The 576,716-nt window shown below is 42.0% G+C and overlaps 1 protein-coding gene across 2 annotated transcripts; it reads left to right on the top strand.

Annotated features, from left to right (window-relative positions):
• The first annotated feature begins 164,185 nt into the window (after positions 1–164,185).
• LOC140733714 (heparan sulfate glucosamine 3-O-sulfotransferase 5) lies at positions 164,186–552,864 on the top strand. 2 transcript variants are annotated; one of them, XM_073057418.1, is made up of 3 exons: positions 164,186–164,728; positions 523,338–523,479; positions 539,690–552,864. In XM_073057418.1, exons 2-3 carry the CDS (start codon positions 523,373–523,375, stop codon positions 540,612–540,614), a joined length of 1,032 nt encoding a protein of 343 aa, XP_072913519.1. In that variant the 5' UTR covers positions 164,186–164,728; positions 523,338–523,372; the 3' UTR covers positions 540,615–552,864. The 2 variants fall into 2 exon arrangements, with proteins under 2 accessions (XP_072913519.1, XP_072913521.1); XM_073057420.1 differs by having other exon boundaries at positions 523,312–523,479.
• The last annotated feature ends 23,852 nt before the right edge of the window (positions 552,865–576,716 follow it).

The following is a 576,716-nucleotide window of genomic DNA, read 5'->3' as shown; positions in this document are numbered from 1 at the left end:
AACTCAAAAAGCATTAATAATAGCTTTAAAAAAGTTCTTAAGTCCTGGCATTTGAATTGTAAAGCCTAATGGCATTGGGGAGTATTGACCTCTTCATCCTGTCTGAGGAGCATTGCATCGACAGTAACCTGTCGCTGAAACTGCTTCTCTGTCTCTGGATGGTGCTATGTAGAGGATGTTCAGGGTTTTCCATAATTGACCGTAGCCTACTCAGCGCCCTTCGCTCAGCTACCGATGTTAAACTCTCCAGTACTTTGCCCACGACAGAGCCCGCCTTCCTTATCAGCTTATTAAGACGTGAGGCGTCCTTCAAGGAAGTGGAGGCTTCCTCAGTAAATATATTTAAGGCAAGAATGGATAGAGTTTTGCATAGTAGGGAACTTAAGGGTTATGGGGAGAAAGCAGGTAGGTGGAGATGAGTTCATGACCAGATCAGCCATATTGAACAGTGGAGCAGACTCAATGGGTCAGATGGCCTACTCCTGCTCCTAATTCTTAGGTTTTCATGTTCTTACATTTAGTCCCTCTTGTTCTATAGCAATGTTGAAGGATGATGTATACAACCAACCACCAATCCTTCACATTCTTTCCTGACCTGCTAAATGATTTGGCAGTAGATTTCCCTTGGCATCCAAGTCATTCAATGTGAAAATAAAATCATTGTGTAGTACTTTAATGGCTTTAAAATGGGACAAATAGAATTAATTGTAAGTAGAGCTGTTGACGATTTTATGCTTTCTTTTCGCCATTGTCATTGAGAAGGAGGTAGCACAGCCTTAGGTTCCACTCCACCAGGTTCAGGAACAGGTATTACCCTATAATCATCAGGCTCCTGAACCAGCATTGATAACTTCACTCACCTCAACACTGAACTAATTCCATAATGTACCCACACTTTTGAGGACTCTATAACTCACATTCTCGGTATTATCTATTTATTTATTATTTGTTTTCTTTCATAGTTGCACAATTTATATTTTTGTACATTGATAGTTTTCTCTGTAGTTTTCATTGATTCTGTTGTATTTATTTGTTCTATCGTGAATGCCTGAAGGAAAATTAATCTCAGAGTACTATATGGTGATATTCACCTATTTTGATAATAAATTTACTGTGAATTTGACTTTTTGTCATCGAAAAGTACAGCTCAGAAACAGGCCTTTTGACCCATATAGTTCATGCTGAACCATTTATACTGCCTACTCCTATCGATCTGCACTGGGACCATAGCCCTCCATACCCCTACCAGTCATTTACCTATCCAAACTTCTCTTAAACTTTGAAATCACTTGTGCAGGATATTCAGTCCACACTCTCGCTATCCTCTAAATGAAGAAGTTTCTCCTCATGTTGCCTTTAAACTTCTCACCTTTCTCCCGTAACCCATGACCTCCAGTTGTAGTCCCACCCAACCCAAGTGGAGAAAGCCTGCTTGTATTTACCCTATCTATACCCCTCATAATTTTGTATGCCTCTGCTAAATCTCCTCTTAATCTTTTACTTTCTAAGGAATAAAGTCCTAACCTATTAACTCTTTCCTTATAACTCAGGTCCTCCAGACCTGGCAACATCCTTGTAAGTTTTCTCTGCACGCTTTCAACCTTATTTACATCTTTCCTCTAGTTAGGTGACCAAAACTACACATTGGGCCTCACCAATGTCTTACACATCCCATCTCCTGTACTCAGTACTTTGATTTATGAAGGTTATTGTGCTAAAAGGTTTCTTTATGTCCCTATCTACCTGTGACACACACAAAATATGCTGGAGGAACTCAGCAGACTAGGCAGCATCTATGGAAAAAAGTACAGTCGACATTTCAGGCCAAGACTCAATCATACTTTTAAGACTCCTTGATAATTCTAAACCATGGTATTATTACTGAAAATTAAAAAAGTCTTTGACACTTTATCACTCATATTCAAACATAACTGTGAATGTGTAAGGTCATTCTATTTTTATTGATAATAATATATATTTCATTTATCTCACTTTAAAATTTACAAGGCACGTTTGACAGTTATAAGTTTCATTGGGTAAACACAATCTAAGTTCCCTGAAATTTACTGAGCTGCAAGTCCCAACAGTCCACTAAACTTTCTTTGCCAAACGCTGGTAAATACAAAAGTTTCATAAATCGTCTTTATTAAAATACATGCAAAGGAGATTAATTTTTCTCTTCTGTCTTTGGATTTCACAATATATTGACAGGAGTTTAATACAGTTCATGGGCTGGGGGTAGGAGGGCATTTATAACAAGTGATTATACAATTGCAAGACTTAGAGACTGTTTGCACAGAAAGTTCACCTCATACGGTTAACTTATTTCATAACTTGGTCGGTCCTCAGGTAAATGAACGCAAAAATGCATGTATCTACTGTACACACTACCCTGCCCCCCCCCCCCGCCCCACCATCGAGGACATCTTCCTAAGGCAGTGCCTCTATAAGGCAGCATCCATCATTAAGGACCCCCATCAACAGGATGTACCATCTTATCATTTCTAACATCAGGAAGGATATACAGGAGGCTGAAGGTACACACTCAGTGTTTTAGGAACAGCTTCATACCCTCAGCTATCAGATTCCTATATGGACAATGAACCAACTCACGATCACTACCTCACTGTTTTTTATCGCTCTCTTTTTGCATTATTTCTTTAATTCAACAGCTGATGGGGTGGAGATATATCTCTAACAAAAGAGGTGAAAGGAGCTCCTTCTCTCTGGTAGCCAGAAGATCACCCTTGGGCAAGTAGTAGCTCCTGTTTAGCACTCCTGTTCAGGGTCATGTGAATCCATGGGAACAGGTGTTGGATGGTCGTATGGCAGTACGGAGGACTGGCAAGTGGCTAATGTTGTACCTCTATATCAGAAGGGAACAAGACAAAAACCTAGGAACTATAGACCAATGGGTCTATAACCTGTGTCCTCTTGTGGCAACTATTCCAGCCCTGGGAAAAAGCCTCTGACTATCCACATGATCAATGCCTCTCATCATCTTATACATCTCTATCAGGTCACCTCTCATCCTCCGTCACTCCAAGGAAGAAAAGGCCGAGTTCACGCAACCTATTCTTATAATGCATGGTCCCCAATCCAGGCAACATCCTTGTAAATCTCCTCTGCACCCTTTCTATAGCTTTCACATCTTTCCTGTAGTGAGGTGATCAGAACTGAGCACAGTACTCCAAGTAGGATAAAGTTGTTGGTAAATTGCTGGGGAAAATTCTTAGGGATAGGATATATGAGCATTTGAATATCTATGGCCTAATTAGGAGTAGCCAGCATGGCTTTGTGCAGGACAGGTTATCCCTTACCAACTTGATGGAGTTTTTTGGCAAGGTGACAAGAGAGATTGATGAGGGTAGGGTAGTGGATGTCGTCTATATGGATTTTTGTACGGCTGTTGATAAAGTCCTCATAGGGGTCTAATACAGAAGATTAAAATGCACGGGGTTCACAGTGAATTGGATGTTTGGATTCAGAACTAGCTCGTGCTTCGAAGACATCGGGTAGTGGTTGAAGGGACTTATATGAGCTGGAGGTCTGTAATTCATGGTGTTCCACAGGGATCTGTGCTGGGATCGCTGCTGTTTGTGATGTATATAAATGACCTGGATGAAATGGAGATGGGTGGGTTAGTAAGTTTGCAGATGATACCAAGATTGGTGGAGTTGTGGATAGTGTAGAAGACTGACAAAGAAAACAGCGTGATATAGATCAGTTGTAGATGTATACTGAGAAATGGCAAATGGATTTTAACCCAGTTAAATATGAGGCATTGTATCTCAGAAGGGCATGCACGGAGACAGTACACTGGTAAGGGTAAAATCCTTAACAGCGTTGCTGAGCAGAGAGATCTTAGGGTCCAAGTTCATTGCTCCTTGAAAGTGGCTACACAGGCCAAGAAGGTGGTTAAGAAGGCTTATGGAATGCTTGCTTTGAGTTGTGGCATTGAGTTCAAAATCAGGTGGTTATGTTGTAAATTTATAAAACTTTGCTTCGCCCTCATCTGAAGTATTGCATAAAGTTCTGATTGCCCCACTATAGGAAGGATGGCGGGGCTTTGGAGAGAGGGCAGTTTTATCAGGATGCTGCCTGCTTTAGAGGGCATGTGCTATCACGAGAGGCTGGATAAACTTGGGTTGTTTACATTGGAGTGCCGGAGGCTGAGAGGAGATCTGACAGACGTTCACAGGGATATGAGAGACGGAGACAAAGAGCATCAGTCTCCCAGGGTTGAAATGTTTAATACCCGACGGCATGCATTGAAAGTGAGAAGGAGCAAGTTTAAAGAGGATGTGAGAGGTAAGTTTTTTGAGTAGTGGATGCCTGGAATGCAATGACTATGTAGTGGTAGGGGCAAATACATTAGAGACTGTTCAGAGACGTTTGGATGGGCACATGGAGGTGAGGAAGTTGGAAAGATATGGACATGGTGTAGGTAGGAGGGATTATCGTTTGGGTGTTCTTGATTTGCTTTTTAGCTTCTTCAGCACAGCATTGTGGGATGATGGCCTGTTCCTGTGCTGTACTGTTCTATGTTCGATGTATGAGCAGCTGGTGCATATCGCAAGTCCTGGTTATGCGACCACTGACACCAGGCAGACAATCTCTGAAGAGTATTGATAATGGCTGGAGTCACTTGTCTTGTAAAAACAATGCTCAGAAGAAGGCAATGGTAAACCACTTCTGTTGAAAAATTTGCCAAGAGCAATCATGCTACATCATACAGCATGGTACATAATGAGCGAACAATTTAATTCAATAGGTATAGAGAAAAAAATCACATATGCCAGTGGTATTAAACCTGATTCTGAACCATACACCACACACTAAAACCTGGTATAAAATAACTCAAGTTTGTAACAATAAAATGTTAATGCAGCTCTACAACTTCATATTAGTTTTATGAGGTATTGAATTTTCTTTCTGTGTCCTTTGAATATCTGATGTGTAATGATGGTATATCCAGAAAGCTGATTGAAAAGCAAACATCATGAGACCACTGCTATTCACGTGTGGATTTGATAATTATAGGCAAACCACCTTTGACTATCTTTGTTAATATTTAACTGGCACAAAGCTGTTGCTTCTGCTAATGCTACAAGTATAGAATATGGCAAGTTTATACATGGAATGTATGTTCGTGGTCTTCTGCTGCTGTAGCCCATCCACTTCAAAGTTTGACGTGTTGTGCATTCAGAGATGCTATTCTGCATATCACTGTTGTTAATGCATGGTTATTTAAGTTACTATCGATTTCCTGTTGGTTTGAACCAGTCTGACCATTCTCCACTGATCTCCAACATTAACAAGGTGCTTTAACTCTCAGAGCTGCCACACACTGGCTGTTTCTTTTTGTGCTTTTCACACCATTCTCTGTAAACTCTATAGACTGTTGTACATGATAATCAGCAGTTTTTGAGATACTCAAGCCACCCCATCTGGTAGCAACAATCATTCCATGGTCAAAGTCACTTAGATCCCATTTCTTTCCCAAACTGGTTTTGGATCTAAGCAACTACGGAACCTCTTAGATAGGTACATGGATCGGAGGTGTATGGAGGGCTATGTTCCAGGTGTAGGCCAATGGTTTGGCACAGATTAGATGGGCCAAAGGGGCTATTTCTGTGCCATAGTTTTCTATGAAGGTATGTGTACCTGTTTTCATGCATTGAGTTGCTGCCACATGATTGGCTGTTTAGATATTTGCATTAACAAGCAGGTGTTCAGGTGCAATACACACAAAATGTTGGAGGAACTCAGCAGGCCAGGCAGCATCTATGGAAAGGAATAAATAGTCAATGTTTCGTACAGAGACCCTTCGTCAGGATTTTTACCTTAGATTTCCAGCAAATTCTATCTGTGCAGTGCCAAAGGCTATGTGCATGGGAGCATTTCAATTACAGCGCGGCCTCGAAGCCCACAGCGTAGAGATGAATAGTGCTCATAACCTTCCAACATCTGTCAGCACCACTAACTCTGGTATGGGTCAATCTTCAAGCCATGCCACTCAGGGACTTGTGCTAACATTATTTTATGTCTCTATGTGTTGGATCGTAACTATATGTGCAGTGTGTGACTATATGTAATTAACTGAGACTCATGGCGTGGGGTGGACCGTGGTATAGTGGTCAGCAAATCCCTCTACAGCACCAACAATGAATGGTCGAGGTTCACGTTGTGCCACCACCTGTAAGGAGTTTGAATGTCCTCCCTGTGACCGTGTACGTTTCCTCCAGGTGCACCAGGTGGCCAAACTGTCCTGTTCTATTAGAGAGGCAAAGCGCGCACATGCCCAGTGAATCCACAGCCACTTCCAGGATTGTGGAAGGGAATTCAGGACATCACCAACTACAGGACAACATCACCTACCTGTGCTGCTGATGTCTCCCTCTCAGATGCGTTGAACAACTTCTACGCTCGTTTCGAGGTGGAAAATGACATGGTGGCCAGGAAGACCACACCTCCTCCTGATGCCCAGGTGCTGTGTCTTACCATGGCCGATATGAGGAAAACTCTACACAAGGTCAACCCACAGAAGGCTGCTGGACCAGACAACATTCCTGGTAGAGTGCTCAGAGGGTGTGCAGACCAGCTGGCAGATGTTCTCACTGACATCTTCAACATCTTCCTGAGCAGCGACATCGTTCCAACATGCTTCAAAACCGCCACCATTGTCCCCAAGTCTTCAGTGTCCTGTCTCAATGACTACCGTCCAATTGCAATCACATCCATCATCATGAAGTGTTTCAAGAGACTCATCAGGAGGCATATCAAGACCCTGCTGCCCCCCTCACTGGACCCTCTGTAGTTCGCGTATCGCCCCAACGGCTCAACAGATGACACCATCACCACCAACCTTCAGCTGGCCCTCACCCACGTGGGTAAAAAAGACATGTACTTTAGAATGCTGCTCATAGATTTCAGTTCAGCATTCAACACAATCATCCCTCAGAAACTGATTGGAAAGCTGAGCCTACTGGGCCTGAACACCTCCCTCCGCAATTGGATCCTAGACTTCCTGACTGGGAGACCTCAGTCAGTCCGGATCGGGAGCAGCATCTCCAACACCATCACACTGAGCACGGGGGCATCCCAGGGTTGTGTGCTCAGTCCACTGCTGTTCACTCTGCTAACCCACGACTGTGCAGCAATACACAGCTCGAATCACATCATCAAGCTTGCCGATGACATGACCATGGTGGGTCTCATCAGCAAGAACGATGAGTTAGCATACAGAGAAGAGGTGTAGCGGCTGATGGACTGGTGCAGAGCCAACAACCTGCCTCTGAATGTGAACAAAACGGAAGAGATGGTTGTTGACTTCAGGAGGGCATGGAGTGACCATTCTCTGCTGAACATTGACAGCTCCTCTGTTGAGATCGTTAAGAGCACCAAATTTCTTGGTGTTCACCTGGCGGAGAATCTCACCTGGTCCCTCAACACCAGCTCCATAGCCAAGAAAGCCCAGCAGCATCTCTACTTTCTGTGAAGGCTGAGGAAAGTCCATCTCCCAACCCCCATCCTCATCACATTCTACAGGGGTTGTATTGAGAGCATCCTGAGCAGCTGCATCACTGCCTGGTTCGGAAATTGCAACATCTCGGATCGCAAGACCCTGCAGCGGATAGTGAGGTCAGCTGAGATCATTGGGGTCTTTCTTCCCGCTATTACAGACATTTACACCACACACTGCACCCGCAAAGCTAACAGCATTGTGAAGGACCCCACGCACCCCTCACACAAACTCTTCTCCCTCCTGCCGTCTGGGAAAAGGTACCAAAGCATTCGAGCTCTCACTGCCAGACTATGTAACAATTTCTTCCCCCAAGCCACCAGACTCCTCAATACCCAGAGTCTAGACTGACATCTACAAATGTACTTCATTTATTATTATATTGAAATTTGTCCTGTACTGTGCCTATTGTCTTGTTCATTATTTATTTACTATTGTACTGCCCTGCACTGTTTTGTCCATTTTATGTAGTCCTGTGTAGTTTTTGTGTTGTTTTACGTAGCCTGGTGTAGCCTTGACTTGTCTCACATAGTCGAGTGTAGTTTTGTGTTGTTTCATGTAGTGTCATGGTCCTGGGGGAACGTTGTTTCATTTTTACTGTGTACTGTACCAGCAGTTTATGGTCAAAATGACGTTAAAAAATGACTTGACTTCCTCCCACTTTCCAAAGATGTACAGTTAGGGTTAGTGAGTTGTGGGCATGCTATGTTTATAGACAATAGGTGCAGAAGTAGACCATTCAGCCCTTCGAGCCTGCACCGTCATTTTGAGATCATGGCTGATCATCTACTATCAATACCCGGTTCCTGCCTTGTCCCCATATCCCTTGATTCCCCTATCCATAAGATACCTATCTAGCTCCTTCTTGAAAGTATCAAGAGAATTGGCCTCCACTGCCTTCCGAGGCAGTGCATTCCAGACCCCCACAACTCTCTGGGAGAAGAAGTTTTCCCTTAACTCTGTCCTAAATGACCTACCCCTTATTCTCAAACCATGCCCTCTGGTACTGGACTCTCCCAGCATCTGGAACATATTTCCTGCCTCTATCTTGTCCAATCCCTTAATAATCTTATATGTTGTAATCAGATCCCCTCTCAATCTCCTTAATTCCAGTGTGTACAAGCCCAGTCTCTCTAACCTCTCTGCGTAAGACAGTCCGGACATCCCAGGAATTAACCTTGTTTGCGTCAGAATTTGTGACGCTGATAGGCTGGCCCCAGCACAATGCTCGCTGATTTGATCTGATGCAAAAGCGCTTTTCTCTGTTTACTTCAGTGTACATTCGACAAATAAAGCTAATCTTTATCTTGATCTAATGATGTAACTTTTCTCCAAAAATGTGCTAGCGTTCGTGCTGTAGTTTTCTATGTCTCTATGTTGCATGGAGGTGCTTGCAGAGCATAACTCACATTTTGTGAAATTCTTAACACAGTTTTATTTAACAAAGGATTTTCAAGCCATTGTTTCCCTAAAACTTTTCAGAAATAGCCATTTTAGTGTATGTATATAGTGCATCTATTTTGTAGGTACTTTGTTCATATATTTTATTAAATAAGTAAACCAGTTCAGTTTGACTTCCAGAATGTTGAAAGTCTCTCTTTTTAAAATTTTTGAAACACTGAAGTTGAATGAATCACGTAAATGTTCCCTCTGAAGTAAAATGAAAATGAATTTATACTGCCGCACTATTCTATGTAATAACTGGGAATTTGGTTGGAGAAAATTGGAAATCATTACCCAGAAAACATAATATGTGTTATTTTGTAGTCAATTTAGATTACATTGTAATGGAAAATTATAGACCGGATATGGAGAAGCCACCGAAAACACTGAGATATGTTACTATTTTGAAATGATTTCTTAAAATTGCACTAAAACCGGTTTGCTCATCAATTGCTTATAAAGGAAATCTCAATATAATAATTATTTTTAAAAGGCATCTGCATTCATGCATGTTATTAAAACTAGTGGACTGTAAGCACTGTAGAAGGAAAAAAGGACATTGATGCAACATTAAAATGGCAATGTCTGTCTGAGCAATAGACAAACATCAGCAACTCTGGTAACAGCAAGAAAGTTGGAGAGTGGCTTTCTTCCATGACTCAGTAGAAGCTCAAGTTCAAAGCAAACTTTCACATTGCAATTTACTTTTAATGAACAGAGGCATGTTCATTTAATCTATCAAGCCTCTTAACCAATTACATTGCACATTACACCTGCTAAAGGTGTAATCAACACAAGTAAATTATTCTGCAAATAAATTGTTGGATATTCTTTTAGTCACCAAAACTAGTTATTTTTCAGTAAAATTAATATTATGCAGCGGTTTATCTTCTGAAATATTTTCTTCTACCCTGGTTTTGATTTGAATAATAATGACTGTTTTACTTTCTAAATACATTCTTTCTAGTAAAATTTGTGCAAAGTGGAAATAATTTGGAAAATGTGAAGGTCAGATGGTAGATGGTTGGGTTGAGTTGTTCTCTGATCTTGGCAATCCATTCGCAAACACTTTGTCACCATATGAGGAGACATCGTCAGTATGCTGTTCAGTTGTGGTGTATCCTCTGAAAGCTTGGCATTTATATACTTAACAGTTAGTTGATTGGTCATCATTACGAGAACCCAGTGGTGATGTGAGGAGGGGGTCTCGTCACTGATTGGTTGTGTGGCAAACTCGTGCATTTCTTTTGCCCATATTGGTTTATAAGTGAGATTGATGTCTTCATTTCTGTTTATGGAATTGTTTGTGGATAACCACACTTCTAGGAATTCTCTTGCATTCCCCATGTTTGCTTGCGCCATGACTCCCACTGATGCCTAGTCAGATTTGCGCCTCTCTCGATCTTCACGGGTGGAGACCAGGGAGAGCTGGTCGTGCTGCTTCACAGCCAGTTGATGTTCATGGATCCTTGTGGATAGTTTCTCCAGAATGGCGGATGTAATATTTGCTGCAGTCCCCCTGCACTGGATTTTGTAGACCACTTTGGCCTTGTCCAACATCTTGGTTTATCTTTCAGTCTGCTCAATGTTGCTGTTGGTTTATGTGCAGCTGAAATCGTATGCTCTTGGAGCAGTTGGGCTGTTTGTTTCTGAGATATTTCAAACTTCTGGAAGGACAACCTGTTTGGTTGCTTCTTGGTTGCTGCATTGTCGACATCATAGGCATCTTGGTATAAAATTACGTGGGTATCGTTTTGTGTAAATAATTTGAAGGGACTTTTCTCCTCTTTATCCTTTAGCTCCTCCATGCCGCAGTGTGTCTCTGCTCTTCAGAGCAAAGTTTTGTTACAGCTCTTCTTGTGTGCATTTGGATGGTTACTGTAATAGTTCAGGATCTGATCTGAATGTGTTCCCTTACGATAAACAGGTGTTTCTAATTCAGTGTCTGCAGCAAATATATAATAGAGTGGATCCAAGTCACTCCTCATGCAGGAGTTGATTTGTTTCCTCAACAAACTCTCAAAACATTTCAACTCTGGATGCAAGTGCTACTGTGTGATAATCATTGAGGCAGGTTACCACATTTTTCTTAGACACTGGTATAATTGAAGCCTGCTTAAATCAGGTGGGTATCTCAGACTGCTGAAGTGAGATATTAAAGATCTCAGTGAACACTCCAGCCAGTTTCCTTCACTAAAGCTTTTCACTTTAATACATCCAGCAGATCTTCTGCTCATAGATTTTGAGATCGTCCAATTAGTTCCCAAAACCTACCTACTATGAATTTGCCAAAAAATGTTCAAAGGTTCAAAGGTCCAATTTAATGTCAGAGAAATGTATACAATATACATCCTGAAATCTTTTTCTTCGCAAACATCCATGAAAACAGAGAAGTGCCCCAAAAAATGAACAACAGTTAAACGTGAGAACCCCAAAGCCCCCTCCAGCTCCCCCCCACCCACGCGTAAGTGGCAGCAAGCAATGATCCCCCCTTCCACCACCAGCAAAAAAAAATGCACATCAGTACCATCACCAAGCCCAAGCGTGTGCTAAGCAATAGCAAAGACACAGATCAAAGTTACCCCAAAGGCTTCGCATTTCATCCGACATTGGACAAACCACAGGTTCTCTCACTTCCTAGCAAGGGAGAGGGAGGTGTCCCTCATTTTCACAGCCAGCGGGCGACATAACAACAGCCCGCTGGTTTACAATGTTAAAAGTCCATTTTGTCGTTTTTTTCAAGCTCCGTTTCCAAAGATTGCAAAGACATTAGGTCTACGGGCCCACAGCGAAAGATTTTCCGGCCTTCCCGACAATATATGAATCTCCTGCCGTGACAACGACCCTCAATCCGCCCGTCTCCAGAGCCCCGAGATCTTAGGCTTCCAAACATGAGCGAGGCTCTGAGACCAAACCCTTGGCATGTCAAATAACGGCCAGTCGTGGAACCCCGAGAACAGGTCCCGTTCCCGCAAAGAACTGAAGCCTGCGTGTAATTCCAGGTCAGGGTCTTCAAAGAACCCTGAAAGGAAAAAGTAAAGACATTAAAGGTGGAAATAGGGTTGTTTCCGAAGATGCAAACAAAGGAGTCGTCCGTCGTTAGGCGCCATTAACCCTCCTAAAGAAAATTAAAATTCTTGTTGTTGGTAGAGTATGTCAGTATCACTGAAACAGGGAAAGAAGAAAGTATCAAAGGCTTTCATTCTTGAATAGTCACTTCTAGAATGCATGTGGTAGCTGAGATTAAAGTGCAGAGTAGCAATAATGTCTGTTATTGTTTGGCTTCACACCTGTAAAATGATCATTGTTAGTGGAGGCACACTGAATGTAAAGGCAATGCCTTCAATACAAATAATAGGTTTCTTCTTTGTGTTGAAAAAATGCTCATTTTCAAAACAAAAAAACTATCATCGAACATATAGGAACATTCCATAATACTGCAAGAAAATGGTATATAGTGACACATACTTCCTTTGATAATAAACTTTAACTTTGATTTACTTTAAAGATGAAGAAATGTGCCACTTGAAGAAAAATTCCAACTTGTCATGCATGCTTTAAAATAATTTTCAGATTTGTTTTGAAATACCACAGTTGCTTGCTTCTCAATTACTAATCCTACTACGCTAGTCTTAATTTGCAGATACATTAAAGTCAGTCGCTTTAAAATTAGAAAACAATATTAGTGGAGGGAGCTCGAAGAAGTGAACTGAAGGGAGTGACTGAATGATATCTTTTATGCTCTCCTGTAATGTCATTATTAATGTTTTAATGAATTTAGTACCAATTATTAAAATGAAGCAACCATGAATCATTTAAATCCTATCTAGTTTATCTTGGTGAGGTTAAAACTATTTTTTCCCTAAGTTACACTCAGTGGCCACTTTCTTAGGTACCCCCTATACCCAAAAGATGTTCATGGTCTTTTGCTGTTATAGCCCATCCACTTCAAGGTTCCATGTGTTGAGCATGCGGAGATGTTCTTGTGAATAATGTTCAAAGTTCAAAGTAAGTTTATTATCGAAGTACATGTACATCACCATATACAACCCTGATGTTCAATTTCTTGTGGACATACTCAATAAATCCAATAGCCATAATAGAATCAATAAAAGACCACACCAATTGGATGTACAACCAGGCTGCAAAAGACAATAAACAGTGTAAGTACAAAAAGTAAAAAAAAAATACTAATATTAAATAAACAAATAGGCTATAAATATCGAGAGCATCAGATGAAGAGTCCTTGAAAGTGAGTCCATAGGTTGTGAGAACATTTCAGTGATGGAGCAAGTGAAGTTGAGTGAAGTTATCTTCTTTGGCTTGAGAGCCTAACGTTTGAGGAATAATTTGTTCCTAAACTTGGTGGTGTAAGTCCTGAGGCTCCTGTACCTTCTTCCTTATGGCAGCAGCAAGAAGAGATCATGACCTGGGTGGTGGATGTCCTTGATAATAGATGCTGCTTTCCTGTGGCAATATTCTGTGTATATGTGCTTTGCCCGTGATGGACTGGGGCGTATCCACTATTTTATGTAGGATTTTCCATTCAAAGACATTGGTGTTTCCATACCAGGCTCTGATGCAGCTAGTCAATATACTCTCCACTGCACAGCTATAGTAGTCTGTCAAAGTTTTAGATGTCATGCCAGATCTTTGCAAACTTATAATGACAGATTTAAATTTTGGGGGAAAGATACAAAGGGTTATGAGGAAACATTTTCTTTTTTGTAATCTTAAGAAATTCTATGGATGCTGGAAATATTGATAAACACACAGAATGTTATGTCAGTCCATTAACAAAATAAATAGAATAATTGCCTTTAAACAGAAGAGATATAAAATCAAAGTTGAGTCTATTGTCATATGCACAAATACATGTCCATGAAGGTGCTCTGAAAAAGTTATTTGCGACATGCTGATATGCAACATTCACAAGAAACTTAATTACTTACTACCTGTTATGCCACTTGGGGTGCATAGAAGGGGTAGCACCTCCAGATGGGGGACTTGTTACACTCCTTGGAGTGGCTCGTCATTTATTGGTCCCCACCAATGCCCAGCTCTCCCTGTGGCTCCTTGTAGCTGTTTGCATGCGACAGCGGCCACACCCCGGGCAACGGCTTCGACAGGCCGGCTAAACCAGGTGACGGTGGCCAACGGGTCTGAAACCCTTGGTGAGAAAGGAATTTGCTCATCCCAGCATGCGGAGACTGCTTCGGTGGATCAGGTGGAGGAAACCCCGGGGGTTCAACGGCTGAGAGGGGGTTGTAGCTGCGCATTGTGGAGTGCGCAGGGCACGGCAGAACACTTCAGAAGATGCGGCCCTCCAATGCAGCCAAGGAAGTTGCCAGAGGTTACGATTTTTCATACCACTGACTTCTGAGGCCGAGGGAGTGGGACCGTCTCTGCGCAAGGCTTTTCCACTTTAATATCTTTCACGTACTGGTTACATTGTGCAAAGGTCGGCTGGTGGCGCAGTGAGATCAGCACCGGGCTCGAGAACAGAGGTTCCCGAGTTCGATCCAGTGACAGGCTGCCCCCGACTGCGCTCTCCATCCGTGCTGGGTTGATGTCAAGCTCACAGCTCGGCCTCGTAAAAAGAAAACACTGCCAGCGTGCACAATGTAGTCTTCCTTGGACCCCGAGAGACAACCATGTTATGCCACTGGTGTTTGGTGCAGCAATGAAGGTCCTCCATCTCTGTATATCTTCAGCCTCTCAGATGTAGAAGGTATCCTCACTGTTGTTTCCATAACAATTTTGTCTTACCAGTCTAGGTTGTTTCCCTTTAGCTGAACCCTTGAACCTGGAAGAACGGTAGACTGTACTTCGTCTCGACTCTTCCCTTTGACCTGTTTGGTATGGGTGTGTGGTGAATTACATATACCTGTCTGGACACGCCCCCCCCGCTGACTGCTCCTGTGGCTCCTCCCATGGACCCCGGTATAAAGGCGATTGGGGACACCGCCCCGGCCTCAGTCTCCAGGATGCAGTATGGTGGTCAATTGCTGCTTGTTCTTTCTTCCAGCCAATAAAAGCCTATATCTTGCCTCACGTCTCTAAGAGTTATTGATGGTGCATCAGGGTGACCCTACCATGAGTTAAAGCACAAGGCCCCGACTCCAGTCAACATAGCTCTCCAGGTCATTGAGGCACACAAGCCTCCAAACCATGACAAAGTTGTAGTCCTCATGGAGGATTCACAAGGAACTCATTAACTATAAATTGTACACAAGTTTTACAGAAAGAACACAGAACAAAAAGAAAAGTATTTTTTCAAGACAACAATATATGTCAGTGTTAATAAAACTAATTCTGCTCTTAATGACTGTATTTGGAATTTTGCTTTATCAGTTTGGATGTTCATGATAAAACGATGATTAAAGTAGTTGCAAATGCCTATGATGGATTTAATAAGATGTCCACAAAGGATGATGGATTGCAATTACAGGAAGTGGGAAATGACAGCCTTTGCCATTGGAGCTAAGAGGGTTAAGGGCAATCTGATTAAGATCCAGTACCATAACCGCTGGATTAGCCAAGCAGGTGGCGGCCATGAATCAATGAAACCTTTAATTTGTGGCCTAATGGGCAGTAACAATTGACCATAAATGTTTCTGGATCATCTCTCTGAAAAGAAACAACAAGGTTCATCAGCATTCAGAGAGCCAGTCAACCATTCTTAAACAAGCCTGGCTCTGCCCTGGTCTCCAAGCACTAAATGTGCTTTTGCCAGCATCACTCATGCACAGAAAAAAATAATTTGATAATGAACAATTGATTGCTTTCATTGATTGATGAGGTATTAACAAGGAGGCAGATATCATGATAAATTATGAAAGGGGGAAGAAATTGCATTTTCAAAGGTTGCTTATCAGAACCATCTGTCACAAGACATTTGTTGAAACAGATTTGAGGATTTTAAAGAATGCTTCATGGAAATCCAGTCCCCTTGTCTAACATAGCTTCTGCCGTTAGTAAGAATTACATGTACTTTACGTGTAATAGTTATTTAGAAAATAAACGTAGCCTGTAACAACCTCTAAAACCTGTTAGAAACCAGTTTCCACTGAACCAAATGCAATAAAGTCTAAGGAAATCCAAGCACACCTTAACAATTAAATCAAGACCTTTTGTTTTTTTTACATTTATCCAACTGTAAAAGACTTTGACTGTTAAATATTCACAAGCTCATATTCCCTCAAATAAATTCACTAAATAATTTAAACAATATGAATTCTAATGAAAGTAGGTTTTGAAAGGTGGAATAGGGCATCTATGGAGAAATAGATTAATTCCACTCCCTAGCATAATTAATGAAAAGGTAATTCCATTCATTATATGAATTGCACTGAAGATACTTCAGAAGTCAAAGTGATGAGAGTAATATGTTGAAGCCAAAAATAAATCTAGAAAGAGCATGAGGAAAAATAATTCTCTGGTGTTAGGTGTCTTATAAGTGCTTACAATTGGCATTAATGATATGCATATTACTGGTGCACAAGGCAAATTTATATATACACTCAGTAGCCACATTATTAGAGACCTGGTGGAATTTGATGTAGTCCTCTGCTGCTGCAGCCCATCCACTTCAATGTTCAATGTGTTTATGCATTCAGAGATGCTCTTCTGCACACCACTGTTGTAACGTGTGGTTATTTGAGTTACTGTTGCCTTCCTGTCAGCTTGAAACAGCCTGGCCATTCTCCACCGACCTCTCTCAATAGCAAGGTGTTTTCGCCCACAGAACTGCTGCCAACTGGATTTTATTTGTTTTTCGCACCATTCTTTGTGAAATCTAGAGACTGTTGTGCGTGAAAATCCCGGGAGATCAACAGTTACTGAGATACTCATGCCATCCCATCTGGCGCCAGCAATTGTTCCATGGTCGAAGTCACTTCGATCACATTTCTTCCCCATTCTGATGTTTGATCTGAACAACAACTGAACCACTGGACCATGTCTGCATGCTTTTATGCATTGAGTTGCTGCTATTTGATTCTATTGTGTTTCTTGGATACAATGTGCATGCTCTCAGGAAAAGAAATCTCAGGGTTGTATATGGTGACATATATTACTTTGATAGTAAATTTACTTTGACTTTGTACATGATCGTCTGATTAGATATTTAACCAACTAATTAGATATTTGCATTAATGAGCAGATGTACGGGTGTACCTAATAAAGTGGCCACTGAGCTTAGGATTCTCTTTAGTTTGGAAATTTTATTGATAAGATGGAAAAATTTAAAAATAGTGCCTGAGTTTCATAGCACTGATAAATTACAAACTGTGGTGAAATAAACATAAGTCAGCACAGATCTACATGGATAAAATGAACCAGACGCTCAATTCCACATCACCTTGAATTATAATGTGATCAATTTTATAAATGCCATTCCACTGAAACAATGACATATCGACTGTGTTATCAACTGCAGCAACCTTAAGGAACTGAAAAAATGGAACAATAGCAATCTCATTGTAATCTCTTATCTTCAGTCCAAAGCATACTAATCTGTAGATTAAAAAAATCAACTGTCTATTGCAGTTGAACATAGCCAATATAATATTATCAAATCTCAGCTTGACCCAGCAGGCAATAAAAGTTTAAATCTTACTCCACTAGGCAGGCAGTAAACAGCAGGAGTCAGGTCTGAATGTAAAGAATTATCACAAGAAGAGACAAGCAAATAAAAGATTCCTTTATCTTATGGACAAATATAAATAACATTATTCTCAGGAGAAGTTTGAAAATATAGAGATGTGAAATAGCATCTTCAATTGTTATGGAAACCGTAGATTCAGGGAGCACAAAATAAAGCACCTGGTTGTACATATAATGGACAAAGATGTATTATGACATTAGCTTAGAAAAATGATACGACTTACCACTGTTATAAAGTCATCGGTTTAGCAACAGAGAATTAAGTAATCACTTACAGCTATACAGGTTTTATTAGAGATTGGCATTTTACCAGCTTGTGTTTAGATGTCTGACTAGAAAATTAGTATCAGGCTAATTATCCCTGACTCATTCTGCCCTGCAGACTGCATGACTAACAGTGTACAGTGTATATAATGAAAAAATAAATAAAAGATGAAATTGAAATTGCTTTATGATAGGTTGTTTTTGTCCATGTCTTTTATGGAATATTGCAATTTCCCCAAAATTTTTGGAATGATTAAAAAAGAATGTATGATGGTATGGGAAGTGTGTTTTGTATTTTTGTTGCAGTGATTGCAGCAACAGATTACCGTAATATTAATGTAAGCCAAAGGTAATTTAGTTATTTTATTATTTATTATTGAGGTACAGTGCACAGCAGGCCCTTCTGGCCCTCTGAGCCATGCTGCCTAGCAATTCCCCAATTTATTTCTGGCCTAATCATGGGACAATTTACAACGACCAATTAACCTAACAACCTGTTAGGTTAGATCCTTAGATAATGGGAGGAAAGCAGAGCACTTGGAGAAAGCACATACAGTCACGGGAGAATGTACAAGCTCCTTACAGACAGCAGTGGGAATTGAACCCTGGTCACCTGTACTGTGAAGTGTTATGTTAACCACTACCCTATTGTGCCAGCCTAAATTTATATTGTAGTAAATGTGCAGGAATGAGTTGTAGAACCATTGAACTGGAATAATGTCTAAGCTTTGGAAGCAGCATTTCAATGCTTTATCTGTACCACTGAAATACCAAGAAGATATTAGCCTTCATTTACTCTGTAATTTTGGCATTCTTTAACTTATTCACTTAAGGGTCAGGAAATGATTTCAGTTCATAATTGACAATATTCTAGATCAGAATCAGGTTTAATATTGCCAGCATATGTTATGAAATTTATTAACTAATAGAGAAAGGGTCCAGTTAACTGGAGCCAGTAGGGTCCAGTTAAATAGGGCCAGTAGGGTCCAGTTAAATGGAGCCAGTAGGGTCCAGTTAAATAGGGCCAGTAGGGTCCAGTTAAATGGAGCCAGTAGGGTCCAGTTAAATAGGGCCAGTAGGGTCCAGTTAAATGGAGCCAGTAGGGTCCAGTTAAATGGAGACAGTAGGGTCCAGTTAAATAGAGCCAGTAGGGTCCATAGTAATTATCTACACCATTCCAGAGGAAAAGGATGGCATGGTGGCTAGCCAATAACTTCACAGCACCAATGAACATTGATTGTGTTTCAATTTCCCCTGTCTGTAAGAAGTTTATAATTTCTCCACATAACTATGTAGGATTCCACTGTGTGCTTCAGTATCCTGCAATATTCCAAAAACACATAGGTTCGGATGAGTAAATTCTGGAAATGCTATGTTGGTGTTGGAAGTGTGGAGACACTTGTGTGTTGCCCAGCACAATACTCAGAAGGTGTTGGTCAATAAGCCAAAACCATAAGACCAGAGGGTATAGGAGCAGAATTAGGCTATTTGGCCCATTGTTTCTGCTCCACCATTTCATCATGCCCTGACAATCAAGAATCTATCAACCTTTGCCATAAACATATATAATGGCTTGGCCTCTACAGCTGCCTGTGGCAAAGAATTCCACAGATTCACCACTCTCTGGCTAAAGAAATTCCTGCTCATCTCCTTTCCCAAAGGCCGCTCTCCTATTCTGAGGCTGTGCCCGCTGATCTTAGATTCTACCACCATAGGAAACATCCTCTCTACATCCACTTTATCAAGGCCTTTCACCATTCAAATAGGTTTTAATGAGGTCAACCCTCATTCTTCTGAATTCTAGTGAATACAGGCCCAAAGCCATCAAACATTCTTCGTATGACAAGTCATTCAATCTTGGAATCATTTCGTGAACATTCTTTGAACCCTCTCCAGTTTCAGCACATTATTTCTAAGATAAGGGGCACTTAATACTTCAAGAGAGGCCTCACCAGTGCTGCTTAAAGTCTCAACTTACTTTTATATTCTAATTCTCTTGAAGTGTATGCAAACATTGGATTTACCTTCCTCACCACAGACTCAATCCTGCAAATTAACCTTTAGGAAATCTGGCACAATGATTCCCAGGTCCCTTTGCACCTCAGTTTTTTTGTATTTTCTCTGCATTTAGAAAATAGTCAACCCTTTCATTTATTCTTCCAAAGTGCATGACCATACACTTCCCAACACTGTGTTCCATCTGCCATTTTGTTGCCCATTCTCCTAATCTGTCTAATCTTCCTGTAGCCTCTCTACTTCCTCAAATCCACCTGTCCCTCCACCTATCCTCACGTCATTGCAAACTTTGCAACAAACCCATCAATTCCATCATACAAATATTGACATATAATGTAAAAAGAATCGGTCCCAACAACGACCCCTGTGGAACACCACTAGTCACTGGCAGCCAACCAAAAAAAGGCTCTCAGACACCTCGTGTGGCACCTTGTCAAAGGCTTTCTGAAAATCCAAGTACACAACATCAACCGATTCTCCTTTGTCTATCCTGCTTGTTATTTCCTTTTGTGCTTCTTAGTACCCTCAGATATCATCCTTAATAATCGACTCCAACATCTTCCCAACTACTGAGGTCAGACTAACTGGCCTACAGTTTCCTTTCTTCTGCCCTTCTCCCTTTTTGAAGAGTGGAGTGACATTTGCAATTTTCCAGTCTTCTGGAACCATTCCAGAAACTAGTAATTCTTGAAAGATCATTACTAATGCCTCCACGATCTCCTCAGCCACCTCTTTCAGAACCATCTGGTCCAGGTGACTTATCCACTTTCTGGCCTTTCTGACCTTTCAGTTTCCCAAGAATCTTCTGTATAGTTATGGTAACTTCACACACTCGATGCCTCCAGACACCTGGAACTTCCACATTACTGCTAGTGTCTTCCACAGTGAACACTGATGCAATTTTTTAGTTCCTCTGCCATTTTTTGACCCCCATTACTACCTCTCTAGTATCGTTTTCCAGTGGTCAGATATCCAGTTTTGCCTCTCTTTTACTTCAGGTATCCTCTTTAATATTATTGGCCAGCTTACTTTCATATTCCATCTTTACCTTCTTAATTACTTTTTTTTAGTTTCCTTCTGTTGGTTTTTAACAGCATCCTCTAATTTCCCATTATTTTTGCTCTATTAAGCCCTCCCTTTGGCTTTTATGTTGGTTTTGCCTTCTCTTGTTAGCCACAGCTGTGTCACCTTCTTTTCAAATACTTCTTCCTCTTTGGGATATAAATATTTTGTGCTTTCTGATCTGCTTTCAGAAGTTCCAGCCATTGCTGCTCTGCTGTCATCTCTGCCAGTGTTCTTTTCCGATCAATTCTGGCCAACTCCTCTCTCATGCCTTTGTAATTCCTTTTATTGGACTGTTATCCTGATACGTCAGATTTTAGCTGCTCCTTCTCAAATTTCAGGGTAAATCTGAAAATATTATAATCACTTTTCCCTAAGAGTTCTTTTACCTTAACCTCTCTAATCAATTCTGTTTCATTGCACAACACCCAATCCAGACTAACTAATCCTCTAATGGGCTCAACCACCAGATGCTCTAAAAATCCATCTCATATGCCTTGTGCAGGAAGGCACAGAGTCGACTGTACTTCCTAAGAAGGTTGGCGTCATTCAATGTCTGTAGTGAGATGCTGAAGATGTTCTATAGGTCAGTTGTGGAGAGCGCCCTCTTCTTTGTGGTGGCGTGTTGGGGAGGAAGCATTAAGAAGAGGGACGCCTCACGTCTTAATAAGCTGGTAAGGAAGGCGGGCTCTGTCGTGGGCAAAGTACTGGAGAGTTTAACATTGGTAGCTGAGCGAAGGGCGCTGAGTAGGCTACGGTCAATTATGGATAACTCTGAACATCCTCTACATAGCACCATCCAGAGACAGAGAAGCAGTTTCAGCGACAGGTTACTATCGATACAATGCTCCTCAGACAGGATGAAGAGGTCAATACTCCCCAATGCCATGAGGCTTTACAATTCTACCGCCAGGACTTAAGAACTTTTTAAAAGCTATTATTAATGCTTTTTGAGATAGTGATTTAGATGCATATCATATTTTTTACTGAGTTAAGTATTGTATGTAATTAGTTTTGCTACAACAAGTGTATGGGACATTGGAAAAAAAGTTGAATTTCCCCATGGGGATGAATAAAGTATCTATCTATCTATCTATCTATCTATCTAGAAATTCCCTCTCCTGTAATCCAGCACCAACCGTCCAATTTTTCCATTCTACCTCCATATTAAAGTCCCCATGTCTATTGTAACATTGCCCTTTTGGCATGCATTTTCTATCTCCTGTTGTAATTTGTAGGCCCCAAAATACTGTTTTGGGGTCTATATATAACTCCCAACAGGGCATCTATAACTTTCCAGTTCCTTAGCTCTATCCACAATGATTCAACACGTTCTCACTGTCTGTCACCTCTTTCTAATGATTTAATTTCATTTTTTTTTACCAACAGAGCAATGTCACCCCTCTGCCTTCTTGCATGTTCTGTTGATACAATGACTATCCTTGGACATTCATCTCCACCTATAATCTTTCAGCCATGATTCAGTGACGCATTTCACTGTATTTTTTGAGGTACATGTGACAAAGAAAACGAATCTTTAATTCTTAAGTGAACATGCCTTGTCTGTATTCAGTTTGGAGAAAGATGTAGTTATTGGAAAATTCATGAAGAGGGACAATGAAATTATTTTTTAAAATTGCCATTAAATACGAGGATCCTTAGATGCCTTAGCAGAAGGATAAATCATGAAGGGTTGATATCCTTGGCTGCTCCAGGAGGCAAGGAAGAGACTGCTGGGGCTTTCACAATAATTTTAAGACCATAAGACATAGGAGCAGAATTAGGTCATTCAGCCCATTGTGTCTCACTCCGTTATTCATTCGAGGCTGATTTATTAACCCTCTCAACCCTATTCTCCTGCCTTCTCCCCATAACCTTTGACACTCTTACCAATGAAGAACCTGTCAATCTCTGCTTTAAATATACTCAATGACTTGGTCTCCATAGTCATCTGTATCAGGGAATCCCACAGATTTGGCAAAAGAAATTCCTGCTCATGTTTTAAATATCATCTGGCCATGGAAGAAATGCCAGATGACTGAAAGACAGCAGAAGGTACTGTCTATATTTAAGAAGAGCTGCAGGGTTAAGCCCAGTAATTAACATCAGTCTCAGGGAAATTATTGGAAAAATATTACAGGACAGGATTAGTCTATGGAGTTATCCTGGAAGAGGAGGGATTGATCAAAGATCAAGCCCTGGAGGGGCGGAGTGAAGTCAAGATGGCGCTAATCTGTGACATCTTTGCTTGCATCTTCGGGAACAGCTCTATTTCTATTTCTTTTTTTTCCCTTTTCAAGTCCCTGACCTGGAGTTACACTGGTCCTTTGCAGGAATGGGACCTGTTCTCAGGGTCTCACAACCGGCTGCTTTTTGATATCCCAAAGACGCGGCCTGGAAGGCGAGTGCAGCTTCAGGGTTCCGGATTTCCATGGCTCTGGAGACGTTCCGATACTGGGCTGGCGCTTCTGACTGAAACGTCGCAGCAGAACACGGAACACTGGGAGCAGCGGGTTAGCTGCGGGGGGCTGCGTGCCCAGAGAGCCGCACCTTTCTTTCTGGGCACAGAGCTCAGAAAAAGCAACGCAACAGACTTTTAACATCGTAAATCAGTGAGTTGTTTGTTATGTCTCGCCTCCTGCTGTGAAATGGGGACACTTCTTTTTCCCTTAAGGGGGAGAGAGAGAGCCTGTGGTTTGTTGAATTACTGGGTGAACATGTAGTTTTTGGGTACTGCATGTCTTTATTGATGCTTGAGTGCTTCTGGAGGTGCTGAGGCCTTTTTGCTGGTGGGGTTGGGGGATCGTTGCCTTCCAGCTGCTTGTGTGTGGGGAGGAGGAGCCTGGGAGGGTCTTTGGAGCTCTAATGTTTAACTGACATTCGTTCTTTGGGGCATTCCTCTGTTTTCATGGATGTTTGCGAAGGAAAAGAATTTCAGGATATATATTCTATACATTTCTCTGCCATCAAATGTACCTATTGAAATGTACTGAAATCATCTGCATGTCTTTGTTAAAGAGAACTTTGATCTGTCTGATTGAAGTTTGGGGCGTAGGGGGCACTGGAGAGAGGTGATACCTTTGATGTCTCTCTACCTCTACCTCGTAGGGTGGGTGGGTATCACTGGTCCTCATCCATCTCCTAAGTTTTGTATGTCTGCCTCCTAGTGGCACTCCCCGGAATACTGCTCTCAGCTGGCAGGCTAAACAATGTGAGGGAGTGGCACCACTGGCTGATGGACCTTGTTGCCATAGCCACTGGCCAGGGCGGATGAGTTCCCCGAAGAACTACAATGACTACATGTTTGAGACCAGGGCAAGCCAGAAAGTCGGAGGACACCCGCTGTGGTCTGACCTCATTAGCCCAAGACATGCAAAAGCACCCCAATGGTCCATAGGCGTGTTGCGGCATCCAAACCGATTGATTTTGAGGAGGCAATTAAGTGTGCCAAAGAAAGGGGTACAAGGTCCCATATGGAAAAGTTGCTCAAGAGGTTAGAGTCCACAGGATCCAGGACAATTTGGCATATTGAATCTGAAGGCAACACGGACAGAAGGCAAAGAATGATGGTTAAGTTGTATTTGTGAGCAGAAGCTATTGGCTAGCAGGGTAACCTCTCCAACTGGTGCTGTAACACTTTATTACGACAATTATTACCCTTCAAACATTAGGCTTTACAATTCATGCTCTTAGCATTGTTTACTAGTTATTGTTCTCTATTTGCAGTTTGCCTTCTTTTCCACATTAGTTGCTTGTGTGTAGTCTTCCATTGATTCTATTGTATTTCTTTGTTTTACTTTGAATGCCTGCAAGAAAATGAATCTTGAGGTAGCATATGGTGACATCTTCGTAACTTGATAATAAATTTACTTTGATTTTGACTTGAGTTGGAATTAGAAAAGTGCAAGCATTTACGCAATATATAGTACAACCCTCAGAAGTGCAAAGGGGCAGAGTGATTTTGATGTCCCTGTCTAAGGAATCCTGAAAGCAGCTACACGTGGAGATAAGATAGTTAACAAAGCATAGTGGGTATTACTGGGAAATGTACACTATTTCCCAGTAAATGGAGGCAAGAGCCTAGACATTATAGCAAAACTGTAGCTAAACATTGGTTGGCCCACAACTGGAGTACTGTGTGAAGTTCTGCTCACTGTAGGAAGGACTTGGTTGCCTTGGAGAAGGTGCAGAGGAGATTGACCAGGATGTTGCCTGTGATGGAGGTTTCAACTATGAGATGTTTGATAGACTGGTTTTGTTTTCCTTGGAATGAAAGAGGCTGAGGCAGAAGCTGATGGAGGTTTACTAATTTATGAGTGGGTAGACAGGGTAGGTAGTAATAAACATTTACCCCATAGCAACTGTCTAGATCCAGACAGCAAAGGTTTAATTAGAGGGATTTATGAATGATCTTCATCACCCAGAGTGTAATTGAAACTGGAACACTTTCAATAGAGCATTTGTCAATTTTTGGTTGTTTTGAATAATGGACGCTCTTCATTATTTTCATTCTGTGGAGACTGCATCTCTGTGAAAGTGCCCAAAATCATTCATATTATAAGCACTTAACATTTGCATTAATTGCACCATACTGTAGTTTAAAGTTCAAAGTAAATTTATTATCAAAGTGTACATGTCATCATATACTAACATTCACAGTAGAACAAACAAATACAGTAGAATACAACACAAACACTGAGCTCAGGATGCTGTTCATCGACTATAGCTCAGCATGTAATACCATAATTCCCACAATCTTGACTGAGAAGTTACAGAACCTGGGCCTCTGTACCTCCCTCTGCATTTGGATCCTCGACTTCCTAACTGGAAGACCACAATTTATGTGGATTGGTGATAACATATCCTCTTAGCTGACGATCAACACTGGTGCACATCAGAAGTGTGTGCTTAGCCCACTGCTCAACTTGCTATATACACATGACTGTGCAGCTAGGCATAGCTCAAATACCATCTATAACTTTGCTGATGACACAACTGTTGTTGGTAAAATTTCAGGTGGTGGTGAACAGGCTTACAGGAGTGAGATTTGCCATATAGTGGAATGGTGCCACAGCAACAACCTGGCACTCAACGTCAGTAAGACGAAAGAGCTGATTGTGGACCAGGTAGGGTAAGACAAAGGAACACATACCAATCCTCATAGAGGGATCAGAAGTGGAGAGAGTGAGCAGCTTCAAGTTCCTGGATGTCAAGATCTTTGAGGATCTAACCTGGTCCCAACATATCGATATAGTTATAAAGAAGGCAAGACAGCAGCTATAATTTATTAGGAGTTGGAAGAGATTCGGTATGTTAACAAATGTACCCAAAAACTTCTATAGATGTACCGTGGAGAGCATTCTGACAGGCTGCATCACTGTCTGGTATGGAGGGGCTACTGCACAGGACCGAAAGAAGCTGCAGAGGGTTGTAAATCTAGTCAGCTCCATCTGGGGCACTAGCCTACAAAGTACACAGGACATCTTGAGGGAGCAGTGTCTCAGAAAGTCAGCGTCCATTATTAAGGACCTCCAGCACCCAGGGCATGCCCTTTTCTCACTGTTACCTTCAGGTGGGAGGTACAGAAGCCTGAAGGCACACACTCAGTGATTCAGGAACAGCTTCTTCCTCTCTGCCACCTGATTCCTAAATGAACATTAAGTATCTGAACACTACCTCGCTTTTTTTAAATATGCAGTATTTCTGGTTTTGCATGTTTTTTTTAATCTATTCAATATACATAATAATAATAAATAAACAAGTAAATCAATTATGTTTTTATTTATTTATTATTATTTTTCCCTGCTAGATTATGTATTGTATTGAACTACTGCTGCTAAGTTAACAAACTTCACGTCACATACCGGCGATAATAAACCTGATTCTGATTCAGTGGAAAACTATACAGAAAATTTCCAAGTAATCAATGTGCAAAAGAAGACAATCTGTGCAAAAAATAATATTGATAAGTCAGTAAATAATACACAGAACATGAGTTCTAGAGTGCTGGGTTCTGGACCGTAGTTTTGGATGGACTCTAGATCTTTGGGGGCTTTTGCTAATGCTTGCACGGTGGGGGTGGGAGTTTGGGGTGGTGCTTCTGCTGGTGCAAGTGGGGGGAGGGGGAGGGTTAATGCTACTGCTTGTGTAATGGAAAGGGGGGCTTTCAGCATTCTGATGTCGCGATAGTTCAATCGACGGGGTCTCTTGTTTCATGGATGTCTGTGAAGAGTAAGAATTCCGGGTTGGATACCGTGTACATTCTCTGATATTAAATTGAACAATCTGAGCCATTTGAGTCCTTGGAAGTGAGTCCGTAGAAGGTGGAATCAGTTCAGAGAAGAAGTGAGTGAAGTTATCCATGTTGGTTCAAGATCCTAATGGTTGTAGAGTAATAACTGATCTTGAACCTAATGTTGTGGGAACTAAGGCTCCTGTGATCCCTTCCCAATGGCAGGATCGAGAAGAGCTCATTGCCTGGATGGGAGGACATTGCTGATAGACACTGCTTTCTTGTGGCAGCGCTCCTTGTAAATATGTTCAATAGTGAGGAGGGACTTTCCTGTGATAGACTGGGCCGTATCTACTACCCTAACCTAATGGAACTGATCAGCAAGTATAATATTAGATCTCAGAGCATTGAGTGGAATTATGTAAAATACTGAGCAAACCGAACAGTGTATTCAATCAGAGTGAGAGAAGATTTATAATCTAGGTATTGGCTACTGGATAATTTTAACCAGTATTTCTAAAATGATTTTCTCTTTCCCTACAGTATTTAAAAATAGATTGGTCAAATGGACAACAAGTGGGAGCTCTAAAAGGAATAGAAGTTCAAAGGCTGAGGATGAATGGGTAGTAGGGGGACAGTGGAATTAAGCTTGGCCTTGTTTATTGTAAAAGGTAAGGGAGAATGTATAGTTGTATCTTATATGATTTAAAGGTGCCTGAGAAAATAACTCCTGCTCCAATGATCACGAAAAATAAATCTTTTATTTTCTAATGTAATGGCATGCATGTCATGGGACTGTTTTGGTGATAACATTCAAATCAATTCACAAGTATCAGAGGCATTTTAATGTAGGTCAAAGCTTAGAAGACGGAATTCCTACCTCCAGTCTTGCCTCCTGTCAGGGCAGGGCCTCAGCAGTACGCTGCCTTCGACATGTTTGCATGTTTGTCACAGAGGCTTTGATGTGAAAGGCCGGTTCAGTCTGTCCTGCAGATCCACTCTGGATTAGTTTGAGTAGACAGTGAACAAGTTAGATCCAGATCAGATCACAAACAAGATAAAATCTGCAGATGCGGGAAATCCAAGCGACACACACAAAATGCTGGAGAAACTCAACAGGCCAGGCAGCAACTGTGGAAAAAAAGTACAGTCGACATTTCAGGCTGAGACCAGATTAGAATCAGGTTTATTATCATTGACGTATACCAAAAAAAGTGGTTGTTTTGCAGAGCCAGTACCGTGGAAGATACTAAACATTGCAAAAAAGGAAATAATAAGTTAGTGTTCAAAGGCTGTTCCGAAATATAATGGTGGAAGGGAAGGAATGGCTCCAAGAACATGGACTGTGAGTCTTCAGGCTCCTGCGTCGCCTCCCTGATAGTGGTAAGGAGCAAAGGGCACCCTGGATTGTGAGGCTCTTTAATGGTGGATGCTGCCTTCCTGAGCCACCTGCTCCTGAAGAGGTCCTTGATGGTGGGGAGGCTTGCATCTGTGATGAAACTGGCTGAGTCTACAACCATCTGTAGCTTATTGCAATCTCCTGCATTGGAGCCTCCATACCAGACAGTGATGCAGCCAATCAGAATGCTCACACCATACAGTGGAGGAACTTGCAGCGTCTTTGAAGACATACCAAATGTCCTCAGATTTCTAACAAAGTAGAACCACTGGTGTGCCTGCTTCATGATTGTATCAGCGTGCTGGGCCCAAGGTAGATCCTCTGAGATGTTTACATCCATGGAGTTGAAGCCGCTCACGCTTTCATCGCTGACCCCTCAGTGAGTGTGTTCTCATGACTTCCATTTCCTGAAGTCCACGAGCAATTCTTTGGTCTTGCCGGTTTTGAGGCTGTTGTTGCCACATGACTCAATCAGCTGATCTATCTCACTCCTGTCTGCCTTCTCATCGCCATCTAAGATTCTGCCAACAACACTGAAGTCATCAATAAGTTCATGGGTGGAATTTGAGATGGGTCTCGTCCCACAGGCATGAATGTAGAAAGGATAAAGGAGTAGGCTGAGCACGCACCCTTGAGGTCCCAACATGAAGACAATGAGGCAAGCCACAAAAGTTTATTACTTCAATGATAAATTAACTGAGAAAAATAATTATTACTGAAGGTCCAAAAGTTAAAGTTCAAAGCCAATGGAAATTCACATGATTTATGCAATGGTTCAACAAGTTCAGGCAGAGAGCTCCTTGATGATCTTCAGAGAAGTGCCTACCGCAAAAAAAGGTTGGCAGACAATTGGTGGAATGGAATCAAGTGTTACTGTGTAGCAAATCCCTGATGACAAATGAAATTGACTGATATTTATTCTTGGGGGGAGTGACAGATTTAAAAGTTGCTGTCTTACCAGCCATTGAAGTTCACTCACACTCGACTGTTTATTGGCTCATTTTATTCTCAAAGTATGCATGTACAATACAACTCTGATATTTGCCTATGTCAGATAGCCATTAAATATAGAAAGACCATGGGTATTGATGGAAAAAAAGACAGCAACTCCCCACAACTGGCATGAAAAATGAAAAGAAACAACACTTGCAGACCCCAAAATCCCTCACTCGCCAGCAGCAAAAAAAACAGCCACAGTAACAATAAACAATGCCTAAGCATAACAATCCTTGAGCCTCTCGCCTAGAACAGATTATAACATTTTCTACCTAATCAGGATGAGAAACTAATTGATCACTGAGGCAAATTAATGAATTGCTTATTACTTGTTCTGAAAAATATAGCAAAAACCTTTTTGTTGTTTAGGCTGACCATTTCAGCTCCCCTTTTTGTTTGCTCATGAGGAATATGCAAGGTTACACATAACTTTATTCTTCTGAAAATCTATCAATCCTTGAGCAATAATACTTACATTTAAGCTACACAGCAATGTATGGTTTTCCTCATTTGTTTTGTTAGGAGCCTGAAAACTATGATGTGATGAGATTTCTTTTTGTCCACTTGTTCACATGATATAAACTTTCTTAACTACAACTGTACACTTGCATTTTAATGCAAATATTTAATCAGCCCATCATGTGGCAGTAACTCAGTACATAAAAGCATGCAAACATGGTCAACAGATTCAATTGTTTTTCAGACAATACAATCAGAGTGACTTTGTTGAATGATCTGTTGGTGACAGGCAGGTTGGTTTGAGTATCTCAGACACTGCTGATCTCCTGGAATGTTCATTGACACCGTCTCTAGAGTTTAAAGAGAATAGTGCAAAAAACAAAAAAAAATCTAGTGAGCAGCAGTTCTGTGGGCAAACCTGAGAGGGGTCAGGAGAGAGGGGCTAGACTGGTTCAAGCTGACAGGAAGGTGGCAGTAACTCAAGTAACCACACGTTACAACAATGGTGTGCAAGAAGAGCATCTGAGTACATAATACGTCAAAACTTAAAGTGGTTAGCTACAACAGTAGAAGACCAACAACATACACTCAGTAGCCACTTCATTAGTTATGGGAGTTAGCGAATAAAGTGGCCATTGAGTGCAGCTACCAGCAATGATAAAACCCAATCGTCACTCCTTCAGTTTCCCTGGTTTAAAGGTGCTGTTAAGAATCAACCTTGCTCTTGTGTGAGGAGTCATACACAGTATTGTTTGACTGGGTAAAGATAGCAGATTCCTTCTTTGAAGGATATTAATAAAGAACCACCCAGGAATTTTATGGTACCCTTTACTAAGGCGAGCTTTATCAGGTAAAAGGTCCAGATTCATTATATGAGATCACCTTCAATCTATCAGTCCGCTGCAAATATCTTTACCTACCCAATTTCAGATATCTATTAGCAAATGTCAGTACATCACAGATCTTGGATAGTAAAGGAGATGTAGGGAAAGTAAAGAGGAAATTTCTTTCACCATTGTAATTGCAGACAGCTTCCTTTCTATTGTATGCTGGAATTACATGACAAAACAGATGAGATTAATGTGAGTTATTAGTATCCAAATTTAGATACTGACGTTTGAGGCCAGGATTCTGTACATGCATTGAAGAACATTAAAGTGGCTAAACAGCTACCTTTATCATGAAACTCAGGTTGGAGGAACCACACCTTATATACCGACTGGGTAGCCTCCAACCTGATGGCATGAACATTGACTTCTCTAACTTCCGTTAATACCCCTCCTCCCCTTCTTACCCCATCCCTGACATATTTAGTTGTCTCCATCTCCCTCTGGTGCTCCCCCCCACCCTCCTTTCTTTCTCCCAAGGCCTCCCGTCCCATGATCCTTTCCCTTCTCCAGCTCTGTATCACTTTCGCCAATCACCTTTCCAGCTCTTAGCTTCATCCCACCCCCTCCGGTCTTCTCCTATCATTTCGCATTTCCCCCTCCCCCCACTACTTTCAAATCTCTTACTATCTTTCCTTTCAGTTAGTCCTGATGAAGGGTCTCGGCCCGAAACGTTGACAGCGCTTCTCCCTATAGATGCTGCCTGGCCTGCTGTGTTCCACCAGCATTTTGTATGTGTTGTTGTTTACCTTTATCATGAGATGTTTTTGTTAAATAAAACTTGAAAGGCACGTGTAAAGCACAGACAAACAATAAATGTTTCTGCTCTGCAGAGTGGGAGATCACAGAGTGAGTTAGAGACAGTTACTCATGGACTTTAAGCGCCGCTTTTAAAAGTGAGTGGATTATGTCAGGAATTGGTTGAGGAGCAGGAAATTGCTTGAGTTATTAGCAACTTAGCAAGGGCCAATAAAAAAGAAGCAAAGTGCAAGTAGGGCAACCATTGTGGGAGTGGCCATTGTTGGAATGGACTAGGGTTAGAGTGGGAGGCTTTGGCTCAACAGGCTTTGGCAAGAACAGGCAAAGGCTAATGATGCTGATTCCTTTTGAATAGTTTATTTGATTGTAGACTAAGCTTAAGAAATTAGAGACGAAGGTATAACAAGTGTAGGCAGGATGGCAGGTAGTTAAGACAGTGGAATGCTCCTCCTGTGGGATGTGGGATTGCAGGTTACCTAGCAGTCTCCCTGATGACCACATCAGCAATACGTGCACTGAATTTCAGCTCCTGACTGAAGGAGGATGCACAGGTCAAGGAACTGGAGCTGGAGCTGGATATATGCAGGATCATCAACCTAATTGAGGAAACTTGAAACTTTTACTGATGCGGTCACATTCAGATAGCAGATTGTTGACCACTAGGAAAAGTAAGGGGTGTAAGCAGTTGGTGCAGAGTTCCCATGTGACCATTCCCATCAGCAACAGTAGAAGACTGGCAAAGAGCAAATACAGTGGGATATAGATCAGTTGCAGATATGGGCAGAAAAATGGCAGCTGCAGTTTAACCTAGACAAATATGAAGTGTTGCACCTTGGTAGGTCAAATGTAAAGAGACAGCACACTGTTAGGGGCAAGACTCTTAACAATGTTGATGAGCAAACAGACTTTAGGGTCCAAGTTCATAGCTGCTTGAAAGTGACTACACAGGTCAATAGGGTGGTTAAGAAGGCATATGGGATGTTTCACATTCCCAAACCAAAAGCCGTGGATGAACCAAGAGGTACATCGTCTGCTGAAGGCTAGATATGTGTGGCATTCAAGTCTGGTGATCCAGCCCTGTACCAGAAAACTAGGTATGATTTACAGAGGGCTATTTCGAGAGTGAAAAGACAATTTTGAACGAGTTTAGAGGTGACATAGGATGCATGACAACTATGTCAGGGCTTGCTAGACATTACTTCCTACAAAGCAAAACCCAATAGCATGAATGGCAGTGATGCTTCACTACCAGATGAACTCAACACCTTCTATGTCTACTTTGAAAGGGAGAACACAACTACAGCTGTGAAGATCCCTGCTTCACCCGATGACCCTATGATCTCTGTCTCAGAGGTCGATGTTTGACTGTCTTTAAAGAGTGTGAACCCTTGAAAGGTGGAAGGTACGAATAGGGTACCTGGTAAGGCTCTGAAAACCTGCGCCACCAACTGGTGGGAGTATTCAAAGACATTTTCAACCTCTCACTGCTACGGGCAGAAGTTCCCACTTGCTTCAAAAAGGCAACAATTATACTAGTGCCTAAGAAGAATAATGTGAGCTGCCTTAATGACTATCGCCCGGTAGCACTCACATCTACAGTGATAAAATGCTTTGATAGGTTGGATATGACTAGACTATAAGTCCTGCCTCAGCAAGGACCTGGACCCACTGCAATTTACCTATTGCCATAATAGGTCAACAGCAGACGCAATCTCAATGGCTCTCCACATGGCTTTAGACCACCTGACCAACACAAACACCTATGTCAGGATGCTGTTCATTGACTATAGCTCAGCATTTGATACCATCATTCCCACAATCCTGATTGAGAAGTTGTAGAACCAGGGCCTCTATACCTCCCTCTGCAATTGGATCCTCGACTTCCTAACCGGAAGACCACAATCTGTGCAGATTGGTGATAACATCTCCTCCTCGCTGATGATCAACACTGGTGCACCTCAGGGGTGTGTGCTTAGCCCACTGCTCTACTCTCTCTATACCCATGACTGTGTGGCTCAGCATAGCTCAAATACCATCTATAAATTTGCTGATGATACAACCATTGTTGGTAGAATCTCAGGTGGTGACAAGAGGGCGTACAGGAGTGAGATATGCCAACTAGTGGTGTGGTGGCACAGCAACAAACTGGCTCTCAATGTCAGTAAGACAAAGAGCTGATTGTGGACTTCAGGAAGGGTAAGACGAAGGAACACATACCAATCCTCAGAGAGAGATCAGAAGTGGAGAGAGTGAGCAGTTTCAAGTTCCTGGGTGTCAAGATCTTTGAGGATCTTACCTGGTCCCAGCATATTGATGCAGTTATAGAGAAGACAAGACAGCAGCTATACATCATTAAGCGTTTGAAGAGATTTGTTATGTCAACAAATACACTCAAAAACATCTATAGATGTACTGTGGAGAACATTCTGACAGGCTGCATCACTGTCTGGTCTGGGGGAGCTATTGCACAAGACTGAAAGATGCTGCAGAGGATTGTAAATTTGCTCAGCTCCATCTTGGGTATTAGCCTACAAGGTACCCAGTGCATCTTCAAGGAGCTTTGTCTCAGAAAGGCAGCGTCCATTATAAAGGACCTCCAGCACCCAGGGCATGCCCTTTTCACACTGTTACCATCAGGTAGGAGGTACAGAAGCCTGAACAGCTTCTTCCCCTCTGCCATCCAATTCCTAAATGAACATTGAACCCTTGGTCACTACCTCATTTTTTAAGAAATACATAGTATTTCTGAATTTTGAACAATTTTTAATCTATTCAATATATGTATACTGTATAAAGTATACTGAATTAGATTTATTTATTTATTTATTTATTTATTTTTAATTCTAAATTATGTATTGCATTGAACTGCTGATACTAAGTTAACAAATTTCACGTCACATGCCAACAATAATAAACCCGATTCTGATTTGGATTCTGATCATCTTTATTAGTCAAGGCATTGAGTTCAAAAGTCAGGAGGTTGCAGATCTATAAAACTCCAGTTAGACCGCATCTGGAGTATTGCATATAGTTCCGGTCACCCCACTATAGGTAGGATGTCAAGGCTTTGGGGAGTGTGCAGAAGAAGTTTACCAGGATGTTCTCTGGATCAGAGGGAATAGACAATAGGTGCAGAAGTAGACCATTCGGCCCCTCGAGCCTGCACCGCCATTTTGAGATCATGGCAGATCAACTACTATCAATACCCGGTTCCTGCCTTGTCCCCATATCCCTTGATTCCCCTATCCATAAGATACCTATCTAGCTCCTTCTTGAAAGCATCCAGAGAATTGGCCTCCACTACCTTCCGAGGCAGTGCATTCCAGACCCCCACAACTCTCTGGGAGAAGAAGTTTTTCCTTAACTCTGTCCTAAATGACCTACCCCTTATTCTCAAACCATGCCCTCTGGTACTGGATTCTCCCAGCATCTGGAACATATTTCCTGCCTCTATCTTTTCCAATCCCTTAATAATCTTATATGTTTCAATCAGATCCCCTCTCAATCTCCTTAATTCCAGCGTGTACAAGCCCAGTCTCTCTAACCTCTCTGCGTAAGACAGTCCAGACATCCCAGGAATTAACCTCGTGAATCTGCGCTGCACTTCCTCTACAGCCAGGATGTCCTTCCTTAACCCTGGAGACCAAAACTGTACACAATACTCCAGGTGTGGTCTCACCAGGGCTCTGTACAAAGGCAAGAGGATTTCCTTGCTCTTGTACTCAATTCCCTTTGTAATAAAGGCCAACATTCCATTAGCCTTCTTCACTGCCTGCTGCACTTGCTCATTCACCTTCAGTGACCGATGAACAAGGACTCCTAGATCTCTTTGTATTTCTCCCTTACTTAACTCTACACAGTTCAGATAATAATCTGCCTTCCTGTTCTTACTCCCAAAGTGGATAAACTCACACTTATTTACATTAAACGCCATCTGCCAAGTATCTGCCCACTCACCCAGCCTATCCAAGTCACCCTGAATTCTCCTAACATCCTCATCACATGTCACACTGCCACCCAGCTTAGTATCATCAGCAAATTTGCTGATATTATTTTCAATGCCTTCATCCAAATCGTTGACGTAAATGGTAAACAGCTGTGGTCCCAATACCCTGTGGCACCCCACTAGTCACCACCTGCCATTCCGAGAAACACCCATTCACCGCTACCCTTTCCTTTCTATCTGCCAACCAGTTTTCTATCCATGTCAATGTCTTCCCCCCGATCCCCTGAGCTTTGATTTTACCCACCAATCTCCTATGTGGGACCTTATCAAATGCCTTCTGAAAATCGAGGTACACTACATCCACTGGATCTCCCCGTCTAACTTCCTGGTTACATCCTCGAAAAACTCCAACAGATTAGTCAAGCATGATTTACCCTTGGTAAATCCATGCTGGCTCAGCCCAATCCTATCACTGCTATCTAGATATGCCACTATTTCATCCTTAATAATGGACTCTAGCATCTTTCCCACCACCGATGTCAGGCTGACAGGTCGATAGTTCTCTGTTTTCTCCCTCCCTCCTTTCTTAAAAAGCGGGATAACATTAGCCATTCTCCAATCCTCAGGAACTGATCCTGAATCTAAGGAACATTGGAAAATGATTACCAGTGCATCCGCAATTTCCAGGGCCACCTCTTTTAGTACCCTAGGATGCAGACCATCTGGACCTGGGGATTTGTCAGCCTTCAGTCCCATCAGTCTTCTCATCACCGTTTCCTTCCGAATGTCAATCTGGTTCATTTCCTCTGTTACCCTATGTTCTTGGCCCATCCATACATCTGGGAGATTGCTTGTGTCTTCCTTAGTGAAAACAGATCTAAAGTACTCATTAAGTTCTTCTGCCATTTCTCTGGTTCCCATAACAATTTCACCCAATTCATTCTTCAAGGGCCCAACATTGTTCTTAACTATCTTCTTTCTCTTCACATACCTAAAAAAAGCTTTTGCTATCTTCCTTTATATTCCTGGCTAGCTTGCGTTCGTACCTCATTTTCTCTCCCCGTATTGTCTTTTTAGTTAAGTTCTGTTGTTCCTTAAAAACTTCCCAATCATCTGTCCTCCCACTCACCTTAGCTCTGTCATATTTCCTTTTTTTTAATGTTATGCAATCTCTGACTTCCTTTGTCAACCACTGTGGCCCCTTTCCCCCCTTTGAATCCTTCCTTCTCTGGGGAATGAACTGATTTTGCACCTTGTGCATTATTCCCAAGAATACCTGCCATTGCTGTTCCACTGTCATTTCTGCTAGGCTATCCGTCCAGTCAACTTTGGCCAGCTCCTCCCTCATGGCTCCATAGTTTCCCCTGTTCATCTGCAACACTGACACCTCCGAGCTGCCCTTATCCTTCTCAAATTGCAGATAAAAACTTATCATATTGTGATCACTACCTCCTAATGGCTCCTTTACTGCAAGATCGCTTATCAAATCCTGTTTATTACATAACACTAAATCCAGAATAGTCTTGTCCCTGGTCAGCTCTCGTACAAGCTGTTCCAAGAATGCATCCCGTAGGCACTCTACAAACTCCCTATCCTGTGGTCCAGCACCAACCTGATTCTCCCAGTTCACCTGCATGTGCTATATCAAGATGTTGGACAGATTTGGGTTATTTTCTCTGAAGCAGCAGAGGCTGAGGGGAGATTTGATTATGAGATGCATAGAGTAAACAGACTATATCTTTTCCCAAGTGTTGAAATGTCTAATACCACAGAGGCTGTACATTTAAGGTGAGAGGGGATCCTTTCAAAGGAGATGTGAAGGTCAAGTTTTTTTTTACAAAGTAAGTGGAGGATGCCTGGAATGTACTGCCTGGGGTGTGGTAGATGCAGAAACACTGGAGACTTTTTAGAGATGTTTAGATAGTAACATGTATATGAGCAACTTGGAAGGAAATGGACATTACCTAGGAAGAAGAGATTAGTTTGGTTGGCTATTTTGTTACTAATTTAATTGGTTTGGGCCAAAGGGTCTGTTCCTGTGCTGTATTGTAAATGTTCAATACATGAAAGAAGTTCAAAGTAAACATATTAACAAAATACATATATGACACCATATTCAACCTTGAGATACAATTTTTACAGCCATACACAGTAAATCAAAATACAAATATATAATATCTGTTACATATACATTCAGTGGTCACTTTATTAGGTACCTCCTATACCAAATAAGGTGGCCACTGAGTGAATGTTCATGGTGTTATGCTTCTGTAGCCCATCCACCTCCAGGTTTGATGTGTTGTGTATTCAGCGATGCACTTCTGCATCCATTGTTTAACGCACGGCTATTTGAATTACTGTCACCTTCTTGTCAGATTGAAGCAGTTTGGCCATTCTCCTCTGACATCTCTCATTAACGAGGCATCTTCACCCGCAAAAATGCAGCTGATGGTATCTTTCTCTGTTGTTTTTCTGACCATTCTCTGTATTCTTTAGAGGCTGTTGTGTGTGAAAATGGTAGCTCAGCAGTTTCTGAGATACTCAAACCACCCTTTTTGGAACCAAAGAATTATCCAGGGATTACAGTTGTTGAGTGGAATATTCAAATGCTCAGAAGCTGAAAAAAGAATTGAGTAATACATCTACTTGTTTTATTTCCTAAACAACACTATTTGAATTAATAATTAAAAATATGTGATTATATTACCATTAAAAATGAAGACCATCTAAGGACCATTTCCTTTAGTCCCTAGCATTTTGGTGGAGTATTTTGTTCTAAGATGCTACTTGTATACCTTTAAATCGGAATTTTCTCCCTAACCCTTGAATATTATCCTAAATCTTTATTGGGTGAGTCAAAGGTCCATTCGTGGAATAATTGGTCCCAATTTACTGTCTTGGTTTTCTTTATATAAGGCAAGAGTCATTGGATAAGAAGGAAGTTTGTGAAGGTCACAGTATTCTGTCTTTGTTAGAATTGGTAGGAATTTTTGATTATCCAGCACTGCAGAATTGAGGGTGGAAAGTTGTAAAAGTAGAGAGAATGGAGGCATTCAGAAAGAGGTAGAATTATCAAAACTTGCATGCAACTACACACATCATGGAAAACAAGTGGACAATAAACGGGATGGTCATTGAACACAGCCGCATGAAACACTGTTGTAGGGAAGCAGCAAACATCACCAGAGATTCCCGCTATCAGGTCATGCTCTCTTCTCTCTGCAGCTTCAGGTAGATGGTACTAGAGCCTCAAGACTTGCACCACCAGGTTCAAGAACAGTTACTACCCTCAACCACCAGGCTCTTAAATAAAAGGAAATAATTACACTCTCTTGCCCAATCATTGAAATGTTCCCACAACCAATGATCTCTCTTTAAGGATTCTTTATCTCTATCTCATTATTTATATTTATATTCCACTCCATTCCCTTTTCGCTCTCTCAACTTATCTCGTTAACTGCCCATCACCTCCCTCTGGTGTTGCTCCCCCTTTTTCTTTTTTCCATGGCCTTCTGTCCTCTCCTACCAGATTTCCCCCTTCTCGCTATCTCCTTCACCAAACAACTTTCCAGCTCTTTACTTCACCAACCTCCCCCTCCCCCCCCTCCTGGTTTCACCTATCACCTTGTGTTTCTTCCTCCCGTCCCTCATCTTCTAATCGTGACTCCAACCAGACTACAGCCAGAGGTCATAGGTTAAGGGTGAAAGGTGGAAAGTTTAAACATGAAGAGAAACCTCTTCACTCAGAGGGTCGTGGAATGAGCTGTCAGTGCAAGCTCAAAGTCAATGTTTAAGAGAAGCTTGAATAGGTACATGGATACAGAGGGCTATGATCCTGGTGCAGGTCAATGGGAGTAGACAGTTTAAATGGTTTGGCAGGAACTAGATGGGCTGAAAGGCCTGTTTCTGTGCTGTACTTTTCGATGACTCTATGACTCTATTTGCATTTGCACAACTTATTCTCTTCTGAAGTCTGGTTGATCTTTCATTGATCCTATTATATGTGCTAATGTTAAAATTGTACAAGGCATTGGTAAGGCCGAATTTGGAGTATTGTTTACAGTTCTGGTCACCGAATTATAGGAAAGATGTCAACAAAATAGAGAGAGTACAGAGAAGATTTACTAGAATGTTACCTGGGTTTCAGCACCTAAGTTACAGGGAAAGATTGAACAAGTTAAGTCTTTATTCTTTGGAGCGTAGAAGGTTGAGGGGGGACTTGATAGAGGTATTTAAAATTATAAGGGGGATAGATAGAGTTGACGTGGATAGGCTTTTTCCATTGAGAGTAGGGGAGATTCAAACAAGAGGACATGAGTTGAGAGTTAGGGGGCAAAAGTTTAAGGGTAACACAAGGGGGAATTTCTTTACTCAGAGAGTGGTACCTGTGTGGAACAAGCTTCCAGTAGAAGTGGTAGAGGCAGGTTCAGTATTGTCATTTAAAGCAAAATTGGATAGGTATATGGACAGGAAAGGAATGGAGGGTTATGGGCTGATTGTGGGTCAGTGGGACTAGGTGAGAGTAAGCATTCAGCATGGACTAGAAGGGCCAAGATGGCCTGTTTCTGTACTGTAATTGTTATATGGTTATATGGTTATAGTCTGTAGATTTGCTGAGTATGCTTGCCAAATTGAATCTCAAGGTTGTATATAGTACATTATATGTAGTTTGATAATAAAATTTACTTTGAACTTGAAGGATAGGGACTTGAGAGGGTAGACATGGGTAGCTAGGTCATCGCAGGAAACTCAATTGGACAGATAATTGTAGATCAATCACAAACAAGAGGAAATCTGCAGATGCTGGAAGTCCAAACAACACACACAAACTGCTGGAGGAACTCAGCAGGCCAGGTAGTATCTACGGAAAAGAGTAGAGTTGACTTTGTGGGCCGAGATTCTACATCAGGACTGGAGAAAAAAAGATGAGGAATCACGAATAGAAGTTGGGGGAGGGGAGGAAGAAACACAAGGTGATAGGTGATACCAGGATTGGAGGGGGAGGGGGAGGTTGGTGAAGTAAAGAGCTGGAAAGTTGTTTGGTGAAGGAGGTACCAAGAAAGGGGAAATCTGATAGGAGAGGACAGAAGGCCATGGAAAAAAAAAGGAGCAACACCAGAGGGAGGTGGTGGGCAGTTAACGAGATAAGTTGAGAGAGCGAAACGGGAATGGAGAATGGTGGGGGGGGGGGGGGGGCGAGTGTGGGTATTACCAGAAGTTTGAGAAATCAACGTTCATGCCATCAAGTTGAGGCTACCCAGGCAGAATACAAGGTGTTGCTCCTCCAACCCGAGTGAGGCCTCATTGCGACAGTAGAGGAGCCATGGACTAACAGGTCGAAATTGGAATGGGAAGTGGAATTAAATTGAGTGGCTACTGGGAGGTCCTGCTTCTTTTGGCAGATGGAGCATAGGTGCTCGGGGGTAATTGCAGACTCAAGTCGTTCTTGGGCAGAGCCAAACATGGCGCCAGAGGGTGACTTCTCCCAGCTCAACTGCAAAGCAGTTAAATTCGTCCTATTCTAATGTCGCTATTTTCCTTTTCAGGTGGCCAGGATTGGTGGTGTAGTGGCATCAGCACTGGACTTCAAGGCAAATGGTCCTGGGTTCAAACCCAGCCGGGTCCCAACCTGGGCAGCAGCAGTGTCTGCACGGAAGGCATGACACTCTACTTCCGTAACTTGCTGCAAAATCCCTATGGATCCTATGAGGTCACAAAGAGACGATCCTATCAGGATCTCTGATCTATGGCAACATGGTTCTGCATGATGGAGCTTGCCACGTTTCAGTATGTTCAGGTCCAGTCCTGTGGACACGAATTCTTGCTGAAGCATAGCGGGAACCAGAAGACAGCGAGAGTGGCTCGGTAATCGATTTGTCAATTCTCAAAATAAAAAAGTAACTATATTTCGTATTGAAATAGCAACTATTGTCTCCCCATCACTGTGGAAGGAGTGGAATCTGTCTCACCCTTGTTAATGAGAGTGTCTGTGGGATGTTGAAAATGTTGGAGTGAACAGTTAGCTTTTGATGGACTGTTGACCATGGTCCCTCCTTGGGGGCTTTGCTGTTGTTTGCATAGAGCGGGGTGGGAATGCTGATGCTTTATGCCAACATAATTTGGGGGAGGGGGAAGGGAGAGAGTTTGATGCTACTGCTTGTGTGTGGAAAGGGGGCAGGGGGCTGTGGGGTTCTTATGTCTTTTTTTCTGTCATTCATTCTTTAGGGGTTTTTCTTCTGTTTCAAGGATGTCTGCAGAAAGTAAGAATTTCAGGTTGTATACATCCTCTGATATTAAATGGAACTATTAAACTACTGTTACCCTTCCCAGTTAGATAAATGGAGGGCCATTATGAAGAGATAATGTGGTTAATTATGTCAAATACAGTAAACATATTAATATGATGATGAGTGACAACTTGCCTCAGGTATAATTTGAAACTAAGAGTTGTTTCAATACTATGCTACACTGGGAAACTAGAATAGTGAAATTTCTCTTGTAATTCGAGGAATGATGAGAGCAGGATGGTGACCATTTAAAAGAACGGAAAAGAAAAGATAGAGACATGGAGATTTGGAGACAGGAGAGAGTGCTTTTTGTTCTGATCTTGAATCAGGAGTGTGGTGATTACAGACTTAAAGGAGAGTGAAACTAAAAGAAAATATTTTATAAAACATCACCCAAATTTTGAAGCCTGGAAATTTCATGGATTGATTCCTGGTGAAATTCTTCTGTCTGGAAATAAATAGAGAAGCAACTTCACGAACTATTAATATGTATTTACAAACATAATATTGATAAGAAATGGTGTTTTCTAAGTAATGTTATTAATTATATTGAACTCATTCTTGAGGTTGTTATAGCTGGTGATGGTAGTGGGGATAAGCTCCTACTACCTATTAAATGCTCCCAATAGCATGCACTTCAAATAGCCTCTGACAGCCTGGTCCAACTCCTGGCCTTCATGTGTGGCTTCACTACTAAGCCTGGTGGAACTGCTTCCATTGTCAGGAGAAAGGGCAAATGTTTTATAAACAGTCGCTTTGGGCCAATGGGGACTTATCTGCCATGGTTGGCACTCATCTAGAAGAATAACTGTGATCTCAAGCTTCCACTGCCTTGGCTTTATACCTACCCATGAGGAAGGCTTCAGAAGTAAATCCTAGGGGAGAAATCTGGAGCAGGAGTCCCTAAGGCAATGTCACATTGAGTTCAACGCTGACGGGCAACTCTTGCAATGCTGCTAGAGCCAAAACTGTATCGGTCTTTGCCATTCCTTTTCATGGAGGGGGGAACCTGCTACATGGGCAATGGCTTTCTGTCCAATATTGTACTGCCCTGGCAACACACACAAAATGCTGGAAAAACTCAGCAGGCCAGGTGGCATCTACGGACAAGAGTACATTTGACCTTTCAGGCCGAGACCCTTCATCAGGACTGGAAAAAATGATGCACTTTGTGTGTGTTGCTTCGATTTCCAGCATCTGCAGACTTTCTCTTCTCTGTACTGCCCTGGCTTGTGTATCTAGACAGCTAGGACATAACATCAATGGTAGACCCTGACCGATAGAGCTCCATAGATATATTGAACCACGAAGAGATCACTTCCACAGAAACTAATGCAATGCTTGAATAATCATTAAACAAAATATTTGACACAATTTAAACAGGTATATATTTCATATCCTTGAAATCTGTAACATGAGAGCTTCTTTTATAGGACAGACGTGTGAGAAGAATATTTTTAGTCATATTAATATTTCTCACCATGTTCTTTGCACTGGTATAACTTGATCATTAATGACATGAAAACAAACAATGCCCCTCTTTTCTAAGGTAAAGAATATTTTACAGAATTCTTTAATGCCTTTATAATTTTCCTCAGGGTGCTCTCTGCAGTGCCCTTTAATCTTCAGTTCCTGGAGACTTCAGAATATTATTTGGGAGGTTGACAATTTTAATTTATAACAACTATTCAAACATGCTGGAGTGATAATCTCTGTGGAAACAATTGATTATCATTAAACAATCAATATTGCCCTTTTAATTTCATTCCAAACTAATCTTATAAATGCACATTTTTGTCCTTGTGTTGTTTGTATATTTCACAAATATTCCCCTGATATTCCTTTATGAGTAAAATGTAATCCATTCTGACCTTTAATTTATTTGTGAAATATTGGGAATTTTCACTAAGTATATTTACTAAGTCCAGGATAATAACAGGATGCTTTGAAAAAAAGGTGACACTGACCTTCAAAATATTATTCAAATTAATGATTTGGCTTGTTTCTGATTATCTGCATAAACACAAAAATCTCAAAAGATAATTTAATATAGATATTTTAGACAAAATTACAAGATCAAATTACTGGGCAAAATAGATAAAATTAACAAAACTCCAAAACACACCCAAAAAAACTGATAGCTTTTAAGTTTCTAGTTGAAGCTTACAATGCTGACACATGGTAGAGTTCGCACAACACTATAACAGCTTTGGGGTGTGCTGGAGTCTGTGGTTCAGTACTAGTGCCGTTCTGTAAGGAGTCACTATACTGTATATTCTGCCCATGGAATGTGTGAGTTTCCTCCCACAGTCCAAAGACTTTAATTAGTAACTGTAAATTGTGCCATGATTAGGTTAGGGTTAATCAGGGTTGCTGGGACATCATAGATCAAAGGGCTGGAAGGGCCTAATCTATGCTCTATCATTAAATAAATAAAATGGCACATTGAAAAAGGTATTACAGATACTATTTCAAAATAGAGGAAACAATTCTGTAATAAATTTGATAGCAGTTCTGGAAGCTGCTTTTCATAATATTAGATCCCTAGAAAATGTAGATAAATATAATGAGACGCAACAATGAAACATTGCTCAGCAGTTGAAAGCAGATTCCGCAAAGACTCCAAACAGCTCTATGGTGAGAAGATTCAACTTGTGTCTTGGTTTCTCCCCGCAGGGGAAGAAAAGATGAGGCAGTGTTTCCATTGTTCTATTTGCACGTTCTTTGTTATTAATGGTTTGGATCTCAACAGACCATAGTCATAAATAGAGCTTCTGTTGCAGTTCATCATTTTTGTTAATGATTTGAATGAATGAATTAATTAAATGGAATAATTTGTAAATTTGATGCATCAATTTGAAATGCATTAATAAAATGGTACATGAGATTAAATTATTTGGCATCAATTAACATGTTGCTGGCTAATAAAGCAGAGGAAATATTCACTTTCTTCTAACTTACATAAGTACAATTATAGTTGTTCCTTTTCATTCCAGAAGCTCTCAGGATGAGGTTTTTCACTCCAGAACTACTGAGATATTCCTCTTCTTCAAAGAAAGGGGTTTCCTTTCCTCCACCATCAGCACTGCCCACACCCACTTCTCCTCCATTTCACATACACCTGAGCTCACCCCATCTTCCTGCCACCACACCAGGGATAGGGTTCCTCTTGTCCTCACCTACCACCCCACCAGCCTCCATGTCCAGCACATAATTCTCCGTAACTTCAGCCATCTCCAATGGGATCCCACCACCAAGCAAATTTTTCCCTCTTACACACTTCTTACTTTCCACAGGAATCGATCCCTACATGATTCTCTTGCCTATTCGTCCTTCCGCACTGATCTCCCCCCAGGCATTTATGCTTGCAAGCAGAACAAGTGCAACACCTGCCCCTAACCCTCTCCTGGTGGCCACCCATTTCAATTCTATTTCCCATTCTCATTCTGATATGTCAGTCATAAGACCTTAAGATATAGGAACAGAAGTAGGCCATTCAGCCCATTAAGTCTGCTCCGCCATTCGATCATGGGCTGATCCAATTCTTCCAGTCATCCCCACTCCCCAGCTTTCACCCCATAACCTTTGATGCCCTGGCTAATCAAGAACCTATCTATCTCTGCCTTAAATACACCCAATGTCTTGGTCTCCACAGCTGCTCATGGCAACAAATTCCACAAATTTACCACCCTCTGGCTAAAGTAATTTCTCCTAAAAGGATGTCCTTCTTGTCCTGGAATCCCTTACCATGGGAAATAACTTTGCCATATCTAATCTGTTCAGGCCTTTTAACATTCACAATGTTTCTATGAGATCCCCCATCATTCTCCTGAACTCCAGGGAATACAGCCCAGGAGCTGCCAGATGTTCCTCATACAGTAACCCTTTCATTCCTGGAATCATTCTCATGAATCTTCTCTGAACCCTCTCCAATGTCTGTATATCCTTTCTAAAATAAGGAAACCAAAACTGCACACAATACTCCAAGTGTGATCTCACGAGTTCCTTATAGCCTGCTTGCATTCATTCTATCTATACCCATCATAATTTTATATACCTCTATCAAATCACCCCTCATTCTCCTATGCTCCAGGGAATAAAGTCCTAACCTATTCAACCTTTCTCTATAACTCAGTTTCTCAAGTCCTGGCAACCTTGTAAACCTTCTCTGCACTCTTTCAACCTTATTAATATCCTTCCTTCCTGTAATTAGGTGACCAAAACTGCACACAATACTCCAAGTTTGCCTCATCAATGTCTTATACAACCTCACCATAACATTCCAATTCTTATACTTAATACTTTGATTTATAAAGGCCAAAGTACAAAAAGCTCTCTTTACGACCCTATCTACCTGTGACGCCACTTTTAGGGAATTTTGTATCTGTATTCCCAGATCCCTCTGTTCTACTGCACTCCTCAGTGCCTTACCATTTAACTTGTACGTTCTTTGGAAGCTCTTTGGATTATTCTTCACCTTGACTGCCAAAGCAACCTCAGGTCTTCTTTTAGCACTCCTTATTAAGTATTGTTTTGCACTTGCTGAAGAGAGACCAGGAACATGGGATGTTAGGTAAGGGAAAAGGACAAAACAGAAGTTGATGATCAGATGAATACAGGGTGCCAACCCAATAAGTGGAAATGGAACCAGGTAACGGTTGGCAGGATTGACCAGGATAGTATTTAAGCTTCCGGAAATGGCAAATTTACTCAACCTGCTCTACTCATATTCATTAAGGTAAAATACATTCAGAAATAGTATCTCACAAACATGGAATGGAATAACCTGTAACAGCCTCACAGAGCTCATATACTAATTTGGCTCATTAGAAGACTCTAATAACTGCCACGGGACTCAGCGGTGAGAAGGCCACCTTTCTTAAATAATATTCGTCTGGTCTGTATGACTTGGGTTCAACCAAACAGGAAAGTTGGGATGTTTCAATTAATGGGTATGACTGTTAATTGTGGAATTAACTTCTCATCACCAATCATGGGTAGAACTTGCTATCTTGGACTCCATCTCGTGAAGCACTCCTTGCAATTGCTCCTTTCCATTGGATTGAATCGTACAGCCAGATCTTCTGATCTTCTCTTCTCCACATCTCGCACCAAAAGACCCTGATCCCCATCCATGTCCATCACAAACTCAGCTCTCTCTAGAACCTTCTTCCAATTCCACTGTCCTGATTGGCTGATACAACATTCCTAAGTTGAACATCATAGCCCTTTATCTTTAGCCAAAACCGAAACATTCTACTAGCAGGACACACTACTTTTACAGAAAGCTACCGAACGAAATACCCTGCAGTAAAAATTTTAATCAGGGCATTACATTCTCCCCCCACCAAGAATAGTCATGTCCTCATGACTTTGAAATTTATCAAACCGTTATGAATAACACAATAATCAAATGAATTTCATGATTTTAGGACCCCCCCCCACCCATTTGTAAATGCAGTAACATATCTCACTATAGGGCTAGTTTCTGTGGTGTGGGGTTTCCTGACTCTGAGACCTTCTTATCTCATCTTCAACTTCTTCAGCCTCAGGCACTCCTTGGGTCCTTTCCTGTCTACTTGGGAATGCCTCCCCTGGTCCATTACTTGTGCCTTCTGGCAACTCAGGTCCTCCTGTCACCTGACTGAGCTCAGCTTCATCCCCAATTACACTGGAGCCCAGCTTTCCTTTATTGTTAGCATCATGTCTGCCTGTCCATTGCTAGTCCACCCCCCACCCCCACCATTACACCTGAGTCCGCATTGGGAGATTCAGGAGTCTCTACATCAATTCTTAGGAAGTTTACGTAAGGTGACGTATACCACACCCCCATTTCCTCATCTTCTGAGTCTGTACAGTATTCAGTGGCTGTGTCCTTTGCAGGTCTTGCCGCTGATGGCCTTTCTGTTCTCCTCTTACTGTGTGTAGATTTCATGTCAGGCCTTAGGTCAACGTGTACAGTACCTCCTGCCTTAGATCTAAAAAGTTATTCTGATGAAGAATTTTGACAGGCCATCTTCTGGCTTCACCTGAAAACTGGCACATTTGATATCTGGCTCTCCACTACATAAGGTGTAGCCACCCAGTGGTCAACCAATTTATGCTTCCCTGGTAGCCCCCAATTTCTTATTAAAACATTGTCTCCAGATATCAGTTGAGAGAACCTAATCATTAGATCATGTCTCCTCTTTTTTCCTTGATTTTGCTTAGTAGCAGAAACCACTGCTAACTCATAAGCCTTCTGCTGTTCGCTCCTCATGTGAGACACATACTTGAGATACGTGTTCTGTGACAAGTCTTCACCACCAACTCCAAAACAAAGATCTACAGGCGATCTCAATTTGCACCCGAACATCAATTAGTATGATGAGTATCTGGTAGTTTCATTCTGTGTATATTAGTAGCAGTGTACCAAATGTCCAATATGCTGACCCCAGTTGTTCAGAGGATGTTAGGGCATGGTCATCAACTTATCAACTCCAAGTTCATGTATGAGCCTTGTGATGGAATCTTAAGTTTCATTCATTATGGACTGTGCCTTTAAGAAGGAAGAGTGGGAGAGGGAGGGAGAGAGAGAAAGAGAACAAATGAGAACGAACGAACTCGCAGATGCACAAAGGCTGGTGGTGGAAATTGCCATTGAACTTTTAAGTACCCACAAAGGGTGGAGCCGAGGATCGATTAAAAGGAAACGATCCGTGAATATTAGTGTGTGTAAAGGGCGACCCTGTGGAACCTACTGGTGTGTCTAACTCTTGCCTGGGTTGGTAGATTATTACTTGAAGATGACGCTCTTAAGTTGGTCGCGTTTGGCTGACTTGGAAGATTTGGTGGACATTGAGGAGGATCGACGACACCTGTTTATTCAGATTACAAATATCTCTCTCTCACTTCAATCCCGTGCATCTGAATTGAACTTTTCTTACATACCATCGTAAGACTGTAACTCTTGCTACCTGAGCTTGAATAAGTTTGTGGACTTTATTTACACCTATATATGCATACATCGTTAACTCTTGATTTACCTGGATTAAGTTACTATATAATGTAGTTACTAATAAAATAGTGTTTTGTTAACAGCAAAACCAGACTCCAGGTGTGTTGTATTGTCCTTATGCCCTGTTTTTGCTTTCACTAACTGTCACCACATATATCTTTGCTTAAGTAAATTCTATGTTTCATTGGTCATTATTTCATTTGAAAATCCTTCAATATTATAATTATTTGGAAAGCCTTATGGTTCTATATTCTGTGCTTTTGCCAGCCCTTTTCTGTTTTGTTTTGTGAGGGGAAGGGCTTTGGCATTGATGTTCTTGTGTTCTGTTAGTCTTTTGTGCAGGGGAGGAGGGTTTGGGAGAATCAATGTTCTTGTTCTGTTTTATTAGTTTTTCTATGTGGGTTTGAGGGGCTGATGATCAGGTTGCTGTTTTTTTTGTGTGTGGGGAGTGGGTTTGATGTTTCCCTCTGAAAGACTTTCATGGTTTTTCTGTTTTGTGACAATCTGGAGAAGTTGAGCCTTTGAAGGATATACACACACTGGTCACTTTATTAGGAATATCTATACATCTGCTCGTTTGTGCAAATATCTAATCCACCAATCACGTGGCAGCAACTCAATGCATAAAAGCATGCAGACATGGTCAGGAGGCTCAGTTGTTGATCAGACCAAATATCAGAATGGGGAAGGAATGTGATATAAGTGAAGTTGACTGTGGAACGATTGTTGGTGCAATCATTTGGTTTGAATATCTCAGAAGCTGCTGATCTCCTTAGATTTTCATGCACAGCCTTCTTTAGAGTTTACAGAGAATGGTGCGAAAAACAAAAAGCAAACCTCGAGTGAGCAGCAATTCTATGGATGCAAATGCTTTGTTAATGGCATTTTCATCCACAAAACCTGATGGGCCAAATGACTTGCATCCTATATCTTAAGGTATTATGGTTAATGAGAGGTCGGAGGAGAATGGCCAGATTAGTTCAAGCTGACAGGAAGGCAACAGTAACTCAAATAACCACATATTGCAACAGTGGTGTGCAGAAGAACATCTATGAATGCACAACACATTGAACCGTGAAGTGGACAGACTACAGCAGCAGAAGACCACAAACATACACTCAGTAGCCACTTTATGAGATACAGAAGGTACCCAGTAAGTGACCAGTTAGTGTAAATAATGACTGATATGCTGCTGAGTGTGAAAATTTTCCATAAGTGAGATGGATCTGTGTAAATAGAAGTAAATTTTTTCATTTGCTCATTTATGGGTCTTCTCAGAGGCCAGTATTTAAATTCTGATTCTCATTCCCGTTCTGACATGTCAATACATGGCATTCTCTTGTGCCAAGATGAGGCCACCCTTAGACTGGCGGAGCAACAACTTTGCATTATTTATGAGTAGCCTACAACCTGATGGCATGAATATCAATTGCTCCTTCCAGTAAACAAATTTCCTCTTCCCCTCCCTTCCTCTATTCCCCACTCTGACTTTTTACTTCTTCTCGCCTGCCTATCACTTCCCCCGGGTCCCCTTCACCTCCTTTTTCTCCTATGGTCCACTTTCCTCTCCTATCAGATTCCTTCCTCTCCAGTCCTTGACTTTTCCCTCCAATCTGTCTTAACCTATCATCTTCCAGCTAGCCTCATTCCCCTCCTCCCACCTTTTTATTCTGGTATATTCCCTCTTCCTTCTCAGTCCTGAAGAAAGATCTTGGCCCAAAATGTCAACAATCTCTTTCATTTCCATAGATGCTGCCTGACCTGTTGAGTTCCTCCAGCATTTTGTGTGTTACTCTGAATTTGTAACATCTGCAGACTTTCTCATGTTCATGAATCAGAATCAGATTTAATACCACCGATACATGTCGTAAAATTTGTTGACTTTGCAGCCGCAGAACAATGCAATAATAATAGAGAAAAATATATACATTAAATAGCTTTTATGAAGGTCGAACCTTGAAGATGTCTTGGATAGTAAGGAAGCTAGTGCCCATGATGGAGCTAACTTTACAAGTTTAGAATTGCTGTTAAATATAATTTTCATGTCATTATGAAATAATCTTTATTACTTAGTTGCACATTTTTTCCACTCTCTGTCTCATATTCTTTATTCCTCTGCTGTGCCCTCACATTTCTCAGTCCTGTGCTGTTATCATTAATAGCTGACTCTAATCCCACCAACCATGCTCATAAAAACACCAGCACTGATTAGAATTTAAATCATGATTTCAACACTTACACAGCTTCCCGAATGTAACCACACAACAGGACAGTTCCAGCACAGGTCTCCAAGCATTGTTTATGATTTATTTGTCTATGAACCTCATGAACTATTTCGACACACTTGTCAAAATAAAACACTGTTTGTTCTCCATTCAGCAGTCTTGGTTCTGGTTCCAAAAGAATAACTTGATAATAACATTACAATTATTTCCCAGGTTTTCAGGTCTGAATTTCATGTTTAGCAGTAGTCGGTCTTATTCCTGATAGACAATAGAATTTTCTCAGGATAAGTCACGTTCATCTTTAATTGTACTGAACTCCAATTATGCAAAATGCCTAATAGTTCATTGTATTCCCAACACAGATAATGGGCAAAGATGACTTTTGTAATTATACTAGCGTAATGTCCAATAGATATTAACATTAGATCTTCAGGGAAGAGTTTCATTGCCTACTTGATTGCTACAGGGCACTTTTAGTTTTAAAACACCCAGCTGCCGAGCTTTAGCACTCCCCGAGCACACCTCTCCCCTTCCCCACTGCACCCATCACAATCCCTCTGCAGCTGTTTAATTGCTCAGTCATTCGTTCATCGTGTCTGTGTCATCATTCCAGTCAAATCTTCATTGGCTGACTACGTAGTCACTTGCCCCCAGCCCCCACCCACTAATCTCTTCCTGCTCAAGCCTGGAGGAAACAAATCAAAGAATATTTAGTTATAAAACTGGATTTGCCATCTGTAGACTGAGCTGGTTCAACTACATTAACCTCTGCTGACTCTCATGGTCCTCTGATTAAATTAGCCCCTGCTTAAGCATCACCTTTAAGGACACAGAGTGGTTTTGAAAACATAAGACATAGAATATAGAACAGTACAGTACAGTATAGGCCCTTTGGCCCACAATATTGTACCAGTCATTCAACCTACTCCAAGATCAGTTTAACTCTTCCTTCCTACATAGCTCTTCATTTTTCTTTCATCCATGTGCCAATTTAAGAATCTCTTAAATGTTCTTAATGTATCTGTGTCCACCACTACTCCTGGCATCGTGTTCCACGTAACTGCCACACTGTATACAAGCAAAAAAAAAACAACTAACCTCCAATGTCCCCAATATATTTTCCTTCAATCACCTTAAACTTAGCCATTTCAGCCCTGGGGTAAAATCTGTTGATTTGATATAAGTCTTTCATTGTCTTGTACATCTTTAAGTTCAGCAGCATGAAGAAATAGTTTGTACAAACTATGCTCAAAACAAGTTTACATTGTGAATGCATGTACAAAGGTTTGTAATGCCCTGGTTAAGGTTTTTACTGCTAATGCTGTAGGGTATTTCATTTAGTACCTCTCTATAAAAGTAGTGTCTCCTGCCAGTAGAACATTTTGGTTTTGACTAAAGATAAAGGGCTATGATGTTCAACTTAGGAATGTTGCGTTAGCTAATCAGGATGGTGAAATTAGGAGCAGGTTTGAGAGAGAGCTGGGCAGAGAGAGATTTGTGACAGACACTAGTGGGGTTCGGGTTCTTTTGGTGGGAGATACAGAGAAGAGGAGATTGAGAGAGAGAGCCGAAGGACTGGAACCGACAGGAGGACACGATTGTAAGGAGTGCTTTGAGAGATGAAGGAGTGTAAGATGGGAATTTCTACCAGTGATTGGTGATGAAAATTCAACCCCGTGAGTAACAGTCATACGCAGCTTTAGGACGGTACAAGCTCCAATGCATGAGCACATTTAGTCTGCTTTAATTGTAATGGGCCCTTTTACTTTTTTAAAATCTTTTCCTTTTTTTCTCTTAATAACTGTTTGATAAAGCTGAAATTAGTAAACGCTCTTTATAATTATATGTGTTGTATGATCTGCTATTTCTTGCTGACCGATAATTACTGTATGGACAGTATTTACACAGCATTCACTCAAATCGGGGTTCCGTTATTCAGAACATCCCAACAGTCCTGTTTGGTTGAACCCAAATCATACTGACAGTAGATGTATATCGTTTCAGGAAGGCGGCCTTCTCACTGTTGAGTCCCATGGTCGTTAACAGAGCAGCAAACAAGCCAAGTTTTGCATAGGAGCTCGGTGAGGCGATTTCAATTGTGGGGTGCTGGCCTGGGTTTCGCTGTATGCTGTGTCATTGCTGTTAAAATTGATTAAGCGGTTTGTGTGTTCAAGCCTGTGTTTAAACTAATGTGGGGGAAAGTGATTAAGGTACTTTCTTATGGACGCAGCTGGGATGAAGCTTTGGTGCGGTTCAAAGAGATTACCCACAAATAATGTTCGTGTTCTGAGCGGGGTGGATATCCACTGCCCTGATGAATTGCTAATTAGAGGGCTAAGTCCTGTGAAAGTATTGGGGAAAGTTATGCTGGTTGAATGGTGGATTGATCAATCAGTGTTAGCCCAGGCTAGCAGTGACATAGCTGCAGTTGCACTGCTTGATAGGGTAGGAACACCTGGAGAGGCAGAGCCTTGGGCAGTCCATATTCTTTGTGGGGGGGGCATGTAGTCAATGGTGAAGACGTTAAAGACAAATTGTATGTAACTGAGGGTGAAGACTTTAAAGACAAATTGTATGTAATTGAGGGTGAAGACTTTAAAGACAAATTTTTCTCATTTCTGCAAAGTGGGGAGGAGGTGTTGTCGGATATGAAAGGTCTAATGGGTTCTTCAGGGGGTAGTGAAAATTCTCAGTTTGTTTTGCCAATAACATCACTAGTAGATAAATAACAAAGTGTACCGGCGGAGAGACAAAGTTGTCATAGTCTAAGGATGTTCTCAGGAGTCAAGCCCGATGGGGAGGAGGAACATGAGACTTGGGCAGAGCAGACATCTCAGTTATTGGATGAGTGGCAGTGCTCTGATAATGTGACAAGATAACTACTGGTAGGGAGTCTAAAAGGTCCAGCTGCTGAGGTGCTGAAGTCTCTAAAGGCAGAGAGTCTATTGTTCATGTCCGTGGGCTACATGCAACGCTAGAAACGTTTTTGGCATGACGTACAGCTCAGCGGAGCTTATGATGAGATTCAGGCACACATTCCAGGAGGAAGGGGAGAAACTTTCTGCCCACATTTTCAGGCTAAAGAGACAACTGCATTGCTTGTGCCATAAAGGGGCCATTCAACCAGCTGAGATGAATAGATTAGGGATGGAGGCAGTTGTGAAGGGCACGCGTTCACACAACATGATTGCTTTAAGAATTCGGATGTCTCATAAGATGCGTCCACCTCCCTCGTTTGTTGAGCTGATCAGAGAAGTAAGAGATGAGGAAAACACAACGGAGGAGCAGGAGGCCTCCATCAGCAGGGCAAAGTCCTCGGTAGTAGCCCCTGTTGCTGAGTACCACAAGTGGGGGTTTTGCAGGAAGTAGTGAAAAACCTGCAAGCCAAGGCATCTCAGTTGATGTTGGCTCGTGCTGTCACCAAGCACGACATTTCCAATAGGAAACCAGACCCACCAGTAGGACATATTAAACAGATGGCTGCTACTGACAGGGATCTCTTGACAAGGGAAGCGACCGGTATTTTCTGTGAGGAGGGACTTTTCAAGTGGGAGCGTGAAGGACAGAAAAGCCTGCAGAAGGTAACCCCATGGTTACTTAAATGGAAAAGAAAGCGGGGAAAATTTGGAGAGACCCAGTAAGGGAAAAGCTTGGTATCTTGGGGGAACACATTCCAAGCGATGTAGTAAGGAAAACACTAAAGAGCAAAACCCTAAAAGAAAAGACGTTAAAGTTCGTAGACATCTTTTCTACTGACGAGTTCAATCTGTGTTGCTCCGAGAGTACTCACCACACTCTCCAAGTGACAGAGGATACCCCTTTCTGAGAAAGCTCTTGACTGTTAGCACCAATGGAAGAGGAGGATGCTTGGCAGCATCTGCTGAAACTGAAGGAAGCTGGAATTATCACTGAGTCAAGGAGTCCCTATACGTCACCCATAGCGGTTTTGAAGAAGAAGAATGGGAAGATATGAATGTGTGTTGACTATCAGACACTGAATTGATGTACTGTCCCTGACCAGTATACTGTTACACAGATCAAGGGTGCTCTGGCCTGCCTGAGTGGATCAAAATGGTTCAGTGCGTTGGACCTAAGAGGTATTATCAGATACCCATGAGTTAAGCTGACAAAGAGAAGAAGGCATTTATAAGTCCGCTTGGATTCTTTCAGTTTGAAAGAATGTCCCAGGGCATATCATGGGCACTGGCTACTTTCCAAGGTGTCATGGAGAAGACTGCTGCGGACATGAACTTGCTCGAGGTACTGGCGCACTTGACTGATCTCATAGTGTTCAAATGTACACTGGAGAAGCACGAGACAAGGCTGCTGAAGGTGCTAAACTGCCTTAAAGCTGAAGGGTTAAAACTGTCACTGGACAAGTGTCAGTTCTGTAAGATGTCCGTCAGTTACATCGAGCACATCGTCTCAAAGAATGGAGTAGCTACGGATCCATCCAAGATGGAGGCAGTGACCACATGGCCAAGGCCCAAGAATGTGAGTGCTCTCTGCTCATCCTTTAGGTTCTGTGGGTACTACCGGAGATTTGTGATAGACTATTCCGGAGTAAGCTACCCTTTTAATCTGCTTCTTTGTGGTTATTCTCCCTTGGGGAAGAAAGGGAGGAGAATGAAAGGAGAGGAAAGTAATGTTTATCTTAGCCCTTCAGAGCCTTTTGGGGAAAGATGGGATGCAAGATGTGAAGAGGCCTTTCTGCTGCTGAAAGAGTTGCTGACTAAAGCACCTGTGTTATCCGTTGCAAAACCCAGGTTGCCGTATGTACTGCATACCGTCGACAACCATGAGGCTTAGGGGGTGTCATTTGGTCATCTGTTGCAGGGATGTTGTTGGAACAGCTTCTTCCACTCTGCCATCAGATTTCTAAATGGTCCATGAACCCTTGAAGATTGCCTCACTAATTTGCTCTGTTTGTATTATGCAATTGTTTTATATAGTTATTATGGTAACTTAATAATCTTTTTACATATTGCGCTATATTCTGTCAGAACACAACAAATTTCATGACATACTCTATCAGTGCTAATAATCCTGATTATATTGTGTTGACCTTTATGATTCAAAATAACTAAAATAAAATCATTGTCTGGGCTGAATTTGCCAACTCTTAGAATCACGTACAAGCTTTGCAATGCATTGTTAATCCATGACAATCGAGCTGGTTAGTTAACTTGTGCTGCTTGATCAGTTAATTGGCTATTTTGTTAGGGCATATACTGGAGTTATGGAATATAGCAAAGGCTGATTTCAACAGCAGCCAGTCTTTAGACCAGAATGTGGATTGTAGATTGAATTTAAAATGCAGCTTTGAACAATGGTCTTCCTGGAGCTGCATTTATTGGTTGATTACAAACAAAAAAATACTCCATTTAACCTGAAATGCCTGCATATGCATGAATGCGGCCCAGAGATCCCAGAGTCAGTGGGGATTAACATTCATTTTCAAATTATATTGAAAATTATATGTAATTGATATTCATGGTTCAAAATAACTTCCTGATGAAAGTTCTGAGCCTAAAATGTCGACTGTACTTTATTCCATAGGTCATACCTGGCCTGCTGAGTTCCTCCAGCATTTTATGTGCATTGCATGTAATTTAAAGGAAGCATTGTAGATATATTGTAACTATGGAATTGTCCAGCTGTTATATTTTATCTTTAGCACATAAAAATGGCATGTAATATTGGATCAGGCAGGTATCTGAAATTGACACTTGAACCTTTGGATAATTACCAGAAGTTCAAGAAATCGATGTTCATGTCATCAGGTTGGAAGCTATCCAGCCAGAATATAAGGTGCTGATCCTCTAACCTGAGTTTGGCCTCATGGCAGAAAAGGAGGACACAGACTTATATGTCATCAGGAGTTCTTTGTCTTAGCAGTCATCTTTGTAAGTGATGTGCCGTCGGGCAGCTACATCTGAGAAAGAGGAGGAAAAGCAATGTGATGCAGCCAGCCATCCATTTGAACTGAAAGACCTAGATAAAGTGGATGTGGAGAGGATGCTTCCTGGAGTAGGAGAGGTGAGGACCAGAGGACACAGCCTCAGAATAGAAGGAGGTTGCTTTATACCAGAGATGAGGAGGATTTTCTTCGGCAGCTGGTGGTGCACTTGTGGAATTCATTGCCAAAAAGTTGTGGAAGTCAAGTTATTAGGTGAATGTAAAGTGGAGGTTGATACACCTTGCCCAGTAAAGATGTCAAAGGTTATGAGAAGAAGGAGGTAGAATGGGGTTGAGAGGGAAAATAAATCAGTAATAATTGAATGGCAGAGCAGACTCGATGGGCCAAATGGCCTAATTTTGCTATTATGGCTTACCTGGGAGACAATTGAAGAATTGATTAAACATGGAAATGTGTGAACTCTAAAGTGAATTGTGCAAAATTCTTAAATATATATATATAGCTGGGCTGCCTAAGACTTCTGCACAATTCTGTAGCAATCTAATGTATTGCCTTGTACTGCTGCCGCAAAAAAAAAAAACAAATTTCATGATATATGTGAGTGATAATAAACCTGTTTGTTATATGGGTCTCTATTGTAGAGTGGGAAGCAAGCATGATGAGAGGAATCATAGTTGGGAAAAGGGGGAGGGAGAGGGGAGTGAGTGGGAAGCACCAGAGAGACATTCTGTAATGATCAATCTACCAATTATGGCTGGGTGTGTCTACACCCATACCAACCCCCCTCCGAAACCCTGACATTCCTCCTCTACCACCTGTCCCACACCCTTCCCATGGCACTCCACCATCACCATTCCCAACATCTTTTTCCAGATTCACAAACTCACTCTTCATTCCACGTTGACAAACACAGTTCTGTGCAAAATTCTTAGGCATCCTAGCTATATACAACAGATTGAGAAAGTACCTTGTTTTGGTAGGGAAGCCAAGAGGTCATCGAAAGAAAGCCAGTACAGCTCGCTCCAGGTTGCTGCTGGGAAATGCAATGCAAACTGTGTTTCCAAAGCGGCAGAAGATTCCTGCAGGCCCAGATCAACGTTTTAAACAGAGGGCTCATCTGGGATTTAAACTCGGTGTTATCTCACACACTCAGCATATTATCGCCAAAACAAGATTCATACCCCTGGACCAATGAGACACTAATCTCACCATTAGCGACAGGCACTATTTAATTCACTACACTCTAGCAGCACACCAATAAGACTTTTATTTTAGTCAGGTTTTAGACATACGTTTATATGCTCAAGTGCAACCATAATGCAACATCAGTGACCATTCCCTCCACCTACAGCTTAGCACAAGCAGCAGGTGTGTACACTCAGTATGGCTGTGCTGTTACGTACACGTGACACGTGACAGTGGTACCCTTGTCACGTGACTGGGGTTGAAGTTATACTGGACTTGAGGTAATGGTCTTGTGATGGTGGAGTGACGTCATTTTCCCACCAGTAGAGGTCATGTGACAGGTTTTTTTTTACAGGTTATAAAAGGAAGACCCCACCCTGTGAGGTGGGGCAGTTCGTGGCTGGATTTGCCATGTTGACTTCATGCTACTGCGTGACTTAATGTTATGACGCAGTTTAGTTGAAAAATGAAGTTTTATCTAATGCCTAAAGTTTAAAAGGTCATTGCCAGCAGTTTCTTTACAATACTGTTGTTTAAGAATCGGTGGAGAGTGAAGATCGGAGTTCGGGAGTTAAAGATCGAGGAGAATCGAATTTCGATGGTGAAACAGGTTCGGCCTTATTTGATCCTTATTTGAAAGGAATTCGTTGACTGTTCTCGTGTTAATCTCTGCAGGATAGCAGAAGATTGAGGACAGTGTGATAAAGGAAAGGTCAGTGCCTTTAAGCCGTTTTGTTTCGTAAATTCTTCGTGGGAAAAGTTCGACGCCGGGGATCGAAGCAAAGCGACGTAGAAGAGAATTTAAATCGCCTTAAAAAGTCTCTCCTTTTAAATGGACTGTGAGCATTTTGAACTTTTGGCAATACCACTTTAAAGAACTGTTTTTGCAACATCGCTTTAAGAACTGTTAAGCTGCCGCACAGCAGCTGATTTCCGGTTACGTTAGTGTTTGTTTACTTTTGGGGGGTTTGTTTTCAGTGTTTAATAAACGTGTTATTTGTTATAAAAACCCTTGCCTAACTCACATATATTTATTGTTGCCTGAATACGTAACAGTGCAAGCTCAGATTTGTGGAATGCAAGCTCAGCTTCCTACTGCAGCTGCCAGAGCTGTGGAAAGCAGAACCAAAAGGGATGAGCTTCAGAATCAGAATCAGCTTTATTTTCACTGACATATGTCATGAAATTCATTGCTTTGAGGCAGCAGTATATTGCAATACATAATAATAAATACTATAAATTACAATAAGACAAATTAGTATAACTATCTTATTATAATTTATGTATTACAATATATTATATAGATACATATAATTTTTAAGAAGTTTTATTTTACTGAGATACAGCACAGAGTAGGCACTTCCAGCCCATCAAGTTGCATCATCCAGCAACTAACCTAATCACTGGACAATTTACACTGACTAATTAACCTGCTAACCAGTACGTCTTTAGACTGTGAGAGGAAACCAAAGCACTTGGAGAAAACACACACAGCCACAGGAAAAGTGTACAAACTCATTACAGGGATATATACTGCAAAAAAAAAGTTAAATAAGCCGTGCAAAGAGAGGGCACAGATTGTGAGGTAGCATACATGGGTTTATTGTCTGGTCAGAAATCCGATGGCAGAGAGGAAGAAGCTGTTCCTAAAATGTTGAGTGTGTGTCTTGAGGTTCCTGTACCTACATTCTGATGGTGGTAAAGAGAAGAGAGCATCAGAACTGTTCAACAAGCTTTTCAACTGTTTGGGTAAGACTGGTGAGTCATTCTCTGGGGAGAACGAATTTGCTCTCTCCTTTCAGGATCCCATTATTAGAAGCCCTTCATTGCTGTTTGTTTCACCCGCAATAGTCATAACTCCAGAATGGTTAAGATGGGATAAATAAAGCATTGAGTAAACTGGAAATTACACTGGGAGCTCATGAAATCCATTGCACGTAACTGGATGTTCTAGTGCCTGTAGATCTCAGCAAAATACATTACAGTGGGAGTGGGCGATGGGTGTTATTTTAACACTGAACAAGAGATTATGTACAAGCAGGAAAAACATATCTGGCGACTGACCTGATATCCCTCAATTTACATTTCAGTCAAATTCACCGCCCACTCTCAAACCAAGGTGATGTTAGATAAGAGCAATTACAAACAATATAATAGTTAAATGGTGTTAACGTGCAAGGTATTTCTTAACCCATCCGTATCTACCCCAGAGAGAATTCACAGTGAGCTGCCACTACCATTTTTGATAAAGCAGAATTGTTTACTGGGCTATTTTAGCAGGCAGGAGCTAACCTTGTTACTGTGAATCCAGAATCATACAGGCTGCAGTAATAACATCAAATTCTCTTCCCAGCAAAACACCCATCTGGTTTTTACAACTGTTGGTTTCACAGTCACCATCAGTGATAAAACTGCCTTTTTATTCAATTCATTATTCTAATTTAAGTCCTCTAGCTGCCATGGCAGGATGCATAGTTCTTGCTAGGTTTACAGTCCACTCTGTTTTTTTATCACCCACAACAGGATACATGCAGTACTGGGCAAAAATCTTAGGCACATATACATAGTAAGATTTTTGCACAGTACTATATTTGTCAATGTGGTGTGGAGTGTGAGTTTGTAAACCTAGTGGGAGCAAAGGATGCTGGGAATGGTGAGGGTAGAGTGCCACTGGAGGGGTGTGGGATAGGTGGCAACAGAGTGCCGGGGCAGTGGGTGGCATGGGAACAGACACACCCAACCCTGAGACAACAGGCAAGATTATTTGATTCCAAACAATAAGTTTAGAAATACAGAATGTATTTCTGGTGCTTCCCGCTCCCTCCCCTCTCCCTTTCCATTTTCCCCACCATGAAACCCCTCTTCCTGCCCCCTGTCATATTCAGTCCACAAAAGAGACCCACATCACAATCAGGTTTATCATCACTCACATATGTCATGAAATTTGATTTTTTTTTGTGGCAGCAGTACAGTTCAATACATAAAATTACTACAGTACTGTGCCAAAATTCTTTGACACCCTAGCTATATACAGTGGTGCTAGAACATTCATGACCCCTATAGAATTTTCTCTATTTCTGCATAAATAAAACCTAAAATGTGATCAGATCTTCATGTATGTCCTAAAACTAGATAAAGAGAACTCAATTAAATAACACAAAAAACATTATACTTGTTCATTTATTCATTGAGAAAAATTATCTAATATTTCATTTATTTGTTGGAAAAATTATGTGAAATTTTGCTTTCAGTAACTGGGGTGATCCCCTATTCAGCAATAACTTCAACCAAACATTTCCACAAACTGTTGATCAGTCCTACACATTGCCTTGGAGGAATTTTAGACCATTCCTCCTTACAAAACTGCTTCTGCTCTGGGATGTCAGTGGGCTTCCTTGCGTGACCAGTTTGTTACAGGTACTTCTACAACATTTTTATTGGATTAAGGTTAGGACTTTGATTTGGCCATTCCAAAACACCAATTTTCTTCTTTTTAAACCATTTTGTTGTAGATTTACTCTTGCCTTTCAGATCATTGTCTTGTTGTATTATCCAACTTCTATTAAGCTTCAGGTTACCCTGAAATTCTCCTGAAAAATTCGTTGTTCCTCAAAGATTGCAGGCTGTCCAGGCCCGGAGGCAGTAAAGCAGCCCCAAAGAATGATACTCCACAATGTCTCACAGTATGGATGAAGATTTGGTGTTTGCTGAAGGGCCTGTTCTGGTGCTGTAGTGTTCTATGTCCTACTGTATGCACTTTGTCAAATCCAAACAAAAAAAAATCCTCAAATGCTATAATGGGGGCAACTGCTTTTGTGCCTTGGCCCGTTTTAGCAAAAACGGCACTTAGAAACTTTGAAATGTAAACTTTTTTTAAATACTATGGCTTCTATCTGGTACTTGCAGACAAGATGCTGAGTATATGTGTGATCATACAAACACACAGGATGTTTATTGCACAAGGAAATTATATTTTACTTCTAGTAGGTTTCAGTAATGTTGAGACTCCCATCCTGCCATCTGACTTTACAATTCACTACGAGGTCTAACGTTAAAGCTTGAATCCAAATATCAAAAGAAATAAATTACCTCGTTTATAACCAGGTTCCTGCATTTAAACTGCCAGCACAGTTCTTTGGAATTAGTTCTACTCCCTGTGCTTAATAAAGTGGCCAAGGGGTGCATGTTCATGGTCTTCTTCAACTGTAGCCAAGACACTTCAAGGTTTGATGTGCTGTGCGCTCAGAGATATTTTTCTGTCACCACTGCTGTGTAACACTCTGCTTAAGATTTTTACTGCTATGCTGTAGGTATTTCTTTTCAGCAATTCTGCAAGAGCAGTCTATTCTGCTCTCAGCCTGTTTGGGTTTGAGCTGAGTTACGGGGCTTTGTTGTTCAACTTAGGAGCGTAGTGTCTGCCAATCAAGAAGGTGGAACTGGGAGAAGGTTCCAGAGAACGCTGGGTGGAGAGGTTTTGTGAGGGACATTGGTGTGGATCAAGGTCTTTTTTGGGAGAGCTGCAAGAAGACAGGACGAAAGGTGCCTGAGGATGCCATCACTTTAGCACGTGGTGCTTTGTGCAGATGAATGGCTTCAAGGAGGAAGGACCAATACTTCCATAGGAGAGCCCATTTGTTTGAGATAGATTTTGAGTGATATTCGGAAGGTGCTGAGTGTCCAGAGCATGAGTTACGGGCAACTTCAAGATGAGCTCCAACTTGTGTGTAAAATTGACTGCTTAATTATAATGGGCCCTTTTTCATTTTTTGTTTAAGTCCATAAGACCATAAGATATAGGAGGATGTAGGCCATTCAGCCCATTGAATTTGCCTGCCATTCAATCATGGGCAGATCCAATTCTTCCAGTCATCCCCACTCCCCTGCCTTCTCCCCATACCCTTTGATGCCCTGGCTAATCAAGAACCTATCTATCTCTGCCTTAAATGCACCCAGTGACTTGGCTTCCACAGTTGCTCATAGTAACAAATTCCACAGATTTACCACCCTTTGAGTAAAGTAATTTCTCTGCATCTCTGTTCTAAATGGACGTCCTTCAATCCTGAAGTCGTGCCCTCTTGTCCTAGACTACCCTACCATGGGAAATAACTTTGCCATATCTAATCTGTTCAGACATTTTAATATTCAAAATGCTTCTATGAGATTCTCCTGAACTCCAAGGAATACAACCCAAAAGCTTCCAGATGTTCCTCATACAGTAACCCTTTAATTCCTGGAATCATTCTCGTGAATCTTCTCTGAGCCCTCTCCAATGTCAGTATATCCTTTCTAAAATAAAGAGCACAAAACTGCACACAATACTCCAAGTATGGTCTCACAAGTGCCTTATAGAGCCTCAACATTACACCTCTGTTCTTATATTCTATACCTCTAGAAATGAATGCCATCATTGCAATCGCTTTCTTCACCACCAACTCAAACTGGAGGTTAAACTTTAGGGTATCCTGCACAAGGACTCCCAAGTCCCTTTGCATCTCTGCATTTTAAATTCTTCCCCCATCTAAATAATAGTCTGCCCAATTCTTCCAGCAAAGTGCTTGACCGTACACATTGCATTTCATTTGCTACTTCTTTGCCCTTTCCCCTAAACTATCTACTCTCCCTGCAGGCTCCCTGTTTCCTCAACACTACCCGGTCCTCCACCTATCTTCGTATCATCGGCGAATTTAGCCACAAATCCATTGATACCATAGTCCAAATCATTGATATACATTGTAAAAGGTAACGGACCCAGCACCGAACCCTGCAGAACTCCACTGGTAACCAGCAGCCAGCCAGAATAGGATCTCTTTATTCCCACTTTCTGTTTTCTGCCGATCAGCCAATGCTCCACCCATTCAAGTAACTTCCCGGTAATTCCATGGGCTCTTATCTTGCTTAGCAGCCTCATGTGCGGCACCTTGTCAAAAGCCTTCTGAAAATCCAAATACACCACATCTACTGCATCTCCTTTGTCTATCCTACTTGTAATTTCCTCAAAAAATTGCAGTAGGTTTGTCAGGCAGGATTTTCCTTTCAGAAATCCATGCTGGCTTTGGGCTATCTTGTCATGTGCCTCCAAGTACACCATAATCTCATCCCTAACAATTGATTCCAACAACTTCTCAACCACTGATATCAGGCTAACAGGTTAATAATTTCCTTCTGCTGCCTCCCACCCTTCTTAAATAGCGGAGTAACATTTGCAGTTTTCCAGCCATCTGGTACAATGCCAGAATCTATTGATTCTTGAAAGATCATCGTTAATGCCTCCGCAATCTCTCCACCTACTTCCTTCAGAACCCAAGGGTGCATTCCATCAGGTCCAGGAGATTTATCCACCCTCAGACCATTAAGCTTCCTGAGCACCTTCTCAGTCGTAACTTTCACCGCACATACTTCACTTCCCTGACACTCTTGAATGTCTGGTATACTGCAGATGTCTTCCACTGTGAAGACTGATGCAAAATATATATTCAGTTCCTCTGCCATCTCTGCATCTCTCATTACAATATCTCCAGTGTCATTTTCTATTGGTCCTAGATCTACCCTCTTTTACCCTTTATATGCTTAAAAAAGCTTTTAGTGTCTTCTTTGATATTGGTTGCCAGCTTCCTTTCATGATTCATCTTTTCCTTCCTAATGACCTTCTCACTTTCCTTTTGCAAGTTTTTAAAAAAGTTTCCCAATCCTCTATCTTCCCACTAGATTTAGTTTCCTTATGTGCCCTCTTTTACTTTGGCTCTAATTTCACTTGCCAGCCACAGTAGTGTCCTTCTTCCATTTGAAAACTTCTTATTTGGAATATATCTGTCTTGCACTCCCCTCATTTTTCTCACAGAAACTCCAGCCATTTCTGCTCTGCCGTACTTCCTGCTAGTGTCCCTTTCCAGTCTTCATTGTCCAGTTTCCCCTCTCATGCCATTGTAATTTCCTTTATTCCACTGAAGTACCAACACATTGGATTTTAGTTTCTCTTTCTCAAATTTGAAAGTGAACTCAATGATATTGTTCCTTAACTTTCAGCTCACTTAGCACCTCCAGATCATTGCTCAACACCCAATCCCCTACTGGGTTCAACAATAAGCTGTTCTAAAAAGCCATCCTTTAGGCATTCTACAAATTCTCTCTCTTGAGGTTCAGTACTGACCTGGTTTTCCCAAATCACTTTCATGTTAAAATCTTCAACATTTATCATGACGTTGTCCTTTTGACATGCTTTTTTTAATCTCCTGCTTTCTTTTCTTGAATAACTTTTTGGTTAATTTAACATTCATAAATATACTTACGTTATAATTTTATGCAGTATACAATCTATTATTTCTTGCGGGGGGCAGTATATCACAAGGTGTTCACACAAACTGGGATTTGGGTGGGTAAGATGCCCCATCCTCACGGGTTTGGGGGACCAAAGTCATATCAACCTTAGACATACAGAGCCTTGTGAAACGTGGGTTTCTCACCACAGAACCCAGAGGCCGTTAGTGAGGGGTTAATATGTTGCATTTCCAGAGACGCCCAACAAAAAGGGGTTTCAGTTGTAATGCATGATTATCAGTCTAGGTTACTGTCACCCTGTCAGCTTGAACCAGTCTGGCCATTGTCCTCTGACCTATCTTGTTAACAAGATGCTTTTGCCCTCAAAACTGCCACTCACTGGATGTTTTATTTTTGTTTTTAGCACCATTCTCTGTAAACTTTAGAGACTTGTGCAAGAGAATTCCAGAAGATCAGCAGTTTCTGAGATACTCAAGCCACCCCATCTGATACCAACAATCACTACATGGTCAAAGTCACTTAGATCACATTTCTTCCACATTCTGAAGTTCGATTTAATCAACAACTGAACTTCTTGACCATGTCTGCATGCTTTTATACAATGAGTTACTGCCACATGATTAGCTGATTAGATATTTGCATTAATGAGCAGGTTTACTGGTGTACCTTATAAAGTGGCCACTGAATATATTTACCAGGTCAAACTGAACTGAGACAGTTGATTTAAACTTGCCGGCATTATTTGCATCTTGTTTCATTCTAGAACAAAGAGAAGCATCAAAAAGTTCAGATAGGTGATGCTGAAGTCACGGTGCTATGCAAAAGCATCAAATATTACTCAGCAAGTTTGCTGTGGGGTCACAAATGAGAAACCAGAATCATTGATAAAGTCAGACTGAGATACGCTCAGAACAATTAGTCATAGAGTGCTACTGCACAGAAACAGGCTCTTTGGCCCATCTAGTTCATGCCAAACCATTATTCTGCCTAGTCCCATTGTCCGTCACCTGGACCATAGCTCTCCATACCCCTCCTATCTAAGTTCTTATACAAATACTCTTAAATTATGCAACTGAACTTCCATCCACCAGTTCCACTGGCAACTTGTTCATTAGCTTATGACCTTGAGAAATTTTACCTGAAGTAACTCTAGATTAGGATGAAGGTTAGGGATATGATAATGGTGCAGACAAATGAGTGGCTGAGGATGTGGTTCAGGGAACAGGTTTTCTGGATCATTGGGATCTCTTCTGAGGAAGATATGACCCGTAAAAAGGTATAGGTATTGGACCCAAGAGGGAGCAATATCTTTGCAGGCAGGCTTGCTCGAGCTGTTGGGGAGGGTTTAAAAACATGGGATGGGAAACATAGTGAAAGGACTGAGAATGAGGCAATGTGTAATGATAATATGACAATGGTGGTGGCATCCGTCGGTCTCGAGAGACCATGGATCTGCGCCTGGAGTTTCCAGGGTGCAGGCCTGGGCAGGGTTGTATGGGAGACTGGCAGCTGCCCAAGCTGCAGGCCTTCCCCTCTCCACGCCACCGATGTTGTCCAAGGGAAGGGCACTAGGACCCAAGCAGCTTGGCACCGGTGACGTCGCAGAGCAATGTGTTGTTAAGTGCCTTGCTCAAGGACACAAACATGCTGCCTCAGCTGAGGCTCGAACCAGTGACCTTCAGGTTACTAGTCTGATGCCTTGCCCACTAGGCCACGTGCCAACACATGAGGATGGACAGGCTGATGACAGGGTAAATTTGCAGTCAGTGGCATGAGGTGGAGTGTAACATGAATGGTAAAATCGAAAAGGGTGATGAATACAGGACTGAAGGTGTTATATTTCAATGCACACAGTATATGGAATAATGTGAATGATCTTGCAATGCAGTTAGATATTGATGTTGTGGGGTATCACTGAGTCATGGCTGAAATAAGATCATAGTTGGGAACTTAACATCAAGGATACACATTGTACTGAAAATACAGACAGGTAGGCAGAGGGGGTTGGTGGCTCTACTGGTTTAAAAATAATGAAATAGAATCCTTAGAAAGAGGTGACATCGGATGGGAAGATGTAGAAGCCTTGTGGTCAGAGTTAAGAAACTGCAAGGGTAAAAGGAACCTGATGCGAGTTGTATGCAGGCCTCCGAACAATAGCCAGGATGTGAGATATAAATTTCAATAGGATAGATAAAAGGCATGAAATAAGGGCAATATTACAATAGTCATGGGGGATTTTAATGTGCAGGTAGATTGGGAAAATCAGGTTGGTGCTGGATCCCAAGTGAGGGAATTTGTTGAATGGCTATGAGATGGCCTTTTAGAACATTTTCTGGTTCAGCCCTCTAGGAGAAAGGCAATTCTGGAATGGGTGTTGTGTGATTTGATTAGGGAGCTTAAGGTAAAAGAACCCTTGGGAGACAGTGAGCATAATATGATTGAATTCACCTTATAGTTTGAGAGGAAGAAAATAAAGTCAGATGCATCAATATTACAGTGGTGTAAAGGGAATTACAGAGAAACGAGACAAGTGCTGGCCAAAGATGATTGGAAGGGGACACCATCAGGGATGATGACATGACAGCAATGGCTGGAGTTTGTTGGAACAACTTGAAAGGTGTTGGACAGATACACCCCGAAGACGAAGAAGTATTCTTAAGGGAGGATGAGGCAACCAAGGTAAAAAGGGAGGTCAAGGAGAGCATAAAAGCGGAAGAGAGGGCATATAATATCATAAGAAAAAGAGAAATTGGAGGATTGGGAGGCTTTTAAAAACCTACAGAAGGGGACTAAAAAAATACAAGGAGATAAAAGCTGTAATATGAAGGTAAGCTTGCCAAAAATATCAATGATGACACTAATTTTTTTTAGATAGAGTGAAATATACTGCGTGCATTCAAATATGACACCTTCAGTCCTGTATTCCTCACCCTATTCAATTTTGCCTCATGTTACGCTTCAGCTCACCCACTGACTGCAATTTTGCCCCATCATCTGCCTGTCCATCCTCACAGTCTCACCACACACTGCATCAACATGTATACCAAATACCCATCCTCAGCCTTAGGTCCCACACCAGCAAGTTCAGGAACAGTTATTACCCTATAACAATGGATAACTTCACTCACCTTAACACTGAACTGATTCCACAACCTATAGACTCATTTTCAAGGACTCTAGAACTTACATTCTCAGTATTAGTTATTTACTTAATTAAAACTCTTTCCATTATTATTTTCACAATGTCTTCTTTTGCATATTGGTTATTTGTCAGTCAAAGTTTTCCATGGGTTCACCCTCCTGAATGATTCCCAAGAGACTGAAATCACTGATTTCTGATTCACTGATTTATAGTTTTTCATTTATTTGATTGTCTTCCTTTATTTTCTTGTAAATGCCTACAAGAAAACATACTGTATTTTAGCATATTAATAACTGATCTATTAATGCTGGAAGTTTTATATTTACAAGGAAGGCAGCTTTACAACATTAGCTGAGATCTATGCCTCCAAGATACTTTCAGACCATTTGTGTAAAAATAGTATCTGAGAAAGTATCATTTTCTATGTGAAGTCACCAAGTGTAAAATAGGGTATAAATGTAAAGAGCAGTTCAGGCTGATGGGGTAAACGAACATTGGGAAACATGGAAGAAAGACAGAGTGAACTAGAATCCATTCTTCACACTTTATTTTCCGCAATGGACAATTTTTAGAAGGGAATAATACTGAGCTTATTAATGTGTTGAAAAGTTGTTACCCTCATCAACTCCTGCTTATTGGGATTTCAAGGATATCTGTGGTCAGCCAAAACTTCAGAAGCTGGGCAGAGAAAGATCATAAGAAAATTGCATCCTTGGATTAGTCTTGTTTGTGTAAAATGATTTTATTCATAGGTTTTTCAAATCAGAACATCTTAAAAGTTTCTCATGGTATGCTGGGATAGACATTTTAGTCATTTTTTTGCAGCAATTCGTTTAACATTGTTGAAGTAATGTAGTCTCACATAACTACAGGACTAGGAGGAGGAATAAATAAAATCGGCTGTGTTAAAATGAAGAAAGTGACTATCAGTATAATAACATGGAAGTACAAAGGAGATTAAAGATGCTGGAAATCTGGAACACACAAAATTCAGGAGGATCTCAAAGGGTCAGGCAGCATTTATGAATGGAAATGGTTAGTCAAGATGCTTCATCAGGACTGGAAAAACAGAGGGGAAATAGCCAATGGAAAAAGTTAGTGGTCGGGATGGAACAAGAGCTGGTGGGTGATTGATGGACTCAGGTGGGGGGAGTGATAAGATGGGGATAGTGGAATGATGTAAGAAGCTGAGAGATGATAGGCAGAAGTGAAAAAAAAAGGACTGAAGAAGATAGAATCTGATAGGTCGGAACTGTGAACCACGGAATAAAGGGAAGGAGGTGAGAAGAGAAGCTGAAGGGAGGAATGTGTGGGCAATGGCAGATTGTGAATGAGGTGGAGGGGAAAGAGATAGAGTAATAGCACTAGCAGCATAAGGGAGAAACATGGGACAGAAAGGAACAGTTAACAGAATTTCGAGAAGTTAATGTTCTTGCCTTCAGGTTGGATATTCCCAAAATGGAATATGAAGTGCTAATCCTCTAATCTGCATCTAACTTCAGTCTGACAGTAGAGGATGCTATGGACAGACATGTTGGAGTGGGTATGGGAAATAAAATTACCAAGACTACCAGGAGATTCTGCCTGGGATGGCATGTAAGTCATATTTTGATTATATAGTACTGTGCATAAATACTTATATAGTACTTAAGTACATGTAAAACGATACTTTCAAAAAAATGAAATGATGTTCCTAAATACTCTAAAGAACCACAAAAAGGAAAAAAAAATCAAATCAATATTTGGTGTGTCCACTCTTTGCCTTTAAAACTACATCAATTCTTTTAGGTACACTGCCGTGCAGTTTTATAAGAAAATCAGCTGGTAGATTGTTCAAAGCAACTTGCAGAACTTGCCACAGCTCTTCTGCAGACTTTGGCTGTCTTACCTGCTTCCGTCTCTTCAGGCAATCCCTGACAGCCTCGATGATGTTGAGATCAGGGTGCTGTAGAGGTCATACAATCTGAAACCATATAAATAATCTAGGGTGCCTAAGACTTTTGCACAGTACTGTATCATCTGAAACAAGTAGTACAATAACCAAAATCAGGTTTAATATCAGTGGCACATGTCATGAAATTTGTTGTTATGCGGCAGGAGTACATTGGAATTCATAATAAAAAACAAATTATGTTAAGAATTACTGTAAGGGCATGTCCTGGGTGATGAGAGTCCTTAATGGTGGATGCCGCCATTTTGAAATAATGCTCCTTGAAGATGTCCTGAATGCTGGGGAAGCTACTGCCCATGATAGAGATAACTGAGCCCTCCTCCATGCCAGACAGTGATGCAGCCAGTTAGAATGTTCTCCATGGTACATCTGTTGAAATTTGTGAGTGTCTTTGGTGACATACCAAATCTCCTCAAACTCCAAATGACATATAGTCACTATCATGCCTTCTTTGTAGCTGCAATGATATTTTCAGCCCAGGGTACATCTTCAGAGATGTTGACACCCCAAAACTTGAAATTGCTCACCCTTTCCACTTCTGATCCCTCTATGAGAACTGGTGTGTGTTCCCTTGTCTTACCCTTTCTGAAGTCGACAATCATTTATTTGACCTTAATGATGCTGTGTGCACAATTGTTGTTATGACACCACTCAACTAGTTGATATATCCTGCTCCTGTATGCCTTCTCATCACTATCTGAAACTCTGACAACAATAGTTGTGTGTCATTTGAGCTGTGCCTAGCCACACAGTTATACGTGTAGAGAGAGTAGAGCAGTAGAGCACATCCTTGAGGTGCGCCAGTGTTGACTACCAGTGAGGTTTCTATATCAGTTGGTACCTTCATATCAGAGTGTGAAAGTATTAGGTGTGTGTGTATGTATGTATGTATTGTTACGTACCCCGTAACTGGGTTTATAGACCAGCAGAAATAGAAGAATCTGTTGGAGCCTGGTGGTACTGAAAACTAAAGGTGTTTATTAGTAAACTAAGCAATACAGTATCAAAAATGCAAATATACATATAAAACAGGTTAGCAATAATAAACCTAGAAGTGTAGGAATAATAATCAACAATAATAAACAAGCTCTATCAATGTCTAGGGGTAAATGAATTGTCATAAGAGAATATAGAGTTCAGATCAGTTCATGTGTGTTGAGGTAGTTGCAGTTGTTGTATTGTAATTTGTTGGAGAGAGAGAGAGTGAGAGATTGAGCAGCTGCAGCCAGCAAACCTTCTGTTGTATTCTGATTCCATCGTACCGTTGTGGTCATTCGGTTATGACCCCTCCGTCCTCGGCTAGACTGTTCCTCTGTGGTGGACTCGTCACTCTGGCACGAGTGGACACACACACAAGCCCCCACCGGTCCTGCCGTCACACTGTGAGCTTTGTTGACCGATCTCCTGGTTCGGTCCTCGAAGCCCCCACCTTCCTGTGGGTGCACAACACTCGGTCAGTGTTCACTGGTGTGTCTGAGGGTGTCTCCCCACACCTGTCTTTTATCCCCACTGACGGGGTATCAGCCATCCATCAAATCAAAATTACCATGTCCATCAAATCAGGCCACTCCTGCTGTCTCCTTAGGAATGTTAACGAGCAAAGTAACGTCCTTGCAGCGAAAGGTAAACAATCCAGGAAGAAGCCATAATACATAAATCAACTGTGTGTCTCTGTCTCTTATCTGTAGCAGATGTTCCTGCCTCTGTGCTTCATCTCTCTCTCTCATTAGCAGCATAGCAATAGCAATAGTTCATAGTTCTCAAAAAGGGGGGGGGGGAATGGTTAACTCTGCACCCCATTTCCATCAGGTCTGTTCAGCACTCATAACAGTATGTATGTATTTATGTATGTATGTATGTATGTGTGTATGTATGTGTGTATGTATGTATGTGTGTGTGTATATATATCATCTAGGGTTCCTAAGACTTTTGCATTGTGCTGTATTTGTCAACATGCAGCAGAGAGCTAGTTTGTAAATCTGATGGGAACAAAGGGTATTGGGAATGGTGAGGGTGGAACATTGTGGGAGGGATATGGGACAGGTGGCATAGAAGGATTGCCAGGGGAGAGGGGTGATGCAGGCGCAGACACACCCAGCCTTGAGACACCAGGCAAGGTAATTTGATACCAAACAATTGGTTTGTTGATCATAACGGAATGTCTCTCATGTACTTCCTGCACCCTCTCCTTTCTCTTCCTCTTTTCCCAACCATAATTCTGCTCTCCCTGCCTCCTTCCCATTCTCCCACTCTCAGCCCACAATAGAGATTCCTATCAGAATCAGGTTGATCATCGCTCACATGTCATGATTTTTTTTTTGATGTGGCAGTACACAGCAATACATAAAATTACTACAGTTCTGCACAAAAGTCTTAGATACATGTAGCTAGGGTGCCTAAGAATTTTACAGTACATGATGCCAATATATTCTGCATTGAAGCATAATGTTTCATATAACCATTTTTCATTGGCATTGATATCTCTTTAATATTAGAGAAGCTTTTTAAATTATCGGTGTTCCTTTGGGTATCTGATTTTATGTCTTGATTTTTCCTTTATTTTCCTCAGTAAATTACCAGATGTTATTCAATTGTTTTGACAAATGAGGCAACATTTTCTTATTGCCTTTCCTTTAAAAGTGGCTGAAATGTAGAGGACTTGAGAAAGAAATCTGGAGGAAAAAAATAAGTCATGAGAAATCCTTAGCAAACGAGAAGATGAAGATTCCCAAGTACACTCAGCGCTCTGTTAGGTTCCTCCTAATGTAACCACTAAGTATATATTCATGGTTTTCTGCTGCTGTAGCCCATCCACTTGAGGATTCAACATGTTGTACTCAGAGATGCTCTTTCGTTCAGCACTGTCATAATATGTAGTTATTTAAGTTTCTGCCACCTTCCAGTCTAGTCTTTCTCCTCCGACCTTCCTCATTAACAAGACATTCACCCACAGAACTGCCGCTCATTTTTTGTTTTTGCACCATTCTCTGTAAAGACTAGAGACTATTATGCACGAAAATCCCAGGAGATCAGCAGTTTCTGAGATACTCACCAATCATCATTCCACAATAAAATAAATTAGATCACATTTCTTCCATATTCTGATGTTTGGTCTGAACAACAATGAAACCACTTCAGCATCTCTGCATGCTTTTATGCATGTTGCTGCCATATGATTGGCTGATTAGATATTTGCAATAAGGAGCAGGTGTACCTAATAAAGTGGTCACTGAGAGTCTATTAGGAGGAAGAGGGTATTCAGGAAAGGGATAAATCACTGTAGGCATCATAGATGTGTGGAGACAGGTGTAATGACCAAGCTCCTACGTGAATACTTCTCATCTGTATTCTCCAAGCAGAAGAGAATGGAGTTCAGGAAGGGATAAGTAGATAATTTCATGAAAGTCAATATTAACAGGAAGAAGGTAATAGTTGTCAAGGGATGCATTAAGGTTGATAAGTGCTCAGGCCTGACAAAAATCTATCTCAGGTAGCCTTGGAAAGCAAGTGAGGAGGTCGCTGGGGCTCTGATGGAGATTTTTGCACTTACATTAGTCACAGGTGAGGTGCCAGAGACAAAGTAGATAAAGGAGACAGACAGCTTAGTGACATGGTGTCATGAGAAAAACCTTTCTCTCAATTTAACAAAACAAAAGAGCTGGTCATTGACCTTAGAAAGGGGCGAAGTGCACATGCTCATGTCTGACTTCAATATTGAGAGGGTTCAGAGTGCTGAGAGCTACAAGTTCCTAGATGTGATCATCATCAAATATCTGTCCTGGTCCAACTATATGTAATGCCACTGCCAAAAAACTCACCAATATCTCTACTTCTGCGGGAGAAAGGGCTGAAGAGGGGACCTCTGCAGAGGAAGGGGTATTTGATTATGTTAGCTGCTTTATGGAGGCTGAAAATGTAGACATGGAGATCACGTTAGTTTTTCTTACATTCTGAGCTATGTCCACAACTCCCTAAAGTTTCTCACGACTTCAGCCAGAACAGTTGTTATACTATGATTCATCTGAACAAAATGATTTCCATCGTTTCTCTATAAAAATTGGTGAAGGACAAAGGGGACATGCCAAATTTCTTTAGACTGCTGAACAAGTAGAGCCACTTGGCATCTCAGTGGTTGGGCCAGGTTAGAGTATTGATGATGTTCTCAAAAACAAACTCCTTCCTCTCCTTTCACAAACGAGAGAAAATCTGCAGGTACTGAAAATCCCAGCAACACATAAAATGCTGGAGGAACTTATCAGGCCTGGCAGCACCTTTGAAAAAATGTACAGCTGAGGTTTCGGGCAGAGACTCTTCAGCAGGAAGCCTGAGCTCCTCCTCTCTTTCCGTTCCAGCTCTTAATGGGAGGAAATATTTTGCATATTTTGCACAAGGGTGATACTTGTATTAGCAACTGAGTTATGAACTCTGTTAACTCCATCATGGGCAGTAGCCTCCCCATCATCCAGGGCATTTTCAAGGAGTAATGCCTCAGAAAGGCTGCATCCGTCATTAAGGACCAAGGACATCCCTTCTTCCCATTGCTACCATCAAGGGAGAGGTACTGGAGCCTGAAGACACATACTCAACAACTGAAATAGCTTTTTCCCATCTACTATCGGATTTCTGAATGGACATTGAACGCATGAAACTACCTCACTACTTTTTTTCTCTTTTTGCACTACTTATTTAATTAAACTTTTACACTTTAAAAAATATGAATATATATTGTATTTTACAGTGTTTATTATTAGGTATTGCAATGTGCTGCTCCCGTACAACAACAAATTTCACAGCATATGTGATATTAAGCCTGATTCTGATTTTGAGTTAGAGCCATAGACATCATCGGCTCCAAAATATTTGAAGTGAGTCAGCAAACCCATTTCTACTTGCTTTACTGGATCGTTAATGAATTCATTAGTTGTTCATTGAGTTCAATGAGTTGGAGCATGGTAATTTCAAAAAGAGCAATTATCTGCTTTTGTTACAGTGATATACTGCTATACTGGTCTTTATTTTTTTGCTTCTAAATTTATGCACACATAGATGCACTTTGAAAACACCAAACTTCAATTTATTTATACAAATTCTTCTCATTTTATTTTGTTCATTCCTGTCTGTCAAAAGTGTTTTTAAAGTTCAAAGTAAATTTATTATCAATTTACATATGCACCACCCTCTGTTCTCACTGCTGCCTACAGGAAGAAAGTACAGGAGCCTCAAGACTCACACCACCAGGTTCAGGAACTGTTATTACCCCTCAACCATCTGGCAACTTCACTTGCCCCATCATTGAAATGTTCCCACAACCAATGGACTCACTTTCAAGGACCCTTCATCTCATGTCTCGATCAAAACTAAAATGTGTATCCCATAACATTTTAAAACAAAGTTATTAAGGCTCTTGTTAAAGTTATAAACAAGGGGATTGATAGAAAGAATTTAAGAACTCACTAATGACTGCAGAATTATGTGATTTCAAACTCTCTGTATTTAAAAATATTAAGGCTAAAGTTATACAGTAATTCAAGAAATGAACACATCTGCATATCCAGACAGAATTGATTTGCTGCTTCATATAAAATGAAAATACCAACTTCTGACATTTCAGCTATCCCTCTGTTCTAATGAGAGGAAGAATGTTAGATTTCTTTATTCCTCTGCCTGCCTAATGACTGAATATTTTCAGCATTTTCTGATGTGACCCAAGTGACCAATTAACCTACTAACCCATAAGTCGTTGGAATGTGGGTGGAAGCAGGAGCACCTGAATGAAACCCATGTGGTCACGGAGAGAACGTGCAAACTCCTTAGAGACAGTGGTGAGGATTGCGCATGGGTTGCAGGTACTGTAATACCGTAATGCTAACCACTACATTACCATGCTGCCCTAACAAGTTATTCATATTACTTATTATAGCTTTTTTTTTCCTCTTTACTAACATTCCTTAGTAGAATTGAATGTCTGTTCTCGCAGTATTATTACTTTTACCAACTCTTAAAAGAAACAGAGACACCCAAAGGAAGCTCACTTTGGCCAGAATGTCAACAGCATGAAGTGGATAATGTTTTGGTTGTTGCTCTCTCTCAGAAAGATTGTTGCTTTTGCCAGAGGTGCTCTTCAAATTGATGAAGCTTTATTTGACATTTCCATTTAATTTTACTTTTATCTATTTAAAATAAATATATGATAGAAGCAGAATCCATATTGGATAGTATCATTCCTAGTCTAACTCAAGCAATCACCTACAAGTCTTTTATGGTCTAACTCGAATCAGAATCAGATTTAATATCACCAACATATATTCATGAAATCTGCTGATATGCAGCAGCAGTACATTGCAATCGAAGTATATAATGTCTGTGAATTACAGTAAAAAGTCAGTAAGAAGTATATATACTTCCATCAGGAGGAGGTACAGAAGCCTGAAGGCACACACTCTACGATTCTAGAATTTTGTGTGTGTGTGTGTAACTTAAACTAAATAAGCAGTGCAAAAAAAAGTACTGAGGTAGTGTTCATGGGTTCAAAGTCCATTCAGAAATCCGATGGCAGAGGGGAAGAAACTGTTCCTGAATCATTGAGCTGAGTGTTTACTTCCTCTCTGATTGTAACAATGAGAAGAGGGCATGTTCTGGGTGATCGACTATCTACAACTCATTCATGATCTAACTTGAACAATCACCTATAACTCATTCATGCTTTTAATGCTGATGTAGTCAGACCTGCTCAAGGAGATGATATGCCCCATGACACACGTAACTTTCATTATAGTTTGTGAAGTTTCTGCATGCGACATTTTTAATCTAAGCAAAATCTCCACTTTAATTAGAGAAGAACAGGGGATGGGACAGCCTGCAAACATTGTTCTGAATGCACAGATACCTAATATTAGTGAGTGTTGATTAAAAAATATATTTTGTCCACAGGTGGTGGATATGTGGATTAGACTCCAAGGAAGAGCAATTAAAACTGTGCTGATCAACTGCATATACATATAAAAATGGATTAATTATCTGTCAGTCTTCAGGCCATGCCAGTCAGGGACCACGCTAATATTATTTTGAGACTGTACGTGCTGGATCGTAGCTATATCTGCTGAGTATGACTAAGTGTACTGTGTTTTGCATCTTGGCCCCAGAGGAAAGATGTTTCGTTTAGCTGTATACACGTGTATGGTTGAATGACAATAAACTTGAACTTGAATTTGATCAGAGAACAAGATTGTATACATTTCTATGGACTGAAATGAATGTTGTGTGGAACACCGTGCTTACTGAGAACACACACCATTTGTATGCTTTACAAGGAAATCCACTATTCAAGAGCAAACGAGAAAGTGTGTAAGTTTAAAGAGTAATTCGGTATCCACTTGACATGTATCTGGGAAACAGAAAACATTTTCTGATAGTTTTTCCCAAATGATCTGCAATAGAGTAAATATATGAGAGATGAAATTAAATTTTCAAAGAATCATTTTATATAAAGAAGAATGAGGCAGGATTTAAAATAAGCAGCCATTAGATGACTACCAACGATAAATTTAATTTCCTCCTTTTTAACTGAGTACTTCAGAATGACTGTGCCTGAAAGATGTAAAAGCCTTTTACTTCATTCATTCCTTTCCACATTCTCAGTTGGATGAATCTGCAAATGTTTTCCAGCTTGGACTAGCAATTTCTCTTCTGCTGTCCACTTGCCTGGGAATGCTAATTGTGCTGAGATTATTCACTTACCTACTGCCCATTACGCCACTGGCATTTAGGGCAGTAATGAAGGTTCTCCATCTCTGTCTGGCCCTGGCCAGTCAGATGTAGAAGGATTCTTCACTGTTGTTTCATTATGTAACAATTTAGTTTTACCAGTCAGCGTTGTTAGCCCTGAACCTGGAGGACCAGTGGATCACTGGTAGTTTGACGTCTACCCTTTGACCTTGAGCCAAAGCATAAAGTCCTGACTCCGGTCAAAATAGCTCTCTGAGTCATTAGCTCTTGCAAGCCTCTAAACCACGACAATGTTGTGGCCCTCTTATCCTGAGATGCCACAACGTTATTCTCTGTCTATAATACCAGTTTGAGTCATAGAGAAGGGTAGCACAGAAACAGGCCCTTTGGCCTGTCTAGTCCATGCTGAAACTATTTAAATTGCCTACTTCCATCGACCTACACTGGGACTACAGCCCTCCACATCCCTATTGTCTACTATCCCTGTCACTACTATCTAAACTCCTGAGAGCTGCTATTGTCCACATAACTTCCAAAACAATGCCCCCATTCAAATAAATCAAATTTGCCTCAATAGAATATCTGCTTTGCTTTGCAGAAAAAAGCCACTGATGCACATATACTTTTGTGTTTACTTGCTGGTTAAAATCACCTTCTACCATGCCGGTCATCGATTGGCCCATTTGAAGTATGCAGCAGCTTCTTCCCATTGGTTGCCTCGTGTACCACGGCACCGGTCTCCGGTTTCACGTGCCTTTCCTTTGTCTTCAAGGCACTCATGTTCACACTGAGGTCGCGACCCATGCTAAAGGACTATTGGGAAAGCCTATTCCAGACTTGGGGTCGGGGTGGGGGGGTCCACGCGCACTCTTAGCTAAGTATTGAATATTTAGTTTTGTAGTTTGTGTAACTTGGGGGAAATTTTTTACCATTCAGAAATTAATGATTATTGTACCTATTCATAATTAGCATCTTCTGTCTCACACACCAAACCCACCGTTTCGCCGAATACCAGCGCTCGGTCCTCCAGCAGTGGCGGGATCTCCCTGTGGCCACACACTTCAATTCCACAGACCACTCCCACTCCGACATGTCTGTCCATGGCCTCCTCTACCGTCAAGACAAGGCCACACGCAGGTCGATGGAGCAATACCTTATCTCCTGCCTAGGTAGCCTCCTTCCTGCCGGCATGAACATCCAACTCACTGACCTCCGTTGATACCCCTGCCCCCCACCCTTACCCCCATCCCTAGCTATTATTTTAGTCTGGTTCTCTTTCTCTCTCTTTTTCCCCCCTCACTGTAATCTCTCCCCCCAGCCCTACCTTTCTTTCTCTTTTATTTCCCATAATACTCCACCTTCCCCCTAGCCTATTTCCCTTCAGCCTATCACTTCCCAGCTCGCTACTTCATCCCTCCCCCCACTTCTTATCCCCCCTCGACCATCCCATGTTACTTCACTCCTGATGAAAGGTTTCGGCCCGAAACGTCGTTATTACCTCCTCCCATAGATGCTGTCTGGCCCGCTGAGTTCTGCCAGCATTTTGTGTTTTTTAAACCCATGAGTCTGCTTTCTCATAACAAACACACAGGCTATGAATTGTGTTTGATGTTATTGCTATTGTACGAATTTGTAAACACAAATACAGTTTTGACTGATAATGCGTGAAGCTTCCTTCACATAAAAGCATGTATTTTTAATTTTAATTTTATTGAGCCTTCCAGCCCATTGAGACACGCCACTGAACATTCTCCGGATTTAATCACAGGAAAATCTGCAATGACCAGTTAACCTGCCAACCGGTCCGTCATTGGATTGTGGGAGGTAACCAGCGCACATGAAGGAAACCCACGCGGTCATGGGGAAAACATTCAAACTCCTTACAGGCAGCAGCAGGAATTGAACCCATGTTACTTGTACTGTAAAGCACTGTGCTAACCACTACACCATCATGCCACCCCATGGAGCTGCATTTGCCATTTTCTAGCCTAAACCTTCTCACAACTACACACAATAAAACACACATTAGTTAGTTTTAAGGCATTCTATTAATGCTATTTTCAGGAATAAGTTAGTTGTGGATTTGTGTAAAGTTATACAGTTGCTGGGTAGTTTCTATAGCTAATTCAAGTTGTAGGAATTTTACTGGGAACAGTGCGACATATGCTGAAGCCTTTGCTAACTATACGGTCACCTTATCACATGAATTTACCAGCAATCCTGGGTATCCCAGCAAGGAATAGGAATATGATCCTAAGGATGGAGTAGATTAGGAAGAAAGCCAGGTAGAAACTCCAACAGGATCCCACTACCGAACACATCGTTCCCTCCCCCACCCCACTTCCCACTTTCTGCATGGACTGCTCCCTACGCAACTCCCTTCTCCATTCACCCCTCCCCAATGATCTCCCTCCTGGTACTTAACCTTGCAAGTGGAACAGGTGCTACACCTCCCCTACACCTCCTCCCTCACTACCACTCAGAGCCCCAAACAGTCCTTCCAGGTGAGGCGACACTTCATCTGCGAGCCTGTTGGGGTCATATACTGGAATCTGGTGCTCGTGCCTCCTGTATATCAATGAGACTTGATGTTGATTCGGAGACTGCTTTGCTGAGTGCCTACACTCCGTCACCAGAAAAAGTGGGATCTCCCAGTGGCCACCTATTTTATTTCCACTTCCCATTCCCATTCCAATATGTCAGTCCATGGTCTCCTCTACAGCTGTGATGAGGCCACACTCAGGTTGGAGGAGCAACATCTTATATTCCATATTGGTATCCTCCAACTTGATGGCATGAACATTGATTTCTTGAACTTCTGGTAATTGCACCCCCCTCTAACATTTCCCTCTCTTACCTTATCTTCTTACCTGCCTATCACCACCCCCCCCCCCAATGCTCCTCACCTTCCTTCTGTCCTCTCCCATCAGATTCCCCTTTCTCCAGCCCTTTATCTCTTTCACCATTCAACTTCCCAGCTCTTCACTTCACCTTCCCTCTCTCCCGGTTTCACCTATCACCTACCACCTTGTACTTCTTCCTCCCCTCCTTCCACCTTCTTAATCTGACTGCTCATCTTTTTTTTCCAGTCGTGACGAAGGGTCTCGGCCTGAAAGCGTCAATTGCAATTTATATACCTGCTTTTAGGGTTATATTGGATTTAGCTGTGAGAATAATCTCCAAAGAAAAATATAATGCACAATATAGATTTATATCTGTGATCTCCTGCAGTACAAGCTCCTAACCTCAGGATGTCTGGGAACTCCCTGAAGAGAAGGAAATGTTAAGGAACAGATCTATTACACTGAGCAACCAGGTAGGGACTGTCAATCACAAAACCTGGCATCAAGCTATTCACGTGCCTTGTTATTCATAAAATGCAGTGTGGAATATCATCAATATGAGGAGTGTAGAATATACATGTTAAAAACGGGAGGTCAGAGCAACCGCATACTTTTAAGAAATCAATATATTTTACAAAGTCACCGATGACTTATTGGGGTTATTGGATAAATAATGAGTCAGTCTATGGCATTTCTTTACTCTGAAATAGGCCCTTTCAACCTGAAAATTCATCCTAAAATATTCGATACCTTCTTAACCTCTAATCTTCTTCTCCTGCCTGTGCACCAGATGGTGCAGCACTGTGTGTCGAAAGCTAATAAAACATAGTGGAAGTGCTCAGGAACACAGCGACAGCAGGTAAGGAAATCATTTCCATCTTGAACATGCTCCCAAAAAAGAGAATGAACCCAAACAGCTTCTGTTTATAGAAGTTCAAAGGGTGCACAGATGGGATTACTGTTATATCACAAAGCTCCCAAGACAAGAGAATAAAGAAAAGAGAATGACGGAATTAGAATCAGGTTTAGTATCGCTGGCATATGTCATGAAATTTGTTAACTTAGTGGCACAGTATAATGAAGAAGAAGAAGAAGAATAGCCCCTAACTCGGCAGTGGAGTTATTGGGGCACCGTCTTTTGATGGTGTTTCTGTAGCAAGCTATTCTTGCTTTTACGAGGCCGAGTTGCTAGCTCGATGCTCAACCCGACTTGGATTCGAACTCGGGAATCTTCGGTCCGGAGTCCGCCGCTGATATTATTGCACCACCAAACGGGACTCAGTATAATGCAATACATGAAAAATATACAAAAAATAAATAAATGAATTAGAGTAAGTATATATATATATAGTAATTAAATTTAAATTAGTAATGCAAAAATAGAAGCAATAAAAAAAAGTGAGGTAGTATTCATGGGTTCAATGTCCATTTAGAAATCAGATTTCAGAGAATAAGCTGTTCCTGAATCACTGAGTGTGTGCCTTTAAGCTTCTGTACCTCCTTCCTGACGGTGACAATGAGAAGAGGGTATGACCTGGTCGATGGGGCTTCTTAATAGTGCACCGCCTTTCTGAGGCACCACTCCTTGAAGATGCCATGGATACTATGGAGGCTTGTACCCAAGATGGAGCTGAGTAATTTTGCAACTCTCAGTAGCTTCTTTTCATCCTGTGCAGTAGCACCCTGCCCCCCCAATATGAGAGAGTGATGCAGCCTGTCAGAATGCTCTCCACGGTACATCTGTAGAAGTTTCTGAATTGTTAATGCAAAACGACTCCAGCTACTCAGGCCTCAGACTGTGACGGTGCAAGGGACAGATGGAAAGGTATTTTCCATGTTAGTAAAATGTAAGTACATATGATACTGGAAAGTAAAAATCATTAGTCAGACTTGCAGCCAACAGTGCCATTATTGTTTATTAGTTGCATGTTTCTTTGGGTTTGCAGGAAGTATGCAAACCAGACATCACTTAAAATCAGTCTCCATACCTTGTAGAGATATGAATTGCTCTTCAGAGAGAAAACAAGTGTTTTTCAAAGATAACAATTGCTGTAGGAACTACAGAGTGAGCATCCTGACACAGCGTTAGTCTTATGTAAGCAGTGAACAGGAGGAGAGAGATTCTGTTTTCTCCACAGTGCAGATTTCTCCCTTTGAACGGTGCCTTGGAAAAAGAGAGTGAATCTACAGAGATTGGATGGGATTTTCATACATGCCAGTCCCAAGAGTTGTCAGAGAATGGTGCAAAAAGCAAAAAGCATCTGCGAATGGCAGTTCTGTGGACAAAAACACCTTGTTAATGTGAAAGGTCAAAGGAGAATGGTCAGACTGGTTCATTCTGACAGGGAGGTACCAATAACATAAATAACCACACGTTACTGCAGTGGTGTGCAGAGGAGCTTCTCTGAATGCACAGCACATTGAATCTTGAAGCAGATAGACTACAGCAGCCGCAGACCACAAGCATACACTCTGTGGCACGTTTGATGTACAGGAGGTACCTAATAAAGTGGCCACTGAGTATACAAAACAATGTTTTCCAAAGACAAAAATTGCGATAGGAACCACAGATGGAACATCCTGATGCAGCCTTAGTCTTGTGTAAGAGGTAAACAAGAGGAGGGAGATCCTGTTTTCTCCAAAATGCAGAAAGCCCTTTGGACGGTGTCTTTGAAAAATAGAGAAGATGTATAACATGGTATGCTGGAATGCTGAGAGAATCAATGTTTGCTGCAAACTTCCTTCTACTTCCCTTTTTTGGCTTCCACTCCATGCAACCCTGGAGATGGTCTTTCAATTTAACAGATTTATGACCATGGATCAGGAAACAGTGTCAAATGTATAGTGTAAGATTCCTCCTGATCAGTGCAGACAAAAGAAATATTCTTCTCCATGGATTGTCACCTTGCTGTGGTGGAGAAGCTTGTGTGGTCCTGAGATCCCGAGAGCGATGCCGTCTGGAGCTATGCTCCTGGTAGGGTCACCCCTGGCGGTAAGGTCGAGGGTGAGGTCCCTGACAAAGAACAATCCAACCAAGACCTCAACGGTGGAACAGGCGGACAAAGTTACTTCCCGAACTCAACGGCCATGAAGACGGATGAAGGCTGCAACAAATCCATCAGCTCCGATTGTCGTGGTTTCCATGACATTGAAATCAGTTTGTTGATTTGTGAAGTATCGTGTGCCTCTTGGAGTGCAACATCAAGTACACATTAAACAAATACACGCACAGGCATCTTTGCTCTGTGATCAACGGAACGAAGACCATCATCCTCGACCTCGAGGGATAGCCACAATGACGATGAATAGAAATATTGTAGGAATAATACAATTCATCCATCCTTTTATAGAAATGAATGGAACACATTCACTTAATGCAAATGTGTTATCTCTCTGGGAGGAGAGAATGCCACAAGAGTTGACTGTGTTGAAATGAAGCTTACAGATACTGTAAGGCTTCAAACGTAAAAAGGCAAGGTGTTGCAAGTAAACAATTCACGTTCAGATTTATTCATCGAAACATACAGTGAAATACGTCATTTGCATGAACAACCAACACAATTAAGAGTGTGCTGGGGCAGCCTGCAAGTGTCGCAACAAGTTCTGGCACCAGTGTAGCATGCACAACATGCCTGACAGAACAACAAAAGCAGTAACGAGCAAAGCAAGGCCTTTTCCGAGCCTCCCTCACACACAAACAGAGCTTACTGCACTATGAATCAGATATTAAATGCTCTCGGTGACCACTTTATTAGATACTCCAGCTTGTTGATGCAATTATCTAGTCGGCCAATCATGTGGCAGAAACTCATAGCATAAAAGCATGTTGACCTGGTCAAGAGCTTCAATAGTTTGTTATTAAGACCAAATATTTAGGATGGGGAAGAAATGTGATCTAAATGACTTTGACCGTGGAATGATGAGGATGAGGAAACCAGAGGTATATGAGCCAGTCTCCATCGGGGGATTAGAATGGAGAAGGTCAGCAACTTTAAATTCCTCGGTGTCATCATTTTAGATGATTTGTTCTGGGCCCAGCATGTAAGTACAATTACAAAGAAAGCGCAGCAGTGCCTCTACTTCCTTAGGAGCTTGTAAAAGTTTGGCATAACACTGAAACTTTGACAAGTGGAGAGTATATTGGATGCCTGCATCATTGTCTGGTGTGGAAACACCAATGCCCTTGAATGGAAAACCCTACAAAAAGTAGTACATATAGCCCAGTTCATCACGGGTAAAGCCCTTCCCATCACTGAGCACATCTACATGGAAAGTTGATACAGGAAAGCAACATCCATCATCAGAGATCGAAACACCCAGGTCATGCTTACTTCTTGCTGCTGCCATCAGGCAGAAGGTACAGAAGCCTAAGGGTCATGCCATAAGGGTCAGGAACAGTTATTACCCCTCAGCCATCAGGCTCTTGAACCAGAGAGGATAACTTCACTCAACTTCACTTACACCATCATTGAAATCACTGTCCACAGCATGCAGACTCATTTTCAAGAACTCTTCATCTCATGTTCTCAATATTTATGGCTTATTTATTTCTTAGTATTATTTCTTTCTTTTTGCATTTGCACAGTTTGTTGTCTTTTGCACACTGGTTGAATGCCGAGTTGGTGCGGTCTTTCATTGACTCCATTATGCTTATGCTTATTGTTCTATTATGGATTTATTGAGTATGCCCACAAGAAAATGAATCAGGGTTGTAAATGGAGACATATATGTATTTTGATAATAAATTTACTTTGAACTTTGAATGATTGCTAGTGCCAGAAGGAGTGGGTTGAGTATTTCAAAATCTGCTAATCTCCTGGTGTTTTCATGCACAGCCGTCTCTACAGTTCACAGAGAATAGTGTAAAAAAACAAAAAACCAGCAAACGGCAGTCCTGTGGGCAAGAGCAGCTTGTTAATGAGAGTGGTCAGAAAAGAGTAGCCAGAGTGGTTCAAGCTGACAAGAAGGCGACAGTAACTCCAATAATAACAGTGGTGCGCAGAGGAACATCTCTGAGCACACATCACATCGAACAGTGACGTGGATGAGCTTCAGCAGCAGAAGACCATCAACGTACGCTGAGCAGCCTCTTTATTAGGTAAAGGAGGTATCTAATAAAGTCAACACTGAGTGTATAAACCAAGCAACCTTGTGATTCATTTCCGCTCCCGTAACAATTCTGATCTGCGCCTAGCATTGTTAGACATAGACGGTCATCAGTTTACCTATTCAATTAGCTGTTCATGCATAATCATGCCATCTGCCAATTAATCAAATCTGAATCTGGAGTGAGCTGAGGAGTGACACTGGCTTATTGGCTGTGGCTTCTTGTCTTTTTGTTCATTGAATCGGACTACTTTACAATGTAGAGCAACTGTTTCACAGCAAGAATGATCGTTTTTGTTGAATGCATAGTCATTTCCTGGTGAGAATGATGACTGCTTTGCTAGCAGGAGCAGTGTTTTCACACTGAGAATGAGGGTTTGTTTCCATTAACATAGGAGACCAACTTCCTCTCAACAGCTGATATTTGTTTCAATTAAAAAATGCAATTTTGTTGTCCAAAGCTGCTCCACATAATTACTTTATTATAACTGTGTAAATGGCTTCTGTTGTTAAATACACCAATGTTTCTGTCATAGATTATCATTTGTGTTTGTATTTTAATGATTAGGTTTGTAACATGTTTTTTTTCAAAATCAGCAGTGGCTTTTAGATCAGAGCTTAGTGTACCTTACACTCCACTGCTTTGAGACCTAGCACACAGACATCGAGAGGCAATATTTTAAAGCCTCCCAGAATAACACAGAGGTCATGATATGGGATTAACTATGTCAAGCACCTACTCTCCATTTGCAACAAGCAGTGTTCCCCAGTGGTCAAATATCTTACTTCCAAACCCCAGCTGGTCCATGGCCTCCTCTTCTGCCATGATGAGACCACTCTCAGGTTGAAGGAACAACATATATTCTGTCTGGGTAGCCTCCAACCTGATGGCATGAATTTCCAATTTCTCTGTCTTCTGGTAGTTATCCCTGTCCCTCTTCCCTCATTTTTCATTCCCTACCCTAGCTTCTCTCTTACCTTTTCTCTTCTCCTCATCTGCCTTTCACCACCCTCTGTTGCGCCTCCTCCCTCCCTTTCTCCACTCTCCTCTCCTGTCAAATTCCGTCTTCTTCAGCCATTTACCTTTTCTATCTAACACCTCCCTGATTCTCTACTCATCCCCCCTCCCTTCCTTCTCACCTGGCTTCATCTATCGCCTTCTAGCTCGTACTCCTTCTCCTGCCCCCACTGTCTTATTGTTTTCTTCTGTTTCAGTCCTGTCGAAGGGTCTTGGCCCAAAAGGCCGACCCTGTTCATTTCCGTAGATGCTGCCTGACCTGCTGAGATTCTCCAGCATTTTGTGTGTATTACTCTGGATTTCCAGCTTCTGAAGAATATTATGTGTTTATCCATCATTAAGGCCCCTCCCCATCCAGGACATGGAGAGGGTTCAAAGGAGGTTCATGAAAATTATTCCAGGATCGAAAGACAAACAAGAGAAAATCTGCAGATGCTGGAAATCCAAGCAACACAAATCAAATGCTGGAGGGACTCAGCAGGTCATGCACCATCTATGAAAAAGAGTAAAACAGTCAACATTTCGGGCCAAGACCCTTCAGCAGAACAGGAGAAAAAATTGAGGGTTCAAAGTCAAAGTTTTTTCTACTACTGCGTTTCCCCAAAATCTTCTGTTGTACTTTAGTTTAAGAAATGAAGTCATTGTGGTTAAACAATATATGTCATGGTATACTGACTTTGCAGTTGCTTATGAAAGCTAATTAATACAATTACTTGAATGTCACATCTTATAGACTTATTCTGAATTAACACAAGTAAATGTCAATAGTTTGGCCCCAGGTACAAAACCAAGAGACCAAATTTATTTCAGAGATATGGGAAATTATTTCTGTAGACGATATGCTCAAGGACTTAGAGTGGGACTTGAGTTTAAAAACCAAGTTGAGGTTGAGTTCCTTTGTTGACTTGATCTTTTGGATATATAACAAATTTCCTATGTATGTATTTAGTAACTTACTAAAATGCAAAAAATATATTGGAAAATCAATGAAAATACTGAGTTAAATATATCAAAGGCTACACAGGCAACTATTGTTACATGAAATACCTAAGCATCTACAGACTGAAATCCTGTAAGGAGTTTGTACATTCTCCCTATTTCTGCATGGGTTTCCTCCGGGTGCCCCAGTTTCCTCCCATATTCCAATGACGTAACGACTGGTAGGTTAATTGGTCTCATAGAGGTAAATAGGTGGCCCGGGTATATTGGGCCAAAAGGGCTTATTACTGGGCTGTATCTAGAAGCATAGAAAACCCACAACATAATACAGGCGCTTCGGCCCACAAAGCTGTGCCAAACATGTCCCTAGCTTAGAATTACCTAGGTTTTACACATAGCCCTCTATTTTTCTAAGCTCCATGTAGCCATCCAGGAATCTCTTAAAAGACCCTATCGATTCTGCCTCCACCACCGCCGTCGGCAGACCATTCCATGCACTCATCACTCTCTGAGTAAAAAAACTTACCTCTAACATCTCCTCTGTACCTACTTCCAAGCACCTTAAAACTATGCCCTCTCGTGCTAGCCATTTCAGCCCTGGGAAAAAACCTCTGGCTATCCACATGATCAATGCCATTATCATTTTGTACACCTCTATCAGGTCACCTCTCATCCTCTGTCACTCCAAGGAGAAAAGGTGGAGTTCACTCAACCTATTCTCATAAGGCATGCTCCCCAATCCAGGCAACATCTTTGTAAATCTCCTCTGCACCCTTTCTATGGTTTCCATGTCCTTCCTGTAGTGAAGTGACCAGAATTAAGCACAGTACTCCAAGAGGGGTCTGTCCAGGGTCCTATATAGCTGCAACATTACCTCTTGGTGCTTAAACTCCATCTCACGATTGATGAAGGCCAATACACCGTACGCCTTCTTAACCACAGAATCAACCTGCGCAGCAGCTTTGAGTGTCCTATGGACTTGGACCTTAAGATCCTTCTGATCCTTCACACTGCCAAGAGTCTTGCCACTAATGCTATATTCTGCCATCATATTTGACCTACCAAAATGAACCACCTCACATTTATCTGGGTTGAACTCTATCTGCCACTTCTCGGCCCAGTTTTGCATCCTATCAATGTCCCGCTGTATCCTCTGACAGCTCTCCACACTCTAAAAAAATGGATTATTATCACATTACTAACTTGTCCTCTGATTAATACTCCTCTGGTGATTTCCTGTTGTGTTCTTCTGTCTGCATTGTTTAGTTGTGCTTTCCCATGCAGCCACAGAAGCTCTTTCACCACTTCTCTACCCACTACCTCACGTGCAAGTTGAGATGGCACAGTAGTGTAGTGGTTAGCACAGAGCTTTACAGTGCCAGAGCCCAGGTTCAATTCCCACTGCTGCCTATAAAGAGTTTGTATGCTCTCCTTGTGGGTTTCCTCTGAGTTCTCCGGTTTCCTCCCAGGGCCCAAAGACGTAGGGGCTGGTAGTTTAATTGCCCAGTATAAAAAGCTCCATGATTAGGCTAAGATTGCTGGGCAGTGCAGCTTGAAGGGCTGGAAGGGCCTATTAGGTGCTGTATCTGAATAAATAAATAAATAACTATAGAAATTCAAGTTTATTACCATCAGACTACATATATTCAATCAAATGGAACGACGTTCTGTTGGACCACAGCGCACCCGCAATATGTACATCACACACAACGCATAAAACCAATATCACCACAGTCAGTAAACAGCTCACTTTCCCAGTGACAAGACCTCCACAGTGACAGGGTACTCATTAGCCTCACAGCCAAATAGTCTTTCCAGACAAATCAGTGATCACTTGCATCTCATTCAGTCATAAAACCAAAAGGCAATGCAGTAGAATTAGGCCATTTGGCCCAATGAGTCTGGTCTGCCATTCTGTCTTTGCTGATTTGTTATCCCTCTCAACCCCATTCTCCACCATAACCTTTGACACTGTGAATGATCAACCTTTAAATATACTGTGACTTTGTTTCCAGAGTTGTTTATGGCAAAGACTTCCACAGATTCACCACATTCTGGCTAAAGAAATACTTCCTCATCTCTGTTCTATGGCCTCTAGTCCTAGACTGATCAACTATAGGGAACATCCTCTCTACATCCACTCTATTTGGGCCTTTCAATATTTGATGCTTCAGTGAGATTCCCCCCTCATTCTTCTGAACTCTAGTGGGTACTGGTCAAGGGCCATCAAACACTCCTCATATGTTAACTCTTTCATTCCTGGATTCATTCTCATGAACCTCCCCTGGACCCTCTCCAATACCAGCACATCCTTTCTTAGATAAGAAGCCCAAAACTGCTCACAATACTCCAAATACACCCTGAGCAATACATTATAAAGCCTTAACATTCTTGCTCCTACATTCTAGTTTGCTCAAAATAAATGCTAACATTACATTTGCCTTCCTTACCACAACTCAACCTGCAAGTTAAACTTTAGAGAACCTTGCAGATGGACTCCTAAGTCCCATTGCACTTCTGATTTTTGATTCTTTTCTCCATTTAGAAAATAGTCTATGCCTTCTTTTGAAGTACATGACCATACATTTCCCGAACTGTGACAAACTAGACTCATTCTGCAGACTCTCTGCTTCCTCAACACTACCTGTCCTTCCACCTATTTTCATATTGTCTGCAAACTTGGCCACACATCCATCAATTCTATCATCTAAATTACTGACATATACAATGAGATCTAGGTGTTCTTGTACATCAGTCAATGGAAGCAAGCATGCAGGTACAGCAGGCAGTGAAGAAAGCTAATGGTATGCTGGCTTTTATAACAAGAGGAATTGAGTATAGGAGTAAAGAGGTCCTTCTGCAACTGTACAGGGCCCTGGTGAGACCACACCTGGAGTATTGTGTGCAGTTTTGGTCTCCAAATTTGAGGAAAGACATTCTTGCTATTGAGGGAGTGCAGCGTAGGTTCACAAGGTTAATTCCCAGAATGGCGGGACTGCCATATGTTGAAAGATTGGAGCGACTGGGCTTGTATACACTGGAATTTAGAAGGATGAGAGGGGATCTGATTGAAACATATAAGATTATTAAGGGATTGGACACGCTGGAGGCAGGAAGCATGTTCCCGCTGATGGGTAAGTCCAGAACTAGAGGCCACAGTTTAAGAATAAGAGGTAGGCCATTTAGAACAGAGATGCAGAAATTTTTTTTCACCCAGAGAGTGGTGGATATGTGGAATGCTCTGCCCCAGAAGGCAGTGGAGGCCAAGTCTCTGGATGCATTCAAGAGAGAGTTAGATAGAGCTCTTATAGATAGCAGGGTCAAGGGATATGGGGAGAGGGCAGGAACGGGGTACTGATTGTGTATGATCAGCCATGATCACAGTGAATGGCGGTGCTGGCTAGAAGGGCCGAATGGCCTTCTCCTGCACCTACTGTCTATTGTCTATAACATTAAAAGAAGTGGTTACAACACCTACCCCTGCAGAATAGCATTAGTCACCGGCAATCAACCAGAGTCATCATCGTCATCATTGTTATGTGCTGAGTCATATGACATAGATGATCATGGTCTTTCCGTGGCTATGATTGTTCTTGGCAAATATTTCAGCAGAAGTGGTTTGCCATTGCCTCCTTCAGAGCAGTGTCTTCACAAAATGGGTGGTCTCAGGTATTCTCAGTATTCTTCAGAGATTGTCTGTCTGGCGTCAGTGGTCATATAACCAGGACTTGCGATGTTCACCAACTGCTCATATGACCATCCACCACCTGCTCCCATGGTTTCACGTGACCCTAATCGTGGGGCTAAGCAGGTGCTACACCTTGCCCAAGGTGACCTGCAGGCTAGTAGAGGGAAGGAGCACCTTACACCTCCTTTGGTAGAGATGTATCTCAATCCCACCACTCTCCTTGCTATACATATGTGCCTAATAGTCTTGCACTGTACAGTATTCTCTTTGGTCTACCCATCCATTGTTACCTTCTTTATGGTAGAATAAACAGCTTATTTTCCCATTTCTGATGAAGTGCCTAGAGTCCAGGAGCTGAAATGTTAACTTTCCTGTTTCCATAGATACTGCCTCCCTGCTGGACATTTCTAGCAAACTCCTTTTTCAAAATTTCAGATATCCTACATCCTTAGTAGTTTTTTAGTCATTTGAATGAATCTGTTTCTGGCATGAATGGTATCTCATCTTTTTTCTTTATTCTTATAAAGTCATTGAGCACGACAGTGCAAACACAGAATCTTAATTCCTTCTAGTCCATTCTGAATTGTTATTCTACCCAGTCACATTGACCCACGCTGAGGCCATAGCCCTCCCACCCATGTAGTTATCCAAACTTCTCTGAAATGTTGCCATCAAATTTGCATCCACCACTTCTGCTGGAAGCTCATTCCACACTCTCACCCCCCTGAGTGAAGAAGTTCCTCCTCCGGTTCTCTTTAAATATTTCACCTCTCATCCTTAACCTATGATCTTTTGTTCTAGTCTCATTTGACCTCAATTCTCCAAATAAAACTATATGAAGACAATTTTGGGTTTTACGTGCTAATTAACGTAGTGGATTCTGGTTAATTTGGGCACATCAGGATCAGAATATTTTGGCCCAATTAAGTGACTACCCCAATTTGTCGAAGTTTCATGGAAATAGTTAAAAGGTTATAAAAAAAAGGCAAGCTACCATTTAACTGAGTACCAAATGATGTACTTAAAAATGAAATACAGAAAATTTAGCACACTACAGTACCATAAAACTGTGCATTAGTTTCTATTTGTTTTCGATGGAGGAATTCATCCAGTGTACATATGCTACCGTGTTCCTTTGATTGACTGTAAATGAACAAAATCAGCGCAGACACCTTGTGCTGGTGATGGATTAGTGAGAGATGGACAAGAGGAACTTTAGCCCTGTTAAGGTAGTGGGAGGATGAGGTGAACATGGATGTCTGGGAAATGGAGGAGATGCAGATAATGGACTGCCTTCGTACAATGCTTTTGATGATTGCATCCTCCAAATCTTTATCTCCATTCTCACATTCAAGATGATTGTCGATACCTTCAAATTCATTGCAGTTCTGAACTTGTTGAAATAGTGAAATCATTTCAGTTTTCACTCCCGTGTGTTTCTGGCATCCCCAAGCATGAATACTTGAAACGACAGTGAGCAAAACAGTTCTGAATTGTCTTACTGCTTATTTCTCACCAACCATCAGTGACAAAAATCACTGCTTTTTGAACACAAACACAAAGGAAGTGTATGCTATTTAAAAACTGTTCATTCCAAGCACAGTGCAGTAGCTGACAGCTACACAAGCGCATGTGATCGACACTGGTTAGTAACTGTACGGCAATGGTCTCCTGTCCCAATTAAGTGACATAGTGTCCCAAATAAACGAAAGAAAACCCCGGTATTTTCACGATTAGATTTTGTTCTTTAAGAGTTGTCCCAAATAAGCAGCTGTCCCAATTCAAAAACGCAAACACGAGGAAATCTGCAGATGCTGGTATTTCAAGCAAAACACACAAAATGCTGGTGGAATGCAGCAGGCCAGGCAGCATCTATAGGAAGAAGCACAGCTGACATTTCAGGTCGAGTCCCTTTGTCAGGACTAACGGAAAAAAGAGATAGTAAGAGATTTGAAAGTGGGAGGGAGAGGGGGAGACCCGAAATGATAGGAGAAGACAGGAGGGGGAGGGATGAAGCTAAGAGCTGGGAAGTTGATTGGCAAAAGGGATACAAGGCTGGAGAATGGGGAGTATCATAGGATGGAAGGCCTTGGAAGAAAGAAAGTGGGAGGGGAGCACCAGAGGAAGATGGAGAACAGGCAAGGAGTTATCAGCCTTGTATCCCTTTTGTCAATAAACTTCCTAGCTCTAGGCTTCATCCCTCCCCCTCCTGTCTTCTCCTATCATTTTGGGTCTCCCCCTCCACCTCCCACTTTCAAATCTCTTACTATCTTTTTTTTCCATTAGTCCTGACCAAGGGTCTTAACCCGAAACATCGACTGTACTTCTTCCTATTGATGCTGCCTGGCCTGCTGCGTTCCACCAGCATTTTGTGGCTGTCCCAATTAATTAGAATCCAATGTATTCCTACATGAGTGAGAAATTTGGAGATGTTCATTTTTAGTGTTGCCTTATTGAATGACTAATTCAGCTGAATGTACATGTGAGTGCAATCTAACACGAGCAGAGGGCATGCTGACTGAGATTTTATCCTCTACCAGTACCACAGAAATGTTACAGTCCGTGATCCTTGCTGTGAACAAATTAGCTGCCACGTTTATCCAGGTAATCGGCATTTTTCTGAACCTCTTCAAAAAGTCATCAATTGGTGTAATCGGGATGTTCAAATAAACATGATAAGATGGTATCAGGATACTAAAACTGTTTATTCCTGGAGTGACATTTACTGCATGTGGATCAAAATTACATTCCTTGGTAAAAGTCTGAGAGTGTGAAATTCTGTGCTTCCTGTGGTTTTCAAGCAAAACAAATTTTCTTTTTTTGCCTGGATGAAACAGCGTGCTTCAATTATTATAACTGCTTTCCCTGCGGCTTATTGTGATTCTGATGGAGGGAAAGTACAAATTACCATGCATGTGGCAGTGCCACAAGTGGGCCTTGAATTGTAATTTGGTGACATTGTTTTCACCAAAATAAATTTTAATTCAGATTAATTGAAATGCGAGGCCACAACTGTAAATTTATATATATAAAATGGCCAGAATTATTCACATTTTTCAATTGCTGTATTTTTTATTCATCACACGTGTTGGCAGCAATTAATCATTTTGAGTCCATCGAGGAATGTTTATGCTGCATTTGTTATAAATGGTGCCGGCATGGTAGCATAGTGGTCGGAACAATGCTTTACCGTACTGGTGACCCGAGTTCAATTCCCGACACTGTCTGTAAGGGGTTTATACGTCTCCCCATGACTGCTGGGTTTCCTTTGAAGGCTCTGGTTTCCTCCCACAGTCCAAAGATATACTGGTTGGTAGGTTAATTGGTCACGGTAAATTGTCCCATGATTAGGCTAGGATGAAAACAGGGGATTGCTGGGCAGCACAGCTCGATTGAACTGAAGGACCTATTCTGCACAGTAACTCAATAAACAAATAAAAACAATAGTATGGAAAAACTTAAAAATGTTTCCCTAAAACTGATTTCTTTCATAATCCATTTTCAAATTTATTTCTTTTAATACTAAATTTAATTTGGAATTAATCTCTACTGATTTATGTATGCTGCTCTTTGTTGCAACACTGAGATGGGCACAAAGTGAATTAAAAAAACTATTGCACTGTTTTAGAATATTTTAATCATACCCTCAGGCAGATGGGGCTTGTCAGCCGTGGTTGGCAGCTCATCTTGGAGAAGAAAATCTCTGATCTCAAGTCTCAACTGCCTTGCAGCTATACCCACTCATGGGGAAGGCTTCAGGAGTAAACACTGAGGAAATATCTGGAGTTGATGTCCCTAAGGTAGTCCAACGATGAGTTCAATGCTGACTGTGATGCTGCTGGTGCAAGACTGTATTGGTCTCTGCTGTTCTTTTGGATTCATCAGTTGTATGGGGAGGGAGAGCTTGCTACATGAACAACAGCTTGCTCTCCATAATGTACTGCTCAGGCTACATAGACAGCTGGGACGAAACAACTATGGTCAACCCCAACCAATGCAGAGCTCCCTTTCAGTCATACGATCACTGGCAGAAAATTTTGCGAAGGTCTTAGGTATATATATATTTGTCAACATGGAATAAGGGTGCAACACTGTGAGATGGGTGTGGGACAAGTGGCAGAGAAAGAGTGCCGGGGTGATGATTGGGGAGGGAGATGGGTGGTTTGGGTGCAGTCAAATCCAGCCTTGAGACACCAGGCAAGGCCATTTGATTCCAAACTATTAGTTTATCGATCATTACAGAATGTCTCTCTGGTGCTTCCCACTTCCTCACCCTCCCTTCCCCTTTTCCCAACCATGATTCCCCTCTCCCTTCCCCTTTTCCCCAACCATGATTACTCTCTCTCTGCCCTCTTCCCCCTCTCAGTCCTATCGGAATCAGGTTTATTATCACTCAGGTATGTCATGAAATTTGTTTTTCTTCTGTGGCAGTAATACAGTGTAATACATAAAATTACTGCAGTACTGTGCAAAAGACTAGGGCACCCTAGATATTTATTTGCATTATGGTCTTCAAAGAAAATTCATAAGAATACCAAAAAAATCAATAAATGTTTTAAAATTCTGTTCATATGTTCACTCAAGGGCTGAGAATGTTATGTGAGACGAACGTTCTGATGCATTATACAAAGCAGTTGCAGTTAGCGCAATGCTCTCTTAGCTTGGAGCGTTCTGGAGTTCGGAGATGAATTCTGGCACTGTTCTGTGAGGAGCCTCTGCACTTCCTCCCCGTAACCCGTGGAATGCTCGTTTTTTACCGATGTGCTGTGGTTTCTTTGCCAAGTCCAAATATGTACCAGGTAGGTTAATTGGTCATAGTTGCTGATTAGATTAGGATGAAATCAGAGTTGTCAGGGTTGCCGCTGTGGCATAGTTCGAAGGACCAAAAGGGGCTACTTGGCACTGTATCACTAAGTAAATAAATAAGTTATCTGTGCTGATTCAGGAGCCTGATGGTTGTAGGGCACAAGTGCCCCCCCCCCTTTACAAAGGTAGCGCGTTCCTATGAAACGTTTCTTAAGCCGAAATGGTGTAAAGCGAAGAACCATTAACTTATATGGGAAAAATTTTCGTAAAAGCCGAAATCCTCTTTGTAATGAGAAAACAGGTTACTAATGTAGGTCTTTTGTAAAAGCAAAGTGGCGTAAAGCAAACATTCGTAAAGCGGGGGGACACCTGTAATACGTTCCTGAATCTGGTGGTGTGGAACTGGAAGCTCCTGTGCCTCCTGCCCAATGACAGTAGGGAGAAGAAGGCCTGGTCTGGATGGTGGAGGTTCTTGATGATGAGTGCTGCTTTTGGGTTTGTCATGGGTTGCTGGGGGCAGTGTGACTTGAAGGGCCCAAAGGGCCTAATTCACACTGTATTGATAAATAAATGACAGGAGAGGGTAACTCAGCAGGTCAAGCAGAATCTATGGGGGAATATGAAGAGTCCACGGTTTGGGCGTAGACCTTCATCGGGACTGGAAAGGAAAGGGAGAGAAGCCAAAATGGCCTATAAATTGACTATTTATTCCTCTCCTTAGATGCTTCCTGACCTGCTGAGTCCCGCCAGTATTTTGTGCGTGTTCCTTTGGATTTCCAGCATCTGCAGAATCTACCCTTTTCCTCTATTCCCCACTCAGACCTTTCACCTTTGTTTGCCTACCTATCACTTCCCCCTGCGTTTCCTTCTCCTTCCCGTTCTCCTATGGTTCTCTCCCCCCTCCTATCAGATTCCTTCTTCTCCAGCCCTTGACCTTTTCCACCCACCTGGCTTTACCTATCACCTTCTAGCTAGCCTCCTTCCCCTCCCCCAACCTCTTTATTCTGGCGTTTTCCCTCGTCCTTCTCAGTCCTGAAGAAATATCTCAGCCTGAAATATCAACTATCTATTCACTTCCATAGATGCTGCCTGACCTGCTGAGTTCCTCCAGCATATTTTGTGTTGTGATCTGCAGAAGCTCTTCTGTTTCTGATTTTTCAGCAGAGATATTTTAATGCAAAATACTATTCTATAAATTTGGCTTATTGAATAGCTTGACCCCACTCGTACAGAGAAAGGCTTTCACCAATCATATGAGGCCTGCATTTGTGTAAATTGAATTGACCTTCCTAAGTAGATGATGGATTATGTTCTTGGATCCTTTTCCATGTAGTTTTGTTGGGATTACTTTGTTGGCTGTCAATTGCTCATTAATGTCGATACTATTTAGATCCAACCATAAACCATGGGCCTAATGTCACTCCAATCCACAGCAATTGATTGTGATGTCTACACTCCCCCAATAAACCAGGCTTCCTGCAAACTACTAATCTCCTTCACCACCTTCCCACCGATCTCCCTCCTGGCACTTATCCTTGTAAGTGGAACAAGTGCTACACCTGCACTTACACTTCCTCCCTCACCACCATTCAGGGCCCCAGACAGTCCTTCCAGGTGAGGCGACACTTCACCTGTGAGTCGGCTGGTGTGATATACTGTGTCCGGTGCTCCCGGTGTGGCCTTTTATATATTGGTGAGACCCGACGCAGACTGGGAGACCGTTTCGCTGACACCTACGCTCTGTCCGCCAGAGAAAGCAGGATCTCCCAGTGACCACACATTTTAATTCCACGTCCCATTCCCATTCTGATATGTCTATCCATGGCCTCCTTTACTGTCAAAATGAATCCAAACTCAGGTTGGAGGAACAACACCTTATATACTGGTTGGGTAGCCTCCAACCTGATGGCATGAACACTGACTTCTCTAACTTCCGTTAATGTCCCGCCTCCCCTTCTTACCCCATCCCTGACATATTTAGTTGTTTGCCTGTTCTCCATCTCCCCCTGGTGCTTCCTCCCCACTTTCTTTCTCCCGAGGCCTCCCGTCCCATGATCCTTTCCCTTCTCCAGCTCGGTATCACTTTCACCAATCACCTTTCCAGCTCTTAGCTTCATCCCACCCCCTCCGGTCTCCTATCATTTTGCATTCCCCCTCCCCCTCCTACTTTCAAATCTCTTACTATCTTTCCTTTCAGTTAGTCCTGACGAAGGGTCTCAGCCCGAAACGTCAACAGTGCTTCTCCTTATAGATGCTGCCTGGCCTGCTGTGTTCCACCAGCATTTTGTGTGTGTTGTTTGAATTTCCAGCATCTGCAGACTTCCTCGTGTTTGCTGTGTAATCTCCTTCACCGATGTCCCAATACCATCTGTGAATAATCCATTCACTCCCTATACAATTATATCTTCAACCCTCTCTATCAATCGTTCCCAAACCCTGCCTATACTCCCAAGTCTTCTTAATCTTGGCGTTTCTCAACTGCTGCCCTTCTCCCACCATCCCTGTCTCAGGGGCAGGAAGGGCTGCTGAGTGTGCCAGGCTTTAGATGTTTCAAAAAAGACAGGGAAGGAGGCAAAAGAGGTGGTGGTGTGTCATTGCTAATCAGGCATAGTATCACAGCTGCAGAACAGGATGAAGGAAATATGAGGGAAATATGATGCTGCTAGGTAGGAACCTGGGAACATAAATTGGGAGCAGACGTTCTCAGGGAAATGCACGACAGAAATGTGGCAAATGTTCAGGGGACATTTGCATGACATTCAGCATAGGTGTGTTCCAGTGAGGCAGGGAAAGGATGGTAAGGTAAAAGAACCATGGTGTACAAAATATGTAGAAAACCTAGTTTAGAAGAAAAGAAAAGCTTACGAGAGGTTCAAGAAACTAGATACTGTTAGAGCTCTAGAAAATTATAAGAATGCCAGGGAGGAGCTCAAGAATGAAATTAGGAGAGCTCGAAGGGGCTATGAAAAGGCCTTGGTGAGCAGGATTGAGGAAAACCCAAGACAGACTACTAGTAGGTGAAGAGAAAGAGGATGAGCCGCGTGAGAATAGGACCAATCAGGCGCGAAAGTGGAAACATGCACATGAAGACTGAGGAGGAAGTGAAGGTACTTAATGAACACTTAGCTTCAGTATTCACCAGTGAAAAGAACCTTGCCATTGTGGGGATGTCTTACAGTGGACTGAAATGCTTGAGTGTATAAACATTAACATGGAGGATGTGCTTGAGCTTTTGGAAAGCATCAAGTTAGATCATTCACAAGGTCCTGATGAGATATACCCCAGGCTACTGTGGGAAGCAAGGAAGAAGATTGCTGAGCCTCTGGCAATGATATTTTCATCATCACCAGGGACAGGAGAAGTGCCAGATGATTGGAAGGTTGTAAATGTTGTTCCCTTGTTCAAAAAAGAGAGTAGAGATAACCCAGGAAATTAGAGACCAGTGAGTGGTGGGCAGTTGTTGGAGAAGATCCTGAGAGGTAGGATTTATGAGCATTTGGAGAGACATAATTTGATTAGGGATAGTCAGCATGACTTTATCAAGGGCAGGTTGTGTCTTTTGAGACTGATTGAATTTTTTGAAAATATAACAAAGCACATTGATGAAGGTAGAGCAGTGGATGTTGTGTATATGGATTTCAGTAAGGCATTTGATAAGGTTCCTCATGCAAGTTTCATTCAGAAAGTAAAGAGGCATGGGATCCAAGGAGACCTTCCTTTGTGGATCCAGAATTGGCTTGCCCACAGAAGGCAAAGGGTGGTTATAGATGGTTCATATTCTGCATGGAGGACAGTGAGTGGCGGTGTTCTGCAGAGATCTGTCTGGGACCGCTCCTCTTTGTAATTTTTTTTTTAATGACCAGGATGAAGAAGTAGAAGGGTGGGCTAGTAAGTTTGCTGATGACACAAAAGTTGGGGATGTTGTGGATGGTCTGGAGGGTTGTCAGAGGTTACAGTGGGACATCGATACGATGGAGAATTGGACTGAGAAATGACAGATGGAGTTCAAACCAGTTAAGTGTGAAATGGTTCATTTTGTAGGCCAAATTTGATGACAGAATATAATATTAATGGTAGGACGCTTAGCAGTATGGAGGATCTGAGAAATCTTGGGCTCTGTGTCGTTAAGACACTCAAAGCTGCTGAGCTGTATTGGCCTTCATCAACTATAGGACTGAGTTCAAGAGCCATGAGGTAATGTTACAGCTACATAAATGTTACAGCTATATAAGTCTTTAGTCAGACCCCTCTTGGAGTACTGTGTTCATTTCTGGTCACCTCACTACAGAAGGATAGGCATACTATAGAAAGGGTGCAGAGGAGATTTACAAGGATGTTGCCTGGATTGGAGAGCATGACTTATGAAAAAATAGGTTAAATGAATTTGGCCTTTTCTTCTTGGAGTGATGGAGGATGAGAGGGGACCTGATAGAGGTGTATAAGATGATGAGAGACATTGATCATGTAGATAGCCAGAGGCTTTTTCCCAGGGCTGAAATGGCTAGCATGAAGGGGCATAGTTTTATGGTGCTTGGAAGCAGGTACAAGGGGGATATCAGTGTTGGGTGCATGGAATGCACTGCCAGAAATGGTGGTAGAGGCAGATACAAAAGGGTCTTTTAAGAGACTGTTTGATAGGTACATGGAGCTTAGAAAAAAAAAGGGCTATGCGGTAAGAAAATTCTAGGCAGTTTCCAGAGTAAGTTACATGGTCAGCACAACATTGTGGGCCAAAGGGTCTATAATGTGCTGTAGATTTCTATGTTCTATGTTCTATTGTCATCCTTCAGGGAACTGCAACATGTGCTAATAAGCTGTCAAAGCTATCAAACAATTTGAAGACCTGAGAATTCGCATGCATTCAGAAACACACAAGTACATTACATTTGAAAAATGTATTCAAAAATGGCCTCCAATTCCACTTCCCATTCTTCTTCCAACATGTTGGTCCATGGCTACCTCTACTGCCACAGTGAGGCCTCTCTTCATTTGAAGCAGCAACACTTCAAATTCTGTCCAGGTAGCCTCCAACCTGATAGTATGAATATTAATTTGTCTAACTTCTGGTAATTTCTCCTCCCCTCACCCCCTTCTCTCTTTTTCTCATTCCTCTCTTATCTCTTCTCATCTCCTCACTTGCCAATTACCTCCTCTCGGTGCCCTTCTTTCTTCCCTTTCTCCCATGGTCCACGCTCCTCTCCTATCAGTTTCCTTCTTCTCCAGCCCATTTTCTCTTCCACCTATCACCTCCCAGCTTCTAACTTCAGCTTATCTCTCCACAAACACCCCACACCTAGTCTCACCCATCACCTGCCAGTTTTCCTCTTCCCCCTCCCCACACCTTCTTATTCTGGCTACCTTCCCCTTCCTTTCCAGTCATGATGAAGGGTCTCAGCCTGAAATGTGGACCATTTATTCCTCTGCATGGATGCTACCTGACCTGCTGAGTACCTCCTGCATTTTGTGTGTGTTGCTCTGGATTTCCAGCATCTGCAGAATCCCTTGTGTTCGTGTTAAAAATGTTTGTCTTTTCTTTAAAATCAATCAGTCAAGTAACACAGAAGCTTATTGGCTTAATTATCCCCTCAGCTCTGTGAAGATGTTCAGGACTTTGTCTACTCTCTGAATTCCTGAGCTTCTACATGGTTACCTTCTACTTGGAAAGGTAAAAGCTGGCCTTTCCAAGCTGAACTGTTAATTGAAAGATCCTGCCAAATATTACTTACTAATTGTACATTAATAATGCCAAAGTAAAACTCATTTAAATAATGCCACTCATGTGAAATGTTATTATTTTGTGTCAATGGCGGAGTATGGCCGAATGAGCAGAGAGATTCCTATCAGAGGTACAGTACTGGGCTAATGTCTTTGGCACACGTATACATCCAGTGTGCCTAAGACTCTTGCACAGTACTTTTTTTGCCAACATGGAGTGGGGAGCGAGTTTGTAAATCTTGTGGGAGCAAAGGATGTTGGGAATTGTGAGAGTGGAGTGCCATAGGATGGGTGTGGGACAGGTGATGGAGAAGGAGTTCCAGGGGCTGGGGGGCATGGATGCAGACACACACCCACCCTGAGACACCAGGTGTCATGGTCCTGGCTGGTATTTCCCACCTTTTCCCTTTCCTCCCTAATTGGTCCTTAATCCCCACACTTGATTCCCAATCTTTCCCAATTCCTCTCAATCACCAGCACCTGGTTTTCATTAGCCACCAGAGGATAAGACCCTGGCAGCTCCGGTCAGCCCTTGCCAGATTGTTGGTTGACTCTCAGAAAGAGAGGAACCTTGCTCCAAGTCTTCAACCCCATATCTCTCCATGAATCAAGCCTCCCTAGTCCTGACTCAGCCTGGTCTTGATTCTGCACTTGCTACGGAGATTCTGCCTCCTGATCCTGCCTCCATGTCAGAGTCCTGCACTTGGGTTAATTTTTTCCTGTGTAACACCAGACAAGGTCATATGATTTAAAACAATTGGTTTGTTAATCATTACAGAAAGTCTCTCTGGTGCTTCCTGCTCCCTCCCCTCTCCCTTTCCCTTTCCCTTTCCCAACCACGATTCCCCTCTCACTGTCCCCTTTCCACTCTCAACCTGCAATAGGGACCCATATCAGAATCATATTTATCATTACTCACATATGTTATGAAAATATGCTCTTTTGTGGCAGCTGTACAGTGCAAAACATAAAATTACTACAGTACTGTGCAAAAGTCTTAAGCAGCCTAGCTCTCCACCTCTCTCCCTATGTAGAGAGAGAGAGAGAGAGAGAGAGACACACACACACACCCACCCCCCCACCCCCCCCCCCCCCCATCAAGGACCCTACCATCTAGACCATTCTGTATTCTCCCTGCTATCGCCAGGCAGAACATACAGCAGCCCTAGGTTCTGCACCGCCAAGTTCAGGAAATGTTGTTACCCTACAACCATCAAGCTCCTGAATAAGCATGGATCTCTTGTTTGTTTATTTATTTGGCTCTATAGCATGCAGTAGGCCCTTCTGGTCCTTCGACCCACAGTGCCCCAGCAACCCTGATTTAACCCTAACCTAATCACGGGCAATTTACAATCACCACTTCATCTACCCAGTGGCGTTTGGACTGTGGGAGGAAACCGGAGCAGCCGGGGGAAACCCATGCATTCCACGGGGAGGATGTATTGACTTCTTACGGATGCTGCCAGAAATTAACACTGAACTCCAATGGCGCCACTTCACTCACCTCAACTCTGAACTGTTGACTCACTTTTCTGGGATGCTGCAACTCATGTAATCAGTATTCTGTCTATCTATCTGTCTTTCTATATGTCTAGCTACTTAACTTGCATAATTTGTCTTCGTTTGTACCTTCTTGGTTTTTCAGACTTTATTTATGCATAGCTTTCATAAACTCAATTGCATTTCTTCCTTTTCCTGTGAATGCCTGCAAGAAAATGAATCTCAATATAATATATGGCATCATATGCATGCTTTGACAATAAATCTATTTTGATTTGACTAAGCAGTGAATTACAGGTTGTATGCAGATTTAGAATGGCATTTGATCTGAATCAAATTCAGTAATTGAAAGAGTAAATATGCACCAACTATTATTCAAAGAGTTTGTTTTATTCATGTTATCCTTTGAGATTTGATATTCTCTTTAACTTTAATGAAAAACAAATGTGTTTTTTTTTGTTAATGACATTTTCAAAATTAACCATCAAATCCTGTGTTCAGAAACCAATTTTCTTTGGCATCACGCTGATTGAACAATTTGCATAAAGCTCCTTCCTGTGCTAATTTTCATAGCCAGACTTTTTTTAACACAAAGAATTGCATGCAAACATTCAGATTAGGATCAAGAATAAGCCATTCGGTCCCTCAAGGTGGCTCCACCATCTTATAAGATCACAAATGATTTGGTTGCTTTCCCATCATGTACAATAATCTTCAAATTTCCCTTCTGTAATCAAATATCTATTTACCCCCATTGCTACCATAGGGGTTACAGAATGCAGAAACTCTGCCTCTAACCCTCTCTGGAGGTTTGCGACTAACAGTATTACCCTACTGGGAACCATTTTGATTCTTCGTATTGCAATTCCTTAATCTGTATACAGGGCAATTACATTTAGCTCTGTGAAAATATTCTCAAAAAAATACAATGGAGAAAAACCTTTATCTCTTTCACCAATCAACTTCCCAGCTCTTTATTTCACCTCCTCCCCCTTTCCCAGTTTCACCTATCACCTACCGCCTTCTACTTCATCCTCCCCTCTCCCCTACCTTCTTGCTCTAATTTCTCATCTTTTTTCCCCAGTCCTGATGAAGGGTTTTAGCCTTGATGCACCATCAATAACTCACTCTGAGACGTAAGAAGCGAGGTATTGGCTTTTATTGACTGGAAGAATGAACAACACTACATCCTGGGGAATGAGGCCGGGCATCAGGCCTCAATCGCCTTTATACAGGGGTCTGTGGGAGGAGCCACAGAAGCAGTCAGCAGGGGTCTGTGGGAGGAGCCACAGGAGCAGTCCAGACAGGTATATGTAGTTCACCACAAGCCTAGAACGTCTATAGATGCTGCCTGACCTGCTGAGTTCCTCTAGCACTTTGTGTGCATGGCTTTGGATTTCAAGCATCTATAGATTTTCTCCTCTTTGTGGTACAATGTACAATATAGATTTTATAAATGTGATCTCCCGCAATGCAAGTTCCTAACCTCAGGATAACTGGGAATTCTCTAAAGAGGTGAGGGAAATGTTAACAGATCTATTACACTGAGCAACCAGGTATGGACTGTCAATCAGAGATTCTGCATCCACCTCCCATAGCCCTTGGAGGGTTGGGACTAACAAGATTACTCTACTGGGAGCCATCTTGATTCACTGAATCTGATCTTTGAAATTTCGGAGAAGTTCCACAGCTCATTGGAAATGCATAATCAATTCATTTATGATCTACATGTGTTGTGGTGTATTACTTTTTGTAAAAATATTAGATGTAAGTCTGAATTATTCCAAATGACACTTTAGCTCTTTATGAGCTTGCATCATGTTAGATGTTTGTACAAGTTAAACATTGTAGATTTGTTATTTTTTTAATAGCAGCTGTATTTTTACACTACAAGTTTGATAAGTGTTTGCTAGTGGACTCTGGATTCTTTCTTAGCCTGAGACACTAGTGATATGTGAACAAAAGATCAAAGAGTTTGTCTGTCTCTGTGCGTTTCACAGTGCTTGTTGATCGAATCCCTGTTTATTGAGGCACCTCTTGATCAGTTCTTGGGACTTCACCTAGACTGAGGGATGGCGATCTATAGGTGCCTAGGACAGACCCCGACAACTGAGACAATCAAATGGTGACAGAAAATCACGAGCCCTGACATCTTTGTAACTTACTATGTAGTATTTGTGTGGTTTATTTGTGCTTTATGACAATGAATTAGGCTTTCGTTATTTTGTTGTGCTTGTATGCGTACTACCACATTTCCTGGACACTCAAATTATTTTGGGTCTGATCAACTCAGCCCATTACATTACAAAAAGCCAATTTCCCAATGCTTACCTTATGAATTTTACGCTTACAGTATGTTTCCATTTGGTGGATTATAATCAAGTACTGTATAATTAGAAATAATAAGTTAGGCAATAGGACACCTTCCATTTTGGAGTTGTTTATAGTGACACCTTTATCACAGAATTGGATTTGGGCTTTTCAGTTATTTAAATATTTCATCAGTTTTAAAGTAATCCTCCCTGGTTGCCATGGCAAACATCATTCAGGAAGAGGAGGTCAGGAAAACACACACCAGTCCACATTGACCATCTCAGAGGATCTTTCTTGAGCTCAACATGTTGACGCAGTGACAAAGAAGGGACACAGTGGCTATACTTCACGAGGGGTTTGAGGAGCTACAGATGTACTGTGAAGACTACCCTGAATAGTTGCATCACCATCTGGTGTGGAGGTGCCAATGCACAGGATCAAAAGATGATGCAGAGGGTTGTACAGGTAGCCAGTTCCAACACAGGCACAAGCCTCCACGCCATTAAGGACATCTTCAAAAAGAGGTCCCTCAAGAAGGTAGCATTCATCATTGAAAACCATCACCATCCAGGACATGTCTTCTCCTCATTGTTACTACCAGGTAGTGGGTACAGGAGTCTGAAGATTCATACTCAACATTTTAGGAGCAGCTTCTTCTACAGAACAGTCCATGAACCCATGAACATTACCTCAGTTTTGTTCTTTTACACTATATATTTATCTATTTATTTCATTGTAACTGATAGTAATTTTTAATGTGTTGCACTGTGCAGGAGGTGTGGCTCAGTGGAGACATGTCTCTACAAAAAGGAAGTGTATGGTGCTTCTTCCCTCCGTTAGACTGCAGGTCATCTTTGGGTAAGGTGTAGCACCTGACTAGCCCCTGATCTGGGTCATGTGAAGCCATGGGAGCAGGTGGTGAATGGTTGTGTGAGCAACTGGTGGATATCAAAGTCCTGGTTATGCGACCGCTGATGCCAGGCAGACAATCTCTGAAGAGTATCGATAGTGGCTGGGGTCACCCATCTTGTAAAGACACTGCCCATTTCTGCAGAAAAATTTGCAAAGAACATTCATGGTCAAAGACAATGCTCACCTTCATTAAACAACACGGCACATAATGATGACGTACTGTACTACAAATTTTATGATGTATGTCAGTGATAATAAACCTGATTCTGATTCTTCCCTTCAACCACTAGGTTTCTGAGTGATCAAGGAACCCATGATCACCACTCGTTATTCCTTTAACTAACTAAAATGAATCTCAGGGTGGTATATGGTGACATATACTGTAAATTTCCTTTGATAATAAATTTACTTTGAAGTTCAAGCTAACTAACTGACTGTCATGGTTTGACCATTTGAGTGCAAGGAAATTATAAATTGCTGGAAAATATTCAACAGGTCAGGCAGCATTTTTCGATAGGGAAGCCATTAATCTTACTGATCAATAATCGTTCACCAAAAACTAAAATGTTAATCATTATATTTCTTTAGTTATGAACAAGCATATCAGCTGGATTTGAAAAAAAAACAACCAGTATTATCTTCACTAATAAGGGGTTCACATGTTACATAGTGGTCCTGGGAAAGTAGCAAGTGAAACTGCCAAATTCAGCATAAACTTCATTATAATCTTTTCCCCATTTGCACTTCTTATGGAGATGCTATTAATTTACACACCACATGCAATCAGTAATGTGTTGACAACACTGTACACATCACTGAACCTTCACAAATATTTATTAACCCCTTAAAGCAAGCTCTTCTTAAATCATCATCAGCATGTGCCATGCCGTATGGTGATCCTGATTGTTCTTGGCAAAATTTTCCTCAGAAGTGGTTTGCTATTGCCTTCTTCTTGGTAGTGTCAAGATGGGTAACCCCAGCCATTATCAATACTCTTTCAGAGATTGTCAGTCTGGTGTCAGTGGTCACATAACCAGGACATGTGATATGCACCAGCTGCTCATACGGCCATCCACCACCTGCTCCCATGGCTTCACGTGACACTAATCAGGGGCTAAGCAGGTGCTACACCTTGCCCAAGGGTGACCTGCAGGCTAGCGGAGGGAAGGAGTGCCTCACAGCTCGTTTGGTACAGATATATCTCCTCCCCACCACCCTGTTTTAATATAAAAATATTTACTGTTGCAAACAAAAATGTATTCTACCGAATTTCTTATCAAAGATTGTTATTAAATTGGTTGTAACATCTGTTCATTAACTGGGAGTTCAAACACTGATCTGGTTACTTCAGGAAAATGATCTCACAATATAGATCTGTACTACATATAAATGAAGAGTTGATGTTGGAATATGTCAGATGCCATCAATATGTCAGATGTTGTCATTTGAACAGAGTTGTCCTACTGACAATTTTATGTATTCTAGTGCCTATTTTTGTTCGAGTGAACAGGCAGATGTGCACTGTTTTGTTCTGTTGTGAAAGAGTGCTGAACAATTCTGGTCACAAATGGGACTGGAGCTGGAAAGTAGTCATTGTGTGTGGACAGGTAACTGATATCTAAATAACCAAATGTGGTAGCCTGTGTGTGTCCTCAGCTGGATCGACTGCTGAAGGCTTACCAGACCATCCACTGAAACGTGATAGTTTACAAATAGTAAAAGATGGCTCACTTACAATTATCAAATCCACACCTGAATAGCAGTGATCTCATGATGTTTGCTTTTCAATCAGCTTTCTGGCTATACACATCAGATATTCAAAGGACACAGAAAGAAAATTCAATACCTCATAAAACTAATATGAAGTTCCACAATTTCATTAACATTTTATTGTCACAGAAGTTGAGTTATTTTATACCAGGTTTTATTGTGTGGTGTATGGTTTGGAATCAGGTTTAATACCACTGGCATATGTGAATTTTTTTTTTCTCTATACCTATTGAATTAAATTGTTCGCTCATTATGTGCCACGTTGTATGATGTAGGGCATCATGGTCTTTCTGTGACCATGATTGCTCTTGCCAAATTTTTCTACAGAAGTGGTTTGCCATTTCCTCCTTCTGAACATTGTTTTCACAAGACAGGTGACTCCAGCCATTATCAATACTCTTCAGAGATTGTCTGCCTGGTGTCAGTGGTCGCATAACCAGGACGTGTGATATGCACCGGCTGCTCACGTGGCTTCACGTGACCTGGATCAGGGGGCTAAGAAACAGATGCTACACCTTATCAAGAGTGTCCCGAAGGCTTGCGGTGGGAAGGAGTGCTTTACATCTCCATTGATATAAACATGTCTCTCCTGCTACCCTACTTCTGAAATGGAAGGAGGAGGGGACCCAGGGGGAAGGAATGGGCAGATGAGAGGAGGTAAGAGGCCAGAATGGAGGATTGAGGAGGCGGGGATGTGGAGAATTTGTTTACTGGAAGGAGAAATGGATATTGATGCCATCATGTTGGAATCTACCCAGATGGAATATGAGCTGCGGTTCTTCCACGCTGAGGGTGGCCTCATCTTGGCACAAGAGACCAACACATCAGAATGGGAATTGCACTTGAGATTAAAATGCTTAGCCACTGGGAAGCAAACTGAGTACAGTTCTGTATACCGGGGAGGATTCTACAAACCACTAAGCTTCTTCTTACCAAGAAGAGGCAGCTGGCAAAGTTTCAGCTATAACACAAAAAAAACTCTTTTAGCTTTTGTTCTTTTGCTCATATTCTCTTATTCCTCGGCAAGCTGTGAAATACTAATCAAACATTCTGGTTCAAGCAGGATGTTCAACAATGGTGTCAGCTAGTTAAAGAGATTGTCAGATACTACACCTCAACGTAGCTGACAAATGGTCTGCTGAGTGAATCGGAATCAGGTTTATTATCACTCAAATCTGTTGTTTTGTGCAGTGGCACAGTGCAGTATATAAAATATTACGATAGGTTACAATAAGGAATGTATAAAAAATAAATCACAATGGCGTGAGAGGGGAACTGGCCGATGTTGACTGGAAAGGGGCTCTTGCCGGAAGGACAGCAGAGCAGCAATGGCTGAAGTGAGATTGTGTTTATGGGCTCATGGATGATGCTCAGTTTTGTGATATGATTGAGTTGGAGATTGAATCATTCCTTCATTCATTCTGTGCTGCGCCATATGACATGAGTGATGCACCATCAATAACTCTCTGAGACGTGAGGTGAGATATCGGCTTTTATTGACTGGAAGAAAGAACAAGCAGCAATTGACCACCACACGACATCCTGGAGACTGAGGGCCGGGCTCAGGCCTCAATCGCCTTTATACCGGGGTCTGTGGGAGGAGCCACGGTCAGTGGGAGGAGCCACAGGAGCAGTCAGCGGGGGAGGGGGGGGGGGCGTCCAGACAGGTGTATGTAGTTCACCACAATGAGCGATCATGATTGTTCTCGACAAAATTTTCTACAGACGTGCCTTCCTCTGGGCAGTGTGTTTACAAGACAGGTGACCCCGGCCATCATCAATACTCCTCAGAGACGGTCTGCGTGCCATCGGTGGTGGCGACTCCAGGACTTGTGATATGCATGAGAAGCTCATACGACAATCCACCACCCGGTGACCCTGATCCGGGAGCAGGCGGTGCAGGGGGCAGTTGTACACAGTTGTTACACCTTACCCAAGTGTGACCTGCAGGCTAGCAGTGAGAAAGAGCACCTTACACCCTTCTTTGATAGAGATATTTTGTCATGAACAGGAATCGTTTTTAAAAAATAAGATTTTTTTTTGTCAGTTAGTTTGTGGACTGTATTTTCTCATTGTCACCCCATGGGTATAAGTTGTCCCCTGGGTTATCTTTTATGTCCAACTGTTTGGCATTGCACACACTCTGAGTTTTCACAAGGAAATCTGCAGATGCTGGAAATCCAAACAACACACACAAAATACTGGTGGAACACAGCAGGCCAGGCAGCATCTATAGGGAGAAGCGTTGTCGATGTTTCGGGCCGAGACCCTTCATCAGGACTAACCGAAAGGAGAGATAGTAAGTGATTTGAAAGTAGTGGGAGAGAGTCTTCACTAGGTTTTGCTGGTGGCTCATCCAGGGTCATGGGGATTGTTAAGTTCTTTGTTTTTATGACTGTATTCAATTTTGGTTAATGTAATTAGCATGGTATTGTCAATGTCCAGATTTCCTTCATGCTCCAGGGTGTATTTCAAGGGGACATTTCAACTCCTGTTTGTTGGGTCATTGTGGTTCATTGTCAGCTGAAACTCAGACTGAATTCTTCTGTGTATCATCAGTGATTTGGTATTGTTTGCCTGAACTCTTCTTGGGTTTTCCTAGTTAATTTTTGTAATAAATCTTTAGTTATATTTGATTCCTGCACTTGAGTTCACAAGTGATCCTTACATATATCTCCACCCCAGCACCCGAAGAGATAGAATAGCATTGGAAAATGTTCTGCAGAAATGTGATGACCATTTAATTTGACTCACTGGAGGATCCACGTGAACTTGTGGATCCATCTCACAATCATATTGCAATAACAAGCCCACACTGACCCCAGTGTTATTGGCATTGCCCAGATTCATGGACTACATCTCGGTCAGCATCTGCTGAAGCTTACCGGTGCCGACTGAATCAATTCCATGTCTCCTAAAGCAAAGGTTCACCTCCAGTAGAAGTCATTCCCCAGCATTCTGGAAGCCCCGATGAAGCATAAATCACGGTGGAAATGTGAACACCCTGATTTGCAGAGGCAGCTCCAAGTGTTGTCCAAGGAATACATCCAAACTCACGTCAGAATGAAACAACACAGGACATAGAGCAGAAAGCAGAACAGAACAATACAGGCCTTTGGGTCATGATGTTGCTCTGACCTTTTACCCTACTCCAAGATCATTCTAACATAACCCTCCATTTTCCTACCATTCAGATGCCAAAATGTCTCTTAAATCATCCTAATATAGTCACACAACTAACAGACCATTCCATGCACCTATCATTCTCTGTGTAAAAACCTACCTCTGACATCCCCCCCCCCCACAATACTTTACTCCAATCACCTTAAGAATACATTCTTTCTAATTAGTGATTTTGCCCAGGGAGAAAGTCTCTGGCTGTCTGCCCTATCTACTTTTTATCATCCTACATACCTCTATCAAGTCTCCTCTCACCCTCTTTTGCTCCAAAGAACCCTAGCTTGCTCAACCTTTCCTCTGAAGGCATGTTCTCTAATCTAGGCAGCATCCAAGTAAATATGTTCTTAAATAGTGTGTCATAGAGCTGCAACATTACCTTGAGTCAGGGAATGAGCTCTTGAACTCATTCCCCAATAGCATAGACAAACACACCTTATGCCTCCTTAAAAACCCTATCAACTTGCTTGGTAACTTTGAGGGATATAAGGACGTGGACCCCAAGGTCCTTCTGCTCCTCCAGACTCTTAAGAGTCCTGCCGCTAACCTCATCCCTTTAATCAAGTTCAACATGCCAAAGTGAATCACTTCACACTTTTCTGGATTGAACTTCATTTGCCACTTCTCAGCCCTGTTCTGCATCCTGTGAATGTTCTGCCATAACCTTCGACAACCTTATCCATTCTCCACAACTTCACCAACCTTTGTGTCACCTGTAACCTTCTCCATTGTCCACAACACCACCAACCTTTGTGTCCCCTGTAACCTTCTCCACTATCCACAACACCACCAACCTTTGTGTCACCTGCAACTGTCTACACTGTCCATAACACCACCAACCTTTGTGTCACCTGTAACCTTCTCCATTGTCCACAACATTACCAACCTTTGTGTCACCTGTTACCTTCTCCATTGTCCACAACATCACCATCTTTTGTGTCACCTGCAACTGTCTACACTGTCCATAACACCACCAACCTTTGTGTGGTCTGAAAACTTACGAACCCACCCTCCCACTTCCGCATCCAAATCATTTGCAATAACTACAAAGAGCAGCGGTCACAGAACAGACCTCTGAGAAATCCCACTGGTCACCAACCTCCAGGCAGAATAAGCATCATCGACTACCTCTCTTCACCTTTCGTGGACAGGTTAACTCCAGATCAGTGCAGCCAAGTTTCCCTGATCCCATGCCTTGTGACTTTCTGAAGGAGCCTACCATGGGTAACGTTGTCAAATACCTTTACTAAAATCCATATTCACCATATCCACCACTCGACCTTCTTCAGTATGTTTTGGCTCTTCAAAGGAAGCATGAGTAGGCCTTTCGGATACTCGTGTCTGATCTTTTAACTCAGTATCGCATTTCTCCAAAACAAGATGTCTCGATCCCTTCAATATCCATGGAAACGGCAGTGGGAAGAGGTCACTCTGTGGTTTATGCTAGTGATGAAGTGCCAAAGGAATGAATACAGTGTAGCAGAATATTTACGACTGACTAGAGATGTGAAGTCAAGTTTCACCAAGATATCATCAATTCACATTTATCAACAACTACACCACTAAGCCTTACACATTATTCATTATAAAACACCTCTGTAACTCAGAGATATTCTCTATCCATCAGACTGCTTCCTGACATCCACTCACCTGTTCATGCCCTCACACGGTCACCAGTATTCACGTCCACATCTTGCAGCTTCCGTACACTGCCAGTTAGTTCACCGTGACAGCCACTTCAGCTAGACATATGGCAGCACACTCACAAACACATTTCCACTCTCTTGCAGGGGAAAGAGGAATAAATCACAGCCTTCAGAGATAAGCGTCTACCCATTATCTCACTAGTCTGTGGGAGAGAGTGCTGGCCACCTTTGGGAAGGTCACTGCTGAGTTCGTGGCCAGTGGTGTCACATAGATCATTGAAGTCAATGGCATGTTTATTTCTTACCTTCCTGTTCGCTACAACCTCCAGTGCTTCTCACAATTCCTTCTGATTTACAAGCTCCAACTTTTTCAAATATGTTCCTCTTGCTTGCTCCCTCCCCTCACTCTAATTCTGTTTAACTTCTATCTTCTGTCAGTTAACGTGGCCGGGACAGATGTCAGTAGTAGGAGGGAAAGGGTGTACCCAGTTATCTCAGCAAGACAGGCAGCATTTGTTGATGGGAATAGACTGTTAATGTTTCAGGCTGAGACCCTTCATCAGGACTGGAAAGGAAGGGGACAGAACCCAGAAACCCCTTTCCTTTCCAGTCCTGACAGATGGTCATTAAATGGTCAATAAATGCAGCTTGACTTAGAAAAATAGAAAACCTACAGCACAATACAGGCCCTTCGGCCCACAAAGTTGTGCTGAACATGTCCCTACCTTAGAAATTACTGGGCTTACCTACAGCCCTCTATTTTACTAAGAGAGAAACATAAAAGTATAGAAAATAGGTGCAGGAGTAGGCCATTCGGCCCTTTGAGCCTGCACCACCATTCAGTATGATCATGGCTGATCATCCAACTCAGAACCCTATACCTGCTTTCTCTCCATACCCCCGATCCCTTTAGCCACAAGGGCCATATCTAACTTCCTCTTAAATATAGCCAATGAACTGGCCTCAACTGTTTCCTGTGGCAGAGAATTCACCACTCTCTGTGTGAAGAAGTTTTTCCTCATCTCGGTCCTAAAAGGCTTCCACTTTATCCTTAAACTGTGACCCCTCGTTCTGGACTTCCCCAACATCGGAAACAATCTTCCTGCATCTAGCCTGTCCAATCCCATTAGAATTTTATACTTTTCAATAAGATCCCCCCTCAATCTTCTAAATTCCAGTGAGTATAAGCCTAGTCGATCCAGTCTTTCTTCATATGAAAGTCCTGCCATCCCAGGAATCAATCTGGTGAACCTTCTCTGTACTCCCTCTATGGCAAGAAAGTCTTTCCTCAGATTAGGGGACCAAAAGTGCACACAATATTCTAGGTGCGGTCTCACCAAGGCCTTGTACAACTGCAGTAGAACCTCCCTGCTCTTGTACTCAAATCCTTTTGCTATGAATGCCAACATACCATTTGCCTTTTTCATCGCCTGCTGTACCTGCATGCCCACCTTCAATGACTGGTGTACAATGACACCCAGGTCTCGTTGCATCTCCCCTTTTCCTAATCGGCCACCATTCAGATAATAATCTGTTTTCCTATTCTTGAAACCAAAGTGGATAACCTCACATTTATCCACATTAAATTGCATCTGCCATGAATTTGCCCACTCACCTAACCTATCCAAGTCACCCTGCATCCTTTTAGCATCCTCCTCCCAGCTAACAACGCCACCTAGCTTTGTGTCATCCGCAAACTTGGAGATGCTGCATTTAATTCCCTCGTCTAAATCATTAATATATATTGTAAACAACTGGGGTCCCAGCACTGAGCCCTGCGGTACCCCACTAGTCACTGCCTGCCATTCTGAAAAGGTCCCGTTTACTCTCACTCTTTGCTTCCTGTCTGCCAACCAATTCTCTATCCACATCAATACCATACCCCCAATACCGTGTGCTTTAAGTTTGCACACTAATCTCCTGTGTGGGATGTTGTTAAAAGCCTTTTGAAAATCTAAATATACCACATCCACTGGCTCTCCCCTATCCACTCTACCAGTTACATCTTCAAAAAAGTCTATAAGATTCGTCAGACATGATTTTCCTTTCACAAATCCATGTTGACTTTGTTTGATGATTTCACCTCTTTCCAAATGTGCTGTTATCACATCTTTGATAACCAACTCTAGCATTTTCCCCACCACCGATGTCAGACTAACCGGTCTATAATTCCCCGGTTTCCCTCTCCCTCCTTTTTTAAAAAGTGGGGTTACATTAGCCACCCTCCAATCCTCAGGAACTAATCCAGAATCTAAGGAGTTTTGAAAAATTATCACTAATGCATCCACTATTTCTTGGGCTGCTTCCTTAAGCACTCTGGGATGCAGACCATCTGGCCCTGGGGATTTATCTGCCTTTAATCCCTTCAATTTACCTAACACCACTTCCCTACTAACATGTATTTCCCTCAGTTCCTCCATCTCACTAGACCCTCAGTCCCTTACTTTTTCCGGAAGATTATTTATGTCCTCCTTAGTGAAGACAGAACCAAAGTAGTTATTCAATTGGTCTGCCATGTCTTTGTTCCCTATGATCAATTCACCTGTTTCTGACTGTAAAGGACCTACATTTGTCTTGACCAATCTTTTTCTTTACACAAATCTATAAAAGCTTTTACAGTCAGTTTTTAAGTTCCCTGCCAGCTTTCTCTCATAATTTTTTTCCCCTTTCCTAATTAAGCCCTTTGTCCTCCTCTGCTGGTCTCTGAATTTCTCCCAGTCCTCAGGTGTGCCGCTTTTTTTTGCTAATTTATATGTTTCTTCTTTGGACTTGATACTATCCCTAATTTCCCTTGTCAGCCACGGGTGCGCTACCTTCCCTGGTTTATTCTTTTGCCAAACTGGGATGAACAATTGTTGTAGTTCATCCATGCGATCTTTAAATGCTTGCCATTGCATATCCACCGTCAACCCTTTAAGTATAATTTGCCAGTCTATCTTAGCTAATTCACGTCTCATACCTTCAAAGTTACCCTTCTTTAAGTTCAGAACCTTTGTTTCTGAATTAACTATGTCACTCTCCATCTTAATGAAGAATTCCACCATATTATGGTCACTCTTACCCAAGGGCCTCGCACGACAAGCTTGCTAACTAACCCTTCCTCATTGCTCAATACCCAATCTAGAATGGCCTGCTCTCTAGTTGGTTCCTTGACATGTTGGTTCAGAAAACCATCCCGCATATATTCCAAGAAATCCTCTTCCTTAGCACCCTTACCAATTTGGTTCACCCAATCTATATGTAGATTGAAGTCACCCATTATAACTACTGTTCCTTTATTGCACGCATTTCTAACTTCCTGTTTAATGCCATCCCCAACCTCACTACTACTGTTAGGTGGCCTGTACACAACTCCCACCAGCGTTTTCTGCGCCTCAGTGTTATGCAGCTCTACCCATATTGATTCCACATCCTCCAGGCTAATGTCCTTCCTTTCTAATACATTAATCTCCTCTCTAACCAGCAATACTACCCCACCTCCTTTTCTTTCCTGTCTATCCCTCCTGAATATTGAATATCCCTGGATGTTGAGCTCCCATCCTTGGTCACCCTGGAGCCATGTCTCTGTGATCCCAACTATATCATATTCATTAATAACTATCTGCACATTCAATTCATTTACCTTGTTACGAACGCTCCTGGCATTGACACACAAAGCCTTCAGGCTTGTTTTTACAACACTCTTAGCCCTTATACAATTATGTTGAAAAGTGGCTCTTTTTGCTTTTTGCCCTGGATTTGCCTGTCTGCCACTTTTACTTTTCACCTTACTACTTTTTGCTTCTACCCTCATTTTACACCCCTCTGTCTCCCTACACTTGTTCCCATCCCCCTGCCACATTAGTTTAAAGCCTCCTGAACAGCAGTAGCAAATGCTCCCCCTAGGACATTGGTTCCAGTCCAGCCCAGGTGCAGACTGTCCTGTTTATACCGGTCCCACCTCCCCCAGAACTGGTTCCAATGCCCCAGAAATTTGAATCCCTCCCCCTTGCACCATTTTTCAAGCCACGTATTCATCTGAAATATCCTCCTATTTCTACTCTGACTAGCACGTGGCACTGGTAGTAATACAGAGATTATTACCTTTGTGGTCCTACTTTTTAGTTTATCTCCTAACTCCCTAAATTCACCTTGTAGGACCTCATCCCATTTTTTACCTATATCGTTGGTACCTATGTGCACCATGACCACTGGCTGTTCACCCTCCCATTCCAGAATGTCCTGCAGCCGCTCAGAGACATCCTCAACCCTTGCACCAGGGAGGCAACATACCATCCTGGAGTCAAGTTTGCTGCCGCAGAAATGCCTATCTATTCCCCTTACAATCGAATCCCCTATCACTATAGCTCTCCCACTCCTTTTCCTTCCCTCCTGTGCCACAGAGCCACCCATGGTGCCATGAACTCGGCTGCTGCTGCCTTCCCCTGATGAGACATCTCCCCCAACAGTATCCAAAACAGTATATCCGTTTAGGAGGGAGATGACCCCAGGGGACTCCTGCACTACCTGCCTACTGCTACGCTGTCTAGTGGCCACCCCTTCCCTTTCTGCCTGTGTAGCCTTTACCTGCGGTGTGGCCAACTCACTGAACGTGCTATTCACGACTTTCTCAGCATCGCGGATGCTCCAGTATGAATCCAATCGCAGCTCCAGACGCTCAATGCGGTCTGCCAGAAGCTGCAGTTGGACACACTTCCTGCACACATAGTCGTCAGGGACACTGGAAGTATCCCTGATTTCCCACATGCTGCAGGATGAACAAACCACGGGGCCGATCTCAGCTGCCATGACCTACCCAATACTTGCCTCAACTTTTGAAACTTTCTCCTTTGAAAGGAACTTACCTGGCCTTACCTCACTTGGAGTGAAGCTCGTCCTCAGCTCCTCAAGTCAAAGCCTAAAATCTCCACTCCTTCACTGGCCCACTCACTCACTGGCCACTTTCCAAGATCTATGTACCTATCTAAAAGTCTCTTAAAAGACCCTATCATATCCGCCTCCACCACTATCTCCGGCAGCCCATTCCGTGCACTCACCACTCATCACTCCCTGACATCTCTTCTGTACCTTCTCCCCAACACCTTAAACCTGTGTCCTCTTGTGGCAACCATTTCAGCCCTGGGAAAAAGCCTCTGACTATCCACATGATCAATGCCTCTCATCATCTTGAACACCTCTATCAGGTCACCTCTCATCCTCGTCGCTCCAAGGAGAAAAGGCTGAGTTCACTCAACCTATTCTCATAAGGCATGCTCCCCAATTCAGGCAACATCCTTGTAAATCTCCTCTGCACCCTTTCTATGGTTTCCACGTCCTTCCTGTAGTGAGGTGACCAGAACTGAGCACAGTACTCCAAGTGGGGTCTGACCAGGGTCCTATATAGCTGCAACATTACCTCTTGGCTCCTAAATTCAATTCCACGATTGATGAAGTTCCTCCAGCATTTTGTGTGTGCTCTGCGGAATCTCATGTGCCTACCCAAATACCTGCTCAATGTCTGCTGAAGAGGAGGGACATGTACATTGTGAAACACCAGACACAAGTAGCATAATGATGCACTGGATCCAAGGATGCAACGTTGAGGTTTTGTAGGGCACCTGTGAGGCCTCACTTGGAGTATTGTGAGCAGATTGGGCCTCTTATTTAAGGAAGGATGTGCTGACATTAGAGAGGGTTCAAAGGAAGTTCATGAAAATGATTCTGGGATTGAAAAGCTTATCCATATAGAGCATTTAGAGAGCTCTAGTCTGGTATTGGCTGGATTCAGAATAATGAAGGGGGCTTTAATTGAAACCTATTAAGTTTTGGAAGGCCCCAATAGAGTGATGTGAAGAAGATGTTTCTGATGGTGGATGAGTCTAAGACCATAGGACACAGCCACAGAACAGAGTGGCGTACATTTAGAATGGAGTTGAAGAAGAATTTCTTTAGCCAGAGAGTAGTGAATCTGTGGGATTTGTTGCCTTAGGTGGCTGTGGAGGCTAGCTTTTTATGTATGTTTAAGACAGAGGTTGATTGATTCTTGATTGATCAGGGCATTAAGGGATATAGGGAGAAGGCAGGAGATTGGGGCCGAGAGGGAAATGCATCAGCCATGATGAAATGGTGGAGCAAACTTGATAGGCCAAATGGCCTCATACTGCTTCTCTAGCTTCTGGTCATATGTTCATGCAGCCAGGACATGGATAAATATAGTCCCGGTGCCCAGATCTGGCCGTCCTTTCTTCGAGCTCTGCCTGAGCAAAATCCAGTTATTGAAAACTGGTGTCAGGAGACAAGTGAGGAACATCTACCTCACACCTCCCTTGAAGAAGAAAAAAAACCTAGATGAATTGGGAACTCTCTGCATGCGTATAATGACAAATGGCAGCACGTATAAATGGCAGCGAGAGTGAGACTTCAACGCGTGAAATGTCAAATTCACAAGTCTTCAGCCTGCTGTCTGACAGATGACATTGCTTCTGTGGTTGTACTTTTTATTGAGTCCAGCGCTAGAGCCGATACTCAGTGATAACAAGTCGAGGTGCAAGTTGAGTGGAATATCTATCTGAGAATACATAAAATAAAAATTCTTAATTCTAGGAGAACTATTTCAGAAAAATCACAGTCCACTGCAGGAAGTGCATGGATTAGAGATAGCTTGTTCATTTCATAGGTATTTAAAGTCATCTGCTGAAATTTTTAATTTGTGAACTTGTTACAGCATCATTTTACTGTTAGAGCGAATATTTTAAAAACTTCTAACAACAAAGATGAAAGATTAGCTTTATTTGTCACGTATCCATTGAAATATACAGTGAAATGTGCTGTATCAAATCAAATCAGCAAGGGTTGTGCTCGGGATAGCCCACACGTGTCACCACACTTCACCTGCCTATCAACTCCACCTGGGTCCTGTCCTCCTTCCTTTTCTGATACAGTCCAGTGTCCTCTCCTATCAGATTCCTTCATCTCCAGCCCTTTATCTTTCCCACCTACCTACTTCTAGCTATCCTCTTTCCCCTCCCCTCACCTGGCATCTTCCCCCTTCCTTTCCAGTACTGAAGAAGGGTCTTGGACCAAAATGTTGACCGTTTATTAATTTCTATAGATGCTGCCTGACCTGCTGAGTTCCTCCAGCATTTTGTGTGTGATGCCCACATCTCATTAACCCTAACTCTACGTGTTTGGAATGTGGGAAGAAACTGAAGCACACAGAGAAACCCACGTGGTCAAGGCAAGAACATACCAATTCTGCAGACTCCTTATGGGAAATTAAACCCCGATCTGCTGTAATAGTGTTGCTCTAACCATTCTGCTGCGACTGCATAATCATATCAATCCGCAGAATCCTATCAATGGCTACGTGGCTTTCAGCAGTGGATGGGAATGTCTCCCTCATCTTTCCTTAGACTGCATCAAAAACGCAATGCTAATACCCTTCTTAGCTATCTCTTAAAGGTGTCATTTTGACATTGGTGCAGAAGAATTTTGGAGTTTCCGATCTTAAGAAACTGAATTGGAAAGCATATATAGTTCTGAAGCATGACTGTGTCTCTTGTGTTTACTGTATTTCATGATCGCATGCTTACATTCAAAATATTGTGCTGATTGAACACACAATGGACAATTTAAAGATTCATTTATCTGTGTTCAGGGCAGATGTAGGATAAAAAACAAAAAAAAAACTTTTGAATTATTGCATTACCCATGGCCCCTGAACATCAGTTTCACACAGGTAAATGAATCTTTTAGAAGGCTTCTGAAGTAAAACAGTCAAAATCACTCATCTGCTGTACATGACCCATGGATAATATTTTTATATGTAGTCGTCTTATATTCATGACCACTGTCCTTAGTCTCCAAGAGTCTAGTACTGCTGAATAATGAAACACAAAGAATGTGTGGTGAAATGATGTATACATTATACAAGAGCAGGACAGAAGTACAGAGAGGGAAAGTGTGTGTGTGAGAGAGAGAGAGAGAGAGTGGGAAAGCAGGGAAAGAGAGAAAAAGGGAGTGAGCGAGAGAAGGAAAGTAAGGGCGAATAAGAGAGAGTGAGAGAGTAAGAAAGCAAGAGAGAGGGAAAGTGGGAGAAAGAGTTAGAGAGAGGGAAAGTGTGCATGAGAGAGAGGGAGAGCAAGAGAGAGAGGGCGAGAGTGAGTGCGAGAATGAGAGAGAGAAAGAGAGAGGGGGAAAATAACAGAGAGAGAGCGAGTCAGAGTGAGAGGGAGAGAGAGCGAGTGTGAGAGTGAGAGGGAGAAAGGGAGAGGGATAGACCTCGGTCTCTCAGATTAAGATGGTTTTAGAAGCTTATCTTCAGCATCTTAAATCCATCTAGTTGTCTCTATAATATCGCAAAAGGATTTCTCAAACTCCAAATGATATCCCTGAAATAGAAACCATAGGTCAGAGAATCTGGATTAACAGACAGATCCCTCCATAGTTATTTTTTCTAAGCAACTGGTGCAGATTGTCAGCATTGGCAGACACCATAAGACTTGGAAGCACCGATGCTGAATGTGAAGGCAAAGGTCAGCAAGCCAGCCAATGCCACGTTCACAGGCTCTTCATAGCAATCCCAGCAGACACTGGGATCAATAGTTAAGCCAATTATGATCTTGACCTTTTTCAAAACCACTGTCAGGAGTATTTGAATTTGAAAGCTGGTCTAGGGTATTTGACTGAATCCTCTGCAATCTTGCTGTTAATGAGAAGTGATAAAGGAAAGAAACATATAGTGACAGGAAAAAGTTTGAAAAGACTGTTCAGCCATCTACCCTACCCCTCAGTTTAGCATGTCCCAGAAACCAGCCCCCTCCCTCCATGAGTTCCTGTAGCATTTTGTGTGGGTTATTTCCAGCATCTGCAGGATCTCTTGTGTTTACTGTATTTTATGATTGCATGCTGACACGTGCTTCTTGCTCTCTCAGTAAAGTGGCCTACATAATCAAAGGCCCATCCAGACACCCAGACATTCCCTCTTCTCCCCTCTTCTCCCCTCTCCTCCCCTCTTCTCCCCTCTCCTCCCCTCTTCTCCCCTCTCCTCCCCTCTTCTCCCCTCTCCTATCGAGCAAAAGATACAAAAGCCTGAAATCACATCTGAATGGGGTTCAAAGAGAGCTTCAGCCCTACTGTTGTAATGTATAGTTTCCGAAATGATAAATTGTACTCTTGATCTTACAAGTTACCTTCTTACCTGCGCTGCACTCTCTCTCTGTTGGTGTTATACTGCATTCTGCATCCTGTTATATTTTTGCCACGTTCTACCTTAATGCACTGTGTAATAAGACCATTACCTATAGGAGCAGAGTTAGGCCTTTGGCCCATCAACTCTGCTCCGCTATTTCATCATGGCTGATCCATTTCCCTTTCAAGCCCAATCTCCTGCCTTCTCTCCATAACCCTTCATGCCCTGACCAAAAAAGAATCTATCAGCCTCTGCCTTAAATATACCAAATGACTTGGTCTCCACAGCTGCCTATGGCAATGAAATCCACAGATTCACTTCTCTCTGGCTAAAGAAATTTCTCTTTATCTCCCTTCTAAGTAGACATCACTCTATTCTGAGGCTGTGATCTCTGGTTATAGACTAACTCACCAAAGGAAACATAGGACACATCCTCTCCACATCCACTCTATCAAGGCCTTTCAATATTCCCCCCTCATTCTTCTGAATTCTAGTCAATACAGTCCCAGAGCCATCAAATGCTCCTCATATGATAAGCCTTTCAATTCCGGAATCATTTCTGTGAACGTCCATTGAACCCTCTCCAATGGCAGCACATCATTCCTTAAATAAGAGGCCCAAAACTGCTTGCAATACTCCAAGTGAGACCTGAGCTGCATTCTCTCAGAAGGTCTCGATGTAGATACTTTTTTCTAGTTGTTGTAATAAAGACACATCACTATAAACCTTGGGGTAAGCTGACACTGGGGATAACAAGGGAGGTGGTAAATGCTGAGACGGATAAGCCTGAGCTAACTCTGTCCTGTCTCAGGTTTCTTTTCCTGCTCCTCCTAAACAAGTGGCTATGGAAGCCAAGTCATTGGGTGTTTTTAAGGTAGAGTTTGATAGATTATTGATTGATCGGGGCATGAAGAGATATGGGGCTGGAGATTGGGGGTAAGATGGAAAAATGGATCAGACATGATGAAATAGTGGAGTAGACTTGATGAACCAAATGGGCCTAATTCTGCTCCTAATTCTGATCTTATGGTCTAAATTGACTAATCATGAAAATTTCATTGAATCAGGAAGCAGAGAAATGCTTCATTCAGCAATTCATTTTTGTGCCACCACTTGGAAAATTGTATCTTCAAGTATACATCCGTCCCTTTTGAACGTTACTGTTGAATCTATTTATTTATTGAGATATAGAGTGGAATAGGCCATTATAGCTCTTTGATCCACACAGGCCAGCAATACCCAGATTTAATCCTAGCCGAATCACGGTACAATTTACAATGACTATCTAACCTACCAACTAGTTCGTCTTTGGATTTTGGGAGGAAGCTGGAGCACCCGGAGGAAAGCAACGAGCTTATGGAAAGAACGTACAAACTCCTTACAGACAGCGGTGGGAATTGAACCCAGCTCACTGGTACTGTAAACTGTTAAGCTAACCACAGCACCATCGTGCTGACCCAAAATTTATTTATAGCTTCTAATCTGACAGAGCGGTCAAAACCACAGTAACTTGTTCCACGGGTTCTTTTTCTGTTCTTAAATTTGCTTAGAAGCTGCTTGTGGAAGTTTTGGAAAGAAAATTGTGATGGATATTTAGCACCAGGGCATTGGAGTATGGCAAATGCAATATACACATTTCAGAATCAGAATCAGGTTTAACATCACCGGCAAAAGTCATGAAATTAGTTGTCTTTGCGGCAGCATGTAATAATCGACAAAAATGTGAATTACAGTATATATAATAGTTAAGTTAAATAAGTAGTGCAAAAATAGAAATAAAAAAGTAGTGAGGTAATGTTCATGGGTTTAATGTCCATTCAGAAATCAGCTGGCAGAGGGGAAGGAGCTGTTTCTGAGTTGTTGAGTGTGTGCCTTCAGGCTCCTGTACCTCCTTCCTAATGGTAGTAATCAGAGCAAGGCATGGCCTTGGTGAATGGAGTCCTTTTTAAGGCATGGCTCCTTGAGGACGTCCAGGATACTACAGAGGCTCTTGCCCCTGATGGAGCTGTCTAAGTTTAAAACTCCCTGCAGCTTACTTTGATCCTGTGCAGTCACCCCCCCCCCCCCCACACCAGACCAGATGGTGATGCAGCCAGTTAGTGTATTCAAAGATTCAAGATTCAATGATTCAAAGCACACTTACTATCAAAGAATATATAAATTATCCAACCTTGAGATTTGTTTGCTCGCAGGTAGCCACAAAGCAAGGAACCTGAAAGAATCCAATAAAAAAAATGAAAGACCAACACCCGATGCACAACAGAAAGGTGAAAAAACAGAATTCATGCGAGCAATTGAAGTGAGCAACAACATTGTGAACTCGGCAGATCAGCCTGGAGTAGGCCCAAGGCCTCACTTATCAGTTCATTATATTAAAGGGTATGGAGCACAGCAGTCAGAGTTGTTTTCATGACCTCAGTGCCATGGAGAGAGGTGTGACCACCGCGGAGAGTGAGTGAAGTTGGCTCTCACCTTGGATGCCAACACCCTGTCTTTTCAGTCTATAAATCAACAATGGAACTACGAAAGGCTCCGGCACCCTGGAGAGAGGAGAGAACATCATGGAGATCGAGCACAGTTGGCTCTCACCTCTGATCTGGGCTGGCGTTCAAACTGTCTAAACAACAGATCGTACCTCGTGCTAAGGCTCTGTCACTGTGAAGAGCTCAGAGGCTAGACCTCACCGCCCACTGACTCATTTCAGACCTCGATTTCACTGCTCAGCCCAAAGCTGCTCTCAAGCTCTTCAAATCAGCACAGCACCCAGAACGACCCAATCTTGCAACTGGATCATCCGTACAGACGCCAGAACTTCTCTGCCGCCACCCCGACTTCTCCTGTCGATGCCCAGAGAGATCCAGCCTCGCACTCGGGCCAGTAGTACAGACATCAGCCCTCCTCTGCCGTGGTCCCAACCTTACCTCTCCAACTGGCTCACCCCATCACCATTGATTCTGCAACACACCTCGTCCCTTGAGTTTGCCTCACCGTCGCTCACCCCCTCACTGTTTGCGGTGATAATTTAAAACTATTTACCTCAAAAAAGGTATATTTTTAGTGATGTTATTTTGTCAAATTTCGAATTTCTTGCCCTTTGAACCACCAGTGATCTGCCACATGTGTTCGATATTTATAGGGAGAGAGAGAAAGAGAGAGAGATGCATCGTAGCTTGACAGCTAGCATAACACGTTATAGGTCTAGCGATCTAGATTTAATTCCCACTATTTTCTGTAAGGATTTTGTGCATGTTACAAGATGGGGGGCAAGGGTGCTCGAGGAGGACCCAAAAGCAGGACACAAACACGTTTTTCTAAGGTTCAATAAAATAAAGTTTATTACTCTTTACAAGGAGAACCGTGACGCAAGGATAGAACAGGGAAATCAAGGACGGCAAAGAGGAAATGGGAATAGGCGAAATGAACGAGGGCTCAGGCCCGGGACTAGGCTGGGACTCAGGGTCTGGGGGGCCAGGACTTGGAGATCAGGGATCAGAGCCAGGACTTGGAACACAGACCTTGGACTTGGAGACTTGAACGCCATGGCCAGACCTTGGACTTGGATGCTTGGAACTTGGATCACCACCACCAGCACTTGGTACTTTAGACTTGGAACACCAGGGCCAGGACTTGATACTCAAACACAAGACATGAAACACTGAGCCAGGACTCCACCTTAAGACACCAGGCATGGATACGGAGACCAGACAACGACAGTCCATTCGAGTAGCGGCAAACAGCCTGCCTACTGAACTGGATACAAGACGACAAGACAACGGACGGTACTATCACTGGACCCAAGTTTGTTCCCAGCTGTAGGAGCTCTTAACTCACCCCGGCGGGTTAACCTTCCCCGGACTCGCTCTGGCAAGGGAAGGCGAATTGCTGGCACTTGCTGCAGGAGGAGTCTTGGCTTGTTCCTGCAAGAAACTTAGTTGGCTCCGGCTAGATGACTTTGGCTCGCGGTAGCTACGGTGACTTTGATAATGCTCCATAACGCTCTCGCGCTGAACAGCTGAAGCCGGGGGCTTATAAACTGCCGGTTTGGTCGAGAGTAGATTGCCTTAATTACCAAGCTCAAAGGACACAAGAAACAGGGAATTAAAGGGGAACAAGGAGTCAACGGTCTGGATCCTAACACAGCCTAGATAAATTTAAAGGGAACCTGATCTGGACCATGACAGTGCAAACCTGGAAGGGTTTCCTCTGGGTGCTCCGGTTTCCTCCACCGTTCCAAACACGTACAGGTTAGTAAGTTGCAGGCTTGCTATGCTGGTGAAGGAAACATAATGACATTTGTGAGCTGCCCCAGCACATCCTTGAGCTGTGATAGTCATTGATGCAAAACTATGCATTTCACTGTATCTGTCAACGTTCTGATGTGCTTCAAAGTCAAAGTACTATACATGTACACGTGACAAATGAAGCTAATCTTTATCTGTAATGCCACCACTGGACTCTTACATAATCAACAGGCCACAGGAGAGATTAGATGAGGAATTCAGCCCCTCTCGGGAAGGCCCTTTGAAAAATAATGTTGGCTCATGCTGTGATGTTAACAGGACAATACATTCACCACATTAATGTGAAGATGCTATTGTTATACTAACATTGATCTAGCTAATGAAAATTGATCAGCAGCCATTCCCTGACTGATGAAAGTCTTGCTTTCCAGGAAAACATAACATTAAGTGACACATTATAAATTGAAAAAGCAGCGAAGTGCACTGTGAGAATTTTGGCACAGTGTTTTAATTGTACACACAATGGTATGCTATTCATGAGGGTAAAAATTAACTGCACAATTGGAAGACTTCAACCTGAAATTCAATGATGATATAACGAACACTAGTAAGTTAAATGTTTGAATATTGATGAGTAACTATGATCTTTGTGATGATGGTACATCAATCATTGTTAGGTCTTATCTTGGTCTCTCAGATTTATTCTTCATATACCCATCTCCATTTTTCTTCTCCTTCTCTGCATCAGTTGTTCAGATCGTCAGGTCTAATTTCAGATTATTTGCTGAGTTATCCTTTCTTTTCTCATCTATCTACAAATTTCAAGTCAGAAGGATGATGAATTACTCCCCGCTGCTTGAGTAAGTGCAGGTACAACAACAGTGAGGAAGCTTGCTGCCAAGCAATTGGCTTGATGAATGCCCTTGCTTTTGGATATAATACCCATTTGCAAACTTTGACAGATATTGTCGTTGTCAATTGACAGGATTCACAGCCTCAACAAGATTTTTCATTAGCATCTTCTGGCCCTATTAGCTCCAAAACCAGAAGATGAATCTGAATCTGAATCAGGTTTAATATCACCGGCATATGTCGTGAAATTTGTTGTTTTGTGGCAGCAGTACAGTGTGATACACAATAATAAAAAACTACATATTACAATAAGAAGATATATATAGAAACATAGAAAACCTACAGCACAATACAGGCCCTTCGGCCCACATTGCTGTGCCGAACATGTCTTTACCTTAGAAATTGCCCAGGGTCACCCTTAGCCTTCTATTTTTCTGAGCTCCATGTACCTATCCAGGAGTCTCTTAAAAGACCCTATCGTATCTGCCTCCACCACCATTGCTGGCAGCCCATTCCACGCACTCACCACTCTCTGTGTAAAAAACTTACCCCTGACATCTCCTCTGTACCTGCTTCCAAGCACCTTAAAACTATGCCCTCTCGTGCCAGCCATTTCAGCCCTGGGAAAAAGTCTCTGACTATCCTCATGATCAATGCCTCTCATCACCTTATATACCTCTATCAGGTCACCTCTCATCCTCCGTCACTCCAAGGAAAAAAGGCCGAGTTCACTCAGCCTATTCTCATAGAGCATGCCCCCCAATCCAGGCAACATCCTTGTAAATCTCCTCTGTTTCCACATCCTTCCTATAGTGAGGTGACCAGAACTGAGCACAGTACTCCAAGTGGGGTCTGACCATTGCCGGCAGCCCATTCCACGCACTCACCACTCTCTGTAGAAAAAAACTTAGCCCTGTCATTTCCTCTGTACCTACTTCATATGATAAACTTTAATTATTATTAACTATTGTTAATATGCATCATTATTATGCAATATATAATATCAAAACACTGCAAATGATAATAAGATATCAAACTCTGATTTCAAACCACTGCTGCCTTGTAGCTGTACCCAATCATGGAGAAGGCTTTGGGAGTAAACCCTGAGGAAAAATAGAGGCAGTCCTCGCTGAGTGCAACAATGACTAATAACTCCTGTGATGCTGCTGGTGCCGAACTGTGTTGGTCTCTGCCATCCCTTTGGATTCATCAACTGCGTGGAGAGGGGGAGCTTGCTACATGAGCGAAAGCTTGCATTCCATTTCAAACTGCCCTGGGTGTGTACTGACTTGCGTATCACATAGACAGCAGGGACACTGTCCATGGACAACACCAACCACCTGAGGGCCTCAACAGACCTTTTTTTAAATAATTGAATGTACCTTTTATATACTTATATCATAATTTAGTTACTTTTATGTTGCAAATACAAGATAAGAGTGCAGAAACATCTTCACTGTTGTCAATTCAGACATTTCCTTCACCCGTAAGGAAAATCAGTCAATATAATTGAGATTAAGAAGATCTTACCTCAGCTCTAACAATGCATGACAGCACTGGGGGTTGTTGCTCTAACCAGATGAGGTGGTGCCAAAAAGAAGCAGAGCCCTTAAAGGATACATGGAATGGAAATTTCTAGAACAAATTCAAATTGCTGATTTAATTCATACATAAATGGTCCATAAATATGCAAAATGTTGAAAAAAAGTGGTCAAGTATTTTCAGTGGCAATTAAGAGTGTTGGAACAGGGTTAGGGAAAAGCCATTCAGCCCTTTGAACCTGTTTTCACATTCAGTTTGATGATGGCTGTACTCAGTCCCACTCTCTCAATTGTTACCTCTCTCTTAAAATGAACAAGTTCTAATCGGGTACCAACCTAACAAAATTTGAAGTTCAAAGTTCACAAGAAATTTACTATCGAAGTACTTCACGATATACTACCCTGAGATTCATTTTCTTGCATGCATTCATAGAAGAACAAACAGGTATGATAGAATCAATGTCAAACTATACATAAAGACTGACAAACAGCTGATGTGCAAAAGAAGACAGAGCAAATATAAAAAAGAAACTAATCATAATAAATAAATACAAATAAATTGACACACAAATAAATACATACATATAGTACTGTGTGAAAGTCTTAAGCATATAAATAGCTCGAGCACCTAAGACTTTTGCAAAGTATTGTAATAATTTTACGAATTCTACTGTATGGCTAATGTGAGAAAAAATAAATTTCATGACGCATATGAACACAGAGCAAGCCTACGCAGTCACAGGGAGAACACACAAGCTCCATGCAGGCAGAATCGGGAATTGAACCCAGGTTGCCTGTAGTGTAAAGTGATGTGCTAATCACTACGCTACAACTTCATTTCAAGATTCTTCCCTTTTGCTCTAAGTTCCCCATTAAAGGATATGTGGTTAAAAGTCCTGTCAAATGGCACTGCCTTTTCAGTAGGAATTGAAGTTACACAAAAGAATATCTGAATAGTAATATTAGTATATTATTTTCTACATCAGATTGTTGTAGTTGAGATATCCAATCAAGCTTTTGTCAGTGTGAACTATACTTGTTCAAATCAGAGTCAGTCCTGGGGTAATGATGTCATTCCCAGTGCATTGCTTGTTCACAGAATTACCTGGAGACTAGATATTATATTCCACATACTACCAATGACTGATCTCAGCCAACCCCATTTTCTTAGCCTGTTTACTGTCAGATACAATGTCCTTGGCTCAAATGGGCAGTGATCATTTTACGCACCCTTTGCAAGGTAGCGTAGAGGTTAGTGCCACGCTAAGGTAGGGCCAACAATCTGGCTTCAATTCCTGCCACTGTCTGTAAGGAGTTTGTAAGTTCTCCCCATGATGATGTGGGTGTCCATTTCGTCACACACTCTAGAGATGTACGGGTTTAGTAGGTTAAGCCTAAATCTGTTCTATAGATTTGCTGAGTATGCCCGCAAGAAAAGAATCCCGGGGTTATATATAGTGACATGTACATACTCTGATAATAAAGTTTACTTTGAACTTTGCACTTTAAATTGGTCACATGGGTGTAATTGGGTCAGAGGAGCCTGTTATTGTGCCGTATCTCCAATAAAAATAAAGTAAAATCTTGGTCCCTCCTTTTCATTGTCTATGTTATTGTATTATCATCCTTCCTTGATTGAGCCCTTTCTTAGCTTATTAAACTCAAATATGAAAGCTGTCGTCACAATTTAACTTTTAAGCCTTGATACTGACCTGGTAAAACTGTGTTGGAATTCTCCAATGTGCCTTTCCAGAGGTTCAACATCCAAAGCAAAAAGCTTCATGGAGGAAGGGTCTTGGTGCAAAACACTGACTGATTATTCATTTCCATGGATGCTGCCTGACCCGCTGAGTTCCTCCAGCATTTTGTGTGTGTGTGTTGCTCTGGATTTCCAGGATTTGCAGACTTTCTTGTGTTTAGCTTCACTTCCGCAATTATGTATTCTTACTCCCTCAAGTAAAAGGCCAAGGTTCCATTAGCCTTATTGATTTTTTTTATTATGACTGCACAGATTATAGTGATCTCTACCACAGTTCTTCCTCTCGCCTAAAGAAAATATTCTGATTTGTCTTTTTTGCATTGAAGTGCAAACACAAGAGATTCTGCAGACGCTGCAAATCTTGATGAACACACTCAAAGTGCTGGAGGAACTGAGCAAACCAAGCATCATCCAAGGAGAGGAATAAATAGTCAACGCTTTGGACGGAGACAGGTCTGGAAAGGAAGAGGTGAAAAGCAGAATAAAAAGGTGGACAGATGAGGCAATGGTCTACAATATGTCAGGTGATTGGTGAAACCAGGTGAGAAGGAAAGTAGATGGGTGGGGGAGGGGAATGAATTATGAAGCTGGGAGTGATAGGTGAAGAGATAAAGGGCTGGAGAAGAAGGAATCTGATAGGAGAGAGCAATGGACTGTGGGAGAAAGCGAGGGAGGACCAGAAGGAGGTTTTGGACAGATGAGGAGAAGAGAAGAAGCAAGAGTGGAGCCAGAATGGAGAATGGGAAAAGAGGAAAAGGGGAATGTGAGAAATTATGGGAAGTTAGAGAAATCAATGGTCATGCCATCAGGTTGAACACTATCCAGGCTGAATATGAGGAGTTGCTCCTCCAGCCTGAGTGTGGCCTCATTGTGGCAGTAGAGAAGGCCATGGACCGATAAGTTGGAATGGAAATGGGAAGTTGATTTGAAATTTGTGGCCACTTGAGTTTGCCTTTTATGGCAGACAGAGCAAAGGTTCTTATTGTCTCACATTGCTCCCCATCTGCCATAGCTTTTGCAACACAAGTGCGGCCTTCTGTGGCCATTCTATATCCCTGCTCCCACATACACTTACTATGCATCTTATGTCATCATTATTTCCTGCAAACCCAGCATGGTTAAATATGTTCTGAGATCTGAACATGGGAACTATTTTTCTACAGCGCATGTTTTGCTCCTTGGCCTCAGAGAAATGCTGTTTCATTTGGCCGTATTCATGTACAGTTGAATGGCAATTAAACTTGAATTTGAATTTAAATTTGATTGTTTGGGGCGGTAAAGACTCACTTCAGTCAATGCAATTGAAAAGATAAAATACAGCAGGCACTAAAAGTCTGAAATGAAAACCAGAAGACATTGGGGCTATTCAGCAGGTCACACAGCAACTATAGATAGAGATACTTTTGAAATTGGAGCAGGAAATGACTGTTTAGTTCCTCAAAGCTAGTTATAACCTTAAATCTGCAGTCTCATATGTTCATATCTTGCTTATCAAGTATCAATTATTCTTAGTCTCAGCAATATTCAACTCTGGTTCCAGTGCCTAAAGACACACCAGCCCTTGAGTGGACAAAAGTAGCCTCTTCTCCATCAAAAATGGGTGACAATTCTATTTTAAGTGGTAATCCTTAGACTTACAGTACTGTTCAAAAGTCTTGGCACATACATATTATTAGTGTGCCTAAGACTTGCACAGTACTGCGTTTCACAACGTAGAGCATAGAGTGAGTTTGTAAATCAGGCAGAAGCAAAGGACGGTGAGGGTGAAGCACCAGCGGAGGGGTGTGGCACAGGTGACAGTGAAGGAGTATCAGGGGCAGGGGGCAGCATGGGTGCCCTGTAGACACACCCAGCTCTGAGACGCCAGGCAAAATCATTTGATTCCAAACAATTGGTTAATTGATCATTTACAGAATGTGTCTCCGGTGCTTCCCTTTCCCTTCCCCTTTTCCCAACCATGATTCCCCTCTCCCTGCCCCCTTCTCACTCTCAGTCCACAATACAGACCCATATCAGAATCAGGTTTATCATCCCTCATATATACCATGAAATTCACTGGGGTTTTTTTATGGTAGTAGTGCAATGCAATACATAAAATTACTACAGTACTGTGCAAAAGTCTTAGGCTCCTGAGCTGTATATGTGTCCCTATGACTTTTGCATAGTACTATAATTCTCTCAAAAGAGGAAATATCCTTTTTATTTCTACCCTATTGAACCCCTCAGAATCATATATACTAAGTTAACCTATGTGTTGACCTTTCAGGTTAATGACCTTTCATCAGAATCCTTCATCTGGGAAACATGGCTCTGATAAAGGTCATTGACCTGAAATGTTAATTCCCTCTCTTTTACCACAAATGCTGCCTGACCTGATTGATATTATGAGCAGATGTGGGTCCCTTATCTAAGAAAAGAGGTACTTGCATTGGAGATGGTCCATTGGAGTTTCATGACAATTATTCCAGAAGAGAAAGGGTTAATGTATAAGGAAATTTTGATGGCTCTGAGCTTGTACTCACTGGAGTTTAAAAGAATGAGTGGAGATATCTTGAAACCTATTGACTATTGAAAGTCTTAGTAGAAGTGCAGAAGGTATTTCCTATAGTGGGTGGGGACTTGGACGAGAGGGCACAGCCTCAGAATAGAGGGATGTCCCTTTAGAACAGAGATGAAGAGAAACTTCTTTAGCGAGAGGGTTATGAATCTGTGGACTTTATTGTCATAGATGGCTTTGAAGGCTTTTCTGGGTAGATATAAAGTGAAGCTTGATAGTGAGGGTGTCAAATGTTACCAGGAGTAGACATGAGAATAGGGTTGAGAGGGATACAAAATCAACCATGATGGAATGACAGAGAAGATATATTGGGCAAAATGGCCTAATTCTGCTCCTATATCTTGCACTTACTGCCCATTATGCCGCTAGCTTTTAGGGCAGCAATGAAGGTCCTTTAAGGATTCTTTATTGCTATTTCCACAATAATTTATTTTGACCAGTCAGAGTTGTTAGCCCTGAGTTGAACCCACAAACCTGGAGAGCCAGTGGATGACTCTTAGTCTGGCCATTACCCTTTGATCTGTTTGGCATGGATGATGCTACCAAGAGCCTAAACATAAAGTTCTGACTCCAGCCAACATAGCTCTCCAGGTCATTAAGGCACGCAAGCCTCCAAACCCTACAATAAGGTTGTGGTCCTCTTGGAGGCCTGTGTCTTATGGTCCTATAGTATTCCATACATTTTCAATTCAAATATTATATAACTATATAAAGAGTGTGTCAAAGAAAAACACAATTAATAGAAAAGGTTCCTCTGTACAAAGAACAGGGGGATATTGATCAACATAGCTACCCATTATTTATCACAACATTAATAGTTAAATCAGGATATTGTGCATTAAGCTTAATTCTGCTGTGGAGCGGAATTAAGCTGATTATTTCCCAGGGGATGTGCTACCATCTTTAGAAGGCATTTAGTTGATCCATTCATTTCTCTAGCTAGAGATCTGGGGTTGTCTCCATACATTTCCTAGCGACAGAGTTCTGAGCACTTGTCTACACTCTATCCACTCAGTCTGGCAAATGATAGAGATGATTAGAGTTAATGATCAAAATCGAAATAGTCTGGCTATCTTGTTAATTATTAACATGATTATGCTTCCTCATTAAATTGATAAAGTAAGCAAATGTATTGTTTATAAAGTGAATAAGGCATTCCATTGAGGAATAAGGGTTATACAGATGAAGCATCACTCTGTAATGGGCTCAAACAAATGAGCAAAATTCAACGTAAAGGTTATTGAAAGTACGTGTCTGTCACAATATGCAACCCCGAGATTCATTTCTTGTGGGCATACTCAACAAATCTATGGAATAATAATTGCAACTGAATCAATGAAAGACTGCCCAACCAGATGTTTAACAAGAGGGCAGAAGACAACAAATTGTGCAAATACAAATACTCAGCCTCGTCTGCCGAGTTCCTTGAGAACTTAGAGTGTGTTGCTCGGATTTCCAGCATCTTCAGATTTTCTCTTGGACGGTGGAATTGATAGCTTTGTTACAAAGTTTGAAGATGATATAAAGATCGGTGGAGGAGCAGGTAGTTTTCAGGAAGTAGACAGGCTACAGAAAGACTTCGACAGATTTGGAGAATGGGCAAAGAAATGGCAGATGGAATACTGTGTTAGGAAGTGTGTAGTCTTGCATTTTGCTGGAAGAAATGAAAGGCTTGACTGTTTTCTAAATGCAGAAAAATACAGAAAAACTGAGGGTTGAAGGGTCTTGGGAATCCTTGTGCAGGATTCCCTAAAGGTTAATTTGCAGTTGAGCCTGTGGTGAGGAAGGCAAATGTGATGTTAGCATTCATTACAAGAAGACTAGAATATAAAAGCAAAGATGTAATGCTGAGAATCAGAATCAGGTCTATTATCACTGGGATGTGACATGAAATTTCTTAACTTAACAGCAGCAGTTCAATGCAATACATAATCTAGCAGAGAGAGAAAATAAATAATTAAATAAATAAATAACTTAAATTGAAAAAAATTTAAAACAACGTGCAAAAACAGAAATACTGTATATTAAAAAAAGTGAGGTATTGTCCAAAGATTCAATATTCATTTAGGAGTCGGATGGCAGAGGAGAAGAAGCTGTTCTTGAATCGCTGAGTGTGTGCCTTCAGGCTTCTGTACCTCCTGCCTGATGGTAACAGTGAGAAAAGGCATGCCCTGGGTGCTGGAGGTCCTTAGTAATGGACGCTGCCTTTCTGAGACACCGCTCCCTGAAGATGTCCTGGGTTACTTTACAGGCTGGTACCCAAGATAGTGCTGACTGGATCTACAACCTTCTGCAGCTTCATTTGGTCCTGTGCAGTAGCCCCTCCATACCAGACAGTGATGCAGCCTGTCAGAATGCTCTCCACAGTACATCTATAGACGTTTTTGAGTGTATTTGTTGACATTACAAATCTCTTCAAACTCCTAATAAAGTATAGCTGCTGTCTTGTCGATATGTTGGGACCAGGTTAGATCCTCAGAGATCTTGACACCCAGGAATTTGAAGCTGCTCACTCTCTCCACTTCTGATCCCTCTATGAGGATTGGTTTGTGTTTCTTCATCTTACTCTTCCTGAAATCCACAATCAGCTCTTTCATCTTACTGATATTGAGTTCCAGGTTGTTGCTGCGGCACCATTCCACTAGTTGGCATATCTCACTCCTGTACGCCCTTTCGTCACCACCTGAGATTCTACCAAGAATAGTTGTATCATCAGCAAATTTATAGATGGTATTTGAGCTACGCCTAGCCACACAGACTCTATAAAGCTCTGATGATGCCTCACTTGGAATATTGTGAGCAGTTTTGGACATCTTATGTTTGAAAGGATGTGCTGAAACTGGAGAGGGTTCAAAGCAGGTTCACAAAAATTATTCCAGGATTGAATGGCTTGTCATATGAAGAGTGTTTGATGGCTTTGAGCCTGTATTCACTGGAATTCAGAAGAATGAGGGGTGACCTCATTGAAACCCATTAAATGGTGAAAGGCCTTGATAGAGTAGATATGGGGAGGATATTTCTTATTGTGGGAGAGTCTAAAACCAGAGGACACAGCCTCAGAACAGAGGGGTGTCCCTTTGCAATGGAGGTAAGAAAGAATTTCCTTAGCCAGAGAGTGGTGAACCTGTGGAATTCTTTATCACTAGCAGCTGTAGAGACCAAGTCTTTACATATATTTAAGGCAGAGTTTAATAGTTTCTTGATTGATCAGGGTATGAAAGAATACGGGGAGAATGCAGGACATTGGGGCTGAGTGGGTAAATGGATCAGCCATTATTAAATGGTGGGCAGACTTAATGGGCCAAATGCAGACATGGTCAAGAGGTTCAGTTGTTCTTCAGACCAAACATCAGAATGTGGAAGAAATGTGATGTCATTGACTTTGACCATGGAATGGTTGTTGGTGCCAAATAGGATGGTTTGAGATCTGAGAAACTGCTGATCTCCTGGGATTCACACACACAGAAGTTTCTAGGGTTTACAGAGAATGATGTGAAAAACAAAAAGCATCCCATGAGTGGCAATACTGCGGGTAGAAATGAGAGAGGTCAGAGGAGAACGGCCAGACTGGTTCAAGCTGACAGGCTGGCAACAGTAGCTCAGCCGTGTTACAGCAGTGATGTGTAGAAGAACATCTTTGAATGCACAACACATCGAAACTAGAAGTGAGTAGGTCACAGTGGCAAAAGATGACAAATGTTTTGGTGCCCGGTGGTGTAGTGGCATCTAGACTGGATCTTGGGTTGAATGTCGAGCTAACAACTTGGCCTCATAAAGAAAACAGGTAAATGCAGAAGAAGTGGCAAAAGGTTGCTGCTTAATACTCCACAAGGCATGGAGAGGAACACAACAATACACTCAGTGGCCACTCTATTAGGTACAGAATATCGAGTATAGTATACTGTATATAGTGTGCCTAAATGGTTGTGACACATCTAATGTGATGGTGTCGTGGGTAGTTCCTGTCACTTCCAGCTTCCACTGCTGGCTATCAGTCTTGCAAAAAGGAGAGCTGAATGTGTCTGTCTCTCCCTCCCAGTACCTAGCCTCTCCAACAGCAAGATTCATGTATTGCCTTGTCACTGAACTCCTCTTGGGCTCAGGCGGAACTACAGAGCATGGAGAGGAGGTCTGGACCCTGCACACAGAGCACGCAGGCCCACCGGCTCGTGAATCAGATCCCCAGCCATGGGTAAATAGCCCCACTGCCTTGTGGGCAACCTCGGGAGAGACAAAGGCTACGGGAGTAAACCCAGACAGCAAATCCGGAGTGGGGCCCCAAAGGTGGCTGGACGTCACTGAATATCCTTCCGGCAGCTCCTGCAGCCAAGTTGGTGCTAAACCATTGCTTTGTTTTCCTTTAGAGTACATCGGTGAGGCCGAGAGGGGGATCTCGATGACTGGGCATCCCAGGATCTTCATACCTTCCGCCCAGACCTGTGCCCTGGAGAGGTCACTCCAGTGCTGCTGTTTTCCATTGTCCTTCCAGACAGCCGGATCGATATAATTGGGTAACTATATATGTACCCTATACTTATTGATAATGACATATGTATTGACTGTTTGTTCTGCAGTTCTTACCATAGAACCATAGAACATTACAGCACAGAAACAGGCCTTTTGGCCCTTCTTGGCTGTGCCGAACCATTTTTCTGCCTAGTTCCACTGACCTGCACCTGGGCCATATCCCTCCGTACACCTCTCATCCATATACCTGTCCAAGTTTTTCTTAAATTTTAAAAATGAGCCTGCATTTAGCACTTCATCTAGCAGCTCATTCCACACTCCCACCACTCTCTGCATGAAGAATCCTCCCCCCAATGTTCCCTTTAAACTTTTCCCCCTTCACCCTTAACCCATGTCCTCTGTTTTTTTTCTCCCCTAGCCTTAGTGGAAAAAGCCTGCTTGCATTCACTCTATCTATATCCACCATTATTTTATACACCTCTATCAAATCACCCTGCATTCTTCTACACTCCAGGGAATAAAGTCCTAACCTATACAACATTTCTCTGTAACTCAGTTTCTCAAGTCCCAGTAACATCCTTGTAAACCTTCTCTGCACTTTTTCAACCTTATTAATATCCTTCTTGTAATTAGGTGACCAAAACTGCACACAATACTCCAAATTTGGCATCACCAATGCCTCATACAACCTCACCATAACATTTCAACTCTTATACTCAATACTTTGATTTATAAAGACCAATGTACCAAAAGCTCTCTTTACTACCCTATCTATCTGTGACGCCACTTTTAGGGAATTTTGTATCTGTACTCCTAGATCCCTCCGTTCTACTGCACTCCTCAGTGCCCTACCATTTACCTTGTATGTTCTACCTTGGTTTTTCCTTCCAAAGTGCAATACCTCACACTTGTCTGTATTAAACTCCATCTGCCATTTTTCAGCCCATTTTTCCAGCTGGTCCAAATCCCTCTGCAAGCTTTGAAAACCTTCCTCACTGTCCACTATACCTCTAATCTTTGTATCACCAACAAATTTGCTGATCCAATTTACCACATTATCATCCAGATCATTAATACAGATGACAAATAACAATGGACCCAGCACCCAAGGTTCTTCACCCAAGGATTTGACCGAAGTGTGCACGATGGAGGTGCTAAACAGTTCTGAACAAAAATACAAATTTATGTGAAAGTTAGATCCCAATTTCCAGATCAAAAATGGATTTATTTCCTAATAGCGGATAACACCAAATGTAGACCCCTTTATAATTTTTAGAATGGAGCCACTTAAAATATCTATTAGTTTATTCATTAATTATACAAACTTGGCTGGCAAGCTCGGTATTTTCGTTCTCCAGTCATTTCAAGCTTTATGATTGTGTACATCTTCTTGAACTGTTGCATTCTGTCTGGGGAAGTGCTGTCACTGTACTTTTGGAAAGGTAAACTCTGAGAATGTGAAGCAAATATGACATGTCCGCAAGACGGGATGGTACATGACTCGGAGCAGAACACGTAGGTGACAGTGCTCTCAAACACCCACTGCCCTTATCTATCAACGTGGTAAAGCTTATGAGTTTGGGAGTTGCTGTACAGGCAGTTTTAGTATCTTTCTGCAGAGCTTCTCTTATATGGTACAGTGATGCCTGCATGGGCCACCGAAGGGTGGCAATGGAATCCAACCTTTTTAAAGCATTACAACTTTTTGCAATCTTACAGAGGTAGAATGAACATTGTATCAGATTAGACCTGCTTCATTTCAGATGATTTAGAGATTTTAAATTAATTAATTTAACTTCAGTAAATAGAATATTACTTACCATCCATTACTCCACTGGTGTTTAGGGCAGCAGTGACGGTCCTCCATCTCTGGTAGTGTTCAGGGCTTTCTACATCATGTCAGAAGTTTCCTCTCGGTTTTCCCTACTGTCACTCATACAAGTCCCAGCTGGAGTCTCAGGAATACCATTGCACTCAGATGTATAGGATTCTTTATTGATATTTCTGTAACAATTTTGTCTCACCAGTCAGGGTTGTGAGCCCTGAGCTGAGCCCCTGGGCCTGGAGGACCAGTGGACCACTCTTAGTCTGGCCTCTAACCCTTGACCTGTTTGGCATGGATGTCCCTACCAAGAGCCAAAGCATAAAGACCTGACTCCAGCCAGGGCATTGAGGTACACAAGCCTCCAAACACTATGACAAGGTTGTGGTCCTCTTGGAGCAAACACAGAAACAGGCTGTTTGGCTCATCTCATTCAAGTCAAAAACATTTGTACTGCCTACTCCCATCAGCCTGCACCGGGACCATAGCTCTACGTACTTCTACCATTCCAATACCTATCCAAACTTCACTTAAAAGATGAAATTGTGCTCACATTCACCACTTGTACTGGCAGCTCGTTCCACTCTCATGATGCTCTGAGTGAAAAAGTTTCCCTTCATGGTCCCCTTAAACTTCTCACCTATCATACCTCTGTTTGTAGTCCCACCCAACCTCAGCGGAAAAAAATGTCACCATTTTAATAGTTAATTGCTTGATTCATATCAAGTGGTTTTGAATGAATCTGATTCAGCATCACCACTTATCAGCTGTATATTCCTTCTCCTCCTCCCACTTCCTTATTCTGGCTTCCTTCCCCTTCCTTTGCCGTGCTGATGAAGAGTGAACTGTTTATTCCCTTCCATAGATGCTGCCTGATCTGATGAGTTTTATGTGTGTTGTTCAATAGTTTCAGCATCTGCAAAATCTCTTGAGTTTATTCATATTCTTTGACATCTTTGACTGCAGGTTAAGCTTAAGAGCATGTGAATCCAGCTGTCAAAAACTCACGTGGCCAGTTCTTGTTCAGGGCATGACATTCTGTCATTTTCAACTGGAAGAAGGCATCAATATGAAGAATTCAATAGTTATATTGGAAATGCTTTGTTAAGAATGTTGCTCTGATGATCTGCTCCGGGTAATTGTTGAGTCTAGGAGGTGTAACATGTGTAGGCAAACAATCTGGGTCATTTTTTGAATACTGTAAATTCACATTACAATGAAAGATAAGCAGTGAATTCTTTATTCCTGTTTCCCTCTCTGACCTTATCTCCTTACCTGCTCATCACCTCCCTCTGGTGCTCCTTTCCCTTCACTTTCTTTCAAGGTCTTCTGTCCTCCTCTATCAGATTCCCCCTTCTTCAGCCCTTTATCAACTTCCCAGCTCTTTACTTAACTCCCTCCCTCTCTCCCAGTTTCACCTATCACCTACCACCTTGTACTTCTTCCCCTTTTACTTATACTGACCTCTCCCTTTCCAACTCAGTCCTACTGAAGATTATCAGCCCGAAACATCGACTGTATTCTCTCCACAGATGCTGCCTGGCCTGCTGACTTCCTCCAGCATTTTGTGTGTGTTGCTATGGATTCTCAGTACCTGCAGATTTTTGCATGTTTTAAATAGAAAACTATGCTTTAATCTTTGTCAAATTAAAATCAAAACATATCAGCATGGACAGACAAGCTGGAGGAATTCAGCAGGTCGGGCAGCATCTGTGGAAACTTACAGTCAACGTTTCGGGCCGAGACTTTGACTGTTCGTTTCCACAGATGCTGCCCAACCTGCTGAGTTCCTCCAGTTTGTTTGTACATGTTGATTTGACCACAGCATTTGTAGTGTACTTTGTGTTAAAAATCGAAACATAAGTAGGTGTTGCTGTAGAAAAAACAATGAGACTAACAGTGGGAATAGCCTCTATGGAGAGGGTCCACAGGAGGTTCCTGAAAAAGTTTCCCGGAATGAAAGGGTTAATGCGCGAGGAGCATTTAATTGCTATGGACCTGTACTTGCTGGAATTTACAAGCAGAAGGGGGATCTCATTAAAACTATTTGAACATTGAAAGGACTAGATAAAGTATGTTTCCTATAGTGGGAGAGTCTAGGACCACAGCCTCAGACTAAAAGGATGTCCCTTTAGAACAGAGATGTGGAGGAACTTCTTTAGACAGGGGATGGTTAATCTGTGGAATTCATTGCCACACACAGCTGTGGAGGCCGAGTCATTCAGTTTATTTAAAGTAGAGATTTATAGGATCTTGATTAGAGTCATAGAGTCACAGAAAAGTACAGCACTAAAACAGGCCCTTTGGCCCAACTAGACCATGCTGAAACCACTTAACCATTTAGATAGATAGATAGATAGATAGATACTTTATTCATCCCCATGGGGAAATTCAACTTTTTTCCAATGTCTCATACACTTGTTGTAGCAAAACTAATTACATACAATACTTAACTCAGTAAAAAATATGATATGCATCTAAATCACTATCTCAAAAAGCATTAATAATAGCTTTTAAAAAGTTCTTAAGTCCTGGCGGTTGAATTGTAAAGCCTAATGGCATTGGGGAGTATTGACCTCTTCATCCTGTCTGAGGAGCATTGCATCGATAGTAACCTGTCGCTGAAACTGCTTCTCTGTCTCTGGATGGTGCTATGTAGAGGATGTTCAGAGTTTTCCATAATTGACCGTAGCCTACTCAGCGCCCTTTGCTCAGCTACCGATGTTAAACTCTCCAGCACTTTGCCCACGACAGAGCCCGCCTTCCTTACCAGCTTATTAAGATGTGAGGCGTCCCTCTTCTTAATGCTTCCTCCCCAACACGCCACCACAAAGAAGAGGGCGCTCTCCACAACTGACCTATAGAACATCTTCAGCATCTCACTACAGACATTGAATGACGCCAACCTTCTTAGGAAGTAAACTGCCTGCGCCCAACAACCTGAACCTGGAACATAGCCCTCCATATCCCTACGATCCATGTACCTATCTAAACCTCTCTTAAATTAAAATTGAGCTTGCATTGTCCACTTGTGCTGGCAGCTCATTCCACACTCCCACAACCTCATAATCGAAGAAGTTCCCACTCATGTTCCCCTCAAATTTTTCACCTTTCGCTCTTAAACCATGACCTCTGGTTGTAGTCCCACCAACCTCAGTGGAAAAAGTCTGTTTACATTGACCCTATCTATACCCCTCATAATTATGTATAGCTCTATCAAATCTCCTCTCAGTCTTCTGCATGCTAAAGAATACGGTCCTAATCTATTCAATCTTTCCTTATAACTCAGATCCTCCAGACCTGGTAACATCATCCTAAATTTCTCTGCACTCTTTCAACCTTGTTTTCATCTTTCCTGTAGGTAGGTGACCAAAATTGCACATTATACTCCAAATTAGGCCTCACCGTCTTAAACAACTTCAACATAACATCCCATCTTCTGTACTCAGCACATTGATTTATGAAGGCCCATGTGTCTAGAGCTTTCTTTATGACCCTATGTACCTGTGATGCCACCTTCATCAGATTATTGTCCTGGATTCCCAGATCCCTTTGTTCTACCACACTCCTCAGTACCCTACCATTCACTCTGTAAGACCTCCCCTGTTTGGTCCGACTGAAGTGCAAAACCTCACACTCGTCTGCATTAAATTTCATCTGCCATGTTTCCGCCCATTTTTCCAGGTGATGCAGATCCCTCTGCAAGCCATGATAGCTTTCCTCACTGTCCATTATATTCCCACTCTTGGTGTCATCCGCAAATTTGCTGATTCATTTAACCACATTATCATTCAGAACACTGATATAGATGACAACAACAAAGGACTCAGCACCGATCACTAGTCACAGCCCTCCAGTCAGACAGGCAACCCTCTACTATCACTTTTTGTCTTCATCCATAAAGCCAATGTCAAATCCAATATACTACCTCATCCTGAATGCTGAGTGACTGAACCTTCTTGACCAGCGTCCCATGGAGGACTTTGTGAAATGTCTTACTAATGCCCATGCAGATGACATCCACTGCCTCGTCTGCATCCCCTTTCAAGTCAAGTCAAGTCGAGTCAAGTCAACTTTAATTGTCATTTCGACCATAACTGCTGGTACAGTGTATAGTAAAAATGAGACAATGTTTTTCAGGACCATGGTTTACATGACACAGTACAAAAACTAGACTAAACTACGTGATAAAAAAAACCAGAGAAAGCTACACTAGACTACAGACCTAGACAGGACTGCATAAAGTGCACAAAACAGTACCAGCATTACAATAAATAATAAACAGGACAGTAGGGCAATGTGTCAGTCCAGGCTTTGGGTATTGAGGAGTCTGATAGCTTGGGGGAAGAAACTGTTATATAGTCTGGTTGTGGGAGCCCGAATGCTTTGGAGCCTTTTCCCAGACGGCAGGAGGGAGAAGAGATTGTATGATGGATGCATGGGGTCCTTCATAATGCTGTTTCCTTTGCGGATGCAGCTTGTAGTGTAAATGTCCGTGATGGCAGGAAGAGAGACCCCAATGATCTTCTCAGCTGACCTCACTATCCGCTGCAGGGTCTTGTGATCCGAGATGGTACAATTTCCAAACCAGGCAGTGATGCAGTTGCTCAGGATACTCTCATACTCTCAATACAACCCCTGTAGTATGTGATGAGGATGGGGGGTGGGAGATGGACTTTCCTCAGCCTTCAGAGAAAGTAGAGACGCTGCTGGGCTTTCTTTGCTATGGAGCTGGAGTTGAGGGATCAGGTGAGATTCTCCATCAGGTGAACACCAAGAAATTTGGTGCTCTTTACGATCTCTATCGAGGAGCCGGCAATGTTCAGCGGGGAGTGGTCGCTCTGTGCCCTCCTGAAGTCAACAACCATCTCTTTTGTTTTGTTCACATTCAGAGACAGGTTGTTGGCTCTGCACCAGTCCGTTAGCTGCTGCACCTCCTCTCTGTAAGCTGACTCATCGTTCTTGCTGATGAGACCCACCACAGTCGTGTCATCGGTGAACTTGATGATGTGGTTCGAGCTGTGTGTTGCAGCACAGTCATGGGTCAGCAGAGTGAACAGCAGTGGACTGAGCACACAGCCCTGGGGAGCCCCCGGCCTCAGTGTGATGGTGTTGGAGATGCTGCTCCCGATCCGGACTGACTGAGGTCTCCTAGTCAGGAAGTCTAGGATCCAGTTGCAGAGGGAGGTGTTCAGGCCCAGAAGGCTCAGCTTTCCAATCAGTTTCTGAGGGATGATTGTGTTGAATGCTGAACTGAAGTCTATGAACAGCATCCGAACATATGTGTCTTTTTTTATCCACGTGGGTTAGGGCCAGGTGGAGGGTGGTGGCAATGGCATCATCTGTTGAGCGGTTGTACGCAAACTGCAGGGGGTCCAGTGAGGGGGGCAGCAGAGTCTTGATATGCCTCATGACGAGCCTCTTGAAACACTTCATGATGATGGATGTGAGTGCAACGGGACGGTAGTCATTTAGACAGTACACTGAATACTTCTTCGGCACGGGGACGATGGTGGCGGCCTTGAAGCACGTTGGAATGGTAGCACTGCTCAGGTAGATGTTGAAAATGTCAGTGAGAACATCTACTAGCTGGTCTGCACGTCCTCTGAGCACTCTACCAGGGATGTTGTCTGGTCCAGCAACCTTCCATGGGTTGACCCTGCACAGGGTTCTTCTCATGTCGGCCACGGTGAGACACAGCACCTGGTCATTCGCAGGAGGGGTGGACTTCCTCGCCGCCACGTCATTTTCCGAAGTTATTCAGCACATTTGGGAGGGAAGCATCACCTGCACGGTCAGGTGATGTTGTCTTGTAATTGGTGATGTCCTGGATCCCTTCCACATGCGCCGCGTGTCGCCGCTGTCCTGGAAATAACTGTGGATTAGCTGGGCATGTGCACGCTTTGCCCCTCTGATGGCTCGGGACAGTTTGGCCCTCGCTGTTGTTAAAGCTGCCTTGTCACCTGCTCTGAAGGCAGAGTCGCGGGACCTCAGCAGCGCACACACCTCTGCGGTCATCCATGGCTTCTGGTTGGCACGTATAGTGATGGTCTTGGACAGAGTAACATCATCAATGCACTTGCTGATGTAGCTGGTCACTGATGCTGTGTACTCCTCTAAGTTGGTAGAGTCGCCATCGGTTGCAGCCTCCCTGAACATGTGCCAGTCAGTGTGCTCAAAGCAGTCTTGAAGAGCAGAGATGGCTCCTACTGGCCGGGTTTTCACCTGCTTCTGAACTGGTCTGGAGCACCTGACGAGGGTCTGTATGCTGGGATTAGCATAACCGAGATGTGGTCTGAGTATCCGAGGTGGGGGCAGGGCTCTGCCCGGTACACATCGGGGATGTTTTTGTAAACCAGGTCCAATGCATTCTCCCCCCCACCCCCCCGTTGCAAAGTCCACATACTGATGGAATTTGGTGAGCACTGACTTAAGGTTTGCGTGGTTAAAATCACCAGCGACAATAAACAGACCATCAGGGTGTGCGTTCTGCAGTTGGCTAACAGCCCTATACAGTTCACAGAGTGCCTCCTTAGCATTGGCACTGGGGGTGGGGGGGAATGTAGACACCGAATATAAGGACAGAGGTGAATTCCTGTGGCAAATAAAATGGCCTACATCGAACTGCCACAAACTCCACTAACGATGAGCAGTGTCTGGAAACCAGCACAGATTTCTTACACCATTCCGTGTCGATATAAACACAGACACCACCACGAGTCTTACCAGAGAGAGCAGCATCTCTGTCCGCACGAAACAAAGCTTGCCCGTCTAGCTGGATGGCAGAGTCCGAAATCCCATCAGTGAGCCATGTCTCTGTGAAGACAAACGTGGAGCAAACTCTGTACTCCCGCCGAGTATTACGTTGGAGTCGGATGTAGTCCATTTTATTGTCCAGGGAGCGGACATTGGAGAGCAGAATGGATGGGAGAGCCGGCCGGCTAGGGTTTGCTTTTAGCCTGGCACGGACCCCTGCCCGTTTGCCTCGCTTCTGCTTCCTCGCACATCGCTTTCGACGTCTCCATCTCCGGCTACCAGCATCAGGCAAGTCCGAGGATTGTAGGCCCGTTCAGCCAGCAGATCTTTGTGGAGGTTTGTTTTTGGGCGATCCCTGTATTGTAGTAGTATCTGACGATGGTAGATAGCCGCTCTGTTATCCATGTGCCCTAATCGAAAATTGTGTATCAAACTTAAAATGGAAAATAGAAAATTAAATTAAAGTAACACCAGGTCTGAAAGGCCGCTGCTGCCGTGCCACGCCGGCTCTCCCATCCATTCTGCTCTCCAATGTCCGCTCCCTGGACAATAAAATGGACTACATCTGACTCCAATGTAATACTCGGCGGGAGTACAGAGTTTGCTCTGCGTAACTATCCTGGTAACTATCTGGAAAAGCTCTATAAGTTTGGTTAGACATGACCTACCATGCACGAAGACATGCTGACTATCCTTAATCAGTCCATGTCTATCCAAATACTTATATATTTGGGTCCTTAGAATACCTTCCAATAACTTTCCCACAACTGATGTTAGACTCACCAACCTATAATTTCTTGGTTTCTGTTTAGAGCCTTTTTTAAACAGTGGAATAACATTGGCTATCCTTCAATCTTCTGATCCATCTCCTGTCAATTAGGATGTTTACAATATCTCTACTAGGGCCATGGCAATTTCTACACTTGCCTCCCAGAGCATCTGAGGAAACACTTGTCAGGCCTTGGGGATGTAGCCACACTGATTTGCCTCAGGGTAGCAAACACCTCCTTCTCTGTAATCTGTACAGGGTCCATGAAGTTGATGCTACTTTACCTCACTTCCGTAAACTCTGTATCCATCTTCTGAGTAAATCAGATACAAAGAATGAATTTAAGATCTCCCCCATCTGTTTTGGCTCCACACGTGGATTACCATTCTGGTCTTCCAGGGATCAATTTTGACCCTAGCAATCCTTTTGCTCTTAACATACCTGTAAAATCCCTTCGGATTCCCCTTCACCTTGTCTGCTAGAGCAACCTCATGCCTCCTTTTAGCCTTCTTGATTTGAAAAATATGCAGCGCAGGACACTGGTTGCACCATGCTCAACCTTTTAATCCCTGACTTTGAGATCTTACCTGCATCTGCCTCCACAACCTCTCCACTAACTGTTCAGGCACTCTAGCTCCAATCTCCCTGCAACTCTAGTTTAAACCCCACTGTGCAGCATTAACAAACCTTCCCACTGGGTTATTACTCCACCTCCAGTTCAGGTGCAACTCTCCCTTCTGTACAGGTCCCACCTTCCCTGAAGAAAGCCCAATGATCCAAAAATCTTATGCCCTCCCTCCTACACCAACTCCTTAGCCATGTATAAAACTGAATAATCTTCCTAGTCCTAGCCTCAGTAGCACCTAACTCCCTGAACCTCTGGACGCAGAAACTCGTCACCTGCTCTACCCTTGTCATTGGTACCTACATGGATCATGACTTCTGGCTGTTCAGCCTACCATTAAGAATGTGAAGGACTCAGTCCAAGATATCCCAGACCCTGGCACCTGGGAGACAACGTCCCATCTGGGAATCTCATTCTCACCCACAGAACCTCCTGTCCATTCTCTTAACTAACGAATCCTCTATCACCACAGTGTGCTTCTTCTCCCCTCTGTCCCTCTGTCCTAGTAAGGATGTTAAAGGTTACACGAAGAGTGGATTTGAGAGTGATAATACATCATCCATGGTGGAATGGCAGAACAGAGCGAACGAGCCAAATGGTCTAATTGTGCTCCTACGTCTTATTGCCTTATCATCTTGAGATCTCTTTGATCAGAGTACAATGCAAAATTAAAAAAAGAAATAGTGAAATGTTTTTATCTCTGACAATTTAAAATCAAAACATAAGTTGAAGTTGCTGTAGTGAAAACACTGAGGTGAACAGCAGGAACAGTTACATGAAAATTAGATAGCAGCACATGTGCACAGGTTAAATGTGGAAATTTGGAATTTCTCCAGACTCAGTATAATAATGGCATGTCTAACTCACTGATACGGAACTGCATACAGCTGCCATTCTTATCACATACTCCAAAACTAAACACACCAGAATAAGTCAAGCCTTGTTCTTTCTTGTGCAATTATCAATCTAACAAAGGAAATGAATGCCAAACAACTTCTTTGGCAATCACAATTAACCTTTGTATAATCTTATTGCTTCAGCATTTCACTATTGCCAGGGAAAGAAGACAGACAACTTGCATAAAGCATGCTCTTACCAGGCACAATGTGATAGCAACAATGGGTTAGCCAGAATGTCAGGAATAACACTCTTTTTCCTTTGAACTAGGCAACAGAACTTTAATGTTTACATGTAGGAACCAGTGATCAACTCTTCTGAAAAGCAATAAATCTGTGAATATTTCACTGGCACATTAACCACATTCATCACACACAAAATGCTGGTGGAACACAGCAGGCCAGGCAGCATCTATAGGGAGAAGCACTGTCGATGTTTCAGGCCGAGACCCTTTGTCAGGACTGACTGAAAGAAAAGATAGTAAGAGATTTGAAAGTAGGAGGGGGAGGGGAAAATACGAAATGATAGGAGAAGACCGGAGGGGGTGGAGTGAAGCTAAGAACTGGAAAGGTGATTGGCAAAAGGGATACAGAGCTGGAGAAGGGAAAGGATCATGGGATGGGAGGCCTAGGGAGAAAGAAAGGGGGAGGGAAGCACCAGAGAAAGATGGAGAACAGGCAGAGTGAAGGGCAGAGAGAGAAAAAAAAGGGGAAGGGGGAAATAAATAAATCAGGGATGTGGTAAGAAGGGGAGGAGGGGCATTAACCTGGATACTAGTTCTCAGATCTTTACAGCCAGATTTGAATTTTGTAACTCAGGAGGAAAGAGCATCGGCAGCCTAACTACAACTTACTACAACTAGGGGTTCATGGGTTAAGGGTGAAAGGTGAAGTGGTGCATGCAAGCTCGATTTCAATGTTTAAGCGAAGTCTGGATAGGTACCTGGACAGGAGGGGTGTCAAGTGCTATATTCTGGGTGCAGGTCGATGAGAATAAACAGTTTAAATGGTGCAGCACAAACTGGATGGACCGAAGGGCCTGTTCCTGTGCTGTACTTTTCTATGACTGTGTGACTCTACCTTGATCGATATCAATACGATTTAAAAAGTCTCCATCCATATTTTCTCTTTCTTTTCTCTTTTTTTCTTTTTTCTTTCTCTCTCTCGACAAAAACTTGTATTTTTGTTCATTCCTTCTCTCATTCCCTCTGTAGATTTATATTTCCAGAGCTGATTTCACATTGAAATAAATATTCTTATCAACATTTCCTGCTTCAGACTCATTTCGATGACAGTAAGACGTTAAAACTAGCCACTCCTTTTCTAGATATCTGTAGAGGTGCTTATTAGAAGGTTAGCTGACAGCTATATCCTGAACAAAGGAATTTTTTGGACCCAGTTGTTAGTAATTTATTCTATCTATCACCATAAGTGCACATTATTTTTCACAGTGATCACTTTTATTTGCCTGCAAACAAATGTAATCATGGATATTGATAACTGGACATTATCTTTTCTGATACATACTGTATATTCCTGGAAATAGGATGCGTGTTGTGCACGTAATGCACATTAAAGCCATTTTGCACATGTTAGGTTAAAGTAGTAATCATTTTGATTAGCATCCATTGGAAAATTGGCCTGGGGAATTCAAGCTCGATTCACCTTTTCACATGCAACGCTTATTTGGTCTCAGGTGCGCATCTAATGGCATCATCTTGTGCATAGCAACCAGTTCTACATTTCCTGATCAAAGCTGGCTGAGAAAGGTTTTCATCCATGACCTCCAACTATATCTCATAGTAAAATAATAAGACAACTCCTCTGTAAATTGGTATGAGGATGCAAATAGAAGCGCTCCCTCTGGGACATCAGTGCTTTGTTCACAGTTTTTGCTGAAAAATTTCTGCCCTCCATCTTGGACCATAAAGTTGTAGAAAAGTACAGCACAGAAATAGGCTCTTCAGACTATCTGCTGCATGCTGATATCTTTTAAACTGCCTACTCCCATCAATCTGCACCGGGAGCATAGCCATTGATACCACTACCATCCATCTAGCTATCCAAACTTTTTTAAACAGTGAAATCGAGCTCACGTGCACCATTTGTGCTGGCAGATCATCCACATTCTCACGTCCCTCTGGGTGGAAAAGTTTCCCCGTTACGATCGCAGAGATATTATTTTTCTCGGGGTATGATGCTGAGACCACAGATTGCTTGACGGACTCAACACTGGCAGGAGTCTAGGCTCATATCATCTGGTGGGGTTATGAGAACATTGGAGAGGAGCACTGTCCCACGTCACCGTGCCTGTTGACAAATGACTGAGCCCAAGTGCGGAAGAACAACAGACTCCCATGTTGAGACAGATACAAGACAGAACTCCAACTGAACTTTGGCTGCTTGACAGTGCAACACCATAAGACGATTCATTCTCGAAACATGCACAAGGACCCCTTGATAAGCAGTAATTGGGAGTCCACTTTAAATGATCACAGTAGGCTGAAAATCCGTGCCAGTTAAAATTAAACTCGACAAGATTAAACAAAAAGCACAAGAGCTTGCAGACTCAAGAAAAGATGACAAATACAGGAGCAAAGTTAGTAGGGCTCTTGACAGTGCTGGTTTTTTTCCTGTTCCCCAACTCAGTCCATCACTGTGAATGGCATTCCCCCCACTCTAATCCATCCCAACTTTCAGAAGACAGTATCATGTACTGTTCTGTACAGGTCTTAGCGACGTACATACAGCTAGGGTGCCCAAGTCTTTTGCACAGTACTGTATTTGTCAACGTGCAGCAGAGAGCAATTTTTAAAATCTGGCGGAAGCAAAAGATGTTAGGAATGGCAAGGATGGAGAGCCATGGTACAGGTGACAGAGATGCAGTGCCAGGGGTGGGGGTGGCATGGGTGCAGACACACTCGCCCTGAGACACCAGGCACGGTCATTTGATTCCAAACAATTGCTTTATTGATCATTACAGAAGGTCTCTCTGGTGCTTCTCGCACCCTGCCCAACCCCTTCCCCTTTTCCCAACCATGATACCCCTCTCCTCACCCTATTCCCACTCTCAATCCACAACAGGCACCCATATCAGAATGAGGTTTATCATAAAATTTGTTTTTTCTCTGGCATCAGTACAGTCCAATACATAAAATCACGACTGTATTGTGCAAAAGTCTTAGGCACCCTTGCTATATATATATATATGTGCCTAAGACTTTTGCACAGCACTGTAGGTCCACCAGAATAACTTGCCGATAGCATATTTTACTGATGGTGCATTTCTGTCTCCTTGGTCTCCCAGCCCACATATGTCTTCTAAGAATACCAAAAGAAAATGGGGGAATTCTCTTCCTTGATCTCCTGTACAAAATTGACCAGAATGAATATCATCCATGCCAATTATTTGTGCTTTTGATTATTGCTGTTCATGAGATCTTGTTGTGTTGAGTGTCTGTGATTCTTCCTGCCTTACACCGCAATATGCTTTAGAATACATGTTCTTAGAGATACAGCACAGTAACAAGTCCTTCTAGCCCAACAAGCCCATGCAAACCAATCACATCCATGTGACAACTAACCAACTAACCTGTACGTCCTTGGAATGAGGTAGGAAACTGGAGCATTCAGAAGAAACACACGCAGTCACAGGGAGAAGGTACAAACTCCTCACAGACAATGGGGGGAATTGAACCCTGGTTGGTGGTGCTGTATAAGCATTGTGCTAACTGATACACTACCTTAGAATATCCTGAAGCTGTCTTTTCCCTTTTTTCACATTCAGAAAATGTATTTTTGTTAAACTGTAATTGATATTCACCAAGTAATTCCCTTTTGCTAAAGAATATTTTATTTGCTATTGGAGAAAGAGATACATGCATATGAATGAAACTAACTACTTGATAAAACTAACTACTAAATGATGCATTTAAACTCCTATTTAATAAAGATTAGTTTGGGCCTCACAAAATCCATTGGGTAGAATTGTGACATGTGTCAATTAACATCAATACTCCTGAATGTTGCATTTCTGTAATCATCGAAAAACAAGGCACTGGCTGGAAATAAATATGATTAGCCTAATTGGAAAGACTTCCAGTCCATAAAGAACAGGATGCAATTACAAAGAAGGTATGGCAGTGGCTGTATTTCATTAAGTGTTTGAGCAGAGTTAGTATGTTTCCAAAGACTAAGAAAATTCTACAGATACACCATGGAGAGCATTCCAATTGGTTGTTGCACTGTCTGGAATGGGGAGGAGCCACTGTACAGGATCAGAAAGAGCTGCCAGAACTTCCCAACTCAGCCAGCTCCACCACGGGCAGTAGCTTCCCTGGCATTGAGACACCTTCAAAAGGTGATATCGTAAAAAGAAACCCATTACCCAAAACATGCCGTCTTATCATTGCTACCTACAAGGTGGGGGTACAGGGGCATGAAGGCACACCTTGTTTTCAAAGTTTTAAGAACAGTTTCTTCCCATCCACCATCAGACTTCCGAATGGACGATGAACTCATGTATGTTACTTCACTATTTCTTTTCTTTTTTTTGCTCTCCTATGCACTACTTATTTAATTGTATGCATATATAAATATACAGTATATTTTAATTCTATGGATGTTTATATAACATTATACATATATATATTTAGTTATATGTTTAAATATATATAAATTTATATACTTATATTTATATATACAATACGCCACAAACACAAATTTCACAACATATGCCGCTAATATTAAACCTGATTCTGCTTCAGATGTGTGGTATCTGATCTCAGGAAAGCCATACAGATCCGTGTGCCAATTTTCCAAGCAATTCCCATGACTTTTATCCTAGGCAGTTTTCACATTAATGGTATGTCTATGGTTGTTATGGTTAATCAGATGCATTGTACCACAAGGGTGAAATTGAAGCAGACATTCAGCATTTTGAACATTAATTTTCAGATGGTTAGATTTTATGGGGTGCAGAGCAAGGATTTCAAAGTCAGCTATTTTCCTGAAGTGTTGTGAAGTAGAAATGGCTTACTCTTTGAATAATAGAACTGAATGCTGTAGAGATGGAAATGTCCGGCCATCTTGTCCATGCCAACCATATGCCTATCGACACTAATCTGATTATCTTACATTCAGTCTTCATCTCTTTACGCCGTCTCTATGCAAATGCCCTTTAAACATAATTGTGTTTTTCTCTATCATTGGTAGTTTCTTCCAGATAACCACAACTATCTGTATAAAAACCTACCCCTTAGATCTCCTTTGCATTTCTCCCGTCTCACCTTAGCCCTCTAGTTCTATGGCCTCTAGTTCTGGATTCCTCTGATCTGGGGAAAGGTATGGATTAGATATACACTTGGGGTCAAACCTCCTGTATCTGATAATGTGGCCACTGAGCATATGTTCATGGTCTTCTGCAGTTGTAGACCATGGCCATCCACTTCAAGTTTCAAGGCACTGTGCATTTAGAGATTCTCTTCTGCACTCCATTGTAAAGAATGCTGTTGGAAGATGGCACCGAAGTTCTGGGTCTGAGGTCTGTGGATTAGACTAATGAACACTGAGCTGACTGGAATATGAATTCTTTTCAGTTTTGATTTTTATTCTCTGTGTTATTACTCACTCACTCTTGTTTCCATTTGTGTTTTTTGTGTGTGGGAGGGGTTTGATGTATCTCTTTGAACAGGTTCATTGGTTTTCTTTGTTTTGTGGCTGTCTCTGGAAAAGATGAATCTCAGGGTTGTTTACTGCGGACGTACGTTGACAGTGAAAGCAGTTTGAATCCTTTGAACACATGCTCCCTTGAGTTAATGTCTCCTTCCTGTCAGCTTGAGCCAGTCCGGCCATTCTCCTCTGACCTCTCTCATTAACGAGGCATTTTCAGCCACAGAACTACCACTCACTGGATGCTTTTTTAAAATTTTTCGCACCATTCTCTATAAAACTCTAGAGACCATTGTGCATGAAAATCCCAGGAGTTCAACAGTTTCTAAATATTTAAACCACCCTATCTGGCACCAACAATCACTCCACAATCAAAGTCACTTTGATCACATTTCTTCACCATTCTGAGATTTGGTGTGAACAACAATTGAATCTCTTGACCATGTCTGCATGCTTTTATGTACTGAGTTGCTGCCACATGATTATCTGATTTGATATTTTAAAATTCAAAGTAAATTTTATTATCAGAGTACATATATGTCACCACATACAACCCTGACGTTCTTTTTCCTGCGGGCATACTCAGCAAATCTATAGAATAGTAACTATAACAGGATCACTGAAAGATCAAGTAGAGCATAAAGCGTAGAAGACAACAAACTGTGCAAATGGAAATACAAATAAATAGCAATAAATAACGAGAGCATGAAATAAAAAGAGAAGGAGTCCTTAAAGTGAAATCATTGGTTGTGCAAACATCTCAATAGATGAGTGTAGTTGTCCCCTTCAGGGAAAGATTGGGGAAAATGTATATTTTATGTATCTTGCATGTGAAATTGTAAACATTTTTATCTTACTGAACTTGATGCAAAGAAAATACCTGCTTTCGTTATGAAGAAAGCATGGTCACGATTACATTGTAAGTAATCAATGGACTGTCTGATTTACATATCTCACATAATTATCGGGTATATAAGAGGTACAGAGGTAAAAATAATCAATGCTGAGTGATTGCAGTGCTTTGTGCACATTCAGACTGAATGAGCCTATGATCAATACATGGTAGATCAAAATTCAGGGTGAGCTGTCAGTACCCATCACTGACACATTGCTTAATGGTAGTCCTTCACAGGCAGCAGGTCCCTAAACTACATCTTTAAGGAGCCTAATGCCTTTATTACTTGACCACCTAGGGCACTAATGTTATCCGCCTTGTGTTGCTGCAGCATGTAACTTTTCCACTGCACTTGTGTGTTCATGTACCTGTACTTGGGTGTGCAACAGTCTCTTTTTTTATGGGCTCGTTTTTATGGGCATGATGTGTTATTTTCACTCTCTGTGCATTGGGTATTTGACCATCTGCTTGTTTACGGGTTCCTTTGGGTTTCGTTGTTTTGTGGCTGTCTGTTAGGAGACGAATCTCAAGGTTGCATCATGTATACATACTTTCATAATAAATATAATTTGAACTTTGAACTTAAACTTTTAAAAAGGATCTACTGCTTTGACTTCAACGGCACTAAACTATTTTGCTGCGCCAATGGTTTTTGGGATCACATGGTGAAGGAAGCCATTGAAATAAAACTAGAGGAAAAGAATTTTAACAAAGATGAAGGTCTCACTCTAAGTAAGAATTGGAATTTGATTGTAATGAAACTGGGATAGCAGAAACCTGATTGGATGAGGACTAACCAATCAGGAGGGAGATACAATGGCGGGGGGGTGTTATAAATACCACCAGACTAGACATGCCCAGGTATCTCCTTGATGACATTTGCAGAGTTTGTCATCAAAACATCAGTTAAAATCAAACTCTATACCCAGCTGGAAGCCTGAGAAGAGTTTATTCATTGAACTTTGACAATAAACTCGATTTTAAATTTGACCTAAGGAAAAAAAAGTCATATGTTTAGTATGGACGTTATTATTGCCAGGTTGGGCATTAGCATCCCCTTGGTGATTGATTTAGTTTTCATTACTTCATCCTGAAAGCATAAAAAATGCAAATAAAATCATATCCTAAGAATTCATGTAAAAATGAAAATTTAGATGAAAACAGAATATGAATCTAGTAATTGAAGCCTTTGAGGTACAGAGACAGGCGCTGAGCTTGGGGGCAGTTCACTAATGATAAAGTCGAATGGTAGGAGAGAATTGAGCAGACAATTGGGATGCACACTATCCTGACCAGTTCTATCATGGCCTGGTATGGAAACACCAATGACCAAGGACAAAAAGACATACAAAAAGTACTGGATACAGATCAGTCCATCACAGGTAAAGCTCTCCCCAGCACTGAGCACATCTACAAGGAGTGCTACCACAAGAAAGCAGCCTCTATCATTAAGGATCCCCACCATCCAGGCCATGTTCTCTTTTCACTGCTTTGATTGTGAAGGAGGTAGAGGAGCCTTAATTCCCACTCCACCAGGTTCAGGAACAGCTGGTGTGCCTCAACAACCAAGGCTCCTGAACCAGCATGGATAACTTCACTTACCTCAACTCTAAACTAATTCCACCACAAATAGACTCACTTTCAAGGACTCCACAACTCACCTTCTCAGTTTTATTTATTATTATTATTATTATTATTTTGTAGTTGCACAGTTTGTCTTCTTTTGTACATTGGTCATTTGTCATTCTTTCATTGTGTGTAGTTTTTAATTGATTCCATTGTATTCCCTTGTTCTACAGTGAATACCCACAATAAAATGAATCTCAGGGTAGTATATGGTGACTTACACTGTACGGTGCAGAAGTCTTAGGCACATATATCTAGCTAGGTGCCTAAATTGGTTGCACAGTACCGTAGTAATTTTATGTATCGCATTTTACTGCTGCAGTAAAACAAAGGCGATGTGAGTACAGAACCAGCCACTGCACAGGGAAAATGGTTGTCAGCGTGCTGCGCCATATCAATCTATTGGGAACCTGGCTCCCTACAGAAGGTTAAGGCTCAGTCCACACAGAACCACACTCTGGTGCCAATGGCACATGAGACCATATGAGAGAAGCAGAATTAGGACATTCAAGCCATCAAATCTGCTCTGCCATTCAATCATGACTGATCTATTTTCTCTCTCAACAACATTTTCTTCTCTTCTCACCATAACCTTTGATGACCTTACTAATGACAAACCTGTCCACTTCCACCAATGACTTGGACTCCACAGCCCCCTGTGGCAACGAAAAGCATCAATTCACACTCCCTGGCCAAAGAAATTCCTCCTCATCTCTATCCTAAAAGAATGGTCTTCTATTCTGAGGTTGTACCCTGATCCTAGACACTCTGTCTAATGGAAGCATCCTCTCCACATCCACTCTATCTTTTCCTCCATTCATTCATTATGAACCATTTCATATGACGTGGGTGATCATGGTCTTTGACCATGATTGTTCTTGGCAAATTTTTCTACAGAAGTGGTTTGCCTTTGCCTTCTTCTGGGCAGTGTCTTTACCAGATGGATATCCTTACTCTTCAGGGATTGTCTGCCTGGCGTCAGTAGTCGCATGACCAGGACTTGTGATACGCAGCAGCTGCTCATATGAACCAGCCATCACCTGCTTCCATGGCTTCATGTAACCCTAATTGGGTGGCTTAGCAGGTGCTACACCTTGCCTAAGTGTGACCTGCAGGCTAGTAGAGGGAAGGAGTGCCTGGCACCTCCTTTGGTAGAGATGTATCTCCATCCTGACATCCATCTCTATATATGTCTGTCAATATTCAGTAGATTTCAATAAGATCCTCTCTTACTCTTCTAACCTTCAGCAAGTACAGGTGCACAGCCGTCAAATGCTCCTCATACGTTATCACTTTCATTTCCTGGACTATTGGTGGTAAACCTCCTCTGGACCCTCTCTAATGTCAGGGCATCCTTTCTTAGATATGGGACCCAAGTCTGGAGATATCAATTGGGTCATGCATGTGGAAGATCCAGTTCTTTGTTTGTTTTTCTTGACTGCTGAGACAATCTCTTTGCTCCAAAGGTTTCGCAATAGGTAAGGGATAAGGGACAAACATGAGAAAATCTGCAGATGCTAGAAATCTGAGCAACACACACAAAATGCTGGAGGAACTCAGCAGACCAGTCAGCATCTCTGGAAAAAAGTACAGTTGATGGTTTGGGGCCAAAACCCTTCGGCAGGACTGGACAAGAGATATGAGATTAAGAGGGGAGCTGAAGGGATCTCTTCCATGCAGAGAGGGAAGTACCTGGAAAACACTGCCTGGAAGAGTATTGGAAGCAGAGTCACTAACAAAGTTTAATAAATGTCTACATGAACACTTAGAGTCATAGAGACATAGGGAAGTACAGCACAGAAACAGCTCAGCTCATCTAGACTGTGCCGAGCCATGCAAATTGCCTACTCCCATCAATCTGCACCTGGACCATAGCCCTCCATATCCCAACCATCGAAGTATCTATCCAAACTTCTCTTAAATATTGAAATCGATTGAACTCGCATGCACCACTTACACTGGCAGCTCACTCCACACTCTCTCGACCCTCTGAGTGAACAAGTTTCCCCTCAAGTTCCCCTTAAGCTTTTCACCCTTCACCCTTAACCCATGACCTGTAGTTGTACTCCTACCCAACCTCAGTGGAAAAAGCTTGTTTGCATTTATCCTATCTATACGCCTCATAATTTTGAATACCTCTTATAAATAGTGCTGAGGCTATGAAGACTGTCCTGGCTGCTGAGTTCCATGCCTGCCATTACGATGAGCTGATAAGCGAGGCCTGGGGCCTACTCCGGGGTTCAGATCTGAGGATTCAACTTTGGTTCAGAATACTGCTGTTGTTCACTTCAGTTGCTTGCATGATTTTTTTTTCTTTCTCTCGTGCATTGAGTGTTGGTCTTTTATTTTTTATTTGTATTTATTTTTTTCTTTAATTGAGTTCTTTCAGGGATCTTGCTTCATGGCTACCTGCGAGCAAGCAAATTGCAAGGTTGTATAATTCATACATTCATTGATTATAAATGAATTTTGAATCTTGAATCCTTGAATCTCCTCTCAATCTTCTACATTCTAGGGAATAAAGTCCTAATCTATTCACTCTTTCCTTATAATTCTGGTCCTCCAGACCCAGCAACATCCTTGTAAATTTTCTCTGTACTCTTTCAAACTTATTGACATCTTTCCTGTAGGTAGGTGACCAAAACTGCATGCAATACTCCAAATTAGTTCTCAGCAATGTTTTCTACAACTTCAACCTAACATCCCATCTTGAATTTGATTTACAATTGAATCCAAGGTGGGAAAGCAGATTCCTCATTGGATGAGGATTAAACCAATCAAGAGGGATGGACTAGGGGGGTATATATACCACGGACTAAGCATTCTCAGACATTATCTCTGAAGAAGATGTCAAAGTTTGTCATTGAAACATTGATTATAATTGATACCTGTACCCAGCTGGAAGGCTGTGAAGAGTTTATTTGTCACATACACCGGGAAAACACTAGATCCTTTTTCAAGTTAGAACTTTCTTCTCTGGAGCATAAGAGAATGTGGGGAGATTTCATAGAAGTATTCACAATTACGAGGGGTATCAATAGGGTGAATGCAACCTGACTTTTTCCACTGAGGTTAAGTGAAACTAGGACTAGTTGTCATTGGAAGGCGACATATTTCAGTGTAACCTGAGGGTGAACTTCTTAATGCAGAGGGTGGTGCAATGTGGAGTGAGCTGCCAGCAGAAGTAGTGGGGGGAGGCTCAAATGCAGCATTTAAGGGAAGTTTAGATAAGTACATGGACACAAGGTGCACGGAGGGCTATGGTCCAGGTGCGGACAAGGCAGAATAACTGCTCAGCACAGACTAGTGGGCTGATGATCCTGTTTCTGTGCTGCAGTGTAGCGTTTTGTAGTTCTGTGACTATTACTGACGTGACTCTCAGGAAGTGGCATTAAAGATCTGAGTTGAATGAAATTCTTGGAATCAAACCTGTGTTTGGAAAAAAAAACCTGATGAAAACTGACAACGTGGCAGATGCCAATCCCATCGAAGAATATGCAGGATTAGACAAGTTAACGTATCCCCCCTCCTTCACTGTAAAATTTGTGAGGAATCAAAAGGCTTGTCAGGAAATTTCAAGTGAATCAAATTAAATTGCACATTTCATCAAAAGCCCTTGTTAGTCAAAGGAAGGATATTGGAACATCGGTTCCTAGTGTGGAATGCCCCACCTAGTGGTTTGTTAAAGAAAACGGGAAAATCGTCAGGCATGTGATTGATAGATTGAAGTGAACCACTATTGGAACTGCGGAACATGACCGCAGCTGTATAACTGATCACTTCCCTCCTTTGACCAATGCACTCATCAAGCACTTTCAGTAGGATCTTAATCTCATCCCATTTGTCATTCAGAACAGCAAACTCATTATCTAGGGACACATTTACAAAGCAAATGTAAATGTGTAAAGTCATGTAATATCATTACTGTATTGTTATCATTAAAATGATTGCATATTCATAGGGAACACAAAGTTATCTTGAATTCAGTATTGTGTTTGTTGTATCATTGTCTAAGAAACTGGTCTACATCCATTGCTTATTATGCAAGTGCAGTAATGATGTGTTGGAGGAAATTGTTTATCATGCTAGGAGTTCACCAACCAGTCTCCTTTAGAAACAAAGAAAACTGCAATAAAAATAAAACTCGCCTTTCTGCTTTTGGTGCTGCAGATTTTTGTCACAGATGAGAAATTTTATTTAATTTTATTTGGAGATACAATGCAGAACAGGCCCTGCAGGCCCAGCAAGCCACACACCCAGAAATACACCTATTTAATCACAGGACAATTTACAATGACCAATTAACCTACTAGCCGGTACATTTTTGGAAAATGAGAGGAAAGCGGAGCACGGGGACGAAACGCACCTGCTCATGGGAAGGACGTGCAAACTTCTAACAGATGGCGTCAGAACTGAACCCTGAACTCTGACTCCACAAGGGCTAATAGTGACATGCTAACCGCTATGTTACCATGGCACTCAAAATAAACCATAGCTAAAATAACTGACTGTATTAAGTATGAAGTTTGTTGTCGAATCAAAATAAATTAATTTCTGTTACTTTTCACTGGTGCTATTTTTATGATATCCTTTGACAACCAAGCCCAGCTCCTGGCTTTTGTGTGTGGCATAGCTGCTAAGCCTGGTGGAACCATTTCTGCTGATCTGAGAAGGGGCAAAGGCAGGTTACTGGTGCCTTAAAACCAGTCACTTTGGGCAGATGGGGCTTGTCAGCCGTGGTTGGTAGCTCATCTAGGAGAAGGAAAACTCTGATTTTAAACTTCCGCTGCCTTATGAGGAAGGCTTCGGGAGTAAACCCCGAGGGAGAAATCTGGAGCTGGTGGCCCTAAGGAATCCTATGTTGAGTTCACTGCTGATGCATCACTCCTGCAATGCGTCTGATGCCAAACTGTATCGGTCTCTGCTGTTACTTCAGCTGCACGGAGATGGGGAGCCTGTTACATGGGCAACAGCTTGCTCTCCATTTGGTATTGCCTAGGCTTACATATCCAGGCAGCTAGGAGGCAAAATGTCCATGATCGACCCCGGCTGTTGGAGGCCTCAGAATTTTTAGGAGAACATATTGTGAGGCTAAGTTGGCTTTTGGAATAGAACCTCTTTTATTTAAATGTTTATAAAAGCTTTAGGAGGAGTATTCATTTTTCTTCATAAAGTCTACCAGTCACAGGAAACATAACTGCCTCCTGGGCTCACTGTTCAATATACTGCTCAAAAATCTCAGTACATGCTTTCTAAACATGGAGCACACTCACATGTGATTATTCTCTAAGGCCTCCCATCGGTCCTGGATGTTTAGGTATGTAAGCTAGGACAGTACCATATGGAGAGCAAGCTATTGCCCATGTAGCAAGCTCCCCCTCTCCATGCATCTGATGAACCCAAAAGAGTGGCAGAGACTGAGATAGTTTGGAATCAGCTGCATCACAGAAGTTGCCAGTCAGTGATGAACTCAACATAGGAATACCTTAGGGACTGCAGCTCTGGATTTATCCCCCAGTGATTATTTTTTCCCCTGAAGCATTCCTCATGAATGGGTACAGCCACAAAACAGAGGAGGTTTGAGATCAGAGTTTTCCTTCTCCTGGATGAGTTGCCAACCATGCCTAATGAGTCCCGAAGCAACTGGGTTTTAAGGCACTGGTAACCTTTCTCCTTCAGTAGAAATGGTTCCGCTGGGCTTAGTAGCTAAGCCACATGTAAAGACCTGAAGTTGGACTTGATTGTCAGAGGCTACTTGAGGTGCAAGCCATTGGCAGCATTTAATAGGCAGGAGGAGCTTGTCCCCACTACCACCCCTGCTATAACAGCCTTAAGGAACCAAATGCAATTAACACTGAATAAAATGGAAATATTTGTGATAATCTAAAATTTAGTATCATGGATTATATAATGGCAAATGATAATTGATCATAAAATTTATTTTCCTTTTAAATATCCAGTGTACGGAATAATTAGTTATTTTATTATGAGTGTTACCTGCTACGAATACAAAGCAATCCAAAATTGAGGTGGCACGATTAGCACAATGCTTTACAGTACCAGCGACAAGGGTTTAAATCCCACCACTGCTTGTAAGGAGTTCGTAGGTTCTCCCTGTGACCAGCTGGGTTTCCTCCAGTTCGTCCAGTTTTCTCCCACCATCCAGAGATGTACTGGTTGGTCATTGTAAATTGTCCCGTGATTAGGCTAGGGTTAAACTGGGGATTGCTGGTGATGTGGGTCGAAGGGCCGGAAGGACCTCCTCGGCAATGTAACTCGATAAATAAAATCTTTAAATAAATAAAGTTAGCAGCCATTATCTTTCTTTGGTCTGTACTTCCACAATGAAACTGTACGGTTAGCCACATGTTGAAGTGTAAGATCTGCCAAGGGGGTGAATTGTTCCCTTTAAATCCAACTTTGTGAGCCAGAAGTATCACTTTATTAGTTTGACTCTCTCGTAGCAGAACTTAAACTACCGAGCATCCCCTCCCCTCGGGCTCAGATAAAACATTGTAATCCCCACATAAATAATTGATGCTGACAAATTTAGGCACCTAATAGGTCATTTTGTTCAGGGTGAAAGCTGAGTGCTGAATGATTTATCCAGGCTCCGCCCCTTTCTCTCCTTTAAATCTAGTGGGCTTTTATTTTAATTGTATAGTTGTTGATGATATGTTTTCGTTCTACCAGTGACGCAGAAGAAAATAACAAACTCAGCTTTGTTCAGCTATGTGCAGAAGCAGCTAGGAGCCTGTCCCAGAAGAACTGTCCAGTCCAAGCAGCAAGCTGTGTACGCTATCTGCCATAAGTCTACTTCTAATGGCTCCAGACAATACGTACCTCCAAAGACCTCCTATTCCCCACTCAGCATGAGTGGTTGGAGATGCGGAAGTGTAATAAGCCAGTAGTTGCACAGCATCAGACAGAGAGAGGGAGGCAGCTGCTGAGTGCAGCCTGAGCATCTATTTGCCTGGGACAGCACCAGCACAGATCTGTGTAGCTGCAGCAAGCGCTGAGGTTGGTTTGTTAACAGAATACGAAAGTAAGGCAGCAGCAGCAGCAACACCAGGAGCAGCAGCCGAGGCAGTTTACTTCCGAATGAGAATGGACACTTCTGAGGGGCGGGAGGCTGCTCAGAATGTGCTTCGATGTGTACGTCAGGCACCTGGTGTCAGCCTCTGTGGGATTTGGGAAAATTCAGTCTAAACTCAGGTTCCCTGAGATTTTGCTCTGAATCAGTCAAAGACGTGTACATCAGCCATCTCCTGTGGAGGATGCCTAATAGGTAAGCACAGATACAAAAATCTATTTTTTGTGGGGAGGGGGGGAGGGAGTTTATTTTCAAAAGACTTTGATAGCTGTTAAACGGTCTGGATTAGCAATGGCAGAAAGTTCAGGAAATCTGATGGTGTTCAAGCACTTTGACAGCAGGTACAAGATGTATGCCTGTGCCTGTGAGTGAGTGTGTGTGTGTGTGTTTGTACGCAGGGTGGTGGTGGGAGGGAATGTTGTGTGTGTGTGGGGGGCTCGTGTGTGCTCAGAGAGGTTTGATTATGCCACAATGCTAATGCATTGCGATGCCTGTATGAAAGAGAAGCCAGCATGACCTTTGCAGTGTTGGTACACGAGAGCTTAACCCGTGGTTTGCCAGCAGAAGGATAGCAAATTTTTGTGTGCCTTGCGGAGCTCCAATCCATAGGAAGCCGTATTATTTCTGTATAACATATTGACACATGCATTTGATTTCTTTATTGCGTGAGCCTGCTTGAAATGTTTGCTTGCTATCCAGCCTCAACAAAAGGGGAAATTATATTTTTAGTGTGTTTTCCAGCTGCTCGCTCAGTGATGTTCTAATTTGCTCTGTATCATAATAGATTCAATAATTGTAAATGGGGAAAGTGGGCATGCACTTGCATTGTTCCATCTATCTTAATGACACTGTAGCACAGAATGCAACATAGCTGAAAAGATCGTATGCTCCTGGTGAGCCAGGCTGCAGTGACCTTCAGGAAACAAACTGAGATGCTTTACTGACTAAGGAAACAATTGAAGTGAAATCAGCCAGGCAGAGTGAAGTCCTAAATAGACTTCCTAAATTAAAAGATGCTTGCAACAGCTCGGAAAATGACTCTAAATATGTCAGATCACAGATTGGCTTAATGGGGTGATGCCGCTAGGGAAGTGGTTTAAATGGAATAAGATTTTAAAAGCCACCTCGGGAGATCGCTGGTTTTATGGAGGGGAAGAACCATCGTATAACACTGGGTTTGAGAGACGGCAATACTTCATACTCCTCACTGGCACCGGCATGGGTGGTGCTTTTGCAGTATCTCGGTGAGCTAGAGGATATCTGAGCTCTGCTTAAAAACTGGCACATTCCTTGCTTAATCTAAGTTCGCTCCCAGATGCTCCTCCCATGGGCTAGTATTGGATCATCATTCTGAGGTGAACTATGTTTAACCAGCTAACGAGAATGAAGGTGAAACAATTTTACGTCATTGAAAAAAAAATTATCCCTTTTTCTTTTATTCTGATGGGTTAGTGCTGGAGAATTCAAAATGGGGACAGTATGATGAGGCTGACTGGATGCTATATAACAGGACTTGCAATCCTCTCCGCACTATTTTTGAATCAACTTCTCCCACAATCTTTTTCTCCGCACCTGAAAGTGTTGTTTACTTTACAGAAACTCTGCTATATTGACAAAAACTGGCTGTGATTCATAAGTGGTAGTCTGTATTGGGCTTGGCAGGATATTCAACCAGATGAGGCATCACAGCTGAGCATAATCTTGTCCTCGGTTTGCTTCCTCTCTATCCCAAGAATACTAACCATCATCCACCTGAGGCTTTCTAAGAGCAACATTTAAATCTTGCACTTTCCTTCACTGAGTTGATCTGTAGGCATGCTTGTGCTTCTCAAGGTGAGGAATATTTCTGCTATGATCATTATCATGAATATGCACCTTGAGGCAGGGATATAAATCAAATATTGTGGGTTCCCTCCATTCTACAACAACAAATTTTGCTACTAATCCCACCCAACGCAGTCACTGTTGGCTTTCTCTCACTTCCTTGAACCTTCTGTGAGCTGCTTCCCTGAATCAGTTAGCTTTATCTGCACAAAACGCCATTGAAAGTGGCCTGAACAAGCTCACATTTGATCCCTCTGGACTTACGGACTAATTAAAGGAAAGCCAGCCTTGAACCCGTTGCCTTGTTCAGTTTCATTTCCAAAACATTTCAGTTCCACTGTCATCTGTCCTTTACAACTTCTGCCTTAAGATTTGTTCAACATCTAACAAATTTTTATAATGACAAGACGGGAAAAGCTTAGTAGTCACATAATTTAGCTGCAGTTACAGTCTCCATTTTGTAAAGTTCCAATTAGGGAGCCCCACCAAAATGACCCCTGACACTGCCATCTAGTGATGGCAATTATCTGCTGTAGACACTGAGCCATGTATTTTCTATTGCTTTCTTTAAATAATGTATTTTCCACCCAGGACTTGTTACATTATAAGACATAGAAGCAGAATTAGTCCATTCAGCCCATCGAGTCTGCTCCACCATGCAATCACGGCTGAGTTATTTTCCCTCTGAACCCCTCATTCTCGGGCCTTCTCTCTGTAACTTTTCACACCTTGACACTTGCACTGACAAACAACAGTGAAATGCACAAAATCTATTGCACTTTTGGTAATATGTAAAGTCACAGCAACAGGCCCTTCGGCCCATCTAAGCTGTGCTGAACTATCATTCTCCCTAGTCAGATCGATCTGCTCCTGGACCATAGTATTCCATACCCTTCCCTTCCAAGAACCTGTCCAAAATTTCTCTTAAATGTTGAAATTGAGTCCGCATACACCTCTTCTGCCAGCAGCTCTTCGAAGACGATGTTAGCATTGATTGTTAGATAAAAGCTCTTATAAAGGCAGTAATAGGAATCCACTCTCAGTTTCATCGTTAGCTCTCCTCACAGAAACTATCGCTTCTTATCCTTTTGGGAGGGAGGGAGGGAGAGGGAGAGGGGGGAAGAGAGAGAGAGACAGACAGAGAGGGAGGGGGGAAGAAGAGAGAGAGAGGGGGGAAGACAGAGAGAGGGGGAAGAGAGAGAGAGGGGGGGAAGAGAGAGAGAGGGGGAAGAGAGAGAGAGAGGGGGAGAGAGAGAGGGAGAGGGAAGGAGAGGGAGGGAGAGGGAGAGGGCGAAGGAGAGAGAGGGAGAGAGAGAGGGAGTTAGTTACAAAATTCCTAAACATCGAAAGATGTTTAGATCTTTAAACAATGAATTTGATTGGGATTTCAATGGGAACACTTTCAGTGGAGAGGATGGAGATGTGGACACTTGCTTGAGACGATGATAATGGAGTATGTGGGAATGAGAAAGGGTGGTACAACACTTGGGCACCAGTGATCAACAATGGTATTGGAAAAGATCATAATATGCGATCCATTACATGAGATAGTTCTCCAGGGAAACAGTGATAATCAGTTAGCAGTGATACCAAACATACCTTACCAAGTAAAATGGGTCCCTTGTTGCAATAAAAAATGCTGTGCCCAATACATCTTCACTCCACTTTTGTTCTAAACTTATGGATTGGAAATGTTGTTTAATGTTATGTTTTGTAACTTCAAAACATTAAACTAATTCAGACACGGGAGTCTGCAACTTGAGTTCACTTGAAGTGAGGTGTGCACGTAGCATGCACTAGCGGGATGACGTATGCAGTTCATGTTTTTATACATAAACCTCGTAATTAATTATTTAAATGAACAGGAATGCTTAATCAATCCATATACATACAACACACACAAGCATGAGAAAATCTGCAGATGCTGGAAAACTAAAGCAACGCACACAAAATGCTGGAGGAACTCAGCAGTTCAGGCAGCATCTATGGAAAATAATGAGCAGTCGACCTTTGGGGCTCAGACCATCAGGACTGAATATATACAGGATTACTCAAATATAACTGAAATGTTAAATGCACAACATTCAAGGTACAGTGAAAGTCAATCACATGGTAGATAGTGTTTTTAACTTCCTGTGTAGCGGATTGTCAACATGAATTTTGCCATTCTGCAAAGTCTTTCCGATAAGCGAGGGAGCAGAGAAAAAAATCAGAGAGATAGAGAGCAATTCAGGTGCCTTTTACGCACCTCCTAGTGGGCAGATGTAGAGTGGACTGGGATTGTTCCTTGTCAGTTCCTTTCAGTGCGAATCACACTCGACGACTTTGATGAAGGGGAAGACGAGGAAACAACTTTTTAAAAATTCAACCTGTCAGCTCTAATCTTTTTCCACAAGCAGTTTAACATCAACATTGAAATATAATAATTCCCGCAAATGCTGGCTTACTTCTCCATGTGATCACGCTTTTTTTTTAAAGCAGGTTATCGGTTTTTAGTTATTAAACCGGGAATATGGGCTCTCATTTACTGAGGGGAATGGCTATAAGTGGAGTCATGTGTTTCACAATGAGGAGTAGAGGACCCCCTCCCCCACTACACAATCAAATTTATAGGGTGCTTCTAGGTTTTGTTTCAAGTCACAGGAGATTGAAAATCTATTATTCTTCAGCTAACACGAATATATTATAATGGTTTTGAAAGAAAGGTACTTCATATTATTGTGTTTTATGGCTTTGCATTTCTGTAGTTGAACATTTGTATTGAAGCACTGTACAATGGAATCCATTTTTCACACAATGAGAGAAAGTTTATTAATAGAACAGGCGATGTACATCACAGTTTTATCAAGAATGTAAATGCCTTTACTGGAAGCACATGTAGATTTAAGCAGCCATCTGAAAGTAATTCATTTTAATTTTAAAAAATGATAAATGCAGTCTTTGTATTCCTTCTGCATATCAAAATCTGTGTGTTTCCAGAAAAAGCAGAGATACTCGGTCAGCAATTTCACAAGCATTGCGGTGATTATAACAGGCTGCTAATCCCGATATAACCTGATGGTTTTAAAGAGCAAAATCAAAGTGGTTAAAAGACAATTTGCTAATAATGTAAAAGCAATTAGTGTTTTTAAACTCATTTCAAATTACTTTAAATGGTTAAATCAATTACAGATAATTTTACCGGCCATAACTTAAGTTCATAGTCTTATTTAATATAATTAGTTCCAAATTCCCTGGGACATTTAATGCCAAAATGACAGTGAAACACTTAAAACAATCATTACTGGAAAATTGCCATGGCTTTAATTTCATTTTGCACTTTGCTGAGATCATTGGGGCTTTATAGAAAATATATTGACTGCTTCAATGGAACCAATATTTGGTTGTTGGTCTGGAAATTGCAAGGTATGGGCTTAGGTGGAATTTGTATATATTATAGGATTTGTCCTTGGTCATGGTGCTGACAGTCATTTCTCTTTATTCAGTTTATCTGAAATCCAGTTCTTTTGAAGTCATTCTTAATTGTGCATTTAGTGCAAGCAATGAATACAAATTTCTACCACTAGGAGTCAGAAGTAGGCATCTATTATGTTCACTCATGCTCCAAAAAAGACTTAACAGTTGTGTTCAAGGAAATGTGCTCTGAGTGTGGCCTAAAGAATGACAGCAAGCTGTCACCAAAAAGGTAAGGAGAGAAAATATATCCACCAGAAGATGGAGGGTTGTTCCTTTTGGCTCTCCTTTAAAATTATTAGGCTGTTCTTGGCCATTTATATTCAAGACTACTCACATTTTCCAACTTGCATCGTATTCTTAGCCACCCACACACTGCATCAGTAAAGGCAGCACCTGGAGACACAAGAGAGAGCAGATGCTGGATCATCTGGAAGAAACCAATGGGAACATGCTCCTTTATGACAAGACCCCTCTGTCTTCAATCAGTTCTATTTTTATTTGAGCTTCTGGTTGAACATAACGTGTAGTGAGGAGAAAGAAGTTCATTTCCCTTCCTGGAGGGGATGGGTTGAAAAGGATATTCACTTTCCGGGGCCCCGAGATACTTGTAGCTAACCTCAGCTTTCTAGCTCAGTAACATGACCCTTCCAAAAGGTCAAGGTTGATTTTGACAAAGTTAAACTTCAAGCCTGTATTCCTTGCTTAGCTCCTTGTTGTAAACAAGTAGGCAATGAGATCTTGAGGAAAGACAATGGGGTTATGTTAATTGGCCTGTGTAAAACCGGATAACACTGGCAAACTTATTTGTTCCATTGTGACTGAGTTCAAGGAAGCTTGCAGACTAGACTGACTTTGTCATTTAGCATACCAAACATGGTCACTAGTATAGTTGATCAATCAATAGTTGGGATATTTGTGTACTCAGAGAGTCAGCCCTTACTGCATTGATCTAAATGGCTGAGATCTCTGTCCCCAGAGGCTTTCAGACCATCTGTGCAAACTACTTTGTCCGAGTAAAGGTATCTGAGAAACATCACATGCAAATACTATCAACTAGTAGCAAAACTATTCAAATGTTAGAAAGTATTGGGGATTGTTAAAGATGACAAGGAGAATGACAGAAAGATGAAAGAAGACCTAGAACGTATTACTCAACTTTTGGTGTTTGTGACAGACACCCAATTTTATCTGCAACCCATTGGTATGTCATTTTAGTTCATAAGAATTGTACCTGTATTTGGAAATCCTTTGTAGTTTATAAATCTGTATGCAATTCAGAAATGTATTATAAATCGGAACTCCAATGTGAGTTTTCAAGGTGTTTTATGGTCTATTTGTCTAAATTTAAAAATTAAATTAACTCTGTTTAGACTACTCCATTAGCTGGAAGTATCTTTTATTTTATTCTATTTATTTATTCATTTGCGGGATGTGGGCATCACTAGCTAAGCCAGCATTTATTGCCCATCCCTAGTTGTCCCTGAGAAGCTGGTGATGAGCTGCCTTCTTGAACCACCGCAGTCCCTGAGGTGTAGGTACACCCACAGTGCTGTTAGGGAGGGAATTCCATGATTTTGGCCCAGCGACAATGAAGGAACGGTGATAAGTTTCCAAGTCAGGATGGTGAATGACTTGGAGGGGGAGATCCAAGTGGTGGTGATCCCAGGTACCTGCCATTCACACCCTTCTATATGGCAGTGGTCATGGGTCTGGAAGGTGCTGCCTTAGGAACTTTGGTGTGTTGTTGCAGTGCATCTTGTAGATACTACACACTGCTGCAACTGCCTATCTCCTCCTTGGAAAGAAGTGCGGACCCATTACCCAAGTAGTGGTTATTGGCTGCTAGATCTCACCACGGAGACTACACAGGGAAGTGAGCTGGTCTTCAAATTGTAGATAGATACAGTATAAGCTCCACAGTTACCTAGTCTAGGGCTTTGCAGACAGTGAACCCAGTACCATCCGGCAGGGGGGGGGGGGGGGGTGGGGGGTGGGTGTGTGTGTGTGTGTGTGTGTGTGTGTGTGTGTGTGTGTGTGTGGGCTCGCCAACATTTGAAGTTCACATCATCTAAGATGAGATCCTCCAGCATTCTGTGCATCAGTTTCTTTGCATCATTTAAAGTATCGGGGAGTGAGTTCGATTTGAAAGACAATGGAGGAGTGGTTAAAGAGAGAGCAAGGATGTGATTGATTGGCTACAGAGAAGCAAGACCAAGGCTGTGTGGAAGGGGCAGGGGACTGAGACTAACTACATTGCTCTTTCAAGCCGTCATCACAGGCATAATTGACTGAGTGAGCACTCACACTGCACTTTTAATGAGTTATGAACACTTGCCTTCATAATCTGTATCTGTACCACAATGGAAAGCATTATTGTAAAATAGTACTCCAAATGTACTTCACATATGAGTTACGAACGTTTATCTTCATAATCTTTATATGTACCGCAATAGAGCATTATCTTAAAATAGGATACCAAACAGACTTCACTTAATCTTTACATGTACCACAATAGAAAGCATCATCTTAACGTTGTACACCAAACATAATTGACATTCAGCTTCTCTCCACATATTCTGAAGAATGCATTATAAGATACTGCTACGGCCATGCACATGGCTTGGACATCGTTTCCTTTCTTATCTTATAGGACAAAAGTCAGGAAAACGTTCAGACAGTAAAACAGAATCAAAATGTCCCTCTCTTCAAAGTTCAAAGTCAATTTATTATCAAAGTACTGTACATAGAGTATATGTAGATCCATTTTCTTCTGGGCATGCACAGTAAGTTCAAGAAACATTCGAGAAATATTTCTTAATGATATGCATAAATGTGTGAAACAAATAGTGACAAGAAGAGAATCTCTGCAGCACTAGATAATTCCATCATATATCTAGGTGGAACATCTCATTTCTCAATACTTACCCCTCAGTCAACAGGGCAATAAAAGACATTGTCTGTTAATTATCCCATTGTTAGTTGTGGAAGCCAGCTGTGTGCAAATTGGCTGCCACGTTTCCGGCATTGCAACATATGACTACACTTCATTCGCTAATGTTTCATTAGCAGTAGAGTGCTTAGAAATGCCTGATCCCATGCGAGGTGTTATCTTTAGGTAAATCTATTTCATCTTAGTTAAAGTAAAGTTAATGTGCTTGAAGGTAAAATGATCAGAATCAGAATTAGATTTAATATCACCGGTATATACCTTGAGATTTGTTGTTATGCAGCAGGAGTACATTGAAATACAAAATACTGTGAATTACAGTAAGAAGTGTACATATATATATTTAAAGTTAAAATAAATAAACAGTTCAAAAAGAGAAAAAAAAAGTAATGAGGTAGTGTTCATGGGTTCAATGTCCATTCAGAAATCAGATGGTAGAGGGGAACAAGCTGTTCCTGAATCATTGAGTGTGTGGCTTCAGGCTTCTGTACCTACTCCCTTATGGTAGCAATGAGAAGAAGGTGTATCCTAGGGCCATTAATGATGCTCCTTTGAGGCATAGCTTCCTGAAAATGTCTGGATAATTACTCCAGTATTCAACTTTTATTTTTAAAAAAGCCTCAATCTTTAAAAAGTATGTACAAGAATTTCAAAAGATGTGCATGGTTTTTATTGCATAGCATCCTTCAGACTGTATGTTCATAGGACAAGAAGATTTTGCCACGAAGGAATCTGTTGAACCAGATCAAAACCATTCAATGTTAAATATATAAGACTATACGACCATAAGATATAGGAGCAGAATTAGGCAATTGAGTTCGTCAAGTCTGCTCCACCATTTTATCATGGCTGATCAATTTTACCTCTCAGCCACAATCTCCTGCCTTCTCCCCGTATCCCTTCATACCTTGACCAATTAAGTATCTATCAACCTCTTTCTAAAATGAACATAAGGACTTGACCACCTCAGCAGCCTGTGGCAAAGAATTCCACAGATTCACCACTCTGTCTAAAGAAGTTCCTCCTCATCTCTGTTCTAAACGGACACCCCTCTATTCTGAGGTTGTGCCCTCTGGTGTTAGACATTCCCACCATAGGAAACATCCTCTCTACATCCACTCAATCAAGGCCTTTCACCATTTGATAGGTTTCAAAAAGGTCACCCCTCATTCTTCTGAATTCTAGCGAATACAGGCCCAGAGCCATCAAACACTCTTCATATGACAAGCTATTCAATCCTGGAATCATTTTTGTGAACCTCCTTTGGAATCCCTCCAGTTTCAGCAAATCCTTTATAAGATAGAGGTCCCAAAACTGCTCACAATACTCCAAGTGAGACCAGTGCTTTATAAAGTCTCAAGTCTTTTTTTTCCTACAAGAAATACATTTCTCTAAAATGAATGCCAAGGTAGTATATCGTGACATTGACATACTTTAATAATAGATTTGTTTTGAAATCTGAGCTCCTCACTGGCTTTGAGACATTGTTGAAATAATGCATAGTTTATGCCTTAAAACTCTGTCAATCCCAACAAATTAAAATGCATTTTTTGCAGGATGTGGACATTTTAAATCAATACTGAGAAATGAAATCTTGCATCTTCTGATTAAATGCATAAATCTGTGGACTTTTTGAACCTTTGGTTGGAATTCTGACTGACAGTGGACTAAGTTTGCTAAGCAGTTCATCGTGAACTGAATGACTGAATGACCTGTATCTGTGCTGCATTCCCTCTATGTTGCAACTGCAGCTGGCATCAGGCTAAAACTGGCAAAATTCACTTCCGTTATGATTGAAATCACATTGCTAGCTCTAAATCAATGACCATTTTGTTAAAAAGATCCTTCATTTAAAATTTGATAATATTTTATAAGTGTTGAAGTAGAATACAAATTAGCAAATCAATATTGCAAACACGAGGAAATCTGCAGATGCTGGAAACTCAAGCAACACACACAAAATGCTGTTGAAACGCAGCAGGCCAGCCAGCATCTATAGGAAGAAGTACGGTTGACGTTTCAGGCTGAGTCCTTTCGTCAGGACTAACTGAAAGAAAAGATAGTAAGAAATTTGAAAGTGGAAGGGGGAGGCGGAGATCTGAAATGATAGGAGAAGGCAGGAGAGGGTGGGATGAGGCTAAGAACTGGAAAGTTGATTGGCAAAAGGGATGCAGAGCTGGAGAAGGGAGAGGATCATGGGACAGGAGACCTACAGAGAAAGAAAGGGGGAGCGGAGCACCAGAGGGAATGGAGAGCAGGCAAGGAGTGATTGTGAGAGGGGCAAAGAGAGAAAAAAGAGAGAGAGAAAAGAAGAAAAAAAGGGGAAAAGTAATAGATAAATAAGAGATGGGGTAAGAAGGGGAGGGGGGCATTAACAGAAGTTAGAGAAATCAATGTTCATGCCATCAGGTTGGAGGTTACCCAGACAGAATATAAGGTGTTGTTCCTCCAACCTGAGTGTGGCTTCATCTTGACAGTAGAGGAGGCCATGGATCGACATATCAGAATGGGAATGGGACGTGGAATTAACATGTGTGGCCACTGGGAGATCCTACTTTCTCTGGCAGACAGAGCATAGGTGTTCAGCGAAATGGTCTCCCAGTCTGTGACGGGTCTCACCAATATATAGAAGGCCACACCGGGAGCACCGGATGCAGTATACCACACCAGCCGACTCACAGATGAAGTGCCACATCACCTGGAAGGACTGTCTGGGGCTCTGAATGGTGGTGAGGGAGGAAGTGTAAGGGCAGGTATAGCACTTATTCAGTTTACAAGGATAAGTGCCGGGAGGGAGATCGGAGGGACAAATGGACAAGGGTGTCGCGTAGGGAGCGATCCCTGCGGAAAGCAGAAAGGGGGATGAGGGAAAGATGTGCTTGGTGGTGGGATCCCATTGGAGGTGGTGGAAGCTACAGAGAATTATATGTTGGACCCGGAGGCTGGTGGGGTGGTAGGTGAGGACAAGGGGAACCCTATCCCGAGTGGGGTGGCGGGAGGATGGGGTGAGAGCAGATGTGCGTGAAATGGGAGAGATGTGTTTGAGAGCAGTATACTACTTTAGATTTCATACGGACCAGTGTAACAAAGAGTATATTTTCTTACATAAGTACCTTGGGAAGATTTGTAGCGTGATTTTTGTAATGAATTTAACGTTAGGAAAAAATTCCACTGTGCTTTGATCCTCGGAACATAAGTATTTACCATAGCTGTAGATTTCTGCCACCCTTCATTTGGGTACTACAAACCACCAAGGTTCTTCCAGGAGAAACCTTTTCCCTTCTACTCCAGATGCTCCAGCTTCCTATGAACAAATGAGTAGTTTTCCTGGAATGTAAATACGGTTGAAAGAGTACAGAGAAAATTTACAATTTTGTTGTTGGGTCTGGAGGACCTGAGTTATAAGGGAGGAATGAATAGGTTATGACTTTATACCTTAGAATGTAGAAAATTGAGAGGAGATTTGATACAGGTATTCAAAATTATATGGGGGTATAGACAGGTTAAGGACAAGCAGGCATTTTCCACTGAGGCCAGCTGGGACTACAACCAGAGGTCATGGGTTAAGGGTGAAATATGAAATGTTTAAGCAGAACATGAGGGGAAACTTCTTCACTCTGAGGAATGTGAGAGTCTGGCACAGGTGGGGTATCCAAGCTTGACGTACATGCTTAAGTGAAGTTTGTATAGGCACATGTAGGGGTACGGAGGGCTAGGGTTTCAATGAAGGTCAGTCGGGGTTGGCAGTTTAAAAGGTTTCAGCATGAACTAGATGGGCCAAAGAGCCTGCTTCTGTGCTGTCCTTTTCTATGACTCTGAAGATTCTACTGGAGCAAACCCTTAGGCATCCTCATAGCACAGGCACACAAGCAATTCTGAAGATGCTGGAAATCTTGAGCGACACATACAAAATGCTGATGGGAACACATCAGGTCAGATGGCATCTGTGGAGGAGAATAAGCAGACCTTTCTTCAGGACTGGAAAGAAAGGGAGCAGAAGCCAATTCTCAATATGCCTGACCACTTTAAAAGCCATGAGTTTCATCACAGACTGCAGGGGGCTGAGTGGTCTTGTTATAATGAGGGGTCAGTACTGGCCACCTGCTGAAATTAAGAAGTTGAAGCACCACTGTAAGAAGAGAGGAAGAAGAGAGAGAAAGCAGAAGGCCAATTTTTGAGGAGGACTATGAGGTCAATTAATCCAGATTTCATGGAGCAGTTTGTAGATGGTCATGCAGAAAGTTCATGAGCATCTCTGAAGTCAAGTGACCCAGCTTTAGAACATAGAACTTGAAACAGACTGTAAGACAGAGGACCAGAATTAGGCCATTTGGCCCGTCGAGTCTGCTCCGCTATTTCGTCATGGCTGATCCAATTTTCCCCTCAGCCCCAATCTCCTGTCTTCTCCTCACATCCCATCATGCCCTGTCCAATCAAGAACTTATCAAAATCTCTCTTAAATTTACATAAAGACGGCCTCCACAGCCGCCTGTGGCAAAGAATTCCATAGATTTACCACTCTCTGGCTAAAGAATTCCTCATCATCTCCGTTCTAAAAGGGTTCCTCTCTATTCTGAGGCTGTGTCCTCTGGTTTTAGACTCTCTCACTATAGGAAACATCCTCTCCACAATCTACTCTAAGAAGGCCCTTCGTCATTCAATGGGTTTCAATGAAGCCACACTTCATTCTTCTGAATTCCAGTGAATGCAGGCCCAGAGTCATCAAAAGTTCTTCATATGACAAGCCGTTGAAACCTGGAATCATTTCTGTGAATATATGTGGTATATGAGAATGAGAGGAGTTTTTATAGAGGTGTACAAAATTAAGAGGGGTATATATAGGATAAACAAAAGCAGGCATTTTTCCCATTGAGGATGAGTGAGATGAACTAGAGTTCAGAGGTTAAGGGTGAAAAGTAAAATGTTTACAGAGAACCTGATGGGGAACTGCTTTACTCAGAGGGGGTGAGAGTGTGGAATAAACTGTCAGTAGAAAAGGTGAATTCAGGTTCATTTTCAACATTTAAGAGGAATTTAGATAACTACGTGGACAGAACGGTTATGGAGGGCTAAGGCCTATGTGCAGGTTGATAGAAGTAAACAGATTAGATGAGTCAAAGGGCCAGTTTCTGAGCTGTAGTCCTCAATAATTCTATGACTATGAGATTGGTATGAGTTTCTCTTTGCTCCTTGACACTGTGTGCCGTCTCTCTGACAGGACGTTGTGCAATTTTATTGTGCACACACTTAAGCTTCTGCAGACTTCCCTACCCCAGTTCTCAGGTAATTTCTGTACAGCAGTGGTAGACTGTGACTTTATCCTTCACGGAGCAAGATCAAGTACAACCCTTTCTTCCCTACTCTGCCCTTGGGCCTCTCGTGCCTGGTGACCTACCGGAGGTAGGTCCTGCCATTAAACCAATTTCTAAGTCATGTCACATGGCATTCTGAGCTGGCGACTGCCAGTCACAAACAAGAGAAGATCCACAGCTGCTGAGCCCTGATGAAGAATTTCATCCCGAAAGGTCAACTGCACTCTTTTCCCAGATGCTGCCTGGCCTGCTGAGCTCCTCCAGCATTTTGTGCGTGTTGGTGACTGCCAAGTGCAATTTGAATGGCAGTGTGTTCGTGTCTTCTCTACTTAAGGTTGCAACTGGTGAGATTCCAGTTCCAAATTGTCTAAAAAGGGAAAAGCACAAGTAGAGGTTTTGATGGAAGCAAAGTAAGAGGTTTGTATTGTTACGCATTCAGCAACAATAAATATATAAGAGAGGCAGGGTTTTTTATAACAAATAAAACATTTATTAAACACTGAAAAACAAACCCCCAAAAGTAAACAAACAACTAACGTAACCGTAAATCAGCTGCTGTGTGGCAGCTTAAACAGTTCTTAAAGCAATAAAGCAAAAGCAGTTCTTAAAGTGATGTTGCAAAAAACAGTTCTTCAAAGTAGTACTGCAAAAGTTCAAAATGCTTACAGTCCATTAAAGGAGAGACTTTTTAGATGATTTAAATTCTCTTTCACGTCGTGTTGTTGCGGTTCCCAGTCGAACTATACTTTTCCTGGAGAATTTACGAAGATGAAAATGAAACGGCTTAAAGGCACTGACCTTTCCTTTGCAAAACTGTACCCAACCCTTTCTGCTATTATTCTCAGGGGTTACCACAGGGACAGCCAACGAATTCCTTCCGAATGAGGATCAAACAAGGTCGAACCTGTTTCACCATCGAAATCGACTTCCCTCGATCTTTTAGCTCCCGAACTCCGATCTTCACTCTCCACTGATTTTTAACTGGCAGTATTATGAAGAAACTGCTGGCAATGACCTTTTAAACTTTAAGCATTAAATAAAACTCCACCTTTCAACCAAACTGCGTCATAATATAGGACCACGCAGTGGCATGGAGTCAAAATGGCAAATCCAGCCACGAACTGCCCCTCCTCACAGGGAGGGATCCTCCTTTTATACCCTGTAAAAAAAAACTGTCACATGACCTTTACTGGCGGGAAAATGACGTCACTCCACCATCACAAGACCACTACCTTAAGTCCAGTATAGCTTCAACACCAGTCACGTGACAAGTACAAGATACCCACGGGTACATAACAGTATATAAACCATCTGTACCAAGTAAAATAGATGGAATTGTAGAATTATATGAGATAAAATGGGAGGAAGCTTATAAGTGAGTTTTCCAGCAGCCTCAATGTTCTCAGCCCTACCACTAGTTTTGGCCATAATGACAGGCGTTTCAAAGACCAGTTCATCCCCAAACTGGTTAGATGTCACTTTTGGACACTATATGCTTTCTTGTGCTGCAAGAGAGGGAAGTAGGACTATGCTGGTTTGGATGGGCAAGAGTTTAAAGTTATAGAAACACAAAAAAGTACAGCAAAGAAACAGGTCCTTCAGCCTATCTACTCCATGCCAAAACCATTTAAACGGCGTGGTGCCATTGTCCTGCATCAGGAGCATAGGCCTCCATACCCCTACCATCTCTGTACAGATTTATCTTAAAACATTGAAATCAAGCTTGTATGTACCACTTGCGCTGGCAGCTTGTTCCACACTCTCACGACCCCCCGAGTGAAGAAGTTCCCCCTAGTGTTCCCCTTAAACCTCACCTTTCACCCTTAAGCCATGATACCTCGTTGTCATACCTCGATACTTCGAGGTCCTCAATGAATACTTCTCTTCAGTATTCACCACTGAGAGGGAACTTGATGACGGTGAAGACAATATGAGTGAGGTTGATGTTCTGGAGCATGTTGATATTAAGGGAGAGGAGGTGTTGAAGTTGTTAAAATACATTAGGACGGAAAAGTCCCCGGGGCCTGACGGAATATTCTCCAGGCTGCTCCACGAGGCAAGGGAAGAGATTGCTGAACCTCTGGCTAGGATCTTTATGTCCTCGTTGTCCATGGGAATGATACCGGAGGATTGGAGGGAGGCGAATGTTGTCCCCTTGTTCAAAAAAGTAGGGATAGTCCGGGTAATTATAGAAGAATGAGCCTTACGTCTGTGGTGGGAAAGCTGTTGGAAAAGATTCTTAGAGATAGGATCTATGGGCATTTAGAGAATCATGGTCTGATCAGGGACAGTTAGCATGGCTTTGTGAAGGGCAGATCATGCCTAACAAGCCTGATAGAGTTCTTTGAGGAGGTGACCAGGCATATAGATGAGGGTAGTGCAGTGGATGTGATCTACATGGATTTTAGTAAGGCATTTGACAAGATTCCAAACGGTAGGCTTATTCAGAAAGTCAGAAGGCATGGGATCTAGGGAAGTTTGGCCAGGTGGATCCAGAATTGGCTTGCCTGCAGAAGGCAGAGGGTCGTGGTGGAGGGAGTACATTCAGATTGGAGGGTTGTGACTAGTGGTGTCCCACAAGGATCTGTTCTGGGACCTCTACTTTTTGTGATTTTTATTAACGACCTGGATGTGGGGGTAGAAGGGTGGGTTGGCAAGTTTGGAGACACAAAGGTTGGTGGTGTTGTCGATAGTGTAGAGGATTGTCGAAGATTGCAGAGAGACATTGATAGGATGCAGAAGTGGGCTGAGAAGTGGCAGATGGAGTTCAACCTGGAGAAGTGTGAGGTGGTACACTTTGGAAGGACAAACTCCAAGGCAGAGTACAAAGTAAATGGCAGGATACTTGGTAGTGTGGAGAAGAAGAGGGATCTGGGGGTACATGTGCACAGATCCCTGAAAGTTGCCTCACAGGTAGATAGGGTAGTTAAGAAAGCTTATGGGGTGTTAGCTTTCATAAGTCGAGGGATAGAGTTTAAGAGATGTGATGTAATGATGCAGCTCTATAAAACTCTAGTTAGGCCACATTTGGAGTACTGTGTCCAGTTCTGGTCACCTCACTATAGGAAGGATGTGGAAGCATTGGAAAGGGTACAGAGGAGATTTACCAGGATGCTGCCTGGTTTAGAGAGTATGGATTATGATCAGAGATTAAGGGAGCTTGGGCTTTACTCTTTAGAGAGAAGGGGGATGAGAGGAGACATGATAGAGGTATACAAGATATTAAGAGGAATAGACAGAGTGGACAGCCAGCGCCTCTTCCCCAGGGTACCACTGCTCAGTACAAGAGGACATGGCTTTAAGGTAAGGGGAGGGAAGTTCAAGGGGGATATTAGAGGAAGGTTTTTCACTCAGAGAGTGGTTGGTGTGTGGAATGCACTGCCTGAGTCAGTGGTGGAGGCAGATACACTAGTGAAGTTTAAGAGACTACTAGACAGGGATATGGAGGAATTTAAAGTGGGGGGTTATATGGGAGGCAGGGTTTGAGGGTCGGCACAACATTGTGGGCTGAAGGGCCTGTGATGTGCTGTACTATTCTATGTTCTATGTCATCCCACCCAAACTCAGCGGAAAAAGCTATTTGCATTTACCCTATCTATATCCCTCATTATTTTGTATATCTGTATCAAATCTCCTCTCACTCTTCTATGTTCCAAGAATAAAGTCCTATCATATTTAATCTTTCCATATACTGTATCTTAAGCTTTACTGCTCTAACATTATCCTATTTATTTTCCAAAATGTACTAGATTGAAGTGTCTCTAAAGGCAATTTTTATATATGTAAGTCTGCATTATTATATATCAAGTTTGCAAAACCCTTGATAATCAGCAAGCTAAATTGGTAATTGTTCTTTTTTGCATGTTCAGAGGTACAGTGAAAAACCTGTCTTGCATACAGATAATTACACAATGCATTGATGTAGAACAAGGCAGAACAATAACAGGATGCAGAATAAAGTGTTAGAGTTACAGGAAAAATTACAGTGCATGAAGACAGCAAGGTGCAAGGTCAGAACATTTAAATTGTGAGACCAAGGGTCTATCAATTTAATCATATTATAACAGTGGGATAGAACGCTCCCTTCATCCTGCTGGTGTGTAATTTCAGGATTTTGTCTATTTTACCTGACTGGAGAGGGGAAAAGTGAGAATGATCAGGATGGGTGGGATCTTTGATGATGCTGGCTACTTAACCAGGACAGTGAAAGCTATAGACAGAGTCCATTGAGGGGAAGCTGGTTTCTATGATGTGCTGACCTGTGTCCCTACCTCCCTGCAGCTTCTCGTGGTCTCAAGCTGTAATGCATCAGGACTGATAAAAGATTGGTGAGGATCAAAGCAGGCATGCCAAATTTCTTCAGCCCTCTGAGTGTGCAGAAGCGCTTGGTGATCTTTCTTGCCCATGGTTTCTACGTGGTTGGACTAGGACAAGCTGTTGGTGAGGTTCACTCCCAGGAACTTGAAGCTCTCAGCCCTCTTTGCATCAGCACCGTTGATGTAAACAGGATGATGTACACCACCCACATCCCTTTTGTTTCGTTGATATTGAGGGAAGGATTGTTTTCATGCAGTCATGTGACTAGGCTTTTTATCTCCTTGTTTTCTGGCTCATTGTTATTTGAGATCTGGTCAAGTACGTTGGAATCATAAGATCACAAGATATGAGAGCAGAATTAGGCCATCGAGACTGCTCTGCTATTTCATCATGGCTAATCCATTTCCCTTTCAGCCCAATCTCCTGCCTTTCCCTGTACCCCTTCATGCCTGGACTAATCAAGAATCTATCATCCTCTGCCTTAAATATGTGCAATGACAGCCTCCATACCACCTATGGCAACAAATTTCACAGATTCACCACTCTCTGGCTAAAGAAACACCCCCTCATCTCTATTCTAAGGCTGTGTCCTCTGTTCTTAGACTCCCCCACCATAGGAAACATCATTTCCACATCCACTCTATTGAGGACTTTCAACATTTGATAGGTTTCAATTAGGTCAACCCTCATTCTTCTGTATTCCAGTGAGTACAAGCCCAAAGCCATCAAAAGCTCTTTATACGACAAACCTTTCAATCCTGGAATCATTTTTGTGAAGTAGATGGAGTTAGAGCAGAGTCTGGCCATGCAGTTGTAATGGTACTGGGTGTGGACTATGGGCTGAAGACTCAGCCTTGAGGATAATCGTGGTGGACGTGTGACTGTCTATCTTGGTTGGTTGCAGCTGGTTGGACAGGAAATCAAGGCTCCAGTTGCAAAGGGTGGTGTTGAGTCCCAGGTCTAGGAGTTTGCTTGGAATTTTAGTACTACAGGTGGACCTATAGTGAATAAACAATAGCCTAAGGAACGTGCCTTTACTGTCCAGATGGTCCAGAGATGAGTGTAGGCTAGGGGCATGGCTCCTACCATCTACCTGTTTTGGTGATAGCTGATTTGCAGTGGATTGTGATTGTCTGGGAGGCTGAAGATAAAGCGTGCCATACTCAGTCAGGGCCACCAGGTTGTTGTCATCGAGGAACGTTATCTTGCTTTACTTTGGTGTCAGGATGATAGTAGTCTTCTTAAAGCAGGTGTGAACCTCAAATTGAAGCAGTGAGAGGTTAAAAATGGAAATCCCAGTGGCTCAGCATCCAGCTGACAAGCGTTGTTTCCTATGTTCCCCAGACACTCACTGGCTCATCCATTTCCCTGAAAGTTGCCTGGGGCCCAGGTTCCCATACACCCTTTCTACGTAACAGGTTCATTAGGGAATACTGTGGGACGTCTAAAAAAAAGCAAAAAGCTATTAATAGGAACTCAATCTAACAATCCAAAAAATCTGGCAATCTGCCACCATGAAGCTCTAGAGCATGTCAAATTATGGGAGAGTTACTGCTTTACCTTTATCTATTACCTCAGTCACTGCTAATATTGTTCATTCATTATGTGTCATCTTGTATGATGTGGGCGATCATGGTCTTTCCATGCCCATGCTTGTTCTTGGCAAATTTTTCCACAGAGGTGGTTTGCCATTGCCTTCTTCTGAGCAGTGTCTTTGCAAGACAAGTGACCCCAGTCATTATCAATGCTCTTCAGAGATTGTCTGCCTGGTGTCAGTGGTCACATAACCAGGACTTGTGATATGCACCAGCTTCTCATACGACCATCCACCACCTACTCCCATGGCTTCACGTAACCCTGATCAGGGGAGGAGGGTGGGCTAAGCAGATGCTACACCCTGCCCAAGGGTGACCTGCAGGGTAGAGGCGGGAAGGAGCGCCTTGCACCTCCTTTGGTAGAGACGTATTTCCACTCCACCACCCTTTTTATAGTGCTCTGTACTATAAATGGTTTAAATCACTTTTTATAATGCTAAATGCAAGAGATCCTGCAGATCCAAGATGGCGGCACAACGCAGCTTGCAGCGGCCACTCCGGAGCTGATTATCTGTTATTTGTGAAATGGGGTGCCGTGCACAATCATAATTGGATGAAAAACGGATGTGGGAGCAAGGAGGAACATCTGGAAATCTCCAGGAAGACCTTCTTCATTGCTGCTGCTGCTGTGAGGTCCGGGTCTCTGCTGGGAAGAACAGGCCCCCCAGCCCTCGGGGTCGCGTTGCCGATGGCCGTTGGTGGGGCCGTCTTAATACGCTTGGCAGAGGATGGTGCTCAGAGAAGCTGTGCCGGAGGGGATAGTTGGAGGCTCGGAGGTTCGACAGACTCAGAGTCCCCTGTGGTCAGGGTGCTTTCGGTGTGTGCTGCGTCTGCAAGGCTGGGTTTGACGGAGCTTTCATTGTGTGCTGCGTCTGCGAGGCTGAGTCAAGCAGTGCTGTGTAAGTCCATAGCGGGGGTATTCCCTTCTGCCACCAGCGTCGGATGACGAGTCTATCGGAGACCCTGAGGACGTGGAAACTGTGTGGTGGTTTCTTTCGAACTTAAAGCCTTTTAACATCTTTGGACTATTTTTATTGTGCCCATGGTCTGTTTTTTTAATCAATTATGCACTGTTGTAACTATATGTTGTAACTATGTGCTTTTGTGCAGGTCTTGTAGCTTTAGTTTTTGGTCTTGTTTTGTCTGGTGGATTTGGAGCTCCTTTCCAGGGAACGCGCTAAGATGGTAGCGCGATATTAATACGCAGCAGCCTCTCCAGACTCCAGATTGGGGATTGCCAAACGTTATGTGGATTTTCTGGTGTAGTCTGTTTTGTCATATGCTTTTGTGATATCATTCTGGAGGAAAGTTGTCTCATTTTTTTTAACTGCATTGCATTTGTGGTTTCTAAATGACAATAAACTGAATCTGAATCTGAGATGTTGGAAATCCAGAGTAACTCAGCAGGTCAGGCAGCATCCATGGAAAGGAATAAACAGTAGGTATTTTGGGTTGGGTCCTTTGATCAAGATGTTTTCCATATTTTTATGATGCTATTTACATTGCTGATATTTATGTATTTATGCACATTTTATTCCACTTCAGTACTTTAATCTCCATGTTTATATTTTATATATTTCTTTATTCTTATAATTGTTGAATATTGTTTTTGTTGTGTGTTGCACCCTGACAAACACAGCACAGCAAATTCCTAATATATCTAAATTAGGGTTCCCAACAGGGTCCACAGACCCCTCAGTTAATGCTAAAGGTTGGGAACTCCTAATCTAAATACATATGGCAAATAAAGTTGATCCTTGATGCTGTTAAGATACAAATTGTTTACTTCCATACACTTGATATTTGATTTTAATGCAAAAATATTCGTGATGAGTTAGTTACTGAATTCCAACTACTTTGGTTTGTATTCAGGATTGAACTAAACATAGTTAACAATTTAAATCAGCAGAGAGTTAAGTCATCAATTAATTGACTAGTCACTAAATTAGGGAGGAGTTGTCTTTCTCCGGCTGCACATATGTTTTCGCTCTTTTCATTCAAAGGGAATGAGCAAGTGTTTATTAAAACAATAAAATACAGAAAGAAGTTTTTTCCACAAATGATTGTACTCAAGAAATCATTCAGTGACCACTTATCAGGTATATCTGTATTGCCTCAGAATAGAGAGACGTCCTTCTAGAATGGAGATGAGGAGGAATTTCTTTAGTCAGAGAGTGGTGAATCTGTGAAATCTGTTGCCACAAGTGGTTTTGGATGCCAAGTCATTTTGGGTATATTTAAGGTAGAAGTTGATAGATTGAGGATTAGTCAGGGCATGAAGGGATACAGCGAAAAGACAAGAGATTGCGGCTGAGAGGAAAAATAGATCAACTATGACGAAATGGCAAAGCAGACATGATGGGCAAAATGGCCTTCTTCTGCTCCTAAATCTTATATAAGCTGTCTTAACCTGCTTGTTATCCTAACAGCCAATTGTGTGGCAGCAAGTTAATGCATAAAGGCATGAAGACATGGTCAAAAGGTTTAGTTGTTTCTTCAGACTAAACATCAGAATGGGGAAGAAATATGATCTAAGTGACTTTGATCGTGGAACAATGTTGGTGCCAGATGAGGTGGTTTGAGTATCTCAGAAACTGCTGAACTCCTGGAATTTCCATCCACAACACTCTCTAGAGTTCAGAGAGAATGGTGCGAAAAACAAAAACAAAAAAAAAAATCATCCAGTGAGCAGCAGATCTGTGGGCAAAAATGACTTGTTAATGAGAGAGGTCCGAGGAGAATGGCCAGACTGGTTCAGGCTGACAGAAAGGTGACAGTAACTCAACAACTACACGTTATAACAGTAGTGTGCAGAAGGGCATCTCTGAATGCACAACACTTTGATTCTTGAAGTGGATGGGCTACAGCAGCAGAAGACCAGGAAGATACACTAAATAGCCAATTTATTAGGCACAGGAGGTAACTGAATAACGGTCACTGAGTGTAGAACACTAATCAAGGATCATTCAGTGTATTAAAACATTCCCATGCCAGAGCTCACTTTCAGATAGCTAATCATGTCATGATTTGATTGTACAAGTTGCCTGAATTTTTCTATTAACAGTTTTTATAATTGTTGAAAGACTGATTTCTAAAATAATCCATCAATGTACCTGAGTGTCACACTCTGTGCAGCTGGTTGATTTGCAATTAAGAATTTGCAGATTTTTGTGCAGCAGCATACATCAAGTCAGCCAACGTGAAAATTAATTTCATTGTGAACATTTTTCACATTGTGAGTAAGTTTAAGGAACAGCAAGGTATCTCCAGCCTAATTGTTCTTGTAGTGATCCTCTCTCAATTTTAATTTATGCAGAAACACTGTAAATTTAAGTTATTTACAATTAGTTTATCAGGGAACCTGAATAAATGTAAAAATGCATAGAGAATATTGAATGTTCAGTGGTCAGTAAAGGTGGTGAGATTTCTTGTTTATAACTGTATAAGACATCAATTGTTCCTTCATTATGGGAAGCAGAGGGCTTCAAATTTCACAAAGGTGCCTGCCATGTATACAGAGTTCGCATACACTTTGATCTAATTAATCTATCTAGTTAAATATGAGGCACCTCAATTATCTTCTAACCACTGCCTTTCAATTTTATGCACTGTCAATATTCCTAATTATTTTCAATAATGTTAGGTGGCTCATATTGTACTTGCTGTAAGTAACCTTGAAAACATCCACAAGACTATATAAAAAAAACCTGTTTGAATTAAGTGTTAAGAATTTTGTTTCAGTAAATATTTTTCCACATATCTTGTAAATGAATGAATTAAAATATTAGACCATCAGACAGAGGAGTAGAATTCAGCTATTTGAACCATCTCCGCCATTCCATCATGGCTGATTTATTATCCCTCTCAATTCCATTCTCCTCCTTTCTCCTCATAACCTTTTGATGCCCTGACTAATCAGCATTCAGTTTAATACTGAATGACCTGCTTTTAATTAATCCAATTCTCCTTACATGATTTTGTTTTCAATTGCAATCCCTGAAGAAACTTGAGACATAATTTTTGTTATACTGTCCTGCTGGAGGGTCTCAGCCCGAAACATCGATTGTACTCTTTTTCATGGATGCTGCCTGGCCTGCTGAGTTCCTCCAGCATTTGGCATGTATTGCTTGGATTTCCAGCATCTGCAGATTTTCTCTTGTTTGTGATGGAGTCCTGCTGAAGGGCCTCGGCCCAAAACATTAACTGTACTCTTTTCCGTAGATGCCATATCTAGGGTGCCTAAAAATTTTGGCACAGTACTGTATTTGTCAACATGCAGCAGAGAGCAAGTTTGTAAATCTTGTGGGAGCAAAAGGTGGTGGGAATGGCGAGTGTCAAATCCCATAGGAGTGGTGTGGGAGAAGTGGCAGAGAAGACACACCCAGCCCTGAGAGGCAAAGTCATTTGATTCCAAACAATTGGTTTATTGATCATTACAGAATGTCTGTCTGCTGCTTCCTGCTCCCTCCCCTCTCCCTTTCCCATTTCCCAACTATGATTCCCCTCTCCCTGTCACCTTCCCACTCTCAGTCCAAATAGAGACTGACATCAGAATCAAGTTTATCATCACTCATATATGTCATTAATTTTTCTGTGGCAGTGCAATACATAAAATTGCTACAGTAACGTGCAAAGGTCATAGGCGTAGTAGCTATAGATGACTTTCGCACTGTAGGTGTTATATAAAGGCCCACTACTTCTGTACTACTGATTAAAATTAATATATTGTCATATCAAGGAAGAATGAGATGTCAGAATGGCTTTACTGTTGGTAACTCCAAGGAAAGTCTGAGATTAAAGTGGAATTAAGTTGGATTAGTAAAATGCCATGCCATTTTACAGCATCAGTGATCCTGTAAATGCCATCAATGGTTTAGGATTGGTCCATTTGTGGAGGATTTCTAGAGGGAACTGAAGGCTAATTTACACTGCTATTGCTCTACCTTGCAGAGAACATCGTGTGTTCTCAGGCTCGAGTTGACAGAAGTGTCATTTCAAAGTGTATTATTATACTAGAATCAAGCACTTTAATGAAGTACTCTACGTTGACTCAGGTTTATAATTTTTTGGCAGTTTTCAATCCAAACACATATACTTTATCATTATCCCTGTCACTTCGGTGGGTCTGAACACCCTGGCACTGCTTGTGCACTATCATGAGGCTGAACATGGTATTGTTGCGTATATAAAGGGAGCAGTTTTATTCAGGATTTATTCAGTAAGGGTATGTTGTTCTTGTAGTAGAATGGGAAAAGATATTTAGTTTGGTTGGAGAGATTTCTTTGCAGTGGAATAATTTGTGGGATAGTATGCTAACACCCCGATACCTGGATTTTTCACTGTCCAAATAATCACTTCAAGTCCAGCAATGACCCGCGTGATTTATCTTCTTTATGCATCGTAGAGTGTGTGAATGATATGTGATATGTTCAAAGTGACCTTAAAATGAAACCACCATTCCCCTGGCCTTTTCTGAATCATGAAGAATATTTAAAGCAGAAGTGAAAGCCTCTTAGCCTTCATTAACATCTGATTTATGTTGACATTTACAAATCAAATTTTCAGGACTAGGCAGGAGTTCCAAGCATTCACATTATATTCAAGTCTTCAGTTCTTGTCTATAATATTTAAAATGTGCTTAAGGACAGCACTCAAAGGCATCAACGTATGTAAATTAGTAACTCACACCTGAGTTGCTGGACTGTCAGTTCAAGTAAAATTCCAGGGAATCCTCGATGACTATGTTTTGAAATCCTGCAAACGTTTTGGTGAATTCACAAATAAATTAAGGTTTACACTCAGTGGCCACTTTATCAGGTATAGGTGGTATATAGATCTCCAGACACAGCTGTATGGTTGATTCATAAGATCCTCTTCAATTCAGAGAAAATCAAGGAGTGATAATTGGTTTTGTCATTGCCAGAAGCATCTACAATCAGTGGCCACTTTAATAGGTACAGGAGATACCCATGTTTAAAGTCCTCTGCTGTGGTAGTCCATCCACTTCAAGGTTCAATGTGTTGTGCATACAGAAATGTTCTCCTGCACCCTACAGTTGTAACGCATGGTTACTTGAGTCACTGTCATCTCCTGTCAGCTTGAAACAGACTCGCCTTTCTCCTCTGACCTCACCCACAGGTTTGCCACTCACTGAATATTCTTTGTTTTTATAAAGACTGTTGTATGTGAAAATCCCAGGAGACCAGCAGTTTCTGAGATACTCAAACCACCCTGTCTGGCACCAACAATCATTTCACAGTCAAAGTCATTTCTTCCCCTTTCTGATGTTTGATCTGAACAACAACTGAAATTCTTGACTGTGTCTGCATGCTCTTATGCATTAAATAGCTGCCACATGATTAGCTGATTAGATATTTGCATTAACAAGCAGGAGTACAGGTGTACCTAATGAAGCACTGTATATGTCACTGCATCGAGCCTAAACCAAGTTCCCATGGAATACCCATTTGTCCTTTCCTTCTGCTCATCATCATAGCTTGTGGGACTGACTTTCACTGAATACCTAACTAATTTTATCTTGAAATGTTTGATTCACTGTGTATTAAATCATTATTCTAGATTAAGTTAAAGAGGAGGTAGAGTTTATCCAAGGAAGTGTGAGGTGATGCACTTTGAAAGATGAAGCCTGAATATCACAAGGGGACAGGAGGCTGGACTCAAGTGCAGGACACAGGCACTGAAGTACCAGGGGCAGGACAGGAACAACTAAACGATAGACAAGATGTGGTGACCGTGGTGTGCGTGAGGGACATGATGTTCAAGGTGATTCTGGGGTTCCTGGAGAGTCTTAGAGTTCAGGCAGCCACGAACATCCCGGAGCTCAGGCAAGGCAGGATCTTGGAGCTCAGGCAGAGTCTAGGAATTCACTGGGTGGGCCACATAACTCCTGGGCAGGGCCCAGACCTCCCAGGCAGGAACACGGGGGCCTGGGCAGGTCTTGGGATACCTGGGTAGGTAGCAGGGCACAACTCGTCAACAACAAGAGATAGATAGGGGCAGAGACCTCTGGGTGGGCCGTATAACTCCTAGGCAGGGCCCAGACCTCCCAGGCAGGAACACAGGGGCCTAAGCAGGTCGCAGGGCACCTGGCTAGGTTACAGGGCACAACCCATCAGCAGCGAGGGATAGAAATGGGCAGAGTCCCCCCACCAGGTAACAGTAGTCCAGCCAGACTTGCCCGACGGATGCAAGGGATAGGAAGGGAACTAGGTCCAGGGTGATTGCCAGACTTACTCAAAGAACTCATCTTTAACAAGGGGAACCCCCACCCCAACTCCACTCAGTCCCAGAACCCCCTATATAGACCGGTGCACCTCCTTGAGCCCCAACAAGCCACGATGATCCACAGGTGTGTCTAATTGGGCTTAAGGGTGAAAGGAGGGACGGCTACAAGACCCGGAGTCCGGAGTCCGCGGACCGGATCAAGACCCGGAATGCGGGCTTCAGACTAGACCATAACACTGAAAGCAGAGTACAAGGTTAATCAGAATTAGAATCTGTTTTATTATCACCGACGTATATCGTGAAATTTGTTGTTTTGTGGAAGCAGTACAGTGCAAGACATTTATACTTTATAATGCAAAATTGAATTTAGCCCTGTGTGGCAGGATGGAGTTACATCTCTACCAAAGGAGGTGCAAGGCACTCCTTCCCTCTGCTAGCCTGCAGGTCACCCCTGGGCAAGGTGTAGCATCTGTTTGCCCTCTGATCAGGGTCATCTGAAGCCACGGGAGCAGGTGATGGATGGTCGTGTGAGCAGCTGGTGTACATCACAAGTCCTGGTTCTGAGACCACTGATGACAGGCAGACAAACTCTGAAGAGTATTGATAATGGTTGGGGGTCATCCTTCTTGTAAAGACACTGCCCAGAAGAAGGCAATGGTAAACCATTTCTGTAAAAAAATTTGCCAAGGACAATCATGGTCATGGAAAGACCATGATCGCCCACGTCATAGAACACATCATAATGAAGCTGATGATGATGAGTTTAGCCTGACACTTAAGTGGACTATTAAAGAAATTTGACTGTGCCAGAGAGGCAACTGATTGGAGGTGCTGCTTAAATCATTAAATCATCTCTTTCAGTCTTCATTACATTTAAGTTAATCCATAGCTTGTGAGGAATTGTCTTGTTTGCATGGGAACATACCTGGTGGAAGTCAGAAGGCCTTCAGAACTCATTCAAGATGTTATTGGAGATTCATACTTGGAAATGTTTAATGTTTTTATTATGGTAAAACCTCAATCACCCAACAAATATGAGACTTACTTAACACTGGACCAGCAGATTTTGCAAACTATTGGATCTTGATCATCATTGTGTGCTGTGTCATATAGTGTGGGTGATCATGGTCTTCCATCTGTCCTTAATCTGAGAAGTTCTAATAAGCTCTTCAAAACTTTTGTAACTCAGGCAGCATCTATGGAAATGAATAAACAGTCAATATTTCTGGCTGACATCCTCCTTCAGGACTGAGAAGGAAGGGGAAGATGCCAGAATAAAAAGGTGTCGAGAGAGGAAAGAGGCCAGCTGGAAGGTGAAAGGTGAAGCTAGATTGGTGGGATGGGTAAAGAGCTGAAAAGGAAGGAATCTGATAGGAGAGGAGAGTGGACAATAGGAGGAAGGGAAGGAGGAGGGGACCAAAGGAGAGTGATAGACAGGTGAGAAAAGGTAAAATGGGGAATAGAAGAAGAGGGAAAAGGGAGGAAAACAAAAATTTTACTGGGAAAAATCAATATTCATGCCATCAGGTTGGAGGCTACTAAGTCAGAATATTAAGCATTGCTCCTCCACCCTGGCATCTTGGCATAAGACGAGGCCATGGATCAACATGTCAGAATGAGAATGGGGATCAGAATCCACAATTATAATATATTGTAGATACGATCAATAAATACATACAACCCAGTACACTCTGAAAAAGATCTCCAATATATCCAGAATGCCTTTGCCAAGGCATATAGAGCCATTGGCCTTGTTTCAAATATAAAAAAGACAAGTCCAATATCGGTCACCACCCAACCTGCCATTTATCCAACCCTCCATACAAGATAACGATATCGTCCTCAAAAGTGTAGACCACTTCCCCTACCTTGGCAAGATTCTCTCCTCAAAAGAAGACATCGAAACTAAGTTCAAAGTTCAAAGTAAATTTATTATAGAAGTATATATATGTCACCATATACAACCCTGAGATTCATTTCATTGCAGACATACCCAATAAATACATAACAGAATAATAACCATAATAGAATTAATGAAAGAACGTACTAACTGTGCATTCAACCCATATGCAAAAGACAACAAACTGTAAACACAAAAATAAATAAATAATAATAGTAAATAAATAAGCAATAAATTTTGAGAACATAAGATGAAGAGACCTTGAAAGTGAATACATATGTCGTGGGAATATGTGAGTGATGGGGCAGGTGAAATTATCCTCTTTGCTTCAGGAGCCTGATGGTTGAGGGGTAATAATTGTTCCTGAACTTGGTTGTGTGAGTCCTGAGGCTCCTATACCTTCTTCTTGAAGTCAATAGCAAGAAGAGTGTATGACCTGGTTGGTGGGAGTCCCTGATGATCGATGCTGCTTTCCTGCAAGAATGCTCAATGGTGGGGAGAGCTGTACCCATCATGGACTGGGCCTTATCCACTACTTTCTATGGAATTTTCCATTCAAGGGCATTGGATTTTCATACTAGGCCATAATGCGGTCAGTCAATATGCCCTCCACCACACGCCTATAGAAGTTTGTCAAAGTTTTAGATGGCATGCTGAATCTTCACAAGCTCTGAAGGAAGCAGAGGCACTGGTGTGCATTCATCATAATTGTATTTACATGCTGAACCTAGAACAGGTCTTCTAAAGTGAAAACACCAAGGAACTGAAAGTTGCTGAACCCCTCCAGCTCTGATCCTCCAATAAGAAATGGAACATGGACTTCTGGTTTCCTCGTCCTGAGGTCAATAATCAGCTTTCTGATCTTGCTGATACTGAGATAGAGATTGCTGCTGTACCACTCAGTCCGATTGGCCATCACCTTTGATTCAGCCTGTGATAGTAGTGTCATCCGCAAACTCGAATATAGCATTGGAGCTGTGCTTAGCCACAGTCATAAGTGTAAAGCGAGTAGAGCAGGGAGCTAGGCACACAGCCTTGTGCTGATGGAGATCGTGGAGGAGATATTGTTGCCAATCCGAACTGACTAGGGTCTGCAAGTAAAGAAATCTAATTGCACAAGGAAGTATTGAGGCCAAAGCCTTGAAACTTATTGATTAGTTTTGTGGGGTTAATCAGAGGTCAACCACCCTCTGAATTGTGGTAGTGGAGCCTATAGAAGAGTAAGGAAAGAAGTGTTTGAAGAATTTGATGTACGAATAAAACTTTTGGTCCATTGAGCAACGTCCTTTCTAATCATGAACCATCTACAATAGGCATCTGAAAGCTCTGGAATAATGCCACCAAAGAGCCTTGCAAAAGATTCTGAGGATCAGCTGGAAGGACAGACACACTAACACCAACGTACTGGAAGAAGCTAACATGAACAGCATTTCCACCCTGTTAAAGTGACACCAGCTCTCATGTCATCCAGATGCCTAACTCACATCTACCCAAAAGGATCCTTTATTCTCAGTTGAAGGAAGATCATGGAGTCCCTCCTGGGCAAAGGAAACACTTCAAAGGTAATATCAGAATCAGCCTGACGAAACTCAGCATTAGACATCAGAAAATTGGGAAGGCATTGCACTCAATAGATACACCTGGAGGAAATCTGTTCAAAAGGGAGCTGTGCTACATGAGAGTGACCTCCATTATGCCACAGAACAGTGGCAGCTACGAAAGAAGAGAGTGAACAACTAAATGTCCCAACCACCAACCACAGCCTCCACTTACTCTTGCCAACACTGCACCAGAATATGTGTATCCAGGATCGGCTTCTGCCGGCACCTGAGGACACACCAATAGACAACGTCTTAGGAGAAAATCTTACTTGACTCAAGTGACCACACTACCGTACTTATAAACCATATAGAAACTTATGTAAAAGCAAACACATATATTGAAGTGTATTAATTCTGCATAGAAATATAATTTCAATATTTTCTTTTGATTTCATTTTGAATAACTGTTTGATGAAATAAGCAGCAGGAATCCTGAATATTGCCTGATTCTTACCGTGGTTCAGCAAAACCTACAATGTTGTGCAGAAGTCTTAGGCACATGTTTATAACACAGTACTGTATTTGTCAGTGTGGAGCAGAGAGCGAGTTTGTAAATCTGGTAGGAGCAAGAGATGTTGGGAGAGGCGAGGGTGCAGTGTTGCGGAAAGGGTGTGGGACAGGTGGCAGAGAAGGAGTGCCAGAGCAGGGGAGTGGTGTGGATGCAGACACACCCAGTCCTGAAACACCAGGCAAGGTCATTAGATTCCAAACAATTGGTTTATTGATCATTACAGCATCTCTGGTGCTTCCTGCTCCCTACCCATTTTCCCAACCATGATTCCCCTGTCCCTGACCCCTTCCCACACTCAGTCCACAATAGAGACCCATATCAGAATCAGGTTTATCATCACTCAAGTATGTCATGATTCCTGTTTTGCAGCAGTACAATCCAATAATAATAATCGAGAATAAAACTGTGAATTTTATTAAGTAACTTTATATTAAAGTTAAATTAAATAAGTAGTGCAAAAAGAGTAAAGAAGAGTAGTGAAGTAGTGTTCATGGGTTCAATGTCCATCCAGAATTTCAATGGTAGAGGGGAAGAATCTGTTCCTGAATCTCTGACTGTGTGCCTTCAAGCTTCTGTACTCCTCCCTGGTGGTAGCAATGAGAATGCACTCCGTGGTACATCTGTAAAAATTTGCAAGTGTCTTTGATGACATAACAAATCTCCTCAAACTCCCAATGAAAAGAAGCCACTGTCTTGCCTTCTTTGGAGCTGCATCAATAGGTTAGATCCTCAGAGATATTGATACCCAGAACTTAGAAATGCTCATTCTTTCCATTTCTGATCCCTCTACGAGGAATGGTGTGTGTTCCCTTATCTTACCTTTTCGATCTTACTTCGTTCTTTGATCTTACTAAAGCTGAGTCAAATTTGTTGCTGTGATACCACTCAAGTAGCAGATATGTCTTGCTCCTATACATCCTCTCATCGCCAACTGAAATTCTGTCAACAATAGTTGTATAATCATCAAATTTATAGATTACCACAGCAACCTACAGAATTACTACAGCACTGTGCAAAAGCCTTAGGCACCCTTGCTATATATACGTGCCTAAGACTTTTGCACACCACTATTTGACCAAACCACTTGGAGTACTGTGCTCAGTTCTGGTCCCCTCACTACAGGAAGGATGTGGAAAACATAGAAAGGATGCAGAGGATATTTACAAGAATATTGCCTGGATTGGGGAGCATGCCTTATGAGAACAGGTTGAGTGAACTCGCCATTTTTCCTTGGAGCGACGGAGGATGAGAGGTGACCTGATAGAGGTGTATAAGATGATGAGAAGCATTGATCATGTGGATAGTCAGAGGCTTTTTCCCAGGGCTGAAATGGCTAGCACGAGAGGGCATAGTTTTTAAGGTGCTTGGAAGTAGGTACAGAGGAGATGTTAGGGATGAGTTTTTTACGCAGTGAGTGGTGAATGCACGGAATGGGCTGCTGGTGATGGTGGTGGAGGCGATATGATAGGGTCTTTTAAGGGAGTCCTGGACAGGTACATGTAGTTTAGAAAAATAGAGGGCTATGGGTAACCCTAGGTAATTTCTAAGGTAAGGACATGTTCCGCACAGCTTTGTGGGCCGAAGGGCCTGTATTGTGTTGCAGGTTTTCTGTGTTTCTATGTAACCCAACTACAAGATTAAAAATATTGTCATAGGTCCAAGAGGGAAGAAATATAATAATTATCAAAATAATGAGTCATTCTCCAGTGTAATGAAGTTGATAAAATGATGTTGCAGATTTACTTATGCTTCTGAATGTTTATCTCTATATTTTATTCTCAGATTTTCAATATTTTATTTTGTGTTTTCCCTCAAAACTACATCATTACTTTGGAATATTTTGCAGTAACCTTTAATGAAGAATAACCTTTTATGATTTTACTAGGAAAATGTTTTTTACGTTTACCATCTGATCATTTCTATTCCGTAGTGTGGAAAAAAATAAAGCATGAAACTTATCATTAATAACCTTATAAAATTAATCAGGCACAGAGAACGATTATTGATATCCCCTTCTGTGTTCCTCTTTACAACACAAGAGTAATATGTTTAAACAGTGGAGACTGATGTCGATTAACTCATTGGTGGGCTCAAGTAATCACTGAAGCAAGTAATGTGGGCTGTTGTGTTAATACCGATGGCATTGGTGCGAACTACCTCCAGCCCACCATCTCTAACAGCATCCAGCATCTGCAGAATTTCTTCTGTTTAGGGTTTGCTGCTCCATTGCAAAATCTCTTTGAGAGATATCTACCCTGAAGAAGTACAAATCTTCTCTTGACGAGAGTTATTTGAGAGCCTCTCTCCCTCTGTGATCCCTGCTGCTCCCCAACTCTCCATCTTCACCTCCCCACACCTTCTTACTCCGCCTTCTTCCCCCTTCCTTTCTCCTCCTGATGAAGGGTCTCGGCCTGAAATATCAGCTGTTTATTCATTTCTGCCTGACCTGCTGACGTTCCTCTCTCATTTTGTGTGTGTTGCTCTGGAGTTCCGGCATCTGGGGAGTCTCTTGTGGTTATCTCTAAGAGTCGGCTGGATTGAGTGGGGGAGGGAGTTGGTGGGAGGACATTTTGGTGACAAATAACAAATAATGGGGAATTTGTGTCCAAACAACCAGGAATGTGGCTGTGACATTTTGTTAAATGGTAATTAGTTTATGTTTTATAATTATTAGTTTATTATTCACTTGTGCCAAGATACAATGAACAGCTTCTTGCCTGCACACCAGCCAGACAGATCAATCCATAAAAAGATAAATCAAGGTAGTACAAAATGGAAAAAAAAAAGAATACAAATAAAGTACATGGACCACAAAGAGATAGATTGAGAGATCAAAAGTTCATCTTTATTGTATAAGAGGTCCATATCAGAGTCTTATAACACTGTTTTTAAGCCTAGTGGAATGCCTTCTCGAGCATTTGTTTCTTCTGACACATAAGGTACTGCAGATGCTGTAAATCTAGAGCAACACACACAATGTGCTGGACAAGTTCAGCAGGTTAGGCAGCATCTATGGTTGGGAATAAATATTCAACGTTTCGGGTTCAGGCCCTTCATCAGGACTGGAAAGGAAGTGGAGAGAAGTCAGATTAAGAAGTTGGGGGAGGGAATGAAGAAGTACAAGGTGGCAGGTGATAGGTGAAACCAGGAGAAGGGGTGGGGTGAAGTAACGAGCTGGGAAGCTGATTGGAGAAAGAGATAATGGGGTGGAAAAGGGGGGAATCTGATAGGAGAGGACAGAAGACCATGGAAGAAAGGCAAGAGGGAGGAGCACCAGAGGGAGGTGATGGGCAGGCAAGAGAAGATGTGAGAAGGAAACAAGAATGAGGAATGGGGAAGGAGACGAGGGGGGCAATTACAAGAAATTCGAGAAATAGATGCTCAAGCCATCAGGTTGAAGGCCACACATTGGTATCATTTGCCTTTGGGAGGGAAGAGAAGAGAGAATAGCCAAGCTGGATAGGTTCCTGATCATGTTACCTGCTCACCATAGGCTCTCCCATTTTTGTGGTAACGGGTTTATAACCATTTTAATCTCTCCTCCTTCAAAGATGGAATACCTCTTAAATGTATGAAGTTTTTACTGCCCATTATGCTGCTGCTGAATAGGGCAGTAATGAAGGTCCTCCACCCTTGGTGATTTTCAGGGCTTCTTTCATCATGCTAGTAACTTCTTCCCGGTTTTCACTGCTGTCAGCCATGCAGGTCCCGGGTGGAGACTCAGGAATACCATTGTCCTCAGATGCAGAAGGATTCTTCAGTTCTGTTCCCAAAACAATTGTTTTTTGACCACTCAGGGTTGTTAGCACCGAGATGAATCCTGAATCTGGAGGACCGGTGGACCATTCTAAGAATGGCTTTTAACCTTTGACCTTTTTGACATGGATGACCTTACCAAGGGCCAAAGCTTGACTCCAGCCAACATAACTCTCCGGGTCATTGAGACACAGAATCCTCCAAACCCAATGACAAGGTCATTGTCCTCTTGGAGAAATATATAAAATGTTCCAATACAATTCTCATTCTACAGATTTTTCTTTCTCTCCCTCTCCTCCTCCCTCTCCACCTTACCCTCCCTCTCTCACTTCCCCCCCTCTCTCTCCCCTCTCGCCGCTCTCTCCCCTCGCTCCGCCCTCTCCTCTCTCTCTCTCTCCTTTCTCCCCTTCCTCTTTCTCCTCTCTGCCCTCTCCGTCCTCTCTCTCCTCTCTTTCTTTAGCCAGTGGAAGGCACTTCCCATGAGTTGCGGGCAGGCAATGTTGGCATTACAAGTGTGACAACTCTTCCAGGCAGTCTATTCGCTGATTTGATTTGACTCAAACAATACATTTCACTGTATGTTTCAATATTTCTATGTACATATGACAAATAAAGGTAATCTTTAAAAAATCTTTAATCTTTAAAAAACACAAACAAAATCTCTGAATCAGATGCCAGATAATTCTAGCAATTCTAATCTTTAGGGCTGTTCAGAAGTAATAGAATTGCATGTCTTTTATTAAGCATTCAAGATTCTTATCAGCAGACCAATATGCTGGCTCAGTCATTAATCATTGTCACTTGGAGTTTCCGATTTGCTAATGAAAATCTTCAGTACATATAGAGAAGGGTAGTTCACCGTTTTATGTATAATTATCCAAGGTTTGGATTTTCACCATAAATACTATACCTACATTTTCATTCTTAATTGCTGTAAATGTTATACTTGTAATTTAACAGCCTACTCATAATTTTTTCAATTTGAGGGCTGTTGAGGCTTATGAGTCACTAATAGACTTCCCTCTTTCTGCTTTTCATCTGCTTCGAGTATGCTGGAAGTGACGGCCACTGGGCAAACCTGTTGTAAGTGCGACATTAATCAGTACCGCCAGCAAAAGAGGGCTCACTCAGTCTTCCACCTTGTATCTGATTTGTCTTTTTGCTCCCTCAAGACCTGTGACAAATCACCATCAGCTTGTTTCTTTCAGCGCCGGGTAGTGCTGCAAAGCTCGTCTAGTTAGTCTCTGGAGTTCCAGCACATCTGCCTGTGTAAGTGCCATGGGCCCTGGTAAAGGCAGGCAGTGAGGCAGAACAACTAACTGAGTCTATTAATGTGCATTTGAATAATTCAAATGTCATTTGAAAATTAAGGAATTTCTGGAATGGAATGTAGGCTTGGGATGTCTTTATTTAGGGTAATTAATATTTATGCACAAAACCTACTGGGAATATGCTTTATTTGCCTGCTTTTTAAATATTAGTTGCCGTTGTAGCAATAACTGCTTGCTTAGAGCACGGATTAAAAATTCAACGATGCCGGAGAAATAAATGGAATTATCAATAGACAATATACACATAACCCAGCTTGATAAGGTGCACCTTCATGAATATTTTGTTTAAGATTATGCAACCTCATGACCTAAATTCAGCAAATTGCTTTTCTGGTATACTCTGTATTCAAAATATACAAAATAGCGGTCAGTGCAATTGCTCTTACAGCTCGGGGCATTGGAGATTGGATTTCAGTTCCGGTGTCCTCTGTAAGAAGTTTTTACATCCTTCCTGTGAGCTCATGGGTTTCCTCCAGGTGCTCCAGTTTCCTCCTGTAGTCCAAAGGCATACCAATTAGTTGGTTAATTGGTCATTGTGAATTGTCCTGTGATTACGTTAGGGTTAAAATAGGTGGGTTGCTGGGTAGTGCGTCTCATTGGGCCAGAAGGGCCTGATTCAAGCTGTATGTCTAAATATATAAAATAATTTTGTACCTAAGTTCAGGTTCAAATGCAAGTTTATTCTCATTCAACCGTATTCATGTATACCACCAAATGAAACGGTGTTCTTCTGGACTAAGGAGCAGTACTCAGTACACATAACTCACATACAATGCATAAAGTAATATCACAGCAAATAAATTAACAAATAATCAGGTGCGTTTTACATCACAAGTTCAAAACTAATAAGTATAATGCAACCGGCACCTGATACGTGATTAGACCTGGATGGTGGCCAGTAGTTCATTAGTCTCACAGTCTGGGCAAAGAAGCCATTTCCAAACTAACAGTACTTGTTCTAGTGTCATGGGATGTCCTGCTTGAAGGTAGAGGGTCGAAGGGATTGTTGGACTGATGGCAGGCATCATTGACAATGTTAAGGATGATGCATACGCAGCTCTCCTGATAAACATCTCAGATGGGTGAAAGAGACCCTCTCACAAAGTGACCCTCTCAGCAGTCTTCATCATATGCCTTGCAATTCCTGTACCAGAGGGTAATGCAGCTGGTCAGGACACTCTCAATGGTGCTCCTGTAAAAATTGGTTAGAAACCAGCTTCATGAAGGGTCTTGGTCCAAAAGGTCGACTTTTATTCTTTTCCATAGATGCCGCCTGACCTTCTGAGCTCCTCCAGCATTTTTTGTATGTCAAGTCTGGATTTCCCACATCTGCTGAATCTCTGGGGTTTCCATTCTAATATCAATGTATCTTTCTTTTGGGCTGGTGTGCACCGGCTTTTGCTGAGGTAAAGCCATTCTCTGCACTGACAAATTAATTTCATTGTTACAGATTTATCTTGGTGGTCTAAGTAGGATGGATGATGGGAAGTGCAGAAAAATTATATCCAAGTGGGAGAAAGTTGAGTGAGAATTAAATAAAGGTCTTGTGATCTGTTAAATCTAATGGGAGACTCGGGGCCTCCGTGGTTGATTTGGGTCTGTGGAAATTGTAATTGAGGAACCAAAGAACAATTAGTGACAGTGGTATGATTTATGGGCATTGGCTTTAGATATATTTAGAACTTCTGTGAAAGAGTGGAAAATGTGACAGTCATATAATTAAAAATGATACAGGCACTGAATAAAGTACTTGGGATTGAAAATTATTGGAAAAATGTTACTTTCAAATCAAGGATTTTGAGCATCGATGAGTGAGCCTCCTAGTGATGTGCACTGTGCAAGATTTGTATTCTGTACAAACTATTTAAATTACTTTTATCGTCATTGTACCTGTAACTACTGTCTCCACATCTTGCACTCACCCACCCCTCTGTTTGTGCCTCAATGCTCAAAGTTTCAAAGGTTCAAAGGTCCAATTTAATATCAGAGAAAAGTATACAATATACATCCTGAAATGCTTTTCTTCGCAAGCATCCACGAAAACAGACAAGTGCCCCAAAGAATGAACGACAGTTAAATATAAGAACCCCGAAGTTCCCCCCAGCTCCCCTCCCTCCCGCACGTAAGCAGCAGCGAACAATAATCCCCTGCTACCCCCACTTGCAAATAAAATGTAGACTCAAAATGCAACCACCTACAGCAAGGTTTCCCAAACTTTTTTAAGCCGTGGGCCAAATCATTAAGCAAGGCATCTGTGGATCCCATGTTGGAAACTTCTGACCTACAGGACAGAATTAGAATCACAATTAGAACAGAAGTGATTCTGCAGTTGTTGGAAAACCAGAGTAACAGATACAAAATGTTGGAGGAACTCACCAGGTCAGGCAGCATCTATGGAAATGAATAAACAGTTAATGTCTTAGGCTGCAATCCTTACTTGGGACTGGAAAGGAGAAAGGATAAAAGAAACCAGAATCAGAATTATCTTTATTATCACTGACATATGTTGTGAAATTTGTTGTTTTGTGGCAGCAATGCAGTGCAATACATAACATTAACATTACTATAAGTTACAATCAGAATATGTAAATAAATAAATAGTGCAAGAAGAGTGCAAACTAGGGAGGTAGTGTTCATGGTTTCAAGGACCATTCAGAAATCTGATGACAAAGGCGAAGAAGCTGTTCCTAAAACATGGAGCTTCTGTCTTCAGGCTCCCCTTCCTGCTCCCTCGTACTAGCAATAAGATTTGCAATTTGCCTGTTGCCACAATAGGTCAATGGCAGACGCAATCTCAATGGCTCGCCACACGGCTTTAGACCACCTGGACAACACAAACACCTACGTCTGGATGCTGTTCATCGACTATAGCTCAGCATTTAATACCATCATTTCCACAATCCTGATTGAGAAGCTGCAGAACCTGGGCCTCTGTACCTCCCTCTGCAATTGGATCCTCGACTTCCTAACCGGAAGACCACAGTCTGTGGGGATTGGTGATAACATCTCCTCCTCGCTGACTATCAACACTGGTACACCTCAAGGGTGTGTGCTTAGCCCACTGCTCTACTCTCTATATACACATGACAGTATGGCTAGGCATAGCTCAAATACCATCTATAAATTTGCTGATGATACAACTATTGCTGGTAGAACTTCAGGTGGTGACGAGAGGGCGTACAGGAGTGAGATATGCCAACTAGTGGAGTGGTGCCGCAGCAACAACCTGGCACTCAACGACAGTAAGACGAAAGAGCTGATTGTGGACTTCAGGAAGGGTAAGACAAAGGAACACATACCAATCCTTATAGAGCATATATGTCAAACTCAAGGCCCGCGGTGGAATTATCTTTGGCCCGCGAGATAATATCTAATTACTATTAAAGCTGGTCCCAGTAATCGAAGCGCCTATGGCGTATGATATGGCTAATGCTGAGTTTATTCAGGTACCAGGTTTTCAGGGTTTTTAGTGTTTATTCGGCAGTCTTGCTCGGCAGTCTTCTTCATAAGAAACGGAATTTGTAAAGTGAAACACTTTGTAGTTATAGCAGAGACTGAGACACTTGAGAGCAGGCTGAAAAAACGGAGGCAACGAAAGCTGCGTTAGCACGCGTCCGACTGATCCGGCCCGCATGAAGCTGCATTTTGCTCAATCTGCCCCGTGACCTAAAATGAGTTTGACACCCCTGAAGAGGGATCAGAAGTAGAGAGAGTGAGCAGCCTCAAGTTCCTGGGTGTCAAGATCTCTGAGGATCTAACCTGGTCCCAACATGTCGCTGTAGTTATAAAGAAGGCAAGACTGCGGCTATACTTTATTAGGAGTTTGAAGAGATTTGGCATGTCAACAAATACACTCAAAAACTTCTATAGTTATACCGTGGAGAGCATTATGACAGGCTGCATCACTGTATGGTATGGAGGGGCTACTGCACAGGACCGAAAGAAGCTGCAGAAGGTTGTAAATCTAGTCAGCTCCATCTTGGCACTAGCCTACAAAGTACCCAGGACATCTTTAGGGAGCGGTGTCTCAGAAAGGCAGCGTCCATTATTAAGGACCTCCAGCACCAAAGACATACCCTTTTCCCACTGTTACTGTCAGGCAGGAGGTACAAAAGTCTGAAGGCACACACTCAGCGATTCAGGAACAGCTTCTTCCCCTCTGCCATCCGATTCCTAAATGGACATTGAAGCTTTGGACACTACCTCACTTTTTTTTAATAGACAGTATTTCTGTTTTAGCACATCTTTTTAAACCAATTCAATATGCGTAATTGATTTACTTTTTTATTTATTATTATTATTTTTATTATATTTATTATTATTTTGTTTTCTGTACTAGATTGTGTATTGCATTGTACTGCTGCTGCTAAGTTAACAAATTTCATGTCACATGCCGGTGATAATAAACCTGACTCTGATTCTGATTCTGAGAAGAGGACATGTCCTGCAGAGTGAGGGTCCTTCACAATGGATGCCATCTTCTCAAGGCATCACCTTTGAAGATGTCCTCGATGGTGGGGTGGCTCCATTGATGTCCCTGGCTGAGTCTACAAATCCAGTTAAAGGGGCCTAATGCATCACTGGCGTCAGCCTATCCAGGACATTTATACAGAAGGGTGCCTGGAAAAGGCTAGCAATATCATAAAAGATCCCAGCCACTGGCTCATGGACTGTTTGTCCCACTCCCATGAAGGAAGAGGCTGCACTGCACCCGTGCCATGACCACCAGACCCAAAAAGAGTTATTTACCCCAAGCCGTCAGGCTGATCAAAACCACCATCCATTAACCCCACCCTCCCTTTGCTACATACGTGCATACACATCACCTACATAACGAGAAGGACGTACAAACCTTCTTACAGAGGACGCCAGCACTGAACTCTGAACTCCGACGCCCCTTGCTGTAATAGTGTCACGCTAACTGCTATGTTACTGTGTTCGTAACTTCTCCATTTTTTTGCTGTGCAACAGGCTCACCCAGTTACTACAAAATCTCTTACAGCTCGTTGCTGACATCAAATTCCAAAAAGGCACAATGTTATATAGAGTTATCTTGTGTCTTGAATTATGAAGAGATACAGCAAAGAAACAAACCCTTCAGCCCATCAAGTCTGTGCGTTCAACCACCCACTTACACAAATTCTACTTTAATCCTGATCTATTTTCTACCCACATTCTTATCGACTTCCCCCTAAATTCTACTACTTACGGTAATTTTATACAGCACATTTATATGGCTAGGGTGCCAAGACGTTTGCATAGTACTGTATTTGGCAATGTGGAGCAGAGAGTGATTTTGTAAATCTGTCGGGAACAAAAGATATTGGGAGTGGTGAGGGTGGAGCACCATGGGAAAGTTGTGGGACAGGTGTAGAGAAGCAGTGCTAAATGTGGGGGGGGGGGGTGTGGGTGCAGACACACCCAGCCCTGAGACAGCAGGCAAGGTCATTTGATTCCAAACAATTTGTTTATTGATCATTACATAATGTCTCTGTGATTCTTCCTGCTCCCCTCCCTCTTCCTTCCCCTTTTCCCAAACATGATTCCCCTGTCCCTGACTCTTTCCCACTCTCAGTCCACAATAGAGACCTGCATCAGAATCAGTTTTATCATCACTCGTACATATCATGATTTCTTTTTGTGACAGCCGTATAGTGCAATACATAAAATTACTACAGTACTGTGCAAAAGTCTTATGCACCTTAGCTATATATAAATGCCAAAGACCTTTGAACAGAACTGTACATTAACATTCAGTGCGAATTAGAGTAGCCAATTAACCTACCAAGCCAGATTTCTTTGGGATGTAGCAGGAAACCAGAGTACCTGGAGGAAACAGTCACAGGGAGGATGATCAAACTCTGCACTGACAATTCCTGAGGTCAGGATTGAACCCAGGACTCTGGCACTGCAAGACAGCAGTTCGACTAGCTGCACAGCTGTGCTGCCCACAGTGAACTGACTATATAACTAAGACCATAATATACTATGAACGGAACAAGAAATGGTTAAATAAATTGGAAGTGAGACGTATACCATCACTGAAGCCTTCAATTAAAAGTCAAAGCAGCATTTTTGATTGCATCTGTTCAGTAAATCTATTATCTCCTACTTCCTCTGCATGTTTTGAAATATATTTTTGTTCACACTCAAAGTTTTGAAAGTATTTAAAAAGATATATTCATCCATAATTCCTTATTAAATACGTATTACCCTTGAACTATCAAGCTCCTGAACCCATGTAGATAACTTCACTCACCTCAACTCTGAACTGATTCCACAACCTATGGACTAACTTTCAAGGACTCTACAACTCATGTTATCAGTATTATTTATTAATTATACTTACTGTGAATAATAATAATAATATAATTTCATACCTGAGAAAGTCTGCAGATGCTGGAAATCCAAAGCAACACATACAAAATGCTGGAGGAACTCAGCAGGTCAGGCAGCATCCATGGTGAGGAATGAACAGTCGGCATTTCGGGCTGACACCCCCCAACTCAGGACTGGAAAGGAAAGGGGAAAATAAATCAGAATCTGAATTACGTTTATTATCAATGAAATATGTTGTGAAATTTGTTGTTTTGTATTAGTTTGACTTCTTTTGCACATTGGTCATCAGTCTTTGTGGTTTTTCATTGACTCGACTCTGTTTCTGTTCTAAATGCCTGCAAGAAAATGAATCTTAATGAATCTATGGTGACAATCACGTACTTAGATAACAAATATACTTTGACTTTGAGTTTAAATAAAGATTATAAATAGCCAAGTATCTACTGGAAGTTTTGTTAGCTGTCTAAGAATATGTCTTTACTGTGTACTGAAGTCATACTAAAGAAGCACTTTGGCATCATTAACAGTGCAGAAACACTGTCTTTTCGGCAATTATTGTTACACTTGAATGGATTAGGACCTGTGTGCAAATGGGGCACACCTGCATTAACACCTGAAGTAACATTACTTAGCGACTTGACATCTGCTAATGAGGTAGTTAATAATATTAATTCTAAATCAATCAATTAGTGATGGCTCAATAATTCAATTTCTATCTTTAGCACATCGGACCCCAAATGTTTTACTATTGATTTAAGGGCTGCATTTTGATCTGTCTCAACTCCTCTTCTTAAGTATCACCATTACCAGGTGTCCGCTCAACAGTCTCCCTATCTTCTCTCGTACATCTTAGAGGATTATTGCCAGCACCAGGAAATTAATGAACTCTCTCTTGGGTAGGATCCTTACTGTAATCTATCTTATCTCCAGCTCCACAAATGCCATGATTCAAGAAGAGGCTTTCAGTAGGAGATTTTCACATTTTCACGCAGGGAGCAGGTAATTAGGTCCTGCTTCTGAAATTCTTTGAAATTTAGTGTTCAGCACTATTTAATACTATAGGTAATAATGTGACAAAGTAGACAATTATCATTATACCTGAACAAAAATATATTAAAACTGAATAATCATCACATTCATGTATCTTTTCTTAATTATGAGATTAGCAGTAATATTTAGCAGAGAATAATGGTAAAGTTTTCATTTCAATGTAATTAGTAACCTTCAACTATTTGAAATTACACTAGTTATCTGGTCAGTTTAGTTTCATGCTTCCACTCAAATTAATTTGCATGATTCCAAACATAGACTCTGCTATGGTACAGTGCAATTGGTCGGCAAAGTATTGTCCAATTTTGTATCTTTGCATATAAAGTGTTCCTCAGTGCATTTCCCACTTACTTATTTACTCTCCATTACACCACTGGGGTTTAGGGCAGCAGTGAAGGTCCTCCATCTCTGGTAGTGTTCAGGGCTTCCTTCATTATGTCAGTAGCTTCCTCTCAGTTTTCACTACTGTCAGTCATGCAGATCCCGGGTGGAGACTCAGGAATACCATGGCACTCTGATGTAGAAGGACTCTTCATTTCTGTTTCCACTCAGGAAATTTTGTTTTACCAATCAGAGTAGTTAGCTCTGAGCTGAACCCCCCAAACCTGGAGGACTGGTGGGCCACTCTTAATCTGCCTGACCCTACCAAGAGCAAAAGCATAAACCCCTGACTCCACTGGGTCACTGAGACGCGCAAGCTTCTAAACCCTACGACAGGTTTGTGGTCCTCTGGGAGGGTATTTCCCACTATAAGCATTTTATCAAGTATGGTTTCAAAATAACTTCAAAATCTACACAAAACTATTAATGTGGCACAAACTTCACATTGTAAATTAAGTATTATTTTCATGTTTTTAAAAAAATGTCCTTCAGTCTAAAAAGCAGCTTAGTTTGAAATTAAGCCATGAAGAGCTTCACAAGCAGATAATTAGCAGGGAACAGGGATGTAATCAGTCTCGAGGACAGGGCTGTCATGAATTCCAGTTTAAGTTAGCACAAAGATCTTCCATCAAACACAACTTATAATTCAGCAATCTGATATATTTCTGTGATGCAGGCTAACAGAAACTCTGCTCAAATATGCCTGATATCTAAACCACATGTACTTGTTTGCGAGGACATTCCATTTAGCATTTCTGTAGTTGTTACAGCAGCGCTAAGATTTTCTTGTGCGAGCTGAGTTGGACAGGTTGTTTACTGACCTGATCGAAGTGATAGAACCTGAGTCCAACGGCAAGGAACACCTCGAGGTTTGGGCGATTTAAGTGCCAGGCCAGATTTAAATGGTCAGGGTGTCGGGATCGGAGGCGAGAGATGAGTGGTTCAGCATGATGCTCCATGGGATTTGCTTAACTCGGTACAGGATTGAGGCCTTCTGAATTGGCTGCAATGATGCCTGGCACTGGGAACTTCAGTTCCGAATGTGTTTGCTTGCTTTATTGTTTGCAAAATTTGTTTTTTTACTCTGCAAATTGGATGTTTGATGACTTTGTTTTGTTTTTTAATGAGTTCTATTGGGCTTCTTTGTTTCATGGCTGCCTGTAAGGAGATGAATTTCAAGGTTGTATAATGTGTACACACTTTGATGATAAATGCACTTTGAACCATGAACATTTCTGGTTGGTTGCCAGTGACTAGTGGTGGTTCTCAGAGTCGATGTTGGGACCACTTCTTTTCATGTTATAGGTCAATGATCTGAATAATGGAATTGATGGCTTTATGGCCAAGTTTGCAAATGATATAAAGGAAGGTGGAGGGGCAGGTAGTGTTTGGGAAGCAGGGAGATTGCAGAAGGTCTTAAGGTCTTAGGCCGATTGGGAGAATGGGCAAAGAAGTAGCAGATGGAATATAGTGTAAGAAAGTGTATGGTCAAATATGAGAAAATCTGCAGACGCTGAAAATTCAAGCAACTCACAGAAAATGCTGGAGGAACACAGCAAGTCAGGCAGAATCTGTGGAAAAGAGTAAACAGTCAACGTTTCAGGCTGAGACCCCTCTTGTGTCCTGATGAAGGGTCTTGGCCTGAAATGCTGACCACCTACTCTTTTCCTTGGAAGTGTGTGATCATGCACTTTGGTAAAAGGAATAAAGATATAGATTATTTTCTAAAAGGGGCGCATATGCAGAAATCAGAGATACAACGGGTCTTGGCAATCCTTGTGTAGGATCCGCTAAAGGTCAACTTGCAGGTTGAGTCAGTGGTAAGGAAGACAAGTGTAATGTTAGCTTTCATTTTGAGAGGACTAGAATATAAAAGCAAGGATATAATGCTGAGATTTTATAAGGTATTGGTCAGACTGCACTTAGAGTACCGAGAGCAGTTTTTGGTCCCTTATCTAAGAAAGGATGTTCTGGCGTTGGAGAGGGTTCGAAGGAGGTTCACAAGAATGATCCATGGGAAAGAAAGAGTTAAAGTATCAGGAGTGTTTGATGGCTCATGGGCTGAACTCACTGGTGCTTAGAAGAGTGAGGGTGATTGATCTAATTGAAATCAATTGAATATTGAATGGCCTGGACAGAGTGAACGTGGAGAGGAAATTTCCTATAGTGGGGGAGTCTTGGACCAAAGTTCAAAGCAAATTTATTATCAAAGTATATACAACCATAAGATGCATTTTCTTGTGGGTATACTCAATAAATCCAATAACCATAATGTAATCAATGAAAGACCACAGCAACCAGGGTGCGCAAACAATGTGCAAAAGACAAGAAACCGTGCAAATACAAAAAGAAAGAAAAAATAATATTAAATAAATATAAGCAATAAATAACACGAGAATGAGACAGTGAGCCCATGGGAACATTTTAGTGATGAAATATATGAAGTTGAGCGAAGGCACAGCCTCAGAGTAGATGGATGTCCCTTTACTGCAGAGATGATGAGGAATTTCCTTAGTCAGAGGGTGGTGAACCTGTGGAATTCTTTGGGACAGATGGCTATGGAGGCCAAATGACTGCATACATTCTCAATGGAGGTGGTTAGGTTCTTGATTAGTAAGAGTGTTACAGGTTACCGGGAGGAGAATGGGATTGAGGGGGATAAAATATCAGCCATAATGCAAAGACAGAGCAGGCTTGGTGTGCTGAAAGGCCTAATTCTGCTGCTGTGCCTTATGGTCTAAATAGATGTTAATACTTAAAGTTTATTGGATCATAATTTTTTTTTAAAATTGCAATGTACTTCCAAATTCAATACTTTTTTCCCAAAACTTCAAAGATTTTCAGATGGAACAAGCAAGACAATTATCAAGATATATATACTTAGTAGACACTTTATTAGACACCTCCTGTACCAAATAAAATAGCCACTGAGTGTATGCTCATGGTTTTCTGCTGCTGTAGCCCATCCACTTCAACGTTCAACGTGTTATATGTTTAAAATGCTCTTCTGCACACCACTGTAACGTGTGGTTATTTGAGTTACAGTATTGTCACCTTCGTGTCAGCTTGAACCAGTTTAGCCAACCTCCTCTGATCTCTTTCATTAACAAGGCATTTCCCCCACTGTTTTTTTTTTTTGTTTTTTGCACCATTCTCTGTAAGCTCTAGAGACTGCTGTGAATGAAAAACCCAGGGTATCAGCAGTTTCTGAGATACTGAAACCACCCCATCTGGCACCATCAATCATTCCACAGTCAAAGTCAATTATATCACATTTCTTCCCCATCCTGATGTTTGTTCTGAACAACAACTGAACCTCTTGACCATGTCAGCATGCTTTTATGCATTGCGTTACTGTCACATGATTGGCTGATTAGATAATAGCATTAACGAGCAGGTGTACAGGAGTACCTAATAAAGTGGCCACTGAGTGTAAGTAAATTAGAGAATTAGAAATAAACACATATGCACAATAGATCTTAAATACATTTAGGCTCGGTGTTTTTATCTCTTGTGGCAAGTGATCATGCAATCCTGACTGCCGCTGCTGCTTACGTTAGAGATTAATTCTGTCGTTGGCTATTGAAATGAGCTCCCAGTTGAGTATAAGGTGACACGCAAGAGCTTTCTGCTTGCCAGTCTGGCTGTGTAAATGGTGTTTTGTCTGTAATCAATGCCTTTGTTGCCTTATATTTATTTCATTATCCCAACAGTTGGAATGGAAATCAGGGCCAACTTACTGAGTACTATCGAATATGCAACACAGCTTTGGGCATCCAAAATAGTTGTTTACCACTTAAATGAGAAAGTGCTGAACTCAGAAAGAGAATTCATCATTTTAATAATAAGTAATGACCAGGTTTACCAGCAAATTCATAAAACCATAAGACATAAAAGCAGAATTAGACCATTTAACCCATCGAGTCTGCTCCACCATTTCATCATGGCTGCTTTAGTTTCCCTGTCAACCCCATTCTCCAGCCTTCTCCCCATATCAAGAACGTATCAACCCTCCGCTTTAAGTACACCCAATTACTTGGCCTCCACATCCACCTGTAGCAATGATTGAAAGATTCAAAGTTCATTTATTATCGAAGTGCTGTACGTATAAATAATGCAACCTTGAGATTCATCTCCTTACAGACAGCCACAAAGCAAGAAGGTGGTAAATTCCACAGATTCATCACTCTCTAGCTAAAGATATTCCTTCTCGTATCTGTTTTAGGGGGAATATCCCTACAGTTCTGAGGCTGTGCCCTCTGGTCCTAGACGCACCCACTATAGGACACATCCCCTCCATGTCCACTTTATCTGGGCCTTTCAATATTTAATTGATTTCAATCAAATACCATCCACCCCATTCTTCTAAACTCCAGTGAGTGCGGCCCCAGGGCCATCAAACACTCCTCATACATTAAGCCTCTTTAAAATTTTTATTGAATCGAGTGGAACAGGTAGATTGGTTGGATGAATATCGGACAATCATTCTGAAAAACAGAAAAACATGGATTAAGCGGCAGAAGGGAAAGCATGAAGTTCATTAAATGGGAAGTTGTAGACATTCAGACATATCATGGGAAAGCAACGCAGACTTCTCTTGAAAATAACGAGAGAGAAAGAAAAAAATCAATCTTAACAGGTTAAAATGCCAGTTTTAAGTAACGATAAAAAATAACTTGTGGAATGAGAAATGATAGTGCAAGAGTAATATTAAACCTAATTGATTATTGATTTATATTTGGTAATTGTTGCACTTTTACAGCTTAAAAGTAGCATTAGTCCTCCACTGAAGGCTATGCATAAGAATGTCTCTTAGGAAGCTACATGTTTGAATGATCCAAATTAGTATTGATTTGTTTTTGCATTATTTACAAGCACCTTTAAGTCTGTGTTCATAGTTCAAATGGAGCTCAGGTGCATTAAGACTCTGAGAAAATGCTGCATTAGGTACCCAAGGGAAAGAAGCTTTTTACTCCAAGCAGTAATGATCCACTCAAGGACTGCGAAGGCTTGCATGGTTTATATATCTTTTTTTTTTCTGAATCACTAAATTTATATCCTCAATTTTCTTTGTTGTATTGGTGTTGTGTTCATAAAATCTGGAGGGGAAAACGTGCCAGAAATACTCGAGCAAAATATGGACTCATTCTGGATGGAAGAATATGAAAGCACTCTCTTGGTGATTGAGAAACAGCTTCTTCCCATCTGCCGTCTGATTTCTAAATGGACATTGAATCCATGAACATCATTTCACTACTTTTTTTTTCTGTTTTTGCACTACTTGTTTAACTATTTAATATACACATATATACATACTGTAATTCATTTCTTTCTATATTTATCATGTAGTGTACTACTGCCAAAGAGTTAGCAAACTATATGCTGGTGATATTTAAATGGATTCTGGAGGAAGGTGGGGCACTGAGGGAAGCTGAGAGATTGGGGTAAATCTATTCTGTTCGTATTCCATTTAGACTGTAAAAATCCTTTGTGGGGAAAGAGAGCTCTTCAACCAGCATGCATAACTTTACTCACACCAACACTGAACGAATTCCAATGAATAACTTCAGACGGGGGAGATCCAGTGGATGTAGTGTACCTCAATTTTCAGAAGGCATTTGATAAGGTCCCACATAGGAGATTGGTGGGTAAAATCAAAGCTCAGGGCATCGGGGGGAAGACATTGACATGGATAGAAAACTGGTTGGCAGATAGAAAGCAAAGGGTAGCGGTGAATGGGTGTTTCTTCGAATGGCAGGTGGTGACTAGTGGGGTGCCACAGGGCTCGGTATTGGGACCAGAGCTGTTTACAATTTATGTCAACGATTTGGATGAAGGCATTGAAAATAACATCAGCAAATTTGCTGATGATACTAAGCTGGGTGGCAGTGTGACATGTGATGAAGATGTTAGGAGAATTCAGGGTGACTTGGATAGGCTGGGTGAGTGGGCAGATACTTGGCAGATGACGTTTAATGTGAATAAGTGTGAGGTTATCCACTTTGGTAGTAAGAACAGGAAGGCAGATTATTATCTGAACGGTGTAGAGTTAGGTAAGGGAGAAATACAAAAAGATCTAGGAGTCCTTGTTCATCAGTCACTGAAGGTGAAAGAGCAAGTGCAGCAGGCAGTGAAGAAGGCTAATGGAATGTTGGCCTTTATTACAAAGGGAATTGAGTACAAGAGCAAGGAAATCCTCTTGCATTTGTACAGAGCCCTGGTGAGACCACACCTGGAGTATTGTGTACAGTTTTTGTCTCCAGAGTTAAGGAAGGACATCCTGGCTGTAGAGGAAGTGCAGCGTAGATTCACGAGGTTAATACCTGGGATGTCTGGACTGTCTTATGCAAAGAGGTTAGAGAGACTGGGCTTGTATACGCTGGAATTAAGGAGATTGAGAGGGGATCTGATTGAAACATATAAGATTATTAAGGGATTGGACAAGATAGAGGCAGGAAATATGTTCCAGATGCTGGGAGAGTCCAGTACCAGAGGGCATAGTTTGAGAATAAGGGGTAGGTCATTTAGGATAGAGTTAAGGAAAAACTTCTTCTCCCAGAGAGTTGTGGGGGTCTGGAATGCACTGCCTCGGAAGGTAGTGGAGGCCAGTTCTCTGGATGCTTTCAAGAAGAAGCTAGATGGGTATCTTATGGATAGGGGAATCAAGGGATATGGGGACAAGGCAGAAACCGGGTATTGATAGTAGTAGATCAGCCATGATCTCAAAATGGTGGTGCAGGCTCGAAGGGCCGAATGGTCTACTTCTGAACCTATTGTCTATTGTCTATTGTCTATCTTCACTTGCCCCATCACTGAACTATTTCCACAAGCTATGGACTCACTTTCAATGACTCTTCATCTTATGTTCTCAATATTCATTGCTTATTTATTTATTTATTATTATTTCTTCTTTTCATATTTACAGTTTACTGTCTTCAGCACTCTGGTTGAATGCCATAGTTGGGTGGTCTTTCATTGATTCATTATTATTCTATAGATTTATTGCATATGCCCACAAGAAAATGAATCTCAGGGTTGTATATGGTGACATATATGTATTTTGATAATAAAATTTACTTTGAACTGACTTTCGAGCATGTTACAACTCACTTTCTCAATATTTATTATTTATTTATTTTGTATTTTTTTAACTTCTTTGCATTTGCAAAATGTGTTGTCTTTTGCAGGTTGGTTGTTTGTCTGTTTTTGCTGTGTGCAGTTTTTTATTGATTCTTTTGTGCTTCTTTGTATGTACTGTGAATGCCCACAAGGAAATGAATCTCACTGTACTGTATGGGGACATAGATGTACTTTGATAATAAATATATTTTCAACTTTTAAACTTGGAAGAGGAAGGATTTCAAGCTTCTTTTTCTGCCCGGCGGAAACTCGTGGAGCGATTGACCTTTTTTATGTGTCTTAACAAATCTAAGATTCTGAGCTTCCCCAGTCCCTCCAGCCAAAGCTTCTTTTTCAGGATGTGGCTGGGTAAGATTCCTGACTGTTAGGAGCATGAAGGCATCCTGCACAAATGCATCCTGTACATGTTATTTTTGTTATTGGAGATCGTCTCCTCACGTCCCATACACCTGTCGAAGTGGTGTACCAAGGTGTGGGCGCTATCTCATGCAAACAGCTATTTGGAGCTACAGGTGAGAGCTGAGTGTCTGGCGGGGACCAAAGGTGAGTGATCTGCTCTGGAATAGGTACCACAAGCCCCTACATCAGAAGTGTTACCCCTCCCTGGGCACACCATACATCCCAGGTTAATCAGTGGTAAGCCTTGGGGTAATATTCAAGTGCAAGTGCAAAGTGCAACCCATACTGAGCATAATTGCATCGTCAGTTATTGACAGCAGAGGTTTTTAGGTGACAGAAAACTTGTGCTTTTTCTTGACTTTTTAATCAAGTGGTGCTGCTGCCAATTTTACCAGCCCTCTCTCTCCCTTTGTTTTCAGACCCCTTTACAATCCTCGTGTATGATAAAATTGACTTAGCCTCATAATCTACCTTGTTAAGATTTTTCCTTTTATATTTATATGTACTGCACTTTTTCAGTGACATTTGCACTTTATTCTGTATTGTTGTACTTTTACCTTATTCTAGCTTAAAGCTCAATGAGAGATGCAAAACTAGTCATCTCCATCATGGATACTGGCTTCCCTAAGACATCTTCAAGGAGCGGTGTCTCAGAAAAGCGGCTTTCATTATCAAGGGATCCCACCACCCAGATCATGCCTTATTCTCATTGTTACCAACAGGAAGGAGGTACAGAATCCTGAAGCACACACTCAGTGATTCAGGAACAGCTTCTTCCCCTCTGCCATCCGATTTCTGAATGGACATCGAACCCATGAACACTACCTCACTACTTTTTTTATATATTTTTTGGTTTTTGCACTACTAATCTGAATTTAACTATTTCATTAACATATATATATATACTTACTGTAATTGTTTTAGTTTATTTATCATCATGTCTTGTACTTCTGGCACGAAGGTAGCAAATTTCACAACATATGCGGCTGATACTAAACTTGATTCGGATTCTGTTCCTGTGTATTGATTGGTTTTGTATGAACTCTATGCAAGCCCAGTTTTTTTTTACCGTAGTTTGGCACACGTGACAATAATAAACAAATGCCACTGCCATCGGAGTTACCCGCCAGGCTGCTGAGGGCGAGTCAGAACCATGTTTATTATCACTGACATATACCATGTGATCTGTTGTTTTGTGGCTTCAGTATACTGCAAGGCATAAAAATTTCTAACAGTTACAATAAATAAATAAATAGTGCAAAAGATGAAAAGCAATGTAGTGTTCAATGGGTCGTGGACCATTCTAAGATCTGATGGTGGAGGTGAAGTCGCTATTCCTAAAACATTGAGTCTGGGTCTTCAGGCTCATGTATCTCCTCCCTAATGTGAAGAATCAGAATTAAAATCAGGTTTATTTTCACCGACATATGTCATGAAATTTGTTGTTTTGCAGTAGCAGTACGGTACAATACATAAGGGTGGCATGGTGACCTAGTGGTTAGCACAACGCTTTACAGTGCCAGCACGCCAGGTTCAATTCCCACTGCTGACTGAAGGAGTTTGTACCTTCTTCCCCGTGACCGCGTGGGTTTCCTCTGGGTCTCTGGGTTCCTCCCACAGTCCAAAGACGTACCGGTTGATAGGTTAATTGGTCATTGTAAATTGTCCGGTGATTAGACCAGTGGTTGCTGGGTAGCAATGCTCAAAGGGTGAAAGGGCCTATTCCGCACAATGTGTCAATAATAAATAAATAAAGTATGCTATAAATTATACTAAGAAATATTAATATAAAAATAAATAAGTAGTGCAATGGTAGAGAGGTGGTGTTCAGGGTTCATTGTCCTTTCAGAAATCTGACGGCAGAAGGGAAGAAGCTGTTCCTAAAACAATGAAGGTGTTGAGGGCATGTCTCGGATAGTTAGGGTCCTTACTGATAGATGCCATGTTTTTGAGACACCACCTCTTGAATATGTGCTTAATGGCAAGGAGGGTTGTATCGATCAAGGAACAGGTGGATGTGGTTTGAAACTGACCTCTAATGTTGTGTGTGGAGGGTTTATGTGTTCTCTCCGTGAACGCTATAACAACACAGGTTCTGTGGTTTCCTTCGATGTCCCAGACACTTGCTGAAAGATTAATTAATGGCTGCATGTTGCTCCTTGGTATAGGTTAATTGCAAAAGGAATCAAAGGAGGTTTAATAGTCATCCCGTGCAATCGTACACTCCAATGAAGTCAATAGATAATAATGGTGAACAAGCTGTTAAAACATAATTACACTCACCATGTATAGGTTCCCACTCAGCAAGTCAGGTTAAATTCTTGCGCAGGCTAAGGAGCTTTTATAGAATATCCATTTCTCCTTCCGGTAAACAAATCCTCCCCCTTCCTCCATTCTCCATTCTGACCTTCTGAGAGGACAGTTGGAGCATGGAACTTGTGGGAGGAGGGCATACAGATTGAAAAGGGGGCAAGTGAGAGGAGTGTGTGGGTGATGGGCAGATGTGGGGGAGGAAAGTTCCTGACTTGTGCAGTTCTTTCTGCGATCACCCTAGTCTTTCCCCCTAATTAACTAAATAATTTAAAGACAGTCAACTTCTCCAGTAGAAGTAATTCAAAAGCCTAATTCTGTAAATGCTGAAAATTTGACATAAGACAGAGGAATATTCACCAGGTCAGGCAGTAACTGTGGAGATGGTTATGTTGTTGTTCTGCCACAAAACAACAAATTTCATGACATAGACCAGTGATTTCTAACCTGATTCTGATTCAAAGTTCAAAGTATAATTTATTACCAGAGCACATGCATGTCACCATATACAACCCTGAGATTCTTTTTTCCTGCGGGCTTTCCAGCAGATCTATAGAACAGTAGCTGTAAGCAGGATCAATGAACAACAAACTATGCAAATGTAAATATAAATAAATAGCAATAAATAATGAGATTCTGAGAGAAACAGAATTTATGTTTCAGTTTGATAACCTTTTGCGAGATCTTTCACCGAGCTGTTGAGTATCTCCATTGTTTTCTCTTTCCTTCATTTATGATGTCTCACTCACAGCTTTAATTGCTTTTATTCACAAATTTTAATCCAATGTATTTCCCCAGACTCTTCTTACAACTAGAATCCGGGGTATCATTTGTGCAGCTTAATCACAGTAAATAATATCCTCCCTAAAATAAACTGATTCTGTGTATAAGGGGATTGATCTTAATCCATACTCATCTTCATGCTCAGTTTTGATGGTGATCTCTGTTCGGTTCAAGACGTCTGGTCGTAATTGGAGCTCGTTACCTCAGAGGCAGCCCTCCAATTTGACAACGTTGGTCAATGTTCCTCTCCAGAGGAAGACTTGTCTTTGTTGGATGTCTGATGTGGACAGTTGGAAGCGGAAGCTGAACAGCGCAATGGATGAAGTTATTTAAATTAGTGAATTGGTTTATCATTGCCACAGGTACCAAGGTACAGTGATACTGTACATACAGATCAATTCATTACAGCAGTGTGCTGAGGTAGGACCATAGGCGTGGAGAATAAAGTGTTACAGCTGCAGAAACAGTGAAGTGCAAGGTCACAATGAAGTAAACTGTGAGGTCAAGAGTCTATTTTAAAGTACCAGGGAAAAACGTAATAGTCTTATAACAATGGGGTAGGAGCTCTGGTGATACGTGCTTTTAGGCTGTTATATCTCTTGTCTCAGAGGAGGGGGAGAGGAGCAATTTCTCAAAAAGGCAGCATCTATCATTAAGGACACCCATCATCCTGGTCATGCCTTGTTCTCATTGCTACCATCAGGGAGGAGGTACAGAAACCTGAAGGCACACACTCAATCACTCAGTGATTCGGGAACTGCTTCTTCCCTCTGCCATCAGATTTCTGAATGGATATTGAACCCAGGAACTCTACCATACTACTTCTTTTTGTTCTACCTAATTAATTTAATTTAACTATTATATATATATATATATATACACACACACACACATATAACTGTGAGTTACGATAATTATATATTTATATATATAAAATTCATACTTTTTATTATCATGTATTGCCACAAAGACAACAAATTTCATGATATATGCTAGTGATATTAAACCTGATTCTGATACTGAAGAAGAGAGGATGTCTAGGGTGTGTTGGATCTTTGATTATGCTGGCTGCTGTACCGAGGCAAGGAGAAGTGAGGAGGCTGGTTTCCGTGACACGTTGAACAGTCCTACCAAACCATCTCGGCCCGAAACATCGACTGCACTCTTTTCCATAGATGCCACATCGCCAGCTGAGTTCCTCCAGCATTTTGAGTGTGTCGCTTTGATTTCCAGCATCTGCAGATTTTGTCTTGTTTCTGAACTTTTACCTACCATTTTGGCCCTAAAATTAACAGTAGAGGAATTGCTCACAGAATTATCATGAACTAAATTAGCACCTGGTCCTACTCAGAGAGAATGGGACACAGTGGCTACTGAGCTCTTGTTCCTGACTTACATTTTAGGAAGGCCTAGCATCTGATGGGTAGAGGATAGATAAGATCAAAAGATATAGGAACAGAAGCAGGCCATTTGGCCTATTGAGTCTGCTCTGCCATTCAATCATGGGCTGATCCAATTCTTCCAGTCATCCCCACTCCCCTGCCTTCTCCCCATACCCTTTGATACCCCGGCTAATCAAGAACCTATCTATCTCTGCCTTAAATGCACCCAATAACTTGGCCTCCACAGCCACTCATGTCAACAAATTCCACAAATTTACCACCCTCTGACTAAAGTAATTTCTCCACATCCCTGTTCTAAAAGGATGTCCTTCAATCCTGAAGTTGTGCCCTCTTGTCCTAGAATCCCCTACCATGGGAAATAACTTTGCCATATCTAATCTGTTCAGGCCTTTTAACATTTGGAAAGTTTCTATGAGATCCCCACTCATTCTCCTGAACTCCAGGGAATACAGCCCAAGAGCTGCCAGACGTTCCTCATACAGAAACCCTTTCACTCCTGGAATCATTCTCATGAATCTTCTCTGAACCTTCTCCAATGTTAGTATATCCTTTCTAAAATAAGGAGCCCAAAACTGCACACAATACTCCAAGTATGGTCTCACGAGTACCTTATAGAGCCTCAACAGCACACCCCTGCTCTTGTATTCTATACTTCTAAAAATGAATGCAACATTGCATTTGCCTTCTTCACCACTGACTCAACCTGGAGGTTAACCTTTAGGGTATCTTGAACAAGGACCCCCAAGTCCCTCTGCATCTCTGCATTCTTCAGGTTCACCAATCCTGATCAGGCATACTGCGGGTAAAATATTAATGTGTGACACCTGGGTTTTTATTATTCGACTTAAAAGATTCTTGACTGTCAGCCATGGGAGCATCGTAGTTACGATGACACCATTACAGCTCGGGGCATCAGAGCTTGGAGTTCCATTCTGGTGTCGTATGTAAGGATTCTGTACATTCTCCCCGTGAACCGTGTGGATTTCCTCCGGGTGTGCTGGTTTCCTGCCACAGTCCAAAGATGTACCAGTTAGTTGGTTAATTGGTCTTTGTAAATTGTCCTGTGATTAAGCTAGAGTTAAATAAATCTGCTGCTGGACTATGCGGCTCATTGGATCAGACGGGCCTGCCCCCATACTATCTCAAAATAGGTAAGTAATTGTAAGTTAAATTGCTTTTCTCTCATCGTATAATGAATAACAAAACTATTTGAGGCAATGTTTTTAAAGATCCCAGTGATTATTCTGGGTTGTCTGGAAGAGTAGTTATTAATTTCTGGAAACTCCAAACTAATTTTGGAGAAAATCACAAACACATGAGAAAGTACAGATGCCGGAAACCCAAAGCAACACACACAAAACGCTGCAGGAGCTCAGCAGGCTGGGCTGTAACAGTGTCACTCTAACCACGACACTGCCATTGCTTACAGTGAAGAATCTCACAAGTCGAATAATAAGGCCATGTTAAGAATCAAATGAGACGTGAAGAAGGGTCTCGGCCCTGTTTACTCCTTTCCGTAGATAAACTTGGTATTGTAGACAATAAATAAAGAGGCACAAAATTGAATCCCACTTTAATAGATGGGAAATTTAAGTATGGTCCAATGGACGGGAAGGGCCTGTTTTGCTCTGTATCTCTAAATAAAAAAATAATGACCAACTGAAGCAATGACTCTTTGACCACTCCAACCACTTACTGCCAGGTCATTTGGTTGAGGAGGAGTTACTGGCAGCAATAGTGAAGAAATACTGAAAAACATGAAGGTTTCCTCAATAGCCTGAATAACCTCAATAACTCCAGCAATATAGATTTAACAAACCCGCTTTGACTTTCTATTCTATGAGCTTATAATATCAAACAATGTTATTTCATTTTAAACGGTCAAATTTGCTTTAATTATTTGTATCCTCTCCTCATAATTCCTCATAAAACATATGAAATTCCTACTTTAAGTGAACAGTCAAGCAGTTTCTGCAGTGCCAGGTAAAATTTCTCACAGTCGTGAGATGAACCAGTTTATTTTTGGATACACCAGAATATAACCACCTCCTGTTTTCTCCCCTTCAGACAGGTTTTTGCATGCCCCCTCACTGTGCTTGAAATATATTTGGCTTCCTGTATATGATTCCTGCATCCTTGAAGCCATTAAAATGATTGCTTATATTTCATTTCTCAGTGAATGTTTGGCCAGAGCTGGTGGGGAACAAGGTCCAGTCGAGCATGCCAAATTTAATCTGGTGAGGGTCAACAGTGACTTGACAAATATGAAAAATCCACGAAAGAATTCTTTCTATCTATCTATCTATCTATCTATCTATCTATCAATCTATCTATCTATCTATCTATCTATCTATATATCTTATTTATTTACCTATTTATTGAGATACAGCATGGAATAGCCCCTTCAAGCCATGCCGCCCAGCAATCCCCTGATTTTACCCTCACCTAATCATGAGACAATTTACAATGACTCAATTAATCTATCAACTCTTTCAACTGTTGGAGGAAACCAGAGCACCCAGAGGAATCCCACACGGTCACAGGGAGAATGTACAAACTCTGTATAGGCAGCGGCAGGAATTGAACCCACCAGTACTGTAAAATGTTTTGCTAGCTACTACCCAAACTTTGCTGCAATAGTCTTTTTCTGGAATAGTTTTGGCAAATGTCATGTCTGTATTTTACAGCATGTACATGAGAGAGCTAGATACAGAAGTTATTCAGATCACGTTAGTGATAAGAAGGGAGATTTAAATGGAGTTAAAAAGGATTTTTAAAAACTTGGACCAAATTGACTCAATGCAAAATATGTAATTGTTATGACATAAGATAAAATATGATGTATTTGGGCCAAAGGTGTTTACAGGAATAACATCTACTTTCTTCTGACAAGCTTTATTTGTAACATGGGCAGCAAACATTAAAACAGAGAGTGAAATGCATCATTTGCATCAAATCAAATCAGTGAGGATTATACTGGGCAGCCTGCAAGTGTTGCCACATCTTTGGAGCCAATACAGCATGTTCACAACTCATTAATCCTAACCCATTTGTCTTTTGAAAGTGGAAGGAAATTGAAACACCCAGAGGAAACCCAAGCGGTCACAGGGAGAATGTACAAACTCCTTACAGGCAGTGGTGGGGATTGAAACCCGATCGGTAATCGCTGGCACTGTAGGGCAATGCTCTAACCATTATGCTACTACCCTGCATATTTGTCACACATATTGGGAAATCACAGAGCACAAAGTTCACAAAATGGAAAGTTAAAGGAGATTCTTCAGCAGTTCCCTTAATATAGAACAGTACAGCATCATAAAGGATTCTGCCTTCAATGTTGTGCCAACCTTTTAACCTACCCCAAGATATACCTAGTGGCCATTTCATCAGAATCAGAATCAGGTTTATTATCACCGCCATGCGTCGTGAAATTTGTTAACCTAGCAGCAGCAGTCCAATGCAATATGTAGTATAGAATTAAAAAATAAATAATTTACTGTATTTGTATATTGAATAGATTAAAAAAACAGAAATAATAAATATTTTTGGTGAACTACATATACTTGTCTGGACAGGCCCCCCCCCCCCCCCCGCTGACTGCTCCTGTGGCTCCTCCCACAGACCCCGGTATAAAGGCGATTGAGGCCTGAGCCCGGCCCTCAGTCTCCAGGATGTAGTATGGTGGTCAATTACTGCTTGTTCTTTCTTCCAGTCAATAAAAGCCAATATCTCACCTCACGTCTCGGAGAGTTATTGATGGTGCATCAATATTTTAAAAAAGTGAGGTAGTGTTCACCAGTTCAATGTCCATTTAGGAATCGGACAGCAGAGGGGAAGAAGCTGTTCCTGAATTGCTGAGTGTGTGCCTTCAGGCTTCTGTACCTCCTACCCGATGGTGACAATGAGAAAAGGGCCTTTATTGGGCACACTTCTACACCTGCTCTTTAATGTAGATATCTAATCAGCCAATCATCTGGCAGCAACTCAATACATAAAAGCATGCAGATGTGGTCAAGAGGTTCAATTGTTGTTCAGACCAAACATCAGAATGGGGAAAGAATGTGTTCTATGTGACTTTGACTGTGGAATGATTGTTGATACTAGACGGAGCGATTTGAGTTCCTCAGAAACTGTTGACCTTCTGGGATTTTCATGCACAACACAACAGTCCCCCGAGTTTCCAGAGAATGGTACAAAATAAAAACAAAAATAAATATCCAGTGAGTGGCAGTTCTGTGGCTGAAATGCCTTGCTAGTGAGAGGGGTCAGAGAAGAATAGCCAGACTGGTTCAAACTGACAAGAAGGTGACAGTAATTCAAATAACCACTTATCACAACAGTAGTGTGCAGAAGAGCATCTCTGAATGCACAACATGTTGATTCTTGAAGTGGATAGGCTACAGCAGCAGAAGACCACGAACAAGCACTCAGTGGCCACTTTATTAGCTAAAGGAGGTGTGTGATAAAGTGGCCACTGGGTATATATGTTCTGTTCTTTCTTTACCCACTTCATTTTCCCACACCAGTCACAGACTGCGGTAGTAATTACAAACCAAGATGAAGGGCAATGTCCCACACAATTCCACTTACTTTTGATCACAAGGTGTTTCCAGAGCATTTCCTTTCTTAATTTTTTTTGCATCCCCAGTCTGCCCGTGACTGCCTGGAGCTCCTGATTCAGGCTTCAAGTGCCGAAGCCCACAACAGGCGTGATATTTTGGTTTTGACATCAGCCACCAAGCAAATGGAAAACCATGTAACATTGATTACATTCAGCCAATTCGCGAATGCTGCTCTGTATATTCTTCCCCCTGGCATATAATCTTTCCTGAACGGTTCTACCAATGGTAAATTATGTTTTGCCACCTGGACAATCAGTGAATTCCCATCAGAGAGGGGGCTACATAGCATCCATGTCAGGACCACCAGACTGAAAAATAGTTTAAAAAAAAATAAAAACACAAAATGCTGGCAGAACTCAGCAGGCCAGACAGCATCTATGGGAGAAGGTAGTGACGATGTTTTGGGCCGAAACCCTTCATCTGGAGTGAAGTAACATGGGATGGTCGAGGGGGGATAAGAAGTGGGGGGAGGGATGAAGTAGTGAGCTGGGAAGTGATAGGCTGAAGGGAAATGGGCTAGGGGGAAGGTGGAGAATTATGGGAAATAAAAGAGAAAGAAAGGTAGGGCTGGGGGGAGATTATAGTGAGGGGGAAAAGGAGAGAGAAAGAGAACCAGACTAAAATAATAGATAGGGATGAGGTAAGGGGGGCCAGGGGTATCAACGGAGGTCTGTGAGTTGAATGTTCATGCCGGCAGGTAGGAGGCTACCTAGGCGGGAGATAAGGTTTTGCTCCATCGGCCTGCGTGTGGCCTCATCTTGATGGTAGAGGAGGCCATGGACAGACATATCGGAGTGGGAGTGGTCTGTGGACCAAAAATAGTTACTTACCCCAAGCAGTAAAGCTGATCAAAACCTCCACCCACCACCACTACTTAATCATCTGTCAGAATCACCTTATGTTCAGGCACTCCTGTACCGAGTGCCACTTGATGAACATACAAGCAGACTATGTATATAAGCTATCTTGTATATTTATATTTATTGTGCTTTTTTATTATTGCGTTATTTATCTTATTGTAAGCATGAGAAAGTCCGCAGATGCTGAAATCCAAAGTAACACAAACTGGACAGTGGAGGAACTCAGCAGGCCAGGCAGCACCAATGGAAAGGAGTAAACAGTCAACGTTTTGGGCCGAGACTCTTCTTCCAGGACCAGTTTCACTGTTTTCTCTTTTCCAATAGATGCTACCTGACCTGCTGAGTTCCTCCGGAGTTCTCTGTGCATTATTGAATTTGAATTTATTTAAATCTCACATCCATCCCACAATTTGAGGGAGTAAAAATCTTTGTCTTATGACTCCATTGCAATGTACAGACATGTGAATTTATCAGTCTAATGTCTTGTAGAAAGAAGAAGTCCTGTAGCTTGTTGGTCCTGGTTTTGAGCTGTGGTGCCATTTGCCAGATGGAAGCAGCTGAAACAGTTTATGGTTGGGGTGGCCAGTGTCCCCAATGATCTTCCAGGCCTTCTTTACACACCTGCTGCTGTAAATGTCCTCAGTGGAGGGAAGTTCACACCCACAGGTGCACTGGGCTATCCGTACCACTCTCTGCAGTGCCCAGTGATCAAGGTTGGTGCAGTTCTCATACCAGGCGGTGATCCAGCCAGACAGGATGCTCTCAATGGTGCCCCTGTAGAAGGTCTTGAGGATTTGAGAGCCCACGCCGAACGTCTTCAGTCACCTGAGGTGGAAGAAATGCTGTTGTGCTTTTTTGCCACAAAGCCGGTGTATACAGTGCAGGTGAGATCATCTGTGACGTGCATACTGAGGACCTTAAAACTACTCCCCTCTCAACTGCAGACCCATTGGTGTTGATCAGGGTGAGCCTGTTTCCATTCCTCCTGTAATCCACAATCAGCTCCTTTGTTTCACGGACATTGAGGGAGAGGTTGCATCAGGGTGTCAGGGTGTTAGCCTCTCCACTGTAGGCTGTCTCGTCACCACTAGCAATAAGGCCTGTCATCTGCAAGTCCGATCAGCAGATAGGAGTTTATCTTATTGTGTTTTTTTTTGGTGCTGCGTCAGAGCCAGAGTAGCAATTATTTTGTTCTCCTTTACTGGAAATAACATTAAACAAACTTGAATTTTGAATCATGAGTTATGAATTTCCTGATTGAATCCTCTGCTTTGCTGACCAAGCAATTCATTTGGATTATTGACAGCTCTCAGTCAATCTTGTACCCCACAAACTGCTCTGAGAACAGATGATTAGATCTTACAAGCAAACAATCAGTGTATGCCAAGGCTACTCCTCTTGAGAGAGGGCAGGATAGCAAATCGCCACTAAATCTGTAAGTAGCACCATTAAACCCACTAAACTGAAAGGCCAGCAACAACACTGAGCTCTCCTCGACATCATTGTACGTCTTGGGTTTTAGCTGCACTCCGGGTAACTGGGCATGGCAGGTTGGGTGACAGCAGGAACACTCGGCTAGGCCACAACTGCCAAGATGCCATAAACCTTTTCAGTAGGTCCTGGCGTGCATTTCTGGCAATAACAGGGAGAAAACTGTCTTTGTAAGTTCTGGATCAGTAGCAGAGCAAAGTTGTGCCATCTGTTAGAAGGACATCATGCAGTTTAGGGTTGGGTCCTCCAATAATAGTAACAGCTTTGCTCTGAAACTTGGCTCCAGATCTTTACAAACATACTTCAGTGCTGACCAGTCAGGTGCATGAGGATGGTGTGACAGTGGACAATGATCCTCTCACAGGCAGCACCATATGAAACCAGAAATCGTGAAGCCAGCCGTCAGGTACTGGGCAGTTTGCCCCCCCCGATTTCAGCCATCTCATTCCTCTTTATTGTTGCTTGTTACATTTCAGTTTTCTCTCATTAAATGTTCAGCAAGCAGTAAGCCAAATCATTTCCAGCCCTTTACATAATTTTTGTCAGCATACTGCGACTTTCCGTTTTGATTATTCATAACCTGCTAAATGTGGGTTGCATACATTCACCACAGCTGCGATCTGAATCTATACATAAAGCTGCTTTGATAAATCAAAAATAAAATAGGTGCAAAAAGCACATTTCTGCTTCTACTGCCCAGCTATTTACCTGCCCATGGAAAATACACTCAGTGGCCACTTTAATAGGTGCACCTGTACACCTGCTCGTTAATGCAATATCTAATCAGTTGATCATGTGGCATCAACTCGATGCATAAAAGCAGGCAGACACGGTCAAGAGGTTCAGTTGTTGTTGAGGCCAAACATCAGAATGGAGAAGAAGGTGACTTTGACCATGGAATAATTGTTGGTGCCAGAAAGGGTGATTTGAGTATCTCAGAAACTGCTGGTCTCCTAGGATTTTCATGCATAGCAGTCTCTAGAGTTTACAAAGAATCATGAAGAATAATCCAGTGAGCAGCAGTTCTGCGGGGTGAAAATACCTTGTTATGAAAGAAGTCACAGAATAAGGCCTAGATTGGTTTAAGCTAACGGGAAGGTGACAGGAACTGAAATGGCTAGACTGGTTGAAGGCGACAACGGGGTGCAGAAGAGCATCTCTGAATGCACAGCGGGTTGAACTTTGAAGTGGATGGGCTGCAGCAGCAGAAGACCATGAACCTACACACAATGGCCACATTATTAGGTACAGGAGATAACTAATAAATTAACCCCAGAGTGCATAATTGAAAGATGAATATTGGCCGTTACACAGTTAAAAACTCCCCTGTTCTTTTCAAAAAAGGAACTTTTGTTGAATGGCAGAATTTGCAGCACTCCATCAGTACTGCCCTGATTCCTTTTACCTTACCAGAAGTCTTTTTAATTCCTCCTCCTAGCACCGCTGCCTCAAAAAAACTATTCACTTGATGTCTTCTGAACTTCTGCTAATGTCTGAATAGCAAAGCCTGAATGACCAGGATTTTCTTTCAGCACTTTGGCTCTGCAAAGATGGTTTGCTTTTTCACTATGGTTGAAGAATGCATCACTGATTTCAGTAAACCACTCACTACTGTCCTTAAATCCTTCTCCAGTATTATATTCAGTGGCTTTGAGTCACTGTTTATACTCAAAGTGTTTCATCCCCTAATCGTATTACTTGATATTTGTCTGTGTAGTGATATCATCCATATTGACCCATCTTCCACTCATACGAGTCCTGTGAAAATGCAGGCTTTTATGTACGGAGATATTCTTGTAACCCTCGTTGAATGCTGAATATTAGCTGCTGCTGTTTTATGATCTCACTGCTGATGTTTTGCAATATTTGTATGAAGCTGCAGAACTACACTACTGTGCAGACATCTTAGGCACAGATACATGGCTAGGGTGCCTCAGACCTTAGCACAGTACTGCTGTAATTTTATGTATTGCGCTGTACTGGTGCCATACAAATTTCATGACATATGTGAGCGATGATAAACCTGATTCTGATATGGGTGTCTCTATTGTGGACAGAGAGTGGGGAAGGGAGCAGGGAGAGGGAATCATGGTTGAGAGAAAGGGGAGTGAGAGGGGAGGGAACAGGAAGCACCAGAGAGACACCTTGTTCCCGCCAGATTTACCAACTCACTCTCTGCTCCACTTTGACAAATAGAGTCTTGTGCAAACAAACATCTTAGGCACCCTAGCTACATAGTGTATATGTGCCTAAGACTTTTGCACAGTAATTCTTAATAAAAAGCTTTAATTCTAAGGCTTTTAAATGATGTGATACCCAGATTGCTTTCATTGAAATACGCAAATACAATGGTTTTTTGTATTGACCGCATTAAAGCTTTGCTCAGTACGTGGCTTTCAGAATCAGAATCAGGTTTATAATCACTGATGTATGTTGTAAGAGCCATGCATCTGTTTTCTATCTGCATTGTAGTTTGTGATGTGCATTTATCTGTGGAATTCATTGCCACAGGCCAGGTCATTGGGCATATTTACGGCAGAGTTTGATAGATACTTGATCAGTCAAGGCATGAAGGGATATGGGGAGAAGTCAGGAGGTTGGGGCTGAGAGGGAAGTGGGTTAGCCATGATGAAATGGCTGAGCAAACTCGATGGTCCATATGACCTCATTCTGCTCCTATACCTATGGTCTTATGGTCTTATAATTCCACCATAGTGGACCAGATTTCAAATAACAATTTTCCAGAGAACAAGAAGGAGGTAGAGAGCCTATTCACATGATGTCATGAAAGCAACCCTTCCCTTGCTAACAACAAGAGTGTTAGTCATCCATTTCATGATAGAGGTGGTGTACATCATCCTGTTTACATCAACGGTGCTGAGGTCAAGAGGGTTGAGAGCTTCAAGTTCCTAGGAGTGAACTTCACCAACAGTTTCCTGTAGTCCAACCACGTAGAAACCATGGGCAAGAAAAATCATCAAACACTTCTACACTCTCACAAAGTTGGTGTAGGAAAAGCAAAGAATTGTAGTTACGTATTCATGCATTGTCTTTGGAAGTTCAGTTAGAATTTAGGGCTAAGGGAGTAAGCCAGGGTGACAGCATTTTTGACGAAGCTTAGTAACATGTAAAATCGGTTTATTAGCTCAACTATGTTGAAGGAAGCTTCAGTATGTTTAATACGCTAAGACGGTTTATTTTATTATATCGCTAGTTATAGTTTCATAATTTTTTATTGCTTCAAGATTGAATGTTTTGCTAGTTTCTTAATAAAGTATTGAAAGTATTAGATTTGATTGGAAACCATATCATACAGGATTAACCAACAACACCTCCTTCCTCCACGCTAAGGGGTGTTGGCTTGTTCAAGTAGCTGCTACATATGTTGTGAAGTTTCTTTTGTGGCAGCAGTACAGTGCAATGCGTAAGAATTGCTACGATTTGCAGGCCCTTCATCCTATGATGTTGTGCTGACCTTTTAACCTACTCTAAGATTAATCTAATCCTTCCTTCTCACATATACCTCCAAAAGGACCACAACCTTGTCATTGGGTTTGGAGGCTTGCATGCCTCAATATCCTGGAGAGCTGTGCTGGCTGGAGTCAAGGCTTTATGCTTTGGCTCTTGGTAGGCTCACCTATGTCAAACAGGTCAAAGGGTAGAGGCCAGTCTAAGAGTGGTCCACTGGTCCTCCAGGTTTGGGTGCTCAACTCAGGACCCTGACTGGTCAAACAAAATTGTTACAGGAACAATGATGAAGAATCCTTCGACATCTGAGTGTGACAGTATTCCTGAATCTCCACCAGGGACTTGCATGACTGACAGTGGTGAAAACTGAAAGGAAGCTACTGACATGATGACATGACCTTCATTGCTGCTCTAAATGCCAGCAGTGTAAGAGGCAGTAAGTTCACTCCCATATAGCTCTGCATATTTCTTTCATCTATGTAACTAAGATTCTCTTATATCTTCCTAATCTAACCCTTAATAATGCATACCATACACCCAAAACTCTCCGTAAAAAAACTACCTCTGACATCCCTCCTATACTTTCCTCCCTGTACCATAAAACTATACGTACACAACCCTGGAAGAACTCAGCAGGCCAGGCAGCATCCATGAGAAAAGAGTCGCCAACGTTTCGAGCCGAGACCCGTCATCAGGAATGGGGGCGAAGAGAGGGCCGAAGCCCAGTAATAGAGATAGGGGAGGGGGTAGGGCCTAGAGGTGCCAGGTGGAAAACCAATCAGAGGAAAGATAAAGGGGGAGGGGGAGGGGATAAGCATGAAAGAACTTTAGAGATAAAGAAGCAGAAAGTTGAAAGGGGAGAGAGGCAGAGAGGGACCTGGGATAGGGGAAGGGGGAGAGGGAGGGAATTACCAGAGATTGGAGAATTCAGTGTTCATACCACCAGGCTGGAGGTTACCCAGATGGTAGATGAGGTGTTGCTCCTCCAACCTGAGTTTGGCCTTATCATGGCAGTAAAGGAGGCCATGTATGGACATATCTAGATGGGAATGAGAGGCAGAGTTGAAGTGGGTGGCAACCGGGAGGTCCTGTCTATTGTGACGGATGGAGCGTCGGCCCGAAACGTTGGCTACTCTTTTCTCATGGATGCTGCCTGGCCTGCTGAGTTCTTCCAGCATTGTGTTCATATTCTTTGATCCACAGCATCTGCAGTTGTATTTTTGTGTCCATAAAACTATGCCCACTCATATTGGTTATTTCTGCTCTTGGAAAAAAGCCTCTGGCTGTCCACTGTATCTATCATCTTGTACACCTCTATCAAGTCACCTCTCAACCTCCTTTGCTCCAAAGAGAAAATCCCTAGCTGGCTTAACCTATCCTCATAAAACATGCTCTCTAATCCAGGCAGAATCTGGTAAATCTTATCTGCACTTCCTCTAAAGTTTCCACATCCTTCCTATAATGAGGTGACCAGAAATGAATACAGTAGTCCAAAGTTCAAACTAAATTTCATTGTCAAGTGCATATTTGTCACCATGTACAACCCTGACATTCATTTTCTTGTGGGGTACTCAATAAATCTGAAGAATAATTACTAAAGCAAAACCAATGAAAAATTGCCCAACTAAGGTGTTTAACCAGAGAGCAGAAGACAACAAACTATGGAAATACAAAAAGAGGAAATAATAATAATAAATAAGTTATAAATTTCAAGAACATGAGATGAAGACTCCATTGGTTGTGGGAACATTTCAATGATGGGGCAAGTGAAGTTGAGCGAAGTTATCTCCTTTGGGTCAAGAGTAGTTTAGCTGGGAAATTTAATGCTGATAAGTTTCCACACACATACTGACTGTTGATATTGCACTATTTATATAAATAGTTCCATACAGCCACGAATTAAACAGTTGACTGAACTGATGAGCTGAGTCCTGTCACAACACGATAAACATCTACGAAGTCACGGTGATGTGATTATCAATTGAAATCATTTCTCTGACAGCCAGAGTTCCATCGCTGTTCACTGGGAGCTCAGAAATAGTTCATGTGGGTTAATAGAAAGATCATTAATTTATTATGTGAAATGCAAAGGCTTCAAGGTTAAGGGATTATGGCTGCAGATGACTCTAGTAATCAATAAAACACAGAATAATTGTGCTGCACTCAATAGAAGAGATTTCAAATATCTGCATTTTTTATATTGTGAAAAATAGATGGAATCCCAAGAGAGGATGCCATTGGCCTGTTTGCAAAGTGGGGGATGGAATAGGCAAAGACTATTATAAACAAAATAGTTATTTATTATTCTGAAGTAAAATGACATGCAGCAAAGGAGATATACATCATTTTGACAGCCAAATAATAAAATTATAGGAGTTCTTAAAGCTGGCCAAATCACTGTATTATAATGGTTAATTTACTACTAAAGCTATTGTCTGGTGGAATAAAGCATGAAAAAAGATATGTGACTGTTTTTAAATAACTTTCAGTTAAATCCTTCCTATAGGAATGATGTTGAGGCTTTGGCGAGGATGCAGAAGAGGTTTACCAGGATGTTGCCTGGTTTAGAAGGCATGTGTTATGGATAAACTTGGGTTGCTTTCTCTGGCATGCTGGAGATTTGACGGAGGTTTTACAGGATTATGAAAGACATAGACAGAGTGAACAGAGAGTATCTGTTTCCCAGGGTTGAAATGTCTAGAGGACATGCATTGAAAGTGAGAGGGGGTAGGTTCAAGGGGGGTGTGAAGGGTAATTCAGTTCACTTTATTTTCCATGAGGAACTTTCTTTGTGTAGTGGTGAGGACACTATCACAGAGTTTAAGATACACAACGCCACACTACATATAGTTAAACACAATATAAAATACTCACAATCGATAATACTAAAAATTAATGCATGCGATTTAAAATACAAATACACATAATAAAGCTGACTGATTTACTGTCAAATGTGCTATGAATGCTGTACATTCAAAATTGAGTGTTGAGGTAAGTTTTTTACTCAGAGGGTGGTGGATGCCTGGAATGTGCTACCTGATATGGTGGTAGAGGCAAATACATCAGAGGCTTTTAAGAGATGTTTGGATTGGCACATGAATGTAAGGAAGATGGGGGGATATGGACATGGTGCAGGTAGGAGGGATTAGTGTTTGGGTCTCTTTTGATTTGATTTTTAGCTGGTTTGGCACAACATTGTGGGCTGAATGGCCTGTTGCTGTGCTGTATTGTTCTGTGTTCTATGTAAACCTACACTGAAAAAAGGTGTGAATGAAGCCTTTGCTGAAGTTCTCGGTAATAAGGGAAGGCTAGGGAGGTCCCATTTGGGACGTATCGGATGAGGATATTGCTTATTTATTTATTATTGTTATTTCTTCAATAGATAATAGACAGTAGGTGCAGGAGTAGGCCATTCGGCCCTTCTAGCCAGCACTGCCATTCACTGTGATCATGGCTGATCATACACAATCAGTACCCCGTTCCTGCCCTCTCCCCATATCCCTTAACCCCGCTATCTATAAGAGCTCTATCTAACTCTCTCTTGAATGCATCCAGAGACTTGGCTTCCACTGCCTTCTGGGGCAGAACATTCCACATATCCACCACTCTCTGGGTGAAAAAGTTTTTCCGCATCTCAGTTCTAAATGGCCTACCCCTTATTCTTAAACTGTGGCCTCTAGTTCTGAACTCACCCATCAGCAGGAACATGCTTCCTGCCTCCAGCATGTCCAATCCCTTAATAATCTTATATGTTTCAATCAGATCCCCTCTCATCCTTCTAAATTCCAGTGTATACAAGCCCAGTCACTCCAACCTTTCAACATATGACAGTCCCACCATTCTGGGAATTAACCTTGTGAACCTATGCTGCACTCTCTCAATAGCAAGAATGTCCCTCCTCAAATTTGGAGACCAAAACTGCACACAATACTCCAGGTGGGGTCTCACCAGGGCCCTGTACAGCTGCAGAAGGACCTCTTTACTCCTATACTCAATTCCTCTTGTTATAAAAGCCAGCATGCCATTAGCTTTCTTCACTGCCTGCTGTACCTGCATGCTTGCTTTCATTGACTGATGTACAAGAACACCTAGATCTCGTTGTACTTCCCCTTTTCCTAACTTGACTCCATTTAGATAGTAATCTGCCTTCCTGTTCTTGCCACCAAAGTGGATAACCTCACATTTATCCACATTAAACTGCATCTGCCATACATTTGCCCACTCACCCAACCTGTCCAAGTCACCCTGCATTCTCATAACATCCTCCTGACATTTCACACTGCCACCCAGCTTTGTGTCATCAGCAAATTTGCTAATGTTACTTTTAATCCCTTCATCTAAATCATTAATGTATATTGTAAACAGCTGCGGTCCCAGCACCGAAACTTGCGGTACCCCACTGGTCACAGCCTGCCATTCCGAAAGGGACCCGTTAATCACTACTCTTTGTTTCCTGTCAGCCAGCCAATTTTCAATCCATGTCAGTATTCTGCCCCCAATACCATGTGCCCTAATTTTCCCAATAATCTCCTATGTGGGACTTTATCAAAAGCTTTCTGGAAGTCCAGGTACACTACATCCACTGGCTCTTCCTTGTCCATTTTCATAGTTACATCCTCAAAAAACTCCAGATGATTAGTCAAGCATGATTTTCCCTTCATAAATCTATGCTGACTCGGACTGATCCTTCTACTGCTATCCAAATGTTTCGTAATTTCCTCTTTTATAATGACTCCGGCATCTTTCCCACCACTGACGTTAGGCTAACCGGTCTATAATTCCCTGTTTTCTCTCTCCCTCCTTTCTTGAAAAGTGGGACAACATTAGCCACCCTCCAATCAGCAGGAACTGTTCCTGAATCTATAGAACTTCTTCATTCTGTATTTGCACAGTTTGTTGTCTTCAGCACTCTGGTTAACATTCTAGTTGGGGGGGGGGGGGGTCTTTCGTTGATTTTGCTATAGTTATTATCCTATAGATTTGTTGAGTATGCCGACAACGAAATGAATCTCAGGGTTGTATATGGAGACATATATGTACTTTGATAATAAATTTACTTTGTACTTTGGATGTTTGATTACTGTGAGGCCTAACAGAGGCTAGATGTTGTGGAGCCACCATTTTGAGAAGGGCTACATTGTGGTGGAGGTGGTGGCTTTGTTGAACATTGGGCTTCATTTAGGTGGGTGAGAAGAAGCAAGTTAAGGCAAGGTACATTGATAGGTCAAAGGTAAGAGGAAAGTAAATGGCAGAAGCCTTAGCAGTATAAACCCTCTGAGGGATCTTGGTATGCGAGCCCATGATCCCCTGAATGTGGCAACACAATTAAGTTGAATGGTAAAGAATTTGTATGACATTCTTTTATTGGGACAGGTCTTGAGTAGAGAAGCCAAGAAGCTGATTGCAGCTGAATAAAACTTTGGTAAGGCCACTTTTGCAGTATTGTATGCCATTCTGCAGAAAGGATGTGGAGGCTTTGGAGAAGGTGTGAAAGATGTTCACCAAGATGTTGCCAGTTTAGAGAATATTAGTTAGAGGAGAGAGTGGACCAAGATGGATTGTCGCTGAACTCTGGTGATTAGGATTGTGCCCATTGGTGCAAGAATGGAGTGATTGAAGGGAGGTAGCTGTTCTTGGACCTGGTGGTGTGGTATAAACCATGTGCCAACAGATGGAGTAGTTTGGAATGGCATCAATGGTCAGTGCCAACATTATGGACTGAAGAGTCTGCTCCCATGTCTGGTCTGTTCTGTAATCTATGCTGTATGCTATTGTCTACATGCACTGTTAAACCTATTGCCTGAATCATTTGATCAACATTCGAGATTGTCTTTTGTTTCATCCTCAAATAAGAATTAAGGACCTTGGATATGTTAGAAATTGGCCCAATGACTTCCAGGACATATACAAAGGGAATTATAATGTCACCTCTTAAATAAACAAGTGCTAGCTTTATTTGTCTCATGTACGTCCAAACCCAGAGGGAAATGTGTCATTATTGTTATCAGCGAGGATTGCATTGAAGAGCCCGCAAGTGTCTAACACCAACAGAGCATGCTCACAGCTCACTAACGCTAAACGTGCAACTTTGAAATGTGGGAGGAAACCTGGAACACCCAGGTGAAACTCACTTGGTCATGAGGAGAATGCATAAATTCTGTACAGCCAGCGGCAGGAATTGAACCCCGAACTTACAGCGGAAGGCACAAAGCATTGCTCTTACTGCTACACTACCATACCGTCCTTGTGACTGTATCTCTGGCTGTTAGACCACTCTCTCTCACCACAGTTTTAGGACAAAGTACGTGCTATGAGAATGCAACCATGCTGTGCTGCTTTAATGACAAAAAAAAAATCAATTTCTAATAGTGAGCTGACAATTACTTTATTAAAGGAGTTGCACTTGTCCATTGCTTCGTAATTTTTTTCTGTTACAACCTTGCATAAAGCAACAGTAAGTTAGTGAAAGGAGAACTGAGAGTCTGCTCCAATAATTGATCTATAAATAGCAGTAAAATCAAAATTTGCACAAACCAGTAGTTTGGCACTGGCAGGTTGTAATCATCAATTCTATTCCTAGAGCCAGGTCATAAACCATGGTTATGGATTTCTGTGAAGAATGTAAAAATATACAGTTTAATAATAGATAATAACTCAAGAAAAGGGCAGAGCAAAATTTGCTATCTTTGATTTGCCCCGTTGCATGATGGATTATTAGTACTGGTAGTGTAGTGATATCCGTACTGGACTTAAAGGCGAGTGGTCCTGGTTCCTTGCACACTTTCCATCCATGCTGGGCTGAGTATCGAGCTTGTAACTTGGCCTCGAGAAAAACAGCGAAATGCTATGGAAACAGCCAGGTTGCCACCCGATGCGCCGCATGGCGCAGAAAGGAACAACGAGAATGTTGGACTATAACTGTACATTTCACACATTTCTTCCTCTGCTTTAAAGTTCAAAGAAAATGTTATTGTCGACATACAGATATGTCACCATATACAAACCTGAGATCCATTTTCTTGTGGGTATATTCAATAAAGCTATAGGATAATAACTATAACAGAACCAATAAAAGACCATCCAAGTGTTCACCAGAGGGCAAATGACAATAAACTGCAAATGGAAAAAGGAGAAAAAAATAATATAAATAAATAAACAATAAATATTGAGAACATGAGATGAAGAGTCCTTGAAAGTGAGTCCATTGGCAATGGGAATATTTCAATGATGGGGCAACTGAAGCTGAATGAAGTTATCTTATTTTGTTTAAGAGCCTAATGGTTGAGTGGTAATAACTGTTCCTGAACCTGGGGGTACCATTATTAATTCATTGAAAAGTAGTAAGCAATCATTTTTTTGTGTGGACATACTGTATTCAAAATAGTTTGCTACAGAATGTATACAGTCCGTTTAATTACATAACATAGGAAACTTCATTTTAGCGTTAATCTTCTTGACTTGTCTATACAATTCTTGAACAGAACATAGAGTAGTACAGCACAGGAACAGGCCATTCAGCCCACAATGTTGTGCTGAACCAATTGAATTAGCAATCAACTGGCCAACAAACTAATTTCTTCTGCCTACAGAATGTCCATATCCTTCCATTTTCCCTCATGTCCATGTGCCTATCCAAAAGTCCCTAACGCATCTACCTGTACCACTACAGAAGGCAGAGCATTCCAACCACCCACCACTCATGCCTCCTTTGAAATTACTCCCTCTCATCATAAATACATGCCCTCTGGTATCCCCTGCTCCACTTGGAGTTGGTGCAGCAGGAAGTCTTTATCAATAAGTGAAGATGTTCTGTGAAGTTTGCATTCTTCATTACATTTTCCAACCATGAACTATATTTCGGACTGATGTCCCTTCTGTAACCTCAAAAATAATTGCAAACAAAATATTTTGACATATTTCATTAAAATTCATAAAGAAGCCAAAGTGATCTATTTATGATAGATTCTATGATTGTGATTGTGATAAACATGAAAATTTCACTATGTCTACTAACCGTTTCAGAATCAGAATCAGGATTATTATCACTGACATAGACTCAGTGGCCACCTTATTAGGTACGTCCTGTATCTAATGAAGTGGCCGTTGATTGTATGCTGCTGCTGTAGCCTATCCACTTTAAGTTTGAAGTGTTGTGCATTCAGAGATGCTCTTCTGGACACCACTGTTGTAACGTGTGGTTATTTGGTTTACTGATGCCGTCCTGTCATTTTGAACCAGTCTGGCCATTCTCCTCTGACCGCTCTCATTAGCAAAGTGTTTTCACCCATAAAACTGTTGCTCATTGGATGTTTTTTGTTTCTACCGCCATGCTGTGTAAACTCTAGACACTGTTGTGCATGAAACCCCGAGGAGATCAGTGGTTTCTGAGATACTCAAACGACACCATCTAGCACAAACAATCATTCCACAGTCACATTTCTTCCCCAGTTTTGATGTTTTGGTCTGAACAACAACTGAACCTCTGGAGCATGTCTGCATTCTTTCATGCATTGAGTTGCCGCCACCTGATTGGCTGATGAGATATTTGCATTAATAAGCCATGTCGTTCCAGCGGCCCCACAATCCCGATCACAGGACAATTTACAATAACTGGATATCCTATGTCTTTGGACTGTGGAAGAAAACCGGTGCACCCTGATGCACCATCAATAACTCTCCGAGACGTGAGGCGAGATATAAGCTTTTATTGGCTGGAAGAAAGAACAAGCAGCAATTGACCACCATACTACATCCTGGAGACTGAGGGCAGGACTCAGGCTCCAATCGCCTTTATACCGGGGTCTGTGGGAGGAGCCACGGTCAGTGGGAGGAGCCACAGGAGCAGTCAGCCGGGGGGGGGCGTGTCCAGACAGGTATATGTAGTTCACCACACACCTGGAGAAAAACCCAGGCATTCCACAGGGAGAACGTATAGAGACTCCTTACAGACTGCACTGGAATGCCCTGAGCTGTAATCTCATTGTGCTAATTGCTGCATTACTGTAGCACCCTGTCTGCTAACCCTTTGGGAAATGCATGCATGTCATGCGCTCCAATTTAGTTTTGCAGAAGCTGTTGAATATAATTCAGAGAAGTATCAATTGGTTCTAGGCATTTTCGCTGGTCATCTCTCCCATTGCTGTTGATTGTTACTGTACGAACTTGGCAAACCACTTTGCTTTAAAAACACTGAATGATGGAAGCACTCAGACCTATTAGACAGCACTTACAGAAATACAGGCAGACATGATGTTTCAGGCCGATGGCTTTTCCATTTCCCCCTCAATATTTCAAATCTGCAACATCTGCAGTTTTCTTTGTCTGATTGGCAACTAATAATGCTTCATGTTTTGGTATTTTAGTTAGTGTAGTCACGCTTAAAGTTATTTTCAAATGGAAATTTGTATATTTCTGTCTCAGGTTTCTATCCTGTCTCTTTTTCAATAATTCATAAGAAATTTAAAGGTTAGCTTTATTTGTCACCTGTACTCGAACCTTGGTCGTCAAGCCAAGGAGTGGTGGTGGGGACAAGCTCCCACTACCTAAAAATGCTCCTCACGGCATGCGCCTCAAATAACCACTGACAATTTCCTGGCCTTCTCGTGTGGCTTAGCCTCTAAGCCTGGTGGAACTGTTTCTACTGACAGGAGAAGGAGCGAAGGTGGGTTCTGGTGCATTTGGTAGATGGGTAGATGGAACTCGTCAGCCAGGGAAGGCAGTCCATCTAAGAGAGAAAAACTCTGATTTCAAACCTCCGCTGCCTTGCAGCCATACCCGCCCATGGGAAAGGCTTCGGGAGTAAACCCTGAGGACAAATCCGGTGCTGGAGTCCCTAAGGCAGTCCAACATTGCCTTCAACCTCGCTCTGGCAACTCCTGCGACGTCACTGGTGCCAAGCCGTATCGGCCCTTGCCCTTCCGTTGGACAACATCGGTGTCGTGGAGAGGGGAGACTTGCAGCATGGGCAACTGTTGGTCTTCCATACAACCTTGCCCAGGCCTGCGCCTTGGAAGCCATTGCAGGCACAGATACATGGTCTCACGAGACTAACGGATGCCACCACTTGAACCTTATGTAGCACCCCAGCACCTCACTAACCCTAACTGTACATCTTTGGAATGTGGGTGGAAATTGGACCATCCTGAGACAACCCAGACAGTTGTGGGGAGAACAAATTCCTTAGCGACAGTGGTAGGAATTGAACCCTGAATGGTGACTGCTAGTTTTGTCAAGCGATTGCACTAACCGCTACACTACAGGGCCACCCTGTTTGTGATGACATCTTTGAAGATACTCCCAATTTTTGAAGATCATAAGATATGTTATACCATAAGACCATAAGATATGAGCAGAATCAGGCTATTCAGCCCATCGAATCTGCTGTAATATTCTATCACGGCTGATTTATAGAACATTGAAAAGTGCAGCACAGGAACAGGCCCTTCGAACAGTGTTGTGCCAAACCATTTAAATGGCTAACTAAACTAATCTCTTCTGCTTATACTATGTCCACATCCTTCCATTTTCTCCACATTCATGTGGCTAACTAAACATCCCTTTTTGTTGTCAAGTGCCGTCAAGTCACCATCAACTCACGGTGACCCTACGGATAATTCAGGTTTCGTGGCAAATGCAGAAGTAGATTGCCAGGCTTTCCTTCCACACAGATACTGCTGCCCAGGTTGGGTCCCAGCTGGATTTTAACTCAGGACCACCTGCCTCGAAGTCCAGTGTTGATGCCTCTAACCCAATGGCCGGCCCAAACGTCTCTTAAACATTTTCAGTGTTTCTGCCTCTATCATCACCCTGGGTGGTACATTCTCAGCATCCACCACTCTCTTTGTAAAAGATCTTGCCACTCACATCTTCTTTGAAATAACTCCCTCTCACCTTGAATAAGACAGGGTGGCATGGTAGTGTAGTGGTTAGCACAATGCTTTACAGTACCAGGAACCCAGGTCCAATTCCTGGCACTGCCTGTAAGGAGTTTGTACATTCTCCACCTGAACCACATAGGTTTCCTCCAGGCACTCCGGTTTCCTCCCAGAGTCCAAAGACAGACCGGTTGGAAGGTTTGTTGGTCATTGTAAATTGTCCCATGATTAGGCTAGGTTTAAGTCAGGTGTTGCTGGGTGGTGTGCCTTGAAGGGCTGAAACAGCTGATTCTGTGCTTTATCCCAATAAATAAATGCCCGCTGGCATTAGATAGTATTCATCTCTCTCAGCCCCATTCTCCTACCATCTACCCATAACCTTTGACAGCCTTACTAATCAAGAACCTATCAACCTCCGCTTTAAATATACCCAATGACTTGGCCTCCACAGCCATCTGTGGAAATTAATTCCACAGATCTATTACCCTCTGGCTAAGGAAATTCCTCCTCATCTCTGTTCTAAAGGGACAGACTGCCCCTCTGGCCCTAGACTCTGCCAAATTAGGAAGCAATCTCTCTCTGTCCACTCCTTCTAGGCCTTGCAAAAGTTAATAGGTTTCAATGAGATCCCCCTTTATTCTTCCAGACTCCAATGAGTTCAGGCCCAGAGCCATCAAATGCTCCTTAGATTGTCAAAGCCCAGATATGAACTATGGACATATGTAAGTGGTACCAGAAAGCTGTCAGTTGCAATGGGACATCAAAAGGTGACACACAGAAGATGGGTGCCTCGATAGTGTAGCAGTTAGTGCAACACTATTAAAGTTCAGGGCATCAGAGTTTGGAGTTCAATTCCAGCTGTGTCTTTAAGGAGTTTGTACGTTCTTCATGTGAACCACATGGGGTTCCTCTGGGCGCTTCCGGTTCCTCCCACAGTCCAAAGATGTACCGGTTAGTAGGTTAACTGGTCTTTGGGAATTGTCCTGTGACTAGGCCAGGATTAAGTAGGTGGGTTGTTGGGTGGTGCTGCTTGTTTGGTCGGTAGGGCTTGTTCCGTGCTGTATCCGGGCTTCCCAATCTGGGATCCACAGATCCCTCGGGTAATCAGAGGGGCCCATGGCATAAAAAAATGATTGAGAACTGCTGCTCTAAATAAGTAAACAAAGTAGAAAGGAAAGTTAAATTTTTGACTCTGTGCATCATTACAATTCACTTTAAATGCTGCGAAGGGTGGTGATAGTTCAATTCATTTACATCTTACTTGTGCACCAACCGAGCTACCAAAAGAGATGAGTCTGATTTTAACACGAGGCTTTTAACATGCTATAGTAACGCAAACTAACATAAGGCTTACCTGGCAGCTTGTCAAGTGACTGACGCTTTGATTAGAAAATACAGTGTTGGATTTCAGCAATGCCATTCATAATAGACAAGGTCTTCAAGGAATAGAGTCATAAGGCAGCTAACCACTATACAGGAGAAGCATTATTGTAAATAATGTGGGTGCTGTGTAAGGTAGAAAAAAATATTGATATAGGGTCAACAGTACTGCGACAAAAACTATAATCTAAAAGACTCAAACTTGAGAAAATCAGCAGATACTGGAAATACAAAGCAACACACACAAAAGACTGGAGGAACTTAAGCAGGTCTGGAAGCTTCTATAGAACTGAATAAACAGTCAATGTGTCAGGCCAAGACCCTTCTTCAAGACTGAAATGGAAGGGGGGAGATGCTTGAATTAAAAAGTAGAGGGAGGGGGAAGAGGCTAGCTGGAAGGTGATAGGTGAAGCTAGATTGATGGGAATGGTCAATAGTTGGAGAAGAAAGAATCTGCTAGGAGAGGAGAGTAGACAACAGGAGAAAGGGAAGGAGGAGGGGACCCAGGGGGAAGAAGTAGACAGGTGAGAAGTAAAAAGTCACAGTGGTGAATGGAGGAAGGGGGTGGACATTTTGTTCTCCGGAAGGAAAAATCGATACCTATGCCATCAGATTGGAGGATACCAGATGGAATCTAAGGGGTTGCTCCTCCAGCTTGTGAGTTGGCTCATCTTGGCAGACGAGAACTAAAAGGCTCTTCTTACTGGATGATCAAATGCAATCATGAGTTTGTCACACTTACGTACTTGTGTGCATTTACAACTAGATTGCACAATGATTAAAATGTTATAACAACGAGTAAACACCTCCTTGATGTTACCTGTTTAGAGGTTAGTTTTTAAATTGTCAATGATCATGTATTTTAAATCCATGTAAAAAAATCACATGTGCTTCATTCAGCAGGGTGGTATTCATATCTGCGTCAGTTACTTTCAGAATCAGGATGGGGTTATTATCACTGACTTCAGAGCTGCAGAGAGACTTGGGAGTCCTTGTGCAGCATTCTCTAAAGATTAATTTGCAGGTTGAGTTGGTAGTGAGTAAGGTAAATGCGATGTTATCATTCATTTCAAGAGGACTAGAATATAAAAGCAAGGATATAACGTTGAGACTATATAAAGCACTAGTTTTGAGCCCCTTATCTAAGAAATGATCTGCAGACATTGGAAAGAGTTTAAAGAAGGTTCATGAAGATGGTTTTGGGATTGAAAGGCTTGCAATGTGAACAATGTTCGATGGCTCTGCATTTGTACTCACTGAAATTCAGAAGAATGAGGGGTAACAATTGAAATTTATCAAATATTGAAAGGCCTCAATAGAGTGGATGTGGAGAGGATGTTTCTTGTGATGTGGGAGTCTAGAACCAGAGGACATAGCCTCAGAATAGAGGGTTGTCCTTTTAAGACAATAAGACATTGACCCATCGAGTCTACTCCGCCATTCAATCATGACTGATCCTTTTTTTCCCCTCCTCAGCCCCACTCATCAGCCTTCTCCCCACAACCTTTGATGCCGTGTCCAATCAAGAATCTATCAAGCTCTGCCTTAAATACACCCAGCGACCTGACCTCCACAGCTGCCTGTGGTAATAAATTCCACAAATTCACCACCCTCTGGCAGAAGAAACTTCTCCGCATCGCTGTTTTAAATGGACGCCCCTCTATCCTACGAATGTGCTCCCTTGTCCTAGACTCTCCCACCAGGAAAAACATCCTTTCCACATCTACTCTGTCTAGGGCTTATAATATTCAAAACGTTTCAATGAGATCTTCCTTCATCCTTCTAAGTTTCAGTGAGTACAGACCCAGAGCATTCAAACATTCCTCATTGTTCCCAGAATCACCCTTGTGAACCACTTCTGAAACCTCTATAATGCCAGCACATCTTTTCTTAGATGAGGGGCCCAAAACTGTTCACAATACTCAAGGTGAGGCCTCACTGGTGCCTTATAAAGCCTCAGCAACACATCCCTCTTCTTGTACTATAGACCTCTTGAAATGAATACACACATTGCATTTGCCTTCCTCATCACCAACTCTACCTGCAAGTTAACCTTTAGGGTGTTCTGCACAAGGACTCCCAAGACCCTTTGCATCTCAGATTTTTGGATTTTCTCCCCATTTAGAAAGTGCTCTGCACATTTATTTCTACTACCAAAGTGCATGACCATGCATTTTCCAACAGTGTATTTCATTTGCCACTCTCTTGCCCATTCTCCTAATCTGTGTAAGTCCTTCTGCATCCTGCCTGTTTCCTCAACACTACCTGCCCCTCCACTAATCTTTGTATCATCTGAAAACTTGGCAACAAAGCCACCAATGGCATCATTGAAATCATTGATCTACAGCATAAAAAGAAGTGGTCCCAACACCAACCCCTGCAGAACACCACTAGTCACTGGCAGCCAACCTTGTAACAGTAACTGCACTCACTTCTCTTCCCTCACACCCTTCAACACCTGGCACACTGCTAGAGTCTTCCACAGTGAAGACTGATGCAAAATACTCATTTAGTTCATCTGCCATCTCCTTGGCTCTCGTTATTATTTCTCCAGCCTCATTTTCTAGCACTCCTATGTCCACTCTCATCGCTCATTTGTTTTTTTAGATATTTGAAAAAGCTTTTACTATCCACTTTGGTATTGTTTGCTAGCTGGCTTTTATATTTCATCTTTTCCCTTCTAATTACTCTTTTGCTCTCTGGTTGAGAAGTCGATAGATTCCTGATTAGTCAGGGCATGAAGGGATATGCGGAGAAAGGAGACTGGGGCTGAGAGGGAAATGGATCAGCCATATTGAAATGATGGGGCAGACTTGATGGGTCAAATGGTCAAATTCTGTTCTTATTATCTGTCAGCTAGAGTTGTTCATCTAGCTTGAATAAGAAGCGCCAAATTAATTTTCAATGCATGCTACATTTTCTCAAGATAACTTATTAGTTATAGGTATTTTTTAAATTGTTGTATCATTAAAAAAAAAATCAAATTAAATATTATTATTAAAGTACATTTATGCCACCATACACAACCCTGGGATTCATTTTCCTGCAGGCATACTCAACGAATCTATAGAATAGTAATTATAACAAGATCAATGAAAGATCAGCCAGAGTACAGAAGCAAGAAACTATGCAAATGCAAATATAAATAAATAGCAAAAAATAATTGGAACATGAAATAAAAAGAATCCTTAAAGATCTCATTGGATGGTCTTCTTTTGTTCAAGAGCCTGATGGTTGTGGGGTAGTGAGCCTTTATTCTTTATAACTGTTAAATATTGTTTATTGTTGCATATTGCACCCTGACCAACACACTACAGCAAATTTGTACTACAATACATGTAAATGTACTTATTGTCAGCTGTTAATGGCAGCTCATCTAGGAGAAGGAAAACTCTGATCTTAAACCTCTGCTGCTGTACCGACCCATGGGGAAGGCTTCCGGAGTAAACCTCGAGGGAAAATTCCGGAGCTGGAGTACTTAAGGCAGTCCTACATTGAGTTGAACGCTGACTAGCAACTCCTGTGATGACGCTAGTAACAACCTGTATGGGTCTCTGCTGTTCCTTTGGCTTCATTGGCTGCTTGGAGAGAGAGAGCTTGCTACATGAGCAACAGCTTGCTCTCCATATTGTACTAACTTGGCTTGTATATCATAAAGACAGCTAGGACGCAACATCAATGGTCAACCAGGCTAAAGGAGGGCCTACAATGTCACAGTCCCGACCGTTAATTCCTCATATTCTCCTAATTCCCTTTACCTCATGTTCTCCCGGGCTTCTTGATTGCGACACACCTGATTCTCATCTAAACCTGCAGCATAAATACCCCGGTTTTGCATCCGCTCATCACCTGATTGTTGTTTCAGCCAGTGTGATAATTCACAATCCTGGCTGCTTAGGTTTGTGTGTTCTAAGTTTTACTTCAGTATCGAGGTTTGCCTGTGTATCTCTGTCTCTCCATGTCAAGATAAGTATTGCCTGCCACCTGTCTCCTTTTTGCTGTTCAGCTCCAGCAACGGTAAAGCTTATACAGGTGTCCCAAAATGAAATCAACTGTCAAGTAATTATTACTCATTATATTTTCAGTGATCATGTGGTTTATCTAACAGTGCAGTCACTCACATATCAATGACGTAACGAGACACTAATGCTAGGATATGTCACAACTTCTGAGTGAACAGAAGAAAATTAAATTGATTATGGACTGTGTGATTTTTCAATCGATCATGATGTAGAGATTCCTTGAGGTTGTTATAACCAGGAGTGGTGGTGGGGATATGCTCCCACTACCTATTAAATGCTGCTAATGGCATACATCTCAAATAGTCACTGACAACCAAATCCAGGTCCTGGCCTTCCTGTGTGGCTTAGCTATTAAGCCCGGCGAAACTGCTTCTGCTGACAGAAGAAGGGGCAAAGGTGGGTGATTTAAGACACCTACTGGTGTCTTAAATCCAGTCGCTTTAGGCAGATAGGGCTTGTCAGCTGTCGTCTGATCCCAAGCCTCCACTGCCTTGTGGCTGTACCCACTCATGGGGAAGGCTTCAGGAGTAAACCCCGAGGAAATAGCCAGAACTAGAGTCCCTAAAACAGTCCTATGTTGAGTCAAATGCTGACTGGCATCTCTCGCAATGCCACTGCGGCAAAACTGTAGCAATCTCTCCCGTTCCTTTGTGGAAGGTGGGGGGAATGCTAGATACATGGGCAATAACTTGCTCTCCATATTGTACTCTGCTGGCTTGCATATCACATAGGCAGCTGGGACACAACTTCCAATATTGACCCCGACCAACATGAGACCCCGGGCCTCATAACATGGAGCCACAGAGTCAAAGATCATTACAGCACAGAAATGGGCCAGTCAGTCCATGCCAAACTGTTAGTCACATCGACCTGCATCTGGGCCATAAGCCAACCATGCCTCTCCCATCCATGTACCTATTCAAACTTCTCTTAAATGTTGCACTCAAACCCCATTCAAATTCCACCACTTTCACTGTCAGCTCATTTCACACTCTTACTGCCCTCTAAGTAAAGAAGTTCCCCCTTAAATATTTCACCTTTCACCCCTAACCCATGACCTCTAGTTATAGTCCCTTAGTGCATATATGTCAAACTCAAGGCCCGCGGGCCAAATCCGGCCCGCGGTGGAATTATCTTTGGCCCGCGAGATAATATCTAATTACTATTAAAGCTGGCCCCAGTAATCGAAGCGCCTATGGCGTATGATATGGCTAATGCTGAGTTTATTCAGGTACCAGGTTTTCAGGGTTTTTAGTGTTTATTCGGCAGTCTTGCTCGGCAGTCTTCTTCATAAGAAACGGAATTTGTAAAGTGAAACACTTTGTAGTTATAGCAGAGACTGAGACACATGAGAGCAGGCTGAAAAAATGGAGGCAACGAAAGCTGCTTTCGCACGTGTCCGACTGATCCGGCCCGCATGAAGCTGCATTTTGCTCAATCCGGCCCGTGACCTAAAATGAGTTTGACACCCCTGCCTTAATGTAAAAGGCCTGCTTGCATTTACACTATCTATATCCCTCATAATTTTCTATGCCTCTATCAAATCCCCTCTCATTTTCCCATGTTCCAAAGAATAAGGTCCTAACATATCCAATCTTTCCGTATTACTCACCTATCAACACCATATGAGGCTCCTATTTACAATTTGATGTTGAGATAACTATCCGATGATAGCTGTTTTATACCATGTAAAGTCTGTTGAAATATTTTGTTAATAGCTCTTGTCTTCATTGTTATAAATTCAGTTCCAAGAGATTAGTTTTCTCGACAGAAGTTTAGAAATACAGACACACTCATTCTTTTGTTGTGTATCCCCAACTGCTCCTGAACTTGATGGTTTATAAATTCTTTTCAAAGGCTAATTAGTTGTCAGTCACTTTAGTGGTTTGGAAACTCAGAGGGTGGACCAGGTAAGGATGGGAGATGGTAAACTTTTAGTTCAACTGACAGGAATGATTTTCCAAGCAATTATGTTCTAATATATCTGATATCTTTTCTTATTTCAAAAATGAAATATTATTAGACTGAAATCCAAGGTTGACAGAAGAAAGACTATTGTGTATGTATTCCTTGTTGCACAAAACATTATGTAAACTTGATTTATTTTCATTGTGGAGCAGATAAAAGAAATACACAATTCTGGATTTTGTGTCCAAATCAAGAGAAATGGAAGGAATTGTAAGTGGGGAGATATTGCTGGCAATTTATGAGGAAAGGATTGTGCTTCTGTTTTTTTTTAATTTGCACAGTTTGTCTCCTTTTACTTTGCATTTGTTTGTTGGTCAGTCTTTGTGTGGAGTTTTTCTTTCATTCCATTGCATTTCTTTGTTCTGCTGTGAATGGCTGCAGGAAAATGAATCTCAGGGTAGTACAAGGTGACCTATACTTAGTTTAGTAAGAAATTAGTGGGTCCAGACTATCATCAAACACTCTAACTCTAACACTCCACAGATATAATGTTGTAAGTGTCCTGTCCAGTTGCATCAGTCTGGTCTGGCAATTCTCCACTTCCTTCCCAGGAATGGAAAGGAAGTGGAGAAGTCAGAATAAGAAGGTGGGGGCATGGAAGGAAGAGGTACAAGGTGGTTGTTGATCGGTGAAGCCAGGAGAGGGGGAGGAGATGGTGAAGAGCTGGAAGCTGTGTGTGCTGCTCAAGACAGGCACCACATTTGACTGGGAAGCTTTGTGTTTCCCAGCTGTTAACTTAGAGTAGGCTACTGATGTCTCTATGGAGCAGTTGTATCCAATTACAGATTCCCACTATGTTAGGGAGCACGTATTTGTGCAACACTCTGTCAAAAGTTTGCCCAAGCTCACTAAAGAAAATATCCACTCCCCTATACTTGAGCAGAATAAGGCTGCCAAAGATAATCCTGCCTGGGACAGCATGGGTCTGATCCGGGTTACTCACCACACAAAAGCAGACTTTACTATGTGTTTTGGACAGAATTATGTGCTTCATATTTAGCACTTAGATCCACAATTTCTCACTCCCTTTTCTGTGTGTGGATAAGGGTGGTGATGCTCTTCCTCATGGATTCTGACACACCACCAATTACAAACATAGCACTTACATTCCCAACAAGTCCGGACTTATCCAGTCTCAAAACCCAATTACCACTCAGCAGGTGTGGCATTGCTTCTGTGAGTTTTGTACATCTCCAAGGAACAGATAGGTGTTAGCTGATCATCCAGAATCAATGGGTGGTCCACACTCTAAAACCTCCACAAGAGAGCACAGGAAGTTTGAAGGCTGCTCTGCCTGTGAGCTTCAAATTGAACAGGAGGGTGCAGAACGATTTGTAGATGCCTTATATACCAGCTGTGAAGATGTTATGGCTGCTGATTATGGAGTTCCATCTGTAAAGCTTTTGGCAAAAGTATAAGCAAGTTTCAACCCAATCTGTAGTGTGGAGGCATCTGAAGATGATCTTGGAGGACTGTAAGGAAGAGGATGTTAGATCCTGATGATTTGTTCTTGCTCTACATCCAACCCTGTCAACAGTAACAGGAGCAGCATCGGCATATTTCTGGAGTTCCTCTAAATTTATCTCAATTTCCAAGGACTCTTCAGAAAAAAGAACATTTTGATATTTTAAACAAGAGAAAATCTGCAGATGCTGGAAATCCAAGCAACATACACAAAGTGCTGGAGGAATTCAGGAGGCCAAGCAACATCTATGGAAAATAGTACAGTCGACGTCTCGGGCTGAGACCCTTCAGCAGGACAGATCATCAAAATATCATTTTGATATTTACTTTGATTACTTGGAGCTGGATCTTCCCTGTTAGTTCAGTTAGCACATCTCTGATGTTGAAGTAACCATCTAGACAACCATTTGTTCTTTAAATCCTGGACATATGCAGTGAAGACCAAGGACATAAACATTATGCAGATACGATAGGGTCTTTTAAGAGGCTCATGGATATGTACATGGAGTTAGAAAAATAGAGGGCTAGGGGTACTCCTGGGTAATGTGTCAGTTAAGGACACGTTCAGCACAGCTTTGTGGGCCGAAGGGTCTGTATTGTGCTGTAGGTTTTCTATGTTTCTATTACATTTATTAAATTTGCTATAACATGTCTATGCATTTTTTGAGATTCATCCCAAACACTTGCATAAGAGAGACCTTTCTGGTCTATGGACTGTTCCTGGGGATGCACACCAAAGCAAATATCAAGTGCTACTGGAAGATCATCATAGTGAAAGACACATTTTGATCGTCCTGATATCAAATGGTCTTCCCATACAATGTGACATCCATAAAGGAATGCTGTTGCCTGAAATATAGCTAAGGGAAGCACAGAAACTTAGTGCAACCCAGTCCTGCTGAAAGGTCTCAACCTGAAACATCAACAGTACTTTTTCCCGTAGATACTTCCTGGCCTGCTGAGTTCCTCCAGCATTTTGTGTGTGTTGCTCAGATTTCCAGCATCTGCACATTTTTTCTTGTTTTCAATGAAGGCAAAGGCTGCAACCTTCCCCACAAAGGTTATGCGTTCCCTATAAAGCAGTCTTTCAGGGTGACCTGGATTTTATGTGATGGCCCCATAAATCCCTGAGGGCAGAATTGTTCAAAAAGGCCAAGTGAATGAGATTGGTGCTTTGCACATAGACGTTATTAACTTGATAACACTGTGGAAGACACTAGCAGTAGATCAAAAATTTGAGAGTGTCAGGGAGTAGAAATGAATGATATTGCTATTACTATGGAGAAGATGCTTGGGAAGCTGAAAGATCTGAAGGTAGATAAGTCACTAGATGCTCTACACCCCAGGGTACTGAAAGGGATAGCTGTAGAGATTGTGGAGACAAGAATCACAAAATCTTTTAATAATTCCAGAGAACAGGAAAATTGCAAATGTCACTCCACTTTGTAAGAAGAGATGGAGGTGGAAGAAAGGAAATTATAGACCAGTTAGTCTACTTCAGTGGCCAGAAAGATGGTGGATTCCATTATTAAGGATAAGATTTCAGGATACTTTGAGGCACATGATAAAATAGGCCAAACTCAGCATGTTTTCCCTTAAGGGGAAATCTTACCTGAAAAGCCTGTTGGAATTATTTGAGGAAATAGCAGGCTGGATAGACAAAGGAGAATTACTGGATGTTGTTAACTGGATTTTCAAAAAAATTTTGACAAGGTGCCACACATGAGGCTGCTTAACAGTGTGAGAGCCCTTGGTATTACAGGAAAGATACGAGCAGAAGATTGGCTGACTAGCAGGACAAAAAAGAGGAATAAAGGGACTCTATTCTGGCTGGCTGCCAGAGTCTAGTGCTGCTCTGCAGGGGTAGGTTTTGAGGTTTCTTCTTTTCACATTATACATCAACAATTTGGATGGCGGAATTGATGGCTTTGTGGCCAGGTCTGTAGACGATACAAAGTTAGATCGAAGGGCAGGTAGAGTTGAGGAAACAGGAAATCTACAGATGGACTTTGATTGGCACAATGAAGTGGCAGATGGAATATAGTGTAGGGGAGTGTATAGTCATGCACTTTGATAGGAGGAGTAAAGAAGTAGACTAATTTCTAAACGGGGAGAAAATTCAAAAATCAGAGGTGCAAAGCGACTTGGCAGTGCTCGTGTAGGATTCCCTTAAGGCTAGCTTGCATGTTGAGTCAGCGGTGAGGAAGGCAAAAACATGGCCGGGATGGTGGGAGTCCTTGATAATGGATGTTGCTTCCTTGCGACAGTGCTCCTTGTAGATGTGCTCATTTGTGGGGAGGGTTTTACCTGGGATGTGTCCACCACATTAACAGGAATAATGAAGTCCCGTGGGGAGAAGTTGGTGATTAATACCCAGAGTGGTGCAAGGGTAAAGGTGAACAGTGCTGTAAAGATGAAATTAAGAAGTTGTATTCAGGATTGGGTGTGAGCAGGGAGGAGACTTGTCTTAAGATGGAATTGCATGCTATGATTCAGACTTTGCAAAGCGGCAAGTCAGTGAGAAAAGAACATTCTTTGTTACAGGACTCAAAGTGATGACTTTTCAATTTCCAATATTTGTGAATTATACCTGACTAGATGTTGGCAGGTTCTCTGGAAGTTCTCTATGGTGTGCAGCAGGTGTAAGAACAAAGCAGAGACAGAGATGATTATCAGTGGCATACATGTATAAGCTACCCTGTATCAAACAACACTGTTATCAAGAAACAGCATGATGAATTTAAAAAGAGGAGCTGAGAAAAAATGCTTGAATAACTTTGACAGAATGATTTTAAATGCCTTCATGGGCAATTGTTAAAAAGATGACTTCTTAAGAAATGTTTTATCCTGATAATAACATCAACAAAGCATTTCTTTTTAATTCCTCTCTTCACAACAGGTGGCAAACTTTAGCATTTTTGTTTGTTTTTTATAAGGCTGAGTTGATAGTTCAATGCTCAACCCAGCATGGATGGAAAGCGTGCAAAGTGCTGGCCAGATTTGAACATGGGATCACTCTCCTTGAAGTCCAATGCTGACACCACTACACCACTGACGGGCTAAACAAAGCAAATGATTCCACTAAAATACTTTGGCCAATTTAAAAGCACGTTGTTTTCATGACTGAGAAAGATTAACAATGTTGGAAGACAATTCTGAGGTCTGAAAATTCAGTGGATGCCTTGTTTTAGTGGGTGTGGATGGGAGAAAATGTAATTTTAAAAGCTCAAGGACAAGTAGCAGACACTGTGATTTGCTTCAATATCCTACTTTGATTCGCTCCATAGAAAAATGGTGAAAGTCTTTGAAATGCAGTTTTCTACATTATATAGGATTTCAAATTCTGTTAATTTGTCCTCAATGAGATTTTGTCAATGACTTTACCCTGAAGGGGTCCAAGACTAACGAGAAGATTGCAATACCCAGGTGTGACATCTATTTGATTTCAGCTGAATGCCAGCATATAATGCACTCACGGAAATTTGTCAGGCCCTGCGTCTTGTACCTCCATGTCTGGTATTGTAATTGTAATAATTCAAAATTCAAGATTCAGATCATTTGATGCAATTTCCAGCACACAGGTGTAAGGGAGAGCAAAATTATTGTTATTCTGGATCCAATGCAGCACAATAAGATAAAGAGCACAATATTTTTTTTTAAAACACAGTAAATATGAATGCAAATTGAATGGAAGCAGGTACTGAATTAGATTTCTTGAACATACAGTACTGTGCAAAATTCTTTGGCATATGCTGAAGAATTTTACCTATGTATATAAATATACGCACGCACGCACACAGTTATATGTAGCTAGGATTCCTAGGACTTTTGTGCAGTACTGTATTTGCCAATGTGGAGCAGAGAGCAGGTTTGCAAAATCTGGTGGGAGCAAAGGATGTTGGGAATGGTGAGAGGGGAGCACCATGGGAGGGGTGTGGGGCAGATGCCAGGGCAGAGGTTGGCGCTAGTACAGGCACGCTCAGCTCGGAGACACCAGACAGGGTAATTTGATTCCAAACAATTGTTTTATTGACCATTACAGAATGTCTCTCTGGTGCTTCCATCACCCTCCCCTCTCCCATCCTCTTTTCCCAACCATGATTCCCCTCTCCCTGTCCCCTTCCCACTCGCAGTCCACAATAGAGACCCATTTCAGAAACAGGTTTATCATCACTCAGATGTCACAAATTTTGCTTTTTTTTACAGCAACTGTACAGTGCAAAACATAAAATTACCACAGTACCGCACAAAGGCACTCTAGCTGTGTACACATGCCTGAGACTCTTGCTCAGTACGTTTGTGTGGGAGCCTATTTCTGCAATGGATCCCTCTGTATGGCTGCACAAAGAGAGTCCCAGAAGGAGCATGCTTCTGTTCAGTACTGTGATTGTGTTGTTTGTTTGCTGAGTCATGCTGTCTCTGTAGAAGGGGACAGTGCCCTTTGGAATAATCCCACTACTTTCATCATTTCCAGTGTAGGTTCAGTTCCAAGGAGAAGCCAGATGGTGTGTATGCCTAGTTTATGTCGAGCTGTGAATCGCCAGTCTGCACTCTCAGCAGGTTTTGTATCTTAATATACAGTCCGCATCTTGTTTATATCACAGAAGTGATTTAAGTAGGGACAGTTCTGTAATTCCCACTGCTGTGGAATCTTATATTATGAGGCAAATGCAAAGCCACTGTTTATAACAGACAAGCAACTGCATATCTGCATCTTCACACATGGTGCATAATTTAAATGTGTAGATTCACAGTGCTATCTGCTGGGGTCCGGACTGGCCTGGTGCCTACCATTTACTTTGGTAGGAATCTTGAACTCCCAGTCCACAAGAGGCAATCGATGTCAGGATAATTCTTAAATGTAAACCCACAACTGGTAGATCTGTGTTAATCAAGCACATTAAGGGATGTGGAGAAAAGGCAGGTGTACAGAGCTAAGTCAGAGGTCAGCCATGATCTTGTTGAACTGTGGACCAGGCCCAAGGGGATACCCTTTTACTTATGCTCTGATGTAATGACTACTGCCTCTGGAGGTTTCAAAGAAAACGATTTCATTGAATTGGCTTTGATATCGATAGTAAGAGTGCTGTTATAAAAATATCTTTTTATTTCTGATATGAACTTTATTCATTAAAATATATAGAGGATACACAATGAGTGGTGAATCTGTGGAATTCGTTGTCATAGGCGATCGTGGAGGCCAAGTCATTGGGTATATTTAAGGCAGAGGTTGATTAGATTTTTAATTAGTCAGAGCATGAAGGGATACGGGAAGAAGGCAGGAGATTGGTGAGAAGGAAAATGGATCAGCCATGATGAAATGGCGGAGCAGATTCGATGGGCTAAATGACCTAATTCTGCTTCTTTGGCTTATGGTCTGAAGGTCAAATAGTGCGTGTCTTTCTTTACATTCATAAAATCATCAAGTAAAATATCTTGCACCACAGCCTGGTATGGATCACCCTGGAATGGAAAATCCCACAAAAAGTAATGGATACAGTCCAGCTAGTCACGGGTAAAGCCCACCCTAATATTGAGCACACATACATGGGGCATTATCACAGGAAAGCAACATCCAACATCAGGAACCCCCACCACACAGATCATACTGTCCTGTCATCAGGAACCCCCACCACACAGATCATACTGTCCTGTCATCAGGAACCCCCACCACACAGATCATACTGTCCTGTCATCAGGAACCCCCACCACACAGATCATACTGTCCTGTCATCAGGAAGAAAGTACAGGAGCTTCTGGATTCACACCACCAGTTTCAGGGAAAGTTTCTAACCCTCAATCAGCAGTCTTGTGAACAAAAGGAGATAATTTCACTCAACTTAATTTGCCCCATCACTGAAGTATTCCCAAAACCCATGGACTCACCCTCAGGGACTCTTTAGCTCATGTTTTCAATATTTATTTATTATTATTTGCATAGTTTATTTACAGGGCTTAGTTCATTATCAGAGAATGTATACAGTATATAACCTGAAATTTTTAGTCTTCACAGATATCCACAAAGAGCAGAGGAACCCCAAAAGAAGGAACAACATAAAAACATTAGAACCCCAAAGCCCCCTCTTCCTCTCCCCCACACGAGCAGCAACAAAACATCAAACCTCGCCCCTCCCCACCCCCACCCATTTTAGCAAAAAGACAGGGTGCCCACCTCCCATCAATCAAGCAATTGCAAAACACCCAAAGAGAGACCATGGTCTGCAGTCAACAAAAAATATTGTTTACCCAACAATTCGACATGCCACAGGCTGTCTGTCACTAACAAGTGTTACCCATCTCACAGTGAAAGGGGAGACCAGTAACAGTCCCTATTATGATACTGCACTCTGCTTTTTATGCCAAGATTCTCTGACTCAAAAATCAGCAGCAAACTCTCCATGTATGTGTGTATATCTATATCTATATATACACACACACAAACGTTTGTATATATATACACACAGATACAGAGAGAGAGAGAGAGAGAGAGAGAGATCATCTGCCATTTCCCTGTCCCCCATTGCTACCTCTCCAGCATCGTTTTCCAGCAGTCTGATATCCACCCTCACTTCTCTTTTACACATTATGTATCTGAAGAAACTGTGATTATTATTCTATAGATTTATTGACCATGCCCACGTGAAAATGAATATCAGGGTTGTATATGGTGACATCTATCTACTTTGATTATAAATTTCATTAGAACTTTGAACTTTGGTTCTATTTGTTGAGCATCAATTCCATGTGTGTCCACTTTGAGGTACGCACTCTTCAAGATTTCAAGACATAGGTCCAAGCTTTTGAATGTGCATTGAGTGAAAATCCTTATATAGACGGCAGTCCTTCCCTGTGAAAGTCAAGCTGCACTGTATCCTCTTCCACTCATTCCTGCTGAGTGGGAAGTGCCTTCCATAATTCTACTGAAGTACCCACCATTGAGCACATTTACAAGGAGCATTGCCGTAAGAGTGGTAGATCTGTGGAATTTGTTGCCACAGGGACCTGTGCAGGCCCAGACCTTACATATATTTAACCAGAGGTTGATAGATTCTTGATTAGTCGGGGCATGAAGGGATATGGGGGCAGGAAGGAGATTTGGTTTGAGAGGAAATTAGATCAGCCATAAAGAAATGGTGGAGCAGACTTGATGGGCCAAATGGCCTAATTCTTAATTCTGCTCCTATGCCTTATGGTCTTCTGGTCTAAGTAAGTAGCATCCATCATCAAGGCCTGCTAGTATCCAGGCCATGTTCTCTTCTTGCTGCAACCATCGGGCAGGAGGCACAGGAGCCTGGTTCAAGAACAGTTATTACCCTACAACCATTAGGCTCCTGAACCAGCATGGCTATCTTCACTCATCTCAACTCTGAAATGATTCAACAGCCAAGAGATTCTACTACTCTCAGTATTAGTTATCTTTTTTATTTGCACAATTTTCCTTCTTTTGCACATTAGTTGTTTGTTAGTCTTTGTTTATATACAGTATAGTTCTATCGTATTTCTTTATTTCATTGTAAATGCCTGGAAGAAAATGAATCTCAGGTTAGTATATGGTGACATATACAGTACTGTGCAAAAGTCTTAGGCACATGTATATAACTGGGTGCCTAAGACTTTTGCACAGAACTGTAAGTAAATTTATGTACTGCCCTGTACTGCTGTCACTGTCTTGCTCTCCGCTCCACATTAACAAATATAGTACGGCGTAAGTCTAGCACCTTAGCTAAATATACTGTATGTGCCTAAAACTTTTGCACTGTACTGTACAGTATGTATTTTTCTAATAAATTTACTTTAACTTTTGACTTTGAAGTCAGGTGTCCTGTAAACAATGTTGCTTGTGATATAAAACTTGCCTCTTCATATCCAACTACTTCATCTATATAACACATACAAAATGCTAGAGGAACTCAGTAGGCCAGACAGCATCTATGAGAAAGAGTAGATAGTCAATGTTTCAGTCTGAGACCCTTCTTCATGACTGGAAAGAAAGAGGAGAATTCAGAGTAAGAAAGTGGGTGAGGGGAGGAGGAAGTACAAGGCGGTAGGTGATAGGTGAAACCAGGAGAGAGGGAGAGGGTGAAGTACGAGGCTGGAAGGTTGATTGGTAGAAGAGCTAAAGGACGAGAGAAGGGGGAATTTGATAGGAGAGGGTAGAATGAGAAGGGAATGAGAAGGAGCACCACAAGGAGGTGATAGGCAGGTAATGAGACAAAGTCAGAGAGGGAAATGAGAATGGGGAATGGGGAAATAGAATGTTGGGGGCCATTACCGAAAGTTCAAGAAATCAATATTCATACAGAAACACTCAAGTGATAAAGTTTCTGAGATAGTGGATGCTGGAAATGGTTACGCAGCCTTGGGAGTGATATCCTTTTCATTGTTTTATCAGCCATTGTGTTAAACCTGATGGAGTTTGTTTGGACTCAGTACTGCTACCAGCATTTTCACTCTGACATAAAATTTGCAATAGAAGCAAGCAATATTTTCCATTCACTAGGTGGGTAGCGGACCGAAACGAGTGACAATATAATGGCAGTCAATGTCGAGAAAATTAGATAATACCTTAAACCTGCAACACCATAATCCACTTCTGAGTAAAGTGAATACACTTAACTGCTGTTAGGCAAGATGGCTTGGATCTGTGATTTATGTTGCTCTGAGAGAACAAAGCTAAAAAGCATCAAGCGCACAAAAAAATACTTGGTTTATTGATTTTGACAAAACCTGCATGCCTTCTGGGTTGATGATACAGATGGTTGATGATGGTAGTTACTTTGCTTGCATCAGCAGTGAGGGTCTGATACAGTTCAGTAAGTTTGGATGCTAATGCCCTCTGACAAGGCTGTGGCCCTTCCTGACCGGAGACTTAGGTTGAGCACAAAGCAAGGGGTAAAAGGCAGCAGGGGCTTATTGGATCCCGTTCATGACAAATACATCAGCTTCATTTTAATAAATATTTTGCTTTCAGATGTCTTTATTTCTTCTGCTCTTACTTTTAAAATTTGATGATGGTAGTTACATTGAAGTTGATTTATTCGCAGGAGCCAGAGATTTTCTTTGATCTGAGATGTGTGGCAAATGAGTTCTTGAAATGCAAATAAAGGAACTTACCAGTTCCTGAGCATTGTGGGCTAGGTGCTTAACACTGGTGGATTTTAAAAGGGTTTTCTGCAGAACGTAGCCACTGTAGTATCGTTTGCAGCTTCAAAGGAATTTTTAGAAGGACTCTTTCTTTGTCACGTATCCTAGTGATACTCTTCTGATCTTTAATTCTGAGATCAAAAGATACTCGATGTTCAGTAGGAAATTCTCTAATTCAATTTGCTGTGGTCTCTGCCTCAACAATTCCCTGTGGCCAAGCCTCCACACTTCCACGTCACCTGAGAAAAGAAATTGCTTCTAATCTCTCCTGTCCAGTGTTAAGTCTTTGACAGCTCAATCACTGACTATGCAGTCTCTTGGAGATGAACATTACTCAGTTGTTTCAAGACCCTGATGATTTTAAAACACTTCATTTACTTCCTTCTTAGGCTTCTTAACCTCAAGTGGACGTTCTCCCTCCTCCCCCTTCTCTGTTCTTCCATTCCTCAATCTGACTTCCCTCTTAACTCGTCTCTGCTCCTCATCTGCCTTTGACTTCGCCTAGTGCCCCTCCTCCTTCCCATTTTCCCATGATCCACTCTCCTCTCCTGTTAGCTTCCTTCTTCTTTGGCTCTCTACCTCTTCCACCTATCACTCCCCAGCTTCTCACTTCATCCAACCTCCCTCACTCATCCACAATCTTCACCTAACACCTGCCAGTCTGTACTCTTTCCCCTCCCCAGTTTCAAATCGTGACATCTTCCCCGTACTTTTCCTATCTTGATGAAGGGCCCCGGCCCATAATATTATCTCTTTATTCCTTTCCTTGAAGATGCTGCCTGACCTGTTGAGTTCCTTCAGCATTTGTGTGGATTTCCAGTTATCTGCAGAATCCCTGGCGTTTCAGTTTGAATTATGTTGTTTTTATTACACTTCTGTACTGTGGCCTCATTTATAAAGGGGATAACTTCCTCTCCTCTCAAAGCTGACTCTCACCTGGGCCCCTCCTGCTGGACTCTTTCACAGAACAACCAACTCCTAGGCAGGCCTCAGTCCTCCTTGGCTGACCTGCTACCAAAACTGGCATAGCAATGAAGATCTGTGGTTAAAACCTACTTGAAATCGTAAATGCAATCGAAAATTCTTTTAAAATATTTTAAAGGCACTTAAAGCATCAAGGAACAATTGGAAGCAATCAAATACATTTAAATCAGCTCAATTAAAAAGAAGGAAATTAGCCTGTACTTCCTCTTTCTTCCAGCCTATTTTCTTCATTAAGATCAATGAACCGATGGACTTCTGCCAAGCCAAACTGGTTCAGGTTCAGTGGGCATATTTCCCAGCCTAAAAGCAAGAAAATATGCAGACGTTTGAGCAGATTAATTCCACAATCAGGTTCAGGAATTGTTATTATGCTTCATCCACCAGACTCCAGCATAAGTAACTTCAATCACCTCAACTCTGAACTGATTCCACAACCCATGGACACACTTTCAAGTCGTCACAACTCATGTTCTTCAGTAGTATATATTTATTTTATTTGCACAGTTTGTCTTCTTTTACCCATTGGTTGTGTGTCAGTTTCTTGGAAGTAGTGTTTTATTTATTTTATTGTACTTCTTTGTTCTACTGTGAATACCTGCAAGAAAATGAATCTCAAGTTGACATATGATCTATGTACTTTGATAATAAATAAAACTCTTTTACTTCTATTTTAGAATAGCAGATAAAAGCAGTCCTGTCAATAGCCAAGAGTTGTGTAACAATCTGGGACTTCCTCCTTTGCTTGGCAGCCCTGAATCTCCACCCTGTTATGTACACTCAGTGGCCACTTTATTAGATATGCACTCATTAATGCAAATATCAATTTAGCAGCTACTCAATGTTTAAAAGCATGTAGGCATAGTTAACAGCTTCAGTTGTTGTTCAGACCAAACATGAGAACAAGGAAGAAATGTGAACTAATTGACTTTGCCAGTGGAAAAATTGTTGGTGCCAGGTGGGGTGGTGTGAGTATCTCAGAACCTGCTATGCTGATGTCCTGGGATTTTTGTATGCAACAGCCTCTCAAGATTACACAGTATGGAGCAAAAAACGAAAAAAAAAACGTCCAGTGAGTGGCAAACCCCTTGTAAATGAGAGAGGTTAAAGGAGACTGGTCAGACTGATTCAAGCTGACAGGAAGGCAATAGTAACTCAAATAGCCACGCTTTACTATAGTGGTGTGCAGAAGAGCACATCTGAATGCACAACATGTCGAACCTTGAAGTAGATGGGCTACAATAGCAGAAGACCCAGAACATACACTCAGAGGCCACTTTATTATGTATGAGACACCTAACACAGTCACCACTGACTGTATGTTGATGGCGTATAAAGAAGAAAAGTATTAAAAAAGAGAAGTGGAGCTGAATACCACAAAGAGGATGAGAAGAATACAGAATAATCACCTTAACCTGTGTGGACAGAAAGGTTATAAAGATAACACAGGTCCTTCCATGCACAGCTGGTACGTATGGGTGAGCATTTGGGTGACAGGTAGAATAAATTGTCGATTCCTGTGGGGCTGCAGTGTCGGAACTCAATCTGCTGCCACATTTCTGATTTGCAATCTGTTCGGGTTACCAACAGTCCTTCACGGGTAAAGCCCTCCCCACCTTTCAGCACATCCACACAGATTGTTGTTGCAGGAAAGCGGCATCTATCATCAGGGACCCCCATTGCCCAGGTCGTGCTCTCTTCTCACTGCAGCCATCTGGAAGAAGGTACAGGAGCTTCAGGACCTGCACCAACAGGTTCAGGAGCAGTTATTACCCCAAAGCCATCATGCTTTTGAAACAAAGAGGATAACTTCACTCAAAGGCAACACGAGTGAATCTGCAGGTGCTGGAAATAAATAAAAACACAAAATGCTGGCAGAACTCAGCAGGCCAGACAGCATCTATGGGAGGAGGTAGTGACGACGTTTCGGGCCAAAACCCTTCATCAGGAGTGAAGTAACATGGGATGGTCGAGGGGGGATAAGAAGTGCGGGGAGGGATAAAGTAGAGAGCTGGTAAGTGATAGGCTGGAGGGAAATGGGCTAGGGGGAAGGTGGAGAATTATGGGAAATAAAAGAGAAAGAAAGGTAGGGCTGGGGGGAGGTTATAGTGAGGGGGAAAAAAAGAGAGAACGAGAACCAGACTAAAATTATAGATAGGGATGGGGTGGGGGGGGGGGCAGGGGTATCAATGGAGGTCTGTGAGTTGAATGTTCATGCCGGCAGGTAGGAGGCTACCTAGGCGGGAGATAAGGTATTGCTCCATCAGCCTGCATGTGGCTTCATCTTGACGGTAGAGGAGGCCATGGACAGACATATTGGAGTGGGAGTGGTCTGTGGAATTGAAGTGTATGGCCACAGGGAGATCCTGCCACTGCTGGAGGTTTCGGCCCGAAACGTCATCACTACCTCCTCCCATAGATGCTGTCTAGCCTGCTGAGTTCTGCCAACATTTTGTGTTTTTATAACTTCACTCAACTTCACTTGCCACATCACTGAACTGTTCTCATAACCAATAGACTCATTTCCAAGGATTCTTCATCTCACGTTCTCGATATTTATTGTTTAATTATTTAATTATTATTATTCTTTCTTGTTTTATTGTCTTTTGCACATTGGTTCTGGTTGTCCACCCTGATCGTACCGTCTTTCATTGATTCTATTATGGTTATTAGATTTATGGAGTATGCCCACAAGAAAATGAAGTTCAAGGTTGTCTATGGTGACACATGTATGTTCTTTGATAATAAATTTAGTTTGAACTTTCAGGAACCCAAGTCTGATGTTAACTGGGGTGAACATGTAACCAGGAGTAGAACTAACAGTAAACACAAGAGAATTTGCAGATGCTGAAAATCTCAAGCAACACACACAAAATGTTGGAGGAACGCAGCAGGTCAGGCAGCACCTATGGGGGGGAATAAACTTCCGGCATTCCCGGATGAGACTCTTCATCAGGACCTATAGAATTAAGTCACTTGCATTACGTGACTGAAAAATATCTCCAAAGGAAGACATCAGATGTATTCAATTAAATTTGTGATATTTGCCGCTTAATTGTTCTTTAAACTTTTCACAGGAAGCTAAATCATTTGTCACAAATGTAACTCAAGTGCAAAAACGAAATGACTCATGGCAGCACAAAGCTCCAAGTGCATTGGCCAGCCCAACATCAAATGTCAGAGAGCCCAGGTGGCTGCTTTGTGTTGGGTAGTCCTGTGCGTTGTCATAGCTAGAAGGGGTGAAGGAAAACTATATGACGAATGATAATAAATGTATTGCTGCCACCTGTTGCGAGTGTGAAGACTCTTGTAACGTAATGGTCAGTGCAACGCTATTCCAGCTCAGAGCGTTCTGGAGTTCTGAGTACAATCCCACCACTGTTCTGTAAGGAGTCTCTGCACATTCTCCCCCTGGAATGTCTGCATTTTCTCCAGGCCCACTAGTTTCCTCCCACAGTCCAGGCAGGTACCAGATAGGCTAATTGGTCATTGTAAATTGTCCCCTGGTTAAGATGAGGTGAATCGGGTTTGTTATGGGTTGTTGGGGCAGCATGGCTCAAAGGGTCTACACTGTACTGAATCACTAAATAAAATAAAAAATAAAGTAAATAAAAAGTTGTAAATTTTGAGGACACTTAAATAACATCAATTCATAAATTCAGCTTCATTTATTTCTCTTTGTCTTCATTTCTTCTCCACTTAATCTATTTCCCCCCCGATTTTTGCTTCTCCCAGCATTCTGTGTGTTGCTCTTATGCCAGATAGATTTATTTTACTTCAAATAAGTTTAAAGAGAAAGGAAAGTTTTGCATTTCAATGGTTTTCCTTACTACCCTGGAACATCTCAAGATGTATTAAAGACAGCAAGCTACTTTTGAAGTGTGGTCACTGATGTAAGGTTTGACATACGGCAGAGAGATCTTGCACTGCAAATCTCCACTAACCCACCCGACTACACCCACCAACCTACCTCACCACCCCCCACCATTCACCACTAATTATTTCCTGTCATGACATGGATTGACTGTATGTACATATAGTGGCGCGAGGCACTGCAGTGCTAGTCTCAGTTTGTTGGCAAGTCACTGTCTAGGGATTCAAATGCTTATGAGCAGAAGAAACAGATATCAGAATCAGATCTATATCAGTGACTTCTACAGTGTTAAATTTGTTGTTTTGCGCCAGAGGAACCCGGCAAAGATATAATATTACTATAGATTGTGAAAGCGAATAAACAATGTAAAAAATAGGAATAATGAGATAGTGCTCAATAGTTCAGAAATCTGATGGTGGAGGGGAAGATGTTATTCCTGAATCTTTGAGTGTGAGTGTTCAGGCTCCTGCACCTCCCCTCTGATGGTATTAATGAGAAGACAGCATGTTCTCAGATGCCAAGCGTCCTTCATGAAGGATGTCACCTCTTTGAAGCACCGCCTTTTGAAGATGTCCTCGGCGATAGGGAGGGCTGGGCTCATGATGGAGCTGGCTAAGTCTACAACCCTCTGCTGCCTCTTGTGTTCCTGTGCATTGGGGCCTTGTATCAGAATGCTTTTGGAATAGCCATTATTGACAACTAAGGCCCTTCATAAAATGGACTTGCATCACAGGTAGATAAGATTTTAAAGAACGCTGTTGGCACATTGGCCTTCATAAATCAAAGTACAGAGTACAAGAATTGGGATGTTATGTTGAAATTGCATAAGACGTTTATGAGACCTAATTTGGAGTAATGTGTGCAGTTTTGGTCACCTACCTACCGTAAAGATGAAAACTTTTGGTTAAGATAGCGCCGGCAATCATGTGCACCAGCTTCTAGTAGTCAGACAGGTAAGTAATCTGATGAAAAACTTCACTAAAAAAAACCATTACAGCAGTCAATTGTGTTAAATTATCGCTGCAAACAGTGAAGGGGCAAGCGATGGTGATGCAACTTCGGGATACGAGACGAGAAGGTGTGCTACAGAACCGTTGCAGATAGAGTTCCAATACCCATTCAGCCGGACCGGCTGTGAGATTGGATCACTCTGGGCATCAGGCTGATCTGAAGGGCTAGAGAGCAACTTCAGGATGGGCGACAGAATCGGAGCAAGTAGCTGGGCAGCGTGGTCTGAGCCCCGTGCCTGGGTTCTAGTGCAAGGTACAATACGCTGTTTAGACAATTTAAACACCAACCCAGATTGGGGGCAAGAGCAGATTTTGCTCGTTCTCCACAACGTTTACTCCTCTTTCCCGGGTGCCGGTGCCATTTGCAGTTTCGACATTGGGTCAATTTAAGTGTTGGCCCAGATAGACTGAAAAGAACAGGGTGTTGGGATCCGAGGCAAGAGCCAATTTCACTGCTTCTCTGCGATGGTCATTTCCACGGCGCTGAGCCTATGAAGACTGCCCCAGCGGCTCTGCTCAGTGCCTGCTAATAGATGAACTAATAAGTGAGGCTTTGGGCCTACTCCAGGCTGCTCCAGGGTTCCGATCTCAGGACTCAATTTTGATTCAGAATGCTGATGTTCACTTCAATTGTTTGCACGATGTGTATTTTTTTTTCTCTTGTGCATCGAGTGTCGGTCTTTTATTTTTTTCAGTTTTAATTCTTTTTTTTAATTGGGTTCTTTTGGGTTTCTTGTTTAGTGGCTCCCTGTGAGCAAGAAAATCTCAAGGTTGTATAATTTAAACATTTTTTGATAATAAATGAACCTGGAATCTTGAAAATAAGATTGTATGAGTACAGAGAAAATTTACAAGGACATTGCTGGGACTGGAAGACCTGAGTTATAAGGAAAGATTGAATAGTTCAGAACTTTATTCCTTTGCTTAATAGTGTTAGTCCTTGGCATAAAAAAGGATGGAAACTCCTCCCCTAAAACATAGAAGATTGAGGAGAGATTTGATAGAGGTACTGTTTATAAAATTATGAAGGGTATAGATAGGGTAAATGCAAGCATGACTTTTCCACTGAGGTTTGGTGAGACTGCAACCAGAAGTCATAGGTTAAGGGTGGAAGGTGAAACGTTTAAGGGGAACATGAAGGGAAGCTTCTTCACTCAGAGGGTGGTGAGAGTGCAGAACGAGCTACCAGCACAAGTGGTGCATGCAAGGTCAGTTTCAACATTTAAGGGAAGTTTGGAATGGAATATGGATGGTAGGGGTATGGAGGGCTATGGTCCCGGTACAGGTTGATGAGAGCAGGCGGTTTAAGTAGTTTGGCGCAGACAGGATGGGTTGAAAGAACTGTTTCAGAGCTGTAGTTTTCTGTGACTCTATGACTCTAAAGTAATTAAATTAAATTAGTCTTTGAACTCTAGGTTGATGCAATTTAATTCCTCTAACATGAGAATACTGATAAGACTTAAGGTCTCGACTTAAGGACTCTAGAACAGATACATGTCAATATCACCACAGCACCAGTGTAGATATATTTATTTTTATTTATTTTGTTTTGTGACCTCTGGATAATTTATGTTAAGTTTATGTCATTTATGTTAGTTACGTTTGCAATAGATTGTGTTGTTTCTGCAGAAAGCTCATTTTCATGGCTTTGATAAGTATACCCATGAAAATGAACTTCAACTTGACCTTACATCAGCTATGAATGCACCCTGTTGTGTCAGGAAGCTTCTGCAAGCGTCTGCCTTCCAGCCGCTGGCTACCATCACACTTGCTATGACGGAGGAATCTGTGGGCTGAGTACAGTCATTAATGGATGGTTGATGTTCAGCATGGTATTGATGGGCCGAATGGCCTGTTTCACTGCTATAGCTATGGTAAAAAGGTGGTGAGATGCCAGCTGGCATTGGTGGGAGAGAGTGTAGGATCATAGGACAAGACAGTAGCGTAGTGTTTAGCTCTGCGCTTTACACTAGTTTTTACCACTAGGGGTTCAATTCCCACACTGCCGTAAGGAGTTTGTATACTCCCCCCGTGACTGCGTGGGTTTCCTCTTGGTGCCCCCATATTCCAAAGATGTACAGGTGAGCTGTGGGCATGCTAAGTTGGCTCCTGAAGCTTGGTAACTTGTGTGGGCTGGCCAGCACAATTCCCACTGATTTGAGGTGATGTAAACGATGCTTTTCACTGTACGTGTGACAAATAAAACTAAGTCTTCTCTTCAATCTGGGCAGTCTGTCCACACACAGAGCAGGTGCTGTCAGCCCCCAGCAACGGCCTGGTCTCACTGAGTTGTACTTCAGGGCTGACTCGCCACAGTGACAGCTTCACAGGTAGCCGTTCTACATTGCCGTCGTCACCCACAGAGATAAACCTCATTTCAATAGGAATGCAAGCAGCGGCTGAGCAATTGCAGTCAGTTCTAGTTGAGGCTTTGGAGAGGGTGTAGAAGAAGTTCACCAGGATGCTGCCTGGTTTAGAGGGCATGTGCCATCAGAAGAGGCTGGATAAACTTGCGTTGTTTTCTCTGAAGTGCTGAAGGTTGAGGGGAGATCTGATAGAGATTTATAAAATTATAAGAGGCATAGATAGAGTAGACAGGGAATATCTGTGTCCCAGGGTTGAAATGCCTTCAACCAGAGGCATTCATTGAAGGTGAGAGAGGGTAGGTTCAAAGGGGATGTGAAGGGTAGGTTTTTTATTCAACGAGTTATGGATGCCTGGAATGCACTTCCTGGAATGATGGTAGTGGCAAATACATTAGAGGCTTTTAAGAAACATTTGGATAGGCACATGGATGTGAGGAAGATGGAGGGATATGGACGTGCCATAGGTAAGAGGGATTCGTGTTTGGATGTTTTTGATTTACTTTTTAGCTGGTCCAGAACAGCATTGTTGGGCAAATGGCCTGTTCCTGTGCTATATTCTTCTATGTTCAATGTTCTATCAATCTAGTTCTGGACACAGCAGTAGGCACCAACAGACTGGGCTGGGCTTCACACCAGGTTCCAGTCTCCCTTTTCTCATAGATTCCATTTCCTGGGGATGCCTCTTGAGGGCCGAAAGTGGTCCCAGTTTCAGAGAGTTGTGGACACAGCTCAGCTCACCGCAGGAACCTCTATGGGCTCTGTCTGTGCATCTCCTTTCCTCAGCACAGCCGCCAGCATAATCAACGACCCAACACATCCTGGATAGTCTCTCTTCTCTCCTTTCCCGCTAAGCATTCTCATCACAAGTTCTCTTTTAGAAATTTGTATTTCATGCTACAGTGAGTCACGACTGGCAAATTCTGTTAACTGGTAGAGTCGATACTCCTGTTGCTCATGCAATTTAAATTTGGGGCAATTTGTAAGTTTTTCTGTGTGTGTGGGGGGTTGGTTTGATGTTTTTCTGTGAACAACCTCCATAGCTTTCTTTATTTCATGGCTCTCTGGAGAAGATGAATCTCAGAGTTGTAAACTGTATAAATACTTTGATACTAAATGAACCTCTGAACTTTTGATGTTCAGCAATTTGTTTTTTGCTAATGTAAGAAATGCAAGCTGGAAAGGGTTAAGGCTTTCCTCGCTAATCCGATTACTCCTTAAACACACCAGGTGAAAGTTCTTATAGGGAATCTACTTGTGTGTGATAAAGTGATGGATGAATGGTTGTTATCAGAGTCCCAGAAGGATTAAGTAATGTGACCTAGTTAAAATCATACTTTACTGAATGAATTTGCATTATCTAGTCAGGGGGAATTAAGCACGCCAACACATTCATCTTTGGAGTGTGTCTAACAGACAGATCCAGGTTAAAACTTAATAATTAAATCAGAATAAACAATTCCAAATCTATTCTGGAGGAATGCTTTCTGAACCCAAATAATGCACGAGATACCTTGTTATTGATCGACATTAAACGCATTCTGTAACAGTACAAAGGTGTCCATAAGGGAAAGCAGTCATGAACAAAATGTGTTTAATTTGGACTGAGGATTATATTGATCCTCTAATATGCTCCCAGCAGGTCTTTACCCTAGTTTTTGAAATCTAATCACAGGAAGGCCGAAAGCATCACCAGCAGTTATTTTTTAGCCACTGCTAAGCTGCAAAGGTCGATTCTCGTTTTGGAACTGCATTCCCTACAAAGCTGCTTACTTTCACGTCGCAATTAAGGCGCGTGGATGCATGCCAACTGCTTTCTACAAATTAGCTTTGTGCAACATTAAAAATTGTTTGACCTCATTTAAGCAAGTTCTTCTATTCATGGCAGTGATTTGCATTTCGATTTGTCATCTCTTGTGGAGGTATTTTATACAGGAATTTAATGCAAATATAATGATTGTAATGTATCTTTAAATGTCAGCCATTTCCTAGCCAGTTATTGCTACTTTTCCAGGTTGCTTTTCTGATTTAGCCAAATTACCTTTCAGTTCACAGAGCTCAATTATATTAATCTTTGGCATCTGCACAAAGTCAATCACAATTATCTCCAACTGGAGGTAGTGCTGTTTCCAGTACACTGATGACAATAATTAGCATTTTGCTGTTATCTTTCCCCTCAATGTCCTGGATGTTTTTTTTCACTCTCTCTCTCAGCTACTATTTAAAGAGAATCAATACAGACAGAAAGTTAGGCAGAAAATTTATGTGTGACAAAACTCCAAGCATTAACTCTGTATACTTGTTAGTTAGCAAGTTCTATGTAGCAGTCCATAAACACAAGAATTGTGGTGGCACGGTAGCGCAATTTACAGTACAGACTACCTGGGTTCAATTCCCACCACTGCCTGTAAGGAGTCTGTACGTGACCATGAGGCTTTCGTCTGGGTGCTCCAGTTAGTAGGTTAATTGGTCATTACAAACCGTTCCATGATGAGGCTAGGGTTCAATCAGGAGTTGCTGGGTGGTGCAGCAATCTATTCCGTGCCATATCTCAATAAACAAATGTGACTAAACTGCAAGCATTAACTTTGTAAGCTTGTTAATTAGCAAGACCTGTGCAGAGTGGGCAGTCTGAAGTCAGTCAATATTCATGGCTTCTTGGACCCAGTGTATAATTACTCTGATGGGTTTGGTGTCCTCTATGTCCTCTCTTTCATATCGAGTCATAGAACACTACAGCAAAGAAACAGGTTCTTTGGCCTGTCTATTTTATGCTAAGCTATTATGCTGCCTAGTTGCATTGATCTGTACCTGTGCCATAACCCTCCATACCCCTCCATTCAAAATACCTATCAAAATTTCTCTTAAATGTCGAAATTGAACCTGTATCCACCGCTTCCACTGGCAGTGGAATATTACCATCATTATTTTGCTGTCTGCCCCTTTGTGAAAATCAGCAATTCACTTCCTTCGAGTGTTTTCGAATGTACGTTGAAACTTAATCCAAAGTTATTAGCCAGCATACTAAGTGCACATGGTATATTTTATGAAATATTAATTTGATTTAAAATAATACATTGCATTGCAACTATTCCTCATCTTATGAAATGAAACCCCTGTGGAAATGATTTGCAAAGCAAAATTTTGTAAACTAAAAGGGCTGGGATACTGCGTACAGTAATGGAAATGCAAGGAGACGCACATTATTCCCTCTACTGAAAAATAGCTTTCTAAATCAAAGACACAAACTCCCAAGTGTCAATTACAACATAGTTCAAAAGTTTATAAATCAAGAACTGCCTGCAAAGAGTAATCTCAGGACTGAAAGATGGATGCCACTCCTAAGTAGTTAGTAAGAACGAAAACATGCCTCAATAAAGAACAACTTAAGGGAGACGCCCACCTTCTTGCTGCCTGTCAACCATATGTTCCTCCTTCTGGTTTCCTTCCTTTTATTCCACGTTCCTTTTATTCCTATCCTATCAGATTCAGTCGTATTCAGCTCTTTATCATAGAAACATAGAAACAAAGCAAACCTACAGCACGATACAGGACTTTCGGCCCACAAAGTTGTGCCAAACGTGTCCCTACCTTAGAAATTACTAGGCTTACCTATAGCCCTCTATTTTACTAAGCTCCATGTACCTATCTAAAAGTCTCTTAAAAGACCCTATCGTATCCACCTCCACCACTGTTACCAGCAGCCCATTCCACATACTCACTACTCCCTGAGTAAAAAACTTACCCCTGTTATCTCCTCAGTACCTACTCCCCAGCACTTTAAACCTGTATCCTCTTGTGGCAACCATTTCAGCTCTGAGAAAAAGCTTCTGACTATCCATATGATCAATGCCTCTCATCATCTTGTACACCTCTATCAGGTCACCTCTCATCCTCCGTCGCTCCAAGGAGAAAAGGCCAAGTTCACTCAACCTATTCTCATAAGGTATGCTCCCCAGTCCAGGTAACATCCTTGGAAATCTCCTCTGCACCCTTTCTACGGCTTCCACATCCTTCCTGTAGTGAGGTAATCAGAATTGAACACAGTACTCCAAGTGGGTCTGACCAGGGTCCTGTATAGCTGCTACATTACCTCTCAGCTCCTAAACTCAATCCCATGATTGATGAAGGCCAATACACCATAGGCCTTCTTAACCACAGAGTGTACCTGCACAGCTGCTTTGAGCGTCCTGTGGACTCGGACCCCAAGATCTGTCTAATCCTCCACACTGCCGAGTCTTACCACTAATGCTATATTCTGCCATCATATTTGACCTACCAAAATGAACCACTTCACACTTATCTAGATTGAACTCCATCTGCCTCTTCACAGCCCATTTTAGCATCCTACCAATGTCCTGCTGTAACCTCTGACAGCCCTCCACACTATCCACAACACCTCCAAACTTAGTGTCATCAGCAAACTTACTAAACCATTCCTCCACTTCCTCATCCAGGTCATTTGTAAAAATCACAAAGAGTAAGGATCCCAGAACAGATCCCTGAGGCACCCCACTGGTGACTGACCCCCATGCAGAATATAACCCATCTACAACCACTCTTTGCCTTCTGTGGCAAGCCAGTTCTGGATCCACAAAGCAATGTCCCCTTGTATATCATGCCTCCTTACTTTAGCAGTAAGCCTTGCATGGGGTACCTTATCAAATGCCTTGCTGAAATCCATACATCTACTGCCCTTCCTTCATCAATGTGTTTAGTGACATCCTCAAAAAATTCAATCAGGCTCGTAAGGCACGACCTGCCCTTGACAAAGCCATGCTGACTACTCCTAATCATATTATACCTCTTCGAATGTTCATAAATCCTGCCTCTCAGGATCTTCTCCATCAACTTACCAACCACTGAGGTAAGACTCACTGGTCTATAATTTCCTGTGCTATCTCTACTCCCTTTCTTGAATAAAGGAACAACATCCACAACCCTCCAATCCTCCGGAAGTTCTCCTGTCCCCATTGATGATGCAAAGATCATCGCCAGATGTTCAGCAATCGCCTCCCTCACCTCCCTCATCTCCCACAGTAGCCTGGGGTGCATTTCATCCGGTCCCGTGACTTATCCAACTTGATGCTTTCCAAAAGCTCCAGCACATTCTCTTTCTTAATATCTACATGCTCAAGCTTTTCAATCTATTTCGAGTCATCACTACAATTACCAAGATCTTTTTCCATAGTGAATACTGAAGTAAAGTATTCATTAAGTACCTCTGCTATTTCCTCTGGTTCCATACACACTTTCCCACTGTCACACTTGATAGGTCCTATTCTTTCATGTCCTATCCTCTTGCTCTTCACAAACTTGTAGAATGCCTTGGGGTTTTCCTTAATCCTGCCCGCCAAGGCCTTCTCATGGCCCCTTCTGGCTCTCCTGATTTCCTTCATAAACTCCTTCCTGTTAGCCTTATAATCTTCTAGATCTCTAACATTACTTAGCTCTCTGAACCTTTTGTAAGCTTTTCTTTTCTTCTTGACTAGATTTATTACAACCTTTGTATACCACCATACCCTGTACCATACCATAACTTCCCTGTTTCATTGGAACGTACCTATACAGAACTCTACACAAATATCCCCTGAATATTAGCTACATTTCTTCCATACTTTTCCCTGAGAACATCTGTTTCCAATTTAAGCATTCAATTTCCTGCCTCATAGCGTCATAGTTCCTCTTACTCCAATTAAACACTTTTCTAACTTGTCTGTTCCTATCCTCTCCAATGCTATTGTAAAGGAGATAGAATTATGATCACTATCTCCAAAATGCTCTCCCACTGAGAGAACTGACACCTGACCAGGTTCATTTCCTAATACCAAATCAAGTACAGCCTCTCCTCTTGTAGGCTTATCTACATATTGTGTCAAGAAACCTTCCTGAACACACCTAACAAACTCCACCCCATCTAAACCCCTCGCTCTAAGGAGATGCCAATTCATATTTGGGAAATTAAAATCTCCCATCATGAGAACTCCATTATTATTACACCTTTCCAGGATCTGTTTCCCTATCTGCTCCTCGATATCCCTGTTACTATTAAGGAGCATATAAAAAACACCCATTAAAGTTATTGACCCCTTCCTGTTCCTAACCTCCACCCACAGAGACTCAGTAGACAATCCCTCTATGGCATCCACCTTTTCTGCAGCCGTGACACTATCACTGATCAACAGTGCCACGCCCACACCTCTTTTGCCTCCCTCCTTGTCCTTTCTGAAACATCTAAAACCCAGCACTTGAAGTAACCATTCCTGTCCCTGAACCATCCAAGTCTCTGTAATGGCCACACCATCATATCTCCAAGTACTGATCCACGCTCTAAGCTCATCCATTTTGTTCACAACACTCCTTGCATTAAAATAGACATATCTCAAGCCTTCGGTCTGAGCGCGTCCCTTCGCTATCCTCCCCCTCGCACTGTCTACAAGCTTTCTCTATTTGTGAGCCAACCTCCTCTTCCCCAGTCTCTTCAGTTCAGTTCCCACCCCCAAACAATTCTAATTTAAACTCTCCCCAATGGCCTTAGCAAACCTCCCCACCAGGATATTGATCCCCCTGGGATTCAAGTGCAACCTGTCCTTTTTGTACAGGTCACACCTGCCTCCAAAGAGGTCCCAGTGATCCAGGGGTCTAAATCCTTGCCCCCTGCTCCAATTCCTCAGCCATGCATTTATTCTCCACCTCAATATTTTACTACCACCTATCGCCTCCAAGCCTCATACATTTTCCCTATTCTTCCATTCTCTCACCTGCTTATCATCCTCCTCACCTGCATCCACCTATCACCCGCCAGCTCTTGCTCTACCCCTAGCTCCAACTTTTTTATATTCTGAAGGATATTCACTTCCCAGGGCCCAAGGGGTTTATTGCTAACCTCAGCTTTCTAGCTCAGCAGCATGACTTTTCCAAAGGGTCAGAGTTGTTTTTAACAATGTTAAACTTCAAACCAATATTCCTTGCTCAGCTTCTTGTTGCAAACAAGTAAATAGTGAAGTCCTGTAGGCCTATGTATAATCAAAGTTAGACAACGGGGTTACGTCAATTGGCATGCATCAAACCAGACAACTCTAGCTAAGTTATTTATACAATTATGACTGAGTTCTAGGAAGCTTGCAGACCAGCCTGATCTTGTCACTTAGTACATCAAACATGTTCACAGGTATAGTTGCTGAATCAATAGTTGAGGTATTTGTGTTCTCAGAGAGCTCAATAATTCAATAGTTCCATTTAATATTGGAAAATGTATACAATATAGGACCTGAAATTCTTGTTTTTTGCAGGCATTAAACCTGCTTCTGGTTCTGATTTACAAACTTCATATGCAGCTAATATCAACTAGTAGCAAAACAGTTTAAATGTTAGAAAGCATTGGGGATTGTTAGAAATCACAAGGAGAATGAGGGAAAGGTGGGATGACAGAAAGAAGAACTAGACATTACTCAACCTTCATCTGCAACTCATTGGTATGTTCTTTTATTCATAAGAATTGCACTTGAGTTTGGAAATCTCTTGTAGTTTATAAATCTTTTGTAATTTGGAAATCCTTTATAAATCAGCAATCCTTTGTGAGTTTTAAATGTGTTAAGAACTCTTCATCTAAATTTAGACAAGTAACATTAAAGCTAAAATAGACTGTGTTTAAATGAATTAGTTAGCTAATGTATCTCCTCTTTGGTAAGGAGGGGGGACGCATCACGTAAATAGTGGATATTGGCAGCTAGACCTCTCCACAAAGACTAGACAGGGAAATAAGCTGGTTTTTGAAGAGTAGGTGGATACAGTATAATTTCCCTATTATGAGGGTACATAAGAACGTAGGAAATAGGAGCAGGAGTAGGCCATCCGGCCCATCGAGCCTGCCCCGCCATTCAATAAGATCCTGGCTGATCTGTCCATAAACTCAGCTGCATCTACCTGCCTTTTCCCCATAACCCTTAATTTCTTTACTATGTAAAAATCTATCTCACTCCAATGTCCCATAGAGGTATCTATGGGTTAATTTTAGGAGTGAGATAGATTGAATGTTTTTTTTTCATTTTGCACTATTCTCTTTAAACCCTAGAGGGTGTTATGTGGAGATCTCCAGGAGATCAGCATTTACTGAGATACTCAAACCACCCCGTCTGGCACCAATATTCGTTCCACGGTCAAAGTCACTTAGATCACATTTCTTCCCTATTCTGATGTTTGGTCTGAACAACCGCTGAATCTCTTCACCATGCTGTGAACCCAATGCCATCACATATTGACTACCTTCCTTCTTTCTTTCCATTCCTGATAAAGGGTCTGGACTTGAAACATCAACTTTCCATCTCCCTCCATAGATGCCCCCTGATGCACTGAGCTCCTGGAGCATTTTACATGTTGCTAAAGGAGAGAGGACAACCCATACAGTATAATTGTGGAAAGGACTGAAACATAAAGAAATTCAGTTGGAAGTTAGAAGTTGGCTATTGCTATCTGCGTACAAAGTTTCAGTCAAAGCCATGATTTGAATGCAATCGTCAATGGTTTGGCTTTGTATACCAATGAATGAATGAATGAATGAATGGCTGGGTAGTGGCATCCCTCTGTCTGGAAGGACAATGGGTGACAATGATCAACATCACAAACCTGGGCAGAAGGTATGGAGATCCTGAGATAGCCAGTCATCAAGATCTTCCCTCTCAGCCTCACCAGTGTAGTCCAAATGAAAGCTTAGGAAGCAATGTGTTTGGCACCACCTTGCTGCAGGAGCTGCCGGAAGGGTTTTCAATGACATCCAGCCACCTTAGGGGCTCCACTCCTCCAACCCGGGTTTGCTGTCTGGGTCCCAAAGCTGCCCACAAGGCAGTGGGGGTATTTACCCATAGCTGGGGATCTGGTTCACCAGCAACAGGGCGTGTCCATATGTCAGAGGGCCTGCATGCTATGTGTGCAGGGTCAGACCTTCTCCCCATCCTCTGTGGGACAGCCTGAATCAAAAAGGAGTTCATTCTCCATGTGTCACCAGTGAGAAGGCACTACATGAGGCTTGCTGTTGGAAAGGCTAGGTACTGGCGAAGAGAGACATACACATTCAGCTCTCCTTTTCACAAGACTGCTAGCCATCAGTGGAAGCTGAAAGTGAGAGTGACAAGCACTACCCACTACACTATCACACTAGATGCATGACAACAACCATTTTGACACCAGTGAATGAATGTCCTTCATATAAATATCCAAAGGGAAAGAGAGTGTGGTAGAAAGTTATTTGGAGGAGATTTTGGGGTGTTATTAAGGGCATGAGGGTAATTAGTGAGAGTTGCCCTTCGTGTGATTTCTGTCGATGTAAATGTACAGCAAAGGAAAGAGATAGGGGATGGGTGGTGAAGAACTTGAGCAGATGAACATGGCCTTGACATAAAGTTATTCTCTATTAACACAAGCAATTTTCTATCAGTTGCTTCTCTACCTCAACATGCTTCTGAATCAGTTTAGATATCTTAATATCCTGCAAATGCAGGTGGCTCAGTGAAAACCTTCATAGAATATACAAATGATGCCATTAAGAGTGCTACAGTATTTTAACCATTGACCAAGCTAGGTGCCTAAGATGACAAAATTCAGTGAAAGCGATCAAGGTTGAAATAGAAAACTAAAAGTGTTTAATCTACTCTCCTGTACAGCTGCTCATTAATGCAAATATCTAATCAGCAACTCAAAGCATAAAAGCATGCAGCATGGTGAAGAGATTCAGCGGTTGTTCAGACCAAACATCACAATAGGGAAGAAATGTCATCTAAGTGACTTTGACCGTAGAACGAATATTGGTGCCAGACGGGGTGGTTTGAGTATCTCAGTAAGTGCTGATCTCCTGGAGATCTCCTCATAACACCCTCTAGGGTTTAAAGAGAATAGTGCAAAATGAAAAAAAAACATCCAGTGAGTGGCAGTCCTTTTGGAGAAAATACCTTGTTAATGAGAGAAGTCAGAGGAGAATGGCCAGACTGGTTCAAGCTGACAGGAAAGCAACATTAACTCATGCATTACAACAGTGGCGTGCGGAAGAGCATCTCTGAACATACAACGTGTTGAACCTTGAAGTGGGTGGGCTACAGCAGCAGAAGACCACGGACACAATATTAAATGGAAGCATTGAATATACACTCCGTGCCATCTTATTAGGTACAGGAGGTAAGTATTAAAATGGCCTGTGAGTGAAAGTGCTTTCATCATGATCATGCTGGTGGCTGGTCAAAGACTCTACAAGAAGCCACCAATCAGCTGCAGTCGACACATCAGCACGTTCTGAGGTACTGTATCAGTCACTTCATCAGGACAAGGTGAAAGGTCTTGGCCTGAAATGTTGACTGATAATCCCCAATTCCTCCCTGATGCTGCCTGACTTGCTGAGTTCCTTTAGTGTTTTGTGCATGTTGCTGAAGTAAAACAGGTCAGTCCCCAGAGTTAACAAAGCCTAGATATAAGCTGATGTCACAAGGTTGCTCAAACAACTCTCCATCTCACTGCCTGTATCTCCTGACAAAATCCACTCCCCCCCACCCCCACCCCCCAGTTTCTATATGTGGTGTCTAGCTCCCAGAGGAATAAGCTTCCCCGCATCTGCCTCAGGTGAGGGAGAGTTTCTGCATTAAGGATGCAGAGAGCTCCTGCACATTAAGAATTCGATTTTAGCTTTCACCAATAGGCAATGAGATTGCTTCTAAAATAGATTCTAAAGGAAAACATAACCAAATACAAGAGAGACCTGGCCTTCTAGTTTTGCCCACAGCAATGAAAGTTAACATCAGCCTCTGAATAGCGCAAATGTACATGCCTTGCTGTCACTTTCAAATTGTAAAAATGTCCATTTTAAAGAAAGCATTGAAACATTGTGACTTTAGGCTACCTTTAGTGCATAATGCATAATACACAAAGTTGGTTTAGTTCGAAGTTCTGTGAAATCTATTCCACAGTGTGAAATTTAAGTGTCCATTATTTACTCTCTAACCTTGACGTGCCAGCATGGTCCAGATCTTGTGTGCCCACCTCCTGCTATCCATTACAAAGTAGCTGGTTGAGTAGCTGGTGCACATTGTAATGACAAAATATATCTTTTTTTTTGCAATTTAAGCAATCAACCCCACATTTTCTCACTTTTTATCCTCACTTTCCTGGCTGTTTCCAGGCACAATCAGTGTAGAAATAGCCAGAGAAGTGAGGAGACTAGTCCAATAAAAAAATAAATAAGCTATTCTGAGATTGGCTGAATTATTACTTGGTGCAGTTCTGCAAATGAAAATTTGGATTTGGAATGTTAATGTAGTGAGTGTCATCTGTCAGGAGAGTTGTGGGCAGGGAAAAGCAATTACTGCTGAAATGTTCTCATTAAAGGAGAGCTTAACTGGTAGTAAATTAACTTTAAGATGTTTCTTAAGGATGGAAATACCATGCTCTTTATCATTAAATGCACATATACACTGGAGCATGATAACAATACTTGAAAAGGGTTTGAACGCAGAGTAACTCAAGCTTGATTTGAAACAATTCAATATTTGTGACTGGGTCTTTTTGAAATATTCATGCATTAAGATTGTTACAGCTTAAAACAAGGATTGCAGGAGATGCTGATTTTAAACCCATGATTTTTATTTCAAACTGCATTTAAAGAAGAACGTGTTAAGATACACAATCCTTTGTTAAGAATAAAATACACAATTATTTGCTCGCTCACTGACCTTGTGCCATATAGTTAGTGGAAATTCTTTACAATTGGTTAAATCAGATCGCATCGAATATGATTGGATTTACTCTGGGGTTTTGCTGATGTAATCGGCTTTAGTTGTTAGCACTGCAGGTCATTACTTATTAATGAGTTCTTCATGGTTTATTAAACTTAGTGTCAAAACACTTTAGAGTAAATTCAGAGTCAGATTGACTTTGTGCTGATGAATCTTGCATCAGCTTCCAAATTGGAAACAAAGAACGAAACAAAGTTGAGATGAAGATGTTTGCCTTATTTTATTTCATTAAAGGTAACTACATATTCCTGACATTTATTTCAGAACCAGAACCACGTTTAACATCACTGGCTTATGTTGTTATTATTAAATTGAATAAGTCGTGCAAAAAGAAGCAACAAAAGAATAGTGAACGTGGGTTTATTATCCATTCAGAAATCCGATGGCAGAGCAGAAGATGCTGTTCCTGAAGTGCAGTGGGTGTCTTCAGGCTCCTGTGATGGTAGCAATGAGAAGAGGGCATGACCTGGGTGATGGGGCTCCTTACTCATGCACGCTGCCTTGTTTGAGGCGCCACCTTTTGAAGGTCCTTGATGCTGAGGAGGCTAACACTCATGATGGAGCTGGCTGAGTTTACAACTTTCCGCAGTTTTTTCTGGTCCTATGCCACGGCCCAGCCGTACGAGATGGTGAAGCAACTAGTTCAAATGCTCTCCATCTGTAGAAATTTGTGAGAGTCTTTGGTGACATACCAAATCTCCTCAAATTTCTAATGGAATATAGCTGCTGGTGTGCTTTCTTTGTAATTGCCTCAATATGCTGGCTCCAGGGTAGATCTTCAGAGATGGTGGTACTCAGGATCTTTACAAGTTCATGACTATGTAGGCAAATAAGGCAACTTCTTAGCTTTTTATGTATTTTCACCAACTGTAATAATAGTAGATAAAGAGATAAAGGTGAAGATTAGCTTATTTGTAACATGTACATCAAAACATACAGTGAAATGCATCAATTATGCCAAATCAAACCAGCAAGGCTTTTGTTAGTGGCAGCCTGCAAGTGTCGCCAACTTAGCATGCCACAGTTCACTAACCCTATCTGTACGTCTTTGGAATGTGAGAAGAAACCAACACCGTCATGGGAAGAACGTACAAACTCGTACAGACAGCGGCAGGAATTGAACCACAAGTGGTGATTGCTGGTGCAGTAAAGCTATGCAACCATGAGACTTTCTTGGTTCTATTTTTCTCTATGTCATTCTTTCATATAAGTGAGAAGTAGAAGCCTTTTAGCTATAATGCTTTATAGGATGCTAGGAGAAAATATGATTGATTGCAGCACATTACGTAAAATATACGCTTGTTCATTTTGTGCCCTGTTGTATGATGTGGGTGATCATGGTCTTTCAATGGTTCAAAGGTTCATTTATTATCAAAGTATACCACTCTGAAGTTCTTCTCCGGATAGACACAAAACCGAGAAAGAAAAGAATGTCAGCATGATTATCAACCACCAGATCATCAACCACTTTTTTTACAGAAGTGGTTTGCCATTATCACCTTCTGGGCATTGTCTTTATAAGACGGATGACCCCAGCAATTATCAATACACTTCAGAGATTGTCTGCCTGGTGTCAGTAATCACATAACCAGGACTTGTGATATGCACCAGCTGCTCATACGACCATCCACCACCTGCTCCCATGGCTTCACGTGACACTGATCGGGGGGGGGGGGGAGCTAAGCAGCTGCTACACCTTGCCCAAGGTTTACCTGCAGGCTAGCGGAGGGAAGGAACACCTTTACACCTCATTTGGTGAAAATGTCTCTACACCCCACCATCCAGTGTAAAATGTAAAGTTTTCAAATGATCGAGGGTATACTTAATTGGGAATAAAAGCAATATATTGCCCATCTGAATTCATGTTTATAATACAAAATGTACAATGCGGTTGTAGGGTAGTAATTCATTTTTGTAAAATCTGTACTTTATTTTGCTATAAACATTAAGATTGGAGCTGAGAGAAAAAAATAAATCAGTCATGATGAAATGGTGGAGCAGACTCAATGCACTAAATGGCCTATTCTGCTCCTCTATCTTACAGTTTTATAGTTTTATGGTATAAATTTACAAGACTAAGAATAAGTGGACTTGATCATCAGGTTTGATCAAGTCCACTGTCCCACTTTTTCCCTAATCCCTATAGCTCAAAGTGTCTGAATATCTGAGAGACAATAACAAGTGTCAATAACAATTGATTTGCAGTTCTCTTATGAAGCTTATTCCAAAATTTCCCAACAAGTGAAGAAGTTTTTTTTAAATCTCATCAGAATCCAAGCTTGCCAAAAAAACCCTCCTCACCCTCGAGCACATCAACAAGGAGCACTCCTAAAAGATAGCAGCATCCATCATTAAGGACCCCCACCATCCGGGTCATATCTATTCTCACTGCTGTCATTGGGAAGAAGGTACAGGAGTCTGTGAACTCACATCACCATATTATCACATCAATTATGGAAAACTCTGAACATCCTCTACATAGCACCATCCAGAGACAGAGAAGCAGTTTCAGCGACAGGTTACTATCGATGCAATGCTCCTCAGACAGGATGAAGAGGTCAATACTCCCCAATGCCATTAGGCTTTACAATTCTACCGCCAGGACTTAAGAACTTTTTAAAAGCTATTATTAATGCTTTTTGAGATAGTGATTTAGATGCATATCATATTTTTTACTGAGATAAGTATTGTATGTAATTAGTTTTGCTACAACAAGTGTATGGGACATTGGAAAAAAAGTTGAATTTCCCCATGGGGATGAATAAAGTATCTATCTATCTATCTATCTATTCAGGAGTTCTTAACTTCTATTAAGAGTTCGGCACGGACTAGGAGGGCCGGAATGGCCTGTTTCCGTGCTGTGATTGTTATATGGTTATATGGTTATAGGAACAGCTATTACCCATCAACCATCAGGTTCTTGAACTAGTATGGATAACTTCACTCACTTCAACTCTGAACAGATTCTACAAACAATAGATTCATTTTCAAGGACTCTACATCTCATATTCACAGTATTATTTATTTACTTATTAGTATTATTTTTTTGTATTTGCACACTGATTGTCAGTTTTTGTATCACAAACAAATGAAAATCTGCAGATGCTGGAAATCCATGCAACGCATACAAAATGCTGGAGGAACTCGGCAGGCCAGGCAGCATCTATGGAAAAGAAGCACAGTTGATATTTCAGGCCGAAAACCTTCGGCAAGCCCGGAGAAGGTAAAGCTGAGGAATAGATTTGAAAGGTGGGGGGAGGAGAGAGAGAAACACCAGGTGATAGGTGAAACTTGGAAGGGGAGGAATGAAGTAAAGAGCTAGGAAGCTGATTGGTGAAAGAGACAGAAGGCCATGGAAGAAAGAAGAAAGGGGGGCAGGAGCACCAGAGGAAGGTAATGGGAGATAACATGAGAGGGGGACAAGGTAATGGGAAATGGTGAAGGGGGGTCGGTGTTGGAGGCATTACTGGTAGCTTGAGAAATCAATGTTCATGCCATCAGGTTGGAGGCTACCCAAACGGAATATAAGGTGTTGTTCCTCCAAACTAAGTGTGGCTTTATCCCGACAGTGGAGGAGGCTATGGATGGACATATCGGAATGGGAATGGAAAGTGGAATTAAAATCGGTAACCACTGGGAGATCCCACTTGTTCTGGCAGACAGAGCGTAGATGCTTGGCGAAGCGGTCTCTCAATCTATGTTGGTCAGTTTTTGTGTATCGTTTTTCATTGATTCTATTGTATTTCTTAGTTTGCTGTGAATGCCTGCAAGAAAATGAATCCCAGGGGTGTCATGGTGACATATACATACTTTGATAATAAAATTACTTTTAACTTTAAGTTTTTAAATTCTTATCCTGCTGGAACGATCCCTGATTTTTGATTGTCCAGATTCAATGTATTTTTTTATTGAAGTTCATCATCAAACAAGCATTTCCATGAGATGTATTTCAGATACTGTACATATATATTATATATTCATATTTGTCACTAAACTCCACATAATGTTTATCTGAGGTACTTTGCTAAAGTCCTCTAACTATTTCATATTTCAATATGGCCAGCTCTCATTCTTCTACACCAGTAAGTATAGGACCATTCTACTCACTGTCATCTCATATGAAAGCCCTCTAATGATAGAAATTAACCCAGTGAAACTTCTCAGCAATTCTTAGTAGGCAGGTGTTCCCAACGTGGGGTCTAAGGACTCCTTGCTTTATGGTATTGGTCCATGGCATAAAAAATTAGGTAACACTGCTCTCAAACAAGTGTAGTCTTGCTGGTCAGTAAACAGATCATAGCACTTTTGATTCCTTTAATAAAAGACTGGATTTCCATTACAGTATTGAATAATTATGTAAGTAAGTAGTCGGTGGCATTTCTGCTGCAGTCAATACCTCCTATTTTTCTTCACAGATCTTTTTTCCATTTGTAATGATGGTAAAATTATTGATGTTTAACATTTTATCATAAAACATGTTGGTATTTTAAACCTATTCTCACTTTATTAATAAAGTCCTGAAAAGAACTTATGAAAAGGTTTATTGCATATAATGCAATCAAAGTTTCAATGACCATAAAACAATCTAATCTTATAAACACAAGAACATCTGCAGATGTTGGAAATCCAAAGCAGTACACACAAAATGCTGGAGGAAGTCAGCAAGTCAGGCAGCATCTTTGGAAAAGAGTAAACAGTCGATGTTTTGGGATGAGACCCTTCATCAGAACTGGAAAGGAAGGGAGAAGTCAGAGAAGGAATACAAGGTGGTAAGTGATAGGTGAAACTGAGTGGGGGGGAGTGAAGTAAAGAGCTGGGAAGTTGATTAGTGAAAGAGATAAAGGGCAGGAGAAGGTGGAAACTGATAGATAAGGACAGAAAACCATGGAAGAAAGGGAAAGGAAGGAGCACCAGAGGGAAGTAATGAGCAGGTATGGAGATAATAGACAATAGGTGCAGCAGTAAGCCAATTGGTCCTTTGAGCCAGCACCACCACTCAATGTGATCATGGCTGATGATCCACAATCAGTACCCCATTCCTGCCTTCTCCCCATATCCCTTGACTCCACTATCTTTAAGAGCTCTATCTAACTCTATTGAAAGCATCCAGAGAATTGGCCTCCACTGCCTTCTGAAGCAGAACATTCCATAGATCCACAACTCTCTGGGTGAAAAAGTTTTTCCTCAACTCTGTTCTAAATGGCCTACCCCTTATTCTTAAACTGTGGCCTCTGGTTCTGGATTCTCCCAACATTGGGAATATGTTTCCTGCCTCTAGCGTGTCCAATCCCTTAATAATCTTATATGTTTCAATCAGATCCCCTCTCATCCTTCTAAATTCCAGTGTATACAAGTCCAGTCGCTCCAATCTTTCATCGCCATCGCCATCCCGGGAATTAACCTTGTGAACTTACACTGCACTCCCTCGTGTGATAACATGTGAAAGGGAAATGGGAATGGGGAATGGTGTAGGGGGGGCATTACCAGAAGTTTTCTATATGCGTATAAATGACCTCAGTCAAAATAATAAAAATAAAATAACAAGAAATAAGAAATTCAGGTTAAAAATTGTGCTTATCACATTTCAGTTTGCTTTTTCTGTGTGTTGTTCTTTGGGATTAGATGTTTAATCATCTTGATGATTTTGCGGTATGCCGGGGAATGAAGATTTGACAGCAAATGCTATCCAGAGATGAGAAATACATGCCACAAAGATCATTAGATCTTTCAACAGTACTTTCCTCCCAATCAGTAAAGAATGCCACTTCACTGCTGACCGTAAAATATAGGCCATTATTACACTGACAACTTTTGGTTCACTGTAGTGTGACAGTGCTGATTTATCACAATAATAACATCTAGGCAGCGGATCAGTAAATGGGTTGAAATGGTATTTATTTAAATATTTTCATTTCGCTGGACTGAGTTTCAATTTTGTTTTACCTACTTGTAAATTGTCTTTTGGTTAACACCTTTTTCAAGATAATCACTTGTGTTCAATGTTCCCTTAAACTTAAATTCTTCCATTAACTACAATCAAGGCAAATGCATATCAACATTCTGTAGCACAAACATGCATCTGGAAACCATAATAACTGGTGCTTGTAATCACTTTTTTTGCAGGCCTGGAGCTAATAATAATAGAAGTTCTTCTTTATCTTAAAATATTAATATTTCTGCTGACTTGCATACTTACCTGAAGCTGCTGTGACTTTTATTATGTTTTCACAGTGGGATCCCATGCTAATAAATGTTATCAGTGACACTGATTTAAAATTAACTAGCTGATGTACACGTATAAGTCTATACAGTCATCATTCTTTCTTTCGACCCTCTCCCATTTCAAAGTCCCACAGAGGTGTGTTAAATTGGACCTGCTCACTGCCACCAACCCAATGCACCAACAGAATCAGGTTTAATATCATCGGCATATGTCACGAAATGTGTTGTCTTTGCAGTAGCATGTGTAATGCAATGCAGAGAAATATAGAGAAAAAAACTGTCAATTACAGTAATTACATGTATATTGAATAGTTAAATTAAATAAATACTGCAAAAATAGAAATAAAAAAGTAGCGTGGTAGTGTTCATGGGTTCAATGTCCATTCAGAAATCGAATGGCGGGGGGCAAGAAGCTATTCCTGAATTGTTACCTTCCTGATGGTAGCAAGCCATGGGCTGGGTAATGCGGGTCTTTAATGATGGACGCTGCCTTTTTGAGGCATTGCTCCTCAAAGATGTCCTGGGTGCTGGGGAGAAAAGTGCCCATGATGGAGCTGACAAAATGTATAACTTTCTGCAGCTTATTTCAATCCTGTGCCCTCACCCCTATAACAGGCAGTGATGTAGCCAGTTAGAATGCTGTTCACAGTACATCTGTAGACATTTTCGACTGTTTTTTGGTGACATACCAAAATCTCCTCATACTGATAACCATTGCCATGCCTTCTTTGTAGCTGCATTGAGATGTAGGATCCTCAGAGATATTGACACCCAAGCTAGAAATTGCTCACTCCACTTCTGATCCCTCTATGAGGTCTGCTGTGTGATTCCTTGTCTTACCTTTACTGAAGTCTGCAATCCCTTCTTGGTCAAGAGCACTCTGTTTGGATGCGGAATGCCTTGGCATGGCAACTGTTCTTCCCGTGATCACAAGAAACTGCAGCTCAGTGCATCACAGGACCAGCTCCCCTCTATGGACTCCACAGTTTTCACTGCTTCAGTAAGACAGCCAGCATAACCAAAGACACCACCCACCCCTGCACAATCTCTCTTCTCCCAGCTTTCATCAGGTTGAAGATACAAAACCCTGAAAGAATGCGGCACCAGGCTTAAAAATAGCTTCTATCCCACTGTTATCAGACTCTTGAATGGACCTCGTATGATGAAATGGACCCTTGGCCTCACAATCCACCTTATTATGATGTTATACTTTATTGTTTACCTGTAGTTTTACTCTTTTGGGAGCTTTATTCTGCATTAATATCATTTTACCTTATTCTAGCTCAATGGAATGATTTGACCTGTATAAACAGTATGCAAGTGAAGCTTTTCACTGTATCTTGGCACAGTTCTGAGCAAAACTCTTAGGCACATATATAATTCTTAAGACTTTTGCACAGTACGTACTTGTCAACGTGGAGCAGAGAGTGAGTTTGTAAATCTGACAGGAGCAAAGGATGCTGGGGGTGGCGAGGGCGGAGCACTGCGGGAGGAATGTGAGGCGGGTGGCAGAGAAGGAGTGCCAGGTGGTGTGAGGTAGTGACACCTCCCTGCCCTCTTCCCACTCTCCGTCCACAATAGAGACCCATATTAGAATCAGGTTTATCATTGCTCATATTTGTCATGAAATTTGTTTTTTTAATGTGGCAACAAATTCAGTGTAATACTTAAAATGACCACAGTACTGTGCAAAAGACAGGCTCCCTAGCTATATATATGCGTGCTTAAGACTTTTGCACAGTTCATACTTGTGTATAGTAATAAACCAATACCAATACTCTAGCACATTCTATTGTTCACAGCAACCTTCCCAGAAAGACAGGGTCCCACTACACGCTTCATATTTCCTATGGCATAGAGGAAGGCTCTTCAGCCCATTGGGCTTATGCTGGGTCTCCAAGCAATTACATCAATCCTTCTAATTTCTCATGCATGCAGTTGGAATTTTAATAATGCTTGGCTTCTCTATCGACATCAGAGCAGAAGATGTTTGTGTTCTGTGGAATATGCAGTCCTTTCATTTTGTAATTAACTCTGGTCCTGTTGCCAATCACATTTATCCAGCTCTATTTTGAAGGAATTAGGCAACCATGCTTCAATATGCCATTATTGGCATCTGCTTGTTAAAATCTGCTGCTGTCTCTGCTTGTCATGTGTTGATTCGGGGTACGAGTGTCCCTGAATATTGATGCAGTGTGCACATTAAATTTATTTTGTGAAGGGGGTGAAGTTAACAACCTTGTAGATGAAGGAACAGCTCCAGGGACGAGGTGAGGAAAGGGAGGTCAGGTTGCTAAAAAGGAAGTCACAGCACAGGCAAAAATTTGACTGAAGAAGTACTCCTGATAGTCTCTGATTTTGAACCTTAAAATGCTGGCGGAATGAATGCATTCTGTCTCCCAGAGCTGGCTGCCGGTTTTGCTGGCTAAGTTGGAATTACAGGAGTCTCCTGAACACAGCAGATAAAATGATGCAATTACAGTATTCAAAATTAAGAATTGCTATGATTTGTGAGGCCTTTTCAACCTAGTCGAGGTAAGTTAAGATTTTTGATGTAGGGAATTCACCTATTACAGTACAACTCCGAAAATTCACCAAAAAATGATAGTAATTAAAAATGTGGACAAAGTCATCAGTGTAAACCTTAAAGGCAGAATCAGAATCTGATTTAACATCACCGGCATACGTTGTGAAATTTATTGTTGAGGCAGCAGTACAATGCGATAAATAGTAATCGAGAAAAATAAACACATGAATTACGGTAAGCATATATATGTATATTAAATAGCTAAAATAAATATGGAGTGCAAAAATAGGAAAAATAAAAAGTCATGGGTTCAATGTCCATTCAGAAATTGGATGGCAGAGGGGAAGAAGTTGTTCCTGAATCGTTGAGTGTGTGTCTTCAGGCTTCTGTACCTCCTCCCCGACAGTAGCAATGAGAACAAGGCATGACCTGGGTGATATGGGTCCTGAATGATGGAGGCTGCCCTTTTGAGGCACCGCTCCTTGACGATATCCTGGATATTATGGCAGCTGAGGGGATGGCAGAAGGGCATATATGTTTCAACCATAAGCAAGACAAAAATTTCAAATTTGTCACTGGAATGTTTAACTGATTGAGATGTGCAACGAAAGTATCTGCCGGCAGAAAATATTTCCCTTGTGTGTTTTATGTAGCTAATTTATAAATCTTTTTTTTCACGAATCAGCTTATAATTATCCTATCCCCGACATGAAGAGGAAATTTTCTCTTTCTCTCCATCTGTCCTCATGGCAAAAATGAACTGATCCTGTACAGAATGTGTGAAGAGAAACATGAGGTAAAAAGTGTAGGCTACCAAGACTGACAAGAACAGAAGGCAAGATGTGATTAGCTTTCGTTAAGGTTGAGTTTCACAGAACGTTGATGCTTTAAGAGTAAAGGTTCATCGTCTCAGATAAGGAGTTCCAAGACATTAAGTTCACATGGAATGAAAATGAATAACAAAGATGTGATCTGCTAAACGCGATGTTGCTTTGACAGGTAAAAATAGAGAAGCTATTGTAATATAAAGTATAGGGTTTGCTTTGTTGTGTTGCTTCTTGTATATTGGCTACATGTTGTTCTGCTGAACATTGGGGGCATGATATGCTGATGCCAGAATGTGTGGCAACACTTGCAGGTTGCCCTAAGCACATTCTCAGATTGTGTTGGTTGGTAACACAAATGACACATTTCAGTGTCTGCTTCAATGTACATATGATTAATAAATAAATCCAAATATACACTCAGTGGCCACTGTATTAGGTACACCTGCACACTTGCCAGTATCTAATCAGCCAATCATATGGCAGCAACTCGATGCAGAGAAGCATACAGACGTGGTCAAGTGGTTAAGTCATTGTTTAGACCAAAGCATCAGAATGGAAAAGAAATATGAACTGCTGTTAACCATGGAATTAATGTAAGTGCCAGATGCGATATAGGAGGAGAATTAGGCCATTTGGCCCAATGAGTCTGCCATTTCATCATGGCTGATCCATTTTCCCTCTTATTTCAGTTTCCTGCTTTCTCTCTGTAACTCTTCATGCCCTGACAAATCAAAAACCTAACAAGCTTTGCCATAAATATACCCAATGATTTAGCCTTCACGATTACCTAGGCATCAAGTACCACAGATCCACCACTCTCTGGCTAAAGACATTCTTCTTCATCTCCATTCTAAAAGGACGACCCTCTATTCTGAGGCTGTGTCCTCTAGTCTTAGCCTCTCCCACAATGGTAAACATCCTCTCCACATCCAGTCTATCAAGATCTTTCACTATTTGATCGATTTCAATGAACTCATGCCTCATTCTTCTGAATTCCAGTGAATACAAGACAAGAGTCATCAAACGCTCTTCATATGACAAGCTGTTCAATCCAGAAATCATTTTCGTGAACCTCCTTTGAACACTTCTCCAGTTTCAGCACATCCTAGTGCTGAAACTTTATAGTCTCAACATTACATCCTTACCTTTATATTCTCATCCTCTTGAAATGATTGCTAACATTGCATTTGCCTTCCTCACCACCGATTCAACCTGCAAATTAACCTTTAGGGAATCCTGCACAAGGATTCACAAGTCCCCTTGCACGTCATTTTTTTTTTGTATTTTCTCTCCATTTAGAAAATAGTCAACCCTTTCATTTCTTCTACCAAAGTGCATGACCATACACTTCCTGACATTGCATTCCATCTAACATTGCTTTAGCCATTTTCCTAATCTCTCTAAATCCTTCTGTAACCTGCATACTTCCTCAAAACTACATGCCCCTCCATCTATCTTCATATCATCTGCAGCCTTTGCAACAAAGCCATCATCCAAATCATTGATATATAATGTAACAAGAATCAGTCCCAACACAGACCCCTGTGGAACACCAGTAGTTACTGGCAGCCAGTCAGAAAAGGCTCTCGTTATTCGCACTCTGTTCCTCCTACCAATCAGCCTCTGCTTTATCCATGCTAGAATCTTTCCTGTAGCACCATGGGCTCATAGCTTATTAAGCAGCTTCATGTGAGGCACCTTGTTAAAGGCCCTCCGAATATCCAAGTACACAACATCAACTGATTCTCCTTTGTCTACCGTGCAGGTTTTTTCTTCAAAGAATTCCAACATATTTGTCAGGCAAGATTTTCCCTTGAGGAAGTCATGTGGGCTATGGTCTATTTTATCATGTGCCTATAAGTACCCTGAAATCAAATCCTTAACAATCAACTCCAACATCTTCCCAACCACTGAGGTCAGATTAACTGGCCAATAATTTTCTTTATTCTGCCTCTCTCCCTTCTTGAAGACTGAATTGGCATTTGCAGTTTTCCAGTCTTCTGGATCCATTCCAGAATCTAGTGTTTTTTGAAAGATCATTACTAAGGCCTCAACAATCTATTCAGCCACCTCTTTCAAAACCCTGGGATGTATACCATCTGGTCCAGGTGGCCTGTCTACCTTGATTTCTTTCGGTTTCCCAAGAAACTTCTCCCTAGTAATGGTAACTTCACACACTTCATGATCCCTGACTCCTGGAACTTCCACCGTACTGCTAATGTCATCCACAGTGAAGACTGATGCAAAATATTTATTCAATGTGTCCGCCATTTCATTGTTCCCCCATTACTACCTCTCCAGCATCATTTTTCAATGGTCTGATATCCACTCTCATCTTGCTTTTACACTTTATGTATCCTCTTTAATATTATTGGCCAGCTTACTTTTGTATTCCATCTTTACCTTTTTAAATGACATTTTTAGTTGCCTTCTGCTGTTTCTTAAAAACTTCCCAATCCTTTAACTTCCCCCTTTTTTTTGTTCTATTGAAAGTCCTCTCTTTGGCTTTTATGTTGGCTTTCACTTTCCTTGTTAGCCACAGTTCCGTCATCTTGCTTTTAGAATACCTCTTCCTCTTTAGGATGTATTATATCCTGTGCCTTCCAAACTGCTTCCAGAAATTCCAGCCATTGCTGCTCTGCCATCATCCCTGCCAGTGTTCTTTTCCAATCAATTCTGGCCAACTCCTCTCTCATGCTTCTGTAATTCCCTTTATTCAGCTTTAATACTGATACATCTGAATTTAGCTTCTCCTCAAATTTCAAGGTGAATTCGATCATATTATGATTACTGCCCCTAAGGTTTATTTTACTTTAAGCTCTATATCAATTCCAGTTTATTACATAACACCCAATCCAGAATTGCTGATCTGCTGATGGGCTCAACCACGGGCTGCTTTAAAAACCCATCTCACAGGCATTCTCGAAAATCCCCCCCTTCTTGAAATCCAACACCAATCTGATTTGAACACCAATCTTGAAATCCAACACCAACAGCACCATCCTGGATGCTGTTGGTGAGGACGACCGACCAGGTGTGAGCCACGGTGGCAGGGCCTCTGGCACTGAGTCTGACCCTGTGGTGCAGAAGGATGGGATGGAGAAGAGGAGAGCTGTCGTCATTGGAGACTCTATAGTCAGGGGAGCAGACAGGAGATTTTGTGGACGTGAGAAGGAAACCCGTATGGTTTGTTGCCTCCCGGGTGCCAGGGTCTGGGATGTCTCTGACTGGGTGCATGACATCCTGGTACGAGAGGGAAAGCAACCAGAAGTCGTGATACATGTTGAGACCAATGACATAGGAAGGAAGGGGGATGAGGTCCTGAAGTGTGAGTTTCAGGAACTAGGCAGAAGGCTGAAGAACAGGACCTCAAGGGTGGCATTCTCAGGATTGCTGCCAGTACTACGTGATAGTGATGGTAAGAATTGGAGGAGATGGCAATTGAATGTGTGGCTGAGGAGTTGGTGCAGGGGGCAGGGTTTTAGATTTTTGGACCATTGGGATCTCTTCTGGGGAAGGTGGGACCTGTACCAATTGGATGGGTTGCACCTGAACTCGAGGGGGAGCAATATCCTTGCTGGTAGGTTTGCTAGCATAGTTCAGGAGGGTTTAAACTAATTTGCAAGGGGGATGGGACCCGGAGTGATAGAGCAGTGAAAGAAGTGCATGGAGTAAAGCCAGATCTAACATATAGAGAGGCTTTGAGGAAAGAGCTGCAGAATAAAGGGTATAAAGGTAGTAAGGTAGAAGGGCTAAAGTGTGTGTACTTCAATCCAAGAGGCATCAGGAACAAAGGTGATGAACTGAGAGCTTGGATACATACAAGGAATTATGATGTAGTGGCCATTACGGAAACTTGGCTGGCACCAGGGCAGGAATGGATTCTCAATATTCCTGGATTTCAGTGCTTTAAAAGGGATAGAGAGGGGGGGAAAGGGGAGAACGGGTGGCATTACTGGTCAGGGATAATATTACAGCTGCAGAAAGGGTGGGTAATGTAGCAGGATCCTCTTTTGAGTCAGTATGGGTGGAAGTCAGGAACAGGAAGGGAGCAGTTACTCTACTGGGGGTATTCTATAGGCCCCCTGGTAGCAGCAGAGATACCGAGGAGCAGATTGGGAGGCAGATTTTGGAAAGGTGCAAAAATAACAAGGTTGTTATCATGGGTGACTTTAACTTCCCTAATATTGATTGGCACTTGATTAGTTCCAAGGGTTTAGATGGGGCAGAGTTTGTTAAGTGTGTCCAGGATGGATTCCTGTCACAGTATGTTGACAGGCCGACTAGGGGGAATGCCATACTGGATCTAGTATTAGGTAACAAACTGGGTCAGGTCACAGATCTCTCAGTGGGTGAGCATCTGGGGGACAGTGATCACCACTCCCTAACCATTAGCATTATCATGGAAAAGGATAGAATCAGAGAGGACAGGAAAATTTTTAATTGGGGAAGGGCAAATTATAAGGCTATAAGTCTAGAACTTGCGCGTGTGAATTGGGATGATGTTTTTGCAGGGAAATGTACTATGGACATGTGGTCGATGTTTAGGGATATCTTGCAGGATGTTAGGGATAAATTTGTCCCGGTGAGGAAGATAAAGAATGGTAGGGTGAAGGAACCATGGGTGACAAGTGAAGTGGAAAATCTAGTCAGGTGGAAGAAGGCAGCATACTTGAGGTTTAGGAAGCAAGGGTCAGATGGGTCTATTGAGGAATATAGGGTAGCAATAAAGGAGCTTAAGAATGGGCTGAGAAGAGAAAGAAGGGGGTATGAGAAGGCCTTGGCGAGTAGGGTAAAGAAAAACCCCAAGGCATTCTTCAATTATGTGAAGAACAAAAGGATGACAGGAGTGAAGGGAGGACTGATTAGAGATAAAAGTGGGAAGATGTGCCTGGAGGCTGTGGAAGTGAGCGAGGTCCTCAATGAATACTTCTCTTCGGTATTCACCACTGAGAGGGAACTTGATGACGATGAGGACAATATGAGTGAGGTTGATGTTCTGGAGCATGTTGATATTAAGGGAGAGGAGGTGTTGGAGTTGTTAAAATACATTAGGACGGATAAGTCTCCGGGGCCTGACAGAATATTCCCCAGGCTGCTCCATGAGGCAAGGATCTTTGCTGAACCTCTGGCTAGGATCTTTATGTCCTCGTTGTCCACGGGAATGGTACCGGAGGATTGGAGGGAGGTGAATGTTGTCCCCTTGTTCAAAAAAGGTAGTAGGGATAGTTCAGGTAATTACAGACCAGTGAGCCTTACGTCTGTGGTGGGAAAGCTGTTGGAAGAGATTCTTAGAGATAGGATCTATGGGCATTTAGAGAATCATGGTCTGACAGGGACAGTCAGCATGGCTTTGTGAAGGGCAGATCATGCCTAACAAGCCTGATAGAGTTCTTTGAGGAGGTGACAAGGCATATAGATGAGGGTAGTGCAGTGGATGTGATCTACATGGATTTTAGTGAGGCATTTGACAAGGTTCCACACGGTAGGCTTATTCAGAAAGTCAGGAGGCATGGGATCTAGGGAAGTTTGGCCAGGTGGATTCAGAATTGGCTTGCCTGCAGAAGGCAGAGGGTCGTGGTGGAGGGAGTACATTCAGATTGGAGGGTTTTGACTAGTGGTGTCCCACAAGGATCTGTTCTGGGACCTCTACTTTTCATGATTTTTATTAACGACCTGGATGTGGGGGTAGAATGGTGGGTTGGCAAGTTTGCAGACGACACAAAAGTTGGTGGTGTTGTAGATAGTGTAGAGGATTGTTGAAGATTGCAGACAGACATTGATAGGATGCAGAAGTGGGCTGAGAAGTGGCAGATGGAGTTCAACCCAGAGAAGTGTGAGGCGGTACACTTTGGAAGGACAAACTCCAAGGCAGAGTACAAAGTAAATGGCAGGATACTTGGTAGTGTGGAGGAGCAGAGAGATCTGGGGATACATGTCCACAGATCCCTGAAGGTTGCCTCACCGGTAGATAGGATAGTTAAGAAAGCTTATGGGGTGTTAGCTTTCATAAGTCGAGGGATAGAGTTTAAGAGACGCGATGTAATGATGCAGCTCTATAAAACTCTGGTTAGGCCACACTTGGAGTACTGTGTCCAGTTCTGGTCGCCTCACTATAGGAAGGATGTGGAAGCATTAGAATGGGTACAGAGGAGATTTACCAGGATGCCGCCTGGTTTAGAGAGTATGGATTATGATCAGAGATTAAGGGAGCTAGGGCTTTACTCTTTGGAGAGAAGGAAGATGAGAGGAGACATGATAGAGGTGTACAAGATATTAAGAGGAATAGACAGAGTGGACAGCCAGCGCCTCTTCCCCAGGGCACCACTGCTCAGTACAAGAGGACATGGCCTTAAGGTAAGGGGAGGGAAGTTCAAGGGGGATATTAGAGGAAGGTTTTTCACTCAGAGAGTGGGTGGTGCGTGGAATGCACTGCCTGAGTCAGTGGTGGAGGCAGACACACTAGTGAAATTTAAGAGACTACTAGACAGGTATATGGAGGAATTTAAGGTGGGGGTTTATATGGGAGGCAGGGTTTGAGGGTCAGCACAACATTGTGGGCTGAAGGGCCTGTAATGTGCTGTACTATTCTATGTTCTATGATTTTTCCAATGTACCTGCATATTGAAATCACCCATGACTGTTGTAACATTTCCCTATTGGCAAGCATTTTCTACCTCCCATTGTAATTTGTAGACCACATCCTTACTATTGTTTGGGGATCTGCATATAACTCCTATCAGGGTCTTTTTACTCTTGCAGTTCCTTAGCTCTATCTACAATGATTCAACACCTTATGTCACCTCTTTCTATTGATTTGATTTTATTCTTTACCAACAGAGCAACCTCACCCCCTCTGCCTTAGACCATAAGACCGTAAGACATAGGAGCAGAATTAGGCCATTCAGCCCATCGAGTCTGCTCCAGCATCCCATCATGGCTGATCCCAGATCCCACTCAACTCCAATCACCTGCCTTCTCGCCATATCCTTTGTGCTGAGTAATCAGCAAACTATCAACTTCTGTTTTAGATATACCCTTGGACTTGGCCTCCACGGCAGTCTGTGGCAGAGCCTTACATAGATTCACTACTCTCTGGCTAAAAATATTTCTCCTTACCTCTGTTCTAAAGGTCACTGTTCAATTTAGAGGCTGTGTCCTTTGGTTCTGGATGTCCCCATTAAAGGAAACATCCTCTCCACATCCACCTTATCTAGTCCTTTCAACATTCGATAATTTTCAATCAGTTCCCCCTGCTTTCTTCTAAATTCCAGTGAGTACATGTCCAGAGCTTGCAAATACTCCTCATATGTTAACCCCTTCATTCCTGGAATCATCCTTGCAAACCTCCTCTGAACACTCTCCAATGACAACACATCAATTCTGAGTTCTGGGGCCCAAAATTGTTGACAATACTCCAAATGCGGCCTGACTAGTATCTTATAAAGGCTCAGCATTATCTCCTTGCTTTTGTATTCTATTCCCCTTGAAATAAATGCCAACATTGCATTTGCCTTTTTTACCACAGACTCAACCTGTAAATTAAACTTCTGGGAGTCTTGCACAAGGACTCCTAAGTCCCTCTGCACCTCTGATGTTTGAACCTTCTCCCCATTTATATAATAGTCTGCACTATTGTTCCTTTTACCAAAATGCATTATCATACATTTACCAACACTGTATTCCTTCTGCCACTATTTTGCCCATTCTTCCAATTTGTTAAAGTCCTGCTGCAATGACATTGCTTCCTCAGAACTACCTACCCCTCCACCTATCTTTGTATCATCTGCAGACTTTGCCACAAAGTTATCAGTTCCATTATCCAAATCACTGACAAACAAAGTGAAAAATAGCAGTCCCAGTACTGACCCCTGAGGAACACCACTAGTCACTGAGAGCCAACCAGAAAAGGCCTCCTCATTCCCACTCACTGCCTTCTGCCTGTCAGCTATTTCTCTATCTATGCCAGTATCTTTCCTGTAATTACATAAGATTTTATCTTGTTGAACAGCCTCATGTGTGGCACCTTATCAAATGCCTTCTGATAATACAAGTAAATGACATCTACTTTGTGCACCCTGCTTGTACTTCCTTGAAGAACTCAGGCAGATTTGTCAAGTAAGATTTTCCTTCACCGAAACCATGCCGACTTTAACTTATTTTATCATTAGTCTCAAGTACCTTGAAACATCATTCTTAATAACAGACTCCAACACTTTCCCAACAACTGAGGTTAGGCTACCTGGCCTATAATTTCCTTTCTGTTGCCTTCCTTCCTTCTTAAAGAGTGGAGTAACATTTGCAATTTTCTAGTCCTCCAGAACCATGCCTGAATCAAGTGATTCGTGAAAGATCATGACCAATGCATTCTTCTTGCCTGACCTTTCGATACAATGTGTATCCTTGGGCATTAAGCTCTCAGCTATGATCTTCTTTCAGCCATGATTCAGTGATCCTTACACATCACGTATGCCAATGTTTAGCTGTGCTGCAAGTTCATCTACCATATTTGATATATTTCCCAATCATCAGAGTCTCTCCATGCTAGGTCTTACTACACATTGTCTCTGTAAACCAATTACCTCATCTTCAACACTACCCATCCTGTTCCCATCTTCCTGCTGAATTAGTTTAAACCCTCCCGAACAACTCTAGCCAACCTTCCTGCAAGGATATTGGACCCCTCTTGTTCAGGTGTGAAACACCCCTTTTGTATCTTCTGCAAAAGAGATCCCAATGATCCTTAAATCTGAACCCCTGCTCCCTGCACCAATTCCTCAGCCATGCATTCACCTGCAAAATCATCCTATTCTTACCCTCACTAGCATGTGGCACAGGCAGCAATCCAGAGATCGCTACCCTGGAAACCCTGTTTCCCTAAAACTGCTGATCTCATGGGATTTTCATGCACAACAAATTCTAGTGCAGGGGTTCCCAATCTTTTTTCTGCCATGGACCCATCCCACTAAGCATGGGGTCCATGGACCCCAGGCTGGGAGCCCCTGCTCGAGAGTTTACAGACAATGGTGTGAATAACAAAGGAACATCTAGTGAGCAGCAGTTCTGTGGGCAAAAATGCCTTGTGACTGAGAGAGGTCAGAGGAGAATGGCAGACTGGTTCAAGCTGACAGGAAGGCGACAGGAACTCAATGAACCTCATGTTACACCAGTGGTGTGTAGAAGAGCATCTCTGAATGCACAACACGTCGAACCTAGAATTGGATGGGCTACAACAGCAGAAGACCACAAATACTTTAAAGTGGCCACTTTATTGAGTACAGGAGGTCTATGTACAAGCAGTACGGTGCATATGTTCATTCAATTGAATGATCACTAGAAACCAGAGATGATGGACATAAGGAATTACAATGCACAATGATCCTCAGATTAAAAAATGTTTTGTGCTGTATTACTCAATGCCAAATGGATTTTGCTGTTTCACACATTTCCAGTCATAATCTGCTTCTATCCCCATTTGCCACAGGATGTTTCATTTATTATGCACTGTTAATGAGGGAATGATGACAACATTAACATTAACAAGGCACCTGAGGTATCATCATTAGAGCAATTTTGTTTAGAATTTAGATGGTCCAGCTGCAGTGGACACCTTGAATCGGAGCTTTTTTTTTCAGAATGTGAATATAGAAACGCTTACTTGCAAAATAACTTTAGATCGGTCTATTTTTAATTTGTTCAGCTGTGCACATTGAGATAGTTGCATTTACTACAATTCCCAATTCCACCCTGACACTTAACCAAAATCTAACACTCCACTACAGCAGACTCTGGAAACTGGCTGCATCTCTGTCTGGTACGGGGGGATCTGGGGGGGTAGGGCAGGGGCTACTACACAGGATCGAAATAAGCTGCAAAGAGTTGTAAACTCAGTCAGCTCTGTCATGAGCACTAACCTCTGCAGTATGCGGGACATCTTCAAGGAGCAGTGTCTCAAAACGGCAGCGTCCACCATTAAAGACACCCATCACACAGGTTGTACTTTGTTCTCCTTGCAACTATCACAGAGTAGGTGCAGGAACCTGAAGGCAAATGCTCAATGATTCAGGAACAGCTTTTTCCCCTCTGACATCAGATTGCTGAATGGACATTGAACCCAAGAACGCTAGTTCATTACATGTATTTTAAAAATAGTTAAATTAAATGAGTAGTGCAAAAAGAGAAATAAAAAATACATATACTTACTCCAATTCACAGTTTTTTTCACTGTTGTCATGTACTGCAATATATTGCTAACACAAGTCAACAAATTTCACAACATGTGCCAATGATATTAAACCTAATTCTGATTTTGCTTGCATCATAAATATTTATTCATCATCGTCAAGCAACATTTCATGTCACTGAATGTAAAAGGTATTTCAGTGACTACAGGAAGTAGAAGCTCCATCAATATGTTGAGAAGTTATACAATTTAACCTGATATATTTGGGTATTTATTTAGAAGGTAAATTTACATAATGTAAGTAAATTAGGAACAGTTTGGTATACTAAAATTGCATATTTAGATCACTTCTGTTTACTTTTAGTAATTATGTACCAGATAAACCCAGATAAGCCTCAACACTGAATTTTAATACAATAATGTGCTCTTCCTTCACTCCAAATGTGTGCATTTCTTGACCCAGGCATAATAGACTTACATATTTTGCCTCCAGCTTTTTGCAAAACAGTTTTCTCAATCTCTGTTCCTAATCTGGCCCGGAGATGGCAGCATATTTTAGAGAACTTGTTCAGTGATATTTTGCTTCATCTTAGTTTAAGTTGCAGGATTGCAATATTTTATTTTACTCAGACATATAGTACAGAACAGGCCCACCCAGTCCAACAACCGCGCTGCACAGCAACTCACCTAGTTAAGGCGAGGCTAAGCACAAGACAATTTATAATGACCAGTCAACCTACTAACTGGTGCGTCTTTGGAATGTGGGAGGAAACTGGAGCATCTGGAGGAAACCCACGTGCTCACAGGAAAGGTTCAAAGGTTCAAAGACTCATTTATTATCGAAGTTTGCATGCAGTATACAACTCTGGGATGCGACTTCTCCAGATAGCCATGAAAGAAAGAAAACCAGGGAACTTTTTCAAAGAAAAGCATCAAACCAGCAACCCCGCACAAAAAAACTAACAAATCGCACTGACTGGCAACAAGAAAGAATGGTAACGTGATCATCAAATCGCACCCCCCAAAGCCCAAAGAGAGTTTGCGCAACTGGAACAAGGGCATCAAACCACCCTCCTCCCCCGCCACACAGAAAAATAATTTGTGCAAATTGCAAGAATATCAAAGCACAATCCTCCCCCCATACAAAAAAACATACAAGATGTACAGACTCCTTACAGTCGGTGCCGGAATTGAACTCTGCAAGCCATAATACATCGTGCTAGCTGCCACACTACCAAGGCATGTAAAGAAGTGTAAATTGATTAATGTTATCCGAAGTTAATAGAAATCCTAATTCAAACATGAAACCTTTGTCACACTTGTTATGCTTATAATGATTTTCTTGTATTGTTTATTTAATCGATCTTCCAGTTTTGAAATAAGGTTCAAAATAAATTATTAATCTGTTTCATTTTAGGCTTCCACATTATCTACCGTCTTATCACAGTCATCATTATCATCTCAAGGAATATTGATTTATCTCTGTTTAAAGTAACTCAAAGTTCAAAGTAAATTTATAATGTCTCCAAATACAACTCTAAGATTCACTTTCTTATGGGCATTCTCAATAAATCCAATGATCATAATAGAATCAATGAAAGAAAGACCGCACCAAAGGGTGGGCAGGCAGTGTGCAAATACAAAAATAAGTAAATAATAATAAATAAATCAGCAAAAAGTATCAAGAACATGAGATGAAGAGTCCTTGAAAGTGAGTACACAGGTTGTGAGAACATGTCGGTGATGGGGCAAGCGAAGACGATGGAAATTATTCTCTCTGATTCAAGAGCCTGATGATTGAGAGGTAATAACTGTTCTTGACCCTGGTGGTGTGAGACCTGAACTTATTGAAGCCATCTGACAGAGATTGACAGGGTTGGAAGTTGAGAGGATTTCTCCCCATTGGGAGTATCTAGATTTGGAGCAGCACAGGAGCACAGCTGTGAGCGTAGCAGCACCAAAATCTAAAGTTAAACTAAGTTTATTATCAAAGTACATACATGTCACCATGTACAACTCTGACATTCAGTTCTTGTGGGCAAATCCAAGAAACACAATGGAATCAAAGGAAGACTATGACCAGCAGGATGGACAACAACCAATGTGCTAAAGACAACCAACTGTGTAAATACAAAAGAAAAAAGATAATAATGTTAAATAAGTAAGCAAGGCTGCTCAGTGGCACTCTGTATCTTTATTCATGCAGAATAATGAAGATTTCCCAGATCTGAGCCACTAAGGCTCTGCTGGAGATTAAAATAGAGCTTTGCTCACATTCTGTGTCGTACCCTGGGGAACCAAAGCACTTGGTTAACCTCCTGAGTAAAGGAGATGGGATGTTATGTTGAAGTTGTATAAGATGTTGCTGAAGCCTAATTTGGAGTATTGTGTGCAGTGTTGGTCACCACCCTACAGGAAAGATGTGAGTACGTTTGAAAAAGTATAGAGAAAATTTACAAGGTCGTTGCTTGAGTTATAAAGAAAGATGAAATAGGTTTGGACTTTATTCCTTAGACTATAGAGCTCTGAGGGGAGATTTGATAGAGGTGTACACAGTTAGGAGGGGTATAGATAGGGTAAGTGCAAGCAAGATTTTTCCACTGAGGTTGGGTGAGACTACAACCAGAGGTCATGGCTTAAGAGTGAAAGGTGAAAGCTTTAAGGAGAACATGAGGGGTTCAGAGGGTCTTGACAGTATAAAATGAGCTGCTAGCACAAGTAGTGCAATGCAAGTTCAATTTCAACATTTAAGTATGAATAGGTACATGGATGGTAGGGGTATGGAGGGCTATGGTCCTGGTGCAGATTAATAGGAGTAGGCAGTTTAAATGGTGTGACACAGACTAGATGGGCCAAAGGGTCAGCTTCTGTACTGTACTTTTCTATGACTCTTGACTCTATGACTTACTTGGGGACCTAATTTGATCTGATATGTTAATGGTGAAAGCCAATATTAATTGTTAAAAATGTAACTCCTATCAAGATTTTTGTTCAAAATAGCAAAGATAACATTTGATTAAGACCCTTAAAAGTGTTGATGGGCAGAGGGATTTCGAGGTAGAAGTTCATAGTGCCCTGAATATAGCTATTCAGGTGGATAAAATGGTTGATATAGCTTGTTTGCCTTAATTAGCTGAGGAAATGAGTTCAAAACTCAGAAAACCATGTTGCAGCTTTATAAAACCCATGTTAGGACATATTTGGAGTACTGCATATAGTTCCGGTCACCCCAGTATTGGAGGGATGTTGAGGCTTTGGAGAGGGTGCAGAAGAGGTTTACCAGAATGCTGCCTGGTTTAGAGGGTGTGTGATATAACAAGAGGTTGAACAAGCTTGGGTAGTTTTCCCTGAAGTGGTGGAGGCTGAGGAGAGATCTGAAAGAGATCTACAAGGTCATGAAGGGTATAGATGGAGTAGATATACAGTATCTTTTTCCAGGGGTTGAAATACTAGAGGGCAAGTACTTACAGTAAGAGGGAATAAGCTTAAAGGCGAAGTGAGGGGCAAGTTTTTTTTACACAGAATGGTGGGTACCTGGAATGTACTGTTGGGTTAGTGGTAGAGGCTTTTTGGGACTTTTAATAGATATTTAGATAGACACACGAACGTGAGGGAGATGGGATATGGACTTTGTGCAGCCAGAAAGGATTAGCTTAGTTGCCATTTGATTAATCTAAATGTTTCAGCAGAGCATTGTGGGCCAAGGGTCGACCCCTTTGCTGTACCGCTCTATGTTCTAAGTTCATGCGTGAAGTCTCCAGTTCTTGAAAGTGCATTGGGAAAGCATCAAATTAATATATATACACACACACACACACACACACACACACACACACACACACACACACACACACACACACACACACACACACACACACACACACACACACACATTTTTTTTTATTTACATGTCAAAGTAAATTTATTATCAAAGTACATCCAAATCCCTGAGGTTCATTTTCTCGTGCACATACTCAAATAAATCTACAGAATAATAAGCATAACAGAGTCAATGAAAGGCTATCCAACTTGAGCTTTCAAATAGAACTGCGCAAATATAAAATAAATAAATAAATAAATAGACAGGTGGATGAAAAGCTAAATAAATACATACATAAAACATATATACATAAGAACTAGTTCATTGCACATGTCCAGCTAAAGACTGCTACCAGTGGTCATAGCTAAAAAGTGCTTCAGGTGCACATGCTGTTGCTGCCTACTTTCAAAATGGCAGTGTTTTGTGATGTATGGGAGCCTAGTAATTGGGCTAAAGCAGATTGGTATTTGCTTTATGTCTCGGGTGTAATAAAGTATCCAGTGAATAAGTTTGAATAATCCCTCCACTGTGCTTCGATTACCAGACACATCAATTTAGATTCCTCTTGCTTTTTTCAAAGCCATTATCATGAGTGGAATGCAAAATAGATTTTAATACTTGGGACTGAATCTGGGGTTGAAAGGTTTTATGGTCTGGCACACAACGACTTCCCTCTAAGCCTCCATGGACTTATGCTTCTCAGACAAGATAGAACTCCTTATTGTGCTAACCAGCTATTTAGTATAAAACTGATAGGCTATCAGAGTTTGGAGATAATTTATGTTGCAATCCATTAACTTTATTTTACAGCATGGAGTGCTCAGTAACAGCAGGCCGGTGGTCTTGTGATTTGCCTTTGCACCACAGAGCATGTTTTCAACCTGCCATCTTTTTATGGCTGACCTTGAAGAAAATTCTGTTTGGTAATTTATGGCGAAAGCTGTCTAAGGAGACCCATTTCTTAGATTCACTGTCATTTAGCGCTAAACGATCATTCGGAGTTGAAAGACAATCTACACTAGTGACAGTGCAATCCCATAAAAAAATTGCCTGGCTGCCCAGGTGTCTTTTCCAATTATCTGAAGTAGAAATTAATACTTTTAAAAGCTGCTAGATTTTGAAAGGTTATTGCAATTATTCCCACCCATTTCCTTTCTGCATTTTGATGTATTGTTTTATTGCGTCATTATTCTCTGCAGCTTTTTTGGGAATTAAATTTTAGTGCTAAGACATCATATGGACTGACATGTGTATCATTCTGAGACCTGACTTTCATTTCCTCTAAACGAGTATGCTTTCGTTTTAATGATGAGAGTAATTTTACATTCATCGCCTTTAATGTTGTTGTCAGATGTTATTTATACCCGTTCCACATTAACAATTCCAAGTGTCATGTTTTAAAAAAAGTGGGGCAATAAATGTGAACAAAGACATTGACTAGAAATTCACTCCTCATTGGTAGCACTGTTGGATCTCTGTTTAATTTCTTATCCTTACGGTTCTTCCTAGAGTCAGGAATGATGAGTAGTCTTAATTTCAAGATTTCATTTATTTTAGAGCACAAACAAACATACAAATACTAAGCAAAGTAAATGAAGAGCTGACAAACTATGCTAAGAGGGAAACTGATGTTAAAGGATTTAAGATAAAGGAATAAAGTGGAAGTAAAAGATGGCACTTCTGTAAAATCTATCACTTTTGTAGATGAGATAAAGAAAATTCCTTAGATAGTGATGAATTAATTAATAAGCAACAAAATTAAAACAATTACATCATGTGGGTAATGTGCTAATACTTAGCCAATGAAAAACGAGCAAGGTGGTAAACCGTTAGTTTAGCTGTTATATTGCTTTCTGCCAATGATTGTGAAAATACATGAGTTTGTTAAAAAGTCCAAATCCTATAAAAAATATTATTAAAAAATTGGTTTTCAGCGGCTCTAAACACTTCGTATAACAATGTGAGTCCTTTATACTTCCTTTCAGAAAGAACTTGTGTCGAAGTTAATGAAACGACAAAATTCAAGATTGTTTAATGTCATTTTCAGCATACAAGTGTAAAGGAAAACAAAATAATTTTTACTCCAGATCCAATCCAACACAACAAAAAACACATACACACACACACACACACAATAAGATAAAAACACAATAATGAAAAAGAACAGAAAAATATAAATTCTTAAGGTGAAGGGGAACATGAGGGGAAACATCATTCACTCGGGAGGGTTATGAGAGTGTGGAATGAGCTGCCTGCATAAGTCATGTATGCAAGCTCAATACAGGATATTTCTTCTAGAAATTAAGCATTCAGCTTGTTATTTATTTATTTAGTGGTACGTTGTGGCGCAGGCCTTTCTTGCCCTTTAAGCTGCACCACCTCAGCAACCCCTGACAAGCCCAATTAACCATACACTAATCACGGGACAATTTACAATGACCAATTAACCCACCCGCTACATTTTTGGACTACGGGAGGAGATCAGAGGACCCAAAGAAAACCCACGCGTTCCACAGGAAGGATGTACAGAGACTCCTTACAGAACAAAGAGCAGATAAGCAAAGAAAATAATTCAGATTCGTATTCTGAACAATCTTGGGCCCCTTATCTAAGAAGGGATGAGCTCGCATTGGAAAGAGTCCAGAGGAGGTTCATGAGAATGATCCCAGGACTGAAAGGGTTAACGTATGAGGAGCGTTTGATGGTTCCAGGCCTGTACACACTTGAGATTAGCAGAATGGGGGTGATCTCATTGAACCCTATCAAATATTGAACGCATAGATAGAGTAAATGTGGAGTGGATGCTTGTTAGAGTGAGGGAGTCTAAGACCAGAGGACACAGCCTCAGAATAGGAGGACGTCCATTTAGAACAGAGATGAGGAGAAATTTCTTTAGCCGGGGGTGGTGAACCTGTGGAATTCATTGCTACATACGATTGTGGAGACCAAGTCATTTGGGTAGGCTTAAAGTGGAGGTTGGTAAGTTCTTGATTAGTAAGAGCAACAGAGGTTACAGGGAGAAGGCAGGGGAATGGGGTTGAGAGGGATAATAAATCAACCATGATAGAAAGGCAGAGTAGATTCAAGGGGCTGAATGGCCAATTTCTGCTCCTTTGTCTTATGGTCTCATAACATCTGACTTAATTATATGACCTCCTTAATACCAAATTTATGTATGTCTGCAAAGATCTTTATAGTAAAGCATTTTTCAATCACATCAGTCATATCAACCAGTCTTCATAGTGTAATTCCATTTTCATTAATTGCTCTTTCAGCATAAAATTCTAATAAATACTATTTGTCATTTTAGAAGCACAGCACATTGTCCTTTCCAAAAGATTCATTCAACTTGCCTGATCTGACTTCAGTCTCTTTTAGGGTAGTCAAAGCTATATATTTAACGTAAGTGACACACTTTGAACTGCTGCAGAAGTGTTATGGGAAGATTAAGAGAAACTGGCAAGAGATCTGAAGGAGACAACCCCCATGTGGTCTCAATAGAGCTTTAAAACTGCATATTTAATTAATCGAACTCTGTAAAGAACGAGGATGCAGTGTTCACATATTTTTACAGCAAATTTATTGTGACAAATTAATTGCTAACTGATTAATTGGTGTTAGAACTGTTGAACTAACCCAGAGACTATTGTCTTCACACCTCTGCAGCCTGTGTCTACACCATAGTTGATGCTTAAGCTTTAAGCACCTAGACACGAACTGAGCAATCTAACTCAGGCTGTCCCAATGATTTCCACAAGCCGATAGATTGGCCTGCTTGACTTTCCAAAATTATACTTCTCCACTGGCAATCAGAATGTCCACCATGTTCACAGAGCGCACAACCACAGAACAATAACAGCGATACAAGCCCCTTACCTCCTCCACCTGCCCCCACCTTCTTACTCTGACTTCTCATCCTTTTTTTTCCCAGTCCTGAGAAAGGATCTCAGCCCAAAACATCGATTGTTCATTCCTTTCCATTGATGCTGCTTGACCCAAGTTTCTCCAACATTTTGTGTGTGTCCTTCCACCCATCCATGCACATACACAGATGGTCCTCTAACTCCAGGGCAGGCATTCTCCAGCCTCCAGGCTTCAGTGGGCTGACACTTTCCGACATTGTGCCTTTAACTTCCCCAGTGGATTTGCAGACTCAGGCTTTTCTTTCTCCAGACTTCCAATCGACCTTCAATCATCAGTATCGTCCCCAGGACTCATGAATGACGATGAATGAGACTGAAGATATCCTCACTTGGCCTTTTGACATTGGTGTTCACTTAATTACACTTCTGTGATTGCTACACTTTCGTAGCATTTTAGGAACATCTTCTTAGTCCACTTTCACACTATTTATTTATTTCTTTAAATGTAGTGAATTTTCAGAGTGACAGGTTGGAGATGCGTCTCTACCAAAGGTAAGGCGCTCCTTCCCTCTGCTAACCTGCAGGTCACCCTTGGGCAAGGTGTAGCACCTGCTTAGCCCCCCAATCAGGGTCACATGAAGCCATGAGAGCAGGTGGTGGATGGTTGTATGAGCAGCTGATGCATATCACATCCTGGTTATATGACCACCGACACCAGGCAGACAATCTCTGAAGAGTATTGATTATGTCTGGGGTCACCCGCCTTATAAAGACACGACCCAGAAGAAGGAAAACTTGCCAAGAACAATCATGGTCACGGGTAGAGAAGAGACCATGATCGCCCAAGTCATACAACAGGAAGGAGATTATAATGAATTTTGTAACCTCAGCTGTAGGCCCAGAGAAGGTGGGTATGTTACTACTAGAACAAATAAGGTTAAACAGATATATATATATAGACATCAGTTAGTCTCGTGAGACCATGGATTTGCACCTTGGAAGGTTTTTCCAGGGCGCAGGCCTGGGCAGGGTTGTATGGGAGACTGGCAGTTGCCCAAGCTGCAGGCCTTCCCCTCTCCACGCCACCGATGTTGTCCAAGGGAAGGGCACTAGGACCCATGCAGCTTGGCATCACAGAGCAATGTGTTGTTAAGTGCCTTGCTCAAGGACACAACACACTGCCTCAGCTGAGGCTCGAACCAGTGACCTTCAGATCACTAGACTGATGCCTTATCCACTAGGCCATGCGCCAACACAAAGAAAGATATAAAAGGGAGATATAAGGAGAGGCAATATAAGGACATAGCCAAAATTACAGAGGATGGTTGAATAGGTTGGGACTTCATTCCCCAGAGCAGCTTTTTTATTAAAGCATGGACTAATACATCAAACAAGGGCTCCATGGACCCCAGGTTGGGACCCCCTGCTCTAGAGCTGAAAGGAGATTTGATAGAGGTATACAAACTGATGAGGGGCACAGATAGGATAAATGCAAGTGGGCTTTTTCCATTGAGGTCGGGTGAGAATACAACGAGACATCATGAGTTAAAGGTAAAAGGTGAGCTGTTTAATGGGAACATAAAAGGGAACATAAAAGTGGTGGATGTGGTGTTGATTTCAACACAAGAGAAATTTGAAAAGTTACGTGGATGTGAGGGGTATAGAGAGCTATGGCGCAAGTGCGAGTTGTTGGGATTACACGGATTAATGGTTTGGCATGGACTAGATGGGCTGAAGGGGCTGTTTATTTTTGTGCTGTAATGTTCTATAACTCAATGACTTTATAAAGTCATAATATCATTTAGCTGAGAAACAAGCCATTCAGCCCATCAAGTCTGCGCTGTTGACCTAAACTAACCTCATTTTATTATCCCAAATTCCCTATTATCTCCTGTCAATCCCTTGCACACTGCAGGGAACTCGGAGTGGTCAATTATTTAATAACTTGCACATCTTTGTGATGTGCGAAGAAACTAAGCTGACTTGGTTGGCGGGAATGAAATGTTAAAAATTATAACAACACACACAAAATGCTGGTGGAACACAGCAGGCCAGGCAGCATCTATAGGGAGAAGCGCTGTCGATGTTTCCGGCCGAGACCCTTCGTCAGGATTTTGGTTTTTGAGTGAAGCCTGTTTTATCAACAATATCAAAAGTAATTAGATACAGTGCAACAGTAGGGTGCCACTGTAGCATAGCGGTTAGCAGCTCTGGGCAGTGGAGTTTGGAGTTCATAAGACTATAAGGTATAGGAGCAGAATTAGGCCATTTGGCCCATCAAGTCTGCTCTGCCATTTCATCATGGCTGATCCATTTTCCCTCTCAGCCCCAATCTCCTGTCTTCTCCCTGTATCCCTCCATGCCCTGACCAATCAAGAATCTATCAACCTCTGCCTTAAATATACCCAAAGACTTGACCTCCACAGCTGATGGTAACAACGAATTCCACAGATTCACCACTCTCTGGCTAGAGAAACTCCTCCTCATCTCCATTCTAAAAGGATGCCCCTCTATTCTGAGGCTGTGTCCTCTGATCATAGACTCTCCCACTAAAGGAAATATCCTCTGCACATCCACTCCGTCGAGGCCCTTCAACAGTTCCAGTGCCATGTAAGAAGATTATTCTCCATGTGATCTGCATGAGTTTCCCTAACTACTGGGGCTTTCCTTCCAAAGTTCAAAAACCTACCGGTTAGTAGGTTAATTGGGCATCGGTATTTATTGCCTATCTATTTATTATTATTATTATTTCATTCTTTTTGTATTTGCACAGCTGATTGTCTTTTACACAGCGGTTGTATGCCCAAGTTGGTGTGGTCTTTGACCAATTCTATTGCGTTTATTACAGTATACTATTATTGGTTTAATGAGTATGCCTGCAAGAAAATGAATCTCAGAGTTGTATATGGTGACATCAGTATATACTTTAATAATAACGTTACTATGAACATTGAACTTCGAGGAACCCAGCTCTGTGACCTGGGGCACACCAGTAACCAGGATTAGAATTAACAGTAAACACAAGAGATTCTGCAGATGCTGAAATTTGGAGCAACAAACACAAACACTTTTCATCAGGATACATAGAATTAGGCCACTTGCATGATGCGACTGAAAAAAACTCACTAATAACTTGACTTTGAGCTTTGGTGAACTGCCTCCTCACGGCGTTCAATAGGTGGGTTGCTAAGCAGTGCGGCTGGACTTGTTCCGTGCTGTATCTCAGAAGTGAATTGAACTTTTTTTAATATATACAGTAGCTGTTCATTTTGATCTGGAACAAAATTGACTGGAAGGTTAGTTGAGGGATGTTCGTAAAATGTAAAACTTTTTAAGGTTATGGAGAAAATGCTGAAGACAGGATTTAATTGCATACCCTACCAAAGACATAATAGGTCAAATGTCTTTCTTTTGAGCTACATGGTTTTAACATGGAAAAAAAGTAGGAATTAGCTCATGCAATGATCATTATTCAAATGAAAAGAAAGCCGTGCAGCATCCCGACCAGCACGAGACATCACCTTTTGCACAGGGTAGTGGTTGAACACCATAGCCTGAGAACATCAAAGAAGCAAGTGTTAGATTCATTGACAGTCCAAACCAAAAGGAAATCCATGTTATTTGAAAAGTATTTCAAGCTACTTCCCAAAATTGCTTGGTGAATTAAAAACAGTGTTCACCACTTTTACTGCAAGCAATTCTCATCAAAGCAGGGCAGCCAAAACAACAGTTTTTAATTGATCAACAGTGGGTAATCATGCTAGAAGATAGATATGGATATGCTCACTGACAAGCAATGATCAAGCGTGATACAGAAATGTCTGCACACATTGATTTCTACGTGGCCTTATAATTTTATTGACCTGCTCATAGTCCTTCATTGTAATTATAATCCTTCCCTCTTCTACTGGTTTGAGGACGTGTACAGTATTGTGCAAAAGTCTTAGGCACCCTAGCTATAAATATGTGCCTAAGACTTTTGTACAGTCCTGTTTTGTTAACGTGGAGCAGAGAATATGTTTGTAAATCTGATGAGAGCAAAGGATGGTGGGAATTGCGAGGGTCGAGTGCCGCAGGAGTGGTGTGAGTCAGGTGGCAGAGAGGAAGGACTGGGGCAGGGGGTGGTGTGGATGTAGACACCAGGCGAGGTCATTTGATTCCACACAATTGGTTTATTGATCATTACAGACTGTCTCTCAGTTACTCCCTGCTTCCTTCCCTCTCCCTTCCCCTTTTCCCAACCATAATGTCCCTCTCCTTGTCCGCTTCTCACTCTCAGTCCACAACAGAGACCCATAACTGAATCAGGTGTCATGAAATTTGTTTTGTTTTGCAGCAGCACAGTGCAATACATAAAATATTACAGTACTGTGCAAAATTCTTAGGCTCCCTAGCAGGGTGTGTATATAAATATATGGCTTAGGACTTTTGACCAGTACTGTATTTCCATAGAATGACCCACCAGTGATGGTCAACGGGACACAGAGCGTTTTGGTACTGCCAGGTATTTGGTATTAGAGAATGGATCATCACAGAGGTGCTGTCATCCTGACAGATGGTCAAATTCCAAACCCACTTCCATACTATTGGGTTTTGTTTCAGCACTTAGTGATCTGCAGGAAGTAGCCCATAGGAGATCTGTGATCTCAGTATCCTGTACTTTATCTATCCTGGTCTCATTAAAGCATAAGTGGGATGTCTATCCTTAAGCCTGCACAACCATTCAATGTGATCTTGATTGATCAAGGTTTTAAAAAAAATAGAATTAGCTCATGCAGTGATCATTATTCAAATGATAATTAGGTTGTACGGCATCCCTACACATCGAAAATGAATACAGATTTATTTTCAAAGTGTATATATGTCATCATATACGACCTTGAGATTCATTTTCTTGCAGGCATTCACAGTAGAACAGAGAACTACAACCAAATCAATGAAAAACTACACATAAAAAACAACCGACCAGCGACCAATGTGCCAAAGAAGACAAACTGTGAACCATATGTGCACCGGTTTCCTCCCATATTCGAAGGATGTACGGGTTCGTCACATGGGTGTAATTGGCTGGCACCAGCTCTTTGAACCGGAAGGACCTGTCACCATGCTGTATCTCTCAATAAAATGAAATTATTGCTTCCAAATGATACTGATGGCTAGAGATTCAGAAACTATAGGAAAAAGGTAATTTATTAAGGAGACCATTAATTAAAATCATAAACATTTAGTGAGGTTAAAAAAAATCAAAGAACTTCAGATTTTTTTTTGTATATAAAGGAGACTTTACTAATGTGCCACCCATGGTAAAGTAAAGATGCCAGGCAAAGGAAAGGTATCCATTTGCTTGGCTCAGCAGTTTATGGAATACTCCTTCACTCAGTGGTAATTCCAGGGACAGAGCAAGAGGTCAGATGTGTGCCCATCAAACTTCTGGTACATACAATTCTATTCAAGTTTAATTGTCATTCAAACATACAAGAATACTCATGAATACAGACAAATGACCTCTCTGCCACAGATTCCCAGAATGCTTTGTTCCATCTACTTCCAGGCTTTGTGGGAGGCTAGTGCAGAAATTAAGGAGGGGCCCTGGCAGTGAGATTTATGTTGTTATTAGCTACAGGTAAGGTGCCAGAGGACTGCAGAATAGTTCATGTTGTTCTGTTGTTTAAGAAAGCCTCTAAAAATAAGCCAGGAAATTGTTGGCCAGTGAGCCTGATGCCAGTGGTGGGTAAATGACTGGAAGGGATTCTAAGGGACAGGATGTAGCAGTGTTTGGATAAATAGGGCCTTTGAGGGATAGTCAGTATGGTTTTGTATGTGATAGGTCATGTTTAATCAATCTTAGAGTTTTTCAAGGAGATTACCAAGAAGGTTGATGAAGGGAAGATGGTGGACATTGTTTACATGGACTTTAGCAATGCCTTTGGTAATATCCCACATGGCAGTCTGGTCCAGAAGGTTAAGTCACTTGGCATTCATGATGAAGTAGTCAATTGGATTCGATGGTGGCTTACAAAGAGAAGCTAGGGAGTGGTAACTGATGGTTAACTGAAACTAGGGGCCTGTGACTAGTGGTGTGCCACAGGGATCAACTGTGGATCCATTATTGCTTGTCATAGGGATGATAATGTGGTAAACGGGATCAGAAAATTTGGGGATGACAGAAATATTGTGGATGTAGTGGACAGAGAGGAAGGCTGTCAAAGACTGACTGCAAAAATATCAGGATCAGCTGGGAAAATGAACTGAAAAGTGTGAGATTGTGGTGAACTACATATACCAGAGTGGTTTGCTCCCAACAGACCCCTGCTGACTGCTCCTGTGGCTCCTCCCACAAACCCCTGTATAAAGGCGAATGAGGCCTGAGGCCGGCCCTCATTCTCCAGGATGTTGTGTTGTTCATTCTTCCAGTCAATAAAAGCCGATATCTCACTTCTTACGTCTCAGAGTGAGTTATTGATGGTGCATCAGAGATGTTGCACTTTGAGAGGACAAACAAGGTAAGATGTACACAATGAGTGGTAGGACACGGAAGTGTGCAGAACAAAAGCACCTGGGAATGCAGATCCATAATGCCTTGAAAGTCGCATCACAGTAGATAGGGTCATAGAGAAAGCTTTTGGCACATTGAGCTTCACAAATCAGAGCAATGAGTACCAAAGTTGGGATGTTAATTTGAAGTTGCCAGTAAGGTCAAATTTAGAGCATTGTGTGCAGTTATGGTCACCTACCTGAAAGAAAGATATTAATAAACTTGAAAGAGTGCAGAGAAAATTTACACACACGACACCCTGTCGGATGGATTTCCTGCTCTGGGCTACTGTAATCACCTGATAACGGGGAACAATCTCACTATTGTAGGCAGTGGCCTACTGCAGCTGACTGCAAGGTAATTGAAATGGAAAGCCAGCTTTAAAAAATATAATTAGCAAGGTTGTGAAGTAAAAATAGGTTTAAAGTTCAAAATAAATTTATTCAAAGTACTTATACTACCCTGAGATTCTTTTATTTAACTTGCATTCACAGTAGACAAAGAAATAGAGCAGAATTATTGAAAAACTACACACTGACACTCAACCAATGTGCAAAAGAACACAAATGTGTAAATAAAAAAAATAACAATAAGATATCATACCTTACAATAAATACAAGCCTGATCCACTTTTAAAAGCCGAGTCCCACAAATTATATTATGGACCGATCCATTATTGCAGATAGGACAATCCATAATAACCGTTCAGATATAATAATACAGGATAAGCAAGCAAGGACAACTTACTTAATAGAGACAGCCACTTGAAACACACATAACATACAGAAATCAATAAATTAAAAAACATCAGAAATATGCTGAATTAAAAGAGAAAATTGAAAGACTATGGAACATGAACAGGATATACATTGTCCCAACAGTACTATCTGCATCTGGTATCATCCGGAAGTCGCTAACAAAAGCATTAAATATTTAGGCATAAACAATATTTATGTAAACCCTCAGAAAGCCACAATACTAAACATCACTAGAGTAGACTGAAAGTCCTAGCAATTGAGAAAAGTGTCTGCTTGGCTATGCCCATGTCTCAGGTTTTACCAGCTTGATCTGTGAAAAAATAAAAATCAAATAATGATAACAAAAATACTGAGAAATAATTACCTTGAATATTTGGTGCAATTGCAAATATTAGACAGTTCTCACAATGATCTACATGGGCAATCATGAATATCTCGGATATAAAGGATAAAGTCATTAGTTATAATAAAAAAAGCTCAGATTCTTTGCTGCTAGCAAATTTATTTGTACATCTAATTAGCTCTCTGTGGGTTGTCTAGATTTTATTTACGTTTTAAATGTGTTAACTAATGATTGCATGACTTACATTTGTTCTTATTTACAATCATTAAAATGTCTTGTTGAAATAAAAAGCAAAAAACAGATATGCATTATACACTGTGAATCAGATTCCTTGTTAATATTGAATAGCAAAGGAGGTTATGTTTCTCTAAAGATACCCATTGGAGCTCTTCATTTTCCCTTTGATATGGCATAGTATTTTTTATCTTATAGGAAGATGAAACTGATAGAAAACATTACTAGATGACAGCTACTATGAGATCCATGCTTTTAGAATCTCTATGGTGAGCAGTAACATTGCACCATTAGCTTTGTAGTATTTACCTTGCAATTAAGAAATTGTATTTATTTATACAGCATGTAAGTCATCATTGAGTCTACATTCATGGTCTTCGATACTGTAGCCCACCTACTTCAAGGTTCGCCATGTTGTCCATTCGGATGCTTTTCTGAACACTACTGTTATAGTGTGTGGTTATTTGAGTTACTGTTTTCTTCCTGTCAGCTTGAAACAGTCTGGCCAATCTCCTCTGACCTCTCTCATTAGCAAGGCATTTTCAGCCACAGGACTGCCGCTTGCTGGATGTATTTTTTTTGTTTTTCACACAATTCTCTCCAAACTCTGGAGCAGACATTCCCAACCAGTTTATGCCATGGTTAGTGGAGAAAAAATCCAGAGGACATGGGTTAAGGGTGAAGGGGGGAAAGTTTAAAGGGAACATTAGGGGCGGCTTCTTCACGCAGAGAGTGATGGGAGTGTGGAATGAGCTGCCAGATGAAGTGGTGAATGCAGGCTCACTTTTGACATTTAGGAAAAACTTGGATGGGTATATGGATGAGAGGGGTTTGGAGGGATATGGCCCAGATGCAGGTCAGTGGGACTAGGCAGAAAAATGGTTCGGCACAGCCAAGAAGGGCCAAAAGGCCTGTTTCTGTGCTGTAATGTTCTATGGTTCTATTAAGCGAGGGGTCCGTGGACCCCAGTTTGGGAACCCCTGCTTTAGAGTCTGTTGTGCAGGAAAATCTCAGATCGGCAGATTTTGAGATACTCAAACTACCCCATCTGGCACCAACAATCTTGCCACAATCAAAGTTACGTCAATCACATTTCAACATCATTGTAATATTTAGTCTGAATAACAAATGAACCTCTTGACCAAGTTTGTATTTGGGAGCTGAATGTCCAAGGTTACACGTTGGATTGGAGGGAGAGGAAGGTAGGCAGAGGGGGTGGCATGGTTCTACTGGTAAAGAATGGCATCAAATCAGTAGAAGGATGTGACACAGGATAGGAAGATGTTGAATCCTTGTGTTAAGTTAAGAAACTGCAAGGATAACAGGACTCTGAAGGCAGTTAGATACAGGCCTCCAAACAGTAGCTGGGATGTGGGCTACAGATTACAATGGGAAATAGAAGGGGTGTGCCAAAAGGGCAATGTTATGATAGTCATGGGAGATTTCAACATGCAGGGGGATTGGGAAAATCAGGTTGGTAATGGATCTCAAGAGAGTGAGTTTGTTGAATGTCTACAAGATGGCTTTTTAGAGCAGGTTGTCATGAGCCTACTAGGGGATCAGCTATACAGGATTGGGTGTTTTGTAATGAACTGGAGATGATTAGGGAGCTTAATGTAAAATAACCCTGAGGAACCAGTGATTATTATATAATTGAGTTCGACGTGAAATGATAGGGAGAAAGTAAAGTCTGACGTAGCAGTATTTCAGTGGAGCAAAGGAAGTTATAGTGGTATGAAAGAGGAGTTGGCCAAAGTAAATTGGAAGGAGTTGCTGGCAGGGATGACAGCAGAGCAGCAATGGTGTGAGTTTCTGGGGAAAATGAGGAAGGTGCAAGGATAGATGTATTCCAAAAACAAATAAACACTCAAATTGCAAAGAATACAACCGTGGCTGACAAGGGAAGTCAAAGCTAATGTAAAAGCAAAAGACAGGGCATGCAACAAAGTGGGAAGACAGAGGATTGGGAAGCTTTTAAAACCCTACAGAGAGCAACTAATAGAATCATTAGGAGGAAAAAGATGAAATACGCAAGCAAGCTAGCAAACAATATCAAAGTGGATAGTAAAAGTTTTTTTTTCCCCAACAAGTAAAAAATAAAAGAGAGATGAGGGTAGATATAGGACAGCTAGAAAATGAGGTCAGAAAAATAATAACAGGGGACAAGGAGATGGAAGATGAACTAAATAGTATTTGCTTCAGTCTTCACTGTGGAAGATACCAGCAGTGTGCTAGATGTTGAAGAAGTGTGAGGGAAGAGGAGAGCAATTACTGTTACAAGTTTGGCTGCCAAGAATAGTGGTGTTCCACAGGGCTTGGTGTTGAAACCACTTCTTTTTATACTGTAAAATAATTTACAGTAATTAATAATTTAGATGGATTTGTGGCCATGTTTTTAGATGATACAAAGATTGGTGGAGGGGCAGGTGGTGTTGAGGAAACAAATAGGCTGCAGATAATTTAGACAGATTAGAAGAATGGGTAAGAGAGTGGTAAATAAAATACGATGTTGGGAAATGCATGGCCATGCACTTTGGTAGAAGTAATCCATGTGCAGACTATTTTCTAAATGGGGATAAAATCAAAAAATCTGAGATGCAAAAAGACTTGGGAGTCCTTGTACAGAACAACCTAAAGGTTAACTTGCAGGTTGAGTTGGTGGTGAGGAATGCAAATGCAATGTTAGCATTCATTTCAAGAGGTCCAGAATACAAGAGCAGAGATGTGATGCTGAAGATTTATAAGGCACTGATGAGGCCTCACCTTAAGTATTGTGAACGTGTGATGAACTACATATACCTGTCTGGACACGCCCCCCCCCCCGCCCCCCGCTGACTGCTCCTGTGGCTCCTCCCATGGACCCCGGTATAAAGGCAATTGGAGGCACAGCCCCGGTCTCAGTCTCCAGGATGTAGTGTGGTGGTAAATTGCTGCTTGTTCTTTCTTCCAGCCAATAAAAGCCTATATCTCGCCTCACATCTCCGAGAGTTATTGATGGTGCATCAGAATGGTTTTGGGCTCCTGATCTAAGAAAAATGAGCTAGCATTGCAGAAAGTTCAGAGGAGGTTCACAAGAATGATTCTGGGAATGAAATAGGAATGCTTGATAGCTCTGGGTCAGTATTCACTGGAATTTAGAAGAATGAGGGGGGTTCTCATTGAAACCTTCCGAATATTGAAAGACCTAGACAGAGTAGATGTAGAAAGGATGTTTCCCATGGTGGAGGAGTCAAGGACAAGAGGGCACAGCCTCAAGACAGAGGGGTGTCCTTTTAAAGCAGAGATGTGGAGAAATTTCTTTAATTTGTGGAATTTATTACCAAAGTCAGATGTGGAGGCCAGGTTGTTGGGTGTATTTGAGGCAGAACTTGATAGGTTCCTTATTGGGCATGCCATTAAAGGTTGCGGGAAGAAGGCCAGCAGTGGGGCTGAGAAGGGGAAAAAATAAAAGGATCAGCCATGATTCAATGGCAGAACCAACTCAATCAACCAAATGGCCTAATTCTGCTCCTACGGTCTTATAGCCTGTATACATTGAGTCGGTGCCACATGATAGGCCAATCATAAATCTGCATTAACAGGCAGGTGTACTCGTGTACCTAATAAATTGGCCATAGAGTGTATATTAACTAATGCAAATTTACTGCCCAGGGTCAGCATAGCATCTGTGCCTGGATTCAAGCCTAATATCAGGTGCTGTCAGTGCAGAGTTTGCATGTTCTCTGAGGAGAGGAATTTCCTCCAGGTGCTCTTCTTTTCCATGTGTTAGTCACTTAATTGGTTACTTTAAATCAGCCTTTGACACAAGTAGGTGACAAAAGATTAAAGGGGAGTTTGCCTTGGACAAGTGCAAAGGAGAACGTTTTAAGTGATTAACGGAAATAGGTGCAGGGTGTCAGCTTGAATACGTTGGATGGAATGGCTTACTCTGACAGCAAGAGGCACCACGGTAGCATAATGGTTAGTACAATGCTTTATAGAACCAACTGTTCCCAGCACTGCCTGGAAGGAGTCTGTACATTCTCCCCCTGACTTTGTGTGTTTCCTCCAGGTGCTCCAGTTTCCTCCCACAGTCCCACATAGATATCATAAAAAATATTTTTTTATGGGTTCGTAGCTTAATCAGTCATTGTAAATTGTCCCATGATTAGGCTAGGGTTAAATCAGGAGTTGTTGGGCAGTGGAGCTCAAAGGGCCTATTCCTCCCTGTATCTCAATTAATAAGTAAAAGTCTAACAATAATTGTATCACAATTCACTTTGATTGATTGCAGATAGATCTATAATGAGAGCCATTGATCCAAGTTATTTACACTATTGCCTGTTCACAGATGCAGCCTGACCTAATAAGCATTTCCAGTTTTAATGGTAAATTACCTGTTCCTTACTATTTTCAGATGAAATACATTTGTTGTTACTCGTTAAACATTATCCTCATACAGGAATGGAATTGGTTATAACTGCCAATTTTCTTCATGTTCAATATATAAAATTTTCCTAAAGATCCACTTCTAAGCTCAAATGGGCGTTAATTGTGGACATTAAAGGAAGATTTGGGATTTAAACTGCCCTAGCATAGAAATACAAAAACAAGAAACAATTAGCATTCATTCAGACCCAGCCAGTCACCCTCTACCACCACTCTTCTCCGCCTTGCAGAATTAGTCCTCACCCTTAACAATTTCTCCTTTGGCTCCTCCCACTTCCTCCAAACTAAAGGTGTAGCCATGGGCACCCGCATGGGTCCTAGCTACGCCTGCCTTTTTGTCGGCTGTGTAGAGCAATCTATGTTCCAAGCCTACATCGGTATCTGTCCTCCTCTTTTCTTATGTTCTTTCGACGACTGCATCGGTGCTGCTTCCTGCACACATGCTGAGCTCATCGACTTCATTAATTTGGCCTCCAACTTTCACCCCGCCCTCAAATTCACCTGGTCTATTTCCGACACCTCCCTCCCCTTTCTAGATCTTTCTGTTTCTATCTCTGGAGACAGCCTATCCACCGATGTCTACTACAAACCTACAGACTCTCACAGCTACCGAGACTATTCCTCCTCCCACCCTGTCTCCTGCAAAAATGCTATCCCTTTCTCTCAATTCCTCTGCCTCCGCCACATCTGCTCTCAGGATGAGGCCTTTCATTCTAGGACAAAGGAGATGTCTTCCTTTTTTAAAGAAAGGGGCTTCCCTTCATCCACTATCAACTCTGCCCTCCATCGCATCTCCCGTATTTCACGCACCTCTGCCCTCACCCCATCCCCCCGCTAGCCCACCAGGAATAGAGTACCCCTGGTCCTCACCTATCACCCTACCAGCCTACAGATCCAACGTACAATCCTCCGTAACTTCCGCCACCTCCTACAGGATCCCACCACCCCCAACTCTCGGCTTTCCGCAGTGATCGCTCCCTACGCGACTCTCTTGTCCATTCATCCCCTCCATCCCTCCCCACCGACCTCCCTCCAGGCACTTATCCCTGCAAACAGGAGAAGTGCTGCACCTGCCCACAACACTTCTTCCCTCACCACCATCCTAGGCCCCAGACAGTCCTTTCAGGTGAGGTACCACTTCACCTGCGAGTCAACTGGGGTGATATACTGTATCCGGTGCTCCCGATGTGGCCATTTATACATTGGGGAGACCCGCCGCAGACTGGGAGACCGTTTCGCCAAACACCAGCTCTCAGTCCTCCAGCAGTGGCAGGATCTCCCTGTGGCCACACACTTCAATTCCACAGACCACTCCCATTCCAATATGTCTTTCCATGGCCTCCTCTACCGTCAAGATGAGGCCACACGCAGGTTGATGGAGCAATACCTTATCTCCCGCCTAGGTAGCCTCCTACCTGTCGGCATGAACATCCAACTCACTGACCTCCGTTGATACCCTTGCCCCCCCCCCCTTACCCCATCCCTATCTATAATTTTAGTCTGGTTCTCTTTCTCTCTTTTTTTCCCCCTCACTATAATCTCCCCCCAGCCCTACCTTTCTTTCTCTTTTATTTCCCATAATTCTCCACCTTCCCCCTAGCCCATTTCCCTTCAGCCTATCACTTCCCAGCTCTCTACTTCATCCCTCCCCCCACTTCTTATCCCCCCTCGACCATCCCATGTTACTTCACTCCTGATGAAGGGTTTCGGCCTGAAACGTCGTCACTACCTCCTCCCATAGATGCTGTCTGGCCTGCTGAGTTCTGCCAACATTTTGTGTTTTTGTTTTTATTTATTTCCAGCATCTGCAGATTCACTTGTGTAGCATTCATTCCCCTGATAATAATAATTCTAAGGATGAAATGTATTGATTGATGGGTTCTCTATTAAGTCAGTTATGAGTAATACAAACATACTGACAAAAATGCATAAATATAATTTTTTATGAAAGATGTCTTAAGTAGTGTTCTAAACTGTACATCTTCTTTACCACTTGCACATTGGTTGGCTGTCCACATTTGTTTGTGTGTCATTCTTCATCTATTCTATCGTGTTTGCATCTTTGAATGCCTGCAAGAAAATGAATCTCAGGGTAATATATGGTGAAATATCATCATCACCATTATGTGGCGTGTTGTATGTCATGGGTGGCCATGATCTTATCCATGACCATGATTGTTCTTGGCAAATTTTTCTACAGAAGTGGTTTGCAATTGATTTATTCTGGGCAGTGTCTTTACAAGATTGGTGACCTCAGCCATTATCAATATTCTTCAGAGATTGTCTGCCTGGTGTTAGTGGTTGCATAACTAGGACATGTGATACATATCAGCTACTCATACGACCATCCACCACCTGCTCCCATGGCTTCAAGCAACTCTGATCAGGGGGCTAACAGGTGTTACACCTTGCCCAAGGATGAATTGCCGGTCAGCGGAGGGGAGGATTGCCTTACCACCTTTGGTAGAGACGTATCTCCAACGTGCCACCCAATATCATACATACTTTAATAATAAATTTACTTTGAACTTACCTGTTTTGTCAGATTTTTTTCGATAACATCTCTGTAGTAAAAGATATTACATGTCTCTGGTGAGAGCAAAGGAGAATATTTAAGTAATTTTGATTCAGTGGGCCTTGGAAAGGAAAGGAAGTGGCTGAAATAACTGCTTGGACATTGTCGACTATGGTTCCTTTTGTACTGATGTTAGAGGCAATGGTAAATAAAACTATAAAGAGCATCTTTTATCAAAGCGAATAACTCTCATAAAACAGCAGTGACTAATCTAAAAATTAATCAACATCATAACACATGGTAGTCATTTCCTAAAGGTACACCCCACTGCTCTCTTCTATTTAAAAAAAACATCACTTAACCACCTACATCAAATGTACAGTGCTGAATTCAGCTAACTATTCATTCATTCACTCTCTTCGTCTTTTCATTTCACACTTCACCGAAAATTGCATTTGACACCTCTGAAATTTTCCACTGCTGACCCCCGTAATTCCGATGGATGATTTCCTGAGACTGGCCCTGTTGACATCTGGTCTCACATCCTGTTCTGCACCTGCTGCTTTAACACAACTGTCTCTACATCTTTTAATGTATTATATTTTCTGCACTACTCTCTCCTGGTGCCACTTGCATACTCCACATAAAACTTAGTGCAGTGATTAATAGGACCATAAGATATGGGAGCAGAATTAGGCCATTCGGCCCATCAAGTCTACTCTGCCATTTCATCATGGCTGATTTATTATCCCTCCAATTCCATTCTCCTCCCAATGAACTTACTAATTAAGAGCCTATCAACCTCTGCTTTAAATATACCCAATGACTTGGCCACCACAACCGTCTGTGTCAACGAATTCCACAAATGCACTACCCTCTGGCTAAAGAAATTCCTCCTCATCTCTGTTCTCAACAGATGTCCTTCTATTCTGAGGCTTTGCACTCTGGTCCTGCACTCCAGTCCCCAATATAGGGAACACCCTGTTTATGTCCACTCTATCTAGGCCTTTTTTCAATCAGCTATCAACAAAATACAGTTTTGAATGTTTTGCAATTTTGCACATCAACTTTCAATTTGTTTTTCACACTCACTGTCTCTCTGATTGCTTAGAGACACTATACAGTTCCTCTGCTACATTTGAAATCACAATATCATCTCTGACTTTCCTTGTCTCAATTTTCTCCAAAACCTTCAACACTGATCTAACAGTATGTTTGTTATACTGCATTGGACTAACATGAAGTCCATTTGGACTGTAACATCTGCAAAGGGTCTTTCCAGCTTGGAGACTTTCTCTCCACTTCATTGCGGTCCTTCTTTAAATCTTCAATCTCAATCTGTGCTTGATTCAGTCCATTCAGAGAGGGGAAAAAAGCGAGATCATTGTAAACTCTGAGCTCTTCTCAATAAATTGAGCAGTTTTCCCCACACATCGTCTTTTCACATCTCTCACTGGAGCTTCTAGTGCTGAGCCATTTACTTCTCAAACTCTTTATCGAATCTTGCACTGACCATTAAACTATTCTGAACTAGTGTTTTCATGCAGTTCCATCAGATGATGAATTCTGAAGAGTTGTCTCCTTGTGTGAGTTTGCCAAATCATTGCTGAAATGTCGTCTTTAACATGTGCTGCTTGCCCTCTACTGACTTCAGACTGAGATGATCTTTTCCCTGTGGACAACACCATCTGGTCTAGTAATGCTGCCTTCCTCTTGCTTCTCTCCTTTTCCATTATCCGGTCTAGTTTCCCTCTCATGCCTTCTCTTCTTCTCACCTGTCTGTCATCTCCATCTGGATCCCCTCACTCCTTCCTTTTCGTCCATTGTCCACTGCCCTTTCCCATCAGATTCCGTTTCATTCAGTCCTTCACCTCTTCCACCTATCACTTGCCAACTTGTACTCTTCCTGTCTCTCCCCACCTTGCTATTCTGGCTTTCCTCCTTGCTTTCCAGTCCTGATGAAGAGTCTCAGTCCGAAACATCTACTGTTAATTTCCCACAACAGATTGTGCACATTGCTCAAGATTTCCAGCATCTGCAGAGTGTCTCATGTCTATGACCTAGTGACTTTCATTTACATGTCTTTTTTCTCATGCCATCACTGCCTTTGCACTATTTTAGAAGTTCTGTTTCACCCAGCTCAAAATCAATTGATACACTCGATGATATTGGGGCAACAAACTAAGACCATTATAGCACACATATGATTGTTGTTGTTGTTACTCTCCGCACCCTGTGGCACATCGGGTGGCAACCTTGCCATTTCTTTTTCCATTTTTTGGGGTCTTTTTTTTATGAGGCCAAGTTGCCAGCTTGAAGCTCGACCCAGCGTGCAGGGAGCCAAACAGATTCAAAAGTGGGACCACTTGCCTGAAAGATCAGTGCTGATGCCACTACCCCACTAGATGACTACATAAATGATTATTTGTGGAGAAAATGTCAAAACAGGAGATAAGTCCAGAGGAAATGTATTCAGATGCAATTAAAGTAATGGAAAGTACGTGTGCAATAGACAAAGAGGACAATTAAACCTCAACGAACAAACAGAATTACTAAGCATCAAATAACACAAGAGTTATAAAAGAAACAAGAGAAAATCTGCAGATTCTGAAACTCTGAGCAAGATGCACAAAATTCTGGAGGAGCTCAGCAGGCCAGGCAGCATTGAGGAACAAAGTACAGTCGACGTTTCGGACCAAAACCCTTTGGCAAACTCTCTGAAGGGTTTCGGGCTGAAATGTCGACTGTTTGCTCTTTTCTTAGATGCTGCCTGGCCAGCTGAGTTCCTCCAGCATTTTGTGTGTGTTGTTCAATTTCTAAAAGAAAAGAAGAATTGGTGTGTAGTAAATGCATACAAAGATATCAAATCTTTTCAAAAAAGGAAAAGAAACCAGAGGCTGATAGAGAAAATGATCAAAGCCTTTTGAATAATTATTGGTACTGTTAATGGAATATCAATATTCATTTTATATACCTATCAAATGTTGAAAGGCCTCGATAGAATGGATGTCTTATAGTGGGGGTGTCTAAGACCAGAGGACACAGACTCAGAATTGAGGGGCATCCATTTAGAAAGGAGATGAGGAGGAACTTCTTTAGCCAGAGAGTGGTGAATTTGTGGAATTTTTTGCCACAGGCAGCTGTGGAGGTCAGGCCATTGGGCATATTTAAGGTAGAGGTTGATAGATTCTTGAATAGTCAGGCAGGGCATGAAGAGATACAGGGAGAAGGCAGAAGATCAGGGTTGAGAGGGAAATGGATCGGCCATGATGAAATGGCGGAGCAGACTCGATGAGTCAAATGGCGTAATTCTGCTCCTATATCTTCGAGTCTTATGATGTCATCAAAACAGAAACAACTAGGAATACTCAACCGAGTAAGTTACGTCCACAAATTTAAAAAAAGATATAATGTTTCTGGTGAATGGCATTTCATCAGAACAGCTCTGATGAAAAGTTATCAAACTGAAAATTTAACAAATTCTGTCACTTCAGGTGCTATCTGATCTGCTAAGTAATCTCAGCGTCTGTTTTTTGTTTCATGTTTTCAGTATCTGCAATATTTTATTTTTGTGATAAGATCATCATCTTTAATCCATAGTTAGTTGATGTTCTGATTACACTGTATGAAATTGGGGTCTCTTACCATAGATGCTATCCGACCTGTTGAGTTCCTCCAGCATTTTGTGTGTGTGACATTGCTCGTTTGTCATGTGCCATGGGTGATCGTGGTCATAGTCAATGTCATAGGCGATCATGGTCTTTCCATAACCATGATTATTCTTGGCAAGTTTTTCTACAGAAATAGTTTACCATTGCCTTCTTCTGGGCAGTGTCTTTACAAGATGGGTGACCCCAGTCATTATCAACGCCCTTCAGAGATTGTCTGCCTGCCGTCAGTGGTTGCATTGCTAGAACTTATGATATACACCAGCTGCTCTCATCACCTTATGCGACCATCACTGGTGAGGAGGGGGTTAAGCAGCTGCTACACCTTTCCCAAGGGTGATCTGTAGGCTAGCAGAGGGAAGAAGTGCCTTACTCCTCCTTTGGTAGAGACATACCTCCACCCTGCCACCCAATGTGACATAGTATGAGTTAGTTTAGATTCTGTGTGGTTGCTAACCCCATACCCAACCCTCCTATTTTTGCGGTTGGCTTGGGACGATCCATGTCGTAATTATATCTTCAATGAGCATTAATGAACCTATTTCCTGTGCTGTTTAAATGATATTGTTTGGTAACTGTAGAAAAATGTAAGAATCAGCAAAGATCAGAAAAATAATTTGCCTCTCTGATATGAGATTTAGAATTCCCAGTTGTTCTTAAATTCTTTTGATGGGCAAAAAAGAAATCTGGCTATTTATAGATTTTATGAAAACAAGTTTTATTGCTGTTCTTTTTGCCAGGCAATTTTAAATTGAAGCGGGCTTGTTTGCTTTCATATGCTACACCAATATAAATTTTAATTAAGTTGGTGTTGGGGGGGGGGGGTGGGAGAGATATGATCAGGAGATGACTAAATTCTATCCATATAATGAGGAAGGAAATCATAGAACAATAGAACACTACAGCACAGAAACAGGCCATTCAGCCCTTCTAGTCTGTGCCAAAACTTTATTCCGGTTGATATCAGTTAATCTTTTTTCGATCAATAAGCTAATCTGACTTTTATCACTTTAGGAAATTCTCGTAAAATGCCTCCAGTTCTATTTTATTCCACACGGATTCTCATTGAGCTCTCTCACATTTTGGATCTACCCCTAACTAACTACCCCCAATAAATATCACAAACATAAGATGAAGAATCCTGTGTTAAGGTACAAACACCTACGATGGAATTTACATGAGGTTACACACAATATTTTGAACAAGTAAGAAATGGATGAGAAGAGATACACAGAAATTATTATTCAGCCGCTATTATTACTAATTTTTTAACAACAATTATTATTATTTAGCTTAATAGTGTGGAATTACAAATGAACATAAATATCTATCTAAGTGCCTAATTATTTTTCTTTTAATACCATCTCAGTGTGTACTTGTAAATGTATAAATATATATAGATTTATACATATATAAAAAATGGAAAAGGCTTTATATGAAATACTTATGAATACCTTATCCAAATAAAAATAAAATTTAAAAAAAGATGAAGAGTCCTTAAAAGTGAGTCCATTGTTTGTGGGAACATTTCAGTGATGGGGCAAGTATGAAGTGTGAAGTATGAAGTTACCCCCTTTGGTTCAAGAGCTTGAAGGTTGAGGGGTAGTAACTGTTCCTGAACCTGATGGTATGAGTCCTGAAGCTCTTGTGGCTTCTTCCTGATATCAGCATGTCATGGGTGGTGAAGTCCTAATGATGAATACTCCTTTCCTGTGACAGTGTTTCTCTCCATCCTTCAGTGGCTTTGATAATACAACAAATGACTTAGTTCCTTTCTGTCCTTTTCTAGGTGACAATCATCGAGAACTCTTAACATACCTCTGTTTCTTCCTGACCCTGATTCTCTTCTCACTTACTCTTTGCCATCTCATGAACTCTTCTCTCAGCATAGTGTTCTTGCAAATGCCACTCCGCTCTTCAAGAAGGGAGAGAGGCAGAAGCAAAGAAATTATAGGCCAGCTAGTCTGACCTCGGTGGTTGGGAAGTCGATTATTAGGATGAGGCCTCAGGAAGGCACATGATAAAATAAGCCCTCATCAGCATGGTTTTCACAAGAGAAAATCTTGCTCGGCAAACCTTTGGAAATTCTATGAAGAAATGGCAAGCAGGATAGAAACATAGAAACATAGAAAATAGGGGCAGGAGTAGGCCATTCAGCCCTTCGAGCCTGCACCGCCATTCAGTATGATCATGGCTGATCATCCAACTCAGAACCCTGTACCTGCTTTCTCTCCATACCCCCTGATCCCTTTAGCCACAAGGGCCATATCTAACTTATCTAACATATCTAACAAGGATAGACAAAGGAGAATAGGTTGTTGTGTACTTGGGTTTTCAGAAGGCCTTTGACAAGGTCCATCAAATGAGGCTGCTTAACAAGCTATGAGCCCATAGTATTATAGGAGAGATCCTAGCATGGATCAGGCAGTGACTCGTTGGCTGGAGGCAAAAAGTGGAAATAAAGGGAGCATTTTCTGGCTGACTACCAGTGACTAGTGTTGTTCCACAGGGGGTCTGTGTTGGGACCCAATTTTTTTTTACATTATATGTCAATGATTTGGATGATGGAATTGGTAGCTTTGTTGCAAAGTTTGGGCAAAGAAATGGCAGTGGAATACATTGTCAGGAAGTGTATGATCATGTGCTTTGCAGAAGAAATGAAAGGGTTGACCATTTTCTAAATAGTGAGAAAATACAAAAAACAGGTGCAAAAGGACATGGGAGTTCTTGTGTAGGATTCTCTAAAGGTTAATTTGCAGGTTGAATCTCTGGTGAGGGAGGTAAATGCGATGTTAACATTCATTTCAAGAGGACTAGAATATAAAAGCAAGGATATAATGTTGAGACTATTTTAAGTATTGGTGAGGCCTCAAGGAGTATTGTGAGCAGTTTTGGGCCCCTTATCTTAGAAAGGGATGTGCTTAAACTGGAGGTGGTTTAAAGGAAGTTCACAAAAATTGTTCCAGGATTGAATGGCTTGTGATATGAAGAGCATTTGACGGCTGTGGGCCTGTATTCAAAGGAATTCAGAAGAATGAGGGGTGACCTCATTGTAACCTTTTGAAAGGTGAATAGCCTTGCTGGATTAGATGTGGAGAGGATGTTTCCTATGGTGGAAATATATAAGACCAGAGGACAAAGCCTCAGAATAGAAGGCGTCCTTTTAGAACAGAGATGAGGAGGAATTTCTTTAGCCAGGGAGTGGTGAATCTGTGGATTTCTTTACTGTGGAGGCCAAAACTTTATCTATATTAAAGGCAGAGCTTGATAGATTCTTGACTGGTCAGGGCATGAAGGAATATGGGGAAAAAGCAGGAGATTGGGGTTGAGAGGAAGATTGGATCAGCCATGATAAAATGACAGAGCAGACTCAATGGGCCAAATGGCCTAATTCTGCTCCCATATCTTATGGTCTTGTATCCAAATGACACTATATCTCTTGCAGCCTTTACCTACTTTACCTCAGCAGCCATCTATTTGGCCAGAAGTCCATCGATGACCCTTGCTCCAATCTTCCAAATTCCTGATCTACCTGGAATACCAACATTACTCTCCAAATATATTTGTTGCCAACTGCTGGCAGGTCTTTGGCACACCGGTTTTTGCAATTCTCGGGTTCACTATACCTATCAGTCCACCAAACTAGCAGCACCCCAATTGCTGAGGACCCATCTTAACATCTTGCTTTCGCTGTTCTTGATCTCCCTCTCACAGAAACTGCCTACCAACTCTCAGAAACTTCCTCATGCCTACACTATGTCACCACTTCTTCTCTGGGTCTTCCCTCTACGGCCTCCACTATCATAGTCACCCAAAATAGAGATCCTACTTCTATCTTCTCCCTAAGATCCACTACTTTTGTAGTCCGTCTCCATCTTAAAGTTTCCAGTTTCCCAGTCTCAACCAGCTCTTCTTCCACCTTGAACATCTGATTCATCTACACCTCTACCCAGTACCAGTGTGTTCTGAAGGCCTTTTGCTTTTCCCACAAACAGAGGTTCAACCTATCCACCTCTATCTCTACCCATCTTTGCTAGGCTTCACCTGGTTGAACAATGCTTTAGTTCTGCCTTTCTTTCCTGTCCTGATGAAGGATTTTGGGCCGAAACATCAAATGTTCACTCCCCTCCATAGAAGCTGACTGACCTCCTGATTTCCCCCAGAGGTTTGTGTGTGTATGTGTTTGTGACTCAAGATTTCCAGCATCTGCATAATCTCTTTTATCTTAGTATACGCTTTGTAGTTCTTAGTATTCTCTGACTCATTCATTTCGTTGGTTCAAAAGAGATTCCAGTACATTTCTGGGTAGAAAGAGGGTTGAGCAAGATGAGGAAAAGGGCAGGAAAAAAGTGTTGAGGTTTTCGATCAGCCATGGTATTAATAAATGGTAGAACAGACCTGAGAGGCCAACTGCACTACTCCTGCTCCCATTTTAAATATTTTGATGTTTGACAACATGGAAATTCAAGTACTTGAAATTATACTTATTACTTGTTCGTGTTTTTGCACCTGACAAATGGAAAGATCAATCAGCCTGATGAAAATTATGTTGAGCCAAGACAAGTAGGAGAAGCTCATTATTCACAGTCATTGCTTTGCCAGGCAAATTTCCTTAAATAAGGAGAAAGAATGTTCTGGAGTAGATCTCCCAGGCCTCACTGACTTTAATTGGTTATTTTAAGGCATTTATAAAAGGTGCCCAAAATTACATTTCCTTCTGTAACAGTGACAGTCAGTGGTTTCACTTCAATTTTCAAAGAACATTTGATTAATGCAAAATTCCTTTCCTACTTCAGCTGTGAAGGAGTTTCTTCTTATCGGTCCATTTATATGATTGATTCTTGTACAGCCAATTAATGATTCAATAGATTCTGGTTAATTGGGGCACATTGGGACCTGTACATTTTGGGCCAATTAAGTGGCTGCCCCAAATCACCGAAGTTTCATGGGAATAGTTAAAAAGGTATATAAAAAAAGACAAACTAACATTTCACTGAATAACAAATTATGTACAGTATTTTCAAGCCAGAACAAATTAGAACATTACCAAAACTAGCAGAACTCTATAAGAGAGTCACAGAGAAGTACATCAGAGAAGCAGGCCCTTCGACCCATCTCGTCCATGCTGAAAACCATTTAAGCTGCCTACTCCCGACGACCTGCACTGGAACCATAGACCTCCACATACATCCTATTTCATGCACCTATCCAAACTTCTCTTAAATGTTGAAATCAAGCTCGCATGGACCACTCGTGCTGGCAGCTCATTCCACGCTCTCATGGCCCTCTAAGTGAAGAAGTTCCCCCCCCCATGTTCCCCCTAAACCTCTCACCTTTCAACCTTAAGCCATGACCTCTGGTTTTAGTCCCGCTCAACCTCAGTGGAAAAAGCCTGCTTGCACCTCTTAACAGTGTATACCTTTATCAAATCTCCTCTCTGTCTTCTACATTTTAAAAAATACAATCCTAACTTATTCAATCTTTCTTCCAGACACAGCAACATCCTTGTAAATTTTCTCTGCACTCTATCAACCTTGTTTATACCTTTCCTGTAGGCAGATGTATTAGTTCCAAATAATTATCAAGAGATAAATTCATCCAGTGTATGTTGCTGTGTTCTTTTGATTGACTACAAATGAACAAAATCAGCATAGACACCAAATGTAGATAATTCCAGAGTATTGGAAAATTACAAATATCACTGTACTCTTCAGGAAGGGAGAGAAGTAGATGAAAGGAGATTATAGGCCAGTTAGTCTGACCTCAGTTTTTGAGAGAATGTTGGAGTCAAGTGTTAAGGATGTGGTTTCGGACTAAAACAACGTGCAAAAACAGAAATACTGTATATTAAAAAAAGTGAGGTATTGTCCAAAGATTCAATACTCATTTAGGAATTGGATGGCAGCAGGGAAGAAGCTGTTCTTGAATCGCTGAGTCTGTGCCTTCAGGCTTCTGTATCTCCTACCTGATGGTAACAGTGAGAGAAGGGCTTGCCCTGTGTGCTGAAGGTCCTTAGTAATGGACGCTGCCTTTCTGGTATTTTGTAGACTAGTGCCCAAGATGGAGCCGACTAAATTTACAACCTCCTGCCGCTTCTTTTGGTCCTGTGCAGCAGCCTGTCAGAATGCCCTCCACAGTACATCTATAGAAGTTTTGAGTGTATTTGTTGACATACCAAATCTCTTCAAACTCCTAATAAAGTATAGTCGCTGTCTTGCCTTTTTTATAACTGTATCAATATGTTGGGACCAAGTTAGGTCCTCAGAAATTTTGACACCCAGGAACTTAAAACTGTTCACTCTCTCCACTGCTGATCTCTCTATGAGGACTTGTATGTGTTCCTTCGTCTTACCCTTCCTGAAGTCCACAATCAACTCTTTCATCTTACTGACATTGAGTGCCAGGTTGTTGCTGTGACACCACTCCACTAGTTGGCATATCTCACTCCTGTACACCCTCTCGTCACCACCTGAGATTCTACCAACAATGGTTGTATCATCAGCAAATTTATAGATGGTATTTGAGCTATGCCTAGCCACACAGTCATGTGTATACAGGGAGTAGAGCAGTGGGCTAAGCACACACCCCTGAGGTGCTCCAGTGTTGATCGTCAGTGAGGAGAATATGTTATCACCAATCCACACAGATTGTGGTCTTTCGGTTAGGAAGTCGAGGATCCAATTGCAGAGGGAGGTACAGAGGCCCAAGTTCTGCAACTTCTCAATCAGGATTGTGGGAATGATGGTATTAAATGCTGAGCTATAATTGATGAACGGCACCCTGAAGTAGGTGATTGTGTTGTCCAGGTGGTCTAATGCCATGTGGAGAGCCATTGAGATAGCATCCTCCGTTGACCTATTGTGGAGATAGGCAAATTGCAATGGGTCCAGGTCCTTGCTGAGGCAGGAGTTCAGTCTAGTCATAAACAACCTCTCAAAGCATTTCATCACTGTAGATTTTAGTGCTACCGGGCAGTAATTCAGAGGAAGTTCACAAAAAATGATTCTAGGATTGAAAGGCTTATCATATAAGGAGTAATTGATGGCTCTGGGCCTGTACTCACTGGAATTCAGATGGAAGAGGGGGGATTGATGACGTAAGATAAGTATATGTAGTTCACCGCAGGGATCTTATTGAAACCTACCAAATGTTGAAAGGCCTCAATAGAGTGGATGTGGAGTGAATGTTTCCTATGTGGGGTGTCTAAGACCAGTAAGTACAGCCTGCAATAGAGGGAAATCCACTTAATAAAGAGATGTGGCAGATTTTCTTTAGCCAGAGAGTGGTGAATCTGTGGAATTTGTTGCCACAGGCGGCCATTTCTGACATCTCCAATCCTGAATGCTTGTAAGTATAGTGAGCAAATTCTCTTACTGTTTATTTCTTGCCAACTATAAGTAGCAAAAATCACTGCCTTTTGAATACAAGCACATGCAAGTGATGCTATTTAAAATCTGTTTGCTCTAAGTGCAGTGTGGTGTCTAACAGACTGACCGGTGCACGTGACTGACGCTAGTTAGAAACTGTTCTACAACTGTCTCCTGATCTAAATAAGTGGCACATTGTCCCAAATAAACAAAAGGAATCCTGGCTATTTTCTTGGTTAGTTTTTGTTCTTTAAGAGTTGTCCCAAATAAGTGGCTGGCTTGATTAACAGGAATTCACTGCATATGAATTCTGCAGGCCCTGAATCAAAAACCTTGTGTTATCAGCGGAGCACAGGAAAGTGAAAGCAGCCAAAAATGTATCAAACACAGGAAGTCACATCGCTCTTACATGCTTAATCACAAGAGCTCATCATATCCTCATTCTTTCAGTGCCAACTCAAAGTGAGAGACAGGTGGGCTGAATGGCAGGAGAATCGGCTGCCAGAGCCTTCAGTCCCTTGGTGGTACAGGCTCCAGTAACTAGGAGGGAAAGGAAGGAAGCAATGTTTGAGGAAAATGTGTGGAAGAGGGACTCCGACATCGGAGACGATGAGAGAGAAGTTTCAACTGGAGAAGGGGAGCTGAGAGAGTCTGCCTTTGGAAAAGACACTATCTAAAGTTATCTTGAGGGGGCCAACAGAGGCAGGGAGATCATTCATAATCCACCTGGTGCATACGGATTTCTGTAAAAGCCACTAAAATAAATAGACCTGACAGCTTCTACCTCCCTGGTACAGTTGTACCTGGAGCCAGGGTTCTCACCTCCCCGGTACAGTTGTACCTGGACCCAGGGTTCCCACCTCCCCGGCACAGTTGTACCTGGACCCAGGGTTCCCACCTCCCCGGTACAGTTGTACCTGGACCCAGGGTTCCCACCTCCCCGGCACAGTTGTACCTGGACCCAGGGTTCCCACCTCCCCGGTACAGTTGTACCTGGACCCAGGGTTCCCACCTCCCCGGTACAGTTGTACCTGTGAGCCAGGGTTCTCACCTCCCCGGTACAGTTGTACCTGGAGCCAGGGTTCCCACCTCCCCGGCACAGTCGTACCTGGAGCCGGGGTTCCCACCTCCCCGGCACAGTCGTACCTGGACCCGGGGTTCCCACCTCCCCGGCACAGTCGTACCTGGAGCCGGGGTTCCCACCTCCCCGGCACAGTCGTACCTGGAGCCGGGGTTCCCACCTCCCCGGCACAGTCGTACCTGGACCCGGGGTTCCCACCTCCCCGGCACAGTCGTACCTGGAGCCGGGGTTCCCACCTCCCCGGCACAGTCGTACCTGGACCCGGGGTTCCCACCTCCCCGGTACAGTCGTACCTGGAGCCGGGGTTCCCACCTCCCCGATACAGTTGTACCTGGACCCGGGGTTCCCACCTCCCCGGTACAGTTGTACCTGTGAGCCAGGGTTCCCACCTCCCCGGTACAGTTGTACCTGGACCCAGGGTTCCCACCTCCCCGGTACAGTTGTACCTGTGAGCCAGGGTTCCCACCTCCCCGGTACAGTTGTACCTGTGAGCCAGGGTTCCCACCTCCCCGGTACAGTTGTACCTGGACCCAGGGTTCCCACCTCCCCGGTACAGTTGTACCTGTGAGCCAGGGTTCCCACCTCCCCGGTACAGTTGTACCTGGACCCAGGGTTCCCACCTCCCCGGTACAGTTGTACCTGTGAGCCAGGGTTCCCACCTCCCCGGTACAGTCGTACCTGGACCCAGGGTTCCCACCTCCCTGGTACAGTTGTACCTGGACCCAGGGTTCCCACCTCCCCGGTACAGTCATACCTGGAGCCAGGGTTCCCACCTCCCCGGTACAGTTGTACCTGGAGCCAGGGTTCCCACCTCCCTGGAACAGTTGTACCTGTGAGCCAGGGTTCCCACCTCCCCGGTACAGTTGTACCTGGAGCCAGGGTTCCCACCTCCCCGGTACAGTTGTACCTGGAGCCAGGGTTCCCACCTCCCCGGTACAGTTGTACCTGGAGCCAGGGTTCCCACCTCCCCGGTACAGTTGTACCTGTGAGCCAGGGTTCTCACCTCCCCGGTACAGTTGTACCTGGAGCCAGGGTTCCCACCTCCCCGGTACAGTTGTACCTGGAGCCAGGGTTCCCACCTCCCCGGTACAGTTGTACCTGGAGCCAGGGTTCCCACCTCCCCGGTACAGTTGTACCTGTGAGCCAGGGTTCTCACCTCCCCGGTACAGTCGTACCTGGAGCCAGAGTTCCCACCTCCCCGGTACAGTTGTACCTGTGAGCCAGGGTTCCCACCTCCCCGGTACAGATGTACCTGGAGCCAGGGTTCCCACCTGCCCGGTACAGTTGTACCTGGACCCAGGGTTCCCACCTCCCCGGTACAGTTGTACCTGTGAGCCAGTGTTCCCACCTCCCCGGTACAGTTGTACCTGTGAGCCAGGGTTCCCACCTCCCCGGTACAGTTGTACCTGGACCCAGGGTTCCCACCTCCCCGGTACAGTTGTACCTGTGAGCCAGGGTTCCCACCTCCCCGGTACAGTTGTACCTGGACCCAGGGTTCCCACCTCCCCGGTACAGTCGTACCTGGACCCAGGGTTCCCACCTCCCTGGTACAGTTGTACCTGGACCCAGGGTTCCCACCTCCCCGGTACAGTCATACCTGGAGCCAGGGTTCCCACCTCCCCGGTACAGTTGTACCTGGAGCCAGGGTTCCCACCTCCCTGGAACAGTTGTACCTGTGAGCCAGGGTTCCCACCTCCCCGGTACAGTTGTACCTGGAGCCAGGGTTCCCACCTCCCCGGTACAGTTGTACCTGGAGCCAGGGTTCCCACCTCCCCGGTACAGTTGTACCTGGAGTCAGGGTTCCCACCTCCCCGGTACAGTTGTACCTGGAGCCAGGGTTCCCACCTCCCCGGTACAGTTGTACCTGTGAGCCAGGGTTCTCACCTCCCCGGTACAGTTGTACCTGGAGCCAGGGTTCCCACCTCCCCGGTACAGTTGTACCTGGAGCCAGGGTTCCCACCTCCCCGGTACAGTTGTACCTGGAGCCAGGGTTCCCACCTCCCCGGTACAGTTGTACCTGTGAGCCAGGGTTCTCACCTCCCCGGTACAGTCGTACCTGGAGCCAGAGTTCCCACCTCCCCGGTACAGTTGTACCTGTGAGCCAGGGTTCCCACCTCCCCGGTACAGATGTACCTGGAGCCAGGGTTCCCACCTGCCCGGTACAGTTGTACCTGGACCCAGGGTTCCCACCTCCCCGGTACAGTTGTACCTGTGAGCCAGGGTTCCCACCTCCCCGGTACAGTTGTACCTGTGAGCCAAGGTTCCCACCTCCCCGGTACAGTTGTACCTGGACCCAGGGTTCCCACCTCCCCGGTACAGTTGTACCTGTGAGCCAGGGTTCCCACCTCCCCGGTACAGTTGTACCTGGACCCAGGGTTCCCACCTCCCCGGTACAGTTGTACCTGTGAGCCAGGGTTCCCACCTCCCCGGTACAGTCGTACCTGGACCCAGGGTTCCCACCTCCCCGGTACAGTTGTACCTGGACCCAGGGTTCCCACCTCCCCGGTACAGTCGTACCTGGAGCCAGGGTTCCCACCTCCCCGGTACAGTTGTACCTGGAGCCAGGGTTCCCACCTCCCTGGAACAGTCGTACCTGTGAGCCAGGGTTCCCACCTCCCCGGTACAGTTGTACCTGGAGCCAGGGTTCCCACCTCCCCGGTACAGTTGTACCTGTGAGCCAGGGTTCTCACCTCCCCGGTACAGTTGTACCTGGAGCCAGGGTTCCCACCTCCCCGGCACAGTCGTACCTGGAGCCGGGGTTCCCACCTCCCCGGCACAGTCGTACCTGGACCCGGGGTTCCCACCTCCCCGGCACAGTCGTACCTGGAGCCGGGGTTCCCACCTCCCCGGCACAGTCGTACCTGGAGCCGGGGTTCCCACCTCCCCGGCACAGTCGTACCTGAACCCGGGGTTCCCACCTCCCCGGTACAGTCGTACCTGGACCCGGGGTTCCCACCTCCCCGATACAGTTGTACCTGGACCCGGGGTTCCCACCTCCCCGGTACAGTCGTACCTGTGAGCCAGGGTTCCCACCTCCCCGGTACAGTTGTACCTGGACCCAGGGTTCCCACCTCCCCGGTACAGTTGTACCTGTGAGCCAGGGTTCCCACCTCCCCGGTACAGTTGTACCTGTGAGCCAGGGTTCCCACCTCCCCGGTACAGTTGTACCTGGACCCAGGGTTCCCACCTCCCCGGTACAGTTGTACCTGTGAGCCAGGGTTCCCACCTCCCCGGTACAGTTGTACCTGGACCCAGGGTTCCCACCTCCCCGGTACAGTTGTACCTGTGAGCCAGGGTTCCCACCTCCCCGGTACAGTCGTACCTGGACCCAGGGTTCCCACCTCCCTGGTACAGTTGTACCTGGACCCAGGGTTCCCACCTCCCCGGTACAGTTGTACCTGGAGCCAGGGTTCCCACCTCCCCGGTACAGTTGTACCTGGAGCCAGGGTTCCCACCTCCCCGGTACAGTTGTACCTGGAGCCAGGGTTCCCACCTCCCCGGTACAGTTGTACCTGTGAGCCAGGGTTCTCACCTCCCCGGTACAGTTGTACCTGGAGCCAGGGTTCCCACCTCCCCGGTACAGTTGTACCTGGAGCCAGGGTTCCCACCTCCCCGGTACAGTTGTACCTGGAGCCAGGGTTCCCACCTCCCCGGTACAGTTGTACCTGTGAGCCAGGGTTCTCACCTCCCCGGTACAGTCGTACCTGGAGCCAGAGTTCCCACCTCCCCGGTACAGTTGTACCTGTGAGCCAGGGTTCCCACCTCCCCGGTACAGATGTACCTGGAGCCAGGGTTCCCACCTGCCCGGTACAGTTGTACCTGGACCCAGGGTTCCCACCTCCCCGGTACAGTTGTACCTGTGAGCCAGGGTTCCCACCTCCCCGGTACAGTTGTACCTGTGAGCCAGGGTTCCCACCTCCCCGGTACAGTTGTACCTGGACCCAGGGTTCCCACCTCCCCGGTACAGTTGTACCTGTGAGCCAGGGTTCCCACCTCCCCGGTACAGTTGTACCTGGACCCAGGGTTCCCACCTCCCCGGTACAGTCGTACCTGGACCCAGGGTTCCCACCTCCCTGGTACAGTTGTACCTGGACCCAGGGTTCCCACCTCCCCGGTACAGTCATACCTGGAGCCAGGGTTCCCACCTCCCCGGTACAGTTGTACCTGGAGCCAGGGTTCCCACCTCCCTGGAACAGTTGTACCTGTGAGCCAGGGTTCCCACCTCCCCGGTACAGTTGTACCTGGAGCCAGGGTTCCCACCTCCCCGGTACAGTTGTACCTGGAGCCAGGGTTCCCACCTCCCCGGTACAGTTGTACCTGGAGTCAGGGTTCCCACCTCCCCGGTACAGTTGTACCTGGAGCCAGGGTTCCCACCTCCCCGGTACAGTTGTACCTGTGAGCCAGGGTTCTCACCTCCCCGGTACAGTTGTACCTGGAGCCAGGGTTCCCACCTCCCCGGTACAGTTGTACCTGGAGCCAGGGTTCCCACCTCCCCGGTACAGTTGTACCTGGAGCCAGGGTTCCCACCTCCCCGGTACAGTTGTACCTGTGAGCCAGGGTTCTCACCTCCCCGGTACAGTCGTACCTGGAGCCAGAGTTCCCACCTCCCCGGTACAGTTGTACCTGTGAGCCAGGGTTCCCACCTCCCCGGTACAGATGTACCTGGAGCCAGGGTTCCCACCTGCCCGGTACAGTTGTACCTGGACCCAGGGTTCCCACCTCCCCGGTACAGTTGTACCTGTGAGCCAGGGTTCCCACCTCCCCGGTACAGTTGTACCTGTGAGCCAAGGTTCCCACCTCCCCGGTACAGTTGTACCTGGACCCAGGGTTCCCACCTCCCCGGTACAGTTGTACCTGTGAGCCAGGGTTCCCACCTCCCCGGTACAGTTGTACCTGGACCCAGGGTTCCCACCTCCCCGGTACAGTTGTACCTGTGAGCCAGGGTTCCCACCTCCCCGGTACAGTCGTACCTGGACCCAGGGTTCCCACCTCCCCGGTACAGTTGTACCTGGACCCAGGGTTCCCACCTCCCCGGTACAGTCGTACCTGGAGCCAGGGTTCCCACCTCCCCGGTACAGTTGTACCTGGAGCCAGGGTTCCCACCTCCCTGGAACAGTTGTACCTGTGAGCCAGGGTTCCCACCTCCCCGGTACAGTTGTACCTGGAGCCAGGGTTCCCACCTCCCCGGTACAGTCGTACCTGGAGCCGGGGTTCCCACCTCCCCGGCACAGTTGTACCTGTGAGCCAGGGTTCCCACCTCCCCGGTACAGTTGTACCTGTGAGCCAGGGTTCCCACCTGCCCGGTACAGTTGTACCTGTAGCCAGGGTTTCCACCTCCCCGGTACAGTTGTACCTGTGAGCCAGGGTTCTCACCTCCCCGGTACAGTTGTACCTGGACCCAGGGTTCCCACCTCCCCGGTACAGTTGTACCTGGAGCCAGGGTTCCGACCTCCCCGGTACAGTTGTACCTGTGAGCCAGGGTTCCCACCTCCCCGGTACAGTTGTACCTGGAGCCAGACTTGGTCTAACCAAGCAGAGTCCCCTACCAAGAAGGCCCATCAGCGCCTTTACTTCCTGAGAAAGCTGAAGAAATTTGGCCTGTCCCCTAAAACCCTCACTAATTTTTATAGGTGCACTGTAGAAAGCATTCTTCTGGGGTGCATCACAACCTGGTATGGAAGTTGTCCTGTCCAAGACCGGAAGAAGCTGCAGAAGATCGTGAACATAGCCCAGCACATCACACAAACCAATCTTCCATCCTTGGACTTACTTTACACCACATGCTGTCGGAACAGTGCTACCAGGATAATCAAGGACAAGACCCACCCAGCCAACACAATTTTGTCCCACTTCCCTCCGGTCAGTGGAGAAGGTTCAGGAGCTTGAAGACTCGTACGGCCAGATTTGGGAACAGCTTCTTTCCAACTGTGATAAGACTGCTGAACAGATCCTGACCCGGATCTGGGCCGTACCTTCCAAATATCTGGACCTGACTTGCACTACCGTACTTTCCCTTTTCTATTTTCTAATTATGATTAATAGTTTAAATTTTTATTATATTTACTTCGATTTTCTACTTCAGGGAGCACGAAGCACAGAAACAAATATCACTGTGATGATTTTACACTCTAGTATCAATTGTTTGGTGACAATAAAGTAAAGTATTCTTCAGAGATTGTCTGCCTGGCATCAATAGTCATATAACCAGGACTTATGATATGCACCTGCTTTGCCTGCCATCCACCACTTGCTCCCATGGCTTTAGTGACTCTAATTGGGGGGCTATGCAAGTACTACACCTTGCCCAAGGGAGACCTGTAGTCTAGCGGAGGGAAAGAACACCTTAACACCTCCTTTGATAGAGACATATCTTCACCCTGCCATCCATAATGTAGAATAAATAGGGTTAAAAGTACAAGCAACACAAAATGCTGGAGAAACTCGTAAGTTCAGGCAGTATCTATGAAAAGGAGTAAACAGTCAAGGCAAACATGAGGAAATCTGCAGATGCTGGAAATTTAAGCAACACGCACAAAATGCTGGTGGAACGCAGCAGGCCAGGTAGCATCTATAGGGAGAAGCGCTGTCGACGTTTTGGGCCGAGACCCTTCGTCAGGTCTCATTCCTGACCTGCTGAGTTCCTCCAGCATTTTGTGTGAGTTGCTTGGATTTTCAGCAACTCAATTGGGTCCACATCGCTTGATGGGTGGTTGCTATATCAGAATTTATCTGGCCTCCAGGGATGTGGGAAGGACAATCTTCACATTCCCAAAACTCCTGGCACAGTGAAAAGGACAAGTTAACAGTGCACTCTCTCCCGTCACTAGTTTTATACCCTCTAACCCATACATTCTGAACCACCTGTACTAGTCCAGCTAGTACCATCGGGCTTCTGAGCTGGTGTGGATAACTTCACTCACCTCATCTCTGAACTGATTCCACAACCTGCAGTCTCACTTTCATGGAAGTGCATTGAACATAACTCATGTTCTCAGTATTATTTTTTATTTCCACAATTTGTTTTCTTTTGCACATTGTGTTTTTGTTTAGTTCTTATTGTGTAGTTTTTCACAAATTCTATTGTATTTCTTTATTCTCCTGTAAATGCTCTCAAGAAAATGAATCTCAAGGTAGCATATATGTACTTTGATAATAAATTTGCTTTGACTTTCTGCTTCTACACTCGTTCTCTACCGTGAAAAATGAAAAAAAGACATCCAGGGAGCAGCAGTTCTGTGGTCGAAAATGCCGTGTTAATGAGAGAGGTCAGAGGAGAATGGCCAGACTGGTTCAAGCTGAGAGGAAGGTGACAGTAACCCAGGTAACAACAAGTTACAACAGCAGTATTCAGAAGAGCATTTCTGAACGCACAACACGTCAAACTTTAAAATGGATGACCTACAGCAGCAGAAGAACACAAACATAATTCAGTGTCCACTTTATTAGGTATTCCTAATGAAGTGGCTACTGAGAGTACGTTCGATTCTGACTTCAATATTCATTTCACTCTCTCTCCAAGTTAAATGTGAGCCTTATTTCTAAATCTAGCTTGACAATGGGAAGGTAGGAAAAGTCAGGAAGAAGCTTTGAGGCAGCCAATATCAAATGGACGGGCACATATGGATTTAGAGTTGAAAGAATTAATGCATTTCTCTTTTTTTGGGTTTGGTTTTGCTGTGTTCATAAGACATAAGAACTGAATTAGATCATTTGATCCATCGAGTCTGCTCTGTCATTTGGTCATGGCTGATTTACTTCTGTAACAATTGCTACTTTTCTTAAGCTACATCCACACTAGACCGGATAATTTTGAAAACTCCGGTTTCGCGTAGAAACGATAGGCATCCACATTAAGCGTTTAAAAAAAATATCTCTGTCCACATTGAAACGGGTGTTTTGGCGAATCTCCTCCTACTGCGCACGCGCAGGACACATCTACAGAAAACAAGCGACATGTTTGGAGTCGAATCTCGCCGTGAAAGTGCGCGTTTGTGAAGTTACAGACCAGAAAAAGGTAAACGACGGACAGCTGTTGGCTTTTGCGCAGGAGGACTTAAAAGTTAAAAAAAAACAAATACTGGAGCATTTGGAGGCAACCGACAGGGAGTTCACAGACAGTATGAACTGGCTGACGACAAACATTGAAAAACTGACTGACTCTGTTACATTAATAAAGCACCTTGTTAAATGTGTAAAATATGTCTGCATCAGTGTTATCTTGTATTTCCATACAATGTTACATTAGGCTGTTACACATCTATTGTCAGAGAAGTACTTACATAAATAGGTAAAACCACCTTCATACAAGCAAGGACAGAAAACAGGGCAACATAAGTATACCCATTTATTCAGTAAGTTATGGGTCAAAGTATTTGGTGAGTACATTTCTAACTCTTCTGGCTTCAGTCTCGTTGCTGTCTGCTCTGAAATTGTTAGGTTGCGTTCAAGAAAACAATGAAATGGTGCGCTGCCGTCTGACAGCATTTTCAGATTTCTCCAGTTACACCGTCCATACTGATCTGCCCAAGCGAGCGTTTTCAAAATTACACACCCTGGAGAGAGTTTCTGAAAAGCTCCGTTTCCAGGGGACGAAAACGCCGTTTTAGTGTGGATGGAGGGTAAAAACGAAGAGAAAAAGCTTCAGTTACGGATTTATCTGGTGTAGTGTGGACGTAGCCTTAGATGATTGCAAGCACTGTACCACTGAACTAGAGTTATAAAGATCATTTGTGTTTGTTGCTGCTGATTACTGACATGAACAGGACATTGCAAAGATATTGGCCAAGGCAGCATATTCTCCAACAGTAAGAGGTCAGCGAACATGCTGTTCCAGTGCACTGGCAGCTTCATTGACTTTTGTAGAAGTGGATACAAGCCAGGTAACCACGGAGCAAAATCTTGATGCCATTGCAGCCATCCCTGGACTGGTCAATCGACTGCACAAAGACAATGCAAATGTACCTTAGTCCTAAGGACATTTCTCTAACAAGTCAACTGTTCACACTCAAAGTTCAAAGTAGATTTATTATCAAAGTACATATATGTCACCATGTACAACCTTGTGATTGACTTTCTGGTAGGCATTCACAGTAAATACAAAGAAATGCAATAGAATCAATGAACACCTACACACAACAAGACAGACAAGCAACCAGTTTGCAAAAGACAACAAACTGTACAAATACAAACAAAAACATAAGCAATAAATATCATGAACATGAGATGAAGAGTCCTTGAAAGTGACCCCGTAGGGTTATAGGAACAGTTCAGTTATGGGGCAAGTGAAGTTGAGTGAAGTTATCCCATATGATTCAAGACCCTGATGGTACCTGTTCCTGAACCTGATGCTGTGGGTCCTGAGACTCCTGTATCTTCTTCCTGATGGCAGCAGTGAGAAGAGAGCATGGCCTGGATGGTGAGGGCCATTAATGATAGTTTGCATTTTGCTGTAAGAGACTGGAAGTTCTCATTGTTCCTCGTATAGAAATCAGGCAGTAATTTTGCCTACTGCATATACATGGTTAAATATGATTATCCAGATATTTTTGTCCAAGATACAATTATTCCTCAATGAGCTTCCCAAAAATGTCATCTTGTCAAGTCACTAACCATACTAATTCATCATGTGGCATTAACTTCCTCTGGTTACCTCACTGATACATTAAGAGAGAGCCTCTCAGAGAATATCCATTCATGTGTAAAATCCTTTTAAGAGCATGGTGTCTTAACAACAGTTAAGCTGTGTTCATAGAGCGTATTAAGTGCAGTGAAACATCCCAATGTGATGCAGAGGAACAAAAATTGCCATTTTAGAAATATTGAGCCGGATAACTAAATTTCAGTCCTGATTATACTCAGTCATTTAAGGGCCATATCCCTCTGGAATAGAAAGGCTCTGAGTAAAGAATGGTTTCATCAGTGCATGTGGAGGCAGTGTAATCCCCAAGCTCTTCAATACTCTAAGATTGCTTTTTCTTTCTAGGAGTTTTCTCCAATTTTTAAACACTGAATATTTTCTGATATATTGGATTTGCACATGCATTTTATATTTATTTCTCCTTCTCTTACTTTCTTTTAGTTGCTGTAAATAAAATAAATACTTTTTTTCTAAAATACCGTCGCTGGCATGGTAGCATAACATTTGGGCTGTGCAGACTCATGGGCCGAAAATGCCTGTTATGGTGCTATATCTGTAAATAATTAAATATATAAATAACCATGATGGCTTGAAGAACATGGATTCGTGATAAACAGTAGATTTCACAGTACTCAAACTTATATCGGGCGCCACAGTAGCATAAGGTTTGGGCAGCGTGGGTTCACGGGTGGAAAGGGCCTGTTACTGCACTGTAACTCTAAATAAACAGATGATTTGGTGAAAATGGATGTGATATGCAATAGATTTCATAGGGTTCAAACTTATATTCGGGCACCACATTTAGTGGGAACATCGGAGTTCAAAGTTCAGTTCTGACACTGTGAGAAGTTTGTACATCTTTCTCATGATTGTGTGAGTTTCCTCTGGGTGCTCCAGCTTCCTCTCATGTCCTAAAGATATGCCGGTTAGTAGGTTAATTGGTCATCGTAAATTGTCCTGTGATTAGGCTAGGGTTAGACAGGTGGGTCGCTGGACAGTGTGACTCATTGGACCAGAAGGGCCTGTACCACATTGTATCTCTAAATAAAACAAAATAAAAGATAATTATTTTCTACAATTCAATACTCCTTTGATACAGACCTATCATGATTTTGTTTTTACCTTGTAGCTGTGGGAACTGTCTCAAGCATAACCAATCCATTGAACTTCTTATATTCTGAAGGTGAAGGTGATTCCCCAAGGAGTAAGGCATCTCCATTTCTATTTTGGATGTCTGTATCCAATATAAGTACAACAGCTGGGCACGCCTGCAGAGACCGGTCTTCACCATCAACGGCATGTTTCAGTAGAGAGGTTGTGCTGTCCACTGTCACCCAAGAGACTATAAATAGCACTTACACATCCTGTGTTCACAATTACTGATCTATTGAAGCTGCATGCTGTATTTTCATTAATGCCAACACTGGGTCAATTGCAGATTAATCAAACTTTAGAATCCTGTAGCAATCATGTTCTACAACCTTTCAAGGGTAAAATGCTTTATAATCATTCTTCAGATTCCAAAAAAAGTCTTCAGCACCATCTGCCCAGGCAAGCCACAGCAATCTTCCAGCTGCTCTTTGCTCAATAGTTGAAAGAAATGTGCTCCGAGTTCACAGATCTGGTAGCTCGTTTCAATGTTGAAAATTGCTTTTAAGCACTGAACAACCTCTGCTCAAGGACTTCTGCTGCTTCACTAGGAAGCTGGTTTCCTTATGCCTCAATAAGAGAATCTGCTCTTCTTCAGAATTCCCACTAATTCTATTTCTATTTCATTTCAAAAATAAAGGAAGGTATTGTTGCACCTTTATTAATGGGGGCGGCAAAGGTCATACTCCATAGGCGGATGAGAGTGATTATTATTGATGATGAAGTGAGTGCGTTACTGACGATGTTAAGGACGAACAATCTGGAACATTTAAGTTTAGTGTTTTGATGCAATTAATAGTTATGACAGTCTCCACAGCACAACTCCAAATGGAGGTCTTTGTGTGCTTCTGAATTATATCTAAACTGCAGATATGGAAGTGTGGAATTAGAACCAGAATCAGGTTTAATATCACCTGTATATGTCGAGAAATTTGTTATATTTGCAGCAGCACAATGCAAAGGATTTTAGAGAAAAAAACTGAGTTATAGAGCAAACACGAGGAAATCTGCAGATGCTGGAAATTCAAACACACACAAAATGCTGGTGGAACACAGCAGACCAGGCAGCATCTATAAGGAGAAGCACTGTTGACGTTTCAGGCCGACACCTGACGAAGGGTCTCGGCCCGAAACGTCGACAGTGCTTCTCCCTATAGATGCTGCCTGGCCTGCTGTGTTCCACCAGCATTTTGTGTGTGTTGTGTGAATTATAGAATAGAAATATATATTAAACTGTTAAATAAGTAATGCAAAAATATAGAAATAAAAAAGTAGTGAGGTAGTGTTCATTGGTTCAATGTTCAAACAGAAATCAGATGGCCAAGGGGAAGTAGCTGTTCCTGAATCATGTGCCTTTAGGCTTCAATACCTCCTTCCTGATGGAAACAATGAAAAGAGGACATATCCTGAGTGGTGGATGTCCTTAATGATGGATGCTGCCTTTTTGAGGCACCGCTCCTCGAAGATGACCTGGCTTTGTGCATGGTAGGTCACGTCTAACCAATCTTATAGTTTTTTGAGGAAATTTCCAGGAAAGTAGATGAAGGCAAGGCAGTGGATGTCGACAACATGGACTTTAGTAAGGAATTTGATAAGTTCCCGTATGGGAGGCTGGTCAAGAAAGTTCAGTTGCTTGGCATTCAGGATAAAGGAGTAAATTGGATCTGGCATTGGCTTTGTGGGAGAAGCCAGAGAGTGGTAGTAGAGGGTTGCCTCTCTGACTGGAGGCCTCTGACTAGTGGTGTGCTGCAGGGATCGGTGCTGGGTCCTCCGTAGTTTGTCATCTATGTTAATGATCTGGATGATAATGTGGTTAACCAGATCAGCAAATTTGTAGATGACACCAAAATTGGGAGTGTATTTGACAGTGAGGGAGGCTATCGTGGTTTGCAGAGGGATCTGCATCAGTTGAAAAAGAGGGCTGAAAAATGCCAGATGGAATTTAATGCAGACAAGTGGGAGGTTTTGCACTTCAGTAGGGCCAACCAGTGTAGGTCTTACACAGTGGATGGTAGGGCACTGAGGAGTGTGGTAGAACAAAGGGATCTGGGAATACAGGTCCATTATTCGTTGAAAGTGTCATCACAGGTAGATAGGGTCATAAAGAAAGCTTTTGGCACATTGGCCTTCATAAATCAATATACTGAGTACGGAAAATGGGATGTATGTTGTAGTTGTGTAACGTTGGTGAGGCCTCATTTTGGAGTACTGCATTGTGTGCAGCTTTGGTCACCCACCTACAGGAAAGATGCAAACAAGTTTGCAAAAGTGCAGAGAAAACTTACAAGGATGTTGCCAGGTTGAGAAGACCTGAGTTATAAGGAAAGATTGAATAGGTTAGTACTATAGTCTTTAGAACGTAGAAGATTGAGAGGTGATTTGATACAATATGATGAAGGGTGTAGATAGGGTAAAAGCAAGCAGGTGAGCCTACTACTAGAGTTCACGACCTAAGGGTGATGGTTGAGAAGTTTAAAGGGAACATGAGGGGAAACTTCTTCACTCAGAGGATCGTGAGAGTGTGGAATGAGCTGCCAGCACAAGTTGTCCATGTGGCTTGATTTCAGTGTTTAAGTGAAGGACATGGAGGGCTATGGACCCGGTGCAGGTCATTGGAGTAGGCAGTTTAAATGGTTTTGGTATGGGCAAGATGGGTCAAAGGGCAAGTTGCTGTGCTGTACTTGTCTATGAGTCTATGACTCTATACTGTGGAGACTAATGCCCATGACAGAGCTAATTCTACAGCTCTCTGCAGCTTGCTTCGATCCTGTGTGGTAACCCCCACCCCCCCACCACCTATACCAGATGGTGTTGCAACCAGCTTGAATGCTCTCCACGACACATTGGGAAAACCAAGCACCAAGAATTTCCTAAGTCAATAACTTTGTTATATAAATTGAAGCAAAAGTTATCATATACTGATGATGCATTGGTAACGATGCATTGTTGAGCTTATAGCTGATAAGTGAAAGAAAAAACACTTCAGGTATTGAAAATCTGAAGTAACAAAAATACTTTTACTCAGCAGTGCAAGTAGTACTGTGAAGAGAGAAAAAATATGTTAATGTTTCAGTTTAATGACTTTTCATCAGAAAAACTGAATTGCTAACTCTGTTTCTTTCTCCATGGATGCAGATTGATCAATATGTGTTAAGGTGCCTAAGGCTTTTGTACAGTATTCTATTTGTCAACGTGAAGCGGAAAGTGAGTTTGTAAATCTGACAGGAGTAACGGATGTTAGAAGTGACGAGGATGGTTTATTGATCATTACAGAATGTCTCTCTGGTGCTTCCCTCTCCCTTCCCCTTTCCCCAACCATGCTTTCCCCCTCCCTAACAAGAGAAAATCTGCAGATGCTGGAAATCCGAGCAACACACACAAAATGCTGGAGGAACTCAGCAGGCCGGGGAGCATCTATGGAAAAACGTACAGTCGACGTTTCGAGCCGAGACCCTTCAGCAGGATTGGAGAAAAAAAGCTGAGGAGTATATTTAAAAGGTGGGGGCAGGGGAAAGAGCAATAGGTAAAACTTGGAGGGGGTAGGATGAAGCAAGGAGCTAGGAAGTTGAGCGATGAAGGAGATAGAAGGCCATGGAAGAAAGAAGAAAGGAGGGGTGAAGCACCAGAGGGAGGCCATGGGCGGACAAGAAGATAAGATGGGAGAGGGACAAGGTAATGGGAAATGGTGGGGGAGATGGTGGGTGGAGGCATTGCTGGAAGTTTGAGAAATCGATGTTCATGCCATCAGGCTGGGGGCTACCCAAGCGGAATATGAAGTGTTGTTCCTCCAATCTAAGTGTGGCCTTATCCCGATAGTGAGGAGAAATTATTACTGTTGTCTCTTCGTTTTTGATTTCCACACTTCGTTATCTTCTGCACTCTGGTTGAACGCCCTAGTTGGGGGAGGGGTCTTTCATTGATTCGGTAACAGTTGTTACTCTATAGATTTATTGAGTATGGCCACAAGAAAATGACTTTCAGGGTTGTATATGGTGACATATATGTACTTTGATAATACACTTACTTTGAGCTTTAACAAACAGACGTACAGGTCTACCTAATAAAGTGACCACTGACTGTCCAGCAATCGAGGCGGACGGTATTCCCGTGTCAATCTCAGTGAAGATCAGGCTAGTTGTAAATGGTTTGATTGTCAATAGATAGCTTCATATGGACATATTTCAAAAGAAGTGTTTTGAGTTATTCTGGTTTCAAGTAGGTAGAATTTTATTTGCAAATACTTTACATTTTTTAGAATTGTAAATGTTTAAATGTAAGCTAAAATTCTGTTTTAATAATTCATTGGGCGTGGGTGACACTGTAGTAAACAGCAGTAATGTTTGATTTCAAAATCTAGAAGTTCACCCAAGTGGTGTCGCCATAAATAATTCAAACAACACTTTTATGTGTTTTTGTTGTCTAATAGATTCTTACAGGATTGTTGTTACACCAATGCGAGCATTAAAAAGCACTTAAATGTGAGATTATTAATCTTCTACGGGTATTTCAACAGGCTTTTCTCCTAATGGCCGGTGCATTCTGTAAGAATGGGCAGTATTGGGTCCATTAAGCATTTGATTTTGCTACTTGTCAGTCCTTCGTACTGCTAGAGTGCTTCGTTATCTCCAGAATCTGCAGACTTAGGTGCTTGAACTTAAAAAACGCATTGATTGGACATGCTGAAGTTGTTTTATTGGCCAATATTAATACAACTTAAGGCAGACAGTGTATTAAGATTTGTGCTGATCACACATGTGCCCATTTATCTGTAGTCACACAGTGTATCGATTCTACATGCAAGGCAATTTCTTATTGAGAATTAATCACAATTTATAAGGAAATAAATTACAAAGAGTGCTGATGAATATTGTCCAACAAGGTGCTTGGAAAGGAAAAGACGTGTGTACATTACGGGCTGAAGATCGCCCCCTGTTGTCAGTCCCAAAGGCTGGCAAGGTGCAGTAGATAACTTTAATCTCTATTGGTGATGGAAATTCACTGAATGCTCTATACTCTTTATAATTAATTCTCACTCATCATTATTTTATTGATTTATTTATTGAGATACAGTGCAGAATAGGCCCTTCGGCCCTCTGAGACATACTGCCCCGCAATCTTCCGATTTAGCCTAATCACGAGACCAATTATCTTACCAACTGGTTTGTCTTTGGACTGTGGGAGGAAATCGGAGCACACAGACAAAACCCAGGCAGTCACGGGAGAACATACACACTCCTTACAGGCATTGTTGGAATTGAATCTAGGTTGCTGGTACTGAAAAGCGTTGTGCTAATCACTACGCTATTGTGCCGCATATAAGACGTGAAAAATATATATTAAAGCTAGCAGAACTTTAGAATGTAGTTTACATTCAGGAAGTGTCTGGATAGCCAATTCAAAGATAGCCACTCGTCTCACTTATCAGGAGAGCTTGAGAGAGTTAGGGCTTTTCTCTTCAGAGTGAAAGAGGATGAGAGGTGACTTGCTAGAGGTGTACAAGATGATAAGAGGCACGGATAGAGCAGACAGCCAGAGACTTTCTCCTAGGGAGGAAATGGCTAATATGAAGGGGCATCATTTTAAAGTGGTTGGAGGAAAGTATGGGGGACAGAGATGTCAGAGGCAGTTTTTTTTAAGCCAATGGTGTAAAATGGTGGTGTGTGGAATATGCTGCCAGGCGTGGTGAGAGACGCACCTGTAATAACTAGGGATATTTAGATAGGCACACAGATAAAAGAAAATAGAGAGTTCTGGGGAAGAGAATAGTTAGATTTATCTTGGAGTAGGATAAAAGCTCAGCACAACTTCATGGGCCAAAGACCCTGTACTGTGCTGTTCATCAATAAAACACTGAGTATGGTTCAACTAGTTATTATAGGTGCAAAACTTCACCAAAAGTGGATTTGTCTATTATATGGGTTTCCGAACAGTCTCTCTGAAATGTTTCCAGGATAAATGCCATGTTCTGGAAACATTATTTTGACATGTAAAATTTTACCGATACTATGGAATCCAGTTAATTGGGACACATTGGGACCAATTAAGCGCATGCCCCCATTTAGCTGAAGTTTTGTGGAAATAGGTTAAAATAAACTAAACTACTGCTTAACTAAGTAAGGAATTATGTATTTAAATGATATACAGAACACTACCGATATTCCTACTGTACAATAAAACTATGTAGTGGTTCTCAATAGTTTCTGACAGAGAATTCAATCAGTATGCTGGCTGAGTATGGGATTGGTAAATCTAGCCCCTTAAAGCATAGAGGTTTGACACCTTTTCCCAATAGCCAACAATTTCTTTTTATCAGTTCCTGATGTATTTGAACAACACAGCACAGCTTTGTGATCCATTGCTTTCTTTGAATCTGAAAGTGTTGTGTGTTTGTAACAAAGGGAACCACCCAGCATGGCATGATAAAACAAAAGGCCTGCTTCACCGGCATTGTAGATATCACCCACACAAAATTTTTGAATTTTGTAGATTTCAATGTTTCTACACTTACGGCATCAGCACTACCTTTCTCACTATGTGCTTTCCTGAATTTAATGTGATGCCTGCATTTCCATTGAGACAACCAACCAACTGCTGTTTTAAAATCTTCGTGACCAACTTCTTAGCCAGCACTTCTGACTGGTTTTTAAACATTGGTCCACCAACACCTGCACCTCATCCAGTTCCAGTGGAAAGTTATTTATTGAGGGCCTCTTCAACATCTGGATCCTTTCCTTTGCGCTTTTGCTTCTGGGATGTTCTCTGTTGTCCCTGTTACATAATTAATGCCTGTTCTTCTCACAGTTTATCTTGCTGATTGATGTATTAAGCATACAGTTGTAGATTTCAGCACTCCAGTTATCTCTGCCAGCTGACGATGAGTTGTGTCAGGTGGCTGCCTTTCTAATTTGGTCCTGTAGACTGAATTTTTTTGGCTAGTGTCAAATTTTTTCATGGCAAAGTTCTCAAAAATGTTTAAAGTTAAAATTTTAAAAATGAAAATACCAAAAATCACCAATTTTTGAATCAGCATCTGTCTGTCCAAATGGATACATAACCAAAGATAATGCAACTGACTCAACTGTTCAATCTAAGCACAGTGTAAAGTCTAACAGCCACATAAGTGTACGCATCTGATCGTCTCCTGCCCCGTTAAGCGGCATAGCGTTCCAAATAAACAAAAGGAATCCAGGCAATTTCCTTGATATTTTTTGTTCTTTAAGAGCTGTCCCAAATATGTTGGTAGAGTGATGAATCTGGTCACAGTCTACATTGGAAATTTTTGGAAATGTTCCTTCACTTTCCTTTGAAGGTTCAAAGTAAGTTCACCATTAGTGATCAGAGGAATTACATTTCAAAATAGCTTTGGAACGTTTAAGCCCAGGTGAAAAAACGGAATGGTAAGTGTCATGTACTGTTCAGCTTGGTGTTCTAATATATAGTAACAAGCTACAACAAATTCAGAGGGGATCAAATTATAGGCACATTTTATTATTCACTTGCAAGGGGTGTCTACCTCCACACATTATCATCTGGAAGATAGCTTTATTCTCATAGCTCAAACAAACAACTTTCATAGGTTATTTATAGAGAACCATAAAGGACACCTCTCTATTCTGAAACTGTGTCCTCTGGTCTTAGACTGTCCAACCATAAGAAATATCCTTTCCACATTCACTCTATCAAAGCCTTTTACCATTCGATAGGTTTCAATGAGATCACTCCTCATTCTTCTGAATTCCAGTGAATAAAGACACAGAGCGATCAAACACTCTTTATTTGACAAGCTAGTCAATCCTGGAATTATCTTCATGAACCTATTTTGAATTAGGTTGGCCCATAATGACATTCTTCCGTCATCTTCATCCATGCATCTGCTTTTCAATCAGTCCATTTGTCTTTAAAAGTTTCACCCTCCATGACAGCTGTGTCCTGTTTTTCTCTGTTACACCCCCAGCCCCAAAAACACACACACACACACACACACACACACACACACACACACACACACACACACACACACACACACACACACACACACACACACACACACACACACACACACACACACACACACACACACACACACACACACTTCTATACGCCTCCATCCAAACAAGCAAACCAACAAAGCACTTTGGGATCTCAGAGGTTCCATTTTGTCATATTACAAAATTTTACAGAAGTTACAAATTCATAAAGATTTCAGGGTTACAGATATATTTCCACACAAGAAATGTTACTTAATACAATGTCAATGCAATTATGTTATTTGTTCCTCTATATCTTAGCTGAAATCCTCCAGAGTCCTAAAAAACAAATGGAATAGGCAGATGGTGGGTGTTAGAGGACATGAGGATGAGCTAGATTAAGAGGGTTACAGGGAGTGGAAGGAAAGAGCATCAAGGACTACCTGGATGAGTTACCGTTGGGGCCCTATTGAAGTTGTGGCCCCACAAGCTGAACAGATATTGAAGGCCCATGTGACTGCAGATGACTGAATAATAAGCTAATTTGAAGTTGAAATGGAGATACATTTTAATAACCCATCTTCTAGATCCTTCTAGGCAGACTAAGGTAAAATTGTTCAGGATATGTCAAGTGTTATGTTGAAGTTGTATAAGACATTGGTGAGACCCTGTTTGGAGTATTGTGTGCAGTTTTGATCACCTACCAATAGGAAAGACAGTAATAAGGTTGAAAGAGTACAAAGAAGAATTTTGCAAGGATGTTGCCAGGTGTAGAAGACTTGAGTTATAAGGAAAGATTGAGTAGGTTAGGGCTTCATTCACTTGAACATAGAAGATTGAGAGAATATTTGACAGAGGTATACAAAATCCAGGTGTATAGATAGGGTAAGTGCAATCAGGCTTTTCTCACTGGGGTTGGGTGGGACAACATCCAAGGGTCAGAGTTTAAAGGTGAAAGGTGAAAAGTTTAAGAGGAACACAAGGGGAAACTTATTCACTAAAGAGGGTCATGAGAGTATGGAATGAGCTGGCAACGTAAGTGGTGCATGTGAGCTCAATTTCAATGCTTGAGGAAAGTATGGCTAGATACTGGATGGCAGGGGTATGGAGGACTATGGTCCCAGAGTAGATAGATGGCAGTAGACAGTTTAAATGTTTTCAGCATGGACTAGATGGGCCAAAGGGCCCTTTTCTGTGCTGTGCTCTTCTGTGGCTCTATGACTCTATGATAATACTAGAAAAATATTTTAGTCAAAAATAAAAACAGAACTATTCAGTCCCTGTAACAATTTGAAAGACCAACGGGGGCTTTGAAAAATCTGTTGCAAATATTTGAGAGAAATAGCAGAAACTGACACTGAGAAGCCCTAAATACGATTTTATTTTATGTTGCTTCAGGGAACTAAAAACTCGTGGATCTTTATTGGTTTTGCTTTATTATGTCTTAAATAATATATATAGGGAATTTTTATATTTGAACTATTTAGTGTTTTATTGCAAAGATGCTGAGTACACTATACATTTAATAGATATTAGATTCTATCCCATAAAGTTTGTGAACTGGTGGAACTTCATAATTTACCTGAAGGAACTTTGATATTAATAAAAACCACATATCAATGCAGCTACGAAGAAGGCACACCAATCGCTATATTTCATTAGGAGTTTGAGGAGATTCGGTACATCACCAAAAGCACTCATAAAATTCTATAGATGTACAATGAAGATCATTCTGATTGGATGCATCACCAACTGGTATATAATGGGGGGGGGGGGAAGGACTACTGCACAGAATCATAGTAAGCTGCAGAAAGTTGTGAAATTAGATTAGTCAGCTCCATCATGGGCACTAGTTTCAAGGACATCTTCAAGGAGTGATGCCTAAAGAAGGTGGTGTCTATCATTAAGGACCCACAGGTCATGCCTTGTTCTCATTGCTACCATCAGGGAGGAGGTACAGAAGCCTGAAGGCACTCACTCATCGATTCAGGAACAGCTTCTTCCCCTCTGCCATCCAATTTCTGAATGGACATTGAACCCATGAACACTACCTCCCTATTTTTTTTATTATTTCTGGATTGGGTGAATAGACTGACCAAGGAATCATGGAGCTGGTATTTGGAAGATGAAAAAAGAGATTCAGGAGGGAGGGGATTGCTCTGATTGGCATAGTGGATTAACACTGCCGGATGAACATCACACAGATAGTGGTGGGTGGACGGAACTCTCTGCCAGGGTGTGGTTGTAGAGGCAGACATCTTAGGGGCAAAACTCTGAAATAGGCACATGGATGATAAAAAATAGAGGGCTATGTGGGAAGGAATGGTCAGATTTATCTTAGAGTAGGTTAAAAGGTCAGCACAACATCATGAGTCTGTACTGTGTTGCAATGTACTGTGTTCGAAGTTATCTGAGAGAGTTTGTGCAGTACGAGCATGAGGGAAAGAATTGTTGATGCTTTGGGTGGAAACCTTCTATTAGGCTGGTTCTTCAAGTTCGAGTAGCCAAGATTTAATTCCGTCCACAAATGCCTCGTAACCGTATGAGGTGTTCCCAGGTGTTCCAGCTTCTTCTAACCTTCCATGCAAGATGTACAAGGCAGTGGGTTAATTGGTCCACTGCAAAGTTCCCCCAATGTGGACAAGTGGTAGGAGAGTCATGGCAATAAAATTGCAGTGAGATTGGTGGTGGAAGCACTCGTAACGTGGAAAAACATGGGACAGGTGAAGGGTGCTTCTCAGAACAACATGCACTAACTTGGGGTAATGTAGTGGTTAGCACAACGCTTTACAGTACCAGTGACCCGGGTTCAATTCCCGCCACTGCCCATGACCACGTGAGTTTCTTCAGGTGCTCCAGTTTCCTCACAGTCCAAAGACCTACCAGTTAGCGCATTAATTGGTCGTTGTAAATTGTCCCGTGATTAGGCTAGGATTAAAATTGGAAGTGACACAAATGGCTGGAAGAGCCTGTTCTATGCTTTATCTCAATTAATAAATAAACTTCCATGCATAACAAACTGAATTGATATAATTAGATGCACTCCTGATGAGATACTGTCTTCAAAAAAGACTTCCAAGCATGAAGTACTGAAAAATATTGACCAATTTTATGTAGCGTAGAAGTTAGCGGGATGCTATTATAGCTTGGGGCATCAGAGTTTGGAGTTCAATCCCAGCGTCCTCTGTAAGGAGTCTGGACATGCTCCCCTCAGAATACATGGGCTTTCTCCAGGGGTTCCCACAGTCCAAAGATGTACCAGGTAATTGGTCATTGTAAATTGTCCTATGATTACTTTAAGGTTAAATCAAAGATTTTCAGAGCTTAAGGGGCCAGAAGGGCTTGTTCCATGCTGTGTCTCTAAATAAAATAATGTTTGGAGAATTGGTCTTTTTTACCCCTGCAATAAAGCTATGCATGAAATGCAGTTTGAAAAATTTCATTATCCTGAGAAATAAAAAATCTTGATTTTGCTCAAAAACTACTCCTCTTTGTCCCTGGTTAAAGACTCCATCACTAACTGAAACAGTTTTCCATTATTATCAGCTAAATGAACCCTTTGCATCATTTAGCATATGCAAGAGCTTATGAACTCAATCATTTGTTGTACGGGCCAACTGGAGCTGAGCAGAATGAGGTGGTAAATCTCATTGAAACCTATTAAATATTGGAAGTCCTAGATAGAATGGATGTGGAGAGAATGTTTCCAGTAGTGGCAGAGTCTAGGACCAGAGGGCTTTACAGTAGTGATGAAGAAGAATTTCAGTGGCGAATCTGTGGAATTCATTGCATACACGACTGCGAAGGCCAAGTCACTGTGTATATTTAAAGTGGAGGTTGATAGCTTCTTGATGATTAAGGGTGCCAAGGGTTAGGGGAAGAAGCCAGCAGAGTGGCTTTGTGACTAACCAGCCATGTATTCTCAGACTTCAGAGTTGAAAGTAAAATTATTATCTAAGTCACCACATACTGCCTTGAGCTTCATTTTCTTGTGGGCTTTCACAGTAAATACAAAGAGGACACAATAGAAACAATGAATTCTATTCTTTCCTGTTGTTAATCTCATTTCCATTCTCATGTTACTTGTGAACTTTAAGCATCACACACAAAATGCTGGAGAACCTCGGTAAGTCAGGCAGCAGCTACAGAAAGGAATAAATTGCAGATGTTTTGGGACTCAGCCCGAAGTGTCAACTGTTTATTCTTCTTCATAGATGCTGCCTCGCCTGCTGAGCTCCTCCAATATTTTATGTGTGCTGCTCAAGATTTCCAGCATCTGTGGAATCTTTTGTGTCTACTTCTGAATCAGCCTCCACCTCTTTCATACTCCCTCTTGTTTCCTTTAACAGGTACCTTCAATCTCTGTCTTAAGGTTGTCACCCACGATGTCTGTGAAACCATTCAAAATCCTCAATCCCTTTCCTATTCTAATGTTAAAACATCTCTGGTACTACTCCAGCAACTTTCATCCACAATCTCAAAAAGATTTCAAATTCATCAATTTTGAATGGCACAATGATGTAGTGGTTAGTTAGCACACTGCTTTACAGTACAGGCGACCTGCGTTCAGTTCCTGCCACTGCCTGTAAGAAGTTTGTACGTTCTTCCCGTGATCATGTGGGTTTCCTCCCACAGTCCTAAGACATACTGTTTGGTAGGGTAATTGGTCATTGTACATTAGGCTATGATTAATTTAAGGGATTGCTGGTTGGCATAGCTCGAAGCACCTATTCTACATTGTATCCAATTAAATATATTTTGAAAATTGGACCCATTAAGCCATCTACCTACAGCAAATCTGTGACCCTAAAATTGCAGGGAGTGAACATTCAGAGGACAGTATTAAGAATTCAGACATTAGGATAGAAATCTCACAGTATCAGACTTCGGGTTATATTGCTGCTTCCAAAATGAGAATATGGTCAAAGTGCCCCTGACTGACATATATTCATCTTTCTATACACTGTGATTATCAATCAGTAACTGATTCTTCATTCAACATCATGTATCTGAATCAGAATTAGATTTATTACTGCTGACATATGTTGTGAAAATTGTTGTTTTGATGCAGCAGTACTTTGCAATACGTTAGAAATTATATACATTACAATAAGAAATTTATATCACCATCAAGTAGTGCAAAAACAGAAACAAAAAAGTAGTGAGGTAGTGTTCATGGGTTCAATGTCCATTCAGAAATCAGATAGCAGAGGGGAAGAAGCTGTTCCTGAATCACTGAGTGTGTGCCTTCAGGCTTCTGTACCTCCTTCCTGGTGGTGACAATGAGATAAGGGCATGTTCTGGGTGGTGGGGGCCATTAATGATGGATGCTGAGGTTGATGCACCATCAATAACTCTCTCTGAGACGTGAAGGCGAGGTATCGGCTTTTGATTGACTGGAAGAAAGAACAAGCAGTAGTTGACCACCATACTACATCCTGGAGACTGAGGGCCAGGCTCAGGCCTCAATCGCCTTTATACCGGGGTCTGTGGGAGGGGCCACAGGAGCAGTCAGCAGGGGGCGTGTCCAGACAGGTATATGTAGTTCACCACAGAGGTTCCCCTTCTTGAAGATGTCCTGAATACTACAGAGGCTAGTGCCCATAATGGAGCTGACCTATTGCCCTATTGTCTTGTTTATTATTTATTGTAATGCCTGCACTGTTTTGCGCACTTTATGCAGTCCAGGGTAGGTCTGTAGCCTAGTATAGTTTTTTTTCTGTGTTTATTTTTCGTAGTTCAGTCTAGTTTTTGTACTGTGTCATGTAACACCATGGTCCTGAAAAAACATTGTCTCATTTTTACTATGTACTGTACCAGCAGTTATGGTCTAAATTACAATAAAAGTGACTTGACCTGACTTGACTTGACTCTCCAGCAATATCATGAAGGATCCAAATCACCCTGCTCATGGACTGTTTAGTTCACTCCCATCAGGGAGGAGCCGATGCAGCATCCACTCCAAGACCACCGGACTCTTAAACAGATACTTTTCCAAGTAATAAGGCTGATCAACACCTCCACCCACTAACCCACCCACGATCCCCTACCACTACACACACATCCCTCATGTTACTTTATGTACATACAATCAGTCTTTCCTGTATATATAACAGTCACTTCTACATTGTATTTTATAGGTAGGATTGTTTTTATTTCAATATTTATTGTGTTTTTGTTTTTTTTAATTGTGTATTTTATGCTTGTTTTTTTATGCTGCATCAGATCCAGAGCCACAATCATTGAAATTTGAACCTGTATATAGAAAAAAATAAGTAATCAGTGCAAAAATAGTCATGTAATGTTCACAGGTTCATTGTCCATTCAGAAATCAGTGGAGAGGAAAAACTGTTTCTAAAATGTTTCGAATATTTTTCTTCAGGCTGAATGTAAGTTGCATATTTGAAAATGTATTTTTTAACAACTTGTTCTTTTTGGGAACAATTGCAGCATCTATGTTATTAGATTTTCACTCATGTTATTATTTACAGCCAACAATACCCAATCAGCAGAATATTGTTGTGAGCTACATTTTCAGAAGGAAACTCCCAAAGTAAAGTCCAGAGGATATTTCTGTATGTTGAGGTAATTTTTTTTAACCATTTCCCTCAGTGCAATGTGAGAATCAGACTTTCAACCCATCCATCTGTCTGTTTCTCTGTTAATGGAGTCTCTTACACCAATGTCTGACAGGTTGTAATTTCACTCCCACTACACAATCATTCCTGGCTGAGCAGTCTTCACTGAAAATTATGAGTGGAAAACCATCATTTGCAACAGTGCTGATGTGTGATGGGAAATCGGTGGCATATTGTTTCCTATTTCCTGACAGAAAAACATCACTTATCTTATCGGTGCTACTAATGAGATAATGTGACAAAAGTGGATAATAAGATAATCGCAACCTTATATGTTTTTCACAGCTGCTCGGCTCCTGATTCCCTACTGTGATGAAATGGCAGATTTTAAATTGTGTGTGGGTAGGACTACTTTTCACAAAGAAGCTTACTTGTTAGTGATTCCTCCTCGCTTTCTAGACAGTTGCAATAGTAATGGTGTCCCTTCTCCCAGTCTGGGGGAAGGTTTACTGATGTGGAAAGAGTTTAAAGATCTGTACCGTAAGCTGCACCATCAGCAAAGTCTGTGTCAATAAAATATGGGACTACTGTTTATTTTTCCCAGTGCACTGTAAGAACTGATTGCCATCTGGTTCAGTAGCAATTATTTAAAAATCAAAGAACAGCTTCATACGTTAAGCTACATTTTGATGTCCTGGCCTAAAGCAGTGATCAAAACTATGTTTGTCAAACCTAATAACAATAATTTTCCAATTACTCTGGACAACAAAGATTTTGTGTCCTGAATACTTTTGGGAATATATTATGGATTTTGGGCTGCTGATCATAAAAATCACCATGAAATTTCCCTATCATGTACCAGTTTTTTAAAAAATTGACTATATTTGTTATTTCAATTCATAATTCAAGTCAGAATAACTGATTCCAAGATTAAGGAAGGCATTTTTATTGCTCCACAAATCAAACAGGTCATGAATGACAGGCAATTCAAAGAACTTCTAGTGGGCCTGGAGAAAATCACATGTAAGGCATTTAAGGATGTTGTTGAAAATTTTCTTGCCAGCTACAGAGCAGCTGGTTGACGACGCACTTCAAGCAAACAGAACCATGAAGTGCAACATGTCACCAAAGATTCATTTTCTGCATTCCCATTTAGACTTTTCCCTGCAAATTTTGGCGCTGTCTGTGTTGAGCATGGTGAAAGTTTCACCAGGACATTTTGGTCATGGAAAAATTATATCAGGGCATCTAGAATCCATCGATGCCAGCTGATTATTTCTGGACTCTTAAGCAGGAAGCCTCAGATACTGAGTACGAATGAAAATCATCAAGAAAACATTTTTAGCTTAGTTGAACTGCAGCAAAGCATCAGCACTGTTATGCAATTAAGTGCATTATATTCAATAAAAGTTAATTTCTTGTTTCTCCAAATTCCTACGTGATACAAGTAGTTTGAAATTAGATTTATATATAGCTTCAAGCGCTCTATCACAAACAAAAATAAATTCTGAGCAGGTAGCACATTTGAAAAAGTTTGCTGTCCAGTGTTACTTGTCCCAGGATACTGCGTTATTAAGACTGGGTGCTTGCTCAGAAGGAGGAAGGCTGGAAGTTTTTATGAATGATAAAGCTACTGAGAAGTACTGTCTACCTCTAGAAGAGGGAAATGTGTAGCACAGGTAGGAGTTGAGAAGATTAATTAGTTTCATGGATGAGCAGCTTTGGTTTCATGGGTAAACAGCAAAAAAATAGCAGGTTTCTCCTTATGCAAGAATAAAGTGGAGAGATGATAGAATGCACATCAAAAAATCGTTAAAGGTCTAAATAGAGTGAAGTAAGAAATGACAAAAACCAGAAGATATAAACCTAGTTTGCTTGAGTCCGACCTGCTGGCTAGATTTCAAACACAAGATATTCTGCAGAAGCTGGAGATCTAGAGCAGCACACACAAAATGCTGGAGGAACACAGCAGGTCAGGCAGCATCTCTGGAGGGGAATAAACAGTTGAGGTTTCAGGCTGAGACCCTTCATTAGAACTGGAAAGAAAGGATCATTCTGGCCTCTTCCCCTTTTCTGTGCTGTGCAATTCTATAATGATGACTTTATTGCTTGGTCGTAAACTTTAAATCTCTGCCCAGCAGAATAATAGCATCTTCTAAGGAGAAGTTAGTGATAGGTGATACACTCTGGCCCTGCCTGCAATGTCTGTATCTTAAGAAATAAAAACATTGTTGGAAATTAGTACATCACTCTGATGTCCATTCTTACGAATTGACAGTGATTAGATTTTAGAGTATATTCTGATTTTTGCTTAACTTAAATAACAATAGGGGAATCCCTTATAGATCTGCTTTCCAGCTCATCTGATTTTCTTTTAAATATAAATAATCACTTTGTACTGATAACTCAATGCACCAGAGCCAAATTTGAGGTCCTTTATTAAAAATACAGGCTTCTGTTTTACCAAGTCTGTGAAAAAATGTGTTAAATTATCACTGTTATTAAATTAACAGATATGTTTGCAGTGCTGGATGTAATTCTGGCTAATGACTGATCAAGTTGCATCTCAACGTGAAACAGGAAAGTAAAATAATCTGGGATGATATTTACAGCTAACGCTTAATAGAGAAGCCAAAACAATCTCGACTTTTCTGTTATTAATGAGGAAACTGTAATTAGAGTTATAAAACCCTGCCGTTTGATAATACACATCGGAATGAAAAACTACGAGCTGAATAACAAATTTTTAAGTCATACATGCAGTCTCAAAGACAAAAAAAAAACCAATAGAACCCACTAAAAAAGACAGTCAAACACCCAATGTGCAAAAGAAAAACAAATCATGCAAATAATAATGGTTAACAGAAGTTCACAAAAGTGAATCCTCAACCTCAAGGCCAGTTCATCACTACAGCCAGTCCAGGAGCCTGTTAGTTGTAGGCCACAGCCTCAGTTTAGGGTAGAGATGAGAAAAGCTCGAGCTTAGCACCGGCTGGCCCCTCACCTCCGACCCCAACATCTCGATCTTTGCAATCTAAGCTAGTCCCACTTGTCCAGCTTGGTATGGCGACAGCACTGCATGTGACCGCAAGCAACTGCAGAAAGATGTGGAGCCAGCTCAGCACATCACGGGAACCGGCTTCCCCTCTGCTGGCCCTGTCCCATCAAAAGCCTGAAAGCATGTACCATCAGTCTCAAGGGCAGCTTCTATCCCACTGTTGTAAGATTCTTGAATGGACCCCTTGTAAGATAAGATGGACTCTAGCTTGTTATGATCTTACACTTTATCGATTACCTGCACTGCTTAATACACCATGCAATGATTTCAAAGTTCAAAGTAAATTTATTATCAAAGTACATTTTTGTCACCATGTACAACCCTAAGATTCATTTTCTTGTGGGCACACTCAGTAAATCCAAGAAACATAATGGAAACAATAAAGGACCATGCCCAGCAGGAATGACAAACAACGAACCTACAAAAGACAACAATCTGTGCAAATACAAAAGAAAAAGATAATAAAATAAATAACTAATAAGTACTGAGAACATGAAATGAAGAGTCCTTGAAAGTGAGTCCGTAGGTTGTGGGAACAGTTCAGTGAGTGAAGTTATCCCCACAGGTTCAAGAGCCTGGTAGCTGAGGAGTAGTAACTGTTTCTAAACCTGGTGGTGAGAGTCTTGAGGCTCCTGTATCTTCTTCCTGGTGGCAGCAGGGAGAAGAGGGCATCACCTGGGGGGTGGGGGTCCCTGATGATGGATACTGCTTTCCTGCAAAAGCACTCCATGTAGATGTGCTCAGTGATAAGAAGGGCTTTACCCAAGATTGACTGGGCCGTGTCCAGTACTTTTTGTAGGAATTTCCATTCAAGGATATTGGTGCTTCCATACCAGGCTGTGATGTAGCCGGTCAATATAGTCTCTAGAGTCTTGTCTAAGTTTTAGATGTCATGCTGAATCTTCACAATCTTCAAAGGAAGTAAGGACTGGCTTTTCACTGCATCTTGGTGCAGGTGAGAATATCAATACCGATATTTATATTCAAGGTGTGGTTGTTTTGTTGTTACTTTGCTTGACGATTAAGCTACAGACTCAGAACAATATTTCAAAGATGTGAATACAAACTCACCATGGCAACTGGGTAATTTAAATTCAGTGAAGTGTGAATAAAGTTCAAGTTCAAGTTTAATTATCATTCAAACATACATGAATACCCATGAATACAGCCAAATGAAAGAGCATTACTCCGGGGCCAAGGTGCGACACACTGTACCAACAGTCATACACATCACATGACACATATAGCATATATACGATAGCAAGCATATATAAGATATCATAAAAATACAGTCACACAAAAAATATATAATCCCGAGAGTACATGAATGTTTCAGCAGTCTGCAGCTGAACGCAATACGGCGTATATTCTAGCGAGCAAACACCGCGGCCACACTGACACCAGCTCGGATGCCATGCAACACCGTTCGCGGTACTCCGGTGGAGCACACGGACTCCAATGCCTCTCTCCTGGATTGCTGTAAACAGGTGACATCACACCTGAAGCTTAGTGCTCACTGAGACCGAGGCCACACAGCTCCCCCACCATCCGCCATTAAATCAGTGAATCAGACTTGCAGCATTCCACATTAACAAAGTCCAACGGTGTCTTGCGAGCACAAGAAAAGCGACTAGGACTGCGGTGTTAGACTGCACACCGCCTTCGTGCACCAACTCCTCCCGACACAGGTAACAGCGCAATCCGCACCAAGCCCAGCTCCTTTCGTTTCTCTGCCAACGAGCAACTTGCTGATGGGGTACTTTTAAGTTCTTAATCTCCAGCAGAATCTTGTGATGGTAAAAAAATGTTTAAACAGACAGTATCAGTAATAGTTGCATGCTATAACATAACTAGTGAAGTTCCTGAAACTTGGATCATCCCTGCTGCATTCCATGTCTCTACTGTCTGTGGTTTTCCTGTTACCACTTTAGCACAATCCACATCCTGATTTGCTAGTTACCAGCGACAAGAGTCCTGCTGAAAGATTGCAGCCTGAAATGTCGACTGTACTCCTTTCCATAGATGCTGCCTGGCCTGCTGAGCTCCTCCAGCATTCTGTGCCTGGACCTCACTGTCCGAGTTAGTGATAGAAGCAAGTACACTCACACCACTTTAGAGACACAAGAAACTCTACAGGTGCTGGAACTCTGAAGCAACAAACACAAAAAGCTGGAGGAACTCAGCAGGTCAGGCAGCATCCATGGAAATGAATAAATAAAGTTCAAATTTCAAAGTAAGTTTATTATAAAAGTTCATAGTGGTGGCATCCGTCGGTCTCGAGAGACCATGGATCTGCACCTGGAGTTTCCAGGGCGCAGGTCTGTATGGGAGACCAGCAGTTGCCCAAGCTGCAGGCCTTCCCCTCTCCACGCCACCGTTGTTGTCCAAGGGAAGGGCACTAGGACCCATGCAGCTTGGCATCGCAGAGCAATGTGTTGTTAAGTGCCTTGCTCAAGGACACAAACACGCTGCCTCAGCTGAGGCTCGAACCAGTGACCTTCAGGTTACTAGTCTGATGCCTTGCCCACTAGGCCACGCGCCAACAAAGTTCATAAATAACAGCATTTACAACCCTAAGATTCATTTCCTTGCAGGCATTTTCAGTACATTTTTTTTGTTATTATTATTTCTTCTTTTCTGCACTGCTTGTCTTCTGCATTCTGGTTGAACACCCTAGTTGGGCAGTCTTTCATTGATTCTGTTATGGATATTATTCCATAGATTTATTGAGTATGCCCACAAGAAAAATGTTTGTGTGTGTGTGTGTGTGTGTGTGTGTGTGTGTGTATGAGACCCTCTGTCAGCAGGAAAACAGATTCAGTAAGTGGCTGACACCACAGAGCCAGAAGACACATTTGTAACACAACCTTTTTTTTACCCCTATGGCCCAGTGTTATTTTTCAAACTGAAATTAGGCCGAAAGTGCAAAGACCCCCAACTCAGCACGAACAAATGACTCTTTTTGGAGTCAGGTACAGGAACAATGCATTAATAGACAACGCCAAGACTAATAATTTAAAGAGAACTTTGAGAGTGATACTTAAATCAATGTCTTTGACGCCAGCAGTGATTAAGGATACGGAGAATCTTCCACCCCACCCCACCATCCCATGTCACCATCAAAGACTGTGAGGATCAGCTGCATGTTGAATGTGTTTATCGTGGAAAAATGAGGAGCCAAAAATAAAAAGATAACCCGAAATGGACAAGGCAGAGGGCAGCACTTTAGCATAGCAGTTCACACAATTGCTTTACACCAGCAATCACTGCTTGGGGTTCAATTCCCGTCACTACCTGTAATACATTTGTGGTCACATACCTTTCTTCAGGGTGCTGCAGTTTCCTCCCTCTTTCCACATGTACGAGTTAGGGTTAGTAAGCTATGGGCATGCTATGCTGTGCCAGAAGTGTGCCGACACTTGTGGCGTTGTCCCCAGTATAATCCTCGCCAATCTGATTTGATGCAAATAATGCAAAGTACTGTATGTTTCCATGTACACGTGACAGATAGACCTAATCTTTAATCGTTAAGAATCTTTCGACTTGGAGCTGAAATGTTGATTGATGTCACAGCAATGTAAATAAAGTGACACCTAGTGTTAAGCGTCTTAAATAAGATCAATTGTTTCTCAGCTGTATATCAGAGAATTAGTATCAGAATCAGGTATAATATCACTGGCAAATGAGGTGAAATTTGTTGTTATGCAGCAGCACAATGCTGCAATGCATAAAAATTGAGAAAAAATGTGAATTACAATATTATTATAATATATATATAATAGTTAAAATTAAATAAGTAGTGCAAAAATAGAAATGAGAAAGTATTGAGGTAGTGTTCATGGGTTGAATATCCATTCAGAAATCTGATGGCAGAGGGGAAGAAGCTGTTCCTGAATCATTGAGTGTGTGCCTCCAGGCTCCTGTACCTCCTCCCTGTGTGCAGCAATGAGAACAAAGAATCATCTGGGTGACGGGGATCCCATCTCCATCCTAAAAAAAGACAGAAATGAGTTTATTCCGAACTAATTTAGTTAGCAGAACAGTAAAACATGTTTTATTCAATATTCATGGGAATCTCAAGGTTTTCAGTCAGGACTATTAATCAAAAACTGACTTTTCTGTGATTTGTTGCAATGGGGACAAGCGAAGTGCCAGCAGTTCCGATGCTATATCATTATAATCTTGCTGACCTTTACTGTTCTCCGTGTGTTATTGTACATCACAAAGGACCAACGCTGTGCCATATTTTTAGAGTGCGTTGGTCTGAGTTGGTCACATGGACGTGTGGACCTAAGATCCTGCTTCTACGCTATCAGACCACAGGAGCAGAATTAGGCCATTTGGCCCACCAAGTCTGCTCCGCCATTTCATCATGGCTGATCCATTTTTCCTGTCAGCCCCAATCTCCTGCCTCCTCCCTGTACCCCTTCGTGCTCTGACCAATCAAGAATCTATCAACCTCTGCCTTAAATATACCCAAAGACTTGGCCTCCACAGCTGCCTGTGGCAATGAATTCCACAGATTCACCACTATCTGGCTAAAGAAATTCTTCCTCATCTCTGTTCTAAAAGGACACTCCTCTACTCTGAGGCTGTGTTCTCTGTTCATAAACTCCCCCAGACCAGAGTACACAGCTTCAAAACAGAGGGACATCCTTTTAGATGCTGTATAGCTCTGTGATTCTATGTTTATTGAAATGAACTTTACAATGGGATTTTATATTAATTCTCCTCATACCTGTTGTGTCACCCTCATTCATTTTAAGTTATCATGAGGCTCATAGTAATTTAAGGATATAATGCAAAGGATTTAAAAGGCACTGGTGAGGCATTGCTCAGAGTATTGTGAGCAGTTTCAGACCCCTTATATTAGGGTTCAAAGAAAGCGAACAAAAATGACTCCAGCATTGAAAGGCTTATCATATGAGGAGCATGTGATGGCTCTGCGCCTGTCCTCACTGGAATTCAGAAGAATGAGTGGAGGATCTCATTTAAACATCAGAAATCAGAATCAGAATCAGGTTTATCATCACTGTGATGTGTCATAGCAGCAACAGTACAATGTAATATGTTGGAATATAGAAAGGAAAAAAAATCAATTACAGTAATTATTTATATGTATATTAAATAGATTTAAAATAGTGCAAAAACAGAAATAATATATATTTTTTAAAAAGTGATATAGTATTCATGGGTTCAACGTCCATTAAGGAATCCAACGGCAGAGGTGGAAGAAGCTGTTCTTGAATTGCTGAGTGTGTGCCTTCAGACTTCTGTACCTCCTATCAGATGGTAACAATGACCAGAGGACGTGGCCCAGGTGATGGGGGTACTTAATAATGGATGTTGCCTTTCTGAGGCACCGCTCCTTGAAGATGTCTTGGATTCTACAAAGGTTTCTGTAATTTCTTTTGGTTTTGTGCAGTAGCCACCCCCCCCCCCCCGCCCCACCACCAGACAGTGATGCAGCCTGTCAGAATGTTCTCCATGGTCCATCTATTTTTTGGAGTGTTTTAGGTGAAAAACCAAAGCCCTAATTAAATATTGCTGCTGTCTTGCCTTTTTTGTAGTGCATCAATATGTTGGGAGACCAGATTAGATCCTCAGAGATCCTGACACTTAGGAACTTGAAGCTGTTCACTCTCTCCACTTCTGATCTCTCTATGATGATTGGTATGTGTTCCTTCATCTTAACTTTCCTGAAGTCCACAGTCAGCTCTTTCATTTTACTGATGTTGAGTGCAAGGTTGTTGCTGTGACTCTACTCAACAAGCTGATATACCTCACTCTTGTACACCTTCTCATCTCCAACTGAGATTCTACCAACAATGGTTGTATCATCAGCAAATTTATAGATGGTATTTGAGCTATGCCTAGCCACACTGTCATGGGTATATAGAGAGTAGAGAAGTGGGCTAAGCACACACCCCTGAGGGATTGTTGATGGTCAGCGAGGAGGAGATATTAACACCAATCCACACAGATTGTAGTCTTCAATTAGGACAGCCTGACATTAGGCTCTGAGACAGAGATCACAAGGTCACCAGGTGCATTAGGGAGCTTCAGAGGTGTAGTTATATTCTCCTTTTCAAAGCGGACATAGAAGGCATTGAGCTCATCTGGTAGTGAAGCATCGCTGCCATTCATGCTGTTGGGTTTTACTTTGTAGGATTTAATACCCAGCCATGCATCTGATGTCGCCTCCAACCTTGCTCTGAATTGTTTCTTCGCTCTTAAAATAGCCTTCTGCAAGCCATACCTGGTCAGCCTATGGAATGTTGAAAGACCTCAATAGAGTGATTGTGGAGAGGATGTTTCCCAGGTGGGGGTTCACCCCCTCAATATAGAGGGACGCCCATGTGGAACAGTGATGAGGAGGAATTTCTTTAGTCAGAGAGTGGTGAATCTGTGGAATTCATTGCCATGGGCGGTGTGGAGATCAAGTCATTGGCTATGTTTAAGGCAGAGGTTAATAGATTCTTGATTAGTAAGTGCATGGAGGGATACGGGAGGAAGGCAGAAGATTGGGGCTGAGAGGGAAAATGGATCAGTCATGATGTAGTGGTAGAGTAAGTTCGATTAGCCAAATGCGCTAATTCTGCTCCTATATCTAATGGTCTTATGGTCTAATTTATCCAGGGTATTCCCATATTCATTTTTATCATTCAGACCATTTCTTTAATGAATTTTGCCATTTTCCCCTCGACAGCAAAATGCCCAAAATTCCAAGTATTTGTGCGTTCAGTTTTTTGGCATTTGCTGTCATGTCCCTTTCTCTTTCTCCTCTAATGAATTGATCTCCAATTATTTTCCAATTTTGCAAAAACGATGGTATTGAACTCAATTCTTCAAATTTGTCATTCAACCCTAGAAGCACTTTATTATATCCAGTATTAGCAAACAAATGAGATTTTTTGACACAAAGTAGATAATGAATGTGGAAAAAATTATTGTGGTGTTTGTGAGCATAATGCAGAAGACGGTCTCCACAGATGACTTAGCAGACATGTATGTATACAGTCTCCAAAGTACCACAGCCCACAGGATCAATAAACTCTTTTTACTGTGGGCTCAAGCACATAGAACTTACACCATAATTTGTTCTCGTTAAGTAGTGCTTTGCACCCAAAGATTTTTGTAATAGGAACACACTATCTTCTTAAGTAAGTCAAGTCACTTTATATTGTCATTTCAACCATAACTGCTGGTACAGTACACAGTAAAAATGAGACAACATTTTTTCAGGACCATAGTGTTACATGACACAGTACAAAAACTAGACTAAACTACGTAAAAAATAACACAGTAAAAAACTACACTAGACTACAGACCTATGCAGGACCTACCCAAAACAGTGCAGGCATTACAATAAATAATAAACAGGACAATAGCGCAGTAAGGTGTCAGTGCAGGCTTTGGGTATTGAGGAGTCTGATAGCTTGGGGGAAGAAACTGTTACATAGTTTGGTCATGAGAGACCGAATGCTTCAGTGCCTTGTCCCAGACAGCAGGAGGGAGAAGAGTTTGTGTGAGAGGTGCGTGGGGTCCTTCATAATGCTGTTTGCTTTGCAGATGCAGCATGTAGTGTAAATATCCATAATGGCAGGAAGAGACCCCAATGATCCTCTCAACTGACCTCACTATCCGCTGCAGGGTCTTGCAATCCGAGATGGTGCAATTTCCGAACCAGCCAGTGATGCAGCTGCTCAGGATGCTCTCAGTACAACCCCTGTAGAATGTGATGAGGATGGGGGGGTGGGAGATGGACTTTCCTCAGCCTTTGCAGAAAGTAGAGACGTTGCTGGGCTTTCTTTGCTATGGAGCTGGTGTTGAGGGACCAGGTGAGATTCTCCGCCAGGTGAACACCAAGAAATTTTGTGCTCTTAACAAACTCTACCGAGGAGCAGTCAATGTTCAGCAGGGAATGGTCACTCCATGCCCTCCTGCAGTCAACAACCATATCTTTTGTTTTGTTCACATTAAGAGACAGGTTGTTGGCTCTGCACCAGTCCATTAGCTGCTGCACCTCCTCTCTGTAAGCTGACTCGTCGTTCTTGCTGATGAGACCCATCACGGTCATGTCATCGGTGAACTTGATGATGTGGTTTGAGCTGTGTGTTGCAGCACAGTCGTGGATCAGCAGAGTGAACAGCAGTGGACTGAGCACACAGCCCTGGGGGGCCCCCGTGCTCAATGTGATGGTGTTGGAGATGCTGCTCCTGATCTGGACTGACTGAGGTCTCCCAGTCAGGAAGTCTAGGATCCAGTTGCAGAGGGAGGTGTTCAGGCCCAGTAGGCTCAGCTTTCCAATCAGTTTCTGAGGGATGATTGTGTTGAATGCTGAACTAAAGTCTATGAATAGCATCCGAACGTATGTCTTTTTTTGTCCAAGTGGGTTAGGGCCAGGTGGAGGGTGATGGCAATGGCGTCATCTGTTGAGCTGTTGGGACAGTACGCAAACTGCAGGGGGTCCAGTGAGGGTGGCAGCAGGGTTTTGATATGCCTCATGACGAGCCTCTCGAAACACTTCATGATGCTGGATGTGAGTGCAATGGGACGGTAGTCATTTAGGCAGGACACTGAAGACTTCTTCGGCACAGGGACGATGGTGGCAGCCTTGAAGCACGTTGGAATGGTGGCGCTGCTCAGGGAAATGTTGAAGATGTCAGTGAGAACATCTGCTAGCTGGTCTGCACATCCTCTGAGCATCTACCAGGAATATTGTCTGGTCCAGCAGCCTTCCGGGTTGAAAGTAAGCTTTCAACAACAAACTTCAACAGCTTTATAACACCTTTAACAGAGAAGCATTGTCAAAAATGATGCAATACATAGGAGATTTGATTGCAAAATGGGAACATTTTGTCAAGGACACTTAGAAGAAAGAAAGTGAGGATTAGGGAATGAATTCCAGAGAATGGGACTTTGATTGCTGAAGGCAGAGCCAACCAGGATAAATAATAAACACGAGATGCTGGAGGAACTCAGCAGATCAGGCAGCATCTGTGGAAAAAAGTACAGCTGACATTTCAGGCCAAGACCCTTCTTCAGAATGGGAAATTAAGGAAGAAGATGCCAGAATAAAAAGGTTTGTGGGGGGGGGGGGGGGTAGGGGGAAGGAGGATAGCTAGAAGATAATAGGTGAAGCCAGGTGGGTAGGAAAGGTAAAGGGCTGGAGAGGAAGCACTCTGTTAGGAGAGGAGAGTGAACCATAGGAGAATGGGAAGGATGAGACCCTGGGGAGGTGATAGTCAGGTAAGAAGATGTGAGGAGCTAGAGTGGGAAATAGAAGAAGATGGAAGGGGTAAGTTTATTTTTAACTAGGAGGAGAAATCGATATTCATGTCATCAAGTTGGAGGCTACCCAGGCAGAATATAAGGTGTTGCTCCTGCACCCTGACACAAGAGGAGGCCCTGGACTGACATGTTGGAATGGGATTGGGAATTGGAATCAACATGTTCGTCTAGCAGGAAGCTCCACTGCTGACAGATGGATCGGAGGTGCTTGATAAGCGGTGCCCCAGTTTACGATGAGTCTCACCAACATAGAGGAGGCCACATTGGGAGCACTGGACACAATAGACGACCACAGCAGATCTGAAGGTGAAATGTTGCCTCATCTGGAATTGGCCCTGAATGCAAGCGAGGGAGGAGGTGAATGAACAGGTGTAGAACATTGACCGCTTGCAGGGAAGACCACTCCTGATAGTGGTGAGGGACGAATGGACCAGGGAATCACAGAGGGAGTGATTCATGTGGAAAACAGAGACAGTGGGTTAGGGAATAAAGAGGCAAGAAATAGAGAGCTACAGATGTCCCAAAGAGTTATTGAGCTGAATGGAGGCTGTGCATTAGGATGAGGGCAGCAGTGATTTTTAGAGGCTAACATAGAAAAGTTGCTGTTCTCACAAAACCAACATGAAATAAAGTGTAGAAAATGATGAGGAAATGTAGAGCAGAGCTGGGAATGTTATATATCAATGCATATGTAACGTAATATCCAAAATGATACCAACATTTTTTCTCAGAAATATAAAAATTAAAGAGAAGCATGAGTAGATATTGCACCTCTAGAAAATGACACTGGACAGATAGTAATGGGTGACAAGGAAAAATGGCGGGTGAACGATTAGTCAGGGCATGAAAAGTTATGAGGAGAAGGCAGGTGAATTGGGGTTGAGAGGGAAATGATAAAATGACACAGCAGACTTGATGGACCAAATGGCCTAATTCTGCTTCGATACCTTGTGGCTCTATAGTCTTATATAGTGTTAGCAGTGATATAGGCAAGCAGATTGCAGTAATCACAAGGTTAAAATTAGATCAAAGTTATGAACAATCCTGGTCAATTTGAAGCAAATGAACACAGAATGAGTGCAAGGGGAACTCAACAGGTCAGGCAGCATCTGTGGAGAGAAACAAACAGTCGACACTTTGGCCTGAGATATTTCATCAGTTCTGTTGAATGGTCTCTGCCTGAAGCCTGAATCATTTACTCCTCTGAGTTCATCCAGCATTTTGTGTGTGTTGCTCTGTATTGCCAGCATCTGCAGAATGCCTTGTGTTTGCCGATTTGAAACATCATCTTCGTCTTCAGAATATTGGTATCTGCAGCAACAACCAGAATCTGAGACATAGTGAGATAATTTCAAAATAGTGTGTGTGTGTGTGTGTGTGTGTGTGTGTGTGTGTGTGTGTGTGTGTGTGTGTGTGTGTGTGTGTGTGTGTGTGTGTGTGTGTGTGTGTGTGTGATATCCCCATTTCATAAAGAATCATAACTATTTTGAAATCTTATGGTGCAGTATGTTTCATTTTTCAAATAATAACATTTTATCAACACTCTGAAATACTTGTGTTCTCGCAGCATAAATTATGTCATCAACTAAGCTTTCCTCAATATCTCTGTGGAGATTTTTAATTAGAAAATAATGGATCCACATTTTATTCTTTCCTTTCAATCTGCATTTCTATTGTTTAAATTATGCTACATTTTTTAAATTCATTTCCTTGAACAAGGTGAATATAATTGTACTAATTATGCATCCTAGTCTAACCTGAACCATGGCAACTTATCACCTCTTCCCACTGGATCCAATTTGAAAGAGCTTTAGTTCACAGCTACCTAAATCTCTGTCATTTTATTAATCCTTGTGGAGAATGTGCACTCATGTTATTAATCCCTAAGGGGAAAAGTGTTCTTAGAAGAGAGTATCTCCTCCTCAGTTTGTTGTTTGTCTGATTGGAGCTATCTTTTGATGATATTCTCTACACGTAAAGCACTGAGAAATCAAACCTGGCACTTGCCCTTTGATTTAATTTAAAGATATATGTCAAGGCTGGCTGCTAGTCTTAGCATTTCCACACACTGGGAGTTTCAAACAAGACTTACAGAGATCTCAACAATGTACACAAATTACTTCTAAACACTGTTATATATGGTGAGTTAAAACAATGATAGTTTCTACTTTGAGAGAAATTGCCAATTTCCAGGAAAGTTAGCCAATTTTCTTTTGTATTCAGAGTTTCTCAGCCTTCCACCATTCCCGAGATCCTAATACAAATGACTAAATCCATTGTTCGTTGCTCATCTCTGACCAGGGTATTAGCAGTTTAAGAATTCCTGTTACACAATGAAAAGCTGTAACATGTTGAAGTGTTTGAAACTAAATGCACATTGTCCAATCAAAATAAGACCATGTCCATAAGATATTGGAGCAGAGGGTTTTCCTCTACTTTGAGGTTGTGTCGTTTGGTTATAGACTCCTGCACCATACAAAACATCCTCTCCACATCCATTCTATTGAGTCCTTTCAACATTTGATAGGTCACTCCTCAGAAATGACTTATAAACTTCCATTTAATTCTTTTTTTTTGATTATTTCCATCTTAACTGATGAAAAGTTCAAATGTAAAAGCAAAAATATTATCAAAATACCTACAAGTCACCGTATACCACCATGAGATTCATTTCCTTGTGGGCATTCACAGTAAATACAAAGAAACACAATAGAATAATGAAAAAATGTACACAACACAGACAGACAAATCCCAAAGTGCCGGAGACAACAAAACATGCACCTACTCTACAAAAAATCCAAAATAATAGCAATCATCATCATCATTATGTGCTGTGTCATATAGCATGGGTGATCATGGCCATATAACCATATAACAATTACAGCACGGAAACAGGTCATCTCGGCCCTTCTAGTCCGTGCCGAACGCTTACTCTCAACTAATTCCACTGGCCCGCACTCAGCCCATAACCCTCCATTCCTTTCCTGTCCATATACCTATCCAATTTTGCTTTAAATGACAATACCGAACCTGCCTCTACCACTTCTACTGGAAGCTCGTTCCACACAGCTACCACTCTCTGAGTAAAGAAATTCTCCCTCATGTTACCCTTAAACTTTTGCCCCCTAAGTCTCAACTCATGTCCTCTTGTTTGAATCTCCCCTACTCTCAATGGAAAAAGCCTATCCACGTCAACTCGATCTATCCCCCTTATAATTTTAAATACCTCTATCAAGTCCCCCCTCAACCTTCTACGCTCCAAAGAATAAAGACCTAACTTGTTCAATCTTTCCTTGTAACTTAGGTGCTGAAACCCAGGTAACATTCTAGTAAATCTCCTCTGTACTCTCTCTATTTTGTTGACATCTTTCCTAGGTGACATCAAGGCCTTTATGACCTTGATTGTTCTTGGCAAATTTTTCTGCAGAAGAGGTTTGCCACTTCTGGACAGTGCCTTTACAAGACAGGTGACCCCAGCTATTATCAATACTCTTCACAGATTGCCTGCCTGTTGTCAGTGGTCACTTATCCAGGGCTTGTGATGTGCGCCGGCTGCTCATACGACCATCCGTCACTGGCTCCCATGGCTTCATGTGACCCTGATCATGGCGCTAAGCAGGTGCTACACCTTGCCCAAGGGTGACCTGTAGGCTAACGAAGGGAATGAGTCCCTTAGCCCTCCTTTTCTAGAGATGTACCTCCACCCTGCCACCATTAGTTGTGGGATCAGTGTTGGGCTGAATGAAGTTAGATGAGGTTAGTTTGGATAATAAATAAATTTTAATTAATAAATGTAATCTCAGTGAATTGGTTTATTTACATATTTGGACACACAGCATGGAACAGGCCCTTCTAGCCCAACGAGCTACACTGCCCAGCAAACCACCTATTTAGCCATAGCCTCATAGAACCATAGATCATTACAGCACAGTACAGGCCCTTCAGCCCTCCATGTTGTGCCGACCCATATAATCCTTAAAAAAAAGTACTAAACCCACACTACCCCATAACCCTCTATTTTTCTTTCATTCGTGTGCCTGTCCAAGAGGCTCTTAAATACCCCTAGTGTTTTAGCCTACACCACCATCCCTGGCAAGTCATTCCAGGCACTCACAACCCTCTGTGTAAAAAACTTACCCCTGATGTCTCCCCTAAACTTCCCTCCCTTAATTTTGTACATATGCCCTCTGGTGTTTGCTATTGGTGCCCTGGGGCAATTTACAATAACCAATTAACCTACTAAACCTCATTCAACTTCACTTGCCCCCGCATTAAAATGATCCCACAACCTTTGGGTTCACTTCCAAGGACTCTTCATCTCATGTTCTCGATATTAATTCCTTATTTATTTCTTACTTGTATTTCTTTCTGTTTGTATTTGCACAATTTGTTGTCTTTTACACACTGGTTGAATGCCCCAGTTGGTGCGGGTTATCATTGATTTTATTATGGTTATTATTCTATTATGGATTTATGAGTATGCCCACAAGAAGATGAATCTCAGCATTATATATGCTAACAACTATGTACTTTGATAAAAAATGTACTTAGAACTTTGGACTGATATGTCTTTGGACTGTGGGAGAAAACTGGTGCACCCTCGCTGGTGAGAGAGAGGCTGTCTGGACTGTAGTTTTGAATGAACTCTAGATAAAGATATCTTTAGCAGCTTTGCTATTACTCGCATGGTAGGGGTTGCTGTGCTTCTGCCGGCGCAAGAGGGGGAAGGGGAGAGTCGATGTTTCTGCTGCTGCTCGAGCATGGCAGCGCTGGCTTTGGGGTTCTGCTGTTCATTCTATGGGGTTCCTTGTTCCGCGGATGTCTGTGAAGAGTAAGAATTTCAGGTTGTGTACTGTTTACATTCTCCAATATTGAAGTGAAACATTTGAACCATTTGAAAGCATCGCAACAACTTGTTAGACTATCAATATACTGCAAAGTGGCAAGTGACTGCGTAGTTTATTTACCTGCCAGAACAACCTAGCCATGATACCTTATTAATACATTTACATCATGAGAGTGGAAAACCGCAGTCTACATGATTCATGAAGGCCTCGCTCATGAATTAAAGAACAGCGGTAATTCAACTTCATCACTTAAAGACTCAATAATTTGTGAAGCACGTCAATGTATTCAACTGAACAATTACATTTCAATGCAGAATACGACCTTCATCACTAAGTGCAGCATGATCTCCTATAACTACACAAACAAACATCAAAAATTTACTGATTTCTGATCTGTTTTTAATTAGACGCAGCGATATTGAAAAGGTTGTGAAATAAAGTAATTCTCAGCATGACACTAGTGAACTAGCTGCTGCTTGGAAAATATTGCAACCCAATTCATCATTTGCTCAAAATTTTTATCTTCATTTTCTCTCTTCTGCCCATTAAGCTGCTGGTGTTTAGGGTAGCAACGGGCGTCCTCCATCTCTAGCAGTGTTCAGGGCTTCCTTTATCATGCCAGTATTTATTTGCTGAGATGCGAAATAGGCTCTTCTGGCCCTTGGAGCCATGTTGCCCAGCAATGCCCCTGATTTAAGCCTAGCCTAATCATGGGACAATTTTACAATGAAAGTTTTTATTTTTACAATTTTATTTTTACAATTTTATTTTTACAATTTTACAATTTTTGGACTGTGGGAGGAAACCAGAACTGCCAGAGGAAACTTATGTGGTCGTGGGGAGAATGTACAAGCTCCTTACAGGCAGCGGTGGGAATTGAACCCGTGTTGCCTGTACTGTGAAGCACTTTGATAACCATTGCGCTACCGTGCTGCCAGCTTCCTCATTTTCTCACCGTGATATTGATCTTCCTTTGTCCCCGAATAGAGTTTTTGGAGAAAAGCATGAAAATTGGGTTTGTTTTAGGCTTAAACGTTTTTCGCTCCTATCTCCACTTTCAACTCCAGCCCTTGGTAGAATGGTGATGTTGCAGGATTGCAAACCCACCTCGCAAAATCGGAATCAAAGGCAGGCTTATTATCAGTGACATACAGTATGCCATGAATCTGCAGGAGCAGTAAAGTGCAATGCAAAAAAATTACTATAAGTTACAATAAAAAAAAGAATTAATTCATAGTGCAAAAGAGGAATAATGAAGTAGTGTTCATGTGTTTGTGGACCATTCAGAAATCTGATGGTGGAGGGGCGACAGAGTAGCATAGTGGTTGGTACAACACTTTACAGTACAGGCGACGCGGTTCAATTCCCGCCACTGCCTGTAAGGAGTTTGAATGTTCTCCTTCTGATCAGGTGGGCCTCCTCCAGGTGCTCCAGTTTCCTCCCATAGTCCAAAGATGTACCGGCTGGAAGGTTAGTTGGTCATTGTAAATTGTCCAGGGATTAGGCTAGGATTAAACCGGGGATGTCCAGATAGCATGGCTCAAAGGGCTTGAGGGGCCTATTCCATTCTGTACCTCAGTAAATAAAAAAAAAGCTTTTCTTGAATCATTGAATGTACACCTTCAGGCTCCTGTATCTCCTTCCTGAAAAGACAGCATGGTGAGAGTCCTTAATGAAGGATGCTATCTCTGATTATTTGAAGCACACAGGTGCTGGTGTGCTCAGTGTTAATACGAATGTTACATTGGCAGTGATCACCAATCAGGGTCTGATTCCTGCCGTTGCCTTCAATGGGTTTGTACATTTCTCCCTGTAACCATGTGTGTTTCCTCCGAGTGCTCAGGTTTCCTCCCACATTCCAAAGATATAGGTTTAGTGAGTTGCAGGCAGGCAATGTTGGTGCCAGAAGCATGATGACTTGCCCAATTCCCCCTGATATGATTTTATGCAAACAAATCTTTTCACTGGATGTTCTGATGTACAAAAATACCACGTGACAAATAAAACTTAATCTTACATTCCTTGACAGTTTTGTTCATCACAGACTAGATGGGCTGAAGGGCCTGTTACTGTGCTGTACTTTTCTATGACTCTGTGGATGGGATAGGCTACTTACTGCACTTCTGATGTCTGTTCATATTTACGTAAAGAGGGTCTGCCCAATCACAGAACAATACACAGATACACGAAAACTAAATCAGGAGCAGGAGTAAGCTATTTGGATGCTTAAGCAAGCTTTGCCATTGAGTGAGATCTGACTGTAACCTCAAATCTGCTTTCTATTCTCCTCATCTTGCTTAGCTGATGTCTATCTGCTTAGACCATAAGACATTGGAGCAGAATGGGGCCATTGGCCAATCAGGATTGCTCAGCCATTCGATTGTGGCAAGGCATCCAGCATCTGGAAAATCTCTTGTGTTTATAATTTGCCATGAACTGTCTTCATGATGCCATCCCTTCAATAAGGAGACTAAACTCTGCAGGTATTATTCCTTGTACAGTCTCAAAAACACCGTCTGCTTGTTCCTGCAAAGACAGAGGCAACTCCTTTAGGTGCAATACCCATTCTGTTCTACATAAAATTAACACAACCTTTCAACCAGACACAGTATAAATACCTGAAGATATCTTGTAAACGAAGCCAACAAATCAGAATTTTTTGTTTACAAGCTTGTGTAAAGACTGCAGGCTGTTGTAAACATGGTGAAAGGCAAAGTTATATTCTCTCCCCAAGGACAAACAAGATACTGGTAAGTTTGTACTAGGCCATAATAAACTTAACACAGCCCAAACCATGCAATGGCAAATCAGAAAGCTGTAATAAGACAGGAAGAAAGCTGAAAAGGACAACAAAATATTAATAATCTGTGGGTTTCTGAAATAGTTTCCAAAAAGTCCTGACGAAGGGTCTCGGCCCGAAATGTCGACAGCGCTTCTCCCTATAGATGCTGCCTGACCACCAGCATTTTGTGCATGTTGCTTGTATTTCTAGCATCTGCAGATTTCCTCGTGTTTAGTTTCCAAAAATTCTTGCTATGGCATTTACGTGAAGTAGATCAGTTCTCTTTCCTTCCTTGTCATAGTCATAGAATCATAGAACACTTCAGCCCAGAAACAGGCCCTTTGGCCCATCCAGTCCGTGCCAAACCATTATTCTGTCCTATCCCATCGACCTGCATCGGGACTGCAGCCTTGCATAGCAACACACACAAAATGCTGCATGAACTCAGTAGGTCAGGGAGCATCTATGGCTGCAACCCTTCCTCAGGACTGAAAAGAGAGGGGGAAGATGCCAGAATAAAAATGTGGATGGAGGGCAAGGAGGATAGCTGGAAGGTGATAGATGAAGCCAGGGGGATGGGAAAGGTAAAGGACTGGAGAAGAAGGAATCTGATGGGAGATGAGAGAGGACCAGGGGAGAAAGGGGAGGAAGAGAGGAGCCAGGGGGAGGTGATAGGTAGGTGAGAAGAGGTAAGAGGCTAGAGTGGGGAATAGAAGAAGAGGGGAAGGGGAGGGAGTTTTACCAGAATGAGAAATCAATATTCATGCCATCAGGTTAAAAGCTACCCAGACAGAATATAAACTGTTGCTCTTCCATCCTGACGGTGGGAATGGGAATGAGAATTGGAATTTAAGCGGTCCACACCCCTTCCATCCATGTTCCCCTTGAACATTTCACCTTTCACCCTTAACCTATAATCCCGTGTTCTAATCTCCTCCAACTTCAATGGAAAAAGACTGTTTTCCTTTTCTTAGTCCATCTCCCTCATTATTTTGTATACTGTACCTCAATCAAATCTCCTCTCAATCTTCTATGCTCCAGGGAACAACATTCTAACCTGGAGGCAAAAATTTATGATTGCCTTTATTGAAGTAATTTTCCTCATTAAAACATAATTAAACTCAGAATGATTTCAAGTGAAATTTACTTCAGGAAATAGATTTTGTGCCCTTGAAAAGAAGAAGGAAAAAACCACTTGAATAGCATACCACTTCAGCGGCATATCAAGGAAATGACCATGAATGAACCACAGCACACTGACATTTTCCATGAACTCATGAAGAAACAGCTCCTGAGATCGTTGGCATCCCGTCCAGTTGGAACAAAACTGAAGAAGAGTAATCATGGTTCTCATTTCCTAGCTGTTTAGATTAACCATGATCAGATGCTATTTCAAGTATATTTCCATTGATATATATATCAATATATATATTTCCATTGATATATATATATATGTGTGTGTGTGTAAATGAGGTACAATTGAACTATCTTTCACAAACACAAGATGCTGGAAATCCAGAGCAACATCCACACACGCATGCACATGCACAATGCTGAATTAACTCTGCTAGTCTGACAGGATCTATGGAAGTGATTAAACAGTCGATGTTTTGGGTCGAGAACCTTAATCAGGACTGGAAAGTTAGGGGGATAAAGCCAGAATAAGAAGGTTGGTGGGGGGTGGGGAGAAGAATCATGGGGGTGGTAAGAATGAGAAGGGATTGAAAAGAAAATTTTAACTGCTTCGGCATAGGCACAGCTCGAAGACACATCGCAGTGGAACGGTAAATCATAAACTCAAGAGATTCTGCAGCTGCTGGAAACAACATTTTTAATTTTAGGATTGTGGTGAATATTGGTAGCTCGGGTTGAGGCGTTTGGTGTTTTGGTGTTCATCGAGCTTGCAGATGTCTCATCACCAGTTATCTCTGCTGACATAACAAACATATTGAAATAGGTGTAATCTATGAACCCCTAACAGCCAAAGAAACATGAGCCAATAGAACTCAAAGGACAACCGGGAGGGGTAGGCGGTGTAGGTCAATGGAATCATGACTGAGGCAAGCAAACGGAGGGCCTATATAAACGTGAGCACTCCCGGAGAGAAACACCAACAACTGCGCACTGAGGATGTCACCTCGACTGGTGACGAGCCTGTAAGTTAGTTGCCAAGCTCGGTGAACACCACAACGTCAGATCTTTCTAAGTGTTAAGAAGCAGGCAACTTATGATGGTAACAGTGCTTATTGGCACTTGAATGGGATATATCTTCACAAAGTACATAGATGAGAATCTATTTAAGCTGCTGATCTTCATAGAATGCAGTCTGCAATGTAGAAGATGTGGCTCATAGATGATGCAATTAATGATCTAACCTCTAATGATAACTGAGACCCAATACATTCAGTGATAGAAGAATTCAGAGTAGATACAACGCATGAAATGAAATGTGTTTTCTTTATAACATGTTTCATTTCCTTGAAACAAAATCAGAATTAGGTTAAATATCACTGGCATATTGTATGGCATGAAACTTGTCATTCTGTGGCAGCAGTACAATGCAATATATAATTTTTAAAACTATATGTGTGTGTATATAATGATAAATAAGTAGTGCAAAGCATTAAAAGTATTCAAAAACAATTATACTATGAGGGTGATTGATAAGTTCGTGGCCTAAGGTAGAAGGAGATGTTATTAACTTCAAACTTTCTGAATAATCACTCAAAGAGTTGAACTGCATGTGCATGTAACGAGAGCTGTATAATTCATCTCCTTCTACCTTAGGCCACAAACTTATCAATCACCCCCGCTGTGGACACTTTCTGGAGGTCCAAGATCCGTATGCTCCACGACCGCTGGACTAAGTGTGTAAATGTAGGAGGGGACTACGGTGAAAAATAAATGTGCTAGGTTTTCAAAAATTGACGTCATCTACCCTAGGCCACAAACTTATCAATCACCCCTCGTATATGTTATGTGAAATGTAGTCCATCATTAAGGGCCCCCATCACTCAGGAGATGCCCAGATGCCATCATCTCACTGATAAAATCAAGAAGGAAATACAGGAGCCTGAAGACACACACTCAGTGTTTTAGGAACAGCTTCTTCCCCTCTGTCATCCAATTTCTGAGAGGGCAATGAACACAACCTCATATTTTTTGCCCTCTTCTTGCACTACTTTCGTAATTTAATTTTGAATATATATTTCTTATTGTAATCTATAGTGTTTATGTGTTGTACTGCACTGCTGCTGCAAAATTACAAATTTCACAACATATGTCAGAGGTATTAAACCTAATTCTGATTCTGATCCTGACCAAGTTGTAATTAAACACACCTGCTGCTTTGATGATGGTGTACCGTACGCTATCAGCACTGAGGAACAATCGGAATCTTTCTCAAAGCTGTGGAAAATATCGACGATGCCTATTTTTATTGTGTTTATTTAAAGGACTGTCTTTGGTGGTTATTTCAGCTGTCACCCTGTTCGCTCCCAGTGCAATGTCTGCAACACCCTAGCAGTCTTGCTGAAACCCCTGTCAATGGCAAACCATCACATACCTAAATAACTGTCAAAAAGTTGACACCATTCTAAACCCTAACTAATCCTTGAGGTCTTGTTTTCTCAGAAATGTTGCAGATCCTGCTAAACGCTTATTCGCAGCAGGATGTTATTGTTCAGAATTTTCTTTTCTTGTGGGAACAGAGAATAGTTCAATAACTTCAGTCATATCTGGAAATAAACTGGGTTAACCATTTACCCACGACGTCCCACTTCATGTACGTACAATCAGTCTATGTATATAAGCTAATCTTTTGGAAATACGGTCACATTCACTAATTCAGAATCAGGTTTAATATCACTGACATATGTCATGAAATTTGTTGTTTTTAGCAGCATTTGCAATACATGTTTTTCAATACATAAAAACAAACTACAAATTACGATAAGAGAGATATATATACTGTGTGTATGTAATATTTCATATATATATATCATATGTTATAGATACAGGTATATATATATATATAACACTAAATTAAATTGAATTAAATTAAATTACCTTTACTTAAATTTACTTGTACAATGTGTTTTCTAGGATTACTATTATATTTATTCATGATGTTTTTTATGCTTATTGTATTTTTTTGCACAGTATCCAATTTGGAGTAACAATCATTTTGTTCTACTTTATACTCATCCACTGAAGAATAACCATCTTGAATCTTGAATTTTGAATCTTCAGCACTATGTAAAGACCTGAAAGGATGGACAATTTAACAAAAGTTGGCCCATCGGCCACTGTAAATTTTCCAAAGCTCCATTCTCAGTGCTACTTTTTAATTGAAGAATAAGTTTTTACAGTAAGATGAAATAATACTATGGAGATGAAATCTAATTCATTCTTCAGTAAGAACTTCCCTTCGATCCTCCTTTCAGAAAGGGTGGCACAGTAGCGCAGTGGTTAGCCTAACACTTTTACAGACAACTCAGGTTCAATTCCCACCGCTGCCTGAAAGGTGTTTGTACATGCTGCCTGTGATTGTGTGGATTTCCTCCAGGTGCTCTGGTTTCCTCCCACAGTCCAAAGACATACTGGTTGATAGGTCAATTGGACATTATAAATTGTCCCATGATTAGGCTAGGATCAAATCAGGGATTGCTGGGCATCACAATGCTGCTCTGCACTGTATTCTCAATAAATAAATAAAAGTCATTCATGCACAGCCTGTTACGTGTACACAAAAGTACATCCTCTGGTAAGAACTGCTTAAATTTGCACTGCTGATGTCTTCTCTGTAATATAAATGATATTAGGCCCTAAAAAATTAATTTCTGGATTTCCTTGTCATATCCCTGATCTTTTATAATGACAACAGGTGTCTACATCTTTCTCAGGAATGTACTTTAAAGATCCAGACTTTTATAATATTCAAGTTTTCATCATTTACCTCAGGAAGCTTAAATGGAATGTATAACAATTAAAAGAATCCAATAAATCAGTGAAGTAAACTTCTGCAGAGCAGGTTACAGAAATCTTAATTCACTTTACAGATTTCTCTTTTCTTATGAAATATTAATCTGTCTCTCAGACATCTACAGAATTTCCTCAGCAGAACTACCGCCATTAATCTGTCAAAACAAAACATTTTAAGTTTAAGCCAATATGACAGTGTGCAGGGTTACTTAATACTATCCAGCATTACTTCATGAAGTTCAAACTGTTTATTTTTTTTATCCTGCTAACTTTCAAATCCAAGACCGTGCAACCTGAGCTCTCACTCTATCGCCAGATTTTGCAGAATTGCATTGTGTACCCAAAAAAATCACAACTAATTTGAACCAATTTTACTCCAAGTGCCTGCCATTACAGATTTGTATTAATCTGGAGAATGTCAAAAATTCACTAAACCTAATAATAAAAAAAATTCCAAGAGGGTAAGTTTCTCCTGTTATATAGGAAACAGCCCAGCGGAGAAGTGTTAAAAGCCCTGTATTGATTTGTTCTCAGATTGAAAGCCACAAGCTGATGTAAATGAAAATGTGTCAAGAGTTGATATTGATTTTTTTAAAGTGAGATTGTCCCCTGGGAAATTCTGATAACCACACCAGTGCACTTGTCAGAATGTGAAATAAGACCCTTCTCCAGTAGGCTACACATGTCCAGACATCAAATTTCCTTTCTTTTGTATATAGTAATATTTCCTCCAGTATGATTTGAGGAAAATGCAGGCAATCAGTGATGGCGAGGTGACTGAGAAGAAGTGGCAGAGCTGTTTCCAGAGAGATGCTTCCTGAAACAATATTATGATATCTTAATATACTGATCATGGCTCAAAGGACAGGAAATATTGGACCAGGTGTCTTTTCCAATATTTCAACTCTTAATTAACTTCATGCAATAACTGTAACATTGATGGTGGGATGGATAATTATGAAGTTGAAAGTTGAAGATGCATCCCTTTTGCTTAATTTGAAACAAATTATGAGCCATCACTGTAGGCACACTCTACCGTTCCAATCAGTCTTCATAAGAAAAAATATCTGAAATCTAATGATTGCATATTTGCTAAGATATGAAATGATAGAAATGATTAAAAACTGCTTTGATTGTAAACACATTTTCATTTTTGGTGTTGTTTAAGTTTATTAGTGAGCAATTGATAAACGTTAAAACAGGGCCTTGTATCCACTCTGAATCTACTGCAATAGAAAATAGTTAATTCTATTCCACCAATAATTTTATTGCAGTGGAGCCTTAAATTCCCTTAATGTACTGGAGCTCATTGTATTTTCCCCTGAAGCTAAGCACAACATGTTAGTTGTCTGCAGATTGTGATTTCCCCACTCCCTCAGCCCCCGCCCCTTCAGTTACTATAATAGGAAGCTGTCAGAACGAGCGAGAGTGGTTAAAAAAAAGCATGTCAGAGATTATAGGAGAGTGGAGGAGTGCAATATTTTTTCTCTGATAGCTGAAGAAACTGTGGGCTAATAACGGCCTCACTGCAATGGATACTATCCGTTCCATGAGATAGCTGAGATTTCTCCTCAGCTTTAGGCATTAAATATGTCAGTGCAGAGCAGAAAGCTGGCCATTTCAACTTGAGGAATGATACCACACCTTACTATGCATGTGCGTTTGCATACCGTCTCTGGCATGAATGTTTGTGTTTCCATATACAACAGGGCAAGGGAAATTATTTATTCTCTTCATTTATAATTATTATTATTTGATTTTTTGCATTTGTACAGTTTGAATTCTTTTAGCACATTGATGGTGCAGCTTTTTATTGATTCTGTCATATTTCTTTGTTCTGCTGTGAACCTCTGCAAGAAAATGCAGGCAGTTTAAATGGTTTGGCACAGACAAGTTGGGCTGAATGGCCTGTTTCTAGGCTGGGGTTTTCCATGGCTCTAAAATGAATCTTAGCATTGTATGTGGTGACAGATATGTCCTTTCATAATAAATTTACTGTAAACTTTAAACTTTGAGATATTCATTGTGGGATTTGTGGAACTGCAGAAGGTAACTGCAGAAGATTTGTGCACGGAAGGTCATGTTTGACAAATCTTATTGAATTTTTTGAAGAGGTTACGAGGAAAGTTGACGAGGGTAAAGCAGTGGATGTTGTCTATATGGACTTCAGTAAGGCCTCTAACAAGGTTCTGCATGGAAGGTTATTTAAGAAGGTTCAATCGTTAGTTATTAATATTGAAGTAGTAAAATGGATTCAACAGTGGTTGGATGGAAGATGCCAGAGAGTAGTGGTGGATAACTGTTTGTCAGGTTGGAGGCCGGTGACTAGTGGTGTGCCTCAGGGATCTGTACTGGGTCCAATGTTGTTTGTCATATACATTAATGATCGGGATGATGGGGTGGTAAATTGGATTAGTAAGTATGCAGATGATACTAAGGTAGGTGGCGTTGTGGATAATGAAGTAGGTTTTTAAAGTTTGCAGAGAGATTTAGGGCAGTTAGAAGAGTGGGCTGAGTGATGGCAGATGGAGTTTAATGCTGATAAGTGTGAGGTGCTACATTTTGGTAGGAATAATCCAAATAGGACATACATGGTAAATGGTTGGGCATTGAAGAATGCAGTAGAACAGAGTGATCTAGGAATAATGGTGCATAGTTCCCTGAAGGTGGAATCTCATGTGGATGGGATGGTGAAGAAAGCTTTTGGTATGTTGGCCTTTAAAAATCAGAGCATTGAATATAGGAGTTGGGATGTAATGTTAAAATTGTACAAGGCATTGGTAAGGCTGAATTTGGAGTATTGTGTACAGTTTTGGTCACCGAATTATAGGAAAGATGTCAACAAAATAGAGAGAGTACAGAGAAGATTTACTAGAATGTTACCTGGGTTTCAGCACCTAAGTTACAGGGAAAGGTTGAACAAGTTAGGTCTTTATTCGTGGGAGCGTAGAAGATTGAGGGGGGACTTGATAGAGGTATTTAAAATTATGAGGGGGATAGATAGAGTTGACGTGGATAGGCTTTTTCCATTGAGAGTAGGGGAGATTCAAGCAAGAGGACATGAGTTGAGACTTGGGGGCAAAAGTTTAAGGGTAACATGAGGGGGAATTTCTTTACTCAGAGAGTGGTAGCTGTGTGGAACGAGCTTCCAATAGAAGTGGTAGAGGCAGGTTTGGTATTGTCATTTAAAGCAAAATTGGATAGGTATATGGACAGGAAAGGAATGGAAGGTTATGGGCTGGGTGCAGATCAGTAGGATTAGGTGAGAATAAGCGTTTGGCACAGACTGGAAGGGCCGAGATAGCCTGTTTCCGTGCTGTAATTGTTATATGGTAATGTTTTGCCCATAGCGAAGTGCTCCCCAAACTGGGGTTCACGGACCCCTCAGTTGATTGTAGGGGTCCATGTCATGAAAAAGGTCGGGAACTCCTGTCAGTCCAGTATCTTTCTGCAGATCACACTTCAAAGGAAAGTTTTATAGGTGAGCATGACTTAACTTGTTTAGCAAGTACAGTAAAAGCGAAATTTCTGCCACTTTAGATAGACAATGCTTAGCTACTCAGAGACATGCACACATTTGTTATGGCTTGCAATTAAAATAATTGAAATGCTGTACTCCCCAGACATGATCAGCCCACCTGATCTCTTTCACAACTGATGACAACATGAAGATTAGAATTTTGTTGTTCCAGTATTTTCCTCCCCAGGCATTAGATCATTTGTACGCTCGCCTCAGGCTCCAGCTGTGTTTGAAAGTTGATAGGGTTTTAAGTAGCTAGTTTTGAGGAATGCAAAGTTAATATCCTTAGACCTTGTAGTTTTTATGCAGTCTTTATAATTATAGTGGAGAATGGAGGATGCAGAATAAGTAAGTCTCTCAAAATTGGCCCAACTAATCTTATAATAGATTGTGATAATTCTACTCTTTATTACATATGTTAAAAATATGAAGACAATGCTGGCACATAGAATAAAAAGGCACGGTATCATAGTGGTTAGCACACAGTAGAGGTCTCAGGTTTATACGTTCTCCCATGTGCTCTGGTTTCCTCCCACTGGTAAGTTAATTAGTCATTATAAATTGTTGAGTTGTCATCATAGCAACCCTATGGAATTGTCATGGCAAGGTACAGAAGTAGATGTAGATTGCCAGACCTTTCTTTGCTGCTGCCCAGATTGGAACTCAGGACCATCTGCCTTGAAGTCCAGTGCTGATGCCACTACATCACTAGCCATCCCATGATTAGACTCATTTCCTGTTTCCTCTATGAACTCAGACTTTAGATACAACTGAGTCATGTTACCTGCAGAAATTTTCTGATGACTCAGAAATAGTTGGGTGTATAAAGGGAGGGTGGGAGGATGAATACAGGGCCCTGGTGGTGCAAGCTGAATCATCTGCAGCTCAACATCAGTAAGACAAAGGAGATGGTGATGGACTTTAGGAAGACTAAGCCTGCACTGCTCCCTGTTACTATTGATGGTGAGGATGTGGATGTGGTGAGGACCTACAAGCACTTGAGGTGCACCTAGATGACAAACTTGAGTGGAGCACCAACACAGAGGCTGTGCAAGAAGGGCTATTGCAGGCTGTGGTAGAACAAAGGACCCTACGGAAAATCCTGGCAGGTCTGGATAATGTTTCTCAACATCTGCATTTCACCTTGGCTGAACAGAGGAGTACATTCAGCAATAGACCAAAACAACTGCACCACTCCAAAGAGCACAACATGAGGTCATTCTTACCCTCGGCCATTAGGCTCTATAATGAGTCAACCAATAGCCGGGGAAGTGATGACCCCTCTTGTTAGACTGATATTAACCTCTGTTTATCGCGGACAACCCATGCATTACTACCATCACTTCTTAACTGGACAGTGTGAATGTACACCCATTACTATATAATATTATAGTAATTCTTGCAGTACCATCTTATCAGTGTGAACTTGGAAGTCTTGTAAATCTTGTCATCTTTGACTTGTATGTCTTATTTTTAAGTTAACTTTTTTTAACTCTTCCTTACTTCACTTCTAATATTTGTATATCTGTGCACTCGTAATGCTACTGTGATACTGTAATTTCCTTTGGGATCAATAAAGATCTACCTGTCTTAAAGCAGGAGATTGCTGGATGGTGTGGCCCAAAGAGCCAGAGGGCCTATTCTAGACTGTATTTCAATAAATAAATTTAAAAAAAGAAAAACAGATTGTTGGAAGAACTCAGTGGATCAAGTAGTATCTATGGACACAAGCACACAATCTTAGTCCTGATGACGAGTCTCGACCCAATACATCGACTGTTTGTTCTTTTCCGTAGATGCTGCCTGAATTCCTCCAGCATTTTGTGTGCTCACTTTGGATTTCCAGCATTTTCTGATTCTCTGGATGGGCACAAAATGTGTTTTGGGTCAACCCCTACAATCAGGAGATTAAGGATTACTAGCATATAGATACATGAAGGTGGTGGGGGGTTTAATGCTGGTGAGCAATATGAGGAACCAGATAGGAAGGGCATAATGATCAGATGAAGGGATCAACAAAGACAGAAGAAAACTTGGTGGATAAGTGAGCGCATCTGGGAGGAGAACACTAGATATATGAGTTATTTGACATTGGAAAATATCCAGTTTATAGCACTGGATTGTAAGCAGACCAAGCATAGTATGAAATGCTCTTCATCTAATTTGCATTTGTCATCTCTGAGTTTCCAGTAGCCTGTCATGTACAATTTTCTTCCCACTCTCACACTCCCTTGTGCTACTCATTACACCACACCTTCACTGCTACTTAAAACTAACTTGTTCTCTCACTTTGCCAGTTCTGACAACAGGTTAACCTCCAATCTCCTGCCATAGATTGGGTGGCAGGGTGTAGATACGTCTCTACCAAAGCTGGAAGGCGCTCATTCCCTCCACTAGGCTGCAGGTCACCCTTGGGCAAGGTGCAGCACCTACGTATTCCCCCCCCACCCCCAATCAGGATCACATGTAGCCATGGGAGCAGGTGGTGGATGATCGTATGAGCAGCTGGTGCAATCACAAATCCTGGTTGTCCAACAACTGACACCAGCAAATAATCTCTAAAGAGTATTGATCATGGCCTGGGTTCCCATCTTGTAAAGACAGTGGCAAACCACTTCTACAGAAAAAATTGCCAAGAACTATCATGGTCAAGAGATCATGACCACCTTCATCATACAAGACATAGCAAACAAACAGACATATCACAGAAGCTCTCTGATTCATTGAGAGTTTCCCATTTTCATTTTTAATTCTGAATATTGCTTGAGCTTTCAATACCGAAAGTTATAATATTAATTGTTTGTGCATAAACATTATGAACGTTCAAATTATTATCCAAATAATTTTGAGAGGTCAACTGGAATGGTTTCCTATTGTGGGAGAGTCTAAGACCAGAGGACACAGCCTCGGAATCGAGGGACGTCCTTTTAGGACGGAGATGAGGAAAATTTTCTTTAGCCGGAGAGTGGTGAGTCTGTGGAATTCATTGCTACAGACAGCTGTGAAGTCCAAGCCAATGAGTATATTTAAGACAGAAATTGATTGATTAGACAGTGTATGAAGGAAGATGGGGAGAAGGCAAGAGATTGGAGCTGAGAGGGAAAATGGATCAACCACAATGAAATGATGGAGCAAACTCAGTTGGCCAATTGGCCTAATTCTGCTCCTATGTTTAATGATCTTTTGGAACCTCAAAGTGTCAGGGCCAATTAGCCTATCAGTACTATCTTCCTTGAAAATTCCTAACTGGATACATCTTGTGTTTTCTATGCCAGAACTCTTCCTCGAGGTAAGTAGTGAAAGATGAAAACAATAGAACATGCAAGTATAAAGCAGAAGCAGATATGGAACACTCCGATGATAGTGCATTATGGAACAGACATGTTGAGAACTGTACAGATGAAGGGAAGTTTTGAAGGTCTTTTACATCAATGAAAGAACAAAACCCGGTGTATTAGCAGTCAGCAAAGCATTGTTCATTAGTAATGGAGTGTGCAGAATGTTTCTGATTGCCTTGCATGCTTTCAACTGATTATTTGTGGTTAGTAAACATTTTTATTACTGCTACACTTAATTCTGTTCCTGACCTGTGAATATGTCATTAATTCTAACCATGCAGGAGATGTATTTTATCTCTCAGTGGAAGTCTAGAATCTTTTCGTAACCAAAAGAAAAGCAATTCAACATTGTTTTTCACCATATAAGTATTTAAGACTGGCTAATTTCTCCAGTACGTGAGAAAAGATTAATGGAAGACTGGTGGAAAAAGCTACACAAGTTGTTGAGCCTAGGAATCCAGTCTAGCGGTATGTGCTTCTTTATGCGTTACACAATTGGATTGAAATATAAAATGGACCATTAAATATGATCATCACAGCCTAGCTTTTGCAGGAGATGATGAAAAGCTGAATTGCCCAGAGGCACACAGCAATGCGCATTTGATATTATCGCTACAATTTTGAACTGGGAAATAGTGTGGTTTGTCTGTGAAAGCAAGACACTCCTGCACACCCTGATGGATAACTCCATACTTAGGCCACTGCTGGGAAACTCACTGCATGGAAATCAGTCATTGATTTTTCTCAAAGTTCAAAGCTCCAAGTAAATTTATTATCAAAGTACATATATGTCACCATATACAACCCTGAGATTCATTTTCTTTCAGACAATCACAGAAAATACATGAAACACAATAGAATCAATGAAAGACTACACCCTGCAGGATAGACAACAGCCAACGTTCAATCAAAAAGAAATGATAATAATAATAAACAATAAATATCGGGACATGAGACGAAGAGACCTTGGAGGTGAGTCCATAGGTTATGGATAGTTCAGTAATAAGGCAAGTGAAGTTGCCTGTAGTTGTTCCCTCTGGTTCAAGAGCCTTCTGGTTGAGGGGTAATAACTGTTCCTGAATCTGGTAGTGTAGATCTTGAGGTTCCTGTGCCTTCTTCCTGATGACAGCAGCAAGAAAAGAACATGGCCTGGGTGGTGTGGGTCCTTGGTGATGGATGCTGCTTTCCTGCAACATCGCTCTGTATAGATATGCTTACTGGTGAAGAGGGCTTTACCCATGATGGGTTGGGACGGTCATCTACTGTACTCCTATCGACCAAATCATTTAAGAACTGGATGAGCTAGGCTTTCTGAATTTGTGGGACGTGTGGTAAAGTTAGACCACTCTGCTTCTGGTCCAAGATGCCCCCATCTGCCACCCACTGTCCATAGAGCATAAAATAAGTAGGGTTCTAATTCCATGTCTGTTCCCCACTCTTACCAAAAGGTGCTTTGAATCCACCTCACCATGTTTCCCTGCAAGACAGCGTTTTAGTGCAAATAAAGATAGGCAGTAATCAAGAACCAACCAACTTCTGCTTTAAATATACCGAATGGCTTGGCCTCCACAGCTGTCTGTAGCAATGAATTCCACAGATTCACCATCCTCCAGCTAATGAAATTCCTCCTCACCTCTGTTCTAAACTGATGTCCTTATGTTCTGAGGCAGTTCCCTCTGGTCCTAGACTCCATCACTAGAGGAAACACCCTCTTCACATTCACTCTCTCTAGGCCTTTCAATATTTGATAGGTTTCAGTAAGATATATTTAATTTGACATTAACAATGCATTTTACTGTATGTTTCAATGTGCCTGTGAAAAGAGGAACAGGGAGATAGAATCCAGTGCAGTCCGAACAACAGAAATTGGCATTTGTCTCATTGTTCTGGCAAAGACGAAACTATCTGAATGGACTGAAGTAAGTGAAACAGAAATAAAGAACATACTCATAACATGCCTGATTACCTGACCTGGAAGAGAAAAAGATGAGGGGGTTGGGGTTTGATGTTTTTGTTGCTGCCTGCATGATTTGTTTTTTGTGTGTGGAGGGGGAGTTTAATGGTCTTGTTGCCATTTGCGCAATTAGGTTTTTTTTTGGTGCTTGAGAGGGTGTTGATGTTTTTCTTTGAATGGCTCCCATGGTGTTACTTTGTTTTGTGGCTGTCTGGAGAAGACAAATGTCAGAGCTGTATATTGTACACATACTATACTTTGATAATAATGTACTTTGTATCTTGAACCTTAATATGTATGGAAAGATAGAATAGTTATTAGTGTAATGGAGAGGATTGTAATGATGTTGGCACCATGCTTCCAGCTCATGTCATGAAAAAATGTTGTAAAATTTGCACTACACTTTCTCCTCAACCAAAAATTACAACATGTGTGGAGATATAAGCATCTTAAGAATTTTTTTTTCTTAATTCAGTCCCTTGGACTGTAGGCATGAGATATCACATTTTCACTCCTTGAATTTCCTTTGTGGCAATACAAGTTTAATGTGTTAATTTCCACCCAATAAACTGTGGTGTCCAGACTGACAAACTACTGTGGCTTATTTATGTACCCAATCAAAATACAATCTGCTCCTGAACTACTAAAGTTCATTTCTGCGAAGAATGAATCTGCGTTGGTAACTGAAGACAGATAACTGTAGTGCAATTCATAAAAGCGGCCTTTAACCTGGCGTCACGTTAATTTTGTCATTGTAGTCAAAGTAAAGAGAAGAATCTTTTAGATTCTCTGAAACTTTCTAACATTCGCCTTCTGTAAAGCACTGTTTTACTTGAATTTATTTCATTTAGAGATACAGTGCAGAATAGGCCCTCCCAGCCCAATGAGCTGCACAGCCCAGCAACCCACCAGTCCAATCACCGGACAATTTACAATGACCAATTAACCTACCAACTGGTATGTCTTTGGACTGTGGGAGGAAACTGGAGCACCCAGAGGAAACTGACACGGTGACAGGAAGAACGTACTACAAGCTCCTTACAGACAGCACCAAAATTGAATTCCAAACTCAAACACCCTGAGCTGTAATAATCTTGCACTAATCGCTATGCTACAGGGGCATCCCAGTGCTGGTAATGAAATTGACAAATTTGGTAATTAAGAAATAAAAATAATATTTAGCAATGTACAAATGATGTCTTCGTAAGCATTCCCTGTAGAATTAGGATGGTTTTTTCTACTTCAGTTCTCTGGACTCTGAGGTGATGGATGAGGACAATTTATAGAGTCATGGAGTTATAAACGCTACAGCAGTGATACAGGCCCTTCAGCCCATCCAGTCCATGCTAATCTGCCTCATCCCATCGACCAGCACCCGGATCACAGCCGTCCGTAACCCTATCCTAATTTCTCCTAAATGGTAAAATAGATCCTGCTTCCACCACTTGCACTGGCAACGTGTTCCACATTCTCACAACTCTTTGAGTGAAGGAGTTCCCTCTCAGGTTTATTTTATTTGCTTATTTATTTATTGACATGCTGCATGGAACAGGCCCTTCCTGCACTTTGAGCCACGCTGCTCAGCAATCCACCAATTTAATCCAACCCCTATCACAGGACAATCTACAATGCCCAAGTCACCACCAACCAGTTCGTCTTTGGACTGTGGGAGGAACCGAAGCTCCTGAAGGAAATTCACGCGGTTACAGGGAGAACCTACAAACTCCTTACAGACAGCAGCCGTTAAACAGTTCACCTTTTTCACCCTTAACCCACGCTCTCTCGTTGCAGTCTCAACCAAACTCAGTGGCATTTCACAAGTAAAATTATTTCCCAATTTTATTTTTGTAGTTTTCGCTCATAGTTCTGTGGTAATGTTGTGATTAACCTTGTCCCTATTCATCATTTTTCTTCTGGGCTGTATCTGTTTTGAATGTTTGACAATTCTTGTATGCCTGATCTCTCACTTTAACTTAAAGCAAACACGAGGAAATCTGCAGATGCTGGAAATTCAAGCAACACACACAAAATGCTGGAGGAACACAGCAAGCCAGGCAGCATCTATAGAAAGAAGTACAGTCGACGTTTCGGGTCGAGACCCTTCGTCAGGACTAACTGAAAGAAAAGGTTCCACCGGCATTTTGTGTGTGTTGCTTAACGTATAGCACCTTGTGTGTTAACCCTTTAATTTGCCTGTGTGATTTCAGCCTCCAGATAAATAATGAAGAAAAATTGGCTACTTATGCAGTTTGAATCTGCAACTTCTTTTGAATAATTCGCCTTGAGCTTGTCAATTAAATTCTTTTAACCTTGCAATTTTCCCTGCCAGATGTACGCCAAGAGCACTTTACATTACATTCAATTGCAGAGCATTACATCTCTTGAGTGCACATACAATAGATCAGCCATGTATTTTCTCCACTCTCGCAATGTAATAAGTATTTTCCTGCATCATTTGCCTTTCTTGTCACACATTATGATATACCTGTGACTTGTCTCACAAATGCAGTTTAATGAGCCTAAACACATACCTTTCAATTCTAGGTAATCAAGTATTATTTCTTTAGTGCAAGAATGTGACGGTGACTTTTCCAGTAGCTCACAATTTATGCCACTGTAATCAAAAGTTAAAATAAGCACTGTGTTGTTAATTACTGAAATTAACAGTTGTTCTGTCATGGACAGCAATTATTGATCTTCGCCTTATAAACTTGGACATCTCGTAGATGTGTTAGGAATTCACAGATTTCTGCTTAAATTTGTTTAGATTCATGTTTAATATCACTGACATATGTATGTAATGAAATTTATTGTTTTGCAGCAGCATTACAGTGTACTACATAAAATATACTGTAGAACCATAGAACCATAGAACACTACAGCACAGTACAGGCCCTTCAGCCCTCCATGTTGTGCCGACCCATATAACCCTTAAAAAAAAGTACTAAACCCACCCTACCCCATAACCTTCCATTTTTCTTTCATCCATGTGCCTATCCAAGAGGCTCTTAAATACCCCTAATGTTTTAGCCTCCACCACCATCCCTGGCAAGTCATTCCAGGCACACACAACCCTCTGTGTAAAAAACTTACCCCTGATGTCTCCTCTAAACTTCCCTCCCTTAATTTTGTACATATGCCTTCTGGTGTTTGCTGTTGTTGCCCTGGGGAACAGGTACTGACTATCCACCCTATCTATGCCTCTCATAATCTTGTAGACCTCTATCAAGTCCCCTCTCATTCTTCTACGCTCCAAAGAGAAAAGTCCCAGCTCTGCTAACTTTGCTTCATATGACTTGTTCTCCAAACCAGGCAACATCCTGGTAAATCTCCTCTGCACCCTCTCCATAGCTTCCACATCTTTCCTATAATGAGGTGACCAGAACTGAACACAATACTCTAAGTGCGGTCTCACCAGAGATTTGTAGAGTTGCAACATGACCTCTCTACTCTTGAACTCAATCCCCCTGCTAATGAAGCCTAGCATCCCATAGGCCTTCTTAACTACCCTATCAACCTGTGCAGCAACCTTGAGGGATGTATGATTTGAATCCCAAGGTCTCTTTGTTCATCCACACTCTTAAGTAACTGACCATTAATCCTGTACTCAGTCTTCTGGTTTGTCCTTCCAAAATGCATCACCTCACTCTTGTCCAGATTGAACTCCATCTGCTATTTTTCTGCCCAACTCTGCAGCCTGTCTATATCCTCTTGTAACCTTCGACAACTTACAGCTCCATCCACAACTCCTCCAATCTTCGTGTCATCCGCAAACTTACTCACCCATCCTTCCGCCTCAACATCCAGGTCATTTATAAAAATCACAAATAGCAGGGGTCCCAGGACAGATCCCTGCGGCACTCCACTAGTCACCGACCTCTAGGCAGAATACTTTCCTCCCACAACTACCCTCTGCTTTCTTCCTTTAAGCCAAGTTTTTATCCAAACAGCCAAGGTTCCACTTATCCCATGCCTCATGACTTTCTGGATGAGTCTCTCATGAGGGACCTAGTCAAATGCTTTGCTAAAGTCCATGTAGACCACATCCACTGCCCTACCCTCATCAATTTCTTCTGTTACCTCTTCAAAAAACTCAATCAGGCTCGTGAGGCACGATCTTCCCTTCACAAAGCCATGTTGACTATTCATGAGTAGACTGTACTTCTCCAAATGCTCGTAGATCCTATCCTTAAGAATCCTTTCCAGTAGTTTGCATACCACCGACGTAAGACTCACTGGTCTATAGCTCCCAGGTTTCTCCCTATTACCTTTTTTAAACAAGGAAACTACATTTGCCATTCTCCAGTCCTCCAACACTTCCCCTGCAGCCAAAGAAGATTCAAAGATCATAGCTAATGCTCCTGCGATCTCTTCTCTCAATTCCCACAACAACCTGGGGTGTATCATATCCAGCCCTGGGGATTTATCAATCTTAATGTTTTTAAGAAGATCCAGCACTTCTTCTTCCTTAATCTCCACATTGTCCAGCACACAGGTCTGCTCTACTTCAACCTCATCCTGATCAAGATCCTTTTCACTTGTGAATACTGAAGCAAAGTATTCATTTAGGACCTCCCCAACCTCCTCCACTTCCAAGCACATGTTGCCCTCTTTATCCTTTAGCGGTCCCACCTTCGTTCTCGTCATCCTCCTATTCTTCACATACGCATAGATCGCCTTGGGGTTCTCCTTAATCCTACATGCCAAGGCCTTCTCATGCCCCCTTCGAGCTCTCCTAAGTCCTTTCTTTAGCTCCTTCCTGGCTACCCTATATTTCTCATAAGCCCCTCCTACTGCCTGCTTCTTATATCTAACATATGCTTCCTTTTTCCTCTTGACGAGTTGCCTGACATGTTTCGCCAGCCACGGTTCCCTTTTCCTACCATTTTTTCATTACCTCAGTGGGGCAAACCCATCCTGCACCCAGCTCAAGTGGTCCCTAAACTTCTCCCACATTACTTCTGTGTTTTCCCCTTTGAACGTTTGTTTCCAATTTACTCTCGCTAGTTCCTGCCTCATCCCTTCAAAGTTAGCCCTTCCCCAGTTAAGCACTTTACCATTTTGTCTGACTTTATCCCTTTCCATAGCTATGCTAAAGCTAAGGGAGTTGTGGTCACTCTCACCAAAATGGTCCCCCACCAAGAGGTCTATCACCTGACCAGGTTCATTACCCAGAACTAGATCCAGTATAGCCTCTATTCTCATCAGCCGGTCCACATACTGTGTCAGGAATCCTTCTTGAACACACCTGACAAATTCAGCCCCATCTATCCCCCTTTCACTCAGGAGGTGCCAGTCAATATGAGGGAAGTTGAAATCACCCATAACTACTACCCTGTATTTCCTGCACCATTCTAAAATCTGCCTGCTTATCTGCTCCTCAGTGTCCCGAGGGCTATTTGGGGGCCTATAGACTACTCCCAGCACAGTGATTGATCCCTTCCTATTTCTGACTTCCACCCAGACTGACTCTGTGGACACTCCGTCTGCAGCGTCCTCCCTTTCTATAGCCATGATACAATCCCTGACCAGCAATGCAACTCCACCCCCCTTTTCTACCTCCCATCCTATTCCTTTTAAAACACCTGAAACCCCGGGACCTGCATCATCCAATCCTGCCCTTCCTCCGACCAAGTTTCAGTAAGGGTGACAACATCGTAGTTTCACGTACTAATCCATGCTCTAAGTTCATCCTCCTTGTTCCTAATACTCCTAGCATTGAAATAGACACATTTCAACCCCTTTAACTGGCTACAATTATGTTTTGTCCCCTGCCTTTCCTTCCTCATCAACTCAGAACTCTTAGCATCCTGCCCTTGTCCTTCTACCTTAATCCCTGCACTCACATTCTGATTCCCACCCCCCTGCCAAACTAGTTCAAACCTTCCCCAATAGCTCTATCAAACCTGCCCGCCAGGATATTGGTCCCCTGGGATACAAGTGCAACCCGTCTTTTTTGTACAGGTCATACCCATCCCAAAAGAGGTCCCAATGATCCAGAAATCTGAAACCCTGCCCCCTGCCCCAATCCCTCAGCCACGCATTTATCCTCCACCTCATTCCATTCCTACTCTCACTGTATTTCTATTCCTGTGTTCCTGTATTCCTATTCTCACTGTACTATAAAATGCAATAAGAAATATATATAGAGTCATAGAAAAGTACAACACAGAAACAGGGCCATTTAATCCATGGAGAACCATTGAAACTGCCTACAGTGCGAGCATAGTCGTCCATACCCCAAATATCCATGTACCTATCCAAACTTCTCTTAAATATGAAATCGAGCTCGATGCACACTCCCATAACCCTCTGAGGGAAGAAGTTTCCACTCATATTCTAATAAGCCTTTCACCTTTCACTTTTAACCCATGACCTCTAGTTGTAGTCCCACCCAACTTCAGTGGAAAAAGCCTGCTTGCATTTACCCATCTCATAATTTTGTATACATCTATCAAATCTTCCCTCAGTCTTCTATGTTCCAAGGATAGGGTAAATGCAAGCAGGATAGGGTCTCCTAAGAGACTCCTGGACAGGTAACGGAGCTCAGAAAAATAGAGGTAACCCTGGGTAATATCTCAGGTAAGGACGTGTTCAGCGCAGCTTTGTGGGCCAAAGGGCCTGTATTGTGCGGTAGGTTTTCTATGTTTCTATGTTTTCTATGAATAAAGTCCTAGCCTATTCAATCTTTCCTTATAACTCAGGTCCTCCAGTCCCGGCAATATCCTTGTAATTTTCTCTGTACTCTTTCAACGTTATTTACATTTTTCCTGTAAGTAGGTGACCAAAGCTGCACACCATACTCCAAATTAGGCCTCACCAACATCTTATACAACTTTAATATTACATTCTGTACTCAATGCATTGATTTATGAAAGTCAACGAGCCAAAAATTGAAGTAAATAAATAGTGCAAACAAAGACCAAAAATAGTGAGGCAGTTTTCATGAGTTCATTTGAGTTGGCCATCCCGCTGTGAAGTTGTGCTTAAAATTTTAAGTAGGCTCTAATGTGGAGTTGCATATTCTTATTTGCTGAGCTGATCTTTGTAACTTCGAAGGTTTATGTGCTTTTGATTCATTTTTATATTCATCTCCAAAAGTAAAGAATATGCAAGCACATTCGATTTCTGGAGATTAGATTTTATTTTGAAATTTCTTCAGAATGAATGTTACAATTACTTTTATCTCCCTCAGAAGTGTAGTTCATGAAGATATGCTTTTCATTTGCTGATTCTGTTACCTTTTTCCATTTTTATTGGTCTTTGATCCAATCAGTATCAAAGACCAGACTCCGCACGGAAACAGGCCCTTCGGCCCATCTAGTTCATGCCAAACCATTTAAACTACATCAGCAAAACTAAAATCTTTGTGAATGATACATTGTTGATTAGTAGAGCAGATTAGATTTCTACTGGCCAATGCGGCGCCATCACGTTTCTTGAAGAACACAGCGCTCATATGAGCTTTCGACAATGCCAAGGGTATTATGGTGTGCATCTGGGGAGCGTTATGATGAAAACCTTAGCATAGAACTTGTCCCAAATGTATATTCTAATGAGAGCAAAGTTAAGAATGCCAATTAGTCCAGAATAATTTGATTTTAATAGCCTTAGATTGCATTGAGTGCATGTTTCCCCTGCAGCTTGCGAAACCAATGACAGTTCTCTATCACTGGAGAATATAGCGTTTGTAAAATACAGAAGATGCTTACAGCAATATTTATACTCACTTTTCCATTAGCTTATGTCATCTCTTTGATGTCCCAACTTTATTCTTTGTGTAACTGTAATGTGGAAGTTGTTTGATCAGCACGAGTTCAAGTAAAAGCTCTCCAAAAGAAAATAATGTTAAAAGCATTTGAATCCACTGATTGTCTGTCATTTGTAAGTCTATTAGAGAGCAATGACGGATATAATGGGGCAGTGCAATACTATACCGGCTATCATTACACCAAAACAGTGCCATTGTACGTCCTTGCTGCCTGTTATGCTACTGGCATTTAGGGCAGCAATGAAGGTCCTCCATCTCTGGCAGTCTTCAGGGCTTCCTTCATCACATCAATTGCTTCCTCTTCATTTTCCTTACTGTCAATCACACAAGTCCCAGGTGGAGACTCCAGAATACCGTCACATTCAGATGTAGAACCATAGAACATTACAGCACAGAAACAAGCCTTTTGGCCCTTCTTGGCTGTGCCGAACCATTTTTCTGCCTAGTCCCACTGACCTGCACCTGGACCATATCCCTCCATACACCTCTCATCCGTGTACCTCTCCAAGTTTTTCTTAAATGTTAAAAGTGAGCCCCCTTTTACCACTTCATCTGGCAGCTCATTCCACACTCCCACCATTCTCTGTGTGAAGAAGCATCCCCTAATGTTCCCTTTAAACTTTCCCCCTCTGGTTTTTTTCTCCCCTAACCTCAGTGGAAAAAGCCTGCTTCCATTCATTCTTTCATTCATTCAGTCCTTTTCATTCATTCATTTGCATTCATTCAGTCTTTCTGAAGAAGGACTGTGTAACAATTTTGTTTGACCAGTCAGGGTTGTTAGCCCTGAGCTGAACCCCCGAACCTGGACCACTCTTAGTCTGGCCTCTACCTTTTGACCTATTTGGCATGGTGACCATACTTAGAGCCAAATTATAAAGCCCTGACTCCAGCCACCATTGTTCTCTGGGTCATTGAGGCATTCAGGCCTCCAAACCCAACAACCAGGCTCAGCACCATAGATCCGGGTTCAATTTCTGCCACTGCCCGTAAGGAATTTTGTGCACCATTTCCCTGACCATGTGAGTTTCCTCCCACATTAAAAACATGTACAGGATAGTAGCGACCATGAGAATGTCTGAAGATACTGGAAATCCAAAGCAACACACACAAAAAATGCTGGAGGGAATCAGCAGTTAAGGCAGTATCTATGGAAAGGAATAAACAGTTAGCATTTTGGGCCGAGATCCCTTCTTCAGGACTGAGAAGCCAGAATAAAAGGGGTGGGGGGAGGGGAAAGAGACTAGCTGGAAAATGATAGGTGAAGCCAGGTGGGTGGGAAAGATCAAGGGATGGGGAAGAAAGAACCTGAACGGAGAGGAGAGTGGACGATAGGAGAAAGGGAAGGAAGAGGAAATCTAGGGTGAAGTAATAAAAAGTTGAGAAGAAGTAAAAAGACTGAGAGGGAAATACAGGAAGAAGTGGGCTGAGGAATTTGTTTACCGAAAGGAGAAATCGATATTCATGCTATCATGCTATGTGGCCTTCAGGTTAAGTTGGTGCTATTGAATGTGTGCAACAGTTTTCTGGTTGTCAAAAGCTAAGAAATCTAACTAAAAACATAACTAAAAATATTTTTTCTGAGGTAAACTATGTTAAATTATCGCTGCAAAGAGTGAAGGGATGGGTGATGGTGAGGCGAGTTTTGGGGATGAGCCATAATCGTTGCAGATGGAGTTCTAATGCCTGTACAGATGGCCCAGGAGTGCCATTAGATATCTCTGGACTCCAAAAGGAGAAGTTGGGGCCTGGGTGGAGGAGATTTGATGCCTGGACAAATGGCCCTGTGCAAGGTTGGATTGTTCTGGGCACCGGGCTGATCTGAAGAATTTTAGAGAGGCTTCAGGCTGGGCAGCAAGATCTGGGGATGGAGCGAGTCACTGGCCATTGTGGTCTAGGACTCGAGCCTTTCACAGCAGTGGTGCCTGGGTTCTAGTGCGTGGTACAATATGCTGTTCAGACAATTTAAACGTTGGCCCAGATCAGAGGCGAGAGCCAATTTCGCTCTCTCTCTACAATGTTCTCTCGTCTCTCCTGGGTGCTGGGCCATCTCACTGTTCCATCGTTGGTTTGGTCAATTTAAACGCTGGCCAGCTGAACTGAAAAGACAGGGTGTTGGGAACTTGGAGAAGAGCTGATTTTGCTTTCTCTCCGTGATGGTCACTCCTCGCTCCATGGCACTGAGGCTATGAAGACTGCCCCAGCTGCTGTGTTCCACGCCCGCTAAAATGATGAAATGATAAGCAAAGCTTTGGGCCTACTCCGGGCTGCTCCGGGGTTCATATATGAAGACTCAATTTGGTTTGGTATGTTGTTTGCTTCAAATACTTGTATGGTTTGTATTTTTTTTTTCTTTCTCTTGCATATCAACTATTGGTCTTTTATTTCTTATTTGGGTTCTCTCAGGTTTCTTGCTTTGTGGCTGCCTGTGAGCAAACAGATCTCAAGGTTGTTGTTGTTGCACCAAGGACGACACCTCTGAGACTGCAACCAGAAACGCTGGAAACTAAATTCTTAAACTTTACCACACATAATGCTCATGAAGCAGTGGTACCAACACTCCAGCAGCAGATAGAAAATCTATATCGCACTGATTATATGCTTTTTTACCTAGTGCCATTTTAGAAAAGGCTTGTGGTGGGGTGGGCTAAATTTGGGGCCACAATATTATAATATTAGTTCTTCAACCTCCTCCCCTTTCTTCCAATTCTGAGACATCAGATTCCGATTCCTTTATTTAACAATCTATAAAGGAACATACTGTGAAATGTGTTGTTTGCATTAACAACCAACACAACGAAAGGATGTGCTGGAGGAATTGTTACGGTTGGGAAACAAGGAAAAGGCGAGTTGTGGTAATGAATTAGGAATGTGTCTTTGATCATTGATGGAACATTCAGTGATAAACTTCTTCAATAAACAGCCTGACCAGAACAAGTCTGTTAACGTTCCACTCCTCCCACTTTCCTTCCTGCTTTATGGTTGCTAGTCATCTATAGTCATTTTATGTATTGTACTGTACTGCTGCCACAAAAAAACATGTTCTGTGACATATGCAAGTGATGATAAACCTGATTCTGATATGGGTCTCTGTTGTGGACTGAGAGTGGGAAGGGGGCAGGGAGAGGGGAATCATGGTTGGGAAAAGGGGAAAGAGGAGGGAAAGGGAGCAGGAAGCACCAAACAGACTTTCTGTAATGATCCATAAACTGATTGTTTGTAATCAAATGACTTTGCCTGGTGCCTCAGGGCTGGGCGTGCCTGCACTTGTGCCACCCCTCCCTGGCCCCTGGCACTCCTTCCTACACCAGTCCCTCACCCCTCCCGCAACACTCCATCTTCGCCATTCCCAATGTCCATTGCTCCTGCCAGATTTACAAACTCGCTCCCTGCTCCACGTTGACAAATACAGTGCTGTGCAAAAGTCCCTTTGTGCCTAAGACTCTTGCACTATAATGTACTCTGGCACCAACTTAGCATGCCCACCACGTTCAGCCGAACAACTCAAGCAACAGCAGCAACAATACCACAACAAAACAAAACAACAACATCAGCAAAACAAGCCCATTTCCTACCCTTCCACCAGCCCAATCATCAGGCATTAGTGAGAACAGTGAACTTAGCTGGAATAGCACTGAACGCCACTGCAGCTGTTGAGCTCTGATCAATGTCATTATTATCTCTGAAGTGAGACACTGGCCTTGGTAATTACTGGGATGCTGTGAGGAGTGAAACCAATGATTTTCAGAGATGCGCCATCAGTGAGCAATATTAGTAAATGATAATAATTTCAATAAATGTCTGGAGTATTTGAAATGAAAGGAGATGGAAATGTTATTTTAAAAAGAATTATTTTTTAAAACTGCTGGGAAGACACATTTGTGACAGCTGCTCTATAAAGTAAGCAAGAACAACAAAAAAAGCTGTAAGTGATAATGATACTGTCATTCGAGGTGACTGAAGTCATGAATATCTAGAAACTCAGGCTTTAACTCCATAATGCCCTTCCCTTTGTGGACTGTGTAAAGCAAACCGAGTAAGTTCATGGATGGACGTGGCTCTGGACAAAGTTTTCAATCAGAAATCAATCCTGGAAATTCGAATGGTTATATCATATCATGAATTACATTTTCCCCTCGGTCCTCTCCTCCTTCTCCTTCTCCCATGATCCACTCTCCTCTCCTATCAGATTCCTCCTTCAAAAGCTCTTTACCTTTCCTACCGACCTGGCTTCACCTACCTCCTTCTAACTACCTTCATTCCCCCTCCCCAACACCACATCTTTTTATTCTGGCATCTTCCCCTTTCCATTTCAGTCCCGATGAAAGGTCTCGGCCAAAAGTCACCGGTTTATTCCTCTCCATAGATGGCGCCTGACCTGCTGAGTTCCTGCAGCATTTTGTGTGTGTCGCTCCATATTTCCAGCACCTATAGGCTATCTCGTGTTTACACTTCCCATGCAGAGGTCAGAATCAAATTTATTGTCACAGAAATAAGGCATGAAATGTGTTGTTTCGTGGCAGCAGAACAGCACAGGCATAACAAATTACTGTAAATTATAATTTTAAAAGTAAGTAGCTAGTGTAAAAGCGGAATCGTGAGGTAGAGTTCCTGGACCATTCAGAAATCTCAATGCAGATGGGAAGAAGCTACTCCTAAAATGTTGAGTGTGGGGATGCTGCTGAATTGCCGTTGTGTGTCCAGGAGCACGATAGCATAGTGGTCAGCATAATGCTTTCCATTACAGTTGACTTTCAATTCTCATTGCTCCCTATAAGGGATGTGTACCTTCTCCCTGTGACCGTGAGGGGTTCCTCCGGGTGCTCCAGTTTTCTCCTAGAGTCCAAAGGCCTGCTGGTTGGTAGGTTAATTGGACATTGTAAACTGTCCCGCGATTAGCCTAGGGAATCAGGGGATTGCTGCGTGACACAGCTTGATAGTGCTGGAAGGGCCTATTCTGCACTGTAAAAATAAATAAATAAATCTCAACTTCCCTCGTTAATAGTCAGTATTAACAGAAGTCAGACCAATCAACAGAATACTTCTTAAAGTGCCCTGAAAGTTCAAGTTACTGTGTGACGTTACACACGCATCATTCAACTCAAAGCTTGTATCCTAGTGACATCATTTTACTTCTATTGTCAAGCCATCCATTGTACCTCTTTGTTTGAGCCCTCAAAATGGCTTCTGAGTGACAAGGGTGAGTTGTCAACCACATGGTTCTTGATTCCAAACTGCAATAGAACAGGGGACAGCAACATGCACGTTGCAAAGGTGAACAATCCACCATGGAAAAGTTAACCAAGAATTCTGCCCCCAGGTCTCAAATTTGAGCTGGCCTGTGACCTGCTACAGTACTCCTTTGTTAAGGATTCAGCCCTCGGCCCCAACTACAGTCCTGTACACATGTCCTAGGCATGTATGTATAGCTAGGGTGCCTTACAGTACTGCATTTGTCAATGTGGAGTGGAGAGCAAGGTTGTGAATCTGGCAGGAGCAAATAACATTGGGAATTAGATTAGATTAGATTCAACTTTATTGTCCTTGAGCCGAGTACAGACACAAAGCCAAATGAAATGCAGTTAGCATCTAACCAGAAATGTAAAGAATAGTGTTATTTACAAAATAGCTGCGAATAAAAAGTAAGTGCTACAACACACCAATACAAGAGTACTGAGACAGTACAATATGGGCGCAATACTGCTTAGCACTGTGATGTGAGGTTCAGCAGAGTCACAGCCACAGGGAAGAAGCTCTTCCTGAGCCTGCTGGTGTGGGAGCGGAGGCTCCTGTAGCGCCTACCGGATGGGAGGAGAGTAAAAAGCCCATGGTTGGGGTGAAATGCATCCCTTAGGGTGAGGTTGAGGGTGGAGCACTGTGGGAGGGGCATAGAATAGGTGGCAGCAAAGAAGTGCCGAGGATATCAGACACACCTAGCCCTAAGACACCAGGCAAGGTTATTTTATTCCAAACAATTGGTTTATTGATCATTACAGAATGCCTCTCTGATACTTTTTGCTCCCTTCCCTTTTTCCCAATCATAATTCCCCTCTCCCTGTCTCCTTCCCACTCTCAGTCCACAATAGAGACCCATATCAGAATCAGGTTTATCATCTCCCACATGTCATGAAATTTGTTGTTTTTTTGTGGCAGCAGTATAGTGCAATAGATAAAATTACTGCAAAACTCTGCAGGAATCTGAAGCAACCTCTGTATATATACAATATGTGCCAAAGACTTTTGCACACTACTGTAAATCTACAGCATAATTTCCTGAATCTTGAACTAAATTCCTTGATTAGTAAAGACAATCATGCTGTTTTCTTTCTTTCTCAACCTAACAACTTGTGCAGCCACTTTCAGGGAGCTATGGACTTGTACCCCAATATCTCTCCACACATCACACTGTGAAGGGTCTTGCCATTAAGAGTGTGCTATCCCTTTACATTTGGCAGCACTTCACATTTGGAATATAGAATAGTACAGCACAGTACAGGCCCTTTGGCCCACAATGTTGTGCCGACCCTTAAACCCTGCCTCCCATATATCCCCCCACCTTAAATTCCTCCATATACCTGTCTATACTCTCTTAAATTTCACTAGTGTATCTGCCTCCACCACTGACTCAGGCAGTGCATTCCACGCACCAACCACTCTGAGTAAAAAACCTTCCTCTAATATCCCCCTTGAACTTCCCTCCCCTTACTTTAAAGCCATGTCCTCTTGTACTGAGCAGTGGTGCCCTGGGGAAGAGGTGCTGGCTGTCCACTCTATCTATCCCTCTTAATATCTTGTACACCTCTATCATGTCTCCTCTCATCCTCCTTCTCTCCAGAGAGTAAAGACCTAGCTCCCTTAATCTCTGATCATAATCCATACTCTCTAAATCAGGTAGCATCCAGGTAAATCTCCTCTGCACCTTTTCCAATGCTTCCACATCCTTCCTATAGTGAGGCGACCAGAACTGGACACAGTACTCCAAGTGTGGCCTAACTAGAGTTTTATAGAGTCGCATAGAGCTGGCCAGGTTAAACTCCATCTCTCATGTCTCTGCCCATATCTGCAAATGAACTATTACCCACTGTATTCTTTGTCAGTCTCCTATGGTATCTACAACACCACCAATCTTTGCATCAGTTGCAAACTTATTAACCCACCCATCCAGGCTACTTATATGTATATTTCTCGGTGTGACAGAAGAGAGCCTTGGTACAAATGTTGACAAGCAAAGTGCATTTAAGAATTGAGGTGACAGTAACTCAATCCTTCAGGGAGACATGGAGAAAACAAAGTCTATGTTCACTGGAGATGAGTACTTGTCACAAACCTGCAGCCAGGATAAAAGCTGTCAACCACTAACCTCGGCCTTTTTACAGGCAGCCCAGTTCTGAATCCAAACGGAAAAATTCACCATGAATCCCATGAACTTTATATCACTTAGCTACACCAATCCCACATGCTTTCTTTATTTTCAGAAGCTACCAATCATTGCCTTCAATACTCAGCAATGCGTCACCACTGCACTCTGTGGCAAGCTGTTTCAGTGATTCCCTATCCTCTGGGTATGGAAGTCGCTTCTCACCTGCTGTTTTGGCACAACTCTTATTCTGAGTTTGTGACTCCTGGCTCTGCATGCCTCCGCCAAGGAGAAGCATTATACTGGTATCTACCCCTTCAAGTTCTTAGTAGGTTTCAATCTCCTCTCACTCTTCTCATCTCCACTGAACATGAACTTAGCTTTCTCCACGTCTCCCTGAAATATTGAATAACTGTCACCTCAACTTTTAAATGAACGTTGCTTGTACGCATTTAGACCAAGACTCTCTTCTGCCAATCCTAAATGGTTTATGAAAATATTAGATTTTAAATTGTGCATTATATCATTGTGAGAACATTAACATCATTTTGCAAAATGTCCACCTTTAAGTACCAAATTATAAGAGCTGAGTCAGATATTAGATTTATATTTGAAAAATGTTTTTGTTTTAGTTATCTTTTAATGCCATAAATGCATATTTGAAGGAAAACATGAATTTAGCAATAAATTATACATTCGAAAGACAAAGATAATTAAGTTTGTCAAAGTATGGCAGCCCAGACAATATAAGGTTCATTAATTATCCCTGTGCAGACAGCTGCAAATCCCATGCATGTTCGAGGGACTTCTTGTTTGCAGACAGATTTGAAAAGCTTGAGAAAATTATTTCCTTATAGCAACCAATTCATTCACACAGGATGCTTTGGAGCAATATATTGATTCACCTTCTTGTATTAGGTGCTCTTTCTGACCTGGTATGAATGAAGCGGTCCTGCGTTGAAAATATATTTTTCTCCTGAAAGAAATGTTTAAATCTGGTTCAGTGCACACGTGGATAGAAGGGATTAAAGGAAAGCAATACTCCAATTCAGCTCTTGTGCTGAATGGCCTTGGAGATATAAAGGGAGAAAAGAAATATAATGCTTCATCCAAATTCTCCGAAGCACTTTAAAGACCACACTGATTAGAAACAGAAGATGGACATCTTTGCAGGTAAAAATGTGTGGTCACAGAGTAAAAGGTTACAAGACAAGAGAGCTTTCACTGGTGATCTGTCATGAAGTTGCCAAAAACGTGAGATCAGACTGTGAACCCGAGAATCTAAGCACCAAGGTAACATAAACACCATTTCCCTGTGCAGTGATATAATACCAAGCAAAGACTGAACATAATAGTGTTGTTTGAACTACACTATATTGCTATTATGACTTTAAAATCTAACAAGACTCAGCCAGAGATATTGATTAAGCAATTTATTTACTTCATTGAAACAGTAAATTTTCTGCGGTCGCCAATTCCATTCTGAACTAAGGAGGGTAGGTTCCACATCTAATTAACTAAATTGTCTGCTTTCATGATTCACTGACTGTCAAAAAACTTGTGTGGATTTTCTGAAACATCTCTTTGTGAAGTGGAAAAGAAATTGAACCTTGTGATCAGTGTAAAGAATGGGTTATATGTCCCAGCTTCCTGCTGCAGGGAGGTGATAGAGTCATAAAATAGAATCATATTTAGGGCTTATATTACAGTGGACTACATTATATAGTGGACTTCTATTACAGGTGACTATGTCATCTTTCTGCTAGTTTTCTTAAATATTTGCACGGATTTTTCAAAACCCTCGTTGGTCTTTCAAATTGTTACAGGTGGTGTATAGTTCTGTTTTTATTTTTGACTAAAATATTTCTCTAGTATTGTCATAGAAAAGAACAGCACAGAAACAGACCCCTCGGCCCACCTAGTCCATGCTAAAGTGCTTAACCTGCCTAATCCCATCAACCTGCACCAGGTCCATAACCCTCCAAAATCCTCCATCAATGTACCTCTCCAAACTTTGCTTAATCATTAAAATTGACCTCGCATGCACCTCTTGTGCTGGCAGCTCATTCCACACTCTCACAGCCCTCTGTGTGAAGAACTTCCCTCTCATGTTCCCCTTAAACTTATCGACTCCTGTTTATTAGTTAATGCAGACTGCTTTTCATGACAAAAAAAAGTATTTATTTAATTACTGATCATCCAACTGGCAGCTCAAAAACTAAGTAAATGACTGTTTTAAAATAAATCCAAAAAAAAATGTAATTCACTGCACTTTTTCCAGCATTGTGTCAGCCTCATCAAAATTAACAAATTTAAAATGCCGCAGGATGACACCCCAGTAGCTTTGCAATCAATTTGTCATCAATCAGACATGTGAGAAGTGATTACAAGGCACTGACATATCATCTGACGGCTAATTTACGTGCAATATTTCATGAAAAGCTGACAGAAAGCCAGTAATCATTGTAGATGTGTTGTCTGTATGGCATATTATACTAAATTATTTTTTAACAACAAGGGGTTCTGTGCACTGGCAGTTTGATGAATTTGTTACTATTGTGCCGAGCCATGTGTGGATAAATCCAGGATGAATTATTCAACAAACACTAATTTAATGTTCCCTTGAACTCTCCAAAAATGTTCCTCTATTGACATATAAGTTGATGATAATTATAGAATATTACGCTACAGAAGAGGCTACTTAGTTCATGTCCCTGCGCTAATTTGATGAAACATCTGAGTTCTTCATTCCAGTGACCTCATACCTTTTGTTCCTGCATTGTCAAATATACAGCCACATTCTTTCCAGAAACCATTCTGCTTTTCACGATCAGAACCAGATTTAATATCGCCAGCATATGTCGTGAAATTTGTTCCCTTTGCGTCAGCTGTACGTTGCAATACATAATAATAGGGGGAAAAGAGTGAATTACAGCAAATATAAATATTAATATATATATTTAAATATTAGTTAATAGTGATATATTAAATAATTAAATAAGTAGTTTTTTAAAAAAACTAAAAGCAATGAAGTAATGTTCATGGGTTCAATGTCCATCCAAAAATTGGATGGCAGAGGGGAAGAAGCTGTTCCTGAATTAATTGAATGTGTGCCTTCAAGTTCTTGTCCCTCCCTCCTGATGGTAGCAATGAGAACAGGGCATGTCCTGGGTGGTGGATGTCCGTAATGATGGATGCCGCCTTTTTGAGGCATCGCTCCTTGAAGAGGAGTTCACATTCTGCTTACATTCCTCTCTCTGAAGGTGCAACTTCCTGCATGAAAATATGAAAACTTTTTTTAATTTTCTTTGTATTGCTCCAGTTTCCTGCATCTATAACATGTTATAATTCCAACAGCAGTTTTGTGAAATTATATTTTGAAGGGAGAAATAAAATCTCTCAAAAATTGAGACTATTTACCAGCCTGCTATATCTCTATCAAAAGGCAGAATGGAAACAATACCCTCTCTCTGACTGTATCAGAACCGACCATTTCTGATGTCAGCCATCCATCAGTGACATTGCTCAGTTTTTTGTCTTCATTCATACAGCCTTCTTCTGCAACTTGCTTGTTCCTTTTTGTGTTGCCGTTCTCTGCCAACCTTCGTTCCATAGCTTTTGTTCATTCTCTCTCTCTCTCTCTCTCTCTCTCTCAGTCACTCACTCACTCACTCACTCTCTCTCTCACCGCCCCCATTAACCTATGAACTGGATGATCTCAGAAACAAATCCCCATGGCAACGTTGGCTTCACCCAATCAGAGATCATGCCTTTGTCCTATCCATCCCTCCCCAGCCTCTCTGAAACTTAAAAATGACCAGCTTTCCCTCATAGTTCTGACAAAGTGTCTTGGACATGAAGTGTTTTTTTTCCCATTTCCAACAATGCTGCCTAACCTGCTGGGTGTTTAGAGCATTTTCTGTTTTTATACCTTAAACATGCATAAGTTGACAACTTTGTAAATGGGTGTTATTTAAATATATTGCTAGTTTCATGGAACTGTGAATGCATCACTTATTTCCAAAAAATGTTACCATTGAATATGACACTTTGTGGTCATTCTCTAGTGATTGAACCCTCCTCTACACAGCTTTTTCCAATTGCTGACTTTCGGTGCATGTACAAGTTCATAATAACTTCATACACTGAAGCACCATACAAATTCAATTGTTATGGAAATCAGAAACATTGGTATTTTATTGTAAAACCTTTGCCCCCTCGGTTAACTCTATTAATAGGAGCAACCATTTTATTTATTTTATTTTATTTAGTGATACAGCGCGTAACAGGACATTCCATCCCAATTAGCTGCACCACCCAGCGATCCACCGATTTAACACTAGCCCGATGACAGGACAGTTGACAAGGACCAATTAACCTACTAACCATTACCTCTTTTGGAGTGTGAGAGGAAGCCAAAGCACCAGGAAGATACCCATGTGTTCAGGGGGAGGTTGTACAAACAAAGCCCAAGGGTGACTTGCGACCTTGTGGAGGGAAGGAGCAGCCTACCCCTCCTTTGGTAGTGACGTATCAGCACCCTGCCACCTACAGAATCAATAACAATTCAGAGGTTACTTCATTGGCAATTTCTTGTTCAGGTTGCGCTGTTGAGGTCCTTAGAGATGAAAATTTCTGGAAATTTCTGTACTAATGTGATTTCCCACTGTTTTTATTGCAAATGTGGTTGAAAAATCCCCTCATTACTTCATGTGTTGCTCTCGTTGCTTAACATGATTGACAGCATAGTTATTTGGCTTTCATCAACCCCATTGTATTTCTTTACTTTCCTGTAAATGCCGGCATGGAAATGAATCACAAGGTAGTACATAGTGGCCTATGTGTAAATTGATAGTAAATTTAATTTGGCTTTGACTTTGATCAGCATCAGAAATTCCTTCGGTTTACTCCAGAAATTAACAGATTGAAATCTATGTTGAAGAGATTACTTGTTTTTTTTGTGAACAATTTCAGTAGAGATTCAGGTTTATCAAATGTACATCAAAACATACAGTGATACGTGCAATTTGCACTAACAACCAGGGCAAACTTCTGTTCGGCGCAAAAGTGAGTTTCTTTACTTTGAGAGTTTATTGGTAAATTATTCGACAGAATAATAGAATTCTATACTTTCTTTGATATTGTTTCTATGGACGTTGGATAATCAAACTTGATTTACGTTGCTCCAAACGTAACACGGAGTAACCAGCGCACTTCAATATTTCACGTCATGCGAATCGCCGGATTGATTGGTTCTGAGCATCATAACCGCACTTGCTCTCTTATTGATTTTGTCACTTTATGAGTGTTCAGCTAAAGCATAGGTAGTCATCAATTTGTCTGACATCCATAACCAAGGTATTCATTAGCAAAAGGAGGTTAATTATGCTCCAAAAGTAATTAAATACCCTCTCATAAATTCCATTGATTTCTCTGAATTCATCGATTAAGTTGAAAACTTTGACTGAGTTGTGGTACATAAGCAGAATCCCCAATCAAGTCAAGAAACATAATAATAACTATATTCTTGTATTCATAAATAAAAGTGCACTTTGTAAGCAAGAAGCACATTATCAGCGGGCGAACTGCTGAAGTGGTGGAACTGACACAGTGTTGCCAATAGGTTAGGCAGCAGATATACAAATTTCATATGTGTGACTGGCTGAGTTCTTCCAGTTTTTTGTATGCACCATGGATGCTGCCTGATTTGTTGAGTTGCTCCGCCATCTTGTGTGTGCCATCGATGTAGCCTGACCTGTTGAATTCGGAATCAGGTTTAATATCACACATACGTCATGCAACTTTGCAGCAGCAATACAATGCAATCCATAACAACAGAGAGAAAAACTGAATTACAGTAAGCATGTATATATTGAATAGTTAAATAAGTAGTGCAAAAACAAAATATTTGAAAAAGTGGTGAGATAGTGTTCATGGGTTCAATGTCATTCAGAGATTGGATGGCAGAGGGGAAGAAGCTGTTCCTGAATCGTTGAGTGTGTGTGTGTTTAGGCTCCTGTACCTCCTTGATGGTAGCAATAAAAACAAAGGCACAGTAGGCTAATAGTTAGCACAATGCTTTATGGTACCAGCGGCCTAGGTTTAATTCCTGCTGCTGCCTGTAAGGAGTTTGTACGCCTCCATCATGTCTGTGTGGGCTTCCAACAAGTGCTCTGGTTTCCTCCCACAGTCCAACGATGTACCAGATGGTAGGTTAGTTGGTCATTGTGAATTTCCTGTGATTAGGCTAGGATTAAATCAGGGGATTGCTGGGTGGTGTGGCTCGAAGGGCAGGAAGGGCCTATTCCGCAATAAATAAATAAATAACAGGGCATCAAAATAAATAAACAGGGCATCAAGGAAACTGGCATCAAATTCCCTGGATGTGTCCTCATACTTGGTGATAGTAAAGGATTCTGATTCTGATTCTGGCATGACCTGGGTGGTGGGGGTCCTTCATGGTAGATGCCACCTTTTTTGAGGCACCACTCCTTGAAAACGACCTGATGCTACAGAAGTTAGTGCACATAATGGAACATCTAAGTTTACAACTCTCTGCAGTAGCACACACCCACCCCCATTCCAAACCGTGATGCAGTCAGTTAAAATACTCTCCACAGAACATCTGTAGAAATCTGCCAGGGCTTTTGATGACACATCTAGTAAGATTATATAGTTTAATACGCGGCTAAGGATTTGCGGTAGGAGGGAGGGCATAAGATTTTTGGATCATTGCACTTTCTTCCAGTGAATTTGGGATCTGTACAGAAGGGACGATTTGCACTTGAACTGGAGGGGGACTAATATTCCAGCAGTAAGGTTTGTTAATACTGCACGGTGGGGTTTAAACTAGAGTTGCAAAGGGATGGGAACCAGAGTGCCAGATCTGTTAGTGGAGAGATTGTGGAAGCATACCTGGGTAAGACCACAGACAAGGTTAGGAATCAAAGGTTAAGAATGGTGCAACAAAATCGAAAAGGGTGAACATGAAATTAGTGGGAAGTTAGAGGATTGGAAAACTTTTAAAAACCAACAGAAGGCAACAAAAAAAGTCATTAAGAAGGTAAAGAAGGAATACAAAAATAAGCTAGCCAATAATATTAAAGAGGATACCAGAAGTTTCTTCAGATATATAAAATGTAAAAGAGAGGTGAGAGCAGATATCAGACCAGTGGAAAATGATGCTGGAGAGGTAGTAATGGGGGCAATGAACTGGCAGATGAACTGAATAAGTATTTTGCATTAGTCTTCACTATGGAAGACACTAGCAGTATGGTGGAAGCTCCAGGTATCAGAGGGCATGAAGTGTGTGAAGTTACCATAACTAGAGAGAAGGTTCTTGGGAATCTGAAAGATCTGAAGTCACCTGGAGCAGATGGTGAAGAACCCAGAGTTCTGAAAGAGGCAGCTGAACAAATTGTGGAGGCTATAGTAACCATCTTTCAAAAATCACTAGATTCTGGAATGGTTCCAGAATACTGGAAAATTGCAAAATGTCACTCCACTTTTCAAGAAGGGAGAGAGGCAGAAGGGAAACCATAGGCCATTTAGTCTGATCTCAATGCTTGGGAAGCTGTTGGAGTCGATTATTAAGGATGAGGTCTCAGGGTACTTGGAGGCACATGATAAAATAGGCCATAGTCAGCATGGTTTCCTCAAGGGAAAATCTTGCCTGACAAATCTGTTTGAATTCTTTGAAGAAAAAAAACAAACAGGACAGCCAAAGGAGTATTAGTTGATTTTGTGTACTTAGATTTTCAGAGTACCTTTGACAAGGTGCCATATAAAAGGCTGTTTAACAGACAACAAGCCCACAGTATTACAGGGAAAATTCTAGCATGGATAAAGCAGAGGCTGGTTGGCAGGAGGCAAACAGTGGAATTGAAGGGAGCCTTTTCTGACTGGCTTCTGGTAATTACTGGTGTTCCACATAGGTCTATGCTGGGACCGATTCTTTTTACATTTTATATGAATGATTTGGATGATGGAATTGATGGCTTTGTTGCAAAGTTTGCAGATGATATGAAGATAGGTGGAGGGGCATTGTATTGAGAAAGTAGACATGCTACAGAAGGACAGACAAATTAGGAGAATGGGAAAGGAAATGGCAGATGGAATAGAGTGTTGGGAATTGTATGGTCATGCACTTTGGTAGAAGAAATGAAAAGGCTATTTTCTAAATGGAGAGAAAAATACAAAAAAAACACTGGTGCAAAGGGACTTGTGTCCTTGTGCAGGATTCCCTAAAGGTTAATATGCAGGTTGAGTCTGTGGTGAGGAAGGCAGATGCAATGTTAGCATTCATTTCAGGAAGATGAGAAGATAAAAGCAAAGATGTAATGTTGAAACTTTATAAAGTACTGGTGAGGCCTCACTTGGAAAATTGTAAGTAGTTTTGCGTCCCTTATTTTAGTGGGTTCAAAGGGGATTCACAAAACTGATTCCAGGATTGAAGAGCTTATCATATGAAGAGCATCTGATGGCTCTGAGCCTGTATTCACTGGAAATCAGAAGAATGAAGGAATGACCTCTTTGTAACCTTTCGAATGGTGAAAGGTCTTGATAGAGTGGATGTGGAGAAGATGTTTCCTATGGTGGAGAGTCTAACACCAGAGTACATGGCCTCTGAATAGAGGGGCATCCTCTTAGAATGGAGATGAGGAGGAATTTCTTTAGCCAGATGGTGGTGAATCTGTGGAATTCTTTGCCGCAGGCAGCTGTGGAGGTCAAGTTTTTATGTATATTTAAGAGAAAGTTTGATAGATTCTTAATTGGTCAGGGCCTAAAGGGATATGAGGAGAAGGCAGGAGATTGGGGCTGCGAGGAAAATTGGATCAGCCATGATGAAATGGCAGAGCAGACATGATGGACCAAATGGCCTAATTCTGCTCCTATATCTTTTGGTCTTATGCTCAATACCAAATCTCCTCAAACTCCTAATGAAATGTAGCCGCTGTTGTGCCTTCTTTGTAACTGTATCTATATGTCAGGTTCAGGATAGATCCTCAGAAATGCTGACACCAAGGAACTTGAAATTGCTCACTCTTTCTACTTCTAACCCCTCGATGAGGACTGGTGCGTGTTCCCTCGTCTTACCCTTTCTGAAGTCCGCAATCAGTTCTTTGGTCTTACTGACGTTGAGTTCAAGGTTGTTGCTGCGACACCACTCCACTGATATATCTGTCTCCTGTATGCCTTCTTGTCACCATCCGAAATTCTGACAATAATAGTTATGTCACCAGCAAATTTACAGATGGCATTTTGTGTGTTCCATGAATGATGCTTCGCCTGCTGAGTTCCTGCAGGATTTTGTGTGTGCCATAGATGCTGGCTGACCTGCAAGGTTCCTTTGCAACTTGTGTGTGTTACTCAGGGTTTCCAGCATCGGCAGAATCTCTTATGTTTTGATAGATGCCAATCTTTATTAAGTTTCACTAACAGAAAGCTGTAATTTTGAAATAAATCCTATCAATACAAAGTCAACTTGTGAGGCAGCTACATTTTATGAATATGATTAAACATCATAAAATATTCCAAAATGATTCAAAAAGACATATTGCTGTGCAAGCAAATCATCACTTGACTTTTATCTGACTTGATTGCACATTATTATTGAACGGCTCTTGGAAGACAATGTATTTGCAAAATTCATGGCAGATACGCAGACTTTAAAAGATGCTGTTGCCATTTTTCTTCTTAGCTTACCACAGCACATTTGAAGTAAGCTTGAAATCCATTAAGGTGTACTATGCACATGGTCTTGACTAATGCACCAGTTGCAGTCAGAGAGAAACAGCTTTTTAATCCTTTCGGTATTTTTGATCTTCACTTTAACTAACATTGGAAAACATTACTGCTTCATTGATCAGTTTTTTTTTCTCATACGTTGACATGACTAAATCTCCATTCAGTGGCCACTTTATTAGGTTCAATTGTCCACCAGTTTTTAATGCAAGTATTTAATCAGCCAATCATGTTGCCACAACTCAGTGCATAAAAGCGTGCAGGTGTGGTCAAAGGTTTGGTTGTTGTTCAGACCAAACATCAGAATGGAGAAAAAAATGTGATCTAAGTAACTTTGATTGTGGGAAGATTGTTGCTGGTAATCTAGGTGATTGGAGTATCTCAGAAAGTGCTGATCTCCTGGGATTTTCACACACAACAGTCTCTAAAATTTACGGAGAATGGTGCGCACAATAAAAAAAAATCCAGTGAGTGGTAGTTCTGAGGACGAAAACACTTCGTTAATGAGAAAGGTCAGGGGAGAATTGTCAGACTGGTTCAAACTTACAAGGAAGGCAGCAGTAATTCAAATAACTACACGTTACAACAGTGGTGTGCAGAAGAGCATCTCTGAACACATTAATGCTTGAAGTGGATGGTCTACAGCAGCAGGGGACCACACAATGTTCCACTCCCATGACCACTTTACTGGGTACATTTCCGTATCTACTAAAGTAGTACTGTGTGTATGCTCACCTCTGACCTATGAAGTCAGCACAAATCGTTCTTTTCTGTATCTGCCATTCAAAAATGGTAAGTTCATAGTTGGTGATGAGACCTTAAGCTGCCTGTAATATGGATGGACAGATTATATCAGGCTAATAAATTAATGGAAAACACTTTGCCAATTAGCTAAATAATCAATATATTTGGATATTTCCAATTATCTCTGACATTCAAACATTAAAAAATAATAAAGAATTAAAAAACAATTAATCTATTAAACACAAAGTTGATGGTGAATAGTAGAGAAGGTTGTAAAGGGTTACAATGGGTACCCTTGGAACCATCCTGGGTACTAGCCTACAAAGTTCCCACGACAACTTCAAGGAGCAGTGTTGCAGAAAGGCAGCGTCCATTATTAAGGATCTCCAGCACCCAGGGCATCCCCTTTTCTCACTGTTACCATCACGTAGGAGATACAGAAGCCTGAAGGCACACACTCAGTGATTCAGGACCAGCTTCTTCCTTTCTGCCATCCAATTCCTAAATGGACATTGAACCCTTGAATACTGCCTCAATTTTTAATATATGTTATTTCTGGATTTTGCACAATTTTTAATCTATTCAAAATACATATACTGTAATTTATTTGATTGTTTGTTTGTTTATTCTTTCTTCTATATTATGTATTACACTGAACTGCTGCTGCTAAGTTAACAAATTTCATGTCACATGCCGGTGATAATAAACCTGATTCTAACAATGAGACATTGATAGGGTGTCAAGCTGGGCTGAGAAGTGGCAGATGGAGTTCAACCTGGAAAAGTGTGAATGGATTCACTTTGGAAAGTTGAATTTGAAGGTAGAATGCAGGGCTAGTGGCAGGATTTTTAGCAGTCTGGAGGAACAGAGGGATCCTTGGGCACATGTCTATAGATCCCTCAAAGTTATGTTGGAAGAAAGGGCTAAGATGGTCGTAGAGTAATGAAAGTTTGGCACAACATTGTGAGCTCAAAGCCCTATACTGTGCTGTTATGTTCTATGTTTTATTTGAACTATTTTTATCCTAAAAATAACATAAAATGTTTAAAAATAAATAATTACTTTTCAATAGACATTTAGCTCACATATACTATACCTTATGTACAGGCACCTGTGTACCTAGTGTCACTTCATGTATATATAATCAATCTATCTATATAAGCACCACACACAAAATGCTGGAGGAGCCCAGCAGGTCAGGCAGCAACTATGGAAATGAATAAACAGTTGACATTTCAGGCTGAGACTGATATAAGCATTTTATGTATTTCTATTGATCATGTGTTTTATTATGGTGTTCTTCATCTCATTTATGTTTTTTGTACCCCACAGATTTAATTCTTACTTTCCTAAGTTATTGTGTGTTATGTGTATTACTGTGTTTTGACAATAAACTTGACTTGACTTGTATTGCACTGGATCCAGAGTAACAATTATCTCATTCTCCTTTTCACTTGTGTACTGGAATTGACACTAAATAAATCTTGAATTTTCAATCTTCGAATAAACCCAACATGGTTAATACTTCCACAAACAAGAGAAACTCTGCAGATGCTGGAAATCCGAGCAACACACACAAAATGCTGGAGGAACTCAGCAGGCCAGGCAGCACCTATGGAAAAGTGTACAGTCAACGTTTTGGACCGAGACCCTTCAGCAGGTCATCCTGGAGGGTCTTGGCCCAAAAGATCGTCTGTACTATTTTCTATCGATGCTGCCTGGCCCGCTGAGTTCCTCCAGCATTTTGTGTGAGTTGTATGAGTAACGCTTAACTTCTCCACATGGTGGTGCCTCTGCTACTGAAATCAAAGTCTTTGTGTGGAATAGTTAGTGGATCTGCTCTCTAGCTAACTACTCGTAACTTCCAACAAGTTCTTAATCAATACTTTAAGCCTGATGACCGATTAATCCTATCTTTGAATGTTCAGTTTATTACATCCCTTCAGAAAAGAGAAAGGGCAATTTTCCCTAACTTTCAGCAGATGGAATATTCTCAGGAAATGCTGTCTGAAAAAAATGTTCAGAGCTGCCTGAGGTTCTGCCTGGATTACAGAATATGTCTTATGAGAAAAGGTTGAACGAGCTGGGGCTTTTCTCTTTGGAATGAAGGAGAATGAGAGGCGAGTAAGTACCTCTTCATTGTCGAAATGGAATAAATAGACATGGGAAGAAAACCTGTGGGGATTTGGGGAATGGGTCAAAACGAAGTCAAAATGGATTCAATGAGCCACACTATTGTGTGTTTCTATAAGATGATATTTCAATGGTTCAAAGGTCCCATTTAATATTAGAGAATGGATGCAGTATACAACCTGAAATTCTTATTCTTCACAGACTTCCACGAAACAGAGAGAAAAATCCCGAAGAATGAATGACAGAAAAATGTTAGAACCCCAAAGCCCCCTCCCCCGCGTGAGCAGTAACAAAGCATCACCCCTCCCCCTTACTCCAGCAGAGCGTATCAGACCCCCACCACCCTCCATGCAACTAAAACCCCTGAGACCATGATCTATAGACCATCAGCAACTACTACCCACCTCAACACTTGGACATCCCAACAGGAAATGTCGCTCACTAATGAGGGAGAGGGAAGCATCACTCCTGCCACAGTGGGAGGGGAGGCCTGCAGCTCGCTGTTTCAATGTTACAGTCTGCGGCGTCGCTTATTTCGAGTTCCCCTGCTGCGAGAATCAGCAGACTCTCCTTCACCATCGAGAGAGAGAGGCCTTCGACAGCCATGCCCTCTGCCTCAATGTTTCAATCTTCCACCACGCTTCTGCCTGCAACATCAACGAAAAATCGGGTCATCCACAGGGCCAGATTAGATTCCTACTTTAGATTTTACTCCTATAGTTTACGCCTCTTTTCTAATTTCTTGATTTGGCAATACTATTTCATGAAGAACTCGTAGAATGGCTCATACACAACAGTAATAACCATTATCTTCATATTGAGACTTCTAAGCTGCACGGCACAGTTGAAGAATGACAAAACATTCAACAAAATGTTCTTCTGAATGCAATATCAGATCTTGGTTAAAATAATGTTAAAGTATGTTTCATTAAGTTCCATTAAGTCGTTCCCGTGATGGGTAACTCAACGTTGAAATTTGAATATCCTCTCCTGATAATTTGTTTGTGGCTCTCTGCTTTTCCCACCGTTTTAAAGTGATGTGCTGACATATCAACAAACATCTACAATTCAAATGCTCACTAATGGACCCATGGAAATAATTTCTCTGGGACTCACGATTGTTTTCTGCTCCATTGGCTTCTAACATCTCATATGATATTTTTTAGATGAGAAGTAATTAACTGTCCATCAACACAAAGCTTCACTAACTGTGTCTTTGTTCAATTTCGATTGAAATTTAAAATGGGTGAAAAATTATGATGCATTTAAGGTGCATGAGAAAAAGCAACACACACAAAATGCTGGAGGAACTCAGTAGTTCAGGCAACATCTATGGAAAAGAATAAACAGTTGACATTTCAGGCCGAGACCCCTTTTCAGGATTGAGAAGGAAAGGGGAAGATGCCAGAACAAAAAGGTTGGGGGAGGGGGGAGGAGCCTAGCTGGAAGGCGACAGGTGAAGCCAGGTAGGTGGGAAAGGTAAAGGGCTGGAGAGGAAGGAATCTGATCGGAGAGGAGAGTGGACCATGGGAGAACGGGAAGGAGGAGGAGATATAGGGGGAAGTAATAGGCAGGTGAGAAGAGGTAAAAGATCAAAGTGGAGGTGGGGGAGTGAGAATTTGAGCTGCCCTTGGAAATTTTCTAGAAAAATAATGATCAAAATAGTTTCCGTTTCATAAAATGCATTGCTAGAAGTGTTAAGTTGCTCTCAGGAGAGGGAATTTCCTCCGAAAACCTTTTACCGAAGTTAGTATTTGTAAGCTCTCTTATAGAGTGACATTTTAATATCATAATGTGCTTTCAACCTTTGTTATATGTAGTAATTTCATAAACATATGACTTTGCAGAAAAGTTTCATTGTTTAGCCTGCAAATATGGATGTTGACAGATAACCGAGGCTGTGACAGTCCCTGGAGAAGCATCTGTCATTGTATAAAGTCAGATATGGGAGATTCCAGTTTCATAAAAATTGCTTTTAAGTGCAATAAATTTGCTCATGCTAAACAAGTTTTATAGATATTAAGGACTGCAAAGATTTTTATGTAACTTTCTTACAACTATTTAGATATTTCATCCATTGAACGTGCTGATTTATGTCTCAGTCTTCGAATGCATTTCAAGTAAATACTTTTAACACTGAGCAGATATAGTAAAGCCCATTATTTACCATTCTGCCGCTGTCTGTAGGAATTTGTCTGTTCTCCACCTGATCGCATAGGTTTCCTCCAGGTGCTCCAGTTTTCTCCTACATTCCAAAGACGTACTGGTTCAATTCAATTCTATTCTAGTTTAACTGTCATTCAACCATACATGAATACCCATAAATGCAGCCAAACGAGACAGCATTACTCCAGGGCCAAGGTACAAAATGCAGTCCCAGCAGTCACACACAGCACAAAGCACACATAGCACAAATAAGATAACAAGTGGATGTGAAATATCAGCAAAATACAACCAAGTAAGGAGAAAAGTCCAGACGCTGAGTCCATGGATGTCACGTTATTGGTTAATTGGTCACGTGGGTATAATTGGGCAGCACAGGTTTGCAGGGCCAGAAGGTCTTGTCACCATGCTGTATCTCTAAGTAAAATAAAAATAAATAAATGTCATTTTCTCTTCCTCAAACCCCTAATTTTTCAGGTCCTGGCCCCAACAGTGCAGACAATAGATGGATCTTGGGGTCAACATCCATAGATGCCTGAAAGTTGCCATGCAAGATGATAGGCGGTTAAGAAAGTGTATATTGAATTCAAAAGTCCTGAGGTAATATTGCACCTCTATAAAACTCTGGTCAAACCACGCTTGGAGCATTGTATTCAGTTCCTTCATTATAGGAATGATGTGGAGGCTTTACAGAGGGAGAAGAGGAGATTGACCAGGTTGCTGCCTGGATTAGAAAAAGGCTGCGTGAGCCAGGGCTTTTCTCTTTGGAGCATAGGATGGAGAGATGATAGAGGTGTACAAGATGGTAAGAGGCATTGTTCCCTTTGGAAAGCACTATAGGGCTATTAGAATAAAAAGCTTGTGCCATCTTAAAAATTTCTTCTCACAGGCAGGTAATCTAATCAACCGTTCTAGTTAGCTCACCTCCACCCACCTCTATCTATTACTACAGCCAATGCACGGCACTGAAAAAACTTGAATCCATGTCTTGTAATGCTATTAACATTGTAAATACATGCTGGTATTTCTGCATTTCATCATCAACATCATTATGGAGCATGTCGTATGACGTGAGTGATCATGGTCTTTCCATGACCATGATAACTCCTGCCAAACTTTTCTACAGAAGTGGTTTGTCATTGCCTTCTTCTGGGCAGTGTCTTTACAAGATGGGTGACCCCAGTCATTATCAATACTCTTCAGAAATAGTCTGCCTGGTGTCAGTGGTCACATAACCAGGACTTGTGACATGCACCAGCTGCTCATATTGTTACAAGGAGGCATTGGGAGCGGACACAGGTGCAGGACACAGACACAGGGGAGTATAAACAGAACAGTGTTTATTGATATTTACTAGGAAGGCCAGGGAGCGAGGACAAAATGTCAACATGGACGTAAATGTTGGATAACAAACCGGTAAAACCTGGACTAGGATTAGGACTTGGACTTGACTCAGACTCAGAACTTGGATCTTGACGTGGACTCGGAACTTAACTGTGACTCAACCTGGACTCAGAACTTGGCTCAGAGCCTAGGATTGAAACACGGAGCCTGGAACTGGAACACGGAGCCTGGAACTGGAATACGGCTTGGAGCCTGGAACTGGAATACGGAGCCTGGAACTGGAACACGGCTTGGAGCCTGGAACTGGAACACGGAGCCTGGAACTGGAACACGGCTTGGAGCCTGGAACTGGAACACAGACCGCAAGTCTAGACTTGGGCATGGACCACGAGCCTGGACTTGAAGGACTAGGACAACGAGGAGACAGACTACCCAACTCGGAGTAGCAGCAAACGACCGGACCTACTCAGCTGGAAGGACAGCAGGCTCTCGACTCGACCCAGGAACAGTGGATGACAAAATCACGACTCGACCCAGGAACAGCAGACGACAGGCTCTCGACTCGACCCAGGAACGGCGGACGACAGGCTCTCGACTCGACCCAGGAACAACGGACGACAGGCTCTCGACTCGACCCAGTCTTAGCCGATCATGAAAACGACAGAATTCGTATCTTACTTGGAGCAGCAGCAAAACAGCCGGCAACCCAGCTGGACACGAAAACGACTGAATTCACTAAGCAGCCACAGCACTGAAGCAACTAGAGTCCACGATTCTCGGTGGCCTCGAGATGAGCATAGCTGCCTTGCTGAGATGACTGGCTTCCGGTGACTGGTTACCAGTGACCAACTTCTGATGCCTGTCCAGCCCTGAGTAGCTGTAACTTTTATGCTGCCGGTTCGAAATGAAGATCAGGTGCCTTAATCAAGAGGCCCAATGGAACACAGGGAAAAGGAAATAACTGGAATGAGGAGTCCACGGACCGGACCGGGACACATATGACCATCCACTTCCTGCTCCCGTGGCTTCACATGGTTAAGGTGGCTAAGCAGGTGCTACACCTTGCCCAAAAGTGACCTGCAGGGTAGTGGAGGGAAGCAGAGCCTCACACTTTCTTTGGTAGAGACATATCTCCACCCGGGTGCCCAATATGTATTTATGAACATTTTAACCATATAACCATATAACAATTACAGCACGGAAACAGGCCATCTCGGCCCTTCTAATCCATGCCGAACGCTTGCTCTCACCTAGTCCCACCGACCTACACTCAGCCCATAACCCTCCATTCCTTTCCTGTCCATATACCTATCCAATTTTACTTTAAATGACAATAATCGAACCTGCTTCTACCAGTTCTACTGGAAGCTCGTTCCACACAGCTACCACTCTCTGAGTAAGGAAATTCCCCCTCGTGTTACCCTTAAACTCTTGCCCCTTAACTCTCAACTCATGTCCTCTTGTTTGAATCTCCCCTACTCTCAATGGAAAAAGCCTATCCACGTCAACTCTATCTATCGCCCTCATAATTTTAAATACCTCTATCAAGTCTCCCCTCAACCTTCTACGCTCCAAAGAATAAAGACCTAACTTGTTCAACCTTTCTCTGTAACTTAGGTGCTGAAACACAGATAACATTCTAGTAAATCTCCTCTGTACTCTCTCCATTTTGTTGACATCTTTCCTATAATTCAGTGGCCAGAACTGTACACAGTACTCCAAATTTGGCCTCACCAATGCCTTGTATAATTTTAACATTACATCCCAACTCCCATACTCAATGCTCTGATTTATAAAGGCCAACTCACCAAAAGCTTTCTTCACCACCCTATCTGCATGAGATTCCACCTTCAGGGAACTATGCACCATTATTCCTAGATCACTTTTATTCCATATCTGTACTTTAACCTTTAACATTAGTTTTATGTTATCCTTTGTTTTTATAATTGTTGAGTCTTGCTGTTTTTGTTGCATGTTACACCAACATACCACAACAAATTCCTAATACATGTAAATGTAAATAGTGAATAAAATTGATCCTTGATTGTTGATAGAGTGGGCAGGTGGCATCTTTTCCCAAGGTGGAAATAGCTAATGCGAGAGGACATAATTTAAGATGAATGTTTAAGGGAGAGGTCAGAAGTAGGCTTCTTTACACAGAGAGTAGTGGATCACCCTCTGGGGTGTTGGGAGATATAGATACATTGGGGTATTTAAGACACTTGTGGATATGTCACATGGATGAAAGAAAAAATATTTGGCTATGGCCTTTGTAGGAAGGAAGCTTTAGATTGATCTTGAAGTAGGCTAAAGGTTTGACACAACATTGTGGGCTGAAGGGTCTCTACTGTCCTGTACTGTTCTATGTTCAATATTCTTGATGTCTCAGTTTTGTGAATTCCATTTGCATCTTTCTGTTTACCAGGTTCATTGATCAAACCCACCCTACCCACACTGCCAAAACTCTCCCACTTATCCATGACAGCTGGAGTTTGCCAGTTCTCTACATAGGGCACCTAAAAGTAAAAAATATTGGTGGGCGTCTAGAGTTATGTTTAAGTCAATTGGGTTAGAGACAATGTGATCCAATTAGGTTGTAATATCATTTAGCCTGTGCCCTATGGTTATAGACTCCCTCACTATAAAGACCATTCTGTCCGCATCCACTTTATCTGGGCATCTCTGATTTCTGAATTTGCTCCTGTTTAGAAAATAATCCACATTCCTTCTACCCAAGTGCACGACCATGTCCTTCCCCACATTGTGTTCCATCTGCCACTTCCTTCATCTCCTCATCAGTCCAAGTCCTTCTGCAGACTCTCTGCTTCCTCAACACAGCCTGCCCCTCCACCTATCCTTGGATCATCCACAAACGTGGCCACAAGGCCATCAATTCTGTCAACCAGGCCATTGACATATAATGTGAAAAACGGCGGACTCAACATTGACCACTGCGAAACACCAGCAGTCACCAGCTGTCAAGGCCCTCCTGCCAGTCAGCTAATCTTCTATCCACCCTATAATATCACGGGCTCTTATCTTGTATAGTAGCCTCATATACGTCAAAGGCCTTCTGAAAATACAAGTATTGTTAAACTACCTTGCACTGTAAGATGTGAGGCAGATACTAAGACTTGAAGCAATGGTGTTTTGCAATTTGACCTCAAGTACTGACAGCTTATGACATATTTTATTTCCTAATATGTTAGACTTTTTAATTACTTCAATAATTATGTCTGTCATTCACACAGTGACTTTGGAAAGATATCTCTATCTAAAACTGCAAATGCAGACTTTAAACAAGCCTCTTTGAGTCCTGCTTAGTGTGTTAGTTTAATTCAAAAATCAAAGCAAATAGCATTAGAAACATACAACAGGGTGCCTGAGGCCTACATTTGACAGGGTTGCCCCTGGATATTGCCTAGATACGTAATCTAAGGCAGTACAATATAGAGAGCAAGCTCCTCCACACCACACATCTGATGAACCCACCAGCAATATGAACTCAATGATCAGTGTTGAACTGCCTTAGAGACTCCAGCTCCAGATTTTTCCCGCAGGATTTACTCCTGAAACAATCACCATGAGTGTGTATAGCCGCAAGACCGCGGAGGTTTGAGATCGGAGCTTTCCTTTCCCTAGGTAATCTGCCAACCACGGCTGATGAGTCCCATCTACCCGAAGTGACTGGTCTTAAGGTGTCATTAACCTGCCGTGGTCCCTTCTCCAGTCAGGAGAAATGGTTCCGCTGGTCTCAGCAGCCACACCTGAAGGCCAGGAGCTGGACTTGGTTGTCAGAGGCTACTTGAGATTTACACCATTGGGAGCATTTAATAGGTGGTGGGAGCTTGTCCCCCACACCCCCCTCCCCCACCGGCTATAACAACCTTAAGAAACCAACAGTCAGGTTGTATTTGCTGACATGCAGACAAATCAATATTTGAAACCCATGTATCAGGGTAAACAGTGGTTTAATTAACTGTTCAGTCTGTACCAAACCTGAGTCCCTACAAAACTAGTATTCTGGAGTCCCCTGCGTCGATACCACTCTCAGATAAACACCAACATGACAGCAGGAACAGAAGCATTTCACTGCAATTTGGAAGGGTTGGATTTTTTGCCATCAAAGTCCCAGGTCTGCTAGTTCTCAGATAAGCTTAAACATAAAGACTTACATTTATTTGACTGTTAAATGTTTTATATGCAATCTAGGCAGTGTAAGGCCCTCAGATCCATCAGCCTTTCCCACATGACATAAATCTTATTAATCACAAACACTTTGCATTACATGCACATTTATAAAATGACACCTTCCTATTAGAGAAACATTTCTGGAATTTATAAGGTTGTGTTCTTAGCTTTCCATTGGAGACTTCTCAGTCAGTTCCTCGGAATAGAAAGTAACTTGTTTCAGTTCCACTTCTCAGAAGCAAAAGATGCTTGAGTGTAAATTCTTTGAACGTGGGGTGACCATTACTTGACAGTGTGAGGTCCTGGCCCAATTGGACGGATTACACAGTCTTCGTCTTCGGTCTCCACCCCTTCAGAGGGTAGCTACATGACTGTGGGGCAGCATTCCCCATGGTCCATGAGGAGTATGTAGGTTCTCCCTGTGACCATGTGGGTTTCCTCGGAATGCTCTGGCTCCCTCACAAATTCCCAAGATATATACAGGTGAGCATTATTGAGTTGAGGACATGAAATGTTGGCACTGGAAGTGTGGCGACACTTCCACAATCCTCAGTGATCTGATTTGATGCAAACAATGCATTTCGCTGTATGTTTCAAAGTTCAAAGTAGTTTCATTATCAAATTGCATATATATAAAACCCTGAGAGACATTTTCTTGCAGGCATTCACAGTAGATCCAATTTCAATGTACTTGTGACAAATAAAGCTAATCTTACCTTAATCCTCTCAGAAGCCGCTCTATAGGAGTCGTGTATTCTGCATTGTGCATTTATCATGGTAACTAGTCACATTAGTGGGTGTGTGGTAAAAGGGAAGTGAATAAGTTTCGTATTCATGCTAATTTTGTGGCGGTTTGTACCTTGGAACCACGGAGGTCATAACTTTGCTGACTGCCGAGATAATGCTCAGTAATGCTTAATTGTATGTTTGCTAATTGCTAATAAAGGATCAAAATAGGGAATTTAACTCTTTGGAACAAACATTAGAGCTGTGGGCATGTCATGCATGTAGAACAACTCTGCCTGGAATCACAGGCTGGAGGGAATTGTTTCGTTTGGTTTTGCATCAACCTTGTGAACCACTACACACTTCACTTCCTGAAATGTCAATACCACTTCTTCACCACTTTCTTAAACCTGCCTAAAGAACCCTAATTCCACCTTAGACTATATATCCTTAAACTTGCATATTGTCATTACTTTCATTTTGCGATGTAAATTGATAAATTCCTTATAAGTTTCAGAAATGTGTTTCTGTTTGCCGTATCTGCAATATACTGTGCCAGTGCCAAGAGCTAACTTTCATGTCATTTATTCATACATGGGTATGTATTTATGCCCATGATAGGTTTAAGATTGGAATATCTAAACTTTACCCATAAGGATCAGAAGAGACTGAAGCAAGAGAAGGACTTTTGGTCCCATATCCTGATTTGCCCATTCAATAATATTTTGTTTTACCTCTGCACTGTTTTCCTATACCAACCTTACCCACCACCCATGGCATGCTCTCCGCTCATAGCTATCATCAGGGAGGATGGACAGAAGCCTGAAGGCACACGCTCAACAGTTCTAAAATAGCTTCTTCACCTCAGTCATCAGATCTCTGAATGGACGGTGAATCCATGAAAACTTTTATAAATCTGGTGGGAGCAAAGGGTGTTGGGAATGGTGAGAATGGAGAGCCACAGGAGGTGAGTGGGACAGGAGGCAGAGAAGGAGTGCCGGAGTGTGGGTTGGCACAGGTGCAGACACACCCAGCCCAGAGACACCAGGCAAGGTCGTTTGATTCCAAACAATTAGTTTATTGATCGGAACAGAATGTCTCTCTGGTGCTTCCTGCTCCCTTCCCCCTTTCCCACCATGATTCCCCTCTCCCTGCCCCTTTCCCACTCTCAGTCCACAATAGAGACCTGGATCAGAATCAGGTTTATCATCACTCACATTTGTCATGAAGTCTGTTTTTGCAGCAGCAGTACAGGTCATACGTAAAATTACTACAACACTCTGCAAAAGTCTTAGGCACTGTAGCTATATATATGCACCTAAGACCTTTACAATTGTTGTGTAATGTACATTCTGTCTTATAGGATTGCTTTTATATTTATATTTATTGTGTTTTTATGATTATGTATTTTTATGCTGCATCAGATCCCAAGAAACAATCCTTTCATTCTCTTTATACTCCTGTACTGAAGGATGGCAATAACCAGTTTTGAATTTCAAAGCTTGAATATGTAAGTTTTAAGAGGTGAGGGCAGAGGGGTTGGAAGCCACTGATGCCCCCTGTTGGTCAGTGTTGTTGTACCCCAGCTGTCTATGTGATACATGAGCCAGGGCAGCACACCTGGAGTGCAAGTTGTTGCCCGTGTCGCAGGCTCCCCCTCTCCACACAGCTAATGAATCCAAAGGAACGGCAGACACTAATACAGATCAGCACCAGCGGCATCACAGGAGATGCCAGTCAGCACTGAACTCAATTTGGGTCAGCCTTAGGAAATCCAAGTCTGGACTTTTCCTCTGGGTTCCCGAACTCCCGAAGCCTTCCCCATGACAGGGTATAGCCGCATGACAACAGAAATCCGAGATCGGAGTTCTCCTTCCAGATGATCTGCCAACCAAGGCTGATGAGGCACTTCTGCCCGAAGTGACTGGTTTTAAGGTGCCAGTAACTCTCCTTTGCCTCTTCTCCTGTTGGTAGAAACAGTTCTGCTAGCCTTAGTAGCCACAGGTGAAGGCCAGGAGCTGGACTTGGTTGTCAGAGGCCAGTTGAGACACATGCCATTGGGAGGATTTAATAAGCAGTGGAAGCTTATCTCCACTACCACTCCCAGCCATGACAACAATTAGGAACCTGAAGACCACTACAAAGCAGGAAAAAATACTTTTTCTCTAGCCCATAGCCTTTTCCACCTATCAAAGTCCAACCTGTTGCTTCATCCTCCATCCCCACCCACCTGACTTCACCTGTCACCTTCTAACTTGTCCTCCTTCCCCTCCCCTCACCTTTTTATTCTGGCATCTTTCCTTTCCAGTCCTGAAAAAGGATCTCCATCCAGAACGTGGACTGTGTATTCATTTCCATCAGTGCTGCTGATTTCCTCCAGCATGTTGCGTGTTTTCTCTGGATTCCAGCATCTGCAGAGTCTCTAGTGTTTACAAAAATCAACCATTTGCTCATTGCTGATCTCCATAGAACAGAATGTGCATGCATTGTATACTGGATCGTGGTCCTAAGTATCTCAGAAGGATCCAAGTTCACTCACTGAGGGAGCTGTTACACAGTCAGAGAGTCCGACAACACTACATACTATACTACACTACAACACAGAAACTGCACCTTCGGCCCATCTAATCCACACCTAACCCTAATGTTATGACCCCAGCCCCCTCCTTTGTGAGAATCGCAAGACTGGACCATACCGCTCCCATCCATGTGCTTATCCAAATTTCTCTTATATGTTGAAATCGAGCCTGCTTTCCCACCATTTCCACTGGCAACTTGTTCTATGCTCTCACCACCCACTGAGTGAACAAGTTCCCCCTCATGTTCCTCTTAAACGTTTCATCTTTCATCCTTAACCCATGACCTCTAGTTCTATTCTCACCCAAAGCCTGCCTGCATTTACCCTATTCATACCCCTCATAATTTTGTATACCTCTATCAAATCTCCCCTCATCCGTCGACTTCCCAGGGAATAAATCCTAACCTATTCAACCTTTCCCTATAATACAGGTCCTCAATTCCTGGCAACATCTTTGCAAATTTTGCCCACTCTCTTTCGATCTTGACATCTTTCCTGTAGGGAGGTTGCAGGAACTGCACACAGTTCTCCAAATTAGGCCTCACCAACGCCTTATACGTACAGTGCCCGGAAATACTGATGCACCTTAAGCAGGTGTGCAGGAATGAAACAGTAGCAGGATACCAAATGGGTATGGTACATTTTTGCCACGAAAACCTGGCACTAAGAGCTACAGGTACTCCATTTGCTGGTGAGTTTAAGGCGGAGGTTCCCAACTTTTACCTTGGAACAATAAAACTATGCAAGGGGTCTGTGGACCCAAGATTGGGAACCCGTGGTTTAAGGTAAGCAAAGACCATAAACGCAATAGGCCTGCAGTAAGTTATATCCCTTTGATGGCAACAATGATGCTGTGAAATAAAGAAGTCAGTAGAATCTTGATGGAAGGAGATTGCAGAATAAGGGTTCAGAGAGTTATGGACCATAAGACCATAAGACATAGGAGCAGAGTTAGGCCATTCAGCCCATCGAGTCTGCTCCGCCATTCCATTATAGCTGATCCTGGATCCCACTCAACCCCATACACCTGCCTTCTCACCATAACCTTTGATGTCCTGACCAATCAGGAAACTATCAATTTTCGCTTTAAATGTACCCATGGACTTGGCCTCCACAACTATCTGTTACAGAGCATTCCACAGATTCCCTACCCTCGGGCTAATAACTTTCCTCCATACCTCTGTTCTAAAGGGACACCCCACAATTTTGAGGCTGTGCCCTCGAGTTCTGAACAGACCCACCATAGGGAACATCCTCTTCACATCCACCTTACTTAGTCCTTTCCACGTTCAGAAGTTTTCAATGAGATCCTCATGCATTCTTCTAAATTCCAGTGAGTACAGGCCTAAAGCTGCCAAAGACACCTCATATCTTAACCCCTTCATTCCTGGTATCATCCTCATGAACCTCCTCTGGAATCTCTCCAACAACAACACATCCTTTCTGAGATACGGGGCCCAAAACTGTTGACAATAGTCCAAGTGTGGCCTGACCAGTGTCTTATAAAGCCTCAGCATTATCTCCTTGCTTTTATGCTCTATTCCCCTTGAAATGAATGCCAACATCGCATTTGCCTTCTTTACCACAGACTCAACCTGTAAATGAATCTTCTGGGAGTCTTACACGAGGACTCCTAAGTCCCTCTACACCTCTGATGTTTGAACCTTCTCCCCACTTAGATAACAGTCTGCACCATTGTTCCTTTTACCAAACATTTTTATCATACATTTCCCAATACTGCATTCCATCTGCCACTTCTTTGCCCATTCTTCCAATCTAAGTCCTGCTACAATTGCATTGCTTCCTCAGCACTGCCTACCCCCCACATATCCTGTATCATCCGCAAACTTTGCCACAAAGGCATCAGTTCTATTACCTAAATCATTGACAAACAAAGTAAAAAGTAGCAGTTCCTAAGAAACTCCACTGATTTCTGAGAAACATCACTGGTCACTGTCAGCCAACCAGAAAAGGCTTCCTTTATTCCCACTCACTGCCACCTGCCTGTCAGCCATTCCTCTATCCATGTCAGTATCTTTCCTTTCCATGGGATTTTATCTTGTTAAGCAGACTCATATGTAGCACCTTAACAAATGCCTTCTGAAAATCTAAGATTTGTCAGACAAGATTTCCCTTAACAGAAACCATGTTGACATTGACTTATTTTATCATTAGTCTTTAAGTACCCCATAACGTCATCCTTAATAATGGACTCTAACTCTTTTCCAACCACTGAGGTTAGGTTAACTGGCCTAAATTTCCATTCTTTTGCCTTCTTCCCTTATTAAAGAGTGGAGTGACATTTGCAATTTTCCAGTCTTCCGGAACTATGCCAGAATCAAGTGATTCTTGAAAGATCATAACCAATAGATCTGCTTTCTCTTCAACAACCTCTTTTTTGACTCTGGGATGTAGTCCATCTGTGTCAGGTGACTTATCCACCTTAAGACCTTTCAGTTTGCCTAGAAATTTTTCCTATGTAATAGCAATGGCACTCACTCCTCTCCATGACACTCATGGATCTTTGACTCACTACTAGTGTCTTCAACAGTGAAGATTGATGTAAATTACTTATTAAGTTCATCCACCAATTCTTTGTCCCCCATTACTACCTCACCACCATCATTTTCTAGTGTCCAATATCAACTCTCACCTCCCTTTTACTCTTTATATAACTGATAAAATGTTTAGTGCCCTGCTTTATATCATTGACTTGCTTGTCCTCATATTTCATCTTTGCAAACAATGTTGAAAGAACCAGATAGGTTGGATGTGGAGGGTATGTTTCCTATGGTGAGGGTATCCAGAACTAGAGGGCACAGCTTCAAATCTGAGGGGCGACCTTTTAGAACAGAGGTAAGGAGGATTTTTTTATTTAGCCAGAGAGTAGTAAGTCTGTGGAATGCTCTGGCACAGACTGCAGTGGAGGCCGAGTCTGTCTGTATATTTAAGGCGGAAGTTGATCGTTTCCTGATCAGTGAGGGCATCAAAGTATATGGCGAGAAGGCAGGTGTATGAGGTTGAGTGGGATCTGGGATCAGCCACAATGGAATGGCGGGGCAAACTCAATGGACTGAATGGCCTAATTCAGCTCCAATGTCTTATAGTCATGGTCTTTTCCATTCTTATGGCCTTTTCGGTTGCCTTTTGTTGGATTTTAAAAACTTTCCAATCATTCAGCTTCCCACTCACTTTTGCTGCCTTATATGCCCTTTCCTTGGCTTGTATGCAGTCCTTAACTTCCATTGTCAGCCATGGTTGCCTACCCCTGCAACTTGAGAACTTCTTCTGGTACATATTTATCCTTCTGAACTATTCCCAGAAACTGCAGCCATCTCTGCTCTGTCATCATCCCCGCCAGTATCCTCCTCCAATCCACCTGGGAAAGCTCCTCTCTCATGCCTCTGTAATTCCCTTTATTCCATTGCCATACAGATACATGGGAGTTATGCTTCTCCCTCTCAAATTGCAGTATGAATCCAATCATATTATGATCACTGCCTCCTCAGTGATCCTTTACCTTAAACTCCCTAATAAAATCTGGATTATTACACAACCCCAACCTAAGATAACCTTTCCCCAAGTAGGCTCAAGCACAAACTGCTCTAAAAAGCCATGTCTTAGGCATTCAACAAATCCCCATTCTTGCAATATGACACCAACCTAATTTTCCCTATCTCCTTGCATATTGAAGTGCCCCATTACAATTGTGGCATTACTCTTATTACATGCCCTTTACAGCCCCTTTTGCAATCTCAACCATTCATCTTGCTACTATCTGGAGGCTGATATATGATTGCTGTAATGGGTTCTTTTATCCTGTCGTTTTCTTAACTCCACCCACAAAGATTCAACATTCTCTGACCCTATATCTAATGGCACCACACGTTCATCCACTTCATTCTAAATACTACGTGCATTTAAATACAGCACTTTCAGTTCTGCATTCTTCACCCTTTTGAATTTTGCCTCTGGTACAATTTAAATCTTTGCTCTGTCTGCATTTGCAGCCAATCATTGGGTTCTCCTTTCTTACAGTCATGTTACACCCAGCATCTACTTGTAAACCTGCTGGCTCATTCTCAGCTCTATCATACCAGTTCCCATCCCCCTGCCATTTTAGTTTAAACCTGCCAGCAAAGTTATTGGTCCCCCTCGGATTAAAATGCAACCCATCCCTTTTGTACAGGTCACACCTACCCCAGAAGAGGTCCCAATGATCCAGAAATCTGAATTCCTGCCACCCTGCTCCTATTCTTCAGCCCCACATTTATCTGCAACCTCATCCGATTCCTATCCTCAAGATTACTACCCTTGAGGTCCTGCTTCTCAACTTCCTTCCTAACTCCTTGTACTCTGTATTCAGGAACTCTTCCCTTTTTCTGCCTATGTCATTGATACGAATATGTACCATGACTTCTGGCTGTTCACCCTCCCTTTTCAGAATATTGTGGATGCATTCAGAAAAATTGCGGACCCTGGCAGCTGGAAAGCAAACTACCATTGGTGTTGCTTTTTCGCGCCTTTTATCTGTCCCCCTAACTATAGAGCCCTCTATTACCGCTGCCACCCTCCTCTTTTCCCTACTCGTCTGATCCACAGGGCCAGACACAGCGCCAGAGGCACGGCCTCTGTTGCTTCCCCCAGGTCAGTTGTGATCCTCCCCCAACAGTACTCAAAATGGAGTACTTATTGTTGAGGGGGACAGCCACAGGAGTGCTCTCCACTATCAGATGTTTTCCCTTCCCTCATGGAAATGCTTCTACTACATCAGCCCCACTGTCCAATCAAAGACTCCCACTGAAAACTGGCTGCTTTTTCAAGCTCTGCCCCAGATCTGCATGGGTGTGCTTCTCCTGCATCTGCACTGCTGTCCCGTGCACCACTGGACGTGCTGACATTGGACAGGGTTCAAAGGAGGTACACAAAACTGATTCCAGGATTAATAGGCTTGTCATATGAGGAACATTTGATGGCTGTAATCCTGTATTCACTCGAATTCAGAAGAATAAGGGGGGGGATCTTAATGAATCTTAACAAATGTTGATAGAGTGTATGTGGAGTGGATGGTTATTATGGTGGGAGAGTCTAAGACCAGAGGAGATAGTCTCAGAATTGAGGGATGTCCTTTTAGAATGGAGGTGAGGAGGAAGTTCTTTAGCCAGAGACTGGTGAATCTGTGGAATTTGTTGCCAAAGGTGGCTGTGGAGGCCAAGTCATTGGGTATTTTTATGGCAGAGGTTGATAGATTCTTGATTACTTGAAAGATAGATACTTTATTGATCCCAAAGGAAATGACACCGTTGCAGTAGCATTTCAAGTGCACAGATATACAAATATACTAATATTGGAAGAGAAGTAAGAAAAAATAAAAAAATAAGTTACATCAAACAGTCTAACAGGAGAGTGTCATCACTTGCCCCTATAGGTTGACTCATTATAGAGCCTAATGGCTGAGGACAAGAATTATCTCATATAGTCCTCTTTGGAGCAGCACTTAACCTGTTACTAAAAGTGGTCCTCCATTCGGCCAAGGTGGCACGCAGAGGCTGAGAAACATTGTCCAGAAGTCCCAGGATTTTCTGTAGGGTTCTTTGTTCTACCACAACCTCCAGTGTGTCCAATTTGACTCCTATAACAAAGCCAACCTTTCTAATCAGTTTACTGAGCTTGTTGACATCACCCGTGTTGATGCCATTGCCCCAGCCAAGTATGTATGCATTTTTAAGGCAGAGTTTGATAGATTCTTAATTAGTCAGTGCATGAATGGATATTGGAAGAAGGCAGGAGATTGGAGTTGAGAAGCAGATAGATCAGCAATGTTGAAATGGCAGAGGAGACTCAATGGGCAAAATGGCTTAATTCTGCTCCTATATCTTATGCTCTTATAGTCTAGTTAGAGATCCAGGTCTCAGTTAATTTTTACTGTTAAAGCACATGGCGAAGATAGAGCAGCAGGTGAGTGGTGAGAATTCATTGCCATAGACAGCTGTGGTGGACAATTCATTGGGTGTATTCAAGGCAGGAGAGTGGAGTTGAAAGGGAAAATAAATCAACCGTGTTTGAATGATAAGCAGACTTGATGGGCTGAATGGACTAATTCTACTCTGATATGTTATGGTCTTATGGAATATATAGGAGTTGAGAATCAATGTATTGCTGGTGGTTGCCCAGGGTGAAGTTTGGTTCTGGTCCTGCTGGCAGGCGATCCTGCCTGGTGCTGCTCCAGGAAGCCCCAGTGACAGGAAATTCACTTTCTGACTCAGAATGTTCTTTCATTTTGTGCTTTTGGGGGAAAGAGACCTAACAACTACTCTTCCACCGAACTTGCCCCAAGCTTAAAATGTATCAGCATCAAAGCCAAGCGGGTACCGAAATAGCAGGCAAATATACTTTTTAACAACCAGACGTCAGGATAGTTCTGTCTGCCAGTGACAACCATCTGCTCTCATCTGCAGATGACCAAGAGACACGGGAAGTTTTCCAGTAATGAAGAGAAAATCTTTAACAAAAATATTGTGATCATTTTGGAGAAAAACAGTTGGCCTTTTTCTGTTCTTTATTCCTTTTCCTCAACGAATGCAAATTCCATGGAACCTGCCTCCAGATTTCTGCCAGCACCACTGAGTAATCATTGTGGAGAATTGGACAGACAGACAGATCATTTGTCTGGTCTCTGAACCTAGTCTCCACTCCCCAGTGTATGCTTCCTTCTCACCCCGCCATCCTCTAACAGCTGGAATTTGACATGAGAGAATTGTAGGGATAACCTGAGACTAGAGACCTAAGTGGGGATGGTTAGGACTCAAGTGCTGGAATACCTGAGACTAGAATCCAGACACGATATGAGACTGAAACTAGAACAGGGTTTGAAACTAGACTCTAGACGAGAATCCAAAGTAGAGCTGATAATTGATCACTGAACCTCAGTTCAGCTGCTCTTTATATATTAAAATCCTGGTGCCATAATATGGCTGCCAATTTGCTGCCAATGGTACCAGCAACCCAGGTTCAATTCCCGCCATTGCGTGTAGGGAGTTTGTACGTTCTCCCCGTGACCGTGTGGATTTCCTCCCATATTCCAAAGAAGTGCCAGTTGGTAGGTTGGTTGGTCATTGTAAGTTGTCCTGTAATTATCCTCGGATTAAACTGGGGGATGCTGGGCGGCACACCTCGAAGGGTCTGAAGCGTCTGTTCCATGCTGGATCTCAATAAAATAAAAAATTTCAAAATGAATAAACAGATAACTAATCCCATAGTCAAGTATACATTACGAATTTGGTTTCAATTTCGTAAATTTTTTGGCTTGAATAAGTTTATGCTGTCATGTCCTATAATATCTAACTACTTCTTTCCGCCTTCATCTATAGATCAAGCTTTTCTTTTATGGAAAACAAAAGGTATAACATGTTTTCGTGATCTGTTTTTGGATGATAACATTATGTCCTTTGAACAGCTATCTAATAAATATAATTTACCTAAAACCCATTTTTTTAGATATTTGCAAGTCAGAAATTTTCAGTATAATGAATTAAAGTCTTTTTCGAAAGAATGTTCATTGGACATTACAGAAAGAATTTTAGCCCTCAATCCTTGTCAAAAGGGTTTAGTAGCTATCATTTATAATATGATTATGAGTGTACAGCCAGATGTATCAGAAAAAATTAAGAAGGAATGGCAAGAAGAATTGCATTGTCCTATATCTACTGAGCAATGGGAAAAAATTTTATCATTGGTAAATTCGTCCTCTATTTGTGCTAAACATGCCCTAATACAATTTAAGGTTGTACATAGAGCTCACATGTCTAAAGATAAACTTGCTCGATTTTATTCTTATGTTAATTCAACCTGTGACAGATGTCATTCTGATGTTGCTTCATTGACTCATATGTTTTGGTCTTGTCCTTGTTTACAAAATTATTGGAAAGATATTTTTAATATTATTTCAAGAGTTTTAAATATCAATTTCCAACCGCATCCTTTTACTGCAATTTTTGGTTTACCAATGATAGATAATAATCGTCTATCTGCTTCATCTCAACGAATGATTGCATTTGTTACATTAATGGCTAGAAGATCTATTTTACTGAATTGGAAAGAAATTAACCCTCCAACTGTATTTCAGTGGTTTTCTCAAACTATTTCTTGTTTGAGTTTAGAAAAAATTAGAAGCGTGGTTTTTGATTCTTCAGTTAAATTTGAGGAAACTTGGAGACCATTTATTCAACATTTTCATATGAGTTAAATGGTCTGATCCCAAACCTTACTGTTATTATCCTTAATTATTTGGATGGAGGTTCGGAGTTATCGGCACTACTGTATGTATTTAACATTATGCAATTGCCCATGTTGGTTAGTTTTTTTTTAAAGTTTTCTTTTAGTGTTTTTTTTGGGGGGGTTCTCTTTTTCGATTCTTTTACATTAATACTATGAGTTTGGGAGGCCTTATATATTGATTATTACATATCTGATTGTCTATTTAAACTATTAATTATGTACTCTCAAACGTTTTGTATTCATATTTCACTTATGTTTTTCTTAAAATTAGTAAAAAGATTTAAAAAGAAAAGAAAGAAAATAAAAAATTTATAACAACCATCCCTTCCTGCTGAGGGTTGCTTTATTGTACTCCAATAGTGAAACAGGTACAATCACCTCAGATTCTCTCATTTATCACTTTATAAGATTGCACATTCATCGAAATACCACATAAGCTTTTATGCGATTAATCATAACAGTAAAAATACAATATTGACATGAAAGTTGCTGACCAAACTGAACTGCAGCAGACCCTTTACAGCTGCATTTATGATCAAATGGGTCAAAATGCATTCCGTATCACAGTCAGATTGACTGCAAGCCAAAGGAATTGCGAAAGGGCAGGTAATCTTGTTCCCTTAGGGGTTGCCAAAAGCTTGATGTGATCTCATTTATCGCAAAGTCCAGTGCAATCAGGGCGAAAGGGCAACATTTACGGCCAAGCCTCTCAAAGACTTTATATTTCACAAAAACATATTTAACAGGCTCTTGCCACAACCGGTCACTTTTAATCTGTTTTGTTTTCCCCTTCTGTATCCTTCAGAATTAAAATAGAGTATGGGTAATCTTACAGATAATTAATACTTTGTAGCTTTTTTAAAAACTTTTACACTTCATCATCAGGTCAAAGTTATTTTTCAAAATGTATGCTTTTAATATTTATAATTTATTATTATTATTAGAAACAGTTTATTATTGTTACATATACTGAGACACAATGAAAAGCTTGTTCACATGAGGAAATCTGCAGATGCTGGAAATTCAAGCAACACACACAAAATGCTGGTGGAACACAGCAGGCCAGGCAGCATCTATAGGAAGAAGTACAGTCGACGTTTCAGGCCGAGACTCTTCGTCAGGACTAACTGAAAGGAAAGATAGTAAGAGATTTGAAAGTAGGAGGGGGAGGGAAAAATGTGAAATGATAGTAGAAGACCGGAGGAGGTGGGTGAAGCTGAGAGCCAGAAAGGTGATTGGCAAAAGGGATACAGAGCTAGAGAATGGCAAGGATCATGGGACGGGAGGCCTCGGGAGAAAGAAAGGGGGAGGGGAGCACCAGAGGGAGATGGAGAACAGGCAGAGTGATGGGCAGAGAGAGAAAGAAAAATAGAGGGGGAAAAAAACTAAATATAACAGGGATGAGGTAAGAAGGGGAGGAGGGGCATTAACGGAAGTTAGAGAAGTCAATATTCATGCCAACAGGTTGGAGGCTACCCAGCCGGTATATAAGGTGTTGTTCCTCCCGCACATCTGCCCTCAACCCATCCACCCACCACCCCACTCAGGATAGGGCCCCCCTTGTCCTCACCTACCACCCCACCAGCCTCCGGACCAACGTATAATTCGTAACTTCCGTCACCTCCAATGGGATCCCACTACCAAGCACATCTTTCCCTCCCCCCCCTTTCTGCTTTCCACAGGGATCACTCCCTACGCGACTCCCTTGTCTATTCATCCCCTCCCCATCCCTTCCCACCAATCTCCCTCCTGACACTTATCCTTGTAAGCGGAACAAGTGCTACACCTGCCTTTACACTTCCTCCCTCACCACCATTCAGGGCCCCAGACAGTCCTTCCAGGTGAGGCGACACTTCACCTGTGAGTCGGCTGGTGTGGTATACTGCGTCCAGTGCTCCCGGTGTGGCCTTTTATATATTGGTGAGACCCGACGCAGACTGGGAGACCGTTTTACTGAACACCTATGCTCGGTCCGCCAGAGAACGCAGGATCTCCCAGTGGCCACACATTTTAATTCCACGTCCCATTCCCATTCTGATATGTCTATCCATGGTCTCCTGTACTGTCAAGATGAAGCCACACTCAGGTTGGAGGAACAACACCTTGTATACCGGCTGGGTAGCCTCCAACCTGATGGCATGAACATTGACTTCTCTAACTTCCATTAATGCCCCTCCTTCCCTTCTTACCTCATCCCTGTAATATTTAGTTTTTTATCCCCCCTCACCTTTTTTCTTTCTCATCACTCTGCCTGTTCTCCATCTCCCACTGGTGCTCCCCTCCACCTTTCTTTCTCCCTAGGCCTCCCGTCCCATGATCCTTTCCATTCTCTAGCTCTGTATCCCTTTTGCCAATCACCTTTCTGGCTCTCAGCTTCACCCCACCCCTTCCAGTCTTCTCCTATCATTTTGCATTTTCCCCTCCCCCTCCTACTTTCAAATCTCTTAATATCTTTCCTTTCAGTTAGTCCTGACGAAGGGTCTCAGCCCGAAACGTCGACTGTGCTTCTCCCTATAGATGCTGCCTGGCCTACTGCGTTCCACCAGCAATTTGTGTGAAAAGCTTGTTCATGCAGATTAATTTGTTACTAAGGTGGTACAAGGTAAAACAATAACAGAATGCAGAATCAAGTGTAACAGCTACAGAGAAAGTGTAGTGCAGGTACAAGATCATGATGAGGTGGATTCTTATCTCAAGGATCCATCTTATGGTACTAGGGAACAATTTATAACAGCAGAGTAGAACCTCTGCTTGAGCCAAGTGATACGTGTTTTCTGGTTTTTGTATCTTCTGCTTGATGGAGTGGGGAAAAGAGAGAAGCTCCAGGGTGGGGGGGGGGGGGGTCTTTGATTGTGCTGACTACTGTACTGAGGCAGTGAGAGGTATAGACAAGAGTCCACAGAGAGGAGGCTGATTTCCATGATGTGTTGAGCTCCAAAACTCTGCACTTTCTTACAGTCATGAGCAAGCAGTTGCCATAGCAAGCCACGATGAGTGAGACAAGACATTTTCTTATCTCAAGATGGAGTTTGAGGTGATTTTCTTCATACTTCTTTAAGTTTGTCTTTAATATGCCTTAACCATAGTAGAAGTAATATTCATCTTTGATGGTATCTCAAGATGGGAACTAAAGACTCACCAACTTGTTTTACACACTGAGTGGCTTTTTATTTCATTTGATCTGGTGGCTAATTATGAAAATTAAGGTTATGGCTCTACATGGAAATAGTCATGGAATTCACACTGGAATGTGATTCTACAACAGACAATCTTCTCCCAATTCTTACAAAGTTGCAGCTTGTGGCATACCATCCATCAGGGACATTTCTCAGGAGCGCTGCGTTCACAGGGCCCTTTGTACTATCAAGAATCTCACCATCCATCTAGCATCCTCTTTGACTTCCTACCATCAGGCAGGAGACTCCAATTCATAAAAACAAGAACGTTCAGGATGTAAAACAGTTTCTTTCTTCAGACTTTTAGGCTTCTGAACTTCCTGCGGCATTGCATTCAAAGTGTCACTGGTTAATCCGGTCTGTGCTGACAATATTTAAATTATGCACTTTGTTTATTTATACATCGTTCAACTGTAGATTTTATCCTTACTTTCCGAAGTTATTGTATGTTTGTGGTTATGTGCACTATTGTGCTTTACACCCGGGTCTATAGAAATGTTGTCTCATTTGATAGCATACATATATATAGTTAAATGACAATAAACTTGACCTGACTTGACAATTGCACAAGACAAATTTGCTGAGAACGTAAAGGGAAATTGGGCTGGGTAAATTGATAAATTCCCTCTTTAGTGTTGCTCCTCTTCTTTGAGCAGAAGGAGAAGGTAAAGAATGTGAAAGAAAATGGAAGCCAGAGACTTGTAACACCATTTACTCAGTCAATTTCCTATGTATCTGTGTCATCAGATTTAGCAGCATGAAACTGGGCTCTCTACAGTAGCACTGTTTGAAGACCACTGCATTTTCTGCCTGGTACTATGACAAAGAAACAGCAGCTGTTAGAACTTATCTTGCAGCCTTTTTCTGTCAGGAGAACAGCCTTGTCTGTAGCTCTGAAAATGACAACAGCACTTAATTTCAATGCGTCTGAATGCTTCCAAATGCCCTGTGGTGCCATTAGGCACATCAGTCAATCAGTAATTCCTGCAACATTGGACACATTCACGGACACCCTGTTCAAGCACTTCTCTTTTATTCAGTTGTGTGTGAATTCAGCAAAGAGAGGGAGACTGAAAGAGACAAAGAGAGGGAAGAGAGAGACCAGGAGAAACAAAGAGGAGAGAGAGAAAAGTCATCAACTTTTCCAACTGTTTGGATTCCTGTCGCTGGAGACATCATAGGTATCACTTCAAAGCTACAATAAATCCACCAAAAAATCTGAAATTGATGTCCTATACAGGAGCAAACACTCAGTGGCCACTTCTTTAGGTACAACTGTACAGCTGTACATTTATACAAATATCTAAAAGCACACAGAGATGGTCACGAGGTTCAGTTGTTGTTCAGACTAAACATCAGAATGGGTAAGTAATGAGATCTAAGTGACGTTGACCATGGAATGATTGATGGTGCCAGATGGGGTGGTTTGAGTATCTCAGAAACTGTTGATCTCCTGGGATCTTCACACATAACAGTCTCAAGCGTTTATAGAGAGTGGTGTGAGAAACAAAAGAATATCCAGCGTTCTGTGAGTAAAAACACCGTGTTAATGAGAGAGGTAAAGGAGAATGGCTAGAATTGTTCAGGCCAACAGGAAGGCAACGGTACCTCAAATAACCATGCATTACAACAACAGAGTACAGAACACACAGAGCATCAGACCTTGAAGTGGATGAAGCATAAATTCAGTGGCCACTTTATTAGATGCATGAGGTACCTAATAAAGTGGCCATAGACTGTATTGTTCACTAACATTCCAGCTGTTCAGAAATGCAGCTATATCAACATGAAACTCAGTATTTTGTTACCAGAAGAGTAAACATGATTTGTTTGATCAGTGAGTCTGCTTCAGACTTGGCAGATTAGACCTTCCAGGAATCCAAGGACAAAATTATCTGTAAAACATTATGAAAGCTACCAGTGTCGATGTGTAATGAACCACTTGAAGCCCTGAGCTCAGGTTTCAAGCTCTCTACAGGTACAACTATTACCAATACACGAAGTGACAACTATCTCCTGTCATGACGTCTTAAGATTGCTTTGGATTGGTGAAATCCTCATATGATTCTTCTGTCAATTCTTCCACCATCTGCACCTCATGTCTTTCAGGTGACTTTCTGTCTGCAAATCATGGATTTTAAACACCAGTTCTCAACAATATATTCCTTACACTCTTCAACCAAAGGCAGTATCATTGCTGTATTGTGCACTGGTAACTGCATTTCCCTTTCCCTGCCATTCTATCAGTGGTGTTTTGTGGTTCACTTCTGGCACCCTTCTATCTCAGTTGCACCTGCATCCTGAGAGAGTGAAATCTGGGCCTACACCTGTACCATAGTGATGAATTCAATCTGGTGGTGGAAGCGCGCCACAGTAATGTTGCAGTTAGCGCAATGGTTTACAGCGCCCGTGATCAGCAATCAGGGTTCAATTCCTGCCGCCATCAGTAGGTTCTTCCATGACAGTACAGATTTCTTCGGGTGCACTGGTTTCCTCAACCATTCCAAAGATGTACGGGTTAGGGTTACTAAGTTGTGAGCATGCTATGTTGGTGCTGGAAGCATAGTGACACCTGTGGGCTGCCCCTAGCTGTGTTAGTCATTGTCGCAAGTGGGTTTCAATGTTTTGATATACGTGAGACAAATAAGGCTAAACTTTAAAGAGTCTCTCTGGAGGTTCAAAGGTCAAAGTAAATTTATTGTCAAAATACATATTTGTCACCGTATACAACCCTAAGATTCTTTTCTTGCAGACATACTTAATAAATCAAATAACTATAATAGAATCAATGGAAGACCGCACCAACAGGGCGGACGAAAACCAATGTGCAAAAAAAAAGCAAATTGTACAAATACAGAAAGAAAGAGAGAAAAATAAATAAATAAATATCAAGAACGTGAGATGAAGCGTCCTTGCAGGTGAGTCCACTGATTCGTGGGAACAGTTCAGTGATGGGCCGAGTGAAGTTGAGTAAAGTTATCCCCTCTGGTTCAAGAGCTTGGTGGTTGAGGGATAATAACTATTTCTGAACCTGGTGTTGTGAGTACTGAGTCTCCTGTACCTCCTTCCTGATGGCAGAAGCAAGAAGAGAGCTGAATGGTGGGGTCCTTGGTGACGGAAGTTGCTTTCCTGCAACAGAGCTCCATGTGCTCAGTGGTTGGGAGGACTTTACAAGCAATGAACTGGGCTGTGCTCACTACTTTTTGTACGCTTTTCTGGTCAAGGGCGTTGGTGTTTCCATACCAGGCCCTGATGAAACCAGTCAATATACTCCTTGCTACACATCTATGGGTTTCTCATGCTGAATCTTCACAAGCTTCTAAGAAAGTAAAGGCTCTGTCATGCTTTCTTCATCATAGCACCTAGGTACCGGACCCGGGACAGATTCTCTGAAATGATAACACCAAAGAATTTAAAGTCGCTGACCATCTCCACCTCTAATCCCCCGATGTGGACTGGCTCATGGACCTCTGCTTTCCTCCTCCTGAAGTCAATAATCATCTCTTTGGCCTTGCTGACATTGAGTGAGAGTTGTTGTCATGGTAACACTCAGGCAGATTTTCAATCTCCGTCTTACAGACTAATTCATCACCACTGTTGACTTTGCCAATGACATTGGTGTTGGTGGCAAACTTAAATATGGTATTGGAGCTGTGCTTGTCCTCACGGTAATAAGCTTAGAGCAAGTAGAGCAGGGGCTAAGCACACAGACTTGTGGTGCACCTGTGCTGATGGAGATTGTGGAGGAAATATTGTTACCAGTCCTGCAAGTGAGGAAATCAAAGATCCAGTTGAACAAAGAGGTATTGAAGTCTAGGACTTGAAGTTTATTGATCAGTTTCGAGTGGATATTAGTGTTGAATGCCAAGCTGTAGTCAGCAAAGAGCATCTTGATGTATGCACCTTTGCTGTCCAGATATTCCAGGATTGAGTGATGAGCCAAGGAAATGGTACCTGTTATTGGCCTGTTGTGACGGTAAGCAAATTGGAGTGGATCCAAGTCACTTCTCAAGCAGGAGTTAACATCTCAAAGCACTTTATGACAGGGGATATAAATGCTACTGGACAATAGTCATCGAGGCAGATTATAATGTTCTTCTTAGGCAATGGTATAACTGAAGCCTGCTTAAAGCAGATTGATATCTCAGACTGCCAAAGTGAGATATTGGTAAACATTCCAGCCAGGTTAGCTAAGATGTTTAGTACTCGGCCAGGTACCCTGTCTTGGCCAGATGCTTTCTGTCAGCTCACCCTCCTGAAGGATGCTCTCACATCAGCCTCAGAGATTGAAATCACAGAGTCATTACAAGCTGTGAGAGTTTGTGAAGAGGCCTCCATTTTTTTGACGGTCAAAGCAAGCATAAGAGGCATTGAGCTCATCCAGGACTGAATCCTTGTCGTCATCTATGTTGTTTGGTTTCACTTTGTAGGAGGTGATAGCATTCAAGCCCTGCCACAGCTGTCGAGCATCCTTCCGTGATTCAAGTTTGGTCAGGAATTGCCACTTCTCATGTGAGATGGCTTTCTGGAGATCGTACCTGGACTTCTTGTATTTAACTTGGTTGCCAGACCGGAATGCCACTGATCTGGCCCACCGCAGACTGCAGATCTCATGGTTAATCCAAGCCTTTTGGTTGGGACAACTCTGAATGATTTTGTGGCGACATACTCATTTACAACTGTTTTTATAAAGTCTGTAACATCTGTGTATTTATTCAATTCCTCTGAGTCCTTGAACATGGCCCAGTTTGATGTAATCCTATAGCCATTCCTCCACCTCCTGTTACCACCTCTTTGTTGTCCTAATTTCTAGAGCCTTGTTCTTTAGCCTCTGCCTGTATGCAGGTAGGAGGGGCATAACTAAGTGATCAGTTTCAGGAAATGCAGTCTAGATATGGAACAGTAGGCATTCCTAATTGTAGTGTAATAGTGGTCGAGTGTTTGGGATTCCTGGAGATATGTTGATGATAATAGGGCAGAGATTTCTTCGAACAAGCTTGATTGAAGTCCCTGATTATGAGTTGAAAGACATCAGGGTAAGCTTTTCTCTTGTTTGCTAATCATGGCATTCAATACATTGAGTTCGCTTTAAACATCTGCCTTTGGCGGTATGTAAACTGGTACCACTGGACTTATGAAATGATACTTTTTATCATATCTACTGTCAGTTAACAAGCTTAGAAAAGAATCAATCATCGTCTGCTTACACATGCAGAAGCTTTCTGCCCCGTTATCAACCTAAGATGACTTTCTCAGGCTCTAAGTACACTGATCCAAGATTTGCATAGCTTCCCAAAAAACCATCGCCCGACAGTTGCATCCATTGCTTTGAATGTACACATGTTGCCCTCTTGTAAAGGCTGAGTTCCCTTTGGAAGGAGTGCCAGAGGCGGGTGGCTTGGGTGCAGACACACCCAATCCTGAGACACCAGGCAAGGTCATTTGATTCCTAATGATGCAATCATCATTTTGTAATGACATTTATTGAACATTATAGAATGTCTCTCTGGTGCTTCCCACTCCCTCCCCATTCCCTTCCCCTTTTTCCCAACCGTGGAGTCACACAAAAGTACAACACAGAAACAGGCCCTTTGGCCCATCTAGTCCACGCCAAGCCTACTCCATCAACATGCATCTAGACCATAACACTACGTAGCCCTACCATCCATTTACCTCTCTTAAACGTTGAAATTGAGCTTGCATGCACCACTTGCATTGGCAGCTCATTCCACACTTTCACCACCCTCTGAGTGAAGAAGATTCCCCTCATGTTCCTCTTAAACTTTTCAGCTTTTTACCCTTAACCCGTGACCTCTGGTTGCATGCCTACCCAACCTCAGTGGAAAAAGTCTGCTTACATTTACTCTATCTACACCCTATAACTCGAGGGAAGAAGCCAAAGCAAGAAGGTTGGGGAGGGGAAAAAGTGATATGTGATCTACACACACAAAGTACTGGTGGAACTCAGCAGGTCAGGCAGCACACTTGGACAGAAATAAACAGTTGATGTTTCAGGCCAAGGACGTTCATCAGGACTGGAAAGGAAGGGGGAAGAGACCAAAGTAATAATATGGGGGGGAGGGAGAGGAGGACAAGCCAGAAAGTAACACACACAAAATACTGGAGAAACTCAGCAGGCCAAGCAGCGTGCATGGATAAGAGTAAAAAGGACTTACTATTTTCCGTAGAGGCTGCCTGACCTGCTGAGATCCTCCAGCATTTTGTGCGTGTTGCTTTGGATCTCCAGCATCTGCAGATTTTCTTGTGTTTGTCAAGCAAGGAAGTGATAGCTGGAGTCAGGTGGGTAGTCAGAAGCTGGGACGTGATAGGTGGTAGAGGTAGAGGGCTGAAGAAAAGACTGTCCGTAGAACTTGAGATGTGGCCTCACATGTGCTTTGTAAGACTTTTTCCTATTTTTGTACTCCAGCTTTCTGCAATAAAGACCATCAGTCTACTTGCTGTCCCAGTAACTTAGTGTACCTGCATGCCAGCTCTTTCGGAACCCTAAACCCTTTTTTGCATTGCAGCTTCCTGCAGTTTTTCACCATTGAAGTAATAATCTCTTTCATCATTCCTCCTTCCAAAATGAACAACTTCACATTTTCCCACATGATGCTCCGTTTGCCAATTTTTTGCCCACTCACTTGGTCTATTAATATCTCTCTGTAAACTGTCTGTGCCCTCCTCAGAAGCTTTCATTCCCACCTATTTATCTACATCTGCTAATTTGGATACAGTACATGTGCTTCTTTCCTTTAAATCATGAATATGTGTTGCGAGCAGTTGACTGAGCACTGATCCCTGTGACACCCCACCTGTTACAGGTTGCCCACCTAAAGATGAACACCTGACTTCCTCCTATCAGTTAGCCAATCCTCTATCCATGATAATATATTGACGCCCACATCAAAAAGCCTTATCTTGTGCAACCACTTTTATGTGGGACCTTGCTGTGTGCCTTTGGAAAACCCCAGTAATTACATCTGTGATTTCCCTTCTGTCCGCTCTAATACTACTTCAGTCTGTTAGGCATGAGTTCCCTTTTATGTGACACACTGACACTGCTTGATCATACGATAACTTTACAAATGTCCTGCTATGTTTTCATTCATAATTAATTCTAACATTATTCCAATAACAGGCATTAAACTAACCAACCGAAAATTGCCTGTTTGTTTCGCCTCCCATCATTTTTGAATAAGTATATTTCTCTGGCAAATTTCCAGTTGTCTAGTACTTCTCCAGGATCGGAGGATTTTGAAAAATTACTACCAGGGTTTTGTAGCCATTTCTTTCAGAATCCTAGCATGCAAACCAACAGAACATGTTACCATCTACCAACACCATTAGTTTTAAGATGTATCAGTTTGCATAATCGTAATGCTCCAGATAGTGTTCAAATCCTCCCCTGTATTTTTAGTATTAATGAGATGTCCCCAGCAGCTTTCACCATAATCATGGAACTTCTTTTAATAGTCACAGAAAAATATAGCAGAGTAAAAGGCCCTTTGGCCCATCTAGTCCATGCCAAACCATTTGAACTGTTCACTCCCATCGCTCGGCACCGGAACCATAGCCTTCGATGCCCCTTCCATCCATGTACCCATCCAAACTTCACTTAAGTAATGAAATCGAGCTCACATGCACCACTCGTGCTGGCTGCTCGGTCCACACTCTCACCACCCTCCGAGTGAAAATGATTCCTCCTGTGTTCTCCTTTAACAGTTCACCTTTCACCCTGAACCCATGAGCTCTAGTAGCAGTCCCACACAAACCCAGTGGGAAAAGCCTGCTTGTATTTACCCTTCATAATTTTGTATAGCTCTATTAAATCTCCTCTCAATCTTCTACATTCCAAGAAAGAAAATCCTAACCTATTCGATCTCTACTTTTAACTAGGGTCCTCCAGTCCCGACGACATTCTTGTAAATTTTCTCCATACTCTTTCAAACTTATACACATATTTCATGTAGGTGGGTGACCAAAACTATGCACAATACTCCAAATTAGGCCTCATTAATGTCTTATGCATCTTCAATTAAGTTATTTCTTAGTTCACAGGAATTGCTGCATCCCAGCTCTCTAGTTGGCCAACGACCACTTTGACCTCTTTATTCTTCTTTATGTACATACTTCTTATTCAACACACACACAAAATGCTGGATGAACTCAGCCAAACAGGCAACATCTATGGAGGGGAATAAACAGTCAATATTCCAGGCTGAGAACTGCATTAGGATAGGGTCTTGGCCCAAAATATCGACAGTTCATTCCCTCCATAGATGCTGCCTCACTTGCTGAGTTCTTCCAGCATTTTGTGTGCATTGCTCACAATTTCCAGCATCTGAAGAATCTCGTGTTTAAGATATTCTTATGATCATCTTTCTGACTCGCCCTCATGAGTTATTCTCTGCTTCCCAATCCTGTTTTTATCCTTCTTTACTCAATTCTGAATGTCCCCAACTTCTCAGCTTTCTGCTAACTTTTGTTTCCTAATAGATTTTACTTTTTAAACTGAATACCCTTTTTACCTTCCTATCTTAGACATAGTTTAGCTCAGCACCAGCCTGCCTATTAAGGATCTTTTCTTATTGGGACATTGTTTCTGTCATAAATTTTCTCCTCAAAGCTTTGCTATTGCTTGTGTATTGTCATATCTGCTAATCTATTTCATCATCGTTATGTGCCATAGATGCACATGGTCATATGATGCAGGTGATCAAGATCCACTGAACATGATTGCTCTTGGCAAATGTTTCAACAGAAATGGTTTGCCATTGTCTTCTTCTGGGCCGTGCCTTTACAATATGAATCACCTAGTCGTTATCAAAACTCTTCAGAGATTTTCTGCCTGGCATCAGGTATCGCATAACCAGGAATTGTGATATGCGCCAGTTGTTCATACGATCATCAGCTACCTGCTCCCATGGCTTCACATGATCCTTATCGGGGACTAAGCAGGTACTACACCTTGCCCAAGGGTAATCTGCAGGCTAGTGAAGGGAAGGAGTGTCTTACACCTTCTTTGCTAGAGACTTATCTCAATCCCATCGCCCAGCTAATCTATTTACCCAGTTTAATTTTGCCAACTTTATTCTCATTCCTTCCAATTTCCCTCACTTAAGTTTAACACAGTTGCATCACTTTTAAGATGATTGCCAAATTCTTTCATGCTGTGATCATTAATTCCTTGAGGATCTTTTACTCTGAGATCATTTATTAAACCTGTCTCATTACACATTACCAAATCCAAAACAGCTTGTTTCTTGGTAGGCTCCTTCACTTACTGCCTCTGGCCAAATATTGTGTATGCTCTCCATTAATTAATTCCAGAGATTACTAGTTCCAATTTGATTGACCTAATCTACATGAAGGTTAAAATCACTGAAGATAAATGCATTTCTCATCCTCATTATTTCTGGATTTGTAATCTTTCCAACAGTCTGATCATTAATTGAATTGAATTGACTTTATTTCTTACATCCTTCCCATACATGAGGAGTAAAAATCTTTACATTACGTCTCCATCTAAATGTGCAATGTGCAATCATAGTAATTTATAATCATTTATAATAGGTAGAATAGTCAATTTAATATTGAGTACAATCATGTCAGCGTGAGTTTATCAGTCTGATGGCCTAGTGGAAGAAGCTATCCCGGAGCCTATTGGTCCTGGCTTTTTTGCTGTGGTATTGTTTCCCAGATGGTAGCAGCTGGAATAGATTGTGATTAGAGTGACTCAGGTCCCCAATGATCCTTTGGGCTCTTTTTACACACCTGACCTTGGAAATGTCCTGAATCATGGAAACTTTACAACTGCAGATGCGTTGGGCTGTCCGCACCACTCTCTGCAAAGTCCTGCGATTAAGGGAGGTACAGTTCCTACACCAGGCAGTGATGCAGCCAGTCAGGATGCTCTCCACTGTGCCTCTGTAGAAAGTTCTTAGGATTTGGGGGTCCATACCAACCTTCCTTAACTGTCTGAGGTGAAAGAGTGAAAGAGGCACTGCTGTGCCTTTTTCACCACACAGCTGATGTGTACAGATCACGTGAGATCCCCAGTGATGTGGATGCCGAGGAAGCTGTTTAACCTCTCAACCCCAGATCCATTGATTTGGAGACCTTTATGTACACAACCACTACTATCACCATTTTCCTTCATTTTCCTTTTGTATATTCACTAAAATAAACTCTTATGATCCTGGATTGTCTTTCCCGACAGTACCTCCATCAAATCTTTTTTCAGAACTACTATATAAACTTTTCTGTCCTGTAAAAATAGCAAATGTCCCTGAAAATTGAGTTGCAACAGAGATATTCTTGAAACCATTATTGCTATCAGAATCAGAATCAGGTTTAATTATCAACGGAATATGTCGTAAAATTTGCTCTTTTGTGGCAGGAGTATAATGCAATACATTCATACTCAACAGTCCCCTTTCTTTCCTACTGCCATCAGATTTCTGAATGGACATTGAACACTACCTCACTAATTTCTGCACTACTTATTTAATTTATAATTTATATATATAATTCTTACTGTAATTCACTGTTTTTATTATTATGTATTGCAATATAGTTCTGCCATAAAACAACAAATTTCACGCATATGCTGGTGATGTTAGATCTGATTTGGATTCTGATAAGTGATAATGAAAGGAAAACTATAAATTACTGTAAGAAATATATATAAAATAAATAATAGTGCAAAAGAAAAATTAATAGTGAGATAGTGTTCGCGGGCTCATTGTGCATTCAGAAATTGGATGACAGAGTGGAAGAAACTGGCCCTAAAACATTGGCTGTGTGTCTTCAGGCTCCTGTATCTCCTCCTTAAAGGTAGCAATGAGAAGAGAGCATGTCCTAGGGGTAGGGATCCTTAATGATGGATACCACGCTTTTGAGGCTTCGACTTTTGAAGATGAGGTCACACTTGTCATCTTTCCATCTGTGCAGTCAGTTCATTGAATTTGCTTGGGACACTAAATGCATTTGTATATACACTCAGTAGCCTGTACACCAGCTCACTGATGCAACTATCCAGTTAGACAATCATATGGCAGCATCTTATAGCATAAAATATACAGGCATAGTCAAGAGGTGTAGTTGTTGTTTAGACCGAACATCAAAGTGGGGAAGAAATTTTATCTAAGTGACTTTGACTGTGGAATGATTGCTAGTGTCAGATAGGGTGGTTTGAGTATCTCAGAAACTGCTGATCTCCTGGGATTTTCATGCACTACAGTCTCTAGAGTTTACAGAGAATGGTGTGAAAAATAGAAACATTCAGTGAGTGGCAGTTCTGTGGGCAAAAACGCCTTGTTAATGAGAGAGGTCAGAGGAGAATGGTCAGACTGGTTCATCCTGATTGGAGACAGCAGTAATTCAAATAACCACGTGTTACAACAGTGGTGTGCAGAAGAGCATCTCTGAACGCACAATGCATCAAACATTGAAGTGGATGGCCTACAACAGCAGAAGGCCACAACTGTGCACTCAGTGGCCACTTTATCAGGTACAGGTTTGTTTGTTGTGTGCTGTGTCATAGCACGTGGGCAATCGTAGTCCTTCTATGATCATGATTGTTCTTGGGAAATTTTTTTACAGAAGTGGTTTGCCATTGCTTTCTTCTGAACAGTGTCTTTACTACATGGGTAATACCAACCATTATCAATACTCTTCAGAGATTGTCTGCTTGGCATCAGTAATCAGGTAACCAGGACTTGTGATATGCATCAGTTGCTCATACGACCATCCACCACCTACTCCCACTGTCTCGATTAAATATTGTAAAAGGGTACCAGTGTTGAATACATTAGTTGGGAATCTGAGGAAGGAAGATTGGGATTAATCAAAATGTTGTACACTGCAGCATTTTAGGAAGCACATACCTGGAGCTCCATTCTAATTTCCATTAGATCATAAGACCATAAGATATAGGGGCAAAATAAGGCCATTTGACCCATTGAGACTCCTCCGCCATTTCGTCATGACTGACCCATTTCCCTCTCAGCACCAGGCTCCTGCCTTCTCCCCATTTCCCTTCATGCCCTAACTGATCAAAAATCTATCAACCTCTGCCTTAAACATACATAAAGACTTGGCCTCCACAGCTGCTTGTGGCAATGAATTCCATAGATTCGCCACCCTCTGGCTAAAGAAAATCCTCCTCATCCCAGTTTCTAAAAGGATGCCGCTTTATTCCAAAGCTGTGATTTCTTGTCTTAGACACCCATCAAAGGAAACATCATCCACATCCACACTCTCAAGACCTTTCACCATTCCATAGGTTTCAATGAGGTCACCCCTCATTCTTCTGAATTCCAGTGAATACAAGCCCTAAGCCATCAAACGGCCTTCATATGACAAGCCATTTAATCCTGGAAGCATTTTCATGAACTTCCTTTGAACCTTCTTCAATTTCAACACATCCTTTCTAAGCTTATAGCACATCAAGACCCTGCTGCCCCCCTCACTTGACTCCCTGCAGTTTGCGTACCGTCCCAACCGCTCAACAGATGATGCCATTGCCACCACCCTCCACCTGGCCCTAACCCACCTGGACAAAAAAGACACACGTTCAGATGCTGTTCATAGACTTCGGTTCAGCATTCAACACAATCATCCCTCAGCACCTGATTGGAAAGCTGAGCCTATTGGGCCTGAACACCTCCCTCTGCAACTGGATCCCAGACTTCCTGACTGGGAGATCTCAGTCAGTCCGGATTGGGAGCAGCATCTCCAACACCATCACACTGAGCACGGGGGCTCCCCAGGGCTGTGTGCTCAGTCCACTGCTGTTCACTCTGCTGACCCACAACTGTGCTGCAACACACAGCTCGAACCATATCATCAAGTTGACCGATGACACCACCATAGTGGGTCTCATCAGCAAGAACGACAAGTCAGCTTACAGAGAGGAGGTGCAGCGGCTAACGGACTGGTGCAGAGCCAGCAACCTGTCTCTTAATGTGAACAAAAGAAAAGAGATGGTTGTTGACTTCAGGAGGGCACAGAGCGACCACTCCCCGCTGAACATCGACGGCTCCTCGGTACAGATTGTAAAGATCACCAAATTTCTTGGTGTTCACCTGACGGAGAATCTCACCTGGTCCCTCAACACCAGTTCCATAGCAAAGAAAGCCCAGCAACGTCTCTACTTTTTGTGAAGGCTGAGGAAAGTCCATCTCCCACCCCCCATCCTCATCACATTCTACAGGGGTTGTATTGAGAGCATCTGCATAACTGCCTGGTTCGGAAATTGCACCATCTCAGATTGCAAGACCCTGTAGCGGATAGTGAGGACAGCTGAGAAGATCATCGGGGTCTCTCTTCCCGCCATCACGGACATTTACACTACATGCTGCATCCACAAAGCAAACAGCATTATGAAGGACCCCATGCACCCCTCATACAATCTCTTCTCCCTCCTGCCATCTGGGAAAAGGCTCTGAAGCATTCGGGCTCTTATGACCAGACTATATAACAGTTTCTTCTCCCAAGCTATCAGACTCCTCAATACCTGAAGCCTGGACTGACACCTTGCCCTACTGTCCTGTTTATTATTTATTGTAATGCCAGTACTGTTTTTGTACACTTTATGCAGTCCAGTGTAGGTCTGTAGTCTAGTGTAGCTTTCTCTGTGTTTTTTTTTTATATTACGTAGTTCAGTCTAGTTTTTGTACTGTGTCATGTAACACCATGGTCCTGAAAAACATCGTCTCAATTTTACTATGCACTGTACCAGCAGTTATGGTCGAAATGACAATAAAAGTTGACTTGACTTGACTTGACTTATGGGCCCAAAACTGCACACGATACTCCAATTGAGGCCTCACCAGTATTTTATAAAATCTCAACATCACATGTTCTAGTCCTCTTGAAATGAATGCTAACATTGCATTTGCCTTCCTCACCACAGCCCCAGCCTACAAATTAAACTTTAGGGAATCCAGTAAAAGGACTCCCAAATTCCCTTGCACTTCAGTTTTTCATATTTTCTCTCCATTTAGAAATAATTGACCCTTTCATTGCTTCAACCAAAATGCATCACATACACTTCCCAACACTGCCATTTTGTTGGCCCATTGTCCTAATCTGTTGAAGTCCTTCTCTAGCCTCTCTATTTCCTCAGAACTATCTGCCTTTCTACCCATCTTCAAATCATTTGCAAACTTAGCAGCAAAACCATCAATTCCATCATCCAAATTATTGAACTATAATGTAAAGAGAATCAGTCCCAACACAGACTCTTGTGGAAAACCACCAGTCACTGGAAGCCAGCCAGAAAAGGCTCCCTTTATTTCCACTCTGTGCCTCCTGCCAATCAGACACTGCTTTATCTATGCTCAAATCTCTTTTGTAATCCCATAGGTTCGTAGCTTGTTAAGCAGCCTCATATGTGGTACCTTGTCAAAGGCCTTCTGAAACTCCCAATACACAACATCAACCAAATCTCCTTTGTCTATCCTGCTTGTTATTTCTTCAAAGAATTCCAACAGATTTGTCAGGTAAGATTTTCCCTTGAGGAAACCATGCTGACCATGGCCTATTTTATCATGTGCCATCAAATACTCTGAAATCACATCCTTAACAATCGTCTCCAACATCTTCCCAACCACTGAGGTCCAACTAACTGGCCTATTATTTGCTTTCTTCTGCCTCTCTCACTTCTTGAAGAGTGGAATGACATCTGCAATTTTCCTATCTTCCTGAATGATTCCAAAATCAGAGCGTTCCACAGATTTACTACCCTCCGGTTAAAAAAATTGCTCCTTACATCTGCTCTAAAGGGTCAGCCCTCAGTTTTGTGGCTGTGCCCTCTAGTTCTAGCAGCACCTATGGAAAGGAATGAAGTGTCAACGTTTTGGGCCGAGATCCTATATCAGGACTGCTATCATCATTATCTGAACTTCATTTGAAAAACAAAGGCAACAGTTTCTCCATTCCCATTGCTGCCTGTACGGAGTTTGTACGTTCTTCCCATAACCAGGTGGGTTTCCTCTGGGTGCTCTGGTTTCCTCCCACAATTTAAACACGAACCAGTTGGTAGGTTAACTGGTCATTGTAAATTGTCCCGTGATTAGGCTCAGATTAAGTCAAGATGCTACAGGGCGGTGTGGCTCGAAGTGCCTATTCCACGCTGTATCATTCAATAAATAATCTGGATTAATAGTCAAAATTATAAAACATTTGACATACAAATCTGCAGCTGGAATAGCTAATTTTTATTTTTGGGACATAGATTTTGCTTATTTTTGATCTGTCGAGCGGAACGGTATGAAGCTAATATCTTACATAGTTTAAAAAGGAGTATAACTAAAGTAAAATGCATATGTGCTCAGAATTTTTAAGTAAATTGTAATTGAGGTTGTGAGTAACCGGGTGGGTTTGAAAGGGGCAGCTCATAGATTTAGTTAGCAGATTTCCTCCAATATTTTCTTTATCATTAAAGACTGGAAAGGGACAATAGCGGGAGGGATGGCAGAGCAGCAGTGGCTGCAGTTTATGCGAGAAGTGAGGAAGGTGCAAGATAGATATATTCCAAAGAAGAAGAAATTTTCGAATGGAAAAAGGATGCAACCGTGGCTGACAAGAGAAGTCAAAGCCAAAGTAAAAGCAAAGCAGAGGGCATACAAGGAAGCAAAAATTAGTGGGAAGACAGAGGATTGGGAAGATTTAAAAGCTTACAAAAGGAAACTAAGAAGGTCATTAAGAGGGAAAAGATGAACTATGAAAGGAAGCTAGCAAATAATATCAAAGAGGATTCTAAAATCTTTTTCAAGCATATAAAGAGTAAAAGACAGGTGAGAGTAGATATAGGACCGATAGAAAATGATTCTGGAGAAATTCTAATGGGAGATAAGGAGATGGCGGAGGAACTGAATGAGTATTTTGCATTAGTCTTCACTGAGGAAGACATCAGCAATATACCGGACATTCAAGGATGTCAGGGAAGAGAAACATGCACAGTCACAATTACGACAGAGAAAGTACTCAGAAAGCTGAATAGTCTAAGGGTAGATAAATCTCCTGGACCAGATGGAATGCACCCTCGTGTTCTGAAGGAGGTAGCAGTGGAGATTGCGGAGGCATTGGCAATGATCTTTCAAAAGTCGATAGATTCTGGCCTGGTTCTGGAGGACTGGAAGATTGCAAATGTTACTCCGCTATTTAAGAAGGGGGCAAGGAAGCAAAAAGGAAATTATAGACTTGCTAGCTTGACATTGGTGGTTGGGAAGTTGTTGGAGTCGATTGTCAAGGATGAGGTTACGGAGTACCTGGAGGCATATGACAAGATAGGCAGAACTCAGCATGGTTTCCTTAAAGGAAAATCTTGCCTGACAAACCTAGTGCAATTTTTTGAAGAAATTACAAGTAGGCTAGACAAGGGAGATGCAGTGGATGTTGTGTATTTGGATTTTCAGAAGGCCTTTGACAAGGTGCCGCACATGAGGCTGCTAAACAAGATAAGAGCCCATGGAATTACGGGAAAGTTACATACGTGGATAGAGTATTGGCTGATTGGCAGGAAACAGAGAGTGGGAATAAAGGGATCCCATTCTGGTTGGCTGCCGGTTACCAGTGGTGTTCCACAGGGGTCTGTGTAGGGGCCGCTTCTTTTTACGTTGTATATCAACGATTTGGATTATGGAATAGATGGCTTTGTGGCTAAGTTTGCTGATGATACAAAGATAGATGGAGTGGCCGGTAGTGCTGAGGAAACAGAGAGTCTACAGAAAGACTTGGATAGATTGGGGGAATGAGCAAAGAAGTGGCAAATAAATTACAACGTCGGAAAGTGTATGGTCATGCACTTTGGTAGAGGAAATAAATGGGCAGACTATTATTTAAATGGGGAGAGAATTCAAAGTTCTGAGATGCAATGGGACTTGGGAGTCCTCGTGCAGGATACCCTTAAGGTTAACCTCCAGGTTGAGTCGGTGCTGAAGAAGGTGAATGCAGTGCTGGCATTCATTTCTAGAGGAATAGAGTATAGGAGCAGGGATGTGATGTTGAAGCTCTATAAGGCACTGGTAAGACCTCACTTGGAATATTGGGTGCAGTTTTGGGATCCTTATTTAAGAAAGGATGTGCTGACATTGGAGAGGGTTCAGAGAAGATTCACTAGATTGATTCCGGGAATGAGAGGGTTAACATATGAGGAACGTTTGACCGCTTTTGGACTGTACTCCTTGGAGTTTAGAAGAATGAGGGGGGACCTCATAGAAATGTTTCGAATGTTGAAAGGCATGGACAGAGTGGATGTGGCAAAGTTGTTTCCCATGGTGGGGGAGTCTAGTATGAGAGGACATGACTTGAGGATTGCAGGGCACCCATTCAGAACAGAGATGTGAAAATTTTTTTTAGCCAGAGGGTGGTGAATCTATGGAATTTGTTGCCATGGGCAGCAGTGGAGGCCAAGTCATTGGGTGTATTTAAGGCAGAGATTGATAGGTATCTGAGTAGTCAGGGCATCAAAGGTTATGGTGAGAAGGTGGGGGAATGGGACTAAAGGGGAGATTAGATCAGCTCATGATGAAATGGCGGAGCAGACTCAATGGGCCGAATGGCTGACTTCTGCTCCTTTGTCTTATGGTCTTATGGTCTAATAGTAACATTTCTTCCCCGCAAGATTCATTACATTGATGGTCCAATTTGTGCACATCAGTACAAGCAATATAAGCATCAGAGCACAGAAAACAAAATTAGATCCGATAGGTGCCGAAACAGCTGAAACTGAAGAAAGCCACACAAATGCTTAAATAAATAGCTGTGATGCTGCCACAAGACAATAATTTAGTGCGTGGAACAAGATGATGTCGGACCGATTAAACACTGGGCTTGATTGGAAAGGTTGGGTACCGATGGGTCCCAGGCCTGAAGCAGCAGGGCTGGGGTCCGAGAACAGGGATCAAACCGCTGTTTGGCTGACTTAAGCACTGGGCCAGATTGAAAGGGTCAGGGTGCTGGGGTAAAAGGAGAGGGGCAGGCTAGTGTTCAGCTCACTGCTTTGTGAGGTTTACTCGTTTTTGTGCTGAACTGAGGCTGTCGAGTTCCTAGGCCAGCTGAGACTGGCTTCCTGGCTGTGCAGTTCTGAACGTTATTTGTTTCCTTTTACTGTTTGCATGATTTGTTCTTTTTTTTCTGCACACTGGGTGTTTGACAGTCTTTTTTTAATGGGTTTTATTGGGTTACTTTGTTTTGTGGCTGGCTGTAAGGAGGTGAATATCAAGGTTGTTCAGAGTATATATGTTTTGCTATAATAAATGTACCCTGAATTTTGATATTTAAACATGATTCTGATTCTGGTGAGGTAGAGAGGGAAAAACTTTGGGGAGATATTCCAGAGATTTGGCCTAACTATTACCTGTAAGAAAGAAAAAATACAAGAAATGGAAAGAAATCTGAACAGGTATGCCTTGCTGTTGTTTTGCCCTTTTGCTGACCCCAAATCTACCTGAGGACTGGACAGCACATCAGTCATTTGTCCCTGAACATGAATCATGCTACTGACGGCCGCTGTGTCTTCAATAGCAGCTAACGTAACTGAGCATCTCTTCGTAGCTTATTTAATCAAATGGCTCCCCTTCATGTTTGTTTTGCAACCTATAATTAAAGATTACCATAGAAAGAAAACAGAAGTGAAATATTAGTGTAAAGGAACTGCAGAAACACTGTATCCCTAATTGAACAAAGTGCATAAGATGGTGTGCTAAAATTAATCCTTTGCCGCATGTGGCTTGTCAAAGGATTCTTGCTCTCAGTGGGATACCAGACAAAGCTGATCACAATTACCAACTAGGTCAGCAGTGGGAAATAATTAATAAGGCTATAAGACTATAAAATATAGGAGCAGAATTTGGCCATTCAGCCCATTGAGTGGCTGGACCCCCTTAACAATCCCACAGCTATCAAACACTGCCTTAAATATATCCGATGCCTTTGTTTCCACAACCTTCCATGGCAACGAATCCCGCAGGTTCACCACCCGCTGGCTGAAGAAATTCCTATTCATCTCAGTCCAAAAGAGACATCCCTTCATTCTGAGTCTGTGCCCTCGGATCCTGGAGCTTCCTATTCATGGAATCATTCTCTCCACATCCACTCTATTCAGTATTCGGTAGCCTTTAATGAGATCCCCACCCCCATGCTTCTAAACTCCACCTAGTATGGGCCCAGAGATATCGAGCTCTCCTCATGTGTGTTGAATCTCTGTTCATTTTCTGATCCTTGGCCAAAAATGCCGAGCAGTCTTAATTCCAAGATTTCAGTTTATTTTAGAGTACAAACAAACATACAAATACTAAGGGAACCAAATAAAGCTGAGAGAAGATGCTAAGAGTGTAAGACAAAGGAATAACGGAGAAGCCAGGAAGCAAGTTGGTACCTCTGAAAAATCCCTCACTTTTTTTTAGATAAAATTAAGAAAATTCCTCAGATAGGAATGAATTAGTTAATAGGGTACATAATTAAAACAATTACATCACATGGGTAATATGCTAATACTTAGCCAATGAAAAATGAGGAAGATGATAAACTGATAGTTTAGCTGCTAAACTGCTTTCTGCCAGTGAGTGTGAAAAATACTTGAGTTTGTTAAACCTCCTCTGGACTCTCTCCAATGACAACACATCCTTTCTGAGATATGAGGCCTAAAACTGTTGACAATATTCCAAATCTCCAAGTGTGGCCTGACTAGTGTGTTATGAAGCCTCAGCATTATCTCTTTTATTTTATATTCTATTTCCCTTGAAATAAATGCCGACATTGCATTTGCCTTCTTTACCACAGACTCAACCAGTAAATTAACCTTCTGGGAGTCTTGCACAAGGACTCCTAAGTCCCTCTGCACCTCCGATGTTTGAACCTTCTCCCCATTTAGATAACAAATAGCGGACCAAATTCTAACCCCTGAGGAATATCACTAGTCACCAGCAGCCAGCCAGAAAAGGCCCCTTATCAAATGTCTCATGTGTGGCGCCTTATCAAATGCCTTCTGAAAATCCAAGTAAATGGCATTCCCTGCCTTTCCTTTCTCCACTCTGCTTGTTACTTCCTCGAAGAACTCTAACAGATTCATCAGGCAAGAACTGCCTTTAACAGAAACCATGTTGACTTTGACTTACTTTATCATTCGTCTCCTAGTACTCCAAAACCACATCCTTAATAATAGATTCCAACACTTTCTCAACCACTGAGTTTAGGCTAATTAGCCTATAATTTCCTTTCTTTTCCCTTCCTTCCTTCTTAAAGAGTGAAGTGACAGTTGCAAACTTTCAGTTCTCTGGAACCATGCCAGAATCAAGTGATTCTTGAAAGATAATGACCAACTCATCCATTAACTCTTCAGGAAACTCTCTCAGGACTCTGGAGTGTAGTCCATCTGGCCCAGGTGACTTATTCACCTTGAGATCTTTGAGTCTGTCTAGCACTTTTTCCTTTGTAATAGCAATGGCACTCACTCCTGCTCCCTGACACTGCTAGAGTCTTCCAGAGTGATGACAGATGCCTATTAAGTTCATCTGCCATTTCTTTGTCCCTCATTACTAACTCACCAGCACCTTTTTCCAGTGGTCTACTAAAAACTCTCAGCTCCCTTTTACTCTTTATATAACTGAGAAAACTTTTAATATCCTGCTTTATATTATTGGCCAGTTTGCCCTCATAGTTCATCTTTTCCCTTTTTATACCTTCTTTCATTGCCTTTTGTTGGATTTTAAAAGTTTCCCAATTATTCAACTTCCTACTCACCTTTGCTACCTTATATGCTCTTTCCTTGCCTTTTATGCTGTCCTTAACTTCCTTTGTCAGCCACAGTTGCCTAGTCCTGCCATATGGGAACAACTTCTTCTGTGGGACATATCTATCCTGTGCCTTGTGAACTATTCCCAGAAACTTCAGTCACCTCTGCTCTGCTGTCATCCCACCAGTATCCTCCTCCAATCCACCTGGACAAGCTCCTCTCTCGTGCCTCTGTAATTCCCTTTATTCTATTGTGATACTGATACATGTGACTTATGCTTCTCCCTCTCAAATTCCAGTATGAATTCAACAATATTATGATAACTGTCTCCTCAGGGTTCCTTTGCGTTAAGCTCCCTAAAAAGATCTGAGTTATTACACAGCACCCAGTCTAAGATAACCTTTGCTATAGTAGGAGCTCTGAAAAGTCATCTTGTAGGCATTCAATAAATTCTCTCTCTTCTAACCTGACAGCAAACTGATTTTCCCAATCCTCTTGCATGTTGATGTCCCCCATTACAATTATGACATTACCCTTATTACATGCCTTTTTCAGCTCCCTCTGACAAATGTTGCCTCTGTGGTACAATTTAACTCTTTGCACTGTCTGCATTTGTACCCAATCACTGGCTTGTCCTTCCTTATTTTTATGTTACACCCATCATCTACTTGTAGGCCTGCTGGCTCATCCTCAGCTCTATCACACTGGTTTCCAGTATGTTTTGCCATACATTGCTGACGTTCTGCAACTGGCCAAAAGACACGAAGCAGCTGGTAAATTCATAGTCTCACAGCAACCAGAGTTCAATCCTGATACCTGGAACACGTCTGTGCAGAGTATTCAAGTTCCACCTGTGATTGCATGGTTTATCTGAAGGTATTCTGATTACCTTACATTTCTCAGAAGTGTGTGGGTTGATAAGTTTCCCCTAGAGTGCAGATGAGTGATAGAATTTGCGAGAGTTCTTCGGGATGTGGGGAGTATAAATTGGGTTAGTGAAAGATTGGGTGTCTGGTGGTCATCAGGGACTCAGTGGATTGAAGGGCCATTTTGTGCTGTCTCTCCCTTTCTGACCCCATGAGAAATGTGAGACCATGCCTTTTTTGGAAGGACTCCATTTAGTTGAATGCCACTTCACTCTTCATCAAGGTAGAAAGGTGGTAGCCCAAAAGCAACACACACAATTGCTGCCACAAAGGAGAATAGGCTGAAGGAAGGAGAGAGAAAGTATTAGATTTGGTGACATAGAGACGGATATCTCTCATGACTGAGATAAATGCCAGAACACAGGACCTATTCATAGTGTGTAGAATCATAGTCATTTAGTCCCAGGATATGCGTAGAGTGGGATTAATATAGATGGCACCCATCTGTTTTCATTCTATCTTCCAGCACTTGGTTCATATCCCACAATGCCTATACAATCAAGAAACTCATCCAAGCACCTCTGTCAAGGTGTGCACTGACAAACAACTGAACCCACGTGGGATTCCCATGTAGAGAAAGAAACAGGGGTTTATTCATTGGAATTCCCACAGAACATCAGTGGCTTGATTGAGCGACACCATGAGATGAATCATTCCCAAAGCACAAGGACCCCGCGATAAGCACTAGTAAGGAATCCACTTTAAATGATCAAAGTGTGCAGAAAACCCGTGCCGGTCAAAATAAACTTGACAAGATTAAACATAAAGCACAAACTATCTATGACTCTAGATGAGACAACCATCAACAAATACAGGTGCACAGGGCTACAGGGCTCATGACAACCTCCTAAGTGTTGTCAGATTCAGAATCAGAAACAGGTTTATTATCACTGATGTATGTCATGAAAGTTGTTGTTTTGCAGCAGCGGTATAGTGCGATACCTAAAAATTACTACAAGTTACCACAAGAAATAAAAAATAAACATAAAAGTAAAAGAGTGAGGAGATGTTTATGGTTTTCATGGATCATTCTGAAATCTGATGACAGAGGAGAAGAGTACATTCCTAAAACATTAAGTGTGTGACTCTCCTTCCACACCCTTTGCTGATGTCCATTCCAGGCACTCACCACACTCCAGATCAAAAAGGTCCCCTCAGAACCCCTCTAAACTTCTTACCTGTGGCCTTAAATCTACATGTGCTTCCAGCTGATAAAAAGAACAGATATTTGTGTTACCTACTTGATCTATACACCTATTCAGTATTTTATATACAGTACTGTGCAGAAGTCTTAGGTATATATATATAGAGTACTGTATTTGTCAACGTGGAACATGAAGTGGAGAGAGTAGGATATTGGGAATGGCGAAAGTGGAGCACCATGGGAAGGGTGTGGGACAGATGGCAGAAAAAGAGTCCCAGGGGCAAGATAGGGTGCGCAGAAGCAGACACACCCAGCCCTGGGACACGAAGCAAGGTCATTTGCTCCCAAACAATTTGTTTATTGATTATTACATAATGACTATCCGGTGCTTTCCACTCCCTCCCCTCTCCCTTCCCCTTTTCCCAACCATGATTCCCCTGTCCCTGACCCCTTCCCACTCTCAGTCCACAATAGAGACCCATATTAGAATCAGGTTTATCGTCACTCACATATATCATGAAGTCTGCTTTATTTTGTGGCAAAAATATTTACTACATTTACTGTGCAAAAGTCTTAGGCACCCTAGCTATATTTAAGAATGTTGCACTGTAGTGTGCATAAACAGTGAACAATATAATCATATGTCCTTCAGCCAACAGTGTTTATGCCAAGCATAATGACAATTTAAATTGCACAGCTGCTTGCACGGGGTCTAGAATCCCTCTGTTTGGTGTCTCTTCATCTGCCTCTCTTAAGGCCTTCAAATGTTGCTATTTTATTACTTGCACCACATCCCCTGGCAAGCTCTCCCCGCGTCTCTCCCTCACCTCTTCACACTGGTCATCTCCCCTCTACTCTTTCAGTGACTTACTGTCCATTACGCTACTGGCATTTAGGACAGCGATGCAATGACGGTCCTCCATCTCTGCCAGGGTTCAGGGCTTCCTTCATCATGTCAGTAGCTTCCTCTCAGTTTTCGCTACTGTCAGTCATGCTAGTCCTGGGTGGAGACTCAGGAATACCGTCACACTCAGATGTAGAAGGAATTTTCGTTGCTGTTTCCATAACCATTTTGTTTTAACAGTCAGGATTATTAACCCTGAGCTGAACCTCTAAACTGGAGGAGCAGTGGACCACTCTTAGTCTGGCCTCTCCCCTTTGACCTGTTTGGTATGGGTGACCCTTCCAAGAGCCAAAGCATAAAGCCCTGACTCCAGCCAACATAGCTCTCTGAGTCATTGAGGCAGGCTAGCCTCAAAACCACGACAAAGTTGGAGGCTACGTGAAGAAACTCGACCCAAAATGTGGCCTGTCCATTTCCCTACTGTCCGTCCAGCTCAGTTCCCATAGCAGATTGTGTTTTTTTTCGTTCCAAGTTCCAGCATCTGCAGTCTCTTGTGTCTGCAAATATAAAGAGTTACCTTGAACTTGATGGATTGCATTCTCTCCATGTTTTGTAAGGTAAGTGATAAAGTGGTAAAGGGAACAATGCCCAAGGACAGGCAGACTGATAAAGTGATTACTATATTTGAAAAAGAAGGTAGGACAAGTTCAAGCGCTGTAAATCACTTGGCTTAATATTGAAAACAGAATATATCATGAAATCCCTGCTCAAGGATGTTATATAGAAATGGTGAAACAATGAAAATATAATCAGGTAGATAGCACCGATATCAAAATTAAAACAGAAGATATAAAGTACTTTGCAAAGAAAACATACACAGTATATATAGTAACGGTGTCTGAGACTTTTGCACATTACTGTAGTAATTTTATGTACTGCACTGAAATACCGTCACAAAAAAAACAATTTCATGACCTGTCAGCGATGATAAACCTGATTCTGATATGGGTCTCTATTGTGGACTGAGATTGGGAAGGGGGCAGTGAGAGGGGAATCATGGTTGGGAAAAGGAGAAGGGAGAGGGTAGGAAAGCAGAAAGCATCAGAGAGACATTCTGTAATAATCAATAAACCAATTGTTTGGAATCAAACGATCTTGCCTGGTGTCTCAGGGCTGAGTGTGTCTGCACCCACCCGCACAATACCCCACCCCTGCCATTCCTTCTCTGCCACCTGTCCCGCATCCCTCCCTCGGCACTCCACCCTCGCCATTCCCAACATCCCTTGCTCTTGCCATATTTACAAACTCGCTGTCCACTCCAGTACTGTGTAAATGTCTTAGGCACTCTAGCTATACATACGGTATGTGCCGAAAACTTTTGCACAGTACTGTAGGAGCTTTCTCAGCCCTTTTGAGTCTACTGCACCATTTATTGAGTTCATGGTTTTTCTTCTAGCACAGCACCATCTTCCAACATTATCCTCATATTCTTTGATTCCCCTAATGTTGCTGAACCCTTGATTGTATAAAATAGCTGATATATGTTATGTAACTTTATCTGTGAAGTTATCTGTGAAGTTATCTGAAGTTATCTTTATCTGTGAACTTTATCTCTCTCTCTCTCTCTCTCTCTCTCTCTCTCTCTCTCTCTCTCTCTCTCTCTCTCTCTCTCTTTCTCTCTCTCTCTCTCTCTCTTTCTCTCTCTCTCTTTTCTTCAAGGAGCCCAGACTGATTTTATATTTTCCTTACGACAATGAAGAGGATCGTTTGACCCGTCCAGTCAGAACATTCCAATCAGTTCCTTTCTCCAACTTATTTCCCTCTTGATAGTGATATATCTGCTCTCCCTTACATCCCTCTCAACTTCACTTTAAGAAATAAAGAAAGATTAGCTCTACTTGACACGTATACATTGAAAGATCAAATCATACAGTCAGGTGTGTCATTGGTGACATTTCAAATCAGCAAAGACTGTGTTGGGGGCAAGCTGCAAAGGCCAACATAGCGTGCTCACAACTCGCTCATCCTAACCGAATGTCTTAGAAAGTCAAATATTCAAACTACATTATTATCATAGTAAGTCTGCAGTATACAACCCTGAGATTCGTCTTCCCACAGACAGCCACAGAACAAAGAAAGCGATGAAACTCATACCTAATGCACAAAAAAAAAATCAAATCATGCAAACGGCAAAAAAAATTGGGTGAAAAACACAGAATATAAAGCACCAAACCATGAAGTTATGGAAAGATTCCGGGCACATTCAGTCCAGCTCAGTTCTCCCTGACACAGCACTGGGTCTTCATTATCTGCAGGCTGCAGGGCCAGTCTGCCCAATCAAAATTGTGGGAAGAAACCAGAGCACCCAGAGGGAACACACAGTCACAGGGAGGACATGTAAACTCCTTACCGTCAGTGCTGGAATCAAACCTTGACTGGTGATTGCAGGGATTGTAAGGTGAAGCACTAACTGCTGCAGTATTCAGCTGCCCGAGTTCTTCTACCTGCACTAGGATTCATGTACAGCAAAAATCAACCTGGTACGTGTTTGGAGCGCGGGAGGAAAGTAGAGTACCAAGGGGAGACACACGCAGTCACAGTGCGATTGTTCATACTCCAGGTAGGCAGCATTTGAGGTCAGGGCCGAACCTTGGTTACTGGAGATGTCGGACAACACCACCTGTGTCACCTTCTCAAGTCCTTAACAAAATACTGAGGAAGGAAGTGCTTAACTAAACATATTAGTTCCGTGAAGTTATTTGAGTAAATAAGAACACTATTGGAGAATAATATATTTATTATATGGGAGGTTATGTTGAAGTTATATAAGACATTGGTGCAGTCTATTTTGGAATATTGTGTGCAGTTCTGGTCACCTACCTACAGGAAAGATGTAAATAAGGTTGAAAGAGTACAGAGAAAATTTCCTTTTCTTTTTCCAATATTTTTATTCAGTTTCATATACGCAAATACAGAATTCATAAGGGTACTTATTATAAATCAAAATAAAATAACACAAAGTGTATAAATCACACTGATACAATCATGGTATCCCATAATGATGATCAATCAAATAAAATAAATTGAATGAAGAAATACAATAGTATGGTTTATTATATTATTAAAAAAATCTATACCCCTACCAAGACAAAGCTGGTTGGTAAAAAAAAAGACAAAAAAAAGAGTACTTTACCATATAGTGTTTTATAATAATAGCCCAGATCTATATTTTAATAACAATTCAAAGATTTTTAAAATAGTCCAGAAAGGGTCCCCATAACGTTTGAAAATCTTGGTTAGAATCAGAAATCGAACAATGAATCTTCTCTAGATTTAAACATAGCATAACATCACTGATTGTGGATGATCAGCCATGAGCACAGTGAATGGAGGTGCTGGCTCGAGGGGCCGAATGGCGTACTCCTGCACCTATTGTCTATTGTCTATCACATAACCATTGAGCATGTGTAGGGGGGGCAACCTCCTTCCATTTAAGCAAGATCGCCCTTCTGGAGAAAATTTCCAAGGATATTGCTGGGTCTGGAGGACATGAGTTATAAGGAAAGAGTTAATAGGTTAGGACTTTATTCCTTAGAATGTAGAAGATTGAGAGGAGATTTGATAGAGGTATACAAAATTATGAAGGGTTTAGATAGGGTAAATGCACAGAAGCTTTTTCCACTGAGGTTGGGTGAGACTATAACGAGAGGTCATGGGTTAAGGGTGAGAAGTTTAAGGGGAACATAAGGGGAAACTTCTTCACTCAGAGGGTCATGAGAGTGTGGAATGAGCTGACAGTACAAGTGCTACATGTGAGCTCAATTTCAACATTTAAGAGAATTTTGATAGGTACATTGATGGTAGTGATATGCACGGCCAGTGCAGGTCAATGGGAGTCAGCAGTTTGTGGTTTTGGCATGTACTAGATGGGCTGAAGGGCCTATTTCTGTGCTGTACTTTCCATTGACTCTATGACTCTATTGAACTTTCATAAAAAGCCTTCCAAAGGGGGTTTGGACACCAGAATCGAGGAGCAACGAACGGGTGACAAGAAATTTGTGCTTTTTGTGCATATAATTTGCACGCAAAAGGTTCTGTTTGGTTGTTTCCAAAGATTTGTTGTTAAAGTCCCACCCATTGGTAAATTGGACTGGGCGCGCTCTATTTAGTGATTTGTTTGCAGGTCATATTTTGCCCTTGTGTTGATGGTGTGAAAGTGTGTGGTTCATTTGAATTAATTACTGACTGAAATTGATCAGATCACATTTTATGATCTTGGCAATAATACACTATGAAATGAGGAAGACATTGTGCTGAAATACCCCTGGGACATTTTTGATATGGAAACGCATCCCTTGGCATTTTTATCTTTTGTGCTGGCAACCAAATGTTGAGAGGTTTGTGAAATGCTAACTGCAGCTTGCAGATACAGATACCTGAATCGAATATTGCCACTGATTATGGGGTTTCAGGACCATAATGAACATGGGTCCCACTTCATCCATCAAGAAGCCTCACCAGGGAGAGCCATTTAGTGTTACACCAGCCCTCCTGGAAACTGTCAGCACCATCCTTGGGCTATTTCCAGTTTTGGCTGGTTTTCAAAAGTGAAAATATGCTGTCATCTGTTCCAACCATTTATGTATAACTCATCTCTAATGAGCTACACATAAATTAGAAGAAGGATTGGGATTGCTAAATGCACGATCAAGCATTTGAGCAAGGTACTAAAGAACAACATAATTTCAGCAGGCCAGGCAGCAACTGTGGAAAAGAGTAAAGAGGAGTCCTGAAGAACGTTGACAGTCTACTTTTCTGAATTGATGCTGCCTGATCTGTTGAGTTTCTTTTAGATGTGTTGCTTTGGATTTCCAGCATTTGCAAATTTTCTTTTATTTGAATAACATCAGTTCTATGGGTATGAAACTCAAGAGTGTAGACGTACCGCATTCATTCCACACTAACATGGAAGCAAATGTTGGACAATATTAAAGCAGAATGGGGGAAGGTTTGAAGCTGCAGAAATGCGTTTTTTGAGACAAATGATCAAAATATCATGGAATGACGGAGGAACAAATGGGAAGTGCTGCGAAAAGCCAGAATAAGAAGAAATCTGATGTCATCATTCAGGAAACGATAGCTGAAATTTCTGGGACACATATGGAGGAAAGCGAAGCTCAAACAACTTGCAGTGACTCGAGAATTTGATGGGGGAGAAAAATCGAGGCTGACAGCACATGATAGCCATGAGTTACATTTGGGGATGGACAGGCAAGTGTTTTGAAGAGCTTATTAGACCTTCTCAGATTGCCCATGTCATACAACACGGCACACAATGAAGACGATGACAGCTCATCTCTCAGGAGCAAGTGAAACTGTACTTTATTGTGTGAAGCACTGAATCAGAATCAAGTTTACTATCACTGACATATGTTGTGAAATTTGTTGTTTTCCGTCAGTATAAGACAAAAAAAGTTACTATAAGGCATGGCAGCTTGGTGGTTAGTGCAATGCTTTGCAGTACAGGTGACATTAGGTACAGTGGAGATGTCAGGGGTAAGTTTTTTACACAGGGAGTGGTGAATACGTGGAATGGGCTGCCAGCGGTGGTGGTGGAGGCAGAATCGATAGGGTATTTGAAGAGACTCCTGGATAGGTACATGGAGCTTAGAAAAATAGAGGGCTATGGGTAAGCCTCGGCAGTTCTAAGGTAGGGACATGTTTGGCACAGCATTGTGGGCTGTAGGGCCTGTATTGTGCTGTAGGTCTATGTTTCTATTACATGGGTTCAATCTGTCGGGAGTTTCTACGTTCTCCCTGTAACTGCATGAATTTATTCTGGGTGTCCCAGATTCCTCCCACAGTCCAAAGACCTGCTGATCGGCAGGTTAATTAGTCATTGTAAATTATCTCATGATTAGGCTGGGATTAAATCAGGCATTGCTAGCACAGAAGGAGAATAGTGAGTTAATGTTCATGGGTTCATAGACCGTCAGGAAATCTGATCGCGGGACGGAAGAAGCCATTGCTAAAATATTGAGTGTGGCTCTTCAGATTCCTGTCCCTCTTCCCTGATGGCAGTAATGAGAAGAGGACATGTTCTGGACGCTGAGGGTCCTGAATGATGGATGCTGACCACAGAGGCACCACCTTTTGAAAGTGTCCTCGATGGTGGGGAGGGTTGTGCTCGTGATGGAGCTGGCTGAGCTTACAACCCACTGCAGCTGCTTTTGGTCCTGTGCATTGGAGCTTCCATACCAGGCAGCGAAACAACCAGTCCGAAAGCTCCAAATCTGCCATTTCTAAATTGCTAAATTAACTATGAAACGATCCTCCTTTTTTCAAATGAAAACGGTATTTTTGGGGGATATCAGCTGCTTTTTATAATAGCTCATGTTCATAAATATTCATATAATTCAGAAGATAACAAACTCAAAACCTATGCTACATTACTTTGTGCTATTACAGATAATCTGTATTAACAGGGTCTCTTCTGAAGATGTACTTCTGCAATAGCTGAGCAACATTGTGTTGCAATTTCTGGTTCACAGCATGGTAAAATGATCAGGTCAGAAATATAGATATGCACAGCACAGTAAAACATGGCAGCAGAACTCAGCCCATCGAGTCTGCTCCACCATTCCGTCATGGATGATTTATTTTCCCTCTCAACCCCATTTCCCTGCCTTTTCCACATAACCTTTGACACCCTTACAAATCAAGAGCCTATCAACCTCTGCTTTAGGCTTGCAGCGGTTAGCATGATGATTTTACAGCTCAGGGTGTCAGAGCTCGGAGTTCAAACTCGGCATCCTCCATAGGGAGTCTCTGTACATCCTCCCTGTGACCGCGTAGGCTTTCTCTGGATGCTCTGGTTTCCTCCCACAGTCCAAGTCATTCCAGGTTGGTTAATCGGTCGTTATAATTTGTCCTGTGATTAGGATGGGGTTAAACCCGGGCTGTAAGGGTTGCTGCACAGCGTGGCTGGAAGGGCCGTAAGAGTCTATTCCACTCTAGACAAATATACCAATGACTTGGCCTCCACGGCCATCTGTGACAATGAATGCCACGGACTCACCACCCTCTGGCTAAAGAACTTGCCAGCGTTAGGTCCACCTCTTTCCATGCCTTTCCTATTCAGATGTCTGTCTAAGTGTCTCAAATGTAGAGATTGTTTCTGACTTCACCACTTCCTCTGGAGTGAGTTTCAAATGTCAACCAGTCCTGATGTGTGAACAAAAGCTTTTCCCTCAAATCCCACTTGAATCTCTTTCCTTTTGTCCTGAACAACTGATCCTCTCAAACCACTTGACAGTGACATCTTATCGTGTGCAAATCCAATCATAGAATTAAAGAGCAATACAGCAGAGAAACAGGACCTTTCGCTCATCGTGACCATGTGCCCTGGTATTTCGCCTAATCCCATCCACTTACATCCGGACCATACCCCTCCCATCCATGAACTGATCCAAACTTCCTTTATTTGTTATAATTGAACCCACACCTACCACTTCCACTGGCGACTCATTTGACACTCACAACATGCTCAGAATTAAGAAGTTTCCTCTCAGATACCCCATAAATACTTCACCTTTTACTTTAAACCTATGACCTCAGGTTCTTGTCTCACTCAACCCTGAGGGGAAAAAGCCTGCATGCACTCACCCTATCGACATCTTTCACAATGTTGAATATCACTATAAGATACTCCTGCTCTCCAAGGAATAAAGTCCTAATCTAAAGCACCACACACAAAATGGTGGAGGAGCTCAACAGGTCAGGCAGCATCTATGGAACTGAACAAATAGTTGACGCTTGATGCCAAGACCCTTCATCAGGATGGGAAAGGAAGAGGGAAGACACCAGAAGGGTGAAGAAAGGTCTCAGCCCAAAACATTGATTATTTATTCATTTGCATGGATGCTGCCTGACCTGCTGAGTTTATCCAGCATTTCGTGTCTGTTGCTTTGGATTTCCAGAATCTCTCATGTTTGAAGTCCTAATCTATTCAGCCTTTCCCCATAACTCATGTTATCCAACATAATACATTTCTGGGGCAGACAGGGCACCCTTAGGTGCCCCCAGCAGGATTTTCTTTGAAAACCTATTTAGGGATTGGTTCATTATTTGCACAGATAGGATGCTATTCCCTAGGAAAAGTATTCTGGCTGGATATATTCCTCAAGATGTTTTAATTTCACCAGTCAAACTATCTTTTTCCCATCTTCTTATTTGTAAGACCATAAGACCCTACGATATAGAAGCAGAATTAAGCCATTTGCCCCATCAAATCCGCTCCGCCATTTCATCATGGCTGATCCTGCCTTTGCCTCATCTCCGTTCATGCCCTGACTAATCTCAATTGTCTATCTACCTCTGCCTTAAGTATACCCAGTGACTTGGCCTCCACAGCCACTTGTGGCAACGAATCCCACAGATCCACCACTGACTGGCTAAAGAAATTCCTCCTCATCTCCATTCTAAATGGACACCCCTCTATTATGAGGCTGTGTCCTCTGGTCCTGAACTCCCCACCGTAGGAAACATCCCGTCAACATCCCCTTGATTAAGGCCTTTCAGCATTTAATAGGATTCACTGCGATCCCCCCTATCGAACACTAACAACATTCTAAAGAAATGGAAGCAAAACACATTTAATGCCTCAATTGATTTTATTTAAATTGTTTGCAGTAATGGGCAGGAAATTAATTTTTAAGACTCGGAGCATTGGCAACAGCACTGATGCATGTTTACTCCAACCACTTATATTTCAACAGTAAGTAGATAGTATTGAATCTTTAATACAAAGGAAGTTACTGAAAATAGAAAGTAAAAAAATTCTGGCAATACTCAAATAGCTAGGCATTAGCTGTAAAATAGAAACAGTTTCACTATGCCAGTGATCACTCCACAGACTGGCAAGAGATACATGAATTTTAAGAGCAACTCACACAGAATGCTGGAGGAACTCACCAGGTCAGGTAGCATCTATGGAGGGGAATAAATTGTCAACATTTTATGCCCAGACCCTTCATCAGGCCTGGAACTGGTCTCAGTCTGAAAAGTTGACTGTTTATTCCCCTCCATAGCTGCTGCCTGACTTGCTGTGTTCCCCTGCAGAATTTTGAATCTATTGCTCAAGACTTCCAGCATCTGCAGAATCTCTTGTGTATAGATTTTAAAATGTTTTCAATCTCCGCACTTACTTACTGCCCGTTATGCCGCTCGCCTTTAGGGTAGCGATGAAGACCCTCCATCTCTGTCTGTATAGAATAATTCTACATTTCTGTTTCCATAACAACATTTTATTTTTGACCAGCCAGAGGTGTTAGCCCTAAGCTGAACCCCCAAACCAGGAGGACCAATGGACCACTTTTAATCTGGCCTCTACCCGTTTGGTATGTGTGAACCTATCAAGAGCTAAAACACAAGGCCCTGATTCCAGTTAACAGCTCTCCAGGACATTGGGCCTTCAAACCCCATGACAAGGTTGTGGTCCTTTTGGAGAAATCTCTGCAGTATAGAGGTCACTCTACAACAACACCAGATTGTCAATGGGTTGATTGAAAGTACTGGGGGTTGGCTGTCAGAGAGTAGACCTGCAAGATCAGAGGGGTAGAGTGAGTGGAGTCATTGAGACAGCCTATCCCCGTGTTCACAATCTCTGATCAAAATGTTGTGAGAAGTTCAAAGTACATTTATTATTGAACTATGTATACAACATACAACCTTGAAATTCGTCTTCTTGCAGGCAGCCACAAAACAAAGGAACACAATAGAACCCATTCAAAGAAAAACTTCACACAACAAAGACCATCAAACACCCAATGTATGGGGGAGAAAAGAACAAATTGTGCAAACAATAAAAAGTAAAGAAATAATACTAACCGCTGTATCCCCAAAAATGAGTCCTCGGCGTTGTGCCAGAGAGAAGGCTCAGGTGGACTGAGAGTTCTGAAGAGGTGAAAGGTATCCATCATGCGGGGAAAAGAGATCTCCCAAGAAGTGAGCAGTGAGGCAAAAGTGAAGGAATTGCTTGATGAACTTCTACCCATTCATGGTGCAACATAAGAATATACAAGAAATGAGAACCAGAACAGGTCAGTCAGCTCTTTAAGCCTACTCCAACCAATCATTATGGACAGCATGGTAGTGTAGTGGTTAGCTCAATCACTTTATAGTGCCAGCGATCACGAATCCAGGTTCGATTCCCACAGCTGTCGGTAAGGAATTTGTATGTTCTCCCCATAACTGCAAGGGTTTCCTCTGGGTGCTCCGTTTTCCTCCCAGATTCCTAAGACACCTAGTTATGTTCAGGATTAGTGAGTTGTGGGCATGCTATATTGGTACTGGAAGTGTGAAAACTCAATCCTCAGGCTTGGTTGGTCATTGCTGCAAAAGCAACACATTTCACTGTATGTTTTGATGCTTCGATGCACACGTAACAAATAAATAAATCTAATCTGATCTTCCACGTCAATGCTATTTCCCAGCTCTATCCATATACCCCTTCTAATGCCCAGAAATCTATTCAAATTAACATAACAACTCAGCCATTAATGCCTCTGGGGTAGATCCACTCTTCACTTAGAGAAATTTCTCCATGTTTCAGTCACAAATAGCCTATGCTGTATTTACGAACTAAGATCTAAATTGTAGACTGTTCAGTCAGACGAATTGTCTGCATTGCATCTTTGTTTTATTATTTAGAGATACAGCACTGTAACAGGCCCTTCCAGCCCAATGAACCTATGCCACACAATTACATCTGTGTGGCCAATTAAACTACTAACCCATATGTAACCCGTACTAACCGGTGGCGAAACATTTTAATTCACATTCCCATTCCTATTCCAACATGTTGGTCCTTGGCCTCCTCATGTGCCAAGATGAGGCCACCTTTGGGGTGGTGGAGGAGCAACACCTTATATACCGTACAGGTAGCCTCCAGCCTGATGGGATGAATATCGATTTCTCCTTCCAGTAATTTTTTTGTCCCCCTCTCCTCTTCGATTCCCCACTCTAGCCTTTTACCTCTCCTCACCTGCCTATCACTCGCTCCTGGTGCCATTTCTCCTTTCCTTTCTCCCATAGTCCACTCTTCTCTCCTATCAGATTCCTTCTTCTCCAGCCCTTGACCTTTCCAACCACCTGGCTTCACCTATCACCTTCTCACTATCCTCCTTCTCCAACCCCCACATTTTTATTCTGGCATCTTCCCCCTTCCTTTTCAGTGCTGGTTATTTATTTCCATAGATGCTGCCTGCAGAACTCCTGCAGCAATTCATGGGTTTTACTAACCCGCGGGTCTTTGAAATGTGAGAGGAAACCAAAGCACCATGACGAAAACCGCACGCTCACGGGGAGAACTTACAAACTCCTCACAGAGAGCGGCACCCGGACAGAGCTAGCCTATCAATCCCTTTATGAGAGAATTCATAAACAACAGAGATCCTCCAGGTGCCGGAAATCCAGGATAACACACACAAAACGATGGAGGAACTCAGCAGGTCAGGGAGGGTGTATCGGGCTGAGACCCTTCATCAGGACTTACCTACCTTGCAACTTTTCTTTTTCTTTTTATTATTTAAAGATACCGCACCTTCAACCAATGGACTCACTCTCAAGGACTCTTCATCTCATGTTTTCAATATTTATTGCTTATTATTAATATTTATTTATCATTGTATTTGTACAGCTTGTTGTCTTCTGCACGCTGGTTGAACACCCAAGTAATGTTTGAGTAATATTGTATATATACTGTATATTGGTTGATTAAGCATCCTTGTTCCTTTAAATAACGCTTACTGCCCGTTACGCCACTGTCGGTTAGGGCAGCAATGAAGGTGCTCCATATTATTGGGAATGAGGTTATGGAGTACTTGGTGACACAGGACAAGATAGGACAAAGTCAGCAGGTTGCCTTAAGGGAAAATCTTACCTGACAAACCCATTGGAATTCTTTGAAGAGATGACAAGTAGAATAGAGAAAGGGGATGCAGTAGATGTTGTATATTTGGACTTTCAGAAGGCCTTTGACAAAGTGCCACACATGAGGCTGCTTACCAACTTAAGAGCTCATGGCATTACAGGAAAGTTACTGGCATGGTTGGAGCATTGCCTGATTGGTAAGAGACAGTGAGTGGGAATTAAAGGATCCTTTTCTGGTTGGCTGCCAGTAACTCATGGTGTTCTGCAGGGGTCGGAGTTGGGACCACTTCTTTTTGTGCTGTATGTCAATAATTTAGATGGTGGAATAGATGATTTTGTTGCCAAGTTTGCAGATGATATGATGATTGGTGGAGGGGCAGGTCGTGTTGAAGTAACAGGTAGGCTGTAGAATGACTTAGACAGATTAGGAGAATGGGCAAGAAAGTGGCAAATGAAATACAGTGTTGGAAAATGCATGGTCATGAACTGTGGTAGTAGAAATAAATGTGCGGACTATTTTCTAAACGTGGAGAAATTCCAGGAATCTGAGGTGCAGAGGGACTTGGGAGTCCTTGTGCAGAACACCCTGAAGGTTAACTTGCAGGTTGAGTCCATGGTGAGGAAGGGAAGTGCCACGTTAGCATTCATTTCAAGAGATCTAGAATACAAGAGCAGGGATGTGATGCTGAGGATTTATAAGGTACTGGTGAGGCCTCACCTTGTGAACAGTTTTGGGCTCCTTGTCGAAGGAAAAATGTGCTAGCATTGGAAAAGGTTCAGAGGAGGTTCACAAGGATGATTTTGGGAATGAAAGGGTTACCATATGAGGAACGTTTGATAGCTCTGCATCTGTACTGACTGGAATTTAGAAAGATGAGGGGGAATCTCATTGAAACCTTTTGATAGAAGCTTGATTGGTCAGGGCATGAAAGGATATGGGGATAAGGGCAGGAGATTGGGGCTGAGAAGAAAATTGGATCAGCCATGATGAAATGATGGAGCAGACTTGATGGGCCAAATGGACTAATTTTGCTCCGATATCATATAGTCTTATGATGCCCATGTTGAGTACCACACTTCATAAAGAGTGCAGAAACCAAGGCAAGAGCAGTGTAAAGATTCATAAAGGTTAATGTGATATTAATTTTCAGGCCAGTGCAGAAAAATGAGACTCCTTTCATTATGATGCAGACAGACAGAAAAAGATAAAGAACCTTTTGTAAAGGTGAATAGAGAAGAAAATAATTCCATTGGCCTGTGCATCTGTAACAAGAGAGTGTAAAACTATAAATATGTAATCATCATTAAATGATTGAAGAGAGAGTTGTCAGAAATCGTAATGAAAGCTACAACCATTTCAGATTGGTAAAAGGAAGTAGATATACTGTATGTTTCCAATGAAATATTTAAATATTGTAGAGAAAAGAGATTAAGTAAATAGCTCTTTCACAGAGTAATCCTGTGCCTTAAAAATTTTATGATTCAATAGAAGTTTCCTGGTCCACTGGCATTCCAGCACTCTGAGTGGTCAAGGGCTCCACTGCAAGAAGAAATATGCCTCAGTCATTTCAACATGTACTAAGCTCTTCCCACTCTTCTTTGAATGGGAAAGGAAAGAGCAGAACTGATCCAGACATTTCAAACAGCGTTATACATTCTCTAGAATTTAACTAAACTGAAATTACACTATCAAATTTAACAAGGTGTGAACTTCCCTTTAATTGAATGCCGTTAAACCATCATTGATTTCTGCATGTAGTCATTCACCAACATTTATCAAAAGCGGATGTAATGGGGTGCAAAATGCTCTGATTAATCCCTTTACCTACTAAACTGTAAAACTTATCATAGTCCATTTTACAGGTGAAACAGTTTGAAAATAAATTATAGATGCCACTATTGATAATTTGCTTTCCTAAAGACAACTTATTATACCTTGTTTTACCCTGTGATAATAAAAGTAAAAAGGTCAGATTTACTGGTCACTTGTACATTGAAACAGTGAAACCAATGGTGTTGGCATCAATTCAAATCAATGAGTCAGCAGGCTTCAGGCATCAACATAGCATGCCCACAACTCACTAACCCAAACCTGTACTTCTTCGGAAAGTGGGAGGAGACGGAAGCACCCGGAGGAAACCCGTAAGGTTACTGAGTTAAGTATTGTATGTAATTAGTTTTGCTACAACAAGTGTATGGGACATTGGAAAAAAAGTTGAATTTCCCCATGGGGATGAATAAAGTATCTATCTATCTATCTATCTATAAGGAGAACGTACAAACTCCTTACAGACAGCAGCGGGAATTCAACCCTGACTGATAATCACTGGTACTATAAAGCAGTTGAACTCACTACTATACTACCATGCCATGTCATCAACAAAATATAATAATAAACACCAAAAAAAAGCATCTGCAGGTGCTGGAAATTCAAAGCAACACGCACAAAAATGCCGGAGGAACTCAGCAAGTCAGGCAGCATCTATGGAGAGGAATAAACAGTCAACTTTTCAGGCTGAAACTCTCCTGCAGGATTAAAATATAATACATTGTCTTCAGTAAAATGTATAGAATAGATATTAAGATGATTTGCCATTGTAAATGTATTACTGATAAATTGTTAAAGCAGCATCTTTGTGCACCCCATAGCTGATGCACCATCAATAACTCTCGGAGACGGGAGGCAAACGATAGGCTTTTATTAGCAACAAGAGACCACCATTAGCAGCAAGTGACCACCACACAACATCCTGGAGACTGAGGGAGGAGCAGTGCCTCCAATCGCCTTTATACAGGGGTCTGTGGGAGGAGCCACAGGAGCAGTCAGCAGAGGGGACGTGTCCAGACAGGTATATGTAGTTCACCACAATAGCAAATAGTTCATACGCCTGGAAATTCTCCTCCCTCTGTGTCTAGAGAAAAGTGTAAAGTGGGCACAAACTGAAAATATGGATTAAAAGATCATTGGCGAAAATGGAAAATGCTGGGAAAAGAACACTGCTCAGGCAAAGCGGAAAGAAGTTCACATTTCAGGTCAAAGATACCTCATCCAAATTCATTTTCCTTTTCTAATTCGGATTACAGTTTTTGATACTTGGACATTATTAGTTTGCACAGATATTCACAATATAGTCAACTTCTAATAATCAAACCCTTCACCTCAGCAAAGTTTTGTCTGCAGAACTGTTGATATTCAAAACACTGTCAAAACCCAAGGTTTAGACAATATAACTGGCAGGGCCGATTGTCTTCCTCCCAGCGAATGCTGGGGTGGGTACAGCACAACTCCAGCCTGGACACCGCACCACACCGCCCCTGGTGGAGCACGCTGTCTTCGACACCTCCCTCCTGGCAGCTGTAAACAAGCGACACTGCCACTTGAGGCCTGGTCCTCACTACAGCCGAGGCCCTGCTGCTCCCGGTGTTGGTCCCTGCTGTCCGCCAATAAATCAGCCAATCAGACTTGCAGCATTCCACATCAACAATGTCCAAAAGGGACTTGCAATCACAAGCAAAGTGACTAAGAGGGTCACTCCCTATTAGACGGCATGCCTCCCTCGCACACCGGCTCCTCCGACGCCCCTTTGAGGCAAGGAGCGGCACGATCTGCACCAAGTCCAGCTCCTTCAGTTTCCCTGTCAATGAGAAACGTGGCAAACCTGCAGGATCTCCATAGCTGTTGCCTGACCTGCTGAGTTCCGCCACCACTTTCAGCTTCAGGTTTATTTATCATATGTACGTCGAAGCATACAGTGAAAGACACCATTTGCAATAACAGCCAACACTCCCAACGTAGCATGCCCACAGTGCTCGGCAGGACAAGTGGCGCCACAGAAGCGTAGCGGTTTCTGCGATGCTATTACTGCTCAGAGCGTTCTGGAGTTTGGAGTTCATATAATCATATATATAACCATATAACAATTACAGCACGGAAACAGGCCATCTCGGCCCTTCTAGTCCGTGCCGACGCTTACACTCACCTAGTCCCACTGGCCCGCACTCAGCCCATAACCCTCCATTCCTTTCCTATCCACATACCTATCCAATTTTACTTTAAATGACAATACCGAACCTGCCTCTACACTTCTACTGGAAGCTCATTCCACACAGCTACCACTCTCTGAGTAAAGAAATTCCCCCTCGTGTTACCCTTAAACTTTTGCCCCCTAACTCTTAAATCTTGTCCTCTTGTTCAATCCCAGCACCTACTGTAAGGAGTTGCTGTACGCCCTCCCCGTGGAATGCGTGGATTTTATCCAGGTCCTCGAGTTTCCTCCCACCATCCAAAGTGTTGCTATCCACGATAGCATAGTGTTTAGCACAGCACTTTACAGTACAGGCGACCGGGGGTACAATTCCCTCTGCTGCCTGTAAAGAGTCTATACGTTCTCCCCAAGACCACGCGGATTTCCTCCAGGTGCTCCGGTTTGCTCCCACAGTCCAAAGATCTACTGGTTAGTAAGTTAATTGGTGGCGCAGTGACATCAGCGCCGGTCTCAGGAGCGAAGGTTCCCGAGTTCGAATCCAGTCGGGCCGCTCCCGGACACGCTTTCCATCCGTGCCGGGTTGAGTGCCGAGCTCGCAACTCGGCCTCGTGAAAAAAAACACTGCGCTGTGAGAAGGACGTGGGGGACCACTCACAGAATCTTTCCTCCAAGACAACCACTTGAAAAAATAAGTGGGTGCCGAGGCTCTGGCAGAGTATGGCATAAAAAAAAGTTAATTGGTCATTGTAAATTGTTCCATGATTAGGCTAGGTTTAAATTGGGTGATTGTGGGCAGCACGGCTCAAAGGGGCAGAAGGGCCTATTCTGTGCAGTTTTTCAAATAAATAAATAAATAAGTAGGTCAGTGTAGCTTGTCCCGTGATTAGGTTTGGGTTAGTTGGGTTTGTCAGAGGTTTGCTGGGGCAGACTGGCTCAAACGACTGGAATGGCCTACTTGCGCTGCATCGCTGAAATAAGATAAATAAAATCGTGGTGAACATGACAACGAAACCGAGTATAATTAGCTACAAAGCACCCACATTTTGCGTGTGTCATTTTGCTTTCTGATCTTCCAGGTGAACATTTGGCTATCGACCAGAACCACTCAGAAAGATTCATTTCTTCCATTTTATTGCCGCTTGCAAGAAGTTAATGGTTATAAATTGGCTTTCATTTGCAATAGAAAAGCGACTCTGAAGGTGCACAGTCCCATCATCATTCCTGTGCACCACTGCCTCACAAATGCAGTTAGTGGCATTCAATATAGGAAAATCTCTACAGCGTTCGAGGTGGCTGCAAGCAAAATGCTGCCAGTGAGATGTACACTGCTGGTAGAGTCAAAGCAAGATGAAATTGTAGGCACACTGCATCCCTGCTGTTGCTTCCATGCATTAATGCCAATAATAATAATGGTTGTCTCTCGGGGTCCGAGGAAGACTACATTGTGCAGGGTGGCAGGGTTTTTTTTTCAACCAGGCTGAGTTGCGAGCTCGACATCAACCCAGCACAGATGGAGAGCGTGCTCCGGGGCAGCCTGACACCAGATCAAACTCGGGAACCTCCATTCTCGAGCCCGGCGCTGATCTCACTGCACCACCAGCCGACCTCGTTGCACAATGTAACCAGTGCGTGAAAGATATTAAAGTGGAAAAGCTTTGCGCAGAGACGATCCCACTCTCTCGGCCTCAGAAGTCAGGATCCAGCGGCATGTCTGGTAACTTCCTTGGCTGCATTGGATGGCCACGTCTTTGTAAGTGCTCTGCCGCGCTCTACGCACTCCACAATGCGCTGCTGCAACGCCTTGTCAGTCGTTGTACCTGCCTGATCCGCCGAAGCATTCTTCGCATGCTGGGATGAGCAAATTCATGTCTCACCAAGGGTTTCAGACCCATTGGCCACCCTCACCTGGTTTAGCCGGCCTGTCAAAGCCATTGCCCGCGGTGTGGCCGCTGTCGCATGCAAACAGCTACAAATAAATTACTCCTAATATGCTGCTCTATATTTTTTTCGGACTTATGCGTTATTTTATTTATTTATTTATTCACAATACTGTGCAAAAGTCTTAGGCACATACTTTATACATAGATAGGATGCCAAAAGACTTTTGCACCATACTGTAGTAGTTTTATGTATTACACTATACTGTTACCACAAAAAAAGAAACACATTTAATGACACGTGATTCTGCTTCTGGTGTGGTCTCTATTCTGGACTGAGAGTGGGAAGGGAAAGGGAGAGGGGAATCATGGTTTGGAACAGGGGAAGGGAGAGATGAGAGAGTGGGAAGCACCTAAGAGACATTCTGTAATGATCAATAAACCATTTGTTTGGAATCAGATGACCTTGCCTGGTATCTCAGGACTGGGTGTGTCTGCACCTGCACCCGAACCCACCACGCCCCGGCCCCTGGCACACCTTCTCTGCCACCTGTCCCACTCTCCTCTCACAGCGCTGCACTCTCACCATTCCCAACGTCATTTGGTCCCGTCGGATTTACAAACTTGCTCCCCGCTCCGCGTTGGTAGCACTGTGCAAAAGTCTTAGGCGTCCAAGCTCTATGTATGTCCTAAGACTTTAGCATAGCACTAATCTATTTGTTTATTTAGAGATACAGTGTGGGAAAGCTCTTTCCGACCCAACAAGCTGCACCACCCAGCAACCCACCTATTTAACCCTAGCCTAATCACAGGGCAATTTACAATGACCAATTAACCTGCTTGCCAGTACATCTTTGGACTGTGGGAGGAAACTGGAGTACCTGGAGGAAATCCATACGGTTAGGAGGAGAACGAGCAAACTCCTTACAGTCAGCGCTGAAGCTGCAGTCTGAGCTGTAGTGGCATGGTGCTAACCACTACGTCACCATGGCGCCCTATCATCTGAAGTGCCATGAAACTATTTGCGCTGTACTAAGTCTATTTAATTTATCAAGGACACTTCTTTCCTTTTTGTATAGGTTTTTAATGCATCCACATAACCTGTGCATTCGCTGATAAATTTAGCAATTGAACTTACGTTCATACACTGAGCAGAGCTCTGTTTTGCTTTGGGGCTCTATGTATCCTCACACAGAGAAATGAAACATACAACAATATTTTCTTTGCCTTTATTAGATTATGGTTATAAAATCTAACCTCTGCCAAGCAATAAAGCAAAAAATAAAACAGATGAAGTGAAACGGAAGGCAAATGTCACAATAATCAAGAAAGGTTTAACCGGATTTAAAATTAAATTAGAAGTTAGCATCTATTTTATTAGGTAATGTCTTTACCATGCTATTTCAACTCTGCCCTCTTTTGGTGGTAGGACAGTATTGCAGCGTGAATCTTCAGTCTCAAAATCACTGATGGCAATGGACAAACAGAAAATTATATTTGGTCAGAAAGGAATAAATAACAAAAAAAAAATCTTACCTTGGCAATTTTAGATGATTATAAGAATCATAAAAACACAAGATTCTGCAAATGCTGGAAATCTAAAGCAAGACACCCAAAATGCTGGAGGAACTCAGCAGGTCAGGTGGCATCTATGGAGGGTTATACAATACCATGCAGAAGTCTTGGGCATATATATACCTACAAGTGCCTGATATTTTTTCACAGTACTGTATTTGTCAAAGTGTAGCACAAAGTCAGTCTGTAAATCTGGCAGGAGCGAAGGATAGTGAAAAAGACGAGGGTAGAGGATATTGGGAGTGGTGTGGGACAGGTGGCAAAGAAGCAGTACCAGATGCAGGGTGCAGACACACCCAACCCTGAGACATGAGGCAAAGTCATCTGATTCCAAACAATGAGTTTATTGATCATTATGGAATGTCTCTCTAGTGGTTACCCTTCTCCCTTCCCCTTTTGCCAACCATGATTCCACTTTCTCTGCCCCCTTCCCGCTCTCAGTTCACAACAGCGACCCATATCAGAATCAGGTTTAACATCGCTCACATTTGTCATGACATTTGTTGTTTCTTTGTGACAGCAGTGCAGTGCAATACATAAAATTATTACAGTACTGTGCACACTCACTATATATATGTACCTAAAACTTTTGCACAGTACTGTACACGTGAGAAAAAGACAACCATTGACACACACAAAATGCTGGAGGAACTTAGCAGGCCAGGCAGCATCTATGGAAAAGAGTACAGTCGATGTTCAGGCCGAGACCGTTCATCAGGACTGGAGATAAAAAGATGAGAATCAGAGTTAGAAGTGGGAGGAAGGGGAGGAAGGAGCACAAGGTGATAGGTGAAACGGAGGAGGAGGGGTGAAGTAAAGATCTGGGAAGTTGATTGGTGAAAGAGATACAGGGATGGAGAAGGGGGAATCTGATAGGAGAGGACAGAAGGCTATGGAAGAAAGAAAAGGGGGAGGAGCACCAGAGGGAGGTGATGGGCAGGTAAGGACATAAGTTGAGCGAGGGAAAAGGGGATGGTGAAGGGGGGCATTACTAGAAATCTGAGAAGTCGATGTTCATGCCATTAGGTTGGAGGCTCCCCAGATGGAATATGGGGTGTTGCTCCTCCAACCTGAGTGTGGCCTCATCGCGACAGTCGAGGAGGCCATGGACAGACCTGTCGGAATAGGAATGGGAAAGTAGAATTAAAGTGGGTGGCCACTGGGAGATCCCACTTTTTACAGCAGATAGAGTGTAGGTGCTCGGCGAAGCATCTCTTCATCTAGGTTGGGAATCACCGATATACTGGAGGCCACACTGGGAGCATCGGAGGCAGCAGATAACCCCAACAGACTCAATGGTGAAGTGTTGCCTCACCTGGAAGGACTGCTGGGGCCCTGAATGGTAGTGAGGGGGAAGGTGTAGCGATTGTTCTACTTGCAAAGGTAAGTGCCAGGAGGGAGATCAGTGGGGAGGGATGAAGGAACAAGGGAGTCACGTAGGGAGCGATCCCTGCAGAAAGCTGAAAGTGGGAGGGGGGCGAGGGAAAGGGTGCTTGGTTGCGGGATCTCATTGGAGATGGTGGAAGTTACGGAGAATTCTGTGCTGGACGCAGAGGCTGGTGTGATGGCAGGTGAGGACAAGGGGAACCTTATCCCCGGTGGGGTGTCGGGATGATGGGGTGAAGGCAGACGTGCGCGTAATGGAAGAGATGCAGTTGAGGGCAGGGGCAACCACTGACATTATTTGAAGAGGTCTAAGATATTTGCCTCCTTGCCAGATCCAAGTCGTGTCCATTCTATTTACACTTCATTGGGCATTGTCGTTGTACCTCAGTGCACGGTGTAATGATTTGATCTGAGTGAGCAGTGTGCGGGAGCTGCTTTTCACTGTGTCTCAGATGCCCATGCTCAGAACTGACTGTCAGTAAAGCAGAGCAACAGCAGCTTTGATGGATGTTTCTGCTGACCTGACATCCATAAGCCTGAACCATTAACTCACTGTAGACTGAGGCTCTTTATTTAAACGTGATGCTTTACACCAACTTAGAAATGCCCTGGCTATGTATCCTGCAACTTATCAAGCATCACCACAATGTTCTCTAACCAAGGTGTTCTTTAATTCATTTAGGACAAAATGTCTGTTACATTCTGTATGTGTGCTTAGTATTTTTCCCTTGGGCAGTTCATTTACCATCTTTTTAATTTAATATGCAGAGTGAAATATTCATCAGCTTATACTTGTCACATGAGAGATCAAACAAAATAATAATCATCATCATAATCATAATAAATAACTTATTTATAGCAACACGCACAAAATGCTGGAGGATCTCAGTCCTGATGAGGGGTCTCGGCCTGAATGTTGACTGTTTACTCTTTTCCCTACATGTTGCCTGACCTGGCTAAGGAATTGGTGGAGGGGGAAGGGTTTAAGGTTATTGGATCATTGGCATCTCTTCTGGGAAAGGTATGACCTGTTCAAAAAGGACTGGCTACACCCAAACGCAAGGGGACCAATATCCTAGGAGGCAGGTTTACTAGAGCTGTTGGGGAGTGTTTAAACTAATTTTTGTAGGGGGATGGGAACCAGAGTGACAGGGCTGAGGAAACGGGCAGGGGGTATACAATCAGTGTGTAGTGAGACTGTGAGGAAGGGCAGGCAGATTAGAGGGTAAAATTGCAGGAGGTGGGATAAGATAAAGTGTAACAAGGGGTCGAAATTGAAAAGGGTGATGAATACAGGACTGAAGGTATTATATTTGAATGCATGCAATATACAGAATAAGGTAGATGATCTTGTGCATTTAAAGCTAGGCAGGTAAGATGTTGTGGGCATCACTGAGTTGTGGCTGGAAGAAGATCATAATAGGGAGCCTAACATCCAAGGATAGACTTTGTTTCAAAAGGATAGGAGGGTAGACAGAGGGCGTGGGGTGACTGATGGTAAAACATGAAATCAATTCCTTGGAAAGAGCTGATAGGATCAGAAGATGAAGAATCCTTGTGGGTAGAGTTAGAAAATGGGAGGTTAACTGAGAGTTACGTACGGGCCTTCGAACAGTGGTCAGGATGTTGGCCACAAATTACAACAGGTGATAGAAAGGCAGGGTGGTAGTTGAGAAAATCAGGTTGGTGCTCGATGCCAAGAGAGGGAATCTGTAGAATAGCCAAGGGGTGGGAAAATCTAGGCCCAGTGGGCACAGATTCCAATTAGAGGGACACCCCCTTTAGGAACTCATTAGCAGAACTGGCTGTGCAGGGCAATTAATTGGAATTATTTAAGGTGGAGCTTGATGGGTTTTTGATTACTCAGGACTTCAAAGTTTACAGGGAGAGAAGGCAGGAGAACGGGGTTGAGAAAGATAATAAGTCTGCCATGATGGAATGGCAAAGCAGATTTGATGGGCTGAGTGGCCTACGTCTTCTGGTCTTATTAATTTTTCTTATACAACAATTCCTCTATTCATAATCTTAATGTGATAAAATGCCAAAACAACTGCCAATGTTGAAAATTATTGACATTGTGGGAGTTTGAACAAGTATATATTGTATTCTATTGTCAATCTTACCAGAAACTCATACAATTTCAACATATGCTTGTATATCCTTTTACAGTGACCTCAAATTGCACTGCATGGTATAACGTGGACAGGTTTTCGAGGTAAATCTTTTAGACCTCTGAAGTAAGTTCAATGGTTATCCAGCTCTCACATTTGGTCACATATAGTACAGAGCAAAAGTTGTAGGCACGCATATAAAGGTAGGATGCCTAAGACGTTTGCAAAATACTGCAGTAATTTTATGTATTGCACTGTACTGCTGATTCAAACCTGCTTCAGAAAGGCAAAAATTATGCCAGTGTCTAAGAAGAGTAGTGTAAGCTGGCTTAATGACTATCGCTCATTAGCATTTACATCTACAGTGATGAAATGCTCTGAGAGGTTGGTCATGGCCAGGATCAACTCATGTCTCAGCAAGCACCTGCAATTTGCCTATCGCCACAATAGGGCAGATGCAATTTCAATGGCTCTCCATGTGGCTTTAGACCAGCTGGACAATACAATCACCTATGTCAGGATACTGTTCACTGACTATAGCTCAGCGTTTAACACCATCATTTCCACAGTCCTGATCAATACAGAACCTGGCCTCTGTATCTCCCTCAGCAATTAGATTGTTAGCTTCCTAACTGGAAGACCACAATCTATGCGGATTGGTGATAACATCTCCTCCTTGCTGATGATCAACACCGGCGCATCTCATGTTGTGTTCTTAGCCCACTGCTCTATTCTCTCCGTACCTATGACTGTGTAGTTATGTATAGCTCAAATACCATCTATAAATTTTCTGGTGACACAACCATAGTCAGTAGAATCCCAGATGGAGATGAGAATGCATATAGGAACGAGATATAACAGCTAGTTAAGTGTTGTTGCAGCAACAACTTGCACTCGATGTCAGTAAGTCGGAAGAGCTAATTGTGGACTTCAGGAAGGGTAAGACAAGGGAACACAAACCAATCCTCATAGAGGGATCAGAAGTGGAGAGAGTGAGCTATTACAAGTTCCTGGGTATCAAGATCTCTGAGGATCTAACCTGGTCTCAACATCTCGATGCAGCTATAAAGGAGGCAAGACAGCGGCTGTATTTCATTAGGAGTTTGAAGAGATTTAGTTTGTCAACTAACCATGAAGAGCATTCTGATAAGCCGCATCACTGATCACTGTAACGGTGGGAGGGGGGTGAGGGGCTACTGCACAGGACTGAAAGAAGCTACAGAAAGTTGTAAAATTACTCAGCTCCATTATGGGTACTAGACTCTGCAGTATCCAAGACATCTTCAAGGAGGGGTGCCTCAGAAAGGTGGCATTCATCATTAAGGACCCCCACCACCCAGGACATGCCCTTTGCTCATTGGTACCATAAGGAAAGGAAGGAGGTACACAAGGCATGGGATCCAGAGAAGTTTGGCCAGGTGGATTCAGAATTGGCTTGCCTGCAGAAAGCGGAGGGTCGTGGTGGAGGGAGTACATTCAGATTGGAGGGTTGTGACTAGTGGTGTCCCACTAGGATCAGTTCTGGGACCTCTACTTTTCGTGATTTTTATTAACAGTCTGGATGTATTCCATTGAACTGCTGCTGCTAAGTTAACAAATTTCATGACACATGCTGAGGATAATGCAAATGATACTAAGATAGAAGTAGCGTGTGGATAATGAAGTAGGTTTTCAAAGCTTGCAGAGAGATTTAGGCCAGTCAGAAGAGTGGGCTGAGTGATGGCAGATGGAGTTTAATGCTGATAAGTGTGAGGTGCTACATTTTGGTAGGACTAATCCAAATAGGAGATACATGGTAAATGAAGAATGCAGTTGAACAGAGTGATCTAGGAATAATGGTGCATAGTTCCCTGAAGGCGGAATCTCATGTGGATAGGGTGGTGAAGAAAGCTTTTGGTATGTTGGCCTTTATAAATCAGAGTATTGAGTTTAGGAGTTGGGATGTAATGTTAAAATTGTACAAGGCATTGATGAGGCCAAATTTGGAGTATTGTGTACAGTTCTGGTCACCAAATTATAGGAAGGATGTCAATAAAATAGAGAGAGTACAGAGGAGATTTACTAGAATGTTACCTGGGTTTCAGCGCCTAAGTTACAGAGAAAGGTTGAACAAGTTAGGTCTTTATTCTTTGGAGCGTAGAAGGTTGAGGGGAGACTTGATAGAGGTATTTAAAACTATGAGGGGGATAGATAGAGTTGACGTGGATAGGCTTTTTCCATTGAGAATAGGAGAGATTAAAACAAGAGGACATGAGTTGAGAGTTAAGGGGCAAAAGTTTACGGGTAACACGAGGGGGAATTTCTTTACTCAGAGAGTGGTAGCTGTGTGGAATGAGCTTCCAGTAAAAGTGGTAGAGGCAGGTTCGATTTTGTCATTTTAAAAAAAATTGGATAGGTATATGGACAGGAAAGGAATGGAGGGTTATGTGTTGAGTGCAGGTAGGTGGGTCTAGGTGAGAGTAAGTGCTCGGCACGGACTAGAAGGGCCGAGATGGCCTGTTTTCATGCTGTAATTGTTGTATGGTTATATGGTTATAAGAAACCTGATTCTGATACTGCTGCCACAAAAAATACAAATTTCATGACACATGAGTGATGATAAATCTGATTCTGATATGGGTTTCTATCGTGGACTGAGAGTGGGAAGGGGGCAAGGAGAGGGGAATCATGGTTGGGAAAAGGGGAAGGGAGTGGTGAGGGAGCAGGAAGCACCAGAGAAACATTCTGTAATGATCAATAAACCAATTATTTAGAATCAAATGACCTTACCTGGTGTCTCAGGGCTGGATGTGTCAGTACCTGCACAACCTCCCGCCCCGGCACTCTTCTGACGCCTGTGCCACATCCCGCCCGTGGCTCTCCACCCTTGCCATTCCCAGCATCCTTTGCTCCTATCAGATTTACAAACTCGCTCTCCACTCCACATTGACAAATACAGTACTGCACAAAAGTCTAGGCACCCTAGATGCATATATGTGCCTAAGACTTTTGCTCAGTACTGTACATGCTACAAAATAATGACTTCTTCCCACATTCCACAAGGAATGTTCCATTCTTTACACACATTAAGCTGTGAAACATATAAGAGCATAAGAAATAGGAGCAGGAGTCGGCCATCTGGCCCCTGTCAAGCCTGCTCCACCATTTAATAAGATCATGGCTCATCTGTCCATGGACTCATCTCCACCTACCTGCCTTTTCCCCATAACCCTTAATTCCCCTAATATTCAAAAATTTATCCAACCTTGTTTTAAATACAGTATATTTACTGAGGTAGCCTCCACTGCTTTATTGGGCAGAGAATTCCACAGATTCACCACTATTTGGGAAAAAATTTCCTCCTCATCTCTGTCCTAAATCTACTCCCCTGAACTTTGAGGCTATGTTCCCTAGTTCTGGTCTCACTTACCAGTGGAAACAATTTTCCTGCCTCTATCTTTATCCCTTTCATAATTTTATATGTTTCTATAAGATCTCCACTCATTTTTCTGAATTCCAGTGAGTACAGTCCCAGGCAACTCAACCTCTCCTCATAGTCTAACCCCCTCTTCTCTGGAATCAGCCTGGTGAACCTCCTCTGCACCGCCTCCAAAGCCAGTATATCCTTCCTCAAGTAAGGAGAGCAGAACTGCACACAGTACTCCAGGGTGCGGCCTCGGCAGTAGCCTGTACAGTTGCAGCATTACCTCTTGGCTTTTAAATTCAATCCCTCAATAAATGAAGGCCAACATCCCATTTGCCTTCTTGATAACCTGCTGCACCTGCAAACCAACCTTTTGTGATTCATGCACAAGCACTCCCAAGTCCCTCTGCACAGCAGCATGCTGCAGTTTTTATCATTTAAATAATAATCTGCTCTTCCATTTCTCCTTCCGAAGTGGATGACCTCACATTTACCAACATTGTATTCCATCTGCCAGACCCTTGCCCAGTCACTCACTATATCTCTCTGCAGGCTCTCCATAACTTCTGCACAATTTGCTTTTCCACTCAATTTAGTGTCATCAGCAAACTTAGATACACTGCACTCGGTCCCTCTTCCAGATCGTTATTGTACATCATGAACAGCTGCAGGCCCAGCACTGACCCCTGCGACACACCACTCACCACTGATTGCCAACCAGAGTAACACCCATGTATCCCAACTCCCTGCTTTCCATTAGTTAACCAATCCTCTATCCCTGCTAATACATCAACCCCAACTCACCCCCACTTAGTCTCTTATTATTATCAGGACACTTTTCCTTTTATTAAATACAATGCATCTCAACCATCATAATTAACTGGCCAAAAAGCAATATCTGGTAGAGTAGAGTGCTGTCGAAATAAGCAACGCTGCAGGTTGTAACATCGAAACAGCAAGCTGTTTGCCCCTCCTCTCGCTGTGGCAGAAGTGATACCTCTCTCTTCCTCGTTAGTAAGAGAGAGAGCCTGTGGGATGTCAAGGTGTTCAGATAGACAGTGTTTTTTTAATGGACTCTAGGTTATGGTCTCTTTGGGGGCTTCGCAATTGCTTGCATGCAGGACAGTTGGGGGGGTGAGGTCTGGCGCTTTTGCCGGAAAAATGGATGGAGGGGGAGGGAGAAGGGTTGATGCTCTGGTGTTGCTTATGTGGGGGGAGGGGAGCTTTGGCGTGCTGTCGTTGTTCTGTTATTCATCCTTTGGGGTTTTTTTCTGTTTGATGGATGTCTGTGAAGATTAAGAATTTCAGGTTGTATACTGTATACATTCTCTGATATCAAGTTGAACCATTGAACAATTGAAGACTTGTGAAACTTCATTGGTATTTCTCAATTAACTTTAATGCAGACTGTTGTGCTGTGAAGATCTGATAGCAGCAGTTTCATCAGTTCTCAAAATTTATAAATCATCTTAATCCTTCCTAGTGCCAATTATCTTCTTAAAGATCAATGCACAATGGATGACCTTATATTCCATCCAGAAATTAAGAATGTCCAGTTTATTAAAATGCTTTGCTGGCATGGGATATCGTTGTGACAGTACACACAGTGGCCACCCGTACACCTGCTCGTTAATGTAAATATCTAATCAGCCAATTACTTGCAGCAACTCAGTGCAATAAAAGCACTAAACTGTGGCCAAGAGGTTCAGTTGTTCAGACCAAACATCAGAATGGGAAGAAATGTGATCTCAATGATTTTGACCATGGAATGATTGTTGGTGACAGAAGGGGTAATTTGAGTATCTCAGAAACTTCCGATCTTCTGGGATTTCCATGCACAACAGTCTCTAGAGTTTACAGAGAATGTTGCAAAGACAAATTAAAAGCAGCCATTTTGTGGATGAAAATGTCTTGTTAATGAGAGGTTGCAGAGGAGAATGGCCTGACTGTTCAAGCTGACAGGAAGTCAACAGTAACTCAAATAACCAGGCATTACAACATCTCTGAATGCACAATACATCAAACCTTGAAGTGAAAGGGCTACAGTGGGAGAAGAGAGCAGACACTCGGTGGCCACCTCATTAGGTACAGGAAGTGCCAGTAAACTAGCCACTATGTGTAGTTTTCCTTTTCCTGTGTAATGGTGTTAAATTTAGAGTCATAGAAAACTACAGCACAGAAACAGACCCTTTGGCCCATCTAGTCCATGCTGAACCATTTAAACTGCCTAGTCCCACCAACCTGCACCAGGACCATAGCTCTCCAGAGCCCTACTATCCAGGTACCTATCGAAACCTCTCTCAAATGTTGAAATCAAAATCGCAGCCACCACTTGTACTGGCAGCTCATTCCATTTTTAAAACAACCTCTGAGCGAAGAAGTTTTCCCTCATTCCCCTTAAATATTTCACCTTTCACCCTTAACCCATGACCTCTAGTTGTGGTCTTACTCAACCTCAGTGGAAAAAGCCTGCTTGCATTTATCGTATCCATACGCCCCCATAATTTTGTATACCTCTATCAAATCTCCCCTCAATCTTTTACATTCTAGGCAATAAAGTTCTAACCTATTCAATTATTCCTTGTAACTCAGGTCCTCCAGTCCCAACAACATCCTTATAAATTTTCTCTGTACCCTTTCAACCTTGTTTATATCTTTCCTGTGGGTAGATGAACAAAACTGCACACAATACTCCAAATTTGGCCTCACCAACATCTAGTACAACTTCAACATAACATCCCATCTCCTGTATGCAATGCTTTGACGTATGAAGGCCAATGTGCCAAATATTTCTTCATGACCCTATCTACCTGTGCCCAACTTTATGTACCTGTTTTTCCAGATATCTTTGTTCCACCACACTCCTCAGTGCCCCACTGTTCACGGTATAACACCTATCCTGTATGGTCCTGCCAAGTGCAACACCTCACACTTATCTGAATTAAACTCCATCGGACATTTTTCAGCCCACTTTTTTCAGCTGGTTCAGCTCCCACTAGCAGCTTTGATGGCCTTCCTTGCTATCCACTACACCCCTAATCTTGGGGTCGTCTGCAAATTTGCTGATCCAGTAAACCACATTATCGTCCAAATCGTTGATATTAATGACAAACAACAACAGACCCAGCACAGATCCCTGTGGTACTCTACCAATCACAGGCCTCCTGTCAGGGAGGCAACCACCTACCACCACTCTCTGGCTTCTCCCACAAAGCCAATGTCTAATCCACTTTACTATTTCATCCTGAATGCCATGAGGGGGCATAGTTGTAAGGTGCTTGGAAACACATAGGTACAAGGGGGATATCAGAGGTAAGTTTATCACACAGAGAGTGGTGGGTGTGTGGAATGCACTGCCAGTGACAGTGGTGGAGGTGGATACAATAGGGTCTTTTAAGAGACTGCTAGATAGATACACAGAGCTAAGAAAAATAGAGGGCTATACAGTAGGGAAGTTCTAAGCAGTTTCTCGAGTAGGTTACATGGTCAGCACAACATTGTGGGCCAAAGGGCCTGTAATGTGCTGTAGATTTCTATGTTTCTATGCAACTGAACCTTCTTGACCAATGTCCCATGTGGGACCTTGCTGAAGTCCATGTTGACAACATCCATAGCCTTGCCTTCATCATCTTTCCTGGTAATATCCTTGAAAAATTCTCTATGACTGGTTAGACACGACTACCATGTACAAAGCCGTGCTGACTAATCAATCACTGTCTATCCAAATACTCATATAGAATACCTTCCAATTACTTTCCCCCTACTGATGTAGGCTCACAGCTTTTTAAGTACCTGATTTATTCTTAGAACCTTTCTTAAACAGCGGAACAAAATTAGCTAATCCTCCAGTACCTTATCTGTCGCTGAGGATGATTTAAATACCTTTGCGAGGGCCCTGTCATTTCTGCACTGGTGGGCCTGCTTTGTGGGCCTGCCAGAAGTGTGACAAACACTTGCGGGCTGCCCTCGGCATTTATTCAGACTACATTGGTTATTGGCGCGAAATGATGTATCCCACGGTGTGTTTCAATATCTCAATGTATACGTGACAGATAATGTTAATCTTTACATCAAGGTTAGATCATCAGATTAACTGCAAAGGCAAATTACCGTTCAGTTTTTTAAGCATCTACTAATGAAATGAATTTAAAAATGGGCAGAGATCTCTTGATCACTGGTGAACGTTGACCTATGGACTAAGTGTGCACTTGTGAAGAAACCGTGGTCAGAAACACCTTCCGAAATCCGTCCCAAATTAGATTAGATTAGATTAATTTGATTCAACTTCATTGTCATTGTGCCGAGTACAGATACAAAGCCAATGAAATGCAATTAGCATCTAACCAGAAGTGCAAAAAAAGTATTATTTTCAAAATAACTGCGAATAAACAGTAAGTGCTACAGCACACAAATATAAAAGTACTGAGACAGTGCAATATGGGTGCAATACTGCTTAGCGCTGTGATGTGAGGTTCAGCAGGGTCACAACCTCAGGGAAGAAGCTCTTCCTGTGCCTGCTGGTACGGGAGCGGAGGCTCCTGTAGCACCTACCGGATGGGAGGAGAGTAAAAAGTCCATGGCTAGGGTGAGATGCATCCTTGATAATCCCCTTTAACAAGGCAGTGCAGATGTCATTCAATCATGTGGTGGGGTTAGGGGGTTGTACAGTGAATGACAGGGCAGTTCTAGCTCTGGGACAAAATGGCTGAATAAATTCTTTGATCAGAACCTAAACAATGGCCAGTTGACTAGGCTGTCAAAAACGCTATGAATTTTTTATGTATCTCTGACATTCAAAACCTATTAAAAATCAATTACTATTTTAAATTCTTTTTCTCTTTTCATTTTAAAAACAAAAAATAGTCAAAACCTTTAGATAAATATAATTAAAATACATATTTTAATTTTAATGCAACTGAATTTGCAGTTAACGTGATTTAATTCTTTTAAATTTTACAATTAATCACAATTCTTTGTTTTAAGTCAACCTGCAGCCCTGGTTTTTATAGGCCATGTTCAATGATTTTACCTTGAAGGTAAAATTTTATTTGTTTTCTGATGAACTTTATTTTTGATCACCGTTATTAAATTATTACCATTCTTAAAGGGTATCTTTTCAAAGGAAAGATGAAGCAACTGCTTGCTATTAGGCTGCCCAGTTGTGCTCATTCACTGGAAATGCTTCCATCTGTTTTGAAGCACAAGATCCCTATGGTACTCCACCAGTCACAGGCCTCCAGTCAGAGAGTCAACCATCTACTACCACTCTCTGGCTTCTCCCTCAAAGCCAATGTCTAATCCAATTTACTACCTCATCTTGAATGCCGAGTGACTGAACCTCTTTGAACAACTTCCCACGCGGGATCTTGTATCATTACTTACTTTGGCTTTCATGAAAGTGATATAAATTTGATTGACATTCACATGCATATGAGCATGCAAGCATGCGCGTGTGAGCATATGTGTGTGAGTATGTGTGTCCCTACACGTGTATGCAAGTGTGTGTGCCCATCCCTATATTGCCATACTTACTTATAGCATAGTATCAAGCACTCTGTAGTTTTACTTCACACACATCTAGTGCAAAATTTCTGAATTATATCATAAAGTCATAGAGTCAAGAGAAGTACAGAAACAGGCCCTTCAGCCCATCTAATCCCATCAACCTGCACTGGGCCCATAGCCTTCCATACCCCTACCATCCTTGAATCCATCCATCCATCCATCCATCCATCTATCCCTCAATCATAGGACTCTGCAGAGAGTGGAGTGGACAGCCCAGCACATCTGTAGTTGTGAACTTCCCACTATTCAGGACATTTACAGAGATAGGTGCATAAAAGCGTAGGATCACTGGGGACCCGAGTCACCCCAACCACAAACTGTTTCAGCTGCTACCATCTGGGAAACGGTACCGCAGCATAAAAGCCAGGACAAACAGTCTCTGGGACAGCTTCTTCCACCAGGCCATCAGACTGATTAATTCATGCTGATACAATTGTATTTGTATGTTATATTGACTGTCCCATTGTACGTACTACTTATTATAAATTACTATAAATTGCACATTTCGATGGAGACGTAACATAAAGAATTTTGCTCCTCATGTATATGATGTAATAAAGTCAATTCAATTCCATAGCTATCCAAATTTTTCTTAAACCTTGAAATCGAGTGCACATGCACCACATGTACAGTAAACTCATTCCACACTCTCACAACCCTCTGAGAGACGTTTGCCCTCATGTTCCCCTTAAACTTTTCACTTTTCACCCTTAACCCATGACCTCTAGCTGTAGTCCCACCCAATCTCAGTGGAAAAAAGCCTGCTTGCATTGACCTCATCTATACCCCTCATAATTTTGCATACCTTTATCAAATCTCCTCTCAATCTTCTATGTTCTAGGGAATAAAATCCTAACCTATTTACTCTTTCCTTGTAGCTCAGGTCCCCCAGAACCGGCAAAATTTTCTGTGTGAAATTTGCATTCAAATTGTTGTTGAATAATTTTATTATCTATTCAGAAAAAAAAGATTAACAAAAGGAAGAATAGAATTTGTTAGCTAGCATTTTCCCTCTCACAAAAATATTGATGAATAAGACAGATAGGATTTTATCAGGAAAAAAATGGTTTGTTTTATCATCCACATGAACCTTTGTGAAAGACGACTTTATTTAAAGTTATTTTTCCTAAACTTTCTGCTGGAGAAAATCTTTAATCAAAAGATGGTACAAATTCAATTTAAATTGAGACTTCAGAAACATCATTCAGAGTGTCATGCAATTAACTCACCTGATAGGAATAATCGAAAGTGTATATCTTGACACGAATCACTTCTTTATCTCAGTTTTCAATTTAAGACTGCTAAATTTTCTCTTAAAGTTTAAGCAAAAGACATATGTATAAAGGATTGGAGGCAAAGCCAAAATGAGAGCAAATACTAAGAAGCAATGAAGCTATAGTTCTGTTCTGCCGGAGCAATTTTCAGTGTGCGATTGTTAGGCTTATTCAGATAAAAATCTTACCTTGGTTGTTTGGAAGGCCTGGCAGTACAAGGGGAGAAACAGAATTTTTTTACGACTACTCTACATGCCATAAAACAAACAATATAAGAATAACAGAAATTTTGGTTGAATCACATAAGGAAGAAATGTTCTTAAATTAAATCTCCATTTAGATCTGTTAGCAAATCTTACTTAAAACATGAAATGAAAATCTGCCTTTTCAACAGCTGATTTAAACCGTTTGTTTAAAGTAAATTATGGCCTTAATACTGAGTGGAAGAAAATGCAAGTGTTTGCATGTTTCTTTCAACACAATGATTACACACCATAAATGATTAACATTCAATGTTGAAATCTGGGCTAGAATGTAATGCAAGACAACGTTGTAACTCTTAAAGGAGGCATTTGGTGCAAAAGACAACGTACCGAGAGTTGTAAAATTAGAAGTACTTAACCTGAGGTAAATGGTGGTCAATTTATTCTTTTTGTAAATTAACTTGTTGTCCTTAAGCTCTCATTTTCATCCATCTCAAAACAGCAAACGACTTACCATGATACAGGGACTGGGAGATATACTTCTTCACAATAAACTCAATTAACCTACAGCTTTACGCTAGCTCCAAGGCTACTGATTAAAATATTTTTAAGTATCACTTTGTTTCCTTTCTGATTATTTTCTGCGCTGTTTCTCCTGTTCTTTGTTGAACATGCTGACACATTCCCCAAAAAACAGCTGTCCCTTAAAATATTTCTCTCTTTCCCTCCCAACCTCTCGCTCTCTCCCAATCTCTCTCTTTCTACCACCTCTCTCCCCCTCTCTCTCTCCCTCTCTCCCTCTCAACCTCTCACTTTCTCCCAATCTTCCCAATCTCCTTGAATCAAGAATGCTCTCATTTTGTTCCAGCTCTGTGGATTCTCAGATGATTGGTCTGGCTAAGATACACATTTTAATTTTTATTTGCTTTATTTAATTTAATGATACATCATGGTAACAGGCCCTTCCTACCCAATGAGCCCATGACACCCACACCCATGTGACCAATGAACCTACTAACCATACACCTGTCGAATCATTTCCTACAACAACCTGGCATCCTCTTGCCGCGTTGGGGCCTGGAATGGAGTGATGAGTCCACATCTGCGGAGAGTCGGACTGTTCTCTTGTCCCTCAGCAGCACACTTTTCTTGGCAGAGCTCGCTCAGTAATAATGAAGAATGGAAGCACGTAGTTATTATTTTACAAGTAGAAAATGCTGCAGACACCCAGCAGGTCAGGAAGCACCAGTGGACCAAACAACGTTCTCATCAGAACTCCATCAGCTATGTCTCTTTAGCTCTTTTTGTTGGCATGTTTCCTATTCAAGTCCAGAAGCATTTAGTCCTTAACGCAGAACATAACAAGAAATGAAAATTAAGTGGTTGTCGACCTTCATGACACTTGCCTATCACTTCCCCCTGGTACCCCTCCTCTTTCTCTTTCTCCCATGTTCCACTTTCCTCTCCTATCAGATTCCCTCCTCTCCAGACCTTGACCTTTCCCACCCACCTGGGTTGACCAGGTGTGTCCTGGCTGTCTAGATACACAAGTCTGGGCAGTACAATATGGAGAGCAAGCTGTTGCCCACGTAGCAAGCTCTCCCTCTCCATGCATCTGATGAACCTGAAGGAACGGCAGAGACTGATACAGTTTGACACCAGGAGCATCACAGGAGCTGCCAGTTAACATTGAGTTCAATGTACGACTGCCTTACAGACTCTAGCTCCAGATTTTTTCCTCAGGGCTTACTCCTAATGCCTTCCCCATGAGTGGGTATAGCTGCAAGGCAGCGGAGGTTTGAGATCAGAGTTTTCCTTCTCCTAGATGAACTGGCAACCACAGCTGATGTGCCCCAACTGCCCAAAAGGAAAACAGTATAGGACTATTAAAACAAAAAGTTTGTGCCATCTTTAAAGTTTCTGATCCACCATTCTAGTCAGTCCACCCCACCAACCTCTATCTATTACTTCAGTCACTGCACAGCGGTGTAAACACTTTAAACCATGTTTTATGTAACCCCCTGGGTCACCTCAGACTCGCTCAGCTCGTTCTTGTCTAGGGGGAGCAGTCTTCGGCCCCCCCAAACTGGGTAATCAGCTGGTGTGGATGCTGTGTGTTGTCCCCACCTCGCCCAAAAACAGACAGTACACCATATGCGATTAAATGAGTACAATTTATAAAGGTTACTATAACTAAGTGATTAATAATGATACAGAATATATATAAAAAAAGAAAAGGCGCCAAACTTATCAAAGTCCAAACCACTTCGTGCACAACTGTTGGAGCTCAATTACTGAAGTCTTCTGGCCACCATTCAATCCCCTCCGAACTCCTCGACTCGCAGCTTAGGACCATCCGAAGTGATCAACCAAGCACATCTAGCTTCATCTCCTCTCCTCGGGGTACCTCCTGGCCTTGGACCCTCGCTTGGGGTCCGTTCCTCGCCCAGCTTACAGCATCGCGTCTTCTCTCTCTCAACCCCTCGCGCCGATCTCCCCAAAAGCCCGCCAACAATAGCTTACAGACTCAGAAGAAAGAACAACATTAATCCCAATTGGTTTACAAAGGGATACAATTCTCGTTATCAGTAAATTTCAACCCAAACAAGCTTCCGGCACTCTCTCGCAACAAAGAAGCATTCCTGCTTTTAACAAAACAAAGAAGCCATTTTGATTACATACACAGTAACAAAGAAAAAGAAGAAATCCCCTTTACACTTACAATGTAGATACATGTCCATGTATATATGCACACTTTATTACATATCTGTACTTGTAATTTATTTTTGTATAATTCTTTATTCCTTGTCATTGTTGAATATCATTTTTATGTTTCATGTAGTGCCATAAAACTATAAGGCAAAGGAGCAGAATTAGGCTATTCAGCCCATTGAGTTTGTTCCACCTTTCCATCATAGCTGATTTATTATCCCTCTCAACTCATACATGCCTTCTCCCCATAACCTTTAATGCCCTTGCTAATCAAGAAACTATAAACCTCTGCTTTAAATATACTCAATGTACCCAAAATACCCATGCCGGTTTAAATATTCCTAATGTGTGTGAATACATATGGTGAATAAAAGTTGGTCCTTAATCCTTGATTTTTATGATTTATTGATGAGTCTCCATATACCTTCAACTATTGACACACAGCAGTGCTTTGGCAAAGACATACACCTTCTACACTCTCTCCACCAAAAGCAGTGACATTCAGTGACAGTCACTAGTTCAAGACTGATAGCTTTTTACTGGCAGGAGTATTAAGAACTCCTCCAGCAGGATAGGTAGGTAGTTTAGGAGGCTTTTTTTTTAATATAGGAGATTTGATATGACACCAAAGATTCTAGCAAATTTCTACAGATGTACTGTGGAAAGGATTCTAACTGGTTGCATCACTGTCAGGTATGAGGGGCTATTCTACAGGATCAGGAAAAAACTGCTGAGGGTTGCAAACTCAGCCAGATCCATAATGGGCACTAGTCACCCCCAGCATCCAGGTCATCTTCAAAAGGCAATGCTTCAAAAAGGTGGCATCCATCACTCAGACATGCCTTTTTCTCATTGCTACCATCGAGGAGGAGGGACAACTACTGTCAGATTTCTGAACTGGCAACGAACCAACCAGTGGACACTACCTTACTATTTTTGCTCTCTATTTGCACTTTACAGAAGATACTTTATCGCTTGATCCTGCCACATTGATCTGACCCAGGCCTTTCATTAACCTGGTCCAACAATACTTGGCTTCACTAATTTGGAGTGCACTGGGCCACATCATCAGTAGTGTAACCAGAAATCGTCAGTCCCCAGGCAACGCAGCCAGGATTGATCAGGCCCTGGCTCGTGTTCTTCCCACGGACCAAGATGATGAAAGGCATGTCTGATCGGGGGTTAGGGTGAGGGTATTTTAGACCTCATTATTAGGTTTTATTTTGAACATTTGCTGTGTTGATTAGGTTTTGTGCCCTATTCATTAGGCTTCATCTCAAAGTAGGATGTAACTTCCCTACTTTTAGTATATGTGCCTTGGAAATGTATTCAGCCTTCAACCCTTTGTTCGCATAACTGAGTATTACAACCAGAGATTTTGATCAACTTAACTGAGAATTTTTACTTGATTCTTTTTTTTTTTGCAGTAGGGCCTAAAATACAGGGAAAATTGTAAAGCATGAAAATCTAAAAGTTCAAGCACTGAAATGTCAGCAGTTCAAAAGTATTCATCCTCCTTTGATTGAACTTAGTTGAACCGCCTGTCACAGCTATTATAAGGATGGCAAAGATGTGCATGAAGGGTGTATAGCTGGTCGAGCTGTGCACTAGCACACGTTCCCCGGGATAGGGCATCAGGGGGCTCATTGAGTCTGCCAGGCCAGTACAGGATATCATAGTTGTAGGTGGAGAGTTCTATTCTCCACCGCAAAATGCTGACGCTGTCCAGTCGCGCGATTCCCCGCCGGTTCCGTGGACGCCTCAGACCCCGCCGCTGCCGGTTCCCACGAGTGAATTTGCCAACGCCGCTGCCAGTCGCGATTCCACGAACTCCCTGAACCCGACCACGGCGGCGGCCAGGCGAAAGCCTGAGCTGTGTTATTTCTGCGGGCTTGAAAGGCACCCCCAAAAACGCTGCCCGGCCCAAGAAGCGACCTGCTCCAGCTGAGGGAAGACGGGCCATTTCGCCAAGGTCTGTAAGTCTAAACTACGAGCGGGGTTGGGCAGCGCGGCGTGTGAGACATGGGGGCCGCCATCTTGCATGCCCGGATGTGGGCGGCCATCTTTGTCGGCATCAGCATGCCCCGCCCCCGACCCGTGTGAGTCATGGGGGCTGCCATCTTGCATGTATCCTTATTTTGGATAAGGAATAGCTTTGCTAAATTTGTCCATTCCTCCTTGCAAGATTGCTCAAGCTGTACTTGATGATTTGGGGAATAGCAATGTATTCTGAGGTGTCTTGAATCTTGAGGTGTACAGCAATCATGAGGTTTGGGACTCTGACTGGGCCACTCAAGGTTATCAGTTTTCTGCATTTTCAACAACTCCGTGGTTGCACTGGCAGTGTGCTTTGGGTCATTGTCCTACTAAAAGATGAACTTCCTCCCCAGTTTATGCTTTCTGACAGAGACTAGCAGTTTTTTTTTAATCCAGGATCTCTCTGTATTAAGCAGCACTCATCTTCCCATCAATCTTGACCAGATTGCCAGTCCCTGCTGCTGAAAACCATCCCCATAGCATGATGCTACCTCCACTTTACTTTACAGTAGGGATGGTGTTACCTGGCTGGTGTGCAGTACTAGATCAACGCCACTCATACTGCATAGTGTAGAGGCAAAAATGTTCCACTTTAGTCTCATTCGGCCACAAGACCTTCTTCCTCATCTTTACAGTATCTTCTAAGCAACACTTTGAAAAGTCCTATAGAAAAGGCATAACGTTGAAGTCATCTGATTTGCATATATTGGCTTTTATTTCTCTTATAGCTAGGTGTTACTTAAATGGAAGGATGTTGCTCCACCTACTCACGCTCAATGGTTACATGACGTTATGTCATGCTTAAATTTAGAGAAGATCCGTTGTTCCATTTCTGCTTCTAACCAAGGCTTTCAAACATAGTGGGGACCATTCTTGAACTACTTTCAAAACCTTTGATTTGGTGTTAAAGTACAGATGTTGGCTAATAACACAAATCACTACATGATAAGGATTTTTTTCCATCTTTCTTTCTTTACCATACAGCTTCGACTGTGGTAGTGGGTTTAGATTCTTTTTTTGTAATAAAATTATCACAATTCAAATTACAATTTAATTAATGTACGTGTTCGATTATGAATATAGGAAACTGCGATTGTAAGTGTGATTTAAATATAATGTATTCGGTACTATTTATCTTTTTTTTAATTCATAATATATATCCTCCTGTACTCTGTATTCTTCTTCGTGAAAATTTATAAGATTATTGAAAAAGAAAGAAAAGTCTTTATGGGAAAGGATATGCTTTTTTTTTAATTTAGCCATAGCTTCTTCCTTGCCACTTTTCAATAAATACCCTTTTTGTGCAAGGTCTTAGAGATTGCAGAGACATGAACTTCATCTCTCGTTGCAGCCACTGACTTCTACACCTCACTCAGAGTGACTGTTGGCATCGCAGTATCCTCTCATACGTGCCATTCTTCTTTGGTGACTATGTTTGGAGGGGCAGCCTGACCTCGGCAGAGTGGCTGTGATTTCATACCTTTCCACATTTTCTTGACAGATGGCACTGAGCTCCGAGGTATGTTCAGTGTCTTTGAGATAGTCTTGTACCCTTCTCCAATCTTCCACATCAATGAATTGGGTGAGTTGGTAAGGTAGTATATTGCTCCTGAGAAAAGTTACAATAGTAATTACAACGGGAATGAATATTTCTTCAGCTTCACAATTTTGTTTTTTTTTTAATCTTTTAGTATATTGTAGCAGATTCTGGAATTTTTTCTTCTGATTCGACATGATGCGCAACGTGTTGTAAATTAGCTCAAAAAATCCTGCTGCAATAAATTTTAAATATAGAAAATGAGACAGTGAAACGTGAAAATAGTTGTGGGGTCCGAATGCTTGCTCAAGGCACTGTAAATATAACTCTATTGTAATTTACAGTTAATATTGCATGGTACTACTACCACAAAACAGAAAAAATTCATGACAAATGTCAGTGATATTGAACTGATTCTGATTCAGATCCAGCCCTGATTTAACAGAGTGGTGGAAAAGGATCAGAGGTAAATGGTTATTTTTTTCAATGTTCCTAAAATCTCAGACTGAAGGAAAATAAGCAATAGAATCAGTTTGCAAACAATGGAGCCCCAAGGAGACCAATATTACAGGAGGGAGACCCTGAAATAGGATCTCATAACCTGATACCACTTTCTCATTTCACTAAAATCCAGACGTGCTTTACTGAGCTTGCAACCGGGACTATTTTGGGGAGAAAAATCAGTAAAATAATTAACAGCCTTTTATCCATACTCATAATTTTCTGTTTTTCAAGAATTAGCTTCAATTCAGACTTGTACACTTCTTTTTAAATTCATTTTCAAACTTCCAGTGCTAAAGGTTTGACTCAGAGCCGGAGTGAATGTTGATACTGAGAAAAGGAGCCAAAGCTTGTGCAGTCATGTACTGCTGAAGTAATTTAGTGTGTAGGGTTATTAAACTTTATTCAGATAAATGCTTCAGTTTAATGGAAGATAAATTTGATTTGAACAGATTTCTTTCAAGCAACTGCAGGAAAATATCGAAGGCCCCACACTCCAGAGACACATTGGTGCCAGTCCAAAGGGCAATGTTAAGCTCAAGACAGTCAAATAAGAGCAGTTTTGATAAATAATGCATGCATTTTCTTCACTAAGAGGAAACCAAAGTAGAGGACTTATTTAAGAATTTGGTATTGGCTTGGAGCAAAAACCGTGATTGTTCCCATGTGAAAAGTGCACTGATCAATAATAATAAACTGTGCACAGCTGAATAATTCATCGTTTTACTGTACACTCCAAAGGAATGGTTTTTAAGAACAAGAGAAGCAGCCAAAGAAACACAATCTGCTGAAGTCATTAAAATGGAAATTACATAAAACTCTAATCTTTCAAAATTCATTATTGCACTTCAACTTTACTCTTTTTAAAATGCATTGGAGTTATATTTTGAAAGAAGATTATTTGGAACATATATCCATGTAGGACTTTATATATATATATATATATATATATATATATATTTATTCAACTATTAAGAGTGTGACCATATAATATCACAATGTTTTAAAATTAGATTTCTAGCATTTATTTCAGAAGATAAGTCATTATTTTCCTATTTAAAGCAATATACTTCTTCGGATGTTGCAGTGTCGCCAAGCTTGGGAATTAGCTTGCAGACGTCTCATCACCAGTCGGGGTGATATCCTCAGTGTGCAGCTGTTGATGTTTCTCTCTGGGAGTGCTCGCATTTATAGAGACCCCCGTTTGCTTGCCTTTGAATTCTATTGGCTTGTATTTCTTTGGCTCTTGGGGGTTCATTAATGGCATCTACTTTGATATGTTTGTTTATGGAGTTATCAGAAGAGAACCACACTTCTAAAAAATCCTCATGCTAGCTTTGTGTTTGCCAGAACCTCCACAGTGTCCTTCTCAGTCTTCAGGTAGTGAGATGAGCAATAGTGACTATCAGCTGAAAGGGTAACCAATCAGGACCAAGGCAAGCAAACAGAGGGGGCGGGGTTTATATAAACACAAGCACTCCCAAAGAGAAACTCCAACAACTTCAAGATAGATTTTTGCATAGTAGGGGACTTAAAGGTTATAGGGAAAAGGCAGGGAGGTGGAGATGAGTCCATGGTCAGATCAGCCATTATCTGATTGAATGGCAGAGCAGGCTTGATGGGCCAAATGGTCTGCTCCTGCTCCTATTTCTTATGTTCTAACGTAACTGCACACTGATGATGTCACCTCGACTGGCGATGAAACGTCTGCAAGCCTGCTGCCAAGCTTGGTGAACACCACAGTGTCAAACACCTCAACCCGAGCCTCCAATATTCACGACCATCCCATCCTATTGTTTTCTTCATGGCAGGTTGTGTATCAGAAGGTAAATCAAAATTGAATATTTGTCTTTGGTCTTTTCAGGTTTTAAAACCTGAATGATTGCCAGATAGGGCAAGTGTGTTCAAGAAGGGAGTGCATTAGCCAAGTATAAAACTTGCTAGTTCCATTTAGATAGATATTGGCAATTTGGAAACAACGGGTTAAACTGCAAGACAGGACGATGTCACTCCGATTAAAAATGTTTCCTCTGTGATATTGCTTGTTAAATATACAGCAAAGTGAATTGTTTCAGGGACTGAAGAACTATCAGCACGTTGTACAGAGTTTGTGGAGGCAAGTAAGCATTGTGTGCCTACAGCTGGATATCAAGATTTTTTGGCAATATATCTCATCTGATGAACATAGATAAACTTCCTACTCCCTCCAGTATACACTCAGTGACAACCTGCACACCTGCTCATTACTGCAAATATCTAATCAGCCAATTATGTGGCAGCAACTCAATGCATAAAAACATTCAGACATCGTCAAGAGGTGTGGGGAAGAACATCAGAGTGGGGAAGGAATGTTATCTAAGTGACTTTGATTGTGGAATGATTGTTGGTGCCAGATGGGGTGGTTTGAGTATCTCAGAAACTGCTGAGCTCCTGAGATTTTCATGTATGACAATCTCTGGAGCTGGGGTTCCTAGACTTTTTATACCATGGACCAATACCATTAAGCAGGGAACCTCTGCTAGAGTTTACAGAAAGTGGTGCAAAAAACAAAAAGCATCCAGTGAGCAACAGTTCTGTGGGCAAAAACACCTTGTTAACGAGAGAAGACAATGGCTAGACAAATTCAAGCTGACAGAAAGGTGTGGAAGAGCATTTCTGAATACACAATACATCAAACTTTGAAGTGGATGTGTTACTACAGTAGAAGACAACGAACATACACTCAGTGGACACTTTATGGTACAGGTGGTCTCTAATAAAGTGGCCACTGTGTGTACTGTCATAGTGTTCAATACAGTATGTGACATTCTTTGTGATAATCTTCTATTTCAATACTTGAACTATAGTGCCTTCCATAGTGTTTCTTGTGCTACTACCAAACATCCTTTTAGCTTTGGAATCATAGACTGATGGACAATACAGCTCATTAAAAGGCCTCACAGTCCAGGAAATCCCTGTCAGTTCTTTGTCAGGTCCACTTTCCCATCCCCTCCCCGGAGCCCATTCCTATCCCATTCTCTCCCTCGGAGCCCTTCATTCCTATCCAATTCCTTCCCCTGGGGCCAATTTCTAACCCATTCCTTCCCCTTAAGTCCCTCATTCCTATCCCATTCTCTCCCCTGGAGCCCTTCATTCCCATCTCATTCTGTTTTGTTAGCTTGAACTTAGATTCAAAATTGATAAACTCTTGCTAATCCAAGCTATCAAGGGATATTGGAGACAGGAGGACATTTCAATTTCACATGCAGTGTGATATGATCTCACAGAAGGAATGAAATTTCACAAGGTCAGGAATTCCCTTCGCATTGTGCAATCTTACCTGAAGCATTATTAAGAGAGGGGGAGGGGATTCAGCACTTAAGAGAGAATGCTGGAGATGGGGAGGGTGGTTACATGGGCCAGAGAGATATGCTCTGAAAAGTTTTAACATGATTTTAAAGCAGAGGATCCCAACCTGTGGCCCATGGACGCCTTGCTTAACGGTATTGATCCATGGCATAAAAAATGTTTGGAACTCCTGTTTTAAAATTATTGGAGGAACATATGGGGTCAGTGATGTCAAAGATAAGTTTTCACTCATAGATTGATGTGTGTGTGTGTGTGTGGAATGTACTGACAGGGGTGATGCTGGTGGTTGTCCGCATGTCCGATGATGACCGAAAACCTGTGCAGGAGAGTTTTTAAAGTGGAAAAGTCTTAGCACTGGGGAAATTCCATCAAAGGCCAGGGCATGGGCTTGGGTATGGGGAGAAGACAGAGGAGTGGGGCTGACTGGAAGAATTGTATCAGCCCATGATTGAAAGGCGGAGCAGACTCAATGGGCCGAATGGCCTACTTCTGCTCCTATATCTTATCTTATCTTATAGTTCCACTCTCTTGACCTCCGAGGTCTGGGTCCAGTGATATGAACAAACCACTTGGTTACAGTCGATGACTGTGACATGTTCCGTGCCTTGTCAGGCCCTTCGCTCTCCACGGAGAATTGCAGTACTACTTTCCTAACTATTGGATCTCACTGTAGATCTCATCTGCTCAGTCCGCTGGAGTTGACTTTGCATGCTAAGACAGGCAAGTCCTTATCTCACTGGGGTATGAGGCCACTGCCGACACTCACATGGGGTTTAGCCTGCCGGTTGAAATGGTGTACTGGAGATTGGCCGCTGTCACATGCAAACAGCTACTTGGAGCCACAGGTGAGAGCCAAGTGTGCAGTGAGGACAAAAGGTGAGTGAGCTGCTCTTGAATGGGCATGACAAGCCCCTTCACCAGAGATGTTACCCCTTCCTGGACACCTCATACGCCTCATCAGGGGTGATGACTGAGGTAGAGATAGTAGAGACATTTAAGAATCTCTTGGGTAGGCACATGGATAAATAGGAAAATGGAGGGCTACGTGGGAGGAAAGGATTTGATGATCTCAGAGTAGGTTAAAAGTTGGGGACAACATTGTGGAGCCAAAGGTCCTGTACTCATCTGTAATGTTCTGTGTTTTATATGCTATGAAGGAGAGAGAGAAAGAAGTTTATTAGGTTTAATAACACCAGCCTATGTTGTGAAATTTGTTAACTTTGTGGCAGCAGTACAATGTAATAGAAAAAACTGTGAATTACAGAAAATATAATTTATACTGTATAATAGTTAAAAGAAATAAGTAGTGCAAAAACAGAAATAAATAAGTAAAAACATAGAAAACCTACAGCACAATACAGGCCCTTTGGCCCACAAAGTTCTGCCAAACATGTCCCAACCTTAGAAATTACTAGGATTACCCATAGCTCTCTATTTCTCTAAGCTCCATGTATCTATCCAAAAGTCTCTTAAAAGACCCTATCGTAACTGCCTCCACTACCATTGCCAGCAGCCCATTCCACGCACTCACCACTCTCTGAGTAAAAACCATACCCCTGACATCTCTGCACCTACTCCCCAGCACCTTAAACCTGTGTCCTCTTGTGGCAATCATTTCAGCCCTGGGAAAAAGCCTTTGACTATCCACATGATCAATGTACACATCATCTTGTACACCTCTATCAGGTCACCTCTCATCCTCGTCGCTCCAAGGAGAAAAGGCAGAGTTCACTCAACCTGTTCTCATAAGGCATGCTCGCCAATCCAGGCAACACCCTTGTAGATCTCCTCTGTGCCCCTTCTATGGCTTCCACATCCTTCCTGTAGTGAGGCGACCAGAAATGAGCACAGAACTCCAAGAGGGGTCTAACCAGGGTCCTATATAGCCAAAACATTACATCTTGGCTCCTAAATTCAATTCCACGATTGATGAAGGCCAGTACACCAGACGCCTTCTTAACCACAGAGTCAATCTACACAACTGCTTTGAGCGTCCTATGGACTCGGACCCCAAGAACCCTCCGATCCTCCACACTGCCAAGAGTCTTACCATTGATACTATATTCTGCCATCACATTTGAACTACCAAAATGAACCACTTCACACTTATCTGGGTTGAACTCCATCGGCCACTTCTCAGCCCAGTTTTGTATCCTATCAATGTCCCGCTGTAACATCTGACAGCCCTCCACACTATCCACAACATCTCCAACCTTTGTGTCATCAGCAAACTTACTAACTCATCCCTCCACTTCCTCATCCAGGTCATTTGTAAAAATCACAAAGAGTAAGGGTCCCAGAACAGATCCCTGAGGCACACCACTGGTCATCGACCTCCATGCAGAATAAGACCTGTCAACAGCCACTCTTTGCCTTCCTTGGGCAAGCCATTTCTGGATCCACAAAGCAATGTCCCCGGATCCCATGCCTCTTTACTTTCTCAATAAGCCTTGCATGGGGTACCTTATCAAATGCCTTGTTGAAATCCATATACACTACTCCTACTGCTCTACCTTCATTAATGTGTTTAGTCACATCCTCAAAAAATTCAATCACGCTTGTTAGGCAGGACCTGTCCTTGTAAAGCCATGCTAACTACTCCTAATCACATTATACCTCTCCAAGTGTTCATAAATCCTTCCTCTCAGGATCTTCTCCATTAACTTACCAACCACTGAGGTAAGTCTCACTGGTCTATAATTTCCTGGGCTATCTCTACTCCCTTTCTTAAATAAAGGAACAACATTTGCAACCCTCCAATCCTCCAGAACCTCTCCCGTCCCCATTGATGATGCAAAGATCATTGCCAGAGGCTCAGCAATCTCCTCCCTCACCTCCCACAGTAGCCAGGGGTACATCTAATCCAGTCCCAGCGACTTATCCAACTTGATGCTTTCCAAAAGCTCCAGCACATCTTCTTTCTTAATATCTACATGCTCAAGCTTTTCGGTCTGCTGCAAGTCATCACTACAATCACCAAGATCCTTTTCCATAGTGAATACAGAAGTAAAGTATTCATTAAGTACGTCTGCTATTTCCTCCGGTTCCTTACACACTTTCCCACTGTCACACTTGAGAAGTCCTATTCTTCCACGTCTACTACTTCCTGTAGAAGTAGTAGAGGCCAGTTCAGTTGTGTCATTTAAGGTAAAATTGGATAGGTATATGGACAGGAAAGGAGTGGAGGGTTATGGGCTGAGTGCAGGTAGGTGGGACTAGGTGAGATTAAGAGTTCGGCATGAACTAGGAGGGCTGGAATGGCCTGTTTCCGTGCTGTGATTGTTATATGGTTATATGGTTATATATCCTCTTGCTTGTAGAATGCCTTGGGGTTTTCCTTAATCCTGCCCACCAAGGCCTTCTCATGGCCCCTTCTGGCTCTCCTAATTTCCTTTTTAAGCTCTTTCCTGTTAGCCTTATAATCTTCTAGATCTCTAACTTTAACTAGCTCTCTGAACCTTTTGTAAGCTTTTATTAGAGCTTTTGTATACCACAGTTCCTGTACTCTACCATAAGTTACATGTCTCATTGGAATGTACCTATGCAGAACTCCACACAAATATCCCCTGAATATTTGCCACATTTCTTCCGTACTTTTCCCTGAGTACATCTTAAGCTTCCAATTTCCTGCTTGATAGCCTCATAATTCCCCTTACTCCAATTAAACGCTTTTCTAACTTGTCTGTTCCTATCTCTCTCCAATGCTATTGTAAAGGAAATAAAATTATGATCACTATCTCCAAAATGCTCTCCCACTGAGAGATCTGACACCTGACCAGGTTCATTTCCCAATACCAAATTAAGTGCAGTGTCTCCTCTTGTAGGCTTATCTACATATTGTGTCAAGAAACCTTCCTGAACACACCTATCAAACTCCACCCTATCTAAACCCCTTGCTCTAGGGAGATGCCAATTGATATTTGGGAAATCAAAATCTCCCATCACAAGAACTCTGTTATTACTATGCTTTTCCAGGATCTGTTTCCCTATCTGCTTCTCAATATCCCTGTTACTATTGGGTGGCCTATAAAAAACACCCAGTAAAGTTATTGACCCCTTCCTGTTCCTAACCTCCACCCACAGAGACTCTGTGGACAATCCCTCCATGGTGTCCACCTTTTCTGCAACCGTGACACTATCTCTGAAAAACAGTGCCATACCCTCACCTCTGTTGCCTCCTTCCCTGTCCTTTCTGAAACATCTAAAACCCAGCACTTAAAGTAAACATTCCTGTCCCTGAGCCATCCAAGTCTCTGTAATGGCCACCACATCATATCTCCAAGTACTGATCCACACTCTAAGCTCATCCGCTTTGTTCACAATACTCCTTGCGTTAAAATAGACACATCTCAAACCATCAGTCTGAGCGCATCCCTTCTCTATCACCTGTCTATCTTCCCTCACACACTGTCTACAAGCTTCCTCTATTTGTGAGTCAACCGCCTCTTCCCCAGTCTGTTCAGTTCAGTTCCCACCCCCAATAATTCTAGTTTAAACTCTCCCCAGTAGCCTTAGCAAACCTGCCCGCCAGGATATTGGTCCCCCGGGATTCAAGCGAAACCTGTCCTTTTTGTACAGGTCACACTCACCCCAGAAGAGGTCCCAATGATCCAGAAATCTGAATCCCTGCCCCCTGTTCCAATCCCTCAGCCACGCATTTATCCTCCACCTCATTCTATTCCTATTCTCACTGTCGCGTGACACAGACAGTAATTCCGAGATTACTACCTTTGCTGTCCTGCTTCTCAATTTCCTTCCTAACCCCCTGTAGTCTTTTCTCAGGACCTCTTCCCTTTTCCTACCTATGTCGTTGGTACCAATATGTACCACGACCTCTGGCTGTTCACCTTCCCACTTCAGGATGTCGTGGGCGTGATCAGAAACATCCTGGATCTTGGCACCTGGGAGGCAAACTACCATCCAAGTTTCTTTCCTGCATCCACAGAATTGCCTATCAGACCCCCTAACTATAGAGTCCCCTATCAGTGCTGCCTTCCTCTTCCTTTCCCTACCTTTCTGAACCACAGGGCCTGACTCTGTGCCAAAGGCATGGCCACTGTTGCTTTCCCCAAGCAGGCCATCCTCCCAACAGTACTCAAACAGGAGTACTTATTGTCAAGGGGTACAAGCCACAGGGGTATTCTCTAGTACCTCACCCTTCCCCTTCCCTCTCCTGACTGTTACTCACTTGTTTGTCTCCCGTGGCCCCGGTGTGACCACCTGCCTATAACTCTTCTCTATCACCTCCTCACTCTCCCTGACCAGGCGAACGTCATCGAGCTGCATCTCCAGTTCCCTCACTCGGTCCCTTAGGAGCTGCAGCTCAACACACCTGGTGAAGATATGGCCATCCGGGAGGCTGGGAGACTCCAGGACCTCCCACATCTGACACCGAACACAGAAAACCGGCCTCACACACATACTTCCTTTCCGCAATTAACACAGGTAAACCTACCTCGCCTCGTTACCACCTAAGCCCGTTAAGCCAAAGCCCTATCACTCTGCTACCGTCACTCTGCTGCCCACTGGCTATGGCGGTCTTCTTTTTAAACTTTTCCCACTCTACTGGCTGACGTCACATGCCTGCACAGTCTTGCCTCTCTTTTACTCCAAGTAGGAAAATGCCTTCTCTCCGGAAATCCTTAGCCATTCCACTCACAGCCTTCTTGCTCCAAAGTAGTGAAGTAGTGCTTGTGGGTTCAATGTCCGTTCAGAAACTGGATGGCAGAGGGGAAGAAGCTGTTCCTGAATCTTTGAGTGTGTGCATTCAGGCTTCTGTACCTCCTCCCTGATATTAACAATGAGAACAGAGAGGGAGAGAAAGAGAGATTGAAGAAGAGGGGTGAAGAGGGATAAAGGGAAGAGGTGGTGGGAGGTGAGCGTTAGGGTGCAGTGAGGGAGCTGGGGTGAGAGAAGTGTACCAGCATGATTTCAGGAATTGCCATTTCAAGCACGGCCTTGGTAGTTACAACTGGCTGAATTATGAAGCCTCATAACTAGGTGAGTAGATTTTGGGTAATTTTGACTCAGAGCCAAGTATATTGCTAACTGTTTATTATCACTGACATATGTTGAGAAATCTGTTGTTGTTTTGCAGCAGCAGTACAGTGCATTACATAAAATACACTATAAATTGCAATAAAAGATATAGAGTACTGTGCAAAAGTTTTTGGCACATGTAAAAAACTCTGTTAAGCGAAGGTGCTTTCAAAATTAATGAAATGAAAGGTTTCTGAATATCGAAAAATTACTATAAACAGCAGTAAAAAGTTAAAAAACTAAATCAAGTCAATATTTAGTATGACTACCCCTTGCTTTTAAAACTGCATCATTCTCTTAGATACACTGTTCTGCAGTTTTATAAGAAAATCAGCTGGTAGGTTGTTCCCAGCATCTTGGAGAACTTGCCACAGTTCTTCTGCAGACTTTGGCTGTCTCGCTTGTTTCTGCCTCTCATGATAACCCCAGGCAACCTCAATGATGTTGAGATCAGGTCTCTGTGGAAGCCATACCATCTGAAATCATATAAAAAATCTGGGGTGCCTCAGACTTTTACACAGTACTGTATATTAATAAATAAATAAATAGTGCAAAAAGTGAGCAAAAACACAGTGAGGCAGCAATTTCTGAACACAGTCTGCTCAGAAATCTGATGGTGGAGAGGAATAAGGTTTTCCTAAAATGTTGAGTGTGTGTCTTCAACCTCCTGCATCTCCTCTCTGATGGTAGTAAAGAGAAGAGGGCATGTCCTAGGTAGTGGGGGTCCTTAATGATGATGTGAACTTTTTGAGGCATCAACTGTTGGAGACATCCTCGATGCTGGGGAGGCTAGTGCCCACGATGGAGCTGACTAAGCTTACAGCCCTCTGCAGCGTTTTCCAATCATTTACTTTGGCCTCTCTGTAACAGATGGTGGTGCAACTAGTTAGAATGCTCTCCACGGTACATCTGTAGAAATTTGCTGGAGTTATACCAAATCCCCTCAAAGTCCTAATGAAATTTAGCCACTAGCATGCCTTCTTCATAACTACAGCTGATTCTAGAAGAATACTTTCAAGTTCAAGTTCAGCTCCAGAGTGAGGAGCACAACAACACTGTTGGCATTAAAAAGCAGGACTGAAGAAGGAGAGGAATTCTGAAAAGACATCATTCTGACACACTCCTGGATCAGGGCACAACATCCTCTCTCACTTGGTCATAAGGTGAGGGCCTTCGTTGGTCAGAGTTAACCATGGATATTGCATCCTTACTACCTTGATATGCAAGGCTGGGCAGTACGATATAGAGAGCAGGCTGCTGCCAATGTTGGAAGCTCATCCTCTCCACGCATCTGATGAACCCGAAGAAACGGTAGAGACTGATACACTTTGTTACCAGCAGTGTCACAGGAGTTGCCAGTCAACACTGAACTCAATGTAGGACTACCCAAGGACTCCAGCTTCAGAATTTTCCCTTGGGGTTCACTCCTAAAGCCTTCCCCATGAGTAGGTATAGCTGCAAGACAGTGGAGGCTTGAGATCAGAGTTTTCCTTCTCCTAGATGAACTGAAAACCATGGCTGATGAGTTCCACCTGCCTGAAGAGACTGGTTTTAAGGTGCCAGTAACCTGCCTTTGCTCTTCTTCTGTCAGTTGAAATGGTTCCACAGGGCTTAGTAACTAAGCCACAGGTGAAGGCCAGGAGCTGGACTTGGTTGTCAGAGGCTATTTGTGGTACGCGACATTGGGAGCATTTAATAGGTAGTGGGAGCTTGTCCCCATTACCACCCCCTGGCTATAACAACCTTAAGGAACCACTTGGACATAAAAGGTCACAAAATCCATTGGACAGAAAAGCTGGAGAGACACCCAACATCCAACACCCAACGTTAGATTCATCAATTCATTGCCCAAAATTAAATCCATTGCACTGTGCTAGCCAGATTGTCTGGCCATTAACACTTAGCAATCTGTGAGTGCTTGCTGTGTGTGGTGGCTGCTAGATCTCACACATTACAATAAAAACCACATTCCTGAAGTGCGTCATTGGCTGTGAAGTGTTTTGAAATATTCTGGAAGGAATATTTATTAAGGTACGCTGCTATGGGAATGCAAGGGTCTGTTTCTTGACACTGCTAGGCTGCCAAGAAACTACTTCATGCAAGTTTACTTTGTTGAATCCCAGATAAAGGCTTGCAGTGGAGAACCTTTAATATTGGAGTTCAATTATATTGGGTTGAGGACTAAGTTTTGTGTATTTTATTATTGTAAACCAGCATAGCACCGGACTCTTGTACATAAATATATATTCATAAATGTGATAATTGTGTGGTACGGAAGCTGCAGTGCATCAGACCGTAAGACCCTACCGAGGACAGTAAACTCTGCCGAGAGGATCACTGATCACTCCTTCCTATTTGTGATGTTTACCCGGAGGGTTACAGACAAAGGGCCCAAAGCATTGTTGTGGATCCCTACCACCCTTCCCTTTGAGCCATTGCCATCAGGAAGAAAGTACAGACGCATCAGGACTAGGAATGCCAGACTGGGGAACAGCTGTGAGTCTGTGAATACCCTGCCACCACTAAGATCTTGTCACGAGGACAGTGGGCTGTTTACTGTTTACCTGTGCTGTGCTTTACAACATGCACTTTGAATGTATATTGTATACATTTCTCTGACATTAAATTGGACCTTTGAACCTTTGAATTATATTGTATTAAATCGGGCATCATGATAGCGTAGCAGTTAGTGCAACGCTATTACAGCTTGGGATGTTCTGGAGCTGGGAGTTCAATTCTGGCACCGTTCTGTAAGGAGTCTCCCTGTGGAATGCATAGAGATTCTCCAGTTTCTTCCCAGAGTACTAAGATGTACCACCTAAATTAATTAGTCATTGCAGATTGGCTGGTGATTAGGTTAGGGTTAATTGGGGTTGTGGGGTTGCTGGGGTAGCGCAGTTCGAAGAGCCAGAGGGCCGACTCCATGCTGTATTACCTAACGAAACAATAAACTTATTTATACTATGATATTTTTGGTTTATGTGCAGCGTGTGATGTATGTTTTGTGGGTGCACTGTGATCTGGAGGAATGTTGTTTCCTTTGAACATAGAACATAGAATAGTACAGCACATTACAGGCCCTTTGGCCCACAATGTTGTGCCGACCCTCAAACCCTGCCTCCCATATAACCCCCCACCTTAAATTCCTCCATATACCTATCTAGTAGTCTCTTAAACTTCACTAGTGTATCTGCCTCCACCACTGACTCAGGCAGTGCATTCCACGCACCAACCACTCTCTGAGTGAAAAACCTTCCTCTAATATCCCCCTTGAACTTCCCTCCCCTTACCTTAAAGCCATGTCCTCTTGTACTGAGCAGTGGTGCCCTGGGGAAGAGGCGCTGGCTGTCACTCTGTCTATTCCTCTTAATATCTTGTATACCTCTATCATGTCTCTTCTCATCCTCCTTCTCTCCAGAGAGTAAAGCCCTAGCTCCCTTAATCTCTGATCATAATGCATACTCTCTAAACCAGGCAGCATCCTGGTAAATCTCCTCTGTACTCTTTCCAATGCTTTCACATCCTTCCTATACTGAGGCAACCAGAACTGGACACAGTTCTCCAAGTGTGGCCTCAAGATGGCAGCAGAGGAGGCCATGGACCAACATGTCAGAATGGGAATGGGAAATAGAATTAAAATGGGTAGCCACTGCGAAAATCCTTCTTTTGTGGCATTGAACCAAAGGTGTTCAAAGAAGTTGGGTCTCACAGATATAGAGGAGGCTGCACAGGGAGCACTGGATACAGTAGATGACAGACATCCCACCCTCATTTCAGGGAGGTAACACCACCACCCCACCCCTCACAACCCAATATCCTCCCCCCCCCCCAGTCAACCTCCAAGGGTGTAAGTATACAGGACATTTGATTATGAAAGAACACAACAATTTATTTGATCACATATTGAAACTATTTACACACACACACACACACACACACACACACACACACACACACACACACACACACACACACACACACACACACACACACACACACACACACACACACACACACATATAATCCTTGTTTAGTATTTTGTTGGCAGTCTCAATGCTAATAGCTAAATGCTAATGCAAATAGCTTTTCTAATTATTTTGCAAACTTTCCTTGTAGATGTCCAAACCTTTTCCTAAAGAAAGCCAGCGTGTAAGACAATGCTCTTGTACTCTCTGCTGGGCAACATTGCAGAACTCTTGAAATTGTTTTAGGTCTTCTCTTCATTTGGAGCTTTTCTCAGAGTAGTAGTCGATGTCAATGAGCAGTTCTTCAGGTAACATTGGAGCTCCTTAGCAGCAGTTTTGGCACAAATGTTGACCAGGTGACTTGGACAGCCAACGCTGTAAATATGAGGGGCCTGTGCTTTCACTCTTGATCAGACAGAGTTGTTTTTGCCAATCATCACATTGCAGTTGTCTCTGCTAAATCCTACACAATTAGACCATTCAAGGCCTTTGTCATGCATGGATGACGCAATGCAGTTGAATATGTTTTCAGATTTGGCATCATTGCACACTGGCATGTTTACAAATACAACTGTTACCTTATCCTGTGTTTCATTATAGTACCTGGCTAAAATGACACATTCCTTCTCACACATGATGTTGTTGCTTTCCTCATGCCTTTTTTCTGTCCGGATGAACTGGTACAGATCCTCTGAAAGTTCAGGTTCCAGTGCCATGTCCACAATAGCTGCTGCCTTGGTTGATGAGCAGGCATAGTTTTTGCTATTTCTGAAACAGGAAACATTTTCCTGAACAGCTCGCCTGTGCGCTTACACGCCTGAAATGGCAGGTTATGCTCAACGATGAAAGATGTAAAGTACACCTCAGCTCTAGTGACCTTCTCTGTCAGACTTTGGTTTTCTGCTGAAAAGAACTGTGAAATACTGGAGCAGCCTTCCCTGCGCTTAGCCTCCCTAACATGCTGTGGTCCCTAAAAGAAATAAAAGCATAAGGTGTATCTGATGACAGATTCAGATGTTTGGGGCCCTGAGGGGTGGTGAGGGAGGAGACATAGGTGCAGTTTAGTTTCATGTCATTGATGAAGAAATAAGAGATTATGCTGTGAAGAAGTTAACAGGATAAGCATTGTTTATATTTAGCATTTTATATTCTTCATACAATGTTGAGAACTAACAAAGTGATCCATGTTTTTCTGGTGAGACTCTTGTTGTCATACATTACATCAGATATTTGAAGAAATTGACTTAAAGGAAATACTATGGGTAGCTGGTTTTGGGCTGCACTCCTGGAGATCATGGGTTGGTGGGGGTTATTGCCCATTCCGTATATCTCAAGTTGCCCCTGCCCATCTACTGGGAAACCTGAGCCCTAACCTGAAGAACAGGAACAAAGAACAAAGTTGGAGAGGAGACTGATCCAGCAGCTTCTCACATTCAGTCTCAGAGTACAGAGGCAGAAGCCCAGAACTACACAACTGTACAAAATTATGTAAAATAGTTGTGTAAAGTGAAGACATTTTTAAAAATAATGAAATGAAAAGTTTCTAAATATCAGAAAAAAATTACTAAAAAGAGCAGTAAACAGTAAAAAAAAACTGAATCAAATCAATATTTGATGTGACCATGCTTTGCCTTTAAAACTGCATCAATACTCTTAGATACACAGTTGCGCAGTTTTGGTAGGCTGTTCCCAGCATCTTGGAGAACTTGCCACAGTTCTTCTGCAGACTTTGGCTGTCGCTCTTGCTTCTATCTTTCTAGGTCAACCCAGACAGCTTCTATGATGTTGCGATTGTTGTGGGGACCATAACATCTGAAGCCATATAAAAAATCTAGCATGCCCAAGACTTTTGCGGAGTACTGTACCTTGGCTTTCTATCCTCCAGTAGGCAGCACAATGGGCCAAAAAAGACCTATGGATATAATGAGCATCTTATGGGAATATGATTGGACACTTGAATAAGGTAGAAATTGTGCTTTTAAAACAGATGGACTTATTGAACACAAGCTAAAAGAGCAGTAGGAGAATATAACACTTTGTTCAATGCTAATTTTTGCTGATAGGTACATCGCAATCTGCAGAACTCACTCCAAGTGGCTTCAGCATCACACAGAAGTTCATAGTGATATTAAGAATACTTTTTCGCTAACGACCTTTCACTGTGAATCAAAATTAGAGTAGCTTGAACCATCAAACTGGATTACCAGATGTTGTGTGGTAGGGAGGGTGGAACTAATTATGGAAGGTGGAGAATGCAAAGAGACTCAACGTCTACTGCAATGAAAACTGAATTCAACATTCAACCTGGAGAGCTTGAGGGGGCTTCCAGGAGCCTCAAGTGCCTGATAAAATGGCCTCGTTTCAAACCAGACCAACACTCCATTAAATGTTGTTGGTCTGCCAGCATATCAAGATGTCCGTGGAGGAATGCTGCCCTCCGGCAGGTTCCAGACTGCAGGAGTACGTGCTGAGTGATGCACCGAAGCTTGCAGCCACCACAAGGACTCAGTAGGGGAGGACCGTACAGGGAGGGGCCTCTATTATTCTCATGGTATACCACCCCAGAGAGCCACGCGAGTGACAGTGGTGCTATTGATGCGTATGAATGTCACAGAACAGCATGGGAAGCTTTGACTATGAATGTAAGAATGAAATGATATTGAAAGGTTTATTCTTGTAAATAATTTTTTATTAAGAATAAAGTTTATTTTGTTAAAAAAGTTAAAACTTTCTCAGATTAAAGGCAGCTTAAAAACAGCATAGAGTCATACAGTCATGGAAAAGTACAGCACAGAAACAGGCCATTCAGTCCATCTAGTCCCTGCACAAAAGAGTTAGCTAAAAGAGAATGCTTGCAAATTAGCATTCTTCATCACTATTAAAATGTAACAGGATCACCGATGAGTGGACTTTCTGGGAACCTTCACACTAAATCATTAATCTTCATTATGGGAGAAACATATTGATCTAATGGATTATCTATGGGTTCCTTTTGTTCAAAGAAGTATGTGCTTACTTAACCTTTGAAAACCATATGATTGATTGACTGACTTCAAATTAATGGCAGTTCATGAATTTTCACATTTTCTGATAGGTGCTTTTACTGTCTGGTCACTGCAGGCTGAAGACGCAGTCCTGAAGATTGATGGAGGGCCATGCTATTCAAACAGCAGGCGTTGCTGAGACAGAAGCTCTTTTTGCTGGGCAGCCTTGCTGTTGGAAGCCTCTTATACATAGTTGCCAGAGTTGGGAACTTGGATAGGTTAGTGCATTTATTTTCTTTTTCACATTCAATGAATGACATTTTGTGTAGTGAAATGTATTGCTTGTATGCTGCTATGCATTTAATAAGTTCCGGTTGAATGTACTTTTCCAGTGTTGTACCTTATTTGACACAGCAATTAGATGCGGTTTCATGCCAACAATTTCAGGGTTTAGAAGGCCCTCCAGGGAAGGCAAGATGCTTCCCCAGGAAAATGAGAGTGCAAGTTAGTGGTGTTTTCAGAGCAGATTTGTCAGACGCTTCCACCTATTCCAGGCGTGACATGGAGGGAAGTGATGGGAGAGAAGAATCTGAAAAAAAAAACACACACACTTCTGTTAAATTGATAGTTTTATGATAAATTTATTTTATTTCATTTATTTAGCAATACAGCATGGATTAGGCCCTTCTGGCCCTTCAGCCATGCCCCCAACAACCCCGATTAACCCTTACCTAATCACGGGATAATTTAAAATCGCCAATGTACCTACCCAGTACCTGTTTGGATTGTGGGAAGAAACCAGAGCACCTCAGAAAAACCCAAGTCATCATGGGGAGGATGTGCAGCAACTCCTTACAGACGGTGCTGGAATTGAACTCCAAACTCCAGAATGCCACGAGCTGTAATAGCATCACGCTACGCCCCAGAATATTGCAAAAATATCTTCAAGAGTATTGCATAAAACTTGACTCTATATGTTGTAACATTCTGAATAAAATTTGCAGATTTAAGGTATACTTTCAATGTGCTAGAGATACTCAACAGAAATTATTCATACAATTTCACCGTAAGCATATAAAAATAATATTTCTTATGAATCCTCTGCAAAATTTATGAGTTATTTTCTGTGTGTTACTAACCATTATGCCACTAGCGTTTAGACCAGCAATGAAGATCCTGCATCTCTGGTAGGGGTCAGGGTTCCGTTCATCATGTCAGTAGCTTCCTCTCGTTTTCACTACTGTCAGTCAGGCAAGTCCTGGGTGGAGACTCAGGAATTCTATAGCATGCAGAAGTAGAAGGAGTCTTCCTTGCTGTTTCTGTATCAATTCTTTTTTTTGACCAGTCAGGTTTGTTAGCCCTGAGCTGAACCGCCGAACCTGGAGGACCAGTGGACCACTCTTAGTCCGACCTCTACCCTTCGACCTGTTTGGTATGGATGAGCCTACCAGGAGCCAAAGCATAAAGCCCTGATTCCAACTGACATTACTCTCCAGGTCATTGAGGCACGCAAGCCTCGAGCTACTTTGTGGGATTTACCTTTAACATACTCATTTCTTCACTCTGTCTGGCATTTCATTTGTATGGAACACAGCTGTCTCGTGTAAAGACTCCTGATTAATCTATGATAAAACAAAAACAAGTTCCTATCCCCTTTGCTGTTGCATTTCCTTCCTGCAGGGGCAGAGAATTTAAACACAGGACACAAGTCTTTGAATAGAGGGCCCTCATGCACCATTTGTTGAAAGAACTAAAGCTACATATTTTATTGCAGCAGACCATTGGAGAGGCATCCAGAGAAGACTAACCCTTTCTAGGTGAAAGCAGGTGATATCCAGATAACAATTTTATCAATGTTACTACCATTCTAATATTTTTCTCCAAGCTACCTTATCAGTCATGCAAGGCTGTAAAGTGGGTGACAGAAGAGCATGTCGTTTTACCGTTTGTACTATAGCACCAATGGCCATCTTGAAAAAACATTCATTCCAAGTAAAGCACAGAGGGCAGCAAGATGAATCTAAAATGTAGTCGGGCCTGGTATGGAGACAGGAGCATAGGTATATCAAAGGGTTGGACAGGTTTTAGAGAATTATAGAACACTAGAGCACAGAAATAAGCCCTTCAGCCCATCTAGTCCATAGCTGCCTAGTCCTATCTATCTGCACCTAGACCACAGCCCTCCATACCTCTCTCATCCATGTACCTATCCAAATTTCTCTTATATGTTACAATTGAGCTTGCATCTACAGCTTGTTCCACACTTGCCCCACCCTCTGAGCAAAGAAGATACCCTCCAGATTTACCTTAAATATTTTATCTTTCACACTTAAACTATGACCTCTAGTGAGGTCAGTGTGCAAGAGAGAGAGAGATGAAACAACAGGAGCAAGATCTAGACCAAAAACATAAAAAATATGCACTAAATTGGCTGCAAAATGAAATATTATACTGACCTGTTTATGTAGAGCTTACCAAGATGCGTACATCCTAGAAAGGAATGGAGAATAGAGGGGGTTGCAGTTGGACCCATTATTTGCTTGTGGCGCATTGGGCAGCAATTTTGCCATTTTTGTAGCATTTTACGAGGCCGAGTTGCTAGCTCAACGCTCAGCCCAGCACGGATAGAAAGTGTGCAAGGAGCCGGCTGGATTCGAACTCAGGACCATTCGCCTCAAAGTTCGGTGCTGGTGCCATTACACCACCAGCCAGCACAATGTCCACCACCCGTATATACTGTACGTTAAACTAATAGAATTTAAAAATAATGATCCAAAATCAGAGGAAAAATTATACTATATTTTAGGACCAATCCACCCACCGAGCACTCACGCATAGTAATACATATTTATTTCCCTTAATAAATCCATCTCATTCAAATCCCAGGTCAGACAAGAATTTTTTTATTGTTCTCTGTCTGACCACACCCCAACCTTCACCATGATCACCAATTCCCATAGAAAATCCACCATCAAGACTTTTAACCTGTTCATCACAAAGAGAGAAGGAATAAGAAGGGAGATGTGGGCTTACCATTACTGTCATTTTGCATGGGGAAAGGGGAGAGTAGTAAATTCTGGCCTGATTGATCAGCGGCATGGAGCCCTGACAGAGCACTGCTGCACTGACACGAGGTATGTGTCAAACTATATCATTTCACAAGCAGTTTGACACCAAATGAGTTCAGATCATCACATTCTCTCTCACTTGCAATTACAGTATTTCAAATATGGCCAGCAGGAATTTCAAAGTTTCAAAGATTCAAAGTACATTTATTATCAATGTATGTATACAGTATACAACCCTGAAATCCATCTTCCCCCCCAGGCAGTCACGAAACAAAAAGAACCGTGGAGCCAACCCGTTCAAAGAAAAGCATCAAGCATAAACCCCTCTCCCCTGCGCAAACGGCAACAAGGAGAAAAAAATGAGTGAAAACACAGAATATAAAACACAAAATCAAAAGGCATATTTCAGTTCTGCTCAGCTCAATGTTCATTATCTGCAGGCTGCCCCTATTCAAAGATCGCCCAGAAGTGGTAACAAGAAAGAGAGACCAGAACTAGACTGGAACCAAAACACATCATAAACGTGAATTAGAATCCAAATCTACAATCCGCATTGATTAAATCTTGCTCCTTCACTACTGAGCAGCGGTATCAAGGGAGAGAGAAAGAGAGATAATGGTATTTTCTGAACTTAGAAGTGCATTGTGGGTAGCTATCTACGATAACAACCACATCAATAGAAATACATTTTTTCTAAGTTTCTCCATTTGTTGCTTTTTTTTAAAAGTTGCAATTAACCTGAGAGTACACACATTTACGTGGCCTTATTTTCGAGGGACAAAGAAACTCAAAATGGATTCACTGAACATTTTTACAAAGTTATGTGAAGTTAGTAGCTTCAGAATTAATGCTTTTTACTTTAATTATGGATTCCAGCTGTTGGGTTTCAGGGAAAGTCATGATAATGGATTTCTCAGAGCAGTGTATGTGCGTGTATAAATGACTAGTCAATCTAGCAAAGGGAACAAAAGAGCAACGAATGTTAATCAATAGTAGAAGGAAGAAACTGTTGGATCTTGAAAAGCAAATTGATGTATTTCACTAACTGCTCCCACTGTTACCAGCAATAAATAGGAAGTTGTAATTTATGATTAGAATCAATAAATCTTTAATGAAATCCATTTCTGTAATTGTTCTGTTAGGCAGACATACTCAATAATTTAACCAGAAATTTAATGTAGTTATGTCAGCTGTTTCTCATAAACTGACACCATGTTAAGATGATTTAAAACTAATTTCTTTCATTATTACTTATATGATGAAGAAGGCTTGGTATTTTTTCTGTTCCTCATCAAAAGACCTCGCATACTTCTGATCTCGCAGATTGAATCAGCTCTGCACTTTGAGTAATAGAGTCATTGAAAAGTGCTGTGTAGAAACAGGCTCTCGGCCTATCTAGCCTGTGCCCAACCATTTAAACTGCCCCACTCCCATCGATCTGCACCGCGACCAAAGCCCTCCATTCCCCTACCATCCATGTACCCACCCGAATTTTTCTTAAACATTGAAATCAGTTCACATGTAACACTTACACTGGCAGTTCATTCCACAATCTCACAGCCCTCTGAGTGAAGAAGATTCCCCTCATGCTCCCCCTCAACTTTTCACCTTTCATTCTTAACCTCTAGTTGTGGTCCCACTCAACCTCAGTGGAAAAAGCCTGCTTGCATTTACCCTATCTATACCTTTTTGTATACCTCTATCAAATTTCCCCTGAATCTTCTAAATTCCTAGCCTATTCGATCTTTCCTTATAACTCAGGTCCCCCAGTCCCATCAACATTCTTGTAAATTTGTACTCTTTCAACCTTATTTACATCTTCCCTCTACACAATACTCCAAATTAGACCTTACCAACATCTTATACAACTTCAACATAACATCCCATCTCCTGTACTCAACACTCTGATTTATGAAGCACAATATGCCAAAAGCTTTCTTTATGATCCTCTCTACTTGTGTCGCCACTTTCAATCGATTATGGACCTGTATTCCCAAATCCCTTTGTTTGAGCGTATACCTCAATGTCCGACCGTTTACTGTGTAAGACCTACCCTGGTTGGTCCTACTAAAGTGGAACACCTCATACCTGTCTCTGTTAAATTTCATATGCCCTTTTTCAGTCCATTTCTCCAGCTGATGCAGATCCCTCTACAAACCATGATAGCCTTCCTTGCTGTGTATTACACCCCCAATCTTGGTTTCATTGCAAATTTGCTGAGCCAGTTAACCACATTATCATCCAGATCATTGATATAGATGACACACAACAACTGACCCAGCACTGATCCCTGCAGCACACCACTAGTCACAGGCCTGGTGATCATTCTGTGAAAATGAATTAGTTTATTATCGCTAACACATGCAGTGAAATGCGTTGTTTTGGGACAGCAGTACAGTGCAAAACATTAAAATAAATAAATAAATGTGACGGATATGGTATATTGTAGTGCCAAAAGAGAGCAGAAGAAAGAAAAAAATAGTGTGGTAGTGGTCACGGGTTGGTTCATTGACCATTCAGAAATCTGATGGCAGGTGGGGAGAAGATGTTCCTAAATCATGGAGTGTGTATCTTTAAGCTTCTGTTCCTCCTCCCTGAGATAGTAGCAATGAAAAGAGGCTATGTCCTCGATGATGGATACCAGTTTTTTTAGACACCACTCTTTGAAGATGTCCTCAATGGTAGGGAGACTAGTACCCATGATGGAGCTGGCTGACTTTGCAAATTTCTGCAGCCATTTCCAATCTTGTGCTGAGGCCCCTCCATACCAGATGGTTATGCAACAATTATGGGATGCTGGTTATGAATATCATATAGATCATATCAGTTATGTCCAGATCATGTTTTTATTTATGATAGAACATTCAATTAAAGACATTTGAACTTGGGAATTATTTGCTTTCTGGAAGCTCTAATTTCATCAAAGAGGATTAAGGTCTTATATGATGGTGGAGTGGAGATACGTCTCTACCAAAGGAGATGGAAAGTTCTTCTCTCCTCTAGCCTGCAGGTCACCCTTGGGCAAGGTGTAGCACCTGCTTAGCTGCCGACCAGGATCATATGAATCCATAGCAGCAGATGGTGGATGGTCGTATGAGCAGCCAGTGCACATCACAAGTCCTGGTTATGCGACCACTGACACTAGGCAGACAATCTCTGAAGAATATCAATAATGGCTGAGGTGACCCTTCTTGTAAAGACACTGCCCAGAAGGAGGCAATGGCAAAGCACTTCTGTAGAAAAATTTGCCAAGAACAAACATGGTCACCGAAAGACTATGATAGTCCACATTATACAACCTGTAACATAACAAGCGAAGACTGAGGTGCAGCTCCAAAAGGAATGACATTAATTACCTTGGGCTTTATTAATCACCAGTGGGTAAAATGCTCAGATCAAATCGTGTGTATGTGGTGGAATGAAAAGAAAAACACATTAGATCCTTGGGGAACATTCTAACTGTTGGCATGTGGCCAAGTGGTTAAGGCGTTGGGCTGGCGATCTGAAGGTCGTTAGTTCGAGCCTCAGCTGAGGCAGTGTGTGTGTGTCCTTGAGCAAGGTGCTTAACCACACACTGCTCCTGCATGTTTATAGCCCAGTGGCAGCAGTTGGTGCAGTATGGCAAGAGGCATCACCGTCTGGTAAGGGAGAGGGGCTACTGCACAGGATCAAAACAAGCTGCAGAGGGTTGTATATTTAGTCACCCCCATCATGGGCACCAGCTTCTGTAGTATCCAAGACATCTTCAAGAAGTGATGCTTCAAAAAAGCAGCTTCAATCATTAAGGACCCCATCACCCAGGACATGCCTTAGTCTCATTGCTGCCATTAGGAAGGAAGTACAGAAGCCCGAAGGCACATACTCAGTGATTCACGAACAGCTTCTCCCCCTCTGTCATTCAAAATGGATATTGAACCCATGAACATTACCTCACTACTTCTTTTATTTCTATTTCTGCTTTACTTGAACTTAACCATCTAATATATAAAAACATACTGTCATTCACAGTTTTATTCCTTTTATCATGCATCGCACTGTACTGCTGCCGCAAAGACAACAAAATTCACGACATATGCCAGTGATATTAAACCTGATTCTGATTCTGAATGGAGGAGCAGCTGTGACTTATTTCCATTCAGTTTATTGCTTGGGGATTGTTAGATACGCTGTAGGAATAAGAAACAGAGTTTATCGAAGGAGCAAATGGAGAAATGAACAGAATTAGAGAGCCAAAATTGACCTGGGAATTTAAAGAACAGCAGCCAAAATGGAGCGTAGCAGTAAAAAGAACTGCTTCACACCCATATGGCAGGGGGAAAGCAGACTTGGAGTGCAAAGTATAAAAGATGCAAAATGGCTCGGGACAGAGAACAACTAATAAATATTCTGAACGACAATTCTTCTAAGATGTGAGCACGTGTCCTGGCTGAATACCAAGTACCCAAGTAAGATCAAATATTTTGTTATATTAAAGGGATGTGAATATTATATAGTTAAATGGATATAAAATGTGTAAATCCCAAAAGATAGCAAGTAGTTAATCCAACATTAACATAGACTAGGGTTGGATCTCTGTTATTTTTCTGATCTTTACGGTTCTTCTGGGGTTCAAGAATGGCAAACAGTCTTAATTCTCAACGTTTGTTAATTTTAGAACAGAAGACCGTAAGATATAGGAGCAGAAGTAGGCCATTTGGCCCATTGAGTCTGCTCCGTCATTCAATCATAGGTTGATCCAATTCTTCCAATCATCCCCACCCCTCTGCTTTTATCCCATACCCTTTGATGCTCTGGCTTGTCAAGACGTATCTATCTCTGCCTTAAATACACCCAATGACTTGGCCTCCACAGCCACTTGTTTAAATAAGTTTAAAGTTTAAATAAATATACAAACACTACTAGACTAAGTAGAGAGCTGTGAAGCAAAACAGAGATGAACGAAGGTGAATATAAAAAGAGAAAATAAAGATGGCGCCTCTGAAAAGTCCAACGTCTTTCATAAACCAGATAACAGAAGGTTCCTTAGATAAGACTAAACCAGTCGCTGGTTGTACAGTTACATCATGTGGGTAATGTGCTAATACTTAGCCAATGAAAAATAAGAAAGTTAATAAACCATTAGTTGAACTGCTAAATGGCTTTCTGCCAGTAAGTGGGAATGAACCACCATATACTGTGAAATGTACACGAGTTTATTAAAAAGTACAAATGACTCAACTACTTCAGTCTTACATTAATTCATCTAATATTTTATAAAGAGTAATTTTGGCTTCTAATTCTGTTTATTTCCAACATTAGGGAGGAGATTCAACAATCATTATTCAATTCAAGATTAATTGTCATTCAAATGTACATGAATACTCATGAATACAACCAAACTAGACAGCGTTACTCTGGGGTCAAAGTGCAAAACACAGAACCAACAGTCACACAGAACAAAGCACACATAAAATAGCAGGCACAGATAGTATCACAATCACGCAATAAAAAATGTCCTACAACGTGTGCCATCAATTCACAGTCGACCACAATAAAACCCATCTTCCACCAAGTGAACACTGAAGGGTGGGCACAAAGCCCATCTCCGGCCGAGTAAACACTGGGTGGGGGGGGGGGGGGCGCTTAGCCTGGATGCCACACCACACCGCCACCAACCTCACCCCCGCCCCCCCCCCCACACACACACACACATCCTCCTCCCCCACCCCCACCCCCCCCCCCCGGCGACACTGCAGCTTAATGTCCAGTACTCACACTTACAAGCACAAAGCACATATGGAATGATCATCTGGTGGATTACCCACAATGCACTCATTCCAAATGGATCTCAGACCATATCCTGACAAATCCACTGATCCTGCCACTTTAAAGATGCTCATGGCAATGTCATCATCCTTCCATTCCAAGTAAGACAAGAAAATTGATTGGCGTGGCTGAACCTGAGCGAGAAACAACGTGTTTCTGGAGCGCTGCTCACAACCTTGAAACATCCCTTACAGCCAATGAAGAAACTCTGAAACACAATCAACACCCAAGCAAGAGTTGTTCTCAGCAGACAAGCAGTTTGCCAAGAGAATGGTCCTACTTGTCCATCTGCTCTAATTCTCTGAGGAAATGCAGTCCAGTGTTTTAATGCTACTCTGAATGGCAGGCTTCGAGAAATTCCACACCATTCAGAGCCACAGTGCTTCAGTTAATAAATTAAGAATTACAAAAGTATAACTAAAAAGTAACAAGTAATATATACATAATTGTTGGAAGTAGAACGTTGGTGGATATAAGTATTGATTGGAATCTATGGTTTCCATGATGCATCAGTGGGACACATTCATAACTCCATTGCAAAGTGTTCAAAGTTTCAGATGAAACCAAACTGAATATTATCATCAACTTTAATTCATTTCCATTGAACTCAGAAATTCAAGTACGAGTTGAACAAGGAATATTCGTGGGTCAAACTATAGACAATGAAGGGTCTCAGCCTGAAAGGTTATCTGTTTACTCCATAGCTGCTGCTGTGTGTGTGTGTGTGTGTGTGTGTGTGTGTGTGTGTGTGTGTGTGTGTGTGTGTGTGTGTGTGTGTGTGTGTGTGTGTGTGTGTGTGTGTGTGTTGTGTGTGTGTGTGTGTGTGTGTGTGTCTGTGTGTGTGTGTGTGTGTGTGTGTGTGTGTGTGTGTGCGCGCGTGTGTGTGTGCGTGTGTGTGTGTGTGTGTGACAATGAAAATGTGCTGTACACTCAAAGAGAATGTCCGCACTACTACTTACAGTGGACAAACGAGGTTTTGTTCTCTAGATCAGAGGAGGATATATTTACACAAGCAGCTTTGCAATGTAGATCCTCCAAACTGATTCTTGGTGTAAGAAACTATCAAGTGTGTTTTGAGTAGAATGGGTATTTACCTGCTGGTCTTTAAAGCAATGGACAGAGACAACATTGAATCTCAAAAGTTGATAAATTTTCATCAAGTAGCTGGAAATCAAGAATTCCAGAGCTCATAGACATGGATCAGAAGTCAACCATTTAAAGTTCAACAGTCAAATTTCAAAGTAAAATTATTATCAAAGTACACATATTCATCACTATATACTACCCTGAGATTCAGCATTCACAGTAGATACAAAGAATCACAAAATAATCGGTGAAAAACTACACACAAGATAAAAGCTGGACAAACAACCAATGAGCAAGCGACAACAAATGGTGGAAAAACAAAAATAAAAATAAAATAATAATAAATAGGGGGGGGGGGGGGGTAAATAAATAAATAAATATTGCGAAGATGAGTTGTAGAGTCCTTGAAAGTGAGTCCTTATGTTGTGGCAACACAAACAAAATGCTGAAGGAACTCAGCAGATCAGGCAGCGTCTATTAAAAAGAGTACAGTCAAAGTTTCAGGCTGAGACCCTTCATCAGGACTGGAAAAAAGATGAGGAGTCGGAGTAAGGAAGTGGGGGGAGGGGAGGAAGTGCCACAAGGTGATAGGTGACACTGAGAGGGGCTGAGGGGTGAAGTAAAGAGCTGGGAAATTGGTTGGAGAAAGAGATGTGGGGCTGGAGAAGGGGGATAGGAGAATAGAGAAAGCCATGGAAGAAAGGACCGGGGGGGGGGGGGGGAAGTTATAGGCAGGTAAGGAGATAAGGTGAAAGGGAAATGGGAATAGGGGATGGTGAAGGTGAAGGGGGGGGGGTCATTAACAGAAGTTCGAGAAATCGATGTTCATAGCATCACATTGAAGGTTACCCAGATGTAATATAAAGGTGTTGCTCCTCCAACCTAAGTGTGCTGATGGGAGGGGGTGGGGGGCAATTACCGGAAGTTTGAGAAATCAATGTTCGTGCCATCGGGTTTGAGGCTACCCAGACAGAATATAAGGCGTTGCTCCTCCGGCCTGAGAGACACAACCATGTGCTGTGGAACCAGTTCCATGTTGGGGCGAGTGAGGTTACGCGCTCCGCTTCAGGAGTAATAAACGTGATGTATATTCCAAATGAAAGCAGTGTTAATGTGCTGGAAATTCATGATACACACAGCAAAGGTGGCTCTCTGCCTGAAACAGGTTGTCACTATACCTCAGGTCCCAAGTCAGGATGATGTAAGCCGAATTAGCAGTACAAATGGGGCAGTAAGTGACCGTTGCTGTTTCCAGCCCGCAATTGGCCTGTTTATGTCAATTGCACTGAGTTTAAAATCAGGGCTCGGTGCTTTATGGATACATACACAGATGAAGTGGTGACCCTGCAAAATGCATTTAACAACCTCCATCAATAAGTCAATATTCCATGACGATTCTTTACTGCACTGATTTCAGGGTCCACTTTCCTGTGACCTTAACTTCCTTGTTTACAGGTACCATGAGATAACAGCTGAGAAATGATAGTACTGACATGATCTTAAAGTTGAAATACTCCCGTCTGCCCTTTAGAGTTCAATTGATACATAAGCAATCCTCCTTCAGAGCATTGGCAGAGAAGCAAACATGGTCTGAATGTTAATGTGAGGTTGCAGTCAGAAAAAAAGATCTGTTCTATTTATGTGGCAAATTAATCAATTTTCAGAAAATTCACATCAAAACCACTGGTAATAAATTCAAACTAATATTCAGAAAATTATTAAGTATGCATGCTAAACAGCTTCCAGAAAATTGAGAATAAATCATTTAATACTGCAATGTAATACATTAGACTTTTCATTTTCTCTACATTACCCTGGCCGTCACTTCTGTTGAATTCTGCATATATTTCATATTGTTTAAAATGGTAGTGAATAGGCTGTAGGACTTCGCGTTTTTACTACACATTTGAAACCTCTTTGTTTTCTTGAGCTGGCATGGTAGCGTAGCAGTTAGCATAACTATTTACAGCAACCAGCTTTAAGATTGGGGTTCAATTCCCCCACTGTCTGCAAGGGGTTTCTAGGTTCTCCCCGTGACCATATGGGTTTCCTTTGGGTGAACTGGGTTCTTCCCACATTTCAAGGATCTACAAGTTAGGGTTCAGGTGGCAGAATGGAGATACGTCTCTACCAAAAGAGTTGTAGGGCACTCCTTCCCTCCACAAGCCTGCAGGTCATCTTTGGACAAGGTGTAGCACCTGCTTAGCAACCCCCCCCCCCCCACCCCACCCGACCCAGCCAGTTCAGGGTTACATGAAGCCATGGGAGCAGATGGTGAATGGTTGTATGAGCAGCTGGTCCATATCACAAGTCTTGGCTATACGACCACTGACACCAGCCAGATTATCTCTGAAGAGTATTGATAATGACTGAGGTCACCTGTCTTGTACCCAGAAGAACGCAATAGCACACCACTTCTGTAGGAAAATTTGGTAAGAACAATCATAGTCATGGAGACCGTGATTGCCTGCATCATACAACACGGCACATGTTAGGGTTAGGGAGTTGTGGGCCTGCCATGTTGGTGATGGAAGTGTGGTGACACTTACAGGCTGCCAGCACATCCTCGCTGATTTTATTTGACACAAATAATGCATTTCATTGTATGATCTGATGTTTCAATGTACAGAACCATGCCTATGAATTCAGATAGTATGGTCTCCACAAAGCCCTGATCTCAACATCATCGAGGCTGTCTGGAATTACCTGTAGAGACAGAAACAAGAGAGACAGCCAAAATCTGGGGCAAGTTCTCCAAGATGCTTTGAACAACCCACCAACCAATTTTCTTATAAAAGTGCATCTAAGACAATTGATGTAGTTTTAAAGGCAAAGGGTGGTCACACTAAATATTGATTTGATTTAGTCTGTTCCTGTTTACTGCTCTTTATGGTAATTTTTCTGATATTTAGAAACTTATCATTTAATTATTTTTGAAGCATCTTCACTTTACAGAATTTTTTCTATGTGCCAAAGACTTTTCCACAGTACTGTACATGTGACAAATAAAGGAAATCTTTAAACATTTTTACAAAGCTGATGGCATTCCCTTGTGGGAATAACATGCTTATCCTAAGAAGTACAGCTCACACTTTTCATTTGGACTAATTGACCCAAACAGACTAATTGCCAAATAGGATCCACTTGCATTGAATATATCCAGGAATTTTTTGAATATGTTTACTGTGGTAGCACAGAGAGATCTGGGAATACAGATCCCTAATCCCTTGAAATTGGCAGCACAGGTAGATAGGGTTGTACAGATAACTTTTGGCACATTCAGGAATTCTGGAGTTGGGATGTTATGTTGAATTTATAGAAAATGTTAGGACTAATTCCGGTTATTGTGTGCAGCTGTGGTCACTTACCCACAGGGAAGTTATAAATAACATTGAAAAAGTACAGAGAAAGTTTACAAGAATGTTACCAGGACTTGAGCTATAGGGAAAGGTTGAATAGGTTTGGACCGATGAAGTGTTCTGATGAGGATATCTGCCCAAAAGGTTGATTTTTTATTCATTTCTATAGACGCTATCTGATCTGCTGAGTTCCTCCAGCATTGTGTGTGTTGCTCTAGATTTCCAGCATCTGGAGAATCTCTTGTGTTTAGGTCAGGACTTTATTCCCTGGAGTGTAGGAGAATGAAGGGAGCTGTGATAGAGGTATGCAAAATTATGAGGGTATATGCAAGCAGGCTTTTTTCTACTACAGCTGGGTGAAATTAGAACTAGAAGTCCTAGGTTAAGTGTGAAAGGTAAAATGTAATTGGGAAACATTACGGGAAACTACTTCACTCAGAGAGTGCTAAGAGTGTGGGCAGAGATGCCAGTGAAAGTGGTGGATGTAGGTTTAGGAGCAGTTGTTACACCTCAACCAATAGGCTCTTGAACCAGAGGGGAGAACTTCATTCAAATGAATTTACCCCAACACTGGATTCACCACAGTTTTTTCATCTCATGTGTTCAATATTTTTCATTATTATTATTATTATTATTATTATTTTATCTTGTATTTGCAAAGTTTGTTGCCTTTTGCACATTGGTTGTTTGTCCACCCTGTTGGGTGTGGTCTTTCACTGATTCTATTATGGTACTAAGCTCACAAGAAAATGAATCTTAGTGTTGTATATGGTGACATACATACACACTTTGATAATAAATTTACTTTGACTTTTGAACTTTGAAGTAATTTTACTGTTCAGTTGAGTGTGAGGGGAAATTGAAGACATGTCTGCAGGTCTTTTGCAGCCTTTCAATTTCCAGTTTGTAATGAAGGAGGAACAAACACATTGAGGAACTAGATCATCTGAGGAATCATTTTTGCAATTTAGTTTTTTAGAGAAATTGATGGCCTCTCATTTAGTTTGCGTAATTATGAAAGGCCTCAATTTCCCAGGCCTTAGGAAGCCTGGCCGTTGAACTAAGCTAAGGGTGTAGATAGGTATGTTTAGTACCCTGCCTCTAGGTCAAGTCAAGCAAATATGTTCACCACCTCTGCAGTATTTCAACCATGAGGCCAACCATTGGACAAACTCGTCCAGGGTTACATACTAATTAGAGGGTGGGATAATTGCCCACTGGGGATACTGAACAAAGTATCACTTGAATTGAAAACCTCCTCCCTGCCTCTGGTTCGTAGATAATTCTCATTTGACTTTGCCCGTCTTCACCCAGACATCTTCCCTTCACTTCCCATCTACTTAGCTCACAACTTTACTTTACTGTACTTTTATTGTCACCAAACAATTGATACTAGAACATACAATCATCACAGCGATATTTGATTCTGCGCTTCGCGCTCCCTGAAGTACAAATCAAAGTAAATATAATAAAAAGTTAAATTATAAATTATAATTAGAAAATAGAAAAGGGAAAGTAAGGTAGTGCAAGTCAGGTCCAGATATTTGGAAGGTACGGCCCAGATCTGGGTCAGGATCCGTTCAGCAGTCTTATCACAGTTGGAAAGAAGCTGTCCCCAAATCTGGCCGAACGAATCTTCTAGCTCCTGAACCTTCTCCCGGAGGGAAGTGGGACAAAAAGTGTGTTGGCTGGGTGGGTCGTGTCCTTGATTATCCAGGCAGCACTGCTCCGACAGCATGTGGTGTAAAGTGAATCCAAGGATGGAAGATTGGTTTGTGTGATGTGGTGGGCTATGTTCACGATCCTCTGCAGCTTCTTCCGGTCTTGGACAGGACAACTTCCATACCAGGTTGTGATGCACCCTAGAAGAATACTTTCTACGGTGCATCTATAAAAATTTGTGAGGGTTTTAGGGGAAAGGCCAAATTTCTTCAGCTTTCTCAGGAAGTAAAGGTGCTGGTGGGCCTTCTTGGCAGTGAACTCTGTATCAATATTTGAATTTCTTGGAATCAGATCATTTCGACTGAAGAAATTATCATTTGCGCTTTGGGGATAACTCCATGCTTTTTGTATTAAGATTAATTTTTCATTTGTCACATGTATTTTAAAACATCAAAACATACAGTGAAATATGTTGCTTGCAACAAATCAAATCAGCAAATATTGTGCTGGGCGGCCTGCGAGTGTCACCACATTTCAGGTGCCAACATAGCATCCCCACAACTCACTAACCTTTGGATCTTGGGAGGAGAGCGGAGCACCCGAAAGAAACACACACGGTCGTGGAGAGTGCATGCAAACTCCTTAAAGGCAGCAGTGGAAATTGATCCCTGATCAGTAATTGCTGGTGCAGTGTTAGTGTTACGGTAACCGGTATGCTACTTATTAAAAAAAGGTCAAATGCGCGATAGAACAATGAAGGTGTTGTGAACAAAGTCAGAGGAGATACACTGAAGCTAGTGGATGCAGGTGTTTTTTCAGCACAATGAGCAGCTACTCGAGACACTCTTGTAAGAAGAGGCCTCCCGACCCAATACTACATGGCATTTTTATATGCTAAAGATCAAAGGTAACAGTGGGATAATGCTATAGTTACAATGTATTCTGAGATTCTTCTTCCTAAGTACTGTATGCCCACATGAAAAATAATCTCAGGGCTGTATGTGGTGACATGTATGTACTTGGACAATAAATTTTACTTTGAACTTTTGATCGTCAATGCTTCCTTTGAATTACATATAGTGTTCACACACCTCCTTCGCACCCAGACTCCGGATGCCCAAAAATGAATGTTAATCTCCTCCGACCCTGGGCCACATTAATGCATATGCAGGCATCTGAGGTCTAATTGTTCTGAGCTGCATTGTAGATTCAATCTGCAATCCACTTTCAAATCTGAAGACTGGTTGCTGGTGAAATTAGTATTTGCTAAATCCCCCTAACCCCAGAATACACCCTAACAAAGGGAAAGATTTTGCTTTCGTGGATTAATAAATGATATCATCTACAGAACACTCAGAATAAGGTAAAAACATAAATATACAGTATGTTTTTCTATATAAATATATTTCTTTATGTGCATCATATTAACAGCGCAGTGTCATCACTGGATGATCACAAACGTTTTGACAATAAATATGATCTCATTGCCCTTGCTTGCTTTGTTGCAGACTCCAGCCTGCGTGTCCCATTGAAGATCAGTTTGGGGACCAAGACCAAATCATGCTCCGTGCTCTGCAGTACAAGCGTGGCTCATCATATGACCTGCGCAAAGGCAACATGACAAAGGAACAGATCAGGCTGCAAAACATGGTGCAACAACTTCCCCAGGCCATTATTATCGGAGTTCGCAAGGGCGGAACTCGCGCCCTGCTTGAGATGCTCAACCTGCACCCGGCGGTGGTCAAAGCATCGCAAGAGATACACTTCTTTGATAACGACGGAAACTACGCCAAGGGTATCGAGTGGTACAGGAAAAAAATGCCCTTTTCCTACCCTTACCAGATCACCATTGAGAAAAGTCCAGCATACTTTATCACCGAGGAAGTCCCTGAGAGGATCTACAAGATGAACTCATCCATCAAACTGCTGATCATTGTGCGAGAGCCAACAACTCGAGCCATCTCAGACTACACGCAGGTCTTGGAGGGAAAGGAAAGGAAGAATAAAACCTACTACAAGTTTGAAAAGCTCGCAATTGACCCCAGCACCTGTGAGGTAAACACCAAGTATAAAGCTGTGAGAACTAGCATATATACCAAGCATCTGGAGAGGTGGCTCAAGTTCTTCCCCATTGAACAGTTCCACATTGTGGATGGCGATCGCCTCATCACTGAGCCACTGCCCGAACTCCAGTTGGTGGAGAAGTTTCTCAATCTAACGCCCCGGATAAGCCAATACAACTTGTACTTTAACTCCACGAGAGGCTTCTACTGTCTGCGGTTTAACATTGTATTTAATAAATGTCTGGCAGGCAGCAAGGGACGGATACACCCCGAAGTGGACTCTCTGGTCGTTAATAAGCTGCACAAGTTTTTTCATCCATTCAATCAGAAGTTTTATCAGATCACCGGAAGGTCATTCAGTTGGCCATAAGACAAAATGAGCCTTGCGACACTGGGTGTTGATGTAAAGCAAATATTGTCAAGTGATATCCAATACTTTCAACTGTTGACATACAACAGTACTCAGACGTTCCAGCAGATGGGTTGATGTGTAGCTGATGATAAAAGAATTTGCTATCAATAAGACATACTAAAAAAATTATGTTCTAGGATTTTATATTTTCTTCCATTTGACTATTTTGCTAATAGGTTAATATGAGTGTAAAGCAGAGAACACTGTTTTATTATCATATCTACTGTTTTCTTATAAATGTGGCAAAGGGAACAAAATGGATTATTAAGTTTATTTTTTAGAAATCTGCTGCTAAATCAAATAGGCAGTAATAAATAGATCACAGCCTACCTTAAGAATAGATTAATGGTTATCATTATATTTTAATCATGTGTGTTGTTTGTCACTTTGTCCAATTTGAGACAACACAGTCCAGTTTTCCAAAAAGATTCCTGGATATTTCCAGAACATAAGATCTGCCTCTAACTTCCTGTGTCTGATAGTTTAAAGCAGGGGTTCCCAACCTTTTCGATGCCATGAACCCTTACCAATAACTGAGGGGTCTGTACCCCAGGTTAGGAACCCCTGTTTTAAAGGCATTAGCCACCAAGATCATTGACATTTTCAGTTTATCCTCAAAATTAGAGCAAACTTTGGAATCCTTTGGTCACGATTTCATCAATTCTATTGCCCCATTCTGTCCCCTGCAATTGGGGATAGAAGAAGATGGCAACCTAGTACACACTGGGGTAACATGAACAAAGTCACCAGAGACAAACTGAAGATATAAAAGTGTTTTATTCAACAAAAGCAAGCAGCACGCATTAAATAGTGACCCTCTTGGAGGAAGGTACCTCTGAACCTAATATTACATGACATTTTTATATGCTAAAGATCAAAGGTAACAGCAGGACAATTCTATAGTTATAATGTATCTATAATACTTCCTTTGAATTACATATAGTTTTCACACACCTCCTGCTTTGCAACCATACTCCAGGCATCCAAAATGAATGTTAATCAGCATTGTCTGGTTTGCAGTCAACTCCAGTCTACAGTTCCAGGAAAGCTATTGTTCAAGGCTACAATCCATGTTCATGTCTGACAATTGTTTGCTGGTGAAGTTAATATTTGCGATATAACCTTAACTCCAGAATATGCCCTAACAACAACACAGGAGAAATTCCTAAATTCAATAACAGGATCTGATAGCTTGTTTGTGTTTGTTATTGTTTGTCCTGTATATGTCTCAGTGAGGAAATGGCCCCTCATTAGCTTATGTTAGTACAATCACTAGTGCATGCAGTGAAGCTTTTTCGTAAATTTTCCCCAGTTTTGGCAAATTGTAGTGACCTACAATTTGAAGTTGCTACGTATTCACTGTACAGGTCCAACATAGTTGACATCAAAGTAAATGTACCGCCACTTACTCTTGTAGAAGAGAATTCCTAAGTTAAAGAACCAGAAACTACTGGAAATGCCCAGCAGGTTAGGCTAGGTCTGATGGAAGAGAAACAGGGCTGACGTTCCAGGTAGACGTCATCAGAAGAGTCATGTAAGTGCAAAGAGAATGGGCCAATGGAAAAGGATAAAGAAAGAAATACATTTGGTGGGACAAGAGTGGGCTGAAAGACCAGGCAATCCTGTTTGTGGATTTTGGGCAGGAGGTAGAAGCAGGTTTTGGGAACTAAGACACTACAAGACTTGAGACAGTGGAGGGAAGATCTCCTGATAAAGTCCATGATTGTCTGGGAGACCACAGTCTGATGTAAAATGTTGGGGTCATGATCCAAAGGGAGGTATGACAAGTACCTTAAAGCTAATGCCTGTCCTCTGTGAAATAGAGGTCAGTTCACCAGACTACAATAGCACCACGCTGTCAACTGATTTAATGATGATATTAGGGTTGTTCTTGGTGAATGGTGTGCTGCAGGTTCAGAAGGGGGAAGTTTAGAGTGCAAAAAAAATCCTGAAGATAGTGCTAACGAGAAATGCTTAAAATGTAAATAACTGGATTAATTAGACCTGCTAAGATCTAAAGAACCTTAATTTTATTCACAATTTTGTCTTTAAATAAATTATTTCCCAAGCAAAATTTCAATCTGTTCATCTCTAATTAATTTGACCATGAAAATAAGGGCTGCAGCTGTTCATTCAAGAAGACAGCCACATTTTACAGGAATCACCACTACTACAAGATAGAAAACACAAACCTAATCGTAAAAGTTGTCAATAAGTTCATTATTAAAAAATGAACAAAACAGACGGAGTAACACACACAAAATGTTGGAGGAACTCAGCAGGCCAGGCAGCATCTCTGGAAAAGAGTATAGTCGACGTTTTGGGCCGAGACCCTTCAGCAGGAGTGGAGAAAAAGATGAAGAATCAGAGTTAAAAGAGAGGGGAGGAAGAAACACAAGGTGATAGCTGAAACTAAGAGGAGGAGAGGGGTGAAGTAAAGAGCTGGGAAGTAGATTGATGAAAGAGACAGGGCTGGAGAAGGGGGAATGCAATAGAAGAGGACAGAAGGCCATGACAAAAAGAAAAAAGGGGAGGAGCACCAGAAGGCGGCAATGGGCAGGCAAGGAGATAAGGTGAGAAAGGGAAAAAGGGGATGGGGACTAGAGAAGAAGGAAGAGGGAGGCATTACCGGAAGTTTGAGAAATCGATGCTCATGCCATCTGTTTGGAGACTAGCTAGATGGAATATGAGATGCTGCTTCTCCAACCTGAGTGTGGCTTCATCACGACAGTAGAGGAGGCCAAGGATGGACATATCAGAATGAGAATGAGAAATGGGTGGCCACTGGGAGATCCCACCTTTTCTGGAGGATGGAGCGTAGGTGCTTGGTGAAGTGGTCTCCCAGTCTATGTTGGGTCTCACCGATATACAAGAGGCCACCTGGGAGCACTGGAAACAGTAGATGATCCCAACAGACTCACAGGTGAAGTGTCACCTCACCTGGAAGGACTGTTTGGGGCCCTGAATGGTAGTGAGGGAGGAGGTGTAGGGGCAGATGTAGCACTTGTTCTGCTTGTAACGATAAGTGCCAGGAGGGAGATCAGTGGGGAGGGATGAATGGACAAGGGAGTCACGTAGGAAATTATCTCTGCAGAAAGCAGAAAGTGGAGGGGAGGAAAGATGTGCTTGGTGGTGAGATTCCACTGAAGATGGCAGAAGTTATGGAGAATTATGTGCTGTTCGCGAAGGCTGGTGGGGTGGTAGGTGAGGACAAGAGGAACCTTATCCCTGGTGGAATGGCAGGAGGATGTGGTGCTGGCAGACATGCGTGAAATGGAAGAGATGCGATTGAGGGCAGTGTTGATGGTGGAGAAAAAGAAGCCCATTCTTTGAAGAAGGAGGACATCTCATTTGCTTTGTAATGCAAAGCCTCCTCATGAGAGCAGATGTGGCAGAGATGGAGGAATTGAGAGAAGGGGATGGCATTTTCACAAGTAACAGTGTGGGAAGAGATATAGTCCAGGTAGTTTGGAGACCCACTGGATAAGCTGTCTCTAGAGATAATAACAGAGAGATCCAGAAAAGGGACAGAGGTGTCAGAAATGGGCCCGGTAAATTTGAGGGCAGGGTGGAGGTTGGAGGTAAAGTTGATGAGTCAACGAGTTTGGCATGGGTGCAGGAAGCAGCACGAATGCAGTCTTTGATACAGCGTAGGAAAATTGAGGGAATGACACCAGTGTAGGCTTGGAACATAGCCTGTTCCACATAGCCGACACAAAGGCAGATACTCTATTACAATTTCATTCGGTAATTCAATACGTCAAGTAAATCTTTAGCTATCAAGTAACACCATAAGGCCATACGATATAGCAGCAGGTCTTTAGGTCTTTTCATGACTGATCGAATTTTCCTCTCAGCTCCAATCTTTTGCTTTCTCCCCCCTCCCCTGTATCCCTTCATACCCTGACCAGTCAAGAAATTATCTACCTCTGCCTTAAATATAGATTAAGACTTGGCCTCCACAGCTGCCTGTGGCAAAGAATTCCACAGATTCACCATTCTCTGGTTAAAGAAATTCCTCCTCATCACCATTCTAAAAGGACACACCTCTATTCTGAGGCTGTGTCCTCTGGTCTTAGACTCGCTTAACCTAGGAACCATCATCTCCACGTCCAGTCTATCAAGGCCTTTCACCATTCAATAGGTTTCAATGAGGTCACCCCTCATTCTTCTGAATTCCCGCAAATATCAGCCCAGAGCTATTAAACGCTCTTCCTATGACAAGCCATTAAATCCTGGAAGCATTTTCATGAACCTCCTTTGAACCTTCTCCAGTTTCAGCACATCCTTCTAAGATAAGGGGCCCAAAACTGCTCACAGTACTCCAAGTGAGGCCTCATCAGTGCTTTAGAAAGCCTCAACATTACATCTTTTCTCTTATATTCTGGTCATCTTGAAATGAATGCTAATATCGCATTTGCCTTTCTCACCTCAGAACTCAACCTACAAAGTAACCTTTAGAGAATCCTGAACAAGAACTCCCAAGTCCCCTTGCACCTCTGTTTTTTTTGGTATTTTCTCTCCATTTAGAAAATGGTCAACCATTTCATTTCTTCTACCAAAGTGCATGACCCATACACTTCCCAACACTGTATTCCATCTTTCATTTCCTTGTCCATTTTCCTAATCTGTCTAAGCCATCTGTAGCTTCTCTACTTCCTCAAAACTACCTGCCCCTCCACCTATCTTCATATCATCTGCAAATTTTGCAACAAAGCCATCAATTCCATCATCCAAATCATTGACATATAATGTCAAAGGAAGTAGTCACAACACAGACCACTGCTGAACACCGCTAGTCACCAGCAGCCAACCAGAAAAGGTTCCCTCTATTTCCATTCTTTCCCTCCTGCCAATCAGCTACTGCTTTATTCATGCTTGAATCTTTACTGTAATACCATGGGCTCGAAGCTTGTTATATGAGCCTCATATGTGGCACCTTGTCAAAGGTGCTCTGAAAGTGCAAGTACTCAACATCAACTGAATCTACTTTGTCTATCCTGCTTGTTATTTCTTCAAAGAATTCCAACAGATTTGTCAGGCAAGATTTTCCCTTGAGGAAACCATGCTGACCACGGCCTATTTTATCGTGTACCTCCAAGTATCCTGAGACCTCATCCTTAATAATCGATCTCAGCATCTTACCAACTGCTGAGGTCAGACCGGCTGGCCTATAGTTTTTTTTCTTCTGCCTCTGTGCCTTCTTGAAGAGTACATTAGCAATTTTCAGTCTTCCGGAACCAGTCCAGCATCTAGTGAATCTTGAAAGATTATTACTAATGCCTCTATCATCTCTTCAGCCACATTTTTCAGAACCTCTGGGGTGTATACCATCTGGTCCAGGTGACTTATATACCTTCAGTCCTTTCAGTTTCTCAAGGACCTTCACTCTATTTATGGTAACTTCACATACTTCATGACCCCTTACACCTGGAATTTCCACCATACCGTTAGTGTCTCCCACTGTGAAGACTGATGCAAATTACTTATTTAGTTTGTCTGCAATTTTGTTTTCCCCCATTACTACCTCTCCAGCATCGTTTTCCAGCAGTCTGATATCCACTCTCACTGCTGTTTTACACTTTATGTAGCTGAAGAAATTTTGGGGATTGTTTCTGATATTATCGGCTAGCTTATTTTCAAATTCCATCTTTACCTTCTTAATGACTTTCTTAGCTGCCTTCTGTTGGTTTTTTAAAACATCCCAATCCTCTAAATTCCACTAATTTTTGCTCTATTAAATGTATGATAATAAGTTCAACCACTTGGATAATCTGTCAGGTGAAGTGCTTTGAGCATTAACATTTATATTTCATCTTTCAGTTCACTGAAAAAATGCTTAGTCAGCAAAGTATGTTTTGTTACTTAATCACTTCAAATACAAAGTCCTATATTTTGATTCTTTTAAAATATTAAGTAGGACATAACAGCTAGAAAGTCACCCCACCTCCACCACTCTTCCTGTCTGAGTAGAGGGCAGATGGTGTAGTTGGTGGTAGGACTGAGAGCAGAAGGTTGGTAGGATGGGTACTGTGTTTTGCAACTGGTTAACCTACTAACTAATGCATAAATTATGTACGCTATTACAGCTCAGGGCATAGGAGTTCAAAGTTTAATTCCAGTGCTGCCTGTAAGGTGTCTCTGTGGAATATGTGGGTTTCCCCTGGTCCTCCAGTTTCCTCCCACAGTCCAAAGAAATACCGTGTAGGTTAATTGGTCATGGCAAATTGTCCCGTGATTAGTTTAGGCTTAAATCTGAATTATCAGGGGTCTCGGGAGCAGCAACATTTCGAAGGGCCACAAGGGCCTGCTCCCTGCTGTATCGGTAAATAAATAAATACAGTAAAGAGCTGAACTTGGTTTAGGTGCAAGAATAGAATCATATACTAGGAAGCATAAGCAAAATCATAAATAAAAGTTAGGACTACAGGATAAGACTCTTTCCAATATGTTATTAGGACAGAATCAGAGGAGTCACTGGCATATGTCATGATTTTTGTTTTGTTTTATGGCAGTCATACATCACAGGCATAACAGATTAGATTTAGATTAGTTTTACTTGTCACAAGTACGCCAAAACAGTAAAGCATAGAGTGAAATGCACATCAAATCAAACCTTGTTTCAAAGGAAAACACAAGGATTGTACTGAGGCAGCCCACAAGTGTCAACATGCTTCTGTCACTAACACAGCATGCCCAAAACTTACTAGGTGTTACTGTACATTTCTTTTGGAATGCGGGAGGAAACCCATGCAGTCACAGGGGAGAGCATACAAACTCCTTACAAGCAGCTGCGGGAATCCATCCCCTGTCGATGATTGCCGACACTGTAAAGAGATTGTACTAACCACCATATGACCATGACACCCACTATAAGTTAGAAAAATAAGAAATAAATAAAGAGTGCAAAAAAGGAATTGCAAGGTCATGTTTAAAATCTGTTGGCAGAGGGGAAGAAGCTGGCTCTAAAGTGGCGAGTTTCGGTCTTCAGGCTCCAGTATCTCCTCCCACAGTAACTCGTCTTTGGCCTAAACTAGTAATCATGGGATGTTGTCACAAGTCCACACTATGCGTTGCTTCCAAAATCAGAATTTGGAGCAAAGTACGAGGTAAAGTCACCATAGTATCGTATGCCAAGTGTCTGGGACCAAGGAAACATTGCCAACCCATTTCCTTTCCTCAGGATTCCTTGGCTGAGGGTGTACCGTGTTGTCATTTCTTTAACAGTTGCTGATGTGAAGCCAGGCATCGTTGAGGTTAATCTATTGGGAACCTAAAGTTCTCAGCTCTCCTCTCGTAGCCCAGCTGTGAGTAAGAACTTAGCCTGAGGTTAACCACAGCTGCATTGTGGCCAGTCTTTCAAAGCTTAAGCATATCCAACAAAACTCAATACTGATGACCCTCCAGGATTCTGAAAATTGTTTAGGAATAGAAAAAACTTTTTAAAAAATTGTAATATTAGCAGCCAAGCTCCCATAAGTATAATAAATTTATAAAGCTTTTTTTAACTGAACTATTTTTATTGTTAAATAAATCTGGTTAGATGAAAATATACTTCTAGTAGGTACAGTATCATTTAATACTGCTTGAAAAATTAATTTTTAATGTCAATGTTTGAAGTGCTGCAGCTTTAAATTGAATTTGTAATATTGCACATTAATTTTACCTTCAGACTGCATTATTTCTGTAGGGTTGAAAATTTTCACCAACCATAAGAATTCTTAATTGTAATATTTTCCATGCATTGTTTTTAGAATGGATTGGTGGACAAGCGCAATGCGCTGCTACCCACAATGCTGCTACAACTCAGCAAGTCGGGCAGCATCTAGGGAAGGAAGCAAACTATTCTCCAGCATTTTGTGTGTGATGCTCAATATTTCCAGCATCTGCAGAACCTCTTGCCTTTAAGACAGACGTGTGTGGCTGTTTCCATTCAAACAGCTTAACAGCTTATCTTTCATGTAACGTTGATTAGAAGGAATTTTTACTTTGTCTTTTCTTCCTGCGGAACATACAGGATCACAGAGCAGAACTGTACATTTGTAACATACTTTTGTAAATACTATTTGGCACTAAGCAGTTCTATTTTGTATATTACTGATTGTGAAATGGGTGTTTAAACTGGGAATATTCACTTCTGACAGGTTTTCTGTTCTCTCTATCTTGCTTTCTCACACTCCGCTCACTGTCTTCATATCCTTCTCAATTACTCCTGGATTATTTTCCCATACACAGGAGGATTTCAAAAAATGTCAACACCTGCTGCACATTTCTTTCAAATGAAGCTTAAAAACTTGGCATGCTGCAACTACTGCCATCATTACCTGCTAGGCACTAAAAGTAAATACACTAGTTCAGAGCATACAGCAAATGGCTATGTCTTGTCTTAACAACGAAACAACTTCTGTTACTAGGCCGTAAAATAATTCAATTTGTATCAGCTACAGGCCCTTTCATATAACCTCATATAGACTGACATGCCATGATTTACTCTAAGAATGAAAAATGATTTCAGATTCATATCTGTGAATTGCAATTTATTTATGTCACACTTGATCTAGTAACAATATTTCAGCACAATTAAATATTGAAATATGGATTATACAGTTGTAGTTGTAAATTTGCATTTAATATCTGCCATTTTGTTACCACAGAGAGGATAACAACACAATAGGATGGAAATCACTACTGGAAATATTTCTGTTCACCTCTTTTCAAGTTTGATGTCTCACCCTTGACATTACAGTCAAATCCAAAGCAACTCTGTCTTAGCCTAAGAAACCAGGTGCATTTTTTCTAGTAATTGTCAATTTGCGTAATTGTAAGGGATAGTCAGCTTTAATGCTTTACCACAGAACAGCACATTCAATTGAGGGCATTTGTATGGAACAAGTTACCTTCAAGTCAATTTTCAAAACTCTGCTTTGTTTGCACTATGCCATTTATTTATTTTTTATTAACGTTATGTTATTTGTACAGACATTAACAAGGATAAAAGAAAGCATAAATTAAGATTTCAGTTGTTACAGAAATTTAATTCACAAACATCTAGGTGTTAAGTTTTGACTATTTTTACTGAGGCAATTTTACACAGACTCTTAAAGACATAGAGCGCAGAAACAGGCCCTTGGGGTTATCTATTATTAGATGAATATCATCAATAATAATAATAGTTCAACTTTTATTCTGCCTGGTCCCATCGACCTGCACCCAGACCATCGCCCTCCATACCCCTCCCATCCATGTACTTATCCAAACTCTTCTTAAATGTTGAAATTGCACCTGCTGGTTCCACTGGCAGCTCGTTCCTCACTCTCACCACCCTCTGAGTGAAAAAGTTCCTCCTCACGATCCCCTTAAGCATTTCACTTTTCACCCTTAACCCATGACTTCTAGTTCTAGTCTTACCCAGCCTGCTTGCATTTACCCGATCTATACCCCTCATAATTTTGAAGTTAGACCTTGTTTACTGACTAAGATATAAAATAAATAAGATTCTGGAACAGGATCAGTATCAGAACTGTGGGATCAGTGTGGGCAGGGAGCAACCCACATCCACCCAAACTGTGAAGCCAAGAAGATTTCAATCTCAGGCCTTCCTTACAGGGCCTGAAATGGATTTCTATTTTCTGTGAGCTGGAAATTATGTCTCATTATTTAATTATTTAGCGATACAGCACGGAGTAGGTTCTTCCGGCCCCCCGAGCAACCCCCAGCAAACCCCATTAACCTCAACATTATCACAGTACAATTTACAATGACCGATTAACCTACCCCAGTACGTCTTTGGATTGTGGACCCAGAGAAAACCCGCTCATTCCACAGGGAGGACGTACAGAGACTCCTTACAGAATGGCGCCCGGATTTGAACTCCGAATTCTGGAATGTCCTGAGCTGTAAATAGCATCATGGCAACCGCTACACTACCATGGGCCCCAAAAGGAAGATCAGATTAGGACGCTGTTGGAGAACCAGGGCATACAACTAGTGGCGTAGCTAAGATGGCTGGATGTCGGGAACACAAGATATTGATCACGCAACATATGTCAGTGATAATAAACCTGATTCTGGTTATGATTCTAAAGCTATATTTACAGTGCCCCTCCTAGCTAACAAAGAGTGCTTACAAACAATAATAAAAAATAAAGATTTACAGTATGTAGCCTAAATCCTTATTGATAGAAATGCCAGTTCATTTTTCAGATGAATCCATGAATGACACTGGGACAACGCACTGCCGTTTAAAGCAGGCTTCATTCCTCAGGAATGGCAAGTCATCCATTCACCCCCCCGCCCAAAAAAAAATGATACGGCCACAGGAATGTTCAATGAAGCAAAATAAATAAAAATAAATATCCCCATGTGTTTTTTTCTTCCTCACTAATTACTTATTGCAGGTGCAGAAGCAAATATTGACCCTTCAATCCTCTTTGAGAAAACCTGAGGTGGTGTATAAATGCAAGTCTTTTTGTTCCTTAAGTAATTGGACTTGACTATCTGACCGTAGGGACATATTTCCCAATATGAGATTGATTTTTACTGCATATTTCTACATGCAACAAAACTTTCAATAGATAGACTCAAGTACTGTAATTTATAGGGTGAGGGGGAGGGGCTGACAAAAAGAAACAGATGTTACGCTGGAGTTTGTGTATTTTCGAGTATCTCCTTGTCCTCATAATGACTGAAATGATTAAACCACTGAGAAATGATTGAGGGAAAATTAAATAGGAGAATGTAATGTTAACCATAAGTGGGACCAGATAACAGTTCAAATTATACTCCAGGCAAAAGATTGCCCTGGAATAGGATTCTTCAATGACCAAATAAAATGAATGTCACAGAACCACTAGCAAATGATTTTTTATCAATCATATGGTTCATTTCTGCTTTTGTTGTAAGTGCCAGAAAATCTCTGTAATCAAAACAAGAAAAGTTCAAAAGTCTTGTGCAAATTAACTACAGTATATGGTACTCTAAACACCACATCATTTAATGGAGTGCACAGGTCATGCTTTCTGTGAAAGCTTTTAAAATGAACAATTTGACAGTTGGTTTATACATTTATCCGTGCAATGTTCCACAAAGACATCTTTTGTTGAATTGTAATATCTCGTGGAACTCCTGGTGTACTTCTTGCTACAGATTTGCTGTGAGCAGACCTTGTGGTAGGTCGCAACACACCTGAAGTAATTTACGAGCTTAAGTTATTTCCTCTCCGCGCCTTATTTGGCGCATCGGGCGGCAACCTTGCCAATTGTCTACTGTTTTTCCTGTTTTTCACAAAGCCGAGTTGCTAGCTCAACGCTCAACCCAGCCCAGACAGAAAACGTGCGAGGTGCTGGCCGGATTCAAATCCGGGACCGCAACTCGAAGTGTGGTGCTGATGTCACTGCATTACTGGCCGACTTCATTTAAGTACTTAGTTGGTACAAATTGGCAAGGATGTGAACTGACGCATCAGGCACCTGATCTCAGTTGAGTGTAATGTGGTAACATGTTGTGAGTGTTATAAGTGCAATGTTAGTATTTTGTAAACGTCACAAAGTATTTTGAGTTATTGATTCATATAACTTTTGATTACCTTTTATGCATTTTTCAGCTGTGACTCATTAAGGGAATGATTGTCATAGCCGATTACTAAATGTTTTTCACAAAGATTTGATACAATGTTTAATTACAGATGCTTTTTCTTTTTTCAGAATTTTGTCTCAGACTTTGAATGTACATTTTCATTCTTTGTTTTGTTTCAAAGGTTAAAATCCAATGAATGGTGCAGTGACTACACCATGTTTCGACAAGTTTATGTATGCTCCCTTAAAGTTGAAGCCAAATGTTGAGCTAAGAAGGAATATATTGTGCTCAACAGGCCCTTCCTAAATACCTGCACACACAATCTTAACCTGGTTAATAAGGATGCATATAAAGCATTTAAATGTAAAGCGAAAATATTTAATGCAATGTCACAATGATAAAATCATGCCTGAGGTGATGATAGAAATGCAGATACAAACAGCAAAATAAACACAAAATGTTTTTCCTAAACTGCTGTTAAGAGATCTATAATTATAATGGGGAATAAGCCCTGCATTCAATGTTTCAAACTGCACTGTGGGATTTGTAAGCATCATAACTTCTGTATATTCCACTGTACACATTATTTGTTTATATGTAAGTAATGTAAGTATTGAGATTGCATCCCAATAATAAATGCTTATGTAATATTCCCCAAATGGATTTTTTAAATTGATTTATTTGTGATGGTTGACTATCAAGTTTCATTTAGATTATTTCAAAGATCTGTGCTGTTCAGAAACTGCTATTTGAGGTGTAGGCCAATGAATCCTGAAACACAGACTCATATATTCCTGTTTCTTTTTGAAGTGGTATACAAAGGAAAGGTTTAAGAACACGTCATTACTCTCAGACACAAACAATAATTTCCGCATCAGAATCAGAATCAGGTTTATTATCACTGGCATGTGTCATGAAATTTGTTAGCTGTTCAATGCAATACATAATATAGAAGAAAAATATAAAATAATAATATTAAATAAATAAGTAAATCAATTACAGTATACGTATATTGAATAGATTAAAATTTGTGTAAAAAACAGAAATAATATATATTTAAAAAGTGAGGTAGTGTTCAGGGGTTCAATGTCCATTCAGCAATTGGATGGCGGAGGGGATGAAGCTGTTCCTGAATATCTGAGTGTGTCTCTTCACATTTCTGTACCTCCTAGCTGATGGTAACAGTGAGAAAAGGGCTTGCCCTGGGTGCTGGAGGTCCTTAATAATGGATGCTGCCTTTCTGAGACACCGCTCCTTGAAGATGTCCTGGGCCCTTTATAGGCTAGTACCCAAGATGGAGCCGAATAAATTTATAATCCTCTGTAACTTCTTTCCGTCCTGTGCAGTGGCCCCACATACCAGACAGTGATGCAGCCTGTCAGAATGCTCTCCATGGTACATCTATAGACACACCAAATCTCTTCAAGCTCCTAATGAAGTGTAGCTGCTGTCTTGCCTTCTTTATGTAACTCTTGCTTCGGCTAGTGGCTTAATATGGGGGTGGGGGGGGGGGTGATAGCACCCCCCTGGCCCGGCCAAACTTAAGAAATCTCGTTTGGGTGGAGGCTGCACAATGTGTCCCCTGTTACAAATCAGTACCCCGAAATAACAAATAGTACACAGTATGTGATTAAACGATTGAGCTTTAAAATTCTTACTTTGACTATATGATTAGTAAAGAAAACAAAAAAAAAAGAGAAAAAGGGCCTATTCTCATGGAACAGTCTATTGGGCAATGTTGGAGCTCACTGATAAGCTGTTTGTCCACCATCGACCTCCTCTGATCGTCGCTGACCTTCGGACCCTCGCTCCAAGTCTACTCCGTCCGGCAGTCTACCAACTCCCTCCATTCGTGTCTTCTCTCCTCATCTCTTCCCTGCAAAAGACCACGAAAATGTCTCTTCCAGACTCACAAGAAAGAGCAACATTTCTCTCATTGGATAGCCTCGCATTCCAATGCCCTGTTATCTCTAGTTGTAACCCAAACATTGCTGCTACAGAGAAACCATTACCTCAGCAGTGAAACATTACAGAGAGGCCATTACGTTAGCAGTGAAACCTTCCAGTGTGTTACACTCTCCCCCCACCAAATTTAGTCATGTCCTCATGACGTTGAGATAATTCACCAACCCTTCCTGCGAAACACAAAGTCCAATCCAGGTGTAAAAGGCAGTGACAAAGCTCCCCAAAGCAGTAGGGGATCACACTCTGTTCCCCTGGTGCTATGTAGGCCAGCCTATCCAGTGGTCTCCTAATTCTCTGAGACCTCCGCAACCCCTCATCTAAATCTTCAGGTTCCGACTCTAATGGAGATACTTCCGGTCTACCTGCCAAAGCCTCCCCTGATCTATCACTCGTGCACACCTGCAACTTGGTGCCCTCTGTCCCATGGCCAAACCCTGCTTCCTCCTCTGCAGAGTCCCTCTGCAACCCAGGCTGCCCACAGATAGCCGCTCCCCCACTTCACCTGTCTCAATGGGAGAAGGGCAGGAGTCTCTTCCTTAATCGATGGGGAGTTAGCGAAAGGCAGCATATACCACACATCCAGGTCCTCATCCTCCAAATCCGAATCCCTTTCAGGGGTGGGGGTCGGCCTAACCTCACCTGTTGGGGGGCCGGTGGTCACCCCGCATTTCCGCAGAGTCCTCTTACTAGGTGTAAGCTTCAAGTCGGGCTCTGGGTCAACCTGCACCTCTTGATCCAGGGGCAACAGGTGGTTCCAATGGAGAACCTTGACAGGCCCATTCCCATCCTTTGGTTTCACCCAGAAAACTGGCAGGTTTGGCATCTGACTCTCCACCACATAGGGCATGGCTGCCCAGCGATCAGCCAACTTATGCTTTCCAGGTAGCCCCAAATTCCTTATGAGGACTCTGTCTCCCAGCAGGAGTTGGGAAAATCTCACCTTTTGATCATACCTCCTCTTATTTCCTTGATTCTGCTTGGCAGCTGTGACCCCTACTGATTCATAAGCCCTTTTTAACTCTCTTCTCATGTCAGACACATACTTCAGACAAGCCTTTGGTAGTAAGTCACCCTCGTCAGTCCTAAAACAAAGGTCAATGGGAAATCTTGCCTTGCGCCCAAACATCAGATAATATGGCGAGTACCCGGTAGCTTTATTTTATGTACAGTTATAACTGTGAACCAAATGCCAAAGATGTTGACTTCACCTGCTCTTCATGCTGATCTCCAGGATCCAGAGCATGTCTAGCAAGGTCTGGTAAAACTTCTCTGGCTGGGGACCACGCTGTGGGTGATAGGGTGTGGTCCTCGACTACTCGACTTCAAGATTGCCCAGTAACTCATGGATGAGCCTGCTCTCAAGATCCCATCCCTGATCACTATGTATCCACCTGGGAAGGCCATAATAAATTAAATACTTCTCCCATAACACTTTTGCCACTATAGACGCCCTCTGGTCCTTGGTAGGAAAAGCCTGAGAATATCTAGTGTAGTGGTCCGTGATGACTAGGATATTCACCGTGTTGCTGGCCTCGGGTTCTGTTGACAGCAAATCCATACACACCAGGTCCAGAGGCCCCACACTGCGCAGGTGGGACAAGGGAGCTGTCTGCACAGGCAGTGTCTTCCACCGTATGCATCGAGTGTATGACTTGCAGTATTCTTCGACCCCTGACTTCATTCGGGGCCGGTAAAACCGGTCTCTGAGCAATCTATAGGTCTTTTCCACCCCCAAATGTCCAGAATCATCATGAAGTGATTTCAACGCAGTCCTCTGAAACTACTCGGGCAGAACCAGCTGGCAATGCCAGGATCGGTCTGGGGGTAACGTAATCCGGTACAAGATCTGGTTCTCCAACTCCAATTCTCATAGTAACGGAGGCATCGAAGCGTGTTTCGTCTTCTACACCTCAGCCATGTCTCCCTTTTCAACCGCCGCCCAAATGGTACCAATGTCCGGATCATCTCACTGAGCAGCTGCCACTTCCCCAGAATGCAATTCTGGCAGCCGATTTGTCTTCAGAGCAGTCAGGTTACAGTAAACTTGGGGGATGGCATCATCAGAAGCGCCCAATTGATCCACCGCTCACTCCTGCCCCTCCTTTTCTTCTGCCTTCACGGTGATGGCAAACTGACACATGGCCTTCACCCCTGCAGCAGGAACACTCTCCCACTCCTCGTCCCTGTCCAGTCCCTCATGCGCCCATTGGAACAAAGCATCAGCGTCAACGTTCCTGCTTCCCGGCCGGTACCTCAGGCTGAAATCATAGGCAGACAACGCTGCCAACCACCGATGGCCTGTGGCATCCAGTTTCACCGAGGTCAGAATATAAGTTAGGTGGTTGTTGTCCGTCCTCACCTCAGATTTGGCCCCATATAGGTAGTCACTCAGCTTATCCACCACCACCCATTTCAACACTAGAAATTCCAACTTGCGTATGGGATAGTTTTCTCAGAGCGTGACAGACTCCATCTGACAAATAGCAACAGACCTCAACCCAGAGCCCTGATCCTGATACAGGACCCCCCACCAAACCCTCTCAGCTGGCATTTGTGTGGAGTACATACGGCAATCAGGGGTCCGCAAAAGCCAGCACCCGCGCCTGGGTCAGCAGCTCCTTCAGCGCCTGAAAGGCTTCTTCACATTTCACATCCCACCTCAGTCCAAAGGGCTCTGACAGGCTAAGATACTCTCCACCTTCCTGTCCTCTCCCCCCTCCCTTTCTTCCCCAAGGGAGGGTAACCGCACAGAAGCTAATTCAATGGGTGACTCACTTTCGCTTAGCCCTTCACAAACCTCCAATAGTAACCACAGAACCCGAGGAACGAGCGCAGAGCACTCACAGTCTGGGATCTTGGCCAAGTGGTAACCGCCTCGATCTTAGCTGGGTCTGTAACTACTCCATCCCATGAGACTATGTGCCCAACATAACTAACAGACGTTTGTAGAACTGGCATTTGTCCAGGGAAAGTTTTAACCCTTCAGCTTTCAGGTGGCCCAGTACCTTCAGCAGCCTCGCTTCATGTTCTTCCAAAGTGCATCCAAATACTATGAGGTCATCCAGATATACCAATACCTCAAGTAAGCTCATATCCCCCACCATCTTCTCCATGACCCACTGGAAGGTTGCAGGAGCTCCCGAGATGCCCTGGAAAAATCCCAGGGGACATATAAAGGCTGTTTCCTCTTTGTAAGCCTCACTCATGGGTATTTGGTAACATCCACTCCTCAAGTCCAGCACACTGAACCACTTTGCACCATTCAGGAGGCCAGCGTGCCTTCGACCCTCCGGACAGTATGCTGGTCAGGGATGGTGCGCTTGTTCAGAGTCCTATAGTCCACACACATCCATACCTTCCCATTCTTCTTTCCGGCCACTACTATTGGGGACGCATAGGGGCTTCGGGACTCGCTGATGATCCCAGCTTCCTTCAACTTACACAAGTGCTGCCGAGCATCCTACACCTCTGCAGGGACCAGTCGCCTCGACCTTTCGCTAAACGGGGTATCCTCAGTCACCCAGATAGTGTGATGCCTGCTCTTGGAACAACCCACATCAAACTCGTCAGTGGAAAAGACACCTACCAGCTTCAACATCTTCTCTACCAACCTCCTCTTGACGCATGTTTGAATCCCCACCATGAGCTCCACTGGGCTTCCTGGTGGGCCAAAAGCATTGTCCACTGCTTGCAGATAATTGACAGCTGTCATTACGGGAGACTGCAATTGGACAGCTTTCACAACGTCAGCGACCTGCCCATTCAAACTCTCAACCAGTCTCTGTCGCTTTACATCATCAGAGCACTGCCACTCATCTAACAACTGAGAGGTCTGCTCCGCCCAAGTCTCATACTCCTCCTCCCCTTTAGGGGTGGGTGTTATTCCAGAAAATAGGCGGAGCCTGCCATAGCTGGGACGTTGAATCTGATTTTTTCCATTTATTCGCCAGAGAAGTAAGGGCAGATACTAACTCAGAATTCTCACTCTTCACAGGGGGACGTGAACTAATTAGACATTCCAAATCCGACCACTCTTTCCCCTCACTCCTCAGAAATGAGAGAACCTTGTGTTTGAAATCTCCACCCCCAGCTACCGCTACCTCAGCGCTGGTCTGCATTAAAATGAGAGCTGTGCCCGCCATTTTATCAAACCTCCGCCCACAATCACAACTTTAACAATACTTAACAGGTGAATTAACAGTTCATCCGGAGTACAAATATCTACCCAACAGATTCAATGTTTAGGGTAATCACACAGCATCCAATGGAACCAATCTCGAACGTAGCTCCCACAATTGTAACTCTTGCTTCAGATAGCGGCTTAATATAGGAGGTGATAGCCCCCACCCCAGCCCAGCCAAAATTAAGAAATCTCATTTGGGTGGATGCTGCGCGATGTGTCCCCTGTTACAAAACAGTATCCCGAAATAACAGTACACAATATGCGATTAAGCGATTGAGCTTTATAATTATTACTTTAACTATATGATTAGTAAAGAAAACAAAAAAAAGAAAAGGGGCCCATTCTCATGAAACAGTCTATTGGGCAATGTTGGACCTCACTGATAAGCCAGTCGTCCACCATCGACCTTCTCCAATCATTGCTGACCTTCGGACTCTCGCTCCAAGTCTGGCGGTCTACCAACTCTCTCCATTCGTGTTTACTCTCCTCATCTCTCCCCGGCAAAAGACCACAAAAATCTCTCTTCCAGATTCACAAGAAAGAACAACATTTCTCTCATTGGATAGTCCAGCATGCCAAAACCCCAATTACCTCTAGCTGTAACCCAAACATTGCTGCAACAGAGAAACCATTACCTCAGCAGTGAAACATTACAGAGAGGCCATTACATTAGCAGTGAAACATTCCAGCATGTTACATTTATAACTGCATCAATATGTTGGGACCTGGTTAGATCCTCAGAGATCTTGACACCCAGGAACCTGAAACTGCTCACGCTCCCTCCACTGTTGATCCCTCTATGAAGACTGGTATGTGTTCCTTTGTCTTACCCTTCTGGAAGTCTACAATCAGCTCTTTCGTCTTACTGACGTTGAGTGCCAGATTGTTGATATGACACCACTCCACTAGTTGGCATATCTCACTCCTGTACACCCTCTCATCATCACCTGAGATTCTACCAACAATGGTTGTATCAGCAGCAAATTTATAGATGGTATTTGAGCTATGCCTAGCCACACAGTCATGGGTACAGAGAGAGTAGAGCAGTGGGCTAAGCACACATCCCTGAGGTGCACCAGTGTTGATCGTCAGTGAAGAGAATATGTTATCACCAGTCCACACAGATTGTGGTCTTCCGGTCAGGAAGCTGAGGATCCAATTCAGAGGGAGGTACAGAGGCCCAGGTTCTATAACTTCTCAATCAGGATTGTGCAAATGATGGTATTAAATGCTGAATTATAGTCGATGAACAGCATCCTGACATAGGTGTCATACAAGCACCTAAAATTTTATTTTGTTTCCTGATTTGTTTTATAAAGTTGATTGGTTTTATAATCTACTTAATATGTAGATTTATTAAGTATACCTACTTAATAACACCAGTTGTAAGTAATTTCAAACAGTAATGATATTTGAAATTACTGTATGAATTTCAGTAATTTCAAATGTCATTACTGTATGAGATATTTATTTATACCTAGCTTTATTAAGGTGGCCTCTAAGAGGACCACAACCTTGTCGTGTTTGGAGGCTTGAGTGCCTCAATGACCCAAAGACCCAATGACCCAAAGGGCGATGTTGGCTGGAGTCAGGGCCTTGTGATTTGGCTCATGGTAGGGTCACCCATGCCAAACAGGTCAAAGGCCAGACTAAGAGTGGTCCACTGGTCCTCCAGGTTCAGGGATTCAGCTCAGGGCTAACAACCCTGACTAGTCAAAAGCAATTGTTCCATAAGAACATAAGAGATAGGAGCAGGAGTAGGCCATTTGGCCCATCAAGCCTGCTCCACCATTCAATAAGATCATGTCTGATCTGACCACGGATTCATCTTCACCTACCTGCCTTTTCCCTATATCCCTTAATTCCCCTACTATGCAAATATCTATCCAACCTTGACTTAAATATATTTACTGAGGTAGCCTCCACTGCTTCAGTGTGCAGGGAATTCCACAGATCCACCACTCTTTAGGAAAAGTAGTTCCTCCTCATCTCCATCCTAAATTTACTCCCCTGAATCTTGAGGCTATATCCCCTAGTTCTCGTCTCACCTGCCAGTGGAAACAACTTTCCTGACTCTATCTTATCTATCCCTTTCATAATTTTATTTGTTTCTATAAGATCTCCTCTCATCCTTCTGAATTCCAGCGGGTACAGACCCGGGCAACTCAATCTCTCCTCATATTCTAACCCCTTCATCTCTGGAATCAACCTGGTGAAACTCCTCTGAACCGCCTTCAAAGCAACTTTATCCTTCCTCAAGTAAGGAGACCAGAACGGCATGCAGTACTCCAGATGCAGCCTCACCAGTACCCTACACAGGTGCAGCATAAATCCTTAAATTCAGTTGCTCTTAAATTCAATCTCTAGCAATGAAGGCCAACTTTCCATTTGCCTTCTTAATAGCCTGCTGCACCAGAAAAACAATGAAACAGCAATAAAGAATCCCTCAATACAGACAGAGATGGAAGACCTTCATTGCTGCCCTAAAGCCCAGCGGCATAACAGGCAGTAAATAATTAACTTAATATTCATACAGTAATGATATTTGAAATTACTGTATGAATTTTTGTAATTTCAAATACCATTACTGTAGGAACTATCCATTTAAACCAGACTTTATTAAGGTGGGACAGTGGGTCTAAATTTATGTTGACTTTATGAACATTATGAAGCAAGTTTCAACTATCATGCAGTAATGATATTTGAAATTACTGTATGAATTTTAGTAATTTCTCATTTAATGATTGTATGGAATATCACTGAAAATGGTGTTATTAAGGTGGGACAATAGAAGGTCTAAATTTATGTTGACTATATGGACATTAAAAAACAAGTTTTCTCCAAATATGACTGTTCCAAGTGGCTGGCTAGTGGCACAATGGCATCGGCGCCGGACTCCAGAGCGAAGGATCCCGAGTTCGAATCCAAGTCGGGCCATCCCCTGAGCACGCTTTCCTTCCGTGCCAGGTTGAGTGCCGAGCTGCCCACTCGGCCTCGTTAAAAAAAAACAAGGGTCGAATCAGGAACGTTCATATCGTGACCCAATTGATCTGAAAGGAGACCAATCCTGACACCACATGCCAGACAAGAATGGCTGACTGTCTGGTGTGACAAGCTATAAAAATCTGCTCCAAGTTATTTATTCTTGTATAATTTAATTAACACATTGTTAAAATTATAGTTATTATGCTGTTTAATGAGTTCAACTTTATTTTCACAATGTATAACAATAATATTTTTATGTGGTCCATCAAAATACTGCGACCTCCAAAGAGTTCAGGGTTTAGTTATAGTTTTGTATAAATTGGAATTATGTGAGGAATTGCACAACAGAGGATTATTTGCAATATTTGACTCCGAATTCCTAAGAGAAGTCAATCTATCTTCACAAATTTATTCTGCAACTGGAACTACCATGAAGACTTTGTTCAAAATAATACAATTAACACCATCTTTGCTCACCCTTGCAGCCTGCACTGTGGGTCTGCTGAACTAGTGTAATTTTCACATCAAGATGCACTTAAAATCTGCCCTATCCATGGAACAGGAACACTGGGTAGAAATCAGTTCTGCTGCTACATTATTTGTGTGTTTCATCTATTGTTTGAGATGGGAACATTACATAAAATTATAGAAACGACATGTAACAATTGTCTGAAACACCGTTCACGAGCTTTTATTGTATATAGTTTTGTGGTGGTTGTCCATATGTCCAATGATTTCAGGAACCTGTGCGGGAGAGTCTTTAAAAGTGAAAGAGCTGTTGTACTGGGGCAGTTCCACTCTCACAACCTCAGAGGTCGGGGTCCAGTGGTACAAACAAGCGTCACAAACTGGGGTCCTCCTTGTTGGCAGTGGATGACCATGACATCTTCCGTGTCTGGTCATGTCCTTCACTCTCCATGTAGTATTGCAGTACCACATAGTTCTCACCTGTGGTATATAGCTTACTTATTAAAAAATAACCTTAACAACTTTATTCTGTTAAAGAGGCAATGCGGGCTTCATTTCTAAAACACAGACAGAACGGTAAAAATGACACTTGATGAAGGCTTAAGAAGTTTTTGCTTAATGAAATCATTTCAGAATTAGCAAAGATTCAAGAGTAAATTTTTAGGCCCATTTACAATTCAATTGAAAGTGTTTTTCTCAAGGAACTTTGGTGCTATGGGTATCAAGATTTCAAAATTATTTGTTATCATTATTCAGTAGATGAGTGTAAAGCAGAACAAAATGATTATTGCTCTGGATCCGATGCAACGAGAGAAAACAATGATAAAGGACACAATAAAAAAACAATAAATATGATTACACAAGATTTGTTTATATACATAAACTAATCGTTTGCACATAAAGTGACACTAGGTACCGTAGTATCTGTACAAAAGGTGTCTCTGACAGGAAATGATCGAGTAGTGGTGGTGGGATGTATTAATGGGTAGAGGTGTTGATCAACCTGCTGCCACAAAAAAACACACATTTCACTACATATGTGAGTGACAATAAACCTGATTCTGATATGGGTCTCTTTCGTGGACTGAGAGTGGGAAGGAGACAGGAGAAGGGAAATCACGTTTGGGAAGAGGGGAAGGTATGGAAAGCACCAGAGAGACATTCTGTAATGATCAATAAAACAAGTGTCTGGAGTCAAATAACCTTGCATGGTGTCTCAGGGCTGGGTGTATCTGCACCTGTGCCAACATCCACCCCAGCACTCCTTCTCTAACTCCTGTCCCACTCCCATCCCGCAGTGCTCCACCCTCGCCATTCCCAACACCCTTCACTCCTGCCAGATTTATAAACTTGCTCTCCACTCCCAATTGACAAATACAGTACTGTGCAAAAGTCTTAGGCACCCTAGCTATGTAGATATGCCTAAGACTTTTGTAAAGTACTGTATATGGAATAAGTTCAACAAAAGTGACTGAAACTTTGCTGATTTTCACATTTTTTTCAAGGCTAGGAATCAAAATCAATTTTATCATCACTGACCTATGTTGTGAAGTATGTTGTGTAATATTTAAAAATTACTATAAATGACAGTAAGAATAAATAAAAAATAAATAAATAGTGTAAAAAGATAGAAAATAGTGAGATAGTGTTTATGGATTTAAACAGGGGGAGCAGGAGTAATCTATTCCGTCAATGTTTGATTATTAACAAAGATTTTGCGTGGGGTGAGGCTGCCCTGTGATGTTGCATACAAATGCTAATCAACCCAAAATTGGGTGTATCTATCAGTGAATTTGATCATCCCAATGCACTGTTTATCATAAGAATTAGAAAGCAAAGAGCAGATTCCAAAACTGAGCTGGATGACTTCTTTTTCCTCTGGCAATATTTTCCATTGAAGAACCTGCTTATTGTGCAGCTACAAGTGTAAGGTAAGGGAAACAAGTAGGGTAGTTATGTAAGCTATAATAATTAAAGAAGAGGAAGTACTGGCGCTTTTAAAGAATATAAAAGTGGATAAGTCTCCAGATCCTAATAGGATATTCCCTAGGACCTTGAGGGAAGTTAGTGTAGAAATAGCAGGGGCTCTGACAGAAATATTTCAAATGTCATTAGAAACAGGGATGGTGCCGGATGATTGGCGTATTGCTCATGTTGTTCGATTGTCTAAAAAGGGTTCTAAGAGTAAACCTAGCAATTATCAGCCTGTAAGTTTGACATCAGTGGTGGGTAAATTAATGGAAAGTATTCTTAGAGATGGTGTATATAATTATCTGGATAGACAGGGTCTGATTAGGAACAGTCAACATAGATTTGTGCGTGGAAGGTCATGTTTGACAAATCTTATGGAATTTTTTGAAGAGGTTACTAGGAAAGTTGATGAGGGTAAAGCAGTGGATGTTGTCTATATGGACTTCAGTAAGGCCTTTGACAAGGTTCTACACGGAAGGTTAGGTAGGAAGGTTCAATTGTTAGGTATAAATATTGAAGTAGTAAAATGGATTCAACAGTGGCTGGATGGGAGATGCCAGAGAGTAGTGGTGGATAACTGGTTGTCAGGTTGGAGGCCAGTGACTAGTGGTGTGCCTCAGTGCTGGGCTGGGTCCAATGTTGTTTGTCATATACATTAATGATCTGGATGATAAGGTGGTAAATTGGATTAGTAAGTATGCAGTTGATACTAAGATAGGTGGCATTGTGGATAATGAGTAGGTTTTCAAAGCTTGTAGAGAGATTTAGGCCAATTAGAAGAGTGGGCTGAAAGATGGCAGATGGAGTTTATTGCTGGTAAGTGTGAGGTGCTACATTTTGGTAGGACTAATCAAAATAGGACATACATGGTAAAAGATAGGGCATTGAGGAATGCAGTAGAACAGAGTGATCTAGGAATAATGGTGCATAATTCCCTGAAGGTGGAATCTCATGTGGATAGGGTGGTGAAGAAAGCTTTTGTTATGCTGGCCTTTATAAATCAGAGCATTGAGTATAGGAGCAAACACGAAGAAATCTGCAGATGCTGGAAATTCAAACAACACACACAAAGTGCTGGTGGAACACGGCAGGCCAGGCAGCATCTATAAGGAGAAGCACTGTCAACGTTTCGGGCCGAGACCCTTCATCCCTTCGGCCCGAAACGTCAACAGTGCTTCTCCTTATAGATGCTGCCTGGCCTGCTGTGTTCCACCAGCATTTTGTGTGTGTTCATTGAGTATAGGAGTTGGGATGTAATGTTAAAATTGTACAAGGCATTGGATGTAACACTGAGGCTTTATGAGGCCTCATTTTATGTCTGTCTGTCTGTTTCTCCTTTCATTTGACCCCTCAAAGTTTAAGCACTCGCCTGCCTTGAACTGCACAATCCACATCTCTATAACTAATCTATACACTGCTGTATTCTTACACAGTCCCTAACTCCAACAACCTTTGTGTCATCTGCAAACTTGCTAATGCACCCATTTACATTCTTAACCAAATCATTGTTGTACACTCAGTGGCCACTTTATTAGGTACACCTGTAAACGGGCTTGTCAATGCAAATATCTTGCAGCCAATCATGCCACAGCAACTCAAACATAAAAGCATGCAGACATGGTCTAGTGGTTCAATTACTGTTGAGACCTAACATCACAATGGAGAAGAAATGTGATTTCAGTGACCTTAACCATGGAATGATCGTTGGTATCTCAGAATCTGCTGATCTCCTGGGTTTTTTTCACACACAACAGTCTTGCGAGTTTACAGACAATGGTCCGAGAAACAAAAAAACATTCAATGAGTACCGGTTCTGTAGGCAAGAATGCCTTCTTAATAAGAGAGGCCAGAGGGAAATGGCCAGACTGGTTCAAGCTGACAGGAAGGTAACAGTAACTCAAATAACCACGCATTATAACAGTGGCATGCCAAAGAGCATCTCTGAATGCACAACACATCAAGCCTAGGAGTGGATGGGCTACAACAGCAGAAAACCATGAAGGTACACACTGTGGCCACTTTAATACGCACAGGAGATACCTAATAAAGTGACCACTGTGTGAATATCAGAAACGTCAGAGGTTCATGTGCCAATCCTTGTGGAACACCACTGATCATAGACCTGCAGCCAGAGTAACAGCTTTTCATCTCTACTCCATTTTCTCCTGGCAAACCAGTTCCGAATTCAAACTTGAAATTCAGCCAGGATTCCATGTACCTTTCCCTTCTGAATCACATGCCTTACTAAGGTCCATGTAGAAAATATCCACTGCCTTGGCCTCATCAAGCACCTCCTCAAAAAACTCAATGTCGACGTCTGCAGATTGTCCCTAAGCAGACCCTGCCTTTCCAAATGTATATAAGTCCTTTCCCTTGGCATCTACTGCCGCAAGAAAGCAGCATCCATCATCAGGGACCTCTGCCACCCAAGATATGCCCTCTTCTCACTGCTGCCATCAAGAAAAGATACAGGAGCCTCAAAACTCACACAGGTTCAGGTATAGTTACTATCCCTCAACCATTAGACTCTTGAACGAAACAGGATAATTTCACTTGCCTTCTCATTGAATTGTTCCTACAAACAATGGACTCACTTTCAACGACACTTCATCTCACATTCTCAATATGTATTGTTATTTATTTATTATTATTATTTTTTCATTTTGTATTTGTGCAGTGTGTTGTCTTTTGCACGCTGGTTAAATTGCAAGTTGGTGCAGTCTTTCATTGATCCTTTTGTGTTTATTATTCTATGAATTTTCTGAGTAGGCCCACAAGAATATAAATCTCAGTGTTGTACTTTAATAGTAAATTTACTTTGAAGTTTATCTAAGGTTCCTTTATCTCATCATCTTTGCCCGAACTCCTTATGGGAAAATGTTAATTCTGAGCTCTGCTCAGTGGCCTTTAAATATCTCCCACAAGTCACCATTCTCAAAATATTCACACACTAATAGGTCAAACGCCGGCCCTGGCTCGTTTCTCAAAACTAGGTCCAGTATGCTCTCTTCTCTAGTTGGGCTCTCCACATACAGCTTCAAGAATCTCCCTCAGACACAATGAAGAAATCCTACCCTATGTAAGCTTCTTGTTTCAAAGAAGTTCCAATTAGTAGTGCGGAAGGTGAAATTCCCAACTATGACAACTCTGTTGTTTCTGCACTTTTCCATAATCTCTCTGTGAATCTGTTCTCTATTGGGGTATAATTCCATCAGCATTATTGCATCTTTGAGTTCCACACAAGTTGCCTCTGTGGATGAGCCCTCAAGTGTGTCCCCTCTGATTGTTGCCGTGACACTCTCCCATATCACTATTCCAGTTCCCTCCCTATTATATCAAAACACAAAACCTAGGAATGTTGATCTGCCACACCTGTCCCTCAATGCAACCAGGTCTCTGTGATGGCCACAACATCATAATTTCATGTACTGATCCAGGCTCTAAATTCATCCTCCTTACCCATAATAAACAAATTTAGTCCATCGGTCCCATTGTGTTTATTTGCCTGTCCATTGCTAGTAAGGCTAATAAACAAAGGAACAGAGGTGTGTGTAATGGTGAAAATAATTTAAAATGTCATAATTTAGTCTAATTTTTTCTGCCTATGGCTATATAAATGACATCTCCATTTCATCTTATTTACAATACCATTTTTCCTGCCTTCAAACCTACTGCCTGCCTATGTGTACCATCTCCCTGTCAATCTAGTTTAAATCCACTCGAGTAGCACTTGCAAACCTCCCTGTAAAAACTTAGGTTCTCAGGAGAAAGCCATCTTGTTTGTACAAGTTCCATCTGCCCTGGTAAAGAGCCCAGTGATGCATAAATCTGGAGCTCTCCTTCCTGCATCAGCTCCTTTGCTAAGTATTGAATTATATTCTGTATCTACTTCTCATCTCAGCAGTACACGGCATGGGAAGCAATCCTGAGATCATAAGCCTGGAAGTACTGCTGATAGGCTTTAGATATGAAGGGTCAAATTCCAACTACATAATAACAGAAGTAAATGTAATATGAATGAAGACTTCTGATGGGAAAAGTTTGGATATGGAGATCATGATTTCCAAGGGCGAAGTAACAGAGCTATATGTAATGGTGAGAAAGATTGTAAAAAATTATAAGTTAGTCTAACTTTTCTGCCTTTGGCTATATAAATTATATCTACATTTAATTTTCTGGATAATGAGATTTCCATTCACTGGTAACTGTAATTGGTGGCACTTGACAGGATTCCACGACTGAATGTGTTCAACAACTGACTGATGTGATGTTCTTGTGTAATGGCAGTCTCATTAATTTTCATAATGGTGCAAGAAAATAATTAGAGGGACAGCAACAATTCTGCATCACTTCTTTCTCCAGAGAGTTGTGTGTTATTTTAGTTACCTGCATGTGAAGACACAGGCAGAAACACAAGAACTAACAGTTTAAACATGCTAGGTGTCAACCATAGAGGTTCCAAATCCTTCAAATGTACATAGTCATGGAAGCTTTCAAACAAAATAATCTCATAGCCAATATTCTATTTCTGTGTAGCAGTTACCTAAAAGCAAAGGAAAACTGCTACGAGACTGTATGGGAGTTGATACTGTATGACGCACTACCAAATAATTAAGTTCCAAGTCGTAAAAAAGATCTTCGATCCTTTATTAGAAAACCAGCAAAGAAGGATGATCTCATAGCAATGAAAAACAAAATAAACTAAATTAGCAATATAGTGACATAAGAGTAATTAGCATTCAAATTAGCAAAATTAGGTGAAGATCGTAAGCAGAAAACAACAAAATATCATTCCACGGCTGCCTCCTGATCAATAGAGCTTGACTAAGACAAAGTGTGTGAACGCAACTATACAGACTTTTTTTCTCCCCCGCCCCAACCCATGTGACAAATTATCCATAATAAACGACAACAATACAGACAGACAGAAAGGGGGTCCATGGCTCCTCTACTTTGGATCAGTATTTCCCCTTACTCTATAGTTGATATTACGGTTCACGGTGCCAATGCAAAGCCGCTTCCAAACTGCAGGTATCATTTGGTTTTTTTCTAAATATCACTGACACATGCAGAAAGAAAGCTAACATAATGAGCTGGTGTTCATGAATTGGTTTACTTGTTCATTCATAAATCTGGTGGTAGAGGGGAAGAGGCTGTTTCTAAAACATAGAGTGTGTATCTTCCGGCTTCTGTACTTTGTCCCTCATGGTAGTAATGAGAAGAAGGCATGTCCTGGTGATGGGGGTCCTAAATGATGGATGGCGCCTTTTTGAGGCATCACCTTTTGAAGATGTCCTGTATGCCCATGATGGAGATGGCTATGTATGCAGCCCTCTGCAGGTTTTTTCAATCCTGTGCAGTGGCCTCTCCTTACCAGATGGTGATGCTGCAAGTCGGAATGCTAGATTTGTTTGAATCCAAATTAGTCAGAATCGTTTTAATCTTTTGAAAATAAAATCAAAGGCATTCTCATTTTGTCTTTATTATCAGAGAGCATCATGGGACTAGAGCATTGCCCTTTGACCTAACCTGATACAGCTTGGGAGGATGTGTACTTCAAAGTCAATGTGGAAGAAGTCCCAATGCAGTATCCTGTATAAGCAGGGGTTCCAAAAGCTGCCACTGGCATTGATCGAACTAACAACGTAATAGATTTATACTCCCTCAATTAAAATCATCTTTTCCTTCAGCATGATTTATGAGTTCAATGTGACATTCTTCTAAGTGTCAATTTGCCCAGTTTATATGAATTGCCTGTATGTATACTGTATATCCATATCGCATACATAAATAAGGTAATTAAAGAAAAACTATTTTATTGTACACATCACAGAGTTCGTGATAAAGTTCTTCTGCGCTGAGAGGAACTTTACTGTCAAGTGAAGGTCCATACATTAATGAGACATAGACAACCTTAACAATTCCTATTAGTTTATTTATCAGATATGTATGACTTGTTTAATGCTGTGAAAAAGCCCTCCCTACCTTTGAACACATTTACAAGGAGGGCTGTCACAGGAAAGTAGCATCCATCATCAAGGAACCCCACTGTACAGGTCTTCCTCTCTTCTCACTGCTCCCTGCCGAAAGAAAGGTTCAAAGGTTCATTTATTATCAAAGTATGTATGCAGTGTACAACCCTGAGATCCGTCTTCTCCAGATAGTCACGAAACAAAGAAAAACCATGGAAGTCAGTTCAGAGAGAAACAGTAAACTCACCCCTCCTGCACAAAAAAAAGAATGGCAACACAATCATCAACCCCCAAGCCCTCCTCCCCCAAATGAAATGCAACAAGGTACAGGAGCCTCAGGACCCACACCACCAGGTTCAGGAACAGTTCTTACACCTCAAACATCAGGCTCTTGAACCAGAACACTCAATTTTCCTCACCCAACACTGGACTCACTTTCAAAGACTCTTCATCTCATGTTCTCAATACTCATTGCTTCATTATTATTATTATTATTATTATTATTATTATTATTATTATTATTATTTTGTTTGTTTTATTTCTTTTTGTATTTGCACAGTTTGATGTCTTTTTCACATTGGGTGTTTGTCTTGTTGTATGTGTTTTGTCAAAGATCCATTGTGTTGCTTTTCATTTAATGTGAATGTACTTTGATAATGAATCTATTTATTGATTTATTGAGATACAGTGCAGAATAGGCCCTTCCGGCCCTGTGAACAGCACTGCTCAGTAACCCCTGATTTAACCATAGCTTAATCACGAGACTATTTACAATGAAAAATTAACCTATTGACCAGTACGTCTTTGGACTGTGGGAGGAAACTGGAGCATATGGAGGGAACTTTAATATCTCTGTTTTACCCTTTCAGGGTTCTTTTGAAGACCCTGACCTGGAGTTATATGCTGACTGCGGTTCTTTGCGGGAAAGGGACCCGCTCTCGGGGTTTCACGACTGGCCGTCATTCAGCATGCTAAGGGCTCGGCCTAAGAGCTCAGCTCACCATCAGAGAACCGAGATCTCGTAGCTCTGGAGACGGGCGGATCGAAGCTCGGTGTCCGGGCAGACCGGCGTGTCGTGGGAGATGGAAGATCTAAGGCTGTGTGCCCAGAGACGCGAGATCTTTGGGCACACAGCTCAGAAAAGGCGATGCAGTGCACTTTTACATCATAAACCAGCAAGTTGTGTGTTATGTCTCCCCTCTCGCTATGAAACGGAGACACTTCTTTCTCCCTTATTAGGGAGGGAGAGAACCTGTAGTATGTCAAATACCGGCTGAACGAGTACTTTGGAGTACTGCAAGTCTGTGTCTTTGCTGTTGCTTTGCTCACGCTTGAGTGCTTGGTGGCAGGTACTGATGCTTTTTTTTGCCGGTGAGGGGAGGGGGGATCATTGCTTGCTGCCACTTACGCACGGGAAGGGAGGAAGATGGGGGGACTTTGGGGTTCTAACATTTAACTCTCTTTCATTCTTTGGGGGCTCTCCTCTGTTTTCGCGGATGGTTGCGAAGAAAAAGCATTTCAGGATGTATATTGTATACCCTTCTCTGACACTAAATGTACCTTTGAAACCTTTGAAATCTCTGCACCCATGCAGTCACGGGGAGAATGTACAAACTCCTTAAAGACTGCGGTAGACTTTGAACTTTGAAAGGTGACTGTCCAACCAGACAGCAAGTCATTCAGAATTTTTTCCGCTGATCCCTCTGTGTGTCTGCAAGAGCACTTTAGTGATGATGAAACAGATTTATGACCAGGTGCCTTTGACCTAATGGTCAGGTTATCAACCTGAGTTTTATCTCAGATTTCTCAGCCAGTCGTCTAGCAAGACAACTCAAAGCGGGCATTAATCTGTCCATAGGTTGATTAATGTGCATTTATGAACTCTGTACCTACATCCTTGTGAGAACTGCGTTATCATCTCAAGAATTTCAAAAACTGACAATAGGTTCACATCTAACCATTTCACTGATTGCTGTGAGACAGGCAGAGCAAAGTTTTATGTACTGTAGTTTCCCCATTAGTAACTCTGTAACAACAGTAATGTTTCATGTCATCGTTATCAATGGATTTAATCAAAGGTTCATGACTTTAAATACGTATTTGAGAGAGGGAAATACCAATGTCCAGCCTCTTTATCAGCGTTTATCTTGAAGGCAAGCTTATTGTTCTTCATTCCCAACTGCTTCCCCGTGAATCCTCAGATTTTTGACATCCACTCCCATAAATCCATCTTTAATATCAGACATCAAATGCTGTCTTCATATACACTCACTGGCCACTTTATTAGTACACCTGCTCATTAATGCAGGTATCTAATCAGCCAATCATGTAGCAGTAGCTCAATGCATGAAAGCATGCAGGCATGGTCAAGAAGTTCAGTTGTTGTTCAGACCAAATATCAGAATGGGAAATAATGGTGATCTAAGTAACTTTGACTGTGGAATTGGTGTCAGATGGGGTGGTTTGAGGATCTCAGGAATTGTTGACCTCCTGGGATTTTCACGCACAACAGTCTCTAGAGTTTACAGAGAATGGTGCGATAAACTAAAAAACATCTAGTGAACAGAAGATCTGTGAGCAGAAACACCTCGTTAATGAGAGGGACTGACTTGCAGAAGGCAGAGAAGGGAAGTAAAGAAGCCCTATTCAAGATTGCTTTCGGTAATCATTAGGGTTCTGCAGGGGTCAGTGATGGGACCACAACTTTTCACTTTATATTTTAATAATCTGAATGAATGATCTGATGGTGGCGTGTCCAGATATCAAGATAGGCAAGGAACGGGTGGTATAAAAAGCAGGGAATCTCAGAAGGGCTTGGAAGGTTGGGATTGTGGGCAAAGATGTGGCAAATAGAATACGGTGGAGTGAAGTGTGTGATTTTACACTTTTGCAGGAAGAATAAATGTACATTCACATTAAATGAAAAGCAAAGGGATTTGGGAGTCCTAGTTTAAGCTTCCTTCAAGATTAATAGACAATAGACAATAGACAGTAGGTGCAGGAGTAGGCCATTAACTTGCGAGGTTGAGACAGTAGTCATCATCATTATCTGCCATGATATATGACGTGGTCACTCATGTTCTCTTGACCATGATTGTTCTTGGCAAACTTTTCTACAGATGTGGTTTGCCATTGTCTTCTCCTGGGCAGTGTCTTCACAAGACTGCTGATCCCAGCCATGATCAATATTCTTCAGAGATAACCTGGCATCAGTGGCCGTGTAACCAGGAGTTGTAATATACTGTACACCAGCTGCTCATATGACCATCCACTGCCTGTTCCCATGGCTGCCCATGACACTGCTCGGGGGGCTAAGCAGGTGCTACACCTTGCCCAATGATGACCTGCAGGCCAGCGGAGGGAAGGAGCACGTTACACCTCCTTTGGTATAGACATATCACCACCCTGTCACCCCGTAGTCAGTAGTAAAAAAAGGCAAATTCAATGTTAGTATTCATATCAAGAGGACCAGGACATTATGTTGAGACTTTATAAGCACTAGTGAGGCCTCACTTGGAGTATTGTGAGCAGTTTAGAGTCCCTTATCTTAGAAAGCAGACATCCCACCTCTCCTGGAAGTTCCGGGAGTCTCCTGCATATTGATAGCAGCTCCCTGATGCCCTCAAATTATATACAATATCCTGGAAATTGATTTTTTTGAGAGGGAAAGGGAGAGGAAGAGGAAGAGCAAGAGCAAGAGCAAGAGGGAGCATGCTGATTTGTCTCTCTTCGTGCTAAGTAGACCTATCAGTTTTCTCTGTGGGCGGGCTTTAAAGTCAACCTCAAAAATAATTAGAGTGTTGCTTGCTGCACTGTTTGCAACAGTGACTTTTCTATTGCCCATAGTGGGTTAAAATGTAAAAAACATGTTGAGGTGAGTTTAACAGGTGTCATTCATTCACTAGCATAGTTAACGTTACTTAAACTAGCTGGCTAGCTGCTAAGGAGCTACTCTATTGATAGGCCAAACTTCCCGTAGACTTGCTTAAAGTTGTAACAGAATTTAAAAAAACAACTCCATGATAATATAATACATACAATATAAGTACCTAGTTTAATGTCACATTTTAATGCATATACCTAACTTGGTTTACAGATTAGGCAAAATCACTAAACAAAGTATTACATACATCCTTGGAGGTCGACCAGGGGCTCTGGGGGCGGGCGCGGATATGGGGTTACGGGGGCCAGGGGTGCTAACTCCCTGAAATGAGATTTTGCAGGGTGGAATGTCTGAGAAAGAATGTGCTGAAACTGGACAGGGTTCAAAGGAGATTCACGAAAATGATTCCAGGTTTGAACAGCTTGTCATATAAAGAGCAGTTGATGGCTCTGGGTCTGTATTCACTGTAATTCAGAAGAATGACGGGTGACCTCTTTGAAATCTATTGAAAGGTGAAAGGCCTTGATAGAGTGGATGTGGAGAGGACATTTCCCATGGTGGGAGAGTCTAAAACAAGACAGCGCATCCTCAGAATAGAGGGGCATCCTTTCAGAATGAAGATGAGAAGGAATTTCTTCAGCCAAAGAGTGGCGTATCTATGGAATCCATTGCCACAGGCAGCTGTGGAGGCCATCTGTATGTATATTTAAGGTAAGGGTTGATAGATTCATGATTGGTTGGAGGATGAAGGGATATGGGGAGAAGGCAGGAGATTGGGGATGAGAGGGAAATGGATCAGTCATCATGGAATGGCGGAGTAGACTCAATGGGCCAAATGGCCTGATTCTGTTTCTATGTCTTAGGGTCTTATGGTCTTCTCCTGCCTCTCGTGATAGCACATGCCCTTTAAACTAGGTAGCATCTTAGCAAACCTCTTCTGCACCCTTTGCAAAGCCTCAATATTCTTCCTATAATGGGGTGACCAGAACTGTGTGCAATACTGCAGATGTGGCCAAACCAGAGTTCTATGAAGTTGCAACATAACATCTTGACTTTATCAAAAACTCATAAAGCATTCCTTTATGAGGAACTCAAAAAGCGCATCCTAATGCCTTCACCATTGTTTTAGGAGATTTTAACCAAGCCAGTCTGAAAAAATTACTAAGCAATTACCATCAACAGAGGAAACAACACAGTGGACCATAGCTCCACCACCATCAAGAATGCCTACCATGCTATTCCATGCCCTCACTTGAGGAAGTCTGATCACCTGGCTGTACTTCTCCTTCCTGAGTACAGGCAGAGACTGCAGCACCAGGAGTGAGGACCAAGAAGGTTTGGACAAGGGAAGCACAGGAGTGCCTACAGGACTGCTTTGAATCGGTGGATTGGACTGTATTCAGGGATTCATCTTCGAACCTGAATGAGTATGCTGTGGTTGTTACCAACTTCATTAAAACCAGTGTGGATGAGTGTGTGCCTACAAAGACTTACTGCACGTTCCCATAACAAAAGCCGTAGATGAACCAGGACATACGTTGTCTGCTGAAGGCTAGATCTGTGGCATTCAAGTCTGGCCACCCAGGCCTGTACCAGAAAATCAGGTATGATTTGCAGAGGGCTATTTCAAGGGTGAAGAGACAATTTTGAATGAAGTTGGAGGCAACATTGGATGCACAACAAATCTGGCAGGGTTTACAAGACATTACTTCTTACAAAGTGAAACCCAATAGCATAAATGGCAGCGTTGCTCCACTACTAGATGAAATCAACACCTTCAATGCCCGCTTTGAAAGGGAGAATACAACTACAGCCATGAAGATTCCTGCCGCACCTGATGATCCTGTGATCTCTGTCTCAGAGGCCGATGTTAGGCTGTCTTTAAAGAGAGTGAACCCTTCCAAGGCGGAAGGGCCCGATGGAGTACCTGGTAAGGCTCTGAAAAACTGTGCCAACCAACTGGTGGGAGTATTCAATGACATTTTCAACCTTTCACTATTATGGGCGGAAGTTCCCACTTGCATCAAGAAGGCAACAATTATACCGGGTGCCTAAGAAGAATAATGTGAGCTGCCTTAATTACTATCGCCCGATAGCCCTCACATCTACAGTGATTAAATGCTTTGAGCGGTTGCTCATGATTAGCCTGAACTTCTGCTTCAGCAAGGACCTGGGCCCATTGCAATTAGCCTATCACCACAATAGGTCAACGGCAGATGCAATCTCAATGGCTCTCCACGGGGCTTTAGACCACCTGGACAACACAAACACCTACGTCAGGATGCTGTTCATCGACTGTAGCTCAGCATTTAATACCATCTTTCTCACCATCCTGATTGAGAAGTTGCAGAACCTGGGCCTCTGTACCTCCCTCTGCAATTGGATCCTTGACTTCCTAACCGGAAGACCACAATCTGTGTGGATTGGTGATAAGATATCCCCTTCACTGACGATCAACACTGGTGCACCTCAGGGCTGTGTGCTTACCCACTGCTCTACTCTGTATATACTCATGGCTAGGCATAGCTCAAATACCATCTATAAATTTGCTGCTGATACAACCATTGTTGGTAGAATCTCGGGTGGTGATGAGAGGGCGTACAGGAGTGAGATATACCAACTAGTGGAGTGGTGTCGCAGCAACAACCTGGCACTCAATGTCTGTAAGATGAAAGAGCTGATTGTGGACTTCAGGAAGGGTAAGATGAAGGAACACATACCAATCCTCATAAAGGGATAAAAAGTGGAGAGAGTGAGCAGTTTTAAGTTCCTGGGTGTCAAGATCTCTGAGGATCTAAACTGGTCCCAACATATCAAAGCAGTTATAAAGAAGACAAGACAGCAGCTATACTTTATTAGGAATTTGAAGAAATTTGGTATGCGAACAAATACACTCAAAAACTTCTACAGATGTACTGTGGAGAGCATTCTGAAAGGCTGCATCACTGTCTCGTTTGGGCGGCGGGTGGTATTACTGCTGATGCACCATCAATAACTCTCCGAGACGTGAGGCGAGATATAGGCTTTTATTGGCTGGAAGAACAAGCAGCAATTGACCA

Source organism: Hemitrygon akajei, chromosome 9, assembly GCF_048418815.1.
Source record: "Hemitrygon akajei chromosome 9, sHemAka1.3, whole genome shotgun sequence".
Taxonomy (NCBI): domain Eukaryota; kingdom Metazoa; phylum Chordata; class Chondrichthyes; order Myliobatiformes; family Dasyatidae; genus Hemitrygon; species Hemitrygon akajei.
The sequence above is the reverse complement of the archived record's forward strand: the minus strand, read 5'-3'. Positions and strand labels throughout refer to the sequence as shown.

What these genes read in the sequence shown, in the direction of transcription:
- LOC140733714 (XM_073057418.1), top strand. Translation starts at nt 523,373, where the DNA reads ATGCTATTCAAACAGCAGGCGTTGCTGAGACAGAAGCTCTTTTTGCTG. An exon ending in AGAGTTGGGAACTTGGATAG is followed by an intron (nt 523,480 to 539,689) that starts GTTAGTGCATTT and finishes GCTTTGTTGCAG; the next exon opens with ACTCCAGCCTGCGTGTCCCA.